Here is a 576,716-nt window from a genome sequence, read left to right as displayed (position 1 = left end):
AGCGCGTGCGTCGTGTACCGGCATGCCTCGGGAACAACTGTGCTCAGTTTCAGCTCTGTAGCTAACCTGTACGATTCTCTTCTGTGCTTTCAAAATGTTTGAGACTATCATCTCGCCCGCCGCGTGTGAAGTTCGCTCAGTAATATAGTTTTTGTCAGCAAGGAACCTGTCTGCTGCAGAAATTCATCGACGGATTTGCGAAGTGTACGGTGATACTGTTATGAGTGAAAGCAAAGTGCGCAAGTGGGTACGAGAAGTCAAAGATGGCCGTGACAACGTCCATGATGAGGACCGCTCCCGTCGCCCTTCTTTCGTTACAGACGATTTGGTGGCTTCAGTTGAAGCGAGGATTCGTGAGAACAGGCGCTTCGCAATAACAGGCCTCTCAAACGAATTTCCTGAAGTGTCGACAACAGTGCTTTTTGTTTCTGAACACCTAAAGTTTAGGAAACTATGCTCCCATTGGGTCCCGAAACTCCTAACAGGGGACCACAAAAACCAAAGATCTGAGCGTGCGATGAAGTTCTTGAATCGTTATCATGAAGAAGGTGACAGCTACTTGAGTCAGATCGTAACTGAAGACGAAACATGGGTTTCGCATATCAGGCCCAAATCGAAGCAACAGAGCATGGAATGGAGACACACACACTCGCCTGTAAAAGTGAAGGCCAAACAGACTCTGTCCCAGCGCAAAAACATGTTTTGAGATTGGCATGGTGTTTTGTTGGTCGACTTCATGGAACGAGGAACCACTATCAATGCAGAAGCATACTGCCAAACTCTGAGAAAGCTACGCGGAGCGATTCAAAACAAAAGATGCGGCATGCTCACAAAGGGAATTGTCCTTCTCCATGACAATGCAAGACCTCACACTGCAGGTCAGACCCGCGATTTATTGGACAGTTTTCGCTGGGACGTTTTAGACCACCCACCCTACAGTCCTGAGCTTGGGCCTAGCGATTACCATCTGTTCCCCCACCTCAAACAACATCTCAGTGGCAACCGTTACAACGATGGCGATGACGTGAAAACGGCAGTGAACTTTTGGTTATCGAAGTAGGGGGCAAGATACGTGTTTCAACAAACTTGGCAACTATGTCGAAAAATAGAGTGAAGTTTGTACTTTCTGAAAATAAAATTACTTTTTTGAAATAACCTTTCGTTGTGTACTTATGTTCAAACAGACCTTGCTTAAAAAACACGCCCGTACGTCAAACATCGGCCTTAATTTGAGGAAGAAATTTGTGATAATGTAAGTTTGGAGCACAGCATTCTATGGCAGTGAAACATGGACTGTGGGAAAACTGGAATAGCAGAGACTAGAAGCATTTGAGGTATGGTGCTACAGAAGAATGTTGAAAAGTAGGTAAGGTAAGGAATGAGGAGTTTCTCCACTGAATCGTTGTGGGGAGGAGTATAGAGAAAACGCTGGCAAGAATCGTTTGCGGTCCGCGTGTGAGCCAAGGCATGGCTTGTCACTCGGCTTTGTTCAGTCCATTCGTGCATGCGTGCGTGAGTTCCTAAGGGACCAAACTGCTGAGGTCAACGGTCCCGAGACTTACACACTACTTAAACTAACTTACGCTAAGAACAACACGCACACCCATGCCCGAGGGAGGACCCGAACCTCCGGCGGGAGGGGCAGCGCAATCCGTGACATGGCGCCTCTAACCGCGCGGCGACTCGGCGCGGCGGTCCTTCTCGGAAGTACCCGGAACATCGCGACGTTCCAGTAAGCATTGTGGCTCTGAGCACTATGGGACTTAACATATATGGTCATCAGTCCCCTAGAACTTAGAACTACTTAAACCTAACTAACCTAAGGACAGCACACAACACCCAGTCATCATGAGGCAGAGAAAATCCCTGACCCCGCCGGGAATCGAACCCGGGAACCCGGGCGTGGGAAGCGAGAACGCTACCGCACGACCACGAGCTGCGGACAGTAAGCATTGTGGTATGGCATTTTGTGGTCGCCACAATTCCGTGAGTTCACCAGAATCGTGGTGTCAGCGCTGTTTATCCTTCGCTATTTCTTCGTGTTATGTAGGACATTCACAGATACAGTGGCTGTTCGCACAAAAAGAGGCAGTCTAGCGACTGAACCGTAAATTTACTTTCAAAATCTTTTCTTCAAGAATTTACTTTATTTACTAGCGGTTCATCAAGAACGTTAACTCATTTAATCACACTATTTGTGCGTGGAAGTAGTTGCCAGTGGGTAACTGATGAAAACAAAATGGCTCTGAGCACTATGGGACTCAACTGCTTCGGTCATAAGTCCCCTAGAACTTAGAACTACTTAAACCTAACTAACCTAAGGACAGCACACAACACCCAGCCATCACGAGGCAGAGAAAATCCCTGACCCCGCCGGGAATCGAACCCGGGAACCCGGGCGTGGGAAGCGAGAACGCTACCGCACGACCACGAGATGCGGGCTGATGAAAACAAATTTCTTTCAACAAATGGAAATTTCATTCCTAAAAACCTTTTCTTTAAAAAAAAAAAAAAAAACAGATTTAAAAATTATATTCAGAAAGCACCCTCTAAATATCAAGTTACAATTTATTCAGAGGCAAAAATAACAATTTTCTGACAGTATGAGCTTTCAGGCTGAGAACCTTGCCGCTCCCTTTTAACACGGCCGTAGTCACGACCGCTCACAACAACCTCTGAAAGATTACACTGGTGCAAATCTGCAACACACCACATTACTTTAAACTAAAAATTTTAACAACTCACACAAACACATAAACTATACACCCCATAGGAGGGATGGAAATGGTACAAAACACATTAAAAAATACTTGCCACCGAAAGTGCAACTTGTTTTTAAAAGAAAACTCTTGCGGTGGAAGGTTGGCAACTTCAATGATAGGCAAGATAAAAACATATTTCAGGAATTCGGCCTTTACACCTTAAGCAATAAATTCGTTAACACCGAATCCGACAAACATGACAGAGGCAGCTATTAACGTACAGCAGACCGACAGACAGACACTAACTGCACAACAAATCCGAACGAGAGACAGACGAGCAAGCTGGGGGCGAGAGACTGGCCAAGAAAACAAGTAGACTTTAACAAGTAAATGAAACATCTAATAAACTGCAATATCTGGCGAAGACCTGGCGCAGCACCCCCAAATCGCTCTCCCTAACCGTCCGCTGCCAGCCGCTTCAACGGACGAAGGAAGGCGCGCCGATCTCCCATCTCACGGCGTCGCAGCTCGCGCCGGCCAGACCGATGTCGTGGGTTGACTCCTGCTGCTCTCGTGTCGACCGCGAAGTCACTACCCCTCGCTATACGCCGCGCCCCGCTGGACTGACGTGGCGACCTCGCATGCGCCGACACTCAAGACGGACAAGTCATCTTGTGTCTCAGTGCGCGACCGACCAACCGATAGATCCAACCGCCAATGACCATTGCCTGAACAAACTCGAGCAGACTGGCGGCCTAACACATACTAGCACTCCGGACGACAGACAGACACTGACTGCCCCACACTGACCCGGCTGACCAACTGACCAGACTCGCCCCTGGTGAGTTCATAGCGCCTCTTAAATGCACGTGAACAGGCTACCTTTCCCCTTTCCCACCAGAGGGAGACACCAAAGCTGCGATTGCCACAGCGGCGCCATCGCCAGAAACGGAGGGCGACTGCTTCACACTACGCGCTGCGGCGCGCTCTTCAAAACAGCCATTTTTACCACGGCTCAGCGACCTTGCGACACAATCCTTTAAAATGAAAGGGAATGTCAAAACAGAGGGATGAGAATTCTCAGTTTGCATAAGCGACTGTCACTACTTATTTGCAACGAAACGCGTTATAGTACAATGCAAAAAGAACGTAAACTTTTAAATCACAATGAAAGAGAAAAAAATTGTAACGCTCTACATAAGCGATTGACTATTCTATACATGAAGAATCACTCTGTGCTAAATTTGAAGGTATGGAGCACTTGAACGAACTGTTGGTACGAATAGTAAAACTTCTGAAGTCGCTCTCATTATTCCATTTTCGGTTGCAATAGTTATTACTGGAAATAAACGAAGAATATGGAGATTTCATATATTACTGAAAAGTACGTTGTTTAAATCAAGAGGCATGCCCGGGACGATTTTTCCATTTAGTCTCACTATCGTGGAAATTATGAAGGAAAAAAGACTGCAGGAACGAAAATTAGAACATCTAGAATTGACTGCAGATTCGCATTTAAAGTGAACTTGACCGCACACTGCCCACAGTAAGAAGCTGCAAGGTAACTTTCTTCTGATTTGATGGGGATGGATTTAAAATGAAAACTGCGTTGTTAAAGTGGCACATTCTGACAAAAAGAGTACAGTTCCCTAAGCACCCTGGCGTTAAAGAAAGTGCAAGGTTTGAAGAATTGGTTGTGATCTTGCAAGTATTACAACGAGACTCTTATGAGGGTTTTGAGGATACTATCAATCTTAAATCTGTTTCTCAGTTGCTTTAGAGACGTTTGTCGTTTCAGTTGAAAGAGTCCCTGTGCATGTGCAGATGCAACTGATTGACCTGCAAGGTAATTCTAATTTTAATTACAAACCTTTTTACGTTAAAACTGCCAAGGACATGTATATTGGTTCTCTCAGGTAGACAATGAGATTGCAAAAGTGTTACAATGTTTCGATCGACATATTTGTGTCAAAGACCTTTTTCGATTATGACATTAAATATGTCACGACTATGTGGCAAAAAAAAAACAACTTGAGTGCGAAACTCTGTGAATTTTTGTGCGTCTGTCCGTATGCTGACAGTGTGTACCAGATAAAAATTACAGTGCTCTTTTTTTTTTTTTTTTTTCATCAGTCTACTGACTGGTTTGCGGCCCGCCATGAATTCCTTTCCTGTGCTAACAACCTCTTCATCTCAGAGTAGCACTTGCAACCTACGTCCTCAATTATTTGCTTGACGTATTCCAATCTCTATCTTCCTCTACAGTTTTTGCCCTCTACAGCTCCCTCTAGTACCATGGAAGACATTCCCTCATGTCTTAGCAGATGTCCTATCATCCTGTCCCTTCTCCTTATCAGTGTTTTCCACATATTCCTTTCCTCTCCGATTCTGCGTAGAACCTCCTCATTCCTTACCTTATCAATCCACCTAATTTTCAACATTCGTCTATAGCACCACATCTCAAATGCTTCGATTCTCTTCTGTTTCGGTTTTCCCACAGTCCATGTTTCACTGCCATACAATGCTGTACTCCAGACGTACATCCTCAGAAATTTCTTCCTCAAATTAAGTCTGGTATTTGATATTCGTAGGCTTCTCTTGGCCAGAAATGCCTTTTTTGCCATAGCGAGTCTGCTTTTGATGTCCTCCTTGCTCCGTCCGTCATTGGTTACTTTACTGCCTAGGTAGCAGAATTCCTTAACTTCATTGACTTCGTGACCATCAATCCCGATGTTAAGTTTCTCGCTGTTCTCATTTCTACTACTTCTCATTACCTTCGTCTTTCTCCGATTTACTCTCAAACCATACTGTGTACTCATTAGACTGTTCATTCCGTTCAGCAGATCATTTAATTCTTCTTCACTTTCACTCAGGATAGCAATTCATCAGTGAATCGTATCATTGATATTCTTTCACCTTGTATTTTAATTCCACTCCTGAACCTTTCTTTTATTTCCATCATTGCTTCCTCCATGTACAGATTGAAGAGTAGGGGCGAAAGGCTACAGCCTTGTCTTACACCCATCTTAATACGAGCACTTCGTTCTTGATCGTCCACTCTTATTATTCCCTCTTGGTTGTTGTACATATTGTATATGACCCGTCTCTCCCTATAGCTTACCCCTACATTTTTCAGAATCTCGAACAGCTTGCACCATTTTATATTGTCGAACGCTTTTTCCAGGTCGACAAATCCTATGAAAGTGTCTTGATTTTTCTTTAGCCTTGCTTCCATTATTAGCCGTAACGTCAGAACTGCCTCTCTCGTCCCTTTACTTTTCCTAAAGCCAAACTGATCGTCACCTAGCGCATTCTCAATTTTCTTTTCCATTCTTCTGTATATGTAAGCAACTTTCATGCATGAGCTGTTAAGCTGATTGTGCGATAATTCTCGCACTTGTCAGCTCTTGTCGTCTTTGGAATTGTGTGGATGATGCTTTTCCGAAAGTCAGATGGTATATCGCCAGACTCATATATTCCACACACCAACGTGAATAGTCGTTTTGTTGCCACTTCCCCCAATGATTTTAGAAATTCTGATGGAATGTTATCTATCCCTTCTGCCTTATTTGACCGTAAATCCTCCAAAGCTCTTTTAAATTCCGATTCTAATACTGTATCCCCTATCTCTTTTAAATCGACTCCTGTTTCTTCTTCTATCACATCAGACAAATCTTTACCCTCATAGATGCTTTCAATGTATTCTTTCCACCTATCTGCTCTCTCCTCTGCATTTAACAGTGGTATTCCCGTTGCACTCTTAATGTTACCACCGATGCTTTTAATGTCACCAAAGGTTGTTTTGACTTTCCTGTATGTTGAGTCTGTCCTTCCGACAATCATATCTTTTTCGATGTCTTCACATTTTCCTGCAGCCATTTCGTCTTAGCTTCCCAGCACTTCCTATTTATTTCATTCCTCAGCGACTTGTATTTCTGTATTCCTGATTTTCCCGGAACATGTTTGTACTTCCTCCTTTCATCAATCAACTGAAGTATTTCTTCTGTTACCCATGGTTTCTTCGCAGCTACCTTCTTTGTACCTATGTTTTCTTTCCCAACTTCTGTGATGGCCCTTTTTAGAGATGTCCATTCCTCTTCAACTGTACTGACTACTGCGTTATTCCTTATTGCTGTATCTATAGCGTTAGAGAACTTCAAACGTATCTCGTCATTCCTTAGTACTTCCGTATCCCACTTCTTTGCGTATTGATTCTTCCTGACTGATGTCTTGAACTTCAGCCTACTCTTCATCACTACTTTATTGTGATCTGAGTCTATATCCGCTCCTGGGTACGCCTTTCAATCCAGTATCTGATTTCGGAATCTCTGTCTGACCATGATGTAATCTAATTGAAATCTTCCCGTATCTCCCGGCCTTTTCCAAGTATACCTCCTCCTCTTGTGATTCTTGAACAGGGTATTCGCTATTACTAGCTGGAACTTGTTACATAACTCAATTAGTCTTTCTCCTCTTTCATTCCTTGTCCCAAGCCCATATTCTCCTGTAACCTTTTCTTCTACTCCTTCCCCTACAACTGCATTCCAGTCGCCCATGACTATTAGATTTTCGTCCCCCTTTACATACTGCTTTACCCTTTCAATATCCTCATACACTTTCTCTATCTGTTCATCTTCAGCTTGCGACGTCGGCATGTATACGTGAACTATCGTTGTCGATGTTGGTCTGCTGTCGATTCTGATTAGAACGACCCGGTCACTGAACTGTTCACAGTAACACACCCTCTGCCCTACCGTTCTATTCATAACGAATCCTACACCTGTTATATCATTTTCTACAGCTGTTGATATTACCCGATACTCATCTGACCAGAAATCCTTGTCTTCCTTCCACTTCACTTCACTGACCCCTACTATATCTAGGTTGAGCCTTTGCATTTCCCTTTTCAGATTTTCTAGTTTCCCTACCGCGTTCAAGCTTCTGACATTCCACGCCCCGACTCGTAGAACGTTATCCTTTCGTAGATTATTCAATCTTTTTCTCATGGTAACCTCTCCCTTGGCAGTCCCCTCCCGGGGATCCGAATGGGGGACTATTCCGGAATCTTTTGCCAATGGAGAGATCATCATGACACTTATTACAGGCCACGTGTCTTTAATGCAGTGGTTTCCATTGCCTTCTGCATCCTCATGTCGTTGATCATTGCTGATTCTTCCGCCTTTAGGGGCAATTTCCCACCCCTAGGACAAGAGAGTGCCCTGAACCTCTCTATCCGCTCCTCCGCCCTCTTTGACAAGGCCGTTGGCAGAATGAGGGTGACTTCTTATGCCGGATTATCAAAATTTGGGCAGTGGCGGGGATTGAACCCGGGACCGAAGACGTTTCGATTATGAATCAAAGACGCTACCCCCAGACCACGAGTACCCAGTGCTCTAGGGCGCCAAAAATAATTAATTAATACTGAAAACTTGTTTGGTTTGTATTCCATGTTGCTGATAAATGCGAAATATAAGACCAAACAGTATATGGTACGACTGTGCTGTTACTTCCTATCTTCCCCCTCCCCGAGTGGCGGTGGAGGAGACGTGAAGCGCGGACTTTGGCACTTGGGTCCGGGCATGGCCCCTGAGCCGAAATCTTGGCCATCACTGTACAACATGGAGCTGCAGCGGGTAAAAATTGTAGAGGAAGACAGAAATTGAAATACATATAGCAAATAATTCAAGACGTGGGGTGCAACAGCTACATAGAGGTGAAGAGGTTGGGACGAGAGAGGAGACTGTGGAAGGGGGTGGGGGGCCAAGGGGGAGGGGGGGGCCAGGGGGGAGCAATCAAAATAAAACAGTTGGAAGACTCATAAATTTTTTAAAAAATCCTAAATTTAAAGTATCTCTTTAACACTGTAGTGGCCGGCCGCGGTGGACGAGCGGTTCTAGGACATTGAGTTCGGAACCGCGCGACTGCTACGGTCGCAGGTTCGAATCCTGCCTCGGGCATGGATGTGTGTGATGTCCTTAGGTTAGTTAGATTTAAGTAGTTCTAAGTTCTGGGTGACTGATGACCTCAGATGTTAAGTCCCATGCTCAGAGGCATTTGAACCATTTTGAAACGCTGTAGTGGTTTGCTGGGCACAGTCCAGTTGGTTAAGTTATCCCGTTGCCCTTCTCCGACCTGAGGAGAGTCTTATTCAGCCATTTATAAGGAGACCTAATGTACACATACGACTTACTGTGTGAATAAAATGTACTGTTGCACTAACACACTCTTTCCTCTCATACGGTTGGAATGCAAGTCTCAAGTCTCACATGTCAGAATAAACGAAAACGAACAATAATAATACCGAATCCATAGTTAACAGTGCTGCCGAATTGATTGGTGACACTCAGTGACAATTAACCTATGTAGGTAGGGGAGATGGTAGGAAAGAGTAACATGTAAAGCGGTGTCTGGAATGATTGGAACAAATCTGAAGCAATGTGGTAACTAATTTATTTCTTGGGAATTTTAAAGGAGAATATCCCAGTTCTGCAGTTTTAAAAACAGCAGTGCTCTGGAGATACGTCGATACACGTTCATAGTTTAGTTCCACTTCGAGCGTTAATTGGTGGTGTTCCAAGAGCATTTTAACTCCATTCGCGAAAATACCATGGCAGAGTAGGCGAATGAGTGTCTACCGTTGTTGCTAGATGTATTCCTTCAAAGTAAGCTTGATGGGTTTTTAGGGCACTGCGTGCAAAGTAAGATGGCCTGTCCGTACTATCTGCAATGAATCTCTTCCCCTCACTAATGCAATATATACACTCCTGGAAATTCGAAATAAGAACACCGTGAATTCATTATCCCAGGAAGGGGAAACTTTATTGACACATTCCTGGGGTCAGATACATCACATGATCACACTGACAGAACCACAGGCACATAGACACAGGCAACAGAGCATGCACAATGTCGGCACTAGTACAGTGTATATCCACCTTTCGCAGCAATGCAGGCTGCTATTCTCCCGTGGAGACGATCGTAGAGATGCTGGATGTAGTCCTGTGGAACGGCTTGCCATGCCATTTCCACCTGGCGCCTCAGTTGGACCAGCGTTCGTGCTGGACGTGCAGACCGCGTGAGACGACGCTTCATCCAGTCCCAAACATGCTCAATGGGGGACAGATCCGGAGATCTTGCTGGCCAGGGTAGTTGACTTACACCTTCTAGAGCACGTTGGGTGGCACGGGATACATGCGGACGTGCATTGTCCTGTTGGAACAGCAAGTTCCCTTGCCGGTCTAGGAATGGTAGAACGATGGGTTCGATGACGGTTTGGATGTACCGTGCACTATTCAGTGTCCCCTCGACGATCACCAGTGGTGTACGGCCAGTGTAGGAGATCGCTGCCCACACCATGATGCCGGGTGTTGGCCCTGTGTGCCTCGGTCGTATGCAGTCCTGATTGTGGCGCTCACCTGCACGGCGCCAAACACGCATACGACCATCATTGGCACCAAGGCAGAAGCGACTCTCATCGCTGAAGACGACACGTCTCCATTCGTCCCTCCATTCACGCCTGTCGCGACACCACTGGAGGCGGGCTGCACGATGTTGGGGCGTGAGCGGAAGACGGCCTAACGGTGTGCGGGACCGTAGCCCAGCTTCATGGAGACGGTTGCGAATGGTCCTCGCCGATACCCCAGGAGCAACAGTGTCCCTAATTTGCTGGGAAGTGGCGGTGCGGTCCCCTACGGCACTGCGTAGGATCCTACGGTCTTGGCGTGCATCCGTGCGTCGCTGCGGTCCGGTCCCAGGTCGACGGGCACGTGCACCTTCCGCCGACCACTGGCGACAACATCGATGTACTGTGGAGACCTCACGCCCCACGTGTTGAGCAATTCGGCGGTACGTCCACCCGGCCTCCCGCATGCCCACTATACGCCCTCGCTCAAAGTCCGTCAACTGCACATACGGTTCACGTCCACGCTGTCGCGGCATGCTACCAGTGTTAAAGACTGCGATGGAGCTCCGTATGCCACGGCAAACTGGCTGACACTGACGGCGGCGGTGCACAAATGCTGCGCAGCTAGCGCCATTCGACGGCCAACACCGCGGTTCCTGGTGTGTCCGCTGTGCCGTGCGTGTGATCATTGCTTGTACAGCCCTCTCGCAGTGTCCGGAGCAAGTATGGTGGGTCTGACACACCGGTGTCAATGTGTTCTTTTTTCCATTTCCAGGAGTGTACATCACTGATTTTGCGTATCAGGGATCCGACAGCTTGTTGGTAGGTTAGTGGCATTAAACTTCTACCCATAGGTCATGCAATGCGTTTAAATAATGGGCCGTTGATTTGCGTATGCGTTGAGAGCGTTCAACAGCGATCCATATGGATTCCACAAAATTTACATCAGGCGAATTTGGTCGCCGAGACATCAACGTGAGGTCACTACAATGTCCCTCAAACCACCGTGGCTCGGTCTGGCTCCGAAACACGGATGAAGATGACGTCGCCGTCGCGGAAGACGTGAAGCATAAAGGGATGCAGATGGTTCGCAGCTGTCGGCGTGTCCTGGATTACTACCACAGGTCCCATGCAAGCGCAGGAGGATATCTCCCATAACATAATACTACTCCCACCAGCCTGCGTCCGTGGCTCGCTACACGTTTCGAGCCGCCGTTCATCTCGACGACGGCGTTTGTGGCGTTGTGGAGATAACCTTCGACCTAGTGTAGCAAAAATGTGATTCACACGAATAGCAGAACACGTTTTCATTGATCGACTGTCGAATCTCTGTGGTCCCATGGTCACTGAAATCGTAATGGCCACTGAAATCGTAAGCTCCACGTACAACAATGTACAGTGAACAATGTGCTCTGAAGCACTTGAGCGTGCACCAGCACTGTGCTCTTTCGGTAGAGATGGCAAAGATCACCATGTATCGTATTTTTCAGAGCAGACAAGCCTCCGAACCCCACGTTCTGTAAAGAATCGTTAACTTCCAACCACTTAGCGCCGAGTGACAGTTTCACTGTCCTACCTCTTTTTGTAAATGATCACGACAGTAGCACGTGAGCAATTTTCAAGTAACTCGTTCACAAGCTCTGCGTAATGATAAGCTATCTTTTATCAAAGTCGTTTATTCAGGGCATTGCCCCATTTGCAGCCGGTATCTTCGCTAAGATTATTCCCCGTCCGTGTCTGCTGCGCTTACGCACTTTTGTTACCAAGCCATCAGGCAGCATCCAACGTCACAGTCGCATTGGGCAGTGGTTATAATGTTTTGGCTTATCAGTGTAGTTTTATTGTTATGTGAAGAGCAAGTAATTCATTGGAAGACTGCCATGCTTAAGAACATCTGACACATTTCATTTGTTCGTAATTCTAATTCCTTCTCGATTATGTAATGATGTATAGTGATGAAAATATATTGAATCTATGTAATGTAAGAAATGCATCACGTCACGAATGTATAGAATAAACGAAAATTCTTTATTGTCGAGAGATCTAATGATTACAGTTGCTACGAAACGGAAGACGTCTCATGGCCTTTGCCAAGTTATTTTTTTTTCGAAAACTAAGGTTTAGTTAACTAAATCTTTTCACTGGACTTTTGATGTCCCCTGATGGGAATGCCGAAGCTCGTGGAAGTCGGTGATTTGCGTGGCGTGGTCTTTATCATCTTGCTAGCTATAGTTGAATTCTTTTATCTTGGCGGCTCGCGCATGCCCGCCCAGACGCGGGAGATTGCTGTGTTGCCAGTTGCAAACGACGCACGCGCCAAGAGAAGCAGCGCCATAGTATAGTATAGGTCGCAAATTTACGTTTAGGAGGGAGCGCGCAGTTTACGAAGTAAAGCCACCACGACCGCATTAACCCTTTTGCTGCTACAGAGACGAGCTCCCCGCATTCCGCGCTGTGCGCGATTTTGCCATCACTGCACTGCTCGCCTGTGTTGATACGTGGTGTTCCGACTGCTTTGACACATTTATCTATCATTCGATTTCACAAAAACTATTTGGCCGATTTCACAAAAACTATTTGGCCCAAAAATTTGATTTTTACACACCTTCTTGATACCTTCCCCCCATAAATGACTTAATTTTGTTTCGATATTCAATGCAGTTATTGTGCAGCATTAAATGTAGTAAACCATTGCACGAAATTTTGAAGAGTTTGCAGAGGTAAAAGTCCATAGCGTATACTTTCCGTATGGTCGATTTTAGCTGCCACAATGTTGAGAATGAAATGTGAACAATATAACTAAATTTCATATAAAATTTACTGTATAACAATATCTCATTTAATTTAAGTACCAGATAGGTGTCGTATGTAATATTGATAAATACTCCGTCTTCCCCGACTGTAATAAAACTTTTATTTACATCGGAGTCATTTCGCTTTTTTTCTAAAAAGTTCTGATAAAAATTGGCGAAGTACACAAAACTGAATTGTGGACGTAATAAAACATAGAAATTATAATATATTGTCAGTGAGGCGCAATACGCAAAAAATTTGTGTTTGTCACAACAGACAGCAAATACTTGCCAAAACATGGATCAGTTGACGAAAACATTGAATATGATGATGTTGCCAAAGTAGCGAAGCAAAGAATTGCGTCAGACAATGAATTAGCGCGGCAACGTACAAGCCGAAATTCTGCTCTAAATAATACTTTTAATACTGTCACAAAGAATATATTTCAATATCAATAGTAAAACAGCGACTGCGGAAGAGAAGATATACAGACAAAACAGATAAAATGTGTTGTGTACATAGTTCTGCGTAGTCAGCGCGTGCACAACTTTCCCTCTAGAGCGCGCCCCGCTAAGCTTGAAACGTCCCCTTAAAAAAATTATTGAATTACTGTGCTGATAAATCTCTTACATTATTTGATTTTCAAACAGCTGAGCAAAACTGAACGTACTCAGACATTTCGCTCTTTACCTAATCTGATCAACACTACACTGACACACAATATTTTTTAGCACAACGCAATCTGACTTTCAATAATCCCTACAAAAGAATGGCCCTGACTAACATTAACCTATGAAAGGTCTCTGTTGGATTCCTTTCATGTTAATTTCTTAAATCTGTTGTCATTTACGGCATAAATTCCTCGTCTAAATTTACTGTGGCATTTCTGACTATCTGGGAGGAGACTGAGTAGTAGAACGTGTTACTTTTACACATAAACAAGAACGATCTGTCACACTACTACACTTTAAAACACAGTTTATATGTAATTCATGTCACACAGTCTCATACGGAACCTACATCCGCTTTCTTTTATATACTGTATATGATAAGATACTGTCATCCCCCTTCCCTTTTGTGTGAGAGGATGAATGAGCAAATGTATTTCTAGTTGCATGCTTGAGGGTAGCAGACAAGCCTGTCTGCTAGAGAACAGTAGGACCAACGTCGGAAAAGGTAGCTACGCTTTCTAAAAGCAGAGAGGTTTCTATTCTTAATATGGTCCTGTACGTCCCTTGTCATGTTGGTATAGGAAGCTGCCCCTCTGGCCACTTGCGTTTGTATTTGTCAGCCACCCTCAGGAAGGGACCACGTCAGTCTGTCCGTGGCGAGTGTCTGAAGTGGTAAGATCTCCGGCTAAGCGCGTGTCTGCTAAGTCCGTAGGACAATGGATTTCTTAAGTTCAGCCTAACTGAAAATTTAATCACCTTTATTTCAGGTTCAGCTCTAAAATATCTAATGTTATCTTAAATTGCAACGCAGTGTAATTCGAGTGTGAAGTTCAGAATATATTCCGGTAGTTGCTTTGTCACTACTTTATGAGTAAAGTGGAACCACGTGTTGATCAGTAACTCTAACTAGCATCATCAATCTTCACTGCGAATGTGCGTGAGATTATAACGTCTCGTCTTGAGAATATTTTTCAATATAGCACTTTTCTTTATGTTCAACCCACGTGGGGTGTACTTTGTGAGACCAGTACCAAGTGCTTATACAATTGTTTGACCCATCAGGTTAATAGCAAGACGATAGTAACCAGTTCGAGGTTTTTCTTTAGTAAATTGCGTTTCGATGTAATTTATTTCAATTATCAAAATTATTGTGGAGTTACACTCTTTGTGTAAACCAAGTTGAGCACGTGAAGCATGTGGTGTAAGCATCAAAGTAGCCCTCAGCTATTCTTTTCGGAAAGATTTCACAGAGAGTTAGTATGAATTTAGTATACCAGTGTGTGGTAATTTCATGATGGACAGGACTGTGCTACGAACGTAACTTCTTTGGGTGAAAATTGAATCGGTTGGTTGTGTTTAATTTCCTCTAGCATATGTTTCAACGTTCTTTGTGTGTTATTTTATGAATGCAGTGTTGTATGCAGTCTCCCAATCTTGGCTCCATATTTGATGTGTTCCGTAAGATTACAAACTCACATTTTCACAGTCCTTAATAAGGCACCAGCTTAGTTATGACTCACATTTAATATGCTGAAATTTCAATGATCAATGTTAAAATAAATTTCCAAATATAAACTGATTTATATATTTTTATTTAAATTCTCTTTATATATATATATATATATATATATATATATATATATATATATATATATATATATATATTAACCCACTTGTATGGTCGTGAATAGCAGCACCGCTTTCAGAACAAATTAAAGCAACAACATTACACCTATACCTTTCACAAATCACTTACCTCACAAAAATCTTCGTTACTCAAGCTACTGCAATACAGCGAGCGCCACTACTGCCAGCTAAATAAAAGACTCAAACTACTGAAGGAACTAACTACTGATAGGCATAGTTAGCAAATAAAAGATTCTGATAGAGAACAAACAATGTATTTACCTTAATAGTGTTCAAAAGTCATTATATATATATATATATATATATATATATATATATACATTTCAGTTCATAATATCCAGTCTTACCAATTTACTGTCTCTGTCCAGATCACTAGCTCTCAAAAATCCGCCATGTCTCTCCCCACATCCATCACTGCTGGCGGCTCACCTCCAACTGCACAACGCTACGCGCTGTTAACATCCAGCTGCCCAACACTACAATGGCAGACAACAATGCAAACTAGCCACAGACTGCACACAGCAGAGCCAGTGATCTTCATACAGAGCGCTACGTGGCCTTACCAATAAGAAAACCTAAACAACCTACTTACATAGCCCCCATGCTCCCCACAAAACATTTTACAAATTGTTTTGGGCACTGGCCAATACATATTTGTTAAAAATTTTTCACAATTACAATAACAAAGAAATCAAATGCACTCACTTATTGATATAATGTTGGCCAAAAGCTAAAATTTTCTCACAGTCCATAAAGAAAGTCCTGATCGTTCATCACAGTAAAATTGCAGTGTTTTTTTTTTCCTCAAAGTCTGAGCAGTAAAAGAGAATGCACACAGAAGTAGTGGATTTCCATGCAGTCTTGAAGAAGTAGTGTTGTCCTTCCAACGGAAAGACAGTGCTGACTCTTGACATGCAGACAGCTAATGGGCCACAACAGAGCAAACCCACAGAAGAGTCAGTCGAAGTTGAAGAATATTGGTAGGTAGGTCATCACAGAGCAGACCCACTGTAGTCCTGGTAGATAGTATGGTATTGGTGGACCACCAGAGGTGCAGACCCACTGCAGTCCTTGTAGAAATAATGATATTGGTGGGCCATCAAAGATGCAGACCCACTGTAGTCCCTGTAGAGACGGCCAGCAGCCATCTGTTGCGACTGTGCAGGTGCACAATCACCATCAACGAGTCTTGCGGAGAATATAGCATATCCATAAACCACTCACAAACCACTCACAAAGTTTTTGGAATTGTCCTTAGAACCAGCAATGCTGTTAATCAGTCCCTTGCTGAATTATTAACACACGTCGAAACACTAACAGTCCTTTTTTTTCACATATTGTGCATGTACTATGACCAACAGAAATATGTGCAGTGAAATGAATGCTTACAAATTACTTAATTTGATGAACTGGTGTCAATTACAATTTTATAACATGAGAATACAATAACAAAGGTACAAAATACATCATTAAAGAACATAACAAAACAGATAACATTTGCAGTAATAGGGGCTTTACAAAATAATAGAAATAAACATATACACCAGTGTTACAGGAATTATGACATAAGTAAATACATAAAAGATCAGAATAACTTTTGAAACATCAACTTCACACATGAGCATTAAAATAAAACAGAATAAATAATGTCTAAACATCTTTACAAAGTAAATAACATATTATCAGAAAAATTCTACAATCTAACTCTCATCAGATAAACACATAAAGACAGGAAGAACACAAATACCCAAGGGTACACAAACACATAGTGGGATAACACAAGAGTAAAGGGCAGGGTTTGTTTTCAGTGTAACATTTGGTACTGCAGTCCAACCCAAAACTTCATTCCATAGATCTTTCGTCTTATTTCAACATTTGTTTCCACCAAAAAAATCCTATCCAAGCATGCTTTCTGTATTTATATGTTCACATATTTCTTACCTCATTATTTATTTTCCATTAGCTTACCGCATCACTTATTTCCAAGAAAATCCTACCTAAACTTGTTGCCTCTAAACCCTACTTTTTTGTTCATATCCTCTTTCAAAATACTTTTTTGGCCAAACCATTTTCTTATAGCTTCTCAATGCATTTCCTCCAATTCATCATACTGGCAGGGTCGCCATATGAAACGTCCCCTTAAAATTATTGAATTACTGTGCTGATAAATCTCTTACATTATTTGATTTTCAAACAGCTGAGCAAAACTGAACGTACTCAAATATTTTGCCCTTTACCTATTCTGATCAACACTACACTGACACACAATTTTTTTTAGCTCAACGCAATCTGACTTTCAATAATCCCTACAAAAGAATGGCCCTGACTAACATTAACCTATACCTTTGACAAATCACTTACCTCACAAAAATCTTCGTCACCCAAGCTACTGCAATACAGTGACCGCCACTACTGCCAGCTAAATAAAAGACTCAAACTACTGAAGGCACTAACTACTGATAGGCATAGTTAGCAAATGAAAGATTTTGATAGAGAACAAACAATGTATTTACCTTAATAGTGTTCAAAAGTCATTATATATATATATATATATATATATACATATATATATATATATATATATATATATATATATATATATATATATCAGTTCATGATATCCAGTCTTACAAATTTACTGTCTCTGTCCAGATCATCAGCTCTCAAAAATCCGCCATCTCTCTCCCCACATCCATCACTGCTGGCGGCTCACCTCCAACTGCACAACGCTACGCGCTGTTAACATCCAGCTGCCCAACACTACAATGGCAGACAAAATGCAAACTAGCCACAGACAGCACACAGCACAGCCAGTGATTTTCATACATAGCGCTACGTGGCGTTACCAATAAGAAAACCTAAACAGCATACTCACAAGCTCAACAGCGCAGGCGCAGCAGTCGTCCGTCTCCGCACTACGAGAGGGCGCTACCATAGAGACGGACCAAATTCTGCTTCCGCCAATCCGCGTATTAATATGTAACGCAGCCAATGAGATTGCTGCTTACATGGAACCTTTTCTCCTCGTGGATGACACTCGCGCAGTGATACATGAGCACGCAAGGTATTGTAACAAGTGTATAGACCTCCGATTAGTCAGTCTGCATTTGTCTGCACCAGTCTGCATTAGTCTGTACCAGTCTGTACGAGTTCTACATTTGTCTGTACCAGTCTATAGTCAAGTTTCAGTCTGCGCCTAATAAGATTACCATATTCCTGTACGTAGCCATGAAGATAAATGTATAGACACTTTTGTCAAGTATCAGATATATATGTGAGAACAAGATTAACGTACCAATACCAAAGGAACTTCAGACTGTCAATTGTAAACAGCATCCAGAATCAAGTTATGTAATATCTATGCCTTTTTATTATTTTAATTAATGTGTGTGAAAATTAATCAAGTTCTGTTTAAAGTTGGTCACCGTCAATCTGCTACTCTAAGCGTGCAAGTGGCATTTCTATCATCTGACCTAAAGGCAGAAGATAAACACGCCATGATAAGACCACGAGACATATTGTTGACACTCGCCTACTTCGTTAGAGCGACAAGCCAAATAATCTGATGGTGTGTGCACTAAAGGTCTTACAGTACCCACACCACAACATGAATATTGTATGTGTGCCTTTTCATTGTTTTTAATTGCTGTAAAAAGAAACATTGGAGGAGAAAATTAGAAAAACTGAAAACTTATTATGATTATAATGAAGAGACAAAGACCTGGAAATTTGAAGAAATTACATTCAAACGAATAAACTTCATGAAATAAGACACTTCTATATTGTTTTTAAATACACAAAATATTAAGCACCTATCGAGGTTTGAACTCAAAGCCTTTCCCCTCGCAGTCAAGCGTCTCAACCATTACGCTAATGCAGTCTCTCAAATCAATTCCTGGAGGACTGTAAAAGGTTACGCAAAATACCGACAAACACTGTTGGCATGATTATGAATTATTCACGTTTCGTCGAAGTACAATGGGAAATAAACTATTACCACTCTTCTTTATAGCGAAAAAGTGGTTCGTGAGAATGATACAAACACCTTTCCTTGCTATCGCCTGAATTAGGAGGCTTATTGCTTGTTTGGTTTAATTAATTAATGGAATATAAAGCAATTGGTATAAAGAATGATTTTTCCAAACTTTCCATAAAACAAAGTCTGCTACCAAGACATTGCTTTTGTTCAATTACTTTATTTATGACTGAACGTTTCCAAAACTGAAGCTACTCGTCCGTAGTTTGCACTGCAGTCAAGCTCTGGCAACGTCGTTCTCTGTTCATTGGCTTATTGTGTTTTGTGACGTCAGATGCGCAGAACGAACCTAAACTAGGCCGCCGTCGTAAATGACGCGAACTTAAGTGTCTACTGTTGTAGCGCCCGAAAGCAGGCAGCCCGCCAGACGCCATAGCGTTGCTGTTGCCTATACCGTCACTGCAGGCGCCGAGTTTGTACGCAAGTCTGTTTCAGTAACAACATAGAGGGAGGGAGGTGGGGACAAAAGATATCTAAACACCAAAAACACCACGCATTATTATGCCTGATACGGTGTAGTATTCCAGTGGACATGAAAAAAAGCTTCCAGTCGCCTCGGGATGCGTAAATACAGATCCTGTATGGTTTCCAAGAGAATCTTACACAGATCTTCGTGTAATATAGTGGCAAGTTTACATAACGATGTCGGAAGTGAATAGCGATTACGCACACTTCTCTGCAATCTAGACCATAAACTTGAGGTATGGTGACCGTGCTGGCTATGGGCGATGCGACATTTCATCGTGATGCTAACAAAACCACTCCTGCACGATGTCAGCTGAACGAACAGCGCTCCTGCCGTCTTGGAACACAGCGTCAGCATTGGGAAGCAGATATTGTAGCATGAGATCAGGCAAATGGGCCACAAAGTCCTTGGCAGTAATTCAAAGTGACCTGCGTGCCCTTGGAGTATCACGATAAGGCTGTCCAAATCATCACCGAATCCCTGTCATGTTTCACTCTCGGGGCGTAAACTCGGTTAGAAGTTGAAGACAATGTGAAACAAGACTCATCCAGCCAAACAAATTCGTTCCGTTGCTCCGCAGTCCAGGTTTTATTGCTTCGGCACCAAGTTCTCTTGTTAAGGGTATTTTCATCACTGATGAGTGGTTTTGGAATTCCAGTTCGTAGTGGAATTACCTGCTTATGGCGCTCTCTTCACGTTGTTTTGGTTCTGACTGGATTCGCACAAGAGTCGTTCAGTTCTGCAGTGACTTTTTGTTGCTGTCGTCCTCTAATTTTTCGTCACGGTCCTCGGCAGTGACAGTCCATCACGCTCACTCAACACGCACTTTCGTCCGCGTTGTGACTTAGTGAATAACAATTTTCCGCTTCCCCTGTATGCGGTACAAATCGTCGATATGGTGCCTCTTGAAACACCAAACACTAAGGCTGCCTTGGTTACGGAACTACTCATCATACGAGCACCAACAATTTTGCCACGTTCGATTTCACTCCGCTTCGACATAAAGCACCCTCAACTACACAGAACACTGTTCTGAACATGACTGACACGTTCTATGTATTGAGAACATCGCACAGTTGGCGTTCGTAGTAAAATACAACAGCGCAATCTGAAGACTTGGCTACCATCCGCATTTATGTCCAAACATGCATTTCTCGCGGTGTTCCCCTATTTTTGTGCATCCCTGGTACCTTCAAAAGTTTCCACTGGCTCCGGAAGCGTGTGGTTCATAACAGCTTGCCGGGAAGAAAGGCAAGTCTTCCGGTCCAGATGGTATACCAATCAGGTTCGTTTCAGAGTATGGAGACACAATAGCGCCTTTCTTGGCAATCATATACAACCGCTCATTTGACGAAAGGTCTGTTCCTAAAAACTAGAAAGTAGCACAGGCCACACCAATATTCACGAAAGGAAACAGGAGTAACCCATTGAAATACAGACCCATATCACTGACCTCAATTTGCAGTGGGATTTTGGAGCATATACTGTACACGAACATTATGAATCACCTTGAAGAAAATGACTTATTTATACATAACCAACACGGCTTCAGAAAATATCGTTCTTGTGCAACACAGCTAACTCTTTATTCCCATAAACTAATGAGTGCTGTCGACAAGGGATCTCAGATCGATTCCATATTCCTAGATTTCCAAAAGGCTTTTGATACCGTTCCTCACAAGCGACTATTAATCAAATTGCGTGCATATTGAGTATCGTCTCAGTTGTGTGACTAGATTCTTGATTTCCTCTCAGAGAGGTCACAGTTCGTAGCGATTGACGGTAAATCATCGAGTAGAACAGAAGTGATATATGGCGTTCCGCAAGGTAGTGTCATAGGCCCTCTGCTGTTCCTGATTTACATAAATGATCTAGGTGATAATCTGAGCAGCCCCCTTAGATTGTTTGCAGAGGATGCTGTAATTTAACGTCTAGTAAAATCATCAGATGATCAATTCCAATTACGAAATGATCTAGAGAGAATTTCTGTATGGTGCGAAAAGTGGCAATTGGCACTAAACAAAGAAAAGTGCGAGGTCATCCACATTGGTACTAAAAGAAATCCGATAAATTTTGGGAATACGATAAATCGCACAAATCTAAGGGCGGTCAATTCGACTAAATACCTAGGAATTACAATTACGAGCAACTTAAATTGGCAATACCACATGATAATATTGTGGGGCAGGCGAAACAAAGACTGTCCTTTTTTGGCAGAACACATAGAAGATGCGACAAACCCACTAAAGAAACAGTCTACGTTACACATCTCCGTCCTCTGCTGGAACACTGCTGCTCGGTGTGGGATGCTCACCAGGTAGGATTGACGGAGGACATCGAAAAAGTGCAAAGAAGGGCAGCCCGTTTCGTCTTATCGCGCAATAGAGGTGAGAGTGTCACTGATATGATACACGAGTTGGGGTGGCAGTCACTGAAACAAAGGCGTTTTTTTTTTTTCGGCGCGATCTATTTACGAAATTTCAATCACCAACTTTCTCTTCCGAATGCGAAAATATTTTGTTGACACCCACCTACGCAGAGAGAAATGATCATCATAATAAAATAAGATAAATCAGAGCTCGAACGGAAAGATTTAGGTGTTCGTTTTTCCCACGCGCCATTCGAGAGTAGAATGGTAGAGAAGTAGTATGAAAATGGTTCGATTAACCCTCTGCCAGGCACTTGAGTGTGAATTGCAGAGTAACCATGTAGATGTAGATCGAATTGCTGAAAGACAGTACTTCATTACAGGTATTTTTTAAATTTTACTTTTATTTTAATTTTATAGATAACCACATCATCTGCAAAAGTCTGTGGCTACCAGTTATATTGTGTGCAAGGGCAGAAATAAGTAACACGTAAAGCAAGGGAGTCACCACTTCTCCCTGAGGCACACCTGAAATTACTCCTACATCTGTCGACGACGCTTTATCCAAAATAAAATACTGCGTCCCGCCTAGTGCCTACCATGGAATCGTCTATCCTGTCGTACCTGCACCAGTGATAGTCAACCAGGTCCCTACTTCCCACTTCTGGGCATTCCAGCTTTGATTATGGGTGATAGACGGTAAGGTTTTAAAAATATTTTCAATAGGTTTTTATACAATTTTGACATAAATTATTTGCCAAGTAATTATTATTATTAAATTCAATAACTTCTTCTAATACTGATTTATAAATTTTATGAAGCAACGTTACTTCACCACTTTATAAATCACCATGACTGGGAACCGCTGAGAGGTTAAAAAATTTTACTACTAACAGTTATCCAAATGTGGGCAATAGCTAAAAAGAAGGTTGACTACCTCTGCCCTGTACGATCGTATAAGCGTAAGTGTGGTACTGAGTCAAAGCCATTTAGGAAGTAATGAGATATTGTATCTACCAGGCTGTTTTGATCCTTGGCTTTCACGGTATCACGTAAAAAAAGTTGCTCGTTAAGTATCACATAATCGATGTTTTTAGAATCCATGGTGTGCAGCATGGAAAGTGGTATTCTTATCTCGATACCTCATTACGTCTGAACTCAGAATATGTTATAAGATTCTACAACAAATGGATGCCAAGGGTATTGGACAGTAGTTTTCTGGATCAGTTCTGCTACTCCACTCGCAGACGGATGTGACGTTTGCTTTCTTCCAACTACAGCTAGCACAGTGACTTGTTGACAACTTGGGTCAGGGCTTCGTGGGGTCTGCGGCACACTCGAACCCTACATCAACTCTTACCAACTGAAACTAAGGCGCAACTGAATAGGCCACTGCTTTCCAGTCGTCTAGGATCGAGCCGATACGGTCATGAGCCCAGGAGAGGCACTGGAGACGATGACATGCTAACAGCAAAGGCACTCACTTCGGTAGTCTGCTGCAACAGCCCACAAAACGCCAGATTTCAACGCACTTTCCTAATGGATACGTTCGTCATACGTCACCACATTTATTTCTACGGTTATTTGACGCAGTCTTGCTTGTCTTTGTCGCTGACAATTCTACGCAGACGCCGCAACTCTCGGTCGTTTATAGAGATGGGCAAAACTGTTCTTTTCAGAGATTGGATCAGAACTGTTCACTCCCTGAAATGAATTAGCTCTTTTTCATGACTCACCACTCATTTACAACAGAAAATAAATGGAAGGCACATTGCCCTTTAAACTTGGTTTATTCCAGTACTATACCTGTATTTTGATCTTATTTGATCCTACTTTGAAGTAACACAGATAATGAGTAAGAATTTTGTATTGTTTATTGAAATTTCCACGATATGACAAAGTTTTTGATTATTGATTTATTTTGCACAATATTGGTTTTTTGGGTGATCGGAAAATGTTGTAACTTGAGATTTACATTAACAATATATTTGGCTATAATGTATTAAAATTTCATTAACCTCATACAAATACATCGCAAGCCATATATTTTTAAAGTGAACATTTCCTTTCGAAGACGCCTAAAATCGCAAAATCCGTACCAGAATAAGAAAAAAAAATATAAATTTGACTGTAAAACGAAAGTGCTGCACATAGCCTTACGCAGAATAAAACAAGGAAAATATTGGTGTATCACATTTTGCAATACGTTTATCGGTTCGCTCGTAATTAAAGCGTAAATTCGAGTGTCCATAATAAAAATCCTATAGTAAGAGGAGTCATCAGGAACCTAATCTAATCAGTTTAAACAAATAAAAATAAAATAAAAACAATTGATGTATACATAACATAATAATGTAATATACATAGCGGTATTACTACGAAGAACAATATCCAGTGGGGACGAACTCCGATGCAGAGGCGCTGAGTCGAGCAGGTCGAGCCGCGAGCTGTATTACTGCGTGAGCTGAGACCGCAGAGACCAGAGTGACACCCGAGTCGCTCTGCTCGACGCTCTGGCTAGAGTCGAGACGGTGGGGTGAGCGTTGAGCGGGCGAGTTCCGAGGGTGGGGGGGAGCGGTGAACTCACCCGCTCCGAGACAAATCGTCCGTTCCCTTGTGAGCAGGTTTTTGCAAGTAGTTCCTATGTTATCCACTAGGTGGCTCTCTGTCCTGTTGCTCGCATCAACTGCCCAGAGGGCAGGACGTGCGACTGAAACGATCGCCGACAGAGTGCGATGCGAAGTTAAGCTGCGCCAGACACTGCACAGTGCACACGGCAGACGACGGACAGAGATGGCACGGCATATGTGAAACACAAAATCCAATGGGGCACTGCACAATGCAGGCAGCCAAGGTAGAAGCAGGGCAGAGGCCGGCGCTGGCTGTGTTGTGTGGCGTGCACTGTGCTCTGACCAGCAGAGGCGCTGCTGATATGCTCCGTCTCTCTCTCTCTCTCTCTCTCTCTCTCTCTCTCTCTGCCGTGGGAAACGTTTGGAGCTACCGTTCTTTTTTTCTGAATCACTGATTGTTCACTCCTTTGAAAGATTGAACTCTATGAATTAGTTCAAGAGCGGATCCCCCATCTCATCTCTAGTCGTTTAGCGAAGGCCGTCGGCCACCGCGTTCTCCGTGGTGAGACCTAATGACTGAAGTTTGTTATTCTCGACAGTCTTGACATTGTTTATCGCGGAACATTGAATTCCCTAGCCATTTCTGAACTGGAATATCCCACGCATCTAGCTCCAACTATCGTTCCGCGTTCAAAGTCTTAGGCCGGCCAGTGTGGCCGTGCGGTTCTAGGCGCTTCAGTCTGGAACCGCGTGACCGCTATGGTCGCAGGTTCGAATCCTGCCTCGGGAATGGATGTGTGTGATGTCCTTAGGTTAGTTAGGTTTAAGTAGTTCTAAGTTCTAAGGGACTGATGACCTCAGATGTTAAGTCCCATGGAGCTCAGAGCCATCAAACTCTTAATTCCCGCCGTGTGACCATATTCATGTCTGAAACCTTTCCACTTGGATCACCTGAGTACAAATGACAATTCCGCCAATGCATTGCCCTTTTATACCTTGTGTGCGCGATACTACCGCCATCTGTATATGTGCATATCGCTTGACGTTTGTCACCTCAGTGTTGAATCTGATGCGGATTCTATAGCAGACAATGATACGGATTCCATTAGGCCCTGTAGCTTTAGCTATTTCAGTTGTCTCTTGACACAGCCGAGACTAATATCTATATTATTCATTTTTTTAGTTCTGCGATAGTTAAATCGGGGAAATATTCCTGGATTTCACTTTATAAAGGCTCATATGAAAACAAATATCACCATCACTGCTTTTGCTTTGCGTCCCTCAATTTCATTTCTTGTCTCGTCTATGAGTATCTGATCACTAACTTTAGTACCGTCAACAAGATTTACAAATGACCAGAATTTATTCCGATTTTGTGAGAGATCATTCGATAATAGTTTGCTACTATAGCCGTCGAAGGCTTCAGGCATTGTCCTCTTCACAGCGGAACGCGTTTCATTCAGCATTACTCTATCTGTAGCCCTATGCTTTGTTTTACACCTGCTACGTCGTAATCTCTCTTTCTTTAAAAGTTGCTTTACAGTGGCCGTATACCATGGATGGCCCTTCCCTTTATGAACTTTTCTACCATGTACATACCTATCAAGTTCATGTTCAATTACTCTTTTAAATTTGGGCCACTGTTTTATACACGCTCTTCTCCGGAGCTAAATATTTCAAATTCCTCATTTAGACATGCTACTACTACCTCTTTATCAAGTTTTCTGAGCATATAAATCCTTCTGCTTATTTTAATTGGCCTTTGTACTTTGGTAATCATTGTTGCTACATCTGTCTCATCATCAGTGATATAAGTTTGAATGCAGACATCCTGAAAGAGGTCAGCTCTATCTGTTGCCATTACATTCAATTCATTTCCATCATGAGTTCTGAACCACCTGATTTAGGTAGTTTTCAGAAAAGGCATTTAGTAATGTTTCGCATGACGTCTCGTCAAACCTACTACATAAGTAAACTATTTTTTTCCTGGGAAGAAGAATAAATGATCATTCCAAAAATGTATTGTAAGTGGCATGTAACATCCTGTGAGATGGAATGATCGCAGTAGTTCCTCTGCAATATTGCGATAGTTCCTGTACAATATTGCGATAGTTTTGTCCTACGGTTGCCAAAAAGGTCTCGTAGACACTTGTGAAAGCCTTCCATAGCATTCTTTCGCTGCTTTTAGAATCTGCATAATGGATGCTTTATCATAAAAAAGGACCATGTTAACTCCCCTGGAGAAATACTCAGGAAAAAACCTTGGCTGTACTGATAAACTCACATTCGCATTGCGCAAACGCACATTCCATGCTCTTAATCGAAAAGCTAAAAGCTCATCTTGTTGGTTCGAGAAATTTAAGTTACCTGCAAGTTCGTTAAAAAAAAATCTATTGGAGATCAAAAGTGTTGCTCATTTGATTTACAGTGGCCTCCATATGGGATGTTGGCAGGCATATATCCTTCGATTGTTCGTTGTGTGTGTGTGTCTGTTCATCGCTATACTCTTCATTCACTTTTACAATCTCAGCAGGAACTAAAATCAGTAGTCCTTCACTATGACCTACTGACCTTATAGCTGACGTTAAAACTGGATCTTGCACTTTTTATTGTTTTCGAAATGATTGTACTTTTATCAGACAAAAATGAAGATATGATGTGTGGTCCACGGGTTCCCGCCAAATTATGGGAATGCTGCTTTTACCCAGCTTCTCAATACATGACGGGCAGTTCGTTTGAGGTTTGGAAGGGGGCGTCGGGGGGGGGGGGGGGGGGTGAGAGAGACGGCGTGCTTGGCTCTTGGCACGGACGCAAACCTTAACCTGAAAATAAAGTTCGTAGCACTTCTTTGCAAGAGGATGAAGTTACCATTTTTGCGATTTCAGGGTAAACTTTCAACAGCTGTAACTGACAAATTTACGCTACTTGGCCATTTCGTCATCTGAACTAACACAAAACAGGAACCAAAACCAGTGACTTCTACTGTTAGAGCTCTCAATGTTAAAATGTAAGTCCAACAAATGTTCAAATGTGTATGAATTCCTAAGGGACCATACTACTGTGCTCCTCGGTCCCTAAACTTGCACACTACTTAAACTAACTTGTGCTAAGAACAATACACACACCCATGCCCGAGGGAGGACTCGAACGTCCGGCGGGAAGGGCCACGCAATCCGTGACATGGCGCCTCAAACCGCATGGCCACTCCTCGCGGCTAAGTGCAACAGACACAACGTGATTCGCGTGTCCAGGCATATCAGCCATAGGTAGTATTACAAAGCACCATTCGCGGTCTTCGTAACAAAGTTGTCGGTGTCCAGTGTTATATCGCCAAAACATTCGTGCCCCCCCCCTCCCCCCGCCCTCATTGTGTCACAGCAGTCCTCGAAATTTAGCGCGGACTTCAATGTGAGATGCTTATAACAGTTTCCACAACGAAACTTTCTTCTCGAAACCTGGGAGAGAATTCAAAGAGATTCTGGTCGTATGTGAAGTACGATAGCGGCAAGACATAATCAATGCCTTATCTGCGCGATAGCAAAAAAAAGTACTATCTAAGACAGTGCTGCCAAAGCAAAGGTACTAAACACAGCCTTCCGAAATTCCTTCACCACAAAAGACGAAGTAAACATTCCAGAACTCGAACCAAGAACAGCTGCCAACATGAATAACATTGAAGTAGATAGATGTCCTTGGAGTAGTGAAGCAACTTATATCACTCAATAAAAGCAAGTCTTCCGGTCCAGTTAGGTTGCTTTCAGAGTTTGCTGATACAATAGCTTCACACTTAACAATCATATACAACTGTTCGCTCGACGAAAGATCCGTATCCAAAGACTGGAAAGTTGCACAGGTCACACCAAACTGAAGAAAGATAGTAGGAGTAATCCACTAAATTACAGACCCATGTCATTAACATCAATATGCATCAGGATTCTGGAACATATATTGTGTTCGAACATTATGAATTATCTCGAAGAAAACGGTCTATTGACACACAGTCAACACGAATTTTGAAAACATCGTTGTTGTGAAACACAACTAGCTCTTTACTCACACGAAGTGTTAAGTTCCATTGACAAGGGATTTCAAATTGATTCCGTATTTCTGGATTTCCGGAAGGCTTTTGACTCTGTACCACACAAGCGGCTTGTAGTGAAATTGCGTGCTTACGGAATTTCGTCTCAATTATGTGACTGGATTCGTGATTTCCTGTCAGAGAGGTCACAGTTCGTAGTAACTGACGGAAAGTCATCGAGTAAAACAGAAGTGATTTCTGGTGTTCCCCAAGGTAGTGTTATAGGTCCTTTGCTGTTCCATATATATATAAACGATTTTGAAGACAATCTGAGCAACCGTTTTAGGTTGTGCGCAGATGACGCTTTCGTTTATCGACTAGTAAAAGGCAGTAAATTCAACTAAATACCTAGGAATTACAATTACGAACAACTTAAATTGGAAGGAAAACATAGAAAATGTTGTGGGGAAGGTGAATCAAAGACTACGTTTTTTTGGCAGGACATTTAGGAAATGTGACAGATCTACTAAAGAGACTGCCTACACTACACTTGTCCGTCCTCTTTTAGAATACTGCTGCGCGTTGTGGGTTCCATAACAGATAGGACTGACGGAATACATCAAGAAAATTCAAAGAAGGGCAACACGTTTTGTATTATCGCGAAATAAGGGAGAGGGAGTCACTGAAATGATACAGAATTTGGGTTTAATATTATTAAAACAAAGGCGTTTTCTTGGGGTGGAATCTTCTCACGAAATTTGAACTGTCAACTTTCTCATACGAATGCAAAAATATTTTTTAACGCCGACCTACATAGGGAGAAACGATCACCATAATAAAATAAAGGAAATCAGAGCTGGCACCGAAATATATAGATGTTCCTTTTTTCTGCTCGCTGAGTTATTGTAAAGGTGGTTCGATGAACCCTCTGCCATGCACTTAAATGTGATTTGCAGAGTGTCCACCTATATGTAAAGGCAGATGTAGATAAAACGCATTTCAAAATTATACAACAAAAACTAAGAGGTACTGAGAGAGTACGGGAAGGATCCAACTCAGGATAATGGGCTTTGTTAGGAAAAATGACGTAGCGACGCTTCAGAGTTTCCAGAATAGATCTGCATGGGAACGATGTGTGCATTTAATAATTGCAAAGCACGTACGGACGTTGTGGCACAGAAATGTAGAAATAAATGTTAGGTTAATGGGAATAGTTTCAAACCGCATTGTCATCGCTTCTCGACTGTCTGATAACGTGTAAACACAGGGATCTCTGCCGAATGCACCGGATCAAACTTCTATGTACATTATTCACCATTAAAATTACAACACCAGTGGGATTAGCATATAACTAAGTTTTAGTTCTTGTGCATATACAGTACAGTAGTAATAAAGAAGGGATAAGAAGGGTTTGGTTGATAGGACATATTCTGAGGCATCAAGGGATCACCAATTTAGTATTGGAGGGCAACGTGGAGAGTAAAAATCGTAGAGGGAGACCAAGAGATGAATACACTAAGCAGATTCAGAAGGATGTAGGTTGGAGTGGGTACTGGGAGATGAAGAAGCTTGCACAGGATAGAGTAGCATGGAGAGCTGCATCAAATCAGTCTGTGGACTGAAGACCACAACAACAACAACAACAGTAATAAACACGATCAGATTTGTAAGTGATTTGGGGATAAGCCGTTTGCGAAATTAAGGTCTGCCGCCGCTATCGGCAACAACGGCTCTAATTCGCAGGTAATCGAGGCGAATAGAGCCTGAATTATACAGGCAGACTACATCATATACGCTGCTTCAACTCTATGACAAATGTAACGAATAGTAGTTGCTGGTGAGTGGTGACTTGCCAGTTTCTCAGTGACCCATGACAAGATATTTTCAGCGGGTGAGAGATATGAAACTGTGTTGGCCAACATAATCCGTATTGAGGTAAGTCAGTAGAGCACAGAAAAAGTACGATCTTGCATTATCTTGTTGAAAGATAACTGACATAGACCTCACAACCACGTATTTCAAATGGAACGATGAGTTCTATGAACAGACGGATGGTGTCGCTATGGGGAGCCCATAAGTCCAGTTGTCGAAAACATCTTTATGGAAAAATTCGAGGATTAGGCATTGGAAACTGCGAACAAGAAACCAATTATTTGGTTCCGGAACGTGGATGATGCTTTGTTTTTTGCAGGGAGCAATTGGGTCGTTCTCACAAACATCTCAATGGGATCAGTACGAAGATTCAGTTTACCATGGAGGAGGAGGCAGGCGGGAAATTAAATTTTCTTGATATTGCTAGTTTTCCAGGAAGATAGTAGCTTGGGCCACACGGTTTACCGGAACGCACGCACACAGACCGTTACCTGTACCATGATTCCAACCAGCACTCACAGCAAAATCGAGGCATCATAAATTCGTTGGCGGGCAGAGCAAAGAAAATTGTGAACCAGAGCTGCTTGACGCAGAATTAAAAGGCCTCACCAATGCATTGTTCAACAATGGTTATTGGTTCACTGACGTGAAAGGAGCGTTAAGACCACCGCGTAGAAGTCATAGCGATGCACAAGCGCCTGTGGAATCGAACGTTTTCCTGCCATTCATTAAAGATGATACTGACAGCATAGGAAAAATCTTGGAAAAGCGGAACATTGCTATAATCTACAAATCAACCCGGAAAATACAAGATCATCTAAAATCGGCCAAGGATGCTGGCCAACCGCTGGAAAAAGCAGGACCTTCTAGGATTCCAAATAGTTGTCGGAAGGTGTACATGGTTACTACAAATGAATGGACAAAAAACGACTAGAAGAGCACAAGGGCAATTGCAGAAGAGTGGAGACTAACAATCAGCTGTTGCGGAACATGCTTTGCATCCAGGAGATCACCACATTCATTTTCATAGGACTCAAACAAGTTTTTGGAGCCACAAGCGGATACCGTGGAAGATTATACAGAGAGGCCACAGAAATAGTAAAACTCCCCAAGAATTTCGGTAGGAAGGCGGAGGACGTGAAATTGGATGACATCTGGATTCCAGTGCTGAAGATGATGTGTACCAGTCTTCCACCATGGGGTAATAGCAACAGCGGACGACGGCTGTTGACACCGGCGAAATGCGCTTGCGTAGTCAAAACATGTGACATCACACCACTGCGCGGAAGCACGCGGAAGCGGAATTTTTCTGTAGTCGGTACCGACCCAGGGTGCGAATCGGACATTCAATGAAGCTACGATGATGGGACGAAACATTGGGTTCTAAGGTGAAATCCATTCGCCCATGACATTATATCCCGGAACACTTTATTACTTGTGGTATTTCCGGTCATCTTACAATACAGAGACCTCGATAACGGAGAACAGCTTCCGGCTTTAAGAGGACAGGAATTTACCTGATGCTGTCCAAATTACCGCGCTGCGAGCCAGAGGTAATCGTGTTGTTCCGGGAGGGAGCACATAGCTTGTTAAATTAAATTAGCATCGAACAATGTAGAAGGGACAGGCTACGAGATGGTGTGTGAAATAATACAGAAAAAGCGTAAGCTAGTTACTGGAGGCCAGTGGACTGAGAGTTGGAATATTCGTCGACATGATATTGAACAGGTGGAGACAAAACTCCGCCACGTTGATAGTATGGAGCTGGCATTTCAAATGGCCAAGCGTAGTGGGCCCACCTCAAGATAAGGGAGACGACAGTCATTCTTTCTTTTTTTAATGGCCGCTGTGGGTGGACGCTTCTACTTTATTTTTATTTATTTATTTGTCCTGATATGATTAGAGCTTTGATAGCCCTCTCTTACAACGGACGGGGGTTTCACACATACAAACTTTTTTTCATCATAGTTCCCTAAGAAATTACCATTTTAATATGACAAACAGTATTAAAATGGTTTAAGTGTCAACTGTGACAATGTGATTAAATAGTACCGACTATGAGTAATAAAGTTAATACTAGTAGTACTTCTACTACTCCTGCTGTTTCCACAAATAGTGATAATAATAATAATAACAATAACTTCAATAATAGTAACAATAGTAACAAAAATGATAGTGGTACATATAAAAAGAATTATAGGTGGACGAAACATGTTTCCTGATGTAGCGAGATATGGAGAAAGGAAAAGTAAAGAGACTGCACCAGATAAGAATACTGGCAAATCAGGAAGCTGTCGGAAAGAACGACGTACAGGTGTAACGTACGTTTATGCGTAGAGGGACAATGCTAAACGTCATTGTTGCTTTAAAATATATGTCATTAACTGCCTTCTGAAGCAGGATATGTTATTAAGTTCTCTAATATGTTATTCCAGAGTCGGTTTCCTGCTGCTGAGAAGGACTTCAAGAATGTGGCTGGAAAAATGGAATGGGACAGAAAAGATTTTGTTCTGATAGGAACGGGTGTTTCTGCTACGTCCTTCAGACAAAAGCATTAAAGTCTAGGAGACACGTGATTGACGGAGTATGTTGCTAAGACAAGAGAGAAGACAGAAGGCTCGGAAATCTCTGTGCTTTTCTGCACGCAACCAGAACAGTTGTGCCTATGGTGGAGAAATATGATCAAAGAGTTTAACATGACAGATATAACGGGCACAGGGATTATTAACCAGTTCCAGGCGCTGCGAGCTTTCCTGAAAAAGACCTATCTGCAACCGACAATCTGAAATACACTCCTGGAAATTGAAATAAGAACACCGTGAATTCATTGACCCAGGAAGGGGAAACTTTATTGACACATTCCTGGGGTCAGATACGTCACATGATCACACTGACAGAACCACAGGCACATAGACACAGGCAACAGAGCATGCACAATGTCGGCACTAGTACAGTGTATATCCACCTTTCGCAGCAATGCAGGCTGCTGTTCTCCCATGGAGACGATCGTAGAGATGCTGGATGTAGTCCTGTGGAACGGCTTGCCATGCCATTTCCACCTGGCGCCTCAGTTGGACCAGCGTTCGTGCTGGACGTGCAGACCGCGTGAGACGACGCTTCATCCAGTCCCAAACATGCTCAATGGGGGACAGATCCGGAGATCTTGCTGGCCAGGGTAGTTGACTTACACCTTCTAGAGCACGTTGGGTGGCACGGGATACATGCGGACGTGCATTGTCCTCTTGGAACAGCAAGTTCCCTTGCCGGTCTAGGAATGGTAGAACGATGGGTTCGATGACGGTTTGGATGTACTGTGCACTATTCAGTGTCCCCTCGACGATCACCAGTGGTGTACGGCCAGTGTAGGAGATCGCTCCCCACACCATGATGCCGGGTGTTGGCCCTGTGTGCCTCGGTCGTATGCAGTCCTGATTGTGGCGCTCTCCTGCACGGCGCCAAACACGCATACGACCATCATTGGCACCAAGGCAGAAGCGACTCTCATCGCTGAAGACGACACGTCTCCATTCGTCCCTCCATTCACGCCTGTCGCGACACCACTGGAGGCGGGGGCGGGCTGCACGATGTTGGGGCGTGAGCGGAAGACGGCCTAACGGTGTGCGGGACCGTAGCCCAGCTTCATGGAGACGGTTGCGAATGGTCCTCGCCGATACCCCAGGAGCAACAGTGTCCCTAATTTGCTGGGAAGTGGCGGTGCGGTCCCCTACGGCACTGCGTAGGATCCTACGGTCTTGGCGTGCATCCGTGCGTCGCTGCGGTCCGGTCCCAGGTCGACGGGCACGTGCACCTTCCGCCGACCACTGGCGACAACATCGATGTACTGTGGAGACCTCACGCCCCACGTGTTGAGCAATTCGGCGGTACGTCCACCCGGCCTCCCGCATGCCCACTATACGCCCTCGCTCAAAGTCCGTCAACTGCACATACGGTTCACGTCCACGCTGTCGCGGCATGCTACCAGTGTTAAAGACTGCGATGGAGCTCCGTATGCCACGGCAAACTGGCTGACACTGACGGCGGCGGTGCACAAATGCTGCGCAGCTAGCGCCATTCGACGGCCAACGCCGCGGTTCCTGGTGTGTCCGCTGTGCCGTGCGTGTGATCATTGCTTGTACAGCCCTCTCGCAGTGTCCGGAGCAAGTATGGTGGGTCTGACACACCGGTGTCAATGTGTTCTTTTTTCCATTTCCAGGAGTGTATAAGTGTTTGTTGACCAGGTCAAGAGGGAATAGCTTTCTGTATTTCTGTAGGGCGTGGAGAGATGCTGATGCCTTTTTGCACACTTTGCTGATGGAGCGAGGTCGATATTTCTCCCATTCAGGGTTAAAGATGGTATGGATTCCCAACATTTCATGTTAATGAGCTTAGAATGACCAACTAGTACCTCCTGGTTTTTGGATGAGTTGAGCTTTCACCCTACATTCTATGCTCATTCTATGCTCATTTTGATAGAGCATACTGATCGGTATTGAGGTTCTCGATAGCTGTCTTCAGGTTTATTGGTTTTGGTCCTAGATACAACTGGAGGTCATAAGCATCCGTCTGGTGTTTGCAGTAGGATAAAACTGATAACAAATCGACATACAATGAAAAGACTGTAGGACCTAATAACCCGAAACTGAGGGGCACCTGATCCTCCATTGTGACTTTAGTATGCCGGACTTGACGCATTGCTCGCGAGACGTCGAGTACGACCGAAACCACTGCACAGCACTTGGCAAGAAATTTAGGCTGGTAAATTTGGCAAGTAAAATATCGAAGTCCACAGTGTCATGCCTTTGCCGGAAAAGCACTTGACAGTTGCCTATTGTGCATCCATGGCAACCTTCACGTCATCAGTTGTTGTGCCGCGATTTTCACGGAAACCTGACTGGTATTCGTCTAGTAGGTTGTTTGCACTTGGTTAGTTTGTTAGCTGGCCTTGGACAGCATATTCTAAAGCCTTGGACAGTGCAGGAAGAATGCAGACAGATCGGTAATCAGGCGGTGTGGTGACAACGTCCTTTTTAGGCAGTGGCTTAACTAATCCCTGTTCCGGGCCTCCGGGAAAAGATGTGTAGTTAAGGAGTGGTTGAAGGTATTTGTTTTAGCAGGCTGTATTGAGTCAATAATAAGCTTCATCATTTGGACTGTGATACCGTGACCAGTAGATACGGATCTGATTCGCACGAAGGCTTCTTTAACGGTATTACAGGTAACACGCTTTAGCAACTTATCGTTTGTCTCTTACAGGCAGTCTTCTACCCACCACTGCATAACGTTGTACCTCAGCGGTGAGGATATATCACGTAAAGGGATACACACTGAGCAGCAGCCAAAATGTGGATATCAGCGAAAATGAAGGGTAACGACTAAGGGAAGCGTAAGCGGCACGCATATCGCAGTTTTACGAATACCGCGTCTCAAAATTCAGTCTGACAGCCACGTCGATGATAAACGCAGCCGCACTGCCGGTGTTGCAGGCGACTAGGAGAGGGAGAAATGTCGCAGGTGAAGGTCGTGCCTCCACCCACCCCCTTCCCCCGCCGCACTGTGGTGCCGGAACTCTCTGCGTCCTGCTGCAGCGCACTGCGTTGCGGGGGCGGACCACCCGGTCCGGGACAAAGGGAGCGTCGCCGCCGGCACACCCACGCCCACGCACGCTCGCGTCCCGTTGCCCGGGCAACGCGACCGGCTGGGGCCGGCGGGCATGCGCGGCCCGGCGCCCTCAATGGCCACGCCGACGCTATCAATGGCCGAGTGCGTGGGCGGCTGCCGGGCTGCGGGCGGCGCTCACCTCCGACCTTCAGAGGACGCCGCCCCCAGACGCCGCCGCCTCTGCCCTACTCTTCTGCCTTTGCGCTGTCGCCACGCTCTGTGGTCCTCGCCGGTGAAATCATACAAGCGCTTTATAATTAGTCTCTCAGAGATAAGAAACGGTTCCGTTGCTAGCAACACACAACCTGCTCACCAGATCCGCCAACAAGCCGAACTTCTTCTTCTTCTTCACTTCGCAGAGAAGTTTTGCAACCTGCTAGGTCTTCACTTAAGCAATATGTTCCTCATTTGTCCTACATCTCCCCTTCTCATTGCTTTATAAATGGCTAGCTGTGTACACGGCGTTGCCTTGGTACGTATTTATTCCAATCTATTAATCCATCTCCTCCTTCCCCTCTCTCTGCCTCATCCTCCACCCCCACTCTCTCTCTCTCTCTCTCTCTCTCTCTCTCTGTCGATCTACTCCTTCCCTCTCTGTCCATCCTCTTCCCTCCCACTGTCCATCTCCCTCTCTCTTCTTCAATCTCCGACTCTCCATATCTTCCCCCTCTCTTTATCCATTTCATCCTTACCTCTCTCCCTCTTCATCTCCTCCCCTTTCCTTTCTGTGTCCACTTCCTCCTCTACCTTCTCTCTGACCATCTCCTTTCCTTTCTCTGTCCATCTCCTCTTCTCCCCTCCTTCTGCCCATTGCCCCTCCTCTACATCTGTCCATCTCCTCTTATTTGTGCCTCCCCACTTCTTCCCCCTCACTGTCTAGCTCCTCGTCCTCCCTTCTCTCTCCATGTTTTAATACTCAACTCAGTAGGAGACTGTCGTTCTTACCCATATAGTATCTCTTTCCAGCTTGTAACTAATATGTGCACCAAATTTGCTTGAAATCATTCCAGGAGTTTATGAGGAGCTTCTTACTAGTGGCCTTGCTCGCACAAATATTCCAGAGATATTTAACATATTTCAAGCGTATTTGTATACATATTTCACTTGCATGTCCAGCGAATTTCGCTGTGCAGTTTCTTTTTTTTTTTTTTTTTTTTCACTCAGCTCAATGTTTATGACGTCGTATCTCCTGTGTTGTACAATGATATAATAATAGTGAATGGGTACGTTGAGCGCACTTGGCATGTTTTTAATGCATAACCTTTTTTACGAATTAATTATATTACGCGAATTGAATAAACTATTATATTATATTATATTATAAATATTTTCGTAGAAAATCATTATAAATATTATATTATAACATATAATATAATTAATTTCATTAATTAGTTCAGTGTAATATAATTAATCTAATTTATCTGTAAAAATGATTGTGCATTAAAAACATGCCTAGTGCAACTTAATACTTATAATTTTGCAGGTACATAAAGTTGTATACGTGCCTACCGTCTGTGAAATGTGAATAGATTTTGCAGTAAAGAAGTAATAAACTAAAACGTTATACATGATGCTGCAGTTTCCCAAGGATCTCAGTATTTATGATTCACATCTGCTGAACTATGTGTCGTACGATGATATACTTTTCTAGGTAGATTCAGCGGCATATGTGGACATTGTCTGCGAAACGTGTCGCGAATAGAGTTGGTATCAAAAAAGTAATAAATTAAAACGTCATCGATGATGCTGCAGTTTTTTCTCACAACTCAGTGTTTGCCATCGTATCTCCTGATTCAAATGCCTCTGAGCATTATGCGACTTAACATCCGAGGTCATCAGTCCCCTAGAATTTAGAACTACTTAAACGTAACTAACCTAAGGACATCACACACATCCATGCCCGAGGCAGGATTCGAACCTGCGACCGTAGCGGTCGCGCGGTTCCAGACTGAAGCGCCTAGAACCGCTAGGCCACACCGGCCAGCATATCTCCTGAACTATGTCTTGTACAGTGATATATTTTTTAGATACATTCAGCGTCAAATTTGGATATTGTCTGCGGAAGGTGTTGCGGATACGATTAGTAACAATGAAGTAATACATTTAAGCGTCTTGCATCATGCAGTAGTTTTTCACACATTCAGTGTTTATGACGTCATACCTCCTGAACTAAATATCGTTCAATCAAATTTTTCTGATACATTCAGTGGTATTTGAGTATACTGTCTGCAGAATATGTCTCCAATACCGTTAGGAGTACAGAAGTAATACATTAAGAAAGTAATAACTTAAAACGTGATGCTTCATGTGGCAGTTCTATTCTATGAACAGAGAAAGTGTAATAAACGATAAACTTTTCGTAAAGGATTGAAATTATGTTTAAAGTTTGCTGCAAGTCTCTAAGTGCTTCCATTCTCAAATATTTGACTTAACTATGGGTATTTTCGCGTTGTGGGCTACACTGCTTTATCTCTCCCACTCCAATCCCTTTGACAGGTATGCGGTTCTTAACCCCACAGTGATTCTTTACAGGTGGTAAATGATATGTGTACCAAGTTTGATTAAAATCGGTTCAGTGGTTTAGGAGGAGATACGGAAGACACATAGATACACATATATAAATACTTTTTTTGGTTTACCTGTGTAACTAGTGGTTTAGGAGGAGATACGGAAGACACATAGATACACATATATAAATACTTTTTTTGGTTTACCTGTGTAACTAGTGGTTTAGGAGGAGATACGGAAGACACATAGATACACATATATAAATACTTTTTTTGGTTTACCTGTGTAACTAACGTGTCTACTCTCGTCCTATTGATACATTGTTTCCATTTTATGCATCCTTGCTCTCTTAGTTTCGATTATACAATGTCATCATCATCATAATTTATTGCACATAAACAGGCCATTTAAGCCCATGTCAGAAGACAAAAATATAGAAATACATAAACATAAAATGTAAAGAAATGATCAACACATCCAGTCCACAAATCATGACTAAATAGAAAAATTGATTACATACATTTGCCTATTTACTTCCGTCCCAGGCAACCTCAGTGCTGGCTATTGGATCTTCTCCTGTAGTTCCATCTCTTCGCGGATGACCTATCGGACTTCTCCCTGTTGGCTGATGTACCAATACTTTGTTAGGGAGAGTACCTCGTGCTCGAAAAACATGTCCTGCCCACTGTTGTCTTCTTGCAATCACTCTCCCAATATCAGCTCTTTTAAACCACCGATACAGATACACTCCTGGAAATTGAAATAAGAACACCGTGAATTCATTGTCCCAGGAAGAGGAAACTTTATTGACACATTCCTGGGGTCAGATACATCACATGATCACACTGACAGAACCACAGGCACATAGACACAGGCAACAGAGCATGCACAATGTCGGCACTAGTACAGTGTATATCCACCTTTCGCACCAATGCAGGCTGCTATTCTCCCATGGAGACGATCGTAGAGATGCTGGATGTAGTCCTGTGGAACGGCTTGCCATGCCATTTCCACCTGGCGCCTCAGTTGGACCAGCGTTCGTGCTGGACGTGCAGACCGCGTGAGACGACGCTTCATCCAGTCCCAAACATGCTCAATGGGGGACAGATCCGGAGATCTTGCTGGCCACGGTAGTTGACTTACACCTTCTAGAGCACGTTGGGTGGCACGGGATACATGCGGACGTGCATTGTCCTCTTGGAACAGCAAGTTCCCTTGCCGGTCTAGGAATGGTAGAACGATGGGTTCGATGACGGTTTGGATGTACCGTGCACTATTCAGTGTCCCCTCGACGATCACCAGTGGTGTACGGCCAGTGTAGGAGATCGCTCCCCACACCATGATGCCGGGTGTTGGCCCTGTGTGCCTCGGTCGTATGCAGTCCTGATTGTGGCGCTCACCTGCACGGCGCCAAACACGCATACGACCATCATTGGCACCAAGGCCGAAGCGACTCTCATCACTGAAGACGACACGTCTCCATTCGTCCCTCCATTCACGCCTGTCGCGACACCACTGGAGGCGGGCTGCACGATGTTGGGGCGTGAGCGGAAGACGGCCTAACGGTGTGCGGGACCGTAGCCCAGCTTCATGGAGACGGTTGCGAATGGTCCTCGCCGATACCCCAGGAGCAACAGTGCCCCTAATTTGCTGGGAAGTGGCGGTGCGGTCCCCTACGGCACTGCGTAGGATCCTACGGTCTTGGCGTGCATCTGTGCGTCGCTGCGGTCCGGTCCCAGGTCGACGGGCACGTGCACCTTCCGCCGACCACTGGCGACAACATCGATGTACTGTGGAGACCTCACGCCCCACGTGTTGAGCAATTCGGCGGTACGTCCACCCGGCCTCCCGCATGCCCACTATACGCCCTCGCTCAAAGTCCGTCAACTGCACATACGGTTCACGTCCACGCTGTCGCGGCATGCTACCAGTGTTAAAGACTGCGATGGAGCTCCGTATGCCACGGCAAACTGGCTGACACTGACGGCGGCGGTGCACAAATGCTGCGCAGCTAGCGCCATTCGACGGCCAACACCGCGGTTCCTGGTGTGTCCGCTGTGCCGTGCGTGTGATCATTGCTTGTACAGCTCTCTCGCAGTGTCCGGAGCAAGTATGGTGGGTCTGACACACCGGTGTCAATGTGTTCTTTTTTCCATTTCCAGGAGTGTATTTGTTATGCCGGCTTTCCCATCTTCTAGATTCTGTATTGAATACCGGACCATAAATTTTGTTTAAAATCTTCTTCTCAAATGCACGGATGGGCTCTCCTTTGTCTGTGTACTTGCCCATGTCTCACAACCATACAGTACAACCGCTCACACTAGGTACGTGTACAGCAGCTGTATCCTGTTTTCCTGGGATACAATGTGTGACGGGTGTAGGTTGTTTAAACTGTAGTACACTGGGTTTGCAGTGCGTTGGAAAGAGACAAGGATTTCTGGTGAGATGATTATAGAGTAATATCAACAGCTGCAGGAAATGGTATTACGGGAGTAGGATTCGTTATGAATAGGAAGGTAGGACAGAAAATGAGTTACTGCGAACACTACAGTGGTAGGATTGTTCTCATCAGAATCGACAGCAAACGAATAACGACAACAGTACTTCAGACATACATGGCATCGGAATTTCTAAAATCATTGTGGAATGTGACAACAAAACGACTATTCACGTTGGTTTTTAGAGTGTGTGTGACTGGCGACATACCACCAGACTTTCGGAAAAATATCATCCACACATTTCCGAAGACTGCCAAGAGCCGACAAGTGCGAGAATTCTCGCACAGTCAGCTTAACATTTCATGCTTCCGAGTTGCTGACAAGAATTATACACAAAACAATGGAAAATTAAATTGAGGAACTGTTAGATGACGATCAGTCTCATTTTGGGAAAGGTAAAGGCAAAGGTAGGCAGTTCTGAGATTGCGGCTGATAATGGAAGCAAAACTGAATAAAATTAAGTGTTTCATAGAATTTGTCGACCTGGAGGAAAAATCTGGCTGTTTAAAATGGTGCAAAATATTCGAAATTCTGAGAAAAATAGGGGTAAGCAATAGGGAAACGCGGGTAACGCAATATTTATTAGAACCAAGAGCGAACAATAAGAATGGAAGATCAAAAACGAAGTGCTAGGATTAACAAGGGTGTAAGATAGAAATGTAGTCCATTGCCCCTACGTCCAACCTGTACTTGGAAGAAGCAATGCCAGAAATAAAAAAAGTGGTACAAAAGTGAGATTAAAATTCAAAGTGGAAGGATATGAATGATGATTTGCTGATGACATTGTTATCCACAGTGAAAGTGAAAAAGGATTACATGATCTGCTGTATGGAATGAACAACCCAATGCGTACAGAATATGGAATAAGAATACATCGAAGAAGTCGCAGAAATGAGAATAGCGAGAAACTAAACATCAGAATAGATGATCACGAAGCAAATGAAGTTACGGAATTCTTCTACCTAGGCAGCAAAGTAACCCACGATGGACGGAGCAAGGAGGACATAAATACCGGACTAGCACCGGCAAAAAGGCGTTCCTGACGAAGAGAAGCCTGTTAGTATCAGATGTAGTTTTCAATTTGACGAACAAATTTCTGAGTATGTATGTTTTGTGCACAGCATTGTATGGTAGTGAGAGATGGACTGTAGGAAAACCGGAACAACAGAGAATCGAATCATTTGCAATGTGGTACTACAGAAGAATGTTGAAAATTAGGTGGACTGATAAGGAATGAGGAGGTTCTCTGCAGAATCGACGAGGAAAGGAATATAGGGAAAACACTGACAAGAAAAAGGGACAGGATGATAGAACAACTGTTAAGACATGAGGGGATAACTTCCTTGGTACTAGAGGTAACTGTAGAGGAAGACAGAGATTGGAAACCAGCAAGTAATTGAGGACGTAGTTTGGAGTTGTTGTTCTGAGATGAAAAGGTTGGCACAGGAGGGGAATTCGTGGAGGGCTTCATCCAACCAGAGAGAAGACGGAAAAAAGGGAAGAAAATACCACCCAGTTTACTATGTCGAAATTTCTCCTCTATCTCACTTTTATTTGGCAATATCTACTCCAGGTAATTGAACGTTCCGACTCTTTCAAAATCGTGTATGTTGACGGCGTCCATATCATTTTGTCGACGAGATACTACAATATACTATGCTTTCTCATCGTTGATCAGTAAATCTAGCTTGTTTGTTTCTAGCATAAATCCAGATGTATCTACTGTTACCTCATTCAGAGATTCGGCAACAATCACCACATTATCTACAAATGCAAGGATCGTCTCATTTCCATCTCCATCATCATTGAACCGTTAGTGTTCGGAAAGTGGATTGGTAGAGATGGTATCACCTTTTCCAGCGCAATGTTGAAAAGAACTAGCGACAGAGGCTCTCTCTGTCTCAAACCATTAGTAACTATGAAATGTGCCGATAATTGATTTGCCAAGTGTACTTGACAACTTGATCCATGGTGACAAGTTTCAATCAGGCCAACGTCATTCATTGGTATTCTGAACTAATGCATTATCTTCCAGAGGGCTGGTCGGCTAAATCTGTCTCATCTTCCAGAGGGCTGGTCGACTAAATCTGTCTTATGCCTGCCGAAAGTCAATGCATATGAGGTGTAGGTCTTTTCTGAAATCATAAAAATTATTTGTCTCAACACGAAGATATGGTCGCTGGTTGAGGGTAAATCCACAGCGGTATGTGCCCACAATTCCTCCGAGCAATAGTTTTAATCGCCTTATAAGAATGGTGCAAACTTTATATCCTTTCTCCAGCAGCGAGATCCGTCGATAATTATACACTTTGAGGACATGACCCATTTAAAAATCTATCGTACAATATACAGTGTGAAAAACACTTAAACCGATAAACTCTGGGAAGTTGCACAGGACATCAAAACAAATATCTTTCTCTGTCATATTTTCCTATGAGGAGTTTATAATTTGGTAGTTACAAGTTTCTCTGGATGAAAATTAATTTTCATGGAAAAACAAAGACACTTTTTCTAAAGTGTTTTCCTGTGAGGCAACATCTTACAAGGACGTCAAATCTTCTCACAGTAGACAAAATGTAACATAAACATTATTTCTTTCTTTATTGCCAAGAGGAATAACATTAACTCATAAAAGGTGCTTCAGTTTCAGAAGAGATTCAAAAATGCCTCCATTGACTTGTGTATGTAGGCTACACCAGCAGCCATGTTCTGTCTAACATGTTCGGTCAAAGACTGTGGGAGTGTCCTTAATTTCTCCTGGTGCTGCTACTATCTGGACGGCCAGATCATCGTCTAATTCAACAAGGTTTTTATAAACAAGGTCACGCGTCTATCCCCACACAAAGAAGTCGAGAGTGTCAACCAGGGTATCGAGTAGATCGTGGTACAGGACTACCTGTACCATTCCACTTTTCTGGAAACTGTCCGATGAGAATCAACACACAGGGCGACTGAAACATGCCGGGGCCCCGTCATACTGGTACCACATATACTGTCTTGTAGCAGCAACAAAGCAGTAATAAAACCTACCATTTAATGGTCTAGGTAGGATATATGGCCCACTTAAAACAATCACCAACAACACCTGCCCATGCATTCGCGTAAAACCGCACTTGTTGAGCATAAGTGACTATGGCACCTGGGCTGAACACTTTCCGAACACACGAACTGTGGGTGTTGAAACCACCATCACACCCGAACGTTGCTTCATCTGTAAACAGCAGAGAGGGTTTGACACTGTTCCAGGTACCACTGCGGAAACTGTGCTCTGAAGGACGTTTTTACATTCGTCTAATTCGTCTCCACGTTACGCGCAGTTGTTCGAGCGCTGATGGAAGGCTCTTGCTCCAAATGCTGTAGGACGGCTTCCTCAAACTGCAGAGTTCATGCTGTGCGACTTTGTCCCCGTCCAGGTTATCAGCTAAATGACCCTGCCTCACGCAGATGTTGATACACAGCAGTAAACGTAGACTGATGTGGGGTACAGTGGTTGGGATATTGTTGTTGATAAACCCGCTATGCTGCTCGTCCGTTTTGGTTCGCTATGCAGTAAACACCAACCATATGAATATACTCATTCCAGTTGTATCGCTCGATTACTCAGCAAGTGCTACACTGGGTCAAGACATACAACTAAATGTGAATGTGAAACAGCTATTACAACTGAAGAGTTGTTATTACGCCTTCTACTGGGTTAAAAAATACTCACAGGTAGTAATGACATGACGGAAAAATACACTCCTGGAAATTGAAATAAGAACACCGTGAATTCATTGTCCCAGGAAGGGGAAACTTTATTGACACATTCCTGGGGTCAGATACATCACATGATCACACTGACAGAACCACAGGCACATAGACACAGGCAACAGAGCATGCACAATGTCGGCACTAGTACAGTGTATATCCACCTTTCGCAGCAATGCAGGCTGCTATTCTCCCATGGAGACGATCGTAGAGATGCTGGATGTAGTCCTGTGGAACGGCTTGCCATGCCATTTCCACCTGGCGCCTCAGTTGGACCAGCGTTCGTGCTGGACGTGCAGACCGCGTGAGACGACGCTTCATCCAGTCCCAAACATGCTCAATGGGGGACAGATCCGGAGATCTTGCTGGCCAGGGTAGTTGACTTACACCTTCTAGAGCACGTTGGGTGGCACGGGATACATGCGGACGTGCATTGTCCTGTTGGAACAGCAAGTTCCCTTGCCGGTCTAGGAATGGTAGAACGATGGGTTCGATGACGGTTTGGATGTACCGTGCACTATTCAGTGTCCCCTCGACGATCACCAGTGGTGTACGGCCAGTGTAGGAGATCGCTCCCCACACCATGATGCCGGGTGTTGGCCCTGTGTGCCTCGGTCGTATGCAGTCCTGATTGTGGCGCTCACCTGCACGGCGCCAAACACGCATACGACCATCATTGGCACCAAGGCAGAAGCGACTCTCATCGCTGAAGACGACACGTCTCCATTCGTCCCTCCATTCACGCCTGTCGCGACACCACTGGAGGCGGGCTGCACGATGTTGGGGCGTGAGCGGAAGACGGCCTAACGGTGTGCGGGACCGTAGCCCAGCTTCATGGAGACGGTTGCGAATGGTCCTCGCCGATACCCCAGGAGCAACAGTGTCCCTAATTTGCTGGGAAGTGGCGGTGCGGTCCCCTACGGCACTGCGTAGGATCCTACGGTCTTGGCGTGCATCCGTGCGTCGCTGCGGTCCGGTCCCAGGTCGACGGGCACGTGCACCTTCCGCCGACCACTGGCGACAACATCGATGTACTGTGGAGACCTCACGCCCCACGTGTTGAGCAATTCGGCGGTACGCCCACCCGGCCTCCCGCATGCCCACTATACGCACTCGCTCAAAGTCCGTCAACTGCACATACGGTTCACGTCCACGCTGTCGCGGCATGCTACCAGTGTTAAAGACTGCGATGGAGCTCCGTATGCCACGGCAAACTGGCTGACACTGACGGCGGCGGTGCACAAATGCTGCGCAGCTAGCGCCATTCGACGGCCAACGCCGCGGTTCCTGGTGTGTCCGCTGTGCCGTGCGTGTGATCATTGCTTGTACAGCCCTCTCGCAGTGTCCGGAGCAAGTATGGTGGGTCTGACACACCGGTGTCAATGTGTTCTTTTTTCCATTTCCAGGAGTGTATTTGGTGTCCCATGCCACCTCCCAGAGTTTATCAGTTAAAATAATTTTCACTCAGTGTATCAGGTTCTGCTCTTATATTATTGTTTTTCACTTAGGGACAGCAGTGCGGATAACGGGTGCTTCACAGTGTTCGCGTGAAATGGCGCAGCGTCTGGAAACACGTTCCAGAGTTCAAGTAAGCGGAACAGAGAGATACGTTCTTCTTGGCAAAACGTCTAAACTGCACATTGATTCACCGTCAAATTCCGTTGTTATATGGACCAAATGCAACTCGCATCCAGCCGTAATAAAATAGTGCCAAATATGTGACCAACGCAACACAGAAACGGGTACTGTGGATCGGGAAGTCTAGATCTCCACTTTTTCTGGAAGCTCAAAGAAATTTTGAGGGGGGGAAGAGGTTTCCAAACGACGTGAACGGCCCCACAGTGGTCCTCGTATGGCTCTGTAAATAAGGGGTGAAGTTCTGTCTCCTAGGAATTGAGCAATTGCTACAGTACTTCAATCGTTGTTGACAGAGACTTCGTGACTATGTCGAAAAACAGTGTTATGTATCTGTCTCACTTTGAAGTGTAGTTCAACATTCAATATCAGTTACATTCTTTCTTTCTATCTTTCTTTCTTTTGCTGGTGCTTTGTCCCGCAGTTTCGCAGGGTCGGCACGCTTAGGAACGGATTCGGCAAGGTTAGTTATAACGGGTGGCCGGATACCCTTGCTGCCGCCACTCCGTACCCACCAGGACAGTATTAGTGTACCCCAGCTGTCTGCATCTAGTGTAATCCATGGAACAGTGCAAACGTGTTCAGATGTCTGCGAGTCGTGTAACTGAGGCGGAACGTGGGGACCAGCCCGGTATTCACCTAGTGGGATGTGGAAAACCGCCTAAAAACCACATCCAGGCTGGCCGACACACCGGCCGACATTGGTAATCCGCCAGGCGGATTCGATCTGGGGCCGGCGCGCCTACCCGAGTCCAGGAAGCAGCCCATTAGCGCTCTTTTTTTCTTTAAAAAAAGTCATTTTTTTCTTGTTTAATTCTTTGTTGATCTCATTTTGTTGTTCTATTTTGTTCGTTGTATATGATCGGGGCGGACGTCTCATGGCACCTGTTGAAGTTGTTCGTTGAACTGTTCACTCTGTTTTGTTTATTACAGAGGGTAGCTAGACCCTCTGACGCTGAGCTATCGTGCCGGCTAAAATTCATTTGCTTCCTGTCAGGATCGACCTCATGACCAGCGCTCTGCCACTGAGCTAAGGAGGCGCCTCCTGCGCTCTCGGCTAACCTGACTGGTTATTCAATATAAGTTACATGGCTCGCCATAATAATGAGGAACAGTCACTTGTGTGCAAAACATAAGGACGATAGTAACTTCGCATAATGTGTCACTGCCAAGAAACACAGCTCGATGAAACTTCGATACACAGAGAGAACTACTACAGTATAGTAGAGACGGCAGCTCAAAGGAATGCGCAGTGAGACAAACAGAAATGACGCATTCAAAGATAGTAATTACTTGAAAGTCACCGTGATTTATGATGGTCCCCTGGACATTATAAAAGGAGTGGCACTTCTTCATAGTGTGTGCGATCGCCGCAGACGGTAGTGCAGTCTCTGCTACGTGAACACAAGGATGGTAAGGAGTTCTTGTAATAGGGCGTTCCAGTGCTCCACGGGCTAGGGTGACAACTGCTGTATGATCGTCGGAGCATGTGGACTTGCTGCAGTACGTTTCTCGAAAGCTTCCCAGATGTGATCAGTTGATTTAAGGGGAGGTCTGCTATCTTTGGCCCGAAAAAAGCTTGTTCTTTGAGAATTTTTTCCTCGGGATATGTTACATATATCCATGTCAAATTTTGTCAAAATTTTTATTGATATTTCCTCTACAAACTGGCATTTGTTCGACCGGAAATGTCGAAGAGCAAAGGCGGAAGTGCCGTCGGAACGAAACAAAATTTCGATGTAGACCTCCACGCGTGGTATGTCACAGGTCAGCCGGCTCGTCTGAAATCAAAATTGAGTTCTTTAGGAGTTGTACCTCGCTTAAGTTATTTGGACCATAGGAAACAAAATGGCGGCCATTTGAAAAAAAGGGTTTTTTCATCGATTTTTCGACTTTGTCGGCCAAGTGAAAATATTTATAGTTGATGAATCGGAATAAAAGTGGTACAGCTCCTAGACAATTTAGTTAGTTTCGTCGGAAACAAAGAATCATGCCAATCGATTCAGTAGATTTCAAGTTACCACACCGCGCGATAAAAATAAATAAATAAATAATAAAAAAAAAGTCATTTCGAGAAAAACGCGTTTGAAGTTTAGACTACATATAAATGCAATACTCGTGCAATCTGCTATTCCGCGTCCGTAAACTAGTCCTTCCGCTTCCTTATAGAGGGCGTTCTGCTCGATCTGGGCCATCCTGAACTGCTCCAGAGCCGCTCGTACGGCCGGTGACAAGCGGTTTTCGGCCGCTGAATAAGGTGGTCGTCCGAATGGTTGGCGAACTGCGTCGAATAGAGTCCCAGGGTGACGTCCATCGTTGTCATGGTCTTCAGAATTGCTGAATACCCTTGGCTGAAGCTGCTCACTGCCAGGAAAGTCGCAGTCTCCACAGTCTTCGCACCAGAATGCAAATTCTTGGGAGCTAACTTCCAAACACACGCTTTCAAACTTTCATTTGAATTTTGTGTGTTTCCTCCCAAGCACCGGTACAATAACTCGTCCTCCGAAAGGGCCTCATAGTCGGATGAATCACTTTTTGAACTTCTCTGGAGAGCGGCTAGTCGTGTTGATATTCGTCCAGAAGTCCGGTAGGCTCTGCAATGCGCCACTTGCACCAGCTAGTTTCCCCAGCCGGACAATTTTGGTGTTGTGGGTGGTCATCCATCGAACACTTGTGGAAATACGTTGCCCAAATTGCCTTCTTCATCTCTTCAAACGAATTGGAATGCCGTCGGTTTGCCACGCCGTAGTACTTCGTAAGCTCCTTGATCACATTATCAGTTTTAGTCATGGGCAGGCACACAGAATAATTTTTCGCGGCTACAGAGTCGAAATTCCCGAAAAAACTGGTGCGTGAAAAAGGGTAATTTCAGGCAGGTGCATTTTTTTGTTCAACCGCGAATAACAAACATTTCCGTTCCGTTTTCGGGAAAACAGTTCCAGGGGTAGATTCTAAACACATTTATGGATCCAAAAATTCAATTTTTAAAAAATCGATTTTTTGAACCAGAAGATAGTAAACCTCCCCTTAAGTCAAGGAAACGGGCAGGCCGGTTCATTCGTCGAATATCCTCTCCTCCATCTGCGCAGTTCGATGCGGTCGCGCATTGTTATTCATAAAAATGAACGTATAGCCGAATGAACGCTTGAAAAGACGCACATGGCGAGGGAATACAATGTCACAGTAACGTTGACTGGTGAATGTACCGCGATCGAAAGTTTGGAGGTCAGAGACGCCCAAACAACATTACGCCTCCCCACAGCATAACACCTGGACCACCGAAACGGTCATGTTCGACAGTGTTCCTTTCTGCATTACGTGATACGTCCAGCATTCATTCAGTTACCTTCTGCAATATACTGTAGTATTTCTTTCTAGAGAGATTTGGAGGACTTAAGATCAAATAAGGCAGAAGCGATAGATAACGTTCCACCAGAATTTCTAAAATCGTAGGGGAAAGCGGCAAAAAAACGACCATTCACATTGGTGTGTCGAATGTATGAGTCTGCCGACATACCATCTGACTTTTGGGAAAATGTCTTCCACACAGTTCCTAAGACCGCAAGAGCTGACAAGTGCGAGAATTATCGCACAATCAGCTTAAAACAGTTCATGCACGCAAGTTGCTGACAAGAATAATGTACAGAAGAATGGAAAAGAAAATTGAAGATGTGTTAGACGACGATCAGTTTGACTTTGGGAAAGGTAAAGACACCAGAGAGGCAATTCTGACGTTGCGGTTGATAATGGATGCAAGACTAAAGAATAATCAAGACACGTTCATAGGATTTGGCGATCTGGCAAAAGCGCTCGACAAAGTCAAATGGTGCAATATGTTCGAAATTCTGGGAAAAATAGTGGTAAGCCATAGCGAGAGACGGTTAATATACAATATGTACAAGAGCCGAGAGGGAATAATAAGAGTGGACGACCAAGAACGAAGTCTCCGTTTGGAGAGAGTATAAGAAAGGTTCAAATGGCTCTGAGAACTATGGGACTTAATATCTGCTGTCATCAGTCCCCTAGAACTTAGAACTACTTAAACCTAACTAACCTAAGGACATCACACACATCCATGCCCGAACCAGGATTCGAACCTGCGACAGTAGCGGTCGCGCGGTTCCAGACTGAAGCGCCTAGAACCGCTCGGCCACTCCGGCCGGCAGTATAAGAAGGGGACGTAGTGTTTCTGCCCTACTGTTCAATCTGTACATCGAAGAAGCAGTGATGGAAATTAAAGAAAGGTTCAGGAATGGAATTAAAATTTAGGGTGAAAGGATATCAGTGGTACAATTCACTTATGACATTGCTAACCTGCGTGAAAGTGAAGAAGAATTACATGATCTGCTGAACAGAATGAACAGTCTAATTAGTGCAGAATATGGATTAGAGAAAACTGAAGAAAGACGAAAGTAATGAGAAGTAGCAGAAATGAGATCAGCGAGAAACTGAACATGAAGACTGAGGGTCACGAAATACACTCATGCTCATAAATTAAGGGTAATTGCAGAATGTGGTGCCACACAACATGGCGCTACACAAAAGTGGCGCTAACAGCATAGGCACATAGGGAACACACACGACACAGATCTGTAAGTCCACGATACTAGTGATAAGTTGTGAAAACCGTCCCGAAACACATGTGCTACAAAACACCACTTTTTCCTGCACATGTACCCCGACATCAATATGGGATATGATCACCATGCACACGTACACAGGCCGGCCAACGGGTTGGCATACTCTGGATCAGGTGGTCGAGCAGCTACTGGGGTATAGCCTCCCATTCTTGCACCAATGCCTGTCTGAGCTCCTGAAGTGCCGTAGGGGTTTGAAGACGTGCAGCAATACGCCGAAAAGAGCATCCCAGACATGCTCGATGGGGTTTAGGTCTGTAGAACAGGCAGGCCACTCCATTCGCCTGATATCTTCTGTTTCAAGGTACTCCTCCACGATGGCAGCTCGGTGGGGCCGTGCGTTATCATGCAGCAGGAAGAAGGTAGGACCCACTGCACCACTGAAAAGGCGAACATATTGGTGCAAAATGACGTCCTGATTCACTTGACCTGTTACAGTTCCTCTGTCAAAGACATGCAGGGGCGTACGTGCAACAATCATAATCTCAGCCCATGCCATCAATCCACGACCTCCATAACAGGTCCCTTTCAAGGACATTAAGGGGTTAGTATCTGGTTCCTGGTTCACGCCAGATGAAAACCCGGCGAGACTCACTGTTCAGACTATACCTGGACTCGTCCGTGAACATGTAACGTCCCTTTAGAAAAATTATGTATTACTATGCTCTAATGACAAGTTGCAAGGAAAACAATGAGAGAATTGATGAAGCCATGGTTGTGGATGAATGCCGTTGCCGGAATTCTTAAATGTTTTGGATTTATGTGTAGTAATAAACAGCTTATAGTCAAAATCATCATGACGGCGAGTCGCATATCGGTCATTGTTACGTCGTGTCGGCGGTTCCATCTCAAAATTCGGTGCACCTTGCCAATTTCTTTCATAATTTCCGAAATGCGCTGTGTTATTATTTTGTGGCTTTTCCGTATTTCTAACTCCCTCTTCCCGTATTGGAGCGCGAGTGTCCTCTGAAATATGTAATTCTTGTATTACTTGTGCCAACTGATCTTGTACTTCCCGGATTTCTCTTTTGTGTTGCGTATTAATTTGATTCTGATTTTGTTTGAATTTACTAATTGGTTAGTACTCTTCTGTGTCAGTAATCACTACCGGTCTTGTGTCATTCAGACTATACCTTCGTAGATAAATTATTTAGCTGATCCGAAAGTTCGACTACTTTCTCTGATAATGAACATTTCCTCCGTGTGTCTTTCTGAACCAAGTTTCAGAGTATCTACTATGTCCTTTAAGTTTTCCTGAGATTTTGCAAGTCGCGTAACCGAATCGGTAGATGCAACTGAGTCAATTTTAGCCCGCAAGGTGTCGTGATTTTCATGAACAATAGTTTGTTTATTCTTTTATGGCTGCTTCGTGATTCTGTAATGCATTTTCATGCCGCGAAAAAATAGGTTGAAAATGCTCACAAATTTGTGTTTTTACGTCATTACAGACTTTTGACATTTCGATTCGATTTTATGTAACTCAGTAGTTACATCTTACGTGTTTGTTGAAGAGTTTCTTTAATTTGTTTCTGATTTTCTTCCATTTGTTGCTGTGGCTGTTTTTTATTTTGTTCCATTGCATCTAACTTTTGAAGCTGTTGCTGTGTTTGTCTCTGATTTTGTTTCATTTATTGCATTAATTGCAATAATAATGTATTAGTGTCTGGAACATGTTCTTTTGTGCCTATCGGAGGTGCATTTGCACCGGCAGCATTCGTATTTTGAAAAGCAGAAAATGTGTCTTGAGTTAACTGAGAAAGGTGAGGACGTAAAACCTGAATCTACGATATTTCCAAGATAGTGTCCTGTCATTTCGGGTTCCTCGGGCGAGATGTTGCCGACTGATCGATCGATAATACTACCCTGTTCCCTAGCTGTTTACACGATTATTTAGAGCCTGGTCCATTTCCCTATGCACAATTACCAAATTACTATGTTGAACATCAGTTAATTCATTACACGGTGGCGCTAACACACTATTCTCGTCTTCACTGTCATTTCTCAGTTTACTTTGGAGCCTAGTATTACCTTTTTCACACGCCATAATTGTCACAATATTCCACACGATAACACAGAAAAGCACAATTTGAAGAGCAAAATAAGAAAACACATCAAATCTACATGCATGTCACAACTGTTTTACAGTACAACAACGAAAAACTACAACTAAAAAGGAGATTCTCTCTACAATTACGCGCTAGCAATAAACAATCACTAATTACACAAACTACAAGAAAAAATCAGAAGATTCCTGTGAGGTACCCTCGGCTAAGGATCGACATATGAAACGTCCCCTTAGAAAAATTATGAATTACTGTGCTGGTAAACTTCTACGTTATTTGATACAAAGACAGCTGAGTAAAACTGAACGTATTCAGACAGTTCTCTCTTTACTTATTCTGATCATCACTAAACTGACAAACAATACTTTTAGCGCAACGCAATCTGACTTTCAATAATACCCACAAAAGAATGGCCCTGACTAACAACAACCTTTACCTTTCATGAATCACTTACCTCACAAAATTCTTCGTTACTCGAACTACTGCAATACAGCTAGCGACAATAGTGCCAGCTAAATAAAAGATTCTAACTACTGAAGGCATTAACTTACTGATAGGCATAGTTAGCAAATGAAAGATTTTGATAGAGAACAAACAATGTATTTACTTTAACAGCGTTCAAATGTTAATGACAACCAGTCTTACAAATTTCCTTTTTCTGACAAACACACTTCCAGATCGTCAGCTCTCAAAACTCTGCCATCTCTCTCCCCACATCCACCACTGCTGGCGGCTCACCTCCAACTGCACAACGCTGCGCGCTGTTTACATCCAACTGCCCAAAACTACAATAGCGAATATTCGAACAATGCCAACCAGCCACAGACTGCACACAGCACAGTTAGTGATTTTCATACAGAGCGCTACGTGGTGTTACCAACATAAAAACCTAAACGGCCCACTTACATATTCGACTGACTCTGCTGTGGATTTGCTATGTTGTGGCCCATTACCTGTCAGCATGTCAAGAGTTAGCACTGTCTTCCCGTTGGAAGGACAACACTACTTCTTCAAGACTGCATGGAAATCCACTACTTCCGTGTGCATTTTCTTTTACTGATCAGACTTTGTGCAATGTAATTACTACTGTGATGAATGATGAGGACTGACTTTATGGACAGTGGACGATTTTTGCTTTTGACCAACAGTGTATCAATAAGTGTTGTAAGTAGGCTGTTTATGTTTTCTTTATGTAAGTAGGCTGTTTATGTTTTCTTATTGGCAACGTTACGTAGCGCTCTATATGAAAATCACTGGCTGTGCTGTGTGCAGTCTGTGGCTAGTTTGCATTGTTGTCTGCCATTGTAGTGTTAGGCAGCGGCAGCTGGATGTGAACAGCGCGTAGCGTTGCGCAGTTGGAGGTGAGCCGCCAGCAGTGGTGGATGTGGGGAGAGAGATGGTGGAGTTTTGTAATTTGTCATGAACTTCTATATATATATTATGACTATTAAGGTAAATACATTGTTTGTTCTCTATTAATATCTTTCATTTGCTAACCATCCCTATCAGTAGTTAGTGCCTTCAGTAGTTTGAATCTTTTATTTAGCTGGCAGTAGTGGCGCTCGCTGTATTGCAGTAGTTCGAGTAATGAAGATTTTTGTGAGGTAAGTCATTTGTGAAAGGTATAGTTTAATGTTACTCAGGGCCATTCTTTTGCAGGGATCTTTGATAGATTGCGTTGCGCTAAAAATATTGTGTGTCAGTTTAAGCATAGTCTTGTATAAATTGTTCTAAGGGGACGTTTCATATGTCGACCCTTAGCCGAGGATACCTCACTGGAATCTTCTGATTTTTTCTTGTAGTTTGTATAATTAGTGTAGATTTTGTTTATTGCTAACGCGTAGTTGTAGGGAGAATCTCCTTTGTAGTTGCAGCCTTTCATTGTTGTACAGTAAAACAGTTGTGGCATGCATGTAGATTTGCACCAAGTATTTCGCAGCTGCAATTAACTAGTTATTATTTTCAGTACTATGTTAATGTGCTCTCTTATTTCTGCTCTTCAAATTGTGTTTTTCTGTGTTATCGTGTGAAATATTGTCACAATAATGACGTGTGAAAAACGTAACACTAGGCTCCAAAGTAAACTGAGAAATAATAGTGACGACGAGCGTAGCTTATCAGCACCACTGTGTAGTGAATTAACAGACATTCCAAGTAGTAATTTGGTAATTGTGCATAGGGAGATGGAGCGGGCGTCAAATAATGGTGTAGACAGTCAAACAGGTAGTAAACAGGGAAGCATTATCGATCGATCGATCGGCAACAGCTCGCCTCAGGAATCCGAAATGATAGGACACAATTTTGCAAATACTGTAGATTCAGGTTTTGCGTCCTCGCCGTTTTCTCAAATGAGTCAAGACACATTTTCTGCTTGTCAAAATGTGAATGTTGCCGGTGAAAATGCACTGCCAAAAAGCATAGAGAAACAGATTCCAGACACTAATACATTATTATTGCAATTAATGCAACAAATGGAACAAAATCAGAGACAAATGGGACAGAATCTTCTAAAGTTAGACACAATGGAACAAAATCAGAGACAAACACAGCAAAAGCTTCAAAAGTTAGACACAATGGAACAACACCAGAGACAAACACAGCAACAGTTACACACAATGAAACAAAATCAGAGACAAACACAGCAAAAGCTTCAAAAGTTAGACTCATTGGAACAAACTCTCGAACAAACACGTGAAGATTTAACTGCTGAGTTACATAACATTGAATCGAAATGTCAGAAAGTGTGTAATGACGTAAAAACAAAAACTTGTGAGCATTTTCTACCTATTTTTTCGCGGCATGAAAATGCATTACAGAATCAAGAAGCAGCCATAAAAGGACTGCAAACCATTGTTCATGAAAATCATGAGACCTTGTGGGCTAAAATTGACTCAGTTGCATCTACCGATTCGGTTACGCAACTTGCAAAAACTCAGGAAAACTTAAAGGACACAGTAGATTCGATTTCAACACAAATGGACACTCTGAAACTTGGTTCAGAAAAACACACTGAGGAAATGTGTTCACTATCGGAGAAAGTAGCCGAACTTGCGGATCAGGTCACTAACTTATCTACAAAGGTAGATGATGATCTGAATGACACAAGACCCGTAGCCTTCACTGACACAGAAGAGTATGAACAAATAAGGAAATTCAAACAAAATCAGAATCAAATTAATACGCAACACCAAAGAGAAATCCGGGAAGTACAAGATCAGTTGACACAAGTAATACAAGAATTACATATTTCAGAGGACACTCGCGCTCCAACACGGGAAGAGGAACTTAGAAATACGGAAAAGCCACAAAATAATAACACAGCGCATTTCGGAAATTATGAAAGAAATTGGCAAGGTACACCGAATTTTGAGATGGAACCGCCGGAACGACGTAACAATGACCGACATGCGACTCGCCGACATGATGATTTTGATTATAAGCTGTTCATTACTACACGTAAATTCAAAACATTTAAGAACTCTGCCAACGACATTCATCCACAAGCGTGGCTCCATCAATTCTCTCATTGTTTTCCTCCCAACTGGTCATTGGAGCACAGATTAGAATTTATGTGTGGCTACTTGGAGAATGAACCAGCTGTAAGAATGCGATCGGTCATTCACGATTGTCACAGTGAAGGAGAATTTTATGATGCCTTCCTCTCAGCGTATTGGTCTCAAGCTACACAAGACCGAGTAAAACATAGCATCATTATGATGAAACGTTTCGAACAATCTGAATTTTCCAGTCTTATGAAATATTTTGAAGACATGTTGCATAAGAATCAGTATCTTTCAAACCCATACAGCCCCTCAGAACTCATCCGCATTTGCTTAATCAAACTGTCTGAACATTTACGACATATTATTTTAGCAGGACGTTGCAAAGACGACATTGAAGCTATTCAGGGACTGTTACAAGAACTAGAAATTGACACTGACAGTCGCGGGATGCGAAAACAGGAAAACAATTACTACAGGTCACATCCGTCACAATTCCGTGACGACAGAAACAATAACTGGACACGACAAGCCTATTCTTACAACGTAAATCGTGACCAAACAGACACCACACGTATGACAACCGTTGGCAGACTAGTAATAATTACAGGGAAAGATCACCTCTCCGCGGTAATGACTATCACAGAGACAATCAGAGAAACAGACAATATGGGAACCAAAATAATTATTATCAAGGGAGACAGAATAACTTTAGACGCAACGGTCCAGCGCGCAGTTATGACTCAGGGAGAAATTCTCCACCACATGACCGACAAGAAAGAAACTATGGAATCTACCGACATGACGAGAGACGATATGATCGTAACGACAGACCTGAATTGTATCAGAACTGGTGGGGTTTAAACAGGGCTGGGCCCTCTGGGCAACGTGAATTTGTAGAAGTTAGGTCTCCAAATCCCAATAACGACGCACGCCAACAAAGAGACAATAGGCAATGACTCACACCGCTGGCAGCCACAAAACGTACTTATGAAACTAACAATGCAACTGCCGTAGCTAGTAATTACGTAAAAATGGAAGATATTAGGGACATCTTACTCCAGGAACACGACGTAACATGTAACAACATTGCATATCCTGTGATTCACATTACAGTAAATGACGTAAAATTTACGGCAGTACTTGACTCTGGCAGTCCCATTTCAGTTATTAGCGAAACAGCTTTTAGCAAGTGCAACAAATCGAACGATTGCCCCACACTTCCGTTACGTAAGATTAAATTACAAGGTGCAATCTTTGGAAAAAGTGTAGATGTACGCCAACAAACCAACTTAGAATTCTTTTGTCAAAGCCACAGCTTCTCTATGAACTTTCTTATTGTTCCATTATTGTCGACGGAAATTATACTGGAAGTAGACTTTTTGAATGAATACAAAGCAATCTTAAGCTTTCACGATGCTGAAATAAGTTTAGAGAAAGAAGGTAAGTCAATAGCTTTGAAATTTGAAGACTGGCTCTCAAACCATGATGAGGAAATTAATCGGCTTTACCTTCTGTTAGACAACAGTTCGGAATTTTCTACGGAACTAGACATTAACAATCGCTCTGCAAGTACTGACAGGGATGATATCGACGGCATGTTTGAAATTAATGAGTTAATTCAGAATAAAATTCAAACAATTGAGAATTGTAATGACACTGATAGGCAGGACCTTCTTGAGATTTTACAAGCACATTCCACAGTTTTTACTCACAAAACAGAAACAATCAAGGGATTTCAATACCAATTTCGAGTTCGTGAGCATACTAAATTTTGTGTTAGACCATACGTAATTCCAGCACATTATAGGGACCATGTTAGAACAGAAATACAATCTATGCTTAATGAGGGCATTATTGAGCCTGCAGTAAGCTCATACAACAACCCATTACATGTTGTTGAGAAGAAGAATGGATCGATCAGGCTTGTTTTAGATTCGAGACAAATCAATACTATCATCATTCCTGAAACAGACAGGTCGCAGACGATGGAAGAACTTCTTCAAAATTTTAATGGTGTAAAAGTGTTGTCTTCCATTGATCTCAGATCCAACTTTTATCAGATCGAACTTCATCCAGAATGTAGAAAATACACAGCTTTCCTTTGTTTCGGCGTTTGTTATCAGTTTCGGAAACTTCGTTTTGGTTTGAACATTTCTTCGGCAGCATTCATTCGTGGGCTAAATTCCATATTACCTGAGTTCTTAAAACGTCACATCACCTTATATGTGGACGATATTCTGATAGCAGAAGCCTCATGGGAACAACACAATCGCATCCTCAACAGCGTGTTACGTATTTTTGCAGAATCTGGAATTACAGTTAAATTGGAAAAGTCTGAATTCGGTAGGTCAAAGGTGAAGTTTTTGGGACATATTATTTCTTCTGAAGGCATTCAGCCGGATCCTGAGAAGTTAGAAGCAATCAGAGCCATTCCAGTTCCATCCACAAAAAAACAAGTCCGCAGTTTTCTAGGTCTCGTAAATTTTTACCGTCGTTTTCTGAATATGCAAATTCTTGTTACACCAAAACTTGGTTCTCTCACTGGAAAAAATACTATTTGGAACTGGGACGAACAAGCACAGTTGGAATTCAATTCTTTGAAAGAAGCGTTACTTCACGCGCCAATACTAGCTCATCCAGATTTGTCACAAGATTTCTGCCTTAGCACGGATTCTTCTAAAGTCGGTCTTGGTGCCCATTTATTTCAAGAAGCCACAGAAAATGACACTACCATTCACAAAACCATTGCTTTTGGTAGCCGAGTGCTAACAAAATCTGGAAAAAATTATTCCGTTACTGAATTAGAAGCTTTAGCTATCGTTTGGGCATTTAACAAATTCCGTTTCTTTCTTTCTGGAAAGCACGTAAAAGTATACAGTGATCATCGTGCATTACAATTTCTTATGTCCTCAAAATTAAATCATGATAGGTTAAAACGTTGGGCATTGTTTCTGCAAGAATTCCGCTTCACAATAGTCTACATTCCCGGCAAGGAGAACATTGTTGCGGACGCGCTGTCACACGCACCGGCTGGGCTTGAGAAAAGTAACACAGAAGGCAACCTCGAGAAAAATTTCAGTATTCTTTACATTCAGAAAGTCGCCTTTGAAAACTTCATCACCACATCTTTAAAGGACATTGCTCATGAACAAGATAAAGATCCGATTTGGAAAGACATCAAAAGTAAATGGCATGAAAAGACACACACTCAGATTCGGCATTATTAACTGGTTAGAAACAACATACTCTTCAAACGCTGCACTGTTGATGACAAGCTATGGGTACTTTGCATTCCAGACGATTTTGTTAATAAGCTCATTTGGTACATTCATTTTAGCTACGCACATTTTGGTCCACGAAAATGTTATCATATTCTTCGAACGACTTGTTATTTTAACAATATGGAAAAGAGAATTCGAAGAGTCTTGTCTATTTGTAAACTTTGTCAAAAGGCGGAACCATCTACTGTCTCACATCGTGCTCCGCTGTTTCCTATCATTCCTTCTAAATTAAAAGAATTTGCTGCTGTTGATCTCTTGGGACCCCTTGTCAGAACATCGAATGGATTTTCGTACGTTCTAGTCGCTGTTGAACTTACTTCAAAATTTGTTTCTTTCACTCCGTTACGTAAAGCCACTGGACGGACTGTATCCAACGCCTTTGTTAAAAATTTCTTACGTGAAGTTGGACACGTTAGTAAAGTCATTTCAGATAACGGACCGCAATTCAGATCTGCTGTTTGGTCAGGCATGCTTCGGAATCATAAAATCAAACCTGTTTTTATTTCATTGTATTCACCACATTGTAACCCGTCTGAAAGGATTATGAAAGAAATCAATAAGCTTTGCAGACTTTATTGTCACAGAAAGCATCAGAATTGGGACAGATATTTACACTTATTTCAAAATGTGCTGAATGAAATGCCTCATGATTCCACTGCTTTACCACCTACTCTTGTACTAAAGAATGAAGAACCACCGAACAGAATCAGAGAGCTTGTACCTTTCCCGAATACACGTAAACTTCGACACAAAGACATAATTGATTTGGCTCTTAAAAATATAAAATCTGCAGCAGACGAAAGGAGAAAACTACACGGTAAAGCAAATGCAAAGAAATTATATATTGGTCAGAAAGTTCTCATTAAAGCTCATTCATTGTCACATAAGAAGAAACACTTGAGTCACAAATTCTTTCTAGTTTACAATGGACCTTACAGAATCCGACGTATACCACATGATAATTGCGTTGAAGTTGAAACTCTGCTTACTAGGAAGAGTGAAGGTTTACACCACATTTCACATGTAAAACCGTTTATTGAAAGATAATCTGCTTTTTAACTTTGTCTTTGCCATAAAATTTTTCACTTCACGTTACTAGTACTCTTTGTCACACTTACAAACTGTTAACATGCAACTATGTTTTAAAGCTAACTAACTATCCAGTCAAGAACATAGGTAACTTAGACAAGTAATTGCGAATGCATTGTTATTGCGAACAGACGACACAGTGTTGTTATTTATACATTCCTCCTTGTTAGTTGCACGATTACGTAACGAATATACGGCTTACATACTTAGAACATATACCAGCACTGCTAATGAGATTTTGATGCAACATTTTGGTTTGCTTGAGAGTGGATTCTGGATTTGAGGTGCTTTCTGTGAAATGCCAGATGACACAGTGGTTAGTTTATGTGACAGCTACACGATTTTATCACGACGCTGCTAATGCGTGACAATTTACAATGTTGCTTTTGCGGTGTATCTGTTTTATATCTGCACAGTTTTTTCTGAATTCTTCTATAAAGTGAGACATGTTTTAGTGGTGACTTTTGTGGTATGGCTACAAGGAGACAGCCTTTTCCGTAGCACAACAATACCTTACAGCACAGTACTTTCATCATCACAACAATAAGCGTAATAACTAGGATATCCATACGCAAAGCATTTCACTTTTGTTTATCATGAGGTAAGTACATTGACTTCTGCAGAACTTAGCTTTCGGAGGACAATAACTACGACACTTCCACAGAGATTATCTTACAGCAAGACGCACATTTAGCGCTACAGGACACGTATTTGAGTGATTAATTTTGTACTTAAAACATTTATTTTTAAAGATTTTTGAATTACAAAGAAAGTTTTCCGTGATACATTTCATTCCATTGCTGTAATCTGTAACAACTGAGGGTATAATTACAATAATCCTCAGGGGGGTACACGCTTACTTTGTGTACCATATGTTTGGCGAACAAAAGGAGAAAACTACACGGTAAAGCAAATGCAAAGAAATTATATATTGGTCAGAAAGTTCTCATTAAAGCTCATTCATTGTCACATAAGAAGAAACACTTGAGTCACAAATTCTTTCTAGTTTACAATGGACCTTACAGAATCCGAGCCCTAGCTAATATGGTATTTGCTTATACAACTTTACACATCGGTACCATATTTCTCTAACACATAAATTACACAGCTATCTGTTCATTTAACTGAGAGATAAATTTTTTTACTACGTCAGTGACAGATGTTTACGCAATTACACAGTTGGGTAACATCACACTTATGAAATTGTATTTTGTCTGTACTGTGTGAACTCTTCATAATTTTTCGGACCCATTGTGATATTACGAGAGCTTTGAATGATATATTTGGTATTGGATCATGATTTTTAAAGTACGTTTGAGGCAGATGACACTTTTGACATGAGCAGAGAATTTTTTTAGGTTTTGAAATTATTGGAGGAAGCTACGACGATTTTGAGATTTGACTGAGGTGTTATGATGTTATTATTACGATGACGATGTGTATTATGCTGCTGAGGTATGTTTATGATTAATAGGCTGATGCTATATGACTTATTTGATTATGCTACTTATCTGTTATGATGCAATATTGAAGAAGTGTCGACGAATAAGGTAAGGAGTAATGAATAGTGGTTAGGGACGCTGACTTGTGAAAAAGGATGTTGGAAACCAAGAATCGTACTTTAAGAGTTATGAAATGTGTGTAAATGCGTGAATGTATCACAATGCCGGCGAAAATTTTTTGGACAATGTTATATTCATAGGATTTTGTTTCTACACATTTGCAACGCAAATTCTTGACCTGTGAAATATTTTTATATGAGACTGTCACTGTAGCGGAAACTGCTGTCGTAAATATTTCCGTAAGAAAGTTAAGTGACCACCTGCACATAATCCGTCATGGGCACCCAGGTGTGTCAGACGCCTGGAGAACAAGCCATTAGTGTGAGTGCCTCGTCAGAAGCACAGGTAGTAAAAAAGAAAGGGGAGGCCATTGTCCTCGCTATTGACATTTCCTTGTTGAAAGCATACTGTGGAGCTCGTAATTTATGATATTTACTGAATTGCCTAATGAAACAATGAGAAACATTTCACGGCTATTGTCTTGCTAGTTGAGAAAAATGCCATATGGCTTGCTTTATGTATTTATTTACACATTTTGTTTAATATCAAGTTTCTAGCTGCACTGCAGCATTGGTTAAAATAAAATTTAATATATGTACTAATATAGTTATTTTATGCCTACAGATCCAGTCAATAAGAAATTTATGATCTACTTCCAAGAAAACGAGGGCACATAAATCGACATTTCCCTTCACAGGAATTGCATAAATAATTTCTTTACGATTTGGTAACTTATCTGCTAGTGTAAGTTCTCGTGATGCATCACTCTAGTGTTAAGATGTGACATAGGTATTAGACATGGCCATTTTACTGTAATATTTTTTTCTGCTTGACTATCTCATGTTTAGGTATAAGTTACTGCTGTTTGCCAGGCATAGTGCTACTAAATTTCACTTTGTATTACTCTGTTAAGCTAGTTTTACTACTGATTTATTTTTATTGTTGCTGCACATTGGCTCATATTAGGTGTAATTTTGCATTTTATCTGTTAATTTAGATTCACTGCTGCTTGCTTTGCAAATTGGCATTGTTTTGTCATTGCTGTTTGTGTTAATTTGTTATGTACTGCTGCATTGCCTCGTCCCTTAGTTTAGCATCTGAGCTCAGTAGATTTAAGTTAGCTTAAGAGGGGTAGACTATATAAGAAACTAACTATGATGAATTGGAAGAAATGCATTGAGAAGCTATAAGAAAATGGCGTGGACAAAAAAAAAATTTGAAAGAGGATATGAACAAAAAAAAGTAGGGTTTAGGGACAACGGGTTTAGGTAGGATTTTCTTGGAAATAAATGATGAGATAAGAAATATATGAAATAAATACAGAAAGCATGCTTGGATAGGATTTTTTGGTGGAAACAAAGGATGAAATAAGAGGAAAGATGTATGGAATGAAGTTTTGGGGTGGACTGCAGTACCAAATGTTACACTGAAAACGAACCCTGTCCTTTCCTTTTGTGTTATCCCACTATGTGTTTGTGTACCCTTGTGTATTTGTTTTCTTCCTGTCTCTGTGTAGTTTCATAGAATTTTTTCTTCTTCTAATACTAAGCTATATTCACTATGATGAGGAATACTGTTATCCTCAAATATAATTGGCATTAATAATATGTTATTTACCTTGTAAAGATGCTTAGACATTATTTATTCTGTTTTGTTTTAATGCTCATGTGTAAAGTTGATGTTTCAAAAATTATTCTGATCGTTTATGTATTTACTTACGTCATAATTCCTGTAACACTGATGTATATGTTTATTTCTGTTCTGTTGTAAAGCCTGTACTACAAATGTTATCTGTATTGTTATGTTCTTTAATGATGTATTTTGTACCTTTGTTATTGTATTTTTATGTTATAAAATTGTAATTGACACCAGTTCATGTAATTAAGTAACTTGTACGTTACATTTCACTGCACACGTTTCTGTTGGTCATAGTATATGGACAATATGTGAGAAGTAGGGACTGTTAGTGTTTGCACATGTGTTGATAATTCAGCAAGGGACTGGATAACAGCATTGCTGGTTCTAAGGACAATTCCAAAAACTTTGTGAGTGCACAAGTGGTGGTTATGGACTTGCTATATTAACTGCAAGACTCTTCAATGGTGATTGTGCACCCGCACAGTCACAACAGATGGCTGCTGACCATCTCTACAAGGACTACAGTGGGTCTGCATCTCTGGTGGCCCACCATTATTTCTACAAGGACTACAGTGCGTCTGCACCTCTGGTGGCCCACCAATACCACAATCTCTACCAGGACTACAGTGGGTCTACTCTGTGATGACCTACCTACCAATCTTCTTCAAAACGTCGAATGACTCTTCTGTGGGTTTGCTCTGTTGTGGCCCATTACCTGTCAGCATGTCAAGAGTCAGCACTGTCTTTCCGTTGGAAGGACAACACTACTTCTTCAAGACTGCATGGAAATCCACTACTTCCGTGTGCTGCTCAGACTTTGAAAAAAAAAAAAAACCACTGAAATTTTACTGTGATGAACAATCTGGACTGTCTTTATGGACTGTGAGAAAATTTTAGCTTTTGACCAACATTGTATCAATAAGTGTGTGCATTTGATATCTTTGTTATTGTAATTATGAAAAAATTTTTCAAATCATTATTGGCCACTGCCCAAAAATATTTTTTAAAATTTTTTGTGGGGAGCATGGGGGCTATGTAAGTAGGCTGTTTATGTTTTCTTTATGTAAGTAGGCTGTTTATGTTTTCTTATTGGCAATGTTACGTAGCGCTCTATATGAAAATCACTGGCTGTGCTGTGTGCAGTCTGTGGCTAGTTTGCATTGTTGTCTGCCATTGTAGTGTTAGGCAGCGGCAGCTGGATGTGAACAGCGCATAGCGTTGCGCAGTTGGAGGTGAGCCGCCAGCAGTGGTGAATGTGGGGAGCGAGATGGCGGAGTTTTGTAATTTGTCATGAACTTCTATATATATACTATGACTATTAAGGTAAATACATTGTTTGTTCTCTATTAATATCTTTCATTTGCTAACTATCCCTATCAGTAGTTAGTGCCTTCAGTAGTTTGAATCTTTTATTTAGCTGGCAGTAGTGGCGCTCGCTGTATTGCAGTAGTTCGAGTAATGAAGATTTTTGTGAGGTAAGTCATTTGTGAAAGGTATAGTTTAATGTTACTCAGTGCCATTCTTTTGCAGGGATCTTTGATAGTCAGATTGCGTTGCGCTAAAAATATTGTGTGTCAGTTTAAGCATAGTCTTGTATAAATTGTTCTAAGGGGACGTTTCAGTGTGTGCATTTGATATCTTTGTTATTATAATTATGAAAAATTTTTCAAATCAGTATTGGGCACTGCCCAAAACAATTTGTAAATTTTTTTTTTTTTGGGGAGCATGGGGGCTATGTAAATTAGCGTAAGACCCCTACCCATAAAATTTCTTCATGGTCCCAAAAGAAACTACCTAGCATATTCAGTGGATAAAGCACTTCGTTTTTCTTATTCTTTATTTTACTATTATTGAGTATACGTCCTTCCATACTTATTTTATCATTAAGAGATGGAGTCAAATACAACAAAACTGATTATGAAATAAAAGGATGCTCTATTCTAGACATAAAATTATTTTCCTTCTTTATGGTTATAAAAGCAAATAGCTTTGGCACATAATTATCAATTGATTTTTTATTGGATTTTTCATCATAAATTGAGTAATCTGTATCATCAGCTCCAATAATACTGAATCTCATGTACAATTGAACATGATTGGGATGAAGCCATCCATCTCCTATATTTATGTTAATTTCTGTTCGTTTGTTAGGGATATTTAGATTACTTTTTGACTTCTCATGCACATGGAATAAATCGAACTGATCGAACTGATAGCTCTCTATTTTGTTAATTACTAATTAAAGCACTCCGTCATCAGGCCACAAATGGCCCATCGGGACCATCCGACCGCCGTGTCATCCTCAGCTGAGGATGAGGATAGGAGGGGCGTGTGGTCAGCACACCGCTCTCCCGGTCGTTACGATGGTTTTCTTTGACCGGAGCCGCTACTATTCCGTCGAGTAGCTCCTCAATTGGCATCACGAGGCTGACTGCACCTCGAAAAATGGCAACAGCACATGGCGGCCCGGATGGTCATCCATCCAAATGCCGGCCACGTCCGACAGCGCTTAACTTCAGTGATCAGACGGGAACCGTTGTATCCACTGTGGCAAGGCCGTTGCCCAAATTACTTATTAAAGACAAAAATTTATTAAGGAATTTCCAAAACAACCGTCACACAAGCTCCACTGGAGTTAATAAAATTAGTTTATTTCTAATTCCCATATAGTATTTAATATTGGAATATCTAATGGATAATGTGGTTCGTGAATTACCGTTTCACTAAATTCGGTATTAAGCTTGAATTAAGCAATAATATTAATGATCAGTACATTTCACAAACATCCGATCAGCTAGATTAAAATTTATGTCGATTAATTCAAATGGAATAAATTTAGGAACGTTATCAGGAACAGCTTTTTCATTAGCTTCAATAGTTTAACCACCAGAGCCAAACATACTTCCAATATCATCTTTTATATCCACATGTAATTTAACATCACTCTCAATAACAATTCCATTTAAAATTTCATCTGCTTTAGTATGTATATTAGGCTTCTTTGAATGAATAAATGGGAATACGTGGGGGGAGGGCGACTTCTTTTCGGGGGACACTACTGAGAAAATTTAGAAAACCGGCATTTGAAGCAGACTTCAGGATGATCGTACTGCCACCAACAGAATTTGACGTAAGGGCCATGAAGATCCGAGACATTAGTGCTCATATGTATGTGTGAGTGGAAGAGGAAAGGAAATGACGTAGTGGCAGAGGCTACACTCCGCCAAGCACCGTACTTTGGATTACCGAGTGGGTGTGTAGACGTAGAATGTTATTTCTTTCACATGTCTTATGTGGTATGAGATTAATGCTTCTACAGGGTGTTTCAAAAATGACCGGTATATTTGAAACGGCAATAAAAACTAAACGAGCAGCGATAGAAATACACCGTTTGTTGCAATATGCTTGGGACAACAGTACATTTTCAGGCGGACAAACTTTCGAAATTACAGTAGTTACAATTTTCAACAACAGATGGCGCTGCAAGTGATGTGAAAGATATAGAAGACAACGCAGTCTGTGGGTGCGCCATTCTGTACGTCGTCTTTCTGCTGTAAGCGTGCTGTTCACAACGTGCAAGTGTGCTGTAGACAACATGGTTTATTCCTTAGAACAGAGGATTTTTCTGGTGTTGGTATTCCACCGCCTAGAACACAGTGTTGTTGCAACAAGACGAAGTTTTCAACGGAGGTTTAATGTAACCAAAGGACCGAAAAGCGATACAATAAAGGATCTGTTTGAAAAATTTCAACGGACTGGGAACGTGACGGATGAACGTGCTGGAAAGGTAGGGCGACCGCGTACGGCAACCACAGAGGGCAACACGCAGCTAGTGCAGCAGGTGATCCAACAGCAGCCTCGGGTTTCCGTTCGCCGTGTTGCAGCTGCGGTCCAAATGACGCCAACGTCCACGTATCGTCTCATGCGCCAGAGTTTACACCTCTATCCATACAAAATTCAAACGCAGCAACCCCTCAGCGCCACTACCATTGCTGCACGAGAGACATTCGCTAACGATATAGTGCACAGGATTGATGACGGCGATATGCATGTGGGCAGCATTTGGTTTACTGACGAAGCTTATTTTTACCTGGACGGCTTCGTCAATAAACAGAACTGGCGCATATGGGGAACCGAAAAGCCCCACGTTGCAGTCCCATCGTCCCTGCATCCTCAAAAAGTACTGGTCTGGGCCGCCATTTCTTCCAAAGGAATCATTGGCCCATTTTTCAGGTCAGAAACGATTACTGCATCACGCTATCTGGACATTCTTCGTGAATTTGTGGCGGTACAAACTGCCTTAGACGACACTGCGAACACCTCGTGGTTTATGCAAGATGGTGCCCGGCCACATCGCACGGCCGACGTCTTTAATTTCCTGAATGAATATTTCGATGATCGTGTGATTGCTTTGGGCTATCCGAAACATACAGGAGGCGGCGTGGATTGGCCTCCCTATTCGCCAGACATGAACCCCTGTGGCTTCTTTCTGTGGGGACACTTGAAAGACCAGGTGTACCGCCAGAATCCAGAAACAATTGAACAGCTGAAGCAGTACATCTCATCTGCATGTGAAGCCATTCCGCCAGACACGTTGTCAAAGGTTTCGGGTAATTTCATTCAGAGACTACGCCATATTATTGCTACGCATGGTGGATATGTGGAAAATATCGTACTATAGAGTTTCCCAGACCGCAGCGCCATCTGTTGGTGAAAATTGTAACTACTGTAATTTCGAAATTTTGTCTGCCTGAAAATGTACTGTTGTCCCAAGCATATTGCAACAAACGCTCGTTTAGTTTTTATTGCCGTTTCAAATATACCGATCATTTTTGAAACACCCTGTAGATTTTTGCCTTGGCACATGATAGCTGTATCTTGATGGCTGAAGATGACTGAAGATTGTAGTATACTTCACTGGGTTTCAGCAGGAAGATTTCAGCACAGGATGTCTTGTTTGGCAACCTACAGGGTTAAAAGAGAAACTGATAGAATTAGGGAGTAATGTGGAATGTAGTTCTTCTTGGAAATGCAAAATGTTATGATATAAACCTTGTACATAGAAAAGACTCCGTGCAACGTATTCTTCCTACTATATTGTATGCACTGAGAAAATAAAAGTTTGTTATTTGCTATCCCTCTTGGTGTTGCAAGTTTTTCGGCCAACAGTGTAGTTCTCTCTCTTTTTTTCCCTCCTTGATATGGTGCGCCGTTGTCAGACAGTACCAGTCAAGGAAGGGACTAAATCGGGGATCTGAAAAGATATTTTCCCGATGTCATTCCCACCCGTTGCACGTGCCGCTAACTGGAGGGAAACTTGGCTGCCGAGCGCCGCCGACACGGGCGACCCCGGCGTAATTCCCGTCCGTAATCTTTGCATGCGGCTGCGCCTTCCGTTACGTCTGCACCCACTGGCAGCGAGCGGATCCTGCCCGGCGCACGCGCCGCGGGAGAATTTGGGATGTTGCGTCGCAGGGCAGACCGCCGAAAGTCGGCATAAAGAATTCACGGCAGGCGCCGCGATTTTTATTGCAGGAGCCATAGCCAGGGTTCGTTCACCCCGCGCCCCCTGAAACGGCCCCGCAATACGAGCGACTGTTCACTCCTCTCCATAACTCTCCACTCCACCCCGACCCGCTGCCTGCAGAAACTTCGAAAACTTTCTCGCGGTTACGTGCAAGATACCTCATTCCGGCTGATGTACTGCACCTCAGATGCTGCCGACAGGAGGGGTAAGCCGCGGGGGAAGAGAACTGAAGACCCCGTCGAACAAACACCTGCGTGTCGCTGCCAAGCAACTAGGAGACGCGTTTCACAGCGCTGATTTAGTTTAGTTCCGCCCGACATTTCGCTGTAAGGCGCTGCAGTCATGGACTGGGCGGCTGGTCCCAGCGGAGGTTCGAGTCCTCCCTCGGGCATGGATGTGTGTGTTTGTTCTTAGGATAATTTAGGTTAAGTAGTGTGTAAGCTTAGGGACTGATGACCTTCGCAGTTAAGTCCCATAACATTTAACACACATTTTTGACATTCCGCTCATAATTTCAGCCTGTACAACTCCATGCCGTTCGCTGTATGTGCCACATACAGGATGTCCAATAAACGACTCTCTGATTTTAAAGTTAACATGGAAAGAAAAGCCGATATAAAACGGTTATCTTTATTGTGAAGGATGTAATGATTTTATATAGAAATTGCGAAGCAGTTACAAAATCTGCTAATAGATGGCGCTAAAGTCGCGCTACATAGTGCTTATAAAACATACTCCGAAGCCCAGAGCAATCGGTTCCACCGTTGAAACGTGAAAGTATGTTAACGTACCGAAGGAAAAGGCCGAAATGATGTAATCCATTCAACAATGTGTGTTTCCGATACTGGAATATCACAGCCAAGAACACAGTATTGCAGCAACAATGCACAGCGTTCAAACACGGTTTGAAGTTCCGAAATGACCCGACGCGGAAAACCATTATCAAACTCTTAGCTGAATTCGAACAGACATACAGCGTAACTTATGATCTAGTCGGGAATGTTAGCCCCAGGAAAACTGCCGTTACCCCTGAGTATGTCGCCAAAGTTTTTGCACTTATTCAGCAACCTCTGAGGAAATCCGTAAAAAATAGTAGGTGAGACTCGTATGAAACGTTCCAACATACATATGTACCAAGGTCGTTTCTACTACACTGTCGAAGTTTCACTAGAACGCCCTGACACATCCTCCCGCCCGCATGCAAGATGCCAAGGCTTCTTCGAGTACACTGCACGAGTTTCTTTGGGAAGTTCTCATACATGCCTCATGCAGTCCTGATGCCTCCCCAAACGATTTCCATATTTTTGGAGCCCAGAAGAAAGGCATTAGTGGCTGTAGAATGGCTTCGGACGAGGAGATTTAGGCTGTTTACAATCATATTCCCATAGGCAAATGCAAACATTTTGCCATGAAGGCACTGGCGGTATTCTCTCACAGTTGGATGAATCTATTAGCAGTTATGGCGATTACGTTTGAAATAATAAACAGTGCGCTTACTTTTTTCTACCTGTCTTAATTTCATTGGTCCGACCATTATACTCGTACAATATTGAGACACAGAATAAGTGCTCATGTTTCCATTCAAAACCCAAAGTCTACAAGTCATTTCCGTGTCCGCTGCGCGCTTGCCAACTAGAGTCTGACAACGACTGATAATGAAGGATATAATGTTGGCTGTATCTAGTTTACACATCGAGCACACATCCACCCGAATGGAAATGTCGATAAAGAAAACTGGCGGTTTTACGGTTCTTAAATTCCCCATTTGTGTGGAGCGAAAACATTGAACTCTCCCAGACTTAACTGTCTGAGCTGCGGTATCTAGCAGAGGCATTATTGGCCCTTTCTTCATATAAGAATCGATAACTACTGAACGTCATTTTGCAATTTTGGAACAAATTGTCACCACACAAGAAGCGTTGGAGGATCGACAAGGCACCTAGTGGTTCATACAACATGTGGTGAGACCACGCACCACTAACAGGTATTTGAGTTTCTTGATAAATACTTCGGGAATAGAGCCACTGCTTTAAATTATCTCATTTACTGGCGTAGTCGCAGATTGACCTCCACATCCACCCGACTTGACTAATTGTGACTACTTTTCGTGGGGCATATTGAAAGGCACTATCCATCAAAAGCATCCCACCACACTGGTCGACCCCGAATCGTCGATTTGTAAGCCATCTGAATACATTTTCGTTGAGACACTTCATGTTACAACAGTTTTATTTTTCATTTGTGCTATACTTATACTGCGAGCGGTGAACATGTTGAAAAGATTGTGGTTTGATTCTAAAGAATGTTCATAAAGGACGATTTTGTTTATTTATGCTGATCCGTGCTGTGCAGCGTGCAGCACCAGTTATTGGCTGCTTATTTCGGAACTTCTGAATAAAATTCTTACAGCTTTAGCAGTAAACAAATCGTTTGCTGAATTCTGCTTTCTCTCCATGTGATTTAATTTTAAAATCAAGGTGTCCTTTGTTGGACTTCCTGTATATTACATGTAGTGAAATCCATACATGCGTAAGCAGAGACCTGTCTGTTCTATATTCCATCACGGTCGGTAACATGTAAACCAATGCAATTATGTTCAATCAGTTTTTGAAGTTTAACAGACCTAAAGACAACAAACAGAAGCACATGTCGTCGAACAAACAATACAGTGAATCAGGCAATTACGACCAGCGGATTCACAAGAGTCATCAGTGAGGCATTGTTTCGCAGAATGCTGAACATTTGCAGCCAAATGCGACTCCATTGACTTAACTACGCCGAGAAAAAGGTACAAAATTATGAGATAACTCACTGGCAACCATCAAGTTAAGATTGTCCGCTTTTACGAGCTCTTTAACAGAGCAACCGATCAGTGTCACCTTCATTGTGAAACATCGATGATCAAGCAACCACCGTCGACTGGAAAACCTCGGATTCTTGGATACAAAGTGTTACGTTTTAAATTTAGAACAATTTTCTTTTTTTTTGCAACACAATATAGACAGGGATACCACAAATGATTCATTCGTATTCAGAGCTATATATTTTCCGAATTATTATATGTAGAAATATTGTTGATGCATGTATAGAACGTAAACTCACTATTGCATTTGCACTCTACAAATGTACAGTGAGTGCCACTCCGGCTACACGATCAAGCGGTAATCAAGTTCGTTCAACATCTTACGTAGCAAAATCCTGACTGTGGGCATCACAGCATCATTGATGCGTTCGCTTTAGTGATGGGGAGCTCGTGAATGAGTCGTTCAAATGAACGCTTCACTCCAGTGAAGTGTGAACTAACCACTCAATTTCAATGAACTGGTACTTCAAACTCTTCACAGATAGCACACTCCACACTTTTCTCCAATTCACTCACTCTCTTCCCCTCTCCCTCTCCCACTACATCGGCGCTACGTCACTCATCCTCCCTTCATTTCAGTCCTCCCTCTACTGCCTGTCGAAGAATCACGCGGTGTTTGTGGGGAACGATAGGTTTACGATGGGTTGGGGAGGTGAGGGACGAAGGGAAAGCAGCGTCAGTTGCTTCCTGCAATGCTGACACTATTACCCGTGACTATTTGTGCAGTTAAACTTCGCGTCTACGGATAACCCACGGTTGGCAGCGCTTGCAGACAAACGAATATGAAACATACAAACGAAGCACACCCAGCCAACATGAAAATAAAAGGTTTGTTAATAACACCGAAAGAGGGATTTTACCTGAAATCGTACCAATGGCTACAGGTGACAGTTTACGTTTTGAATCTGGAGGGTTATTATTCTCAACAAAAATAAAATATACAGGAAAACTTATGAATACTTCTTAACGTAGGTATATAGACTTTGCGACAATGGTAAACATACTCATTCTATTTTGGATTAAATTTTAAAAGGAACATAAAATTGGACTGCATTTCGTTGGTAGCCCTAGTTTTCAGTCCATGAATACATCAAATAATGTTTCATTTGGCAAATAAAGACTTTTTTGGGCGCTTCATGAGAAAATGTCGAGCAAGATTAAATGTAATACCTTCTTTATATGTGACAGGCTTCTCTGTTTATCTTTCCTTTGTCCCCTTCGACCATGCTCTATTTAACTAAGACGCTGTAAGAGCGTAAAACGTTGCGTGCACGTTACTGCATAGTTCGGCCATCTGTTGGTAAAATTATGAAGTATTACGAGCTTTATTGTACGAGCGAGGCGAGGCGAGCGTAGTCGCAGCTGAGCGGCGAACTGGGGAACTTCGCCAAGCTTCCGCACTTCATGAATGAACTAATTCATTGGAATGCTTCACGGCAAAGAGTGAAATGAATGAAGTAGTTCACGGGAATGAACGAGTTCGACCCATCTCTAGTTCGCTTGGTTGTTCCTCTGTTCTTGACGGTAGGGGTACGTAAACGCGGTCCTCTACGTACCCCCTAAAGGAAAACGCACACGGCGTTAGGTCAGGCGACAAGAAGGGGCGGTGACGAGGGAAGGGGGGAGGGGCAAGGGAACAGAGTCCTATCATCTTCACCAATGCACTCAGTCCATCAATACGGGAGTTAGCGACGAAGTCGATGCTTCATTGAGGAGCACCACGTCTTGTTGCAGATGAAATTCTGGGAACCAGTGGCGAGTTGTGTAACAACCACAGCTGCTACATATCAACGCAAAAGGTACCTGCCAGTGTTTTCTCAACGTAGAAGACTGCCGTACAGCTCCGTCTGTGACATTGCTCAGAAAACATTACGCTTAGATGAATCTCGTTGATGTGCCACATTTTCATTAGCATTTTGAGTGCCCCGTACTTTTGCATTGTAGCGGTTAACCTTTCAAGATAAACGGAAGATTGCTTCATCAGCTTGGAGACGAAATGTTCATCCTCAATTACTTCTTGCATTGTAATGCAAAATTGAAGAAGCTGGCTATAATCAACCGGTTTTAGCTGTTGCACGAGCTGCAGACCGTACGGTTTGAAATGCAAACGCAGTCACAAAAGTGTCCACGTGATTTGCTGCGGTATTCAAAGTTTGCGGTCTGCGCGAAGCGTTTATTTATTTATTTATTTATTTTTTGACTTCGTACGAAACATTTCCCTAACCGTCTCCACAGTTGCGTCTGGCACACTTAGTCGACCCGTACTTCTCAGTTTACACGGGCGACCAGTGTCCCTCAATTGTCGACAGCAATGCACAGTGCCCTGTTTTCATGGCAGTACTTTTCCACAATTCATGCTGAATGCACTCGGCACTCTTGAAACAGGGATACCTCTCGCATATTCCAACACACAAAATATATTTTCTTGCTTGCAAAATTTGTTGCGACTAAATCTCCTTTAAACTAAATCTCCTTTCTGTGGTGTCACCGCCAGACACCACACTTGCTAGGTGCTAGCTTTTAAATCGGCCGCGGTCCGTTAGTATACGTCGGACCCGCGTGTCGCCACTGTCAGTGATTGCAGACCGAGCGCCGCCACACGGCAGGTCTAGAGACACGTCCTAGCACTCGCCCCAGTTGTACAGCCGACTTAGCCAGAGATGGATCACTGACAACTACGCTCTCATTTGCCGAGACGATAGTTAGCATAGCCTTCAGCTACGTCATTTGCTACGACCTAGCAAGGCGCCATAGCATTTGATATTGAGATTATAACATGTACCGTCAAGAGCGATGTACACCAATTGTGGATTAAAGTTAAGTATTGTATCAACTACGTACTTTATTTGCTACTATTAATTCCCTTAACTGTTCCAGACCTCACGCCAGTCAGTGTGTAATTAAACGCGTGCATTTCGGTCTCCTCTAGCAACACAGTGTTGGCTCTTCTGCCAACACTTCACTTTCAACCTCACTTAAAACCGTGATCAAATGTTCGTCATCGTAGCTGACAGCTGTGGACCACCTGCATCCCTTGCTGGCCGGAGTGGCCGAGCGGTTCTAGGCGCTACCGTCTGGAACTGCGCGACCGCTATGATCGCAGGTTCGAATCCTGCCTCGGGCATGGATGTGTGTGATGTTCTTAGGTTAGGTAGGTTTAAGTAGTTCTAAGTTCTAGGGGACTGATGACCTCAGAAGTTGTCCCATTGTGCTCAGAGCCATTTGAGCCATTTTGAGCCGACATCCCTTCATGCTTGATGCGACGGAGACTCTATTTTTCAGCAGGATAACTGTCCTTATCACAAGACCAGACTCATACTGTAGTGGTTTGAGGAGCTTGATAGTGAACTCATGTTGATGTGCTGGCTAGCAAATCCGCCAGATCTGAACCCGACGCAGCACATAAGGGACAATACCGAGTCCAGCTCCTCTCTCACATAACCACCGATCTGTAATTTTGGGGAACTGTCAGACGTGTGCCTGGTTCTACATAGACCTACCTCCGGAAACCTGTTGGGGACCTTTCGCATCCATGTCAGCATAGCAGCTGTATTGAATTTCAAAACTGAATAATCACGCTCTAATCCACTGTACCAATGTAGAATCTATTTACATCATTCGGTTAATACGTAAATTCCTTATTCCACTCATACTGTGGTTCTTCAACACTTTCTCCAGTGCATCGCAGAATACTGACATGGTAGCTAATCCAGCTGGCTTATAATGGAGGAAGAAGTTACTGTGTTCTTTTTGTTGTAGGTGTAGGTCTTGTGTAGGTCGCGAAAATTCTTTTTATTATTATTTATGTATCGTATTCGATATATGCCGTTCACTTGAGCAATTCCCGTCTGGGAACTCCCGACCACTGACACCATACGATCATTTCCATTGCCACTTGAGCAATGTGGTGACCGAATATGTTTACTATGTAATGCGCCGCACGGCAGGAGCCAGTTTGGCGCCTGATGTTGAGTAAAATGTTTAACTTTGACTAGATACTACATATCGATAAGGTATGTAATTCAACTTACTCGTAACCGCTGTTACTCTGAACATTATTATTTTATAAAAGTCTATTCCATCCATTCTAATGCCAGTGCTTTATGCCACAGATTTGATGATGCTGTAAAAACGAAAAGCTTTGTAAGGCGTAGTAAAAAAAAAAATTAGGGACCAAGACAAGGGTGAATTATTCGTATTCTCACAACATCTAACTGCAACTTATCCATTTCTCTTTCTTAAATTCTCTGACCTACTTACCCGATGAAGGGATCTAACGTTCCACGCTCCGACCCGCAGAATGCCAGTTTGTTCTCCTGAGTAGTCCAGGCTCAGAGACCCGAATAGGGGTCCACTTTGCCTCTCTCTGTAGCTGCATGTCCTAGGGAAAAATAACAGCCATAGTCCCTCGTCGCTTTCAGCTGGCAGAATCAAAATAGCAAGGTCGTGGTGGCTTTTGTTACAAGGCCAGATCAGGCAATCATCCAGACTGCTGCCGTCGCAATCACTGAAAAGGCTGCTGCCCCTCTTTAGGAACCACAGTTTTGTCACGCCTCTCCACAGATACTCCTTCGATGTTGTTGCAACAACTATAAAGCCATTTGTATCATTGAGGCATGAAAGTCACCCTACCTCAACAAGGTCCACGATGGTTCAATGCAAAGTCTAGGCCTTGGTTTTTGGAAAAAGGTAATGCATCAGGTGATAAATTTCATAAAAACATTCATAAAACATAAATCTTCTGTATCATGTACAATGAAAAAGTGGTCTTTGGCGAATGCCGAAGGGGTGTTATCTGTCTGTTCTGCCTCATCTGATCGCAAGTCTACCTTCAGTATTGGATCCGCTGCACCTTGCAAATCGATTTCCGTTTCTTATTCTGTTTCATCACTCATTGTTCCCACGTGTAGAGGCCTTCGACGTACTTCCTACTGAATTCATTTGTAAGTGACTTATATTGCTGTACTTTCTCCTTTCGGCGATCAACTGAAGTATTTCTTCTGAACTAGTACTTATGCTCCCCGAAATTTCTTGACTTGATCTCCCTTGTACCTATTATCTGTCTGTTCATTCTTCGGTGGTTGTCTGTTCGCTTTCATTATCATAGCATCTACAGTCTCACATAACTTCAAACTCTTCATCATCATTCCTCGATACTTCAGTATCCCACTTCCTTAGACTCTGACTCTTCCTGAAAATCCTCTTAAACTTCAAACTACTCTTCATTATTATTAACTTGTGATCTGAGTTCATACATGCTCCTGAGTACGCTTTACAATCCAATATCTGATTTTGGAATCTCTGTCCGACCATAATGTAATCCGGGTGGAATCTTCCGACGGCCCCTGGCTTTTTTCCACCTCGTGTAATTCTTCAACATTATATTAGTATAGGATCAAAGAGACACCTGGTCCACTTTAATTAATGGATTTTTAGTTGGCTTAATTGGATGTCACCCTCTCATCCACCGGCACTTTTCATGCAATTGTCCGGACTCCACTGGGTACATGTCTGTAACGGTGTGTGCCAAACCCAATAAATTATAATCACACACAGCTAGCCACCCTCCACTCCCCTTACCCCCCCCCCATCCCCCACCCATTGTGCTATGGCGTTATGGTGCTGTAGTCACTCTCCTACCTATCACTTGAGTTCTGTTCACAGTAGTGGACGAACCATAAAGCGTTAGCTGAGATCAGCCACCACCCCCTGACAGAAGAAGAAGAAGAAGAAGAGAGTGCTGTCACATTCGAATGTACTAATATTATTAACGATTTCTTCTGTCACTGTGTGTACAAGTACTTACGTTTTTCTTCTTTTCAACAGTGCAGCAGTCTCCTGATGTGGCACTAGCTGCCGGTTCGAGCAAGACAGATCAGGACACACAGTCATTTATGGAGCCACAGTTAACTGGTCCCATTGTACTGTCCCGTTATGTGTAACACATAATTTGACCGCCTGCAGATTGAAGCACGCAAATATAGGCCTACAAGCAGACAGTGAGTGTCATGTAGTAATGAAATTTAGAATGTCAAACACGGTGTTAAAGTTCAGTTTAGTAAGATGCAGTGGGATGAGCTATGTCATGCTTTTGCCGTACATCAGTGCCAAGTGACTACTGAACAGTACCCGTCTCATTCTCCCCCAGGCATCTACTGTTTTGGTTACAAGCTGTCAATCATGAAGATGTATGGGGATGCAGAACTCATGGCAGGGCCTGGATACTCCTCCATTTATCTCTGTCTTTTAAGTGCATGAACTAATGTGACCTAGGGAGTGCATTATGGGCTGTGTACAACAGACTGAGTGGATGGCAGCTATATGCTAAAGCTGTCTTCGATGATGTCATGTATTACCTGTCTGAGCACAGTGTACACATCTTTCTGCAGTGCCAAAGTCAGAAACTATTAGCTTCGATACATGCTAAATTTACAGATCGAATACCAAATTTTTTGTCGCTCCTATATGTCTGCATGCATACAAGGAAAATACTCTACAGCTGTTGATGAAGTAAAAAAGGATTAGTAAAAGATGGTTTACTACACCTGATGTATGATTACTGATGTACAGTAAAATAATATCCCATTGCAAAATTTCCCTTATTTCACAATGCCCTCAGTCAAATATCAGTTTTAAAGTTTACAAAGATGTAGAGTTGTTGTAGCTGTGAGTAAGGTAACGAAAGGAAACAGTGTCGGCACCAAACTGATTAAACTGCATTATCTCCGCATTTTTAAAGAAAAAGCACATATATGAAAACATTATTTTATTTATTCCTTTTACAGCCTTCGCAACACATTGTAGTTGGGGGACGTCCATCTGTTTGACATCGTGCATTCACTGAGAAACACTTGAGGTAACCATAGAAAGCTGTGTGATATACCGCATAACAATGGTCTCAGAGATTTCAAAAAACAAAAAGTAGTCAACTGCGTTGAAATTTCGATGCCTATTTAAAAGTTTCATACAAATGTCAAGAAGCACGCAACACACATTTGAGATTGATGCTGCTCGAACAGGGAATAAGCATCGACACCATCTTATTTTTTTACGTCGAATCCACAGTCCTCCACCTGCAGCATCCAGACATATTCATATACGTAAAAACGAATGTCACTACATTTTCAACTACCTAGTTTCAACTATTTTTCAAGGTATTCTAAGTACTCACTCCTCCAATTCAAAAGACACATGTCTAGGTCAGATATAATATCTGTCAGATATAATAACTGTTCTTATTTGGTATCCTGGCAAAGATTCTAAACACTCTCAGATACACGTATAAAATTTTTTATTAATTTTGCATTTACATTTACACAAAGAAAATAACCTTTTATTTATTTTTTCTTGGTTTAGTTTTAATGACATCCAGTTTATTTTTTAAATTATTACTAAAATCCACATCTGAATCATCTACTTCTTGCTCCAGCCAGTAATTTGACAAACATAAAGAAGCAATAAACTCCGCTACACCGGTCGCAACCCCGGGGCCTCTTCTTACAAACGATCAAGTAGGAGGAACGGGAGGAGTAACACCTCGTAAAAAAAACTGGGATTCAGCTGACCCTGTAAGGGCCTAGGGTACAGGTGGAAACCGGTCAACGGTTTCCAAGGCGGATGAAGATGGTTGCTACAATCCTAACAGCAAGGAAGGTGGAAGAACCAAAAGGGGAAGGTTGGTTTCCGTAGCCTGGGAAGGCAACTAATCTAAGGGAATAAACCCTGAAATCAAACCTACCAGAGCTTAAAACCTCGGTAGTAACATGATTAGGTCGTAACAACCCTAATCCACCCAACAACATTTTCAACGAAAGCATGGAGAACAAACTTACGGACATAATTACCCCAGGTGGTACTCAATCCACCGTGGCCTCGGACGACTGTAATGGCCATTGGATTCTGTGGAGACCCCATCAACATGCTACAAGGATGAGTCGGAGCATGCTGAAACCTCTAGAAACAAGATGCGGCATAAACAATGCAACTACTTCACCACGCTGGGCGTCAACTCCTCGCTCAAGATGGGCAATTTGAAGCATCTGACAAAAACTCTGACACAACACAATATTTTTATCATAGCGGTACAAGAAACCAGGTATACAGATGAACATGCCTTTGTATCTCAGGATTATCGAATCTTCGAGGGCAAAGTGGGACGTAGGAAGATGAAGAACGTCCCTCACCTGTGAACTTGATTCATTGTCAGTAACAAAATACTTGAGTCAGTTATCGACTTCCAGTCACCTAACAGTCCAGTGTCTCTGTTAACATTTCGATGCTCCAACAAGGTCTACACCATTGTGAATGTACATGCACCTATTAACCAGGACAACAAGAAAAACCCTGAAGGCACAGACCAGTTTTGGGAAGAACTCGAGGACACTATCGGCAAGATCCCAGAGCGGAATACAGTCACATTATTGGGTGATTTTAACGCCCAGTTAGGGAAAGAGCGGGAGTATAAATATATAGTGGGGGAATACTCAGCTCACATGCACACTAACAGAAATGGAGAAAGACTTGTGGGGCTCTGTAACGCATTTAACCTAGTAACGAAATCAACGGCTTTTCAGCATCTACCAAGAAAACAGAAGATATGTGCTTCACCCAATAAACTCCTAGAAGAGTTTCAAATAGATCATGTCCCCATTTCAAGAAAGTCCTGTAGAGAAGTCCTGAATGTGAGAGTGTTAATAGCAGTGAACGTGGACTCGGACGACTACCCCTCAAAAATAGTTACGATTTCTACTTAGAAATACAAGAAAGTCTCAAACTGCCAATCTTACCAAGTCTGACTTGGAAAAACTGAAAACCTGCAATATGCTTACAGAGAGAATGCAAACACTAGATCATGAATGCAACAACTGAGACCATGTAAGGGACAAATTAGTGAAAGCCGCAACAGAAGTCGTCCCAATAAAGAAACAGAAGAAACATGAGTAGTGGACAAGTACCTGCGACCAAGCTATCGTAAAGAGACAAGCAGCTTGGCTAAGATGGAGCTCACAGAAGTTCGAAAGAAATAAGGAGTAATTCATAGAACAGCGCCGGCTAACTGCCAAAACCATCAGGCAGGTTAAACGTCAGTACACTTAGGGCCAATTGACTCAATTAGATGAAGATTTCAAAAAGAATAACACTATAAACTTTTACCAAACTTTCAAGAGAAACCTTTGAAGCTATGCCCCACCCAGCTTACAATTCAGAGGAGCAGATGGAAACATAGCCTATAACGACAGGGACAAGTGTCGCATATTGGACAAATATTTTGAAAATCTCCTCAACTGTGAGTCCCCTAAAACCTTTATCTATCAAGACAGTCCCAGACAGCCAAACTCTCACTCTCCAACAGCTGGAGAATAACAAAGTACCAGGAGAAGACGCTATAGTTGTGGAGCTATAGAAGCACGCTGGAGACAAAGCAATCAGCAAGTTGGCCGAGATCCTACGGAACATTTGGCACACTGAGAAGTTACCAGATGACTGGACATTTGCTCTGATCCACTCCTTACACAAGAAGGGTGATTTTACTGACAACAACAATTATAGAGGGATCTCATTGATACCATTCACCTATAAGATATTATCTAAGGCATTACTGAACAGAGCCGAACCTCAATTGGACCCAAAACTTGGAGATTATCAGGGTGGTTTTAGAAAAGGACGTTCTTGTTCTGAACAGATCCTTAGCTTGAAGTCAGTATTAAGTCCAATTAAACCAACGAATAAACAGTACGTAGTTACTTTCGTTGACGTCAGGAAAGTATACGATTCAATCGACAAACATGCTCTTATGAGAATTTTGCAGGAAATGGGCCTGGACCAGAAAACTTACAGCCTTATCCAAAAGACCTTGAGTAACACTAGATCACGAGTAAAGTTCAGGGGAACACGTTCAAAAAGCTTTGAGATAAAGACAGGCGTTAGATAGGGAGATGGACTTTCACCTCTTCTCTTCAACTGTGCACTGGACAAGGTGATCAGAGATTTGCGAAAAGAAATGGAATTACAAAATATGCCAAGCGATATTTACCTGGGATACAAACGGAAGGGACTAGTAGTAGACTGTTTTGCTTTCGCAGGTGATCTGGCACTTATAGCACTCTCAGTGGCAGTAGCAGTAAAGCAGCTCAATATGCTCCAACTCCAGGCTGCCAAGGTAGGACTTCAATTGTCACTAGAAAAGACAAAATACCTCACCAGCATCAGTGATACTCCCAGTGAAGTACAGCGGGAACAAGGTCAAATTGAGAAAGATGACAGATTCAAGTATCTAGAAGAATGGTTGAAACCTAATCTATCAGAAGGAACAGCACTAACAACTCGGATTAATAAGTTACAATTAGCATATCAATTAACCAAGAACATCTATAATAAGAAATGCCAATTCCAAACTAAAACACTACCAAACAGTTATCCGCCCTGAAGCCCTATTTGCCTCAGAATGCTTGAATCTGGACAGGAAAGGCTTCACAGATAAACTAGAGATTCAGGAGAGGAAGATCCTTAGAAAAATTCTGGGACCGGTCAAAACAGATGGTGAGTACAGAAGACAGTCAAACCAGGATCTATACAATCATACCGAGAAAATCACAGATGTAGCCAGGAAGAGGCGTCTCGCTTTCTACGGACATATCACAAGGATGGACCAAACAAGACTTCTCAGCTACTGGAAGAACAGGAAGACCGTGACACCATGGCTGACAGAAGAAAGACATCCAGAAACTGAACGTAACCGAAAGTGACATTAGAAACGGTGCACTTCTCAGAAGGATACTAAAAGAAAAGAGGTTTCGGGACAAAAGAGAGAAAGGAGAAACGTAGCCAGAGAGTGCAAACTTCAAGTCCCTCTCCAGGCTGAAAAGTTGAATATCGTGGTCCTCAGCTGGCCCATTCGAAAGAAGAAGAAGAAAAAGGAGAAGAAGAAAGAAGCAATATCACATATCTAATGTTCTTTCTGTAAAATATGTTCTTTAGCTTCAACAATTAGCTCTGGACCTTCCTGCAGTTCTTCGAGATACAAGCACTTGGGGATTTTAATTTTGTCTCTTACTTCCTCCGCGAAACTATCGTTAAAGCATTGCACACCTTCTTGTATGTACACTGACGGCACTACTCCTATTTACTCTTGAAGGATTTTTGTATATATCTTAAAGTTAACAGCTTTCCCAACCTAGTGTCCATTACATGTAATTACTCATTAGTTTTAAATATTGCAAGTAGCTGTTCCGTTGTTAGGTGTACAACCTCCAGTTTGCCATATGTAGATAGAATATTTTTAAGTCAATCCAAATGGGAATGGAGATTTATAAAAATATTTTCGTGTCTCCTTTAATGTAGTAAACGTCATCGATTTAACTGATTTCTGCCAGTACTCTAACATATGACCAATTTCCATTGCTGTTTACTGTAATTACAGATATTTTATATTCCCTTGCCCTAGCCAGATTTTTCATACTCTATGTTTAAGACAATTAGTAAACCTTGATCGCACATCTGCAATAGCTTCTTTTACAATTAGAGTTTATATTCTCCCTTTATGCCAGTTGTCTCATCGAATACTTCTATTTACGTTGCTTGACTTCGATGACCTTCATTTCCCGTTTTCTTTTTCGTGCACACAACATATTAACTGTACTTGTGGGGGTAATTTCCTTAATGGCGAATGGTTTAAATCTGTTTGACACATTGGTTGTCTTTCTTGAGACGTTTAGAATAGCATTGTTTCGAGGATCCAGGTCTAATTCAGCAAAATTTATATATGACGGTATTGTGGAGATCAACGTCCTATATTGAGAAAAGTATGTTTCTCCAGCTTTAATATAACACTTATATCGTCTCCGTTGGACTCAATGTTAAGAATTTCCAGGTAGTTTAGAGGTAGATAATTAAAACTGTATGCAGATGTAATATAGCTTATTAGCTTTTGTCGGTCTTGAGTGACTGGAAGACTTACTTGTACCCCACTCAATTTTTGGTATTCTTATTATCCCAGTAGGCAAATTGCAAAACGTTAAACATCACGCAGCAGCTGTTCAATAACTTTTTTGTTAATTGACACCACATGGAAATGATTGGTATCATGTACAGTGGAGCACATCATAAATACTGTTTATTAGTGTTTAATACACTTAAACAGCCTTGCACATTGTCAAACATACTATCCATTCTGTAGCTGTACATCGTAGCCTCCATCCTGGTAATAACATTTTCTTTAGCCAAAGAAAATCGCATGTTTGGATTCTTCATAAAATCTATAAGATGTTTGCCAACAACTTGTTCACTCCTGGACTTGTTATTTGGAAAATAAATTCGTTATATATCTTTACTCTGCAATTGGAGCTCGTCTACGTTAAAGAGGCAATCTCATCTGTTTTATCGTTGTCTACAATGACAGTGATGTTTCCCTGGCAGTCTCCTTCGATGCAAAAGTCGTGATTTGACGTTAAGTAGTTGGAGCACCGCCATTTTGTTAAAAATTCCAGCAAAGTCTTGCCTCATGTCCAAATCCAAAAGGTAATAGTAGTCTACAAGAAGCTGCTGCAATATTCCAGGCAGCTTTTCCATGCGGATATCCATTTTAACGACGGCTAATTCCACTTTGTTTGGAACAGACACAGGATTTTTGTATTTCTTCGGTTTCCGGTCTTGCCTTATCTTTTACGCAATATTTCTCTCGAACATTTCATCTACATTTATACTCCGCAAGCACCCAACGGTGTGTGGCGGAGGGCACTTTACGTGCCACTCTCATTACCTCCCTTTCCTGTTCCAGTCGCGTATGGTTCGCGGAAAGAACGACTGCCGGAAAGCCTCCGTGCGCCCTCGAATCTCTCTAGTTTTACATTCGTGATCTCCTCGGCAGATATAAGTAGGCGGAAGCAATATATTCGATACCTCATCTAGAAACGCACCCTCTCGAAACCTGGACAGCAAGTTACACATCGATGCAGAGCGCCTGTCTTGCAGAGTCTGCCACTTGAGTTTGCTAAACATTCCGTAACGCTATCACACTTACCAAATAACCCTGTGACGAAACGCGAAGCTATTCTTTGGATCTTCTCTATCTCCTCCGTAAACCCGATCTGGTAGGGATCCCACACTGATGAGCAATACTCAAGTATAGGTCTGACGAGTGTTTTGTAAGCCACCTCCTTTGTTGATGGACTACATTTTCTAAGGACTCTCCCAATGAATCTCAACCTGGTACCCGCCTTACCAACAATTAATTTTATATGATCATTCCACTTCAAATCGTTCCGCACGCATACTCCCAGATATTTTACAGAAGTAACTGCTACCAGTGTTTGTTCCGCTATCATATAATCATACAATAAAGGATCCTTCTTTCTATGTATTCGCAATACATTACATTTGTCTATGTTAAGGGTCAGTTGCCACTCCCTGCACCAAGTGCCTATCCGCTGCAGATCTTCCTGCATTTTGCTGCAATTTTCTAATGCTGCAACTTCTCTGTATAATACAGCGTCATCCGCGAAAAGCCACATGGAACTTCCGATACCATCTATTAGTTCATTTATATATATTGTGAAAAGCAATGGTCCCATAACACTCCCCTGTGGCACGCCAGAGGTTACTTTAACGTCTGTAGACGTCTCTCCATTGAGAACAACACGCTGTGTTCTGTTTGCTAAAAACTCTTCAATCCAGCGACACAGCTGGTCTGATATGCCGTAGGCTCTTACTTTGTTTATCAGGCGACAGTGCGGAACTGTATCGAACGCCTTCCGGAAGTCAAGGAAAATGGCATCTACCTGGGAGCCTGTATCTAATATTTTCTGGGTCTCATGAACAAATAAAGCGAGTTGGGTCTCACACGATCGCTGTTTCCGGAATCCATGTTGATTCTTACAGAGTAGATTCTGGGTTTCCAGAAATGACACGATACGCGAGCAAATAACATGTTCTAAAATTCTACAACAGATCGATGTCAGAGATATAGGCCTATAGTTTTGCACATCTGCTCGACGACCCTTCTTGAAAACTGGAACTACCTGTGCTCTTTTCCAAACATTTGGAACCTTCCGTTCCTCTAGAGACTTGCGGTACACGGCTGTTAGAAGGGGGGCAAGTTCTTTCACGTACTCTGTGTAGAATCGAATTGGTATCCCGTCAGGTCCAGTAGACTTTCCTCTGTTGAGTAATTTCAATTGCTTTTCTATTCCTTGGACACTTACTTCGATGTCAGCCATTTTTTCGTTCGTGCGTGGATTTAGAGAAGAAATTGCAGTGTGGTCTTCCTCTGTGAAACAGCTTTGGAAAAAAGTGTGTAGTATTTCAGCTTTACGCGTGTCATCCTCTGTTTCAGTGCCATTATCATCCCAGAGTGTCTGGCTGAAGCCAGAGATAAATTCTGCTGAAATTTTTACATCCACTTACTAATTTAACGTAAGACCAGAACTTCCTAGGATTTTCTGTCAAGTCGGTACCTAGTATTTTACTTTCGAATTCACTGAACGCTTCACGCATAGCCCTCCTTACGCTAACTTTGACATCGTTTAGCTTCTGTTTGTCTGAGAGGTTTTGGCTGCGTTTAAACTTGGAGTGAAGCTCTCTTTGCTTTCGCAGTAGTTTCCTAACTTTGTTGTTGTACCACGGTGGGTTTTTCCCGTCCCTCACAGTTTTACTCGGCACATACCTGTCTAAAACGCATTTTACGATTGCCTTGAACTTTTTCCATAAACACTCAACATTGTCAGTGTAGGAACAGAAATTTTCGTTTTGATCTGTTAGGTAGTCTGAAATCTGCCTCCTATTACTCTTGCTAAACAGATAAATTTTCCTCCCTTTTTTTTATATTCCTGTTTACTTCCTTATTTATGGATGCAGCAACGGCCTTATGATCACTGATTCCCTGTTCTGCACTTACAGAGTCGAAAAGTTCGGGTCTGTTTGTTATCAGTACGTCCAAGATGTTATCTCCACGAGTCGGTTCTCTGTTTAATTGCTCGAGGTAATTTTCGAATAGTGCACTCAGTATAATGTCACTCGATGCTCTGTCCCTACCACCCCTCCTAAACATCTGAGTGTCCCAGTGTATATCTGGTAAATTGAAATCTATAACATGCTGAGGACATTTATGTGAAATGTATTCCAGATTTTCTCTCAGTTGTTCTGCCACTAATGCTGCTGAGTCGAGAGGTCGGTAAAAGGAGCCAATTATTAACGTAGCTCGGTTGTTGAGTATAATCTCCACCCATAATAATTCACAGGAACTATCCACTTATAGACCGCATCCCGTGGCCGTGCGGTAGCGTTCTCGCTTCCCACGCCCGGGTTCCCGGGTTCGATTCCCGGCGGGGTCAGGGATTTTCTCTGCATCGTGATGGCGGGGTGTTGTGTGCTGTCCTTAGGTTAGTTAAGTTTAAGTAGTTCTAAGTTCTAGGGGACTGATGACCATAGATGTTAAGTCCCATAGTGCTCAGAGCCATTTGAACCATTTTTGAACTATCCACTTACATTTCAATACAGGATTAACTACTGCTAACAGCGACAAACACGCCACCACCGGTTGCGTGTAATCTATCCTTTCTAAACACCGTCTGTGCCTTTGTAAAAATTTCGGCAGAATGTATCTCTGGCTTCAGCCAGCTTTCTGTACCTGCCAAGCAGAACACAGCATGTCGTTCTGAATCGAGAGAGTTCTTTAGACGTAAAAGAAACTTCGGTCGTGCCCCAGTGGAGAGCTATCGGACCATTACTTTTCACAATACATATAAATGACCCAGTATATAACGTCGGAATTCCCATAAGGCTTTTAGCGGATGATGCTGTTGTGTACAGAGAAATCGCGACGCTAGAAAACTGCACCGAAATGCAGAAACGTTTTAAGAGGATCGACACTAGGTGCAGCGAGTGGCAATAGGCTCTCAACGTGTGGTCTCCGGCACACGACCTCAAGTTGCCTCCCCTGAATGGAGTTTGGCACGTGCGAGTACGTTTTCAAAAGCACATAACATCATAGGTCATTGTTTGCAGATATCGTGCTGTACCCGTATGATGGGCAACCGAGACTTGCGCTCGTATTAAGCTACAGGCCATGTCCGTTCACAGTGCATACAATGTCGAGTGGCGCAGCTGCCGGCCAGCGAAGCTGTGGCAACCCCGACCGTGTCGGCGCTGCCTTTAATCTCTGTAACAGCACCCTATGTCTCTCGTCCCCGAAGTTAACCGGGAAGAGACTGCTCGTGACAGTTAATTAATAATGGACATTAGCAACTCGATAATGACAGTACAGCCCAGGTGCCAATAAGGATCCAGAGGCTCCACTTGCCAAAAGATAGGACCCGTGCGCAAGAAACAAATGTAACAACAGAAAAAGCTGAAACCGGAGCAAGACACACTCAAAAGAAAGCATAAAAAGATAGGACTGGCTCACAAGGACTCTGAATAATTAGTAGCACTGACTTTCCGAGAAAAAGAAAAGTAAACCAGCAACAAACAACACGAGGAACGATCCAGATGAATTGGAAGAAACAAGTTAAGATGAAGAAATGGTTTAAATTGAAGGAACGGAGTAGAACACTGGTCAACAAGAAGGTAAAAATGGAAAAGGGTGAAGAAAACTTTGCTAGGATAGAAATGTGGAAAAGGATATATTTCAGACAGCACTTTTATGAGGAATATCAAAAGGGATAACGAATAAGACAATATGAATGGAACACAAGCATACAAAAACTATGCAAGATATCCCACACGTAGGTAATGTTGATATACTGCTGTTACGAGAAGTAACAGGTATTAGATTAGAGAAGATATGTGACACAACGTCATAACCAACCCTGGTAATGGTACAGAGCTGGGAACCGCCACTCTCACAAAAGAACGAATTCATGTCACAGAAATACAAAAACTGCCAAATAGTAGAGGAACTACAGCAGCTGTTACTAACGCCCACTTCTTCAACGTTTACGCACTCTGGCAATAATGACAGGCACGCTAGAGCTGAATTTTTTAAAAGTGAGGTCGTTCCTCTTTGGAGTAATCATCAAGATCACATAATCATAGCTGGCGACTTTAATTCTATCCTGAGCTCAGAAAACTAGCCACCGAATTTCAATAAATCTACAGAACAGGAGGGTGTTATCCACCAAGTGCAGTTGGCCGACACGTGGTAACATACCCACAGTGCAGCGCCCAGCTTTACATACTGTACCTGTCACTCAACAGGTAAGCTAGACAGGATTTACGCATCAACCGTTTTAAACAAGTCCTCCAGTTTGAAATGAGGCCCACTAGCTTCTTTGATTATGCTCGTACGTTGCTTCAGTTAATTTGAAGAACCAAGAACCTTACCAAGTTGGGGACATCTGGAAACTGAATACCACACATCTATAGGATGAGGAAAGTTAGGTGGCATGTTCTAACATATGGAAAGAATGTGTAAGCAGACTCTCGCTACACAGTTCTACTGTAGTTTTGTGGCTATAGTGTGCAAAGTCCAAGATAAGAAAAATGAGGCTTGAATGCTTGTGGCGAAATAAAAAGTCGACCGAGTTTTATTTTCATGGGCTTAGAGATTTCTATACTTTGGGGGCGCGAGTAACAGAGAATTACACAAGGATTCAGAAATTCGAATGGAAAATTTTAGGTCTGAAACAACAGAAGGCTTTAAAAGTATCATTTCGTGCGTAAAAATAAGAGAGGTAAGAGGAAAATATTGACAAAAATTAAACTAACTAGTGGAACAACTCTTACAAAACAGAAAGAAAGCAGGAAATGGTTCACATATACTTCTCCAGCCAACATACCGAAGACAGCGCTCGGCAAGAGTTCACAAGGAACGTACAAGGCAGACTGAGCACAGGACAAACAGAAGATCTCACAGCGGAGATAGAGGAGAACGAACTGAAAGATGCAATAACATGAAGTCCTAAAAATAAATCGCCAGGACCTGATGGCATCTCTGTAGAATCCTACCAAGTGTTCCTGCCACAAAACAAAAGCAAGTTACTATGCATGTACAACAAAGTCATGAACGGAAATGGTGACGTTCCTAAAGAATTCCCAGAAGGGATAATAGGTCTAAAAATTCAGTAAGCAAAGGAAATAAAAACCTTCGACCAATCACGCTACTCAAGAGTGATTACATGTTTCTGCCCTCCCCCCCCCCCCCCCTCCCACGAGCGTTTGAGATAAGACGTCAAAAATTTAAAAAAAAAATTGATTTTTAAAAACATATGTTGATTTTGTACCGCACATCTTTCTGAAGAGTTTGATGTATAAAACACATATGTTCGAGGAAACGTATGTATCTTATTCGGTCTTAAGTGTGCCAAAGTGCAATGCCACGCCTCTTCACACAGCATTCTTCTATTGCACGTCACTGTATTTCACTCTGTAGAATTCAAACGTCTATATTTTGTAATGGAAGCCAGTAAACCCATATTGAGAACAGTAGCAATTAAAATATCCTGTGGAGCCTCTCCTGCTCCCAGTAGGCCGGTCTGATGTCCTATCCCCCTCAAAAAAATGCTCACAATTGATACTGGGTGAAATTTTCTGACCGGGAGGATAAGAACTCTTCTGAAAATTTGCATTATTTATTGCCTATTAGGTAATAACTTTCTCTTTTGTGGGACATAAAATTAAGTGTGGGAAACATAAAACCAGTAAAGCCAAGAGACAAGCAAGACAGTACACAGTTCTTCAATCCTTAGATCCCAGAATTTTTTTCTCTCTGATCTTGCTGCAGCTTTACACTGCGTGCTTTCTGGGGAAGAATCTATTACCTCATGAAAGTTCGCCAAACGTTTTGCCACTTGAATAATCAAAATGTCGTTGTCTAATACTGAAAAAAGCTGTTAATACGAATAGTGCACAATTATGGTGAGGTTTCTCGATTCGATTACGTCTATTTTGTCACTGCGTGCTTAATAAATGAAATAGGCCTTTATAATATTGCAGCATTTGTAACATACGCCTAATAAGCGAGACTGTTTTTGTGGTGTCACCGCCAGACACCACACTTGCTAGGTGGTAGCTTTAAATCGGCCGCGGTCCATTAGTACATGTCGGACCCGCGTGTCGCCACTGTCAGTGATCGCAGACCGAGCGCCACCACACGGCAGGTCTTGAGAGACGGACTAGCACTCGCCCCAGTTGTACGACGACTTTGCTAGCGACTACACTGACGAAGCCTTTCTCTCATTTGCCGAGAGGCAGTTAGAATAGCCTTCAGCGAAGTCCATGGCTACGACCTAGCAAGGCGCCATTAACCATTTCTGGAGAGAGTCTAACTTGTATCATCAAGAATGCTGTATACAAATGATGGATTAAATTTAAGTATTCCAGCAGCTACGTACTTTTCTTTGTAGCATTCATTACGTATCCTGTTTCAGACCTAAGCAAGCCTGCGTGAATTATAGCGTGCATTTCGGCCTCCTCTAACTACAAGGTGTTGGCACATCTGCCAACACATCAGTTTTGACACAAGTGATCATTCTTATGTTCCTTCTTTACATAAATACACGACAGAACATATGTGACGCCCCGAAACGTACCCACAGAGGATATTGTAGCAAATATTGATGTAGTTATCCTTCGGCTTCCACAGCAGTCCGCTGATGTAATTAGGATGGAAACAGCTAGGAGTTTGCCCACATGTAAGCCACCTAACAGTAATTTGTCGCAAGCACAAAGGAACGTGCTGAGGGATATAAATGCAGATAGAAACATTATTGTTCTTAATGCAGATAAGGGCAATGCCACCGTCATGTAGAACAGTGTGGACTATTGCAAAAAGTTCAATGATATTTTGGTTCCCACCAATTACAAAAATATTCAGAAGGATCCGACTGTGAAGATTTTTAAAATGACCAGTCGACTGGTGAAAGCGTTTTCATTCTCCTCCGACAATAAGAAGCTGCTTTGTAAAACAGAAGCGTACCCACCTAGACTTCATGGATTACCCAAAGTGCATAAACCTGAGGTTTCGTTGAGACCATTGTCAGCGCTATAGGCGGACACACCCGTGAGTTAGCTAGATACCTTGTCTCATTGCTGCAACCTTATGTTGGTAGGACGGACAGTCATATTAAAAATTCAGCTAATTTCATTGACAAATAAAAGGAAATCAGCGTGGACCCGGATGATATCCCCGTCAGTTTTGATATTGTGTCGTTATTTACCATGACTCCGGCAAACGAAGCTATATTATGCATAGCGGATATTTTTCCTACCGATATTGTGGCATTATTCCGACACTGCCTCACTACAACTTACTTCCAATACAATAGTGACTTCCATGCTATGGCTAACTTGTTTATGGAGACTTTTGAACAACGGGCGTTGTAGACTGTCAGTAAGACTAGCCAGATAGTATCCCTATATCGATGACACTTTCTTAGTGTGGACACACGGAGCAGAGGAGTTGGACGCCTCCCTGACTCATCTAAACAGCGTTAATCCGAAAATCCAATTTACTATGGAGACAGAGCGGAATGGGCAATTGAATTTCCTGGATGTGTCTGTGATTAAACGACGGGTCGGAACGTTGGGCCATAAGGTAGGTGTATAGAAAGGCCACACATACTGATCGTTATCTGCATAAAGATTCAAACCATCATCCTGTACAAAAAAGGGATGTAATAAAAACTTTGATAGATAGGGCGCACAAAATTTGTGAACCTGTTTATTTAAAAGATGAGATTGAACATCTACGGTCAGCTTTCGTGAAGAATGGCTATTATAGCAAGGATATAGTTCGAGCACTTCGCTCTAGGCAGAGAATCAGGAGCAACGACGAACAACAGGCGCCCAACGGCAAGGTTTTTCTTCCGTTTCTTAGTAAGGTCACAAATCGCATTGGGAATGTGTTAAGCAAGGATGGGGTGGAAACTATTTTCAGACCAACCAGGAAAATAAAAGACTATTTAAGATCTGAAAAAGATGCACGACACCCTTTGGCTACGCCGGGGGTATATAAAATTCGTTGTAATTGTGGACATGTGTGTATCGGTACCACAAAGAGATGCTTGAACACCGGTCTTGTTCAGCATTAGAGAAATTTCCGCCTGGGTCACACGGATAAATCGGCCGTAGCAGAACATGTTTACCAGGAAGGTAATCATGAAATAAAATTCAGCGAGACGAGTGTCATATCTAAAACCTCGCATTGTTATGCGCGCATGTATAGAGAGACTATTGAGATTGATAAACACCGTAATAATTTTAACAGGAAAGACGAAGGTGTTAAACTGGATAAAATTTGGATGTCAGCGTTGCATCGGAAGCGTGACGATCGATTACTTTCAATCGAGAATGTTGGCATTACCAGAGATAGTCTCATAGCTGACGCCACGTGATGGACAGTGGTGCCCTCTGTACTGCCTATGTAATCAGCGCTTCCTCGAGTTCTCTTTGGAGTTCGCCGCTTTACCTCGGAGGATGTCTACCGCAGTCAGAGACGAAACGTCAGGGGAGAGTTGTGCACATCAGCCCGTATTTTTTGTGAAGACGACACAATATAATTCACGAAGTACTAATATCACATACCTATTAGGCCTACTACAAGCAAAAGTTTTATTTTAGGAAATAGTTTCACATTTCATTCATACGCTACAGTTCATCAATCATGAGATCGAAAATTAATAGTACGAAATTTTTATATAAATTTGGAATCGTCATACTCTTCCATGTAATTTGTCGGATGTCCCCATTTCTTCGCCTTACTCGTTCTAACAAACGATCCTGTCATCACTAATTCTCTAAACCTGCCTGCCATTGTGAAAACTTTTTCTACGGTTAACTTCGCTAACGCTGCCAGAATCACAGGTTCAGTTATCCCGCGTTTATTCTCCCGTTAGGCGTTACTACGTGTTCCTGCAACGCGGTGTTTTCCAAGTTATCTCGAGAACAGAATTTAAAGCTGCTGCTAACCGGGGATTGTACAACTGATAGTCTAACGATCTGATAAAAATTTTCCGTCAAAATGTCAGTTTCTTGGATACGCCGAGAAGATAATACGTAATGTTTCTTATCTGTTATTCCTGTTAGTCGTTTATTTCCGCTCGGGTAGTCTGAATCCATGGGTTTCGCTAATAATTATAACAACGATGATCATTCGCACACCCAATCAACCACATAAAACAACAGCGATTGGCATCCTCCCGTTCGGGTTTATTCGGCTTAGCTTGTATAGCCCCGTCCGCTTTTGTTTGTGGTAGTCTTTTATTTCTAGATGCGACGGGGATTCCCCTGGCAGAGACATCATCTACACTATGCACGCATTCAAAAATCAACTTATGATTCGTTCAGATATCAGAGTATGTTCAAAAATATTCAAAAAGCAAAAGGGATGTGCTTCAAAATAATATGAACAATTGATAGACAAACGTGCGCTGGATGCTAGGCGCTTTGTGAAACAATGTTTTTTTCATCAAGAATATGAATTTGGTGCCCCCCTGAAATTGTCTCGCGGGGAAGACACCCCGGTTTGTCCCCCCCCCCTCCCCTCCTAGATCAGGCTTCTACTCCAAGATAGAAATATCCTTCAGAATATATACGAATAGAGGGGATATAAATTCGATTGCAGAAGTTGTCGAGCAAAATGTGCAATAGTGTCATTAGACTTCGCGAAGGCGTTTGATAGAGAACACCATCAGTACCTTCTCAGTACCGTGGAAGAAATGGGATTCCTGTAGATAACTCAACCAATATTGAGGAACAACAAAGCATGGCTAGTGAAAAATGTGCAGCTAAAGTAAAGAGATAGCTGTAGACACATCCATAAGAAAAGAATATCCCATGTCAGTGGACCTGTTCGCAGTTGCTACACAGCTTCTGCTCTCCACGTTCACGCAATGACTATAAAGAGTGCAGATAAATGTCAAGAGCAACGGTCGCAGGCTCGAATCCTGCCTCGGGCACGGATGTGTGTGATGTCCTTAGGTTAGTTTAAGTAGTTCTAAGTTCTAGGGGACTGATGACCTCAGAAGTTAAGTCGCATAGTGCTCAAAGCCATTTGAACCATTTTTTAAATGGCAAGAAAATAGTGTGCAACGCATATGCAGATGACGTTGGCTTCCTGGTGACGCATGGAAACGAAATGGCACAAGCTCTGCAGATTGTCGACAGATAAGAACTTGCATCTGGTGCTCAGTTAAATGAAAGGAAATTCGCCACCATGAACGCAGGCGGACAAATATGGACGTGACATCAGGAGCGGTGGTCTAGCGGTTCTGGCGCTGCAGTCCGGAACCGCGGGACTGCTACGGTCGCAGGTTCGAATCCTGCCTCGGGCATGGGTGTGTGTGATGTCCTTAGGTTAGTTAGGTTTAAGTAGTTCTAAGTTCTAGGGGACTTATGACCTAAGATGTTGAGTCCCATAGTGCTCAGAGCCATTTGATTTTTGACATCAGGAACAACTGACGTAAAAGTGCGAACCGAAATGTATGGAAATTGAATTTAGGAGCAACATCTGATACACCATAGCTGTCAACTATAAAAATCTGCTTACTGGCATACGAGCAGCTGTAGAAGCAACCAATCTGAGGCGTCTCGATGAGTTTCAGAAATCCGTCCTTGTTAGTGTATGCACGGAGTGTTAAGAGGATAAGAGCAGATATGTTTATTGGTGACTGAGGACAGTGTATTGAACAACATTATATCAGTATTTACTTCATTTGCAGACTAAAAATTATACCTATAAGGAGTAGTTTGTATTTAGGTTGGTTAGTACCTCCAAGTGCATGTTGCAAGAGCAAGCCATTAATGCTTATATTCCTCTGGGCAGCAGGTCAGGTGTTGAAGTGTGGACGCATGGGCGCAAAACCTTTGGTCTACGTTGACAGGCATAGTCCACATACACTACTGATACAGTTACCGAGCGAGGTGGTGCAGTGGTTAGCACACTGGACTCACATTCGGTAGGACGACAGTTCAAACCCGCATTCGACCATCCTGATTTAAGTTTTCCGTGATTTCCCTGAATCGCATTAGGCAAATGCCTGGATGGTTCCTTTGAAAGGGCACGGACGACTTCCTTCCCCATCCTTCCCTAATCCAATGGGACCGATGACCTTGCTGTTTGGTTCCCCTCCCCCTCCCTCCCAGCCGCTACCCCCTCCCTCCCAGCCCCTCCCCCCAAATCAACCAACCAACTGGTACAGATATTACTGGGCGGAAAACATCAGGTAGTAAATTATGTGATGTGATTGCGGGAAGACTGCAATTACTAACACACTGAAGTGGGTACATATAATGGCATGAATGATCACACTATCTGCGCTTAAACATCTCACACGCTGTACGCTGTATAACCTCTAAACTTATCTATGTTGCACAAGCCTTGCCTATATCCTTCGGAATAGTCAAAAGAATCATTCGGCGATACGGCACTTTGCGAGCCAAGATAACATTTTGAAAACGTAGTTTGACACACTGTCACTCCCTATACGAAAAGGAGGGTTGAAATTGACTGATATAAACTGTAAGTTGCGAGCTTTATACGTGAAAATATAAAGCTGTGGAAACAGTTGCGAAGCAGCTTAACGGCCCACGTGCTGAACAAATGGCCCTGTCAGCCTATAACCACCAATAGATGTAGAACATATCTCTAATGCTCCTTTTCATTGCAGAAACTCTTTAGTTGAATAAAGTTGCATATCCTCGTGAATACCAGAAGATGACGATTGTGAAGAACGTCTACAAGGCACTGATGGAAAACCCATGAAAGAAATATCGTCGAATAAAAATATCGCGACCGTGGCTGGCCGCCAGTTTGGTAAAACATCCACGACAGGAACTTACCCTCCAACGTAACAGAAACTTGGTATTAAGCAGTTATCAGGAAAAAACCGACTACTCTCAAAAGTCATGCTGTGCATTTAGGAAATTCACCTATGTACACATCATGCTACCTTACTAATACTGAAGAGCAAAGATTTGTTTGTGTCTGGAGGCGTAAACGGCATTTGGCGTCTGGTCAAACAGAAGTTAGCGATTATCAACAGAAATTCGCCCAATGTCCCCATACCCACAGATTTTCTGAATCCGTACGCACTACCCTATCCAATAACGAAACGAAATGCTGTCAACTTGTTAAAGGGTCACACAATGTATTATTCTTAAAGGAAGAAAATAAATAATACAGGATTACTGAGTGTGTCTCACGATTCAGCGTCATAATTAACTTACACGAAAAACTAAAAAAGGCTACAAAAAATTATGCTTGTTTCTTGCATAGAATCATAATGTGACACGTTTCAGAACTTGTGATAGAAGGAGATTAACAAGGATTTTACAGATTTTAGATAGAAACGAACTCCTCGTGAAGAACTATGATGCAGTATTTTTTCCGCTGTTATTCTCTTACTCGTTTTTTTGTAAGAAGAAGAGGCAACAGTTGCAACGTGTATATGCTAGACTTCCAGTTTTTCTTTTTTTAAAACAGCCGATAGAAGGACGTTAACGAAATTTCAAATTGTACATTTAAGTAAGGTTTTGCTTACTTTTTACTAGTAGATGAATGACTTCTAGTTTAGTTCGTTTTAGAATCGTTAAATTTTCAACTACTAAGGAGAAGGTAAATTTTCTTTGATTATCACGAAAAGGACTGAAAAACATTTCTTCTCTTACAAGACGAAATCGTTACTTTTTTAACAAAACAATATATGACGAAGTAGGGGAAAATAAATAAAAGTAGCAAATGTCGCGCAATGTAAACAAAAAGGCACGAGTTGGAGCCGGTCTGCTAATGGTATTAGTCTGATGGAATCTCAAAGAGAATTCTCTGCACTTTCTGACACTTCTTTAAAAGCAGAAACCTCTATAAATAATTCCGTAAAGCAATTCGTGCATGCCTCAACGTCAGAACAATTTACGCTGGAGTGTTGCCTTGCCCTCCAGCGCTCACCAGCTACCGGCTACTGGCCAGACGTCACCGACCACGTGACGTCACGCGCCGTTCGATCAGGCGAACAAGGCACGGCGCACCTTCAGTGGTTTTCCGCCGTGGCATTGATAAGCATAACATTGTTCACCATTATAGCTTGATTTTCCGCGAGAAAAATCATCGATAAACACAGTGAACACCGGGCAGTAACACAACACGCATAGGTTCTAAGAAGTGTATTTATCAATTGTCATTTCTTTATTTGAAGTTCTAGTGTTTGTCGTGCAGTTTTGTATTGGATTTTGCTTACCTGAAACCTGTGAACGCTGTTTAAGCGTTATAACATAGTCGCAAGTGGAAATAGGTCTAACATTTGCGACATATTGTTCGCTTTGAGTTCAATAGAGAGGGGAAGCTAGTGAAGTAATCCTAAAAATTTTGTACGGTGTGTGAGGTGAATACTTTTGGAAAACTCACATCATAAACGGATTTTCTTGTTTCAAGAAAGATCGTTCTGATGTAACTTGTTTTCCACATACGGGAGGTCTCGATAATTTACATATGTGAGGACCTGCAACCATTTGACCTTTGTTTGACATTTGCATTCAGTAGGCAAGGTTCACAACTTGAGCGTAAGAGTCCTGAATGTTCTAATTCAATGGTACAAGAACTAAAGAGGTGACTATTACGGCATCACTGCTTGAACGTCATCAGTTCGTTAGTTGGGAATTCCTGAGTAATATTGTTCCTGGTGATGACTTATGATGCCTTTATGTTAACTTCTTAAGAAGAAATTAATGGTTCAGCCCTAGCGAAAGCGATGCACTAGAGCAAAGGGCAATTGAACATAATATTTAGTATTTGATGGCTCAAAAAGGGTGTTGTGTACTAAGAACACCGCCCCAGAGGTGTGTTCATCGCAACTAATACTTGTTGCCAACAACTGAGACGTTTCCCGTTTTTAGTGTAGGAAAAAGACCGATAAAACTACATCAAGTGTTGCTATTATAGGATAGCGCACTCTGCTGAGTTCATAAACAAAACTATCCAGGAGTTTGTTAGGAAAGTCATCTATCAGGCTCTTTTCTTCTGCTCATATTCCCTGAAATGTTATCTTTCCTGCTCCTTATCTAACAACCGTTACGAGAAATCCTTTCTGGACTCAAATACACTTCAGACCTGGCTTGATGACATCTTTAACTCAGAACGAGTAGATCTCTGCAGGTATGGGATTGGTAAACTACCTGAACGTTGTCGGACTGTTTTAGATAATGTGAAAGGAAATATTGTTGATGATTAATTTCTCACTTGTGTTAAACATTGTGTTCAACAAACTACTGCGAAAACACTATTAAAATAGGGACTGTATTTATACAGATTTATTAAAACTTACCACAATAACTTTCTGACGAAAGTATAGCTTAATTAAATATAAAGCATCTGTAACTGGAGCACATCAGCATGAATTAGTAAGGTACTACTCACTTTGGGCTTTGAAATGGTCTGTGTTTACCTGCTGTCCTGTGTCGTACGCAAGTAATATAGAAATGTGGCATTTCATAAATAAAACTGTGTTTTCACAAAAATCAAAAATTACTTCAGCAGAAGCAGAAAGAGGCATTATCAAGTGTTCAATATCGTATCACCCTTACACTAGAGGTAAAGAGATGACTTTCGATGGAGAAATATTAAGATTAGCCTGCCTTATTGATTTTCTATCTGCCTACTCATTCATACCTCTGTGTAGAGCAGGCAAAACTCTGTCCCCCAGCAGGACTGAAACCCTGAACCAAAGCAGCCATCGCTTTACAGGTGACTCCTTTACCTCAGAGCTAGCGAAAAGCTGTGGCATTCATCTCTCCCTTATTGCCCCTAGGACCAATAAATCGCAACGTACAAAACGAGATCGGTTGCAGTTTTCATATGGAATGACCTTCCTGAACTCAAAATCGTGAACTTATAACCTTATGTCACATCTTATGTTGAAATCATTCAGATTATTCAATGGAAATGACGATAAAATAACAAATGATTTTTTCAGGATAATTCTGTGATATCCTAGAAGTAACTCGACGATCACACAGTTGCCAAACATACTCTGTGCTGCCGCCAAGTTCAGTTGTACTACCAGCAGGAGGACGTGTATGCAAGCCAATGTGTTCTTAAAGAAGTGAGCACGGCTTCGATCTTAAAGACGCGGCTGCCGTGGACCGGAATACCGGAAGTGTATGACGAAGGATTTTATTCCCATTTCTGTAATTAGCTTTAGGATCTAGTGTGTAGTTACTAACAACACTCAAATGCACTGAATGCATATAAAACATTAATAACTGTCACAATTATTTTTGTTTTTAGAGTTCCGCACCTCAGTTGGTAAAAAAAAGAACACTTCTAGGGTCACTTATTCGTCCGTCTGTTCGTCTGTCTGTCCATCCGACTGTTAAAAACATTTTTTCTCAGGAACGGCTAGATATACCAAGACGAAGTTTGTGTAATATACTACGGTCCACAATACGGGCTTTCGGAGCCGAAGGCACGACACAAAGCTTTAAGCCTCGCCTACGCCCGTCAACACTGATTGGACTGTTGATGGCTGGAAACGAGTCCCGTTTCAAATTGTATCGAGCTGATGGACGTGTCCGGATATGGAGACAGTCTCATGGACCCTGTATGTCGGTAGGGGACTGTTCAAGCTGGTGGCGGCTCTGTAATGGTATGGGGCATGTGCAGTTGGAGTTATATGAGATCTCTGACATGTCTAGATACTATTCTCACAGGCGATACGTGCGTAAGCATCCTGTCTGATCACCTGCATCTATGCATGTCTATTGTGCATTCCGACCGACTTGAGCAATTCCAGCAGGACAATGCGACACCCCACATGTCCAGAATGGCTTCAGGAACACTCTTATGAGTTTAAAACACTTCCGCTGGCCACCAAACTCACCAGACATGAACATTATTGAGCATAACTGGGATGCCTTGCAACGTGCTGTTCAGAAAAGCTCTCCGCCCCATTGTACTTCCACGTATTTGTGGACAGCTCTGCAGGATTCATGGAGTCAGTTCTCTCCAGCAATACTTCAGACATTAGTTGAGTCCATGCCACGTCGTGTTGCGGCACTTCTGCGTGCCAGCGGGGGCCCTTCACGATATTAGGCAGGCGTACCAGTTTCTTTGGCTCATCAGTATATTTGTTATGCAATTACCTGCAGAAGTAATGCAATTACCAGAAAATGAACTCTATAGTCATTTTTGTAACATAAGCAGCCCACAAATTGAGGACTATACTCGTTATGTTATATTATTTAAAGTAACACAAGAGATGTCGTTTTCAAATTGATTCTAAAGTTTATTTTACAAAACAGCGCTCCTTTATTTAACTGCAATATAAGAAATGTATAATGCGAGGTACCAGTGAAGTTTCAACTTGGTCGCCAAAAAATCACAGGGATCTGAAAATTTATTTCCTAATATGTCTTGGCGTACTGAATTTAGTGGCTAAATTCAATCTGCTAAACAAAATTTTTCCATCACTTTTTAATTTTAGATTGTTGTAAAAATCAGTACTTATCCAAATCCATTCGGTGAGTTGGTGGTTATCATGGAATGTATTCACAAAAATGTATTGAGCCAAAAAATTTTTAAAATTGAAAGAGGAGTAATATTTTTTTTCCTATGGGGCATTGATTTTTCTTCAAATAAATTAAAGTGTAGTTACATTTTTAAAACTATATACACACGAAAAGTGTAAATCAGCTTTAAAAATTCTATATTTACAATATGTGACAAGAATTTAGCGTAAAATAGAATCACTACGACATTATTCAATGACTGATTGAGTATGAAGGACAAACAGCTGTAAGACGAGTTCATACGTTTGAAAATTGTATTCATTATTTTCGATTCACACATTACGTCACACATTCCCGTCTCCTCTGCGTCCGCACGGTCGGGCCGTGGGCCGCGCACATAGTTGGCCACGTTTAAGTACCTGCGCTAGCAGAATAGAAATGCGGAAAAACATATGTCAGAAAACAATTTATTGGACTCACCAAAACAAAACAGTAATACGATCTTCAAAAGGTCAACAGACTCGATCCCAACTGCGGATCGACACAAATATAAAACAACAAATATTAATAGAAAAGACCCGACTCTTCACGGGGAGCGATCACAATAAACAGTTCTACAATGTCAAGATGTTCGTCGAATATACGAAGTCCATCTGCAAGAGATCGGCCAGCTAGAGGAGGCGTGTTTCAGTGGCTGCCGGGGTGGCAGTTCTGTATACTTCCAAGCGATATGTCGAACTGCCTATTCGCCTGCAGTGCGCCGCCCTATAAAGCCCGTTTGGCGGATATATGTGCCGGAACTATTTGCTATCACGTGCCTGGCGTATCAAAATAGTTTCTGGGCTAGCTGCGACCTCTCGCGAAGCTGTTCTGCAGGCTCCGCGAACTTGAAGCGATCCCTGGCATCCATTTGTGGAGATCTGGTGTTGTGTTGTGGCCACCGGTAAATATTTGTGTTGACAACACAGACGACGTACGTTTTCCTGGTGAATATGCGCCTTGTGATGCAAGCATCCCGTATTGGTTGGACGTGAAGTGGGATGCCAATGCAGTAGGCGCTACGATGTATGAAGTGGGCGGCCACAGCACACGTAAAATAAACGTCGGTCTTTTCTGGCCTCAAGGCGTCATGCTGTTGGCAATCGCCATGCTTCCGTGTCACGTTCGAGTTGGTAAACTTGCAGAGATGTTGACTGTGAGAGTGTATGTATGTGTTGTGGTATGAATAAAGTTACATAAACTAACTGAACTGTGTTCGAATGTTGACCACCTACTCGATCTAAAAACCTCACACCCTGCTGTCAACCATTCTGGACCAGAAAGCTTTCTAAATATTTGCTTTCCAGTTCGCAACTGAGTCCGCCGCGAACATAGTCTGGAAATTGAAAAAAAAAAATGAAAAGTACACCTACAGTAATTCATTCACGTTGTTTTGGATGTACATATACATACACATTTACATCTATACATTCAGTTTATGCACATATACAGACGTAGTCATATAAAATTAATGCTTCTATTAAATTTCTCCACTCTACATATCTGTCTAGTGATGGAAAACTAGCTATACTTCAACTTCTTTGAATAAACCAAAATGGCTACAACAAAAAATCCTACTTCTCCTCCAGTTTTAAATGTTTTTGTTTCAAGTTTTTTATGAATATGTTCCATTATGACCAACAACTTCACGTATGTTTCTGAAAAAATAATAATTTTGAAGAAAAATGAAATGAAGTAATGAAAAAAAATTTTGTGTAGCAAATGAAACAAATTTTCAGTCTCCTGTCGTTTTTTTAGACCTGGTTGAAATTTCACAATATTACTTAGAAATCAAGGTACATAAAGACTCATTTCCCATGTACAAAAGCGATACTAAAACAAGCGAGATAATGTGTGAAGAAAGCTCTTTTTAGTAGTAGTGTTTATAAAAGTTTCTCATTTCGTGAATAACTGCAGCTGCGATCTGATAGTATGCACTTGACTAAACTGCAATGTAAATCCGTTTTGCAGCTGCACCACAGGACTAATTTATTTTTATTTACTAAATTGTAAATATGTAACGAAAGCTTTTTCTGCAGTTTCTCAGAAATTAACACACAACATACAATTTTCTGAAGAGGGAATGCACAGCTACTGAGTTTTTTTTTTTTTTTTCACTCCTTCAACAGTGAAGATCTTTGCACATGTCTGCGTGCGGCACACACTGTCACCTGCCACAGCACTTTGCGAAATTCTCTCGTCTTACAGATACTTAATGTTTCATAAAAACGGACATTCATCGTAAGGCTATCGTCGTACGTTGGAATTGGTTTGTATTATTACAGTGCATATTTTATAGCGTTCTTTCAGTAGTTTATTGAACACAACGGTAAACATGAGAGAGAAATTAGTCATCAACAATATACAGGGTGATTCCGTGATGACGTTACGAACTTCCAGGGATGATGGAGACCGGTAAATGTATCGGCTTGATATTTTTAAAATGATTTCGTGATGCCTCCAACTCAAATTCACTTTATTTCATGTACGATTGTACAATTTCGACCTAAGGCCACTTTCAAGTGAGTAAAACGGAAGCATTATACATCAGATGTATCAGTATCACTTATGATACTTGCAAATCGCCTATAGCCGAAAGTGTACATGAGGTGCACAGAATGTCAGCTGAAGGCATCCCTAAATCATTTAAAAGATTCATTGCAGCTTCAGATCGTATGGTAATGAAATTATAGTATTAATCTGAGGTAAGGGACGCTCGTCTGGAAACAACCTAGTCTTCTGAGAGTGGACATCTTGTACTGCAAGCTCTTTGCTTTCCATATATTGGAAGGAGGTAGTATGGACCAAAACAAGAAAAAAATGTCCAATAAACATGGTCTCTAAAGTGCGTACCTTAAGAGCTATGAACACTTGTTCATCTTTGCTGCTGTAAAACACATCGCTTCCACTGAGCAAGTGCTCATAACTCCTAAGGTATGCACTTTAGAGCCCATTTTTTCTTGTTTTTTTTTTCATACTGCCACCTCCCACAATATGGAAAGTGCGGTATCGGCCGTTATCTAGTCGGCCGCACTTTCAAATATGCGAGCCGCCAGTTAGGCTGCCACGTTTCTCACAGCCACCACCGCGGCACGAAGGTGCTGCCACGAACGGTTACGCAGATGCCAATGAGATGCGAGCATCCCCTCTCCGTAGCTCCAGCAGCGGGTGTACAAAAGTTCGAACGTTCACGTACTGACCCCCACTTTGTGTGTTTGCCAGTTGAATAACACTTACGGACTTTCATAGTCACCAGGGCTCGTGATCTATTGAGTAGTTATTGCAGTAAAGACTGAGTTGAAAATCTTTTACATCTGTATATAGTTCTACATCCAAATCTACCGTTAGCAACTCACGCTGCAACCACGGCAACAAAGTTATGTATTATTTTTAATATTTGATATTACATGAGGAATAAATTAATATCTGAATTTTCTGTTCATGAACAGCGTCTGTTCCTCGCTGCTACATCCATTAAAGACCCATACAGCGTGCAAAGGAAAACACCTCGGAAAGCAAGGAGTTTGCAGTAGAACAGCTCTACAGTCCGAGGTATCAGAACGATTTTCGATTATAACTTTCGATTCGGTCCCTCACCAAATGTTGATACATGTAGGCTTCTCCATCAGTCTTGGTGGTTTATAATAACGTCACGGAACCACCTTGTATTATCTCACACTACCTGAAACAGTCTTACGGTACTTTCACAAGCTGCAACACGGTCGCGAATGGAACAGTGATCCAAAAATGTAGAATAAATTTCTTTTATTTCGCATCTGTGACCACAAAGTTGTAGGTCCTCAGACTACCGGTTTGGATCAGCGATGACCGTCTTCTGGTCTGTTTCATAAAAAACATGTCCTGCTGTTTGTGAAATCAGCGGAGTGTAGTATAGTGTACTAGCAACAGTAGATGCAATTTGTCAGTCGTTTTTCTTACGGTGCGACCGAAATATGTCTCAGTTGTTGGCAAAAATGAAGTAGTTCGTAATGCACAGCATCCTTTTTGAGCTATCAGATGCTAAATATTATGTTCTCACTGTCCTTCGCTCGAGCACATGTGTTTTGCTAGGGCTCAAACATTCATATCTTCTTAAGAATCTAACATAAAGGCATCATAAATCGTCACCAGCAACATCACTGCAGAGGAATGCTCAACAGGCAAACTGATGACGTTCAAGCAAGATACCCTTCATATTGTTGCTTTAAAGTAGAACATGCAATACTCTTTCACACGGTACAAATTTCTCCTTTCCTTCTCTATTAAACTCGAAGGATACAATATGTCGCAAATATCAGACCTTTCCCCACTTGCAACTCTACGTTATAATGTTTAAACAACGTTCATTAGTTTCAAGTGTGCAAAGTGCAATACATATCAGCAAGACAAACACTAGAACTTCAAATAAGAAAATCACAATTGATAAATACACTTACAGCAACCCATGCGTGTTCTGTTACTGCACCGTATTCACTAGGTTTGCCGCGCGGGGTAGCCGTGCGGTGTAGGGCGTCTTGTCACGGTCCGTGCGGCTCCTCCCGTCGCAGGTTCGAGTCCTCCCTCGGGCATGGGTGTGTGTGTTGTCCTTAGCATAAGTTAGTTTAAGTTAGATTAAGTAGTGCGTAAGCCTAGGGATCGATGACCTCAGCAGTTCGGTCCCATAGTCCTTACCACAAATTTAAATTTTTTTCACTTGATTTATCGACGACTACAATATTAAGCAGCCTGTGGCATGTGGTCAGTAGCTACTAGTTGGTGGTCAGTGCTGGAAATTGTTCTGTCCTTGACGCAGCCATGAGCTTTTTTGAAGAATTGTTCCTGGAAGTTTTTCATGCTGTTGGTGCGTTATAAAATTAAGTGTATCATATTTGAGGTTCCATCAGACTGACACCATTAGCAGACAGCTGAAATGTGATTGAAAATGTAAAGGAAGAAGTGAGCTCAAACTGGCGTTTTGTAAAGCAGTATAACAGCTCCAACAGGTGATAACACTTCCTCCAACACCTCCGCTTCTCACAATGTTGCCACATCATGCAGATAACAGGACACAAGGATTCTGAGGGCAGCCAGTTTTATTGGCGTCCTTAGTGAACGACTAGAGCTAATTCTCTGCGGCGGCAGGCCAGAGGCCAGGTTTTATGTATAGGACTGTACCTATCTGCACGTGCACTACAAACCCTTATGAAATACACAGCACAGGACACCTGGAATAGTGTCACGTGTTAAGCCATTATCCCATTCAAATCGTGATTGGAGCGCGCGAGGAATAGCAGCTAATTTGGCTCCGTGCATGTGGTAACTGCTGTCTTCACTGCCCTTACTGGATTTGCACGTATGAGACTGATGTTTAGATCCTTCATTTAATACTAGTTCCTTTTAAGCACACTTTTGCGAAATGATTGGGTTTACCTTCCAACGCTCCCTAAGTCAGGTTTTTCAGTATTTCCGAGACGCACCCATATGAGTCGAAATTCGTATGACAACTGTTTTCTGTACATGTTCAGAATCACCTGTTAGTCCATCACACTTGAGTAATGTTGTAAGAAGCGACGCACAAGTGATGTCAAAGCAGTCTCCTTTGAAGACTGAGGCATTTTCCCAATATGTTATGAATCATCATTGTTGTAGACACAGACTGCTTTTCGTGAAGTGCTCAGTTCTACATTTCTGAACATTTAAAAGAAGTTGCTAATCTTTAGACAAATTTGAATTTTTATCAAAGTCTGACTGGATATTTATGTATTATAACACTTTAGTGCAGATACCTACACCATCTGCAAAATGTTTGACGTTACTGCTAATATTATTAACTAGGCCATTAATATACAATATCAACAAAAAGTGTTCCAACACGCTACCCTGGGGAACGCCTGAATTTACTTCTATATTTGTCGATGACTCTCCGTCCAAGATAAATGCTGCGTCCTCCCTACAAAATAAGCCTCATTCCAGTACCTGCTGGCAGAAGTAAAGCTATGAGGAGGGGGCGTGAGTCGTGGTTGGGTAGCTCAGTTGGCAGAGCACTTGCCCGCGAAAGGCAAAGGTCCAGAGTTCGAGGCTCGGTCCGGCACACAGTTTTAATCTGCCAGGATGTTTCATATCAGCGCACACTCCGCTGCAGAGTGAAAATCTCATTCAAGTCTTACATGCATTAAATTATAAAATAGCGCCCGCTGGTATTTTCTGTGAACAATCTAACACATCTGACTGTGTGAATCACAGTATTCTCATAGATAAACTGAAGTTTTATGCGATTGATTTTATAACCAACCAATGAACAATGTCATATCAAACCAAAATAATGCAGAAAGTTGTACTTAGTAATTCAACCAAAGTAGTCCAATTACATTATTTTGACTGGGGAGAAGTCTTCAAAGGGGTTCCCCAGGGCTCAATTGTAGGTCCACTACTGTTCCTCATATATACGGGAAGAATTAGTATTTTTTTGCGGATGACAGTGGTATTGTAATCAGTCCAAGCATTGAAGCAGAAGTAGAAGAAATGGTAAACATTGTTCTTAAAAGAAACATTGACTGGTTTTTTTGCGAAAGGTTTCACGTTCGATTTTAAAACGACGCAACATACTCAGTTCTGCAAATCTAGATCTCTTGAAGTACCACACCCGTGGTAAGTGTACCACATGGTGAGCAAATAATAAATGCGGTGGCAACTTTAAAATTCTTAGGTGTTCATTCTAAGGAGAATTTAAATTGGAAAAAGTACATTTTTGGAACGCCCAAGGCTACTTAGTTCAGCCACTTTTGCTCTTAGACTCATTGGAAACCTTGAGGAGAAACAAATAAGTTTATGTAATTTTCATATTTTCAGTCAATAATATAGTATGTGGAGCAACTCAACTTTAAGAACCAAAGTCCTCATTGTTCAGAAATGTAATGTAAGAGTAATATGTGGTGCTCACCCACAGTCATCTCGTGGACATCTGTTCAAGGAGCTGGGCATTCAAACTACTGCTTCACAGTATACTTATTCCCTTATGAGGATTGATGTAAACAATCCACTGTAGTTCGAAAGGAATACTACCAGTTACAGTACCAGAAGGAAAAATGACATTCATTACTTTGCATTAAGTTTGTCTTTATCACAAAGGGGGGATGCACATTGCTGCAACTAATTTTTTTTTTAAAAATCACCCAATGATATAAAATATCTGACAGACAGCAAAGTAAAAGCTGAAAACAAATTGAAGAAGTTTCTCACTGGTAACTCTGTTCTGTGGGAGAATTAACATTATTGTAACGTATAAAAGGTGGAGGGTAGGAATTGCTAACTCACATATGTACATTGAAAAACATAAATACGTAGCATGCAACCATATTAACAAATTAATTTGCGATGTGAATGCAAAATGACTCGTTCCAAAAATTACGATCTACCGTTCATCGGATCCATGCAACACGAAACTAACTAACTAACTAATCTTTAGGTGCTAACGGTCTGCAACAAGACACGGTCGCGAAACTCTTCCAGTCGAGATTCACTGGTCTTTGCGGTAAGACCGCATCGTTTCTGTTACGGTCTCGCAGTTATCAGTCGCAAACACAAGGTTCAGAAGCCTTCAGATATTTATGTATCTGGGTCTAGCAGTGTCCCCATTGGCGAACTATAAAGAATCTACGCGGGAAATGTGCACCGCAGTTCCGACAGACATATCCGATCATTTCAGTTTATCGAGGCGGAGACTGCCACACATTGGTCAGTCAGGACATCGTGAAGGGAAAATTACCAGTAGCAAAGTAACAATGACAGGAGAAAATGGATTTTCCGGAATAAAAAAAACTGCAGTTGCTATTAAAGTGACACAATTGTTTCTTTCCAAAAACCCTCTCATTTTTTAACAAACTTTTCCGTTTCTAAAGACTAAACCATTAATTATTCACCTCATTTTTGTCCCTTCTGCCTACAGCTTCTCTGCTGGATTCTTGTCATTTCATAGATCGTTACCATCTCAGCCGGTTCTACCCCACTTCGAATGTTGATTATTCTTCTAGGAACGAAATCTGCCATCTTGTGCTTTTCCATTTATTTTGACTTGCTACTTTTTGCAAACATATCTTTTTCTTGTACGACTGGAAAAGCTTCATCCTATCACTTATGTACTGGTGTCTCTTACTAGTCCCTGGTTTGTTTTTTCATATGTATTGTCACGCTTCTAACGGAAATTTGTGTAACTCTTTTTAAGGTCAAAGTTGTCTTTTTAGATATAGTTTATAAACTTTACTAACTCACAGCATGCTGCAGTAGCTTGTGTCAGCAACTTCTGTTCATCAGTAGAACGAAAAACCAGTTCAAGTTGCAAATTTTTACTTTTTATTCATTCTGTGACTAGTTTCGACCCGAAACCCACTTTTGATTCATGATAACAAAATCGAAAATGTCACCTCTGCACGCACTGTAAATGTTTATTGCACTTTTTTTGACATCTTGGGAAATGCCATTTTCGACTCTGTTATGATGATTTGAAAATGGGTCTCGGCCCGAAACTAGTCATCGAGTGAATAAAAAGCAAAAATATGCAACTTGGACTGATTTTTCGTTCTACTGTTTCTAAACGTTTATTTATCTTTCGTTTTGCTATGCCAAGTATGTCTTCTTAGGATTGTATCTTCCAAAAATATTATATACTCGTATCACATATAACTAAATTTGTTGCATTCGCTTGTAGAAACATACGGAATCGGTTTCTCTTTGTTTGAACTGGAGCATACATAAAGATGACCGCAATACTCGTTTGTCTTATTTTGTACAAGGGCAGTCAAATGAAAACGAGACAGGTGGAAAAAATAAGTAAACTGTTTATTATTCCAAAAGTAATCGCCACAACGTTTAATACCTTTAACCCATTCTGAGACAAGACAGTCAGTGCCTTCATGAAAAAATGTTTGCTGTTGCCAGTGGAATCCTAAATACACCCAGGCGAGCACCTCTTCGTACGAGACAAATAGACGGCCGTGAATGTCTTTCTTCAGGGCTCCAAAAACATATTTTTGGAGTAGATGGGTAGAGAGCGCCGCTGTGTGGAGGATGTGTAAGGGTTTCCCAGAGACACTTCTGCAGCGTAATCGAAACAATTTGGCAACATGTGGGCAGGCATCCTGCAACAGAACGATGCCGTCCGTCATCCCGCTGCTCATTCTGTTCCTGGAACACGGTGTCACAATTGTGGACACAGCCGTACGTCGACCCTTTGCAAACGCCAAGGAATACTATTCCATAACTTGGAGACATTGATAAATATTAGTCAACCACTTTCAAATAAAGATTTATTGGAACCCTTGACCTAGATTTCGACAATTTCAAATCTGTCTTCTTGGGAAGTTGTAACGGGCCCTAAGAAATACATCTGTGGTTTTGAACGGGACAAAGTAACAACTGTATCCAAGCCAGATTCTGAGTAAAAAAGCAAGAAAAAATTTTCAACTTTGGGTAGTAACGAACAGAAGCGTAAAAAAAGGAAAATGTCAAGTCCATTTCTGTACAAATTGTAGGTACTATATCTTCCAGGATTATTTGTCTGTTGAATAAAAGGAACGGCTGTAAGGTTACTATTTCTACCAACAACAGTTTCAAGAAAAATTTTATACACGCGCTAAAAACTGAAGAGGATCCTTTTACGAGCTACGGCGTCTACAAAATGTTATGTAATAGTTATACTGGAAGGGCTATTGAAGTTAGGTATAAAGAGCACCTGCTGGGAAAGAAAGATTGCGATACATATAATTCTTCTTTTGCGGAGCATTTGCTAATTTCTGGCCATTCCCCAAGAAAACTGGAAGAAACACTAATGCCGCGCAAAGGGGGAAAAGGCTGGAAATTAGATTTATTAAAAGAACTTGAAGTACTCAAGCATTTAGCTAAAAGAGTCTGTAAAATCTCGAATGACCAGCTGCAGCAGATACGTAAGTACTTCATCGACGTCTTCAGTGCGCTGCTCACGATAACGTGGTGTGTGTTTACCCGTCTCCGTTGCCTTCGACGAACGCATCATATTCATCAAAATACTTTACAGTAACGTAATAAAATTTTCATATGTATGACAATTTTTACATGCACGTAGCGTTACTTGTAGCCATTTCGATGCATTCTTGCGGTATTTTGAGCCTAATCTGAATTTGGAACTTGGTTGTTCCGCTTCATCCGCCGTTCGTAAACTTCTCTAATCCCAATCAAAAGTTGCTCCATTTCAGCAATTAGCATTTGACATAAATTATAGTTTGTTGTACCCCCTTCTTTACAATACGTATTACTTTTAATAGCATTGGTTACTAGGTGCACGGCCAAGTGTCGTTGCTGTGATGCTGCGTTATAAGCTACTGTTTGTGAAGCTTCTAATCACTGTAATCGTAAGTCATGGCTTATGATTATATGTGTTCTAAAGGTGGATGTCTCAAATGACAAGAGCCGTTTGGCTGACCTAATTCATCTGACATTTGTTAACTTCTCTAATTCTGGGCAGAAGTTGCTCCATTTTTGCAATTAGCTTTCAAAAAAATTGAGTTCCTTCCTTATAGTATTTATTACTTATAATAGCACTTATTATGTACGCGATAAAATATGATTGCAATGTTGCTCTGTTATAACCTCTGTTTGTAAACTTTTCTAATGCTAAACAATAGTTTCCTAAATTTAGCAATTAGTTTATAAGGAATTTTATTTCATGATACCCCTTTCCCCCTTTTCTTTACAGAAATTATTGCTTTCAATAGCACTATTTACTACATACACAGTGAAATGTCGTTGCAATGTTGCTCCGTCATTAACTACTTCTTTAATGTTAAACGGAAGTTTCTCCATTTTAGCGACTACGTTTCATAAGTTTAACGTGTTCACCCCCACTCCCCCTCTTTACAGTATTTACTGCATTTAACAGAAATTTTACTACATGGTTGGCGAAATGTCGTTGCTGTCTTACGCTGTTTTACATTTGATTTTTACACACACTTTTATATTTGAGCTGTGCTCACTCCCAACTATGCGTTTTCGTGAACTTGGCTGTCTATCTGTGTTTGGTTTCCCACCCTTGTTGCGGTTACACCGTGGTTCTTCGTTCTACGTGTGGCCGCAGCAATGTGTATCGATATTTGCACCGTGTACCATCTTTGGTTTTGTGCATATAGTTTCCACTAGGGGGTCTGAGGGCAGTTGGTCGATTGCTGTGGACCAGGGAAGGTATCTCCGCGCGGTGCAGTCGGTTGGGTCCGCTGGCGGTCCCTGCACAGTGTCGGATTGTGTGTGGAGCTGTTCAATCGCTACGAGCTTCGTGGTTCACCGACCCAGCACGTCATAGTTGGCAGTGGTTTCAAGTACCCAAGCCACGCGGTTCGTTGTTGGGGAGGTTTTACTGTGAGCAACACCGAGTGTTTGTACTGATGAAATTTAGCCGCCATGCGGTGCAATTAGCTATATTGGTTCACTACAATTCAAGTGCACCAGAGGAATTTTCTTCCTTGTGGCCGTTAGTGTTCCGCTTACCTGCCCTGGCCACTAACGTAATTTCAGGCAGTGTCCTTTCCCCACCTGTTGTCACTGTCCTACATGGTGTGTAGTTTTGACAGCTTAATACATATACCGGTACATATTTGAGTGTGGGTAATCATGCCCGTAACACTTTGTGTTTGAATTCTCATGTACCGATTGGTGGCAAGCAAGTCGTTTGTCGGTCGGAACGTGGCTGTCCCTTGGTTGGGTTCCGTCGGATCAAGTAGCCCAACTAGGCTCACCACCTGTCTAGCCTAAGTGAACGAGGGCAGACCGACCCCCTGGAGGCTTCTGAGTGCTGTTGTCTTTACTGTCTTTCTCACCGGTGTTTAATTGTCTGTTTATAATCTATCATAGCCAATGATAAAAATATTCTTGGTTTTATTGTTTTTGTGTAAGTAAGTGGATATTTGCTGAAAGATTATTGCCGTTGTGTTGCCTTTTCTTAAGTCTGGTTTCAGCTACTTAAGACTTAAGGCTTATGGTTATATTTTTTTTTTAAATTTTGGAAAATTAATTGTGGGCCTTCAGCCTTAGAACCTTATTCTTAAAATTAACTTTCAAGCTTAAACATTGTTACCTTCTGCCTTTGAAAGGTTATGGTAATTTATTTTAAAATCTAGAAAATTTTATTGTGGGCCGTCAGCCGTTTGTACTGCATCTTGTTTATGTTTGTCTATCCACCATTGCTTTGAGGCTTTCGGCCTAGCTGTGACATATATTTTAATTATTTTATTTGTAATTGTAGCTGCGTGTTTTCAGTCACTTGAAAATTTACCTTGTTGATTTTTAAGATTTATTGTTTGGAGGCCTTCAGTTGCGAAGGATTTGGAGTTGTAGCTGTAGTTGTAAAAGTTCGGCTATGTGCCACTTTGGTTGTAAATGTGTTATTAAACTACAATAAATTACAATTTTAAGGTGAAACTGACCCCAGCCTTATTTGGCCCTTCCCACAATCCTAATCACCTGTTCTGCCCAGTGGGTTTAGTGGGCGTCTCAATATTTGTTTGATTTTATATCATTTCGGATTAACATGGCATTATACAAGACACGATTTTTTTTCTTTATTGTAATTACATAATCTGCTTAGTGCAGTCGAGGCGCATTTATTACTCACACACATTTAGCACCCTCTGCTGCTTGCTTTCCTTAGCGCTGGAGCCTGTCTTCTGTTATTTGTCATATGAATACTGCTGCAATCTAGATGCTATCACTGCGTTCTGTTGTATACAAGTCAACTATTATGTCGACAGGAGCGTCAACTATTATGTCGACACTTGGCGTTTGATGTGCACGCACGTGATACTATACCGCTCTGCAGTCGTAAGTCATGGCTTGTGATTATTTCTGTTCTTATATGACAAGACCCGTCTGTTTTATTCATTGTACTTAATCAGCATGAGGTGGAACAAGTGAGTACCCTTATCATAGAATCATTTGGCTACAGCTGTAACCTTGTTCTCATTAAAACATTTTTGTAACCACTAATGTAATTTTTAGGGTCTATTACACCCTCTGAAGAAGACAATTTTAAAATTAGCGAAACCTTTTTCAAACGGTGTCTGTTAAGATGTCAGGCAAACATGTGGTTTCTGAAGGGGGGCAGCAGCCTTTTCAGTAGTTCCAGGACAACACTCTGGATGATTAATTTATCTGGCCTTGTAACATAACTAAAAACTGTCTTACTGTGCTGTTACAGTGAACAGTTGAAATCAAAGGGAAATTAAGTCGTAATTTTTCCCAAGGTTCTACTGTACGGTTAAATTAGCACCCTCTTGGATCGGAGGGTGGATTTTGGATCCCTTAATCGGGCAGGTAAATCAGAAAATTTAAAAAGGATATGTTACAGTTAGATACAGTGGGAATTAGTGAAGGTCGGTGGCAGGAAGAATAGGACTTCTTGTCAGGGTTATACATACAAAATCAAATAGGGGTAATGCAGGAGCAGGTTTAATAATGAATAAGAAAATATGAACAGCTTAGTGAACATATTGTTGTAGCCAAGATAGACAAGAAGAAAATGAATAAGAAAATATGAACAGCTTAGTGAACACATTGTTGTAGCCAAGATAGACAAGAAGCCCACACCCACCACAGCAGTACAAGTTTATATGCCAACTAGATCAGCAGATGATGAAGAGATTGAAGAAATGTATGACGAGATAAAACAAATGATTCGGATAGTTAAGGGGGACGAAAATTTAACAGTGGTAGGGGACTGGAATACGATAGTAGGAAAAGGAAGAGAAGGAAAAATAATAGGTGAATATGGATTGGATGAAAGGAATGAAAGAGAAAGCTTCCTGGTAGAATCTTCCACAGAGCATAATTTAATCATCGCTCAAATTTAGTTTAAGAATCATGGAAGAAGATTGTGCACATGTAACGGTAAGACAGAGGTTTCTGAAACAGATTTTGAATTGTAGGACATTTCCAGAATCAGAAGTAGACTCTGACCACAATTTATTGGTTGTGAACTATGGATTAAAACTGAAGAAATTCCAAATATGCAGGAAGTTAGGGAGACGGGACCTGGATAAGATAAAAGAACCAGAGATTGATGAGGGTTTCAGAGGGAGCATTTGGCAACGGTTGAATAGAACAGGGGAAAGAACACAGTAGAAGACGAATGGGTAGGTATAAGAGTTAAAATAGTTAAGGCAGCAGAGGCTCAAATAGATTAATAGATTAAAAGACAAAGCCTAGCAGAAATCTTCTGATAACACAGAATGTATTCAAGTTACTTGATGAAAGGATAAAATGTGGTAAGTAAAGCAGGCGAAAGGCAATACAAACGTCAAAAAATGAAACAGGAAGTGCAAAATGGACAGAGGACAAATCTAAAGGTTTAGGAACATATATCACAAGGGGAAAGATAGATTCCTCTTACAGGAAAATTAAGAAGACCTTTGGAGAAAGGAGAAGCAGTTGTATGAGTATCAAGAGCTTAAATGGAAAACCAGTCCTGAGCAAAAAAATGGAAAGCTGAAGGGTAGAAGGAGAATATAGAGGGCCTATACAAGGGCGATGTACTTGAGGGCAATGTTATAGAAGTGGAAGAGGACATAGAGGAAGATGAGGCGGGAGATACGACACTGCGAGAAGAATTTGATAGAGCACTGAAAGACCTACGTCGAAACAAGGCCCCGGCAGTAGTCGACATTCCGTCAGAAGTACTGATAGCCATGGGAGAGCCAGCCATGACAAAACTCTTCTATCTGGTGTGCAAGATGCATAAGACAGGCGTAATACCCTCAGACTTGAAGAAGAATATAATAACTCCAATTCCAAAGAAAGCAGGTGCTCATAGGTATGAATATTACCGTTTAATAATATTACTGTTTAATAACTCATGGTTGCAAAATACTAACACGAATTCTTTACAGGAGACTGGAGAAACTGGTAGAAGCCAACGTCGGAAAATATCAGTTTGGATTCTGGAGAAATGTAGGAACACCTGAGGTAATACTGGCACCACGACTTCTTTTAGAAGGTAGGTTAAGGAAAGGCAAACCTACGTTTATAGCATTTGTAGACTTACAGAAAACTTTTGGGCCTGTTGACTGGAATGCTCTCTTTGAAATTCTCAAGATAGCAGCGGTAAAATTGATGGAGATAAAAAAGAATACTCTAATACAGGGGTGTATTCATTTTAAATTCTGCCTATAAATTCTATGCGTCTATCAATGAAAGGAAACTTCAGCCAGTAACAGACAGTTTTACAAGAGGTGCTGTGCAGATGCAACATTTGTTTTAAAATAACCGGTAGAAAAGATAAGAATGTCAACGAGCTACTATATATGCACTGCCTAGACTGTGAGAAGACCTGAGATAATGGAGGAAGAATGGAATTATGGGAAATACTCACTGACTGCAATATACCCCTAAATCTGCTAAATGCCGCTAAACTGCTATATGATAACAGTAAAATTAACAAAAACGAGGAGTTTTTGACATAGAAAATTACAGCAGCCAGCCACCTTTTGCAATGCTATTTATTTATTTAAACAGCACCGTTACCGATTTCGAACCGACAGGTTCATCTTCAGACGGCTAGTTCACGTTTTACATTAGCTTTCGCCTTTTGTTTGCCCAACTGACGAAATTTCCTTGGGATGGCGGTGCCCTACAATCAAAACAAGATAATGTCTTTTAACTGTAAATGCTACAACGATTTTAAGTGATGTAAGCAAATTTAATAGGGAAGATGTTTTGGTTACTTACGATGAAGAATCCGCTCCATTATGTTCCAGTGCAGACTGCTTATGATCTTACAGCAGCGAAAACTGTATAATGCACTTTTTATATGTACATGTATGCACATAATGTAAAGCACCACTCACACACTAAGAAGTTTCATCACATGGAGGTATGTATACAAAGGTGGCGACATTGCAACCATAACAATGCCAAAGACTTCCTCTCTCAGAGATATTTCATTATGTATTTGTATGTGACAGTAGAAATTTACAAATTGCTAATGTTACATTACTTACTATTTACACTGAACGAGAACTGATTTAAATTAAGCTAAACAAATAAAGCAGCCAGTTGTAAAGTACTGCTGCAGTGTTATTACGTAAATATTATGGTATATGGCACTGTTTAAATAAATAAATAGCATTGCAAAAAGTGGCTGGTTGCTGTAATCTTCTAGCTAAGAATCAACCTATATTTTGTACACGGCCACGGGCTCGAAATGTCAGTTTTTGACAAAATAACAAGAAGAGGTTTTGATTGTGATCCAGATGCTAAAACAAGGGTATGATCTCTTACCAATCCTTTTGATATATAAGGTATACCAACAAAGTTATATAAGAATGAAATTCTAAAAGCTCAAAGAATATACACCTGGAAAGGAACAAATTTATTTTAACTTCTTTGGTTGCAGACGACCAAGTTCTCCTAGCAGGCACTGAAAGCGTTTTACAAGAAAACGTGTTTAAATGTAATATCGTTTCATGAAGTTATCAAATAGTTATATCTGAAAATAAAATAAATGTAATTCGCAATGGAAGAAAAACGCCTAAGAATAGCAAAAATAGTTATAAACAATAATATAACAGAATAAGTAAACATGTTTACATACGAGGGTAGTCCCATAAATACCCGACCCAACAAAGAAAACACAAAATTTTGGAATAAATGGTTCAAATGGCTCTGAGCACTATGCTCAGAGCCATGGCTCAGAGCCATGAGTCCCCTAGACTCAGAACTACTTAAGCCTAACTAACCTAAGGACATCACACACATCCATGCCCGAGGTAGGATTCGAACCTGCGACCGTAGCGGTCGCGCGGTTCCACACTGTATCGCCTAGAACCGCTTTGCCACCCCGGCCAGCTTTGGAAAAAAAGTGTATTTATTTTTCAACATAATCTCCTTTTCCCAGCGATCTTCAATAAGTTCGACACCCTTTTTATAATGAGAAGTGTCCTCAAAATAGCTATTAACTGCCGACATCAGGTCTGTTTTTGCTTGATTTCTTCGCCCAAACATTGCTCTAAGTTCGCATTATACTCGTCGCTGATAGTTTTTCCTTTATCAAGGTAGTCATCTAAAAAAACCGAAGCCAATAACTTGCCTGCAGATTAAACGGTCTTCGCCTTCTTTGGAGTCGGTTCTCCAATATGTGGCCACAGATCTGGTTGTTCTTTTATCTCGGGAATGTAGTGGTGGACCCATGTTTCATCCATGGTTATGAAACGGCGCAAAAACTCAGCTTTGTCGCTGCGAAACATCGCTAAACACTCAACTGAAACATCTTCACGACACTGTTTTTGCTCGAGTGTGAGCAAACGTGGCACAAACCTTGCACACAGTTTTCTTATATCCAAATTTTCAGATAACATGCGATGTGCCGCACTTTTTGAAAAGCCCACTATGTCTGTTAGCTGGCGTACTTTCAGTCGACGATCATCCAGTATCGCTTTTTGGATTTTGTTCACAATTCCTGGGGCTGTCACCACTGCGATGCTCGTCTTGGAATCTCGTGCGGCCTCGTTTAAACTCAGCTACCCAATATTTTACTGTTGTCAGCGAAGAAGCAGACTCTCCCAATGCAGAATCCAGCTCAGCTTTAATATCGGTTGCGCTGAGTCCTCTCAAAAAAAATATTGTATCACACAACGATGACCAATTTTCTTCAATTTCACAAGTTCACCCACAACGTTCACTGTTGATGGCTGCCGAACAAATACTAAACAATGTGACGTCTTCAAACTTGACACACATGCTCCATAGATCGTATTCTTTCTAATCCAGAGATATTTTCCGACAACGACTGCCATCTCTCGGTCAGGTCGGGTACTTATGGGACCATCCTCGTACCTCCTTACAGAGATATCAATATACAAAAATAATTCAGATGTGGTTCAAAATATACAGAAAAATGACACTCATCAGCTTACCTTCCACTAAGAAAGTAGTCGACCTTTTTCCAGATTTCATTTGGCTAATCCAGATTTCGGCTAGTGCCTAGCCATTATCAATGCTAAAAAATACAAGTACATGGTCAGGTGATACAATAAAAAGTTACAACTCATGGCATAACCTATATGGCTTATACATTAGATTATATACTATTATTTTGTAGTCTCGATGCACGTCAGTTCCCAGTTGTTCGGGCACCAGTCACAGTTCTTTGAATAGTACTGTATAAAGAACGTAGCCTGAGTGGAGAACACATCGATTGGTTGTACGGCGCCCTCTATATGAACTACGTAATACATAACATTTAAAGGAAAGTAAAAGCACTTCAAATATTCACAAGACACAAGGAGACACTAATAGAATCAATGTGATTTAAATGTTTTTATCTCTATATCATTTTTTCTCTTTATTCAAACGTCATGAAAGGTATGTTGTTCCTCTTATTTCCTGAACAGTACTCTCTGCATCTGTAACGGAATGCCAAGTCACACGAACCATCCATCTTGCTGACATTTGGCGCGATCTACGAACTATTTAGTAAATAAGAGGAGCAACGTACCTGTCATGATGTTTAAATAAAGAGAAAAATAATACAAAGATAAAAAAATTTAAATCAGATCAATTCGAATAGTTACATATAGCATGTACCTCCCTGTGTTAAAGAACTGTGACTGACGCCCGAACAACAGGGAACTGACATGCATTGAGACTAGAAAATAGTGGCATGTAATATTTTTATTGTACCGCTGACCATGTACTGCTTGTATTTTTTAGTGTTAATAATGGCTAGTCACTAGCCGAAATCTGGATTTCCAAATAAAAACCTGACTGCTGCGCTCTATAATTTATAAAAAGACACTATATATGGTTGTATAAGGAGATACACAGGCAGAACTACGAGGAGAGAGATAACATTAAGATTACACAACATGGTGGCTAAACCTGCCCTTATTTATGGTAGTGAAAAGTGGATTTTAAGAAAAGGAGAGGAACGAAGAGTTGAAGCAATTGATATGTGGTTTTTTAGATCACTTATTGGACTAACATTAAGACATAAGGCAGCAACTAAGCATGAAAATAACAATGACAAAAGTGATAAGCAACTACCAAACAAATTATATGACCAGTGAAGTGCTGGAGGCAGAGTGTTGTTAAATTCTTTTCGTTTAAGAACGGGTCATGGAGCTGCCATGTGTCTGAATAAATGTATGTCACCACTTTTTACTTACAGCAATGAGATATGGGCTTTTAATGAGAAAACAGTTTAGAAACTGGGAGTTGTTCAGAAGTGTAGAGGCATATGTTGCGAATTGCTAGTATAGACAGGAAGTCAAACAAATGTATGGGCAAACAGACGGGGGATGACGATCAAACTTAGACAGTAACGAAAATGAAACGAATATGGGCAGACATATAGTCACGCGAAAAGATGATGCGCCGTCCAATAAAATTCAGTGCTGCATTCAAAGTGATGAGAGCAGACCGTAAGTACCACCTAATGAAAGGCGGGTAGATGGGATTCAAGTTGAAACACGCATGCGTAGAACTAAAGACCTTAATTGTAGGAACAACTAGAAGGGATGTTTATCCAGCAGCAGATATCAAATAGCTACTGGTGATGATTAACGTGCATTTCGTGCTCGCAAAATGTTGAAAGCAGCAAATACAGCCCATCATTTTATAATAGCAGAAGATACTCTTTCTAATCAAAAGTTACAGGACGCCTATTAGTGGATATTAATATGAGGTGTGAGCACCCTTCGTCTTCGCGACGAGCTCTGCTGCGGACACTTTCAGTAGGCTGTCTGAATATCTGTCGGGAAATGGTAGTCCGTTGTTCCTCAAAAACCGAAACCAGAGAACGTATTGATCTTGGACGCTGGGGTCTATAGTGAAGTCGACTTTCTAATTCATCCCAAAGGTCTTCCATTGGATTCAGGTTGGGACGCTGGGCAGGCCAGTCCCTTTAAGAATGTTGTTGTCCACAAACCATTGCCTCACAGATGCTGCTTTGTGACAGAGCGCATTCTCATGCTGATACAAACAATTATCCTCTCCAAACCGTTCCTCTACTATACGGAATAGACAATGCCGTAAAATGTGCTCACACCCTTCTCCATTTCCTTTTTCTGTTAAGCAGAATAATGCGGCCACGCCCTAACCATGAAAAACACCCCCACACTGTAACAGAAATTCCTATGTGCTTCATTATTGCCAATATGTATGATGGCAGCTAATTTTCTCCAGCAGTTCGCCAAACCTAAACCCTTCCATCGGACTGCCACAGGCTGTAGCTTGATTCATCACACCAAATCACTCGTTTCCAGTCATCCACTGCCCATTGGCTCTTTGCACCACCTTAAGCGTTTATCACTGACTATAGTAATGTGTGGTTTATGGCGAGCTGTTCGGCCATTGTGCTACTTCTTTTTAATTGTCTACACACAGTCATTGTTCTACCTGCACTGCTGGTTGCACTTTGGAACTCACAAATGATTCTTTTCGCTAATTTTCATGTAATTTTTTACAGCCACCCTCTGCCATGCTCGACTGTCCCTCTACATCTGTATATGTTTGCTTGGTCTTGGTTTGGCTGCGCTTGTTCGTGTTTCCACTTCACAATCACATCACTGAGCGCTCCTGACTGACCCATCAACTCATACCACCGTTACAGCTCCTGACAACGGAGTACTTCCTGGCTCCTTTTATACTGGTGGATCCCCCTGTCGTGACATTAGTTGTCAATTCCACAATACATAGGGATGTTGGGATTCTTTTGATCAGATGCGGTAGGTAGGATGTTATTCAACAGTGAAGATACAGAAAAACATCTGACAGCAATTACCTTGAATGGGATAATCTGAAAGTATTGGGCCTGAACACATGTTCGTCGGTTAGGCTGTGCTGCGGTTAGCTCAAGGGACAAAACATTAGTTAACCACATAAAAGAGGATGCACATCGCTTTGAAGCGCTGTAGGTGGTATGGAACTGCTAAAAATGTAAATGTTGGGTAGATCGGTCGCCTGGTACAAGTCGTTTTGATTCTGCCACTCCATAGACTAGCGTGTAGGTGAGAAAGAAATGATGATGAGGACAAAACAACGTCCAATCCCTGACTGCAGAAAATCTCCCACCGGGCCGAGAACTGAAACCGGGGCAGTAGCGTGGCATTTTGCTGCACTCACCACTCAGCTGTGGAGACAGACGCACAACAGTTACCACGCGGTCATGTGACCCTCCAACGCTGACGTACCATGGCACTAAAATGGTGAGTACACAGCAGTCGGTTATATGGAATTAATGCACAAAAATGGTTCGGCTTGAAGGCGTGACACAATGGTAAGTGGAGCTATCCTGTTTGGACGTATCCATGACCGTACAATGAACGAAGTTGCCCGATTTGTTTGGTGCATGACTGTGGACTCTTCAGAACCTCTACAAATAATCGTGTACCTCGCGTAGTTTTATAACATGGCGTAACAACTATGGTCGCAAAAAAACCGTAACCGACACAAAAAAATGGTTCAAATGGCTCTGAGCACTATGGGACTTAACATCTGAGGTCATGAGTCCCCTAGAACTTAGAACTACTTAAACCTAACTAACCTAAGGACATCACACACATCCATGCCCGAGGCAGGATTCGAACCTGCGACCGTAGCGGTCGCGCGGTTCCAGACTGAAGCGCCTTTAACCGCGTGGCCACACTGGCCGGCGTAACCGACACAGAACAGAAACGAGTATCATGCACTGTCAATTACAACCGTTTTCGAACCCAACAAAAATTGGCACTCTCAGTAGGAACTCATCTATGTTAACCAGTTTCCGAGAGAACATAGCGATGATAACTGCGTGCAGTGGACATTTGGAGAAGAGTACTGCACACAAAGCTGCCCCTATTTAATAGGTCAAACAACGCAAGAACTCGACAGTAGCCGACTGGAGAGATTTAGTGTGGTCCGCCACGTGATCGTTTTGCCTCTTTTCAAAAGATACAAGATGTCGAGTGCACCGAGAGCCCAGTAGAACAGATAATTTGCAGTGCATGAAAGATTCATAGATGATTCTGTGATGTTTACTGTGCCATGACTTGAGCCTACACATTCAGGTCAACGTCGACATGGACCATAATATTTATTTCAACACTCTCTGTGACCATGTGTTTCCGTTTCCTCTACATATTCATGAGTAGTAGGACAAAGTACGCTCCATGGAAACTAAGTAATTGTTCAATTAATTACCCCCACTCCATGACGACAACATGAGTTTTCGCCATCCAGCAGATGGGTCCCTCCCCCCTGCCCTGGAAATGGTGGGAAATTGAAATTTATTGGCGGGAATATAAAATTTTGTGTGTTCAGCTACAAGGCCGCGCGGGATTAGCCGAGCGGTCTAAGACGCTGCAGTCATGGACTGTGCGGCTCATCCTGGCGGAGGTTCGAGTCCTCCCTCGGGCATGGGTGTGTGTGTTTGTCCTAAGGATAATTTAAGTTAAGTAGTGTGTAAGCTTAGAAGTCCCATAGGATTTCACACACATTGGAACATCACCTACAGGTTTGGAGAACAACTGACCTAGTTCACAACACCAGCAGCAGCAGACAGCTGTTAATGATTCCACACTCGCAAAAGTTGTCTGTCCTCTCCTTCCTAGAAGGACTGGGTGCTTACATGTCGCTGGGTAAATACCAGGATGTTGAACAATCCGCTCAGCCTTGCTGCCAACCAAAACATTCTAAGATGTGTTTTCGAAATATCCCGGAAAGACTGACGCAGTCAGAAATAAGAAAATTCCTGTCTACTGACCACCACATCCCAAACGTGTACTAGTCTGCAGACCACACTGGCGACAAGAATGGAATTAATAACAGCAGCTGCAGCAGCGGCGCGACGCTCTTCACCCGGCACTAGCGAGTCGGTTACCTCGTCTTGGCGCTTGCATGTATCTCATTACAGGACCAGACGGGATGCAGCGCCGACATCATGATTAACTTCGCCACTATCATGTGCACGATGATCTTCCAGTGTCTCTTGCCCCAGATTCACGGTTCCCGAGGACAGCGCGACCACAGCAGCCGCCAGAGGGTGTCATTACGACACAGCGGGATGACCCCATGGAGACGGAGCCTTCGCCTCCTCCGCCTCGTCTCGTCCTATCGATGGAGCTGGAGCCGACCACGCCGCAGCAGTCGACGCTTTCTACATCTGGAGGTGGAAGCGTACCCTTCTGGTCGTTTTCCAGAGGTCGTTTCCGACAGAGCAAAGGCCAGATGGCAGGGTACGACCGGAAGCTTGACGTCCCTTGCAGCCACAGTTTCCGGTCCAGTGCAGCGTCCATCCTCCGGCCTCCCCCGCCGCTGTCACACGCCCTACACGACGACGGACCGTCGCCTTGGGGTGGGGAGGAATGTTCCGGCGTAACATCAAGTGCCGGCACGTCGGCCTGAAAGATATAGCAGAGAAGGCTGTGAGACGAGGTCAGCCAATAGAAGGCTGACTAGGACGACACCACGACAGGAGCGGCACCTATACAAAGAGGATATAAGCGCCGCTCCAGGTAGCCTCGGCCGCACTAGAAGTCGCACTAGGAGACGGGCTGTGGCATAAACTCCTAAGCAGTGACTTATGAACCTGTGTGATCTGCTTGCACGGAAATTGTGTACATCGAAGGATTTTTATTATTTTCATGTCGCCAATTGTTTGCGACACCTGTTTGTGAAAAGCCAAGTTTAAGTATTGTCATTTCAGTTTACTGTAATAAACTGCATTAATAAGATTTACTTGTCTAGTTATCCGAGAAAACAGCTTCCTTGGCACCCTATATTAGAGGAGTGGGTAGGATTCCACAATTTGTTGCATTATACTTCACATTGTCCGCAGCTCGTGGTCTTGTCGTAGCGTTCTCGCTTCTCGCGCAAGGGGTCGCGGGTTCGATTCCCGGCGGGGTCAGGAATTTTTCCTGCCTCGAGATGACTGGGTTTTGTTGTGTCGTCTTCGTCATCATCATTCATCCCCATTACGGTCGGAGGAAGGCAATGACAAACCACGTCCGCTAAGACCTTGCCTAGTACTGCGGTGGGGGTCTCCTGCATCGTTCCCTACGCTCCTCAGTGTATGGGACCTCACCACCACCAAATCACATTATCACACTCCACCGGCACCAAGCTTTTCCACTCCCCAATGACGACGCTATACCTGACTCTAATTAATTAGAATACAGCACGTAATGGAGCTGTTTTTGGCATTATAGGAGTCTTAATACAAGTTGAAAGGTGGCTACACTGAGCCACAGCGCCAAAAATCGCGCCAGAGAGTATTGTTCCGCCGCCTCCACTGGCAGTGATTATTGAGACGCAGCGACAGGCAGTTCTTGCCGAGAAGTTGTGGTGGACACTGCTTGTAGCTGAAGTTGGAATGAGATGGGGTAGTAGTGAGTGTTTGTTCGATGTTTTATGCAGCTGTGTGATGGGAGAGATAGCAGATGTTATTCCAATGGAGATATTGTAATGGTCAGAGTGCTTTTCGTCAATATATATGAAGGTAATAAATATTATGTTGTCTATTTACTTGTGATTCCTGAATAATGTGTCATTACAGGTTCAGTCAACAAAGCATCTGGCTTGTGTTCTTGTATTAGAGTGTAATTCTGGGTTTCTTGCACAATTATAGTATTTCTAATTTTCTTTTATCACGTCAGTATAAATGATATTTAAAAATTCTTGTCTTGTTGAAGAAGAACCGTGCCAGATGTGCGTTGAGTCATACTACCACATACAGAACAGCTACACTTGTGCTTTGTTGGATTCGTAGATTTTATAGTTGCTGGGGACTTAATTAGTTAATTGTGTTAACAGAAATTTTCTTACATTCTTTGTTGTCATTCTATGCAGTCAGATAGCGTAACAATTAGTTGTCAGGGCCAGCCGTTTACGAGACTTGCGTAATCGGACATATAGCTACTAAAAATATTTGCATTCATATTTAATTTTAATTTAGCCCCCATGCACGTGGCGACCGCTGCTTCGGATCGTCCCTTGGAATCTTCTGATTGTAAAAATAGTAGACAGTAGTATTGTAGTAGTAATTTGTAGTTTAGTAATTGTAGTCTATTTTGCATGTGTAGATTGGTAATTGTCATTCTTCTATTGTTCGTTAATCGTGTTTGAAGGAAGCATTTCGTGTGATTGATATTGTTGGTGATAAAGTGTCATTGTGTGTAATTTTCATATAGTGACGAGTTTTGTATGTTTTGTAAATGATTACGCGATCGATGAAAAAGGCAAAAATGATGAATAGTGAGAATGACGAAATTGTTAACATGGCGAACTCGCCAACAGAGGAAAACAGTATGATGGATAATGAAGTGGAAAACAATGTAATAAGTCGGGAAAATAGTCCGGAACCATTTCAAAATTTTTCTCAATCAGAAAATTCACAGAACCCGAGATTAACGACAGAAGATTCTGGAATAGTATCGAATACAGATAGCTTTATGGCTATGCAGAAGGAAGTTAGTTTTGTGGGAAATGTTAGGGGCGAAAAGAATTTCGAACAACTTAACACGGAGCAGTTGATGAGTGCAATATTAAATTTGGGATCTGAATTAAAAACAGTGGCAACACGGTTAGACTCACAAATAGTAACAATTAAAACTGAGATGGGAACAATGGGATCACAGTTACGATCTGAATTAAAAACAGATAGGGAAAGAATGGAAACACGGTTAGACTCATTGGGATCACAGTTAGGATCTGAATTTAAAACAGAGATTGGCACTTTGGAAACACGGTTAGACTCACGAATAGGAACATGTTTCAAAAACATGAAAGATGAATTAAAGAAAGAAATTCGAGAAGAAGTACAACCGATTTTGAATGCTCACAATAATAGATTAGTTGCAGTAGAGATTAGACAAAGGGAACAGGATAGAGAACAGGAAGAAAGAGATCGCGTGATAGTACAGAAATTTTCAGAGTTAAATTTACAACGTGCAAAAGATAAGGAAGAAATATTTGAGAGAATCGAGGAATCCGTACCAAATGACAGAATAAATAACTTAACGCAACAGTGTGAACAGTTAACTACTAAATGTGACAATACCGAAACCCGAGTCGCGACACTTACGGAAGACGTAAATAAACAGAAAGAACAAATTGGTGATTTATCGGAAAGAGTTGAGGAGATTTCAGACAAATTGACAAATCTTAGTTTAAGTGGGGACAGAGATTCAGATGATACAGCACCATTGCCATTTGCAGAAACCGAAGAATACCAGAACATAAATAAACATGTTGAAAATCAGGGAAAATTTAATGAACGCGTTAAAAGGGAAGTTGAGGCTTTACGAAAGCAAGTCAAACAAATCGAAGGCGAAATTGTAGGAAAAGACAGTAGAAGAAATTTAGAATCACAGATAGCAGAGGGCTTTGAAGAAACTAATTTATTTCATTTACGAGAAGCAACAAGAGAGCGCCAGGCGCGCGAACTTTACAACAATCGACATTCGGACTGGAACAGACGCGGTAGGTCTTTGTCGCCACTGGGAGAAAACTTTAACTATAAACACTTTTCAACTGTTCGGAAATTTAAGATCTCTCGTAATTCTAACAATGACATACATCCATGTTCATGGTTAGATCAATTTACGTACGCAGTTCCGCCAAATTTGCCACTAAGTCACAAACTGAAATTTATGTGCAGCTATTAAAGTCCTCAGGGGATTCACTACACTAAGTGAATATGTGCCGTAGCGAGCATAGGGCCCCGAGCTGTAGTGGTGCTATTTCCCTTTTAGTTTTCTGTACCGCTGCCTACTCTTTTACTATTCTTTGCATCTATCGAAACAACTCTTCAACTATCAATCTGTCTAGTGAGTAAGTAAACAATAACCTGATATGACTATTTTAGCTAAAAGTGACTTCGGAAATTACCGTTTGGACTTACTGTATTTTCAGCAGCATTCATTCCTAGTTTAAACGAAATTTTACCTGTTTATCTTCGTGACAACATTACTTCATATGTTGACGATATTCTTATTGCTAAACGTTCTTGGAGTGAGCACAACAAAATTTTGGATTCATTATTACGTATTTTTGCACAAGTTGGCATTACAGTGAACTTAGAAAAATCTGAATTTGCTCGTTCTCAGGTGAAATTTCTCGGTCACATTATTTCTACAGAAGGTATTCTTCCTGATCCAGAGAAACTAGATGCTATTTAGTTCGCAATGACATTCTTTTCAAACGAAAATCGGTCGACAACTCTGTTTGGTTAGTTTGTATTCCTGATGAGTGGGTTAATAAGCTGATTTGGTATACGCATTTCAGTTATGCACACTTTGGTCCCAGAAAATGCTTTCATAAATTACGAGAAAATTGCTACTTCAGTAATATGGAAAAACGTATTCGATTTGTTCTTGCCAAATGCAAATTATGTCAAAAGGCTAAGCCGCCGACAGTTTCTCACAGAGCACCGTTGTTTCCTATCATTCCAGCAAAATTAAAGGACATGGCTGCAGTTGGTTTGTTCGGTCCAGTGGTTCGATCTACTAATGGTTTTGCGTACATTTTCGTAGCAGTGGAACTGACATCAAAATATGTGTGTTTTACACCGTTACGCAAAGCAACAGCTCGTTCAGTATCTAATGCTTTCATCAAACATTTTCTTAAAGAAGTGGGTCATGTTGATAAGGTTATATCAGATAATGGATCACAGTTTCGTTCTAAAATTTGGCTTCGTACTCTACGGCGTCGTAAAATTAAACCAATTTTCATTTCACTTTTTCACCCTCAATTTTACGCTTCAGAGAGATGGATGAAGGAAATCAATAAATTGTGTCGTCTTTATTGTCATCAGAATCACAGAACTTGGGATCAGTATCTTCATATTTTTCAAAACATTCTGAATGAACTTCCTAACGACTCAACTTCTTTACCACCTATACTGATATTAAAAAACAAAGCACCGACAAATCGCATTTCTGAAATCGTTCCTTTTCCGCCTACACGGAAACTGCGGCATTCTGAAGTTGTCAACCTGGCTCTACAAAATATTGCATCTGCGGCTGCTAGAAGAGAGAAATCAGCTAAGCGTCCTGGTCGTTTAAAAATCTTGTCAGTTGGTCAGAAGGTGTTAATTAAGGCTCATCGTTTGTCTCACAAAGGAAAAGGCTTGTGTCGGAAATTTTTTCTGCTTTATAACGGTCCATATAGAATTCGCAAAATTATTCATGATAACACTGTCGAAGTAGAAACTCTTAAATCACGACGCTCTAAGGGAATACATCATATATCTAACGTTAAAATTTTTGTGGAATGATATACTTTTGAAAAATTTTTGTAGAATGACATACTTTTGAGAAACTAACAGTTGTATGTAAACACACGGAGAGTACAAGGATACTGCGCTGTGTTTTGGCGGCGGCATATACTCAAAGCAACAGTCAAGTCTGCGCGCCGCACAAGGCAGTCGTTGACCGCAAACAATCACTTCCTACGTCACGCGCCTGCAGCTGATCGAGCGCTCAGTGCGAATGCACTGACAGCCGTAAATAAATACACAGTCTAATTTCTCCGACTAAATTCAGTATAAAGCTATAGTGACTTGATGAATTCTGTTATTAACATTCAGTATTTTTCAGGATACGGTTCTCTAAAATATTTAAGAACTTCAGGTAAATTCTGTGCGTGTCCGACGTTAAGACGACTTGCTATCGAGAAAATTTCAGGAAAAATGTCATTTCGAAGAAGAAAGTAATAAACTAAAAAGGTAATTATTAATTGAGTTTATTTTTCAGGTAACATATTTCCACTTAGGTACGTACTTTAGACGTAATTTGCTGCTCGCGATTACGTGATTCATACTTTGTACTAGTTACATGTTCAATGAAATTACTTGTGAAGCAACGTGCTTGCGTACGTTAACTGATTTTGACAATGATTATTAATGAACTGGATTGTTACTTGTGTATATTATGCATCGCTTGGCTGCACTGCTTTTTCACTGATGTCATATTTTTAATTATGTGCCTGCTGTGCCTATTTATTTAAATTATAATTGTCACCTGATTAATTGTGCTGATGTGGTTAGGTATGTAAGTTATACTTTGTGATTTATCTGCTTGCGCCTTCATGTTTACTTATTAAGATACGATGCTAATGACCTGTTTAGTACGTAAGATATATGTTTACTGCTATGTGTATGGATTGCACATTTACACATTTCTGCTTGTTGTCATAACTATACTTTAATTTGGTATATAGCAATGCTGATGTACAGTGTACAAAATAGAGTTTAGGTTACACTATGGTACTAGTTACAGATTGTTCGCTTGGCAGAGCCTCGTTGTAAGAATTGTGCTGCATCCACTTGTTGACATTCTGTTCACTACTGGTATATTTACTCGCTATTGCTTGCCTTGCTTATGCTCAGTGCCTTATATTTTTAAGATAAGAAAATGAACTGCTTCTACTGAGAAATGTGACTTGTTGCTGTGTGTACCTCTTCAACATTGCTGGGTACCACAAATGGAACTGCTTCTACTGAAATGATGTTACTTCTTGCTGTCTGTACCTCTTCAACATTGCTGGGTGCCACTGATGGACTGCTTCTACTGAAATGATGTCACCTGTTGGAGTCTGCACCTGTTCCACAATGCTGGGTGCCACTGAGGGACTGCTTCTACTGAAATTATGTCACCTGTTGGAGTCTGCACCTATTCCACAATGCTGGGTGCCACTGATGGACTGCTTCTACTGAAATGATGTCACCTGTTGGAGTCTGCACCTACTCAACATTGCTGGGTGCTGGGTGCTACTGCTGGAACTGTCAACCACTTGTTGTGTAAACATTTTATGTGAATATTTGTATAAACTGATTTTTTGTGTATTACTGTTTGTGAAAAGTTATGAGACTCTTACCTGTACATATTCGTCATTGCTGACGCTATTGATTGAACTGTTTAACCACATAATACTTGTGTAAACTTTTATGTAAAGTCACATGTATGAAAGAATTTGTATTGCTTAGTGTATTTTGTATATTAGGCTATTGAAAGGTCAGTGCAAAGCCAAAATTTTATCTAGTTATATGATATTTACGTATTAATATTATCTTTTATTTTTGTCTGTATTTTTTTTGACGAATTTGGTGGTATTTTCACCACCAATGCTGGCAAAAATACCATCAAATTCTAGCCAGTGGAGGAAGGGCATATGAAAGGTGGCTACACTGAGCCACAGCGCCAAAAATCGCGCCAGAGAGTATTGTTCCGCCGCCTCCACTGGCAGTGATTATTGAGACGCAGCGACAGGCAGTTCTTGCAGAGAAGTTGTGGTGGACACTGCTTGTAGCTGAAGTTGGAATGAGATGGGGTAGTAGTGAGTGTTTGTTCGATGTTTTATGCAGCTATGTGATGGGAGAGATAGCAGATGTTATTCCAATGGAGATATTGTAATGGTCAGAGTGCTTTTCGTCAATATATATGAAGGTAATAAATATTATGTTGTCTATTTATTTGTGTGTCCTGAATAATGTGTCATTACAGGTTCAGTCAACAAAGCATCTGGCTTGTGTTCTTGTATTAGAGTGTAATTCTGGGTTTCTTGCACAATTATAGTATTTCTAATTTTCTTTTATCACGTCAGTATAAATGATATTTAAAAATTCTTGTCTTGTTGAAGAAGAACCGTGCCAGATGTGCGTTGAGTCATACTACCACATACAGAACAGCTACACTTGTGCTTTGTTGGATTCGTAGATTTTATAGTTGCTGGGGACTTAATTAGTTAATTGTGTTAACAGAAATTTTCTTACATTCTTTGTTGTCATTCTATGCAGTCAGATAGCGTAACAATTAGTTGTCAGGGCCATCCGTTTACAATTATAGTATTTCTAATTTTCTTTTATCACATCAGTATAAATGATATTTAAAAATTCTTGTCTTGTTGAAGAAGAACCGTGCCAGATGTGCGTTGAGTCATACTACCACATACAGAACAGCTACACTTGTGCTTTGTTGGATTCGTAGATTTTATAGTTGCTTGGGACTTAATTAGTTAATTGTGTTAACAGAAATTTTCTTACATTCTTTGTTGTCATTCTACGCAGTCAGATAGCGTAACAATTAGTTGTCAGGGCCAGCCGTTTACGAGACTTGCGTAATCGGACATATAGCTACTAAAAATATTTGCATTCATATTTAATTTTAATTTAGCCCCCATGCAAAGTCCACGTTAGAATTCTGATTGACCATGTTTTTAATGTTTTCTTTCTGTGGTTATTGTGATGTTTCCCACCTCCGAACAGTTAGTTTTAGGATGATTAAAGTTCAATCATTTTATTACACATTAATCGCAATGCAATACAATGTGTGAATTCCTAAGCTACCAAATTGCTGAGGTCATCGGACCGTAGGCTTACACACTACTTAAACATGCTAAGAACAATACACACACCCATGCCCGAGGGATGACTCGGACCTCCGGCGGGAGAGGCCACGCAATTCGTGACATAGTGCCTCTAACCGCGCGGCCACTCCGGGCGGCACAGACAGAAATTAATTCTTTGAAGGATAGATCATACTACCAAAGACAGATTCGAACTTTGTCTAACATCTTTTAATGCAAAACCTTCCATGCAAAGGGAAATATTGAACCTGTCGATGCCATCTTTCAACTTTGGCCAATGACGTCATCAAGTTAGAGATCATAAACTATTAATCAACATCCAGCGTGAATAAAACGCGCGCCATACCAAGATTTGTAAGTCTTCTCGTGACGTCACATTCATTAACTACGCTACCCCATATCCAATCCATCATCATTCAGTCTTACCTACCGAGCGAAGTGGCACAGTGACTAGCACACTGGACTCGCATTCGGACGGTTGACGGTTCAAATCCACGTCCAGCCATCTAGACTGAAGTTTTTCCTTGTTTTCCTACTTCTCTCCATGCAAATGCCAGGATGGTTCCTCTGAAAGGGCGCTGCTGATCTCCTGCCCCATTCTTTCTTAATCCGGGTCTGTACTCTGTCTCTAATAGCCGCGCTGTCGGTAGGGCGTTTAATTCTAATCTTCCTTCCTTCAACTTAACCTAGACCTTACTCTGCGCTGCAGACCAATGCGTCACCTCAACCCGTACTCCAAAACTTTATACAGGAGCGAAAATAAACATTGTCAGTGTTCTGTACTACAACTGTTTTTGCACTATGACACCACACCCCACAAGATCGTTACATCCCGGCTCAAAGCCGACGTCCGGTATTGCTGCACACCCTAGCGTAAAAGATAAGTGGAAATATAGTTTTAAATAAACAAGTACAATTTCCTTTTTCCACTGGGTTACGTTAAATTAAATGTATTCATGTATAACAGAATTATGTCTCAGCAAGAGTTTTTTTTCCATTGTAAGGCAACAACTTCGTCTGGTGTAAAATCTGTATTTAACGTGAGCTTCACTCCACGGTTATTCAAAAAGACGGACCCAATTTAATTAATTTATTTGCATTCCACGACATATAAATGCACATGAACAGTCTACAGACACGAGGAAAGAGGAAGGTCTGGAGTTTTGTTTTGTTAACCACTATATACGAAACAAAACAAAACTCCAGACCTTCCTCTTTCCTTTTGTCTGTAGACTGTTCATGTCCATTTCTTAACGACTAGTTGCGTAACCCCCCATGAGCCACGGACCTTGCTGTTTGTGGGGAGGCTTGCATGCCTCAAAGATACAGATAGCCGTACCGTAGGTGCAACCACAACGGAGGGGTATCTGTTGAGAGGCCAGACAAGCGTGTGGTTCCTGAAGAGGGGCAGCAGCCTTTTCAGTAGTTGTAGGGGTAACAGTCTGGATGATCGACTGATCTGGCGTTGTAACACTAATCAAAACGGCCTTGCTGTGCTGTTTCTGCGAACGGCTGAAAGCAAGGGGAAACTACAGCCATAATTTTTCCAGACGGCATGCAGCTTTACTGTATGGTTAAACGATGATAGCGTTTTCTTGGGTAAAATACTCTGGAGATAAAATAGTGCCCCATTCGAATCACCGGGTGGGAACTACTCAGGTGGACGTTGTTATCAGGAGAAAGGAACCTGGCGTTCTACGAGTCGGAGCGTGGAATGTCAGATCCCTTAATGGGGCAGGTAGGTTACAAAATTTAAAAAGGGAAATGTATAGGTTAAAGGTAGATATAGTGGGAATTAGTGAAGTTCGGTGGCAGTAGGAACAAGACTTCTGGTCAGGTGAATACAGAGTTATAAATGCAAAATCAAATAGGGGAAATGCAGGAGTAGGGCAACTAGCTACGCGGATGACGAACACATTCATGAAATGTATGATGAGATAAAAGAAATTATTCAGATAGTGAAGGGAGACGAAAATTTAATGGTCACGGGAGACTGGAATTCCATAGTAGGAAAAGGAAGAGAAGTAAACGTAGTAGGTGAATATCGAATGGGAATAAGAAATGAAAGAGGAAGCCGCCTGCTAGAATTTTCCACAGAGCATAACATAATCATAGCTAACAGTTAGTTCAAGAATCATGAAAGAAGGCTGTATACATGGAAGAGGCCTGGAGATACTGGAAGGTTTCAGATATATTATATAATGGTAAGACAGAGATTTAGGAACCAGGTTTTAAATTGTAAGACATTTCCAGGGGTAGATGTGGACCACAATCTAATGGTTATGAACTACTGAACTGAAGGAACTGCAATAAGGTGGAAATTTAAGGAGATGGGACCTGGATAAACTGACAGAACCAGATGTAATAGAGAGTTTCAGGGAGAGCATTAGGGAACGATTGACAAGAAGAGGTAGAAGAACAATGGGTAGCTTTAAGGTATAAAATAGTGAAGGCAGCAGAGGATCAAGAAGGTAAAAAGACGAGATATAGTAGAAATCCTTGGGTAACAGAAGACATACTGAATTTAATCGATGAAAGGAGAAAATATAAAAATGCAGTAAATGAAGAAGGCAAAAAGGAATACAAATATGAGGAGTAGAGCCATATCTCACTAGGGGTAAGATAGACATTGCCTACAGGAAAATTAAAGAGACCTTTGGAGAAAAGAGTACCATTTGTAACAATATCAAGAGTTCAGATGAAAACCCAGTTCTAAGCAAAGAAGAGAAAGAAAGGTGGAAGGAGTATATAGAGGGTCTATGCAAGGGCGATGCACCTGAGGACAATATTATGGAAATGGAAGAGGGTGTAGATGAAGATGAAATGAGAGATACGATACTACGTGAAGATGTATGAAACTGGCGAAATACCCTCACACTTCAAGAAGAATATAATAATTCCAATCCCAAAGAAAGCAGGTGTTGACAGATGTGAAAATTACCGAACTACCAGTCACGGCTGCAAAATACTAACAGGAATTGTTTACAGACGAATGGAAAAACTGGTAGAAGCCGACCTCGGGGAAGATCAGTTTGGATTCCGTAGAAATGTTGTAACACGTGAGGCAATAGTGACCTTACGATTCACCTTAGAAGATAGATTAAGGAAAGGCAAACCTACGTTTCTAGCATTTATAGGCTTAGAGAAAGCTTTTGACAATGTTGACTGGAATACTCTCTTTCAAATTCTAAAGGTGGCAGGGGTAAAATACAGGGAGGGAAAGGCTATTTACGATTTGTACAGAAACCAGATGGCAGTTATAAGAGCCGAAGGGCATGAAAGGGAAGCAGTGGTTGGGAAGGGAGTGTGATAGGGTTGTAGCCTCTCCCCGATCTTATTCAATCTGTATATTGAGCAAGCAGTAAAGGAAACAAAAGAAAAATGCGGAGTAGGAATTAAAATTCAGGGAGAAGAAATAAAAACTTTGAGGTTCGCCAATGACATTGTAATTCTGTCAGAGACAGCAAAGTACCTGGAAGAGCAGTTGAACGGAATGGACGGTTTCTTGAAAGAAGAATATAAGATGAATATCAACAAAAGCAAAACGAGGATAATGGAATGTAGTTGGAGAAAGTCGGGTGATGCTGAGGGAATCAGATTAGGAAATGACACACTTAAAGTTGTAAATGAGTTTTGTTATTTGGGGAGCAAAATAACTAATAATGGTCGAAGTAGAGAGGATATAAAATGTAGACTGGAGGAAACCGTTTCTAAAGAAGAGAAATTGATAAACATCGAGTATAGAAGTGTCAGGAAGTCGTTTTTGAAAGTAATTGTATGCAGTGTAGCCATGTATGGAAGTGAAACATAGATGATAAATAGTTTGGACAAGAAGAGAATAGAAGCTTTCGAAATGTGGTGCTACAGAAGAATGCTGAAGATTAGATCGGTGGATCACATGACTAATGAGGAGGTATTGAATAGAATTGGGGAGAAGAGTAATTTGTGACACAACTTGACTAGAGTGGATCGGTTGGTAGGACATGTTCCGAGGCATCAAGGGATCACCAATTTAGTATTGGAGGGCAGCGTGGAGGGTAAAAATCGTAGAGGGAGACTAAGCAGATTCAGAAAGATGTACGTTGCAGTAGGTACTGGGATATAAAGAAGCTTGCACACGATAGAGTAGCATGGAGAGCTGCGTCAAACCAGTCTCTGGACTGAAGACCACAACAAGAACAGTTGCGTAAACGGTCGTTAGGAAGGGGATAGTTGTGTAAACTGTCGCTACGGTAGTCAATTCAATAGGTAGTTGTGAGTAAGACGTCTAAGATGAAGCTGATTTTCTGCATCCTTGAGTTTGCAAGAAGTTAGTCGGCAGTTACGCTGCATCAGGAATTTCGTCTCCGATTCTGCATTGAATCATCAAGTAGAAAAAGCATAAGCCATTGATTTTAGCAATTTCAACAAACTGGACGTTTCTGAGAAGGAAAAATCCCGGACCGCGAGTGTGACGGAGGACGATACTATGGTTGCGTAAGATACCGGGAGAGGTTGGGCCTGAACAACCACAGCCAACCGCAGCAAACAGTTGCGCTGTAGCCACTATCTAATGCTTTGCGTTGTGGATTGCTTGTTTTCCTTTTTTCTAATTTTGAAATGAGAGAAGAGACTAATGCTGGAGCCTAAAGGGATTCCAATGAGGTTTTCCACACAAGAAAGCGATCCCTATGACCATGTCAGTTCTGCTTCCGTGGAAACACACATCGCGGAAGTACGACGGCAGCGTTTCGAGATAGAGGCGGGGCTTATTTCCTCGCACCGCTCCTCTACCCCATGTTCTCAATTGTTTACTGTTGTGGCCGACTGCCGTGATATACTATCTGCATAATATCAGACGAATACACGACAGTTTTTGTTGCAGTCTACGTAAATCACCCAGTAGAGCTAGTATGGAACTAGGAATACTTCAACCAACCGTATGGCGAGTTTTGAGACGGAATTTGCTCTACAATCCCTTCTGCTTACAAGTAGTGCAGGCTCTTCTTGACAACTACAAAGAACAGCGCACTGAATTTTGTGATGATATGCTATAAATGATGGAGGATGGCGTGTTTTTACTGAGCTTAATTTCTAGCGATGAAGCTACGTTACATCTTAGTGGAAAAGTGAATAAACACAAGTTCATATACGAGGTCTGCAAAATCCCCATAAAACTTTGCCGCATGAGATACACTCGGCAAAGGTAAACGTATTCTGTGCCTTATCATGGACAAAAGCTTATGTGCCATTCTATTTTGCGGCTCCTTTTATTGGTATGTAGACTGTATATTTACAATTTATAATTCATGAAACACAAATAGATTAAATTTGGTACATCTTTCTGGAAACCCCTGTATTTCAAATGTTTTAGGTTCTGTATCATTTATTACTCCTCTATCCGTCCGAACTAACTTCATCTGAGATTGCAACAGCCACTAGTCACCAGTTGTATTGCATTGTTGAGTATAAGGCACCGGGGGGGAGGAGGGGGGCGTAGCTTCAGCCACCTACTTGGAAAGGTTTGTCTTCCCCCGTGCACAATGGTTATTTCCTGCGCAGTGTATGAGAGTCTTGTCTTAAGTGTATCTGTTCAGTGTAGGTGGCCGATGTGTGTATAACGTAGCATTATATTTGTGTTGTGTAATGATGAGAGAAGTGAAAGATGAAACCCGGTGTCGGCACGTAGCCTTTTGTTCTCAAACAGCACCAAGGGAAATGTACCCACCCGAAGGATGGATCACCATCAACATGCCCTCACTCTATCAGACTCTGTGAGAGAGGTTTGGAATGTAAAGCAGGTCACTGGCGAGAAGTGTGGTGATTGGAAATTTTACGCCACCACTTCTTCTCCTCTAGATGGCCAAACACTGGCGGAGAAAGTGTTATTCACCAACGTAATGCAAACCGACCACCTAGGGGTCGAGCGCCCCCTCACACGCGTGCGAGAGATCTGATGTTAGATTATCAATCCGACAACGATTTAGCAATTAAAATTCTTTCTAGCATCTCTCTTCATCTTTGTGAATCCTTCCATGTTAATGGAGCATACGTTCCCACCACAGTCTCACGGAATGTGTTGTACCACGCATGCATTGTTTTTGTCAGTTTGAGTTTTATCTGATAATTGGTATGAAGTCATCGCTGCACAGTCACGACTGACTCACATATAACGAATTAAAGGACACAAAACTCACGCGTCGCCCCATTACACACCGTGTTCTGACACGACTGCCCTTTAGTGGTGCGTTCCGCAACTACACCACAGTGCATATTACGAATCGAAACTTGGAGAGATGCTCTCACCATTGATATGTGTCATTTTTCTGCATGTCTTGTAGTTTTCGAGCAGTAGTCTTCTAAAACCCCAGAGGTATTTATGGAGAGTACTGCACAGAAAGATGAAAAAGAAGTCCAGTTTTGCCATACTCCAGTATCTCATAGGCACTAACTACCTTAAATTTTGTCTCACCCCACCCCCATTATGGCTGACTGGCTAAGCACAAGAGAACGTTCACTCAAAAGAGGAATGGAACAACATGTCGGACCGTCCAAACTTACGGTCATATCATTGTCATGAACCCAACGTGTAAGATGTAAGATCTCCAATCCACAACAGAACTATGGGTGGCCTCGTATTGAATGAGAACAGGAGTGAGCATATCGGAGAAGATGACGGGTGTGTGTCACCTACAAGGTAACCCCCAATGTCGCTGATGGCAGGAGCCACCCATGTACGACTTTCTGGAGTGCAACACATGTGAAATGCACAGAGATGCGCCACACTTTCACAGTTGCCCAAGTGTTATATTGAATTTGCTAAAGAAAATTAACGCACATAGTATAGAATTAGAGAAACCTCCTTTTTATTCTTACTTTTGATTACGAATTTTACACTTTGTGCAGAGCGCACGCAGAACAACGTGGACGGTAGATGCGCAGTCGCTAGGGCACGCATGGGGAGAACAGTAATGGTGGAAGTCGGAGGCAGTCACTGTAGGGGAAATGCCGCGGGGAAGTGCTGTTCTAAACTGAAGCCTGTGCTCAAATTTTTTTTGTAAATATCAAATGGAGCCCCTCCGAGTCCACACTTGCATGATGACCTTCAAAAAGGTCTACTGCCACCTTTGCTTAGGTTAGTATCTAAAAGGAATTCCACTAAAAATGCAACAAAACCATCGATTTATTTTCGTCTGGCTTGCTAACCATTTGTAACTTTCAGACAAGTGTCATGAGTGGTAAATTTTGAATAAAACCTATATTTTTCTTGTTGCCATGCTAAAATTTACTTCTTTTCCCAAAACACAGTAGAGTTTACACAATGTTACCACACCGACATGTTGTACAGACACAATTACGATAGAATTCTGAAACAGTGATTTATTAAGTTTATTAAGTGACGAACTGAGGAAAAGTAAGGTCAATAGCTTACGAAAAAGCACATCCTCAGTAAAAAATAAATGTATAATGTCTTCAGTTATCTTGTTCCAAAACCCAAAGCATTTCTCGTTTCATCATAAATTACATTCTTTTATCAAAAAAGTCTCTAGTTAGTGGAGTAACAAGGTACACCATGAAGTTCGCCATAATAACCGTACCGCAAAATACTATCCCCTTTGTGTTCTATCATTTGCCAAAATCTCATTTTGATATCTCAAACCGTTTATCAAATACGAGGAATGTTGTGGATACTTCATTCTAGCTTTTTCACTGGCGCTGGCGATCGCAAGTCAGTGTGCTACATCAGATCAATTTTCTCGAGACTGGTAACATAGATATCTCCATCCAAGTCCAAAGAAATTTCAGTATGTTAACTGAATTTCATATGCAGCAGCATATTATGTAATATGCACCAAACGCAAAATTATACAGATCCCTATCTTTCTTTGCGAACTTCGAATTTCGCATAGTGTCTTACTTAAATGTACATATCACAATAGCTATGACCATTAACAAAATGTTGGGCGTATCATCATGTAACTAACAGATATTGTTGTAATTAAGACGAAATGAATTTTTTTTTACCGAATAGTTTCTGTAAAATCGTTTGAGAAAGTTTGCAGGGCGTGCGCCTCAGTTCCTCAGCACACCACGTCACTAACTGTGTGAAAGTGAGCAAACAATGTCGCTTCTGAACTAATGAATGAACTCGCCCAGCGTATTGTACGAAAAATGGTCACTCCACATTGGACACCATATCTTGTGCGGACTCTACCATACACTAGCTTTTGTGATACCAAACGAATAAATAAAACTTAATGAAAAGTTTATCAAAGCCCAAGAAAGAGGTTTCTTTATCTCGCTCATATCATACTCGTCACGCACACACACACTCACACACACACACACACGAAATTACTTGGCAAGGGCATATTCAGAACAACCATGGACACGTGCTGATAGAATCTACTCTGTTACTTTCGACATACATGGAAGCGGACCCAACAAACCTGTAGAAGTAGGCTGTGTGTAGTGATGAATCACTATGTACAATGTGGAAAAGGCTTTTTGTCCAGCTGCTCATGACAAAAATGTACAACTATTTTATACTACTTGGTATTGCAATATGTCGTTATTGACGACTTAATAAAAGAAACACCATTCTCAAAAGTTTAGATTGTGGGACATCCAATGCCCATGAACTTTCGAATGTGTCCTAAAATGTAATGCCTGGAAATTACCTTATATTAGCTAAAATTTTATTTATGCATGATCAGCAGTATAAATTTTTGATTGAAAAAGTCAGCACATTGTATACTAACATACATTGTTATTAGTAACAGCAATATTGAATTGTAAACATTAAAAAATAAGCTTATATTAACAATAGATGTTTGTTTATAATCAAAAGTATTTTAGACAATCACACTTGAGAAAAAGGACTTCATACATAAAATCTTGAATAAAAAACATTGAAACATAGGCATGGCACTCATTGCTTGTGTGCTTTTACATTCAGTATTCCTGAATGTCTGAATCTGGAAAAATTTCTTTTTCCTAATTTTTTCATAATAATATGATGAGGAATGAAGCAAAAGACAAAGATTTCAAAGATTATAAAATGATTGCTCCCTATACATTTTTGATATCTTTCGAACATTTCTGGTGGTTTTAGTACCAGTTAGCTCATTGTTGAATTTTGCTATCAACAATTTATATTATAAATAATGCACAAAAAAGTTTTAGCTAAAATATGATAGTTTTCAAGATTACATTTTGTGATGTGTTTACAAGTGCTTGGACACCACATGTCCCAGAATCCAAACATTTTGATAATAGGCTTTTTTCGTTGAGTCCTCAATAAAAACATATTAAAACACCAAGTAGTATAAAATACTTCCACGTTTTGTCATTGGCTCCCAGAGGTTATAATGTAACAGATTCAGACAAGGTAAGTGAAGTATGTGACACATATTTAGTTCACTCTGTGTACTGTGTATGAAAATACTGAATATTACAACACATAGTTTGATTAATATTAATTACTGTTCATTATATTATTTTTATCATAATAAATGTCACTATTATTTAATTATGTGAAAGATATGTTTGTTTGGTATATAAACAGTGTAATATTTTTGGTATTTCCATAATGAATCTATACAATGTAGAGTTATGTAACAAATTTAGTAACACAACTGCAAAACTAATTATATGTTTAATTAAAATTTGATCCTTCTAGATTGAGGACCTAAAAACAGTAACAACATAAATTTACTTACGCTGTTGTTGCAGTATCATCCTTTTTTAAATCCCTGAAGTCTCTGCTATCCATCAATCTGGGTCTTAGTTCTGTGTACCTCTCCTAGAGGTCAGGAGGCTACAACGTTGACAGCTGTGCTTGCCATTATTACTGCACAGAACAAAATAACGTCGCATCTGCAGTGTTAGTTGGAGAACATGTTAGTGGCAGGTGAGATGTCTACAGATTGTGAATCCTCCATAAGTGAAACTGATTCAGGAAAACTGAAGTAAAAAGAAAGACACACATGTTAAAATTTGTAAATCTTTATGTAAAAGAAGAAAACAGAGACGACCCCCAGTGCTTGGAGAAGAAATATCGCAAAACAGAAAAGGTTATGTTTCTCTTATGGAAATTAATTGAAAAAGAAGAGATTCCAGAAAGTGGACAAATGCTGCAGAAATAAGAAAGATTGTTTCTATATTTTATTAGCTTCCAGATGTAATATTAAATGCAAAACATGTTACTGGTAATTTTGTAAATATAATCTTTTCAAATGTTTTCAGGCTATTGACTGTGATGAGCAAAAGAAATGCTTCAAACTGTTTCGAGATACTGAGGGCAAATTATTGCAAAATAGAATATTTCTTTGGTAAATAAAGAAGAAAGATAAACTTTTCAGAAGAAAGAAAGAAGTAAAAAGTAGGACCATTTGTGGAGTGCAAAAAGACGACAAGCCTATTTGCAGACAATTTTTCCTTTCCATATTACGTATTTCAGAAATGAGATGCAGCCCTGTACAGAATTCTTTACAAACAGGTTAGACCTTTCATTATTATTATTATTATTATAAGATTTGATTCTGTACTCTCAGCACAGACATATACTCGATTTCATATGTTGCCAGCAATGAAAATATAACAAAACTTGATGGTGTAAAACAGGAATGTAAGAACTAATGAAGAGACAATTTTGACACTGGATTAATTTTTTTTAACTGGATAGCTGAAACACTTGTTTTTTCCAAATTGCGTTATAGAATAACATAAGGAAAACACTGTAATCGCGCCAAAAGAAGTAGTTGAAGATGTGTGGCAAGTTGTAGAAGATCAGTTTAAGCAGATTCGTCATAAAGAAGCTCATTACAGTAGGTAAAAAATCGAAAGAAAATATTTGGAAAATCCTGCATTACATAGCACTTTCAAGCAGTGTTTTTATGATTAAACAGGGAAACCACTTAACATGAGTTATAATAAATATCATAAATACTTCAGGGCACACAGCCAGTACTCTTTAAGGCAGCCAAGAACAGACTTTTTTGCTTACTATACTGAATGTGAAACATTCCTCAGAGTAAATCCAGAGAGTGAATGTAAAGTTCAATATCTTCTTGATAACAAAGGTTGAAAGTTACAACAACATTAAATCAAAAATTCTGGCAGAAACAAGTAATGATGACTGTAATTTATTTGTGTTAGAATTTGATTATACTCAATACCTCCGCCTCCCATGTCTAAATGTAACAGTTTAGTTTTACAAAGGGTTAGTGTGCCTTTCGGTGTGATAATGGTAGTAGCACTTTCTGTTGATTTTTAGAATCAGAATCAAAAAAAGTCAAAATTCAGTATGTCCTTTACTGGAATTTTATTATATTGAAATTTGAAGAAATGTGAGATACAAATAGAATAGTGTTATTTTCAGATTCATGCTGGTGCAGAACAAAAATAATGTAGTGTAAAAGTTCTGTGCTTGGCTGTCAAGACTCTTAAAGTAAATGTGGAACATATATTCGCTGTAAGAGGGCATTCTCACAGTATGTCTCATGGAAACTTAGATAAACATGCCAAGCTGTTAAAACAAGTAGAGACTATAGAACCAGTGGAAGAGTGTATGAACTTTATGAAAGAGAGCAGAAAACATCCACAACCTTTCAAACACGTATATCTGTGACTTTCATCAAAGATTGGGCATGAGCACTCAGTCCATTGTTTTTAACAATGACTGGTTCCAAGGGATACAAATTTTATGTTCAGAAATATGTGAAACTTTATTATAAGAATGGTGATATATCAGCTTCTGAGTCTTCTTTTCACATGCACAAACCATTTTCATTCTTCATTAATGTCTAGATTTCTTAAATGCACTGATCTCAAATTAAGTGACATAAGGAAACCAGGAGTTGTGGCATGTGCAGTCCTTACCTACATATTTGTAACCTGAACATGTTGAGTGGTATGAAAAAGTATGAGCTCTGTTCAGTGAGGTTGAAATTTCTGACTCTGACACTGAGGGTAAATTATAGCAGGTAATGGTAATGGAGAAATAAAGTTGGTGAAGCTTGATGAAAAATTAAAGAGTATTATTTGCATTTATAATCCTAACATTTAACCTAAATTATACCACATCCAAAATGACTGTGTACAGTATACCAGCAGTAGTAACAAGGAGTATGTACACATTCTTTGCAACAAGAGTGTGTGTTAGGTAACTTTAATGTACTGCATTACAGAGTACACTGAAAATTTTGTTAAAATTCCATATATCATTGTTAGAAAGAAATGTGAATGACATTTAACCTTGTTTTACTATATAGTGATGAGTTATTAAACCTGTAATTCTTACCCTGTTCTTTCTTCAAAAACTTTAAATCTATTTTCGCAGTTATTGTATTTAACTACTCAATTGTTAAATCATATGAATGTTACACAGTTGTTTACATTTTATTAAGTATGCTGAAACACGTATGTGTTCAGTGTATTCAGTACCAGCGATGGCGAGGCATGAGAGAATCTCTGACCACAGAGTTATTTATCGTTGCTAGTCTGCGCTTGACCACGCGAGTGTGCAGTTACGAGTTGGACGCAGTTGTAGCGAGTCGCGAGAGCATGTAGTTCAGTTGCGAGTTAGCAGTTCGCGAGTTGTACTCAGTCAGTACAGTTCTGTGTGAAGAGTCGGCGGGCGTCGACATGGGTCTCTGGTCACGATTCAGGACGAGGTATATTGTTAAATAAGGTAATGAAGCAGCATTGCGCTCAGCTAATAATGTATGGTAATTGTAATTAATTTGTTCAAGAAATGCCCCAATAATAATTCTGTTTTCAAAGCAAACGTTATTAAAAAGAAAAAAAATCATTGCAATTGAATGTTCATTTCTCAATTTTTGTGTCGAGTTTACATTGGGCCATTATTTTTCAATATTTTTGTAGCGAAGGTACAGTCGCTTGTATTTCAATTTAACGATGTTTTGTGGGAGCTCAACAACATTAGGGTCATTATTATTCAGTAATCTTGTGGGGAAATGACTTTTGGCACGTTTTCATTATCATAGACTTTTCTTTTTATTTTTTGCTGGGAAATCACACTTGGCTCTGTTCACATTAACATTTGTATTATCTTGTAAGAATTTGCTGGGAGGTTACGTTTAACACGATTCCTATTAACAATTAATTATTGTCCTTTCAAAATTTTTGTGGGGAGGTTACACTTGCTGACTCTGACAGGATCGTATTTCTTTGAGAATCTTTTGAGAAGTAGTCAGATATCTGCTCTCATTTACATAATATAATTAGCATTTGGCGCAACGCTTTTACTAATTTTGTGATTTTCTTCGACAGATCATCGGCAATTCGTTGCTCTCTGTTGTATTTTTGTTTCTTGCTTTTTGCATTGTGCTTATTTCATTTGTGAATAATTGTGACTATTGTAAAAATGCCGCGAAAGACTGTGAATAGTGCATCGCGAAGTATAATGAACGAAATAACCGACTTAAACAACTTCACCGATAGTACTTGTGACACGCAGAGTAATGATGACAATCCTGCGTTCACTGACAATCAGCACGTACCGACCACTAATAATGATTATTATCTTAATGATGAACAAGCGAACTCAATTGTCTCCTCTGTTAATTTGACGACAATTGATGACACGGGGCGTTCTGTTGCAATGAGCGCTGCCCAGCTTAACACACCCGGTTTGGAAAATTCAAGTAACGTACAGACATATTTGTCTAATGCAAATGAACAATGTAATCAGAGTGCGTCGGATTTATTTAATTCCGAGGTAGGGACTAACAGTGCACATCCGATTAGTAAACCTTTTCAATTGTCACAAAATATCCAGATGGATACACAAAACGTGACAATTTTAGATACACCATCACACAGCACAGAGAATAGAAATATTAATTTTTGCTCGGATCAAATTATGGCAGTGTTGCTACAATTTAGGGAAGAATTGAAACAACAGAGTGAAAAACAAGACAACCTTAGTAAAAAATTAGACAACCTTAATGAAAATTCCAAACAACAGAATGAAAGGTAAGACAATAATCACAGACAACTTAGTGAACAAAACAAACAGTTAAATGAAAAATTAGACAACAATTCCAGACAGCTTAGTGAACAAATTAGAGACGTTGCCGCGCAGTGTCATAATACCAAGGAACAATTACGCGAGGAAATTGAGGCTTGTGCTAGGAAAAGTAGCGAAGAAATTAGATCTGTTGCGCAAGAATTAAGAGATATGCAAACAACTGCAACAGAATCACTTAGAGAAGAAATTAATGCAGTCGGTAAACAATGCTCTGAAAAAGCAACACAATTACGCGACGAGTTTAAAGTAATGACAGCAGAACTTTCGCGCACAATGGATGCAAAGATAGACGCGAAATTCGAACAACAGAACAGTCAAATTGACGAGCGTTTTAATCACCACCTAGAAAACAGTAATACGCGTTTCCGTAAATTTATACAGGATCAGAATAAAGTAAAACGACAAGTAATGGAAACAATCACTGCACAGAGACAAGAAGATAAACGTAAAATGTTTGCGAAGGCAAAAACATACGTAGACATCAATATTGCTACAGTATCGGACAAAATTAATACCATCGAACAGTTGAACACCGAATTACGTGATGAAATTTCTGATCTTAAATCGAAAACAGACACATACACAACAGATTTTCAAACAGTGACCGACAGACTCGAACAATTAGAACTAACACAGGATTCCGATGTCGTCAAAGCTGACGTTAAAAAATTGAACGAAACCACACGTAAATTACAAAAACAGATTAATGCTTCCGACACTAAGAACGATGATCAGGTAAAAATACTGACTGAAAAATATGATGAATTGGCCAGTCGTATTGACGTTATTGAAAGTAATAATGACAGCAAATCAGACGATACCTCACCGGTTTCATTTAACCAAACACCTGAATTCCAAAATTTACAGCAGACAATCAATGAGATCGATTCGTCTAATAACACATTGCGTAGAAAATTGTCAAGTTTACAGTAAGAGGTAACTGAGATAAAAAATATTTCAGTTAATAACACATCACAGCAGACGCCACTTTGCGAACATTTTTCAGACTCACGCAGCGCTTATAACTTGGGTAATCTACAGAGAGTACGTGACTTAAAATCCGAAAAGCTACGCGACTTAAAATCCGAAAAGCTACGCGACTTAAAATCTGAAAAGCTACGTAACTTGAAATCCGAAATGACACAGACAAACAGATTCTCACACAAACCTGGACGTGTTCTCAAATTCAGAGATGATAACGTAGATTATCAGCAATTTTTATCTGTAAGAAAATCTAAGGAACTTAATAATGACAGAGCACAGGTACACGCTTTGAACTGGATACGACAATTTGCTTTTTTATTTTTAACAGCATTGCCTGTAATACAGAAACTACAATTAGCATGGATACAGCAATTTGTTTGTGAATTTTTACCGGCATTGCCTGTAAGGCAAAAGCTAAAATTTATTTGCAGCGCGTAATTGACCTCAGGGGATTCATTACGCTTTAATGAATATGTGCCGTAGCGTGCATAGGGCCCCGAGCCGTAGTAGTGCTGTTTCATCTTTAGTTTTCTGCACTGCTGCCTTCTCTTCTACTATCCTTTATATCTGTCTAAACAGCTCTTTAACTATTGCTCTACCTAGAATTAAGAAAAATGTATAAAGAAAACCGGATAAGACAAGTATATATCGAAAGTGACAATTTTTCATTGGAAGCTCAAGAAATGACAACCACCAGAACTTTAATAACAGATAAAATCGTAATCATCAGTATGTGTAAAATTTTCAGCAGTCGCAACCACATTTTATTAACAATAAATGTTTTTCACCACAACAGCATGAAAGTCAGCCGCTTAGCATACCTAACCAACAATGCAGTCTACAAGGCCAACCAAACTTTAATGTTTCGCCGCGTGCACGTATAGTCTCAGCTCCAACAAATAGTAACGAACGGCAGCAAGGAAATAACTTCGTACAGAAAACACACTACATCAATTACTATCGGAATGCACCGTATAGAAATGACTATCACGACAGACGTAAAATTAATGAGCACAATTATCAGCGTACGTATAATAACAGTCGGTCTTACCAGCAGCAAAATGATCAGCAACAACTTATTCTCATGAATGAACCCGACAGTAGGTACCATCCAGAGCGTAATACGTCTGGAAGAAATAATAGAACAGTTCAAATAGTAGAAATGCCACAACATCATCCAGAAAATAATAATACGTCAGATAGAATCTGACTAGATACAGTACAGGTCGCATCTTCCAGTAACACAAATACTACTTTAGACACGCAGAATGTTGTTCACGAAAATGTTATTACTTTTGACGACATCAGAGACACTCTTTTGCAGGAAAGACCAATTGTTCAGAAAACCATTTCACATCCTGTCATCGAAATTCAAATTAGTTCATCGAAATTTTCAGCAGTAATCGATTCCGGATCACCTACGTCAGTAATAAATGAAGAAACATTTAACGAGTGTAACAAAGAGAATAAGTATCCTGCATTACCATTAGGCAAAATGAAAGTGAAAGGAGCAGTATCGAGTAAAGGAGCAGACGTTAAATTACAGACACATCTATCATTTTGTATTGCCGGTCACACATTTCACTCAAATTTTTGGATTGTTCCTTTATTGGCAACAGACGTTATTTTAGGTACAAATTTTCTGGTACAACACGACGCAGTTATTAATTTTCAAAATTCCTATTTAATGTTGAAGGATGAAAATGTCACTCTTTATCTGCAGAAGAACAAACAATTAATCGGACAGAGGTCATTTCCGTATCACGTAGCATTGACTGTCATTCCACATAGTTCACAGATACGTACGTACACAACTATAATACTCCAGACGAAGCTGACTATGACGTAATATAGACAATTTCTGATAAAGTTAAACAAAGCAGTGCAAATACAGACGACGAACACACGCAACTACACAAAATTCTTTTACAGCAAGCTCCAGTTGTTGACAACGTTCCTGGTACTATGTCCGGTTTTATGTATGAATTCCAAGTCAAACAGCATGATACATTTAAAGCCAAGCATTATCCCATTCCGTATATTCATGAGAACAGGTTAAGAAAGAATTGCAGGATATGCTTGACCAAGGAATTATTGAACCAGCAGTTAGTCCGTACATAAACCCGCTACGTATTGTTAAGAAAACAGATGGCTCACTTCGCCTCGTGCTTGATTCGCGTCACATCAATGACATAATTATTAATGAAACAGATCGACCACAGACATTAGAAGAACTTCTACAGAAATTTCACGGTACTGCTATTTATTCCACATTAGATCTAAAATCGGGGTTTTGGCAAATTCAGCTTCATCCGAATTGCAGAAAATATACAGCTTTTCTCTGTTTTGGCGACTGTTATCAATTTTGTAAATTACCGTTCGGCTTAACAATTTCATCCGAATTGCAGAAAATATACAGCTTTTCTCTGTTTTGGCGACTGTTATCAATTTTGTAAATTAGCGTTCGGCTTAACAATTTCTTCTGCAGCTTTTATTCGCGGTTTGAACACAATACTTCCGACAGAACTTAGAGACAGAATCACGACGTACGTAGACGACATTCTTATCGCAGAAGCTAACTGGTCTGAACACAATGTGATTTTAGAACGACTGTTGCAAACTTTTCATGCGCAAGGACTCACAGTTAATCTCAGTAAATCGCACTTTGGCAAAACTTCTATAAAATTTCTTGGACACGTGATTTCAGCAGAAGGCATTGCGCCTGACCCGGAAAAACTTCAAGCTCTACGTGATATTACTGTTCCTACGACAAAAAAACAATTACGCAGCTTTTTGGGTTTAATTAACTTTTTTCGTAAATTTATTCATCACACTGCTTTAGACACACCTAGATTATGACAATTGACAGGTAAAAACACTATTTGGTCCTGGGATAAGCAAGCACTTTCTGAATTTGTGAACCTGAAACATGCTTTGTTGAATGCTCCACTTTTATCGCACCCAGACCTTACCAGAAATTTTTCCATTGCCACCGACAGTTCGAACACCGCTTTAGGCGTACATATTTTTCAGGAAATTGAAGAAGATGGCTCTACAATAATTAAAAACATCGCATTTGCAAGTCGCATTCTGTCACCTGCTGAACGAAATTATTCTGTTACAGAACTGGAAACATTATGTGTTGTTTGGGCTTTTACAAGATTTAGGCATTTTCTTTATGGGAGACACACTACAGTTTACACAGACCATAGAGCGATACAATTTTTACTTTCAGCTAAATTCACACACGACAGACTAAGTAGATGGAAGCTTTATTTACAGGAAATTAATTTTACAATTGTTCACATTCCCGGCACACAAAATGTTGTAGCAGACGCACTATCTCGTTCTCTTGGCAATAATCAGCAAGACGTCGCAACCAACTTCTGCAAAGCAAATTTCAGCGTTATGTATATTCAACAAGTTGCATTTGAAAATTTTATTTCGTCGTCATTACAGGACATAGCAAAGGAGCAAAATAAAGACAACGTGTGGAAAGAAATTAAACACCTTTGGCAAGATAAGAATAATGTTACCATTAGAAACCATTACACTGTACGCAATGACATTCTGTTTCGCCGCTCTCATCCAGACAGCAACAATTGGTTATTATGCATTCCTGACGAACTGGTTAACAAATTAATCTGGTATACTCATTTAAGTTACGCACATTACGTAGCAAGAAAATGTTTTCTTATACTGAGACAGAACTGTTATTTTACGAACATGGAGAAACGTATACGACGAGTTTTAGCGTCATGTAAAATTTGCCAGAAAGCTAAGTCAGACACCACTTCACATATTCCTCCATTATATCCCATTGTACCTGTTAAATTAAGACACATGGCCGCTGTAGACATTTTTGGTCCGATTCCCAGAACTAATAGAGGTTTTTGTTACATCTTTGTCGCTGTTGAACTCACTTCAAAATTTGTTACTTTCACTCCGTTACGCAAAGCTACTGCTAAAACCGTTTCGAAAGCATTTGTAAATCATTTCTTATTTCATGTAGGGCATGTGTTGAAAGTAATTTCTGACAATGGACCACAGTTTCGATCTGCTACATGGACACGTATGTTACGAGCTAGAAACATTACTCCGGTCTATGTATCCAGGTACCATGCTTCTTCGAACCCTTGTGAACGATTAATGAAAGAAATTGGTAAACTGTGTAGAATATACTGCCACAAAAGACATATTGATTGGGACACACACATATTCTCATTCCAAGATGTAATTAATTCCATTCCAAATGAATCCACTATGCTATCTCCGTCTATTATACTGAAAAATGTTGAACCAACTAACAAAATTAAAGAATTAGTAAAGTTTCCTACATCTCGTCGACTACGACACCATGGAATAATTGACATTGCGCTGAACAACATCAAACGTGCCGCAGAGCGCCGGAGAAGACAATAAAAACAGGTTTGTATACGCCGTGACTTTCACATTGGACAGAAGATATTAGTACGTACACACTATTTATCCAACAAAATAAAAGGTAGGTGCAGTAAATTTGAACTTCTATACGCAGGTCCACATCAGATTCGCAGCATTCCTCACCCCAATATTGTACACGTCGAAACTCTGAGAACCAGAAAAAGTAAAGGCAACCACCATGTCTCCAATATTAAACCCTTTATAGAATGAAGATACTTTATGATTTGACATGCTGTAATGCCATTTCCTAATTTTTTATTTATGACCACTTATGCAATTATATTCACATGAGCACTTACTGATGATTATCATATTTTTTCTTGGCAAGTGCCCGGCAAGGTAAGGTTAGCAGGTCGCTTTACTTGTCGTTACACATCAGACCGTGCACATTTTCCATTTTTTATGTATGTATGATTGTTTTCCCGTTTTGTTTCTATGTTTTATGAAATAGTTAAGATATAACACACACCAGTTGACTTTGACATTTTTGCCCTATGATATCTCAACATCGTGACTACTTTACTTTTTTTGCTGCTGCATTATGATATTCTGTGTCCATTTTGCTTTTGAACACTGTCTATGTTTTTGACATATTACGTTTTCTGTCATGTTATGCTGTATGCTCAGTTATGTTACTATAAACCAGTTTTTATCTAATGGGTATATGATTTAAATGCAAGACATTAATCTTTGTTCATCAATTTCAGAAAGAAATGATGCGTGAAATAAATAAATTAAAGAGAAATGGGAATTTCACCTACGGAATAGACGAAAGAAGATGCAAAAACCTTATGAGGAAGAGTAAATGGATCAGGATTAACAAGCATTTACAAGAATATACTATACACATCGTAGAATAGCAGTCTTAACTAATTTTTTCTTTCAGAATACGAGGCGATTGATGCAGGCTGTCAGACAGAACTGCACATCTTAGTGTTAGTGATGAAATATGATAGAAATAAGGAATAATTGTATAATGAATAATGAGGTGATTTTTTTGCAGATGATAATGAGTGGTGATGGATAGTGATGAAGAATATGCTAATATGGATAATGAAGTTTTCTTTACAGGTGATGATAATAATGGAGTTATGATAATGAAGTGATGGATAATGAAGTTTTTTCTTTACAGATGAGGATGATGTTGAAGTTTATGTATTTATGCTATGTAGTTATTTAAGTATTTGTTGCAGTTCGTTTTGACAGTAGGTATTTTGTTGCTTAGTAGGATGAATGAAGGTTTTGGAAGAGATAGCTATGGAACACATCTTTATACACATTTCACTACCTGTTAATTCGAAGTTCACTACTTTTCAGCATAAAATGCATTTCTTCTTTCAGCTTAATAATCCATTTTTTTTATATATTTTCGCAGGAGAAATTATTTATGAGATTAATGTGCTATAAGCAGTTGTTCATTAAATCTATATCATTTATGAATGTGATTACATATACTCTACTTGTTCCATAATCTTGCAACAGCGGACTCATGACGAATGACGTTATACATTTTCATTTACAGCAACAACCCAGAAGCAATTTTTTTTTTGCTTTCCCCTATAATTACCCAAAGCAATGCATTGCTAACAAAAAAATGTATTACCAGTCCCAAATAATGATACCAGTTTAAGACAGTTCTGAGTAATGCTGATCAGCTATGAATAATATGTCACTTGAATTATGAATACTACTGATTACAGTATTTAAATGACCAATGATTAATAATGCTTTGTAACTAGGAAATGAATGCTACTAATTATGCTTTGTAACTAGGAAATGAATGCTACTAATTATGCTTTGTAACAAGGAAATGAATGCTACTAATTATGCTTTGTAACTGGGAAATGAACGCTACTGATTACGGTTTTGAAATGACCAATGACAATGTTGTCTGTAAATCAATTAATGAACATTTTTCTGTAATATTACATACATGGTACAGAAATGTTCAATAACTGGGCTATGAATGCCGCAAACTACTATTGTAATTCTCATTGAATACTAATATGTGACTTAATGTCCTTCACCTTCTGTCCTGACTACCCTGAATTACTGCAATTTCCATTTGTCCTGTATATCCTCTTGATCATGGAGCACTATATTTGGTTTTGCACTAATTCTGCGTTGGTGTGCCTTGTAAAAGCGTGGTGTTGACACGACATGCTCTCCACCACCGTAAGTGATGGAGACGTTATTATGGTCCCACTGTTTGGTGAACCGAATGTACTGCCAAAATGCAACATGGAATATTACTACGACATTTCAGTGTCTTGGCTACGCTGATAAACACTTATGGGAAAAGAACTTCAGATTGTCTCACTTGGTGTTGTACTTCTGTGGAAAGATATGGACTTTCAGTGCAGCTGCGTGCAACCTAAAGTGCTACAACCATGATGCAATCCTTCCCTTTCCTATCCTAATTCTTGTAACATAATTAAAATCATTTTTTGCTAACATGATTTATATTCATGGCCTATACATTTCTTCGATTTGCTGATATATTCTGAATTTCAGTGCGTGTGCACTTTTGTCATTTTTCTAACATGATTTCTACTTATTGTATATACATTTTGTCATTTGCTGATATATTCTGAATTTCAGTGCATGTGCACTTTTGTTATTTTATAACATGAATACTACTCATTGTATGTACATTTTGATTTGCTGATATGTTCTAAACTACAGTACATGTGCACCTATGTCATTTGTCAATGAGATTTGTTGTGAAAACTTTGAAGAATTTTTCAGTGCATGTGCACTTATGTCATGTGTTAATATGTTTTCAACTGAACTTCAGTGCCTGTGCACTTTTCTCATTTTTTAATATGATTTGTACTCGTTGCCTATACATTTGAGATTTCCTGATATGTTCAATACTTCAGTGCGTATGCACTTATGTCATTTGTTACTCATTGTATATACATTTCGTCATTTGCTGATATATTCTGTACTACTGTGCATGTGCACCGTTGCCATTTGTGAATATGTTTTGTACTCATTGTATATATTTTGTCTGATATGTTTTGTACTTGGTGCATGTGCACCATATTTACTTCATGTTCTATATCTGTATATTCTCTAATTGTAAAGTTAATTAATTATGAAAAAATTTGTTGCTCATGGCAAGTCCAAATGACTCACGATCGCTGCCAAATTTTTGCCCCCCCCCCCCCCCCCCCTCAGTGGAGGGTTATGAAACACGTATGTGTTCAGTGTATTCAGTACCAGCGATGGCGAGGCATGAGAGAATCTCTGACCACAGAGTTATTTATCGTTGCTAGTCTGCACTTGACCGCGCGAGTGTGCAGTTACGAGTTGGACGCAGTTGTAGCGAGTCGCGAGAGCATGTAGTTCAGTTGCGAGTCAGCAGTTCGTGAGTTGTACTCAGTCAGTACAGTTGTGTGTGAGGAGTCGGCGTGCGTCAGCATGGGCTCTGGTCACGATTCAGGTCGAGGTATATTGTTAAATAAGGTAATGAAGCAGCATTGCGTTCAGCTAATAATGTATGGTAATTGTAATTAATTTGTTCAAGAAATGCCCCAATAATAATTCTGTTTTCAAAGCAATCGTTATTAAAAAGAAAAAAAATCATTACATTTGAATGTTCATTTCTCAATTTTTGTGTCGAGTCTACATTGGACCATTATTTTTCAATATTTTTGTAGCGAAGGTACAGTCGCTTGTATTTCAATTTAACGATGTTTTGTGGGAGCTCAACAACATTAGGGTCATTATTATTCAGTAATCTTGTGGGGAAATAACTTTTGGCACGTTTTCATTATCATAGACTTTTCTTTTTATTTTTTGCTGGGAAATCACACTTGGCTCTGTTCACATTAACATTTGTATTATCTTGTAAGAATTTGCTGGGAGGTTACGTTTAACACGATTCCTATTAACATTTAATTATTGTCCTTTCAAAATTTTTGTGGGGAGGTTACAATGCCAGCGTCATTTCAATAACATTTTAATTATTTAACGTAATTGTAGTTTAGTTAATGTTATATTGACAACAATACTTGCACTGATTTTTATTGTTAAGAAAAGAGAAATACTTTGGCGGTGACGCCCACCAAAGTAGTGCAAGCTGAGATCAGAGGAGTGAAAGACCAATAAGAACAACACAGTACGAGATCATGTTCATACGCAAATGTTAAAATGATCTTGGTTTTGTGAAAAGCTAGTGAAAAACATTGAAAGTATTAAATGGCTCACGAAATTTTATTCTTTACGTATATGCCCTTATTTTGGAGTACAAAAACTGTCCAACTTTATAACGCAGGACTGGGATTTGGCAGCAAACAGATAAAGGTTATTGTTATCATCAACAACTAGGCACACAAGATTAATTTATAAAATTACTGTTTGATTCTCCCTCCACAATGTTGTTCAAGTGTGATAGGCCTTGTAGTCTCGTAGAAGGAAACAGAATTGAAATGAATATTTTTAATCGCATGTTTGGGCGGGGAGTGTTGGAAGGGCGACAAATTTTTTCCCCAGTTCGAACGGAAACCAGTAGTTCATTTCGGAAGCAAAATGACCGTAGGTTTTTACGAAAATATGTTACTTGACAGCATAATTTCCATTCTCTGGTAACAGTCTGAATCCGGTCTTTGCTGTATCGGATTTTACAAATCTCCCTAGGACTTTAGCAATGGCGTGTGAACTATGTAAGGTGCATATTCTGGCCTTATCTGCTGACATACACGCACATGTCAATTCACCCCAACCCAGTAAGAACTGTGGTCGTCGTTGTTTAGGAAGAGTGGAGCAAAGTCCGTCTCCCCTGAATCAGATTTCTGTAGGATGCCTTCCCCTAGAGATTAACACTGTAACACTAGCAGAAAGAGGTAGTAGTTTTTGTATCAGCTAATATGACTAGTGATTTTGGAACGAACAGACTGCGTGTTTGTAAAAATTTAATCACATCGTTTATTATGGATGAGTCACCTAAGCTGATAACCTCAAAAATTTTCGAGAAGTGTTAATAGTTCCTTGCGTCGCTTGTCGGTAGAAAAACTTGATAGTTTTTAGTGATAATCAAACAAGTTGTTTACTGCTAACAGATTTTCGACTTAGGCAATCATCAGGTAACAACTGTCTATCATCCACAAGGACACAAATGTGCCAAAGACCAAGTCTTTGTAACTAAAGACAGTAATAACAGCACAGAATCATTGGTCACGTTGAAAGAGGTCTGTTATTTTCGTGCCTCCATCATAAGTTTTTCTTTTCCTGACTTACTAATGTGTTATTCAATATTTTCGATCCTTTCATTTCTGCTAGACACTTGGGTTGATTTTATTTTCCAGTGAATGGGATCAGCTGCCACGTTCTTTCCAATGCCTAGAGCCTTTCTAGTTACCTGCATGACATGAAAACATGATGACATAGCTTCAAGTTAGAGGCAGTCTCTTTCTGTTTTTCTCTGGGAGTCGTGGGGAGAGTTCGTTGGTTTTCTTTATGCCTGCCTAGCGGGAACAAGTCTCAACAGCAGAAGCAAGCCTGCTCGCCAATGTAAAAATCTAGACCTTTGCCTGGCCCCGTATAATCCCACGCAGAACTTTCTAGAACTTCTTGAACCTTTCTCTCTTCAGAAAGAACCTAGGGGCAACGGCCCCCTGCGTTTTCCCAGCCCCTCTGGTTGGCTTAGTGGCCTACGCTTTTTAACAGCCGACTGTGACTGGTCAGTTGCCACCCCTCAATAAGAAACTCACTCTTGACACAGCGTCCGGGGAAGGTTTGCGAAGTTCCGTTAGAGGCACACGGACACGAATAGCCAGTGAGTACACAAGTTCTGCTGGAACATGGAGTTACATAGTCTACTATGTCAGTTAGAGATTTTATAAGTTAGGTCACATTCAAACCTGGTAACCGTCAAGAGAAGGGAGTGTTCCACGTTACTCGTTTTTACTTTTGCGTGTGAAGTTTAATCACTTCATCTGTAACTTAAAATCATGAAATCAAACTATTGCCTTAGCTTGTATCTAATCGCGTTGTAGCGCTGTTAAAACGGTCATTAATTTTGCCCTAGTTGTCCCCTGCATATGCAGCTAGGTGGCCAAAGTGTTAATTCTGTTTGTTCTACACTACTCAGTGCTGAGTGAATCTTTTGCTTTTTCTTTCCATAGTGTCAGATGCCATGCAGTCATCGGCCATTCTAACTCTGATTGTAACGTTCTTAACGGGAGGGACCACAGGCCCTCAACTCTATCGACCAACAACAGTCATGAATAATCCATGGCTGCCTATAATTTATAGTAGTTTGGGAAGACGGGTCGTCCCCTCTTGCTAATTTCTGTCAGTCTAGATTACCTGTGTCAATGCATGCATGTACATCCATTCTAAAGTAAGTCATCATCCAGAACGTACGAAGAGTTTTTCACGGGGAGTTCTCAAGCTAAATTAATGATATCTATCCTTCCTTTGTGTATATGTAAGGGACTAAAGTAGCATAGGCGTGTGATTTTCTTGCATATGTTCAATCTGGTGTCCAGCTTTGTAGTAAATAACAAAATTTCTCAGCGGAGGCTAATTGTCATTTACGATTATTCCATCTGCCTTCTCCTTGAGAGATTATTGGTACGATATCAGAAATCCATATAAAAGAAATATACTTGTTCAGTGGATGTAAACAGCTTTGTCAATGCATGTTCGTACTGAATCAAGCAGTGTAAATGACACTAAGTTCATGCACAGAAATAATCTCACATAACCAGCAAACAAGCTAAATGTATGATAAGTAATCTGAACTAAACAAGAGTAATGATTTTTAGTAATTTTCAGTGCTCTTTACTAGTTGCAGATCGTTTATCGAATTTAACTCTACTGCTGTGTGGGAGTTGGATTCTGCATTGTCTGCAGCTCGTGACACATCCCCTGTTCACGACAGGATCCATTACAGTGTGCTAAGGCACCTCACAAGGCGTAACAAATAAATCTTCCTCGCACTTTTTAATGCCATTTGGGCGTCAGGTCACTTTCCTGACTCGTGGCGTGAGGCAGTTTTAATTCCTTTTTTAAAACCTGGGAAAGCCCGCACGAGCCCGAGTAGCTACCGTAGTGTTGCCCTCGCTAGTTGCATGGGAAAGACCTTGGATCGGAGGGCCGGCCGGTGTGGCCTTGCGGTTCTAGCGCTTCAGTTTGGAACCGCGTGACCGCTACGGTCACAGGTTCGAATCCTGCCTCGGGCATGGATGTGTGTGATGTCCTTAGGTTAGTTAGGTTTAATTAGTTCTAAGTTCTAGGCGACTGATGACCTCAGCAGTTAAGTCGCATAGTGCTCAGAGCCTTGGATCGGATGGTCAACCGCCGCCTTGTCTGGATGTTAGAATCCCGGCAACTCCTTAGTCGCTTTCAGTGTGGGTTCAGGAGGTTTCGTTCCACCTTCAATAACCTTGCCCTCCTGGAGGCGGCTATACAACAAGCTTTCCTACCCCGTCATCACCTTCTAAGTGTATTTTTTGACATCGAGAAGGCCTACGGTACCACTTCGAGGCGTCCTGGAGAAGCTTCACGGATGGGGTTTTCGTGGTTGTCTTCCTCTTTTTATTCAGTCTTTCCTCTCGCCACGATATTTTAGATACCGAATTGGTGATGTCCTGTCTGACCGCTTTGAGCAGGAGAACGGTGTCCCTCAGGGTAGCGGTTGCCTCCATAGTGAAGGGTCCTGCCCAGTGTTCCTTGTTTGTGGATGATTTCTCTTTGTTTTGCTCTTCTTCAAACCTTGCAACGACAACGCGTCAGTTGCAACTTACACTTAGACGTTCGGATGACTTGGCACAGAAGAGTGGTTTTAAGTATTCCACCGAGAAGTCCGTGTGTGTTCCTTTTCACCGTTCTCGTTCGATTTTAACCTTTCCTGAGTTGAGGATGAGGGAGACTGTCCTTACTTTTAAAGACACGGTGAGATTTCTGGGACTAATTTTTGACTCGAAGCTTACGTGGTTACCTCATCTTAAAGACCTGAAACGACCGTCACTTAAGGCTTTAAGTATTTTAAAATGTCTTAGCCACAGTACATGGGGAGCTGACAGGACTTGTCCGCTCCAGTTTTACAGGGCGTTTGTGCGGTCTCGGCTCGATTATGGGTGCAAGGTGTATGGGTCTGCGAGGCCTTCTTACTTAAAGATGTTGGACGTTGTGCACCATGAAGGGCTTCGGTTGGCCCTGGGGCATTCAAAACTAGCACCATACCAAACCTCTGTGCAGAGGCTGGTGAACCGCCACTTCATATGCGGCAGCAGCTACTTACGATGCGCCAGGCGTATAAAACTTTGTCCACACCATACACACCTGCATACCATACCGTTGCTCAGCCTCCTCTGGTACGGCTATTTCATAAACGGCAACGAGCGACGCGGCCCTATGGGATTCGCGCACAGGATTGCCTCTCAGTGATGGATATGGCTGGTCTTCATGTTTTACGTCGCGGTTGGAGCAGATTTCCACCTTGGCTCCTCCGGATACCCAGCCTTATTTTAAATTTGACTAATTTTAAGAAAGATCGTACACCAGATTTTACATTCCAATCTCTGTTTTTTAACATTTTAGATGTGCATCACTGTTTTACCGTCGTTTACACTGATGGCTCCAAACAGAAGAATTTCCTTGGCTGCTCTGTACTGTTCCCTGATCATGTTACCCGGATTCGCCCCCCTGATGGGTATACCGTTTTCGCAGCGGAGCTCCACGTGATCCTGAAGGCACTGGAGTGGGTGAACCATGTTCGAGGCAATCGATTTTCCTCTGCTCCGATTCTCTTAGTGCTTTACAATCATTGCAGAATCTGTACCCAACTGAGGAGATAGTCCAGCTGATATATGACCAACTGTACTTGCTCCAGCGGTGGGGTAAGGAGGTGTCCATCTGCTGGGTGCTTGGTCATGTAGGTATATGGGGCAATGAACAGGCCGATCGGGCTGCCAAGGAGGCCTGCAGAGAAAAGGCTGTGGTCCAGTGCCCTATTCCCTTGTAGTCTGTCATTTCTGCACTCAACAAGAAGTGCATGGAGTTGTAGGAGGAAGAATGTCTGGCGGTGACGGCCAATAAACTGCGGTTGGAGAAGTCAACAACTCGGCCGTGGCGTACCTCCTGCCGGGTGCTCAGACGGGAAGAAGTGACCCTCACGCGTCTTCGGACTGGGCACTATACTCTCACACACAGCTTTCTATTACGGCGGGAGGATCCCCCGTTTTGTGATGCTTTTAGTGTGCACATCTCTGTCCGCCACATTTTAACAGACTGCATATTATACCGTGATGCAAGGGCGGAAGCGTAAGTTGATGGGGATCTGCCCTGTGTTTTAGCTAATGATGAGACGTGTGTGTCTAGGGTTTTAAAGTTTTGTGATGTGTCTGGGCTCTGACCTAAACTTTTAGGCTGGAGGTTTTAGTGTATTACAAAGTGGCTGGCTCCTCCCTTTTTTCCTTGCGGTCAGCCAGCCACTTCCATCTGCTATATTGTTGTAGCTCCCTCTACCACTTTCTTCCTGTGTTGTCCATGTCTTACTGCTGGCGGCTTGCTTCGTCCCACGTTTCGGTGTGGGTAGGCACATATTTTTCCAAGCTTGTTACCTGTGTTGTACGTTCTATTTTATCTTACTGTTCTGAGTCTTTTCTTGACACCCTTCTCAACCTGTTACTGAAAGAGCGCTGAAGACCTTGCCGCCGTGCGCCCATACAACCCTCTCCATCCATCCAGGCATCCATATTCAAGATGGCAACGCTTTTCTTTAAGCAAAATGACAGTTTTGTCACACAATGCCACATACACACAACAATAATGTATTTTTCCTGTAAAAATATTTCACGAAAGTTGTTACGAAATCACCAGGCTTCATACATCAGCAGAAAAGAATTTATATCACGTAAAATGTTTGCATTCATATAAGTTCACAGTCTAACTGAGATTTATTACCTCATAGTGGGTTCTCGGCCACCAATACACAATTATTATCGCAATTACGACCAACAACTTTTATGTCAGTATAGAAAATCAATTAAAAACTGCAGCTGCAATATTTCACTAAGATGGCGGCTAACACAAGACAATCACTTATCGATTCTGCCTCAGGCTCTGTTTTACAGCTAAAAAATAATAAATAATAAATGCTTTTGTACCTTCACTATATGCATTAACATTTGAAAATATTTCTCAATGTTAATCGCTTATTATTTAGAATTTACCAATAAATCGCGCTGTAGATCAATAGCGCTATTGAATGCGCTCTTTTGTGGCTGATCAGAAAACTTAACATTTAAATAGGCAGAGAATTACAATAAAGTAAAACTTGAAACAAAGAAGATTCATTTCAATGACATATAAACACTATTTTTCAAACATTAAATTAGCAATACAATACAGTTTCTTACAGACCTCTGCTACGAGACATCCTATCAGTACATCAGTTCGAACAAGAACAAGAAGAATTGTTCTAGAAGAATCATAGATAACAAAAGATTGAGATTTTCATTACCTTTTTCTATAGGTATTGCCTGAGATATAATTTTTTACAAACTATTAAATTATGTCATTAACAATAATTATTTATTATTTTCTTAACGATGAAGTCCTTTTTATTAATGTTAGGAGAATACGAATAACGTTCATTCACATTCCACACACATTGCTGTCATGAATATTGTTGTTGTTGTGGTCTTCAGTCCTGAGACTGGTTTGACGCAGCTCTCCATGCTACTCTATCCTGTGCAAGCTTCTTCATCTCCCAGTACCTACTGCAGCCTACATCCTTCTGAATCTGCTTAGTGTATTCATCTCTTGGTCTCCCTCTACGATTTTTACCCTCCACGCTGCCCTCCAATATTAAATTGGTGATCCCTTGATGCCTCATAACATGTCCTACCAGCGGATCCCTTCTTCTAGTCAAGTTGTGCCACAAACTCCTCCCCAATCCTATTCAATACCTCCTTATTAGTTATGTGATCTACCCATCTAATCTTCAGCATTCTTCTGTAGCACCACATTTCGAAAGCTTCTATTCTCTTCTTGTCTAAACTATTTATCGTCCACGTTTCACTTCCATACATGGCTACACTCCATACAAATACTTTCAGAAACGACTTCTTGACACTTAAATCAATACTCGATGTTAACAAATTCCCCTTCTTCAGAAACGCTTTTCTTGCCATTGCCATTCTACATTTTAATCCTCTCTACTTCGACCATCATCAGTTATTTTGCTCCCCAAATAGCAAAACTCCTTTACTACTTTAAGTGTCTCATTTCCTAATCTAATTCCCTCAGCATCACCAGACTTAATTCGACTACATTCCATTATCCTCTTTTGTTGATGTTGATCTTATATCCTCATTTCAAGACACTGTCCATTCCGTTTAACTGCTCTTCCAAGTCCTTTGCTGTCTCTGACAGAATTACAATGTTATTGACAAACCTCAAAGTTTTATTTCTTCTCCATGGATTTTAATACCTTCTCAGAATTTTTCTTTTGTTTCCTTTACTGCTTGCTCAATATACAGATTGAATAACATTGGGGAGAGGCTACAACCCTGTCTCACTCCCTTCCCAACCACAGCTTCCCTTTCATGCCCCTCGACTCTTATAACTGCCATCTGGTTTCTGTACAAATTGTAAATAGCCTTTCTCTCCCTGTATTTTACCCCTCCTACCTTTAGAATTTGAAAGAGAGTATTCCAGTCAATATTGTCAAAAGCTTTCTCTAAGTCTACAAATGCTAGGAACGTAGGTTTGCCTTTCCTTAATCTTTCTTCTAAGGTGAATCGTAAGGTCAGTATTGCCTCACGTGTTCCAATATTTCTACGGAATCCAAACTGATCTTCCCCGAGGTCCGCTTCTACCAGTTTTTCCATTCCTCAGTAAAGAATTCGTGTTAGTATTTTGCAGCTGTGACTTATTAAACTGATAGTTCGGTAATTTTCACATCTGTCAACACCTGCTTTCTTTGGGACTGGAATTATTATATTCTTCTTGAAGTCTGAGGGTATTTCGCCTGTCTCATACATCCTGCTCACCAGATGGTAGTTTTGTCAGGACTGGCTCTCCCAAGGCCGTCAGTAGTTCTATTGGAATGTTGTCTACTCCCGGGGCCTTGTTTTGACTTAGGTCTTTCAGTGCTCTGACAAACTCTTCACGCAGTATCGTATCTCCCATTTCATCTTCGTCTACATCCTCTTCCATTTCCATAATGTTGTCCTCAAGTACATCGCCCTTGTATAGACCATCTATATAGTCCTCCCACCTTTCTGCTTTCCCTTCTTTGCTTAGAACTGTGTTTCCATCTGAGCTCTTGATATTCATACAAGCGGTTCTCTTTTCTCCAAAGGGCTCTTTAATTTTCCTGTAGGCAGTGATATACTGTACATCCTTACATTTGTCCTCTAGCCATCCTTGCGTAGCCATTTTGCACTTCCTGTCGATCTCATTTTTGAGACGTTTGTATTCCTTTTTGCCTGCTTCATTTATTGCATTTTTATATTTTCTCCTTTCATCAATTAAATACAATATTTCTTCTGTTACTCAAGGATTTCTACTAGCCCTCGTCTTTTTACCTACTTGATCCTCTGCTACCTTCACTACTTCGTCCCTCAAAGCTACCCATTCTTTTTCTACTGTATTTCTTTCCCCCATTCCTGTCAATTTTTCCCTTATACTCTCCCTGAAACTCTGTACACGTGGATATCACAAGAGGTGATGTGGCGCCGCTCCACGTACTGCAATTTTGTTTCCAGTTCGAAGTGATAAACCCATGTTTCATCACGTGTGACAATGTTCGACAAAAAATTGTCACGATCAGCCTTGTAATACGCATGCAATTCCACGCAGGTGATCCATCGTTGCTCTTTATGGTCCACTGCTAGGCGGCGAGCAACACAATTGGCACACACTTTTGATTAATCCATCTGGGGGATGAGCGTGTCTCCACTACCAACAGAGATGTCCAGTTGAGCAGAGAGATGTTTCATCGAGATCTCTTGATCATTTCGAGAGTTGCCGCACATTCCGCCAGCCGCGCGGGGTAGCCGCACGATCTGAGACGCCTTGTCACGGTCCGTGCGGCTTCCCCCGTCGGAGATTCGAGCCGTCCATCGGAAATGGGTGTGTGTATTGTCCTTAGCGTAAGTTTAAATTGGGTTAAGTAGTGTGTAAGCTTAGGGACCGTTGACATCAGCAGTTTGGTCCCATAAGACCTTACCACAAATTTCCATTTTACTTTCCACTATCGCAGAAGTCACAACGACTCTCCGTGTTTTTGTCTCCATAGTCGTTCTGCAAGCCCCTATGAGTATGTACAACGTTATGATTTTCCGCCAAAGACCCTCAGTGACAGCTCTCTGCTTGGAAAGCACCTCCGCTACAGACGCTATATCGAAGGCCACGTATAGCGCTGTCACATATCAGAACTTCGTGAAATTATGTGGCTGAATGGGGTTCATTCCACAATATCCCACAACAAATTCTGCATTTTTTCAAGCGAAACTGACTGAGAACAAAATGTGTTGCATTATTTATTGAACACCCTCATATTTCTCATACACTGGTGAACCAACAATTCTGGATTGATTTCGGTTTGCTCTAACAGATCAGCTGCCACATTTTTCCGTGTTTCTCGCTCTTGTGGTGTGAGATTTTTGGGGACCATTTTTGCAGAAATCTTTCTCAAACCAAGATCTTCAGTTATTATTAAACGAACTGTTTCTCGATTGATATTCAGTTCTTCTGCAAACATTTTCACAGATAATCTTCGATCAAATCGTACGAGTTCACGCACCCTGGCCAAATTGACATCCGTCAGTGAGGTTGATGGTCTTCCACTGCTGTCTTCATCTTCAACATTCGTTCTGCCTGCACTAAACATTTTAGGCCAACAAAAAACTTGAGCTCTTGACATAACCTACTCTCCAAATACCGCCTGAAGCTTACCGTAAGTTGTCGTCGCGTTTTCACCCAATTTAACGCAAAAAGAAATGGCATACCGTTGCGCTTCCATTTCCGTGATGAGAGACGCAAACACATGTTAACTTATTACAGCACAACTCACGACTGAGCAGTTGCATCGACGTGCTGCTTGGACTAGAAGCAGCTTATACACCAAGGTCAAAGATATTGTGCCTACGCAAGCCTACAGGGTTGCCACATCAGAAAATCAGTCTCATTACTTTATTGTCGCGCCTCATACTACTCTTAACAGCTATAGCTATTAGTCTGGAAATGAAGTAAATGCTGATGTAATGTTATTCATTACACTTTCTTTAGTCACCAATGAATCTTTCTGCACCTATACCCCTAACGTCTGTATAAAAGTGGAACAGCGACGAAATAGGAGTCATTATAGCGACGACATGGACCATAAATTAAGAAATCCATTGCCATAAGCAACTTCAACAAAAGGTGGACTTCTATGACTCGTCGCCTAGGAAAGAACACGTCACAAACACCAAAGCCAGGCAATTGTTGGCGTTCTACCGTTGTGAACACCTCTGGAATGTGGTAGAAGGACGGCGAAACCACGAATAGGTGTCATGGTGCTGGACGTCTATGCCTCGTCTTAGAACCTGGAAGTCAGAGGCATGCCAACAGTGTTAAGTAAGATAATGGCGATCGGTGACAGATCTGATGAAAGAGTGGCATATTGACAGAGCCACAAGTGTTTCTGAGGTCACCGTTTAGCCCACGCTCCACAGTGTACAACATAACGTGTTTCCATTTTGACCCAATGACATCGTCAGCTTTGACTGCAGTGGGCACCGGATCATCGAGATTAGATCAGTGGAAATGTGTCACCTGGTCAGCTGACTGAAATTTCTTGTTGCACCAGGTCGGTTGTCGTCGTCGGGTATGTCGTCATCTAGGCGAACAGCTGCCTGAAACGTACACTGTACCATGGACGCAGGCTAGCTATGTCAATATTATGCTACTGGCTGCATTCACTTGGGCTTCCATGGCACTGTGCTAGTAATACAAGGCACCACGAAAGCTGTGGGCTGTGTGAATTTTACTGTGGACCACCAGCACCCTTCATTCTTGTGGTCTTTCTTGATGGCGATGGCATGTTCCAGCAGGATAATTGTTTGTGTCACAAGACGTGAATCGTGTCACAGTGGTTTGATGAACATGACAGTGAACTTACGATGAATTCGTTCACTTGACCTGTGCCCGGTGGAACACTTCTGGCTAGCTATCGGTGGGAGGTGCTGGGGCTTGCAGTGTGTTTAACACTAAATTCGGTTGGAATTTGCATGCGGAAAAGATGCCCTAAGCCCCCCCCCTTTTCTAACTCCAACTTTTTCTGTTGCACATGGATTAAAAAGAAAAGCGAACTGACTGTAATCGGCCCTGCAAGTGGGGTAGAGAAGAGTTTGGCACCTGCAATAATTTTAATTCGATAAAAATTAATTTTACAATGGCAAGTTTAATTGATGTCATGACAGATGAAAGGGTTGCTCTACCTAACTATAGAATAAAAGTTCTGTTCAAAATAACAATTGAATTTATTATAACTAAATTCAAAATGGAAGAATACATGAAATATTTACAATACAACAATTTGATATACAGTCAACTGCTGTGAAGGTGAAGTTGTCCATAAACTATCTTGTGACATTTATGAACAAGTGGTACTTGGAGCCAATTACTTGCAACTCAAATCTTAAGAAAATTCACCCAGCAAACCCAACATTAATTGCGCTACAACAGTAGTGAGAACTCAGACAGTGACAACCCAAGACAAAACCAAGGCACACTCTGCTGAGCTCTGATTACCACGAAGCAAAATTCCCTAATCTGCCGGCGCTGCAAACATACATTACCAGGCTGTCTTCTTTACTGCAGGGACACGATCTGGCGTACCGGAGGCGATGGCTGGTTGCTTCGACGTCCCGTCGTGGTGATGATAATGTCACGAGTATAGCTTGATACAAATTATCCTGGCCTCCCCTCTGAGGGAGACGAAAACAGCTCGCCGCACAATCACTGACGGTACAGTGATTGCTTTTAAACCGCGAAGTCACACAGTAACTTTAGCCAAAACTGCTCAAGACGGACAACATAGGCCGTTTGTATGCAGAACGCTCCATTGCCAACTGTACTCGGAAAGTTACATTGAAGTCGAAACTTCAGCAACTTCGTCAAACAGGTCATATTAAACGAAAGTATGTTAGACAGCCAACAGAAGGCAGGCTGTCCAGAGCAGCGAGTGCTCAATGTTGTAACCTACTCAGACCGAAAGGCGAGACTAGACTACCCCTAGAGCACCCATACAAGCCAACACAGAACATTACTACACCTACCACAGTGGCCGTGGTTAAACGTGCCAATCAGCAACTTGATAACCGGTGGTAAATTCCACTCTACCGCCGAAGCACTACTATTCCACCAATGGAGATACTTGGTGCTAGTTTCTGCACCGATTTTGCTACGTCACGGAGCTATTCCCTGAGCAAGCTCAAAATTGCTCTGAGCACTATGGAACTTAACATCTGAGGTCATCAGTCCCCTAAACTTAGGACTAACTTAAACCTAATTAACCTAAGAACATCACACACATCCATGCCCGAGGCAGCATTCGAACCTGCGACCGTAGCAGCAGAGCGGTTCCGGACTGAAGCGCCTAGAACCGCTCGGCCCCTGAGCAAGTCAATCATAGTTATTCTTTTACAGAAAGCGTTGAAATTTGCCCACTAAGACTGCCTGGGAACTCAAGTCGTTCCCACGCCTCGCTCGTAGCCCGCCAGAAGATGTGTTTACCAAGTTTCCGCGAACTAACGGAATATATCACCCCAGGCGCTCCTTCAGACCTTCCGTGGGTGTGTCGGTCTGCTCTTATGACAATGTCGGCGTCTGGGCAGTCTCCACTCTAGTCCCTCACACCAGCAGACATACGGCCGGAGTGGCCGAACGGTTCTTGGCGCTACAGTCAGGAACCGCGCGACCGCTAAGGTCGCAGGTTCGAATCCTGCCTCGGGAAGGGATGTGTGTGATGTCCTTAGATTAGTTAGGTTTAAGTAGTTCTGAGTTCTAGGGGACACTCCCGTCTTTCCGGACCACACAGGCGATGAGAGACGCAGCGTGGGAAGAGATAGCAACTCTTCATCGCGTGCAATTAGAGAAGAAACATTCATGTCTTCCGAGTTCTCAATAGTGGTCTTGTAATGACCATTATTGGCTAACTTCCCGAAGTCGAATTACTAAGAGTAAGATGTAACTATGAGAGGGGGCAGGTCACTGTGTCCATCGAAAAGGCATGCCACCTCTCATCAGATGCCAGCTCCACTCACACAAACTATTTACGGTACTGCGCGTCCTGTGCATAGACTTGTGGTGCCACTTACGTCCGGGAATCCACGAAGGAGTTGTCCAACCCATTCCACGCAGAATCGCTGGTGTATTGCGTTCCAAAGGTGGACCATCACACTATTAAGCAGGTGGACATAATGTTATAATAGTAACTTTTTAAGATAATGTAATTCTGTTTTCATCTGTAAGAACTTTGAAAAATGACGTATAGTCTTTTGCAATTTAGATATTAACTAACTGACAAAACTGCCATTGCCTCGGTATTCATTTTACAAATTTTCTGTTAGAACCGAAAACAAAAAGTGAGATACGTGTGTAATATAAGATCGAAAACAATTTCATTTCCTTGCATTCGTGAAAACACCTTCGAAAGAAATACGCATAATGTACAGATGTGTCAGTACAGTATCCAAGTTAAGAAACACAGTATGCAAAATACAAACTCACTGTAATGAAAACGTCTCTCTGGCAACGACTCTCTATAGCTCTGAAGACGCCTATTGTTTTCGCCTACAGCCATTTGCACTTCGCAGTTGAAAGCTGTCATAAGCGCTGCCCTGTATCAGGTACTTCCTTAAGTTTACTCGAGAGTAGGAGTGCCTTACAAGGAACCCCTGGAGTACCAGGTCGCAAAAGGCCAATGTCGTTTATGGCATTCGACGCCACACACATTGTCTACCATGAAACCACAGTATGGGCTGCTACACGCCTGGAAATGGAAAAAAGAACACATTGACACCGGTGTGTCAGACCCACCATACTTGCTCCGGACACTGCGAGAGGGCTGTACAAGCAATGATCACACGCACGGCACAGCGGACACACCAGGAACCGCGGTGTTGGCCGTCGAATGGCGCTAGCTGCGCAGCATTTGTGCAGTGTCAGCCAGTTTGTCGTGGCATACGGAGCTCCATCGCAGTCTTTAACACTGGTAGCATGCCGCGACAGCGTGGACGTGAACCGTATGTGCAGTTGACGGACTTTGAGCGAGGGCGTATAGTGGGCATGCGGGAGGCCGGGTGGACGTACCGCCGAATTGCTCAACACGTGGGGCGTGAGGTCTCCACAGTACATCGATGTTGTCGCCAGTGGTCGGCGGAAGGTGCACGTGCCCGTCGACCTGGGACCGGACCGCAGCGACGCACGGATGCACGCCAAGACCGTAGGATCCTACGCAGTGCCGTAGGGGACCGCACCGCCACTTCCCAGCAAATTAGGGACACTGTTGCTCCTGGGGTATCGGCGAGGACCATTCGCAACCGTCTCCATGAAGCTGGGCTACGGTCCCGCACACCGTTAGGCCGTCTTCCGCTCACGCCCCAACATCGTGCAGCCCGCCTCCAGTGGTGTCGCGACAGGCGTGAATGGAGGGACGAATGGAGACGTGTCGTCTTCAGCGATGAGAGTCGCTTCTGCCTTGGTGCCAATGATGGTCGTATGCGTGTTTGGCGCCGTGCAGGTGAGCGCCACAATCAGGACTGCATACGACCGAGGCACACAGGGCCAACACCCGGCATCATGGTGTGGGGAGCGATCTCCTACACTGGCCGTACACCACTGGTGATCGTCGAGGGGACACTGAATAGTGCACGGTACATCCAAACCGTCATCGAACCCATCGTTCTACCATTCCTAGACCGGCAAGGGAACTTGCTGTTCCAACAGGACAATGCACGTCCGCATGTATCCCGTGCCACCCAACGTGCTCTAGAAGGTGTAAGTCAACTACCCTGGCCAGCAAGATCTCCGGATCTGTCCCCCATTGAGCATGTTTGGGACTGGATGAAGCGTCGTCTCACGCGGTCTGCACGTCCAGCACGAACGCTGGTCCAACTGAGGCGCCAGGTGGAAATGGCATGGCAAGCCGTTCCACAGGACTACATCCAGCATCTCTACGATCGTCTCCATGGGAGAATAGCAGCCTGCATTGCTGCGAAAGGTGGATATGCACTGTACTAGTGCCGACATTGTGCATGCTCTGTTGCCTGTGTCTATGTGCCTGTGGTTCTGTCAGTGTGGTCATGTGATGTATCTGACCCCAGGAATGTGTCAATAAAGTTTCCCCTTCCTGGGACAATGAATTCACGGTGTTCTTATTTCAATTTCTAGGAGTGTAATAGCAACAGGAGGTGGGGCTGGAGGTATCCAATGGTGAGCACAGAATGAGACTACGGAGCGTAGTTAAACAGCTTAGCCGACAAGTAGCTCACGACAGTGTTACAGTGATAGTGGTGTCGATACAAAGCAGAATAACAGCAAAGATAAACAAAGCAAACATTGTATTATATCTAAAATAACAGTTGCCGAATGTGACATTCCCTAAGAAAGGAATCAAGCAATTTCGTAGAGTGAGAAAGAAGTGGCAGATAAAATATTAGAGTTTCTGCAAGATGAGTCAGTGGATTGTGTGGTGTCGTATACGTTAGACTGTCCGGACAATGTACATGAGGAGTACAATGATGACGATACGTGCTTAACAAGTGAAAGTCATACTGAAATGGATGTCGAGCCATCATCATCCTTATCGGACAGGAAACCACAAATCCCGTCTCTAGTGAAAAGTAGTGAAGGTCAATCGTTGTCCAAGGAATGGGTTCTAAACATAATTACATACGTGGAAGATCATCCGCAGCATAGTTTAAAAAAACTATGAACAGATTTCGCATAAGTCCGCAGCAGTATGACTGTTCAGTGCATAAAAAAATCTGCGGATATTCAAGGGACAAGGCGAATTTGTTGCAAAAAGTGGTGTTAGCGCGTTTGAAGAACGCTCGATACAATTTAGAGGCAGATAACAGTGATTTCGAGGGAAGCAGTTGGTGGTTGCATATCTTCAAATTGTGCTTCAGAATTGGAAGACGTAAGATAACTAAATTTCCAACAAAGCGTCAACTTCATGATGCACAGAAAACTGCGGTATCGGCCCAAACGTTTGTAGATGAGATAAACAAACGTATTCCATCTTTCAGTAAGGAATTTGTTTTCAACTTCGATCAATCGATTGAAGAGGAAATGCATATGAAAGGAAGCCTGGAAATTAGGGGTACCAAGAGAGTTGTACCAAGATCAACTAACATCAATATCTTAACGCATTCGAGCAGGATTATGCTGACTGTTAAACTGGATGGTGAATTGACTGGAAAGTTATTCATTGTGCTGCGAGAAGTTGACGGTGCTATACCCCCTACGATTCTGTCTCGTGTGCGCGATCTCGTAAGGAAGATAGGGAATAGTTACGTCACAGCAAGCAAGAGTGGGAAAATGGGGGTAAGAGAACTACAACTATGGTAAAAGCACTGCTTTTGGCCAATAGTTGGTATAAATAACTTGTTTTTTTCTTGATTCCTGGCCTGCGTATAAAAACCGTTCTTCTTTAGAGCAAAGTACTGGTGTTCCTCCTGAAAAGTGTGTGACATTGCAATTTATACGACTTGGAATTACTAGACAAATTCAGCCTTGGGTATTTGTTTTTTCCATGCCTATAAAACATATTATCGCACTATCAGCAGCTACGCCTTAAAGGATTTCCAGTTTCTCGAATAAGCTCCACGACAGACTGTTTCGCATTCGGTTGCAATATGATTCTATAGGGATTCCTTAAGAGTGGGTACCTAGCTGAAGGACCTGCAAGGTTTCTAACTCCTAAGGAGTTCGCCTTTGATCTTGATACTGAGGCTCGCCATTTTTCGTTCACTGTTCATGGTTCAAGTTAAGGGTTTGTTTTGAACATTTCCTGAATGTCAGCAAAGTCCATTTTGTGAAGTGTAATACATACATCCCATAGAAGTTTGATCTCTCCACTTGCCAGAGACTCATTTTCTCTTGCCCTCCTGATGCACATGGCGAGTCATTAACAGCTAATATTTTTCCAGTCACAAATGTTAACTCAACAATCTCAAATGGTTTTACTAAGATCGAATTTGCGACCTCGTACCCAAGGGGTTTCTTTGTTAGCAGTAAAGAATACATGTATTAAAACTTCATCCATAAGGTGGCTTTGTTTCACGCATCTCAGTATTTATGAAGTCATATCTCTTAAAACATATGTCGTACAACGATATACTTGCGTAGGTACATTCAGTGGCATACGCGGATACCGTCTACAAAATGTTTTCTGATAGAGTTAGCAGCAAAGAGGTAATAAATGTAAACGTAATGCGTGATGCGCCAGTTTTTCAAGCATCTCAGTGTTAGTGATATCGTATCTCCTGATCAGTGTATCAAACAATGATATAATTTTGTCGATGCATTCCGCGGCATATGTAGATACCGTCTGCAAACTTTGGCGCGAATAAAGTTGGTAGTACAGAAGCAATAAATTTAAAAGTCATGCATGATGGGACAGTTTTTCTCGCATCTCATTGTTTACGACACCATATCTTCTGAACTTTGGTAGGTAGGTTGTTCTTACCCCCAGAGCAATTATTGCCTATGTGTAGTCACTTTGGTAGGAATCTCAAAATGGTTAAAATGGCTCTGAGCACTATGGGACTTAACACCTGCGGTCATCAGTCCCCTAGAACTTAGAACTACTTAAACCTAACTAACCTAAGGACATCACACACATCCATGCCCGATGCAGGATTCGAACCTGCGACCGTAACGGTAGCGCGGTTCCAGACTGAAGCTCTTAGAACCGCTCGGCCATAGCGGCAAAGCGGTAGAAATCTGTCCAGTGGTTTAGAATGAGATATGGAACATACGCACTTACCAATTTTATTATGCGTATGGATCACAGATATTCCTTCAAAGGGAACAATACTATTTTTTGCTGCTACGGTCGAGTGGTGCTCGGTCGCTTTAATAAAAGAAACAAGTTAAAGAAAACAATAGAAGGACATTTGTCAGATTTCAAGCCAGAGGCAGTGGATTCATTATTCTTTTGACCTTAGGATTATTGCGTATCGGTAGTAATAATTTGTTAATGCGAGTCCGCATTTACCTGTAGGTCTTCTTGTAACTGACTTGGTAAGTTACTTCGAAGGTCAGAGGAAGAAGAGGGCATACCTCGCCCGAAAGCACTACGCCTAGTAATACAATGCGGTGCTCAGATTGTCACCGACGTTCGTTCGCGGATTTCGGCAACAGAAATTGTAGTCGACGGGTCGTGAAAACAAGGAAGTACAAGACCGATCACTTGAACCAAAGCTGTATCAAAATGATAATAGCGATATCACAACAACATAAGTGTAAAGAGAAAGTATTCAGGACAGCGATTATTGTGTCGCTGATCTTCCGCACAGATCAATCTTCGAAGTCATTTTACTTTATTTCATTTTTACTATCATAGATCTGAAAGATGAAAGAGGCGAATTCTGCTCTTGGAAATTTTAATGTTGCAACACCGTAAGGTCTTGAAGTGCTCATCCCGTACCAACTTTAATGTACCTCCTGCGTCCTATTCTGCGTGTGTTTATCTTGCAGGCACCTTCGTCAGACATACAAATGTGCTGTTGTCTTACGTTCTTGTAAATTTAATCAATACTTTTTCCAATCTCCATATTCACTGTGCGCTTTTGCAATTTTAATCCGAAATCGCCTTATGTCCTCATTCTGTGCAGGCCCATCACAGCCGTGAGCGTCAGCGTGTGGGAACGTATCGTATTCCAGACACAGCTTTGAGGCCAAGGATTTATGTGCGGCAGAACTTCCTCCCTCACTTTGATTGTTTCTTCCAAAGGCCCGCCTGCATCGGAACTTGAGGCTCGGCTTCCCACGCACTTCGACTTTCCCAAGCTGTGAAAAACAACACTCTTTCTGTGACATTGGCATTGGTGTAGAAGGCGCACCCTGACCATTTTCGCCGCAGTTTATCTTTCTTCGTATCTGCCCACTGAAGTTGCAGGATGACAGTAAAGGTGGTACAGTAGATCTCATAATTTGTACAAGTTTTACCTTTCCAGATTGGAGAGCCCCATCTTACCAACGAAGAAGAGAAAGCACACTTATCGTTGAAAACATTATCCACATTCCATCGACTGTTTATGTTTAGAGAACTACCAGTCACCCCATTCTACCGGTTCCTTAAAAAATCGAACTCTCATGTGTGAAAAAGCTAGTTTGAAACGTCCCCTTAGAACATTTATACATGACTGTGCTTAAACTGACACACAATATTTTTTTAGCGCAACGCAATCTGACATTCAGAAATCATTTTTTATATTTGCTGCTGCTGTTTGCCAGGCATAGTGCTACTGAATTTTAAATTGTGTTACTCTTCTAAGCTAGTTTTACTACTGGTTTATTTTTCTTGTTTGCTGCACAGTGCCTTATATTAGTTGTAGTACTGCAATTGCTTTGCCTATTTAAAATTTTTGTCCTTGATGTTTGTGTTAATTGTTTTATGCTGCTGCATTGCCTCGTCCCTTAGTTTAGCATCTGAGCTCAGTCCTGTATAAAATTTTTCTAAGGGGACGTTTCATATTACATTAACCTATATGTTTCACAAATCACTTACCTCACCAAAAATCTTCGTTACTCGAACTACTGCAATACAGCGAGCGCCACTACTGCCAGCTAAATAAAAGATTCAAACTACGGAAGTCACTAACTACTGATAGGGATAGTTAGCAAATGAAAGATTTTAATAGAGAACAAACACTGTATTTACCTTAATAATCATAATATATATATATATATATAGCAGTTCAATTTCAAAACTCCGCCATCTCTCTCCCCACATCCACCACTGCTGGCGGCTCACCTCCAACTGGGCAACGCTACGCGCTGTTCACATCCAGCTGCCGCTGCCCAACACTACAATGGCAGACAACAATGCAAACTAGCCACAGACTGCACACAGCACAGCCAGTGATTTTCATATAGAGCGCTACGTAACGTTGCCAATAAGAAAACATAAACAGCCTACTTACATAAAGAAAACATAAACAGCCTACTTACAAGTTTTTCACTCATCTCAAAGTCTGAGACGTCATACCTCTTGACCTATTTGCCATACTATTACGTAAGTATGCAAATACATTCAGTGGTAAATGTGGATACTGCTTGCAAAGAGAGGTTGCGAATAGAGTTAAGTACTAAATAAGTAATACATGAAAACGTCATAACAGATGCTGCAGTTTTACTGCATAAACAGAGTAAAAGTAGTAAGTGATTAACTATTTTCCTTTCATTATTTTATGGGGATCTCAGTGAGAAGTGTTTCAAAAACGTATGAAATTATGTATAAAGTTTGCTAGAATTCGCTGTCGATCCTGCTAAGAACAACCCCGTCACTGAACTGTTCACAGTAACACCAGAGCTGCCCTACCTTCCTATTCATAACGAATCCTAATCACTTTATACCATTTTCTGCTGTGTTGATATTACGCTATACTGATTTGACTTGAAATTCTTTTCTTCTTTCCATTTCATTTCACTGACCCTTGCTATAGCGAGACTGAGCCTTCGCATTTCCCTTTTCAGAATTTCTAGCTTCCTTACCACGTTCAAGCTTCTGACATTCCACGCCCCGGCTCGTACAACTTCATCCTTTCGTTGGTTATTCAGTCCTTTTCTCATGGTCACCTATCCCTAGGCAGTCCTCTCCCGAAGATCCGAAAGGGGGACTATTCCGGAACCTTTTGCCAATGTAGAGATCATCACGAAACTTTTTCAATTGCAGGCCACATGTTCTGTGGATACATGTTATGTGTCTTTAATGCAGTGGTTTCCATTGCCATCTGCATCCTTGTGCTGTTGATCATTTTTTATTCTTCCACCTTCAGGAGCAGTTTTCCACCCCAAGGACAAGAGAGTGCCCTGAACATCTGTCTGCTTTTCTGCCCTCTTTGACAAGGCCGTTGGCAGAATGAGGGTGACTTCTTACGCCGGAATCTCCAGCCGTCAATGCCGATTATTAATCAAAATTTTTGTTCTGGCGCGTTTCGAACCCAAGTAATCTGTGGTGTCACCGCCAGACACCACACTTGCAAGGTGGTAGCCTTTTAATCGGCCGCGGTCCGATAGTATACGTCGGACCCGCGTGTCGCCACTATCAGTGATTGCAGACCGAGCGCCACCACACGACAGGTCTAGAGAGACTTCCTAGCACTCGCCCCAGTTGTACAGCCGACTTTGCTAGCGATGGTTCACTGACTAAATACGCTCTCATTTGCCGAGACGATAGTTTAGCATAGCCTTCAGCTACGTTATTTGCTACGACCTTATTGCGCCATGTTCAGTTACTATTGATATTGTGAATAATGTACCGTCAAGAGCGACGTTCACCATTAATGGATTGAAGTTAAGTATTCCACCAGCTACGTCCGTTTTTCTAAATTCTAATTTCCTTGTCCTGTTCCAGACCTCACGCCAGCCTGCGTGAGCTAAAACGCGTGCATTTCGGCCTCCTCTAGTAACACGGTGTTGGCACTTCTGCCAACCACAACATAATCAAAGACACTACCCTGAGACCAAGGGGGACTGGAATACAGGAGCAGGGGAAGGACTAAAAGGAAAGGTCACGGGAGATTATGGGCTTGCAACAAGGAGTGAGAGAGGAGAAATACTAACTGAATTCTGTAATAAATATCAACCAGTAATAGAGAATGTTCAAGAACCACAAGAAGAAGAGGTATACTTGGAAACGGGAAGATTTCAGTTAGATGACATCATGGTCGGACAGAGATTCCGAAATCGGATACTGGAATGTAAGGCGTACCCAGGAATAGACATAGAGTCAGATCAAAATATAGTAGTGATGAAGAGTAGGCTGAAGTTTCAGAGATTAGTCAGGAAAAGTCAACACGTAAGGACGTGGGATCTGGAAGTACTAAGGAATGACGAGATTCGCTTAAAATTCTCTAACGCTATAAATACAGCAATGAGGAATGGCTCATAGGCAGCACAGTTGAAGAGTAATGGACATCTCTAAAAAGTACAATCACAGAAGTTAGGAAGAAAAAGAGAGGTACAAAAATGTAACTGCGAAGAAACCATGGGTAACAGAAGAAATACTTCAGTCGATCGATGAAAGAAGCGTGTACAAAACTGATCAGGGAAATTCAGGAATACGGAAATACAAATCTCTGAGGAATGAAATATATAGATAGTGCAGGGAAGCTAAGACGAAATGGCTGCATGAAAATTGTGAAGAAATCGAAAAAGAAATTACTGTCGGAAGGACTACTCAGCATATAGGAAAGTCAAAACAACCTGAAGTGAAATTAAAAGCAAAGCTGGTAACATTAAAAGTGCAACGCGAATTCCACTGTTAAATTGAGAGGAGAGAGCGAATAGGTGGAAAGAGTACAATGAAGGCCTATATGAGGGGGAAGGTTTGTCTGATGTGATAGAAGAAGAAAGAGGAGTCGACTGAGAAGAGATAGGAGATCCAATATTAGAATCAGAAGTTAAGAGACCTTTGGAGGATTTAAGATCAAATAAGGCAGAAGGGATAGATAACATTCTACGACAATTTCTAAAATCATCGTGGGAAGTAGCAACAAAACGACTATTCATGTTGGTATGTAGACTGCATGAGTCTGGCGACATACCATTTGACTTTGGGAAAAATATCATCCACACAATTCCGAAGACTGCAAGAGCTGACAAGTGTGAGAATTATCGACAATCAGCTTAACAGCTCATGCGCGCAAGTTGCTGAAAATAATAATATACAGAAGAATGGAAGAAAATGAGTATTTGTTAAATGACGATCAGTTCGGCTTTAGGAAAGGTAAAGGCACCAGAGGGGCAATTCTGAAGTTGCGGTTGATAATGGAAGCAAGACTAAAGAAAAATCAAGACACTTTCATAGGATTTGTCGACCTGGAAAAAGCATTCGACAATGTAAAATGGTGCAAGATGTTCGAAATTCTGCGAAAAATAGGGGTAAGCTATAGGAAGAGACCGGTAATATACAATATGTACAAGAGTCAAGAGGGAATAATAAGTGTGGACGACCAAGAACGAAGTGCTCGGAGTAAAAATGGTGTAAGATAGGGACGTAGTATTTCGCCTCTACTGTTCAATCTGTACATCGAAGAAGCCATGATGGAAATAAAAGAAAGGTTGAGGAGTGAAATTAAAAATCAAAGTGAAAGAGTATCAATGATACGATTCGCTTATGACATTGCTATTCTGAGGGAAAGTGAAGAAGAATGTAGTGATCTGCTGAATGGATTGAACAGTCTAATCAGTACAGAATATGAACGGAGAGTAAATCGAAGAAAGACGAAAGTAATGAGAAGCAGCAGCAACAAGAATACCGAGAAACTTAACATCACGAAGTAGATCGAGTTAAGGAATTCTGCTACCTATGCAGCAAAATAACCAGTGACGGAAGGAGCAAGAAGGGCATCAAAAGCAGACTAACACTGGCAATAAGGACATTCCTGGCCAAGAGAACTCTACTAGTATCAGACATAGGCATTAATTTGAGGAAGAAATTTCTGAGAAAGTACGTTTCGAGCGCAGAATTGTATGTCAGTGAAACATAGACTGTTGGAAAAGGGGAAAAAAGAGAATCGAAGCATTTGAGGTGTGGTGCTACAGAGAATGTTGAAAATTAGGTGGACTGATAAGGTAAGGAATGAGGAGGTCCTGCACAGAATCTGAGAGAAAAGGAATATGTGGTAAACACTGACTAGGAGAAGGGGCATGATGATAGGACATCTGTTAAGACGTAAGGAATTGCTTCCATGGTACTAGAGGGGGCTATAGAGGGCAAAAACTGTAGAGGAAGACAGATATTGGAATATAACCAGCAAATAATTGAGGACGTAGGTTTCAAATGCTACTCTGAGGTGAAGAGGTTGGCGCAGGAGAGGAATTTGTAGCGGGCCGCATCACACCAGTCAGAAGACGGATGACTCAATGGTGGTCACTGAGAGGTAGATTTTTAACACTCTTCAAACTGAAGTCATAGGCTAGTTTGTTACCTATAACCATCCAAATTCCGGCTCTCTCTGTTTATTAATTACAGAGAAATTTACAAAATAGCTAAAGCAAAAGGCCCAGTAAAATGGGGTAAATCCCCGCAGAGCGGGTCTTTGCCTCATTTGAAGTAAACAGGGATAAAAAAGGATTTCATAATAAAAACACTTGAAATAACCCTTTGTAATATTTTTGTATTATGGGCAAGCTACCCAACACAATATTGATCTGTAACATCCCGTAAATTTGAACATACCTGTTAAAAATACAAAAATCTTCTCCATGAAAGGAGGATTACTACGATAATCTGAAAGAGTTCAGTTACTGAGACTAAGCTATGTAGCTATCTAGTAAATAGTGTACATTGTTAGGTCCTCTCGTTCTTCCTTGAAGTCCAAGGCTCTTGTTCTTCTTGTTCTTCTTCTTCTTCTTCTTCTTCGGATACTTCTTCGCCAAATAGCAAGTCCATATCTAAACTACTGTCATGAAGTGAGAAGTGTGAATATGACTCTGAAGAATAATCAGCTGGCTGTTTGACACGTTTTCTTCCTCTTTTTGGCACTGGTGTAATGAAATCTCACTTACGTCGTTTTGTTTGTATAACACGCTCTTTTCTTTCTTTGACACGTCTTTCCTTCTAAGTAGCAAGTTTTTCCCATGCATTCTTCTTCCATTCGCTCTTTATTGGATGTCGGCGTCAGAAGCACAGATTTCAATCCTTTGCCAGAAAGTTTCCCCTAAATTTTTATTTTATACGGCAGAATTATATCTTAACGTGAGATAATTCCATACAGTATGTGTTTGATGTCATCTTTTTGCGGAGATTATTATTGAAGAATTGTCGTCACACTGTCGGAGCTGCGGGATGTACCCCAAAACACTTGCTGGGATTTGCCCCATTCCGGCATTTACTGACAAATGCAAGCATTTCTGGTTTTTAGGAGCCGACTGGAATAATTACGTGAAAGTGGAGCTTAAATACAATAGTGTCAACGAGTGACTGGTTGATTCTGCCTTTCAAACCTTCCATTATACAATGTTCAAGTAAAACATCAGAGAAGTTACGCGCATGCAGTAAAAAACAGACTTACCTCACTTTCCCATTTCTGGCCGGCCTGCTCGGACTAACTTTCATGGAACAATAAATTACAATAAGACAAACCTGCCATCTCGTGGTCAACGCCTAAATGAATGCCAGTCAGTTCAATAGCCGTGCTTGCTTTTAGCCCAAGCAGCGCTTTATCCATACCTACCCTACACATTTTTTCTCATCTTAATATTTGACTTAAACTTTTAATTTTTACTAACAATGAAATTCCTCCAGCTGTACTTAAAATTTTATATTTACTTCGCTAGTCGTTTCGGCGTTGCGTCGACGCCATCTTCAGGCCCGTACACTTTAATGAAATCAGTTGTGTGTGGCTCAGTCTAGAAGTCCGCGGTGAGACCAACACGTGCTCCACATGGATGGCGGGCAGTAACTAGTGTCCCACCTTCATCCAGTTTAAATATGGATGTACGAAGATTAAACTTTCAATGTAAATCGTACCCCTTAATGAGCAAAATATGACAGCATTTTAAATTTTCAAATTCGGCCGATAATTATACAAAATACTGAAAATGAAATCTTTGTTGCCTATGGAAGCCCGCTAGATAGGCAACCTGCAATGGTACTGGGTGACTGATCATTTTAACCATTTAGTAATGAGGCCGCTTAAGGGCAAAGCATTTCCGGTTCTCTGCATCACGTGTGGGATTTTTCTGACGAATCACAGCTTCATTTCTGTTGCTCTTTCCATGCCTACAAAACCATGACGACACTTCTTTTTGTGTAGTTGAATGGTCCAGTCACATTAATGTGCCCACCTGTCAAAAGCCTGAATAACCTTCTTTTGCAGGAAGAGAGTGAGTGAGGTTATGGAAGGTGCCGACAGTGATGTGAAGTCATGCCGACTCCACTGCCGTGGCCAGTTGCGCTACGTTTTTCGGTTGAGGATCCATGGCACGAACAGCCAGCTCGAGGTTCAAATGGCTCTGAGCACTACGGGATCTAACGTCTTACGGAATATCGGACCAGGTTTGTGATTGGATTCAGGATTTCCTAGAAGAAAGAACACAACATGTCATTCTTAACGGTTCAAAATCTGCAGATGTAGAGGTAATTTCGGGAGCACCGCAAGGAAGCGTGATAGGACCTTTATTGTTTACAATATACATAAATGACTTAGTTGACAACATCGGTAGCTCCGTGAGGCTATTTGCAGATGACACGGTTGTCTACAAGAAAGTAGCAACATCAGAAGACTCGTACGTACTCCAGGAAGACCTGCAGAGGATTAATGCATGGTGCGACAGCTGGCAGCTTTCCCTAAACGTAGATAAATGTAATATAATGCGCATACATAGGGGCAGAAATCCATTCCAGTACGATTATGCCATAGGTGGTAAATCATTGGAAGCGGTAACGACCGTAAAATACTTAGGAGTTACTATCCGGAGCGATCTGAAGTGGAATGATCACATAAAACAAATAGTGGGAAAAGCAGGCGCCAGGTTGAGATTCATAGGAAGAATTCTAAGAAAATGTGACTCATCGACGAAAGAAGTAGCTTACAAAACGCTTGTTCGTCCGATTCTTGAGTGTTGCTCATCAGTATGGGACCCTTACCAGGTTGGATTAATAGAAGAGATAGACATGATCCAGCGAAAAGCAGCGCGATTCGTCATGGGGACATTTAGTCAGCGCGAGAGCGTTACGGAGATGCTGAACAAGCTCCAGTGGCGGACACTTCAAGAAAGGCGTTACGCAATACGGAGAGGTTTATTATCGAAATTACGAGAGAGCACATTCCGGGAAGAGATGGGCAACATATTACTACCGCCCACATATATCTCGCGTAATGATCACAACGAAAAGATCCGAGAAATTAGAGCAAATACGGAGACTTACAAGCAGTCGTTCTTCCCACGCACAATTCGTGAATGGAACAGGGAAGGGGGGATCAGATAGTGGTACAATAAGTACCCTCCGCCACACACCGTAAGGTGGCTCGCGGAGTATAGATGTAGATGTAGATGTAGATGTCTGAGATCATCAGTCCCCTAGAACTAAGAACTAACGACATCACACACGTCCATGCCCGAGGCAGGATTCGAACATGCTTCCGTAGCAGTCGCGCGGTTCCGGACCGAAGCGCGTAGAACCACTCGGCCACCGCCGCCGGCTCCCGGTCGAGGGGGTCCCACATTTTCTCGATTGGGTTTTAATCCAGGAATTTTGGTAGCCAGTGGAGTACAGTAAATTGATGGTGGTGCTCTTCGAACCACGCGCGTACACTGCGAGCTGTATGATACGCTTTCTCCTGCTGGTAGATGCCGTTGTACCGAGGAAAAAACAATCTGCATGTCGGGGTAGACATGGTCGCAAAGGTAGGTGAATACTTATGTTGATCCATTGTGCCTTCCACAATGACGAGTTCACCCAGGGAATACCGCGAAAACATTTCCGAGACCATAGCACTCCCTCCTGCGACCTGGACCCTTCCAACGATTGTTGCAGCGCCATACACGCCAATGGCCATCTATCCGGTGGAGCGTAAAACGTGGCTCATCTGAAAAGGCAACCTGTCGCCACTCAACGGACGTCCAACTTCTGTACTGGCGCGCAAATTTCCATCTTCATCTCCGATCAACAGCTTTCAGCATGAGCGCGTGAACCAGGCACCTGTTGCGGAGGCCCGTACACAGCAACGTTCGTGAAACAGTCGTTAAGGAGACACTGTTGGTAGCCCCTCAGTTCATCCGGGCGGTCACTTGCTTAACAGTTGCAAGTCTATTCGGCCGTTCACATTTCTGCTGCCTTCGTCGACTCCTGTCATCTACGGCCCGTGGTGCAGAACTGCTGCCTTGACGCCAATTTTGAATGGCGACATATTGCCACGCACAGTACACTTTGAACACGAGTCACGCAGTTTACAGACAGCCGTTTCGGAAATGCTTCTACCCTTGGCTCGAAAGCCAATGATCATGTCCTTTTGGACATCAGATAAATCGCTCCGTTTCTGTATTACGACAAGTACTGCACTGTTTTCCGCGTCCCCCTGACACGTTTCACGTACCCTCCACTACTAGTGCAGCCAGGGCCGGCCTTAGCCATCCAGGTGCCCCGGGCGAGTCGTCCAGTTGGCGCCCTTTATTGTATAAATAGCGAACCTGGCAGTGCTTTGCAACACGGTATTTGACTGTTTTCTAGAAATCGTCTTAAGTGGTTAATGGCGTCATCTTATGATCATAACATGGTTTTTTCCATCGTAAATTTGAGTATTTTATTTTTTTAAATGGAAATGAAATCCAAATAATCTGAAAGCCCGCTAAGACGCTCCATGTGAGTCTTGTGTAGCCTGTGACGTCAGTCCAGCATGCTGCTGTCGCTGCCGTAACAGTGAGTATAGCAGTGATACATTGTTTGGGCATTCACGTTTTGGGAAATTTTCTAAAAATATTGCGTAGTACTGCACTGTACATCTACAACAACTCCAGAAAATTGTTTTTGCGTGTTCCAAACAAAGAAAAGATGCGTAAAATGTGGTTGAAACAGGCTCGTATATCCCAAATATTTCTTTTCTTTTCTGAAGCACCCCTGTACTAAAGCGAACAAAACAAAACAAAAATTATTCAAATTGGTCAAGCCATTTCTTTGTTTTGGTGAGACTAACACACAACAATTGATTTTTATATATAGGAGGTAATATGTATAACGAAAAAACACTAATTTTGAATTGGGTACCATATTTTTATTGAATTTAATATAACTGTAAGCCATAAACCTATATTTTCTGTCAGTCATCTGAACACAAAACATGTTACGCCTAATGAAAAACAATTAAACGACTAAAATTTTACTTTTCTCGCTTTTCTGTCGCCCCTTGGGCCCCGGCGCCCTGGGCGACCGCCCGAGTCGCCCCACCCTAAAGCCGGCGCTGAGTGCAGCCACCGAGTCTGTAAGTGGTCATTGACGTTGACTGTAGTATACAAAGAAGTTGCAGCATTAGAAAATTGCAGCAAACTGCAGGAAGATCTGCAGCGGATAGACACTTGGTGCAGGGAGTGACAACTGACCCTTAACATAGACAAATGTAATGTATTGCGAATACATGGAAAGAAGGATCCTTTATTGTATGATTATATGATATCGGAACAAACACTGGTAGCAGTTACTTCCGTAAAATATCTGGGAGTATGCGTACGGAACGATTTGAAGTGGAATGATCATATAAAATTAATTGATGGTAAGGCGGGTGCCAGGTTGAGATACATTGGGAGAGTCCTTAGAAAATTTAGTCCATCAACAAAGGAGGTGGCTTACAAAACACTCCTTAGACCTATACTTGAGTATTGCTCATCAGTGTGCGATCCGTACCAGGCCGGGTTGACAGAGGAGATAGAGAAGATCCAAAGAAGAGCGGCGCGTTTCGTTGCAGGGTTATTTGGTAAGCGTGATAGAGTTATCGAGATGTTTAGCAAACTCAAGTGGCAGACTCTGCAAGAGAGGCACTCTGCATCGCGGTGTAGCTTGCTGTCCAGGTTTCGAGAGGGTGCGTTTCTGGATGAGGGATCGAATATTTTGCTTCCCCCTACTTATACCTCCAGAGGAGATCAGGAATGTAAAACTAGTGAGATTCGAGCGCGCACGGAGGCTTTCCGGCAGTCGTTCTTCCCGCAAACCGTATGCGACTGGAACAGGAAAGGGAGGTAATGAGAGTGGCACGTAAAGTGCCCTCCGCCACACACCGTTGGGTGCCTTGCGGAGTATAAATGTAGATGTAGACATCGAACATAGGGGGTGGACACAGTAATGTGATTGGACCGTGTATTAGCCTTTCGATCGGACTTATACCGTCTTCCCGTCTTCCGTTTCACTAACTGGTCACTTCTATTGGTAAGGGTTTATGGCCATTACAATTTTTTTCATTTCCACAAATTTTCTGTCTCTTCCTCCCACGTATCCCCTTGTCCATCTTTCTTTCTAACTCTGTCTTTGTCTTTTCAGCCTCAGTAAGTAGTGTAAAAATTTACCTGATTCTCTATTCTCAGCAATCTAGCAATCACAATTTTTGTAGTATCCTGCCCACTCGCCTAATATAGGGTGCCCAGGAAGCTGTCTTCTCGGATCTCTAGACAACAACTCAAGTAAATCGTATTAATGGAGTTTATTACGGCAAGTTAAATCGACAATACTTTGCGTGCAACGAAAAAGTTCAAGGAAGGGGAGCACGTTTTGTATCATCGCGAAATATGGGAGAGAGTGTCACTGACATGATACAGGATTTGGGCTGGACATCATTAAAAGAAAGATGTTTTCAGTTGCGACGGAATCTTCTCACGAAATTGCAATCACCAACTTTCTCCTCCGAATGCGAAAATATTTTGTTGAGACCGACCTACCGACCTCACCACGATAAAATAAGGGAAATCAGAGCTCGTAAGGAAAGATATAGGTGTTCTTTCTTTCCGCGCGCTGTACGAGATTGGAATAACAGAGAACTGTGAAGGTGGTTCGATGAACCCTCTGCCAGGCACTTAAATGTGCTTTGCAGAGTATCGATGTAGATGTAGATATACAAAGGTGTGCCGCAACCAAATGGCGACAATCAAATAAACAATGTCCTTCGGTGTATACAATTTCAGTGCCAGCAAAACAAAACAGTTCATAAGTCACAGCTCTAGCGTTTGTATAACGGCTTCTATTCCACTCCGGCAACGGTTAGACAGCGCGGCGCTTATACACTCCTGGAAATGGAAAAAAGAACACATTGACACCGGTGTGTCAGACCCACCATACTTGCTCCGGACACTGCGAGAGGGCTGTACAAGCAATGATCACACGCACGGCACAGCGGACACACCAGGAACCGCGGTGTTGGCCGTCGAATGGCGCTAGCTGCGCAGCATTTGTGCACCGCCGCCGTCAGTGTCAGCCAGTTTGCCGTGGCATACGGAGCTCCATCGCAGTCTTTAACACTGGTAGCATGCCGCGACAGCGTGGACGTGAACCGTATGTGCAGTTGACGGACTTTGAGCGAGGGCGTATAGTGGGCATGCGGGAGGCCGGGTGGACGTACCGCCGAATTGCTCAACACGTGGGGCGTGAGGTCTCCACAGTACATCGATGTTGTCGCCAGTGGTCGGCGGAAGGTGCACATGCCCGTCGACCTGGGACCAGACCGCAGCGACGCACGGATGCACGCCAAGACCGTAGGATCCTACGCAGTGCCGTAGGGGACCGCACCGCCACTTCCCAGCAAATTAGGGACACTGTTGCTCCTGGGGTATCGACGAGGACTATTCGCAACCGTCTCCATGAAGCTGGGCTATGGTCCCGCACACCGTTAGGCCGTCTTCCGCTCACGCCCCAACATCGTGCAGCCCGCCTCCAGTTGTGTCGCGACAGGCGTGAATGGAGGGACGAATGGAGACGTGTCGTCTTCAGCGATGAGAGTCGCTTCTGCCTTGGTGCCAATGATGGTCGTATGCGTGTTTGGCGCCGTGCAGGTGAGCGCCACAATCAGGACTGCATACGACCGAGGCACACAGGGCCAACACCCGGCATCATGGTGTGGGGAGCGATCTCCTACACTGGCGGTACACCACTGGTGATCGTCGAGGGGACACTGAATAGTGCAGGGTACATCCAAACCGTCATCGAACCCATCGTTCTACCATTCCTAGACTGGCAAGGGAACTTGCTGTTCCAACAGGACAATGCACGTCCGCATGTATCCCGTGCCACCCAACGTGCTCTAGAAGGTGTAAGGCAACTACCCTGGCCATCAAGATCTCCGGATCTGTCCCCCATTGAGCATGTTTGGGACTGGATGAAGCGTCGTCTCACGCGGTCTGCACGTCCAGCACGAACGCTGGTCCAACTGAGGCGCCAGGTGGAAATGGCATGGCAAGCCGTTCCACAGGACTACATCCACCATCTCTACGATCGTCTCCATGGGAGAATAGCAGCCTGCATTGCTGCGAAAGGTGGATATACACTGTACTAATGCCGACATTGTGCATGCTCTGTTGCCTGTGTCTATGTGCCTGTGGTTCTGTCAGTGTGATCATGTGATGTATCTGACCCCAGGAATGTGTCAATAAAGTTTCCCCTTCCTGGGACAATGAATTCACGGTGTTCTTATTTCAATTTCCAGGAGTGTATTCTCTTCGTGTAGATGCCGCTCCAGTCGTCGTGTCGTCCTAGTCAGTGTACTCCTCTTTGCTCTTCCGTTCTTCATGGCTGTGCTGGCGCTTGTCGTTACGCCGAACAATTTTAGTTACAATGAAATGATAATTAAATCAAGACCCTAAGCTGTCAACAGGCGTTGATATACATCAACGGGGACAGTTGAAAATGTGTGCCCCGACCGGGACTCGAACCCGGGAGCTCCTGCTTACATGGCAGACGCTCTATCCATCCGAGTCACCGAGGACACAGAGGACAGTGCGACGGCAGGGATTTATCCCTTGCACGCTCCCTGTGAAACCCACATTCCCAACTTAATGTCCACACATTACACTCGTAGCGCTCCTGCCCGTTATACTCATTACTCGCGGCAGACAATCTTACCGAGTCCCGTAAGAGTTCGGGCAATGTGTGTGCATCCAGCACAGAAGAAGAAGGTCAATGGCTGGTTAGCTTTAACTAGATGAAGATGAAAGCTGTTCTTTCGGACATGTCTGGAAGAACAGATACCATCTTCATATAACTTTAGTTACATTTTCGATGATGTTCTAACATATCAAAAGCACATATTTCTATAACTCCACTTTAATAGGCTACAAACTTGAAAGGCTTTCACTTTTTCTATCAAATAAGAAGCTATCATTCCCTGAAATGGTTGAATTTATGTAGCTACGTGAACCAGTACTGAGCTACACGTATTTCACATTTAGCAATGAAATTTGCGTGCAACATGAAGGTCTCACAATGGGTTCAAGCATAGCAGGTCTATATAAAGCACCTGGAGCGAAAACTCCTTGTAGTGAAATCATTGTCTGCGGATAATGTTATTTACTGTAAACGTTAAGTTGCTGATTCGAGTACATTGCTCTTGTTAGGTCATATTGGGTTTGTTGTTATGTGGGAAATGAGTTCAAAACAAGACGGAAGAGCGTTATTATTAGATTGCATCGGAATGAATAAATCATTGCTGGCATTGTGGGATGTTGTAGTGGATGAGCACAAAAACAGAAGTTTTAAGAATGAGGAACTGTATGATTCGTTTCTCAGAAAATAGGAATAGCCAGGAAGCAATATGTTTTTTTAAAAATTAGTTACTGCAAAGTTATAAATAAAAGTATATATAGATATTTACCTCTGTGTATACATTACTTGTTCTAATTTAATCCTGTAGTGTATGTGTTATTGCATTAGACATTTCCATAAGTGTGTTTCAAATACTTTAAGGTGAAATTGCACTTGTAAATATAAGCCTTCGGAATAATTGCCAGTAGTAAGATGTCGTAGAATAATAGACAAGTGCGGACTTGTGGAACGCGTCTCTCATTTTATTAGTTTGTTTTTTGTTGAAGAGGACATGGGCGTCCGCAGAAATTTACCCGGGGTGGAGGGGACGAACGGGATTGGAGGGCATGCAAGTGCACGGGGAGGCAAATGTGTGGGGAGAACCATTTCCAGTAATGTATCAAATCTTGGTCTATAAACATACAAGAATATATCATAATCTTTTATTTTCGTTCAACCTCAGTTCTTTCAACAAGTTTCTGTGAATTATCTATGATGCACCTTGTGCCAAGTTTTCAACCCTCTTTTTCTGCTTGCACGAAGGTAGAGCAATTACCGCAGCAGCAGCGTCTTTATCATCCAACGTTCCAAACCACACTATTATTGACGGTATAATTGATAATATTATTCAGCAGCGTAGAGGGAACGTCAGTAATAGTGCACAATATTTTTGTGCAATGTTATTGACCGCCTGGGGGTCACTTTACGCGTAGCTGTCGCCAGGCGCTCACGTGTCAGCATTACCAATCGATACAGCATCGGTCATCTTCGGCAGATTCCGCCAACGTCCGCGAAGTCTATTCGCCCCTCTCTCTCGCGCACCGCAGCCCTGTGTGGGCCACGCGGATGAGCCACGAGCTGGGCTCTACTCGGCATCGACTGACCAGTTCACCTCGACGTCGGTGTTTCGACTAGCTGTCACAGTCTGTGCGTCAATGGAAAAATAGGAAGAAAGAACAATGGCTGACAGAGAAATGCGGAGAAATTGAAAAATAAATAGCTGTTTGGAGAACCAATACTGGATTCATTTATTTTCAATGTAAACTAAGCGATTAATAAAAAAATCAGTTAGCATTAGAAATGCTGGCAGGAAAACTCCGTTAGGTGCAGACGAAAATGCGGCTCGAAGTAATAAATTGAAAGCGCATTACAAGAGAAAGAACTGTCCAGTAACTTTTTGGATGAAGATAGCTGCCACGTAAGAAAGGGAAGATTAAGACCTTATGTTGGATTTGAAATAGATAACCATGAATAAGAGTTCAAAGAAGAAAATATGTATCGATATACACCTGAAACACCGATGTCATTGGGGGGACTAGAAAGTCTATGGTTATTCAAAAGGGTGTTCAGCATTTATAAATGGAAAGTATGCTATCATAGTTAAAAAAAATATTTTTCTCAGATTCCGGAGAAATTATTACAAACTTCCTATAAGAATTATTGTAAATCCAACTTATCTTGCACTTTGTTTAGCAGTATGACCTTCAAAACAATAGAAATAACAATTGAAAGGGTGCTGGACTATCAGCAGTTCGGTTTCATAAATTTAGACAACATTGTCCATAGTAGAACAGCGACCTGGTGCTATAATTTGGTTAAAATAACACTTGCTGAAAGTCTTTAAATCTCCTAACAGCTCATACGGTAAAATGTTCCATCGGAGAATAGCTGTAAGGTGCAATAACTTTGTTAAAATTTCAATTTATTTTATTTTATTTTAACCACAGTTCGTTTTCAGTAATTTCTGTTAAACTGTTAATCAGACAAGACTACTAGTTAACAGTTTATTTGGATAGACATCGTAAAATGGTTAATTAAGCGAGGGGTTGGAGGAGGATGGTGACAGAAAAGAAAAACTTTCGTTTAGGAATTTACTCCATGAAATTAAGGTTCCAAGGAAATCACTCGCGAGCTACAGAAAAGGAGCTTCGGAATTGTTAATCTGAGTACAGATTAGCATATCTGCAATGCGCAACACAATTCAAGGGTCACTTTTTCGAAACCCACTAATAGTTCTCCAGTTGTTATGCAGAAGTTAGAAATTTGTCTCAAAGCTGCCTACAAGCTTCTTCTATAACGGCGAAAAAGCGTGGCGTCCTGTAACTTGACGTCATCGTAAGGCCCAGCGATGCTTGGGACTGAAAGGTTCGGCATGGCACTCGGTGACATGCGAAATCTGATGAGTACCGACAGATATGCCTGTCGCATGCGAAAAAAAGACCAGAGCTCAGAGTTCAGGCGAGTTAATGCTGTCACAGTGGCACCAAATTTCACCACAATTCTGCCTAACGCCACCATTGATGTATCATGATGGGAATATCATCACACCCGCTCTGACCCACATCTAACCCTCTTCTCCCGACGCCTCTGTGATGGAAGTCAAAATCGCGAAGTCCATCGTTGAAATCGCGCGGTTTTCTTATGGGTGAAAACATTTCAGATACACCACCGCTCAGAATCAACACGAAAACCTCTCAGGGGTTGTCATAAAGAGGTCAATTAGACCATCCATTCCCTTGGGGCGTTGATGCCATTACATTTCGCAGTCGAAAACGACAGTTCACAGTACCATGAGCTTGACATTGTTGACAACCTTTATCACTGCTGCTACCTCCGGACAGTTCAATCTTCTCTAAGGACATCACGGGCCTGCAACCCCACTGAAAGGGGTAAGATAGATACTGCCTACAGGAAAATTAAAGACCTTTGGAAAAAGGAGAACCACTTGCATGAATATCAAGAGCTCAGATGGAAACCCAGTTCTAAGCAAAGAAGGTAAAGCAGAAAGGTGGAAGGAGTATATAGAGGGTCTATACAAGGGCGATGTTCTTGAGGACAATATTATGGAAATGGAAGAGGAGGTAGATGAAGATGAAATGGGAGATATGATACTGCGTGAAGCGCCTGACAGAGCACTGAAAGACCTGAGTCGAAACAAGACCCCCAGAGTAGACAACATTCCATTAGAACTACTGACAGCCTTGGGAGAGCCAGTCCTGACAAAACTCTACCATCTGGTGAGCGAGATGTATGAGGCGAAATACCCTCAGACTTCAAGAAGAATATAGTAATTCCAATCCTAAAGAAACCAGGTGTTGACAGATGTGAAAATCACCGAACTATCAGATTAATAAGTCACAGATGCAAAATACTAACGCCAATTCTTTATAGACTAATGGAAAAACTGGTAGAAGCCGACCTCGGGGAAGATCAGTTTGGAGTCCGCTGAAATGTTGGAACATGTGAGGCAATACTGACGCTACGACTTATCTTAGAAGAAAGATTAAGGAAAGGCAAACATACGTTTCTAGCATTTGTAGACTTAGAGAAAGCTTTTGACAATGTTGACTAGGATACTCTCTTTCAAATTCTAAAGATGGCAGGGGTAAAATACAGGGAGCGAAAGGCTATTTACAATTTGTACAGAAACCAGATGGCAGTTATAAGAGTCGGGGGGGCATGAAAGGGAAGCAGTGGTTAGGAAGGGAGTGAGACAGGGTTGTAGCCTATCCCCGATGTTATTCAATCTGTATATTGAGCAAGCAGTGAAGGAAACAAAAGAAAAATTTGGAGTAGGTATTAAAATCCAGGGCGAAGAAATAAAAACTTTGAGGTTCGCCGATGACATTGTAATTCTATCAGAGACAGCAAAGGACTTGGAAGATCAGTTGAACGGAATGGACAGTGTCTTGAAAGGATATAAGATAAGCATCAGCAAAAGCAAAACGAGGATAATGGAATGTAGTCGAACTAAGTCGGGAGATGCTCAGGGTATTAGATTAGGAACTGAGACACTTAAAGTAGTAAATGAGTTTTCCTATTTGGAGAGCAAAATAACTGATGATGGTCGAAGTCGGGAGGATTTATAATGTAGACAGGCAATGGTAAGGAAAGCGTTTCTGAAGAAGAGAAATTTGTTAACATCGAGTATAGATTTAAGTGTCAGGAAGTCGTTTCTGAAACTATTTGTATGGAGTGTAGCCATGTATGGAAGTGAAACATGGACGATAAATAGTTTAGACAAGAAGAGACTAGAAGCTTTCGAAATGTGGTGCTACAGAAGAATGCTGAAGATTAGATGGGTAGATCACATAACTAATCAGGAGGTATTGAATAGAATTGGGGAGAAGAGGAGCTTGTAGCACAACTTGACTAGAAGAAGGGATCGGTTGGTAGGACATATTCTGAGGCATCGGGGGATCACCAATTTAGTATTGGAGGGCAGCGTGGAGGGTAAAGATTGTAGAGGGAGATCAAGAGATGAATGCACTAAGCAGATTCAGAAGGATGTAGGTTGCAGTAGTTACTGGGAGATGAAGAAGCTTGCACAGGATAGAGTAGCATGGAGAGCTGCATCAAACCAGTCTCAGGACTGAAGACCACAACAACAACAACATGCCGCCCCCTGAGGCGTTTGGATTCTGAGCAGCGGTGTGTCTGAATTGTTTCCTCGGTCACACACTTTTTGATTTTAGCGCTAGACGTCGCGGTTCTGATCACCATGCAGAGGCGTCAAAAGAAGGGCTGAAATGTAAGCGCATCTACAGTGGCACTGGACAAAATTTTAGTGAAATTTTTTGTGCCAATGTGACATCATTAACCTACGTTGCACCTCACGTGAACTTCTGAGATCTGGCCTTCCTTTCGTATCTGTCGACACGTTACTGTCTGAAGAGTCGCTGAGCCCAATGCTGACTTCGCAGGGAGCCACGCTTTTGCACCATTACAGAGGAAGGCTGTATGTACCTTTGAGTCAAATTTCAAACTTCTGCACAGCAATGGGAGACAATTACGGGGTTTAGAAAAAGTGATCCTTTATTCGTGTTTTGCTTTATGCTTTCTGTTTTTCCTCATCTGTCTACAAGTACACAGAATACTTATTTCAGAATATGCATTTCAATTATTAAGGAAGTACATATAGTAAAAAATTATCTTTTTTCATATTTATAAGTGGCTGTCAAATGAAAACCGAACACACGTCACGGCGGGACCATAGAGTGGTTCTATTTGAAACTAATCACCACACGTTTTAATACTTATATTCCACATGGGGACGAAACGATCAATCCCTGTTTCGCAAAACGCGATCGGCCTCTGACGGATTCACAACCACACCCACTATTTCTCTTCCTCGTGCGATTGAAACAGATGTCCACATGTGACTTTCTTCATCAAGTCGCCAAAGATCTGAAAATTACACGGTGAAAGATGGGTGCTGTATGGAGGATGTTGCAGTGTTTCCCAACCGATCAGCTCTAGCTCAATACCTCAATTTTTGACTAACTCCACCGATTTTAGTTATTTACCTAATTTTTTCGTTCACCAACCGATTTCTGAGTTCTTTATTTCACATAAAAGGTGAATGTAAGAAAAAAAGGTGCACATCAAATTCACCCATTTCTACTTCACTCTATAAAAGGTGAACATAAGAAAATAAATAAAATGAAATTGTAAATGAAGGTAAATTATTCGAATTCACATTGTGAACTCTATATCATGAAATCCACTATTTTTATTTTCAAGTTTCTTCATTCCTTTGTATTTTAGTTTCATTTGTCCTTTTCCAATTATTTCAAAATCCCAACCATCAACTAATTTGGAATATCTATTTGGTAAAATAACTTTAAAATTATCATTAAGTTCGATACAAATATTTTCTCCATATCTAGTATTTAAATATTCACAGCCAGTAACATCATATAAAACATTTGTCTCTACCTCACATATTTTTTAATCTCTTTTGAGACACTTACATTGTTGAGCTTCTTGATTAGAGTCTCCATTTATAAAGAAAAAATTTTATTGTATTTATATACAAAAAATTTTATTAGATTTTTATGACTTGTAATGCCATTATGGTAACGTATCTACTCGATTTTCCAGGACATGTCTTTTGCTGTCATGTGGACTCAGTGCCTTCTTCTTTATTTCAACTGTGAAGATTTCATGTTTTTCACTTTGAATCAAATTAATCCATCTGTACTGTTCTCTATCGCTGAACAGGCAGTATTTATAATCTTCCAAGCTGATTCTATTTTTTATCATACAATCCTTAACTCCTCTTGATTTTTTCTCCAACTCATCGCCAACCTTGTAGGTGTACATCTTCGCCCTTGGGCACAGAACTCTTCCATTATTTTTCCATTACGTTAATCTGTCATTTTTCCAACAACTTTCTTGTTTACTTGTGGAATACCATAAATATTATCTGCAGGATAATCACTTGTATCAAATTTATCAATCACTGATTCCATGTCTTCGTAGAAATCTTCAGTTTTAATGTTGTAAATGTATCTTGATAACACAACTCAATATTTCCTCCATATTTTGGTTTCATAACTCTGTAGTGAAAATCATACATCAGTTCTTTAGACAGCTCAAGTATACTCATTCTGACATAGATGGGCTTATTAAATATAATTTTTGTCTTGTTCATATGAATGGCCAAAAGATTTTCATTAAATATGGTTTTTCCTTTAAAGTTTGGCTTATCTATAACTATATTAAACTTTTCTCCATCTGAAGCTAATTTTGTATCCACTCTGTTTCTTATATTTTCCATCGTTTTACCGAACACAGAATTTTTCATCAATTTGTAGAAATCTTTCTCAAAGTTATTTGAAGCCTTGGTCCTCATCTGTGCGTTCAGACCTATATATTTCATTAGCCAATTAGATTGTTTAAATTTTATAAGTCTATGTATTTTTGTGAGTTTCATTCCAAGAGACACATACTGTTTGAGGTTTCTATAATGAACTGTATAATTATGCCTGTCAAGTAGAGTAGTCATCAGTTTGCTTTCCTTCATCACTGGCACAATTTTCCCTTCAGGAGTTAATGAGAAATCTTTATGTAAATCGTATAATTCTTTTGGAAATTCTAGATCATCTTCGAATATGTATTCCTCTCAACAAGTGTTTGATATCTCACTTCTCAAAATTAGCTGGCTCACCCCATACAATGAGGTAAATATTGACTCAGAGCATAACCATACAGATTCCTTGTATCTAAATATGCCAAATAATTTGGTATCTTTTTATTGTCAATATATATCAAATACCTATTATTTGCTTTTACATATCTCTTGTAACATTGTGATATTTCTCCACTTATTCCTTTTTCAACCATTAGAATCATATCATATTCATGTAGAAAATTAAGTGGTTTTTAGTCATTTTCAACACTGCATCCTAAGATAGACCTGGTGCTGTAAAATACATAGATGGATCCAAATCATAAGCTTTAATACAAATTTTTCTTAAGTTTTCAAACACATCAGCCAATAACAAAACATCAGTTTTCAGATAGAGATCATGATATTCACCAAGATTTTATATAAAATTTAATTTTTCCCAAACTATTTTTGCATGTTTGTAATCTCCATCACTTATTTCACTGTCATTAGGTTTATTGTAAAATTCTTCTTCTGCTGGTAACTGTGTCTCTTCAAATTACTTCCAAGAATCTATGTAATCATATGGATATACACCTTTCCTGATCGCTAGCTTGAACAATTCTGCTGGGAAAAATTTCCTAATGTTTGTCATTTGATTCTTTTTCAGATTTGATGAAAGTTTGTCAAGTGATGAAGCCATAAATTTAAATGTGTCAATAAATCTCATTTTCAAGCTTTCTGTACTCTTCCCAAAACTGATGTATCCTTCTTAATTGTGTGGGATTAGGTCTATCTCCTTCTCATCATAGCCAATTTCTTAAGCAAAGAGGTGAGAATCATATCCAGATAAATTATGTAAATAAATAGGTAAAAAGCTAGGATGCTTTAGTTGCAAATTAAATTATTGTGCAATGGGGCAATGTCTTTTCCTGTTAGATGATCATGATGATGAACATTTTTATTTTTCTGTTAGTAATGACATCCACACAGCATACAAATGTTTGATCTTGCATGTTTTGATTGTTCTTCAGGAGTTAATGGTTTCATATCTTTAATTGCAGAATAAATTCTTCCAATCTTGTCAACCTCTATTTTCATGCATTCTATGAATTTTTATGGCAGTTCGGCCCTCTGTACACGACGGGATCTTTATAGTGTCCATTCACGTATTTGATGTAGTAGCAGAATCCACTTGGCTCATGTTTTTGATATTTCATCATATACGAGATCAGGATTTGGCTGACAGTTGTCCATCTTCAACAAAATACTTTCAAAATCAGGATAAATAACGAAAGTAACTTGCTGTGAGTGCTGGTAATTTTTAAAATGTATGTAAGAAACCTTCTGTGACATTTCTACTTTTAATGGCTTCCTATTCAAAAAATCTGATGTGTGATTATCTAATTTTTCTATACTAGCGAAATGGAGCAAACATAAATCACAAATAAATTTTGTGTTTTCGTCTTTAGTAATTTGACTGGAAACAAGCTGATATAAAAATTTTATGTAACAATTGTGTGAATTAACTTCTTCCTTGAAATAAAGGAGATTTACATGTTTCTCTGTCTTACTTTTCGTAATTTTTAATGGATACATTTGATATTCTTTATCAAATGAATAGATGTTGATAGGTACAGTAATTCTACTCTCTATTTTTAGAATATGATCAACCACTACAGGAAACTCAATATTTTCAAGTTTCTGGTGAAGATCAAGACCAACATTTCTATACTTCGATACTCTGTCTAATGTGTGTCTACAGGATACAATGCGGCTTTTATACCCCACAGAAAACATTTTTGATCATTTTTTACATTGAGGCAAGCTTTTTTGTTTTTTATAGCTGCAGGTAACTCAATGTAAGATGATGCCCTCAGTGGAATATATTTGTTAATTGCTAGCCATAAACCAATAATTCAATTTAATATCCATCCTGATCCTTGTGCTTGAAAATTAGATATTTTCATTAAAATATCTCACTTACCACGCTCCAATTTCTTACTAAAATCCTTCTCTGTAATAATGGTATAGTTTTGTGTTTGTTGTCCAAATTCCTGAACTATATCATCCGTATGTAATTTGTACTCACAAAATAAATTGAAATTTATTTTCAAACCATGATGTACTCTCAGGTCGTCTTTCACAACTTTCAGAATTTTCGTCTTCATTGCAGACAAGAAATGGTCAGGTTCAAGTGAATCTATACTGTTTTCAAAATCTATAGTTTGTAATCTATTTGCAAATGCTTTATCAACTACATAATCTCTAACTGTTTTCCTGTCTCTTCGTTTCTCGAATAAATCAGTGTAAAAGGGAAATAATATTTCTTTATTGGTTCTAATCTTCTGTATTGCAAACACATTGGTAGGAAATGGAGCTTTGCAAACACAGCGATAGAAAATGGAAATCTTCTTTTCAATAGTTTATCTTCTTTAGTTCTAGGAAACACATCGGCAGAAAATTGAAATCTATTTTTCAATGGCTTATCTTCTTTTGTATTGGCAAACAGAGTGGTAGAAAATGGCAAAATCCTTTTCAATGGTTTATTTTCTTTAGTTTGGAAAACATCATCATTTTCAATTTTATGATAGGGTAATTGTTTCCAAAGATTGTCCCTCACGTTAGGTGTATGATGTCTAAAAATAAATGCAATTAGGTCAGATTTACTTAGTTTATTATATCCTTGCAAATTATTTCTTTTGCAATAATCATGTAGTTGAGCAATGGTGAATCTCTCCATTTGTCCATGAAGTTGAGCAACTGTGTATCTTTCCATTTTGCTTCTTCTATTAAATGGAAAAAAAATTCATTAAATTTGCAAAAATAGTTTTTCACAAATCGATGCTAAGGATTGACAAATCGATGGAAAGGATTCTTATTTAATAGATATTAATCATTAAGTTCAAGATGCTTCAGTTGTCAACTGACTCTTCTTTAGCTTCTGCTGCTTTAGCTTTCTTATTCTTCATGTAATCTAAAGTACACTTCCTACATTTATTGTTATCGTTATGTTTATGTGGAGGATTTAACTTAAATCTTTAATTTCTTGACAAGCTTTACATTTCTTTGTAGATGCAGATACTTGATCAGTGACAGCTTCTTCATTATCCATCGATAATAATACACTCCTGGAAATTGAAATAAGAACACCGTGAATTCATTGTCCCAGGAAGGGGAAACTTTATTGACACATTCCTGGGGTCAGATACATCACATGATCACACTGACAGAACCACAGGCACATAGACACAGGCAACAGAGCATGCACAATGTCGGCACTAGTACAGTGTATATCCACCTTTCGCAGCAATGCAGGCTGCTATTCTCCCATGGAGACGATCGTAGAGATGCTGGATGTAGTCCTGTGGAACGGCTTGCCATGCCATTTCCACCTGGCGCCTCAGTTGGACCAGCGTTCGTGCTGGACGTGCAGACCGCGTGAGACGACGCTTCATCCAGTCCCAAACATGCTCAATGGGGGACAGATCCGGAGATCTTGCTGGCCAGGGTAGTTGACTTACACCTTCTAGAGCACTTGGGTGGCACGGGATACATGCGGACGTGCATTGTCCTGTTGGAACAGCAAGTTCCCTTGCCGGTCTAGGAATGGCAGAACGATGGGTTCGATGACGGTTTGGATGTACCGTGCACTATTCAGTGTCCCCTCGACGATCATCAGTGGTGTACGGCCAGTGTAGGAGATCGCTCCCCACACCATGATGCCGGGTGTTGGCCCTGTGTGCCTTGGTCGTATGCAGTCCTGATTGTGGCGCTCACCTGCACGGCGCCAAACACGCATACGACCATCATTGGCACCAAGGCAGAAGCGACTCTCATCGCTGAAGACGACACGTCTCCATTCGTCCCTCCATTCACGCCTGTCGCGACACCACTGGAGGCGGGCTGCACGATGTTGGGGCGTGAGCGGAAGACGGCCTAACGGTGTGCGGGATCGTAGCCCAGCTTCATGGAGAGGGTTGCGAATGGTCCTCGCCGATACCCCAGGAGCAACAGTGTCCCTAATTTGCTGGGAAGTGGCGGTGCGGTCCCCTACGGCACTGCGTAGGATCCTACGGTCTTGGCGTGCATCCGTGCGTCGCTGCGGTCCGGTCCCAGGTCGACGGGCACGTGCACCTTCCGCCGACCACTGGCGACAACTTCGATGTACTGTGGAGACCTCACGCCCCACGTGTTGAGCAATTCGGCGGTACGTCCACCCGGCCTCCCGCATGCCCACTATACGCCCTCGCTCAAAGTCCGTCAACTGCACATACGGTTCACGTCCACGCTGTCGCGGCATGCTACCAGTGTTAAAGACTGCGATGGAGCTCCGTATGCCACGGCAAACTGGCTGACACTGACGGCGGCGGTGCACAAATGCTGCGCAGCTAGCGCCATTCGACGGCCAACACCGCGGTTCCTGGTGTGTCCGCTGTGCCGTGTGTGTGATCATTGCTTGTACAGCCCTCTCGCAGTGTCCGGAGCAAGTATGGTGGGTCTGACACACCGGTGTCAATGTGTTCTTTTTTCCATTTCCAGGAGTGTATTTTCAAATGTTCTTCACTCGGAATCTGGCGTAAATGTTCTTTGTAATAATATTCAGCAACACTTTTTCGACATATGCAGGGAATACCACTTTTGTTGTAATTTTTACGTGATATTTGTTTATACATAGTCTACACAACGTTCTGTAACTACCTTTTGTGTAATTCTGTAAAGTAAAATTATCAATTGACTTCTCAGTATTACAGCATTTGCAAAATTTGGATTTCACAGAAGACTGCTGTTGAACCTGCTCCATTTATATAGAAAAACATTTATTAGATTTGTGAAAAAGTAAATCTTTCTAATTATTGCAATTTAATCTAATCATTATCTGACTCATAATCCATCTGAGTTTCAAAATAACTTCTACACAATGGGCAATTATTTCTTTTCTTTAACCATTCATCAATGAATTCTTAGTGAAAAATATGATTACCTTTGTTTTTACAAATTGACGATTTTCATCACTTAAACATATGGAACACTCAATATCGTCAGATTGACAATTAGTTTTGAGAATGAAATAATTTATCCTGAAATTCTCTCATAAAATCTTCAGTCAGTTCTCGACAAAATGATATAATAGCCCAATCTAATGTATCCCGAAATTCTCTCATAAAATCCTCGGTCAATACTTGTCCATAAGATATACATCCCCAGTCTACTTTATCTTGAAACTCTCTATGGAGTCCTTCAGACAATACTTGGTTAAATAATATACCTATCTTGAAATTCTCTGATAAAATCTTCAGTCAGTTTTTGATGGCATGACATAATACCCCATTCTAATTTGTCTTAACATTTTCTCATAAAATCTTCAGATAATTCATGATGCATTGACACATATTTCCGATCAATTTCAGTATTTTCTTTTGCTCCAACTTCCAGATCGCAGACTTCCAAATTGTTGAGGCTCCCATTTGTAGGAAATAATTTTTAATAGATTTGTGAAAAAGTAATTTTTCTAATTTTTGAAATTTAATCTATATCATCATCATCATCATCATCAGGTCCATAATCTACTTGAAAACATTCTGCTTCAACTATAGTCTCTGCTGTATAATCAAGGACATCCATCATATTAAAATGGTCAGCTCTGTCAGCTCTTGCTGGTGCTCTGTTTTTAATAACCATTCTACAAAATGGCCAAGTTTCTTGTTCCTTTAACCACTCATCCAGACAATCCCTATGAAAAATAGGATTGCAGCTTGTTTTGACAAATTGATGATTTTCATTATTTAAACATATAGAACAATCAATGTCTTCAGATTGCTCAATTAGTTTATAAGTTTCTTTAAATCCAGCTTCCACTTCGTTTAGGTTCGCCATTTATAAGAAATAATTTTTATTAGATTCATAAAAAATAAAAAAAGAACACTTTTCATCAATGAATCATTTAGGTATGAGTTCAAAATTACCAGCTGCAAAACAATTTAAAAGATATGTTGAATACAAACTACAAATTTCGCCTACTGTTAATTTTTTTGCAAAACTAATAAAAATTATTTTTAATAAATGGAGTCGATTGTAGATCTATTCAACAACATGCTTACATACAACAATAAGCAAATGTTTTTGATTATTGATGAAAAAATTATCCTTGGTTTTATGCAAATCTGTTGCTGATCTGTTAGGATATATTCCACCTAGGGATGCAATTAAAGACCATGTTAAAAAAAATACTATAAAAAATACAAGAATTTTGGTAGTGCCCTTTCACCGCTACCTAAATATATACAAAAATCAACAAAATTTATCAATGAACCTGGTCTCTATTCTCTAGTTATGAAATCGAAAATACCTTTTGCAGAACATTTTCAAGATTGGGTTTATGAAAATGTTTTACATTCAATTAGAAAACATGGAAAATATGACATTAGAAAAGAAGTAACAAAGTTTTATGAACATCAAATTTAACATAAAAATTATTGCATAGAACAACTAGAAAAATGAAGAAATAATCAAATTAGAGGAGGAACTAATAGAAAATTTAAGAGAAACAGTCAATATTGCTTAAGAAATAATAAATAAAAAGGAATGAACAAATAAATACTTTATTACCTCATGTTGTTCCTCAAACGGTTAATGAAAATTTAAGACCAACATTCGTTCTTTTAAAATTATTCGATGATGAAAGTGAATATGATTATTACGTGATTAGAACTCAGAAAAAAAAATCATGGAAACAGCTATATAGAATTGAAGATCGACATCCTAATTGTGAAGAACTGTTAAGACTGAATTACAGTCAAAATTCAACAATTTATACCAAAGAAAGAAAGAAAACTTATCCATTGTTTGCTATCAAAATTATTTCTATCTTTTGGGTGACTACCAACAAGAAGAGTTGATTACTCATATTAATTATATACATGAAAAATTCGACAAGATGTAAGTCAACCATTTACATCTAATAAAATTACTTTATGTTTATTTACCCAGCTGTTGTGTGACTTATCAAAACCCAACCACTTAACATAAACTTGATCACCTTCCTTTCTCAAACGTTTTTCAATGAGACATACATCTGGATATTTTATCATCTGCAGTTCTTGTTCATAAAAATTTCCTTTTACTTCTTCACCATTTAAGTCTGTCATATGGATTAGAATGAATCACATCCTGATTTCAAAAATTTCTGTTGACCAATTGGCAGTATATCCTTTTTCGAAAAGCCCTTTAAGTTTACTAATTCTCACTTTACCTCCTTTTTTAAATTAAGCCTTATCATTAGGCACAACGGTGCCTATCTTATAGTGTTTTCATCAACTTCTATTGGCTGCTACTAGCTGGCTGGAGACTATACCCAGGCGGCGTTGCAGGCGAGAACTCACCCTATGAAGGCCCTGGCCATGTTGACGACCCCATGTAGGGACTGCAGCCACAACAGTCTCAGTGACAAGGCCCTAGACAGCCCCGCACGTGGGTCTGTAGCCATTAATAGCCCTGGACGAGGTGATGGCGCCATAGATGGCTTTGCATGTGGGGACTGTAGCCACACTGTTTTGGTTCATGGTGATAGTGACGTCCCCATGCTTGAGGGAGTGTAGCCACAAAGGCCCCTCATGCACTGGTGGTGGTGCTGGGCACATCAACGACGTGTTAGGAGAAGGTGTTATTGTTGCTGGCTTAAGTTCACCTCTGAATGGTACCGTGAAGGATTCTGCAACAAAAAAACAACAACAAGTGTCTAGAATGTATAAAATGTCAGAAAAAACAATAATATGACAATAATGATTCGTGACACTAACCCATACAATGACCTGCATCATATAAAGCTGTTAAATCATTTTCGTCTTCTTGTAGGCCATGTCTTATCATCATCTGCCGATCATCATTATTACTATCGAGCATGACTAGAAACAAAGAAGCGTGTCATAAGCACTGCATGTAAGTATAACTTGAGCCTGCCCTCGGCTGCAAGAGACAATGGTCATGTGAGTGAGCTGCATTTGCATGAATGTGTGCATGTATGCTGTCTAATGTAGAAGAAGGTCTTTTGGCCAAAAGCTTTATTTGTTAGCATTTTTTTGTTACTTCTATCTGCAATGCAGCATCTCCATAATGTGCTGAGTAGAATTTTCATAATAGAGGCAGAAGCTTTGCTTGTTAGCAGTCATCTTGTTGTGCCTGTCTGCAAAGCAGCATCTCCACTATATGGGAGTAGCATGCCATCATTTTCATAATACTGTCACTATTCCATCCTGAGTTTTCCACTGTTTGATAATTAGGAATGAACAAGTATGTTGAAACACAAAATGTTCACTATGCATACTGCTGTCAATGTGGGCTCACTTGCTTTTCTATCTATCAGAGGAGGAGGAAGAACACATTGACTGCTGTCATTTATTACTGCAAGTGGTTCTCCAACTGTCTGATTAACACTAATCTCAAGTCCCACAGTGCAGGCCATTAACAGTGAGCTGGTAATGGTAGGGAAAGGGGGTGGGGCGGCGGAGAGGGTGAAGGCAGTTAGTGCTAGATCAGGCCGATACAGTTCACCCACCAAAGCACTAGAGGCGAGAACACAGCCAAAGTGTTCCTCCCCCCACCTCCCTCCTCACCACTAGTAAGAACAAAGAACTCCCATGTCCATGACAGGCTAATGCAGATGCATCAGGCAAGCCAGAAGAATAATGTTGTTGTTGTGGTCTTCAGTCCTGAGACTACTCTCGCTCACCAGATGGTAGAGTTTTGTCAGGACTGGCTCTTCCAAGGCCATCAGTAGTATGCTGATGTAATATGAAAGACAGTGTGCCCTATGTGATAAAGATTAACGTCTGCCAGAATGGATGCTGCTGTAAATTATAAACGTCCGTCAGAGCAGAGTATGCCATTATGTTTCTACAGGGTGGTCCATTGATCGTGACCTGCAGGCCAAATATCTCACAAAATAAGCTTCAAACGAAAAAACTACAAAGAACGAAACTTGTCTAGCTTGAAGGGGGAAACCAGATGGCGCTATGGTTGGCCCACTAGATGGTGCTGCCATAGGTCAAACGGGGGGAAACCAGATGGCGCTATGGTTGGCCCACTAGATGGTGCTGCCATAGGTCAAACGGATATCAACTGCGTTTTTTAAAATAGGAACCCCAATTTTTATTACATATTCGTGTAGTACATAAAGAAATATGAATGTTTTAGTTGGACCACTTTTTTTGCTTTGTGATAGATGGCGCTGTAATAGTCACAAACGTATAAGTAATAAAAAATGGGAGTTCCTATTTAAAAAAACGCACTTGATATGCGTTTGACCTATGGTAGCGCCATCTAGCGGGCCAACCATAGCGCCATCTGGTTTCCCCCTTCAAGCTAGACGAGTTTCATTCTTTGTAGTTTTTTCGTTTGATGCTTATTTCGTGAGATATTTGGCCCGGTCACTACCAATGGACCACCGTGTATACTGCCCACAGAATCGGACATTGATGTAGCATTCCAGCAGAGCAGACAGCGCAGTATTATTCTAACCAGCGGCAATATTGAAGCAAGCTGAGAAGGGTTCTCCAATACATATTTGGACAAGTGTGTATCTTGATGATAAGGCAGCCACATCACGCTAAACACCAACACAGGCTGCACGTCGCATTGCTGTCCAACTGTTCGACGGCTGATCACAGGAGGGGTTCAAATGTTGCTACTGCTGCTTCACGGAAATGGCCAGTTTTGTATGTCACGCCAAACGATCTGGAACGCACGCAACGTCTGGGGTGGCTGGCATAACTGGCACTTCACGTGTACAACGCGACGTCAGTCTAAACTGAGTGACTTCTTGAAGTCTGACCCCAGGGCACTGAGACCCATAACTGTGTCACAGAATCCTCGGTGCAAATCAAGCAGGGGCAGTGGCATGCAGCAGGTGGCAGCCAACGTTCTTTTCCTGGTGTTTTGTTCTTGGCTCCAAGCTCATCTTCAGTCTGACCTGTTACATTTTCGTCGAAAATTTTGCTGTTACATAGGCATTAATTTATTTATGACTTGAAACAATCTGCATTAATACTGAGGAGATTTCAGCATTAAAGGAAGCGGTGCTATTTTGCGTGAAACATACGTTCTGGCGTAACCATAAGCGCCGGAACGAAGACGAATATCGCAAGACCAGAGAAGGCGGTGAAACGATCGGCCAATGGTGCGCGGAATAGGACCGCACCACGACAGGAGCGCCCTCAAGCCAAAGTGAATATAAGCGCCGCTCCTGCCAGCTTCAGCCGCTCAGATCGGCTCAGTATCCGGACATTAGCGCTCAGTAGTGGACGGTTGTAGACCGGCACTCGCGTGATTGTAGCACTGTAAAAGTAATTGTTCACGTATGCAAGCGATACATGGCAGGCAAAGTACATTTTCCGAGCATGGGAATGTCTTGTCCATTATAAGCTGTCAGTTGCGTGCTAGACAGGCGTGAGGATCCTAACAGCTCATATGTGTGACGATTTAGCAATGTGACAGAGGCACCTGTGTCCAACTGAAATTTCCCACGTTTCCCACAAATAAGTAATGATCAAAAAGTTTCTTTGACGGACATATCACTGACGAAACTGCCCGCTTGCTAGTTGCAGACTTGGAATATACTGCATAAAGATTTTTATGAGTGGGCTGAATTCTTATTTTTGGTCCGTTGAAAACACACGGATTGCACATGTCCTTTCCTACCACAAGCTTAACACTGAACCTGTCGGGAGGTGCAGTCTTGCCTTTTGTGCCGTGAACAACACCTAGGCCAAGACTTAACTCTGTTCACCTGTGTAGCCGCCTGTGTAGTGAACTACTTATGCGGCGAGGTAGGTTGTTACTCGGCGTGCTTATCGCATGCTGCCGGTGCGGAATGGGGTGAATGCAACTAAGGGACTCAACCTGGCAAATAGCTGGCTGCACAAATATATGAGCCGACAAGGCACCGGAATCATATTGATCTAGCATTTGCACTACCTGCTGAAATGATGGATTGCACTGTTTCAAAAGCTGTTCTCTGATTTGACGTCAGGTAAATTGTACGCGATTGCATCATGCAACATAACATCTGAATAAAAAGCACCGGCAGCACATTTGAATTTGCATTTCCTTGTTATGCCCTGCAAATCTGTTACCCACTCACGATACGTTTGTTCTGGTCTTTTTCGGGGGGACGTTTCCGCCAGAGCGCAGGGTGGATGGCAGGGTACGACTGGAAGCTTGATGTCCCCTGCAGCCACAGCTTCGGGCTCAACGTTGCTACCACATTCCTGCATCCCCCGCCGTGGTCGCACTGCATACACGACAACGGTCCGTCGCTTTGGGGGTGGGGGTGGAGGGGGGGTGGGGGTTTAAGTAATGTTCTGGCGTAACCACAAGCGCCAGAACGAAGAAGAACAACGCAAGACCAGAGAAGGCCTTGAAACGATGTCGGCCAATGGAGCACAGAATAGGATTCCACCACGACAGGAGCGTCCTCAAGCCGAAGTGAATATAAGCGCCGCTCCTGCCAGCTTCGGCTGTTCAGATCAGCTCAGTACACGGACATTAGTGCTGACTAGTGAATGTTAGTGGACGGTTGTAGACCAGCACTCGCAGAACGAATTGTAGTGATCCATATCAAGTGCTTACTTGGACTTTGTCTATAGTGAAGTTCATATTACTGTCACCCCTCGCTTTCGCCATTTGCTGTAAATAAAAAGTTAAGTATTGTCAATCTGCTTTCTAGATATAAAACTACTAATGATATTTGCTTGAACTGTTGTCTAACATTCCTAGAACGCAGCATCCCTTAGGCACCCTATACGAGATGAGTAGGCAATACACATAATTGTATACTATTGATCCAAGAAACTCACAGAAGACCAAACGACCGTTGACCGAGGGTGAACGGAATGAAACTTGCCTTAGAGAGACCTAATGAGCGATGTGGAAGTGCAATTTTCACAAAATGGGACACTGATATACTGTCTGCAGACACCAACAGCGTAGTCGACACTGAAATCCTAACGGTAGAAGCTCGATCTTGCACTACTACATCTGTCTACAACTTACTAATTAAGGAAAAAAAATTGATGGAAACTTGCAATTTTGACTCTCAGCCAGCAAAGCTGGTCATGGGTGACTTCAGTTGTTATAATACTTCTTGGGGACATAAGGAGACAGACACAAATAGCGAAAACCTAGAAGACTGGGTCGAATGCATGGATTGAAAACTAATACATATCCCAATGTTGGCCTATTCCTTTTACAAGGGACGATGGGGGAGGCGTTTCAACTTGGATCATATTTTTGCCTCTGAACATACAGCATACAGCAGGACCATTCTTCAAAACACAACACCAAGCTCTTACATGTACTATAAAATCAGTCGTTAAACTAGAAAAAGTTCAACATCAAGAAAGCTTCATGGCATCAATTTCCTCAGAACTTGGATGAAGAAGTCATAAAAATCAGACCCAATCTAGAAAATTATGAAGATTTTATGGAGCTAGTTAAGAGCATCTCTCGTAAACACATTCCAAGAGGATGTACTTACCTGCACCTCATAAAGACTCAAAAGCGCTCCTTCAGAGGTATGAACGGTTCTTCGAAAATGAGCCATTCCGAGAAGAGACAATACAAACAGAATACTTATCCACGCCATTCCAACATCACGAATAGAAAAATGTTGTAATATTCTCGAAAGTTTGGACGAGAAATGTACTGGTTGACAAACCCAGAAATAATTGAGAATCCTTAACTGCGCTCATACTGTTTCACCTTCAGGAGTGAGCAGGATCACCACTGACCGAGTAGCACACCAATAGCTGCTGAATGGCAAAACCACAGAAGGAACAAAAGTAACGAAACTCGAACGATGTGAAGAGAAGATTGATCATTTGAGCATTCCGTACATAGATGAAAAAATGAGAACTGCTATACACCGGATGAAAAATAATAAAACTGTAGGTTTGTATGACATGGGATCAGAGCATATTGTTACAATCAACTGGACCCTCAACTTGATGAGCAGTTGTTCTAGAATGATAATCTGAAAGATCTGCCACAAGGCAAAAGTCGTGCCACAGCTTAAACCAGGCAAAGAAGCGAATTTCAGACCTGTATCACTTCAGTACCGTCTGTTTAAAGCTCTGTAGATAATGGTTTGGAATCGAATATGTGAGTCTGTCCACAAGAAAATCATTAAAGAGCACTCAGATTTTAGACCAAGAAAGTCATGTACTAGTTAGATTCTTAATTTAAATCAGCACGTCAGGGAAGGGTATGAAAGAAAGCAGATTACGGGAATTTCATTTGTTGATCGCACAACCGCTTACGATACCGTGAATCACAAGGAACTAACAGAGAAGCTGTACACAGAAACTAAGGACTAGCGACTGAAGCAGTTTACACAGTGTCTGCTGCAGAGCAGACGATTTTTTATCACTCTGAACGACAAAAAGACTCGACGGAGAATGAAGAATAAGGGCATTCCCCAGAGAAGTATGCTGGCCCCAATACTATATAACATATTCACCAATGATCTTGCATTCAACACTGGAACCTGGTTCTTCATCTGCACAGTTGACACAGCTGTCGATGCTCAGGGAGTGACAATTGAAGAAGTAGAATTCTAACTAACATCTTCTGTCGAAGAACTTGTTATCTACCATGACGACAGCCGCCTGATGCCCAACCCAGATAAAATTCAAGTGTGTACGCTCGACCTGCATAATAATGAGAAACGAAAAAGGTGAAAGTCACCTGGAAAAGACGCAGTCTAAATCACAGTATCCATTTGGAAATTTTGTGGTAACATCCTATGGGAGCAAACTGCTGAGGTCATCGGTCCATAAGCTTACACAATACTTAATCTAACTTGAACTAACTTACGCTATTGGCAACAGGCACACCCATGCCCAAGGAAGGGCTCGAGCCTCCGAAAGGGCGAGCCGCTACAACCGTGACAGGACGGCTACGCCAGACAAAAGATATTCGCAAGGCATAATCTTATCCGGAAACTGAGAAACACGACAAGGGAGCGTAGATATGCGCATGCATTGTATGTGTCCGCTGCAGAGTGTGCCATCCCGGTGTGGAGGAGCTATGCACATGCTAACCAAGTTGTGGCTCTTCACGAGACAGGCCGCATATTCACCGGGTGCCTAAAACCAACCCCAGTTAATAAAATCTCTTCACTCGTTGGAGCAGCATCTCCAAATGTAAGAAGACAAGTAGCAGCAGAGAATAAAAAGAATACTCAAGAAACAGATCTGAGGCGTCCATTGTTCAGAACTCACGCTTACCCATCCTGACTGAACTCCAGGAAAAGCCCTTTACTTACAACTGCACCAATTCCAACTTCAGCGGAAGCCTTTCGAAGACAGCAAAAGAGAAGCTACCATGACACTGTCATCTCCAATACGGGACCTGGAAGACCCTCAACAGGCTGAGAATACGGAGGAAAAGGTGCGAGACTAATTTGAAGAAGTGGAATATGATGAGTTTTGTGAATGTGGGAGAAGGTAAGAATCTGAACACTTTTTCGTTTGCTGTGAGCTGAGAAACGATGCGACATGGAAGATCTGCTTGCAGCAAATGACCATGCCATTCTGGCTGCTGAACAATGCACTCATAAAGTGTTAAATTCACTCTAATTAAAATTTTATTATAGTTTTAAATTATATTTGTGTTTTAGAGTTGTATGGGCTCGGGCAAGTAAATAAAAATTTACAGGTGTTTACACTTATTTTTGTAAGGCATAATCAATGGGGATATTCTCTCTGGAAGAATTCTGTTGTGTCTAAGCTTATCTCTTTAGGACATTCAGTAGTGGGTTTCTGGGAGTGGATTAGAGTAAAGGCGTATGATCTGGGGACAGTGCAGTGTAGGATAGAGGGTGATCAACATGATTCAGCAGTGCAGAAGTTCCTGCACAGACAGCAGTACGTTGGACTGTTAGTTTGGGGTCACTAGTAGTATTTTGTGTGCTTCCAGCTGCATAAATTTTTGCAAAGTGTCCCAAGCTACTGGGTAAGTATGAAGGGTATAATACCCAAACCTCCAGTCTCTGCTTCTCAATGATATTTGTATAAGAATTTTCAGCCAGATATCCTCATGTGTACTTGTGACTGTGGCCATATGATAGTATACTGATAAAAATTCTTCCCCTATAGTTCTTAGCAACCCCAATGATACACATAACCCCACCTGAATCTCATACAAAAGCCTTCCACGAACAAACTGAGAGGTAGTAGAATTGGTGATAAACGGCCTCAGAAGGTAACAGGGCTTCTTGCAGTTTAGTGGTTTCTATATGTGCATCAGTAATGCTATCACTGAGGATGTGAAGTAGCTTTACAATCGTTAACTGCATATCTACGTTATCTGAACGGTCGCTAAGCATGCCCATGTAAAGTATCACCAAGTCGTGATAAGTAGTATCTACTGATGCTTCAATGTGGGACGTTAGCATTAAAGCAGAGGTGTGTAGCTGTCTGTTATTGTTTGGTACATCCTTTTCCAGGTTGGCGAGTTGCACAGTGTCTAGGTCTATGGTTCCCTGGTTGCCTACTACAACCGACTGTGATTGTTGTAAAACCTTGTTTAACTTTTCTGGGTCCTCTGTGTGAGAAGCAGCAAAAATTGTTTTCATGATTCGACGATCAGCGTCTTGTCACCCATCTTACATTGGACTCGAGCGACTAACTCTGTAGTTTGGCGTACCTGCCTCTGCAATTAAAGATAACTGTAGCAACTGGTATACTCCCTTTGTATCGTTGAACCTTGTCTGATTTTCCATCACGAGTTGTAACTAGCTGAAAAAAATTGTAAAGTCAAAGGTGTGAGTGGTAGGCTGTGGAAACCAGTGGAAACACTATTGACAGTAGAGAATGACTTTATGTAACTAGAATACACAACTTGTTGTGGCTCAGAGAGTCAAACACTCCACATTCTCTTGTCCCAGGCCTATGATGATGTATGGGCAGCTAAGCAGGCACCATGCATTGCTGACAGCAGGCTCATTGGTTGGCCAGCAGCCTTTGAAGGACACAGTCAGTGGCATCAGTGGCGTGCTGCTTACCTCAGCAGCATGGAGCCATGGCAGCCCCTTGCTCCACACACACAAGTGTGGGAGCGCAAGGAGACAGCTGTGCACACAGGCCAACTCGCTGCCCTCTAGCAGGAGTTAGATGGCGGATGTGCTGTGGCACCAAGTTCCACTAGGCACTCAGCACTGACAGCAGCAGGCATAGACGGCAGGTCAGTGGGGATGGGCACCAACACCTGTGAAGGACTTAGTGCTGGTAGCAGACGCAGCCCAGTCTTGATCCCACGACTAATGCTGGTGATGCCCAGATGTCTCACTGTCTGGCATAGAGCTGATGTCATAGCAGTGTTGCTGGTCTACAGCAAGGAGAAGTGCCCTGCCTCAATATTGAGTTATTTGAATGCCTCTGATGCGCATTTGTTTCACTAAAACCCACTACCTACTCATGTCGGCCACAACAAGAGACTTGGCTTGGTGTGGCAATGTTGACCCACTTGCTACGCAGTTACTGCTGTGTGATGCAATTTACTATTGCACTTGGCTGTCTTCATTTCACAATACCTTGCGCGTCTGTTATTGTGACCTACATGTCACTATACTGGTGTCTACTGGCCCTCAGCTGCTAATGTAATGCTCTATGGCGTCTTTCTCTCATTACTTTTGCTGAAGACTTTTGCAAAGACTGGGTAGCAACACTACAATTCCCCTGTTCATGGAGAAGACAGAATCCCTCAGGTCTTACTTTGACACCGAAGAGCCAAAGAAACTGGTCGTGCAGGACCCCCGTGAGCATGCAGAAATGCCGCAGCATGACGTGGCATGGACTTGACTAATGTCTGAGCTGGAGGGAATTGACACCATGAATCCTGCAAGCCTGTCCATAAATCCGTAAGAGTACGAGGGGGTGGAGATCTCTTCTGAACAGCACATCGCAAGGCATTCCAAATATGCTCAATATTGTTCGTGTCTGGAAAGTTTGGTGGACAGCAGAAGTGTTTAAACTCAGAAGAGTGTTCCTGGAGCCACTCTGTGCCAATTCTGAATTGTAATTGCCCGAGTCCATAGGAATGTGCAATAGACATGAATGGACGCAGGTGATCAGAGAGGATGCTTACATAGGTGTCACCTGTCAGAGTCATATCTTGATGTATCAGGGGTCTTATGTCACTCCAACTGCACACCCCCCACACCATTACAGAGCCTCCACCAGCTTGAACAGTACCCTGTTGACATGCAAGGTCCATGGATTCATGAGGTTTGTCTCCATACACATACACGTCCATCCACTTGATAAAATTTGAAACGAGCCTCGTTCGACCAGGTAACATGTTTCCAGTGATCGACAGTCCAATGTCGGTATTGATGGGCCCAGGCGAGGCGTAAAGCTTTATGGCATGCAGTCATCAAGCATACATGAGTGGGCCTTCGGCTCTGAAAGCCCATATCGATGATGTTTCGTTGAATGGCTCACACACTGACATTTGTTGAGGGCCCAGCATTGAAATCTGCAGCAATTTGCGGAAGAGTTGCATTTCTGTCACGTTGAACGACTCTCTTCAGTCGTTGATCCCGTTCTTCCAGGATCTTTCGATGTTTTACTGGGTTCCTGGTATTCGTGGTATGCTTGTGAAATGGTTGTACAGGAAAATCCCCACTTCATCGCTACCTCGGAGATACTGTGTCTATTCGCTCGTGCACCGACTATAACACCACGTTCAAACATCAGATCTTGATAACCTGCCATTGTTGCAGCAGCAACCGATCTACCAACAGTGTCAGACACTTGTTGTCTTACATAGGCGTTGCTGACCGCAGCGCCGTATGCTGCCTGTATTTGAATATGCGTGCCTATACCAGTTTCTTTGGCACTTCAATGTATAATTACCTTTATCCCTACTCTGTGTAAGAAGTAAGTACTACTCTATTGGCGAATCTTAAACACTGCACAGTTTCTACACTAATACTTAAATTCCATAAACTTATTTCTCATTTCTTGCTCAAACTGCTTGATCTCACAACATCTGTCAATGGTCTCTTGCCTGCTCATTAACGCAAGTACTATGAAACTTATTTCACTGCTAGGCCTCTTGCCATACTTACGCAAAAACAACTTCTAACTCTCCATTCCACACTTACCAACTATAATGACTCTTTTTCTTTCTTAATAAATTATCCTTAATGTATCCACTTCATCAAACATAGTCCAGCTTCATTAAACTCTTATGCTTGGCAGTTCATCTGTCTATTATTATTATTATTATTATTATTATTATTATTATTATTATTATTTATTTACTGTATATCCATTTCATCATATACAATGATATGGGGTTTGTCATGTGTTGATACACACAAAAATGAATAAAAGCATCTAATGTAATAACAGTGTCTGTGAACAAATCTTAAATCACTTATGTAAACCAAATAGATTAAAGTTTATATGATTTAAATTCGCAACAATACAGTAGAGTAATTAAAAATATTGGTAAATCACACATATGCTGTATATACAGTAGTGGATAGAAACAAGAAACAATTTAATACCCTGTGCCGACAAATTAATTAATTTTATATGTACATAAAAGTGTGTAAATTACATTTTTGATACCATATTCATTTCATATCATACCATATTGTTGATACTGCCTTAAGCAGCACTTGATAACAACACTGTTAGTTATGAACAGCCAACTTCTGCAGTAACCTGATGCATCAACCAGTCAGTATACTCAGTGACACATGACTATATGTAACTTGAATTACGAGATAGTGACATTCTGAAAATTCATGCATTCACAAACACTGTAAAAACCTTCACTTATTAGCACTTTTTCAGCTCATTTTTAAAACTGCACAACTTTTGTCTGTCTGGTGGTTTCTTAGGTCTTTGTTTTGTAACATCTTCTGTAACTTTGTCCTCATGAAAGCAGTTCTTCTAATGCTTGCCAGGAAAAGATACTGCAAAAAAATCCTTACAAGAAAACAACACACAGCCCAACCATTCACAACACTTAGACTGGTAGTCCCACTTATTTCTTCCACTGTAGTGCTCGTTACAGAGTAAATTCTCCTCGAAATACTTGGTTTTATGGTATTGCTGCACACTCAAAACAACTTCCTGCAACCCTGTGAGTTAATACTTCATGCTTTTGTACAGAGTTTAATTCGTTTACCTCATGAACTAAATGCACCTTGTGACAGCTTGACACTGAAAGCTCTCTGTCACATGAGGTTAACTTTTGCCATGGTGTTCAGTCAAAACGTTTACTTTCAGGCTCACATTGCACCCTTACCTTGGTACATGGGGGTTGGTTAACATAACCCATTGTCCTAAATTATACTTCAGTAACACTGCTTTCTTATGATGAGTTTTTTCTTGCTGTTTCAGGGCTTTGGTGTCCATTTTCTTCACCTGGCGTCAAAAATAGTCTTCAGTCTTTCAGAGAAATTTTTCACTGATGAAATATCTTCTTCAAGCGTATGGTGGGAGGGAGGGGGGGGGGTCTCTCGAAGTCCAAAAGGCGAAGGCATCTTCTGTCCAAATAAAACTTCATATACATATAGCCCTGTACCCTCATGGACTTTTGAACTGTATGCATCCACAAGATATGGGAGTAAGGCATCCCAGTCGTTTTCATGAGATTGAACATACTAACTTAAATTTTTTGCAGTAATTGGAAGGAATCTCTCAGTATGTTTGCCAGTGGGTTTAATGCAGTGGTCCTAATTTTCTTAATATGCAACAACAAGCATAACTGCTTTATTAAACTTGTCATGAAATTCATTCCATGATTTGTTGTTACTGTTCCTGGTGTTCCCAACTTAAGTATCCAATGGTTAACGATCACATGCTTCACTGTTTCTACCTGCTGGTTAGGTATGGCTAACATAGACACGATAGTTGAAAAAATTATTGATTAGTGTCAGAGTACAACGATTTCCTGCTGGTGTTTGAGCAAGTGGTCCGAGTACATCCACGCCAATCATTTTAAACTATTTATTTGCCCCTGGTAACCTCTGAAACGTAGTGTTTTGATGACTGAATTCTGCCCTTTGAGCATAGCAGGCACATCTTTTTACATAATGATCGACATCCTGCTTGCTTGTCATCCACCAGCAATTTTGCACTACAATGCATTCCATTGCTCTGTGACCAGCCTCTCTGTGTATAATTAAAGCATGAGCCTGCCTCAACAGTTCATTTCATGATTTTTCTGGTACTACTTTCCATAACCCACAACTCTTGTTTCTGTACAGCACTTCGTTCTCAATGCTGAATTTTGGTTGCTTGGCAAACTGTTGACAATTTGGGTTACTGCTTTGTGGTTCCTTCCATTGCTCCATGTCCATGCTATCAAATTCCTTGGCAAGTGTTTTGTTTATTTTTTTATTTATTTAGACGTCAAGTTCCGTAGGACCAAATTAAGGAGCAAATCTCCAGGGTCATGGAACATGTCAGTACATGAAATTACAACATAAAAGTAATAACAGATAAAAATAAATGTTTATGAACCCAAAAAAGTCAGTCCATAAATTTAAGTAAACACAATCAACAATACAAAAAGAATCAGCTTAATTTTTCAAGGGACTCCTCGACAGAATAGAAGGAGTGGCCCATGAGGTAACTCTTCAGTTTCGTTTTGAAAGTGCTTGGGTTACTGGTTAGATTTTTGAATTCGAGTGGTAGCGTATTGAAAATGGATGCAGCAGTATACTGCACTCCTTTTTGCACAAGAGCTAAGGAAGTCCGATCCAAATGCAGGTTTGATTTCTGCTGAGTATTAACCGAGTGTAAGCTGCTTATTCTTGGGAATAAGATAATATTGTTAACAAGAAATGATAGTAAGGAATAAATATATTGAGAGGCCAATGTCAAAATACCCAGATTCGTGAACAGGGGTCGACATGAGGTTTGTGAACTTACACTACTTATTGCCTGAACCACTCGCTTCTGAGCCAAAAATATCCTTTTAAAATGGGAAGAGTTACCCCAAAATATAATACCATATGACATAAGCAAATGAAAATAAGAAAAGTACACTAATTTTCGTGACGAACGATCACTCACTTCTGATACAATTCGAATAGTAAAAAAGGCAGTATTAAGTCTTTGAACAAGATCCTGAATGTGGGCTTTCCATGACAGCTTACTATATGTCTGAACACCTAGAAATTTGAACTGTTCAGTTTCACTGATCACATGCCTGTTCTGTGAAATTAAAACGTCAGGTTTTGTTGAATTGTCTGTTAGAAACTGTAAAATCTGAGTCTCACTGTGATTTAGCGTTAGTTTATTTCCTACAAGCCATAAACTTAGATCATGTACTGTACTATTTGAAACCGAGCCACTGTTGCACACAACATCCTTTACTACCAAGCTAGTGTCATCAGCAAACAGAAATATTTTAGAGTTATCCATAATACTAGAGGACATATCATTGATATACATAAGGAACAGGAGTGACCCCAACATTGACAGTACCCCACTCAGACCCCACATCACAGCCGTTATCAACATAGTGAATAATGACCTTTTGCTGTCTGTTGCTAAAATAAGAGGTGAACCAATTGTGAGCTACTCCCCATATTCTGTAATGGTCCAACTTCTGGACCAATATTTTGTGGTCAACTTCGTTAAATCAAAGATATGTCAAGCATTCGAAACATTTTGTTTAGCCCATCCAGTACCTCACAGAGAAAAGAGAACATAGCATTTTCAGTTGTTAAACGACTTCTAAAGCCGAACTGAAAATTTGATAACAAATTGTGTGATGTAAAATCATCAATTATCCATACATAAACAGCCTTTTCAATAACTTTTGCAAACACTGATGGCATATAAATAGGTCTAAAATTATTATTCTGACTTAGACCTTCTGTGCTCACATGCAGTCTACCTAGTAAATGTATTAATTTGATGTCGAAATCACTCAGACATAACGCCTGTCTAGTCAACTTACTAGTTGTATCTTTGATTCCTGATAACCGGTTGAGTGCTGTGTGATTGATTAATACTTTCATGTATCATCCACACAAATAACATGAGAAATACGTTATTTCAAAAATTAGAACTAGCATTTCTTTCTCAGTGGTTGAACAACTTTTTATGCTTTACTACTCTGTCTGGCTGCATACACTATGAGATGTTCTTGTAAATCTATCTCCTGACTTAAATACAACTTAAGGCAAAATTGCTAGGATGACATGACAGTATAAATTGTTTATAGTAATATGGAAAAACAAGTACTGGAGTAGAGGTCAGTAAATCTTTTGGCTTTAGTAATTTTACTCTTGGTTCCAGGAACAGGGTGAGGAGTCTTGCAATTTCAGCGAATTCTGGAACGAATTTTCGATAAAAATTAATGAGACCTAAATATGACTGCAATTTCTTTAATGTATTAGACACTGGAACATTTCTGATAGCATCAACAAGTCAAGAATCTTTTTGGCTGATAATGTGGCTGAAGTAACAGACTTCTTGTAAAACAAAGTGGCACTTTTTCAGGTTTAGCCATGCTGCATGTAGACGATCAAAAACTTTGCATAAACGCGCTATATGTTCCTAGATATCCTTGGAGAACACAATTAAATTATCTAAATAGACCATGCATTGTACTGATATCAGTCCTCACTATACACCATCTAATAGTCGTTGGAAAGTAGATGGCACGTTTTTCAAACCAAAAGGCGTGTGATGATACTGATAATTATCAGAAGGTGTTAAAAATGCTATCTTTGGATGATCGTCAGGCACTGCTTCTAATTGATGTCACCCACTTCACAGGTCTGTAGTTGTGAAATAACGTCACTGGCCCAGATTTTCTAGGATTTCTGTTGTATTTGGCTTAGGATAGCCATCTGAAATTGTTCTCTGATTTACGTAGTGGTAGTTGCAACAGAAGTATATGATTTGTTGCCATCTGGGACGATGACAATAAGCGCAGACCAGAGACTGTTATTTGTTTATATGGCCACATATGGAAGGTGTTTGTTTATAAATTCTTCCATGACAGGCTTTAAGAACTATGGGGCCCTTTATAGTTCCTTATAGACAGGTGTTTTATTCTACTGTAAATATGATATTTAGTTATTGGCATGGCAAGCGATGGTTCAGGAGGATCAGATAACTCTACAATTCTTCTAACAATTTTCCTGTGTCCTCCTTGCCTATCACGCTATCTGTGTGACTTTTTCCCTCAGTGCGGTCGAACTGACAGACTGTCCCAGTATTCTTAATCTGATGTGAAATCCCTGCTCAATTCGTCCTCACCTAGTACTTATAAAGTAGCCATCAAAGTAATCAGAGTACCACATGATAACTGCACTTCTTCAGTGCTAAAGTTTTCGACAGGAACAACTTTGCTTCCAACGATCTCCCATACATAGGATAAAATATGCCATGCAAAACACTGTACTTTATCTAACTCTTCGTTCTCAGACAAAGACCCCACAACACACAAAGAATTCACCAGCAGATCAGCTCCTATATCAGTCCAGATCAGCTTTCCAGTACCTTTTGGTATGATATCTCACAAGTTGTCCTTAATGGACATAGTTTAGGTGCCTACCCTTGGTTTAGGGATGATCCTTATGACAGCTACGGCTTTTCAGCCATAAAACCAAAACGAAATTGTGCTTTATCCAATTCTATATATGCCAATCTAAGTCAACTTTGACATGACCCGCAACCAGAAAATCTAAACTGTGTGTTACTTTTAGCCACTACTAACTATGGGGAGAACTTTTTCATTAATCCAAAAGTTACCTTCCCCAACTTAGAACTTATTACCAATGAACTGAGTGAATCTGCATGATCCCCATCTATGCTGCTTAATGCCAAGTGCTGTGAATTTAATTCTACTTTACCAAGTATCCTCTTCCAGAATGAGATTTTCACTCTGCAGCGGAGTGTGCTCTGATATGAAACTTCCTGGCAGATTAAAACAGTGTGCCAGACCGAGACTCGAACTCGGGACCTTTGCCTTTCGCGGGCAGGTGCTCTACCAACTGAGCTACCCAAGCACGACTCACGCCCCGTCCTCACAGCTTTACTTCTGCCAGTACCTCATCTCCTACCTTCCAAACTTTACAGAAGCTCTCCTGCAAACCTTGCAGAACTAGCACTCCGCAAAGAAAGGATATTGTGGAGACATGGCTTAGCCACAGCCTAAGGGATGTTTCCAGAATGAAATTTCCACTCTGCAGCAGAGCATGCGCCGATATGAAACTTCCTGGCTGATTAAAACTGTGTGCCGGACCGAGACTCAGTTGGTAGAGCACTTGCCCGCAAAGGGCAAAGGTCCCGAGTTCGATTCTCGGTCCGCCACACATTTTTAATCCGCCAGGAAGTTTCATATCAGCGCACACTCCGCTGCAGAGTGAAAATCTCATTCTGGAAACATTCCCCAGGCTGTGGCTAAGCCATGTCTCCGCAATATCCTTTCTTTCAGGAGTGCTAGTTCTGCAAGGTTCGCAGAAGAGCTTCTGTTAAGTTTGGAAGGTAGGAGACGAGGTACTGGCAGAAGTAAAGCTGTGTGGACAGGGCGTGAGTCGTGTTTGGGTAGCTCAATTGGTAGAGCACTTGCCCACGAATGGCAAAGGTCCCGAGTTTGAGTCTCTGTCCGGCACACAGTTTTAATATGCCAGGAAGTTTCAAGTATCCTCTTACTTGCCACAGATGCCTGAGTTCCAGTACCTAATTATAATTTACATAACTTTCATGTAACCATTCAGAAGGAAGTATGCCACTGATTTCTCACAGAGGTGAATTGTGCTACTTCTTAGCGAGAGCGATGTACGGTGAACAGACTGCCTTCTACTCCGTTTAACAATGGGCTATGAAGTCCATAGTGTGACCACCTTCCATACCTTTGCGAATTTCTGTTCTTCTAGTTCTGTATAGCATGTCCAAACTACACACAAGACTGACACTGCCGTTCTCTGCAATTAACCTTCATGTGACCTGTACAGCCACATCTGAAACATTTTTCTTCTCCCATAGTATGATGACCACATCAATTTCAGCTAGTGCTATCATGAATTCTGCTGTTTCACTCACAGCCTTTGCGAATTCCATGCGAACTCTACATGACATTTCTGACTGTAAACCCATAAAAACACATCAAATGCTCTCTGCTAAACTTTCTGTAATATCACCTTACATTATCATCCACAGTGAGCTTACATGCACGGATATTAATTTTGCGCCGGCCGGAGTGGCCGAGCGGTTAAAGGCGCTACAGTCTGGAACCGCACGACCGCTACGGTCGCAGGTTCGAATCCTGCCTCGGGCATGGATGTGTGTGATGTCCTTAGGTTAGTTAGGTTTAAGTAGTTCTAAGTTCTAGGGGACTTATGACCACAGCAGTTGAGTCCCATAGTGCTCAGAGCCATTTGAACCATTTTATTAATTTTGCAAATGCAGTCCACAAAATCCTCTCTTGATTCCTCATGTTTCTGGAATATCCTATTAAGTTGCTCATGGTAATATTTCAGCGTATTTTTCTTCCTATACCAGTGTACCAACCCTTCCCTGAAGCCATCAAATGACTATGTTTCTCTTAATTTCTCATGGCACATTACACATACCCTAGCATCTTCCATTAACCTTAGTTTAGCTACATTCAGACACTGCTAAGTACTCGAAATTCCCAACCTAGTGTGTATGTCCAAATCATCAAAAAACACTAAGACATCTTCGACTGACTTCCTAGAAAATGGAGTGACCAATGAAGTGATGTTAGTATCATGGAAAGGTGTACTACAATGTGACCATTCCCTCCTTTCCTCCCTTAGTTCTCCTAATTCTGTTTGCAGCTGACTTACTTGATTTATCAGCTGCTGAACGGCTTCCTCAGCCAAAACATCTTACTGCATATTGCCTACATATTACTGACTCATGTATATAATATACTTAAAATATAATGAAAAGTAGAAAGGATAGGAAAGCAACCACACAGACTCAAAAGAAACTCTAAAGAAGGAACTTGCTTATGCTGATGCATAGGAAATTCCTTTACAGAACCATGGAACTGCTGCTGCCTTCTTATTGTCCGTCTTGAACAGTTCTTCTGATACCAATTATAACGATATGGCAGGAAGGTTACATGTGGGCGGCGGCTCTCTGCCAAACATGGATGCAGGTGCTGCAGGAGAAGATAGTCCACAGATACAGGAACTTACTTACTACTGCTTGCGTACAAACATTGGACTCTGATACTACTAGCATTGATGCTGAGTGAAGTGATTATGTCATTCAGCATCACACAATACGCCGACCTCCAGCACAGAGTGTAGGTAGTAACACTGAGTAGGAGCTACCACTGCTGCTTAAAGTTCATGTTTACCAGCCTGTGATGTCCCAGCCTGGTGAAGCTGCTCCCTAGTGAACATGTCAGACCACACCACAGCGAGTCATACAGCATACGGATGTCCTTCGTTGATATTCCAGTAGGGATGAGTATAGCTAGACCCTACCACATAGTCTCAGAAGGCGGTAGAGTGCCCACGCGCCCAGACGCTCAGGTAGCAGACAGAGGTCCAGAGCCAGGTAATGGTAAAAACGTCCACTTTATCGATGTGGACCTCAACAACACAGGTTGCACTTTAGATTGCTGCCCAACTGTTTGATGATGATGGCTGGTCCATAAGAGCTTTAAATGCTGCTGCTGCTTGCTAACTTTGCCGTATCGACTGGGTTTTTACGTCTCGTTGGACGATTTGGAGCATTTGCAATATCCGGGATGGCTGTAGCAATCTGCAGGCATTGACACCCAGAATGGTATCATGGAAGTCTTGCTGCACCCGAAGGGTGCAGATCAAGCAGCTGGTGTCGTTTTCTGGCATGCTGCTCTTGGCCGCAAGCTCTTTTTCAGACCATCCCATTACAAAGGCTAGAACGATATGTCATAGAGACAGCCTTGTTTTTAACTGGTGACAAAAAATACTATTGTGATTTCTGATGTTAAGACAGAAAAACCAGTTATCATAAGTAGTGCAGGACGAAGTTCCCTCAAAATACAACAAAAATCTGTCATATGCTTTTCTTGGCTTTTGAATGTATCTAAGATGCAGTTCTAGCCAAGGTGCAGCAAGTTTTCAATAGGAAACCTGGGGTTTCAGAGAAAGTAGGTAAGACGAGAAATGACCTGCTGTAAGATAGTATTCATGGAAGAGGTTTGCTGCTATTGTTTCAGGTAAAATTAGGAAACAAGCACCAAGCCATAAACTTCTTGAAGTCAAGTGCATGTCTTAGCCAAGTAGTACAGGAAAAAGGCTCCTTATGCAAAGCTTTTGGAAAGGAAACTCGTGATGTAATAATATGTGGGGCAGGAAACTTTACTGACAGCTAGCAAGGCCGCAGTGTTGAGAGAGATCTAGTAATAATGCGTTTGTCAACAAACCATGCAAATCTTGATAGTGTGCTGTTTTGAGATGTTATGATTGGCCCCAGTTAAAAAGCTCTGTGAGTTGAGTGAAAATTGAGTTCGATTACAGCTTCTGCCATGTATGGCGTCGAATATAGGTTTGGTTTCAATCGATGTTATTAAAACGTGTGGCTTTAAAAGATGTGCCTACACCTCAACAAGAATGAAAATGGAAAATTGGCTGTGTTGATAGCAGTATCGTTAATGTGGTGAGAGGGAGGGGTCATTGACACTCATAAGAGTATCGCTGTAATCACTGATGTGAGGGCAGAACCTTTTTAGGAGAAAATCAGATTTCAGGCTACTAGTACTAAAATAAGCAAATATAATGTACAATTTTAGCCTAAAATTTGTGATTTAAGATGCTGTAAAAGCAAACTTATTGAATCAAAACAGAAGAGGATTAACAAAATAAGAATGAACTTCTGATTTGTTTATATGAACCACATGTATCTGTAACATGTGTTTCTGAACAACATTAGACTTCTAGTACAGGAACGCTGAATATGGATAGATATAACCTAGCACCCAGTTAGTGTAGGTCTCATGTGGAGAAAGGAGGAGTTGCTGCTTACGCTAAGAAGAGTTGCAGACACAACAGCTTCGATTCCTCTACATTTTAGAGTGGTTAGCAGTTAGAAGCTTGTGCTGCAGGACTAGATTGTCATGGAAAGTTAATAATAATAGTCACAATATACAGGGCTCCATCTGGTAATTTTGAATTATTTATGTAACAGCTAAAAGAAATTTGTTGACTTCTAAGATGAATGAAGTAATATTATGATTCTTTCTCATTTAGGGCCATCAGCGAGCACATTGCAAAAGTAGAAGGCATTTATGGAAGCCTTTTTTGCAGGCCAAAAGGTTTACATTCTTACTCTGGCTACCTGTCTTCGCTTTTCTGTGCAGCTGCTATTCTGCTTTCCTTAATTGTGGAAGTCCTTAAAGTTGTTGATCATTGGTCTGTACTATGATTGGTTAGAGATGTCCACCTGATTCACTCCAGCGCTCTTGGGACCCTTCCTTGCTTCCTTGAATCATACATCAGAGATTCGCAATTAGTTGGGTTGCATCCATCCTGAACATGCATCCATTGAACTTCAGGCTATATTTCCTTATTGGCTCTATCTGTAAAACTCTTCTCTTCCTCGAAGTCTGTACTGTCCGTGTATTACTCTCATTATTATGCAAAGGATCTTGCGCTCAAACTTTTTGGTTTCTTTCAGCCCAGTCTTCCCTGTCATTCTGAGGCATTCATTTGCGTAACATTAAATGTATATTTTAATTTAAATGTTTAGAGAATATCAGTTCTAGAGCTAAATTTGAGTTCCTTGGCATTTATATGATCTACCTCTCCTTGTACAATTTGCAACAAGAGTTTATGGTAGCACTAATGTTGACAGTACATTTGTAGATGCATCAAGACTGCAAAGTCATAGCGTAATCCATAGTTAATGACCTCTCAAACCACGATGGCTGATGCTGAACATTGAAGTGTATGACAAAAATAAAAATAACTGGAAAACTACAGGGGTAATAAAGGAGAAAGTAGTTGAGGAATTCAAAAAGAATTTAAGAAAAACAGACTGGAAGAATGAACACAACACCAGTGATGCTAATGAAGAATACAACGTACATTGTAGCATAATCATAGGATACTTTGCAAGATGTTTTCCTAAAACATCAACTGATGAACGAAATGTGTCTAAAAATTGGGTTACAAATGGAATCAAATTATCATGCAGAACTACGAGAAAACTCTACTACTCATTAAGGAAGATGTATGATGTCAGGCTTAAACAACTTTAAACCATATTAAAAAAATCTAAGCAAAATCATCAGAGCATAAAAATTTAAGCACTTCCAAGAAAAAATAAACTCTTCTAGCAACAAGATGAGAACTATTTGGAACATAATAAGAATAAGACAGAAAGACAAAAAATCTGTAAAGGTAAATAATAAACAGATCAAAGATGGCTCTAAAATTAAAGAAACTATTCATAAAGATTTTCCTTCAGTAGCAGAAAACTTACCTAGCATACAGCCTAGGAAGGGAGACGGGGGGGGGGGGGGGGGGGGAAGAGTTGTATCTTCAATGTCGGTTTGGGGAATTTGGTGACTTGACAGTGATTTGCATTAAACTGTTCTGTTTTGTGCAACAGATAGGAGGCATGACTTCACATCGGTACTGAATGTGGGTGTGGTTTCTTTGCTTGTCGTCACATTGCCGAATGCTTGGGCATAGTTTTAGAAATGGAAGCTAGATACTGTTGAGCTTAACGCCTCCTTCCTTCCAATCAGAGTTATCAGCGACCTTAACCAAGTCCACCACCTCTCTATACAATCTGCCATAGTGATCACTTGTGGCTGACAAGTTTTGCTTTTTCTCAAACAAAGGCTTGTTGCAAAGTGTGTTTTGTTACAACTGGTTTATCCATTTCCACTTTTCTTTGTGCTCTTATGGATCCAACTGGATACTAACACAATCTATTGTTTGTACGCTCAATTGGCCAGTCCCACTATGAGGTGCTCAGAGTAAAGTGCAGAACATGTTCATAAATGGTACAAGGTGGGAGACAGAGATGCACCACTTCAAGATGGATATTTCTAGCCGATAAATTCCAAAACACGTGCCAAGACCTTCATAAGCAAGATACAAATAGTTCCATTTGTATCACAATCCAAGTCCGCAGTAAGATAGTCAATACAATACTACTGTGGTGAGCAGTGTAATGCTCCACATACAGTAGTGAACTGGCTTCACAGCAGCGGTGCTCACATATTTAATATGGCCAAGAAACCAAAGGGATTGCGCATTTAATTTGCACCTTCTGCATCTCTGTTCTGGCACAGCTCAGTGTCTGTTTTTAGCTCCACATCAATATGACTAATCTGTTCTACTGCTATAGCCATTCCTGTTGCTGTGATATCCTCATCAACACTTAGTGAAGATACTATATACTCTTCTATTCTTTTCTCTTCTGTTCTGTCCATGGTACCATCCTACAGCTGTCCACAACTACATGGTATTCTATCCACTTCTGCTTTCTCCAGAGCTTGACAAGCAACTTTGGCTAACTTTAGATAGCCACAAATCTTCTTTTTAGATTTATATATTAAGGTACTATTACATTTCTCTATGATCTTCACTATGCAGTCAGCGACATCTTCAATTAAGTGTAAGAAGACCGATTTAGGAGATAACTGAATGTTAAGGTGGCCTATTTGCAACAGAAGTCAAGTTCAACAGTGTCTGGCTTCCAGTTCTGAAGAAATGCACAAGTATTTCACATTGGAACAACAAGGATGGTGACATCGAAAACCGGCAACAGTCGATGTATATCTGTATTCAATATGCAACAAAGCACTTTAATCTCAGCCAATGATAAGCCACCATGTCCTCTGGACTGACCTCGAATCCTCAATACTCTCTGAATGTGTCTACTGTGTATTGGGACTAAAAATTGCGTTACCTAACAGATCCTAGAAAATCAATCAAAATAGATTTAAACTTTCTGGGCATTCTAAGTTACTTATGCAATAAATCGTTTCACAATGATAGTACCCCAGAAACACTTGAACATGCTGTTGTCAAGTCAGTCTACAAAAAAGGAGACAAAAAATAGTAAAGAATTACTACTCATCACATAGTTGCAAGTGCTTTCAAAAATTTTCAAGATGATCATGTACTTTAGACATTCTAAACATTTAGTGCAGGAAGATATATTCCATAGCAAACAAAATATGGATTTCAAAAAGAGCTGTCAGCTAAACAGCGTGTATTTGCCTTGACAGATAATACACTGTAAGCAGTAAACAAGGAATTACTACCATTTGGAGTATTTTGTGACTTGGCTAGGACTCTAGATTGTGTGAACGATGATATCTTAACTCAAAAGTTAAAATATTACAAAATAGTAGACACAACAGATTGATGGTTCTTATATTATTTGAATGCCAGAAAGCAATGTGTGACAGTTCCATGTTGATGACATAAGAACAGGCTCACAGAAGTTGAAGTATTTAGACATGATGAAGTCTAAGATTGCATTTTAGGTCCTCTGTTGTTTTATATATACAACAGAGGACCTAAAATCCAACTTTGGAGTTCACGATGTCTGATTGCTTCAACTTCCTAGAGCCTATTATAGTGTGATTGACTTGGAACTAGTGCACATTGCTTTCTGTCGTTCAAATAAGATAAAATCATCAACCTGTTATATCTAATAATCTGCCAAACAGTGCCAATGTGAGTTTCTGTGGCGGCAGAGAAGCCATATGTTCTACAACTGTGACTGTATGTGCTGCAGTGTTGTCCTCATACTTTCGTTGAGTACGTGATTGGCAGCCTGTATGTTGACATATAACAACCAGGTGACTGTACTTGCCTTAGACCCAGCAGTTTGCTGCATGATGTAGGCATCAGCTTGTGGTATGCTTGCAGCTACCAAGCCATACGTTGCAATGCAAAAGAGGAAGGGCGTTCCTGACCCACCTGAACATTATGAAAAAGATCATACGATTCTGAGGAGGGAGCAGAATCCTCAACATACTTAAGCTCTCACAAGGTGCTAGCAATCAGACATCAGGTGAGACTTATGGGCAGAAATAGAAGATAATTAATTGAATTCATCAGTTGCATGTGATGGTGACTGACCACTTAGGAAACCTGAATCCTGTTTGTAAAAACATGCTGAGCTTACAAACCAGCATCGAAAAATTTAGCAATTTGAAGTACTTCATCAAGACTAGGATCAATTTAGCTAAATCATTTGCAGTGACGTCCCTTTCAGGGATAAGGCACACAGTCAGCAGCACAAGCTTTGTATGACTGCTTGTACTGTTTGAGACACTCTTTAAACCGAAACCTAGCCACAACAAGGTGCGTCTCTAACAGACAATTCACTATGGTCTGAGTGTGGTTTCAATTTCTCCACCACTTCATACAAACAACTACTAGAAGACAAAAACAAAGCACTTTGCTGCTACCAGATTAGATTAGATTAGACTAGTACTTGTTCCTTAGATCATGAATACAACATTTCATAATGATGTGGAACGTGTCAGTGTTATAAGTGAAACAATGAAATTCAAAACGATGAATGTCGACTTCCCAGTTCTCCAAAGATTTGCCCAATGCAGCAAATGGTAATAGGGGCGTAGCAATGGTCAGCGACTGATGTATTTGTTGCTGCTGAGATGTGAGTTGAAGAAAAGCAGCCCACTCCCCTTTGTACCATCGCCACTAAATTGATTGCATCTGATATGAACATGTAATTCGTGGACAAAGCCAAAGTTTCCAGAATGAGATTTTCACTCTGCAGCGGAGTGTGGGCTGATATGAAACTTCCTGGTAGATTAAAACTGTGTGCCCGACCGAGACTCGAACTGGGGACCTTTGCCTTTCGCGGGCAAGTGCTCTACCATTTGAGCTACCGAAGCACGACTCACGCCCGGTACTCACAGCTTTACTTCTGCCAGTATCTCGTCTCCTACCTTCCAAACCTTACAGAAGTTCTCCTGCGAAACTTGCAGAACTAGCACTCCTGAAAGAAAGGATACTGCAGAGACACGGCTTAGCCACAGCCTGGGGGATGTTTCCAGCATGAGATTTTCACTCTGCAGCGGAGTGTGCGCTGATATGAAACTTCCTGGCAGATTAAAACTGTGTGCCCGACCGAGACTCGAACTCGGGACCTTTGCCTTTCGCGGGCAAGTGCTCTACCATCTGAGCTACCGAAGCACAACTCACGCCCGGTACTCACAGCTTTACTTCTGCGAGTCTCGGTTGGGCACACAGTTTTAATCTGCCATGAAGTTTCATATCAGCGCACACTCCGCTGCAGGGTGAAAATCTCATTCTGGAAACATCCCCCAGGCTGTGGCTAAGCCATGTCTCTGCAGTATCCTTTCTTTCAGGAGTGCTAGTTCTGCAAGTTTCGCAGGAGAACTTCTGTAAAGTTTGGAAGGTAAGAGACGAGATACTGGCAGAAGTAAAGCTGTGAGTACCGGGCGTGAGTCGTGCTTCGGTAGCTCAGATGGTAGAGCACTTGCCCGCAAAAGGCAAAGGTCCCGAGTTCGAGTCTCGTTCGGGCACACAGTTTTAATCTGTCAGGAAGTTTCATATCAGCGCACACTCCGCTGCAGGGTGAAAATCTCATTCTGGAAACATCCCCCAGGCTGTGGCTAAGCCATGTCTTCACAGTATCCTTTCTTTCAGGAGTGCTAGTTCTGCAAGTTTCGCAGGAGAACTTCTGTAAAGTTTGGAAGGTAGGAGACGAGATACTGGCAGAAGTAAAGCTGTGAGTACCGGGCGTGAGTCGTGCTTCGGTAGCTCAGATGGTAGAGCACTTGCCCGTGAAAGGCAAAGGTCCCTAGTTCGAGTCTCGTTCGGGCACACAGTTTTAATCTGCCAGGAAGTTTCAAAGCCAAAGTTGTCTTTTGAGGAGCACTGTATAAACACTAAGAGTCTAAACCAGAAAGAACATCGAAAATGGGTTGTGAAATTTAACTGAGCTGATGCAAAGTACTAAACAAGACAACTGCAGCTGCCTGCCTACTGGCAGGCTACTATTTTGGTTGTCTATGTTACTCAGTGCTGACCCCACTGATAATGCCTGACCAAGGGCAACTGCAGTGCCTCTGTTCTGCTATTGATAACGTCTGCTGATGGGGACATTAAAAGGGTTTTCTGGCTTTCTATGAAAAGTAATGAAAAGCATGAACATCATATTAGCATCACAAACAAGTTCTAAAAAGACTTCAAGAGATTAACATTACTATATAAAGGAGTCAGATACATGAGTACATTTGTATTCAACAACCTACCACAGCAAATTAAATGTTACTTATATAATTTGGAGCTTAAGACTGAATTACAAAAGATTCTATTGGTCAGTTACTTCAGTAAATTCTTCAATTTAATGCGCTAGGTTATTTTATAATATTGTAATTAGCACCACAATATAGTAAGGTAAAGCAATTTCACTGCATTGCATTTAAATCAAATTAAATGTATACCTTTGACTTCTTATCACATTCCAGAGCCCACTCTTCAGTCTCATAACTAATGTAATGTTCCAATAAGATCAATCTCATTTTATAAATAAGCTTCTCACACATACAGGCTTTTTCATGAATTTACAATGCTTAATTTTTTTCCGCATTCAATGTTTTGTAGTTGTATATTAAAGACTCTGCACCCTGTGTATGGTTGTAACTTTCTAGCTTACGATATTACTCAAATGGTTACTACAAACCTACTCGCTACTCTCACATTTCAACAAGTACTCATTATTTCCAGGAGAGTGAATAGCAATGCAGGCAATTTCTGAGAACGTTAAGCTAATTTCTTTATGAAATTAAGTGTGCCTTACTTGTATTTTTGACAGTCGCAATCGTCAAACAGTTATTTCTTACTATGTATACGATTTAAGGAGTTTATGGTACTCGAAAGTCTCTATCTTCCAAAAATATGAACATGGGATTCACTGACTGCAATAACATTTTGAATATGAGTAACATATTTTTTGTTGGAAGGTAAACCTCACTGCAAGCATGCTGTTCATGATATACCGGTACAGTCCCTTTAAAATAAAGCCACATAAATTTTTGGAAATTTGTGGTAAGGTCTTTTGGGACCAAACTGCTGAGGTCATCAGTCCCTAAGCCTACACACAACTTACTCTAACATAAACTAACTTACGCTATGGACAGCACACACAACCATGCCTGAGGGAGGACTCGAACCTCCATATAAATCTAGGAGTTCTGTGTAGCTCACAAAATACATAGGTACAGGTACAATACGATAGAGAGAGTCAGATCTCACCACGACAGCTATCACTCCTCTAATAATGTGACAGGATTAGATTGATCTGTATTTGGGATGTGTTTATCTACCAGGTCAGAGAGCCGTTTTGAAAACTGGAAACGGAGAAGGAACATAATGTTATAGGCCTATATTGTATTAATGAAATGATATTCAGACCAACTCATAGTCAATTACACGAATCGTATGAATGAAAAGGGTTTCCGTAGGGGATGCAGAGGGAAAACAGTTGTCTCTATAAAGCCTATAAATAAAAATGTATATCGAACAAGAAAATTCGGCCTGTCGAACAATGTTGAAATATGAGTATTCACACTCAACTTTTTTCAGGATGCTCTCTCTGTAATAAACAGATTAAGTATCAGACTGGAATGATCTGTAATGAGCTTTCGACGCGTATACATTTTTCAAGGCAAAAGCCACAGAAACAGAAAGGGCCCTTCTTTTCTATTCTATTGTAATTAGATAATTAACATTTTTAGAATTTGGAAATAATCCGTCGTTTTATGTTTCAGGCGCTTTCCATAGTAGCATTAACGTAAAAAATAATATTGTACCTCAATCCAAATTTTGTGTTAGTAATATATTTTGAATTGTCGCGTGTACATTTCTATTGTCAACTCTTTGGCGCGGGCAATTTTGTCTGTGTCTTAAAATCCGAGTGGCGCGATAGGTAGCGACACCATCGTCGTACGCGCAACATAGAATTTGGACATGGGCGATAGGAAGCCGATGCAGTTGTGTTAAGGTTAAAGTTGCACGGACGTTTGTGATTACAGTTCCCGATTTGTTTCTGTGATTGTTTTGTTTTTTTTGTAATATGGGTGCGTATTTGTCAGAACCAATCACTGAAAAGGTGTCAACTGATGAAACTGGCAAACGGGTGAAATGTGGCGCGAGTTCAATGCAAGGGTGGCGAGTTTCTCAGGAGGTATGAAAATTCAGTATAATCTATATTTGTTATTTCTAGTTTCTTTCGGTGTATAATTTTACCACCTGATCCACTTTCCGTAGAGATGTTTGTATTATTACACGGGGTGCAATTTTCTATATGAGACAAGTGAATATTCATGCTAGACATATACGCCTCCTTCAGTTTCAAAAGACACGATACCCTCGACGATCACATTATTGAAAGTATTTTTTCATCATTGGCGTCATTTTCTCTTATAGGGTAGTGATTTTTATAGTTAGTGTTACAGCTTTAATTGTAAAGATTATGCTTCTACGATGTATACAGTATTATGAATGTATACATAACAAGTTTATTGCGTTGACTTTTCAATGTTTTAATACTTGGTACCGATAGTATGCAACACATTTCAATTAATAGCTGCCCGTTAAGATTTAAACTTCAGCAGCAAGCACCCTTGTTGTTTGACAATATTTCTTTATATCTTTCCTTCACGATTCCATTGAAGACCGGCTTGTGTGCCAAAAGAGAGAGAGAGAGCGCTTGAGAGTTTCTGTAAAATTTGCGTATGTTAAAATGAAGATTTTGTATCAGATGGAGTTGTACTAAATTGCATTACGATATTAAACTCATTATAATCAGTGTTTCGTTATTTATTTGGCATGCTAGACTAGTGAAAGTTGATACAGACATTTTATTTTCATCAATGCAGATGTTTGTTACACGTAGGTACATAGCCTTTTTTTCCAGTGCAACACTTTAATCTGTCATGAACAGTACTAAGCAGTCTTTCCGAACTGAAATGGCGGGATTATCCAAAGATCTGCTGTGAGTACTGTAACAGACATGTACTCCTAAAGAAATCAAACAGAATTGCCCACAAAAAAGTCCCGAAATAAACTAACAAAGGAAGATAAACTGCATACACAGAACACTTCTCAAGGTGGAGCACATTATGTCTCCATATGCAATATATACTATTCCAGCCCTATCAGAATGGCTAAATTTCCCCAGTATGTTAATATTGTGGCATCAGTTCTCTCCAGTCGCAAAAGTAGACTGTCAATGGTGTATTGATGCCCTTTCCATAAAAGACTTGTTAATCACTAATCTCCTCCTCCAAAATCTCTAATGACAAATGGAAAAGTCAGGCACTACATTTAGGCCTATGCTCCGAACTGTTATAAACAATAACAAGTGCTTGTGTGTTCAAATAGTAATATTGTTTCTATATTTTAAATATTATTTTACAAAAGGGCATGTGAAGCGTTTTTTTATTCTTTAATATAAATGTTGATTCTTGCTCTTACTTATATAATTTGCATGGTAAACTTATTAAATGGCTATGTGTGGATGCTTAGCATACAAGTAAGGGCATAATAAATCGTTTGACTTCTTAGATTAAGTGCTGCATCCAGGAAAATGACTTAGTACAGTGTTAAGGAAGAAAATTTTTCCTTGCCTATACAAACATTTTCTTTTAATTCAAAATGTATTATTTATTTAATGTCACCATGAAGGTAAAATTTTAATTTAATTACGTATATTAAAATTATGACAGCAAAGTGAAATTATTGGTTAGTAAAATAGACTTTGTACACTTGTAATTTAAAACACTGTTCTAAGACAGTATACTTGAGTTTAATAAAAAAAAACATTAGAAAGTAGTTTATAAACCGCAAAATAATTCAAAATTATTGCTTAATTACTTGCTAAAGAGAGCATCAGTAATATTACTGGGAGTCTTAAAAAAGAAAGCACCAGAAAAAACTTTCATTTGTTGTTGTGGTCTTCAGACCAGAGACTGGTTTGATGCAGCTCTCCATGCTACGTTATCCTGTGCAAGGTTCATCATCTCCCAGTACCTACTGCAAGCTACATCCTTCTGAATCTGTATAGTGTTATTCATCTCTTTGTAGCCCTCCACGCTGCCCTCTGATACTAAATTGGTGATCCCTTGATGCCTCAGAATATGCCCTACCAACTGATCCCTTCTTCTAGTCAAGTTGTGCCACAGTTTGTTTGGTTATTGTTCATAAATGTCAACAGGGCCTGAAAATGTATAAGTCTGTCTGAGATCTACCATTAATAAGTGGTTCATGTAACACAAAATTTAACCAAAAGAAACATTACACACATCTTTCTAGACAGTTTAATACATGTTTTTAGTATTATCTGTTGACTACATCCCCATCAGTTTGTAAATGTCTATCAGCATGAAACTTCTGGATAATGCATGCATACCTGTATACAAAAGTTGTATCATTACACTTGACCAAGTAGAAGTGACCCATTAGACAAAACTGAATCATTTGTAAACTTGATCTGAATTAATTAGTCCTGCTGTTGAAAACATGTGCACTCTGAATAATTTTATAGATGCTCCACTACCCCACTTCCTGGGAGGGGGGGGGGCAGAGTTTTCCACAAGTGTTGCATGTAATGATATTTTCGAGGCCACTTACAGGCAAGCGGTTATTCTGTTGCCTTTTCAACATTGTCTTTATTGTTAAATTTCTTGACTCTGAGGTGTGAATTGCAATAATATTTTTGGCAAGATCTTTCGCAGCTGTTGCACTTTCCTGTGCATTATTTACTTTTTTTTCTGGAGTATCAATCGAAAACTTTTTCAGTTCTCTTCTGATGGCATCATGTGGACCCTTTCCATGAGCAGGCATCATGTGGACCCTTTCCATGAGCAGTTTTGAAGTAACTTTGGTCAGCTGTTACTGCAAAATCTTCTTTATGAGAAAGATCATGAACAGAGAACAGCCTTTTGATTTGACCTGCAGCTCCATCATTGAAATAATGAACATATGAAACTAGAAACTGTTCTCAAATGTGCTCAAATTGCCACACTGAAAGCACGGTCACTCTCCATACTGTGTTAAAAAAAATACTATCCAGTAGCTATTGTGCTTAAGCTTATGGCATTTGTAATACACAATTGCTGTAGAAAATAGAAATACTGGGTGAACCCAAGTATGCCTGCATGAGCTCAGATTGATGTTTTATTGAAAAGTTTTTGGAGCAACCCTCTAATATAACAGCTTTGTAGTTTCTGGAAAGATATAACATGCAATTCACAGTGCTGCCTACATGCATTGTAAACATGCTTGGATGGAGTCTGTACTAGTAAATAAAGCTGGACCTTTGCTTCTACCAATTTTTTTCTATACACTATTTATAAAAAGTTACTTTCATGGTAGATCTAATCCTTCAAAATGGCTTTTGAGATTTGAAATACCACTTTCTTCTTCTGAACTTTTTGGAATGTTTAACATATGCTTGTTCAAAGAGCTTAAAAATCTAACAGCATTTTAATGAAATGTGCACACACAAATGTCTTGATGTGAGTGTTACAGGCACAACATGCTTTGGGTGTACTTCATTAAATTTTCGAAGTTAACACTCCATGCTGTTTGCAGAAAAGATCATAAATTTATTTAATATTGTGTAACAAAAATATCTTCTCCCTGCACTCTTCTATCATATTTAATGGAAAAGAATTCATTTCTACTTGGACACTCCCAGCTTATATTGTCTCTTTCATGAAACTGTATGATCTTCATAATGAAGCCAGCGACTTCAAATCTTTTTTAAGTTTTTCAGGTGATAAGGCTCTAAGCCACTGATGATGTAATAATGCTCTTATTTGAGGTAGTTATAGATAGAAAATTATATTTAATTGTTCATAATTTTTATATTGAAATTATATCAACAGTTCATTACAGAAAGAAATTTACCATTTTGGGGGTAATTTTATGTCTCGAATAAACGTATAATATTTCTTCTTTTAATATGTGTATATTACTAATAGATTAACTTGGTGCTCAAATAATTATTCACATAAGCACCAATGTGTCTGATAAAAATGTCCTCCCACAGCAAAAAATATTTTTTTATTTGTGCAAAATCACACTATTTTTTGAAAAGGAAAAAAAATCTTACCATATGGGGCTACAAAGTTTTCTGAACAAATAAGAACAAAGCTTTATTACTATTAAAGATTATTGAATTTTGGTACCTGCCTTTGCAATATCACAGCCTGACCCTGCTGTGACGGATGTATTTAAGCGAGTCCAGCTTTCAATTTCCGGGAACTGCATTGTATTAAAGTTTTGCCGTGTGTAACTACCTGAATGCTCCATTATTCCTGTTAAAACATTGTATCCAGTGTGAAAGAGAAAAGTCAGTCCGCTGTAGCAGTACTGTGTAGTTCCATTTTCTGCATGAAACCTCAGTCAAACATCAAGTTTCATATTGTAACAAATTTCATTTGTAGGTAGGTTTGGGTGGAGTAAGATTTTAAACCTCCATTGCTAAGTGATTTTGTTTCAGGAACATAAATTTGATAGAGTAGAATGAGGATTACTACCTATCGTCTGAGAAAGGTAAATAAAAATTCATTGAAGAATTCTCTAAGATAATTAATAACCATAGCCACTAATGTTTATGCTGTTTATTGGGTGTGAAGTCTAACATGATTTCCATTGGTATAAGTAGTTTTTGGTAACTGGTAGCTGCTGCAGGCAAATTATTCATACACACGGTCAGCTGGAGACACATTTCATATGAGAAGAAAACTATTCATTGAAAAAATGTCATTTCTCTTTCAGTAATTTAGTAATGTAGCCCAGCCAATGCGTTGGAAGAAACAAGACCACTTAGTTTCTATCTGCAGTTACAAAAATCGTACACCATCTAGCAGTGTTTTGTTGTTTATCGTATAGATAATGTCCAGGTTTAAGGAATAAGCTTGTTTTGCAGAATATAGATTGTGTTAATAACTACACTCAGTTTCTTTAGCATAGAGAATTCCAGCAAAATGTGGTCCAGTTATAGTTTTTAAAAAGCAGATGGTTTTTTATTGTTGTGGTAGTAAGACATAATTTTCAATCGTTTTTTTTTTTTTTTTCCCAATTATGTTAAGTTTTCAATCCTCAGATTACTCTAGCAGTATAAGAATTCTTTTCACACTGCTAAAGTTGCTACATGTGGTATGTTTAAAGATGACTGAAACTATTTTCACCATAACTCTAGCCTTTTGAGAACAGTAGGGCGGCAACACCCTCATTTGGTATAATGTGAATGGGGAGGTGGGAGATTCCTCGGGTGTTTCCCGTTTTCCAAGTTGTTCAGATCCAAGATATCTAGTTGATAGTTGACTACAATAAAGTTATTTTTCCTGTATTGACCACCCATTAATCTTGTAATCATTTATGCTCAAGAAGGTCACATGAAGAGGTACCCACATTGAAATGCTTACTGATCTTGTCTGTAATATAATATCTTATCATGATGAAGAATGAAATCTGTTGCTCTTCCGATTTTTCTGCTTGGCCACTACTCATAAGTGCAACTTTAATTTACACTTCAGTATACTGACAGAGAACTTTCGAAGATTAAGTTATTTATATTATTTAAGAATATAGCCCATTTACAGAAAACATGCAGTGACCAATCGCCAGGTTAGTTTAATAGGTAGTTGCTGTGAGCTGCTTAGTTTATTTCTGAATGTCTGAGGATTTCCACTCCCCGTTATTGTGATGCGTGGCAGCTTGCTTGTATTTTTCTGCCAAGCAGAATCATGTCCAAAAGTGGAGAGCAAAATATTTGATTCAGACCCTCTTGTAATTAGTAGTCTCAATAGGCATTAATGACCAGTAGTGTTCCATAGTGAAATTAACAACAGTTCAGTTCATGAGAGAGGGAGATTATTTCAGGGGTTCACTTTGGGTGTGTAATGGTATCTCCTATGATCTTTTCTTTGAGAGGTCAGAGGAAATGAAGATAAACTTGTGTTTAAAGTTTAGATGTCCATTGATGATACATCATTTATGTAACATTAAAACTTTGAGAACAAAATTTATGGTTTGATTGTTTTTACTTTAAAGATGTGAATAATTATTTGAATGAAAATAACTTTGTAGGTGATCGTAGCTCTGTTTGTGATATTGCACTTGTCAAGGAAAACTTCATTGTGGCAATGCCGTTAGATTTTGAAAATTTGCAGAGTGGGCCATGTAGCCCATAAAAGTTGTGATGAAGTTGCTCTTTCCAGTATTACTGAGCTCTCTCAAGTGTTAAAACAAAGCAGTTGTGTAGTTGGGTCCATTTCCAACATTAAAACGGAATGCAATGTTATAATGATGTTTAAGTCAACCATGTGGAATACCTCTCACTTCTTGCAAACTAAATACTTACAAATTAGAGACACTTGCTGGTCAATGCCTACCATCAGTAGGTAAAAATTTTTAATACTGTCAATACACACAAACAGTAGTATAAATTCTTACTCTGTCCATTCTACCATCTCTGAACTGAATTTAGCATGGAGTTTATTGCTGATCCCATACTGTTACGCCTTTTGAGTCATCTTTACCACACAGCAGGTGGGTCCCTGTCAATGTAGGGTATAAGTGATCTGTCCCTTCTTACCAACCTTCCACAACCAATAACCAGTGCCCCTTTTTTCCTGATGAAAGAGCGCAAGACCTCTGAATGCTTGGAAAGCTTTTTCCCAAGTTGAGACCTATACGACAGTACTTTGGACGTTACACCTACTGAAGATAAATACTCGTCAGTCAGTCTTTCTGTTTGTAATGTAATAGCTGTTCAGATTGAATTTACGAAAGTAAATAACTCATCACTCTGATGTGTGTTGGCAAATGACGGATGTTGATACTGAGCATTAGGCCTAAGATTTTGGTATTTGTCTGAAAAAAGACAGTATATGGAGAATTGGGAGTCTTGTAGCCAATTTTAAACATTCAAAATGAAAATTAGTGATGTTGATACGCTCTAAGTAGATTATTCTTTAACTTTCTTTGCAGCAAATATTACAAAGATAAAAATAGATTTTAAAGTTAATGTGTTATTCTTTTGTACAGTTGGCATAATGTAGCTGCGCTGACAACAGAATATGTTAGAAACTAGTAGTAGCAAAACTAGTAAAAGTTAAAACACTAAATTTGCATTTTGTAAGGTAGACAGACAAGGTTTAAAATTAAACTGGCAAAATATCATTTTTTGAGTAGCAAGAGGTATAGTCCTAGGTTGCTGGTGAACCCAGAATACAGGTATTTGACTTTCAGAATTTTTTTATGCTATCCTGCATTTTTCATATATGGTGTTATTGCAGTACTGCAGCCCAAGGTTGTAATTGTGTTGGGTCACGTGAACTTAACCTTTCATCGTTTAAGTGAGTCTGAGCACTGCCGTTATTGCTGCATAAAATGTGTATCAGTTTTGCTCAGATCATTCTAACTTACCATTGAGGAGGTAGTGGTAACCACCTTGACAGTTTAAATTGGTCTTTTATGAGTGGTTACTTTCATAATTTGGTAACATGAAATAAAAGATCACAGATGAGAAATTATGAAGAACTGCAAATGGTGTTTTGTCTTATGGTGTCTTGCTGCTGGAATCATTGAAATAAGTTTACTTTAAAGTTGAAAGAATTATTGTGATAGGAGTATAGTCTAGTTACATTTTTAATGTGTAATTTTTGGTTGAGGTCACAAATTTATCAGCCAGAATGCCACAGAAAGTTGGCACTTAATTTTGAGGCATTAGGTCACTCACTCTCATTGAGCTAAGTTCCTCCATTCAGTTGGTTTCAACTGTGATTATCATGAAGAACATTGGTACCAATCTGATTCCTGTATTACATCCTACAGAATGTTGGAATTTGAAATATGTAGAACTTCCTTAAACAGTATCTCAATATAATTTTAATGATTAAAAATTCTTCGTGTGAACATGTGTGATAGTGACAGTTATGTCCCAAGCGACTGTTTCATGAATCATTATTGTTTACTTGCAAAGGCCATGTTTGGTATATGGAACAAACTAAAATACATACCTGTTCTGTTCAGTCAGCAGTTTCTCTCCTTCCCCCCACCCCCTCGTTTTTTTTTTTTTTTTTCCATCACTGTGTTGAGGAGTGAGGAGATTTCAACTTCCACATTTCTACATTGTTTCCAATAGTTTTGACTGATGGGTATTATGTTTGCCAAATTTAGAAATTAGTTATATGTTTATTATCTGTGTTGTAATTTTTGTTTCAGGATGCTCATAACTGTCTAATTAACTTTGACAAGAATGACACATCATTTTTTGCGGTGTATGATGGGCATGGGGGCCATGAAGTTGCACAGTATTGTGCCCAAAATTTGCCAGAGTTTTTGAAAACTTGTGAGGCATATAAAAAGGGTGATTACGTACAAGCTTTGAAAGATGCATTTCTGGGATTTGATGCCACATTGCGTGAACCCGAGGTTATTGCTATACTAAAGCAAATTGTCAAAGGAAAAGAAGAAAGTGGAGACAATTCCGCATCAGGTAGAGTATTACAAGAATACATTCATAAAAATTGTAAATTCTATGCTGAATATTCACAGCTTTATTTTCTTTGAGATTGCTTAATTTTTCTTATCTTGTAACTAACTGTTTTCTTGTCTTGAAACTACCTGAACCACAGTAGTTAAAAGGAAAGTTACATATAAATATTGCACACTCACAAATAATATGGCCTCATGTTTAATGCAACTAGCTTTAGTTTGCAGGTTTGCTAAAGGTTCTAATGACATCACACAGTGTTACAAACTAACTGCAAAAGCAGAAGGGTAAATGTTAATATGCCAAAATAGTGTGTTTTTCATATGACATCACAGCTAATGAATTTGAAAAATATCTGGTAACAAATCTGATTATTTTAAATTTTGGAGAAATATTTTTTCTACATATTTGTAATCAAAATTGTCTTTCTTTTGTATTGTTTCAGTAACAAAATAGAGTAACATCTGCCAAATGAGGTGACACATTAGGGATAAGGTACATTATCATTTATATTGAAGAGGGTGATATAACTTTGACATCTTTTACTGTACCATTAAGGGAATTGAGAACTTTCACCTCTTAGGATTTTGCACCATTGAAAACCATCAGTAGTCAATTTTACTGTGTTCACTTTTTATTTATTGTGGCCTTACTGGGAACTGTGACTGTGTGCAATATTTATTTGTATTTTCTGCTGACAGTCACTTTTATATAATAAAACTACTCACAACTGATAGCACTCAAACAGTTAAATATGTTAGTGCCATATCTTGATATGGTAACAGAATGACCTTCTCATTGCCAACCACCATGGTTTCCGAAAACATCGATCATGTGAAACCCAACTAGCATTTTTTTTACATGACATACTGAATTATCTTAACTGTGTCTTGTTAAATCCCCTTTTTCTTGCCACAGCTGGAAAGAGCGTACCTTAAGCTTTCAAAGCTATATTTCTGGATCTTGCAGTTTGAAGAGTAAGAGTATGTGTCAAAAGCGGGGAAAATGGATTATCGATAAATACAAAAAATTAATACAATTTCAAGTTGTAAATCAAAATATGTGAAACTTTGAGTGTGTCTTAATAGTTTGATTTGCCTGTGGTTTAGGAAATGGAACTATGCTAATAAGTATGTTTCTATTATTTTACAGTGTATAGAATATAAATATAATAAGACCTGATAAAATGCTCTTAGCTTTATAAAATCTGGAAGATGATAATGGAATGCTAAGTTCCTATAAAACATTTTGCTCCTGTAATACATAGTGGTGCATATATGCATTGTCACTCAGTTTCCATTGACATTATAAAGCATGAATAGTTTAAGGCTCTATCCTCACAATGATTCATTGCTGAATCGCACCACTTTCAAATGTTGATTTAATTATTGGCAATTTTCACAGTGGCAGTCTTCTGTGTGGTATTATGTTTGATGTTGACATAGTGCTGAGTGTTTGAATCATCAGTAATCGATAATCATTGTTGTAGCTGAAGGTAAGCAGTAAAAAGGTTTTGATAGCATAATTTTTATATTTTATATACAAACAAGACCAAATCTGTTAAAAGGAAATTACAAAAACTGAGATTTTAAGTGAATGATTTATATTAAATCATGTGTAACAGCATCTTACGTTATGCTTCAAACCAGGATATTCAGAGCTTTCAAAAATTGCTTGTTATAGGTTAGTAAAAAATGAACCAAGAGACCCTTGCACCCTGCTGCTTTGGTGGATCAGATGGAGCTGATTGTCATTAGTCGTCACCATTCTATTATGGCAAAAGTCAACTACAACCAGATAAGGGAATGTCACCAATGGACAAGGAGCTTCTACGATATTGGTCTGGGTGTGATTTTACTGAAGATGCTCAAATTTGTTCACACCATAATGCCTTGTTGATGACAAAATTTCAGTTCCTGCAAAAGACTTGCAGAAACCCATTTGGTAAAGAAAACACATAACCGACAAGGCTTTAACACCAGTAGCCATTGCAATGTCTGGTATGTTAAAGTTACTGACTAATTGAGTCTTTAAACCTGGTCAGAAAATTTGTAGCAAATGTAGGTATGAAGAGGCCCAAAAAGAATCGCACACCACCAGGATAAGAAAGAATCACCATCCACTGAAGACATGGATGATGTTGATGCTTGCTTTACTGCTAACACTTCATATTGTCGCCTGATGAGCCAATATTAAAGTTTTGACAGATTGGTGAAAGAGATTCAACACATAAAGTGCAAAGTTCTGAAAGCCTAAGGCAGCATTACTAATGTAACTGCTGCAGCTGCTGATGTGAGTGAAGTAGATATTGCTCCAATACAAACGAAAGAGTGCCAAAAGTGTAAAGATATGGACATAAAGATGGAAGGTGGGATTCTGGCAACATCTGCAGACTGAAAAGGGAAAAAGCTCAGTGATGAAGTAAAACAAAAGTCCTCACTTTTTGAAGACTGAGTTTTCTTGTTTATGCACAGGTAGAAAGAGGTGTGTTGCAGTAAGTATAAATGGAATAAAGATTTAGCAGAAACAACTGTTCCTTTGGTACCTGAAAGAAATATTCATTGTGTATTGTAAGCAGTATAGAAACAGAGACCTTCTCATAATTTTGTGAGCTGTCCAAAGTGGTGTACTACAGCTGCTGGATTACATTCAGTATGTGTGTGTCAGTTCATTGTTATATCAAAGTAATGTTGGCTTCAGCAATAGATCCAAGATGACAAGGATTTGATGGAAAAAAACTGTATGCTGTTTGGAATAAAAAATATTGTATGCTGCAGTGTTATGAGGAATGTCCAGGAAAAATACACCTAGAGGCTTTTCTTGAAGACGCATTTGAAAACTGACCCTGAAGAAACAATGGAATACAAGCAATGGATCCATACCGACACACACTGGAGACATGTCAAGAAAAATACACCTAGAGGGTTTTCTTGAAGACGCTTTTGAAAACTGACCCTGAAGAAACAATGGAATACAAGCAATGGATCCATACCGACACACACTGGAGACATGTCAGAGAACTGTTGAAGATTTGGTGGTGCCACTAATTTTGAAAATTACCTGTTCAAGGAGCCATTACTTTGTGTCACACCCTTAAGAAGCTAAAAGGAAATCTTGCAGAGAATGAACAAATTATATTTACGAATTTTGCTGAGAATTAATCATTTGTTATAGGTGTGGTGCAAGGATTTCATTGGGAGAATAGTCAGGCCACATTACATTCATTTGTTGCCTTTTTGGGGGCAACTTCATAAGTATTAGCATTTGTGTGATTGTGACTGTCTCCGTCACGATACCACTGCTGTCCATGACTTTCAAATAAAGTTAATTGCATGTTTAACGGCAGATATTGAAAACATTAAGAATGTTTATTACTTAGTCATGGTTCAGCTGCTCAGTATAAGAACTACAAAAATTTCGCCCATTTATATGTGCACAAAAGTGATTTTGGTATCGCTGCCAAATGGATTTTTTTTTAACAGCCCATGGCAAATCACCCTGTGATGGCATTGGGGAACAGCAAAAAAGACTAGCACCCCGTGCTAGTTTAGAGGCCTTAGATAAACCAGATATCAACTCCATATGACTTGTTCAAATTATATGATGATAGTAGTCCAGGCATAAAGGTTTTATTTACCGAAAGAAGAAATTGAAAAAATTCAGCCCGATCAAGAAACAGTTTTTTGCTGGAGCAAGAGAAAAATATCAATTTATGTCAATTAATTGGAATCAGCTCAAAGTAAGCAGAGTTTCCAATAATGCTAAAGCATTCACAGTTAATGACATCAAAACGGATGAACAAATTCCAACACTTTCAATTGCAAGTTTACAACGAAGAGAGGGTGCTGCATGCATGTAAGAAAAGTTTTGATGTTTTGGAACAAGATGATGTCAGCATCAGCTTCATGCATCCACACAGTTCTGCTCATTGTTTTGACTGGGCAACTGCTAAAGACACTTGCTGGATTCCTGAGCAACCTATTTTACAGCTTTAGATGCACCATAATCATCATCATCAGAAAGACAATACAGTTATCAGCACTCTGCCTTTGACGAAACTGTGTAGCTGTTTAACCAAATATGGAACTGACTTTTTAATAGTTCTGTTTTGCAGATTTGCTGTGTTGTGAAACTTCCTGGCAGATTAAAACCGTGTGCCGGACCAAGACTCGAACTCGGGACCTTTGCTGTGTTGTGCATTATACTTGTTTTTATGACCTGCGTTAAATTAATATTTGAGTGTGATTTTTGTGTACTTGAATTGAAAAGAAATTATTACCAGTAGTATTAGGAGACTTAATGAACCAAATATTTTCCTTTTAATCTTCACGAAGTGCTAATATAACTTACGTAAGATCTAGAAATCAAATAATGTAGCTTTGAAAGCTTAAGGCATGCTGTTTCCAGCTGTAGCAAGAAGAAAGGGGTTGAACAAGACACAGTTAAGATATTATCGTCATCACATGATATGAGCTATGACTGGCTTACAAAAGCATCGCAATCTCGATTTCAGTAAAGTGCTGTGATTGGTGGAACTCGAATATATACTTTCGTAATACGAAAATAGGCAGCGTACATGTTGCTGCACATAGAAGCTTGTCCCAATGCATATGTGCCTGGAAGTTTTACGCTGGTCTGTAAAACCTAAACCATTCAAAGATTGATAAGTTTTACAGTTCAGATGGAAAGTTTACTATCGCTTAAATTGGGAAAATGTGTATTTTCACCCAGGAGAAAGTATACTTTCAACCAGGAAATCAGGGGAAAAAGGTTTTTTTGACCCCCCCCCCCCCCATATATACATATATACACCCTGAAAACAGAACTGGTGCCACCTCAAGGTCAAGCAGACCTGCCAACTGCAGGGGAGCCAAACTTGGAGAGTTGATGAACCAAACACCACAAATGAGAATAGTGTGCGTCCCTTTGTACAGATTCTAAGACACATTAAAACTAGGGAGTTCTTTTTCAAACACACTGTAATTTTTGACAATGATTCCACTCTAATAACTGCAGTTAAATGTATATGGAAATAATAAAGGAGTTTTGAAAGTACACAAAGTAAGTAGAAAGAAGGAAACCCTTTTCATTAATATAGCTGCAGCAAATTTTATCATTTTCAAATAGTACCTTTGTACTTAAAACTGGAATTTTCACCCTTAGAAAATCTGATAAACTTTCTATTCAGTTTGCAGCTGTTTGGTCATAGTCTCCATCAATACTTCTTTCTATATAGTGGTGTTCTCTCTTCGCGCTGATGCCCTGAGAAGTTTCTTTTGAAATATCCTTCCATTAGTGAGTATTAATGTCATCAGGAGGCTGTGCTCTGGAGGAAAATAGAACAGAATGGGATGGGGGACTAGGAATATCAAAGGTTGAGGGGGGGGCACTGTATGAGAATGAATGGTATGTTGTAAGGAGAGTTTCCACCTGTGCAGTTGAGAAAAGCTGATGTTGGGAAGAAAACAGTCTTTGAAGCAGTTGTCAAAGTCAAGCAACAGCGTTGGACATCATGCTCAGCAACTGGTCGGAAGCTGTCTCTTGGTCACATTTTGTCAGTGGCGATTCATGTTGGCAGGCAGCTCGTTAGTGTCCATGTCCACACAGAATACCACACAGTGTTTCCATCCCAGTTTTCCCACTGTTTGAGAAAAACAGAGTATCAATTTGATATTGTTGTGCTTGTTTTGGCCCACTTTTGTCAATGTTGTAGCTGCAATCCACCAATCTCTTACGAAAGCTCTTTTCCTTAATTTGTTGTCATTGTCAGCTTATTGAAAGAGTTCCTAGCTAATATTATATCTGTCATGTTTACTCCTAAGTCATTAAACAAGGAAGAAACTCTTCTGCAATGTCATGAGTGAGTGGTCAGTTTTTCAGCTAAAATGTCATGGCACAAATCAATTAAGTCACTTATGTAAGTTTCATGACAGGTGAAGGTTGGTGTGCACCTGAGCCTTTCTTTTCTAAATGCTACTACCCCGTGAACTGGGAGAACAATTTGTAATTTACAGCTTGAAGCATCATCTTTGTAAGCTTGCTTCAAGAGTTCAAAAATTTTCCTCCACCATCAAACAAGATTTCTCACTCTACAGTTGCTCCTGTAAATCAGACATTGGGCAAATCACCTGGATTGCCTTTCGCTCAATAATATATGGAAAATTTAGGTAGATAGCCATTTGAAACAAGAGCATGTATGCCAAAAGATTGTGACTGATACAGTGTTGCCAGTGGTTTGTTGATAGGGCGTCCCAACAGCAGAGAGAGAACATGTGCACAAACATCTGTTTTAAATGTGAGAATTATGAGAAGCCATTTCTGTGTTCAATTTGGGTAATATAATTTACTGCTTTCTTATTGCAGAGGATGAAGAAAATGTGAAGAATCTGTTTGCTGAAGCTGAGATGCCTCTGGAGCAAGTAATGGCAAAATATCGCCGTGATATGATTTCTTCAAGTACAAAAAAATTGAAAGACGGTGATGATGAAATAGGTGATTATCCAGACTTGGATAAGGAAAACATACCTGAAGCCTCTGGATCAGGAACAGCTGGCATTAAGCTAACAGATTGTGAGTCAGATACAGATGCAAACAGTTCAGATTCTCAGGAGAAACCATCAGCTGATGGTGATAGTGCAGTTGTTTCTGATTGTGATGCAAATCACAAGCCCACATCATCAAATGGTAATGGAGATAGTGAAACAGAACCACATTCTAAAACTGATTCACCTGATGTCACGGCTTCAGTTAGCGACAAAAATAAGGAACCTCTTACAGGCAGTGACACTGAAACAGCAGAGGAATTGAAAGTGAAGGAAGAAATGAATGGAGAGCATAATGTAAATGATGGTGATCAGGGTGCTGCAAGTGGTGAACCACAAGGCAAAAGTTCTAATGTTACTGGCTCAGAAGCACCAGTAAAAAATGGTGAAGTCAGTGTAAGTGAAGATAAAGATGACACATCTACAAATGAAGATAAAGGCAAAAGGAAAGCAATGCCAAACTTCAACCAGTGCATACTTAGGAAATCTCTGAGACAACATGCTGCAGTTGCATTGTACCATTCTCTTCTGGGTGGTCAGGATCAAAGTGACAGTGACTCTGATGAAGCAGATGAATCATTCAAAGCATTTGACAGGTAAGTGGCAGTTTTTTCCATGTCTTACACTTTAACATGAAAATGAAGGAAATCACCTACTTTTTGTTTTGTTGAACTATTTTTAGAAGTGTTGTTTCGTAAACCAATTAGATTGTGGTCAGACATAGTGCGTCCGAAGAATGGAAAGAGAGCTTTCGAACGTCGTTTGGGCATTGAAACTAACCAAAATCTTTGTTGTACCACCGTGGCGACCCGGATGTCAATTTGTTTGGAAAATAAGGGATTCTTAGGGAAGTAAACATGACTGGAAATCTCGTTGAATTCAGAGATTATCTGAGGAAGTTGAATTCTTTGTTGATGGAAATTAATGCATTGGGTAATTTTTCTACAAACCCAGATTCTGTTTTGGAATTGTGGTTGTGGAATGTGTAAGGACAGGTGAAAAAATGCTTTGAAGTATTGTAATGTTTGTTGCTACCTCGTGCACACTCACCAATGACGGAAATCTCACTGTCCACGAGTTCTCATTTTATAGTCCATTTTCCATTGCGTGCTGAAGTGTCAGTGCTCATGAGAATTTTTCATACATATCTGAATTCATCAGTCACACAGCAGAAGTTTTTTGAAATGTGCATATGGAGCTAAATTTTTATGTGTTTTATGGGTGTAGCAGTGTAATGCTTAAAGTTAACAATATTGTATTTTACGGACTATAAGATGCACCTTAATTTTAATCAATATTCTAAAAGTTACATTTTTACCATTTTTGTTATTAGATTGCAAAGCCAGACTAAAAAATTTCTTAGTTTATAAAACCGATGTGACGGACTGACCTTTAAAATCCCTGAAAATGGTCATCTGATCATCCTCGTCGTCCTCTTGATATAGATGATGCTCTTCACTCTTGATACAGATTATGCTCTTCACTGCCATCGAGAGTGTTACTTATGCTTCACTTCTTGAGATTTAACAGTGCCTTCTGTTACCCTATGCCATAACTGTTTTAGCCACCAACACATTTGGTTGATTGTGGAGCATTTTAAAACTTCCTTTGGCATGAATTCATGTTGGGTTTCATACATTTGTTCTGTCAAGAAGTTGCTGTTGTGAAGTAAGTTCTCCCAGAATAACAGCAAGCTCTGCATTTCCATGTCCGAGTTTCTCTTTTGACAGACTTTTCAAATTACTACCAAACTGATCTTGCATAAGGAGAGAATTGTCCTTCAGAAAATCACCTTTCCTTCTGTCCCACACTCAGCTAATCCATAATTTCCTACCAGCTTCATCCAACCAAACCTTGTCATGTACGTGAAGAATGACACGTGGTGGTATTTCAGGAGGTTTTGGCATTGTTTTGCGCATAAAAAGATTGTTGGATTAAGTTTAGCACCGTCAGCACAACATGCAAGGACAACAGTGTAGTACATTTTTTCACGTCCGCTTGTTTTTATGGTTTTAGCCCTTTGTATGGCAACTGTTCAGTTACTTGCCACATCAAATATCAGGAGTATCGCCCAGATTCGCTATCTGGCTTAGTACCACACTGGTATTATTTTGAAGTTGAATAATAAAGCAATGGAAAGATAAAAATTTCCTTTTCATACTTGTAGCATTTTCTGAGATATTTTGGTTCACATGCTAAGTCCGTGACACTTCACAAACATTTAGCATCAACAAAGTCCGCCCTTAAAGTCTGCATGTATTTGAATCATTTTTGTATAAATTCACATGCATTTTGGCGATGTTCTTGAATCCATTTCATTAGTCATCTTTTAGTTTTAACCATTCTGCATTCAGTCTTGTTTTTGCACATTTAGTCTTCCTCACTTTTTTAGGTATTCTTTACTAGCCCGCCAAACAAATTTCTGTTTTTCTGTTGGTGGAGGGCTGAAATTCCGTTCAGCTGCTCTGTTTCCATGGTCTTCTGCTTATGCTGTTTCAGTTTATAGCCTTCATCATATGAATGCCTTTTATTTCTTTCCATTATGAAACTAGCTACTAACAAAAATATTACACTGTTACTGATAACAAAAATCAGTTTCAGTTAAAGTTCTCTGGCACCATAGACTGTAATGACATGCCATAGGTCAGACAGTGTTCTGGGTTCGTGATGGCAGGGCAAGGAGGAGGCACTGTTAACAAGTTTTTGAATCTCGCACCTCATGTTTGTTGCATTGGTGTATTGCCACTGTCAGTTGAATCCAGTGTTGCCATATAGAAAGAGGTTTCCTGCGACATCAAATATGACAACTGTTTTACGACTGGTGGAATTTTAAATCGAGCACTGAGAATTTTTATACGAATTTAGAGTGTAAAGGCAGACCTAAATTTTGGACGCAGTTTTTTGAAGAAAAAGTGCCTCTTATAGTCAGTAAAATACGGTAACTAAACTACAGAGAGCATTTGGTTTGAAACTTGGTAAATCATTACTATCAGTCTGTTGATATCAGATTTCTGTGAGAACTGTTAAAAACATATTCCTGTGAGGATTTTTTGTGCATTTGGGGTTACCATATGACACACTGTTGACAGACAACAGTAATGATGGAATTTCAGGGTTGACAAAAACTTGTAATTTGCAGAACTGTTGTTAAAAATGAGTGTGTGTTACTTTATTTTCAGGGTTTTGGTGTCTACTGATTTAGCCAAAGATCTTTCCACTGGGGGTGTCTTTGTGAATAAAGAGGGCATTTTATGAAATGCGAAAGAATTAGTCACTGTACGTAGTAAGGCCTACAAAACTGTTGGGCAACAGGGTGGGATGAAGAATGTTTCCGAAACAAAGTAGTTCTGTTGCATTAGGAATACATGTGTTCCTTACACGTAACAAACAGCCATTTGTGACACTGGATAATTGAAAAAGGTGATACTATTAAAAGTAAAAGAATTGGAAGCAAAAGCATGTAGCAGTAATGTCTAAAAAGCAGAAGTAATCAAAATTGGTCACAGGGAACTGTGTAATATATTAAGGATAAGTTTACAGTTTTCTTTAGTACTTTGAGGCAAAGATCAGTTACGATCTCCTCAGTTTAGATATGGCAGAAATTTCATTTATTATGAAGTTCGGCTGTCTTATAGTACGTGGGTTCCCCGTTTTAATCTGGTGGCTGTGTTAAATGATTAAGATTATTGTTGGTTCAGTGACCAGTACATAAGAGTTGGCCGTGCCTCGAAGTAAAAGTTCCTTTTCGCTATTACAGAGTAATGAATAGTTTCATGCAAATTCCCAGGTTTAACAAGCACTGAATGATAAAGTAGTGCAAATTTTATATGTATAGTCTGATTAAAATTACTTGACAGTTGCCACATAGGCTGCCGGTTACTCCTCGGTTACGAGTGACAGGCACCTCGTGTCACTTCACAAATCACATTGAAGTTTAACATGGAACCATGTTGGAAGTGGCTGCAAGAGGTAGGACGGAAATGTGATATGCTCTGTTGACAGCTGATTTTAAGTGACCAATGACTGAACTGTGGCAGATGGCTCATTTTGTAGCTCTGAATTTAAACTCTTGTCCTAACTTAACAAAAATCTTGTGCTGTGCAATGTATCTGGAAAAAACGCCAATCAGCAGTCTGAGGCAGAACTAAAATCATGGTTGTTCAAGGCAATTGAAGCTAATCTCTATAAACAAACAGAAAAATTTTAGTTACAATGCTAAAAGAAAACTGTAATTTCTCACTCTCATGTGTGATGAAATACGAAATGAAAAGGCCAGACCCAGTATTTGGGATTAAAACACATAAAGAAAGAAATCCATACAAGGAATTGGAAGTGAAATGACTAATTGTTGTGGCAATTTGGCAACAGCAAATAGCTCAGGTATGATGCTGAGCCCTCTGATTGGAGGAAACCAGCTCCAACATGTAAAGTGTCAACTATAAAATATTATTAATTGGACTATAGTAAGAGTTTCCTCAGTGTAACTCAAAGTTATAATAAAATATTTACTTGCAGTGTTTCTTCTACAGTACCTTAAGATTGAATGTTATTTTTTGAGCAGCAACAAAAATCATGAGTATTGCATGTATGTTTTTACAACCCGAACTCTACTTGGAATGGACACTAATAAGTGACATGGCAGTGTAACTTACTTCTTTTGTGGACATGAAAACTAGTAAAATAAAACTTCCTCTCATACTCAACAAAAAGTGCTTAAGAGAAATTTGAAATTTAAGTATGAAAATACCAGGCAAATAAAAAAACTCCCTGGCTAACTAAAACTGTGTGATGGACCAGGACTCAAATCTCGGATCTTTGCCATTTGCATGTAAGTGCTCTGACTGAGCTCTCAAAGCATGGCTCTCCGCCTGCCCTCACAGCTTCACTTCTGCCAATAACTCATTTCCTACATTCCAAACTTTACTATATCGGTACGGCACACAGTTTTAATCTGCCAGAAAGTTCCAAATCGGTGCATATTCTTTGCAGAGTGAAAATTCATTTTGGAATCAGGAAATCTTGTTATTTGATAGTCAGTGTCCTGAGGGCAGATGTGGATTAAGTTTATGTATGCTGTATTAAGAAGTGTGGAAAATAGTCCTTAATGTGTGTTTGATTTGGAACTTTCCATTGTTAAGATACTGGTATAGCCTCCCTTTAATAGAAATTTTTGATTTCATCGTTTATGCTTAATTGTGGTACTGAACAATATGCCAAATGTGTTGCTCAGCATATTATTTCAGAATTTGTAAATTTCCTGCAGATACCTGGTTTATAGTCTTCCTCATGGTGTGTTTAGTTTGCCAAATTATCTACCTACCTTTTTACAGAAGTTGGTTGGTTTGTAGAGAATCACATCATTTAGAAAACATTGTTTTCTATGTACATTTATCATCATTTAGAGTTCTACAGCTATAAAACACATGTGACCCCATTATCATATAATATACAGTATTGCAAAAAATTTCTCAGTGATTTCTTTAATGTGAAAGAATTCCTTGCATGTGAAAGAAAATGGCTAGTAGAATCATGATGTGTACTCTACATGAAACTTTGTGTGGCCTCATAATTGGTTCAGTAAGACATTTCACACGTTGGAGAAAAGCATGGGCATACAAGCTTCAATCATACCTCGTGAAGTGCTATGGCAGTCTGAACAACTTTTGCCTCATCAGTGAGTCTTTGATTTCAAATATGATTATTAAGAATATGCAGTATTTTCCTTTGAATTATGGAAGAGGCATTTTTTCTCTTGAGATATGCAGTAAAAACAGAAGTTATGAAAAATATATAAAATAATGTGACTTTAAAATATAAATAAAATACAATGCAACCCATCACAAAATAAGTGAAGGGCTAAGTTGTGATTATATTTCTATTTTAAACTCACTCACAGAAACATTATGCCAAACGTGCATGTGTAAACATGAAACTGTAATTCAGTTTCCACTGTCAGGCAACAAAGGTTCGGGATGAGGTGGTGTAGAAAAGCAAGTAAAAGCACTAGAAAAAGAGCAGATAATGGAGAAATCAGTACAGTAACCTCCAATAAATACCTTAGGTCTCTCCCCAAACAGGACTTTCAAAAGTCATGAAACTGTGATCTTTCTTAGTTTGACTTAAGGTACCAGTGAACCTGGCTCCCATGTAGTGTTGTCTGCACTAAAATAAAATGATTCCACAATTTTGTGTGTGTGTGTCTTGTTTAATTGTTTTTTGTCTTAATATTGACACCCCAAGTCAACCAGATGTTATTTTCAGGCTGCTGGGAGATATGACAAACCCGTTGTGCCTTCTGTGAGTCTTCAAGTGTATTTTTCTCTGGTGTTTAGACAGATGTTTGCAGTTTAATTTTAGCAATGTGTAGATGTTTGTAGCCCAAATAAAATTTTGGGAGACAGAATTGCTGCCTGGTACTTGTTAGAATGCTTGCGCGCACTCATGCTCTCCCTCCCTCCCTTCCCCCTTTTTACCATTGCTGCAACAGCATTTGTTAATGAGTGTAGTCTTCTTAGCATTGTCATAGCCAATTACTACTGATTACTATCTCCTATGTCTATTTTCACCAATCTTTTTTAGCACTTCATTTCTAACTTGTTCTGTAAAATTTTCCTATTCTAACCTTTTTATTCCTTATCCATGGATCTGCTTCCTACACTAACCATTCTCTGCAAAAAAAAATCTGGAGTCACATTTTCGCAATTTCAGTTTGTTTCCTACATAACTATTTTTCATTTTGGATGCTTGCTTGCGAACTGTAATTATGGTTTTTAATTGTTGACTACATATCATGTTATCACTGATTGGTGGACCATGGTATTTGAGCTGTTTTACTGGTTTGATTTTTCTCTTGTCTTGTTGTTTTCCTTTCTTTTGAATCGTGGACCATACACTTAGCTTCATTCTTGTTAGCTTCTATTCCACTCTCTTGAATGTGGATCTCCAGTTATTGTGTTCATTAAACATAACAAATACGTAGCCTAAACCTTTGGGTCTTGGAACATGAAATTTGGAGGGGATGCTTACGTATAACAAAGACAACCATGAAAGAAAAGATTCTTTTTATATTCACCCTCTAAATTTTTGTGGAACAGTCACGTGGAGTGCTGCTAATTGTTCTCTGTAAAGAGAGCCTTTTCTGATAAGTGAAAGTTGGCTGTCTAACAGCCACTTCGGAGTGTTTATCCACATTGCCAACCTTAGCTATGTAACGATATTGTGCACCATAGCGATAAGTAGTCATTGTGAAAATAGTGTTTTGAGTAGTGGTGGTGGTAGTGGTAGTAGTAGTAGTAGTAGTAGTAGTAGTAGCAGTAGCAGTAGCAGTAGCAGTAGTTATTGTGGTGGTGGTGGTAGTAGTAGTAGTTGTTGTTGTTGTTGTTCAGAGAAATCAGCAACGAGCTAAAAGCTTGCATCAAATGTTGTCTCATTTCATTTTTAAGCTATAGGGTGTCTGTGCTAGGAGGAGGAGGCAGGGCAGCAGGTGGTGGGTAGTGTGTGATTAGTTCTACATCAGCATGGATACACTAAAAATCAGATTTAAATGCCTGGCAGAGGGTTGATCGAACCCCTTTCACAATTCTCCATTATTCCAATCTCGTATAGCGTGGAGAAAAAAGAACACCTATATCTTTCTGTGTGAGCTCTGATTGCCCTTATTTTATTATGGAGATCATTTCTCACCATGTAGGTTGGCGTCAACAAAATATTTTCACAATCGCAGCAAAAAGTTCATGAGAAGTTTCCGCCGCAACAAGAAATACCTTCATTTTAATGCTGTCCACCCCAAGTCCTGTATCGTGTCAGTGACACTCTCTCCTCTATTTCACGATAATACAAAACGTGCAGCTCTTCTTTGAACTTTCTCGATGTATTCTGTCAGTCCTTTCTGGTAAGGATCCCACAGTGCACAGCACTAGTCTGAGGACGGACGAGCGTAGTGTAGGCAATTTCTATAGTAGATCTGTTGTATTTTCTAAGTGTCCTGGCAGTAAAATAGTCTTTGGTTAGCCTTCCCCACATTTTCTATATGTTCCTTCCAATTTAAGATGTTAGTAATTGTAATTCCTAGGTATTTTGTTGAATTTACAGCCTTTATATTTGACTGATACATCACGTAACTGAAGTTAAACTGATTCCTCTTAGCACTCATGTGGATGAACTCACACTGTTCATTATTTAGGGTCAGTTGCCAATTTTCAAACCATACAGATCTTTCCTTAATTGTTTTGCAAATTTTTTTTATCTTCTGATGATTTTACTAGTCTATAAACAAGTGTCGGCTACAAACAACCTAAGATGGTTGCTCTCATATTGTCTCCCAAATCGTTTACATAGATAAGGAACAGCAAAGAGCCTGTAACACTACCTTGGGCAATTCCAGAAATCACTTCTGTTCTGCTCGATGACTTTCCATTAGTTACTACGAACTGTGACCTCTCTGACAGAAAATCATGAATCTACTCACATAACTGAGACACAACTAAGCACGCAATTTCACTACAAGCTGCTTGTGTGGTACAGTGTCAAAAGCCTTCTGGAAATCCAGAAATATGGAATCAAGTTGAAATCCCTTGTCAGTAGCGCCCAACACTGTGTAAGTTCAGAGCTAGTTGTGTTTCACAAGAAAGATGTTTTCTAAACCCATGTTGACTGTGTGTCAGTAGACCATTTTCTTCAAGGTAATTGATAATATTCAAACACAATATACGTTCCAAAATACTGCTGCATATCAAAGTTAATGTTACGGACTTGTAATGTAGTGTATTACTGCTACTAGCTTTCTTGAATATTAGCGCGATCTGTGCAACTTGCTAGTCTTTGGGTACAGATTTTTTATCGAGTGAACAGTTGTACATGATTGTTAAGTATGGAGATATTGCATTTTTATCTTCTTTGGTGAAGGAATTTTGGAACACTGTGTTTAGTAGCTCTGCTTCGGCAGCACTGTCTTCAAAAGTATCTCCATTGCTAACGTGCAGCGAAGGCATCGATTGTGCCGTGCCTCTAGCATACTTCACTTATGGCCAGAATCTCTTTGGATTTTCTGCCAGGTTTGAAGGCGGTTTTGTTGTGGAAACTATTATAAGCATTTTGCATTGAAGTCCACACTAAATTTTGAGCTTCTGTAAAAGATCGCCAATCTTGGAGATTTTGTGTCAGTTTAAATGTGGCATGTTGCTTTTGTTGTTTTTGCAACAGTGTTGTGATTCGTTTTGTGCATCGAGGATGATCAGCTACATCGTTTAATTTATTTGGCATATATCTTTCAATTGCTGCCAACACTATTTCTTTGAATTCAAGCCACATCTGCTCTACAATTAAATTGTTAATTCAGAAGGAGTGGAGATTGTCTCTTAGGAAGGCATCTAGTAAATTTTTATATGCTTTTTTGGATAGCTGTATTCTTCCTTCGTTTTTGGAGGATTTGGGGGTTACAATATTCAGTCTCACTACAACAACACTGTGTTCACTAATCCCTGTATCGATTTTGATGCTTGGTATTACCTCAGGATTATTTGTTGCTGAGAGGTCAAGTGTGCTCTCACAGTTATTTACTGTTCGCATGGACTCACGAACTAATTGCTTGAAATAATTTTCAGAGAATGTGTTTAGCATAGTTTCTGATGATGTTTTATGTGTACCTCTAGAATTAACCATGTATTTTCACCAACATATCGAGGGTGGATTGAAGTCGCCACCAACTACAATTGTACGAGTTGGGTATGTGTTTGGAATCAGTCAAATTTTCTTTGAACCTTTCAGCAATTGTACCATCTGAATTGGGAGGCCAGTAAAAGGATCCAATTATTATTTTATTCCAGTTGCCAAAAATGACCTCTGCTCGTACTAACTCACAGTAACTATCTGCTTCAGTTTTGCGACAAGGTAAACTACTACTGACAGCAGCAGACAAGCCACCACCAACTGTGTTTAGCATATCCTTTCGGAACACTGCTAGCTTTCAGTGCCTATAACAATTTAAGCAACAGTAATTTCTTTCAGCACTTGGAGCTCTGCTACTTTCCCAACACACCTACGACAATTTACAACTGTTATACTGATGGTTCCTGTATCTGCATCCTTCCCTGTATTCGACCTGCACTCTTTGTGACTGAAGCCTGTTTTGTGTTGTCCTTGAGACCCTCTAACCTAAAGAACTGCCCAGTCTATGCCACACAGCCCCTCCTACCTGTATAGCCACCTCCTGCATATAGTGGACTCCTGACCTATTCAGCGGAACCCGAAACCCAACCACCCTATGGCACAAGTCAAGGAATCTGCAGCCTACATGGTCGCAGAACCATATGAGCCTCTGATAATTAGATTAATACATAGAGATTAAAAAACCGAACTTCTGAAGCATTCAGGAGAGACTAAATAATTCACCCTTAATTAGGAACTTGTCATTCTTTGCAAAATCTGTTTACTTTCCAGCACAAATGAAAATGCAAGAACTTTGGTTATTAGATATTAAACTAACACACAGAAACTCAAGAAACTAAACTATCAAAGCACACAGATGAAACTATACAATTCGTTCCTGGCTAGGAACTCGTAAAAGTTACAAAATCAGTTACTTCCCTGTTGCTGCATCTGTCTCAGCCAGTCGCTGCTGCCTGACTAGCTGGCTGACTAACACCCACATGTCTATAGCTCCAATAAAATAACTTCGATAACAGTGGTGGTGCCAGAATTAACAGTTTGCAACCACCCACTCCTGAGAAGGATCTGCATGTGCCTACTGATTAGGCTACACTCAAAGTGGCACTCAAGAATGAGCTGTGATTGGTTGACCCATACCAATTGAATTTCTGAAATGTCAATCACAAAGCTATCTTGATCAAAGAATAATTGGAGGTCCTCTGTGTGAATGGGCTATACAGGCTTCATCATAACCCTGTACGTACGTACGTGTACACACACACACACACACACACACACACACACACACACACACAGCTCTCAGTGGTACTGCATAGCACATTTAGAAGCACAGTGATTTGGCCCCAGCAAATCCTAAATTATATATTAGTGCATTCACTTTAGCCACTGGTCAGATCACAAATGGGTGTCTTGATTTAGTCAGTATCCGGAATAGAAGAAATTGTTGTTAATTAAAAGCTGTTTTATTCAATTAATGGCACAGATAAATGACTTAATGAAAATGAAAAGTCTTAAATTATTATAATTTATGGCTTGAAAGTAAAGTGCAGTTTGCTTTTCTTATCGGCAAAACATACTGGCTCTAGCTAGTTGATGTAGTTGTCATATTTTTGTACAACAATTGAAATAACCTTCAACAAGGAGGTATCAACAGTCAGTTGTTACATTCGAAGCTGCAACAGACATGTGTATAGTCAGTAAAATATTCATTTCTCATTATTAGCGGCTATGTTCTGTAGAAATTTGCATCTCATTTTTTATTGTTATGGTTTTAATTATTGACTGTAAAGATTTAAAAGGTTGTTAATGCTACATGCCCGAAGAGACTTAATATGTTGACATTGACTGTTAAAGTTGTGATTGGGGAGCTTTTTGACTTTCACTTTTGCAAAAACTTCAATAGCTTTTATTTTCCCCCTGGAATGGTCTTTCATGTTTTCTTCTTTTGCTTCTGTTTAATTTTCCAACAAATGATTGCTTTTGTCGAGAATCGTTAGCATATTCTCATCGGTTTATAGAGTGCTTATATGATTTAAGGTTTTTCACAAGATTGTTCCCTCCCCCCCTCTGATTCGATAATTACAAAATTAATAGAAATTGACCTCCCATGTCCACTCAGTAGTCAGACACATACTTGAGTGCTACAGACCAAATCGACAAAGTACTTATAATAGAAGTAGAGCCAAAAATAACGAGATTCACACATTAGCAGAAGACTCAGCATGTTTGAAATACATTGACAGGTTTTGTTTTCCAGTCTGTACGATGTAGACCACAGACTATATAAAGCCGTAGTCAGGCATGATCATTAGCAAACCAAATTTATGATCGCCAGAGGGGATATTCATAGGGATCATCGATCCCTTCTCGTGTTGTGAGGGTATAATCAAACTCATTGATGTACCAGCCTTTCCACTCATTTCAAAATCAGAAAGGAACAAAAAAAAGAGTAATGCACAATGCAAAGCATTTGGTAACAGCTGCTGTGCAGTTTCTTGCTTAGGTTGGCAGTGTAGTAAACAAGGTAGTTCAGGTCTGACTTCTACCTGTATATGCCTCAACCACAATTCAAAGCACCTGCTGCCTAAAACTGCCACATTAAAGTATCCTCATTCACTATGTTCACAGTGGGTTTCTAAAACAGGACTTACTAAACTCAATTTCCCAGTTCCACTTTTGGTTGGTCACATGAACATACTTGGGTTGTCAGGTTGTCTTGTTAACTTTTTCATTAATGCGGGCGAATGACTTTCGTGTAGTGAGGGAGAAGTAGAAATACCAGAGTGTGAAGTTTTCTACCTCTGGTACTGAAGTGGAGAGAATCAGCCATTGTGCTAGCTAAATCGGAAACTGGAATAATTGATTTTCAGATGCAATATTTGTGACTAGTCTAGCAAAACAGTTTGAGCCCTTAACATGTTAATATAACACCGAAAACAGCTTCCAAAAGCTGTGTCACATGTAAGCATAGTGATTATACCAAGTTTTGCTGCCAAACAATTGTACGTGTTCCTTTGTTCTAAGATGTTAGGTCCCATGGCATTATGCAGTTTTATAGACCATGTCAAACATTGAGCACACCAATACGATACTGCATTTGTGCACTTTTCTGTTTTTGGAAATACGCTCTTATGTTTCTTATCTTTCCAAATTGCACTTCGCCAGATGATACACAATACCAGTAATCAAAAATTCATTAAATTTTGGATTTTTGTTTGCAAAAAACAAAGCTATTTCAAGCTCTGTCGCATAAAATAGTTCACCTGATACATTTCACAATAAAATAGCATTTATTTAGCAATATCATGTTTTCACATTTTGAGGCAGAATTCTCAGGTTTTCCAGATTCATACTCATTATGTCCTTCCGAGGAATGAAATTGATCTCTGCACAATGTCATTCTGTATTTAGTTTACACAGGCTAAATTATGTCCATGTCTAAAAGTTGCAGGTGACCAACTTATACAGTTGGCAAGAAAAGACAAGTCATAAACTTTCCAGGGAATGTTGTTACCTTAGGGTGTGCAGAGCATCTGTCAGTAATATAAAGCTTTCTTCCCACCGTAACCGTCTCGCTATCTAAGCTCCTAAGAATCTTTGTACATATTGTATATCAGTTGTCATCCAGGCTTTGCTAATTGCCATTACAAAATTGTCCTTGTTTTTTAATCACATAGGGGAACAAAATTTTCTGATTATTAATTGCGCTAAATTTTCTCTGCTGTCACCCTTTCTCCCCCTGAACAGAATAGGTTTATATTATTGAAAAAAAGAAAGAAATCCCATTTCATCAGCACTTGAAAATGCTTCTGAGCTCCTGTCTGTTCTGAGCTACAGCAAAATATTTGTCTTCAAATGTTGAATACTTTCCATGTCTACTGCCTCACTTCATCCACTTAAAATAATTTTGGTAATAGAGGTTGTGGCACTTTCTATTTATTTTTATATTATTTGTAAGAGGATAGTTTCTAAGTCCTTAAGTGGTCTACACACCTGTAGATTAGCTGTGCTGCTTGTTGCTTGGGATGTAATGTCTGAGTGATCAGCTGTATCATTACCCGACCTAACGCATTTTTCTGGCAGGCCATCTGCCTGCATGAGACACTAGGCTTTTGCGACAACAAACTGCTCAGTTCCCTCTTAATTGTCATCTGCCACATGAACTTCAACCTGTTACCATCAGTAGCTCCATGGAAAAAAGACATTTTTGTGTTTTATTGATAAGTTCCCAAAATTTACTGAAATGAGTATACAGAATTAGTTTAGTGTTCTAAATGGGTGAAGGGAAAAAAGTAGCTATGTGTGATATTTTTAATATAAAAACTGTGGCTTTTTGGACCTTGACACAACTCGTGTTGTAGTGAAGCAAATAAACAACCTTTGTCGTGCTTTTTGGAATTATTTAAAAAAGCAATACAAAAAACTTAATTGCTCCTTTTTATGGCCCCTGTTGTCACTTTATCATCACAAACACTGCACAGAATGCTAGAGGACTGAGGGGAAAACAATGTATAGTGAGCTTGAGTTTAGATAATCATAAAGATTTCTACTTGCACAGTTATACAGAAGTCATGTAAACCCCTTTAAAGGATGAATGTTTACCCATTTTTAAGAAAGAAGAACCACAAGTGTGATCATTCATGAATGCCTGCTTATTTTTCAGTATATTCTGTGCAGAGAAGACTCCACCAAACAATGTCAAAGAGTTAACATTGTGGTTTTCTTACACATTAAAAATCATTGTGAGCTGTTGCTGAATCTTAGCTTTCTTCTTTTGGTGGCTATAACTAAAGAAAATTTTCAGTGAAAAATTCAACAGTTCAATAAACAACACAGTGCCATCAGTTCGTGCACTAGGACCTAATGGCAATTTTTTCTGTGACATCAGATTTCGTAACTTGCATGAGAAAATTGGCAATTCTTGAAAATTATTGACCAAATACTATGACCTATCTATTGACAGAGTAAATTCAACTACAGATGTTTCTCCTAGTAGCAGTTTCACACAGCTCATTTCAAAGTTTAGAAATTTCTTCATTACTGGGTATCTATTTACAAACTGTTTGATATTTATTTGTTAAAAGTGGACATTTTCTTAATGTGGAGGCCTTTAAAATCAAACTTCAGTAACATTCTTCTTATGCAGTTTCACTGGAGCCAACAGAAAGATTTGTTAAGTGTGAATTCATTAAAAGTTGGCTCATTATTACACGGTTTTACTGTTACAACAACATAATAGGTGGTGTTACAGCATTATTACTAGGAATTTCAACAGGCACAGCCTTACATAGCAAAAGTGTGCATCTAGAGATGATCTGTGTCACACTCAGTGTCCGTAAACTTGTTCATGTTTTCAGTCCAAGGATAAGTTTGCAGATTTCTATACAAATGTATTCTGTGCAAGTCGCCTCTTGCCTCCATAACATCTGCAGCCTACATAGATTTGAACGTGCTTACTAGCTCATTCTACAGTTTTTACTCCTTAAATATCCGACAGTTGCCAAATTGTTTCTTGGCGCCTCAGGATGTATCCTGTCAACAGATCCCTTGTTATGCCATAAATTTCTTTTCTTCCAGATTCAGTTCAGTACCTCTTGATTAGTTTTCAGATCTACCCATCCAATCTTCAGAATTCTTCTGTGGCACCACATTTGAAAATCTTCTATTCTCTTCATTTCTGTTCTGTTCACCATCCACATTTTCCTCGTGCCTAAAGCCACTCTCAACACAAATACTTTCAGAAAAGATTTCTTAACACTGAATTTATATTTGAGGTTAATGTATTTAGCTTTAAAAGAAAGCTTTTCTTTCTGTTGCCACTGTGCATTGTTGTTTGTTTTTATTTTGATCATTGTCAATTATTTTGCTGCCCAAATAGTTAAACTCATCTACTAATTTGTTTCATTTTCCCATTCTAATTTCTCCATTGTGGTTTAATTTCACATCAGTGCATTGCTTGTGTTTTATGTTCATTGATTTTTTTTCTTTGTATCATCTGTTTGCAGAACACTATCCATTTCATTCGACTGATCCTCAAAGTGCTTTGCCATTTCTAACAGAAATACAGTATCATAGGCAAATCTCAGTTTTTACTTCTCATGCAACAATACTTCCCATAAGAAAACTCTTCTTGGTTTCCTTAACTGCTTGCTCAATGTACATATTGAATAAAATGGTGGATATGTTAAAGTTCCTTCTCCCTTCACATTTACTGCTTCCCTTTAATGTTACTCTTATACTAATAATTGCAGTCTGGTTTCTGTCAAGTTGTAGTTAACACATTACTTTCCATTTATTATTCCTGATAACTTCAAACTTTCAAAGAGTGCATTTCAGTCAACACAATTGAAAGTGTTTTCTAAATATGGGTTTCTCTTCTTGCAATTTGTTCTCAGATAAATAAAGTCGATTGCATTGTGTCCAGTATGCCCACTTTTCTCCAGAACCCTAATTGATCTTCCCCCAAGTTGGCTTTTACCAACTGTGCTGTTACGCTGTAGATTATTAGTGTTAGTATTTCGTATCCATGACTTACTAAACTGATAGTTCAGTAATATCATCACCTTCAGTGCCTATGCCCTTTAGTATTGGGATTATTATATTCTTAGCTCTAAGCTTATTTTACATACAAGGTGGAATAGTTCTGTTTAGGTTGTTTTTCCCAAAAATTTGTTTCGAAATAGATGTTTCCATGATCTGTCAAATTCTTCTTGCGTTATTGCATCGCCATCTCATCTTCACCCACTTTCTTGTTCTTGCCCTTGTCCTTTTCTCTAATATTGTCTTGAGATTTGTTTCCCTTTTATATATATTTCTTCCACCTTCTCATCTTTCCTTAGTACTGGCTTGTTGTCTGAGCTCTTGGTGCTTGTACAGCTGCATCTCTTTCCACCAACTGCTGCTTCAATTTTCTTCCTTACTTGTGTTGCATGTTTTTAGAGCTTTGCAGTTGTCCTTTAGCCATTACTACCAGTTCGCACCTTCTGTCAATCATATTTTTATATTTTCACCTGATACCAATTAAATTTCTGCCTCCTCAGGTATTAATCCAAGGCTTTCTAGTGGGCCTTGCTGTTCTATGTAGTTGTCAAACTGCTGCCTTTACTGTTTCCTGTCTCTAAACTGCTGATCCAACTTTTATTGTATTTCTGCCACCTATTTCAGTAATTATTGGCTAACGCTCCCTTTAATACAATCAACAGTCTCAGGTTCTTTCAATTTAACCAAACCCCATCTCCAATTTTTCTGCAGTATCTTCAGCTCTAACCTGTGTTTCAGTACAAACAAATTAAAGAAGAAGGCATCTTGCTTTCAGCTGTTAGTGTTTTTATTTATGACTGCCATTCAACATCATGCTATTTCAAACATCTACACAACATAACATAATATAATGAAATAACAAGAGTGTAAAGTGGAAGTAACTGTACATAAACCAGTTTTGTAGCTTGTTGACATTCATATACTTTAAAGATTTTGACATACAGGTTTAAGTTATGCAGAGATACCAACTAATATGCACATCAAAGAAAAACCAACCAGGAATTAATTTCATGTTCTGCAGTGTGATGTATATATCGAGACTGTTTGACAGTAACTGTGCACTTAGAAGGTCCATTAATGTGCCTTTCTCTACCCTATGTAGTACCTTTTAAAAATTTCTCAATGCTGCTGGTGTTGTGATTGTAGTTTCGTAGGTGTGCAGTGAATGAAGATATACAGTTCTTGCTTAAATATTTGTCCCCTCCGAATCTGTTGGAGCAACATGTACTTGTTTACCTCACATACAAAGCTGGCCGCGATGGTCTCGCGGTTCTAGGCACGCAGTCCAGAACCACGCGACTTCTACGGTCGCAGGTTCGAATCCTGCTTTGGGCATGGATGTGTGTGATGCCCTTAGGTTAGTTAGGTTTAAGTAGTTCTAGGGGACTGATGACCACAGCTGTTAAGTCCCATAGTGCTCAGAGCCAGAGCCTCACATACAAACTTTCAAATTCACGATATAAGATTTTATAAATCCCTGATCGTGTAAGTGGTTTTGTTTTGTGGGTGAAGTGTCTGTTGTCCCTACTTTGTTGTTTGTGCAGCATCAGATTTGTACATTAGCTTTACAAAAACTGTTGGTTATTTTGTCTGACACGGCACCATAATAAGGTAACAGTAATATAATTACAATGTAAGGAAAAGATAAGACCGCTACTTAACATAAAGATTACATGTTAATTTGCAGACAGGAACAACTAAAAGATAGATACCCATTAACTTTCAGCCATACCCTTTGTCAGAAAAGGAAACACACACACACACACACACACACACACACACACACACACACGCAGACCTCACGCACAGATGACTGCCATCTCTGACAGCTCAGATCAGAAGAGCTTCTGGAGATGGCAGTCATCTGTGCATGAGGTGTGCTTGCGCGTGTGTTACCTTTTTTGATGAAGGCTGTGAGCGAAAGCAGATGTGTAAGTGTCTTTCACTTGTGCCAGTCCACAAAGTAACGTGTCACCTTTATGGTAAGTAGCAAGCTATCTTTTCCTTACATAGTTGATATTGAAACCAGGAGGAGTTTCCATTCTTTAAAGTAATGTATTTCATTTTTTCTCATTGTGTCAGATGGTCAATTTTCACACTTTCTCCTTAACTCGGGACACAGTGATTTCCAGAAACAAAGCAATTAGCTGCTCCAAATAAGTTTTGCACCAGTTACTACAGTTCAGAAGTTGGCAGCCATGCATTACAGAGATAGATCACATGAAGGAGAGGCCTGTGAAATTATGGTTTGATGGGAAATCTTTAAGCTTTACCAAAAACTGTGTGGAATAACATGCTGCAAATAATTGTCAAAACAGATATTGCATATTGCAAAAACTTTTAATACTGAACATTGTGATCCAATAAGAAGTTGTAGATATACATTGGTTTGTTTGTAATGTAATTCTAGCTGGAACAGTTCGTGCTTCTACCATGAGGGGGCGGTATATCGAGTCTGTGGTCACTGTGTCATCCGTAAACATTGCATTACTTGCACTGCATGTCATTGAGAATTGTGTTGCTTCAGGGTGGTTCAGCCAACAATAATGTATGATCAAAGGCTCTGTGTAGTTGGTTTAATATAGCAGGGAATGAGACAGGTGGACATTGCAGTGAATGTGTCTGAGTCGAAGTGAAGTCTCTAGAATCTGGAACGAGTTTCTAGCAACAGGATCAGTTGAGGATAATCAAAGTGGTGGCCGTGAAAGGAGAACGTGTGTGCAGAACAGATATCTGCGTATAACAGTAAGTGGAAACCCTTAACACAGTGCTACACATCTGTGACAGTGGCAGTCCCAAACATCTAAAAGTGTGGGTGTCATTACAAGCTGTACAAAATAGGTTCCATGAGCAGGTATAACATGCTAGATGACCTTTCAAGGCGGCTCCTCCAAGTCTGGTTTGGAGGGGGCTCTTCGTGGGCTAAGCAGCAGTGGGACAAAACACACTCATTTGATGAGACACCTATCAGTCTCCATCCTGGCAATACTTATATTCATGTGTAGAGGCAAGGAGAACAACATTTACACCCTGACAGCATTGTACACCACCAACCCTTACCAACAGAGTTTTTCTTTGAGTGGAATCATGTAGAGACACCCTTTGTCTCAATACGTAGGAGGATGTTTGGTGTGAAGTATCGGCGCAACGTCATTGCACGCATTGTGGCTCTATTTGGTGAACATATTGAAGCAGGATTCATGCTGATGCACACCTCCACTGTCGTAATCTTGTGAACACCTTCCTAGTGGAGTGTAGAATCAGTCAGAAGGAATGGTCTCCTTATTCTCCAGACCTCATCTACACTGAGAATGCATGGGCCATGCTAAAACGAGCTGTTTGCAATTATCCTGCCCCACCAGAAACCGTACCATACAGGCTGCTATGGAGAAGGGGGACAATACCCCACAGGATTACCTTGACAATTTGGCAAGGAGCATACCTAAGTGCATTCAAAAGTGTCTCCAGTTAAAAGGAGGAGCAGTTGGTTCATAAACTGTAGCGTTTCCAGTGGAACCTTTCGTAAGGTTTTGTTTTTGTCTTTCTGTTTGTGTTTATCAAGTGGAAATGTGTTTATCTTCTGTTATGACTGTACCTGACAACAAAATCATTTGTGAATTAAATTCCTTGACTTAGTTGTATTAGGTATAAATCTACTATCCAGGAGTGACACATGAAAGTGGGACTTGAACCTGGATTTCCTGCTTGCCGTGAGTGGTCGCCTTAACCCCTTCGCCTATATGCGCATGCTCCCCAGGCCGGCTCAAACCTCCACATATCATACATTCTTGTATCATAGCCCACTGAATTCATCACCTAATCTAGGTCTACTGGGGAACGTGTTTGGATAGAATCCTGGTCTGGCACTAATTTTCATGTTGCTGTTGGGTAGTAGATCGATACGTAATATAGCTGATGACATGGAATTCCCTGTCAGCAAATTAATCTTGAAGTATTTTCTAAAACTGTGGATCATCTAACAGCATCTGTTCTTTCAGACGTGGGTGTAAGTAGACCAAAATCAGTTTTGTACCTGTTATGCCCATTATTGTTAAAGCATTTGTTTTGACAACTGTGTTTTGAGATTCATGTTTCTCTCTTGAGAGTCAGAAATTTAAGCAGTCCGATTTTTATAATATACTGCTGTTTCTCAGGGAGGCAGAGCTGATAAATGCAGAAACTAAATTTTGTACCTTCCATCTCATATTAAGTTTCTCATTTTAATTTTCATTGGGCAAGTGGTAGTAATCGGTCATGCCTCATTCTAAAATTTATCACAACCAAGCAGCAATTCTGGCTCAGTGTTATCAGATGGTACAATGTAGCCGTGCAAGGACAGAGGGTCATGGATACATTGAATCTAGTTAAAGAAATAGATCAGTTATTCTTGAACTTACCATCTCTGTTATTACACAGAGAGGTTTTGCCTGAATTAGCACACACAAATTCATCTCTGTATGTTTTCAGGGAAAACAGATCCTCATCCTACTAGTTTCACAGTATTTGTATCCTCTTTGCTAGAAAGGATAAACTACTTCCTCTGCATCAAATTAAACTTAGCTTTTAAGCACAATATTCCACACTCTTAAAGCTGGTAATGTAAGTTGGATGGAGTGAAATAATGTATGCAATACTGTCACATTCACAAAGAATAACTGCATATTTTGAGAGCACCCATTTCATCCTCACAGAAGAGGTGATTTTGAAAGATACATGCTTATTGTATTCAGTTATGAAAAGCAGATTTCTAAAATCTCTTTTTACCTTCACGCGCTTGGATTGTGTGTAAAGTCCAGAACGATCATTAGACAGACACACTGTCATAAAATATCAGCATTTTATCATTGAAAACATAGTAAATGAGAATATGTACTCTGTTTATAGCCTAGGATATTTTTTAAAATTGTTGATAAATAAATCAATCAAGCCTGATTGTTTTATTAAATTTAGAGTAAAATGGCATGTACTCTTATACAGAGGATCATTTCTTACAGGAGATGTCATTTCTTCATTGGTAATTAGATAAATGTCACTCTCAGATTCCTATGTGTTGGTCCTGAAGGTACTGGAGACTTTTCAGAATGACTCCAATCTTCTTGTGGAAGGTGAGTTTGGATAAAAAAAAACAGCTCTCAGATTTCTTGTTTGTGAACATCAGAGAAGGGTAACAGTTTATATGATCTTTTGAGTTTCTGTCTTACGGATGCAGAAAACCATATGGTATGGCCATTGCCTCTCAACCACTTATCAGATTACCATAACAGTTCTATTACGTATGGTTTTCAGTTTTTACTGTAGTAGCACCCAATTAATCAGAGTAGTTTTTGTGCACCTTCATGGTGGTTGAAGTTTGTACTTTTATGATGATCAGTATCTGAGGGGGAAAGGAGGGGTGGGCAGCAAGCTCTAGAGCCCTGTGGAGTTCAGAAGGCAAAGGTAGTGAGGAGATTCAAAGTAGTAAGCAAGAGTATATCATGTGGCATCATTCTGTTTTTCATACATTTTGTAAATGTTTAGTTGAGATTTTCACATCAATGAACCTATGTTGCAGCTGTATTGCTCACCAAGTACTGATTGTGGATCATGTGAAAATATTACGTGAAGAAACCAGAGCTATATTATTTTGTATGTGTAATTTAGTCAGATTCAGACTGTTCGTATTCATATATTGTTTGCCCCATCGTTCAGAATTGTGAGGAGGGTAGCAGCTCAAGTCGTGGTGTAAGGCAGTGAAGGGAGCACGATTATTAAGGTTGGTGTATGTGCATTGATTTTGCCCTATCGACGAAAGAAGCAGAGCCATAAGAAAGGAATGGGTGTTGTAGATGAACACGTAATACTTAATATGTACAGTGTTCTGAAGATGAATACCAGATTGCAGAAAAATTGAAAATTTACCTCCATTTGTGAAGAATCCAGGAATTTTAGTGGTAGTTGTTGGTCAAAGTTAAAAATATTATTTAATGGGTGTGGTATTGAGCATCTTAAAATAATCAGTGGGAGGAAATTACTTACGAAGATAAGTGATATTGTGCTGCTTAGAAGCAGCAGAGATTTGAGGCAGTGGGACATCTTGCATTGTTACTGTGACACAACAAATATTAAATCAGAACCACATAAGATCTATGTGACAGAAAATGTGTGACGGGCTTGGTTGTTGAAAAATACAGAACCTAATTTGACTTATAGTCACTGATGTATACAAATCAGCTGTTGCCATACATTAAAAACTCCCTAGTATTTTGATGGTAAACACCAGCAGCCATCTGCTCAGTGTAAATAAAAGAAGCACCTACTGTGTACATTATCACTTAGTGCTCACATACATGAAAACGGTAATTAAGAAATACAGGGTGTCCATAAGAAAAGTTTGTTTAAAGACACTATAGAAAGAGAACCAACAAATTCTGAGAATGACATCAAATTTGAACAGTATATTATTGACACAGGGGAAATATCATGGACCAAAAACATATAACTGATATTTTACCGATAGATGGCACTGTAAGCATCTTAAATGTAAACGGGGTCGGCTATGCCTTGCTGAGGAAAGAAATTGTCAGATAAAAGTGACACAAAGTAAAAGTTTTTACAAATGTTAGTCTTCATAATTGTAGATGAAATAAAAGTTTTTGAAGTTGGATCAGTGTTAACGCATGTTGTTAAGAGTTGGAAAGAACTTGCAACGTATTTTCGTTGCTCTGCTGCAGTTGATTCTTCTTGTAAATTTCTTATATGATGACAGACCAGAGAATGCCACTATTCACTGATAATGCGAAAAGTCAAAGCAAATTTCAAATGTACACAAATTTATTTACAACACACAGTTCAGCTCAGTCTCACACTGTAATGGCTCTCCCACATGCTTTCTTGCAGGTCTTATATACTTTTGCTAACAATTTGAATATTGTTACATATAGTAATTTTGTTAATTAAATCACAAAAGTTTTTCAAAATTACAGAAAATGTTATCATTTGGAGATGACAGTTGGAATACATGAAATACATTACAATGTCAAATACATATGTTGTTTACATGGGGAAAAACTGAAATAATTAAAATAAACAAAGCTGATTACATTTTTGTTAATAGCACTGAAACTACACTATCTCAAGTATTTCCATCAGTTTCCTACTTAAAGTAAGAGTGTGTTTTTTAGTGTAGACAGAATTTCAATATGTAATCCAGTAGCTTATATAAACAGTTTGTTTGCATTGTCAATTAGTTTTGTGTTCTGAATTACAGTAATTATGCTGTACTAGCTAGGGTAGTGAGCTTTACTGACTTGATATGAGATTGTGTAGTAGGTTTAATAGAAGAATTAACTTCAAAGTATAACAGGTAAAAAAAAAATTATTGAAAACAATTCTGTTTACAGTACTTGTTTATAAATAGGATTTTTCATTTAGTTGTCTGGGTATACATGTACAAATTTTTGCGAATTTCCTACTCGAGAGCAAGCCACGCATAGTTGACCATGAGAGAAGCAAGACTATTTGAGGTTGATGCCACAATATTTTCAAGTTTGTCTTTGCGCTTTGTTAATTGTGAAACTGTAGCCTAAGTTAGTTGGAAATTGTTCTTCGGTTTCTCTGCATCTCACAGTACTCATATTTGTTTGTTGGGAACTTAGACATGCTTCGCACTCTTGAGTCTGTTTCATTTTCTCACTGTTATTTTTGTTTTTGCCATTTTGCTTCCGAACTGTCAAAATATAAATCAAATCAACTTTTTGTTAAAAAATACACTAAGTACACTTTACACATTTTGCACTTTATTTTCGATTTATATTCAGTCACTGTATCGCTTTGATTACTCACACTTCACCATTTTTTGTTCACTCACTGCACTACTTTTTCTGTTCCTCCCTTTGTTCTGATAAGAAACTGACATTCAAATCCACTACAGATCTTGCTTTATATACCCCTACCAATCCGTAGCCCCACCAGTGGCAAAGTCCAGATCATACCGAAACGGCTTCGAACAATTCTCAATGTTCCAGACCATTCCCCAACATTTGAAAGTGTTCTGGAATGTTCCACAATGATCTCAGATGTTTCCGAAAATTCTGTAATCTTCCTGAATGTTTTAGACTAATCTAGAACATTCCGCATCATTGTGGAACATTCCGTAACATTGTGGAATGTTGTGGAATGTTCTTGAATACTTCTGAATGTGTGCAGCTGGTGACCCCCAGTTGTGCTCATTGTGTGTGTTTCCGCAACTCCACTTAGGTGAAGCGTCGATTCATCACTGAAGACAACACAATCCAAAAGATCTTTATCGGCATGTAGCAACATTTTGTTTGCAAAGTTCGCACGTAAGCTATTGTCTGTAGTCTTCAGACTTGTAAAAACTGAAAATGATGAAGAACGTAGTTTAAGCACCCCGTTACATTTCCACACACTCACTGGAATTGCTAATTCACAACTAGCCTTCCGAAGAGGTTTCTGGGGTCCCCGTGTGAACGACTCTCACTCGTTCAACGCTTTCTTTAGTTACTCTTGGTTATTCCATACTCTTCCCTCTGTACAAAGATATACAAACAAAAGTAAGTTGAATGCAAGGCGATAAAACCCATATATTTATTTTGAAACATTGAAACACCCTGTGTGTGTGATATTTCTGGCACTACAAAATACAATATATTTTGTACTTCATTTGCTATCCAATTCTTTGTAAATGAAAAGTCCTAACTGCAATTTGACAAATGAGCAACCCATGTCCCTACCAATAGATGTACGTAATATTAGCCAAACCTTGACATGAAGTTGTTGGAAATAACATTACAGAGCTCAAGAGACTAAATTACGTATATGGGTCCTACCTAATGAGTTAACAATGAAGGAATCCAAATTAGCATCAAAATCTTATGAAAAATGAACTGTTATGATTCAGCTATAAATGATAAATGAATCATGATGTGGCGGCTATGGTTTGAGTTGGGCATTACACCATTTGTATTGTTCCGTTTGCACGACTGCACAAGTTCAACAGTCGACAGTTGTGGCATTGTTAGTTAGGTAAGCCCATCCACCATGGCAATATCATACCACATCAGATGAGAAAAATTGGTTTTTAATTATCGTGAGGCCAAAAACAGTATAAAAAGCAAACTGACATCAGTTTCTAATTGTCATGAAACTGGCACGAGACATGTTCAATGTGCTGTCCACTGTTATCTGCCAAAAATTGAAATAGAGAGTAGGCGTATTTCATAACAGAAAGTGTCTCAGGGCTAGCATGCAGAATGTGTTGCACAATATATGTCTTCAATTCATGTATGTTTGTAATTGGAGATCTGAACACATCTTTCAGACAACCCCACAGCCAGAAGTCACACGGATTTAAGTTCAGGTGATCTAGATAGCCAGGCTGTAGGGAAATGACAGATGATAATTCTTGCATTTCCTAAATGCCACTGCAGCAGCCACTTCACTGGCTGTGCAGTGTGCAGAGCAGTGCCGTCTTGCATAAAAATAACATAACCATACATGCAAACTGTTGAGTGGTTGGAATGACATTGTTGTGCAGAAGACCATTATAGCTTTCACCAGTGACTGTAGAGGAAACGGGACCCATAGGAATCATCTCCTCAATAAAATGTGGCCCTGCGATAGACGATGGTGTCAATTTGCACCACACAGTCACCTCTGCAGAATGAAATGGTACTGATTGATGTTCATGTAAATTTTCTGTTCCTCGTATTCTGCAATTCTACATATTGACATGTCCTTGAGAAGGAAATGGGCTTTGTCTGATCACAGAATGTCCTATAAGCATTCATTGTCCACTTCCGTGCAAGCAAGAAATTCAAGAGCCAATGTTTGGCAGCTGCCAGGTAAGCAGGAAGGAACTCCTGAGCATGGCTGATTTTGCACACCACAGCTCGAACTCTCCTGCAGTGCTGCGGCCACATGTTCGACAGACATTGGATCAACTGCTTTCCTTCCACTGCCACTTTGCACTTCAAAAGAAACTGTGTTTTTGAATTTCGTAATCTTTTCTCCAGACCCTTAGTAGACATCGAATCAGTGACTCTTTTTATACCCTTGAGTGTCTGGAACTTCGGCAGGGCTGCTGAGGCACATTCACCGTTCTGATAAGAGCTTTACTAGCAGCGCACAAACCCTTCTGGAGACAGTCATGTTATGGATCACAGGCACAAACTGAGGAACAGTTTTGTGCCACACGTCTGTTGGTGTGCACCCTCTATTAGTAATGCTCAATATGTCCATCATTCCTAAGCAGTAGCTGTAGTCGAGGAATAATGTGAACAGCACTGTAAACGCTATTAGTCAGTATAAATTTGAAAACTTAATAAAACACGGAATAACGTAGATGAAATGAAATGAAATGTCGTGTGGCTATGGCCTCCCGTCTGGTGGACCTTTCGCCTGGTGCAGGTCTTTCGATTTGACGCCACTTCGGCGACCTACGCGTCGATGGGGATGAAATGATGATGGTTAGGACAACACAACACCCAGTCCCTGAGCGGAGAAAATCTCTGACCCAGCCGGGAATAATCTCTGACCCAGCCGGGAATCGAACCCAGGTCCTTTGGATTGGCAGTATGTCACGCTGACCACTCAGCTACCGGGGGCAGCCAATAATGTAAATGGAGAGGTAAAAATTGACACACATGCTTGGAATGACATGGGGTTTTATTAGAACAAAAAAAACAAAGTTCACAAAATGTCCGACAGATGGCACTGGACAGCAAAACAGCTACCTGATGGGTGAGAGGTACACCGATATGTTACAGAATCGCATCATCCCCAGCCTGGCTCATAAACAGCTGCTGAAACATAAGATGTTTATGCAGGATGACGCTCCACCCCATAGTGCTAGACGCGTGAAAGATCTCTTGCGCGCGTCATTTGGTGATGATCGTGTGCTCAGCCGCCACTTTAGTCATGCTTGGCCTCCCAGGACCCCAGACCTCAGTCCGTACGATTATTGGCTTTGGGGTTACCTGAAGTCGCAAGTGTATCGTGTTCGACCGACATTTCTAGGGATGCTGAAAGACAACATCTGATGCCAATGCCTCACCATAACTCCGGACATGGTTTACAGTGCTGTTCACATTATTCCTCGACTACAGCTATTGCTTAGGAATGATGGACATATTGAGCATTTCCTGTAAAGAACATCATCTTTGCTTAGTCTTACTTTGTTATGCTAATTATTGCATTCTGATCAGATGAAGCGCCATCTGTCAGACATTTTTTGATCGTTTGTATTTTTTGGTTCTAACAAAACCCCATGTCATTCCAAGCATGTGTGTAAATTTGTACCTCTCTGTCTACATTAGTCCGTGATTTATTCAGTTTTCAAATTTATACTAACTTTTTGATCACCCGGTATTATTATTATTATTATTATTATTATTACATTTCTCCCTGCATCAGTAACTGGAACTTTAATTATGGACACACTGTAGATAGGAACAAGTTATGAATTGCCACCATACATTTACTGTTACCTTTATCTGCTGTGAAGCCTTCAAGCTGATATAGGTGCAAGTGAAATTGTTTGTTCCACAGAAAAATAGTACAGCCAGTATTTTTGGCATCAAACTGTTTTTTGTCTTGTTTGTCTGTCAGGACCATGGTTGCATTGCAAAACAGTATGATCAGTCTTCAGAATAGTAACTGTGCAATTGTAGGTTTTATCTGTGTAGAGAGAAATTGTGATCTCCATTATCTGTCATGTGAAAGCGCATTATAATAGTGACCGGTAATTTCCAGAAAATCAATCACTTCTGATCTTGTTCTCATTTAGTAAATTAAGTAAAATACTATATACACCTGACTGGCTACTAAGGTTTGATTAAATATGTGAATCGCCAAATAGCATTTTTTCTAAATAAGTAACTTTGTCATATCCTTGAGCAGCAGAGTTCTTTTTTTACTTCTGCCCAGGCATTTTCATTGTTTTTTGCACAATCATTTATGGGTCTTTCATCACTTAGTATCACATTTGTCGTTTATGTGACCATGTTGATCATTACAGGTATACCTGCTAGACTTTGTAATTTTTGTTCCACCAAGTGGCTATGGACTTTTTGTCTGATTGATGTTGTCTTTGGGTTCTGTGAATAAATATTATTTTATATGATATTCTTTTAGGTTCTATCTGTGAGGAATCTGCCATGGTGCCACAAAACCAGTGTCTGAAAGTGCAGTAGTACATTGTTGGCAGCAAGTTGCCTTTGAATTTGTGTCTAGATGTTCGATGTATGACACATGGCAGTGTGTAGAAATCAGGTTTTCTATGTACTGAATTGTGGAACCTTGACACAGTAGTACACGAATGAGTACTACTTCCAGTCCACTGCAGTGGGCAACATCTTGTTGGTGTCACTGTCAGCTATTGTGGGTTGTTACAGTGGTTCAGCAGATCATAGTTCCTCAAAATACCTGCCCAGTTCAATGTCTGACATCTAAAAGCAGTCCTACCACACAGAAGCATGACACACAGAAACCACAGTCTCCTCACATGTACTCACAAGGTATAGAGATTAGGATTTTGTGAACACCACAGTTAAATGTGTTCTGAAAATTTAAAAAAAAATTAGCAGGCATGATTAAATGTAGAATGCATTGATGGCAAGGTATGAGAACATAAAAAAAATCACATGATTATGCATCACAATTGCCAGTACACCTTTACTGCTGCTAGTGATTGAAGTATTACCACAAGGAGGATGTGTGGTGGTTTTTTTTTTTTTTTTTTTTTTTTTTTTTTTTTTTTTTTTTTTTTTTTGGGGGGGGGGGGTGAAATTGTACCTCAGTGTCATATAGTCTCTCTGTAGTGAATGATGTAGGAACATACTTGCATAGCCATCTGTTAACTTATTGTACTTCTGGTTACAAATGTGGATCTAATAGATTCCTAGAAAGACCAATAAAGTTTTTATGTACTTTGCTTCACATGTAGACCTATACTCCCAACCAAAATAATTTTAAAATTTAATTTTTGTGGCTGACTTCAGCTGTGGGTCATTTTCAAGCACATATCTTAAGCTTCCAGCTTCATTCCCCAATCTAATAAATCATTGGTACAAGAGGAACGATATAACTCATATTTCTGTGAATGTGGCACAGCAGAGTAAAAATGGGAATTTCCTCACCACGACATTAAGTTTCACACAGTGTGCAATGTGGCTGAGAAACAGAACAAAAGAATTACAAGCTTATAATTTAAAAGGAAAAAAAACTCTTGAAATTTTACTTTTGGGTGTCATTTCCTTTCAGCAGTTTAAACTTTCCTGCCAGGAGTCTGTAGCTTTATAAAGCGTAATGCACATAATTTTAAAAAGAGAAGGTAAGTACAGTATTAAAACTGTCAAAATCTGCATCTGTACTCCGCAAACTACAGTGAAATGCGTGGCAGACATGGCATCGTACTAGTTCTTACGTTTCTTCCCATTCCATTCATGTATGTTCATTTAAATGCTTCTGTCCATGCTGTAATTAATCTAATCTTGTCCTCACAATCCCTGTTAGCAATATGTAGGGGTTGTGTATAGAGAATTCATAAGTCACTGATTTATAGCTGGTTGTTGAAACTTCGTAACTAGGCTAGAAGAGAAAGTTGTGTGTGTCTTCCTGTGTTTGCCCAGTTCCATTTCTTCAGCATCTCTGTGACACTCTTTTGTGTATCAGTCACCCATGTGTTGGTTTGTGCAGCCCTTATTTGTATACATTCAATATCCCATGCTATTTTTATTTGGTATAGATCCCACACTCTTGACTAATATTCTAGAATGAGTTACATGAGTGATTTGTAAAGTGTCTCCTTTGTAGACTGATTGTGTGTCTCTAGTGTACTGCCAATACACCGATGTTTGCCACTTGTGCTTTACCCATGACTGAGACTACGTAATCATTCCACTTAATTTCCCTACAAAATGTTGCACCCTGGTATAGGATGCTATATTTTTCATTTTGTGAAGCACACAATTTTACATTTCTGGACATTTAAAGCCAGTTGCCAGTCTTTGCAGTCCGTTGAAAACTTATGAAGATATGTCTGAATATTTTTGCAGCTTCTTTCAAACAGTATTTCATTACAGATAACTGAATCATCTCTGGAAAGTCTGAGCTTAGTATTAATACTGTCTGCAAAGCTGTTAACATAAAACATGGGCAGCAAAGGTCCCCAACACACTTGCCTGGGGCACACCCAAAGTTACCTCAAGAAGTGTTAAAGTTTCATTTTGGAATAAGAATAAAACAAGGGGCTTTTCTTAGCATAATTTTTACATGAAAGCCTGTACTTTAATATGCTTTTCTACATAATTCACACCAGTATTAAGACACTTCTCTTATTGTATAACCAGATTTTATTCCATCTTCATAGAAATCTGCCACCTGATTATGTTAAAATTGTGTATAACACACTTTTGGCTCTTGAGGAAACTCATAAGATACAGTAACATCAAAATCGTAAAGTGCTGTTCTCACTTACTTTTTCATAAACTTTCTGCACCGATTTGTCAGTAATTACTGAAGATCACCCACATCGTTTCTCATCATGCACATTTTTGCAGCCGTCTTTAAATGCTTTCACCCATTTCCGTACCATCCCATCACTCGTAATTTCTTCTCCATACACTTCACTTATCTAACAATGAATTTCAGCCACTTTCACACTTTCAGCTTTAAGAAAACAAATCACAGTTTGTGTTTCGCAGTCATAGGGTTATCATTTGGAGTAGGCATCTCAAATTCTCACAAACTACACTGAATATTGTTGGGAATAATGTAGAAAAGTAGATCTCCTGCGCAAATGATTGTTGAGGCTGCTTATAGTCAGCATCTCCATCAATGATAGCATTGTCTTCTTAACTTTCTGCTACTCCCCTAGACTGATACAGTTCATTCAAAAACTGCTTTCATGTGACAATAAAATTGGTCAGTAGTCTTGTTTTATTTTCATTTCAAAACTGTTCTTATTTAGAAAAACACCGCTCTTATGTCTATTGACTCCCCATCCAAGACAACTTGCTGCGTCCTCTACTAAAAAGTCCTCAATCCAGTCACAGATTTCACTTGATGCCCCCGCACTCTTGATAATGGGCATTTTCAGAAATTAAGACATACTGAACCTACCGACTACTTTGATCAATGGATTTCAGGTCATTCTGTGAGAAAAGTGCGAGTTGGATTTCACGTAATCTATGTTCTTGAAATTCGTGATGTTGGCATGGTGGAGGTCGTTACGATTGAGATATTTTATTATGTTTGAGCTCAGAACATGTTGGATATTGGACAACAGTTTTGTGGGTCACTTCTACTACTATTCTTGCAGATGGGTGTGCCCTGTGCTTTCCAGAAACTAGTTAGCGTATTTTATTGCTAGAGGAATTTGCGGTAGGTTTTAGTTAAAAGGACTAACTAGGCTCAGTATGGAATCTGTTACGGATTCCATCGGGCCCTTTGTTCAGTTCTATTTCAGCTGTTTGTAAATGTCACTAATACTAACATCTATTCCACTCATCTTTCTATGGTACAAGAATTAGTTGGGGCAGTACTCCTAGCATGGTTTTCCTTTGTAAAGCAATATTTGAAAGTGGAGTTCATCATTTCTGGTTTTTGCTTTGCTACCCTCAGTGTCTATTCCTGTATCCTAGATTGCCTGGGCACTAACTTTTGTGTCACTAACAGCCTTTACATATGGTCAGAATATCATTGAGTTTTGTGAAAGATCATTTGACAACATTCTGCTACGGTAGTCTTTGAAGGCTTCAACAGTGCTCTTGACAGTCAAATGTGTTTCATTCAGGATCTCTCCATCTACACTGAAGTGACAAGTCATGGGACAGTGATATGCACATGTAAGATGGTGGTGGTATCATGTACATAATACATGTCAAGTAGCTTCATGGTTGTAGCCCTCCGATCGTGCAGGGATTACACTGTTGGTGCCTGAAACCTCTCCAAGTATGACAAGGAGTATGTGCCCCTCGTGACTGGGGCACAGGGACTGGGTTACTGGCTAGGTAGCAATTGCTGTGGCTGGGTGGTGCCCATGGGGAGAGGCCCAGTTTGGAGTGGGTGGCATCATTTCCAGATGACTCGCATATCAAGTGGATATAGCTTTCTCCTACTATGGTCATAAGGCCCCAGAAGTCTCTTCGGAAGGAAATAACTCATTCAACACAGAGAGATATGACCCCAAAATGTTTCCTTCCACACCTATGCTTTTGGAGGAATGTAGGCCTAAGCAGCAAGCAGAGAAATACTCCCCCAGTACGTGATTTCTACAAGGACATAAGGGGATTCCATTTTTTATTCCCACAAAGATTTTATGTCTTGTCAAGACTATAGAGGGTAAGCTTTGAGAAGTTGCAGCCACCTCCAAAATGATGAGTGGGTCCATTTTGAATAAAACAGCGTCCCCTGCCCAGTCACAGGCATTGCTTGCTTAACAAGCTGGGTAACATTCCAGTGACTACCACTCCCCATAATAGGCCAAACATTGTTCAAGGCATCATTTTCCAATGTGACCTCTTGCAGTCTAAAGATGAGCTACACACCATCTTAGAGCGATGGGGAGTACACTTTGTTCATTGTGTCCAGGGCGGGTCCAAAAGATGATAGGGTTGCTACTGGGGCCTTTATCTTGGCCTTTGAGGGCGACTTGTTGCCTGGATATGTGACGTGACATGAAACTGTAAGTCAGCCCCCACCCCCAAGTTGTGCTTCAAATGTATGAAGTTCGGGCACATGTTTTTGTATTGCAATGCTAGCCCAGTCTGTAGATATTTTGGATGACTGTTTCACACAGAAGTTCCTTGTGATCCTCCCCCTGCCCACGTCAGCTGTGGAGAGGTCCATTCTCCCTGTTCACCAGACTGCAATGTCTTTCAGAGTGGAAAAAAATTACAGGTATATAAAACTCTGGGCAGTCTTGACGTACCAAGAGGCCAAGAAAAAAGATGAGCATATCCATCCAATGCACATGACAATGTCATATGCTACAAGAATGATGATATTGCCCTGTCTGCAGACAGTACTCTCCTTCATTATGCATCTTACAGCGAGCCTTCAGGGCTGCTCAACCATGCTTGCCCCCCCCCCCCTTTCCCCTCCCCAACTGTTGGGGGTTCTCATCCTTCTGCTTCTCCCACATCCACTTTGGGATCAATGGCTCCCCACTCACAGGGACATCAATCCCTGCCATCCAGCCAGAGATCTAGCACTCTCATCTGCCTTCTCATACCAAGAAGGGGTCCCTCAGGACACTCCCCTCCATGGTTTCTGCCAGTCTGCAACCAGATACTAGCCAGAGACTGAAGGAGCCCCAGGCTGCTGGTAGTAGGGCTTCATAATTTTCTTCAGTCCCTGAAACTAATTCAGGGAAGGCCTTTAGTCATCCAAACCCACTAAAAGAAGAAAGACAAAAAGAAGTCTTCGAAGATAAAGGAAATTCCATTGACCCTCATGCCACGAGATCCCACATGTTCTGCTATTGTGGCCGCAGTAGCAATCACGGTGGCCCCAGAGGGTCCAGGTCATGCTACACAACGTTTCTCAGATCCTGTGTGTGTTGATAATATCACTCTCAGCCAGTGGCAGCATGCGACCCCCGTGACATAACCTGCCTCCTTGGTCCCTTAATGCCCTCACAGTATAGACACAGTATGATTCTCCAGTGGAATTGTAGCGGTTTTCTTCTATCACATGGCTGAGCTGCAACATATCATAAACTCCTCCCCTGCTCCTCGGCTATAGACTTGATATGTGCCGTGTGACAAATGGTGCTCACATTGAACATTTATAAGGGAACATTTATAATGTTCTTGGTAAAACTGTTTGAGTTGCTGTTTCATTTGACATCATTTATAACTGTAAGTTTATTATAATAAATTCTATAAAGCATTAAAACCCTGATATTCATTTATAAACACCCTGTATGTTGTCGAAGTCACAATTTGGTTTCCTTAAGGGTTCTGATATAGAGAAGGCTATTTACACACAGAGTGAGAATGTATGTAATTAATTAGATCACAAATTAGACACTACTGGCGTTTTCTGTGACCTATCAAAAGCCTTTGACGGTGTGAAACACAGCATTCTGTCAAGGAAATTTGAGTATTGTGGCATCACGGGCAGTACTGCAAAATAGTTTCTTACCTAACTAACAAAAACAAAAAGGATGTCATCATGAATACCTGTGGAGTAAGCAATCTGTCTTCATCTGATTGGGAATTAATTACATGTAGTATTCCTCAAGGTTCCAACTTGGGTCTGTTGCTTTTTCTTATGTACATTAATGACCTCCCATCTGTTACATTGCCAGATGCTAAGTTTATTTTGTTAGCTGGCGATATAAACATTGCAATAAATAGCAAGTTGTGTACAAGACAGCTAATTAAATTGTCACTGACATATTAATAAATGGCTTAAAGCTAATTCACTGTCATTAAATTTTCGAAAAGATCCACTGTATGTCATTCAGGATTTGGAAGAGAATTCCTGTCCCACATGTGTGGAACATATGAAGACATGCAGATAGAAGAGGTCTACCGTGTTAAATTTCTGGGCTTACAACTCGATAATTCAGTTTGGAAGGGCGTATCACAGAATTGCTGAAGCACTTAAACAAGTTTGTATTTGCAGTGTGGCTGCTGTCAGATGTGGAAGTATGAATATATGTATAAAACCCTTGAGGGTTTGCTTACTTTCATTTTGTTGTGTCATATGGGATCATATTCTAAGGTAACTCGTCAAATTGAGCAAAAGTTTACAGACTTTTCAAAGCCTGTAATAACTCCTTGTGATGTGAATTCAGTAAACAGAAGCCTGTAATGACTCCTTGTGATGTGAATTCAGTAAACATAAGCCTGTAATGACTCTTTTTGTGTTGTGAATTCAGTAAATGTGTGTGTGTTTCCAACCAATAGCTCAATATGTAGTATCAGTATTGGGAATAAGAACAATGTACATAGAGGCCTAAAATCACTTACCTTGGTCCAAAAAGGGGTCCAGTATTCAGGTACACAGATTTTCAATAAATTGTGAGCAACCACTAAAACCCGGTTTCAGATCAAGTACAGTTTAAACAGAGTTTGAAAGACTTTTTGGTAGGTGACTTCTCCTACTCTATAGATGACTATCTTAACAGAGAACAACTTAAGTAAAAATGTCTGTTAGATTTCAGTTTTGGCAACACCTGGTCACAACAGGCAAGATTATATATTTTGTGTGTGATAATTACATTGAAAGTGCGTAACTATGTTTCATTCTGTAAATATTAGCAGTTCCAGTTCAGTGTATTCACATGCCTTGACACTCTCCAGGGAAGTGAGTATTATATTCAGATGTTCTATGTTTTTATGTAATACTTTGACATGTTCCACACCCATGAGAATCATCTGTTTCGTGTCTGTGGAACAAAAACTGAATCTAATCTAATCTGATCCAAGAGAATTGGATCCCTCAGGGCTTTCTATTAAATGTCTCTCTTTTTCTAATGGGCATCAATGGTCTGGCAGCAGCAGCTGTGTGGTCTTCAGTATCGCACTCCCTGTATGCCGACGATTTTTGCTTTTAGTACTGCTTGTATAGCTTGGGTGTTGCTGAACGCAGACTGTAGGGCACCATTTAAAAGGTGCAGTCATGGGCCCACACCCACAGCTTTCAGTTTTCAGCTGCAAGATGTGCTTCATGCTTCTGTCAATATCGTAATGTTCATCTGCAACCAGAACAGTACTCAATTGGGGGGAGGCTGGGAGACTTATTGCTTTTTGAGACTGGTCTTGTGTGCCTGGCTGACATAGCTTCTCCATGTTTGCCAGACATGCAAAGGTGCTGGCTACACCTGAATACACTTTTCTGCTGAAGTAACACTAGCTGTGGTGCAAATTGCACTACCCTTCTGCAGCTTTGTGAAGCCCTGATCCTGTCCTGTCTTGATTGTGAGAGTCTGTCATATGGTTCGACATTGCCTTCAGCATTGCGGTCACCGGACCTGATTCATCACTGTGAGGTCCGACTTGAAACAGAAGCCTTTTGAACTAGCTCTGAGAACAGCCTACTTGAGGAGGCTGGGGTTTCCACTATGATCAGGCACAAACAACAGCATACTCAGTTATGCTATACGTATTTGTAGCTCTTCAACTTTTTGTAGTCCTGTCTTCCTCAGTTGCATGTAATATTACGGTATATTGATAATTTTTACTTACGGACCATCTGACAGCAACTGAATAAAACACAGTTTTAGTGCCATACGCGTTTCGCCTTTATTTTCTGCAAGGCATCATCAGTGGCCTAGAATATGTACATATGTTAGCTATTTAATTTACGTTTTTGTCACTGTGCCTATAGGTTATAAACAGTTCTGGTGGTTGGTATTTCCTATTAAGTAGTAATGTTTTGAATTGTACTTACAGGTTGCGTGGACAATTTCTTACATATTACACTCCTGTTGCATTTTGTGTGTTGTTCTTCTTCTTCTTATGAACGCTACTTTGCGGTTTTTTTCCACATTCGACAGCACTGTGAACTGAACGCTTGTTTTAATGCAATGTTTTGGTTTATGTTGCCGACTGTCAAATGTTTTTGCCAAAGCTCGAATGTTATTGCCAACCCTATGAGTGTAACTATTGAAGTATCTGTGGTCTGTTCTTGTGTCTCTCTGTGTGTGTGTGTGTGTGTGTGTGTGTGTGTGTGTGTGTGTGTGTGTGTCCAGATGGTGTGGGGAAGAGTCTTTTGGTTTTATGTTATCATTTCCGTTACTAAGTGTAGTAGGGAGCCTGTGCTGATGTGAGTTTGTTCATTTATCACATGTTTGTTTTCTGCTATGGCTTTCTGGATGTGGAAGTTTTCTTGCATTTGTATAAGATGTTTGTCATGGTTGCTTATTCTCATTATTTTCATTTCTTGTTCCATGTTTGTAGGATGATGGTTATAGTGTTTTAAATGCTCTGCAAATGTGGAATGGTTTGTTTCATACTTCCAACATCTGATATGTTGTTTGTATCTTGTTTCAAAATTCCTGCATGTCATGCCTATGTGTACTGCATCGCAACTTTGACATTCAAGTTTATATATTCCTGATTGTCGGAATTTGTCCCTCGTGGATGCTGGCTGGCTTAGGTGTGATTGAAGGGTTTGCCCAGGCTTATATGCTATTTTGAAACCCTGTCTCTTTAGGATGTTTGCAATTCTGTGTGTTAGTTTATGTGTGTAGGTCATGGTGTACAATCTGGTTCTTTTCTGTGTGGTATTGTCATTGAGCGTGTCTGTCGAGCGTGTCTGTCGAGCGTGTCTGTCGAGCGTGTCTGTCGAGCGTGTGAGTTCATTTGTATTCTGGGAATGTTGTTTGTTTTGTATTTGTGTTTTTATTTTTTGATTGAGCCTGTGTACCACATGTGTGTCATACCCATTGTTCCTAGCTATTTGTATGATTGTACTCATTTCTTGTTCATAGTTTCTCTTGCTGAGTGGGATTCTGTTTAATCTATGTAACATGTGCCTTAGTGCTGAAAGTTTTTGGCTGTGGGGGTGGTTGGATGTGGAATGTATTAATGTGTCTTTGGCTGTTGGTTTTCTAAAGATGTTAAATGTATGTTTGCCATTTTCTTTTTTAATTGTAATGTCAAGAAAATTTGATTTTCTTTTTCTTTTTCAAGTGTGAATTTTATGTTCTGATGAGCTTTGTTTATTTCTGAATGGAGTTCATCTATTTTTTCACTTGGCTCATCTACCAGACAAATAATGTCATCCACATATCTGTACCAATATATGATTTTGAAACTTTCATTTGTGGTTATCTTTTTAAATATCTGATTTTCTAGGTGACTGATGAAAATTTTTGCTAGTGTTCCTGATATTGGGGATCCCATAGGCAGTCCATCAGTTTGTAGATAATATTCTTTCTCAAACTGAAAGTAGTTTTGTTCAGTTGTCAATCTGAGCATATCTGTTATTTCCTTTATTGTGTCTGTGGTGAGGTTGCTGTGGGATGAGAGATTTTGTTCTATGATTTCTATTGTTTCTGTGATAGGGATGGAGGTATAGATATTTTCTATATCGAATGAAATCAGTGATGCTGTGTGTGGTACCTGTTATGTTCTGTGTGTCTTCTATTAGGTTTCCTGTGTTTATCACTGTTGTGGTGTTTTCTAATTTATAGTGTTTTGTAACTAACTTTTGGAGGTGTTTGGCTATGCGGTATGTTGGGGCTTTCTTGAAGTTAACAGCTCTCGTTGGCATTCCGTCTTTATGTACTTTCGGTTGACTGCGGAGTGTTGGTGCATGTGGGTTTTTCTGTGTTAAGTAGTATTTCTGTTTGTCTGTGAGTGTGTGTTCAATGTTTTTCAGTGTTCGTTTCACATTTGCCTGGAATCGTGTAGTTGGATCTGACTTCAGTTTTTGTATGGCATTGGTGTTTATGTATTCCTTGGTTTTTGTGATGTATTGCTCTTTATCCACGAGTACTATTACATTTCACTTGTCTGCTCTTGTTATTAAAATGTTATCGTTTGTTAACTTTTGTTTTAACCTTTTCATAGTGGCTGCTTCTATTTGGTTGTTCTTATTGTGTGTCTGCTGTGTTTGTTTTATTATGCCTTTTATTTCTCCTTTTACTAGTTCTCTTGTCAGTCCTATGTTCATTTCACAATTATTTTGTTGTTCTTCATAGTTGAAACTGAACACATCCACACACGTGGTACACAGGCTCAATCAAAAAATAAAAACACAAATACAAAGCAAACACAACATTCCCAGAATACAAATGAACTCACATGCTCAGCAGACGCGCTCAGCAGACGCGCTCAATGACAATACCACACAGAAAAGAACCAGATTGTACACCATGACCTACACACATAAACTAACACACAGAATTGCAAACATCTTAAAGAGACAGGGTTTCAAAATAGCATATAAGCCTGGGCAAACCCTTCAATCACACCTAAGCCAGCCAGCTTCCACGAGGGACAAATTCCGACAATCAGGAATATATAAACTTGAATGTCAAAGTTGCGATGCAGTACACATAGGCATGACATGCAGGAATTTTGAAACAAGATACAAACAACATATCAGATGTTGGAAGTATGAAACAAACCATTCCACATTTGCAGAGCATTTAAAACACTATAACCATCATCCTACAAACATGGAACAAGAAATGAAAATAATGAGAATAAGCAACCATGACAAACATCTTATACAAATGCAAGAAAACTTCCACATCCAGAAAGCCATAGCAGAAAACAAACATGTGATAATGAACAAACTCACATCAGCACAGGCTCCCTACTACACTTAGTAACGGAAATGATAACATAAAACCAAAAGACTCTTCCCCCACACCATCTGGACACACACACACACACACACACACACACACACACACACACATACACGAACAGACCACAAATACTTCAATAGTTACACTCATAGGGTTGGCAATAACATTCGATCTTTGGCAAAAACATTTGACAGTCGGCAACAGAAACCAAAATATTGCATTAAAACAAGCGTTCAGTTCACAGTGCTGTCGAATGTGGAAAAAAACCGCAAAGTAGCGTTCATAAGAAGAAGAACAACACACAAAATGCAACAGGAGTGTAATATGTAAGAAATTGTCCACGCAACCTGTAAGTACAATTCAAAACATTACTACTTAATAGGAAATACCAACCACCAGAACTGTTTATAACCTATAGGCACAGTGACAAAAACGTAAATTAAATAGCTAACATATGTACATATTCCAGGCCACTGATGATGCCTTGCAGAAAATAAAGGCGAAATGCGTATGGCACTAAAATTGTGTTTTATTCAGTTGCTGTCAGACGGTCCGCAAGTAAAAATTATCAATATACCGTAATATTTGTAGCTCCCCTGAGCATCCAAACTACAATGTCCTTTTCCCTAGTAGGGAGGTCCATCTCCCACAACAGAGGCTCAGAAGTGACGTCACAAATGCAGTTACACTACAGTGTGTCTGCTCTGAACTCGAAACTCCCTCCAGTATTGGCTCTTGTCAGGGAGCAATCTTGTATGCCCCATAGTGTGTACCCAGACCTCATATAAGTCTTGATTTATCCTTTGCTCCGAACAATTCTGTTCACACCATGGTGTTTAACCACCTGTTCTGGCTGCCTCAATGCATTTTTGGATTTGGAAGGGGTTTTGTGTACACACATGCAAGGTGCTGTGAACTATGCTCCCTGTCGAATGGATGCCGAGTCTTCACTGCTGAATTGATGGCTCATCAATTGAGCCCATAGCTGTGCTTGTACTTGCACCAGCGAGATACTTCTAATCTGCAGGGACTCCCTGAGCAGCCTTTAGGCTCTAGACCAGTGCTACCTACCTCACCCCATTAGTCATGACTATACAGGATCTTCTTTCTGACCTCCATCATAATGGACAGCCAGCTGTCTTTGTTTGGACCCTTGAACATGTCGGGGATTCAGGGAGTGAACATCCCGACCACTTTGGCCATTTCTGGAAAAGAGGGTCCCTGAGGGCAATGAGACCAAGACCACATGGCAGTCATACCTTCACACTTCTCACAGGGAATCCACTGTCCTTTGTCGGCTATGCCTGGACAACATGTGGTTGACCCTTGGTCCCATTCTCTGATTCGAGGACCCAACTTACTGCCTATGTGGTGTGTGCCTGGTGGTAGCCAACATCCTAAAATATTGCCCAAATTTGTCTGCTTTGCAGTGATCTCTCAACCTTCCTGGCATGCTACATCTGGTGCTAGCAGACAACACCAAAGTGACTTGCCTGGTTTTATGTTTCACCCGTGAAGGTGGTTTTTACTTGTCTGTGAGATGGGCCGCCTTGGTTTCACTGACCACCTTAGGAGTTGGAGGAGCACACCTCGCCTACTCTGGCCCAAGGGCACACATGCAAGGTGCTGTGAACTATGCTCCCTGTCGAATGGATGCCGAGTCTTCACTGCTGAATTGATGGCTCATCAAATGAGCCCATAGCTGTGCTTGTACTTGCACCAGCGAGATACTTCTAATCTGCAGGGACTCCCTGAGCAGCCTTTAGGCTGGTCTGGCCCTACCCTTCCCACCTTTGTTTCTCCTTATTCATTTATGTTTGCTGTTTTTAGTGTTTAGTCTCTCATAAAATTTTATCAACTCGGTGCTGCTAATTTTCTGGGCTTAATAGATGGTTAAGCAGTGCTGGTGCGATGCAGATGGTGTGGCTCCCACTACGTACCATGCTCCGGGGACCTCTCAACTACATCCTGGGCATAGTAGCTTGCCAACCTTACTTCCTCTCCCTCCCCTCCTACTTCCCCTTGATTTTCTGTTATCTTATTGTATCTTGCTTACAATTTTGGTTCCCTGGATTTGTCTTTTGTATCCTTCTGAGGATTATTCCTGGTTCGATACATAGAGGGTGAAGGGACAGATAGTCTTGCAGTGTGGTCCCTTTAACTCCAACTACCATTCCCTTCATCATGGACTGTGCTCCTGGGCACATATCAATCCAGTGCATGCTCAGCTATTCTTTTAAACTTTAGCCATAGTTCCTCTACATGCCCCTGTCCTGTGCTGAAAGATTGAAGGTCCTCATTAAAATAAGACAGTGTTACTTTTTTACCTATCTTAGTGAACCCATCCGTTACCAATCCTATGGCACTAGTCTAGTAGGAAGTCACAGCTTAGCTTATCAAAAAATCTTTGCAGTCTCTGGTTTAACCCTACCACTCCACTCAGAACCAGGGGCCACTATCTATTCTATATTGTAAGCTTTGTTGAAACACCATGCAGTGATCAAAGTATGACCTGAGACCACTGACAGACAGAAATGATTTGTCCCAACATGTGCTACAATCTTCAGTTTTGTTACACCTTTTTCTCTCAGTGGCTGCCAGAATAGTCTCTTGAACATGTAGATTGAAATAGCAAAGTAATTTAGTGTTTCTTATAATATTGTATAGAGAAACTAGAAGCAGACAGGCTTATTTTTGTTGCTTTATAGGTAATTTATAAAATGTTTGGATGTTCAGTACCGTAGATTGCAAACTAGTGTTTCTTTCTGATTGAAACTGGAAAGATGGCATTTCACCTGGAAACTACATTAGAAACAGTAAAAATGTAAATGTCGTGTGACTAGGGCCTCCCGTCAGGTAGACCGTTCGCCTGGTGCAAGTCTTTTGATTTGACGCCACTTTGGCGACTGGCACGTCAAAGGGGGCAAAATTATGATGATTAGGACAACGCATCACCCAGTCCCTGAGCGGAGAAAATCTCCGACCCAGCCGGGAATTGAACCTGGGCCCTTGGGATTGACATTCTGTCATGCTGACCACTCAGCTACTGGGGACAGACATTAGAAACAGAACAAAGTAACAAGTACAATGGAAGTGAAAGAACAGCTAATATCAAGGAAGAAGTCAGAGCTGTGTCCCCTTTCACCATAATTCTAGGATTAACATCCTTAAGTGAGAGAAAACAATCAAAATATGAGATATACAAGAAAAGTAAGGAAAGTGAAAAGACTGTGTTGTTCTCCTTGTGTAGACCAGTGTGTTCATCCCTTCTAGATGTTCAGTCTGAGTTTGTTCCTTACAGCCATCATGTGATTTTTGAGAGTGCCATCAGTGAGTTATCAAGAGCACGAGTTTTTCATTGGCACAAATCATTTCTGGGAAGGCTGTGAAACGTGTCGCATATTAACTTCCCTCAAGGAGATCTTCAACTTAAAATGTTGAACGTGTGTACGCTCTTGTGAGATCACATTAGCATTTAGATGCCATGTAGGATTGGGTGGGTGGTGGGCAGTGTCCAGTTTTTAGCCAAAGTGTTGGGAAAGTTCATTTTTTTGTTCCGGAGGGGAGGCAGAAAGTGTTTGGCCCTCCCCTTTGTCAGCAATGACAGGAGCCGAGGCATGTGCCATGCAGTCTTTCTCAAATGATTTTACAGAAACTATTCAGTAAAGACTTTCATTTTTGCATTACTTATAGCTTTATATGTCATCTTTGTGCTGATGTGCCCATCATTTCGTTAACACTCATGTTATTGTGATACTTGCATGCAAGTAAGATACTCTGTCAAATTTGAAAAAGTTTACAATGAAAAACAGGGGCCGCTGTTCGGTGCATATTATATAATATGTTGCTGTGTACAAAATTTTGCTGACATATTGAAGTTCTCTTTAGACTTTGGTGGAGGTCTTTGTCACCAACATCGAGAAAATTGATCTGATGTAGCAGACCATTTGTGATCATGCCGTGCAGTTGCATCTGCATAATGTGTTAATGTAGTGGCACTGAGTAAAGTCTGCTGTGTTTTAGCAAAAGAAGCAAATTTTAATATGACAACAAGAGAAATCTATGTCTTACTCAAAATTCACCACTCGTGACACTTCTCTGAAAGTTATAAATGGTTAAAAGACCAGATGAAAATAAATTGCAACTTTTGTTGCATTTTTACTGGAATTTCTTGTAGATAATAACCAAAGCAGAGGTGACAGTAAATCCTTTTGAATGGCCACCATGCAAGTATGGGTGTAGCAGGGCTCCATTTAATATTTACAAAAAAAAAAAGTAAGCATAGGCTTCAGTTTAGAACATCACTTCGCCTCCAGCACTCAGCATTTCCTCTATTGCACCTACCCACAACCCCAACCACTTCCGCTCTCCCCACACATGCCCTACCAACTACGCATCTACAGGACATGGTATTCAGTGCACACTCTAATGATGAAGATGATAGGTAACCTGTTAAACACTTTCACCATACATCAAATTTTCACTGGAGATTTCCACAAGCCAAAGGCTTGTACCAAAATGGTACCAGCAAACTTCACAATTGAGCAGAAGGCAATTGAAGCTACATGTGTTGATCTTTTGAGAGGGTAGCCAATAATGCTGAATGGTTCAGTTGTGTGATCACAGATGAAGAATCTTGAATTTCTTAATACGATCTTACAACAGATGGTAAAGTGAGCATTGAGACATCTCCTTGATCGAAAAAAGCTCGAATGAGGAAATGAAAAATCAAAACAGTGTTGGTTTGCTTTTTTTACAATAGGGATATTGTTCATAAAGAATTTGTTCCTCCAGGACAAACTGTTAACCAAGTCTTTATAAAGATGTCTTGGAAATGCTCAGGAATAGGGTGAATTGAGTGGGGCCCGAAATTGCAGACAAGTGGAAGCTGCATCATTATAACGCCCCATGTCACACGGCCATTTCCATCAGAGAATTTTTGACCTCAAAAGGCATTTATTTGTGGTTTCACAGCTCTCCTGTGTGCCTGATCTAAGTCCTTATGACTTTTCTCTTTACCTGAAATTGAAAAATGTCTTAAAAGGATGACATTTTGGGACTCTGGAGAACATTCAAAAGAATGTGACTGATATGCTAAAGGCTCTACCGGTTGAAGCCTTTCAGCGCTGCTACGAAGACTGGGAACGATGACTCCATTGGTGTATAGCTGTTGAAGGGAACTATATTGAAGGGGACAATGTTATAAGAAAAATTTTAAAAAAGTGTCATTACTTTTCTCACACACCTTGTAAATAGAGAAACAGTTCATTGCAGTCAGTTTTAGTGGCAGATTAGAGAGAAAAAAGGCAGAATACAGATGACACTGACAGTCCCACTCATTGTAAATTACAATATTATTACGAATAGAAGAGACGGTTACTCACTGTAAAGATGACACTTCGAGTTGCAGGCAGCCACAGTGAAAAGATTGTTACACATAGGGCTTTTGGTCAAATCCTTCTTCAGAAAAGAAAATGCACAAACCTTCACATAAGCAAGGACACCTCATTTACACATGACTGCTATCTCCAGCTGATCAGGGCAGATTGCAATTGTGTTGAATTGAAAGCAGCAATCGGAAGTGGGGGCTGGGATAGCAGGAAAGGGGTGGGAGGGGGGGGGGGTTTGTGCTGCTTGACGGGGACAGTGTGAGCTACGTGGTAGCAGGACAAAGCTACCAGGTACAGTGTAGGGAGGCTATGGGGGAGGAAGATGGAGAAGATTGAAAAGATTTCAATGGCTGCATCATAACTGGAGCCATTTTGGTCCTCCCCTTCATCACTAGCTTTTCTGAACTACACAAATGCGAGTCATCCTTAACACATTCTCCACTCCCTGAATCATTCCGGCCTCAACCTGAGGTAACCTACTGTTTCCATACCCTGTGCCATATCACCTCCTCCTGATTCACATCCCCTGTTCTTCCCTCCTCCTCCTCCTCCTCCTCCTCCTCCTCCTATAAAATACACTCCTGGAAATTGAAATAAGAACACCGTGAATCCATTGTCCCAGGAAGGGGAAACTTTGACACATTCCTGGGGTCAGATACATCACATGATCACACTGACAGAACCACAGGCACATAGACACAGGCAACAGAGCATGCACAATGTCGGCACTAGTACAGTGTATATCCACCTTTCGCAGCAATGCAGGCTGCTATTCTCCCATGGAGACGATCGTAGAGATGCTGGATGTAGTCCTGTGGAATGGCTTGCCATGCCATTTCCACCTGGCGCCTCAGTTGGACCAGCGTTCGTGCTGGACGTGCAGACCGCGTGAGACGACGCTTCATCCAGTCCCAAACATGCTCAATGGGATCTTGCTGGCCAGGATAGTTGACTTACACCTTCTAGAGCACGTTGGGTGGCACGGGATACATGCGGACGTGCATTGTCCTGTTGGAACAGCAAGTTCCCTTGCCGGTCTAGGAATGGTAGAACGATGGGTTCGATGACGGTTTGGATGTACCGTGCACTATTGAGTGTCCCCTCGACGATCACCAGTGGTGTACGGCCAGTGTAGGAGATCGCTCCCCACACCATGATGCCGGGTGTTGGCCCTGTGTGCCTCGGTCGTATGCAGTCCTGATTGTGGCGCTCACCTGCACGGCGCCAAACACGCAGACGACCATCATTGGCACCAAGGCAGAAGCGACTCTCATCGCTGAAGACGACACGTCTCCATTCGTCCCTCCATTCACGCCTGTCGCGACACCACTGGAGGCGGGCTGCACGATGTTGGGGCGTGAGCGGAAGACGGCCTAACGGTGTGCGGGACCGTAGCCCAGCTTCATGGAGACGGTTGCGAATGGTCCTCGCCGATACCCCAGGAGCAACAGTGTCCCTAATTTGCTGGGAAGTGGCGGTGCGGTCCCCTACGGCACTGCGTAGGATCCTACGGTCTTGGCGTGCATCCGTGCGTTGCTGCGGTCCGGTCCCAGGTCGACGGGCACGTGCACCTTCCGCCGACCACTGGCGACAACATCGATGTACTGTAGAGACCTCACGCCCCACGTGTTGAGCAATTCGGCGGTACGTCCACCCGGCCTCCCGCATGCCCACTATACGCCCTCGCTCAAAGTCCGTCAACTGCACATACGGTTCACGTCCACGCTGTCGCGGCATGCTACCAGTGTTAAAGACTGCGATGGAGCTCCGTATGCCACGGCAAACTGGCTGACACTGACGGCGGCGGTGCACAAATGCTGCGCAGCTAGCGCCATTCGACGGCCAACACCGCGGTTCCTGGTGTGTCCGCTGTGCCGTGCGTGTGATCATTGCTTGTACAGCCCTCTCGCAGTGTCCGGAGCAAGTATGGTGGGTCTGACACACCGGTGTCAATGTGTTCTTTTTTCCATTTCCAGGAGTGTATAAATCGACGTAACCCAGGGAAAATATACTGTGAAGTGCCTCTATTATCATCAGAAGGTTTTGTGAACCCCATGTTGTGATACAGAAGCATTTGGAAGGTTTTTGTGCATATAAAATCTGGTCCAAGGTGTTAAATTCTATAGTGTTGGCATAATTTAAATTTCACTTAACTATCAAAATTTTACGGGTTCTTAAAGTTATTTTCAATGTGAGTGACATGCTCTGCTGTAGCAGGGAGAATACAGGAACCAGTGGGAAAATGTTCATCTTTATTAAGACTGAAAATTTGGGTACTATTTGTCTCATTCTATCTTCTTCATCACTTCCAAAAATTTTCCCCAACATTTTGGTATGTGAACATGGTTATAGCGGAGAGAACAGCAATGGGATGGACAGTTGTGGTATAGAAAGAGTGAAGGAGACAATGGCAGTGTGCGTGTGCACACTTTCTACTAGAAAAAGAGCCAGAGTTGGAAAGCTAGAGTACACTATTTTGTTACTTGTGTCTGTACCTCATATCAGTCAGCTTTAGGCAAGTAGTTGCCTTTCCCTTGTTTTACGTATTGTTTCATTCATTTTAACTGGAAACAAATACAATGTGTGTTTATTACCATTAAAAGGAAATGAAAGAGAGGAGGACAGGGTTACACTATTGTTGACCAAAATCGTGCAACTTGAATTGCACTTGGCTTTGCAAGATGACAATCCATTAGATGCTTCGTGGTGTATGGTTCTCTGCAGTCATGGTGGTGGTGTCTGCAGGGAGCTGCCATTTCTGGAGGTTACTTCTGGATCTTCCATCTCCAGAGTAAATGTGATTGAGTGACCTCCACATGATAAAATTCTGTACATGCCCGGAGGGAGGGTTTCTGAAGAGAGATCGGGTAGAGTTATTCTCAAGTTCAGAAATCAGCAGTTTTTTTCTTGCTGTAGCTGCTGCTGTTTACAATACTGAAATGTTTTTAGGGAATGTTCTTCAAGAACCTCAACCTTGGGCTGCTGGAACATTCCCATGTAATGGATGGGTTTCGCGATGAACCTGGTTTGTTCTGAAAAGGAAAGGTTCAGACTAGCAACAGTAAGTTACATCAACTGTTTTGACATTATTGCCATTCTCAAATTACCTGTGAATACAACATTGGTGACATTATCAGCACATAACGTTGTTGTCCATGTGAATAATTATACATTGATACTTGCAACTAGTTAGATTTGATGTCCCTATTGCACCTACAGTAAACTGTCGTCGTCTAAGTCGTAATTATTACACGACATGTAGTAATTATAAATGTAGGGAATACATTTTGACACTTACTTGATAGTTTCATAACTATAAAGTATGATTTGTTATTTGACAGATTGTTTACTAATATGCTGCTTGTTTGGAAAGTATAATTAGCTAAACAATGATAATGTTATATTCTACTCATTGGATTTTGCTATGAATTATATGTTTAGTTGGGGTATGTTTTGTTGTTTATATGTTCTAGCCCTTTTTTGTGTTCCAGTATGTCAATAAAGCTTTCCACATGATCCTTGTTAAGTCTGTTTGTTCTTTTAGTAATTGGTGTCGGCAGTGTCTCGTTTGTACACGTTTCAATTCAAGTATGATTAAAGTGAATCCTTTTGGTATTCTATGTAGTATTTGTAATGCAGTTTAAATTTTGTCAGTTGCGTGGTGTTTGTTTTTTAGATATAAAAAGAATCTAGATTGGTAAGTCACTGTTTCTGGTATGTTCTTAGTCTGAAACTAAAATTTTAGTCGATATAGAAATTATTGCAATTTGTCAAAGTGGTTCTGTATATCTGATTATGCTATAAATTGCAGAGGACCATCAAAGTTGGTGTCTCATTTTTCTTTATTACTTCATGACTAGTTTTGAGGCTAAGCTCATTATCAAGTTATCCTCAAAAACAGAAACCAATACCAAGTACTTTGTTTCGTAAACTCTCATTACTACTGCTGTGGAGGCAGAGTTGCCACTGTTGTTACGGTAGGCAGAGTTTGTGAGTTGTGAAATGGTTTCTGGTGCAGTACACTGATAAGACAGTTTCTTCCTGCCACTACTACACAGCTACAACCCAGGGTCAGGTAACAGGATAGGAGAACGAAGGGTCTACAACACTCCTACAAATTAGTAACAGTCACACAAAGGAGTTCAAAAGGTTTGCTTATCTTCGTGACTTGTTGACTAATGAAGTCTAAAACTCTGCTTTGTAATGTAACATAAAAATTGCCCCCAGTGGCTAAGAGCAAAAAATCGTAGGTAAACTTAACAGTACATAACAAATGCAATTTACAACTACTGTCTGTTTACTTCTAAGGATTCACTAAACGATGTTCTCTGTGTTAAGTCAACCCTGGGTGATGATCTAAAACCAAGTGGGCTAGAGCTGCTCTTCTGTCTTCAGAGTAGGCTTCTGTCCGTTGTCGTTCAGTCATTGGCGGATTGTACTCAAATGGCAATTGGCCAAGGCACAGTCGATATCTTCATCCTCAGTGCCACACATGCCACACGCGTAAGTGGCAAGAGTCTCTATGGCACTGGGACCAGCTTGCATTTTTGAGTCTGTGGTGCTTTTGGCCTGGTTGTGTCGTGTTCGGATGACACAGCACTTTGTACATTACGAAACAGTGCCATTGTAAAGATAACTGATGACAAATAGTCATACCACTAACTTATGCAATAACATCAATTAAAACACCACTTGCCTATTCATTCCAGTTAAATAGATCTTGTAAATTAGTGCAGGGCTGAACTACATTCACCTGAGACAACACAATGTGGAAGGTATTGGGAAGACAAGGATAAGGATAGGAGCTGTGCCGTCTAGCAGCAACTTTATTTTACATATTTTCATTTTTCCTCTCTTTTTTTTCAGTTTCTTACTAAGTGATTAGCTGCACTTGTAACAAGAATTACAAAATACATATTTAAAATACAACAGAAATCTTTATGAAAAGATACTCAAGTTACAATTTGTAAGGAAAAGAAAAATATGCCTATACGTTGCTGTTCAACGCCATACTCAGTTTGCTGACGCAACAAATTTTGAATGCCTCGATGACACTAGTAATATGAAAAAAAGTTTTGAAAATGCCAACAAAAAGATCCATAGACAAATTTTTACAACTTTGTACAATATGGTAATATAAGAAACTGCCGCAGTACTGAAACCACATATTCATTTAGAAAATGATCATATAAAATCAGACATAAAACAGTGGTAAAACCATATTAAGTATAAACCATTATATACAGCCAGAAATAAGAGAACTAAGTGCAGTACAGCAAGATAAAATAGTTAAACATGAATAAAATCACACAGGTCAACATGAATAAAATCAGTCAAGTATAAAACAATTCCATCATATTAGACATAAGTTAAAGGTAATAAATAAATATTATAGGTACATCTGCATTTGAGCTTGTGGCAGCAAGGCCCCATACTCACCACAAAGAGCATATATTCACACCCAATGTAAATTATCAAATGTAAACATAGTTTTTTTTGAAATTGTGGAATTCCATTCTTTTAACTCTCAAATGAGTGTAAAGTTGATACCAGTTATAAAACATTAAGGTATTAATGCAACAGCATATTTCTGAATTAATTTTAAAATTGTGCTTCACCCTTAAGATAGCTTCATGGGTATAAAATTGACATGTCAAATGTTATAAAACTAAGTTGCTGTAGGATAATGATGATACTGACCACTCTCACATTAATTACTTGAATTCAGAGAAAACTGAATTTTCTCCTGTGTCAAGCCTATTATAGGCAGGTAAATTAAGCCTGCCATCCAAATTAAAAGAATACAGGAATGGATATGTACTGATGAAAATTAGTACTGTAGAGTGCAATGCTAATCTAATTTGTCGTAATATACCAGGAGCCGGATTGTGCGGACACTGAGGTGTGGGAGGTGGAGGGGGAAGAGATCCACCTTTAAAGCTGATGTTAATGTACTGATAGTTATGTGAATAAGCGAAAGTAATTGGCACAATGGCTCACAGAAGTGCAGAGTGCAACATGAATAAATATAAGCACACAGTCTGCTAACAAGCAACATTACCAAGCATCGGCCTATTAAGTGAATATAAATTTATGTTGTGCTTTGGGCTTCTCTATGCCAGTATTTTTGTTACTGTCCCCTGTTTGGGTAGCTACAAATACGTTCCTAACTTTCATTTTATGTTCAGGTCCTTGCTTCTATTTCAGATCCATTTACTGGATAATTTTTAGAAGGTCTCTAATTTCATGAGTTCTTAGATAGATGTTTTTCTGCATTATGAAAAATTGTGTTTTGTAATCTCTCTCTCATTCCTTGTACTGGTGTACTGGCATATTAAGTTTGTGGTGTTAAGAGACAGATTTGCCATTAAGTGGAATTTGTATGTTTTATGGTTTTTTCGAAGCTACTTATTTGTGTATTTGTTGATAATTTGTGTAGTTTTTTGCTTACCAAGTATGTTGAACAATTTATCCAGTTCACTATGGAGTAGATGGGAATTACAGGCTTATGTATTTTTGGTTTAGCACTTAATGCTGGTTTCATTGTAGTCTGTGTTCTCTTTTCATTGTCATTTAGTATTGCATTAAAATTTTTAATACTTTTCCTTATTCGTGCTACATATTTATTTGTTGGGCTATTTGGCAGTTCAGTGATGTTGTTGGTTTCAAAAACAGTCATGACTTTATTTATGCAGTCATTATGTTTAAATATAACAGTGCTGTTCCCTTCATCATATTTTGCTGCTGTTGCATTGCATGTCAGTAATTTCTGATTTAAGCTTTAGAGAGTAGTGTTTTCTGACTTTGGTCATTTATTATGTTTTTACTCATTACGTAATCCCCTCTCTGTGATGCTTACTACAATAACTGTTAATTTGAGTTATTTTTAGTTGGTAGGTTTTCCATATCAGTTAAAACTTGTACTGTAGCTATTAGAAATAAGTAGATTTGATTCGTTGTCTGTGAAATCAGTATTTGTGATACTTTCATCCATGTATAAAATTGGAAAGAGGACTAATAATCCTGCATAGATTTCTGTTTAGTGTTGAGTATGCATTATCCTATTAAATTTATCATTATGTGTATAATTAATTTGTAATATACTATAAATTTGGTAATATAATCAAACACCAATGGGTTACACTGTTACTTAAAGAGTAGGTGTGCTGTAGGCAAGTCAACGAAGACCAGAAAAGGGTCAATAGGAGAAAAAATTCATTGCAGGTATTGTGCAGTGGTAGGGGTGAGTGTCATGAACAACATATTAAAAATCCCCACCTGTGAGGTGTGAACATTCGGGTAGGCCAGGGTGTCCATTCGTCCCATTTTTCCCAGGACAGTCCCGTTTTTAACAAAATGTCCCGAAAGTTTTTTTTGGGAGGCTCAAATGCCCCGTTTTATTATAATTCCGCTTGGCTAGAGTATTTTACGCTACTGGTTGTTTGACTTGCTGTTAACTGCGCAATTATTTACACTAGGAAGTGTGAGATGATGTTCAGCATACCCCAAACATGTACCGAACTGTCAAAAATCGCAAGTAATTTTAAACGCACTATAGGTTACAAATAACAACGAAGATTCTTCTCTTCTAAATTGATCCACTGAATCCGTCCTTTCGGTCCAGAGATAATCTACACCACTGATACTTGCTCTCTGGCTTTTGTCACCACACTGTTAATGTTTTGCACTGTGCAATCACTGTTTCATTATGCCAACACGAAAGTGTAATTTTAACAGCAATATAAAAAGAGTGTTTCCTTTTATCACTGGTAGTGGAGAAACTGTAGAATGTACGTAGTGCAGATCAAAATTTGCTATTGGTCTTGGTGGAAAGTCTGACATTGTGAATCAAGGAACCTCACATGAGTGATCAAACGAAAAGAGCAAATACATGCGTGAGTGACTACTATGTAAACTTAAAATCAGTAACAGAAATGGATAGGCAGTTGGCAGCACAAGAATCTAAGTTTGCATACCACAGTGCAATGCATAACCATAGCTTTAAGTCAATGGACTGTACTAAAGCAGTTGTCAAAAAAACTTTTCAATCCTAAATTCACATGTAGACGCAGAAAAAGTAATGCAATCATTTCAAATGTTATTGCACCTTATGCAGCTCAGCAGGTTTTAAATGAACTGAAAAGTGCTGGATTCATTTCTGTAATGATTGATACATCGAATTAACTGGATTTGAACTTGGTTACTCCCCTTATCAGGTATTTTCACCCTGAAAATGGCATCACGGTGGAAGTGTTCGAATTGGTTAATTTAGCTGTAGAAACTTCAGATTTACTTCAGAATTATGTGCTGGCGGTTTTAAAGAAATATGATCTTGAGGGAAAGGTGATTGCAGTTTCTGCAGACAACACTAACACCAATTTTGGTGGTAATCAGAGGAAAGGAAAAAAAAAATTGTTCTATAAACTGCAACGGAACACAGTGAATAATATAGTAGGTGTTGGCTGTCCAGCACATGTGGTGCACAATTCCTTACAAACTGGCTCCGATTGCCTATCCATTGACTTCCAATTAATTGTAAACAAAATCTACCAGCATTTCCACATATATACAGTAAGGGTTGAATCTGTGAAGTCATTCTGTAAGTTTACTGAAACTGAATACAAAACTGTACTTGGGCACAGCAAGACAAGGTGGCTATCTCTGCTACCAGCATTGGAAAGAATTGTAGAGATATTTCCTGCATTGAAATCATATTTCATTTCCCTTGATAAGTGTCCTGTTATCCTTAAACAATTCTTTGATAACCCTGTATCTATTGTTCTTCTGCGTTTTTTTGTTAGCCAGCTAAATCCTTTCTCCACAACAATTAAATATATTGAGGAACAAGAAATCACAGTAGTGGAAGTTTATCAAGAAATAAACAAATTATTGGGCAAATTGCAATGTAGAAAATCTGAAAGATTTCTCACATCCTTTGTACATGAAACTCTAAGAAAGCTGGAAGAAGAGGGTGAAATTACTGTAGAACAATTTCATATTTATGCTGACATCTTCTATGACTCTTGCATTGAGTATATTAAAGAATGGTGTTTACCATTTCTCACACCTTTTAAATCATTTGATTGGGTTAATACTGAAAAGGAGCAGCTACAGTGGAAAGATATTCAGGACTGTTGTGTTTTTGTTAAAAGTATTGTACCAAATTTTCCTGTTGATGAAGACAAACTATTCAATGAATTTTCATGTGCACAGAACTTCATAAAAAGTGAAGGAGACAAAGAAAGTGTTTGTGCAACGTGGTGTAAAATATTTGCTTATTTCAGAAGTAAAAACATTAACATGAAAAAGTTGATTCATTTGGTGGAGTTTTGTCTGGCAATTCCTGGGTCAAATGCTGCCGTGGAACGTGTGTTTTCGTTAGTGAACTCTTTGTGGTCAGATGAAGGAAGGAAAAAAAAAAGAATGAAAGTTGAAACAGTGAGCGCCTTGCTCATTGTCAAAACACGCTTTAATGGTGTATCATGTACTGACTTTTATGATACAATTTCAAACGATAATGCACTTCATAATAAAATACATAAAAGTTAAAAGTACGGTGATAGTGTGTTAGAATAATTGTAAAAAGTGATTTGGGATCATCTGAGTGCACATTGTAAAGGTAAACTTGCATGTGTATTAAATTTAGTCAATACAATATTTATGTCCCGTTTCTCTCTCTCTCTCTCTCTCTCTCTCTCTCTCTCTCTCTCTCTCTCTCTCTCTCTCTCTCTCTCTTTTTCTTCATTGTCCCAGGTTTTTCTCTAATTTATTTTAAATGTCCCCTTTTTCAATGAAAATGAAGTGGGCATCCTAGGGTAGGGGAGCATTTAAAGGCCACTTTTTCCGTTTTTCGTGGATAACATGAAAACCGCAGCTTCACACGAAAATGTTTCACAGCACAAAATTAAACTACTTTGTGGTTCCTACAAAAAGTCCTTATTCATTTTTCCTAGCAGAACTTAGTTTCTGCATTTCAGGGAATGGAGAAATAGCAAATAATTAAGTTGTGTTTTAATGGTACAAAATTAAGGTTTATTGTTAAATTATAAAGTAGCTGTAGCTGTACCATATCAACATACAGTAGTGCCATATTGAGGGGTAAATTGTGTTCTGGTGATGTGACTTGAGGTAATGGAAGAGAGTAGGGGTGGAGGATAGAAGTGTGAAGGAAGGCAGGTCACCAGAATGAGATTACTTACTTGCCTCATTTGAAGGTTTGCAAAACCAAAGAGCGAGCAGCTGAGTTCTCTCTCTCTCTCTCTCTCTCTCTCTCTCTCTCTCTCTCTCTACCACCACTATGTTGCAGGAAACAACTACACACTTCCATAATCATACCAGTCCTGCAGCACACCTTTTAAATCAATGGTGATGCAATGCACAGAAACATGTGGAGTGTTTACTTTTTAAAAAATGCATTGCATGCAGACACTTGTAGGAAGAGTTTATTTTCCACAAAATGCGTTAACACTAAATGGAATATAGATATTAGTTACTAATAATACAACATGTATGAAGAGAAACTGCACAAATCTCAACATCATCCTGCACTGTTAGTAAGGAAATTGTTAGTTATCCTGTAGAACTGTTGTGGCTTTCTTCTGGGAAAGGTCTGTTGCCTCACCACCAGAACTGCTCACTCTTCAGTTCCATACAGTAGCACGTGTGTGACTGGTGGACAGTTACTCGATCTGATGATACAATTGATATCTGAAATGCACTTATTCAAGATAAGACATTATTTTGTAACAACTAATTTAGATTTTCTGTTATTTCTAAGTTCAGTTTGTTTGCATTAAACATCAGTTTTTTACACTTAAAATACTATTGTCAATAATTTTTGTGTGTGTTTTTCTTTTTTTTTTTCCATACCCTGCAGCACGGAAACTCGTTTTTATAGAGGGAAAATGAATAGGGTGTTTTTTGTGTGCTATTGGCTTCCATTCCATCAGCTGCATTTTCAAATAATGCGCCACCAGTTATGCCGATGTGTTTCCTACAGCTGTCATTGTGGCACGAGGGCACTGCCACTTACAATTATGCCACTGCCAGTGAGACACAAGCATCCCCTCTCCGGAGCTCCAGTAGTGGGTGTAATTAAGTTTGAACATTCATGCACTGATCCCATTTTTGTGTGTTTGCCAGTTGAATAACTTTTACAAACTTTCATAGTGGCCGGGGCTCAGCATCTTCTGAATAGACATTAAATTAAAGAGTGACAGACTTATAAATCTTTTGTATCTATATGTATGTTTACATTCAAATCTGTTAGCATGTGACACTTCAAATGCAGCAACGAAGTTATGTATTATTTTTACTATTTGATATTAGATGTAGAATAAATTAATTTCGGAATTCTCTGTTCATGCATGACATGTGTTCCTCACTCCAATAGCCACGAAAGAACCGCACAGCATGTAAGGAAGCCACAACATTTTGTAGGAAATTTAATGTAGTTTAATTTTGTACTGGAGAACATTTTCGCTAGAAGTCGCGATTTTCCAGTTATTCAAGAAAACGTGTGCACCACACCCTTTCATCCCAGCACTCACACGCCACAGGTGGAGATTTTCAGTATGTTGTTCATGACATACTCCCCTACCACTGTACAAAAATTTATGACGACAAGAGTTTTTCCCCCTAATTTTGCTTTGTTGACTTGACTACTGTGTACAGGTCTTTGTTCAAGAGTACTTTACGTTGTAGTTTGTCCTTTATTTCTTGATTTATCGATAGTGTTGCTCAAGCGTTCTTAGTTGTCCCTTCAGTTTGGATTTTGCTGTTACTTGAACATAGATGTATGACTGAATAAATTTGTGTTGCAGATTTCATTTGTAGGATTATATGCCTTCAATTAGTTTTACTAATTTAATTTTTGAGCATAAATATTGCAAACATTCCCTCTTATTTCATATCACACCATCACCAATATTTTTCATTAGATTGGGCCTGCAGCATAGTACATGCAATGACATTTTGTAAGGGAAATTTCCAGACTAACTGCAGTAGGTTTAATATTCTTTCTGATGGCTGTTTTGGCTTTAGTACCATTCTCAAGTAACCTGCAGATAAAACATTGGCGATATTATCTGCACCTGTGATAGATACCCATTTGCATAATTATACATTGGTACTTCATATAGTTCGATTCGATGTTCATATTGATATGTAGTACACTGCCACTGTCTAATACGTAAGAACCCACAGAATAATAGACTTCGTAAAACTTACATCAGCTCAGAATTATTTAGAGTTCAAAGACAAAATATACACACAAGCAGGTGGAGTAGCTATGGGAAACATTGTAACTGACACATCTGCTACTTTGACATACTGGAAGAGAAATGTTTTAACTCAAAATTACCAGTAATTAATAAAATAATTTACTGTTATAGAAATGCTAATTGATAGAAATCGTGCAGACATCTGAGAAATCCACCAAACACTTAAAAACTTCCATTCCAGAATAAAATTTACCATGGAAATAGAAAAAGACAATTCACTAAACTACCTTGACCTCAAAATTGGCAAAAGCAACCACCATCACATATCTGACAGTTATAGAAAACATGCATACTTCTCTCATCCAAAATCATGAAAGCATGCATACTTCCACTCCGTGATCAATAGGCTAATTATTTTACCATTAGAAAAACCAACAATACAAAAAGAACTTAAAATACTCAGTTAAATATCCCACAGAAATGATTTTGACTCGGACATAGTAAAAAAAATATTTAAAAAAATAAAAAGTACAGTACATCATGACATATGTCTGACTAAAGAAACCTCAGTTAAATAAAGAAAAATTTATATACCTACAGTTTATGTAAAACAAATATCAAAGAAGATAAATCTACTATTCAAAACCACACACACATAACTAGCCTTCTGTACTAACAAGTCTTGTAACAAAACTGCATTCAGAATCTCAGAATATGCCAATCTGGAGATATACAAAATCAGTTGACAGATTCAAAGAACGCACCAGAAACAGTGACAGTTATCAGTGTAGATTCTCTTTACATTTAAAAAGTAATCACCACATGGCTAACAAAATTGAAGCTGCATTACATACACTACACAGAATACTGAAATAAATCGCTATGAACATACTTCAAGAATTGGATATATGTAAACGTATGAATTATTAAAACACCACACAGACTTTCAACAAAGATTATGTGGAAAACTTTGACATACTGGAACATGAAAAGGACTAGTACATATGGGCAACAAAACATATTTTTACTAAAGATATAATTCACAGCAAAATCCAATTAGTGAAATATTACATTATCTTTGTTTAGCTAATTATACTTTCTAAACATATAGCACCATAATAAATGATGTCATTTAAAATCGTACTATAGGAAACGAAACATCAAATAAGTGTCAAAATATATACCGTATGTTTATATTTACTACATGTTATGTATGAATTGGATAATGACAGTTTACTATAGCTGCAGTATGTCTGTCAAATCAAACTAGAAGTACATACCAACTTAAAATTATCCACATGGACAACCACCACAGATGCAGATAATCTCACCCATGTTGTATCTACAGGCAACATGAGAATGGCAATGACACTAGAGCAGTTCTTGTAAAGAAAATTAACTTACTGCAGCTAGTCTGGACCTTTAGTTTTTAAAATACCATAATAATTTGTACCATGTTACGGGTCTTATTGAATGGGGAGGGGAAAAAAAGAGTTTATTCTATCTGCATTGGCAGCTGCTTGTGGACAAATATCTGGAACTAGGTCTGAGAGCTTGGCAAGAATTTTATGACTGACGTAGGTTTCGAATGACATATAATAAGCTTGCACCTTTTGTTCAGACTCAAAATATGTTAATAGCATATGGATTTGTTATTAATGTGTTTAAGTGATTGAACATAGATTCAGAGTACATCCTCAGAGATAGGTGTGTGCGTGTGCGAACGCACGCATTGTTGAGAATGAACAGCAAGGATGTTGTCAGCTGTGCTTTTAATCTTCGCCATCTTCTCCTTTCTCCATTTACCAGCTCTGCAAGATTGCAAATAATACAGTTTGTGCTGTCATTTTTTTTTGCTGTTAGTGAAATGCAAAGTTTGCTTTTGTGCACGTTTTTTAACAAACTCTGAGAAAATATGGACATAACACATTTAGAAACACTTCACAGATATTGACGTGGATAGTTTTTCATTTTATTTTATTATTTTTTAAGTTCTTTCATCATCTATTTGTTCCCTCCATAATCTTTCGTAAAATTGTTACATTATTGTAGGTAAATACTAGTGTAACAATCAGATGTACAGTAAGTTTCTGTTTTATTTTGGTTTCAGAATTCAGCCTTTTGCAAGGCTGATTAACTTTGTTTTCCCAGTAAAACAATAACTTACCTCGTTGATTTCATTTTAAACGAATATTAGTTATTATATTAGAGCTTTCATTTTATGTTCATTGTTTTATTAATTTCTAGGTCTATATTTGGTTTGTTTGGAAGATTCTTCTATATTTGCAAACTGAAGATTTTTAGCATTATAAAGTTTCTGATTCCAATAGGGATCTTTAATTTCCATTTAAGGTAATATGAACAATATTATCATTCTTATTATTAACAATAGCTTACTACTCACACTCTAATAACATAGAAATTGTATTTTTCAGTGTTTTGTGGAATTGTAAGTGTCGAAAAGCAACTTATGCCACTATATGTTTCTAGCAGTGAGGATGAGGAAGGAGAAAGTGAAAAGGGAGAAGAGGCAGAAGAAGACTTAGAAGATGAAGAAGATGAGGAGGAAGAGGAACAGGAACAGGAAGAAGGAGACGATGAGGACGATGATGATGACAGTCTGGATGCAGACGACGAGGAAGAAGACTTTGGCACAAAAGTGACAGAAGAAGTAAGGAATTTTTAATTAAGCTCTCATCACATTAACGGCATAGTGTGAATGAGGAATATTAGGCATGCAATAAGAATAAAAGATTGAGTATGTGCATCTAGATGGACATGAAAAATACGTCGGTATTTGAATGACCTACATACACTGAAGCTAATTTTAAGTCACAATTAAAGCCACATCATATTTCATATGAAAGATGGCAGAATGGAATTAGATGTATCATAGTTAATTGAAAGTGTGAAATTGAAATTCGTGCATGAGAAAATATTTCTGCAGCCGTTATTTTATGTCTTCAGATATTATTAGTAGTATTTGAAGGATTAGCACAACCGAGAGAACCACTGAAAATAGCTGGAACTTTAAAGCTGTGCATTGCCTCTACGATGGAAATCTAAAAAGGGATTAATTTTGTCCCAAATAAACATAATTTACAAAGGTGCTTTAATAGTATAATGTGTCTTTGACGATCAGCTGCATTTTTGTACATTACTTGACGGCTGTTAATAGTCATCTTCCAAAAATGATATTTTATCAGTTTAGACTTGTTTTTGGAGAGGGTACGCTGTGAGCAAAACAAAATAAAAATTGATTTGTTTGAGGTGGGCCCTCTCCAGAAATAGATCATTTTGTAAGTAAAGAGAGACAGAAGAGCTTCAACCTCAAGATCATTACTATATCAGTCTGTTGCTGGATTTCTCGTATGGTGATTTTGGTAAAACTGCTTTGAACCAAGCAAAGTGGAGACAGTTGAACAGAAACAGTAGAATTGTACTTGTCTCATTGGCACTTTGATTATGGTTTGACTTTGATTACAGTTTGACTTTGATTACAGTTTGACTTTGATTACAGTTTGACTTTGATTACAGTTTGACTTTGATTACAGTTTGACTTTGATTACAGTTTGACTTTGATTACAGTTTGACTTTGATTACAGTTTGACTTTGATTACAGTTTGACTTTGATTACAGTTTGACTTTGATTACAGTTTGACTTTGATTACAGTTTGACTTTGATTACAGTTTGACTTTGATTACAGTTTGACTTTGATTACAGTTTGACTTTGATTACAGTTTGACTTTGATTACAGTTTGACTTTGATTACAGTTTGACTTTGATTACAGTTTGACTTTGATTACAGTTTGACTTTGATTACAGTTTGACTTTGATTACAGTTTGACTTTGATTACAGTTTGCCTTTCATTACACCTCTGCCACTCAAAAATGAGCAATTTGCATCAGATAGATCCGCCATGCCCACTATTTTTCATCTTAAACTCTGTTTCCTGCATGTTTTTTTATTTATTCCATGCTTCCCTAGATTCTTATGCATTTCTTCACACACAGAATCATGTTGTGTTGTTCTCCCCCCTCCCCCCCCCCCCTCATCCTCCCTCTCTTGACAAGTAATTACCTTATTTGTAATCCTTTCTGGGTTTGAAATGTAAACACGTTTGTTGGTAATGAGGATCACCCTGTGGCTAAACATGCCTTGGTGCACGGCCAGCACATCTTGGCACAATGTTACACCGTCCGGGTTATCTGTATACTTCCCATTAACACCAACCTGTCAGAACTCCGGAGATGGGAACTTGCCTTCAGTATATCCTCTCTTCTCGTTATCCGCCAGGCCTCAATCTCCGCTAATTTCAAGTTGCTGCCGTTCATACCTCACCTGTCTTTCAACATCATCTTTGCCTCTGTACTTCCGCCTCAACTGACATCTCTGCCCAAACTCTTTGCCTTTACAAATGTCTGCTTGTGTCTGTGTATGTGCGGATGGATGTGTGTGCGTGTGCGTGTGTACGCGAGTGTATACCTGTCCTTTTTCCCCCTAAGGTAAGTCTTTCTGCTCCCGGGATTGGAATGACTCCTTACCCTCTCCCTTAAAACCCACATCCTTTCGTCTTTCCTTCTCCTTCCCTCTTTCCTGATGAAGCAACTGTTGGTTGTGAAAGCTTGAATTTTGTGTGTTTGTTTGTGTGTGTATCAACCTGCCAGCGGTTTCGTTTGGTAAGTCACATCATCTTTGTTTTTAGATATGTGCATAATGTAGGTTTTTTATGTTGATAAATCCCCTTCCTCCTTCCTTTCTGCTTAATGTGAATCTTTCTGTTGCTGAATGTATGTGATGTATTCTATATTTGTGGCATTGTGATCGTGTAAGTGTATTGAGTGCTTCTAGGTCTGTGTTACTCCATTTCAATACTCCAAATGAGTAGGTCAACATTGGTATAGCATAAGTATTTATAGCTTTTGTCTTGTTTCTTGCTGTCAATTCTGTTTTCAGTATTTTTGTTAGTCTTTGTCTATATTGTCTATATTTTTCTTTTAGTTCTTCTTTAATATTTGTATTATGTCTTCCTATTTTTTGTCTGTATCCCAGATATTTATAGGCATCTCTTTTTTCCGTCACTTCTATGCAGTCGCTGTGGTTATCCAATATGTAATCTTCTTGTTTAGTGTGTTTTCCCTTGACTATGCTATTTTTTTTTAATTTCTGTTCCAAAAGCCATATTTATATCATTGCTGAATACTTCTATTATCTTCAGTAATTGGTTGAGTTGTTGATTTGTTGCTGCCAGTAGTTTTAGATCATCCATGTATAGCAAATGTGTGATTTTGTGTTGGTATGTTCCAGTAATATTGTATCCATAATTTGTGTTATTTAGCATGTTGGATAGTGGGTTCAGAGCAAGGCAGAACCAGAAAGGACTTAGTCTCCTTGGTATATTCCACGCATAATCTGTATTAGCTGTGATGTGATATTATTTGAATTTGTTTGTATATTAAGTGTGGTTTTTCAATTTTTCATTACTATGTTTAGGAACTGTATCAATTTCGGATCTACTTTGTATATTTCCAATATTTGTAGTAACCATGAGTGGGGTACACTATCAAAAGCTTTTTGGTAATCAATGTATGCGTAGTGCAGCAACCTTTGTTTAGTTTTAGCATGATATGTCACCTGTGCGTCTATTATCAGTTGCTCTTTACATCCTCTTGCTCCTTTGCAGCAGCCCTTTTGTTCTTCATTTATAATTTTGTTCTGTGTTGTATGTGTCATTAATTTCTGTGTAATGACTGAAGTTAATATTTTGTATATTGTTGGTAGGCAAGTTATGGGGCGATATTTAGCTGGGTTTGCTGTGTCTGCTTGATCTTTAGGTTTCAGATAGGTTATTCCATGTGTAAGTGTATCAGGGAATGTGTATGGGTCTGCAATGTAACTGTTAAATAATTTGGTTAGATGTGAATGTGTTGAGGTGAACTACTTTAGCCAGAAATTTGCTATTTTATCATTTCCAGGGGCTTTCCAATTGTGCGTAGAATTAATTGCTCAGGTGACTTCATGTTGCAAAATTATCACTTCAGGCATTTGTGGTATCATCTTGTACGAGTCTGTTTCTGCTTGTATCCACCGTGCATGCCTGTTATGTTGTACCGGGTTTGACCATATGTTGCTCCAGAAGTGTTCCATGTCTGTTATGTTTGGTGGATTGTCTATTTTAATGTGTGCGTTATTTATTGTTTGGTAAAATCTCTTTTGGTTTGTGTTGAATGTTTGGTTTTGTTTCCTTCTAGTTTCACTTTTTTTGTATCTTCTAAGTCGTTTGGCCAATGCTTGTAATTTCTGCTTCTTTTCATCTAATTGCTCTATTGCTTCTTGTTGTGAAATTTTACCTAACCTTTTTCGTTTTTTGTCTGATATTTCATTTCTTATAAATTGTGTTAGCTGTCCGATGTCTTTTCTCAGTTTTTCTATTCTGATCTGTAGCCTGTGTTGCCATGCTGGTTTTGTGGGTTTCTTCTGTGTGTTGGTTGGTTGTGATCTCTGCCTAGTGTGTATATTTAGTGTAGTGAGTGCTCCTACATAAACCAGTAGTTGTAACTCTTCCATAGTTGTATTTTCATTTATTTTGTTGTGTATGATTGTGTTGATAGTTGTTATTGTTGTTTTGACTTGTGGGTTATTTGGTGGTCTATGCAAGAATGGTCTAATGTCTGTATTTGTGTCTTTGTATTCTATATATGTCAGCTGGAATTTTTTCTTCTATATCTAACATGTGTGTCACTTCGTGTTCTATTTGTGCTTGTTCTCATTTTCCTCTGATTGTTTAATTGATGCGTGTTGTTCTTTGTTTGCTCTGGGATGTTTGAGTCCATTACTGTATTTTCTTCTTCTTCTGATTGCACATTATTTTGTTCTAGTATTTGTTGTACTTGTTGTTTGATGTTTTCTAATTCTGACTGGGGTATCCTGTTATTTTTGATTATTACACGGATCTGATCAGCTAGTCGTTCTGTTAAAAATTTTAATTCTGGGTATCTGGTAATAAATGTTGTGTATACTTGTGATCTGTATCCAGTTGTGTTGGTTTCTAGGTTTGTTGCTTGGTAATAACAGAACATGAGGTGTCGATTAACTTCATCTGACCATCTCATCCTCTGTCTTTGTTTTCCTTCTAGGGTAGTTGCAGGAAGCATATCCTGCAAAACACCTCTATTTGGATTTAAATCATTTTCCAGTTGGCTAGCAGTGTCACCATTGTGGGCGGGCATAGGGTTCAAGCGTCGTCCCCGACCATGACGGCGCTTGTCCGAGGCTTCTTTAGTTCTGTCCTGAACCAAGTAATCACACTAAAAGGGGGGTTAGCCCTATTAGTGGTTTGTTCTTTTCGTCACCTTTTACGACTGGCAGAACATATTGGGCCATAGCAATAACAGTTTTTCAAAACCACAACATGAATATCACATTACATATTCCAGAAAAACCCCACACTTTTGAAGTATGCGAATCTTCTATGCAGTCTTTGATATTGATAAAACTCTAAATTTTACTTTCTTCTCAGACTCTTGGTGGGGAATTGTATTATGTCCTCTTAACACACATGTTGATATAACATGTAGAAGATTGTTGGCAACTATAAATTAATATTGTTTCTCATTAGAGAGCTAAATTTTACTTCGAAAGGAGTTAAGTGCTTAGTATCAACTTATTTAATACTTCAAAGTTACAAAATTGCATACAACAGAAATGAGTTCAAGTGTAGATTATATTACGAAATTAAGAATCTCCTCAGCTACACCATTTGTACCATAAATAAAATCTGCAGCACAGCTGTGAGTAACACACATACAGCCGTATTGATTTTTCAGTATGTGAATGTAATGGCTGTGAAAATGTTACCACACATTAATTAGTTGCATGTTTCACAATGTAGAGAGATTTTAAAACTTGTATGCCTTTAGTGTACAAAGTTATCTAGGATTAATGACTTGTGTGTGTGTCTTCTTTTTAATTACAGCCGGGATCGGATAGTGGATGTACTGCAGTTGTGGCTCTACTGAAAGGGCAAGAACTCTATGTAGCTAATGCAGGAGACTCTCGATGTGTAGTTTGTCGTAATGGGCAAGCTGTTGAAATGAGTTTAGACCACAAGCCAGAAGATGAATGTGAATTGGAAAGAATAGAGAAAGCAGGAGGAAAAGTTACTACTGATGGAAGAGTTAATGGTGGCTTGAATCTATCACGGGCTATAGGTAATATTTTGAATTTTTTTCGTGTGTGCTAGAAATATCTACATATTATTTTCTTTTCAAGAATTTGAATATGTTTGTGTTTAAAAAGAACATGTTATATATGCTGCTGATATCTAAGGATTGAATATAATTCTCAGGAAGCTACAGAATTGGAATTTTATGAAAGCACAGTAAACTTGTACAAATGAATGAAACATTGTGAGAATGTAAATAGGCCAAGCACAGTGCTGAATAGAAACTTGGGCAAAGTCTTAACACAATTGATACTTGGGTCTTCACTTGTGTTATACGTTACATATCTTGTGGAAGTGACACAATTCTTCTCAGTATTTGCAAAGTATTATTTGCAGTAAAAAACTCTTTAACTGAGTAATTTTTAAAAAGTAAAATCATTTGGATAATTTGTACATTACTTACTGTACAGCCCTGTACAGTCAGATAATGTAAATGTGTCACAATATACATAACATAGAGTATTATTAATGTTCCTGTATTAAGTCTTGTTACAATCATGTACCCTAGTAAAAGGTAGCTATTAGAAGTCAGGTAATTCATATGACGAAAGAGAAATACGTGAGAAGAAACTGTACTCTCCAAGGTTTATGCAGTGTCCTGGATCAAGCTAGGCTCAATAAGACAGGACTACAGAGACGTTAAGTTCTGGTTCTTCTTTATCCATAAATAGCCCAGGTTAGTCTCTCTCTCTCTCTCTCTCTCTCTCTCTCTCTCTCTCTCTCTCTCTCTCTCTCTCGTGTGTGTGTGTGTGTGTGTGTGTGTGTGTGTGTGCGCGCGCGCGATTTTATTTATAAACAGGAAAACATTAGCGAAGTTAAGTGTTTCGTTTATTCTACAAATATCTTGTTACTGCCTCATATGAAACTCTTAACTTCGCTAATGTTGTCCTATTTATAGATAATACACTAGCAACATGCCCTGGCTGCACATATCCAGATGACTTACCTGGTGTAGTGGGAATAAATCTCTTCATCTCTATGCATATTAAAAGTGCAAATTCATGATGAGTACCCTATTCACTCATTTTCTTTTTGCACTGGCAGTACTGTCTGCTGTGTACTTTTGCATGTGTATTAATTAAAGCTGAAGAACTCATAAGTTTTGCTTTGAAACTTATTATGCCTAGAGTCCTGAGAATCCAGTACTAGATCTGTCTTTAAAGAAAATGTGTATTGAGTTGCAGTTATTTGCTCAAAGACAAATTACGATATCAATCGATTTGGAATTGTCAGATAAAAATAGTGAGTGATCATTTTGTTAAAAACATTGAGGTGCAACTATACATCACTTCTGCCAAAATAAAGTTGTCCATTGCAGCAAAAAAAAAAAAAGGGGGGGGGGGGGAATCGTCTCATTAGCGAAACAATGGCAAGAGACCGCAATTTGTTGTTACTTACACTGCTGCTTTCTTTGATAATGATCAACAAGAATCAAATAATAGACTGCATATGATAGAACATGTTCTGAACGAAAGTTAGGCTAAAATTTTTCTCCGTTTGAAAATCTTTGCGCTCGCTTCTTTATTACATCAAATTCTGCACAGAAATTAGTCATTTTAGATTTAAAAATCTAGTCACTTGCCGTGCTTCATTTCTGACTGTATCACTATTAGGCATAACAGTAATACGAATATAAACATGACATGATACGTATATTCTTCCGCGTTTGCTGTTGTCTCACTCTAGTTTCGTAGTTTATTAGGCAGACAGGATTTAAATGAGATAGCAGCAAACACGAAAGAATACATGGCAAAATGTTTATATTCGTATAATTCTTATGGTGAAGAGAATACTGTATATGATTCAAATTTCATCAGGTTCCTATTAGCAACCATCTCTTCTCACAGATAGGAAAAAATTCAGAACGTAGAGTTGGCCATATTGACAAACATCCCAAACAGTCTTGCCTGTCAGATTTTCGTAGTACACTGAAATTGTGCTACATTCGAGGATGAACAATACGGAATTTGTATTTACTTCGTTGGATAATGTATGAAAATGCAGTGGTCGAAACTCGCGGCGGAGAAAAAAAAAGCTCTTCTTCCACTTTTTTTTTAAATTTATTTACTGACGCTGAGATTTTGGCGCCAGTATTTATCCTTGTGCCTACAAAGCATGCCTGCGTAGTGCTACATATATTCGGCGGCAGAAGTTAGTTGCGGCGGCATGTACCGACATTTTTCATAACTCCTGCTTGCTTTGCACTCGATTCTAAGCAGCAGGCGGTTTTTTGGATTACGAAAACGGGAAAAAAAGTGCGGCTTACATTCGAGTAAATACAGTAGATACCACCTCGCACAGTACTTTGCCAGTGTGTTTCAATTAACAGTAGCCATTCTTCTTGAATCCCGTGTAATTTTCATTATTTAAAAACAAAATCTAAATGGTTCATGCTAGCATCACTACTATACACAACATGTCAAAAGTATCTGGACACCTCTGTGTAACGTGGAAGTCGAGAGGTGGACGCACCAGTATAAAAGCAGGCAAGGGAGTTGTGTGTTGTTAGAGAAGTAGCTGCAGAATTGAGTCAGTCAGAAGAGCTCCATAACTTTGGACATGGACTAATCATTGGATAACACCTGAGTAACAAATCCATCAGGGACATTTCACCCCTTCTAAAGGTGGCAGAGTGAACTGTTGTTGATGTGACTGTGAAGTGGAAACACGAAGGAACAACCGTAAATACGACTGATGTTGTGATGGTTGAACATTGCGAAGGGCCGGCTGCGGTGGCCGAGCAGTTCTAGGCGCTCAGTCCGGAACCGCACGACTGCTACGGTCGCAGGTTCGAATCCTGCCTCGGGCATGGGTGTGTGTGATGTCATTAGGTTTAACTAGTTCTAAGTTCTAGGGGACTAATGACCTCAGAAGTTGAGTCCCATAGTGCTCGGAGCCATTTGAACCATTGTGAAGGGTGGTTTGAAAAAAAAAAATAGCACAGAATCAGTGGAAGGAATAACTCGAGTTCCAAATTTCTACCAGTGATTCAGCTAGCAATAACTGTGTACAGGGAGTTAAAAAGAATGGGGTACAGTGGCCAAGCAGCTCTTCATAAGCCAAACATTTTTACAGCCAGTGCCGAGTGACGCATGAAGTGGTGTAAAATGTGATGGCAATGGACAGTGGATGACTGGAAACGAAGGATCTGCAGTGATGAATTGCACTAGACCCACTGGCGGTCCAATGGAAGGGTTTGGGTATGGTGAAGAAATGGAGAATGCTAGCTGGCATCATATGTAGTGCCAACAGTAAAGTAAGGAGGTAGTGATGTTACAGTAGCAGGGAGTTTTGCGTAGTTATGATTGGTCCCTTTATTGCTCTTGAGAACATGTTAAATGTAAAATTATATGAAAACATTTTAAAGCATTTCGTGCTGTGTACAGCAAAGAAACAGTTCAGAGGTGGTGATTGATTCTATCAGCACAGCTGCAGCTTTCACAAAGCAGCACCTGTGAGGCAGTGGTTTGTGGATAACAACACCCATGAAATGAAATGGGCAGGCATGCCTAGAGTCCCAAGCTGAACCCAATGCAACCCTATTGGGATTAGTTATAATGTCAACTTCAAGCTTCGGGAAGAATGGGTTTCCATTCGTCAAGACAGGGTCACTTTATTGAAAGTGTCCCCAGCAGAGCTGAAGCCATATTAATATCAAGTGATAGGTATCGGGATAGTTTTGAAATGAGGTTTAAAGCTACTTGTGTACACAAGAAAACATAAAATTGGAATATTGATGAAACCTTCTACGGTACAGCATCATTCAGACATCATGCAAAGCTCTCAAGAAACTGGAATGGGGAAAAATATAAATAAAAGATGTGATAATGATTTTTAGTAAATGATTCAATTACACACAGCCTATATATATAGGTTGGTCAGAAGCAACACAGTTTTTTATTAACAATTATTTTTCAGCACAACCTACTCTGCAACACTCTCACAAGATTTTTCAGGCTGTTTCTAAGAACCCTGTATATGTAAATTGAAGTCACTTGTTTGTATCATCTGTATATGCAGGCTAGTCTCAGGAACTGTTGTAGGGAATTTAATATGATTTTGACTAATAAATATACTGAATCATGAGGAATGTTTTTGTATAAGTTATAAGTACTTAAGTTTTCTTAATTATGGTGAATTCAAATTAAGTTTTGAAAATGCCATTGCCCCCTAGTGAACTGCCTCAAGTACACAGCGGGACCAGATTTGCATGTGGTGTGGTGGTCTAGCAGTAGAGCATGTGCCTGGAAATGAAAAGGTTATGGGAGCAAACCACAGCTGGCTTACTTATTTTCACTCTACCTCTTAACCTAGCAATCACCTCTCAGTATGGAGATACACATTTTGAGATATGACTGCAATTTCAGACCAGCAATTGCTGCTTCTCTCTGATTAGCAATCGCAATTCGCACACTTAATTCACTGCAAATTATTTGAACAACGGGCAGTTAGTTACTCAGCTTTGAAGAATTGTAATAAATATGACCAATACCATAAAGATATCATCAGGCTCTGATGTGAGCCTTACAATTTGAAATAATCAACCTTTTTAACCAATAGTTTCCTGGAATTATTTGAGAACAAACCACATAGTTAAAAAACTTGCGAATCTAAAATGTGCCTTTTATATGCTACAAGGAAAATGTTTTTCAAAAAAACTACTTCAGACACTTTGCCTTGTCTACATACGGCTTGTTCTTTCAGCAGCACAGCAGATGGCTCAACCTACAGTTGAATCAATTAAAGTGACATCCATTTTCCTGGAACTGAGCCTAAATGTGGACCTTATTCCTTATGTGGCATGGCAAAGTAGTCTGCCATGGAGTCCACAACAAAGAATTGCAGCAACAATGAGTCTCAACAATGCGTCACAGTATGGAGAGCTGTAATATGAACTAAGCATGTGCATCATGCAGTTTTTTCTTTTATTTGACTTCAGCCATCCTTGCATACAGGGTTATTACAAAAGCGATTTCACAGCTCTACAATAACTTTATTATTTGAGATATTTTTCACAATGCTTTGCACACACATACAAAAACTCAAAGTTTTTTTAGGCATTCACAAATGTTCGATATGCGCCCCTTTAGTGATTCGGCAGACATCAAGCCGATAATAAAGTTCCTCCCACTCTCGGCGCAGCATGTCCCCATCAATGAGTTCGAAAGCATCGTTGATGCGAGCTCGCAGTTCTGGCACATTTCTTGGTAGAGGAGGTTTAACCACTGAATCTTTCACATAACCCCACAGAAAGAAATCGCATGGGGTTAAGTCGGGAGAGCGTGGAGGCCATGACATGAATTGCTGATCATGATCTCCACCACGACCGATCCATCGGTTTTCCAATCTCCTGTTTAAGAAATGCCGAACATCATGATGGAAGTGCGATGGAGCACCATCCTGTTGAAAGATGAAGTCGGCGCTGTCGGTCTCCAGTTGTGGCATGAGCCAATTTTCCGCGGGCTATGCGTGAAACTTGCCCGCACGCGTTCAACCGTTTCTTCGCTCACTGCAGGCCGACCTGTTGATTTCCCCTTACAGACGCATCCAGAAGCTTTAAACTGCGCATACCATCGCCGAATGGAGTTAGCGGTTGGTTGATCTTTCTTCAACTTCGTCCTGAAGTGTCGTTATGACTGACTGATGTGAGTGCATTTCAAGCACGACATATGCTTTCTCGGCTCCTGTCGCCATTTTGTCTCACTGCACTCTCGAGCGCTCTGACGGCAGAAACCTGAAGTGCAGCTTCAGCCGAACAAAACTTTATGAGTTTTTCTACGTATCTGTAGTGTGTCGTGACCATATGTCAATGAATGGAGCTAAAGTGAATTTATGAAATCGCTTCAATCATTTGTAATAGCCCTGTATGTATTAAATCACACACACACACACACACACACACACACACACACACACACACACACAAAATTTGCTTACATACAGTATTTACATTGTTAGTAAACATTACTTACATCACAATGTGGTCCCATCATCACCATGAGATGTCACTCCAAACACCAATTCGACGTGGAACACACGACATTAATGCCTCCAGTCAACTTACCTGCTGTGTGTTGCTTGCATTGCTTATGTTATATGAGAGTGATGAGGTTACTTTATGTGATGGCCTCTAAAAATTTATTCATAACTTTACACAGTGGCCCACAAACAAAATACTGAACGCTGCCTGTGTGAAGCCAGGCTGGGTTGCCACTGTTTTCCAGTTTTTTTTCGTAAGAGAACCTTCAAGGTGTATGTGGGTGGGAGAAGGGGGAGGGGGGGGGGGGGAGTTGGGAGACAAGTGACAAGTGTGAAATTAATAAGAAAGAGTTATAATTTGTTGCTCTTACAAGAGAAGCTCCCCATTGCAATCCCTTCAGCTTTAATGGTAAGATGGTCCAGTGGATAACCTGTCAAAAACTGAATACAGATCAAGCATGAAAACAGTAAGAAGGTGTACGGAACTGTGAAAAAAGAAAGTAAAATAGAAACAGTGAATAATCCAAGGTTAACAATTAAAATATTAAGCATCGTGGTTCAGTGGTCATGTTGTTGGACTGTAAATCAGACAGCCATGTTCAAACCTCCCTCGTGCCATTTATTTATTTGTTTTTCACAACATTGTGAACTGTTCATCCGGCCACTGACATGGTTGTTTCCTTTCTGTAGTCTTGCCAGTTGTCATACTGTACATTGGTTATAGAATGCGTGTGTTGTAGTAAGAATATGTTACCATCGCAAGTAAACATGGTGAATAGTGAGAGCAGGCGAGATACCACATAGACATATCACTGAAATGAAAACAACAAACTGGTGTGAGCTGTTACAACAAAGGTATTAAAGAGTCAAAACTTCCAAACACGTGTTTTGACAGAGCACAGAGAAACTGTGTGACTGTGAAACTGTTGTTCATTTGTTGTGGCTTATGTGACAAATTATAATATTTTCATCATTTCCTTGCGAGTGCTCACATTCATACAGACACCTAAATTGGGCAAGGAGGCATAGCTCACTCACTCACCAGGCATACAAATTAGGTACGTTGGTAGGAGGTGCCTATCATACGATACACATACTGTCACTAATGCCACACACCAGACATGTTTTTGGGTGGAGGACTCAGTTGACTTGTCACCTTGAGATCAAACATTTGCAATTCCCATTTGAAAGCCACTTCCTTTAGGCTGCTAATAAAGTAGTTTGCAGAATCAACTGTCATTATACGTTCCTTCCTTACACCTCGCTGTTGCAGGAGGACATGACACGATGGCACAGACACAAATTTGAATACATCAAACAGAGGGGGAGGAGGGGGGGGGGGGGGAAATTGGCACGAGAGAGGTTTGAACACGGCATGCCTGTGTGGCAATCCAACACCATGACCACACAACCACGACACCGTTCCTCTTAGAGGTTGCTGTATATTGCATTTCTTGTCCGTGGACAATTCATTGTTTCTATTTTCTTTTTTTTCCACAGTTCAGTACACCTTCTTCCTGTTTTCATGCTTTATCTGTGTTCAGTTGTTGACGGGCTGTCCACTGGGCTTCTTACAACTAAATCTGACGGGGGTGCAATGCGGAGTGTTCCTTGTTAGTAGCTATCTGTAAACACAATGTGACAGAAGTGTTTCATGATCTTTTTCTGTGACTGTGTGCACTGAATCTGCATTTTTAACACCTACACCTTTCTTGCATTAGACAACATACATGTCTGAATTTACTGAACTTTCTGAGCAAGGATTGCAGTAGGTTTGCTTTTTAGGTTTTAAACTCTTACACCCTTCATTGGCTTCAGTTCATGTTTCTTCTCATTACATCTAATAAGTCCTCCTCTGTTGTTGTGCCATAATTTTCCACATATCAGATGCGCAGACTGTGTGATGCATTCTTAGTGAGATGTGCTCAGATGGCATATTTAGAAGTGCATTGCCTGCAAAATACAGAGATCCAAGGTTGAGTTCCATTCCAGTTAAAAGTTATTAATATTCAGCATCTTTGTAGGGAATAACTGACACAGGTGCAAATAAGATGTAGCCAGTAACATGGAGTACCATGCAGCAAAGTCTGCTCTGCTGTATTTAACAGACCTGGATGTTTCACAATTTGGGCATTTCTTCAATATTGAAGGCACAAAACAATGTAGTAGGAAATTCTTAACAGTCCATCCCATACCACAGATCACAATAACCAGTTTGACACATGGACCTTCTTTTTTGCCAGTTAAGACTAAGAATTACAGACTCTTTTTCTTTAATTTGTATTCACACTATTTGCAAATCCACAGCTGTGAAGGAATCACAACATTTTTTTTGCAGTTTCAGGATGCTGTAAGTATTGCATATTATTTTTTGAAATACAAATACTTTGCCATTAATAAATTTTGAACTTCAACAGGTGATCATGCATACAAACAAGCAGAGAAGCTTCCACCTGAGGAACAGATGATAACTGCACTACCAGATGTGAGAACACTCATGATAGACCCCAAAGAAGATGAATTTATGGTTTTGGCATGTGACGGCATATGGAACTTTATGTCAAGCCAAGATGTTGTGGATTTTGTACGTCCTCGTATACTAGAAAATCCAGAAAAACTATCACATATATGTGAAGAGGTAACATGATGACTAAAGTTGCTTTCATTTCAACTTCTCTTTAGTCTTAAATGATGCAGAGAGTTTGCAGTTTGTACAAACTTTTTATTTCCTCATGAACCTCACTGTGGAAATAGAAACAAAGGTTAAGCAAAATTAAGTGGTTTCTAAGTATCCAATAATCATAATTTATGTATGCATTAATACTCTTTTGGAGTGGTAGTGAAAATGCTGATTGAGTGTGGAAGTTTTGATATGGCTCATCAGATAACTTAATCTTGACTGAAATACTCAATCATCTGCAGGTATTGTATTGGGGCTTGGGAATGGAGTAAAAGGGGTGCACAGGTGAGCAAACTTCTAAGAGGACACGATGGCAAATTTTGGTCAAGTTCCCAATTTCTCATAAAGGAAGTCATTGTCCATCCTGTCATCAAATACTAGCATAACTTTGAGGGAAGTACAACCAAAGGTTGACATTTTCCTTCCTGGTGCCTTTTATTGAGGCAACACCAGGTCAGGACTTGTATGTTATGTCTCCAATTTTGCAGGAACCAGCCATACCCGTATACACTGGTAAGCTCAAACAACACACAGGTATTGCGGAGGTGCTTTGAGATCTCAAATGTGAATCCCTTGAGGGAAGGAGATGTAGTTTTCAAGCAGCGCTAGTGCGCAAAGATTCTACTACTGCCGATGGACATGGCAGGTAAGGACCATGAAGAACGAGAAAATCGGCTTATATGGAGGCTTATAGACATTAATTTTTTTCCCCTAACTCAATTTTTGGGTGGAACAGGGAAGTAAATGACTAGTAGTGGTACAGGATATCCTCCGTCACGCACTGTAGCTTGCAGAGTATATATATGTAGGTGTAGATGTAGGCAATTAATAAGGTGGGGTCAAAACATTTTATAGCTGAATCTCTGTGTGTAGGATAGTTATATGGTCAAATGTGACTTCATTTTTCAAAGTGTTAATGCATAGTCCTCAGACAGAGCAAGTAGACCGTCCAGTGTTTATCGAGGTGGATATGGAAAGCTATCTAAAAACCACATCCAGGCTTGTCAGTACCCCAGCCCCTGTTGTTAATCAATGAGGAATAGTTGCTCTGAAGAAAAGGCTGAAGTTCAAGACATTGCAATTAATTGGTATTTGTCACCTTTCCATTCTCTTTATCTTCCTCTTTCTTACAGAGCTCAGCCACTAATCAGAAGTTCAATATAAACACATCTGAACTTTCTTTCTACCAATCCAGCATTAGCCACTCAAGATTCTTCATCTAGAAAGTAACAATATGGTTGTATTTAATTATGTTTTTACTATTGTACAACTGATATAATCCATGCGCAGATTTACAATTCGTAAGTTGAGTGTATACGTGGACTTTCCCTCGAAACTGTGAAACTTATCAACCAGTTCTCTCTCTCTCTCTCTCTCTCTCTCTCTCTCTCTCTCTCTCTCTCTCTCTCTCTTTTAAAGGGAAAAAACACCTTTGACATGCAGCAACATGTATGCTGCATATTTTCATATTACAAAAGTATAAATTCAAATTGCTCCAAAAGCAGCACGTTAGGGCATATGATGTAGTCAGGCACATCACCGTTAAGTAACGTGAACACACAAAAAGAAAAAGTTAATGGTTTAAATTAATATACATGGTGTAGCAACAAGAAAAGCTAAGCTTTCTCATATATTGGTCTCTTAAGAATAATAAGCTACAAGGAAAGCTAAGCTTTCACTAGTAGACATGGTCTTTTTTAGCGTGTGACATGCAAAGACACGACACAAATGTCAGCAAAATTTTAATAATGACATTAATGTCCAGTTTTCTGGACTCAAAGTGGCTGGTTCTCAAAGTGTTAAGTTTTAAATGAGTCACGCGCTCTGCGATTTAAGAAATTCATTGCACAATTCTTCTTGCGTAAAAAGAAATTTACTTTGAAAGTAACACTTTTCAAACCATATCTTTGTGCTACCTCCTAGAAATAGGTTCATTTCAGCAGTTGCCAGAAAATAAGCATCATGTAGTGTGTGCAGCTGTGATGACTTAGGAAGCCTGTATGTTCGTATGTATAAAGCATTAAGAAACCTTACGTTGTATCATAAAAGAAACAGGACATCAGAATTTCGTAAACCATACTAAAACGCATAATTCGGCTTAAAGTGCACATTCGTATGTCAAGATTCACAATGAAGTTGGCCCCAACATGTTAAAACCACTGTATTATCTCATGTTTGGTTCTTTACTACGGGATAAAGCCATATGTGCTAGAAGATGAAAATGTGTACTTGAAATTCCGCAAACAGTTGAAACTAGCAAACAGTGTGGGATGAAACACTTTGTTTCAAATAAACTGATTGACTTTAATAAATCTTTTCACTGAAGCAAATTTCTTTAGCAAACCGACAAAACTAACTTCACTGTTCTGTAAGGCGATTAATGCTTTGACTGCCAAAAACATGGAAATAAGAAAACAAAATAATAACATATTTTAGCTTTCCGTAACTATGTAAATGTATTCTAATTCACTTGATAGCTCCTGGCCATTTGGGTTCATTTGACACTAGTTGTAAACAAAGTGGAAACAGCAAAATGACTTGACATAAACACAGGTCACATGAAAACTACCCCCTTCCCTCTGTAACTAGAACCGTTTTGTTTATGCATGAATCTGGCAGTTCGGGCGCGTCAGAAAAATTTCTGGTAGAACATGTCTGTTGCTACTGCCAATATAGTTAACAGCCACACCTTAAAATAAAGTAGCCAGAAGCAGGAGAAGCTATAGCGTATATGCGACAAAACTGTGCACGAGCCCACTGGCAACTGCTCAGAAGAACCTAATGTAAACAGTTTTGATGTCATGCTCCTCAGAAGCAGTTTGTTGTTACGAAGTATTCCATACTCTTCGTCCTTAAGCCTGCGAAACATTTTGCTGTTGGCAGACACTTGTCTGTGCACGGTGTTTTGTTGTTGTAAATGGCGCATTTCCTTTCCAACTTAAGTTTTGTTTAGGTTTGGTTTATTTTTCTCTTGATTGTGTTTCATTGCTGCAGTAGCGGGATACAGTAATATTCTTTGTTAGTGTCAATTCTTACTAGTCAAAATTACAAAAATTTAACTGAAAACTAAAACAATGAAAAATTCCTGGAATTCTCAAAAATTACTGTGGTTTTCCTGATTTTTCTCCTGGATGAAAAAAATGGCTGTTTTTTTTTAGTGTAATTTTAAGGAGGGGGGGTTGATACAAATAAAGTAATGGAAAGTCCAGGTAGAACAGAGATACACATATTTATTGCAGTAGAGTCTTTTGTAATGTGTCAATAGCAATCTTTTAGTATAAAAATTACCTGAATTGATAGTATATGAAACTGTTGTGAATTTATATTTTACAGATGTGAATTTAACACTTAGTTCAGATTGGTAAATCCCTTGAACTTTTCAGATGTCTACTTCCAATATTAATTGTGAGAAGCAGTAAACTTTGCCACACCATGTCATCAAATAATTACTGGTTTGTAATGTGCTTTTTTTACCTTTCAGCTGTTTGATCACTGTTTGGCACCAAGTACAGTTGGTGATGGAACTGGATGTGACAACATGACTGCTGTTATTGTCCAGTTTTTATCAGCAGATGCTTCCAGCAATGAAAAATCAGGAAAACGCTGTTTATCACCAAGACCTGAGGAAGAATCCGTAAAGCGTCCAAAAACTGAAGAAGTGTCAACCGTGTGAATTGTACGTTAAGTCTTACAGTTGTTTATCTTGCGAAATCTCAGGTACACAGCTGAGTCTTCAGATTCACAGTGCTAAAGACAAGTGATGGTCACTTCTTTTCTGAAGGAATTGAGAGACATGTTCATTTTTATTTGAAGAGGAGTAATCATATTAAGGATTCTTTGTTTGATTAGTGATGTACTTGAAATATACATACTTGACAGCAAGTTTCTGTCCAAGTTATGTGAAGATTTCAGTTCTCTGCCTCAAGTTGCACATATATTGTGAAATTGACATCAGTATGTACAATATTTATGTTCAAATATCAGACTTGGGATAGTTGTAGAAGGTACACCCCAAGACAGTATATGTCCAGTTTTATTGGATAACATAGTTAGAAATGGTTCATTTTATCTTATTTGTCATTTTAATATATTTTTCAATAAGACTTTTTACTTTGAGAAAATTTCATCATTTTTACTGTAATTGTACTCTCCAGTATTTTTGGAAAAACAGTACTTCTTTGCACACTAGTACAGTATTTGAACAATGAGAGGGACCTGTTACACATTCATAATGTAGTGACTTTTCTGTGAAATAATGTTAAGTGATAATTGATACTGAAAATGCACCACAGTGATGTCACATTGTATTCACAACTTTCATTTGTTTCTTAGTTAACAAGAACAACACAAGTATTTCAAAATCAGTGATTCAGTACCAGATTTTCAATTATGTCTTCTTGCTCTTGTTCAGTTTTCTGTAATGACTGATGCTGTATTCGAAGCCGTTCCAGTTCTGTGGATTTCTCGATTATTAGCGCCTGTAACATTTAAGTACCTTTTGCTGCATTAATTGTGTACATGCACATAAGTGTTAAACATTATATTTTTATATATCAAAAATAAAAAGGAATGGTGCCACTAATTTTGCTAGCTATTAATATTAAGTAATGCAGTCCCATGATTGGGTTGCAGATAACACCAGTGATGGTAGTTGCTTATGCACTAAAAAATATTTGTAGTATTAACAAGTAGTAGAACTGCCCCTTTATTCCTTTCAACTACTGTCTAATCAAAAAGAAAAATTAAAATCTTCTGGCTAGCCTTTGTCATGTCTTTCAGACGCAAAATTTAAGAGAACATGCATGTACTGGACACAGTTTATTAACCCCAGTATAGTTTGAGTATTATAAAAAGGGTAGTTGCTACTCACCAGATAGTGGAGATGAGGAGTCGCAGACACACGCAACAAAAAGACTGTTGGAAAGTTAGCTTTCAGCTAACAAGACCTTTGTCAGAAACACACAAACGCAACTCACATACATGACGACAGTCTCTGGTTTCACCTTTCCTACAGTCTTTTATGTTTTGCCTGTCTGTGACTCAGCATCTCCGCTATCTGGTGAGTAGCAACTATCCTTTCCAGAATATTGTTAGATTCCATCCTGAATTTCCATTGTTTCGTTTCCAGTTTCTTTTTTACTGTGTGCAACAAAGTGTCTGTTGAGAGAAGCTGTGCCAGTGCTAAGACAAGCATCCCAACAGTTGATATCACATTCGAAATGACACAATAGTGTATCAAACACAAATTTTCACGTAAAAGTAGCCTGTTAGAGTAAGAACAGCAATTTTTTAATATGCGCACCATAGCCATATAATACACATGGTTTCTTTTCATAATATGTGAAGTGCCTTTGGACAATTTCCAAAGTTGGCATAATGTTTGTGACAGATGCCAGTAATCAGTGAAATTTCAGAGTGCACCCTCCCCTGAACAGTTGTACAACTACTTTTACATGAACACACCGCCATTTGACAATATTGTTCTCAATTACGACTTAGGTTTCGGCCTTTTATGCCATTTTCAAGACATCAACTCAATCACTCGAAAATTGCGTAAAAGACCAAAACCTAGGTTATAATTAAATAAACAATACAGTCAAAAGAAAATGGTAAAACTTGTGAATATAATACTATAACCATTTTTTTCTTTCTTGAATTTTTGTACTGGCTTAATATCGGAATCTGCTACTAGTTTCATTCAATGAGATGACCACTACACCATTACCCTCTCTGTCAGTGCTCTAACTAGTTGCTGTTGATGCAAAACAAACAATTAGTACTTTAAAATAATACTGAGCACAAAAATATTCGAAGTTTGTATAAAAATAAAAAGCAGCATCATAATCAGCTGAAAATAAAATATAACTGAACAAATTGAGAGGCAAGGAATTAGTCTTAGCTTTGCTTTTGGACTATTGATATCTATTTTTAATTTTCTTCTTGGTCTGTCTCAATAAACCCCGAGGTGAATGACAGTGTCTGCTAATTTTCGGTAAGATACTGCCAGACTGTCCAGCAGTGACGCTTTTTGTTGACAGCCGTTGATCAGTTTGAGCTCATGCCACTAAGACGACCACAACAAGTTTCGTATAAATTCCCAGTGCACAGAGTACTCTTGCAGGTGTTAGCTGGTTTGTCAGTTTTCTGGCCAGTCACCATAGAGTATTAGTAAATAGTACTATCAGGTGGGATAGGTCCCTTGAGAATGTCCGTATGTGAAATTTCTATACACAACCAAATGCATCTGAAAGTTACGTAGTAACTGACCAACTCAAGAGGCCCATGTCTAAAAATGTGCACTTTATTTGTTAGTACTGGGAGCTACAGTTGACTGTCATAATATAAAGTTAGAAAGTATTCTCAAAAGGGGGGGGGGGGGGCGCATTTAATTACTGATGCAGACAAGCTTGACATCCATTAGAAGCAGGATAGATGGTGCCTGCATATAGGCTTGATCTGTAAGTAGTGAAACAGTAACAGGTACACACAGGGAAGCCAGTATGGAATTACTATAAACTGAGCCACTTTTCGAGAGAGGGCAGGAAAAAGGAAGCCCGACAAAAGATTAAGGTAAAAAAAAAAAAAAAAAAAAAAAAATTCATAGCAAGGAACTGTGATTTTTATACTTCTGAATACTCAAATTTCTATTACACATTTGTTGAAAGTTTTTTCCCTTTTTTTGATGTAATAGTGGGTGAGGGATGAATTGTGATTTCACAAACTTTGAATCTCTGTCTTGGACTAGTTAATGTTCCGTAAATTGCTTTACAAACATAAAACAGGAAATTACAAAGTACCTGCAATTTAAAGAAAAATTTGTTCCTAGTTTTGACACTATAAATCTGCATTCTTGATCAATAGAGGCATTAGAACACTAAGAAAGTAAATCCCAATGGATCAGATGTATAGGTAACTAATTTCCACACAAATGAAGGGTAGACAGGAGAAGGTAAATAATAAATTTATTAGTTTTTGTAATTCAAAATCTGACAGTTTTTTTTCTGATATTGCCACATGCTTGTAGCTACCAGCACTTATCTTCAAACTGGGTTATCACAAAATTTTCCTCTCAGGGTTCTGCATTCTGTTTTAATTAGTTTCAAATACTGCATAATTGCACATGGAAACTGCTACATTGTTCACCATCCTTTCAACCTTTTTATAGTGCAGTTTGATTGAAGACACTGCATTCTACTACTTTGCCTTGAGAATGTAGGTGTGCTTTTACCTCCATTACAGTGGAGACTGTACATAGTGATTTGCTGTGATAGAGTATTCAGAAAGACATGAAAGTCATGGCATGGTTGGAAATATTATTCATACAAATTAAAATAACACCAAAATGAGATGAGCATTAAGTAAAATAAACTGTCCAAAAAGTTTTTTCATAATCCTCGATTCGCATATCTCTTTGAGTACTCTTTTAACCACAGTAATTCGCTACATACAGCCACGTGTAATAGAGGTAAAAGTAAACCTGGCTTGGCTGTTTAGTGATATGTCAGATGTGACGAGAGGCACACACACAGTGATGCCATTTAAACTTTTAACTGCTGTTGTGGGACACAGGATACTGAAGACATGCCTCCTAACAGCTGCCCTCAATCAGGCAAGCCAGCTACCAATAAATTCTAGCTCAAAGGTGTGCCAAGGAGAATGCAACAGAATTGCACACTGCCTTTTGGGAGGCAACTGAAACGGCCATATTGACTCGGGCAGCACGCAACCATCTCCACATAATCAGTTTGGCACCTATGTGTAAACTAGAAATCCACCCCAGCATTGGGGGGGGGGGGGAGAGATAGCACAAAGGCAGGCAAAAATTGGCAATTGACACTGTGAACAAAACATGTACCATGTAAGTGGTTGGGTAGTGACCCCACAGTTCTTAAAAAGAACTTGTAATCCTCATAGTGTAACGGATTTCGAAATTAACTTGAAGTTCGGACCTAATTGTTGAATGCTCTCGGAAACATGGCACCACTCGGAACACGGCCCCACTATGGATGCTGTCCTTGGGCACAAGCAACTGACCTGATTGCTGTTGAAAGCTGCTGTAAGTGTGTGTGAGGGGAAACTATCGTGTCACATACCTGCGGATACCAAAGGTACTTCATGTACAATTCCTTTCCTGTGGATGCTGTCTTCTCTCAAGGAAATAAAGGGCTGGCATGTAGTCACTGGTAGGCATAGGGGGCAGGGACCAGGGAGGAATCAAGCTACCCCTCTACCAACATATTTTAGGTGCTGTCTCACACTGAAATTAAGCCCGTGATACACGCTTCACATTTGTTGGGAAACAAGCACAAAAGTGTAAAACTCTGTTCATAATCAGCAGCCCAAATGTATGGTAAGTAATGCTACCCCTTCATAAAATGGCAGCAAAGCATAAGATGGATCACATTGTGCATGTGTGCAGCAGCTCTGATATGTTGAAGAGGCAGCCATTGATGGAGCATGGTCCTATCAGCTACAGATTGTAGCATAAGTTGGAACATATCATGTGTCTCATCTGAGCTCAGATGTTATTTCAGTTATTCCATCAACTTGAGTAGAAGTTTGAGAAAACCAGCCTTGCTGTTAGAAGTCCACAATCTACAACATAGTCCCCGAAACTGATTGTGGTCAGCTGGCTCTGTCGAGGAGAAATACTAATCACAAATGACTGTTAAAATCAACTGTTGAACCAACTGATTCTAAAGTTTGAAATGCTCCTAAAATGCAGGTTGGAGCTCACCTCATACTGGGGTACATAACACAGATAACCTGAAACTGAGAGATATTGAGAGTAAATCTTGGTACACATTGTAATGACAGTCTAATGGTGCTGGAGATATTCATCATATCAGACAAAAAACGTAAATCCACAGAAATAAAAACGAATCTGCATGCAAGATCATTTGGGCATGACTCAGCATTATTGTCATATGAGGACATTCAATAATTAGAAACTAATTGATGTAGAAATGAAACAGTTTCTAGTAGTTGTTTTGTACTTTCATGGTTTAGGTTGGCATCAATGGGAAGAGCTGACACACACAAAGTGTTTCGTTTATAACCTAAACATTGCATTTAACAATAGTTGAGCAACATTCAGTGATTGGTTTTTTGCTTTCTGAATGTGAAAAACCTGCTAAAATCTTTCCTTTACAGTATGGTCAAAATTGTATGAACTGCGAAAATTTTTATAAGTGGGTAGAATCGTTCAAAAACTGGTAGACTTGTTATTTAGTTGAACATAAAGCAAAAACAGTTGCAGTAAATGTTGGCACAGTTCTTAATGTTATCAGTAACAAGCTCAAGTACAGCAAAACAAATGCAAGGTAGGTCTGAAACAGTTAACATAAAGGAAACATGACTGAAATTGTGTACAGACTTTAAAACACTATGATAGGTAAGGTAATCATTTTCATATCACCACTTTGAACCAGAACCCAAAAGACAAAGCATATAATGAAAGATCACCTGTTCGAAATAGACTCAGAACACAAGCATCAGCAGAAAGACATGTTGACCATCCTTTGTGGTTATTTAGACAATCAGCATACAATACACAGTGCCTACTAGTTAGACAAGCTGATGAAGTAAGTAAAGCCAGCAGTGAGAGAGAAACGTTGCAAATCTCAAAGAAAAGGTGTGATATTGCTACCTAATAACGCATATTCCCCAATCGTCCACCTTATCCAAGAAAGCATTGAGGAAAAAAAATAATGGGGGTTGGAGATATTATGTGATCCTCCAGGATTTGGCTCCCTCAGATTTTCATTTGTTTGGTCCACTTGAGGAGGCATTATGTGCAAAACAGTACAGCTACAGTCAAAAAATTTGTGGGGAAGTTGATCAAACAATAAGACAGACTTATTTGCATCATGTATAAGAAAAAAAACTAGTGCATCATTAGAACACGTGTGTTAATGGTGATTAGTGGAATAGTAGTAAAGGTCTCATTTTTAAAAATACACCTTTTTCTGTGTCAGTTTGTCTCCTTACTTTTTGATTACCCCTCATACATTTGGGTCCTTTGTTCAACCACCAGGCTCATTCCCTAGATGTAACTGAAAGTTAAGGAAAAAACTCAAGCCTGCTTACCTCCTAATACACCCATTCACAAATCACAGTCATCACTGAGAGGGTAATCATCCCACAATTGACTGGCATAACAATCATTCTGTGATTTGTGGGTTAAATGGGACATCCTGTGAAACAATATAAAGTGCTTCAAATGAAAACTGCTTACAGGTATAATAAATAGTTCAGAAGCCCACTTGTGATGGGAATGTTAGATCTAATGGCAACAAATAGACCATTTGTCTTTGAGGATGTACACCTTGCACCTAGGTTTCTGTGACAATGAGGCAGTTGATACTATAATCATTAGCAAAGTACAAAGGGCATTTAAAACAAGTAGAAATATTACTGTAACATTACCCACTTCACTGAGCATGTAGTGTCATATCTTGAGAAAGAACTGGAACCTTTAGCTCTAAATAATAGGCTGAAGTTTAGCAACATAGATGTGGTTCATGATGGGATGGACCCTCCATGGCAAATAGTCTTGTAAAGATAGCTTATAAAGAAACAGTGACTACTCCACAATGTGTGTAAAACAAAGCAAAGCATAGGGCTGTAGATATAGAGGGGCTAAATGAAATTTGTTTGGTGGTCAAAAGGACAGTAGGTGAAGCATTCCACAACTACCCTGCAATCCCTACTCTGCAATCCATCATACAGCGGATGGTAGGACTAGTCATTCCCTTTCCTGATCCAATGCAAATGGAGTGAGGGTGGAAAAAATCAACACTCTATATGCCTCCATACAAATTGATTTCTCTTATCTTGTCTCTGCGGCCTTAAGTGAAATGTGCAATGCTGCCAATGCAATTGTTCTGTGATCAGCTACAAATATCAAGTTTTCTAAATTTTCTCAATAGCATTTTTGGAAAGAAACACCCAAGCAGTACGCAGTAATGGGTCGCACTGGTGTTCTATACACTGTCTCCTTTGTAGAAGAGCTACATCTACACTTTCTTAAAATTCTCTCAATAAACTGAAGTAGACCATTCACCTTCCATACTATTGACCATAGATGCTGTGGTGTCACCGCCAGACACCACACTTGCTAGGTGGTAGCTTAAATCGGCCGCGGTCCATTAGTACATGTCGGACCCGCGTGTCGCCGCCATCAGTACTTGCAGACCTAGCGCCACCACATGGCAGGTCTAGAAAGACGGACTAGCACTCGCCCCAGTTGTACGGACGACATTGCTAGCGACTAGACGTACGCAGCCTTCCTCTCATTTGCCGAGAGACAATTAGAATAGCCTTCAGCTAAGTTAATGGCTACGACTTAGCAAGGCGCCATTTGTAACATTGCATGTATCTTAATGAGTCTCACTTGTATCATGAAGATTGCTGTATTCATCAGAGAATTAAAGTTAAGTATATATTATAAGCTACGTACTTTTCTTGCTACCATTCAATAGTTATCCTGTTCCAGAATTCACGCCCGTCTGCATTACATCGCGTGCCTTTCGGCTACCTCCGAGTGGCGTGGCTCTTGCTACGCCACAACAGATGCTCACACCATTTCTTACTGCTTTGTAACAGTATGCCTAGATATGTAATCACTGTGACTACGTCAAGCAGCACACTGCTAATCCCGTGTTCAAACATTACAGGATTGTTTGTTGTATTCATCTACATTAAGCTAGACTTGTGTTCAGTTTATGCTGCTTCCTCCTACAGTGACTAAATGAAGACACTTTTCTGTACACTAGTGTCATCAGCAAACGGTCACAGATTGCTACTCACACTATCCATTAGATTGTTTGTGTGTATATAGAAAAAGAGCAGTCTTATCACACATCTACTTCTATATACATACTCCGCAATCCACCAAACGGTGTGTGGCGGAGGGTACCTCATACCGCAACTAGCATCTTCTCTCCCTGTTCCACTCCCAAACAAAACGAGGGAAAAATGACTACCTATATGCCTCTGTACGAGCCCTAATCTCTCTTATCTTATCTTTGTGGTCTTTCCGTGAAATATAAGTTGGCGACAGTAAAATTGTACTGCAGTCAGCCTCAAATGCTTGTCCTCTAAATTTCCTCAGTAGTGATTCACAAAAAGAACACCTCCTTTCCTGTAGAGACTCCCACCGAGTTCCTGAAGCATTTCCGTAACACTTATGTGATGATCAAACCTACCAGTAACAAATATAGCAACCCGCCTCTGAATTGCTTCTATGTCCTTCCTCAATCCGACCTGATGGGGTTCCCAAACGCTCGAGCAGTACTCAAGAACAGGTCGTATTAGTGTTTTATAAGCGGTCTCCTTTACAGATTAACCACATCTTCCCAAAATTCTACCAATGAACCGAAGACGACTATCCGCCTTCCCCACAACTGCCATTACATGCTTGTCCCACTTCATATCACTCTGCAATGTTACGCCCAAATATTTAATCGATGTGGCTGTGTCAAGCACTACATTACTAATGGAGTATTCAAACATTATGGGATTCTTTTTCCTTTTCATCTGCATTAATTTACATTTATCTATATTTAGAGTTAGCTGCCATTCTTTACACCAATCACCAATCACAAATCCTGTCAAAGTCATCTTGTATCCTCCTACAGTCACTCAACGACGACACCTTCCCGTACACCACGGCATCATCACCAAACAGCCGCACATTGCTATCCACCCTATCCAAAAGATCATTTATGTAGATAGAAAACAGCAGCAGACCTACCGCACTTTCCTGGGGCACTCCAGACGATACCCTCACCTCCGATGAACACTCACCATCAAGGACAACGTACTGGGTTCTGTTACTTAAGAGGTTCAAATGGCTCTGTGCACTATGGGACTTAACATCTGAGGTCATCAGTCTCCTAGAACTTAGAACTACTTAAACCTAACTAACCTAAGGACATCACACACATCCATGCCCGAGGCAGGATTCGAACCTGCGACCGTAGCGGTCGTGCGGTTCCAGACTGAAGCGCCTAGAACTGCTCAGCCACACCAGCTGGCACTTACGAAGTCTTTGAGCCACTCACATATTTGGGAACCAATCCCATATGCTCGTACCTTAGTTAGGAGTCTGCAGTGGGGCACTGAGTCAAACGCTTTCTGGAAGTCTAGGAATATGGCATCCGTCTGATACCCTTCATCCACGGTTCGCAAGATATCATGTGAAAAAAGGGCGAGATGCGTTTCGAAGAAGTGATGCTTTCTAAAGCCGTGCAGATGCATGGACATCAACTTCTCTGTCTCAATGAAATTCATTATATTTGAACTGAGAATAAGTTTGAGAATCCTGCAACAAACCGATGTTAAGGATATTGGTCTCTAATTTTGAGGATCCGTCCTTCTACCCTTCTTACATACGGGCGTCACCTGCGCTTTTTCCAGTAGCTTGGGACTTTACGTTGGGCAAGAGATTCGCGATAAATGCAAGCTAAGTAAGGAGCCCAATGCAGCAGAGTACTCTCTTTGAAACCAAATTGGAATCCCATCAGGACCTGGCGATTTAATTATTTTCAACCCATTCAGCTGCTTCAAAACCCCAGGGATGTCTATCACAATGTCTTCCATACGGGAAACTGTACAAGACTCAAACAGCGGTATGTTTGTACGATCCTCCTGCATGAAAGATTTCTCAAATGCTAAATTTAAAATTTCAGCTTTCGTTTTGCTGTCTTCCGTTGCCAGGCCAGAATGATCAGTGAGTGCCTGGATGGAAGCCTTCGACCTGCTTACCGATTTTACGTAAGACCAGAATTTCCTTGGGTTTCCAGCTAGATCTTTTGCTAAGGTATGATGGTGATAGTGGTTGTACGCTTTGCGCATCGCTCTTTTTACAGCAGCATGAATCTCTACTAACTTTTGCCTGTCCTCATTCTCCCGATCTTTCTTGTACCACGAGTGCAACTGTCTTTGCTTCCTGAGCATTCTCCGAATTGCGCTGTTAAACCATGGTGGGTCTTTTCCGTCCGTAACCCGCTTTTTGGCACATACTTGTCCAATGCTTGATTTACAATGTGTTTAAAATTTGCCCATAATGCTTCCACGTCCATTGTACCGGAAGTAAATGAAGTCAATTCATTTACTAAGTGGGATGCTAACAACTGCTAATCTGCTCTTTCTAGTAAGAATACTCTCCTAGCCGTCTTGACCGACTTTTTAACTTTCTTAACTATAGTCATAATGACAACATCATGATCACTAATCCCTGTCTCAACACCAACACCGTCGATGAGGTCTGGTCTGTTCGTGGCTTACCAGATCCAAAATATTTCCATTACGCGTTGGCTGTCGATTTAGCTGCTCAAGACAGTTTTCGGATAATGTGTCAAAAGTAATTCACACGACAGCTTGTCTGTACCACCTGTAATGAATCCATAGACATCCCAGTTTATACTAGGTAGGTTGAAGTATACAGCACGATCCGGGTACTTCAGCGATACAGAGTGTAAACTCCCTTTGAATGATTCTAGAACTCTCACGGTGGAATCTGGTGGCCAGTAATAACACCCAACAATCAACTTTATTTCTCCTAGTCCTGTTAAACGTGTCCAGATAACTTCACAATCACACTCTTACTTCGACCTCAGTAGACACAATATTTTTGTAAACTGCAATGAAGACACCACCTCCTACGGTGTCTAATCTGTCTTTCCGATATACGTTCCAACCCTCACTAAATATTTCAGAACTTCCTATCTCAGGGCTCAGCCAGGTCTCAGTCCCAAGAATAATTTGCGCGCCACGCACTTCCTTGAGGGCAGTAAATTCAGGAACTATATTCCAAACACTCCAAAAATTTACTGCTAATACCTTGATAGCTGCAGTGTCTTTACACTGAGCACTTCCTGATTTCCCTGCCTGCACGTCGACTGGTGAGTGTTCATCAGGACACCTCGCACTACTGCCTAGCCTAAACAACCCCCATGTGCACGCCACAAGTACTCTGCTACCTGAGTAGCCGCTTCCTTTGTGTAGTGCATCCCTGGCCTATCTAGGGGCATCCTACAATTCCCCACCCAATAGCGCAAGCCTAGAAATCTGCAGCCAAGACCGTCACAGAGTCAACGAAGCCTCTGGTTGAGACCCTCCACTTGGCTCCAAACCAAAGGACCCCGATCCACTCTGGGAACGATGCTGCAAATAGAGAGCTCTGTTTGCACCCCACATGCGAGGCCAGCGGTCTTCACCAAATCCGCCAGCCGCCTTACGAACTGAGGAACGCCTCAGAACCCAAGCAACAGGCATCATTGGTGCCAACGTGAGCAAATACTTGCAGACGACTCCACCCCGTACGCTCGATAGCCGCAGGCAAGGCCGCCTCCACATCTTGGATGAGGCCCCCCGGCAGACAAACCGAGTGCACTTTGGACTTCTTTCCTGCCCTGCACGCTATTTCCCTGAGGGGCTCCATCACCCGCCTAACATTGGAACTCCCAATAACCAGCAAGCCTTTGCCCCTGTGTGCCTGCTCGGGCCCTGCTGAAGGAGCGGCCACCTACCCACAGACAGGATGAACAGGCGAGGCCAGATGGCGGGCCTCCACATTGGCCCTCCGCCTCGAGCGGCGCGAACACGTTGCAGCCCGTCACTCACCCTGAGGTGAGGGCGGCTCCAACGCACCGGGTACACTAGAAGGTGCCTCGGCAGTGGAGTCAGCGGATGTAGCAAGCGACACCTGGGGTGTCTCAAGCGACGCACCAAACCCTCTGCCGTCGCTGCACCTCGAGGCAGCAGCCTGAAGGTGGCTGACTGTGGCCAACAGCACGCTCAGCTGCTCCCAAACTGCGGCCAGTTCCTCCTGCACCCGCACACAGCAAGCACACACCCTATCCAGCCTGCTGCTAATATCTGGACGGATAGAGTTGCGACAAATAAAACAGCAATATGTGACTGCACTGCTGCGTCACCAGCGCCAGATTGAGCTGTGATATATGAACAATTACTTGCGAAGTAAGCAATCAAATGACCACAACTACGCCACTATACAGATATTACAATGCGATCCTACACCTGTCTCAGTACAAATGACAACCGCCTACGTGATGTTACACTCTACCATTATTAAAATTTGATACTACCCCTCACTAATTCAAAAATATGCAAAGATCCGAAAAATTTCACCACGCAAGCACACAAAGTAATTTGAATTAAACCTGCAGAACTAATATGAAAAACTGAATATACGACTAGTTTCTGCTATTGCTGCTCGCACACGTCACTCTGCAAGCACAGATGAAACTGCACTGGCCTCTGTCTACTGCTAACTGATTCTACGAAATAAACAGAAAGCACTGGCTGTCCAAAACAAACAACTGACTAACGACTCCACGAACTTATACTCTACAGCTATCCATAACCAATATTACGCCTCTAAAATACGAGAACACACAAGGATTTTATGTAATTAAATATGCAAGCGCAGAAACACTCGGAAAGAAATTAAGACTCAAACTACAAAACAAATATGAAAGCTAAATATGCGACTCGCTGCTGCACTGATACTTCAGCAGCAGCTGCTCAAGGCGCACTTGCCAGGGCACTCCTGGCTAACCCCTTCTCTCTAATGAACACTCACTGTCCTGGACAGTGTATGGGTTCTGTTATGTAAGAAGTCTTCTGACCACTTGCTTATCTAGGCGCATGTTCATACATTAACAGTCTGCAGTGCAAAACTGTGTCAAACGCTTTCAGCAAAATCTGGGAATAAGGAATCTATCTGTTGCCTTTCATCCATTGTTCACAGGATGAAAAAAGGGCAAGTTGAGGTATGCGTGAGCAATATTTTCTAAATCTATGCTGATTTGTGGACAGAAGCATTACTGTCTCAATGAAACATATTATATTCAAACCTAGAACATATCCCCCCCGCACCCCATGAACCATGGACTTTGCCGTTGGTGGGGTAGCTTGCATGCTGCAGCAATACAGATAACTGTACTATAGGTGCAACCACAATGGAGCGGTATCTGTTGAGAGGCCAGACAAACATTTGGTTCCTGAAGAGGCAGCCTTTTCAGTAGTTGCAGGGAAAACAGTCTGGATGATTGACTGATTTGGCCCTGTGACATCAACCAAAACGGCCTTGCTGTGCTGGTACTGCGAACGGCTGAAAGCTAGGTGAAACTACAACTGTAATTTTATCTGAGGGCATGCAGCTCTATTGTATGGTTCAATGAGGATGACATCCTCTTGGGTACAATATTATGAAGGTAAAATAGTTCCCCATTCGGATCTCCAGGCAGGAACTACTCAGGACGACGTCATTATTAGGAGAAACAAAACTGGTGTTCTACAGATCGGAGCATGGAATGTCAGCCCCCTTAATCAGGTAAGTAAGTTAGAAAATTTGAAAGGGAAATGGAGAGGTTAAAGTTGGATATAGTGGGAATTAGTGAAGTTCAGTGGCAGGAGGAACAGGACTTCTGGTTAGGTTAATATCAGCTTATAAATACAAAATCAAATTGGGGTAATGCAGGAGTAGGTTTAATAATGAATAAAAAAATAGGAGCACAGATAAGCTACTATGAACAGCATAGTGAACACATTATTGTAGCCAAGATAGACACGAAGCCCATATCCACCTCAGTAGTGTAAGTTTCTATGCTAACTAGCACTGCAGATGAAGAGGAAATGTATGACAAAATACAAGAAATTATTCAGATAATTAAGGGGACTGGAATTTGACAGTAGGACAAGGAAAAGTAGCTGCTGAATATGGACTGGGAGACAGGAATGAAAGAGGAAGCCGCCTGGTAGAATTTTGTGCAGAGCATAATTTAATCGTAGCTAACACTTGGTTTAAGACATGAAAAAAAGCTGTATACGAGGAAGAGACCTGGAGACACCAGAAGGTTTCAGATTGATTATACAATGGTAAGACATTTCCAGGTGCAGATTTGGACTCTGACCACAATTTATTGGTTATGAACTGCAGATTAAAACTGAAGAAACTGCAAAAAGTCAAGAGTTTAAGGAGATGGTATTTGGGTAAATTGAAATAACCAGAGGTTCTAGAGTGTTTCAGAGGGAGCATTAGGGAACATCTGACAAGAGCACGGGAAAGGAATACTGTAGAGGAAGAATGGGTAACTTTGAGAGATGAAATAGTGAAGGCAGCATAGGGTCAAATAGGTAAAAAGACAAGGGCTGGTAGAAATCCACAGGTAAGACAAGAGATATGAAATTTAATCAATGAAAGGAGAAAATACAGAAATACAATAAATGAAACAGGTGAAAGGGAATACAAACATCTGAAAAATGAGCAAGATCTGGGACACAGCATTATTGCCAGATGACGTAATGGTTACTGCACCTGTCTGGTAGTCAGGAGATCCCGGGTTCAAATCATGGTCTGGTACACATTTTCGCTCAGCGCCACTGGTTCTGCTTAATGTCCCGCTGCAGCCGATAGGTGTGATCCCCCTTCAGTTTATATATTTTAAGTTCTGCCCATAATACCTCTGCACCCATCATTTTGAAACTAATTGATGTCCATTTCTTCTGTAAGTAAGATGCTAACATTTGCTTATCTGCTCTTCCCAGAATAAAAGTTCTCCTACCATATTGGTGGGTTTATTAACTTCAGTAACTATATCATGATCACTAATTCCTGTCCCTATACTGACACTGTCAACAAGGTTTGTTGCTACAAGGTGTAAAATATTCCCATAGCACATGGGCCGCCAAACTAGCCGATCAGTTTTTGGAAGATGTGCTCAAAACTACTTCACATGACTGATTGTTCATACCATCTGCAATTAATTTATATACATCCCAGTCACCTTCAATTAACAGGTTTATTATTGAAACAGCAGCCAGCCACAAGTGTGGTATTTAAAACTTTTATTTGAATCAAATCATGACCATTTTCAAATTTTTTTTTACATTTTCTATTTTTGTGCTTGCAGGGGCCTCATTTTGTATCTGTTATTTGTTTGCTGAACTAGATAGACAAATTCTTTGTTAACTGTACGGTAAAGTTTCGATAGACTTTTCTCCTTACGACATCTATTGAAGCATTTATGAAAAAGTTTTAAAGTAATTAAAATGTGAAATATAAGGAAAACGTACTAACTGCATGCTTATGTGTGATGAAATCACCCCGTGGTTTTGTTGTGAATTTTGAAATTAACACATGCACTATGCGAGTGCTGTCCACTTCCTTGAAAAACACATTACACCACTTTGCTGTCTGTTTAATGGCAGAACACATGATAAACATTTACACAACCAGTCTAGCTTCACATGAGTAACATAAACAGTCTCATAGATCTTACAGTCAAATGAAAATTAAGTAAAGTTGTTTACAACACTTTCTAATATGACAAATGATTAGGGTTACACATAAGAACGTTGATGATGATGAGGATGGTGATGATGACACAACACCACCCAGTCATCTCGAGGCAGGGAAAATCCCTGACCCTGCCAGAAATCGAAACTGGGACCCCGTGCACAAGAAGTGAGAACGCTACTGGAAGACCACGAAAATATCAATGCGTACAGTACATAAGCACAATAAGATATGTTTTATATTATAGTGATAAAATTTAAGTGTGAACACTACATATGAGGCTATCAGCGCTATAGTGGCCTAAACCGCAGCACACTAGTTTGTTGGAATGGCCACTGGAAGATATTGACATTTGCGGAATTGATGTGTAATGCAGTGATTTCTGCATGTACCAATGATTGCAGTATACATAACGTGGTATGGTGTCCAATAATCTGCTATATGAAGAGTTAACTGTAATAGTGTTTTTAGTGTAGGTTAGACCAAAAATTGAAGCTTCTAAGTCAATGAAATCAAAAGATATGGCCCTTTATGTCACAAATTTTGATGCTTGCAAACTCATTCATTAAAACATATAGGGTACTTCCAATTGACCCAGAATCATGAAATTTGGGAGAAGCAAGGTTTCACAGTACAACTAAAGGAAAAACAACCAGAAAACTGTCAATTTGTATTTATAACAAACAAAAAAATATTTCTTTTATTCATTTGTCATTCAACTTAAAATTAAAACACTGAAACACAGGAAGCAATTTTGCATGCCTTTTTCATTCAATTGAAGATTGACAAGGTAATTAGATGAATACACTAAACAGATTCAGAAGTATGTAGGCTGCAGTAGGTACTGGGAGATGAAGAAGCTTGCACAGGATAGAGTAGCATGGAGAGCTGTATCAAACCAGTCTCTGGACTGCAGACCACAACAACAAGGTAATTAGAGGGAAATAGCACTGCAGATTCCTTGGGCAGTGTTTTTTATTTAAAGTATATCAAATGACAGTGAAAGGACATAATGCACTCTTTCTACGTTAATTTCCTTTCATTTAACATGCTGCTGGTATGACTTGTTTCCTGGCCAATTTTTTTTTCCATGGAAGAACACAGCACACTGGGTAGTAAAGTCCTTTGATGTAAGGACAGCCTCAGTTGTCTTTTGTGGAAGGGGCAAGCCAGGTTGCTGGCAATTGTATATTTCCAATCTGGGCCCTGCACAACAGCTGAACTGTGGCTGTGACACCATGCTATCAGCAGGAGAGTGCCACTCTCTCGTATTATACTGAGGGCTTTCTGTTGATAAACATCACTCACTTTCCATAAGAAACACAGCTTGTAGAAAATAATGGCCTAGCCTTGTGAGCTGCTTTCCAGATTCAGATGACCTCTGATATGAGACTAGTGCAGGGTCCCAAAATGTGCTATTGGTAAATTAGTCAGGACATTGTGGAGGCAGAGCTGTGGCAACCACTTTTCAGAAGTGGGAAGGCATTTTGTCATGTGACTGGCATAGTATTGTGACGTATTGTCTTGGCAGGATTTTGTGTGTTGGGAGGATCCACACCATTGGGCTGCATTTATGCAGTTTCGCTATTGACGGGTGTGCACTTTTTGACAGGAAATTATAGCAGGCTCTAAGAAGCAGTGAAATTTCGTGGAGTCGGTGATTACATAGGAGAGCAGATTGGAAGAGACATAGAACTAATTATCTTGGTTACAGACAAATAGCTGTAGAGAATGGATATGACACAAACACTATAGATAAACTGAACTACAAAATTAAAAAAGACACACGGACAAGAAACACCCTCAACAACAAACAAGTGGTTCACTCTGACCTACAACAACAAAGCAGCCCACAGAATAGGCAACATATTCAAAAAACAAGGGCTAAAAATAGCCTACAGGACAGGCAACTCAACACAGAGGAAACTAAGGACAACCAACATATGCACAGACAAACACAACACATCTGGCATTTACCAACTAACGTGTCAGGACCGCAAATTAATTTATAAAGGACAGAAAAGCAGAAACTTTGATACACAGAACACAGAAGAGCATTGAAAAGTAACAGCTATCATTCCACATTTGCTGAACACCTTATGGACAAGGAACATAGCCCAACAGACATCAACACCAATTAGAAAATTCTCAAATGCAGCAACAGCCCCCTAAAAAACTAATAACTGAAGAAAATTATCAAATACAAAAGGCCATAGTTGAAGGAAAGCAAGTAATAAATGAATACACAGCTCTCTGCAATAGAACTCTGTTGTCTGCCCTCAAAGAATTTTATTAAATAATACCAACCTATAGAACTCCCCCCCCCCTCACTCCCCCCCCCCCCCCAAATGCACACACACACACACACACACACACACACACACACACACAGAGACACATACATACGTACACAAAATATATACAATTATAATAATAATGATAAATCCTCAAACCTTCTCTCTCTCTCTCTCTCTCTCTCTCTCTCTCTCTCTCTCCCCCTCACACACACCTCTGAGAAATTCAAACACACCGTCAACTGTTCCACTGTCCGCCACCTTGTTATTACGGCTGGTAAACAGTGACAGGGACAACTCAATACACACAACTTGACAATGAAGAAGATGATGAAAAAAGAAAACAGTAAGTGAAACTTAATGTAAATACACGCACGCATGCACGCACACACACACACACACACACACACACACACAAAACTTTCACATGAATGATTAATCTCAGGCATAGCCATAACAGTTTTAGAAAAGGTAATTTTTGGGTGTAAATGTTTTGCCTACATTAAGTTGTATATAGTTGCAGGTGACAAACTGTAAAGAAAAACTGTAAAGACACACAGACACTGTAAAAACTTAATACAGCAGCAAAACCACACCATGTGGTAAGAAGGTATGAGTACACAATTTTATGTGCCCTTCAAAAACCCTGTAATTGCGATTTAGAAACTAATATTTAGATGTATTTAAACAGTAAAGAACATTCCTTATGTTTAACAGCCATAATAAAAAAAAACCCGCTGATGATGCTGCAACTGCGGTGAAACATGTCTGGGACAAAAAACAAAATTGTGTTTTGCTAAAGGCGGACCCCACCTAAAAACACGTTATAGACATAGAACCTGTAATAAGAACACTTGGTTCAAGAATCATGAAAGAAGGTTGTATACGTGGAAGAACCCTGGAGATACTATAAGGTTTCAGATAGATTATATAATGGTAAGACAGAGATTTAGGAACCAGATTTTAAATTGTAAGACATTTCCAGGGTCAGACGTGGACTCTGACCACAATCTATTGGTTATGAACTGTAGATTAAAACTGAAGAAACTGCAAAAAAGGTGGGAATTTACGGACATGGGACCTGGATAAACTGAAAGAAACAGAGGTTGTACAGAGCTTCAGGGAGAGCATAAGGGAACAATTGACAGGAATGGGGGAAAGAAATACAGTAGAAAAAGAATGGGTAGCTTTGAGGAATGAAATAGGAGGAATTGCAAAGGCAATCACGGTCATATCGTTGTCCTGATTGCCTCCCTTCTGCTGCAAAGCAAAGCATTCCCATCCGCGCACTCTCAGTCTATTGTTGATGTAACTCTCTACCACATTCCCATTTACCCTTCTCTTACGCAGTGTCGGCTGCAGCATGTTTGATGTTATAGATGTCACATTTAGGGCAGGAATCACATACAGGGGCATGAAAAGACAGATTCAAATCTTGTATTAAATATCTGACCAAACATGTAGTACAAGACTAGATCATCATGCTCAGCTTTATATAAATGGTATAACTTCTCCATGCTCAGGTCTGGTGACAAATACTTCCGATCCACTGTTTGATTCATTCGTGAATAATGGGATATGCTGGAAATGGTTTTATGAAGTTCTCTACTGTAACCGTCTTTGCTATTGGTGTTTTGTTTTTAGCAGGGCATGCACCTTGCTTATCGATGGGTAGGGTCTGGTGCTGCACTTTGTGCGAAAGAACCCTTGTAATGCTACTGTCCGATATCTGCAAAATGTTCTTAAAGAAAGTTTTACACACCTTCACGTCCGCTCCCTCTTCATTCCGGAAATGGTATAGGCATGCTGTTACTTGTCGCGACTCTGTAGTACCAGAGGAATACGCACATGCCATAGGGATTACTTTCACCATAGCAAAAATGTATGCCGACTGCAAGTCAAAACTACCTAATGCATAGAACAAGTCAAATAGATGTTGCTGGTGTTCAGGTGAAAAATGTCAACCACATTCCTTGTGACACGTGCATGTTCCAACCGTGGGACATTTATCTGGCACTACATTTCCCTTCACATTAATGTATTCTTCCCCTTTTGATCACTTTTCTTCTCGAATGTTCCATGCCCAAAGGTGTGCATTCTGGACCCATTTTCTTCCTCGTTGGGGTGCAATTACAGCACCAATACTACAATCCCTCTCTGATACGTCCATGGTTGACGTAGTGGGTGTGGTATCCTGTGATGTACCGGGTAGATTGGGCTCTGCTAACATGACATGTAACTCACACACTGTACCACTTGCATGCTGGCTGAATCAGCCAGATGCACATTCCACACCTGAGGTATTGGTAGTAGTGTCTGATCCAAATAGATCTGAAATGGAAATGTTCCTTATCTGCACTGGCGTCCATATCAAATCATATGAGTCCAACAAGGGAACATAACACCATCCTTACCTCTCAATGCAGCTTCAACATTGTCACCAGGGCTACTGCACATGTCGTTCTGTAGCACACAGACACTAATGACCGTTCAGCGGTGTGTCAACCACAATACTGTAGTAGGAACTTTTGACACCAAATGTAACAGCAACACCAAATATAGCGGGAAGAGGTAGAAGCCACTGTATTAAGACTTGTCCCAGCATTCAAGTGATTTGTTGTTTCAAACTACAGTGCCACATTTCCCTCGGTCTGCGTCACCACGTCCCGCAATGCTGAGGACGCCACCTCAGCGACCCATCAAACGCTCTGCTAAAGTGTTGATCTTGTACAGCCTTGGTGATATGACGACATCAGGGCTGCGGCAGCAGCTGACCCAGCAGCCTGCACTGCCACCATGCTGGTGTGGCTTGGGTCGCGGTGAAAACAAGTGCCCACGATCCAGCAGCAGTATCTGCAGCCCTTGCCATGGATGTCTCCAGTGTGTGTTGAGAGCCAAGGTGACAGCCCGCGGTAGCAAGCCAAGGAGTGGCCCACCGCTGGCTGACTATGGACCCCATGTCAGCCTCAGAGGGTCAAACCAGCGACCTGTCGTGGACTGGAACGCTAGCACCCCATCTGCTGCCGTGTGTAGCCAGTGGTGTGACACACCCTGCCGTCCAGGAGAGCTGCCACACTTCAAAGCTTTGTTAGTCAACCGGCACCTACTTGTATGCACTTGCGCCCCTCTGTTCTGCTAAACGTGCCGCTCCGCATCACATACTCATAACACTTAGGTTGGCTGGTGGGCCCCTTCTGCCTGTGACTTGCGCCATGCAAACCGCTGAGTGTACTTTTCCCAGCAGTTCTATGCCTCTGCAGCCCCTATTTTACTTCACAAGTGCTGGTGAGTGTAACTCACTGTAAACAGGTCCATGCCTGGCTGTAACCTGTGCGCTCAGAAATATTGCACCAAAACTGACTTTTCCTATCCCAAATGGTAGTGCCACTACATTATTCCCCCATTTGGAAAGACCTTGTTCCGGGTTGACCTTTAACTAACTCTTAACATGTTTGGGTTGGCACCTATGACATATTTCCTTAGTTTTAGAAAACTTAAATGTGGTCTAGTGCCCCTTAAAACACATGACATGAAACAAAACGTAAAAATTCCTTACTGGATGACCACTGCTCGATCAACCTCTTACCCACTCGTCTCATGCCCTCGGCATCCAATCCACCAGGACTTGGACTACCATTGGTTCCTTCTTGGAATTGGCTCTCCGCCTGATCAGAATGAAAACAACACACAACAAAGTTAAGACTGCGAAGACACTTGGCACAGAAGTGCTCAAAATAATCGTTATTTGCTGTTGCCTTTCCCTGTACTGAGCGACATGTTGCACAAGCTGTTCGGCTGATATGCGCCCCTCTTGCTCTAAAATGAACTGGTTTACGGATCTCAACAGACCTGGCTCCAGAGTTTGATTTAACAAGGTCAGATTCTGCCTTGGCAAAAATTGTGAAGTGGCTTCTGGCAAGTATAGCGTGACTCCTGAAATTGATACTGGCATGTGGAAGGTTGGTCGTATTACGTTACACACATTTCCATTGGTAAATCTCGCTCCCCTCAGGCTCTACACGTTTCGCTTCTGCAAATACTTCCTGCTCAAAACAACTTGCTACTACTACCAAATTCTCGTAGGTGGAGAAGATCCAATGCATCCCGACCCATTGCAAGTTCAATTTTGGCTCTATGATGTCCCTTGGACTGTCTACACCTTCCCCCCTAGCTAAAAATAACTGCATTGTGCATGTGTCTGGATTGGTGCCTATCATCCTGGCTGGACATGCCATTGCCTTCCCTCTTGGAAAAGACTGCTGTCCACTGCAGGCTATACTTGAAAATACAATGCCTCATTAATCTACACAAACCCAATGATACATAACAAGAAAACAAAAACAAAAAAAACTACAAAAACTCTACTACTTTCTCTGTGCTTAGCATCTCTTTTCACTCTCTCTTTCTTCCTCTTTCCGTCCTGTTATATGGAATCACTTCCGGGCAACCCTTAAATGGCTGTAGCCGCCCAATGTGTACTATCGTTGTTCTAGTTGGCAGCTGAAGGCTAACATTAATGGAGGATGTGGTTTCAACATGGTATGGCCCTTGATACCTCATAAGGAACTTCTTCATTTTCCCTTTTTGCATAAAGGGGCTGGACAGCATTACCCACTGCCCCACTCTATACTGTGGTAAACTTCCTTTCCGCTTCACTGCATTTTCCTGCCTTTCCAAACCCTGTGTATTCGCCTTTTGTACCCATTTCCAAACATATCGAATTGGCCTTGTGATTTGACATACAAATTCACCGGTCCTTCCTTTCTGAAGCTTCACTAAATCAAATGGTGATGGCATTTTTTGCCCGTACACTACCTCATATGGAGACAAATCAGTATCGGTATGGACTTCTGCATTGTATGCGCGTACAATATGCTTCAAATACTCGTCCAACTGACGGTGATGAGACTCCACATAAAAACTCAGCATTTTCTCAATTGTTTTGTGTACCCATTCTGTCCTTCCATTGGCCTGTAGATGCAACGCACTCATCCTCAACTTCTTTACATTCAACAATTTTCACAGTTCCTTCAATAAATCCAACGTGAAGTTGGTCCCTTGGTCAGTAATTATTATCTCCAGAACACCAAACTTCAAAATCCAGTTGTTTATTAATGCTTGCGCAACCATTGATGCCTGTTGATTTGGCATAGCCGCCATCTCCACATACCTCCAATAATGGTCTATTATTGTCAGAACAAATCTATTCCCTGATGGTGTTCGCCTGAAAGGTCCTAAGACATCAATCCCCTACGTAGAGAATGGACATGTCTTTTCCGGCAGTTGTTTGTTAACGCTTGCGCAACCATTGCTGCCTGTTGATTTGGCATAGCCACCATCTCCACATACCTCCAATAATAGTCTATTATTGTCAGATCAAATCTGTTCCCTGATGGTGTTCGCCTGAAACTGAAAGGTCCTAAGACATCAGTCCCCTACATAGAGAATGGACATGTGTTTTCCGGCAGTTGTTGTAGCTGCATCTGTTTCCGACTCAAATCTGCTATCTACACACTTGGTATACAATTCTAGACATACTGATAAACATCTAATTTCCTACCTCTCCACCAATACCTCTCCGCCACTCTCTATTCATCACTCTACATCCTCCATGACCAGATAACATGTGATCAAGTGCATCCTTTAAAACCTCATCCCTCAGCTTTGCTGGCACTACTACCCTTGGTCCTAACTTTGTTTCCCTGCACAGAAGACGGTTGTACATACTAATTTGTGGCTGTGTGTGATACAATTAACAATCGTCATCCATGTCCTGTAATTCTTGCCATATTGCTAGGTCATAACTTATGACTTCTACTTTTGCCACCTACATATTTAGTGCATCTGCATTACCGTGTTTCTTCCCAGGCTTGTGCACCACCTCATAGCTGAATTCACTAAGCCTCACAGCCCACCTAGTGACTCTAGTGGACGGATCCTTCAACCCCAACAACCACTTCAATGCAGCATGATCTGTCAGTACCTGAAATCTTCTCCCATATAAATAACATTTAAAATATATCATTTAATAGATTACGTTAAGCATCTCCCTCTCAGTTGTTGAATAATTCCTCTCTGCTGCATTCAACTGCCTAGACGCATAGGCTACAGGATGACCTTTCCCATTAATTTCCTGACTAAGAACACACCCTAATGCTTGATTCGATGTGTTGAAGGCTAATATAAACTCCTTTTCAACATCTGGAAACACAAAAACCAGACTTGATGTTAACTCTTCTTTCAGTTTGTCAAACGCTTTCTGTCCACTCAAATTACACACCCTTCTGTAACAATTGCGTCAACAGTTGTGCTAAATCTGCAAAACCCTTCACGAACGTTCTTTAGAAATTGTAAATTCCGATGAATGTCTGCACTTCCTTAGTGTTTTCGACTCCCGAAAATCCGTTACAGCCTGTACGAACCTCGGATCTGTTCGCACTCCATCCTTATTGATAATATGACCCAAATATTTTACTTCTAATGCAGAATGACACTTCTCCAGGCTCAACGTCAAACAAGCTGCTATTAACCTCATAAAGACTTCCCTTAACTACTGTCTATGTTGCTCCATACTACTTGAAAACACTATAATGTGACCCAAATAGACAAGACACTGCTGCAGTTTCAAACCCCTCAAGACACTGTCTAGCAGCCTCTGCAACATTTCCGGAGCATTATTCAAACCGAATGGCATTCTGATGTACTGGTAATTACCTCCAGGAGCAGAGAATGCAGTTTTTGGCTGATCCTCTGGAGCCACCTCTAACTGAGCTGATAACAACTTGTCAAATCCATTGTAGAAAAGTACTGGCACTGTTCTAAGTGATCCAAAGTCTCCGATATGTTTGGAATGGGGTATGTGTCCATTACTGTCTTATTATTGAGATATAGATAGTAACAACACAACCTGTATTTCTTAGTTCCATCCATAGATTTTTTAGGTGCAACAGTAATGCATGCTCCCCAGCAACTATTACTATGCTCTATAATACCATCTGCAAGTTGTTGATCAATGAAATCCTCCACAATTGGCTGCAAATATCTCAGTATTCTGTATGCTTTATGGTAAACAGTTGCTTCATTCCCTCTTGGTATCCTATGTCGCACTAATGGAGTTACTGGCAATGGCCCGTGCGGAAAAAACAAATCCTTACATTCCCACAACAATTCTTCTATATGCTCTCTTTCTCCTCCTTTCAAATGCTTAATTTGCCACACAATGTGATTCTATCAGCAGTTAGTGGTTGATTGCTTCACCTACCTCTCGAACACCAGTCTTTGTCATCTGACACATCCAAATTTGCTACTAAAACTTATTTTCTCACATTTGCGTCTACAGTACTAAAATTACCCACATTCACGGGATCTACTCGCCTGTCGTTCCCCTCCTATACGCATCAATACTACATTTCACAAAACAACGCAATGGACCCAAAACTTCATCATCCTCCAATGGTTCAATAACACATGCTTTACCCAAAGGTAGATTCGACTCAACACTTACCTAAGCTTATTTCTGGTGCCATCAGACACATACTCATGTGAATTAAACCTTAATGTTAATGTACTCACTTCAACTGGTTTGTTCATTATGTTGAATGCCCCTGATAACAGCTCTGCATCAACAAGTTTCCCCGAGCTGAAATAACATTCCACTAAGTTCCACAGTTCATTGTACAAGGTCAATTAGGGCATGAAGTTGATGCAAGAAATCTATTTCTAGGACCAAGTCGTAGCCCTTGCTTACCCATGGTACTACCTCCATGCATGCATCAAATTGGACTTTCCCTATGCAAAAGTCAACTATCACTGACCCCAAAGGTGTGACATCCCCCACACCACACAACCTATAACACCCCATTAAACTCTTAGTAGCTACTGGCACTTGCACCCCTGTGGTCAACTAAATCTTAAACTTTTTAGTTCCTATGGGTCCTACCACTAAACATTCTGCCTCTGTAAACCTATTTGTAGCATTGAAATTAAAAGAGAGCGCCCTTAGGTTGGTCTTGGGCCCCCTCTGCCGTTTAACAATTGTCCACCTCTAGTAACTCCACTTCTCATCCTCCATGCTGCTGATTTCCACCCCTTCCTCTATTCTTCAGTGACTGGGTACATTGCCTCTGCACATGTCCCGTACAACCACATTTATAACATTTTATACCTGCTGTAAACACTGTTTGTCTATCATGTACCCTCATTGCCACGTCTATTTCCTCACATTGGATTGCCAGCTGAATGGCCGAATACAAATCTTTCACAGTCCCTTCATGCACTTTCCGTGATATATGCACTGGTAACCCCCTCAAAAATACATCAAGTGCACTTTGCTCGGCCTCCTGCAACAGAACACCATTCACTTCATCACTCTGACTCAACTCGTAAGTATACTCATTACTTTCACTTATTCTGTATGCAAATTTCTCTACTGTCTCCCGCTGTCTCTTCGTTACTGTACTCAACCTCTCCATAAAATACCAAGCGCTATTCGGTTTCTTGCATCCTTGTAAAAGCCCCTCCTTCAACAGCTTAAACTGTCCTGCCTTCAGGCCTCAGAACACCTAACATATGTCTTCGCTTCACCCGTAAATCTAATCTTGGCTACATGTAACAACCGTTCATCAGACCAACCATTCATCACAGCTGAAGTTTCTAAGTCCTCCACAAATGAACGCACATCCTCAGATGCCTTGCCAGAAAATGGAATAATCAAACTCACGGCAGTTTGATCAATCTCCTGCTGTGGCACCCTAGGCTAAAATGACTGATCTGATGTAGTTTCCTGCTCACTTCTAGATGTTAATTTGCTTCTCAAATGCGTATTGTCCTCTGTCAACTGTGCTACCTTTTGCAACAAAATCCGTACCGCTTCTTGTTCCGACACACCTCGCCTTCCTGACTCTGCCATTGTGTTGTTTTCGTTCCCTGTTAATCCCGAAACAAAACAATTAAGTACAAAAATAACCCGTCTCCCTACACCTCAGCATCATCATACTCCATAACATCATACTCCATAACATCATACTCAAACCAATATAAAAGTAATTAAATGCCACCAAAAAAAAAAAAAAATCTTACTGCCCCAAATACAATAACACTTACTCTGACAACAAAAAATACTATGCCCATCCTAAACATCTAAAATGGTCTGCCATGAGCCATACTCAAAAACACCAAAAAGAAAGAAAACGTCCAACACTCAAAAGAAAACTGGTCAAAAGTCACCACATCTTCTGACTGTAATGCAGGCTGTGGGCTCAATCATCATACTGTACAGACGACATCCGTTATTCTGACGGCAAATGTAGTAGCAGCTTCTGACACCGAATGTAACAGCAACACCAAATGTAATGGGAAGAGGTAGAAGGCACCATGTTATGACTCATCCACGTGAATTATTGTTTCCAACTACAGTGCCGCGTTCCCTTCGGTCTGCGTCACTAGGTCCCGCAATGCTGAGGACGCCACCTCAGCGACCCATCAAGCACTCTGCTAATGTGTCACCCTTGTACAGCTGCAGTGATGTGATGACGTCAGGGCTGCACCAGCAGCCAACTCAGCAGCCTTCATCCTGCACTGCCTCAGCACTGCCCGCTGACAGCTGCAAGGTGGCTCGCACCATGCATCCCTGCCGGCACGGCTTGCATCGCGGCGACAAGCGCCTGCGATCCGGCAGTTGCATCTGTGGCCCTCACCCTAGATGTCTCTGGTGCGTGATTGGAGCCAAGACAACTGCCTGTGGTAGTGAGCTGTGGAGTGGCCCGCTGCTGGCTGGCTATGGATCCGACGTCGGCCTCAGAGAGTCGAACCAGCAACCCACCATGGACTGGAATGCTGGTGCCCCATCTGCTGTCGTGTGTAGCCAGTGGTGTGACATGGCCCACCATCCAGGAGAGCTGCCACACTTCAATGCTTTGTTAGTGAACCAGCACCTATTTATATGCATCTGTGCACCTCTGTTTTGCTAAACATGCTGCTCCGTGTCACGTACTCATAACTGTTAGGTTGGCTGGTGGGCCCATTCTGCCTGTGACTTGCACCATGCAAACCGCTGTGTGTACTTTTCCCGGTGGTTCTATGCCCCTGTAGCCTCTATTTTACTTCGCAACTGCTTGTGAGCATAACTCATTTAAAAGTGAGTGTAACTCACTTTAAAGTTTTGCTTATTAAAATTTATAGTTTAGATCTTAAAGGTATGGCCGGCTCACAGTTAGTTTCTTGCTCTGAGTAACTTCATGCATGGAGGGGGTTTAACATAAATTGGTGAGTCCATCCTCAGGGTATGATTTCCTTTTGTATCTCTTGATGCACAATCAGAATGTTTAATGTCATTCTCTCTCTTTTTTTTCTTTTATATTATTGGTGTGACAGAAAAAAGAGATAAAAACATCTTACCACAATTGTACCTAGAACTTGTTGGCACAAATTAATAACTCATGTAACTTATACTTATTATCTCTATGTTCACGTTAGTGGTTTGTGGATTGTGGTCCACGTATGAATGTATAATCTGTGTCGCAAGACAATGTTATGGAATTTCTGGAATAGTCTTATAGGTACATATGCTGTGTAAATACAATTTATTGTGTGTGAAAGTTAGAATACTGTCATCAGATTTTGTTTTTGTTTTTTGAGGCTTCATAGTAGTGTTCCTAGAATATTATGTCACAATAACCAATGTTTTGCATCAGACTGGTTCAAGAGGCTGGGCTACCAGAATCAGTTAAAAGAGAACTCACGCGAACCAGAAAAATTTCTGTTCTACAAAATGCATGCAATGCAATTTGACCCAGCATAGCACGCTGTGTAATCTAGTAAGTAGGGAGGTTTGTGCAATGTGCTAACAGTATGGGCACATTCACAAGAATGTAAGAGCTGCACATGGCTATGTTTGAGGAGGAAGAAATAAGAGGAGCAGGGAGAGTGGCATAGACTTAGTGATAGACAATGACTGTGGATCAGTTGACAAGAAGAATTTAGAGAGAAGAAGAGACAGAAGACACGTGCTGCAAAGAGGAGAAGAGTGTTTTTGACATACACCATGAGACAATTCAAATTATCAATGGCTGCAAAGGCCAGAAAATGTATGACGGGATAGATTACCAGGAAAAGGTGGTTATGAAGGGATGTAGAAACAGGAACCCTACTGGAGAGAGGGAGGGTATTCTGCACAAGGAAGAAAATAGGGATGATTGGGGAATTAGTTCTGGTGCAAGAGAATATAAGGGAATACATAACAATTTGTGTGCCATGGACCTTGCTGATCAAAGGGCACATGAGAAGCCAGTCTGTCGAAGAGGAGATGAAGAGAAGGCACAGCAGGATACAAAATGGGAAAAAATTCACAACTGGTAGGAAGAGGACACAGGAAGTTGAACCAGGAAGCGATAGATGTTACTCTGGTATGATCGCGTTCAGTTTCACCACACAAAACCAGTTAAATGTCAGATGATGAGTTCATTTTTGGCATAGTCCATATCAGTTCAGGCAGGCTAGGAAAAAATCTTACCTTCAGAGTCTCAGATGTTATTGAATTTAGCATATGTTAAAATGAAGGACTAAGTAAGGAACATGTAATTTTTTTTTTTGTTTTCTTCAAAAAAATTTCTCCTCTGAGATATAGCCCTCCAAAGATGACACTGCACATACCATTTTGAAGATGTGAATTTTGGAAACAAATTTAAAATGGTATATCTCTGGAACAGTTCTAGATATTTTGTTGGGTTTTTTTATTTGAAAGATGATTCCTTTACGATTACAAAGAAATCCTCCATTTGGACTTATCTGTCAAAGTTCTTTTACTGTAGTGTTCTAAACTTTTTTATAATTTATGGAAAAAAAATTTTTTTTCAAAAATGCCAATCCATAATTTTTTAGTGCACCATATAGTTCTACATTCCCTGAAAAGGAGAGCTTCCACTTTTAGGTTGGACAGGTATTATAAACAACTGAAATTTTTGCCATACATAAAACCTGTTTTATTACCACATAATCATATAACAGGCTCATAAAAATCAAAACCCAGCTTTATTTAACATAATTTTAGTTTTGAAAGATGAGTAAGAGGCTCATTTTTCAAGCATGTGCTGAGTTATGTCCTGTGTCATGTGTCATCACTTATAACTGCAACACTTGTTGTCTTATCTTGAAAATATGTCACTCCTGTAAAAATTAAAACCTGGTCATTATTCCAATGATACTGTTGTACTTCTTGTGGAGAATTACAGACCAGTTCTCCACAAATTCACAGTGAAGCACTAAACATAGTTCTTCAACCTGTACACACCCTTTCACTTCTTCAATGTGTCATTGTTGTTGCAATTTCTTCAGATGTTGGTGTGTTACTGCTTTCACTGACCATTTACCAAGTTCATCAATGAAACTGTAAAAGGCAACAGTTTTCTTAATTAGTTTATTTTCCTCCCATGTCACATATGTAATTTCTGCAGAGTAACCTGCTACATCTTCGAGGTAAGTGCCTGTAAAGAAAGTCCTCCCTTTCCAGGGCAATCACCACATTCTTGAAACAAACAAGTGTCTCGCTTTATGTCACAGACTACTAATGAGTTCACATGCCCAACCAAGGTGTCATATGTAATGTGCTCCAGTAAGTTCTCCAAATTTACCACAAAAAAATAAAAATTCACACAGTACCCACACAAAAAGACATCTCTAGGTGAGTGTGGAAGTACCCACTAAGGTCGTAGTGCATAAAATTTTGATCTTTCAATATGTGAAGTTGTATAGTTGCTCTTATAAATTGCAAAAGTTTCTCTAATACTGCGAGTCATGTACCTCTTCACATTCACAACTTTTTGACCTTCAACTGTTAAAGTTCTAGCGTCTTTTTTGTTGGCACTCTGGTGAGAACAGCCCCATTTATCTTCCAGACAGAATGACTGCACTATTTGAGCTTGAGCTGCTTCTACAGGGTGACCATAATAGGGATCTGGTCTTCCAAAGACTCCTTTCACAGACTTCACATTTCTTGATTTGCCTACCATGTACTTTGGTACTGATGGAGTGTGGTTCAAAATTGTTTTCTTTGAAAATGTCTCTGGAATAATAGTTAAAACTTGCACCTTTTCACTGTAGAATTCACTATATTCAACAGCTGAATTGATATTGTGAAAAATTCCTGGCAAAAGGTGCAAGAGTGTTTTGGTTCATTTTCTTCTGAATATGGAATTTCTACTTTGAAGAGAGTGGTCAGTTTTCCTGTAGTGTATTCATCCATAGCTTTCGTAATTTCTCTCCACTTTCTTGATGCATAGAGCTTATGACTTGATTTCACTGACCACGGTTTCTTAAGAGGACTAACACCTACCTCTATAGTTGACTGATTCAGGGTATTTAATTCTTCTTATATTGATGCAAAATCTGCATCATCTGCACTGTGGGAGGCTTCACCTTGTTCAGATACTATCATTGCTGTCATTCTGTCAATACATTTAAAACACAAAAAGTTGTGACTTGAAACATCTTCACTTTGAAACAGAGTCTTCAAATGACAGCACTTATTCCCAACCTGAACAAAGTCTGTTTTTTTTTTGTTTTTTTGTTTGTCTTATATATGACTCTTTTATGGATATGCAAATAGTCAGCAAACTTCACTCTCCTGTGGCCCCAGTCAGAAGACATTTCAAACAGTCCTTTTCACAAAACACATTGCAACTGTGTCAATGCAAATTCCTTGTGAAAACACAGAACTCACTGGATGGTCTCAGATTTCTTAGAAGCCTCTTCAGTAAACGAATTAGCGCTGAACAACACAGAAACCTGCAGTGAACAACCATGACGAAGAAACTACAACAAACTATAAGAAATGTTTGCAACAATGAAAGTGAAAAGAAATAACTGCAACAAAGAAAGTGATAAGAAACAACTGCAACAAAGACAATAGAAATAAACATTGTGTTGTGACAGTGCCACGACATTTAACGGCAATAGAGGCGATGTAACAAATAAATTAGTAAGAAATAACTTCAGTGAAAACATACATTACTCTTGAAAGGAAAAAATAAATGATGTTTTAAAATAAAACCTGTCCAACTTAAAAGTAGAAGCTCTCCTTTACAGAGAATACAGTACTACATGATACTAATCAACAGAAGGAAAATCTAACTTTTCTGGATTGGCATTAAAAAAAACTGTAAATTATAAAAAAAAGAAGAGGCAACAGTAAAAGACCTTTGACAGATATGTCCAAATGGAGGATACCATTGTAATCATACATTAATTATCTTTCAAAGAGAAAAAAACTCTAACAAAATACCTAGAACTGTTACAGAGATACAGCATTTTAAAAAAAATTTCCGAAATTCACATCTTCAGAATGGTGTTCGCAGTGTCATCTTTGTAGGTCTGTAACTCAGGGCAGGAATTTTTTTAGAGAAAACAAAAAATACATGTTCTTTCTTACTACTGAATTTTAACATATGCCATTATCATCATCATCATCATCATCATCATCATCATCATCATTTAAGACTGATTATGCCTTTCAGCGTTCAGTCTGAAGCATAGCCCCCCTTATACAGTTCCTCTATGATCCCCTATTCAGTGCTAACATTGGTGCCTCTTCTGATGTTAAACCTATTAGTTCAAAATCATTCTTAACCGAATCCAGGTACCTTCTCCTCGGTCTGCCCCGACTCCTCCTACCCTCTACTGCTGAATCCATGAGTCTCTTGGGTAACCTTGCTTCTCCCATGTGTTTTTTTTTTGTTTTTTTTTTTTTTTTGTTTTTTTTTTTTAGGGCGCAAAACTGCTATGGTCATTAGCGCCCGGTCTGTGACTTAGGAAGCAGTAAAAAACCGAAAACGGAAACCAGCAGCAATGGGAAGGAAAGTCATAAAATTGGAGAAACTAAAAGCAGAAGGAAGGCTTAAAAATTCACTACAGAAGGGGGTTGGTTGTCCCAAAAAAACTTCAAATGACTGATGTCATTTCACTGGCACGAATGAACTCTAGAACGCGATCGGCTGATCGCGTGTCATCTGCTAAAATTGACGATATATCAGGCGACAGCTGTAGACGGGCGCGTAACGGAGTAAAATAGGGGCACTCAATTAAAAGGTGTCTTACCGTCCGCAACTGAGAGCAGTGGGGACAGAGTGGGGGAGGATCGCCGCTTAAAAGATGTCGATGGCTAAAAAGACAGTGCCCTATCCAGAGTCTAGTTAAAATTACCTCCTCCCGACGACGCGTTCGGGAGGAAGAGGTCCAAGCACAAGGAAGAGTTTTCACGTCCCGCAATTTATTTTGGGGAAGTGTCGACCAGTGCGCGTGCCATAAATGAACAACACGATGGCATAAAACATTCCATAGATCAGCGACGGGAATTGATGGAATAGCTGGCCGAAGAAGAGAGACTGCAGCCTTGGCTGCAATATCGGCCGCCTCATTTCCGCAGATACCAACGTGTCCCGGGAGCCAGAGGAACGCCACCGAGATGCCCCCCAGGTGGAGCAAGCGCAGACAGTCCTGAATCCGGTGGACCAGAGGGTGCACAGGGTAAAGAGCTTGGAGACTGAGGAGAGAGCTGAGAGAATCGGAGCAGATAACGTACTGTATCCGCTGATGGCGGCGGATGTAGTGGACAGCCTGGAGAACAGCGTAAAGCTCCACAGTATACACCGAACACTGGTCGGGAAGCCAAAAGTGAATTAGGGTGTCGCCAACAACATAGCCACTCCCTACACCTAACGATGTTTTCGAGCCATCGGTGTAAATAAATGTGGCTTCCGTCATTTGGGCACATAGAGCAGCAAATGCCCGACGATATACAAGTGAAGGGGTACCATCCTTGGGAAATCGACAAAGGTCACGGAGCAGGCAGATCCGGGGATGGAGCCAAGGCGGTGCTGTACCCCAAGTTGTCAAGAAGGTTTTAGGAAAGCGGAAGGAAAGAGAATGGAGCAGTTGACGGAAGCTGACTCCCGGTGGTAGTAGGGAGGAGGGGCGGCCTGCATACCCTACATCAAAGGAGGCGTCGAAAAATATGTCATGGGCTGGATTAGCAGGCATGGAAGACAGATGGCTGGCATAACGGCTCAGAAGAACTGCTCGCCGATTGGACAGTGGAGGTTCAGCAGTCTCAGCATAAAGGCTTTCCACAGGGCTGGTGTAAAAAGCTCCAGACACTAAACGTAATCCATGGTGGTGGATAGAGTCGAGACGCCGAAGAATAGACGGCCGAGCAGAGGAGTAGACTATGCTTCCATAGTCCAATTTCAAGCGCACTAAGGCGCGATAGAGGCGGAGAAGGACCACTCGGTCCGCTCCCCAGGAGGTACCATTCAGGACACGGAGGGTGTTGAGGGATCGCAGACAGCGAGCCGAAAGATACGAAATGTGGGAGGACCAGCATAGTTTTCCGTCAAACATAAGACCCAAGAATTTAGCGACGTCTGAAAACAGAAGGTTGACAGGTCCTAGATGTAAGGAGGGTGGAATAAACTCCTTACGTCGCCAAAAATTAACACAAACGGTCTTACTGGGAGAAAAACGGAAGCTGGTTTCGATGCTCCAAGAGTGGAGGCGATCGAGACATCCTTGAAGACATCGTTCAAGAAGGCTGGTCCGTTGAGAGCTGTAGTAGATCGCAAAATCGTCCACAAAGAGGGAGCCCGAGACATCAGGAAGGAGACAATCCATAATTGGATTGATGGCAATGGCAAACAGTACAACACTCAGCACGAAGCCCTGGGGTACCCCGTTTTCTTGGGAGAAAGTACGGGAGAGAGTAGTGTTCACCCGCACCCTAAATGTGCGCTCTGCCATAAATTTGTGAAGAAAAAGGGGTAGCCGACCTCGAAAGCCCCAAGAGAACAGTGTGCGGAGGATGCCCGTCCTCCAACAGGTATCGTATGCTCTCTCCAGATCAAAAAATATTGCTACTGTTTGGCGTTTCCGGAGAAAATTGTTCATGATATAAGTGGAGAGAGCAACAAGATGGTCAACGGCAGAACGATGCTTTCGGAATCCGCATTGGGCAGGTGTTAAAAGACTGCAGGACTCCAGCCACCACGCTAGACGGTAATTCACCATACGCTCCAAAACCTTACAGACACTACTCGTGAGAGAAATGGGGCGATAGCTAGAGGGGACATGTTTGCCCTTTCCAGGTTTCGGAACGGGAACAACGATAGCTTCCCGCCATCGTCTGGGAAAAGTACTGTCGGTCCAAATTCGATTATAAAGGCGAAGGAGGTAATGCAGACTATGGGTTGATAAATGCAACAACATTTGGACGTGGATACCATCCGGTCCTGGGGCGGAGGAGCGAGAAGAAGAGAGTGCATGTTGGAGTTCCCACATGGAGAAAACAGTATTATAGCTTTCGCGATTTTGAGAGGAGAAAGCAAGAGGTCGCACTTCCGCTGCACGTTTCTTCGGGAGAAACGCTGGCGGGTAATTGGAAGAGCTCGAAATCTCAGCAAAGTGCTGACCCAACGAGTTAGAAACTGCGACGGAGTCCACTATGGTATCATGCGCGACAGTGAGCCCAGAGACCGGGGAGAAACTAGGCGCGCCTGAGAACCGTCGAAGCCGACTCCAAACTTCCGAGGAGGGAGTGAAGGTGTTAAATGAGCTAATAAAGAATTTCCAGCTTGCCTTCTTGCTATCGCGGATGACGCGACGGCATCGCGCACGGAACTGCTTATAGCAGATACAGTTGGCCAAGGTAGGATGGTGGCAGAAAACGCGGAGAGCACGTCGCCGCTCACGTATTGCATCACGGCATGCCTCGTTCCACCAAGGAACTGGGGGGCGCCGGGGCAATTCGGAGGTGCGTGGTATTGAATGTTCCGCAGCCGTAAGAATAACGTCGGTAATATGTGTGACCTCATCGTCGACGCTGGGAAAGGGACGGTCATCGAATGTCGCTAGAGACAAAAAAAGTGACCAGTCGGCCTGGGCAAACTTCCAGCGTCGCAGGTGCATGTATGGCAGTTGAGGCTGCAGTCTAAGGACACATGGAAAGTGGTCACTCGAGTGTGTATCATCAAGGGCGAACCATTCAAAGCGCCGAGCTAGCGGAACAGTACCGACCGCAAGGTCCAAATGAGATAAATTTGTCGTGGAGGCAGATAAAAATGTAGGGATCCCAGTGTTGAGGCAAACTTGATCCGCTTGGTGGAAGCCATCTAGCAATAGTGAGCCACGTGGACAAGGATGTGGAGATCCCCGAAGCGGGTGGTGGGCATTGAAGTCCCCAACCAGCAAATAGGGGGGCGGAAGCTGACCAAGAAGATGAAGGAGATCAGCTCGTGCCATTGGTGTGGACGATGGAATGTATACAGAACAAAGAGAGAACGTGTATCCGGAAAGGGAAAGATGGACGGCGACAGCTTGGAAGGAAGTGTTTAAGGGGATTGGGTGATAATGGAGAGTATCATGGAGGAGAATCATGAGTCCTCCATGGGCTGGAGTGCCTTCAACAGAGGGGAGATCATATCGGACAGACTGAAAATGAGGGAGAACAAAGCGGTCATGGGGACGCAGCTTTGTTTCCTGAAGACAGAAGATGACCGGCGAGTAGGATCGTAAAAGGATCGACAATTCATCCCTATTGGCTCGAATGCCGTGGATATTCCAGTGGATAATGGACATGGGGTGAACAGAAAATGGAGGAATGTGACCTAAGTTGCAGTCAACTCAAAGACTGCTCGGAGCTAGCGACCGACAGCATGGAATGGCATTCAGCCGAAGGCAGAAGATCCTGATCCATAGGTTGGTCAGGAGCAGCTCCTGCCACCAGCGATCGGCCGGTTGACCGGCCACCAGCAGTGCGCCTCGGCGACACAGAAGACGGCCGAGGGCAATTTCCGCCAGGTGGTGCTGTAGATGGGACACGCCTTGGCGGAGAAGGAGAGGAACTGGGTTTCTTTGTAGCCTTCTTAGAAGTATGATGTTTAGATGAAGGAGAAACCGATGGTTGGGAAGTTGTGGTACGTAAAAACTCTTCACGAGTATGCTCTTTTTTGGAAGGCTTGGTGTCTGACTTTTGGGCTCGAGATTTAGCAGAACCCGATGAAGGGTGAGCCATAGAGTGGGCAGGCGGAAGTGGTGTGGTTGAACGGGCGATCTTTGCGCTGGCCGATCTGACGACCGTGGCACTAAAGGTGAGGTCGCAAGTCTGCGTGGCCGCCTCCTTTGCTGGCCGAGGAGAAGCAAGGACAGTGCTGTATTTTCCTGTCTGAGGCACGGTGGGCTGGCGACTGGCGAATAATTTGCGAGCAGCAAAGGTCGACACCTTTTCCTTCACTCTTATTTCCTGGATGAGCTTTTCGTCCTTAAAAATGGGGCAATATCGAGAGGAAGCAGTGTGGTCACCCATACAGTTGATGCAGCGAGGGGATGGAGGTGGACAAGCACCCTCATGGGCATCCTTGCCACACGTAACACATTTGGCCGGATTGGAACAGGACTGGCTGGTGTGATTGAACCGCTGACACCGATAGCAACGCGTAGGGTTTGGGACATAAGGGCGAACGGAAATTATCTCATAGCCTGCTTTGATTTTCGATGGGAGTTGAACTTTGTCAAATGTCAAGAAGACAGTGCGGGTTGGAATGATGTTCGTGTCAACCCTTTTCATAACTCTATGAACAGCCGTTACGCCCTGGTCAGACAGGTAGTGCTGAATTTCTTCGTCAGACAATCCATTGAGGGAGCGTGTATAAACGACTCCACGCGAGGAATTTAAGGTACGGTGCAGTTCCACCAGGACAGGGAAGGTGTGGAGCAGAGAAGTACGCAGCAATTTTTGTGCCTGGAGGGCACTGACTGTTTCTAACAACAGGGTGCCATTCCGTAATCTGGAACAAGACTTTACAGGACCTGCAATTGCGTCGACACCTTTCTGAATAATGAAAGGGTTGACCGTGGAGAACTCGTGACCTTCGTCAGACCGAGAAACAACAAGGAACTGTGGCAACGATGGAAGAACTGTCTGTGGCTGAGACTCAGTGAACTTACATTTGTGAGCAGACATAGTGGAAGGTGAGGAAACCATTGCGGAAGAATCCCCCATGATTACCAGCGTCTCCGATGGCGCGCTCCTCCCTTGTGGGGGCCCTCACTGAGGGCACTCCCGCCTTGGACGGAGGGACCAATCGGCACTTTCGGAAGGTATCAGCTCAGGTAATCACCCCTCCCTGGGCCTGGCCGTTACCAGGGGGTACGTACGTGTCCTACCTGTCTACCCAGGGCGGGGAATTACGCGTTACCCCGTCACTGGCTACGCATGGAAGTGCGTGGGTCGGCCTTCAGACACGCACAGGGAGGAAAAAAGAGAAAGGGAAAGGAAAGAAGAGGGGTCTCAAATGCCACAGCGGAGAAAAGTGCAGAGAGAAGCGGGAAGGAAAAGAGAAGGACAGAGGAAGGACGAAGACTTGCAAGTATAGAAAGCAAGGAATTTGTAACAGTTTAGAGCGTCCGTCTCCGGACGTAGGCACAAACCATACTCCCAGAGGGGGAGAAAGGGAAGGAAAGAGCCAGAGGTGAGGGGGGGGCGAAGATGGGGGAGGGGGAAGGATGAGGAAAGGGAAGGTATGCAGCCCGGAAAGGAAGGAGGGCCACATTAGCTCGGGGTCCCGTGCTCGCTATGCACGTGTCCACAAAAGAGTTGTGAACCCCCTGGGGGGTCTCCCATGTGTGTAACATGACCCTACCATCTAAGCCTGTTCGCCCTGCTTATAGAGTTCATCTATAGAGTTCATTCCAAGTTTTTCTTTGATTTCCTCATTGTGGACACCCTCCTGCCATTGTTCCCATCTACTAGTACCTGCAATCATCCTAGCTACTTTCATATCCGTAACCTCAACCTTGTTGATAAGGTAACCTGAATCCACCCAGCTTTCACTCCCATACAACAAAGTTGGTCGAAAGATTGAACGGTGCACAGATAACTTAGTCTTGGTACTGACTTCCTTCTTGCAGAAGAGAGTAGATCGTAGCTGAGCGCTCACTGCATTAGCTGTACTGACTTCCTTCTTGCAGAAGAGAGTAGATCGTAGCTGAGCGCTCACTGCATTAGCTTTGCTACACCTTGCTTCCAGTTCTTTCACTATGTTGCCATCCTGTGAGAATATGCATCCTAAGTACTTGAAACTGTCCACCTGTTCTAACTTTGTTCCTCCTATTTGGCACTCAATCCGTTTATATTTCTTTCCCACTGACATTACTTTCGTATTGGAGATGCTAATCTTCATACCATAGTCCTTACATTTCTGATCTAGCTCTGAAATATTACTTTGCAAACTTTCAATCGAATCTGCCATGACAACTAAGTCATCCGCATATGCAAGACTGCTTATTTTGTGTTCACATATCTTAATCTCACCCAGCCAGTCTATTGTTTTCAACATATGATCCATAAATAATATGAACAACAGTGGAGACAGGTTGCAGCCTTGTCTTACCCCTGAAACTACTCTGAACCATGAACTCAATTTACCGTCAACTCTTAACTGCTGCCTGACTATCCATGTAAAGACCTTTAATTGCTTGCAAAAGTTTGCCTCCTATTCCATAATCTTGTAGAACAGACAATAGACTTCCTCCTAGGAACCCGGTCATATGCCTTTTCTAGATCTATGAAGCATAGTTGCAATTCCCTGTTCCACTCATAACACTTCTCCATTATTTGCCGTAAGCTAAAGATCTGGTCCTGACAACCTCTAAGAGGCCTAAACCCACACTGATTTTCATCCAATTGGTCCTCAACTAATACTCGCACTTTCCTTTCAACAATACCTGAGAAGATTTTACCCACAACACTGATTAAAGAGATACCTCTGTAGTTGTTACAATCTTTTCTGTTTCCATGTTTAAAGATTGGTGTGATTACTGCTTTTGTCCAGTCTGATGGAACCTGTCCCGACTCCCAGGCCATTTCAATTATCCTGTGTAGCCATTTAAGACCTGACATTCCACTGTATTTTATGAGTTCCAACTTAATTTCATCCACCCCAGCCGCTTTATTGCACTGCAATCTATTGACCATTTTTTCCACTTCCTCAAATGTGATCCTATTTCCAACATCATTCCTATCCCATTCTACCTCGAAATCTGAAACATTACTGATCACATTTTCACCTACATTGAGCAACTCTTCAAAATATTCCCTCCATCTGCCCAAGGCATCCACAGGATTCACCAGCAGTTTTCCTGACCTGTCCAAAATACTTGTCATTTCCTTCTTACCTCCCTTTCGAAGACTGCTAATTACACTCCAGAATGGTTTTCCAGCAGCTTGACCCATAGTCTCCAACTTGTTTCCAAAGTCTTCCCACGATTTCTTCTTGGATGCTGCAGTTATCTGTTTGGCTTTGTTTCTTTCTTCAACATAACTTTCTCTGTCTACCTGGGTTCTGGTATGTAGCCATTTTTGATACGCCTTCTTTCTCCTTTTACAGGCTGCCTTGACTGTATCATTCCACCAAGCTGTTTGCTTCATCCTACTTTTACACACTACTGTTCCAAGACATTCTTTAGCCACTTCTAGTACTGTGTCCCTGTACCTTGTCCATTCCTTTTCCAATGACTGTAATTGACTACATTCAACTAACTGGTACCTTTCTGAGATCGCTGTTATGTACTTGTGCCTGATTTCCTTATTCTGAAGTTTCTCCACTCTTATCCTCCTACATATGGACCTGACCTCCTGCACTTTCGGCCTCACAATCCCAATTTCACTGCAGATTAAATAATGATCAGTGTCATCAAAGAATCCCCTGAATACACGTGTGTCCCTCACAGCCTTCCTGAATTCCTGATCTGTTGTTATATAGTCAATGACAGATCTGGTTCCCCTGCCTTCCCAAGTATACCAGTGAATGTTCTTATGTTTAAAAAAGGAGTTTGTGATTACTAAGCCCATACTGGCACGGAAATCCAAGAGTTGTTTCCCATTCTTGTTGGCCTCCATATCCTCTCCAAATTTACCCATAACCTTTTCATACCCTTCAGTTCGATTTCCAGTCCTGGCGTTAAAATCACCCTTGAGCAGAACACTGTCCTTGTCCTTTACTCTAACAACTACATCACTGAGTGCCTCATAAAAACTATCCATCTTATCTTGATCTGTCCCTTCACAATGCGAATATACTGACACAATCCTAATTTTCCTGCTAGACACTGTCAAATTTATCCACATCAGTCATTCGTTTACATACCTTATTGCAACTATGCTGGGTTCCATTTCTTTCCTGATGTAAAGTCCTACACTCCATTGTGCTATTCCTGCTTTGACTCCTGACAGGTAGACCTTGTATTCTCCCACTTCCTCTTCTTTCTCACCCCTTACCCGAATGTCACTAACAGCTAAAACATCCAGCCCCGTCTTACTTGCAGCCTCTGCCAGCTCTACCTTCTTCCCAGAGTAGCCCCCATTGATATTAATAGCTCCCCATCTCATTACCATTTGTTTGCCAAGTCGTATCTTAGGAGTCCCTGGTTTGTCAGTTAGAGGTGGGACTTTGTCACCTCCAAAAGTCTGAGGCATTTTGCTCTGATTGTTGCCAGCATCATATTTAAAGTACCAGGAAAGCAGGCTGCTAGCCTTACTTGCCCCGAGTCCCATTGGGTTTTACCCCTAACGGCTGAGGGACTAATCGGTGGATTTGGTAGTCTTTGCCGTATGAGCACAAAGGTGACCACGACTCAGAATATGTCCGAGATGCCCAGCCTTATTCCAAAGAAACTGGTATCCTGACTGTCGGGACCACTTACTTGGCCGCTCATACGTTGCCCGTGGTTCATGAACTAGGACATGACTACAGGAACCCACACCATGAACCATGAACATATGCCAAATTCAATAAAATCCAAGACTATGGAGGTAGCCCCTCTGCCTGAAGTGATACGGATTATGGCTATTGTAATGCTTTTGAAGCGAATGAGGAAAGAAAGTAAGGGCCTGGGAGAAAAGATACAAGCAATGAGTAAAGAAAATAAAGATATGAGAGAGAAAATAAGGGAAAAAATGACAAGGGAGTGAAAATAAGGAGATGGGGGAGAGACTACAACATGAAATTTGTAAAATAAATGGAGATATGAAGAAAACTGCCACACTCACAGAGGAAACAAAGAAATTGCTCAGGTGAAAGACTGAGCCCAAGAAGCGGAAAGAACAGCATTTGAGGCAAACGAGGAGTGTAAGAGGATAGAAGATACGAGTTGGGAGCAATATTACAGCTAGAGAATATGATCGGCATTTCAAAGACGCGAAAAAAAGGGTGGGGGAGACTAGTGTGCAAGTTGGAGAAGCCTGTGGACCAATTTGAGAAAACTAGAAGAGGCCTTGCACCAAATACATGACAAGAACTGGGAAGCAATAGCAGAGGTGATCTGGAAGCCACAGACCTGACTAAACAGCACAGATGCTGAGACCAAGATAACGTGTACAGTTGAGCTATGGTCATAGAGAAATGGAGGATAGAGCAATTCAAGTAGACAGCAAATAAGCAGCAGGTATCATTCAATCAGAAATGGAGAAAACTTGGCACACCAAGTTGAGAAAGCAAAATCAGTCACCAATGCAGCAGGAGGTATTAACCTAGTAAATTTTGACAAGCCAGTTTCATACGGAAGCTGTTAGGTCAATGCAGAAATTACGAGGAGAGAAAAGGGAACATTGGATCACAAGAACTATGCACTGCTGTATATGCCTAAGGAATTCAAAGACAATAGCACTTTGAACCATCCTGTATTTTGGGTACATCAATTTGATAACCGTTTTCCACTGAAATGTAGTCAGGATCTCATTATCTCGATTATGTAAAATGCTCCTAGATGCAGTGGCATTACACAGACTGCTACCAGTAATCTGGTAGTGCTCATTGTTTGTGGCTTTTCAGGAGAAGTTTCTCAAGATTTAGTAGAGATTCATGCATCTGTGAAAGATCTATGCATGAAGCTTGCAACTACCATCTTCATATCTTAGCAGATCTGGCAGAGAACCCTAGAAAATTCTGGTCCTATGTAAAATCACTAAGTGGGTCTAAGGCATTCAGTCCCTTGTTGATCAGTCTGGTGTGGCAGTTGAGGATAGAAAACGAAAGCCAAAGTTTTAAATTTTGTCTTCAAGAAATTGTTCACACAGGAGAGTCATACAAACATACTGTCATTTGACCATTGGAAAGATTTCTGTATGGATGATATAGTAATAAGCATCTCTGGTGTAGAGAAACAACTGAAAGATTTGAAAGCAAAATTACAGACCAATATCCCTAACTTCAATTTGCTGCAGAGTCCTTGAACATATTCTCAGTTTGAATATAATAACTTCTCTTGAGACTACAAAGCTTATGTCCACAAATCAGCATGGTTTTAGAAAGCATCACTCCTGCAAAACTCAGCTTGCACTTTTGTCACATGGTATACTGCAAACTATGGATGAAGGGCAACAGGCAGATTCCACATTTCTAGATTTCTAGAAAGCATTTGACATGGTGCCCCACTGCAAGCTGTTAACGAAGGTACGAGCATATGGAACAAGTTTGCACATATGAGAGTGGCTCGAAGACTTCTTAAGTAATAGAACCCGGTACGTTGTCCTCAATAGTGAGTGTTCATCAGAGACAAGGGTATCATCAGGAGTGTCCCAAGGGAATGTGACAGGATCTCTGTTGTTCTCTATATATATAAATGATTTGGTAGATGGAGTCGGTAGCAATCTTCAGTTGTTTGCTGATGATGCTGTAGTGTACAGTAAGGTGTTAAAGCTGAGTGACTGTAGGAATATACAAGATGACTTTAACAAAATTCTAGTTGGTGAGATGAATGGCAATTAGCTGTAAATGTAAGTTAATGTGGATGAGTAAGAAAAACAAACCTGTAATGCTCAGATATAGCATTAGCAGTGTACTGCTTGACACAGTCACATTGTTTAAATATCTGGGTGTAATGTTGCAAAGCGATATGAAATGGAATGAGTATGTGAGGACTGTGATAGGGAGGGCAAACTGTCGACTCCACTTTATTGGGAGAATTTTAGGAAAGTTTGGTTCATCTGTAAAGGAGATTGCATATAGGACACTGGTGCAATACATTCTTGAATATTGCTTGAATGTTTGGGATCCATACCAGGTTGGAAGGACAACATTAAAGCAATTCAGAAGCAGGCTGCTAGATTCATTACTGGTAGGTTCAAACAACATGAAAGTGTTACAGAGATGCTTGTGGGAACTCAAATAGGAATCACTGGAGCACAGGTGGCATTCTTCTCGAGAAACACTATTGAGACAATTCAGAGAACTGGCATTTGGAGCTGACTGCCAAGTAATTCTACTGCCGTCAACATACATTCCGTGTAAGGAGCATGAAGATAAGATACAACAAATTAGAAGAATATAAACAGGCATTTTACGCTCATTCTATTTTCAAATGGAACAGGAAAGACTAGTACGGTACAGGATAGAGCTGTTGATAAAATATCAATATATCGGCATTTTTAAAAAAAAATATCGCTAGATATTGGTGACATTTTTTTCACTGATATATCAATATCAAAATGGCAATATTGAGAGCTGATTTTTTTATTTTATATTTTTTCACGATTTTTGATAAATATTTGAGGTTGTTCTCTTGAAACTGTAGAAGAACATAGTTTTTACTTTCACTGTGCCAAAGAGTCTTACTACTTTTTGAGCTTTCATCACACCGAGTCTTTCTCTTTGACTATGTGACGCAAGTATAGATGTCACAAAGAAGTAGTCCGATTTCACTGGGGGAGGGGGGCAGTGTGAATGGAACAGCACGATATCCGATGTGAAGAAACAGCACACTAGTTGCATTAGAAATCAATTTGAATGCGACTAGTGTGCTATTTCTTCACATTAGAATTCTTCAAAAAGAGTTACTGTAATTGATGAACAAAAATCTAAATGACAAGATTGGTCTTTGTGGTGGGTGAAGAGTGTGAGGGTAAGTGCTGACATAATTGGCACTCGGTTCTACCAACAGAAACTGCAACATTTAAATTCACCATGAAATTCTGACACTACAGCTGCTAGGTCCCCGGCATGTGCAGAAATGAAAAAACAGGGAAGTCAATATGAAGTGTTCCACACGAATTCGATAGGTGATGAAACAGAATGATGGACCCATCGGACACCTAATATTATGCCACTTACCTGCAGTTACCATTTTTAGCAAAATGATTATTGCCAAACACAACTGTGCATGTTTTCCTTTCAATTCTTGCGCGACGGGTGATAAGCAGGCTGTTAGCTTGTTGATGTACAGGATATCAAATACAGCTGTAAAACTGGCAGTATATTTACAACATGGAGCCGACATATTTTTTACTGATATGTCAATATGTCGATAACTTTTTTTCAATAATGGTATTTATTTACATATTGATACATTGGATTTCCGATATGTTTGAAAATATCAACAGTCCTAGACGATTTACTGGCCTGGCACAAAACAAAATATTTTTAAAGAGAAATGCTAAGTGTGCAGTCACTGAGAGAGACAGGATTCGCGAACCCAGTCTGCTTACTCAACAAACAGGAAAGAAAGAATTTATATGTTGATAAACCCTTCTCTGCCACAGAAATACTGTGGTTGTGCAAAGACAAGCTACCTCATAAATTTCTTTTGGACCTTAATTGAACTCAAGAAAGTAAATATCGATGAATTTAGGAGAGGGTTGGAAGTAGACAGAGTGCATGGTGAGAGAAGAAACAAAGCAATGGTGTTTCCATATCCAATTATATGGACCATGTACATGGCAAAATAACACATAAAATTATGCTAAATATAACCATAGTGGCTGACAGTTTAGGAACCAAATTATCAAAGGTAACAGATATAGAAATTGTGAATATCGCAGACCTCAAATGTGGATGACAAGTGCAGCCTGGGGCACACAATAATCACGTAATCAGTGGTAGGAAGGAAGGAGTAGATTTCTGTGTTTCTAGATTAGTCTTCATAAATAATTATGTAGGGTAAGTGGTACAGTTTACTAAGAGTTCTTATCGCATACTGTTCTGTTTAGAATTAAGTGAGATAAGCAGATTATTCACAGCCATGGGTATTTATATGTGATCATTTGCTTATGATTATGTTGTGCAGGGGTAGTTTGCATAACTTGTTACATGTGTTTCATTCTTCTACTCCCAGGAATCTCTTCTTCTATCATCTTATTGCCTATAGTGTAAATGTACTTGGTTAGTGTGGTGATAAGGAGGGAGCACAGAGCTGTGTTGGTTGACATGTGAGAATATCAAGATTGCAGTGTATGGCGACATAAGATTAAGAGATACGTTGCATATCAAGTATTTGCATCACATCAGATGACTCCTGCAAGGGATAAGATATGGATACTGATTCTCAATTGATGTCCTTACCAGTGACAGGAGTAAACGTATACATGTGTTTGTTGTTGTTGTTGTTATTTGACATCAGAGAACTGTTGAATGAGTTATCTGTTCTGTGTGAACATGTTTTGTGTTTTTTATAGTGGTATTAGTGGTATGTGTTTGGGGTAGCAAACACTGTTGTTTGACAAGTGAAGAATGACATGGATGAGCAATGACTACATGAATATATGCTTCGCTGCAGAACACTCAGCTGTTCATCAATCTGCAACAATCAGATAGCCGGCAACAGAATAATAATGAGATATGGTATACACTGTTTACTAAGCTTGTTTAATTTGTTTAATAGTGTACAGGTGAGGTGAAGTATGATGTGTGAGGGAAGGTCAAAGGGAATGGCAAACAATATTGAGATTGCTGAAGGTATTGTAATAATGAAGGAAAAGTAAGGGAGATCAAAATTATTAGACTGCGGGTATGTAATTAATGTGAATCTTGATTTATGCACAGTAAATTTAATGAGATGTAAAATTAAATATGCAGATAACTGTGGTAGTATCTAGTCTTGTGTTGTGAGATTTTGTCCACAGGAGTATGGAGCAACATATGAAGACTATAGAGGAGAATGCTGGCATGAAATGTAATCAATAAAGAAATATGTAAGGATGGTGTTACCCAATGGCAGGGACAGCAGTTTGTATCCAAGATCTTGGCAATTTCATTAATCATGATGCCTTATAGTTAATTGCATGAACCACAGGATTACTTGGTTTAGTATACACGAAAATTAGCCATACATATTATACACATAGACGATAAATAGTTTGGACAAGAAGAGAATAGAAGCTTTCGAAATGTGGTGCTACAGAAGAATGCTGAAGTTTAGATGGGTAGATCACATAACTAATGAGAAGGTATTGAATAGAATTGGGGAGAAGAAGAGTTTGTGGCACAACTTGACTAGAAGAAGGGATCGGTTGGTAGGACATGTTCTGAGGCATCAAGGGATCACCAATTAGTATTGGAGGACAGCGTGGAGGGTAAAAATCGTAGAGGGAGACCAAGAGATGAACACACTAAGCAGATTCAGAAGGATGTAGGTTGCAGCAGGTACTGGGAGATGACGAAACTTGCACAGGATAGAGTAGCATGGAGAGCTGCATCAAACCAGTCGCAGGATTGAAGACCACAACAACAACAACAACATTATTCATAAGGCATGACATGATGAAAATGGGAACATACTAATGTGCTAAATAATCTGGTGCTAGCTTATTCTCTCCCTGCCCCCAGGATAACACCTTAAGACAAAAGACATGCGTTGTTTTGCCATCAGCAGCACTGCTCCCCAATCACAACAAAAAAGGTGACAGAGGAGAATAAATATACAGAACAATGATTAAACTGTATGGCACACCAACCATAATTCAATGTCATAAGATTTTTCTGTGTTTTTATTTATAATTGGGGTCACTTAGTCATATTATTGTGGTCATTATACAGGGTGTATACGCAGAGAAAGAAAAAAAATTTCCAGATTTCCCGGTTAAAAATACCCTTTCTGCTGGGATGAAAATACACTTTTGTGTGTTAAGTAACAGTATACTTTTCCCCAGAACTGTAAAACTAATCACTCAATTGAATCATTATGGTTTTAAATATTGGTGTAGAGTTTCCTGGCACTTTACAAAATGAAACTTAGGGAGGGGAAAAAAAAAGTTTTCGAAAGATCTGTGATGAGCAGCAACATGTAGGCTGTATATTTTCGTATGATGAAAGTATAAATTCGAATTCCACGAAACACCGCATGTTTGAACCATTGAATTGAGATTGTGATGTGCAGCTAGTCATAGCTCATGTCACGTGATCCTGTCAGCCGATTACAGCGGATATTCAGAGCACAGGACAAGTGATGTAGTCAGCCAATAGCAACATCATTGTTCAGTAGCGTGACCACACAAATAGGAAAAGTTAATGGTTTAAATTAATATACATGGTGTTCTTACAAGAAAAGCAAAGCTCTCACATGTAATATTGGTCTCCAAGAATAATAAGCTGCAAGAGACTTAAGTTTTTACATATAAAGTTGATCTTTTTTGTGCGTGTTACACTTTAAGATACGTCACGCAAATGTGCCAGTAAAGTTTTTGATAACAACATAAACGTCTGATCATATGGGCTTGAAATTCTTCTGATATTTGTCCACAAGGAGTTGATTTTTAAATGAGAGTCAAATGCTCTGTGATTTAAGAAATTCATCGTACATTCTCACACATAGTTCATCGTGCATAAAAGGAAATTTACTGTGAAAGTACTGCTTTTCAAACCACCATTCGAAATATTTTCCCACGACTCTTACAAATATGTTCGTTTCAGCAGTTGCCACAGAACACTAGATAACAGTAGCCACCGCACTTGCGCAGCTACAATGATGCAGGAAGCCCGTTTGTTTGAACGTGAAAAACATTAAAATATCTTATATCATAAAATAAACAAGGCATCGGAGGATACTCCAAGAACTAGAAGATGAAAAGGTGCACTTGAAATGCGGCGAACAGTTGATACTAGCCAATGGTGTGGAATTAAACACTTTGTTTCAAATAAATGGACTGTCTCAGCGCAAAAGATTAATAAAAGCCAAATTTCTTTAGCAAACCGACAGAAATAACTTCATTGTTCTGTTAGGCGATTAATGCTTGACTGTCAGAAAGGTGGAAATAAAATAAAAACTGAAACTAATAACTTATTTCAGTTTTCCGTAACTGTGTTAATTTTCACACCTGTCAACATCTGCTTTCTTTGGGATTGGAGTTATTATATTCTTCTTGAAATCTGTGGGTATTTCACCTGTCTCATACATCTTGCTCGCCAGATGGTAGAGTTTTGTCAGGGCTGGCGCTCCGAAGGCTATCAGTAGTTCTAATGGAATGTTGTCTACTCCCAGGGCATTGTTTTGATCTAGGTCTTTCAGTGCTCTGTCAAATTCTTCATGCAGTATCATATCTCCCATTTCATCTTCATCTACATCCTTTTCTGTTTCCATAATATTGGCCTCAAGTACATCGACCTTGTATAGAACCTCTACATACTCTTTCCACCTTTCTGCTTTCCCTTCTTTACTTAGAACTTGTTTCACATCTGAGCTCATGATATTCGTACAAGTGGTTCACTTTTCTCCAAAGGTCTCCATAATTTTTCTGTAGACAGTATCTATCTTACCCCTAGTGCTATATGCCTCTACATCCTTACATTTGTCCTCTAGCCATCCCTGCATAGCCATTTTGCACTTCCTCTCCATCTCATTTTTGAGACATTTGTATTCCTTTTTGCCTGCTTCATTTACTGCATTTTTGTCTTTACTGGTTTTATGTATCCTATGTTTAATTTTGTATCACACATAACAACAAGTCATTAGCTAATAGGCAATAAAGAATGCAGCTTTTCTGAAGAGTTCTTCGTTCTCTTGGTTACAAGTAATCCCATCCACTATTAATGGCAAGATGTCAAAACGGCTGACTGGGAGCACGAGAGGCACAACAGAACATTTTAATTTCTACCGTCCTGAATATAGTTCTATGGCATCCATTACGAAATATACGCATTTGAATTCAACAGAGGGGAAATACCGTGATGTGCAATGGATGAATGCTGTGTGGTGCATGGCACTGCACTTTGGCACACTCTAAATGACATGTTTTATACGTCATGGAAGACATATGTTTTATGAATCAGACTCTTCATAAAGATGTGCGTTACAAAATGAACATTTTTTGAAAAGCCGATTTAATTTTTGGCGTCGTACCTCAAATGCTGGATGGAGGGCGGTGGCTGGGGAGTCACTATCTACACTCAAACTCATAAATTAAGGATAATTGCAGAATGTGGTGCCACACAACACGGCACTACACAGAAGTGGAGCTAATAGCATAGGCACATAGGGAACACACATGACGCAGATCTGTAAGTTCACAGTATTGGTGATAAGTTGAGAAAACCATCCCGAAACACATGTGCTACAAAATGCCAATGTTTCCTGTGCATGTACCCCGACAGCAATATGGGATACGATCACTATGCACATGAACACAGGCCGCACAACGAGTTGGCATACTCTGGATCTGGTGGTCGAGCAGCTGCTGCAGTATAGCCTCCCATTCTTGCACCAGTGCCTGTCAGAGCTCCTGAAGTGTGTTAGGGGTTTGAAGGCGTGCAGCGATACATCGACCGAGAGCATCCCAGATGTGCTCAATGGGGTTTATGTCTGGAGAACAGGCAGGCTACTCCATTCACCTGACATCTTCTGTTTCAAGGTACTCTTCCATGATGGCAGCTCGGTGGGGCCGTGCGTTATCATCCATCAGGAGGAAGGTGGGATCCACTGCAACCCTGAAAAGGTGGACATACTGCTGCAAAATGATGTCCCGATACACCTGACCCGTTACAGTTCTTCTATCAAAGAATGCAGAGGTGTACGTGCACCAATCATAATTCCAACCCACACCATCAAACCACGACCTACATACAGGTACCTTTCAAGGACATTAAGGGGTTGGTATCTGCTTCTTGGTTCACGCCAGATGAAAACCCAGCAAGAATCACTGTTCAGACTATAGCTGGACTCGTCCGTGAACATAACCTGGGACCACTGTTCCAATGACCATGTACTGTGATCTTGACACAAGGCTTTACAAGCTCTCCTGTGACCAGGGATCAGTGGAATGCACCTTGCAGGTCTCTGGGCAAATAAGCCACGTCTGTTCAGTCGTCTGTTGACTATGTATCTGGAGACAACTGTTCCAGTGGCTGCGGTAATTTCCCGAGCAAGGCTACCTGCAGTACTCCGTGGCCGTCTGTGGGCACTGATGGTTAGATGTCGGTCTTCTTGTGGTGTTGTACACTGTGGACGTCCATTACTGTAGCACCTGGACACATTTTCTGTCTGCTAGAATCGTTGCCATAATCTTGAGATCACACTTGGTGGCACATGGAGAGCTCATGCTATGACCTGCTGTGTTTGACCAGCCTCCAGTCGTCCTGGTATTCTACCACTTATAACATCATCAATATGTGTTCTTTGAATCATTTTCAACACACAGTCACCATTAGCACGTGTGAAAACGTCTGCACACTTATTCACTGCACTGTGCTCTGACATGCACCAACACACGTCTGCTTATGTGGACTGCTGCTAGCGCCACCAACAACCGCAGGTCAAATGCACCGCATGGTCATACCCCGAGGTGATTTAAACCCACAAACCGCCCACCAGAGAGTTGTTTCACCATGTATCAGCATTGTTCTTCATTTATGAGCATGAGTATAGAATTGCCCCGGTTTGAAAATCTCGTCAGGGTCTATATGGGGACAAGGGACAAAGAAAAAAGAAAAAAAAAAAAAAAATCCCGGATTTTCCGGTTAAAAATACACTTTCTCCTGGGTGAAAATACACATTTTCTCTGTGTAAGTAACAGTAAACTTTCCCTCGGTACTGTAAAACTTATCAGTCTTTGAATGGTTTAGGTTTTACAGACTAGTGTAGAACTTCCAGTACTGGGAGGGGGGGAGGGGGGGGGGGGGGAACCCACACACGTGTATTTTGGGACAAGCTCATACTTGCAGCAACATGTACGCTGCCTATTTTTGTATTAAGAAAGTATATATTCGAGTTCCACCAATCGCTGCACTTTAGTGAAATCGAGACTGTGATGATTTTGTACGCCAGCCATAGCTCATATCATGTGATCTCTCCAGCAGATGACAGCAGATCTTCAGAGGATACATGATGTAGTCCGCCAATAGCAACATCACTGTTATGCAGCGTTAACATACAAATAGGAAAAATTAGTAGTTGAAATTAATGTACATAGTGTAGGTACAACAAAAGCTAAGCTTTTGCATTTAGTATTTGTCTTCTTTGCATGTGTTACACTTTAAGATACATCACGCAAATGTGCCAGTAAAATAGCCTGATAGCCTTGGGAGAGCCAGCCCTGACAAAACTCTACCATCTGGCGAGCAAGATGTATGAGACAGGCGAAATACCCTCCGACTTCAAGAAGAATATAATAATTCCAATCCCAAAGAGAGCAGGTGCTGACAGATGTGAAAATTACCGAACTATCAGTTCAAGAAGCCACGGCTGCAAAACACGAACACGAATTCTCTAGAGACGAATGGAAAAACTAGTAGAAGCCGACCTCGGGGAAGATCAGTTTGGGTTCCGTAGAAATGTTGGAACATGTGAGGCAATACTGACACTACGAGTTATCTTAGAGAATAGATTAAGGAAAGGCAAGCCTACATTTCTAGCATTTGTAGACTTAGAGAAAGCTTTTGACAATGTTGATTCGAATAATCTCTTTCATATTCTGAAGGTGGAAGGGGTAAAATACAGGGAGTGATAGGCTATTTACGATTTGTACAGAAACCAGATGGCAGTTATAAGAGTTGAGGGGCATGAAAGGGAAGCAGTGGTCAGGAAGGGAGTGAGACAGGGTTGTAGCCTATCCCCGATGTTATTCAATCTGTATATTGAGCAAGCAGTAAAGGCAACAAAAGAAAAATTCGGAGTAGGAATTAAAATCTATGGAGAAGAAATAAAAACTTTGAGGTTTGCCGATGACATTGTAATTCTGTCAGAGACGGCAAAGGACCTGGAAGAGCAGCTGAACGGAATGGACAGTGTCTTGAAAGGAGGATATAAGATGAGCATCAACAAAAGCAAAACAAGGATAATGGAATGTAGTCGAATTAAATCGGGTGATGCTGCAGGAATTAGATTAGCAAATGAGATGCTTGAAGTAGTAAATGAGTTTTGCTATTTGGGGAGCAAAATAACTCACAATGGTCGAAGTAGAGAGGATATAAAATGGCAATGGCAATGGCAATGGCAATGGCAATGGTAATGGCAAGGAAAGCGTTTCTGAAGAAGAGAAATTTGTTAACATCGAGTATAGATTTAAGAGTCAGGCAGTATTCCTAAACGTATTTGTATGGAGTGTGGCCATGTATGGATGGGAAACATGCACAATAAATAGTTTAGGGAAGAAGAGAAAAGAAGCTTTTGAAATGTGGTGCTACAGAAGAATGCTGAAGATTCGATGGGTAGATCACGTAACTAATGAGGAGGTACTGAATAGAACTGGGAGGAAGAAGAATTTGTGGTGCAACTTGACTAGAAGAAGGGATCGGTTGGTAGGACATGTTCTGAGGCATCAAGGGATCACCAATTTAGTATTGGAGGGCAATGTGGAGGGTAAAAATCATAGAGGGAGACCAAGAGATTAATACACTAAGCAGATTCAGAAGGATGACGGGTGCAGTAGTTACTTGGAGATGAAGAAGCTTGCACGGGATAGAGAGGTATGCAGAGCTGCATCGAACCAGTCTCAGGACTGAAGACCACAACAACAACAAGCAAAAAGCTTTATGTTTGGATATAGTATCACATTTCATTCATACTGGAGTGGTACCACCGTTTAAGACAGGGAAGAGGTTAAGCACAATGTCAAAGACTCAGGGGGAGGTGATAGAGAAATCTGCGGACAGGATAAGAGAAATTAATGAGTATACTTACGAGTTGGGTCAGAGCAATTAAGCAATTAGTGTTCTGTTGCAGGAGGCTGAGCAAAGGGCACCTGATGTATTTTTGAGGGGGTTACAGATGCATATGTCACGTAAAGTGCATGAAGGGGCTCCGAAAGATTTGTATTTGGCCATTCAGCTGGCAATTCAATGTGTGGAAATAGACATGGCAACAGGGGCATGGGAGAGGCAAACAGTTTTTATAGCGGGTGTGAAAAGTTTTAATTGTGGTCGTACAGGACATGTGCAGAGGCAATGTACGCAGTCACCGAGGCATAAAGGAAGGGGTGGAAATCGGCAGTGGGGAGGATGGAGAAGTGGAGATAGGAGAGGTGGACAAGCATTAAATGGCAGAGGGGGCCCAAGACCTGCCTAAGGGAGCTCCCGTTTAATTTCAATGCTACAAATACTTATGCTGAGGTGGAATGTTTAGTGGTAGGATCCATAAGAACTAAAAATTGTAAGATTTTCTTGGACACAGGGGAGCAAGTGTCAGTGGCTACTAGGAATACAATGGGATGAAGGAAGCTAGATCAACCACATTATAGGTTGCGTGGAGTGGGGGATAAGGAGGTCACACCTTTGGGGTCGGTGACAGTTGACTTTCGAATAGAGAATGTCCAATTTAATGTATGCATGGAGGAAGTACCATGGGTAAGCAAGGGCTACGACAAGATACTAGGAGTAGATCATGCCAAAATTGACCTTGGATAATGAACTGTGGAACTTGGTGGAATGTTATTTCAGCTAGGGAAACTGTTGTCAATGCAGGGCTGTCGCGAGGGGTGTTCAACGTAATGAATGAACCAATTGAACCGTGTATATTAGAATTAAGGCTCAATTCGCAGGAGTGTTCATCTAGTGGCACTGGGAAGTCGATTTGGGTAAGTGTGGAGTCACATCTACCTGTGGGTACAGTATGTGTTATTGAACCATTGGAGGATAATGAAGTTTTGGGTCCATTGGGTTGTTTTGTGAAACATAGTGTTGTACGCCTACAGGAGGGAAATGACGAGCGAGTAGTTCATGTGAACGAGAATAATTTTAGCGCTGTAGACGCGAATTTGAGGAAAGGAGTTTTAGCAGCAAATTTGGATGTGCCAGATGATGAAGATTGGTGTTAGACAGGTAGGCAATGTATTCAACCACTAACTGCCGATAGAACTGCATTGCATGACAAAATTAAGCATTTGAAAGGAGGGGGAATGTAAGGATTTGTTTTTTCCTCAAGGGCCATTGCCAGCAACTCCATTAGTTCAACAAAGGATACCAACAGGGAATGAAGCACCTGTTTACTGTAAACCATACAGAATACCAAGGTACACTCCTGGAAATGGAAAAAAGAACACATTGACACCGGTGTGTCCGGTGCTCCGGACACTGCGAGAGGGCTGTACAAGCAATGATCACACGCACGGCACAGCGGACACACCAGGAACCGCGGTGTTGGCCGTCGAATGGCGCTAGCTGCACAGCATTTGTGCACCGCCGCCGTCAGTGTCAGCCAGTTTGCCGTGGCATACGGAGCTCCATCTCAGTCTTTAACACTGGTAGCATGCCGCGACAGCGTGGACGTGAACCGTATGTGCAGTTGACGGACTTTGAGCGAGGGCGTATAGTGGGCATGCGGGAGGCCGGGTGGACGTACCGCCGAATTGCTCAACACGTGGGGCGTGAGGTCTCCACAGTACATCGATGTTGTCGCCAGTGGTCGGCGGAAAGTGCACGTGCCCGTCGACCTGGGACCGGACCGCAGCGACGCACGGATGCACGCCAAGACCGTAGGATCTTACGCAGTGCCGTAGGGGACTGCACTGCCACTTCCCAGCAAATTAGGGACACTGTTGCTCCTGGGGTATCGGCGAGGACCATTCGCAACCGTCTCCATGAAGCTGGGCTACGGTCCCGCACACCGTTAGGCCGTCTTCCGCTCACACCCCAACATCGTGCAGCCCGCCTCCAGTGGTGTCGCGACAGGCGTGAATGGAGGGACGAATGGAGACGTGTCGTCTTCAGCGATGAGAGTCGCTTTTGCCTTGGTGCCAATGATGGTCGTATGCGTGTGTGGCGCTGTGCAGGTGAGCGCTACAATCAGGACTGCATACGACCGAGGCACACAGGGCCAACACCCGGCATCATGGTGTGGGGAGCGATCTCCTACACTGGCCGTACACCACTGGTGATCGTCGAGGGGACACTGAATAGTGCACGGTACATCCAAACCGTCATCGAACCCATCGTTCTACCATTCCTAGACCGGCAAGGGAACTTGCTGTTTCAACAGGACAATGCACGTCCGCATGTATCCCGTGCCGCCCAACGTGCTCTAGAAGGTGTAAGTCAACTACCCTGGCCAGCAGGATCTCCGGATCTGTCCCCCATTGAGCATGTTTGGGACTGGATGAAGCGTCGTCTCACGCGGTCTGCACGTCCAGCACGAACGCTGGTCCAACTGAGGCGCCAGGTGGAAATGGCATGGCAAGCCATTCCACAGGACTACATCCAGCATCTCTACGATCGTCTCCATGGGAGAATAGCAGCCTGCACTGCTGCGAAAGGTGGATATACACTGTACTAGTGTCGACATTGTGCATGCTCTGTTGCCTGTGTCTATGTGCCTGTGGTTCTGTCAGTGTGATCATGTGATGTATCTGACCCCTGGAATGTGTCAATAAAGTTTCCCCTTCCTGGGACAATGAATTCACGGTGTTCTTATTTCAATTTCCAGGAGTGTATTTGTGGAGGATTTCATTGATCAGCAGCTTGCAGCCGGTATTATAGAGCATAGTAATAGTTGTTGGGAAGTGGGCTTTGTCGTTGCTCCTAAGAAATCTATGGATGGAACTAAGAAATAAAGGTTGTGTTGTTACTATCGATATCTCAATTATAAGACAGTAATGGACACGTACCACATTCCATACATATTGGAGACTTTGGATCACTTAGGACAGTGCCAGTACTTTTCTATGATGGATTTGACAAGTTATTATCAGCAGTTAGAGGTGGCTCCAGAGGATCGGCCAAAAACTGCATTCTCTGCTCCTGGAGGTCATTACCAGTACATCAGAATTGCATTTGGTTAGAATAATGCTCCAGAAATGTTGCAGAGGTTGCTAGACAGTGTCTTGAGGGGTTTGAAACTGCAGCAGTGTCTTGTCTATTTGGATGACATTATAGTGTTTTCAAGTAGTATGGAGCAACATAGACAGTAAGAGATTTTCACTCTGCAGCAGAGTGTGCGCTGATATGGAACTTCCTGGCAAATTAAAACTGTGTGCCGGACCGAGACTCGAACTTGGGACCTTTGCCTTTCGCGGGCAAGCGCTCTACCAACTGAGCTACCCAAGCACAACTCACGCCCCATCCTCACAGCTTTACCTCTGCCAGTACCTCGTCTCCTACCTTCCAAACTTTACAAAAGCTCTCCTGTCTCCACAGTATCCTTTTTATCAGGAGTGCTAGTTCTGCAAGGTTCACAGGAGATCTTCTGTAAAGTTTGGAAGGTAGGAGACGAGGTACTGGCAGAAGTAAAGCTGTGAGGACGGGGCGTGAGTCGTGCTTGGGTAGCTCAGTTGGTAGAGCGCTTGCCCGTGAAAGACAAAGTTCCCGAGTTCGAGTCTCGGTCCGGCACACAGTTTTAATCTGCCAGGAAGTTTCAACATAGACAGTGGTTAAGCGAAGTCTTTATGAGGTTAATATCAGCTTGTTTGATGTAGAGCCTGGAGAAGTGTCATTTTGTATTAGAAGAAATAAAATATGTGGGTCATATTATCAGTAAGGATGGAGTGCGAACAGATCCAAGGTTCATACAGGTTGTAATGGATTTTCGGGAGCCAAAAACACTAGGCAAGTGCAGTCATTCATCCGAATTTACAATTTCTATAGAACGTTCGTGAAGGGTTTTGCAGATTTAGCACAACCGTTGACGCGATTGTTACAGAAGGGTGTGTAATTTGAGTGGACAGAAAGAGTGTCAGAAAGCGTTTGACAAACTGAAAGTTTGGTCTGGTTCTTCTGTTTCCAGATGTTGAAAAGGAGTTTATACTAGCATTCAACGCATCGAATCAAGCATTAGGATGTGTTCTTGGTCAGGAAATTGATGGGAAAGAACATCCTGTAGCCTATGCGTCTAGGCAATTGAATGCTATGCGTCTAGGTAATTGAATGCAGCAGAGAGGAATTATTCAACAACTGAGAGGGAGATGCTTAGCATAATCTATTGAATGATATATTTGAAATGTTATTTATATAGGAGAAGATTTCAGGTACTGACAGATCATGCTGCATTGAAGTGGTTGTTGGGGTTGAAGGATCCATCCATTAGACTCACTAGGTGGGCTGTGAGGCTTAGTGAATTCAACTATGAGGTGGTGCACAAGCCCGGGAAGAAGCACAGTAATGCAGATGCACTAAGTAGGAAGGTGGCAAAAGTAGAAGTCATAGGTTATGACCTAGCAGTATGGCAGGAATTACAGGATGCGGAGAACAATTGTAAATTGTATCGGACACAGCCACAATTTAATATGTACGGCGGTATTCTGTGCAGGGAAACGGAGTTAGGGCCAAGGGTAGTAGTGTCAGCGAAGTTGAGGGAAGAGGTTTTAAAGGAAGCACATGATCACATGTTATCTGGTCATGGAGGGTGTAGAGCGACGAATAGGAGAGTGGTGGAGAGGTATTGGTGGAGAGGTAGGATAGTAGATGTTGATCAATATGTCATGAATTGTATACCATGTGCACAGAGAGCAGATTTGAGCCGGAAACAGATACAGATACAATGATTGCCAGAAGTGACATGTCCATTCTCTATGCTGGAGATCAATGTCTTAGGACCTTTCAGGCAAACACCATCAGGGAACAGATTTATTCTGACAATAATAGACCATTTTTGGAGGTACGTGGAGATGGTGGCTATGCCAAATCAACAGGCAGCAATGGTTGCGAAAGCATTAGTAAACAACTGGATTTTAAAGTTTGGTGTACTGGAGACAATAGTTACTGACCAAGGGACCAACTTCATGTCAGATTTAATGAAGGAACTGTGAAAATTGTTGAATGTAAAGAAGTTGAAGACGAGTGCGTTGCATCTACAGGCCGATGGAAGGACAGAACGGGTACACAGAACAATCGGGAAAACGCTGAGTTTTTATGAGGATTCTCATCACCATTAGTGAGACGAGTATTTGAAACATATTGTATGTGCCTACAATGAAAAAGTCCATACAAATATCGGTTTGTCTCAATATGAGGTAGTGTACAGGTGAAAAATGCCATCACTGTTTGATTTGGTGAGGCTACAGAAAGGAAGGACCAGTGTATCTGTATGTCAGTTCGCAAGGACAATTCGGGATGTTTGAAAATGGGTACAAAAGGAGACTAGAAAGGCTTTGGAAAGACAGGAAGATGCAGTAAAGCGGAAAGGAAGTTTACCACAATATAGTGTGGGGCAATGGGTAATGCTGTCCAGCCCCTTTATGTAAAAAGGAAAAACGAAGAAGTTCCTTATGAGGTATCAAGGGCCATACCATGTTGTTGAAACCACATCCCCTGTTAATGTTAAGCTTCAGCTGCCAATTAGAACAACGATAGTATATATTGGGTGGTTATGGCCATTTAAGGGTTGCCTGATGTGATTCCATGCATGTCACAGGAAGGAAAGAGGAAGAAAGAGAGAGTGAAAAGAGGTGTTAAACACAGAGAAAATCAGGAAGATAAAGTACAGCATAAAGTACCATATGCTTTGTGATCCAGAAAGTAGTAGAGTATTTGTAGTTTTTTTGTTTTCGTGTCATGTATCATTGGGTTTGCATAGAGTAATTAGGCATTGTATTTTCATCTGTTGTATGTATTTTCGAATATAGCCTGCTGCGGACAGCAGTCCTTTTGAAAAGGGAGGAAGAGTGTTGTTGATCCCTGTCCTCAGGTCACTGAAAAGGGGAGCATTGGTGGTGATTCATCTCTTCAACATCGGGGTGGACGCCTTACGGGTGCAGTACCTGGAGGGGGGTGTGCTGTACTCAAGGCAGGAAGATGTGGTGGTGTCGAGTCGCTGGTGGGCATTAAGGTTGGTGTGGAACGTATGGGAAATGTGGAATGAAGTAAGGAGGCTTGAGGGAGTGTTCAAAGAGCTTAGGCAATGTGCAGAGGGCGAGGGAATGCTGAAGGAAGTTGCAAGGGAGTATAAGAAATTGCATGAGGCTTATAAGACACTATGGAAGCAGGTAGAATGGATGGAGAAAGCAGTGCCACGGGTAAGGAGGAAACGAAGATGGCTGAACGCAGGGGGAAAAATTTTGAAAGACAGTTTTTGGAACTGCAGACGAAAGCGATATAAAAGAACTTAACAACACGGTGGAAGTGGTGAGGCAACTCACAGAGGAGAGTAGGACAATGGAAGCTTGGCATGTAACTCAGATAGGGAGATTAGAAGGGGAAGTCCTGAATAACACACGGTTCCTCCGTGCATTAGCAGGGCAGGTAGTGGAATACTCTAAGGCATCAGAAGACGTAATAAATTGTAACCTGGGAACCCTACAGGGGCATCTGGAAGTGCTAGATAGCAGGATGGTGTTAACCAGACTTTTGCAAGGCATAGCTGACAGTGTGTGGGATGTGCAGGGAATAATAACGAATCTGCAAGAAGCATAACATCAGGTATTGCAAGGCCACATACGTACTGAAGTGTTACCGCCGGACGAATATTTACACTGGTTGCACTAGGATCACAAGGAACTACCAACACAGTTATATTTAATAATGGAGCGAGCAAAATTTGCCTTTTTCTACCACGTCGCAACAGTAGGGGTAACAACCAACCGCGCATGAGTGTATATTTTGGTCCAGTTCCCAGTTATGGGGAAGAATGCGAGGTTTCAGTGTTACACGGTCCACCCATATCCAGTGAAGTGGGAAGCATTTAGCAAATTTGTGGAAGTGAAAACTGAAAAGGTATTGCTGATCTCAGCAACTAGAAACCGGTACGCCGAGATGGCAAGGGAGGAATTACGAAGCTGCCATATACGGAAGGTCCAGCCAGTTGCTAAGTACCAATCCGGACACATGCATGGTGCAGTTATTTTTAGCCAGGGGGAATTGTACAGACTGTTCAATGGACATCATGAAGTCAAAATTGAGCTTGGAACGGGTCGGGATGCATTGGATCTTCTCCACCTACAAGAATTTGGTAGTAGTAGCAAATTGTTTTGAGCAGGAGTATTTGCAGAAGCGAAACATATAGATCTCAAGGGGAGCAGAATTTTAATCAATGGAACTAAGTGTAACATAATAAGACCAACATTCCACCTGCCAGTGTCAATTTCAGGAGTCACGCAACTGAATGTTATGCAGTCACAGCTGTACTGGCCAGAAGCCACTTTAGAGTTTTTGCCAAGGCAGAACCTGCATTGTTAAATCAAACTCTGGAGCCAGGTCTGTGGAGATCTGTAAACCAGTTCATTTTAGAGCAACAGGGGCATATATCAGCTGAACAGCTTGCGCAACATGTTGCTCAGTATAGAGAAAGGCAACAGGAAATAATGATCATTTTGAGCACCTCTGTACCAAGTGTCATCACAGCCTTAACTTTGTTGTGTGTTGTTTTCTTTCTGATCAGGCGGAGAGCTAATTCCAAGAGGGAACCAAGGGTAGTCCAAGTCCCAGTGGATTGGATACCGAGGGTGTGAGATGAATAGGTCAGGGGTTCATCGAGCAGTGGCCTTCCAGTAAAGAATTTTTACGTTTTGTTTCATGTCATGGTTTTAAGGGGCACAAGACCACATTTAAGTTTTCTAATAGTAAGGATATATGCCATAGGTGCCGACCCAAACAAGTTAAGAGCTAGTTAGGGGATGAACCGGGGACCGGGTCTTTCCGAAGAGGGGAATAATCTAGTGGCACCACCGTTTGGGATAGGGAAAGTTATTTTTGTGCAATATTCTGAGCACAAGTTACAGCCAGGTGCGGGCCAGATTGCAGTGAGTTACGCATACCAACAGTTGCGAAGTAGAGTAGAGGCCACAGGGCCGTCAAATTGCTGAAAGTAGTGGTTTTGCATGTTGCAAATCACAGGCAGAAGGGGCCCACTGGCCAACCTAGAGTGTTATGAGTACATGAGACGAAGTGGGCCATATGGAAAAACAGAGGCGCACAGCCACGTATAAATAGGTGCGGGTTTCTAATGAGATTCATTCAAGTGTGGCAGCTCTCCTGGATGGTGGGGCATGTCACACAACCAGCTACAAGCAGCAGCAGATGGGGCGCCAGCGTTCCAGTCCACGGCGGGTCGTTGGTTCAACACTCTGAGGTCAATGCGGGTTCCGTAGCTAGCCAGTGGTGGCCATTCCATGGCTCCCTACCGCAGGCAGTCGTCCTGGCTTCCAACACACGCCAGAGGCATCGTGAGGTGAGGGCCACAGATTCGGACTCTGGTTCATGGGCACTTGTTGTCGCTGCGACCTTAGCCATGCCGGCGAGAAGCACACAGCTGGCTGCCTCGGGCTCACACCGAGCGGCACTGAGTCGGCAGGAACGCAGACCACTGAGTCAACTGCCAGCATCCTGATGACGCAACTCTGCTGGCGTACAAGGCCGACACACAGTGCATGCACGGGTTGCTGAGGCAGCCATTCCGCACCAATCTGTTTCACAGACAGCGAAGTGGTGTCCTCAGCATTGCGGGACACAGTGATGCAGACTGAGGGGAACACAGCACTGTAGTTAGAAACAATTAATCACTTAGAAAGCTCAGAGACGTCTTAATATGGTGCCTTCTACATCTTCCCACTACAATACGCTCCACCTTCTCAAGAACGAGATCAAAAAGTATTAGTACGAAATTTTTATATAAATTTGGAATCATCATATTCTTCTACAATTTGTGTGATGTCTCCATTTCTTCTCCTTCCTCCTTCTAACATACAATCTTGTCATCACTAATTCTGTAACTATTCCTGCCAGTGTCAAAACTTATTCTCTCGTGAACTTCACTAACCCTGCCACAATCACCAGTTTAGTTATACAGCATTTATTCTCCAGTCAGGCATTATTACGTGTTCATACAATGCATTTTCTGCACAACTTCCAGAATAGAACTTAAGCGCCTGCTAGCTGGGGACTGTAAAACTGGCTCTTACTAGTGTAGCAGTCTGGCTAAAAACTTTGTCTAAATTTCATTTTCTTGGATGCACCAAGAATATTACACATAATCTTTCTTACCTGTTATTCCTGTTAGTTGTTTATTTCCACTCTGGTAGTTTGAATTTATGGCTTTGGCTAGTAATTATAACAACAATGATCATTCGCAGACCCAGTCAACCACATAAACAGCGATTGGCATTCACCCATTTGGCTTTATTTCGCTCAGCTCATATAGCCCCGTCACCTTTTGTCTGCAGGAAAGTTTATTTCTAGATGCGACAGGGATTCCCCTGGCGGAGGCATCACGTGAACTGTGCAAGCATTCAAAAATCAACTTATGATTCATTCAGAAATCAACTTAGTTTTTGAACATTTTAGAACACATTCTAACAGGGATGCATTTCAAAATTGTATGAATAAAGAATAGACCAACGTGCACTGGATGATAGGTGTTTTGTGAAACAAGGTTTTTTTCCCCCTCAAGAATATGAATTTCGCCCCCCCCCCCTCCCCCCTGGAAGCTTGGGCGCACCAGTAGAAAGAAGCAGAAGGTACTACACATACATGACTCAACTGCGCATGCACATGAGCCCACTCACAACTGCTCAAACGAATCTAATGTTGAACAGTTGTGATGTCATGCTATTTGGAAGCAATTTGTTGTTCTGAAGCATTGCATAGCCTTCCTAAAGCCTTTGACACATTTTGCTGTTGTCAGATGCTTGTATGAGCATTGTGTTTTGTTTTCAACTTTCTTCTCTCGTTCTTGTTTAATTGCTGCAGTATTATTCTGAAATACCGGGATACAGTAATATCTTTTGTTAGAATATTGGTTTTATGAGTCAAAATTATAAAAATCTAACTAGTATAAAACAATGAAAAATTCCCAGAATTCAAAAAAATTCCTGGGTTTTTCCTGGTTTTCTCCAAGATGAAAAAAATCCCAGGTTTTTCCCGGATCATACACACCCTGTTATATTTTTGCGCACTCCATTTTGTACAGATTGATGGAGATATTCACGAGAATGTAGTTTGGGCAGTAGAAATTTACGTACTGAGTCTGGTCCTACAGACTGTGCGGAACCACACATACAAGGAGTGGGGACATGACGTCAATCTGCAGCGTGCAGCAGTAACAGTGGTGCTGAGTGGCAGGGGCACACCCGCATGAAAGACAGCGCATGTCTCATTGCAATGTCATGGGACTGAGCAACAAGGACCATCTCAGTTCATGGTGGCTGTGGTCAAGGTCAGCCAGGGTGCAGCCATCTGGAAAATTTCACTGTGGTGCACTCTGCGAGGACCCAGGAGGTGAGGGGAGGCGACTACAGGTGACTGGCACGTGGTGGACAAGGAACAGCTGTCTGTTGCAATGCAGTGGCCCATGTCAACAAGGCATCTGCAAGCCTAAACGAGTCATCGGGTCTGGTAAGATTAGTATTAGGGCCACAACAAATGAACTTCATACTTTACAGGATTCTTAACAGTACATCCACAACACCAGAGCCTGAATTGACCTTCTGTTCTTGCTGGAGAACAGTACCTACTAGTCATTCTATCCACAACACAGAACTGTGCTACACAACGATTCAGAGCCATTATTTCTGTTCTCAGCGAGAGAACTTGCTGACTACCTACTGTCACACTTGGTAAAACTCAGCACACCCTTTTCACTGAGTCTTCTGGATACTGTGGACTGACTATCCAAGCTATTCCACAACATATTTCCATTTCTGTTCAGCTCTAGTGAGCAGTTTAGCAACACACTGTCAGGGTACAGTCGAGCTGACCACTATGACCAGCATGTCATATTGGCATGAATTTTGAGACATCTGACTGCTTGTTCCTGGAAACACATCTGCGGCCAAGGAACTGTCATGATGGGAGAATGCTAACACATTATCGTCAAGCATGCCTATGTCATACCCAGAGTAACTGTCACCCCATTTATAGACTGTAACAAGGAAAACAAGGAGGTGGCCCACCTGCTGTACACTGTATTGGCTGCATCCATTAGATGGAGAAACTCATGCTGGAAGCAACAACCAGATAGCCGCATCAAACTCATCTGCTTGCCTACCCTCTGTGCACTGTGCCTCAATGAACTCCTACTACACTCCTTTGACAGAAGTGAATCCCAGTGACTGTGTGACTTTCCAAAAGAGAATAAATGTGAAAGATAAGGCTCATTTCCATTTTGTGCATTATGTACATATTTATACTGATGTCAATGTTGTTGAGTGTTTACTGTCATATTTGTGTTTTGTTCTGCTGTTTCATATCACACATATTGTCAGTGCATTATAGATTTGACAAGTTACACATGCTTACTACAAAGAATTCTGCAATCACACAGAAGGTTTGTTTCTCTGTTCCTTTATCATTGTCACACTAATGAAAAACTCACACAATGTTTTCACAGATACGGTAATTAGTAAGCTCAAACACCTTATCATCTTATATTTAGCATTTCGTTCAATATTCAATTAACTTCTTAAGTGATTTGAAAACATGGCTATATGCAAATTCAGTTGCAATATTTTAAGAATTCATGTTTTTTATCATGTCCACTAGTTTTGTGTCAATCACACCTTACAGTGGCGATATTTACAATACATAATCAATATTCTGATGTTCTACTTGATAGTCTGAAAACACTTTTAAATACTATAAACATTGAGTGGAACTTCAGTCACAATTATATTGAACATGTAAAAGATGAGTGGGAAAGGAGCCATATTAAATGTCAGGCCAAGTAAGAGATTCAAAGTGTACACGGGTCGTTTGATAAGTCTGGTAAAAAAGCAAGAAAAAATGTTTGTTTCCTAAACAACTCATCTTAAATCTTGACATATTCTCCTTTGAGGGATATGCACCTGGTCCACTGATCTCCAGCTTTTTCATCCCATCGGAAAAATAGGTTCTGTCAAACTCTGCAAAATACTCATTGACTGCAGCTATCACTTCCTCATTTGATGAAAATTCCATCCCAGAAATAGAAAATTTCTTGCCAGAAAACCAAAGTCTGAAGTTAGGGAACAGGAAGCAGTCACTAGGGGATATATCTGGCAAATAGGGTAAATAAGGAACCAATTCAAAACCCTATTAATGCACTTTCACAATTGTTATTCTGATATGTGGGATGGTGCATTATTCTGGTGAAAGAGCACTTTTTTGCTTGCCAGCCTTGGTCTCTTCAGCCAACACAAGTTTCAGATGATCCAGAAATGAAGCATCATAGGGTCTAGTTATAGTGCTGTCTTTTTCCAAGTAATCTATGAGGATTATTATTTGGGGATTCCAAGAAAACAGTGGCCATCACCTTATTAGCTGAGACAATGGTCTTTGCTTCCTTCGGTGCACTTTTACCTCCCTTTCTCCATTGTTTCAAATGTCATTTGGGTCTGGTGGGTAATGATGGATCCTTGTTTCATCAACCATAACAAATCAGTGCAAAAAGTATTGCAGAATGTGACTAAACAGTGCTAGACATTGTGTTGAAATACTGTACCGGATGTGCTTTTGGTCAACCATGAGCAATTGCGGCACCCATCTCACACGCAGCTTCTAACAGCCAATTCTCCATGCAAGATATTATGCACTCACTCTTTTCAGATTCCTACAGTCTCAGCAATCTCACAAATTTTTATTTGGCTGTCTTGCATTACCATATGATGGATCTTGTCAATGGTTTCTTCGTGGTTATCTCAATTAGACAGTTGGAGCATTCTTCATCTTCGATGCTTCTCTGACCATGTTTAAATTCATTAATCCAAAAGTAAATGGTCTTCAGTGATACTGTATAGTCCGTGTGAACTTCAGTCAACTGTCTTGTTTTGTGTGGCAGTCCAAGCTTCAAATGAAATTGTTCAATAACAACACAAAACTCGATTTTCTTCATTTTAAATTACAGCTGACCAATTCAGACAGCTGCCAACAACAAACAGTACATTGTTGAAATTCTTTAAATGATCCTTGGAATAATCAAGTTTACCAACCATGAAGGTTCAACAAAAATCTTGCCATTCTTTCACAAAAATTTACCAGGGTTATCAAACCACCCTCATTTAACAGAAAAATTTGTTCTTCATATTGTTCAGCTGGTACTCTAGTCCTTATTTGCTATATTATATTCCATAATTACTAAGGACGTGACTTCAGCACAGAGTCCAGCAGTAAAGTAAGCTTAGTATGGTTCCTTGGGGACGTCTGAGATTGCATACATTTGTCACTGAATTATCATTAACACATGGTGATTAACAGAGTTGCTTGGCGCTATATTGATGGTCAATAATAAGGTTTGTCATTTATGCAAAGCAGATATTTATGCAATTTCAGATGGTTAGTGAGTAGCAAAATTTTGCTCGGCGGTGCCCCCCACTATGTAACTTAAGAGGGTCACCTACTGTACAAAATTTTCATAGATAGGGGGATGTTACGAAACACAGCAAGCAATTTTGCATGTTTTTTTTTTTCATTCAATTTGAGGGTGATTAGATAATTAGATGGAGATGGCATGGATTACTTGGGAGATGTTTTTATTTAAAGTAAATGAAATGACAGTGATTGAACATACTGGGTCCTTTCTATGTTAATTTCCTTTTATTTAACATGGTGTTGGAATGGCTTGTTTTCTTTAAATCTTTCATGTACACGGGGAAGGAATAGTACATTAGATCTGAGACAGGTTGGGCAGATAATGCTATAAAAAAAGTGGTCCTCCACCATCAGCACAACCTGGAGCTTCGGCTGTTTGTCTTCGCAGAAGCCGAAATGGATGGATGGCCAGAGGTTGCTTTCTAACCCTGTCCAGCTGCTGAACTGTGGTTGGGACACCGTGCTAGCAGTAAGATGGTGCTGTTCCCTCATGTTTCACTGAGAGATTTTTGTAGATAACCATCGCTTGCTTTCCAACAGAAACATTGCTGGCAAAAAATATAGGTCTAGCCAGATACAGGTCCAGATACAGTGGACCTCTGATGTGAGGTTAGTGCTGGGTGGGAAAAGTGAATTCGTAAATTAGTCGATGACATCACAGAGATGGAGCTGTGGTGGCCCTTCTTTAGAAGTGGGAGGGCATTTGTCATGAGATTGGCATTGTATCATGACATGTTGTCTAGGTGAGATTTTGAGTGCTGCAAGGATCCACGCTATTGGGCCATTGTGTCAGCAGTTTTCACTATTGGCAGGCATGCAGTGTTTGACAGGAAAATATAGCAGGGCTTCAGAATCAGTAAAAATTAGCAAGAGTTGGTGGTTACGCATGTAGTACAGCAGATTGAAAGATAAGTAGAGCTGTTCACATCTGGTGCATATTAGCTGCATATGTTGGAGATGGATATCAGAGCTCATTCTAGGAGGCAAACGAGGTCCAAATCTGCAGCAGCAGCAACACGTTCTCAGCTTATCTATGGCAGAGCCGTTCATATGACAATGGCATTCACCGCGGGTGTCCATGAATTATTACGGTGAGCATTATGTAGCAGCACTGGCACAATATTGCATTTCTTGGTCTGGTGCCTGTCTCATGTCCAAGACTGGTGTATTGATTGTTTGAGCTTCTTGATTAACCAGCCGGTTTACAGCCACTGTTTCCACTGGAGTTAACAAACTGTGAAATTCATGTTCAGATTAATCCTTTAGCAGGGCATATTTCTATCATTCAGACAACTAAGTCTGGGACTCAATAAGAATCCACTAACTAGAATTTATATGTATAGAGTTTGTAAACCATTCCACAGTCTTTCACAATCTGTTTGGTATAAATATGTTTATTCAATAAAGTAATATGTTACTGAAAGATTGTTTCTGTTAGACATTTTCCATTCATATTAAAATACTCTTTGTGTAAATCACTACTTTAGGGACTATACCTACGGCCTTAAAAATCACGTTATCCATTAATGTTGTGCATATTAAAATGTATAGATTGTATCTTAAAGACATGGTCAACTCACAATTAGTTTTTTGGGTCTGGATACTTTACCACTTTGCTACTGTATTCTGCACTCAATATCCAGTTTGTGAACATGCTAGGAATACTTTGTTTTCAATAACTACTAGATAATTGCTCTAAACTCGCTATGCCAAAGAGTCTCTTAATTAATATTTATTAAAAACTGTTATGACTACATAAGCAAAATGTATTCTGCAGCTTACAAATTTGTTTTCAGCAAATCAGCTAGTTAGTTTTGTTAAACATCTTATTTGGAATTCATACATATGGTAGAATACTTTTTGTTCTTTCTTTTGGCTGTAATAAACTAAAATATAATATGTATTGTTATTTTCTAGAAACTTGTAAGTTACTTTGGAATTCTTAATGAATTTATGTCTGCATCTACACAAAATTGTAAAGCATGATTTTCTTTTTCTATATATGTGAATCAATTTTGTTACACACTTCTAATTGTCATTTCTTAAAATTTGTAAATTCTGATTGTTAATGATTGCTGTAAATCATATAAATATCAGTGACATCTGTGTCATTGGTTATCACCGTGTGTGAACTAGTAAAGGGATTTATTAGGGGTGAATGAAGACTGAAAGCCTGTATCAACAGTTAAAATCAGCCAACACCAGTATGCGACGTAGGAGGCTCAAGTTCTATGGGCACCTACAACGAATGAACAACACTAGGCTTACCAATAAGATCTTCTCATTGGTTAAAAGCTACAAGACTGGAAGCCTGTGGCTTAATGAAGTACTAAAGGACTTGGGTTCGGCTGGGATTTCTGATCTTGAAGTAGAAGATTGCTCCAAATTTTGGAGAGTCTTGGACCCCACCACCTAGAGTCTTGGACCCCACCACCAACAGTCCCTACATGTCAGAAGCCCCTTTCACAGGAGAGGAAGGAAAAATTATCAGCAGGGCTCAAGATACTGGGAATGGGAGAGAGCATCGAAGAAGAACTAGTCATAAGCATGTCATTAAATCAATGATAATAATAATCATAATAATAAATGTCAGTGGTTTGAGTACAGCAATCAGGTAGTTCGTTACCAACTATCAGTAGAACAGCATGTAGGACTTTGTTTACATATTTTTCACCACTGATCATCCTGTGTGTAAATAATGCAATTTTGTGGAAAATCTATACCTGGAATTTATACTATACATTACATGATTAGTTTTGCATGCACAGCAAAAGAGCTCACGAGGATTTACAGTGAAGCTACATCTCAAGAATGAAGATCTACAAATTATGTAAAGTTCATGAATAATATTTTTGGTAATATTCTGTCTATAAAGTAATGAACAGTTCTGCGTTTTTCAGTTCAATTAATCTGTTGGGATGGTTGCATCTCAGCTGATGGAGGCCTTTTTTTTTCCAGTTCGCATTGTTACTGTGGCCATGAAACTTGGTATAACTTTTGGCATAAACTTTCAACTTTTATAAGTTTGTGTTTATTTTACCAGCAATTCATATCATACACACCCCACACCAGGCTGAGTTCTTCACTATCAGCAGTTCCATTTTATATGGAACCCTCAGAGTGCGAATCCCAGTTGTACCTGGCCTATTCTCAATTTTTATTAAGTTTTGGCTTTTCTTTGAAACCCAAGTGTTTTTGGAGTTTATTCTTGAGCTGCTTATGTTAATGATATCTTCAGTGATATCTGTCCTCCTTGCCACCTTTTTCCTACCTCAGTGAACCATGCTTCCTTGTTTTCTTACTGAGAAAATGATGGATAAATCAAATGCTCAATCCTGCAGGATTTAAATGGGCAATGTAGCCATTGAAAACAATCCTCCTCCTACGAATGGTGTCTGTAATCTTTTCTACACATGTGCAGAATTCATGTTTGTATCGTCTCCTGAATTTGCCATTTTCTTCAATCTGGTCTAGGTTTTTCATTAACACCTGTCTTTCTCTTATTTCTAATTTCTAGGTCAGACCTATTCTACTCATAACAAGAAATCCCGCAGCAAATAGAGCTTCAAATGATTTTACTGTGCAGTAATGTTCTTGGAGTATTTTATTTTCTTAATATAGTAGGAGTATTTTATTTTCTTAATATAGTACACAAGTTTTGCTTTTCTAATGACAAACTGGAAGATCTGATAACACAATATGTTGTAGTTTATAAGTAGCTACACTTTTTGTGACTGCTGACAACTTCCTGAAATGTGTGTATCCAAGTAATGGGCACCTTTCAGACCAAAAATAATTGACTTTAAATTTCTGTGTTGATTATGCTTGCATTGACTGACTGTTCTCTCAGTTCTTGCTAGAATATTTTATACATTATGAATGAAACACACCCTTGTGTACTATTCTACAATATTGTAAAATATTACCCCAGAGGCATGTTTTGTCATTCATAATATTATTTTTATTTACAGTCTCTTTTTTCCCCCTCTTGGCAATGTTTATCATGTTCTACTTCATCTGCCACCATTGGATAAGCAGCTGCCAGCAGCAAGTCGTATATTCCTAGCTCACTTATTTGTTACATAGTTTAATTCTTAATTTCTTTGCGTGTTTTTGGTACTTGCATTGTTTAATTCATAAATTTCGGGCGTATTATAGTATTTGAGAGTTGTAGCATCGCATTTTAGTACCTGTATAGTGTAAAATCGCGTAGTCCCCTTCTGCCGCCGAGCAGTGTGTCAGCAGTGCACAAGTAGCAGCATTACCGCATTTACTAGGCAATCTTGTATTTTAATAACCGTTTAAATTTTGTGTCGAATTGTTTGTGCTCTCTGTAGATTAGTTCAGATGTTCTTTGCACAACAGCTTTTAGCATGGATAGGGACTGCAACTGCTGTGTTCGTATGCAGGCTGAGTTGGCATCCCTTCGCTCCCAGCTTCAGACAGTGTTGACTTCAATCACATAGCTTGAGGCTGTTGCCAATGGGCATCACTGTGGGGGTCCGGATGGGTGTTTGTCGGGGACGGTCAGCTCGTCCCACGCATCCTCCGATTGGACTACGACTGTGGCTACCCGGGATACTGCCCACATTGAGGCTGATCCCTCACCTGTGGTAGAGTGGGAGGTCGTCTCAAGGTGTGGCAGGGGGTGAAAGACATTCCAGAGGGCTGAACGGAAAGCCTCTCCAGTTTGTTTGACGAACCGGTTTCAGGCACTGTCTGCAGCTGATAGTGATCTTCAGCCGGTCATGGCTGCTTGTCCTGTTCCAGAGGTTGCCCCTCAGTCTGCAAGATCCGGGCGGTCACAGAGGGTGGGCTTACTGGTAGTTGGGAGCTCCAATGTCAGGCGCGTAATGGGGCCCCTTAGGGATATGGCAGCAAGAGAGAGGAAGAAAACCAATGTGCACTCTGTGTGCATACCGGAGGGAGTCATTCCAGATATGGAAAGGGTCCTTCCGGATGCCATGAAGGGTACAGGGTGCACCCATCTGCAGGTGGTCGCTCATGTCGGCACCAATGATGTGTGTCGCTATGGATTGGAGGAAATCCTCTCTGGCTTTTGGTGGCTATCTGATTTGGTGAAGACTGCCAGTCTCGCTAGCGGGATGAAAGCAGAGCTCACCATTGCAGCATCGTCGACAGGACTGACTGCGGACCTTTGGTACAGAGTCGAGTGGAGGGTCTGAATCAGAGGCTGAGACAGTTCTGCGACCGTATGGGCTGCAGATTCCTCAACTTGTGCCATTGGGTGGTGGGGTTTCGGGTTCCGCTGGATAGGTCAGGTGCCCACTACACGCAGCAAGCGGCTACAGGGTAGCAGGGGTTGTGTGGCGTGAACTGGGTGGGTTTTTTAGGTTAGATGACCTCAGGCAAGTACAGAAAGCGCAACAGCCTCAAAGGGTGCGGGGCAAAGTCAGGACATGCGGGGACCAAGCAGCAATCGGTATTGTAACTGTAAACTGTCGAAGCTGCATTGGTAAAGTACCGGGACTTCAAGCGCTGATAGAAAGCACCGAAGCTGAAATTGTTATAGGTACAGAAAGCTGGCTGAAGCCAGAGATAAATTCTGCCAAAATTTTTACAAAGGCACATACGGTGTTTAGAAAGGATAGATTGAATGCAACCAATGGTGGCGGGTTTGTCGCTGTTAGTAGTAGTTTATCCTGTAGTGAAGTAGAAGTGGATAGTTTCTGTGAATTATAATGGGTGGAGGTTACACTCAACAACCGAGCTAGGTTAATAATTGGCTCCTTTTACCGACCTCCCGACTCAGCAGCATTAGTGGCAGAACAACTGAGAGAAAATTTGGAATACATTTCACATAAATTTTCTCAGCATGTTGTAGTCTCAGGTGGAGATTTCAATTTACCAGATATAGACTGGGACACTCATATGTTTAGGACGGGTGGTAGGGACAGAGCATCAAGTGACATTATACTGAGTGCACTATCCGAAAATTACCTCGAGCAATTAAACAGAGAACCGACTCGTGGAGATAACATCTTGGACGTACTGATAACAAACAGACCCGAACATTTTGACTCTGTAAGTGCAGAACAGGGAATCAGTGATCATAAGGCCGTTGCAGCATCCCTGAATATGGAAGTTAATAGGAATATAAAAAAAGGGAGGAAGGTTTATCTGTTTAGCAAGAGTAATAGAAGGCAGATTTCAAACTACCTAACAGATCAAAATGAAAATTTCTGTTCTGACACTGACAATGTTGAGTGTTTATGGAAAAAGTTCAAGGCAATCGTAAAATGCGTTTTAGACAGGTACGTGCCGAGTAAAACTGTGAGGGACGGTACAAACCCACCGTGGTTCAACAACAAAGTTAGGAAACTACTGCAAAAGCAAAGAGAGCTTCACTCCAAGTTTAAACGCAGCCAAAACCTCTCAGACAAACAGAAGCTAAACAATGTCAAAGTTAGCATAAGGAAGGCTATGTGTGAAGCATTCAGTGAATTTGAAAGTAAAATTCTATGTACCAACTTGACAGAAAATCCTAGGAAGTTCTGGTCTTACGTTAAATCAGTAAGTGGCTCGAAACAGCATATCCAGACAGATGATGATGGCATTGAAACAGAGGATGACACGCGTAAAGCTGAAATACTACACACTTTTTTCCATAGCTGTTTCACAGAGGAAGACCGCACTGCAGTTCCATCTCTAAATCCTCGCACAAACGAAAAAATGGCTGACATCGAAATAAGTGTCCAAGAAATAGAAAAGCAACTTGAATCACTCAACAGAGGAAAGTCCACTGGACCTGATGGGATACCAATTCGATTCTACACAGAGTGCGCGAAAGATATTGCCCCCGTTCTAACAGCCGTGTACCGCAAGTCTCTAGAGGAACGGAAGGTTCCAAATGATTGGAAAAGAGCACAGGTAGTCCTAGTCTTTAAGAAGGGTCATTGAGCAGATGCGCAAAACTATAGACCTATATCTCTGACGTTGATCTGTTGTAGAATTTTAGAACATGTTTTTTGCTCGAGTATCATGTTGTTTTTGGAAACCCAGAATCTACTCTGTAGGAATCAACATGGATTCCGGAAACAGCGATCCTGTGAGACCCAACTCGCTTTATTTGTTCATGAGACCCAGAAAATATTAGATACAGGCTCCCAGGTAGATGCTATTTTCCTTGACTTCCGGAAGGCGTTCGATACAGTTCCGCACTGTCGCCTGATAAACAAAGTAAAAGCCTATGGAATATCAGACCAGCTGTGTGGCTGGATTGAAGAGTTTTTAGCAAACAGAACACAGCATGTTGTTATCAATGGAGAGACGTCTACAGACGTTAAAGTAACCTCTGGCGTGCCACAGGAGTGTGTTATGGGACCATTGCTTTTCACAATATATATAAATGACCTAGTAGATAGTGTCGGAAATTCCATGCGGCTTTTCGCAGATGATGCTGTAGTATACAGAGAAGTTGCAGCATTAGAAAACTGTAGCAAAATGCAGGAAGATCTCCAGCGGATAGGCACTTGGTGCAAGGAGTGGCAACTGACCCTTAACATAGACAAATGTAATGTATTGCGAATACATAGAAAGAAGGAGCCTTTATTGTATGATTATATGATAGCGGAACAAACACTGGTAGCAGTTACTTCTGTAAAATATCTGGGAGTATGCGTGCGGAACGATTTGAAGTGGAATGATCATATAAAATTAATTGTTGGTAAGGCGGGTACCAGGTTGAGATTCATTGGCAGAGTCCTTAGAAAATGTAGTCCATCAACAAAGGAGGTGGCTTACAAAACACTCGTTTGACCTATACTTGAGTATTGCTCATCAGTGTAGGATCCGTACCAGATCGGGTTGACAGAGGAGATAGAGAAGATCCAAAGAAGAGCGGTGCGTTTCATCACAGGGTTATTTGGTAACCATGATAGCATTACTGAGATGTTTAGCAAACTCAAGTGGAAGACTCTGCAAGAGAGGCGCTCTGCATCGCGGTGTAGCTTGCTGTCCAGGTTTCGAGAGGGTGCGTTTCTGGATGAGGTATCGAATATATTGCTTCCCCCTACTTATACCTCCCGAGGAGATCACGAATGTAAAATTAGAGACATTCGAGTGCGCACGGAGGCTTTCAGACAGTCGTTCTTCCCGCGGACCATAAGCGACTGGATCAGAAAAGGGAGGTAATGACAGTGGCACGTAAAGTGCCCTCCGCCACACACCGTTGGGCGGCTTGCGGAGTATAAATGTAGATGTAGATGTAGATGTAGATGTAGATCTGAATCCAGTCAGTAGTTTCAGCATTAGTTAATGTTTGGTAACTTTTGTTGTTCTCTTTGTACTGCTCCATGTCAAATTTAAGGACTCTATTGTTTGGAAATTCTTGCTACTGTTATGGACCAATTGAGCCAGGCAATATAAGGGGGCAGTCAAATGAAAATGAAATGGATACAATAAAATAAGTAAACTGTTTATAATTTAAAAAACATTTGCCTCACTATGGGGCAAGATGGTCAATGCTCTCATGGAAAAATGTTTGTAGCTACCTATGGAACCATGGTTGTAACAAGGCGTGTACCTCTTTGTCTGAAACAAATAGATGGCCTCAAATTTCTATCTTCAGGGCTCCAAAAATCTGAAAATTCCATGGAGAGAGATCAGGACCGTATGAAGGACGTGTAAGGGCTTTCCAGCAAAATTTGTGCAATGTACTCGAAATGACCTTGGCAACTTGTGGCAATTTGTAATTTATTTCTAAATCAAACTGTCTTTAATGAAACATATGTAAGGCCCTAATAAATGGTTTATCTGACCATGATGGTCAGATGAAAGCAACAAAGCAATCCCATCAATAAGGTTGAACAAAGAAAGGAGAAATACAGTATCTAAACTTTCACAGAATTGTTAATTATAATACAGTTACACTATTCAGAGAGAATTTACAGAATGAAAAATAGGCAGAAGTTAACCAGAACACACAGCAGATAGAAAATTTAATTATTTTCTTGCGATATTCTTACAAGACTATGAATCCAGTTATATTTTGCAAATGTCAGTGATATTTACAATGAAAGCTGTGGACAAGAGTGGCTAACATCTGGGATCAAAATGATATTTTACACTAGGAAGAGAGAGCTTTATTTAATGCAAAGGGCTAACTCTAATCATCAGTTAAAAATGAAAGGAGTATTGGATAATTCTTTAGTGTGTTGTCAGAACTGCAAAAACCATGCACTTTGCACAAAAAATTTGAAATTTTGGAACAAAGTAAGGACAATTTGGATCATTATTAGGCATGAAATGAATAAATTTGGTAAAGAAAATGCCACTCAACTGCCAGATGACAGCAGCAGTGAGACACATGATATGAAATTCAAATAACTGTATACTATATTCAATAAATTCTTTTTAAGAGGAGCTGAAATCATGAGGCACAAAAAATGGTCCATCAAAAGCACAGGTAATATGTACTCCACTGCCAGACACCAGTTTTGCCATCTCATCTGTTATAAATATCACAAGAGTCATTAGGTCACTAAAAAGAGTAACTCCTCTGGTTATGGTGGTATCTCAGATGAAGTACAGAAATCTTGTGCTGACTTGGTACTGACACCTTTGAGTTAACTCTGTAATCATTTGATGAGTCTACATCTACATGCATATTCCACAAGCAACCATACGGTGCAAGGCGGAGGGTACCCTGTACCACTACTTGTCATTCCCCTTCCTGTTCCACTCACAGATGGAGCATGGGAAAAATGACTGTCTATATTCCTGCAGCTGATTGTAATTCCTCTTACCTTATCTTCGGAGTCCTTATGTGAAAGGTATGATGGCGGCAGCAGAATCGTTCTGCAGTGAGCCGCAAATGTCAGTTCTACAATTATGGTGTTTTATGAAACAAACATTTTATTACCTCCAGCGATACTCATTTAAGTTCATGAAGCATCTCCGTAATACTGAAGTGTTGATAAGGCCTACCAGTAACAAATCTAGAATCACACTTCTTAATTGCTTCGATGTCTTCCTTTAATCAAGGATGTGTTGCACTGGTGCTCTATATACAGTCTCTTTTATAGATGAGCAACGCTTTTCTAAAATTCCCCCAATAAACTGGAATTGACCATTTGGTATCCCCACGATCGCCTGCAAGTGATCTTTCCATTTCATATCGCTTTGCAGCATTACACCTAGATATTCAATCAACGTGTGTGTGTCGAGCAGCACACCACTAAATACGGCATTCAAGCATTACAGTATTCTTTTTCCTATTCATCTGTATTAACTTACATTTTTCTACATATAAAGCAAGCTGCCGTTCATCGTGCAAAACAGAAATTCTGCCAAGTCATCCTGCATTCTCCTAGTCACTACACAACATCACATTCCAATACACAGCATTATTATCAACAAATAGTCACAGATTGCAGCTCACCATATCTGTCACATCATTTATGTATGTACAGAACAAGAGCATTCTTACCATACTCCTGAAATTACCCTTGTCTCTGATAAACACTCACTGTCCAGGACAACATACTGAGTTCCATTACTTAAGCTGAAGATCTATTTCGTGTGCTCAGACATTCGTTAACAGTCTGCAGTGAAGGAGTCTGCAAAACACTTTTCAGAATCTAGGAATATAGAAGCTGCTTGTTATCCTTCATCCATGGCTGACAGGGTATTATTGTGTGTGAGAAAAATGCAAACTGAGTTTTGCAAAAGCGATGCTTTCTAAATCTACACTGATTTGCAGACAGAAGCTTTTCTGTCTCAATGACATTTTCTATGATTTTTTTTCATAGCTGTAGTTAAATGCCTGCAGTGAATTCTTTCACCAGATACAAAATCAGTTGCCAGCTGCAAAAAAATGTTCATTGGGTCCACTTTAACAATGTCAACAGTTTGAACTGTCATCTTCACAAGTGAACAGGCTCAAAACATTGGTAAGTCAATGTCAAAATAACAACGAGATGATAGTGTCCTACTAAGAATTGGCAAAAAATACCTACATAAAATAATGATGTTAAAAACAAATGTACAAAGACAGAATGGTAGAAGTATAACAGGTTATGGCAAATGTAAAATAGTTAAGCTTGAGAACTACAATGTACCTTTGTTACAAAATCAGTAAATGGAGTTACATTACAAAACAATACATGATAGATGTCATCAGTAACAAGCAATAAATTGTCAAATCACAAATCATATGTAATATATGCAACAAGTCAGCCAACATACTGGGGACTTGAAGAAAATTTATCTTGCCTGAATACAAGGTGGGAGTGCTAGTGTTCACAGAATATTCATAAAAGTATGCCTCAGACTGGATGTTAAAATCCATATAAAATGTTTAACATAAGTATTTTAATTGACAATTACACTGTGGATCGAGTTCTAAGCAAACGGACAAATAAAAAAATAATATCATTACATGTAAAGGGAACTAAACAAAGGGATGTCAAATATTCAGATTTAATTATCAGTTGAGGATGGTGCCAAGGAGCAATGGAGAGGCAGCGATACTTTGAACTGTTCAGTATCTGGGAGACAAGGCTGGCTGCTGGACATGAGTTAGCAGGTAACACAAGTGAGCTAGCTCCACTGTAGTTTTTATGGCAGCGAGTAGAGATGGCTGAACCAAAAGAGTGTTAGAGGCCCCACAGCATGTTTTCAAGTTGACTCTGTGTGTATAACTATGCCCATAGCTCATCCAGATGCTATGTAAAGCCTAGTATATGAAAGTGTACCTTGTGCCTATGACAAGAAAAAACAGTTGAAAAGTAAAAGATCTGCCACTGGTAGATACTGGATGGAGATGATAAAGTGAATTACTTAAAATCTTTGGGCAAGCCACCTCCTACTGCAAATCAAATACAACAAGAGATGGATATGAAGTAGGTCACTAAATAATTTGACAGAGAAAAAAAAAAAAACTGATCTTTCACAAATCCTTAGAGTTTATGTGGGAATATTTATAAATTTCAACCTATTCTAAAAGATTCATTTGGCACCCTCTTCAACTACATGCAAAATTTCTGTGTCAAGCAAGGAGGACGTGAGAAGTGTGAATTTTTCAATTTTAAGACATTCCACAAAAGTTATGTATGAAAAGCAACTTAGTGACATTATTAGTGATAAATGCCACACTGAGGCAGTATTTTCTAAACAACTTAGCAGTCTAATATGAAATGTCCCCTAGGAAAGTAATTTTAAAATATTTATTCTCTATGTGACTATTTTTATTAAATAGAGAAGAATTAAGTTTTTGTACAAGGCTATAATGATACCTGGTGTTGACAGCAATATACTTACGATTCTTAAGTTCTGTGGCAATAGCAGAGTGTGTACATGGTACCTCTAATATGCAGTCAATTGTAGCATGAAAAGATGCCACGTTGTGCCTAAATGGGTGACAGAATGAAGCATGAAGAACGTTATCTGTCATAGTAGGTTTCCTATACAGGTCAAAGCTAATTTTTTCATCTAAGAGACGCAATTTAAAGTTGAGGAAACTAAATTTATGACACTGATTTTCTATTTCATATGTAAATTTGATTTTTGGGTGACAGCAGTTCAGACAGTCAATAAAAGAGATGAAATCATTCACCTCACCTTTGAAAATAATGTTGATATCAACAACATACTATCTCTAGAATGAAATGTTAGCCAGAACAGGGTAAGATTTAAATAATACTACGTTCAAAAGGAATAATGTAAACATCACATAAAAACCCAGTGATGCAGTTCCCCATAGCAAGGCCTTAATCATGATGAAACATGTGACCACTGAAACTGAAATAATGATACTTAAAGATAATTCTCAAAAGGGTTATCATTTCCTTACTTTCATCAGAATTCAGTTTTTTGTTCTTTCTGAGATTCTCTCTAATAATGAGGATTGTTTAATCTATCAGAATGTTAGTGTGGTGATTTGCGATATCAAGTTATGCAAGCAGATGGCCAGAGGGGAAGGTAGCAACTTTTAAAAAGTTAACTAGTCCTTTTCTATTTTTCACCGTAAAAGATGTATCATACATTTCTTGAGAAGAAATTGGACAAGAAATACCCAGGGTTATCAATTTAATTAACAATCAGATGAATGTACCAGTTATTCTTATGCATATTAACTTGAGAAGGCAAAGCTGACGTCTCAGCATTCATGCTTAACAAGCAAAAAGGGAATCATGTGACTCAAAGGCTTCTTTAAGCTATTTATTGACATTAGTAGAGTGCTTACTACTGATAGTATGAATGTTATTTCCAGAAAATATTTCAAACATTTTGTTAACACAGTTGCCCATACGTAAGATGACAGAGGAGTAGCCTTTATCTACCTTGATGATGAGTGCATTTTCTTCCCTAGGCTTACTAATGTGCCCAACTGTAGCAAGACAGAAAAAAAAATCTACATTGCATGCTTTTGGAGCCTGTCAGAAAATCTGAAGGGGAAGGAAGAGGGATGAAGGAAGAGGACTTGTGAGGTGTAGTAAATCAGGAGAGGTCGAAAAGCCACCCCAAAACCCACGTAAGGGGATACTTACCAGATGGGATGAGAAGGAAAGACTTATTCTGATTTGATATAAATGGACTTATTGCTGGCAACTGCACCAGACATGATTTGAAAACCTGAGAGCTTAAAGGTGAAAGGTGGGTTATACACAATACAAAGATTACTGACTAAACATTGAAAAGAGTATGCACAAAAATCTGTTGAAAGAACAGGTACGCATGGATGTTCTCATATCTGCATGTTGCCTCATTGCGCAAGCACTGTGCTATGAATTACCTTCTTTGCTTGGGAGCTTGTGTTGCATTTAATGTGATGAAAAGGTGACAGAAAAAGAAAATACAAAAGCAACTGTAGATAAATAAGTATATAAATAACAGAGGTACGAGAAATACAAAGTGATGACAACGTTTTGTCTGCAAATTTCAGAAGGAAGTTATGACTAGATTTTAGATTTTCTGCCTGGGATACTGCAGCGATAAGGCTGGCAATAAAATTTTGTTAGCTAGTAGCTGGTGACTTACATACTCGCTTGAATTATTTATGCTTCATTTCAAAACAAAGCATTTGAATTCTATACAATTTGTAACTTGTAATATGGAATAATTGTAATTTATTATTTGGTTATTTTATAGCTCTTTTCACTGTAGGAAACACATCTGCTTGTAATTATTAGCATATTATGTTCCTATATAATATTACAATGTGTATCTATTAGCATATATAAGTATTGTCCTCATGTATAGTTGTGACTCATTCCATATCCATGTACTTCCCTTACTTACTGGATCACCAGCACATGAATAAATAAACAAATAAAAATAAAAGTGATAATTCCTAAAACTGAGAAATACTTAGGGGAATTTCTTAGTCGTCATGTGAAGGTTAATGTACTTCCATGCATCATTTGTATTTTATCATGAAGTACGATACATAGATCATCATCAACGAACTCAGCAAATTTGGGAATTTCATAGATGCCAGAATCCACTAGAATGGAGGCTGTGTTTTCCAGCTTCGTATTTTTTGCATCGTCAGTGTGCTTCATTTCTATATTTAGTAGTTTGTTGAGGCACTACATGTACCCCATCACTTCGTTTTTTCAGATTTCAGGTTCCTCAAGTTGTTGTGTTTTTAAGTCGCCACAGCGTGAATATTTGTTCACAGTTTTCACATGCACTTTTCATAAATTTTTGGGTTGTTGTTCTCAGTTTTCCTATGGTAACTTATTGTTTACAGGAATGTGACTGGAGACTATATACTACAAGCTCAGGGCAACACATTTCGAATTTTTATTAAAATAATCTTCAGAAGCACATGACTTTTTTCTTTGTTTGTAACCATCTATAAACTTAAGCATTCTTCCTTTGGAATCAACAAACATTATTGCACATAAATATGATTACAGCATAACCTCTACACACTATACAATCAAACACATATGGACCCCAGCTTCCTGTCATTTGCTAAAAAGTGCAAAGATTCCCATCAAAGACGGGTATCAATGTCCTATATGCATGGCCTCCATTTCCAGGAAATTACACACACACAAATGCACATGAGTACTTCTGCTATTGGAAATTTATGTGCATGCACAAAGTTGAACACAAAGAAGGCATCGTGTGGATTCACCTTAAGAATGGAAAGCTAAGTGCAGAGTATGTGGTAGAGTTGGAGGAGAGGAAAATAGAAAGGTCAGAAAATAAAAGATACAGGAAACTACGAGGAATTGAAAAAAGGAACAGTTACTGAGAAGAAATGCTGAGACCGGAGAAAATAATGTAAACTAAGGCCACGTGGGTGACGCAAACCAATGACAGGTTGTAATGCCAGTTCCCAACTGCAGAGATCAGAGAAACTGGCCTCTGGGGGATGAATCCAGATGGCAAGTTTCGTGAAACAAGCACCAAGGTCATGACTCTCATGTTATAGGGCATGCTCTGCAACAGGATATTGTGTGTTGCCAGTATGCACCTTCCGCCTGTGCTCATTCATCCTGACTGATAACTTGGTGGCAGTCATGTCAATGGGAGAAGGCCAACAGTGACTACATAACAGCCGGTACACAACATGTGTCATTTCACAGGTGGGTCTCCCTTTGATGATAAATACTTTGCCACTTACTGGGCTGGTATAGATGGTATAAAAGGGTGCTTTGGGCAAATCTTAGACTGAGGACACTAACAGGGGTAGGAGCCATTGGGTAGGGTAATGAGTTCATGAATTCTGAAGGAGCATATGGTCTGACAAGGGTACTGCGGTGATTGAGAGGGCAACAAAAAGCTATTCTAGGTGTGATGGGCAAAATGTCAGATTGAATGGATGTCATTTCAGATAGTGAGTGACAAGACATGTAATCCAAAGCTGTTTTTTTTTTTTTTTTTTTTTTTTTTTTTTTTTTTTTTTTTTTTTTTTTTTTGAGGGATTACCAGTGCCAGAATTGGATGTAATGGCCCAGGAAATCTGCTTTGGGACTAGGCTGGTGGGGTAATTACATCCAGTGAAGGCTGAGGTGAGAATGGTGGTATACTGCTATAATGAGCCAACATTGGAACAAATACGTTTGCCTCTAATGTCAAAGCTGAGCAGGAGCGAACACTTGACATGGAAAGGACAGCAACTTCCAAAAATGTATTGATGTGTGTTGGTAGGTTTAATGTGAACAGAAATGTGTAACTGAACCTTGGTGAGGATGATGCCAACAACAAAGAAGTGGCATGGTATTCAGGAGATGTATTTACAGATCCAAGAATTCTAGCAGATCGGCATCACCATGATCCCATATTGCAAAGACATCATCAACATATCCATCTAGTAAAATCATCAGACAGTCAATTCCAATTACAAAATGATCTAGAGAGAATTTCTGTATGGTGCAAAAAGTGGCAATAGGCACTAAACAAAGAAAAATGCGAGGTCATCCACACAGGTACTAAAAGAAATCCGATAAATTTTTGATATATGATAAATCGCACAAATCTAAGAGCTGTCAATTCGACTACATACCTAGAAATTACAATTATGAGCAACTTAAATTGGAAAGACTACAAAGATAATATTGTGGGGAAGGCGAAACAATGACTGCGCTCTATTGGCAGAACACTTAGAAGATGTGACAAACCCACTAAAGAGGCAGCCTACATTACACTTGTCCATTCTCTGCTGGAATATTGCTGCACCGTGTGGCATCCTTACCAGGTAGGATTGACAGAGGACATCAAAAAAGTGCAAAGAAGGGCAGCGCGTTTCATGTTATCGCACAACAGAGGTGAGAATGTCACTGATATGATACGTGAGTTGGGGTGGCAGTCACTGAAACAAAGGCGGTTTTCTTTGCGGCGAGATCTGTTTATAAGATTTCAATCACCAACTTTCTCTTCCGAATGCGAAAATATTTTGTTGACACCCAGCTACGTAGGGAGAAATGATCATCATAATACAATAACAGATATCAGAGCTCGAACAGAAAGATTTAGGTGTCCCTTTTTCCCACGCACCATTCAAGAGTGGAATGATAGAGAAGTAGTATGAAAATGGTTCGATGAACCCTCTGCCAGGCACTTAAAGTGTGAATTGCAGAGTAACCAGACACAAATTTCTCAGAACCCTGCATTCTCCTGCCACCTTTTGATGAATAGATTTCTTATCTATTCAATTAAATTACATATTTTCAAAAACTGATTATTTTCACTGATATGTTAATTGTAGCAAGAGAATTATTTGTTCTTTTATAAAAAATGTTGTTAATTTTGGTAGTGATAAGTTCATTAACTTCGCACCCTATCTTAGTTTGTTCACGCCTGCCAAGTTTCACAGAATCCATGGCAAGTTTCACATCAGCAAGTTTAACAGCTGTAGACTGATCTAGGGGGCTACAATGTTATGCTTAAGACTCTTGTTTAAAATGTTAAGTTTATTTTCATCAAATAGTTATTAATTTTAATAATGAGCCTCCCATGAAAAGAAAACTGCAGGGTGCTACTTGGTTTCTGTTTATGACATTGGGTTTTTTAAGCATATGTAAGAGTTGAAAGTTTTTTTATGGTGCTGCTTAATGATCAAATCCCTGTCCACAAATAGTCACTCATGAAACAGATTAACAGCAATGTCAAAGTGTGTGGCATGCAATAATTTACTTTGTTAGAAATGGAAAAGATAAGCTTTAGAGATGAGAAAGTCTTTCCTGAAATAAGCATACTTTATCTTTCATAGTTGAAAGTTGGTGACCCATCACACAGTCTTCTTAACAGTTAGTCTGCAGTCTTCTGAGCTACAGAGAAGCTGGCTCCTTGTTTGGTGTGTTTCTCCTTTATCTGGTCTATCCATCATTTTGCTGGTATTCCCTGCAATCTTTTCTTTTTGACTCTGCCTTGGATGATCATCTTCTCCAAGCTGTCCTCATTTTGTCAAACTATGTGACTGAAGAACTGCAGAATTCGCTGGCAACAAATACTGGGCAGTATCATCTCCACCCTGAGTTCTTGAAGGATTCATTTGTTGGTCTGATTGACCACCCGTGATATACTCAACAATCTCTTGTATGACTACATCCCAAAAGCATCAATTCTTTTGCAGTCTCCTTCAGTTACTGTCCACGTTTCAGCACCCAAAAGGAGAGTCATTACCACAGTCACTTGTTTGCAAAGCATGATATTTGTTTTTATCAGAAAAGTAACAATTTTAGCAGAGTTTGTTGTTCTTTTTGGAGTTGGGAAACTATCTTTATACATCTTTTGCAAAAACAATATTCACTTTCAGCTCACTGATTTTTACAGGTTCACAATAATTAGCGCTCACAGCACTCTCACAAAAGTATGCGACAGTGGGATTGCTACCATCCACTGGACCTATAAAACAATATGAAATGTTTAACATAAGCATTTAAATTGATAAAAAAACCATAGATCAAACCTTATGCAAATGCAAATATAAAAAATAATATCATTTTATGTAAAGGGAGATAAACAAACGCAGGTCAGTATGGAAATTTGGCATAGTTGACAAAGGGTGCAAAACAAATCTTTTAGAAGAGGTTGAAATTTTTAACAACCCTACCTTAACTCTAAGGGTCTGCTGAATGATCAGATCACACAGAAGAATAGATTATTTTTTGATTGTATAGCTTTTCTGTTAAATGACATAGAGTAAGCAACTTCATAGCCAACTCTTGTATTTGATTATACATTAGGAGCTGGCTTGTCCCCTTTTTTTTCAGTAATTCACTTTATCACCTCAGTCCAATATGTCAACAGTGCCTTTTAATAGATCTCTTAATTTTTAATTGTGTTCCCGTGTCATAGACAAGTGATACTACTTAGTTAGATAACTGCCTCACTCTAGCATAACAAAATGCCTACCAAACTTTACTCACTTTCATGTACTAAGCTTTACTTGGCATCTGGACGAACTGCAGGCATCGTTCCACACACATAGTCAACACACACTGGGGCCTCTCACATGCCTTCAGTTTGACAGTCTCCACTTACTTGTGTTTCCTGCTAACATCCAGCAGCTGGCCTTGTCTCCAAAATACTGAACAGTTCAACGTTATCACAGTTTCTCCACCACCTTCTTCATGCCACCGTCAACTGATGATAAAATTTAAACATTTTACCTGCCTTTGTTCAGCCCCCATTGCATGTAATGGTATTTTTATATTTGTCTATTTGATTAACACTTGATCCATGGTTAACTGTCAGTTTAAATGCTTATTTTAACATTTTATGTGGTTTTATAAGGTTCAACAGATACTAACTCTCTCACTTTGTACGCGGGCCTGATCAGTGCTCTTCAAGTCAACAGTATGTTGATTGACTTTCAATACATATACTATGTACGATTTGCCACATGACAGTTTACTGCTGCTACTCATCACATATATCATGAGTTCTTTCATGAAGTAAATCTATTTACTGATTCTGTAACAAAGGTATGCTGTGTTTCTGAAGCTTAACTATTTTACACTTGTTGTAACAAACCTATTACATTTCTGCTGTTCTATCTTTGTATGGTTTTACATACTTTTTTATACATATGTTTTTTGCCAATTCTCTGAGGACACTATTGTCTCTTATTCTGATGTTGGCTTACCAATGTTTTGAACCTATTTCATTTTTGAAGATGACAATTCAAACTGAAGTATGCAGTAGTAACACCAACATACAAAACTGGAGCTAAGGAAGTTCTAGTTAATTTTTTTCCTTGGTAAAGTAATTTACAATAGAATACTGAGCAATTGTGCTGAATATAACTTTCCCCAATAATTACCCTGCTTGCATTTTTGCTAATTTTACCAAGGCCCCTGATTGAGAACATCATAAAATTCTGCTAGGGAAACTAAAATAGTAAGGCATTAAATGTACATCCATGATATGGATGAGGCCATTTTTTAACAACAGAAAACTGAGGGTCACATTAGCAAATTATATAACAGAAACATTATGTGCTTGAGGTTCAATGCTTGGTCACTTCCTGTTCTTTATCTACATAAATAATCTACCAGAGACAATGCAGGACCTTTCAAGGACAGTAACTTTTGCTGCTGATAAGCACAAGGTGATCATAATTAAAGTTCCAGTTTCAAAACGCTGTAAAAAATGAGTCATTGCTCGGAATGAAGTCAAATTTGAATGGAAAGTTATTGAAGAAGGGGGAAACATTATGGAACCAAAGAAAACAAATTTAAAAAATTTTACCACTAGATGGTGCTGTAAGCAGCAGAATATGAAAAATAAAAGATAGAGGGTATAAGGCTGTTCCTCAGTTTGCATCTGATCCTCAGTGTGACTTTTTCAATGCAGAACTGCATGCTGCTTGTAAAGCTTTTTTACAAGAATGACAACTGGTGCCAGTAGCTCTGCAGAAGTTCAGACATACAAGGACATGAAAAAAGGCATTGGTCTGATGTCTGTGAAGGGTCTGCAGAAAATGATTATGAAATTCAAAGTGCAAACACGCAGAACATGAGGAACTGCCTGAACTTTGCACACGACTGTGTTACGGTGCATAAAATTTTACGAAACATTGTGCATTGCTATGCACAAAAAATTATCCATGTTCAGGAGTTGCTTCATGCTAACCTGCCAGTAAGACAAATATTTGCTCTGGAATTTGTTGCCCACATGGACATAATCCTACAACACATCCATGGAATGATGTTGGCGTGCAAAAGACTTTTATAGTGTTTACTAGTGACGGTACAGATAATGACCGCAGAATATTCTGTGGACAGACAAAGCCCATTTTAATCTCCAAGGATATGTCAATACACAAAACTGCAGAATACATTCTGCAAAAGTAACTATATGGTGCAGCTTCATGGGTTCATTTATCATAGGGCCATATTTTGTCAATAAGATAGGTCCTGCTGGTCCTGTTATCTGTACCGTCACTAGTAAACACTATAAAAGTCTTTTGCATGCCAACATCATTCCATCCCTTTATCAGTATGGATGTGTTGTAGGATTATTTTTATGCAAGATGGCACTCTTCCACACATTGGACAGCCTATGAATGAGGTGCTGCAGTAATTTCTCAACCGTCATTTCCCTACAGCCTGTCTGTCCAGATCATCTTATCTTAACCTGTGTGGCTTCTGGTTGTGGGGTTATCTGAAAGATACTGTGTTCATTGCTCCGATTACAAATGTAACTGAACTGAAGACACACATTGTGCAATACAGTCTGAACATGACCCCTGAGGCACTCCAGTCTGTTATGGCAAATGCTGATTCTCGGTTTCCACCTTTGGCAGAAAACAGTGGACAGCATACTGAACATCTATTGCACTAGTCTCACAACAGTGAAAAACTGATTTCGTTGCTGCTTTTTATGTAGTTTTTGGCCTCAGGATACTAAAAAAACAATTTTTTCTCATCTGATGTGCTACGACTTTGCCATGATGGATTGGCTTACATAAATGACAGTGCCAAAACTGTTGAATGCGAAACTTGTATGGTCACGTGCATTGTACGGTACAGTTGAATCAAACAATGTAAATTCAAATATTATGAAAAGAATAGTTGCTACTCACCATATAGTGGAGATACTGAGGCATGGATAGGCATAAAAAAAAGACTGTCCCAAAATTAGTTTTCGGCCAAAAGGCCTTTGTCAAAAATAGACAAAAGACACACACACACACACACACACACATATATATATATATATATATATATATATATATATATATATTTAAAAAGAAAGATGATGAGACTTACCCAACAAAAGCGCTGGCAGGTCGATAGACACACAAATAAACACAAACATACACACAAAACTCAAGCTTTCGCAACAGTTTGTTGCGAAAGCTTGAGTTTTGTGTGTATGTTTGTGTTTATTTGTGTGTCTATCGACCTGCCAGCGCTTTTGTTGGGTAAGTCTCATCATCTTTCTTTTTAAATATATTTTTCCCACGTGGAATGTTTCCCTCTATTATATTCATATATATATATATATATATATATATATATATATATATATATATATATATATGATCACAGTCTCTGGCAGCTGAATCCACACTACAAGCGGCAGCAGCAGACAACACGTGATGGGAGAGGTAACTGGGTGTGGGTAGGAGGAGGCCGGAGCAGGGAAGGGAGGGATGGCAGCAGGATAAGGGTGGGGGACAGTGAAGTGCTGCTGGGAAGCACGCAGGGACAAGGTGGAGAGAGGGTAGAACAGAGCTGAGATGGAGTGAAGGGGGGTGGGGGGTGGGGTGGGGGGGGACGAGTAGTGGAAAATGAGAGAAGTAAAACGACTGGGTGCATTGGTAGAATAGAGGACTGTGTAGTGGCAGAATGGGAACAGGGAAGCAGTTAGATAGGTGAGGACAATGACTATCAAAGATTGAGCCCAGGAGACTTACAGGAACATAGGATATATTGCAGGGAGAGTTCCCACCTGTGCAGTTCAGAAAAACTGGTGGTGGTGGGAAGGATTCAGATGGTACAGGCTGTGAACCAGTCATTGAAATTAGGAATGCCGTGTTGGATGGCGTACTCAGCAACAGGATAGCCCAGCCATTTCTTGGCCACATTTTGTCAGTGGCGATTCATGCGGACAGACTGCTTGTTGGTTGCCACGCCCACATAGAATGCAGCACAATGGTTGCAGCTTAGCTTGTAGATCACATGACTGACTTCTTCACAGGTAATCCTGCCTTTGATGGGATAATGGGTTAGGTGATGGTTGTGACTGGACTGGTGTAGGTGGTGGTGGGAGGATGTATGGGACAGGTCTTGCATCTAGGTCTATAACAGGGATATAAGCCATGAGCAAGGGGTTGGGAGCAGGGGTTGTATAGGGTTATGGTTTGGTATGGTATGGTTGGTTTAATGTGAAACTCAGACAATAGCTGTCACACTGTGATTCATCTATCATCGGTAGCCAAACCCATTTATGTTACATAGCTTAAAGTGCCATCCAGTGGGAAACTTTTCATTGAATTTTTCTGGTTCCACAAAATTTCCCCCTTCCCTGATAATATTCTGTTCAAATTTGACATCATTCTGATCAGTGGTTCTTTTTTCACAGTATGCTGAAACTGGAACTTTAATTATAATCACCCTGTATATTGATAAAATGCCACAATACATCCATACTAGACACAACAAGGAGAATAATGGAACAGGCTTACAACCAATGGCTTAACCCTCAACCTAACATAACGCAATCCCAAACAAATAAGACTAACACACAAGTATCAGAAGTAGAGATCAGTTCATACACTGGATAAGGATCCATGTGTGAAGTTCCTGGGCTTCCAGATGGGTTAGATAGTAAACTGAGATGGGATCATCTTGTGGTATGTCAATCAAAATGCTCACATCTGTACTGCAGTCAGAAATCCCACTCTCTGTTTCTGCGGTACCGACAGCATCTTTATCGACTGCACCTGTCGCGCTGCTGACAGACAAGCAAGACATGGCACTTTTAAACCTTCCATCTGCACCCCACTGAGCGATCATCCCTCTTCCATCACCCACTGTGCCCTGTCTGGTGGTGCCACACATGCAGACCACCAGAAGACAATTACATGACCTCACTGCCCGCAACACTGATTGGCCGGTGCACTCAGAGCTTCCCCTGAGATTCAGTGCATTGACAGACTTACCAACGTTAGTACAAAATACTGCAGTAAGGGAAGTCATTGTCATAGCACGACAGTACTGAACATTACTAATATTCAGTGACTCATGTAAGTGTATCAGCAATCAAAACTATTTGTTACAATCAAGAACTTTACTCTCTTTGTAAATAACTCAGTGTCACAAGAAAACCTACACCATTCAATATTATGTAAAACTCAGTTATTAATTGTGCACAGTGTAAATAAACTTATTGATGTGTTACCTTCTGTCTGATTGTGTTTATTGGTCATCTCTAGTACAGAGCCAACAATTTGACCTATAGACAGAACTGCTAGCACACTTAGTGTCCTTCCACTCAAATCTGTCCTCTCGCTTTATCTTCTGGGGCATTGCAGCTAAGGTGAAAGAAGTATTTATTCTACTAAGTATGCAATAAGAACATCATGTTAAGTCAATTAACTGAACATCTTGCACAGGCCTCTCCAGGGACCTAGGGATTCTTACATGCCAAGCCATTTACTCCTTAATGGCATCTTTGGTTGGGTAACAAGAGTAAATTTAAGGTGAATGCAGCAATTAACAACCACAACCACAATAAATAATAGAAGTCACAGATCATGCAATATTAGTTGGGGGCAACTTTAACCTACCGATTATAGAATGGGATGTCTATGGATTCACTGCAGGGGGTACAGACAGGCAATCTTGTGAAGTACTTTTGAACATGTTTTCTGAAAACTGTCTTGAGATACTAGTTCAACAGCTCACATGGAATGGAAATATTTTAGACCTTGTAGCTACAAATAGGCCTGACTTAATCAACTTCTTCAGTATAGAGACAGGGATTAGTAACCATGATGTCATCATAGTGACTTTGTTACTAAAGTTAATAAATAAATAAAGGAGGCTAGGAGAGTATTTCTGCTAGAAAGAGCAGATACACAGTTGTCAGCTTCCTACTTATGCAATCAGTTAACATCATTTTAGTTCCAGTATGATGGATGTAAGGAATTATGGGCAAAGTTTAAATGGATTGTAAATCATAATCTGAAGAAGTATACGCAAAGTAAGTGGATTAAGAATGGAAAAGAACCACTGTAGTTTAACATGAAAATCGAAAAATGCTGAGGAAGCAATGGGTGTTGCACTCTCGGTTCAAAAGAGGACACATACAAACGATGTCTGACGAAAGTTAATAGAAATTTCTGCAGCAGTAAAAAGATCAATACATGAAGCTTACAACAACTACCACTGTCATACCTTAGCAACAGATCTTGTCACAAATTTGAGAAAATTCTGATCATAGCTAAATTCATTAAGAAGGTCTAAGGCTTCTATCAAGTCACTCACTGACCAGTCTGGTGTGACAGTAGAAGACAGCAAAAGTAAAGACAAAGTTTTAAATTTTAAAAAATGGTTCAAATGGCTCTGAGCACTATGGGACTTAACTGCTGAGGTCATCAGCCCCTAGAACTTAGAACTACTTAAACGTAACTAACTTAAGGACATCACACACATCCATGCCCGAGGCAGGATTTGAACCTGCGACTGTAGCGGCCACGTGGTTCCAGACTGTAGCACCTAGAACTGCTCGGCTACTCCGGCCGGCTTAAATTTTACACTTAAGAAATCGTTCACACAGGAGAATCTTACAAACATACTGTTGTTTGAGGACAGCCCATATCGACAACATAATAAGCATCCCTGGTGTAGAGATACAACTGACAGAGTTGAAAGCAGATAAGTACTAGGTTCTGATGGAATCCCAGTTCATTTTTACAAAGAGTACTCTATGGCACTGATCCCTTACTTAACTTGCTTTATCATGGATCTCTAACCCACCACAAAGTCCCAAATGACTAGAATAAAAGTGCAGGTGACTCCTGTACATAAGAAGTGTAAATTACAAACCAATATCTTTAAAATCAGTTTGCTGCAGAATCCTTGAACATATTCTCAGTTCCAATATAATAAATTACCTTAAGGAAAAACTCCTGTTGACAAATCAGCATAGTTTTAGAAAGAATCGCTCATGCGAAACTCCCATTGTTGTTTTCTCTCAAGATCCTGTGAACCAAGGATAAAGGGCATCAGGTGGATTCCATATTCCTAGATTTCTGTAAAGCATTTGACACGGTGCCACACTACTGACTGTTCATGAAGGTACAAGCATACAGAATAGGTTCCCAGGTATGTGAATGGCTTGAAGACTTCTTAACTAACGGAACCCAGTATGTTGTCCTATACAACGAATTTTTCATCAGAGACAAGGGTATCAACAGGAGCGCTCCAGGGAAGTATGATAGGACCACTGTTATTTTCTACATATGAAAATGATCTGGTAGACATGGTAAGCAGAAGTCTGTAGCTGTTTGTTGTGGTGTATGGGAAGGTCGAGTTTCTGTACAAGGTTACAAGATGACTCAGACAAAATTTTTCTAGTTGGTGAGATGAATGGCAGCTAACTCTAAATGTAGAAAAATGTAAGTTAATGTAAATCAGTAGAAAAACAAACTTATGATGTTTGAATACAGCATTAGTAGTGTGCTGCTTGACACAATCATATCTTTGAAATATCCAGGCATAACAATGCACAGCAGTATGAAATGGAATGACCATGTAAGGATTACAGTAGGGAAGACGAGTTGTTGACTTTGGTTTATTGGGAGAATTTTAGGAAAGTGTGGTTCATCTGTAAAGGAGACAATATATAGGAGATGAGTACAACTTATTGTTGGCTACTGTTCAACTGTTTGGGGTCCGTACCAGGTCCGGTTAAAGGAAGGATACTGGAGAAATTCGGAGACGGTCAGCTAGATTCGTTTCCGGTAGTCTCAAGCAACATGCAAGTATTACAGAGATGCTTCGGAAACTCAAATGGGAATCACTGGAGTGAAGGCAATGTTCTTTTTGAGGAGCACTATTGAGAAAATTAAGAGAACTAGCATTTGAGGCTGACTGCAGAATGATTCTACCACTACCACCGTACATTTTATGTAAGGACCATAAAGATGACATTAGAGAGATTAGGGCTCATATGGAGGTATATAAGGCTTGTTTTTCCTTGCTTTATTTGCGAGTGGAACAGGAAAGAAAATGACTAATAGACATACAGGGTATCTTCTGCCATGCACCATACGGTGACTTGTGAAGTGTATAATGTATGTAGATGTAGAGGCAGAAGTAGAAACAATGTACATATGGTCCAGGCCTCGCCAAGGCTGCGCTCCTGCCTATCACTTCGAGTGCAGTGATGAATGGGCTGAAAGGAGAGGAGGGAATGGAACGGGAGGCTGCAGCAAGACACTGCTACAGCAAGACAGGTGCAAAGCAGTTAAGCAGCAATACCATTTTTAGACAGACATTCTGCATTAGGAATAATATGCTGTCTATGCATTTGTAAAAAAAACTGAAGAAGCCCCATCATTCATCGCAGAATGGGAATTACTTCACTTTTTTTGTATCACTTGAAGGCCATGCAAAGCGCTTAATATGCCATTTCACTATTATGAGTTGGAAAAAACACTCATTAGAATCTCATTACACCACCAGCCACAAATCCCATATAATACATTTGTTTCTGATGAACAAGAGGGAATGCTGGCTGAACTGAAGGCAGTCCTTAGGGAAAAAACTGAGTTCAAGATAAATAAAGAAGAGAGAAAATCTTGTAAATTGCACGTTATGAAGGTTTAAAGAAACAAGTGCATAAATACATAACCAAATAAATGCAGTAAAAGAAGAACACTACCAACACAAATGAAAGATAATCACTGTTTTGTGTACAACTCGCAGACATAATTGATGAAAACTATACATTTTGTTTCTGCAGGAGGAATTTAGAATGCTGTTAAAAATAGTAGCCCACGAGCAATATCCTCAACTGCACAGACAAACTGCTACTGTTATTTCAATGTTTGACACAACATATGTGTGCGATTCTTTTTTTTTTTTTTCTTTTTTCCCCCTATTACAAAATTAAGTTGCCTCAACGTTTGGCTGCAACAGATTTCAATCTGCGTAATTCCAATTGTTTGGCTGTATTATGAATCATAGTTTCAGGTGGTCTACATACTGCAAAGTGGAAATATCTCTTTACAAACATTGCAATTTAAAATTAAATGCCTCTATGTAAAGGATTTTACTTCATGAAAAAAATGTTTATTTTATTTTTTTAAATTATGGTTTAAGGACGCAAAACAGCTATGGTCAAAAGCACCCATTCTGTGGCTTAGTGAAGGATAAAAACTAGAATTTAAATCAGCGGCATTGGGCGCAAAACCCAACAAGGAGGGAAACTAAAAATGGAAGGAAATCTGAGAAAAGTGCTACTGAAGGGGATTGTTTTCCCCAAAAAGAGCTTCAAATGACCGATGGCATCTCACTAACACTTATAAACTCATGGACACTATCAGCCGAGTGCAGGTCATCTACTAAAAGGGAAGATATATCAGGCGACAGCGGTAAACAGGTGTGTAACGGATTAAAATAGGGCCACTGAAGTAAAAGGTGTCTCACCGTCTATGATTGAGAGCAGTAGGAACAAAGGAGCGCCACTTAAAAGATGTTGATGGCTAAAAAGACAGTGCCCAATCTGGAGTCTAGTTAAAATTACCCCCTCCCGACAACAAGGCCAGGAGGAAGAGGTCCAAGCACAGAGAATAAGTTTTATGTCCCGTAATTTACTATCCTTGAGTGCAGACCAATGAGTGTGCCATAAAAGAGCAACACGACGACATAAAACGCTCTGTAGATCGGTGAAGGGAACAATGCAAACAGTGGGTTGAGGAAGAGAAACAGCAGGCTTTGCCGCTATATTGGCTGCCTCGTTTCAGTGTATACCAACACACCCTGTTATCCAGAGGATCGTCGCAAAGATGCCCCCCACCCCCCGTCCCCCATGGAACATGTGGAGGCAGTCCTGAATCCGGTGGACAACAGGGTGGACGGGATAAAGAGCAGGAAGGTTGAGAAGAGAGCTGAGCAAATCCGAGCATATAATATACCGTATCCGCTGATGGTGACAGATGTACTGGACAGCATGGAGAACACCATAAAGCTTTGCAGTAGAAACTGAACACTGGTCAGGAAGCTGAAATCTAAAAGTGGTGTCGTCAACAATGTAAGAATTCCCGACATCAAAGGTGGTCTTGGAGCCGTCAGTGTAAATAAATGTGGCATCCTCCATCTGTCCTCATAGAGCAGCAAACGCCCAATGATAACCTATAGGGGGTACTATCCTCAGGTCGCGGACAAAGGTCATGGAGAAGGCAGGTCTGGAGGTGAAGCCATGGCAGACAGATTACTAGTGTAACGACTCAGAAGGAGAGCTCACTGGGTGGACAGCGGAGGTTCAGCAGTCTCAGTGTAAAGGCTCTCCACAGGGCTAGTGTAAAAAGCTCCAAATGCTAAATGCAATCCACAGTGGTGGACAGAATCTAGACATCAAAGAATAGACGGTCATGCAGAGGAGTAAACCATGCTTCCATAGTCCAATTTCAAGTCCACTAAGGTGCGATAGAGGCAGAGGAGGACCACTCAGTTCGCTCCTCAGGGGGTACCACTCAGAACATGGAGGCTGTTGAGGGATTGCAGACAGCTAGCCAAAAGATATGAAAAATGGGAAGACCAGCACAGTTTTCTGTCAAACATAAGTCCCAAGAATTTGGTGATGTCCAGGAATGGAAGGTCCAAAGGGCCTAGATGTAGGGAAGGTGGATAAAACTCTGTACGACACCAAAAATTTGCACAGACAGTCTTAGTCGGAGAAAATCGACAACCATATTTGATGCTCCATGAGTGGAGGTGATCAAGACATCCTTGAAGACGTCGTTCAAGAAGGCTGATCTGTTGAAAGCTGTAGTAGATTGCAAAGTCATTGACAAAGACGGAGCCTGAGACATCAGGAAGGAGACAGTCCATAATTGGATTTAAAGCGATGGTAAACAGTACAACACTTAGCTTGGAGTCCTGGGGCACCCCATTTTCTTGGGAGAAAGTGTGGAATATAGTAGTGTTCAGCCACACCTTAAATGTGCGCTCTGTCATAAATTCACAGGTGAAACAGGGTAGCTGACCTCGAATGCCCCAAGAGAACAGTGTTCTGAGGATGCCTGTCCTCCAACAGGTTTCACAAGCCCTCTCCAGATCAAAAAGTATAGCTACCGTCTCTTGTTTCCTGAGAAAATTGTTCATGATATAAGTGGAGAGAGCAACAAAATGGTCAACTGCGAAACAATGCTTTCAGAAACCACATTGGGCAGTTGTTAGAAGGTTTCAGGACTCCAGCCATCAGCCTAAACGGCAACGGCAATTTACCATCTGCTCCAAAATCTTACAAACACTACTCATGAGAGAGATTGGGCGATAGCTGGAAGGCAGATATCTGTCCTTTCCAGGTTTTGGAACAGGAATGATGATAGCTTCCCGCCATGTTCTGGGAAACGTATTGTCGACCCAAAGTCAATTATAAAGGCGAAGGAGGTAGCACAGGCTAGGGTATGATAGATGCAGCAGCATTTGGGTGTGGATACCATCCGGTCCCAGAGCAGAAGAGCGAGAGGAGGAGAGTGCATGTCTGAGTTCCCACATAGAAAAAAGGGCATTATAACTTTCACGATTTTGAGAGGGAAAAGCAAGAAGTCGCTCCTCTGCTACCCGTTTCTTCGGGACAAAGGCTGGTGGGTAATTAGAAGAGCTCAAAATCTCAGCAAAGTGTCGACCCATTGAGTTAGAGATGGCGACTGGGTCCACTAAGGTATCTTGTGCGGCAGTCAGATCAGAGGTTGGGGAAAAACTGGATGTGCCGGATATCTGTCGGAGTCGACTCCAAACAACTGATGAAGGAGTGAAGGTATTAAAGGAGCTGGTAAAGAAATCCCAGCATGCCTTCTTGCTACTGTATATGATGCAATGGCAGCATCCCACACGTAACTGCTCATAGAGGATACAGTTGGCCAATGATGGCAGAAAATGCGAAGAGCACGTCTCTGCTCATTTATTGCATCAGGGCATGCCTCGTTCCACCAAGGAACTGGGGGGTGCCGGGGCAATGGGGAGGTATGAGGTATTGAATGTTCCGCAGCTGTAAGAATAACTTCTGTAACATGAGTGACCTGATCGTCGATGCTAGGAGATTGATGGTCATCAAATGTTGCTAGAGAGGAGAAAAGTGTCCAATTGGCTTGAGAAAACTTTCAGTGTCTTGGGCGCATAGATGGCAGTTGTGGCTGTAATCAAAGGACACACAGAAAATGGTCACTCCAGGGTGTGTATCGGCAAGAGCAAACCATTCAAAGCGCTGAGGTAGCTGAATAGTACCGCCTGAAAGATACAAATGAGAGTATGTTGACATGGAGGCAGTCAAAAATGTGGGTTCCCCAGTGTCGAGGCAAACAAGATCTATTTGCTGGAAGAGGTCAATCAATAGGGACTCACTCGGACAAGGATGCGGAGATCACCAAAGCGGGTGGTGGGCATTGCAGTAAATAGGGGGGTGGAAGCTGACCAAGGAGATGAAGACGACCAGCTCTTGCTATTAGTGTGGATGATGGAATGTATATGGTACAAAGAGAGAAGGTAAATGCAGAAAGGGAAAGACATACAGTAACAGCTTAGAAGGAACTGTGTAAGTGGATTGGATGATAATGGATAGTATCACGGAGAAGAATCAAGTCCCCCGTGTGCCGAAATGCCAGCAACAGAGGGGAGATCAAACCAGACTGATTGTAAATGAGGGAAGACAAAGCAATCGTGGCAACATATCTTTTTTTCCTGAAGACAGAAGACGATTGGGGAGTAGGATTGTAAGAGGATCGACAGTTCATCCTGACTGGAGTAAATTCTGCTGATATTCCCATGGATAATTGACATAGGGTGGACAAAAAAGGAAAAATCTCACCACGGTTCCCATCAACTCAGCAACCACTGAGAGCTGGTGGCCGACGGCACGGAATGGCATTCAGCCAGAGGCTGACCCATAGGCTGTTCAGAGGCAGCTCCTGCTGCCAGTGATCGGCTGGTGGACGGCTGCCAGCGGTGTGTCTCGATGACATGGAAGGTGGCCGAGACTGGCTACCACTGGATGGCACTGTAGAAAAGACACGTGGTGGTGGAGAAGGAGAGGAACTGTTTTTGTTATGAGCCTTCTTGAAGCAGGACATTGAGATGAAGGAGGAGTTGAGAGTTGTGAGGTCTGGGTACATAAAAAATCTTCATGAGTAGACTCTTTTTTGGAAGTCCGAGAATCCAATTTTGGAGCCTGTGATTTAGCAGGAGCCAATGAAATTTTGAGCCTTACAGTGAGCAGGTGATAGTGGGGAGATCAAATGAGTGATCTCTGGGCTGGCTGATCTGATGACCGTGGCGCTAAAGGTAAGATCGCAAGTTCACATGGTTAACTCCTTAATAGGTTGAAGAGACGGGAGGAGAGTGCTATATTTACCAGCTGGGAGCACAGTGGGCTTTCTACTGGAGAATAATTTACGAGCAGCACAGGTAGATTCCTTTTCCTTCACTTAGACTTATAAATAGGGCAATCTCTAAAAAAAGCAGCATGGTCGCCCATACAGTTGATGCAACAAGGGGATGGGTCTGGACAATCACCCTCATGGGCACACCTGCCACAGGTAATGCATTTGGCCGTATTTGAACATGACTGGCTGGTATGATTAAACTTATGACACCAATAGCAATGCGAAGGGTTGGGGATGTAAGGGCAAACTGAAATTATATCCTGCTTTAATGGTGGATGTAAGCTGAACTTCATCAAACATCAAGAAGAGAGTGCGGGTCTGTTACTCCCTGATCAGACAGGTCATTTTGAATGTCCTCATTTGATAATCTGTTGAGTGATCTTGTATAAACCACCCCACATGATGAGTTTAAAGTATGGTGCGCTTCCACTTGAACAGGGAAGGTGTTCAGTAGTGTAGTTCGAAGCAATTTTTGTGCCTGAAAAAGGGGGGGGGGGGGGTGTAAAAAATGTGTGGTTCTTCTCATTGTATAAATACTATCTAGAGCACTTACATAATTAGACAATAAAGTTACTGCTTTGGCAGAAGAATAATAAGTTGAAAAAAAAAACCACTGGTGATAAAATACTGCTTATAAAAGTATGCTGCAACATTCGCCTCTTAGACATGGTACCACTGTAATGCGAGCATATTTTTCTATATTTCCTGCTTGGGCAGCACATAGCAGTCTGACACAAACACCTGCTCAGAACAGCACAGTGGTGCTGGAGGACTGGACAGACTAAGCTGCATGAGCACTTGCTAGGAACGCAAATCTTGGCAGCTAGATATAAAGTATGCATCCTCCTCTAAGGTTCAAAATGGAGTTTTATATTCAGGCGCAAAGGTCCAAATCTGGTGCAAATTTCCATAGTGCACACATTGTTGAAACACTTTACTCCCTCCACAGGATACCGTTACTGTGCAACCCCAACTGCTTACACCATATCTCCCAAACTAAAATTCTTGGCCTCCAACACCTGGAAGAGCACACCAGACACCACTTCAAGAAGTTCTCAAATTTAATGACATTGAACACCTATAATATCCTACTACTGAAGCCCTCATAGCACTTAGACCATGCCTTGCTGACCTTTTCAATCTGCCACATTCCCAGGAACTCCCTTCCAACATCCCACAAAACCCAGAACTTAAACAGACCCAGAAAACTGTTGCCAACCTGTCCATCGAAAGCCTCGATCTTCTCACCTTCAGCTTTACATATGAATCCAACCATGCTGGACTTGTAGGTAAAGACCTATAGTGGAAACACTTTTCTGCTACCACCCCAGCAAACAAAAGCCAACTTAATCCCAACAGTGAACATAGCTTTGCCAGTACAGTCCACTATCCATGTCGCTCCACCTCTCCCACCTAACCACTCCTTGGCTGCCTTCCAGGAACTCTTTATGTTCAACTTAGCATCATCCTCCTTCTCCAGGTCCCCTGCTAAGAACACACACCAATCAGTGGAACAAACCTTAAGACAGACCCTGATTTAATCGTCCTCCATACGAATGCTCCATCACCATCACGATGAACCAGTGACAGAAGGCATCCGCCAACTGTCTGACTCTTTCACCTACAAGCCTTATCATAGCTCAGAAGTCCAGCGTAAGCTCCAATCCTTACTTGAGTCCTTAGGCCCATCCCAGAATCTCTCACCTAAATTCTCTCCCTCCTCAACCGCTCCCCACCCACCACCACCACCACCACCACCACCACCACACACACTCTCCATCTACATACTTCCCAAACTTCAAAAAGCCAACAATCCTGGATGTCTCATTGTAGTTTGTAGCCTAACCTCTCATATTAATGACACAAATGACTTCCTTCACTTTTTTTTTTTTTTTTTTTTTTTTTTTGTGGTTTTAGGGCGCACAACTTCAATGGTCATTAGCGCCCTGACTACTCTAAAAATGCACCGCAAGGCACAAGTTGACAACAACAACTAAAAGGGAAAACACAATAAAAGACAGACGGACAGGCAGAGGATTAAAAAACATCATCAAATGTCCTTAGCGAGGTTTGTCAAATTGATAAAACAAAGAACACGAGCAGCTGCTCGTGGGTCATCCGCTAAAATGGCATCAAAAGTATTAGGCAGGTTAAGATCGAGGCGCAGTGTGGTAAGATCTGGACAGGACATTAAAATGTGCCTAACCGTCAGCAAGTGCCCACATGGGCAGAACGGCGCCAGCGCAGCCGTCAGCAGATGGCGATGGCTGAACCGGCAGTGTCCAATTCTTAACCTTGCTAAAACGACCTCCTCCCGCCAAGAAGGGCGTGAGGAGGACGTCCAAGCCACGGGAAGAGGTTTTAAGGCCCGAAGCTTGTTGTCGGTAAGTGCAGCCCAATCGGCATGCCACAGCGACACGACGCGCCGACAAATGACCCTGCTAAAATCGGACGAAGGGACACAACAAGAAGCTGTCCGAGGCTGGAGGACCGCAGCCTTGGCCGCGGCATCTGCAGCTTCGTTCCCAGGGATACCGACATGGCCAGGAACCCACATAAAGCTAACCAGCGTACCGACGTCCACCAGACTTCCTTCACTGACCCTCAACCGTTGCTGCTGCTATACTATCTACATCTCTACTTTCACTTCATCTACCCTTACAAAGCGGGTTGACAACCAGTATTGATATAACCAGCAATAAATAAACTAATATGTGTATTTTCATCTCTGATTTAAGCAACAGGCTTTGGCATTTCATTATGTCATCATCAGGCACTCTATGGTAACATAGGGGCTGAGCTTATATTGCCAGACAAAATATCATGCAAAAGTGAACCAGTATCTGCACCAGCACATGTAACACAGCTGTAGACTCGAACACCTGAGTCATGCTCAGATTGTTTACAAGTGTGTAGCCATGTTACATACATTGGTGTGGATACTGATTTGCTTTTGCATGATATATTGTCTGGCAATACAAACTCAGGCATAATGTTATCATAGAGGGCCTGATGGTGGATACAGAAACCAGTTACCTCTTAAATAAATCAGACATGAAAATACAACTGTTGGTTTATTTATGGTTGGTTATAGATCTCTACTCATTACTGTTGATGCCATCTCCCTACACATCAACATCCTCCATGTCCATGGCCTTGCCACTATTGAACACTACCTCTCCCAACACCCTTCAGATGGCAAACCCACGACCTCATTCCTTATCATTAAGCCAATTTGAATTTGCATGGGCAACAGCCTGATTGACTAACTTCAATGCTAGTTAACACAGAAATGGTACAACATACTGATTTTTTCTTAACAATTGGATGGTTTTATGCATCAACCGACCAAGCACCATTTTGTACATTTTTAGAGCTTTGCACCCAGTCGTGTGCGGAGGAGTAAACTATTCATAAGAAAGTTGACATCAATATGGTTGAATTTTCAACAGGAAGTTAATTTGAACCAAGTGCCAAATATTCCACCTCAATTATTATATTTTGTATCAGTTGACTAATCACATAATCTTAGCTTTATTTTGAACAGTTAGCTATGCGGCAAATGAGTGTCATTTTGTCACATGGTGCATTAATGCTTTGTCTGCACACTTTCTTTGGCTCTCTCTCCTGTGGGTTGTGTGTTTGTGATTGTGAGACAAACCTCTAATAACATATTTTATAGTTTTCACTGTTCTTAAGCACTGTCTGGAAAATGGAAATGTATAAACCATGAACAGAATGTATAACAGAATTGTGAAGAAGAAGAAGAAGAAGAAGAAGAAACTCGAAACTCATGTTACTTTCTTTAATATAACATTGGCAATTTGTAGTGTAATACTGCATATTACTTGTAGGTTGTTCTAGTTATGTTCCATGAAAGTGACCTTCTGCGTTACTACGTTTAATAAAGCATCTGGTTTTCCATACACAGGAACTTGAAGCTGCAGCAGGCCCCCCAGTCAGCTACCTTTGCAACACTAGGTACAGTACTTGATCACTCATATAAATTAGCTCTTGATCTCCCTGAGTCCAGTAAGGTCTAATTTAAGGCCCGTAACTACCGTATAGTCATATCATGAAAGAAGTAATGTTTCCAATTTGGGTGCTGTGAGCCCAACTGAAATTTCTGTGGACTGTGAAGAAATACTAGATCATGAAATGTCAAATTCCGAAGACATGGGAGTCTCCCCAAATGAGAGACCAAGGAAGGGGCAGACAAGAAAATACCCATCACAAAACAGACAAATAAGGATGACAAAATACATTAGAAATTAGACATACATAACCTAAAGTGGCAAAGTAAAGAAAAGAAAGTTTTCAGAGGATATCTCTGCCCCTGTAAATGTTTTACTAAGTAAGGAAAGGATACTTTAAAAGAAAAGTTTGGAAAATTCTGCAATACTGACTTACATGATGCTCAAACAGCACTTATTTGCACTATGGTATCAGAAAATGAAGCAAAAAGGAAGAACGTTAAGAATTCACAGATAACGACGAAACCAAGGATGTACAAAATATGTGGGATACCTATATGTAACACTTTCTTTCTCCAGACTTTTAGAATATCCAGTGGAAAGATACATCTGGCTCTAAAGAAAATTAAATCACCACAAAGCATTAGGGACCTACGATGAGTGGGTGGCAGAAAAAACACGCTTCCTGAAGAAGTAATAAATCACATTAGAAAATTATCTAAATACAAATCTCACTACAGAAGAAACAAAACAAGTAGAGAATTCCTCACCCCAGAAATTACACTCAATGCCATGTACAGTTTGTACAAAGAAGAATAGTCAGACCCTGTATAACTGGCATCTTAAAAGAAAATATACTTGTTAAAATTTAATTTATGAAGAAAGAAGCTAAAAAAATAAACATGTAATGTTTGTGACACATCTGACAGTCTCATAAAAAATTGTGATGATTCAGTGGCAGCAAACGATAAGAGCAACAAAAAATACTCACCTTAATATAGCGAAGGCTGCTCATGATCTGAAATCTTCGGATATTTTCAGAGTAAAAGAAGATGAGAATAAACAATTCTTTGTTTTGACCTCGAAAAAACACTTCCGCTTCCACAAATTCCTACGAACATTCTGCTCTACAAGTGACAGCTGTGGCTATATAACCTAGTTACTCATAATGCTAATAATGACAAAGGATACTACTATATCTGGTTAGAGAGTGAGGCACAATGTGGAGCACAGGAAGCAGCATCCTGTTTATTAAAACAGTCAATGGAACACGTATTGACAGCCAAAGAAGTAATTTTGTGGTCTGATTCATGAGGTGGACAGAATACGAACATCACGATGGTTCTAATGCTAAAATCAGTTTTAGATCAGCATCCTGCATTGCAGAAAATAAGGTAGAGGTTTCTTATACCTTCACATTGCTTTCTTCCAAATGACTGATTTTGAAGGCATAGAATACACTCTCACACTGCAAAAGAGTCTTTATACACCAGGCAATTACATGAATGTCACGAAAATGTGTTGCAAAAGAAATCCTGTTACTGTCCATAGAATGAAAGTTCAATATTTCAAGGGTATGTCAAATATAGAAAACAGCATAGTAATTCATGAAACCAACTCCCAGAATGAGAAAAGAAACTTGTTGTACGTGAGAGACATGGAATTGTTGTACAGACAAACCATTCAATATACTGTTCAAAACTGAATTTAATGGTGAACCATTTTAAGTTGACATTGGGAAGAAATCAGCTGATCGATCTTCTCAAATGCAGAACACAATTAATTTTCATGCCCTCTTAACACCTCTATAGCTAAATAGGAAGACAATTTTTGAAGTCAAGCTAAAAGATATTCAATCTCTAATGGATGTTATTCCAAATTATGCACAAGATTTTTACCGCAAACTCTTCACCCACCCTGAATTCGAGGGTGACATTGATGGCTTCAACTGCTCATGCAGTTTCTAGAACCTTTGTAAGATGTAAGAGCTTTTATTATAATTTATAATAAAAATGAAGTAGCTTAACTTTATTTAAATTAAATGTATGCAATAGTTTTGGAATGTTGCAAAAGCTATCAAGTATTGATGTATTCAAATCAGTTGTGTAAATGTTAAGAATCAATGTTAGTAACAGTAAAATATATTTACATCTTCAAACTCATTAAAATATATTATTTATTGTCATAATTTTTTTATTTCTAGATATGTTTTTTAATTACATCAGAAAGAATACATTACTTTCTGGATATATAAGGAGGGTTTTTCTTCAAGTTATATATGCAGGTATTATTTCAATAAATAGGCAAATATCATGCATAAACCAAGAATAGTAATGCTATTTTCCTCATGTATCAGTTAAATATCATTAAATATAGCCTGAGCTAATAGAATCATATTGTATTTTGTGAAATCAATGACAGTACATTCTTCTCTAGTCTGCATCACTTGACTAAGCGGTATGCTTGAACTTGCAAGTCAGATAATGCAAAATGCAGGAAAGAACATCATATATAAAAGTATCACGTGACCAAGCACCATTTCTATATAAAATCAGAGTATGTTATATTTTACATGATTTTAAGATATGAGCATGTAAATTTAATTCAGTTTTATTATTTTACTTCTTAAAAAACTAGATTTGGTACAGATGTTGAATTCATATTACACTTTCACATATTGATTAATATCTCAAAATCAAGTTTTGACACTTGGTCAACTGATGTGGAAACTGTCCAATTATTTCTCAGCACAACCAACCCACCAATACCCTTACAAGCTTTTGAGACTGTTTCTGACCACCCCATACATACAAAGAAATCTGGAGCCTGACCACTGGCATCCATCTGACACATTCCAATACCAACCTGTCACCTGAGTCACCTAACAGAAATCTTCCCGGCCACCCCAACTCCTTGTCTGGGGCAGGTTCACTGATGACATCTTCATGATCTAGATCGAGGGCAAGACATCCTATCCTCATTCCTCCTCAGCTCAAAACCTTCTCTCCTACTTGCTTAATTTGGTCCTCCTTGGCCCAATGTGTTACCTTCCTGGACATTGACTTCCATGTCTCTGTTCATACTTCTGTGCATACCAATCTCACTAACCATTAACAGTACCTGCATTCTGATAGCTGCATCTCTTTCACACCAAAGAATAACTCCTACAAAGTCTGGCCTCCCTTGGCCACTTACAATAATGAAAATTACCTTGCCCAGTATGCCGAATGTCTCCTTAAGGTCGTCACTGACAGTCGTCTCCAATCTCAGCCCATAGACAGATTTCCCACATCATACCCTCACGCAACCCTAATCCTCCCACTGCCAAGAACCAGCTGCAAAGTGTACCCATCATCACCCTATATTATCCTGGATTGAAACAACTGAATTATATTCTTTGAGAATGATTATTTATCATTGCGCCTGGAAATGAGGAACGTTCTACCCACCCTTTTCGAAAAAGTATTCCACCAATCATCCAGTCTATTCAATCCCTATGCCACAGCACTCCCAACCCCTGCCACATGGGTCATATCTGTGATAGAGAGATCCAGATGCAAGATCTGTATGATACACACACCCAGTATACTCTACTTCTCTGTCACAGGCTCATTCTATGCTCTTAGAGGTAGGGTCACTTTTGGAAGCAGCCATGTCATATACCAGCTCTGTTGGAATTTCTGCACAGCATTTTATGTGGCCATGACTACCAGCAATCTGTTTGCCATTGGCAAACTGTGGCTAAAAGGAAAGTAGATCACCCAGTGGTAAAACACATTATTGAGCACAACACACTTGATAACAATAGTTCCTTCACAAACAATGCCATCTGTATCAAACCCCATCCCCAAACACCCCCTTCTCTAAACAACATAAATGGGAGCTGTCCTTCCAACACATCCTTCATTCCTATAATCTACCTGGCCTCAGTTTCTGCCCCCAGTGCTCCTGCAATATTGCAATAACACCTAGAACAACTCATGACAGATATTCCACAATCTGTAAATTACCCAAATGGTATTACTGTCACAATTCAACAAATGCTAAACATCTCAGACACATTCACACCATGACCTTAAATCTAACCTTTCTAAATGTTATAAGGGATAGATACCTGCTCACCATACAGAGGAGGCACTAAGTTACAGACAGGCACAATGGGAAGGAGTGCTGAAATATTTAAGTTTTCGGACAATGTCTTCCTCCTGCAGTAAAACACACACACACATTGTCATTGTCTTGGGGTGCTAGAGACTGTGACAGTGGCCATGTGTGTGTGTGTGTGTGTGTGTGTGTGTGTGTGTGTGTGTGTGTGTGTAAGACCTGTTCCAAAACCTTTATATTTTGGCACTTTTCCATTGTGCCAGTCTGGGATTCAATGCATTCTCTATATGGTGAGTAGCAATGTATCATTTCCATATTATTTTGTAGAGAGGTTCTGGTAGAACATAAATGCTATGGAGTAAAGGAGGTGCTCACTGAAACCAGAAGTGTTGAGTAGAGAACAGGTAAACACAAAAAAAGGAAAGAAAGAAAACTTGCTAGCTTTCAGAGTAATAATTTTTCGAACTGCTCTCTCCTCTAGGCCTGTACATGATGCCAGTTGGATAGACAGTGCCTGTGCTGCATCTCGGTAGATGAGCAAGGCTGAGGTGTGGGTTGTGTCGTATGAGGTTGTTGGAGGGAGAGAGAGGAAGGGAGGTTGGGGATGGAAGGCTAACAGCTCAGAGGGAGTCAGTTCGTTCTCTGGCTAGGAATGTGGGAGGGAGGGGCAGTAAGTGCATGCATGGGCTAGGCATGTAATTCATGGTTGTTGGAGCCGGTGGGAAGTGGCGACGTGGTGAGGATATTGGGGCACTCAAATGGGAATCCCTGAAGGGAAAGCAACATTCTGTTTGAGAAACACTATTGAGAGATTTTACAGGACTGGCATCTGAAGCTGACTGCAGAACACTCCTAATGCCACCAACACAAATTTCACATAAGGACCACGAAGATAAGGTATGAGTAATTAGGGCTCATAGAGAGCCATATAGACAGTCTTTTTTCCCGACTCTTTTTCCATGTGGAATAGGAAAGGAAATGATTAGTAGTGGTAAAGGGTACTCGCAGCTGTGAATCCTACAGTGACTTGTGCAATCAGTAAATAGATGTAGATGTTTACCAGAGACTGAGGCCAAGATGATTATAAGAGCAAGGGATGTGTTGCAACCGTGTAGTTCAGGGAAACATGGTAGAGAGAATAAAACAGAAGGCCTGGATTGTGAAGCAACCACTTAAATTAAGCATGTTATGCTCAGCTGGATGCTGTGCATTTGGTGGTCAACTTTTTTCTTGGCAACAGTTTGGCATTGGCCATTCTTCCTGTGGACAGCTGTTTGGTAATCATACCAACATTAAAGGCTCAGCAGCATTTCCAGCAGAGGTCGTAAATGACATGGCTGCTTTCACAGGTGGCTCGGCCTCTGATGGGGTAGGATAAGCCTATGACAGGACTTGTGTAGGAATTGCTGGGAGGGTGGATTGGGCAGGTGTCACACCCTGGTATTCCACAGGGATATGATCCCCGTGGAAAGGGTTGGGAGAGGCATAGGGATGGACTAGGATGTTGTGTAGGTTGGGTGGATGGCAGAACACCATTTTAGGAGGGGTGGGAAGGATCTAGAGTAGGATATCCCTTGTTTCATATCATAATGAGAGGTAATCAAAGCGCTTAGGAAGGATAAGGTTCAGCTGTTCCAGTTCAGAATGGTACCCTTAAGAATTTGCAAGTGTTCCAAGGCAAAATCAATTATTGCCTCAAGTAGCCTTAAAAAAAGGGGGGGGGGGGGGCTAAACTGCACCTGCACAGGTCATGAAGGCCCAAAGGTACTGACTGGCCTCTGTGGTAATCCTCAGCCCACAGACGTTACTGGATGGGGATATGGAGAGACATATGGTCAGCACACCAATCTCCCCGTTGTGTGTCAGTTTACGAGACCAGAGCAACTACTTCTCAATCAAGAGCTCCTCAGTTTGCTTCAGAAGAGCTGAGTGCATCCCACTGGCCAACAGTGCTCGGCAGACAAGACGGTCACTCACTCAAGTGTTAGCCCAGCCCAACAGTGCTTAACTTCAGTGACCTGACTGGAACCAGTGCTACCAGTGCAGCAAGACTGTTGGCCCCTCAAGTATCCTACGTCACTCATTTTTTGAAGCTTTATGGGTATGGCACAAATGTTGAGTTATCCCAGGCGAATTTTCAATTAAAAGCAAGCTCAAATCAGCATACACCGTTGAGCAGCATACCAATCAAGATAGCACCTGGTCCTAACTTCTTTTAGATGCTTCTGCCCACAGAAATTGGCACAGATTCATCACAAATTTTCAAATGGTTCCAGGAGGCCTTCAGTTTTTGCATAACAAATGTTGTCATCAACACAAGAACAATATTCTTAAATATGAAAAGAGATCCTATTGATTATTTTTGGTGTACAGAAAGTTGCAATCTTTTTATATGGCAACAAATTGCACCTAATTACTGACCACTCATCTACTTTTCTTCTTTGGTGCAAAAGCCATACTGCCCAATTCTACTGAGGACCAGTTCCAGCACTGGACTTCACAATTTTCAAATTTTCAATTTTGAATTTATTACTGTCAACCTCAACAAAATTCAAATGGTGGTGATTTTCTAAACCACTCCAATTTTTTTCTTCTTTTTTTCCCACTACTAGCATATCTGCCTGTCCTGCGTTTAAACAACTGTCCTCTTGAGATCATCAAGTGCACAAGGATAGTTCTTATGATGATTTACTGCATGTTTTAACTGGTTCTAAGCTAGTTTAATCTGGTTTGTGCAAGCAGGTACAATAGGCCCACCTACCTACTGGCTTGATTCCTGCTTCCTGGAGGGAGGTGTTCACAAGGTGGCTACAGTGTGCTCGTGCATCTTCCTCTTAACAGATGTTCCCTTGGCTGTAGTGCAGGGCTGGGCAACTGTTTCAAGGATACTGTCTCAGTACTGCACAACTCACAAATTACCCTTGCAGTGATAAGTGGTGTTAAAAACGTGGCTGTATGCAGATTTTGTGTGGTGAAAAGAATATTAAGCAACAGGCTTCCAACCAAAAACCGAGCAAGGTGGCGCAGTGGTTAGCACACTGGACTCGCATTCGGGAGGTTGACGGTTCAATCCTGCGTCCGGCCCTTTTGATTTAGGTTTTCCGTGATTTCCCTAAATCGCTCCAGGCAATTGCCGGTATGGTTCCTTTGAAAGGGCACGGCCGACTTCCTTCCCCGTCCTTCCCTAATCCTATGAGACCGATGACCTCGCTGTTTGGTCTCTTCCCCCAAACAACCCAACCCAACTCCAACCAAAAGAGGACAAACTATGGAGTCATAGGGGTGATGAACTACTACTTTTGAGCACTTTAGAATGTCTATGAACTGGATATAGAGCTCAATACCCAAGAAAGATTTGCTCTCAAATAGACCATTACATTATCCAAACCTTGAACGAATTCCCCATCATGTCATAGGACATAGCAAAAGCTACAAGGCAAAATCCTATTCTCAGCAAAGTATTATGCTATAATAAGAATGGTGGCTAGCTGCTCTACTGACAACAGAACATCCATCATCATCAATATTATACAATTACAAGCTTTCAAAAGTGTACATGTATGCATGTCCAACCTTCCTGCAATAACGTAACTTGAACTTTCTTCACCAACTGTACCAGGGAATTATAATGATGAAAAATCTTGCTAGGAAATATGCTTCTTGCCCAAAAACAGATGAGGACATTACACACCTTTAGCAGGATTATCAGGCATGTAAAATACATCAATCAATCCCTTGTCAAAATTTCCCCCATGGCCAGAGCATAATCAAATGTCAGTATGCCTGCATACTAATTTTTGTTGTAACAGTTCCCAGCCAGATGTCCAGTTATTAGTAAATTATTAATGCTTTTTGAGCGAACTATCCTTGAACAAACAAAATTATTTTAGAAATACCAAAATCACAATAGCCAAATTGGTTTAAAATCTTCCTCTTTTGATTATAATTTTTGTGTCTTATCCACATCAATGTCATCTCAAGAGTCTACATAACAGACTTTTACTTAACAATGAAGAAATGTTCACTGCTTTTCTTGTCTTAAAAAAAAAAAAATAAATAAATAAATAAAAAAAAAAAATTGACAAATAAAGCTCCGAGTTTCAAACTTTCTCATTTGTAACTCACAATTCCTTCCATAAAACGCAGAATTTTACATTTCTTCAATTAAACTTTATTTCTGTAGACTCCGCTGTTAGCACTTATTATAAAATCTTCACCAACAATGGTAGACAATGGAAAACTTAGTTGCTGTATGCAAATGCAATAAATAATTATTGAAACAGTGGCATAAAATTATTTGTTTTTTCTTGTAATCATAATGTTTCACCAAGTAGCAACTGTGAAGTCTACAGAAACAAACTCTCAGTGATACAACTGAAAATAATAAATAAAATGTTTCATATTTAAAAATGTCATGTGGAATAATCACTCATCATAGGCTCCCATCTGGATATATTAAGTTTTGCTTCGACCATCAACTACTGAATATTATTAAAAATAATTATTGTAAGATGTGAAATATTCTTGAAAGAATCATTATTAATGTTACCTGTAATTGTTGCTGCTCAGACTCCCTCTGTTTTGCTACAGACTTAAGCATATTTCTTATTCCAATTGCTTTCATTTTCTCCCTTTCCACTTCTTTTGCCAAATTTTCCATCACTGATATAAAACCATCAACTAGTTTTTGAAATTCTGTTATTTCTGAAATTGGAAATAGTTTCAAAAATATTCTTTAGGAGTTTAAGTTCAACCACTAAGGTATTGGTTCTGGTGTGTGTGCATTATTAACACCAATGTGCTGTTTGTGAATACAATACAAAGTGCTTTTTATAGTCACATACATGCATTATGGCATTCTAGCTGAATAGATAGAAGTAACCCAACTTTTCAGTGCACCCCCTACTACATATGTGTTTTATATATGACCCTTATCTGCAGCACTGGATAATATGCATTTAGATAATGCTGTAAATCACAGTCGACTTTCATCGAAGTATAGATTTTTCTGAAATAAAAGCAGTGTTCTACGTACCTTGGTGGATAAGTTATGCATTCTGTATGGTACAACATATTATTCTATGGCAAATAGTTAACAGGAATAATAAGAGTAATAGGAATTCAAAACATTTAATTGTAGTAGTTTCGACTGTATAAGCAACATTCCCCGTACAGTAAGCATATAAGCACTAACCAATGTTTCAGCACATTTGGATTCTATGGTGCTATAAAATAAGTCATTTCTGTAATGCTCACGCTACAGATTCTCCGGTACAAGATTTTTAGTGGTGATAAAGGCAATATACGATGTTTGAAACTTAGTGTAAACTCACAGTATCCCAGTAATGAATATACTCAGCAGCCTTCACATATATATGCACACACAGGTAATTGTAAAGGAAAACAACTAAGAAACAATATCATAATAATAATGTCAGGCAGTAAGTCAAAATCTGTATGGGAGAGTTTAAAAAGTGAAACAGGGAAGATACATGAAGAACGGGAAATTACTCTTATAAATGCTGACAATATCAATACCGTCTAAAAATACCTAACAAAATGATTACTTTATACATGCTTAACAAAACATTTATGAAACTAAATTTAGCTTATCAGGGTAAACTTAGGTATCACACATCTGCATAGAGCATGAGGTTAGTTCCAACGAGTGACTATGAAGTAGTAATGGACCAGTATCACTTATAATCCATACTGCTTCACAAATTGCAAAACCCTTGACTCACATTGTTAATTTACCATTTACCCCACAGATTAAAAATCTCAAAAGTGATACCCCTATTCGAGAGTGGTATGAGGCATAAAACTGAAAATTATTTACCTATTCACTGTTCTTGGCATTCTCTACAGTTACTAGAGACTAATGAAACAATGAATTGCCAAATACTATACTTAAATAATCATGATCTACTGAATAATAATAAATATGGCTTTCAAACAGGTAGAAACAGCAATAATGGATTGCACAGATGAAACAGTCAGAAACTTCAATAACAATGGTAGTGTTACAGGAATTAATTTAGATCTTTCTTAAGCTTTCAATACTATTAGTCATGAAATTCTTTTAGATAAGTTGGACGCAATGGCGATTTCAATCATATTTGGAAAACAGATCACAGGTTGTGGAACTCATATCAGCTCACTGTAACCATAAAATCAGACTAGTATCTGATGCAAAGTAAGTCAAAATAAGTGTACTGAAGGGTAGTGTGTGAGGTCACCTTCTGTTCCTTATTTATTTAAATGACGTACACACCTTAGAAACTGCAGCCAAGGTCATGTTGTTTGCAGATGATACTAGTTTACTAGTGAGCAATGTTAAGAAATCTGTCCACAACAACTGATAAAGCCCTCAAGTCCTTGGATTCAGGGTTCAATGCCAACAGGCTGACCCTTAATGTGAAAAAAAAGAAAGAAAATCATTGTATTCAATTTGGAAAGATGAATCAAAAGTAAGATTTCCAGCTGGTACTGCGCAGAAATGAGTTAGGAGTATGGGACATGAAACTTTTGATCAAGACAAATTAGAAAGACCACATAACTAAACTCTCCCAGAGACTCAGTTCTGCATGTTGCATTCTGAGTATTACTTCTAAAGTTTGCTGTTTAGATGGTGCTAGATGTGCTTATTTTGATTACTTTCAGTCCCTTGTAGCTCACGGATAGTGTTTTGAGGTAAAATTTATAGCTGATCAAATGAAATTTTTGTTACAGAACAGGGCTACCCAAATCTTGTCATATAGCTCTGCTAGGGCCCACTGCAAGCTCCTATTTAAAATGTTGTGTTTGCTTACTGTACCCTCTCTGTACATATACAAATATGTGTTGATGACAAGAGCTGACTTTGTGACCTGTAAGCCAATCGCACCTACCACAGTTACATCACTCACAACTGTCGATCCACCTTATAAAACAAGTAAGAACAACTCACACTCAAAGATATGTGACCCCACTTTGGCGTCATTCTTTATAACAAGCTGCCAACTTACATAAAGAGACTGGTGAACGAAACACCTTTTAAAGCAGAGTTAAAATCATTTCTGTTGATAAGTGTGAATATATTAGCTTACTGGAATATTAGGCCCTACTTACTGCTCAGTTTTTTTGATTGTCAACAGATGTACCATCTACGCTTAATTCGTCTTTGCAAAAGAATGTTTCTGCTAATGATCATCTTGGGGCTGAATGTAATGTTTCTGCTGTGGATTTTTTTGCTTCAGATGTAGTGTCACACACACGCTCAGAGAAGGGATATGGTGCTAGACTAGCTGTGATGCCTATAGAATCAGTAGGTTTTTGTGTTTCTGTGTGTTACACTTTTCTGCAGTGTTATATAAAAACGTTTGTGTGTTTTTCTTTTTTCAGAAGTGTTTTATATCAAAGGTTCAATTATAGTTATAGCACCGATTTATTTCTTGTGCATATCGTATTTTCCAACAGTACAAAACATGTTCATTCATTTTCTGTAGTTTTTTTATATCAAAACTTCATGTTGCAATTACATCATTGATTTATTTGTTGGGCATGTCACAATTCCAATATACAGTGTGTGCTTCAGATTATCCTTCCAGTCATGTACTGAGTAAGGTTGCTATGTCAGTCTTAATGCACTGGACTCACAAAAAATTCGCAATGAGTGGGTTTTATTCCCCGTCCGGCCATCCTCACTTAGGTTTTCCCAAGTTGCTAAGGTGAATGCTGGGATGGATCCTTTGAATAGGTCATGGCGAACATCCTGTCTTATCCTCACTGGGGGGGCAATTCTATAAGTTTGTCAGGGGGGGGGGGGGGAGGGTTGGGGGAATGGAATACGGCTCAACAAAAGGAGAGTTGGGGTGCTCTACCGACAAATTGGTAAAATTTGTTGCTGCTTAAAGTAGTTTTTGGTAACTGTTTTGGAGTTCAGGGTATAAAATTTGTATTAATAAATAATAAAACGCCTATTTTAAGTTAAATGATATTTATTGGTTTAGGTAGTAAGCTATCTGCCCCTCTTATTCTTCTGTTAAAATGTGTTTGGAATACACTGCAGTCTATACTGCTACATAATTATAAAAAAAATGATTGAATCTGTTGCATTAATTTATTCGCTGATTTCTTAAGTCATTTTATCTGGTGTAATATGATACTTTTATGGACGGGCTATAGCCCCCATGCCCCACCGCGCCCCGTTGCCACCCCCCTGTCCTCACTTAATCCTATAATATAAACAACGGGTTTCAGACACTGCTGTACTGAATAGTCTTAAGGATGAATAAATAAACAACACTGGGAGTTAACCAAAATACCAAATTACGTGTCGAACTCTGTACCTACTAAATTCCAAGCAAATCAAAAACTTTTGGCACAAACTATGAACCTTATAAATGAAAACAAGGCCCACTGTATGCCATACATTAATGTTCTTTATTTTCTATTTAAAATTTTTACTTACTGAAGTAAAGAACATTGATGTACATGTTTTCATTTGTAAAACTTTTTGGGGCTGTGGACACACACTGAACCAAAATTTACTATCTTTATACCACCTTCAATCGACCAAATGCATACCGCATGTTAAATGTTCTCACGCTATACAAAATGAATGAAATATAGTTACTTTCCACAAAAGTTTTGCATTCTTCATTCAGCTCATTTGTCTGTTCGGCTACTTCCGGTTCGAGAATTCGTATTTTGGTCAAGTCATCGAAATAAATTCCTAGCTTTGCGAGCATTTCTGTCATATTCAATACCGCAAACACAACCACCCTTTATGTATAGATTGTATACACTCTACAGTTGACATAAACTAAGGTGCGCAGCTTTTCACATATAAAACGAGCTATTCCAAAGATGCGTACTTTGCAGTATCTGAGTATCTGACGTCGCAGATTCTGGACGAACAGTCGCATTACACGCTCGAGAGCAATTCACCGTATCGATGGTTGTAACTCATATTGCAAAACTTGTCATTTCGATTTCATTATCGTTGTGGGTACAGTTTGCCGCTACGTGAAAGATTAGGGTTATGAGTGTATAGAATGGTTAGTGTAGTGCGAAACTGATAAGAAGAGGAACTAGTGAGACGCATCTATATTTCCAAAGTTCCATTACCTACAGATGCTAATTAATGCCGTCATTTGCATTCGCTAACTTGATTGGAATGACATTCACGCCTTCAGATTGGTTTCATATCTGACTAGTAAGGGATACTTTAAAACTCCATTAAGTATTAGGCTTATCAAAAATGTCTGGTGATCATAAAACCGTAATCAAAGGCAACCCATCCCAGTATGTTAAGCTTAACATTGGAGGGTCCCTTCATTATACAACCATTGGAACTTTAACCAAACACGATACTATGCTGAGAGCTATGTTTAGTGGCCGTATGGAAGTGTTGACAGATTCTGAGGGTAAGAAATTTTAAAGCATTTGCACCATACGTGTCAGTTTAACCTAAAAACCTGATTGGTGAACTACTTGTCATTATCAGAGAATTGTGAGTGCTGCTTATTGCCCACAGAAGTACATTAACACTAACGCAAACTTGTTATACTCCAAAATAATAGCCTAATTGAGCATCATGCCCATTGTCTGATGCTAGTTTTAGTTCTTAACATGTCACTATTTTGTAATTGAGGGGTATGCATATATGTCAAACTAGCTACCTTTAGGGCAATAATTCACTAAAGGTTGTTTCTCCTCAGAGTGTCTCTTATACAAAGTGCCTGAAGCTGATTTCTGTCACACTTCCTAGTCTTCCTCCTTTGTGTTGTTTCTGATTCTGAAATTGTCTCATTTCACCTTACTTCATCGGCTACATCTGTGCTCTCAACACAGTTTGTGTTGCTTTAGAATCAGTAACAGTTCATCATACAAGACTTGTTGCCAATATGTAGCAGTTTACTTTCCAGTTTGTCTTATAGTGGTCACTTCCCAGTCTGTGCCCTGGTGGCTCTGCAGACTGCAAATTATTGACTAGTTTTGCCGGCGTAACACTAAGAGTATGAGATTTTTAATGCTTAGCAGTTTAGCCAAGTTAACAATGGTCCATAGTAATTTTTTTACAGTATTGAACTGAAATATTTTGTCAGTGTCCATTCACATTAAAGAGAATGTGGCCCATAAGTGTTGCGTGGCAGACAGAAACATGAATCAGTACATACTTTACTACCTTTACAGCAATCACTGGTTTCATAACATAGGCTTAAGTGCACTTAGTACCATACACACAACCTTATAGGTACCCAAACATATCCTGTCGAACAGGGTTTGGGCAGCTCGTTTGTGTGTGTGTGTGTGTGTGTGTGTGTGTGTGTGTGTGTGTGTGTGTGTGTGTGTGTGAGAGAGAGAGAGAGAGAGAGAGAGAGAGAGAGAGAGAGAGAGAGAGAGGGGGGGGGGGGTGGGGGGGAGAGAGAGGGGGAGGGGGGAGAGAGAGAGAGAGAGAGAGAGAGAGAGAGAGAGAGGGGGAGGGAGGGAGAGGGAACACCTACTTAAATTGTAAAAAATATGAGAGCTAGTCATTTCTCTCCCCTGCTTCATGTGTGTATGTGCCACACAGCAGTCAATTACAGTTGAGTGGTTTGCTTGCATCCAAGAACTTTTGTTATGCAATTTATTATTTGTATGTACTGTGTTTGAATGAATTTAATATAAGAGTTGTTTAATGAAATATTTGACACTGAATCAGTAAGTCATAAAACTAATGCATCATTTTCACTTAATGTTAATATTTTCCTGTAAAATGCCAATCAGAAAAATTTGCATTCAGTATTACACTGTTTCATTATTTGTGAATATTAATGCACAGTGCACTACTCAGATTTTGTTTCACACCTTGTCCCATAAGGGCCACAGCCTAGCTCGCCGGAATGGAGAGCTGAGTCCAGTCTACTACATCAGGATTGCGGGCTAGTAGATCAGGAGTAGGCTCCCCATTCCATTTCTGATAGAAGAATATGTAAATAGTATGCATGAAAATATTGGCCGAAGCCTTTTTTTCTGAAGTTACTTTGCAGCTTTAGATTTAATGACAAAAGGTGTTTTAAATATGACACAGATGTAAACATTGGGCTATGCTACAGGATAATCTGTCATCAAAAACTTTATTTGGTATTCACATTCATTAACTTTGCGAACTTGCAACCAGATTAACATTCCAACCTAATCTAGACCTCGGGTTGTACTGTAGATCAATCTGTCATCACAACATAGTATTTTGCTTTCACATCCAATGGCTCCACCAACTAGCAACAGTAATATGAATATACGCACCAAAATATGATGGGTTAACGGAAACATCAGATTCCACCCGTCTTCTTTGATGAATGACGTCACCAATATGGCAGAAACAACCATTCAGGGCAACTCCCATATCACGACTATGACGTCATTACGTAAACATGACAAAAAACACAAAAATAGATTGGAAAAACCATCACACATATTCCTCCAAAAATATAATGAAACTAACGGGACAAGTAGGGGAAAGTGTGGCAAAATCAAGTAAAAACAATATCAATTGGAATCGAACACTTCCCTTGACCTATATAGGTCAAAAGAAACTACCGATAACAAATCCTAAAACCCAAAACTACAACCACGTCCACAATCATCACTACCTCAAAAAACACAAGAAAACAACAAAATTGGAATCAAACACTTTCCTTGACCTACATAGGTCAACAGCAACTACCAATACCGCACTATAAATCTCAAAACTTTCACCACCACACTTAATCCTACCAAAAAAGAAAAAAACCTAGAAAATTAAAATTGGAATTGAACACTTCCCTTGACCTGTTATCCTTAAGACATCTCCACATATAGCTGCCCAGGTCCGAGACGCCAAAACTTTAGTAAGCCTCATTTCTTCACGACACACTGGACACTTCACGACACACTGGACACTTCACGACACACTGGACACTTCACGACACACTGGACACTTCACGACACACTGGACACTTCACGACACACTGGACACTTCACGACACACTGGACACTTCACGACACACTGGACACTTCACGACACACTGGACACTTCACGACACACTGGACACTTCACGACACACTGGACACTTCACGACACACTGGACACTTCATGACTTTAGCCAACAGGCCGAATAGATGAAGAAATTTTATTAGAGACAACGCACTGTCCCCCATCATCACCGACATCCGAAAACTGTTGACCTCGTCAGTCATATCCATACCTACCAAAGTCATAAACAATTCAATTTACCAAAATTCACACACGCCAAATAGAAAAAAAGAACTACAATAATGTCGATGTAACAAAACCAAAATCGTTAAATCACTGAAAAATATTCCACTGAAAGCACAGTCACCACCGATACAACACACATGCAATGCTACCATGCAAATGAACCCCATACGCCACATAACATGCTACCCATAAACACACCACCAGAGAGAACCATCAACCACAATACATCATCTACAAACACGCCACTCTCACAAACTAAACTCCGCGCCATCGTGACGTCACACACCACAACAGCCCAATGTCACGGGTCAAAGCCAACTGGTGGAATCGGATGCTTCTGTTGATCTAGGCATTAACATCGTCAGTGGTCAAAGCCAAAGACTTGTATCTAATATTTGTCTTGACCCAAAAGTTCTTTGCAGATATTATAATTGGCTGGAGATAAAAAGCTGGAGCTACAGGGAAGTGTGTAATCTTAATATCTATTGAAAATGAAAAAGCTCTGGTGCAGAGTCAATTTGAATAATAGTAGAGGACGATAAATGTAGGGCTTTGCAGGTGGAAGCTGACCATCACACAGCAGAGACGACCTGCTGACCCCACATTACTGTAGTGTGCAACTTGGTGGGCTGGGGAAGCAACTAGATATTTTATATAAACTTTAAAACTGTAAATGTATGTTTTGTAGTGACTGCTCCATTGGCTGTGAATAACAGGAACCTCATGTAGGTTTTTGACAGATACAGGTTTCATATCATTAGACACAGTGGAAAGGAATAGATGTAAAGATGGCAGTTCATGACTGAATAAACGTGAAATTTTTCATAGAATGAATCTTTCACTGTGTGTTAAAGACTGTGCTGTTGTAGAAATATTGTATTTGTTACTGCTGTGATGATGTTGTTACCACTTGGGATGGCACTGTCTGCTTAGTACTACCCTGAAACAACCACTATCACTGCATGATGCCACACACACCGAGCGAGGTGGCGCAGTGGTTAGCACACTGGACTCGCATTCGGGAGGACGACGGTTCAATCCCGTCTCTGGCCATCCTGATTTAGGTTTTCCGTGATTTCCCTAAATCGCTTCAGGCAAATGCCGGGATGGTTCCTTTGAAAGGGCACGGCCGATTTCCTTCCCCATCCTTCCCTCACCCGAGCTTGCGCTCCATCTCTAATGACCTCGTTGTCGACGGGACGTTAAACACTAATCTCCTCCTCTATGATGCCACAGTCACATCATTTTTGATATGGCACATTGAACCATCACCATTGTGGTTTTGCTGTCGCAGACTTTTTAACATTGTTGATCTCATTTCAAGACCCAATTTAAGGAATTCATTTGATGTAAGAACTCATTTTTAGTTTCAAATCCAGTATGATATTTTGTAGAATATTGTTTTGGAGGAGCATCATTAAGTTGATTGATTTGAAACACAATAGCTCAAGCTTAAAAGTTCTTCAGAGTGATTGTAAGGTGCAAATATATTTTCAAGTTTCATGCAATACATTCAGAGACTACCTTTGATAGTAAAGATGAATTTTTACTTCCAAAATCATTAGGGAAAGGTTACTTAATATGAAAGGTAGGTCTATTATTGAAGCGAAGACATAAGTTTTTGTGGTGGGCTTAGTGTATACATAAGTGTTAAAGTAAGCATCAGATATGTGAACGGCAATACCAAATAAGAAAAAAGAATTTGTTAAGAGAAAGGTGTTGCAAACTTTACAGAAGAGAGTTGAGTTTCTCACAAAAATTAGGAAGTTCTGGTTCACCAGGAATTTGCAGATAAAACATGTCACCCATGTATAAAACTGAACCAGATCAGAGGCTTTCAATCCGAGGTCTCAAACAATCTCTAGGTAATTCACAGATAAGCTTATATAAAACAGAGCAGTTCTGTTCCTCAAGACTCTACCACTAATATGTTTATAAGCTTTTCCTTGAATGGTGAATTAATTGTCTTTCAGTATAAAATTAATGACAGTGACTTATAATAGGAACACATGTTTTGAAGTACACAAGCCATGTATGTATGAAATATTGTTATAGAAAACAATTTCATAAAAAAAATCAAGAAGAATATTAGCTGGGATGAGAAGTGTAGATTTCAGGTGACTAATATGGTACACTGGTTAAGACCTTGGACTCGTACATGGGAGATTCAAGGTTCAAATTAGTTATGATCTACCCATCTAATCTTCAGCATTCTTCTGCAGCACCACATTTCAAAAGCTTCTATTCTCTTCTTATCCAACCTATTTATCATCCACGTTTCACTTCCATACATGGCTACACTCCATACAAATACTTTCAGAAACGACTTCCTGACACTTAAATCTATACTTGATGTAGATTCTAGTGCTACACAGCCATCTATTCCACCAACACACTATCTTTTGACTTCTCTCCTTTTCAGCTACCTCCCTCTCCCCGTCCTTTGTCTAACCTCCCAACTATCTATCTGCCCCGCCCTCTCTCCACCTTGACCCTGCTTGCCTCCATAAGCAGAACTTTACTGCCACCCACTCCTACCCTGCTATCCCTCCCCCATCCTGCCTCCCCTTCTTCCTTACCCCACCTGGTTGCCTCTCCCATCATGCACTGTTCCTTGCAGTCTGGCATCAGCTGCCAGAGACTCTCTCTCTCTCTCTCTCTCTCTCTCTCTCTCTCTCTCTCTGCGTGTACTTTTGTACAATATTGGTTTTAGGTGATATTGAATACCACAGGTGTGATAAACTGAGAGTTTATTTCCAGATGGAATTTGGAGTAGTGTAAATAAAGTGGCAGGCAAAAGGGCTTTCGGACTGAACTGCTTGGAACATGTAACTAAGAGTTTAGAAACTATACTGAGTCTTCCTCCGTTAAGTGAAATACATTCTCTTTATATGCAGGTCTACACACATTTTCCTGGCTGGCCTTGCTTTTGGAATGCCTCCCTATAAGACACAGTTTTATATAACTTCTAAACTGATCATCAGTGTCTCACATGGTAGCTTCTTTTCTGCTTCACTAAAATTATTAGTACTACAGCAGTATATTTTTATTTGGTATAAAATTGTTGTATCACAAAAAACACTACTCTGGCACTGCCTCATTTTCTTGCACGGAATAACATGTCCGTAGTTGGATTCAAAGATGATGATATTGTTGTTGTTGTGGTCTTCAGTCCAGAGACTGGTATGATGCAGCTCTCCATGCTACTCTATCCTGTGCAAGCTTCTTCATCTCCCAGTACCTACTGCAATCTACATCCTTCTGAATCTGTTTAGTGTATTCATCTCTTGGTCTCCCTCTACGATTTTTGCCCTCCAATACTAAATTGGTGATCCCTTGATGCCTCAGAAACATGTCCTACCAACCAGACCCTTCTGCTAGTCAAGTTGTGCAACAAACTTCTCTTCTCCCCAATCCTATTCAATACCTCCTCATTAGTTATATGATCTACCCATCTAATCTTCAGCATTCTTCTGTAGCACCACATTTCAAAAGCTTCTATTCTCTTCTTATCCAAACTATTTATCATCCACGTTTCATTTTCATACATGGCTACACTCCATACAAATACTTTCAGAAACGATTTCCTGACACTTAAATCTATACTTGATGTTAACAAATTTCTCTTCTTCAGAAACACTTTCCTTGCCATTGCCAGTCTACATTTTATATCCTCTCTACTTCGACCATCATCAGTTATTTTGCTCCCCAAATAGCAAAACTCATTTAGTACTTTAAGTGTCTCATTTCCTAATCTAATTCCCTCAGCATCACCCAACTTAATTCGACTACATTCCATTATCCTCGTTTTGTTTTTGTTGATGTTCATCTTATATCCTCCTTTCAAGACACTATCCATTCCGTTCAACTGCTCTTCCAAGTCCTATGCTGTCTCTGACAGAATTACAATGTCATTGGCAAACCTCAAAGTTTTTATTTCTTCTCCATGGATTTTAACACCTACTCCTAATTTTTCCTTTGTTTCCTTCACTGCTTGCTCAATATACAGATTGAATAACATCGGGGATAGGCTACAACCCTGTCTTACTCCATTTCCAACCACTGCTTCCCTTTCATGCCCCTCCACTCTTATAACTGCCATCTGGTTTCTGTACAAATTGTAAATAGCCTTTCGCTCGCTGTATTTTACCCCTGCCACCTTTAGAATTTGAAAGAGAGTATTCCAGTCAACATTGTCAAAAGCTTTCTCTAAGTCCACAAATGCTAAAAACGTGGGTTTGCCTTTCCTTAATCTTCCATCTAAGATAAGTCGTAAGGTCAGTATTGCCTCACGTGTTCCAACATTTCTATGGAATCCAAACTGATCTTCCCCAAGGTCGGCTTCTACTAGTTTTTCCATTCGTCTGTAAATAATTCGCGTTAGTATTTTGCAGCTGTGGCTTATTAAACTGATAGTTCGGTAATTTTCCCATCTGTCAACACCTGCTTTCTTTGGGATTGGAATTATTATATTCTTCTTGAAGTCTGAGGGTATTTCACCTGTCTCGTACATCTTGCTCACCAGATGGTAGAGTTTTGTCATGACTGGCTCTCCCAAGGCCGTCAGTAGTTCTAATGGAATGTTGTCTACTCCCGGGGACTTGTTTCGACTCAGATCTTTCATTGCTCTGTCAAACTCTTCACGCAGTATCGTATCTCCCATTTCATCTTCATCTACATCCTCTTCCATTTCCGTAATATCGTCCTCAAGTACGTCGCCCTTGTATAGACCCTCTATATACTCCTTCCACCTATCTGCTTTCCCCTCTTTGCTTAGAACTGGGTTTTCATCTGAGCTCTTGATATTCATACAAGTGGCTCTGTTTTCTCCAAAGGTATCTTTTATTTTCCTGTAGGCTGTATCTATCTTACCCTAGTGAGATAAGCATCTACATCCTTACATTTGTCCTCTAGCCATGCCTGCTTATCCATTTTGCACTTCCTGTCGATCTCATTTTTGAGACGTTTGTATTGCTTTTTACCTGCTTCACTTGCTGCATTTTTGTATTTTCCCCTTTCATCAATTAAATTCAATATTTCTACTGCTACCCAAGGATTTCTACTAGCCCTCGTCCTTTTGTCTACTTGATCCTCTGCTGCCTTCACTACTTCATCCCTCAGAGCTACCCATTCGTCTTCTACTGTATTTCTTTCCCCTATTCCTGTCAATTGTTCCCTTATGCTCTCCCTGAAGCTCTGTACAACTCTGGTTTAGTCAGTTTATCCAGGTCCCATCTCCTTAAATTCCCACCTTTTTGCAATTTCTTCAGTTTTAATCTACAGTTCATAACCAATAGATTGTGGTCAGAGTCCACATCTGCCCCTGGAAATGTCCTACAATTTAAAACCTGGTTCCTAAATCTCTGTCTTATTATATAATCTATCTGATACCTTTTAGTATCTCCAGGATTCTTCCATACATACAACCTTCTTTTATGATTCTTGAACCAAGTGTTAGCCGTGATTAAGTTATGCTCTGTGCAAAATTCTACCAGGCGGCTTCCTCTTTCATTTCTTAGCCCCAATCCATATTCGCCTACTACGTTTCCTTCTCTCCCTTTTCCTACTGTCGAATTCCAGTCACCCATGACTATTAAATTTTCGTCTCCCTTCACTTCCTGAATAATTTCTTTTATCTCATCATACATTTCTTCAATTTCTTCGTCATCTGCAGAGCTAGTTGTCATATAAACTTGTACTAGTGTAGTAGGCATGGGCTTCGTGTCTATCTTGGCCACTATAATACGTTCACTATGCTGTTTGTAGTAGCTTACCCGCACTCCTATTTTTTTATTCATTATTAAACCTACTCCTGCATTACCCCTATTTGATTTTGTATTTATAACCCTGTATTCACCTGACCAGAAGTCTTGTTCCTCCTGCCACCGAACTTCACTAATTCCCACTATATCTAACTTTAACCTATCCATTTCCCTTTTTAAATTTTCTAACCTACCTGCCCGATTAAGGGATCTGACATTCCACGCTCCGATCCGTAGAATGCCAGTTTTCTTTCTCCTGGTAACGACATCCTCTTGAGTAGTCCCCGCCCGGAGATCCGAATGGGGGACTATTTTACCTCCGGAATATTTTACCCAAGAGGACGCCATCATCATTTAACCATACAGTAAAGCTGCATGCCCTCGGGAAGAATTGCGGCTGTTGTTTCCCCTTGCTTTCAGCCGTTCGCAGGCCGTTTTGGTTAGTGTTACAAGGCCAGATCAGACAATCATCCAGACTGTTGCCCCTGCAACTACTGAAAAGGCTGCTGCCCCTCTTCAGGAACCACACGTTTGTCTGGCCTCTCAACAGATACCCCTCCGTCGTGGTTGCACCTACGGTATGGCTATCTGTATCGTTGAGGCACGCAAGGCTCCCCACCAACGGCAAGGTCCATGGTTCATGTAACTGATATATTCCCTTTAAAAAATGTAGTTACTTAAATATTTCTGCAGATAAAGTTTTGAGTGCTTTCTTTACAACAGAATAATTTTCCATTGTGTACTGCCATTTTGGAAAGTTAATTAAAATATCACAGACTGTTTGTGAAATACTGTGACTATCTTTAGTGGGATACACTGTGATTAAGTAGAACCTTCGCATTCCTTGTACAGGATATCAGATTACAGAAAATTATTACCATTATCTGCAGACTTAACCAAAAATGTTGACATTTATAAAATCAAACATTTGTGTGACAACCAGAGAGGTTCTGAAGACTTAAGGTATGCAGAAAGGTGGCCCAATATCCCTGCATAATGTTCCATGCGTTCCATGTTATAAGGACTAGCTACATGTCAATTGATGACATTGATGTGCTACAACGCATACTGTTATTGCACAATCAATTCCCATAAGAATTAAATGAATGTGCAATACCTGTCTTGCCATTAAACAATGCAGTGCAGTTGCCTGCATGTGTTCTTTGGATGTAATGTAGACTCCACATTTGTACAGGAAGACTGTTTATGCAGTGCACTCATTTGGAAGCTGACAAGGTAGTGATGTGCATCAAATCCACATTCTGTCCACAAAGAGAGACCCATATGCTGTAGGACTAACAGGGGATATTGGACGTATACAGAGAAGAGCAGCATGAATGATCACAGGTTTGTTTAATTTGTGGGAGAGTGTCACAGAGATACTGAAGAAACTGAACTGGGAGACTCTTGAAGATAGACTTAAAGTATCCCAAGAAAGCTTACTAATGAAGATTCTCAAGAACCGACTTTAAATGATTTTTCTAGGGATATACTACAACCTCCTACATATCACTCACACAGGGATCTTGAGGATAAGAGTGGAATAATTACTGCATGCCAGAGATATTCAAACAGTTTTTCTTCCTGCACTCCATATGTTAATGGAACAGGAAGAAACTCTAATAACAGGTAAAATCGGACATGCTCTCTGCCACGTACCTCACGGTGGTTTTTCGAATATGGATGTAGAGGTAGAGACTAGGGTTAATATCCAGAAACAGAACTAGACTACAGAACAGCCAAAGTCACAGCTGAAAGAGTAACATCAGTTCTACGCCTCCTGTACCCTACATTTACTATCAATACAATACTTTTCCCTCATCCAACAATAGTAAACATACTGTCTTACTAGGGTTAATTCTAATGCAGGTACCATCTAGAAACTATAAAGAAACAAGTTACCTAACACATGTCTCACACATGTCACTTATTTAGTAACACCATGCTTGATCTGCATGGTTTATACTAGCACAGCTTGCTTATTTTCAACATTGGGACTAAGGCTACTCTTTTTTACAATATTGTTCGATTGAAAATGGTGACAGATGCATACTGAAGTAAATATGCTATTTGCCCACAGACTTCAGATTAATGCCAACTAAGTGTCAGGACAAGAACTTGACAGTAGGGGCAGTATGTAGTAAAGGTGGGGGAATAACCTCTTTACTTGCCCCCTGCAACCACCACTTTTATGAACTACTAGAAAGTGTGACTATTCTTTCACCTTCCTATAGTATTGTCATAGTCAACTGAATTTGATGATGCAGTCTTAAATCACAAGTTGTGTGAAATTTGAAAAATCCTCTGTATTAAAAATGTGAGTGACTTGCCTGATGATAGTTCCAGAAATAGGTGACTTAGAGAAATGTTGTTTTACATCTGTTGCTGTGCTCTGCTCTTCTTATTGGTATCTTCTAAACTGTCTTACATATTTGTGCTGTTGATATTCATGGCCCTTTGGACGTGCAAAATATCTAGCCAAAAAATATTTTATCTTGTCTTCAGTGGATACTACTTTGTTCCTGCTAATTGTGATGGCATAACAGACATTGCAGATCTAGTATGCTGTTATAAATTACAATGAGGTGTGCTAATAACAGTCAACTGCTGCTGGAACCTAGATCATATTTTAAGTGTATTATAATATTGCTGAAGAAAAATAAGCTTTTCTCTATGAATCCACACAGGTTCAGAGAAAATCACTCATTCAAAATGCAGCTTACTTTATTCACTCATTGTATCTTGCAAATAGTATGTGCAGATGAACAGATCCTATCATCCTAGCTTTTCAGTATGAATGAACATTGTACAGCATTATTAATTACTTCACAACATGTGATTATATGAAATATTTTCCCAGATATGCAGTCAGAAGTGAAGAATATTTTACTAATAGAACTCATTGTCATACTGGATAGCAGTTGTTCTATAGAATTGAAAGTAACATTGTGTGTGCCCCAGGCTAGCGTAATAGGACCATGTATGTTGTCAGTATACATAAATAATTTATCAAATTGGGCCAGCAACTGACAATGCTGTTGTCCAAAAGCCGGCCGCGGTGGCCGTGCGGTTCTGGCGCTGCAGTCCGGAACCGCGAGGCTGCTACGGTCGCAGGTTCGAATCCTGCCTCGGGCATGGGTGTGTTTGCTGTCCTTAGGTTAGTTAGGTTTAAGTAGTTCTAAGTTCTAGGGGACTTATGACCTAAGATGTTGAGTCCCATAGTGCTCAGAGCCATTGGAACCATTTGTTGTCCAAAGGAAAATATAACTTTTGGATGATCATCTCAGGCAATGCATAATTATTTAAAATTTTCCCTTGGTCTAATATGTGACACTTCTCATTAAAAGTAAATAAACACAGGATAATTCCCATAACAAAGAAAGAGATCATGAGAGCATCCAATAAAAAGATCTCTATATCTAGAGAATGTCACATCCTTTAAATATCTGAGGATAATAGTAAAAAGCGATTTGGCAGGTACTATTGTATAACAAATTATTTGTGAAATCACATAAAAAGAAGGGTAAAAAGGGGGCAGTTTCAGACAGATAACACATTGGGGTGCCACAGGAAACAGACTTGGAGACTATGTTTGCAGTGTAGTTGGAAGGTATAACTACAATTATTGATGTACTTTTACTTATGAGCAGATCTGTTTTGATCTAGAGAGCAATACATTCCACAGACAGTGCTGCACTTGGGAACTATACCAGTTATAAAAGTGTACATTCTGTTAAGCTAGTGTCAGTTTTGATATGTCTGAAGTCCCCCTCCCCCCCCCCCCCCCCCCCCCACTCTCTCTCTCTCTCTCTCTCTCTCTCTCTCTCTCTCTCTCTCTGGGCCTACATTGAAGGATTGATGTGATACTGGAATTTGGAGAAATACAGTGGAATATTCACTGTGTAAGTTTCCCTTAGCCAAGAGAAATGAAGGTATTGTAACTATTTATTGACACACATCCATGAGGAATGTATTGATGATCATATACAAAACCAAGGATAATAGTTTATCAATGAAGGTAGAGTTCATATTCCCTGCAATTACACCTAGTTTGTATACATCTCAAGGAAAGTGTAAAAAGAAAGGACAGTGTTATTACTTTAGTAAAAACATTGAAATATTTAGCCGTTGATGCAGTACTATGAGGGCACATCAAATATGAACAAAACATTTGTTTTTAAATTTTTTATTTTGTTGTTACAGCATGAGCAAGTGTACATAATTTCTAAACATAATCAACTAATTTAGAGCCACGCGAGATTAGCCGAGCGGTCTAGGGCACTGCAGTCATGGACTGTGCGGCTGGTCCCAGCGGAGGTTCGAGTCCCCCCTCGGGCATGGGTGTGTATGTTTGGCCTTAGGATAATTTAGGTTAAGTAGTGTGTAAGCTTAGGGACTGATGACCTTAGCAGTTAAGTCCCAAAAGATTTCACACAAATTTGAATTTGAACTAATTTAAAAATTCATTTATCCCAAAATGTCGACATCTTCTTGATGCCATCATTGTTAAAAGACTGTAGATGTATCACTAATCAATTGCCCATGAAGTCTTCCAGACCTGTGTCATCATCAAGTTCCTTCTTGAGTGATCCTAGGAAATCAAAAGATGAAAAGTATCGGCTGTAAGAAGGGTTATTGTTTCTTCCAAGTCTTGTTTCTTCTAAGTTCTGATGAGTGAGAGCTGCAGTACAGGTGCAGGTGTCATGAATGATAATGACTTTTTGTATTATTTGGTCACATTGTTTGCTGTGATAAGTAAGCCTAACCTTACTCAGAAAGTTACACCAGTATGGTGTGGTAATTGTATAAAAAATGAATATACAAAGAGCTATGCTAGTAAAAAAAAAAAAAAAAAAAAGGCAGTTGCAAGCACCTTGTCTGCCAGCACTGGGGCTTCCTCATACTTTCTTTGCCACACACAGCTGGTTTGTTTTGCTCCAGATGCATAGTAGTATACCAGAGTTTCATCACAAGTTACTGCATGGCTCAAGTATGCATCATCTTCAACCACAATCATTGCTAAGAGTCTTTCAGTAAACTGCACAAGTTTTGGTTTCTGTTCTTTAGTCGGAAGTTGTAAACCCAAATAGGGGCACACTTAAATGGCTTAGTTACTTTGTGATGATGGCTTACAGCAATTGTAACTTAATATGACATGAAAAACAGTTTTGGGTACTGTCAAACCTCAGTTGGCTTCATTGGGATTACAGATGTTCAACAGTATGTGTCATCATCAGTGTTCTGGCAAAGGGCAGGTTTTCACATGGTAGTTTCTCCAGGCTGTCCAGTCTTCTGCCATCCTCTTCAGGTCTGCATAATTTCATCTTCCGTTTATGTCATCTGTCATCGTGTATCTCCTTCTTCCTCTGTCTTCTCCCACAAACCAATCCTTCCAAAGCATCTGCTAGCAAGCACTCCCTTCAATAAATGTCCGAACCAGTTCTTTTTCCTTTCTCTTACAACCTTCAGCAGACATCTTCTCTCACCAACACTTTCCAATACTCTTTCATTACTCACTCTTTCCATCCTGCTTATTCTCTCCATTCTCCTCCACATCCACATCTCAAATGCTTCTAACCTTTTTTCGTCCTCTTGTCTCAGTGCCCTTGTTTATGCACATATTGTGTGACACACCAGCAAAACATTTGCCAAGCCTTTTCCATAGACCTTTATCTAATTTGCCACCTAAGAGTCTCCTCTTTCTGTTGAATGTCTCCTTCGCTATGGCAATTCGAGTTTTCACCTCCTGGTGACATCTCAAGTCTTCAATTATTGTGCTTCCAAGATATTTAAATGCACTTACTTGGCTAGTGGTAGATTGTGCTATTTTAATATTCGACAGTCTGCATCTTGTACTGATGACCGTACTCTTTGTTTTTGCTGTGTTTATTTGCATCCCATATTCCACACAAGTGTCATTCAGATCTTTCAGCATGTTAATCACTGTCTGCTCACTTTCTGCCACTAAAACCATGTCATACATTCTGTTCTCTTTCGACCAATACATATTTCTCTTTTTCCATATAAGCCTTTTGCAATAATCTCTTAAAAGTATGTGTTAAGCAACATTGGGGAAAGGCAACAACCTTGTCTAACACCTCGTCCAATTCTGCTTCCTTCTGACATTTCATTTCCAATCCTTATCCTTACTTTCTGGTGTAAATATAGATTCTGTATCAGTTGTCTCTCTTTCCAATCTGCTCCTTTCCTCTTCAAAATATCCATCAGCTTGTTCCACTAAACTCTGTCAAAAGCCTTTTCTAAATCTATAAAAACAGCAATGATTTCTTTATCTTTTTCCATATATCTTTTCCCTATAGTTCTTAACAGGCAAATAGTGTCTCTTGTTGTTTTAAATCCGAACTGCTCCTCTGCAATCCATCTATCCAGCTTGCCATATAGCCATCTATTCAACACTCTCAGCAAGATTTTAGCTGCATGAGAAATTAGACTGATGGTCCTATGCTCTTCACATTTTTTAGTGTTTCTCTTTTTCTCTATTGGTATCATAACTGTTGCAAGGAAGTCCTCAGGCCATTCCCCTTTGTCGTATATCTCATTACAGAGGTAGACTATTTCTTTCCTTTTCTTGCCTTGTTTCCCAGACTCTTTAACAGTTCTGCTTGCAAATCATCAGTTCCACATGCCTTCCTATTCATCATCTCCTTCAGTGCCTTTTCTACTTCTACTTCCAAGATGGTGAATCCCTTTCCAAGATGGTGAATCCCTTTCCAAGATGGTGAATCCCTTTCCATCTTCCGGCACATATTGCTCCTCTTCAACCTTAATTTCACTTTGTATTCCATCCCCCTTGTACAGACATTCAGTGTATTCTTGCCATCTGTTTAAAACCTCCTGTGGTTCTTCTGCTAGAGTACCATCTGCTCTTTCTATTCACATGTTATTCCTCTTTCTTTTATGTTCAAAAACTATCTCACTAGCCAATCTATACATCATTTCATACTTTCCCTCTTTCTCCATTTTCTCTATTTCGTCGCATTTCTGTTTCATCCATTTTTCACTTGCTTCTTCAGTTTCTCTTCTTAATTCATTATTCAGTTTTCTGTACCTTTTTTTGCCTTCTTCAGTTTCTACATTTTTCCACTTTCTCTGGTCTTCCATCTTTTTCAACATGTTTTCTCTTATCCATTCTTTCCTGGTACTTTGGGATACTCTAATTCCTAGTACTTCTTTGGCAGAGTCCATGAGCCCTTCCCTTATTTTTATCCATTTGTCATTAACACTTTCATCAACACTACCTCTTTCCGATTTTTCCATAAATCTGTTTTCCAAATCTGTTGCCTTTCCTACCTCTTTGAGTCTGTATATGTTTAGTCTTTCTTTTGCTTTACCTCTCCAGACTTTTTTCAACTTCACTTGTATTTCTCCCATTACTAGGTTGTGGTCTGAATTTATATCTGCTCCTGGATAAGCTTTGACATTCTTCACAGTTCCTAAACCTTTTTTGTATCAGGATGTAGTCCAACTGATATCTTTCCCTATTCAAATTTGATATCCATGTGCAACGTCTCCTTTTGTGGTGTTCAAATAATGTATTACTCACTGCTAAAGAATTTTCTTTACAGAAACTAATTAGTCATTCACCTCTCTCATTTCTTATTCCTAATCCAAATTTTCCTACTGTATCTTCATCTCTTCCTTCACCCCCCACTGCATTCCAGTCCCCCATGATGATAATGCAGGCATTTCTATTTTCTTTCTCGATGAGTTCTTGTATTTTCTCATAATATTCTTCCACTTTCTCATCTCTACGCTGTCTGGTTGGCATATATACCTGTATTAACACCAAATCTTTTGAACTGCCCCTCAGTCATATCATCATCAGTCTTCCATCAATATATTGTACCTTCATTACCTTATTTTTCAGCTTTTGCACTATCGATATTCCTACTCCATTTTCACCACTCTTGATTTCCCCTGAGTAAAAGAGCTTATAATCTCCCCTTTTTATCTCCCCATCTCATTTCACACAAACTGAGGACATCTAATCTGTTCCTTTTCATCCCGTTTTGCATTCTCTAGCTTTCCTGCTTGCAGTAGTGTCCTCACATCCCATGTTCCAATCCGTATCTTTCCTTCCTTCACTGTCCCTTTCTTCCTTTCAAATATGTCTACTCTCATCAAATATGTCTACTCTCAATGTGTTCCCCTCCCAGAAATCCGAATGAGGGAAGCTTTAATTCCAAGTCTTTCACATGGAGAGAAATCCGAATGAGGGGAAGCTTTAATTCCGGATCTTTCACATGGAGAGACATACCATGTACTGCTTGGGAATGTAATGTGGTAGTTTCCTGTTACTTTCCACATAGGCGGTAGTATGCCCAGCCTAAAATCAGCTGCTCACTATGAGTCAGACGCTGTCTGTAGCCGCCCCTCTGGGGTACAGTCGCTTGTACTCTTTTTGTACCCAAAGAGAAAAGGAGCCTCTTCCGCCAGCTTCCGAAAGACGCTTTCTCTGCACTGTGTGTGTAGTGTCATTTAATTAATATGATATAAAAATCCCATGTCACTTCTTTAATTATTGCTGCTCCAATCCTGCCGTACTGAGTTATATGGCACACGAGTTGCACTCAGAAGGACAACAGTTCAAATCCACGTCCAACCATCCAGATTTAAGTTTCTTGTGACTTCTCTAAATATTTTGACACACATGCAAGGACAGTTCTTTTGAAAGGGGGTGGCCAATTTCCTTCCTCCTCTTTGTACTCCGTCTGTAATGATCTTCTTTCCAGCCTGTCTAGCACAGTTTCTGTATACAATGAGATTTTCACTCTGCAGCGGAGTGTGTGCTGATATGAAACTTCCTGGCAGATTAAAACTGTATGCCAGACCAAGACTTGAACTCCAGACCTTTGCCTTTCACGGGCAAGCGTCTTCACAGCTTTACTTCTGCCAGTACCTCGTCTCCTACCTTCCAAACTTTACAGAAGCTCTCCTGTGAACCTTGCAGAACTAGCACTCCTGAAAGAAAGGATATTGTGGAGACATGGCTTAGCCACAGCCTAAGGGATGTTTACAGAATGAAATTTCCAGTCTGCAGCGGAGTGTGCACTGATATGAAACTTCCTGGCAGATTAAAGCTGTGTGCCGGACCGAGACTCAATTGGTAGAGCACTTGCCCGCAAAAGGCAAAGGTCCTGAGTTCGAGTCTCGGTCTGGCACACAGTTTTAATCTGCCAGGAAGTTTCACAGTTTCTGTATACTTGCTCTGTCCACAGCTCATCATCTCTTTCCCTTCCTTTCTATTGAATAGTCTTTGTACATTTGTGTGACAAATATGGCTACATTACTTATTTTCCTGTCTGTTTAAAACATTGCCATTTGTTGATAAAATGTGTATTTCATATTGCAATACTCAGTTTCTTTCCATCATTGTGCATTCTATGATTTTAATATTGAAATATTTACTCCAGGTTGGATATTGATAGACCGCTGCGGAAAGCATTTTGGAACAATATTGAACTTCCTGCGCGACGGAACTGTTCCACTTCCGGAGAGCAGTAAGCAGATGGCAGAGCTGCTGGCTGAGGCCAAGTATTATTGCATTGCCGAGCTGGCGGAATCCTGCGAGCAAGCTCTAATGAAGAAGGAGCGAGACACTGAACCCATTTGCAGGGTTCCTCTTATAACATCACAAAAAGAGGAACAGCTGCTCATTAATTCAACATCAAAGGTCTGTATTTTCTGCAAATGGAGTGTGCACTTAACTAAGGTTGTGGAAGTAATTCATTTCGGGAACAATTTGGAAACGGTAGTTACCACTTACAAGTGATCCGTTGTTAATTTTCCCACCAGCATTACACAGGAAAGCAGTACAGTTCTTTAGTGAATGGCCTCTCTGATGCACAACTACCCACAGTAAAAAAAAAACCACCTGATTACATGTTGTGATATTGTAATTAATGTTTAGACAATAAAGGTTCTAAGCAGCATTACAGGAGACTGACTATGGTGTTGTGTATGACGGATATCAATTCTAAATTGTATGTATTTATAGATGGGGCTTTATCTATTTTTAACAGTTGCTTTCTGAAGAAAACAAGTAGTAAGTAACAAGTCATAAAAACAGCCATTTATTACAAAAGGTATCAAAATGTGCAAGGAAAAGGAAAGTGTTTCAAATAGTTAGAGCAAAGAGAGAAGTAAGGCTAATTACATATTACAAGAAATACTTAACTGTCTTAAGGAAAGTGATAAAAAATCTCTCTAAATGTTGGAAATGAATAATTCATATAATGAAATTAAATGTGTATCTGCAATAGGTGAAAGAAAAACCAGTAAATCGGTTGAGAAATATGAGGGCTTCATTATTAAAGAAAACTGAAAAATAATAAATGATAGCATTCAGGTGTCCATCATATTTAGTAATCACTTCCTGGAAGTAGCTCAGAAGATTGGCAGGGCTAGTTCATGGGACAGAGCAATACAATTCAAGTTATGCAAAACTTGAATAAAAAATTGACAACTGGTATTTTCTGCATATACAGGGTGCCCCAGCTCCCAAATGTGCAAATTTTTTATTATTTAAAATTTACAGATATGCTACTTTTTCATCCATCACCTTTCTGCAGATACAACGATAGTCGACCGTTTCACTTCGGAATAGGCCAAATTGACACCAGCAAAACTGTCTTGCCAGGTCTTGCGGGTAACTGTCTAACTAAAAGGATGCAGAGTGTAGCATTAAGAAACCCGTGGAGTGTACACAATCAAATAGCATCCTCAGAATGGGGAGTGGTCACTACAATATACCACACGTATCAGTGTTGGGTGTGCTCTTGTTCCTGTTATATGATAATGATCATCTGCCACATCCAAGAAACAAAAAATAGTTCTCTTTCCTGACAATGGGAGTATTATAATCAAGCCTAATGGAGTAACTTCAACACATGAATATGTAAATATTATTTTCCGGAAAATTAATAACTGGTCTCGGCAAGTGGATTGTCACTGAATTTATTAAAACACAACGCACACAGTTAACAAGGCTTCTGTAAACTGTATCATGTTATATTTTAAATCACTGTCTCCAACATTGCAGCTTCTGGGTCTACTGGCTATGGGACCAGTAGACCGAGGAGGAGGCCACTGTAACTGTGGCCAAAACATTTGTGATAGTTACTTACAATATGACACTGTACAATAGCCGGAAATCTTTTATGTTAATACACTTGGGACACAGAAGCTTATGCAATTATAATAATATTTGCAGTTCAGTACTACTCAGGGCCTGATCACACCATTAGAAATAATGCATGAGGATAAATCGGGAAACGAAACAGAATATTCTAAATTCTTAAGTGCTTATATTGGTAAGAACATGAACTGGAAGTCAAATGTTACATATCTTCTTAAATGTTTAAACTCTGCAGCTTTTGTGTTACAGATAATATAACATTTTGGAGATGAAAGTTGACGCCCTGCGCCTCCCCCCCCCCCCCCTCCCCTCCCTCCCTTTTCCCTTGACTCTTGGTGTCATATTCTAGCATGATCTGTCACTTAGGGAAAAAATTATTTATTACACAGGAGCATGCTATAATAATAATGTGTGGTGTACACTCTGGAACCTCTTGTAGGCAGTTCTTTAGTTGGGCGTACTGAAATCAGCCTCAGATGCATTTATTTCTCTCGGAAGTTTGTTGTGAAGAATCAGTCACAGTTTAAACACAACTGTAATAAATACTAGGAGGTGAAGAAATTTACAATATTAATCACTCAGCCTTAAAGTGACACAGAAGGGAATGAGGAACTCAGTCAACAATCTTTGATGACGTAGCCTGCGATACAAATCAGCCGCACCTGCAGTTGCCCCTAGTGACAATTCATTAAGTTTACAAGTATGAAAAAGGACCCATAATGGCAGAACCCAGATTTTAATGACCAAAAATACTTTGAAAATTGTCATTAAAATGACCTGAAAATATCAGTAAAATGACATCAAAAAGAAAATTCCTACCAGATTAAATGTGTGTGGCAGACCAAGACTCAAATCTGGGACCTTTGCCTCTCACAAGCAAGTTCTCTACCAACTGATCTACCTGAGCATGATTCACAATTGGTTCTTACAGCTTTACTTCTACCAGTACCTCGTCTCCTGCATTCCAAACTTTATGAAAGTGCTCCTGCCTTACTTGTGGGACTAGCACTCCTGGAAGAACAGATATTGCAGAGCCACAGCGTGGAAGACTGTTCCCAGAATGAAATTTCCGGGCCTCTAGGGCACCTTCAGTAGATTTTATGTTATTTTTAGCTCCCTCATGAGGATGTCCAACATACACTATGGTGCAACAGGACCCAGAGTGGTGCTTGACATAGTATGGTTACTTTTCAAGGATGGAGGAGAACACTTCATCAGAATTACACACAACTTGATATAAGAGAAGCCACCATCAAGCATCAAGGATTCTCTTTGACAGTGTCGCCATGCGATACCCTTGGGCGGTCGATCTCAGTGTCACTGGTGCACACTGCAACCATTTTTCTGCCCTGGGTTCTGCAGATCAACAGAGGGAGAGAGCCGACGCCTCTGTAGATCTCATAGAGCAGGATCCTGTAGCAGTGAATCTTTGAAGGCTGGCACTCGGCAGCCGCCGAGGTGACACCCCTTCATTTTTTCCCTCTTCCCCTTTCCTCGTTATGGCTCTCCTTCAATGGTACGTTCATGGCCTTCGATCAAACAAGGAGGATTTACCGCTGCTCTTACAATCCCAGCGTCTGCTAGTTCTCTGTGTCCAGGAAGCAAAATGTCATCTTCATGACTGCTTTGAGCTCTCACATTTCTTTCCAGCCCATTTTGACCTACCCCCAGAGGACGACATTTCATCTTGTGGAGGAATCGTGCTGCTCATACAGGATGACGTTTATAGTCAACCCATCTCCTTGACTGCCCGCCTTCAAGCTGTTGCAATTTGCCTTTTCCTTCCTCACTTGAACTTCTCCCTTTGTACCATTTGCACCCCTTCCATCATTTGATGTCACCAGGGCAGAGTTCCTCCAGCTTATGGGGTAGCTACCTCACCCTTTTTGCTGCTCAGTGACATTAATGTGCACCATCCCCTTTAGGGTTCTCCACGAACATGTCTGAGAGGTGCCCTCTTGGCCGACCTTCTCAAACGGCTTAATCTCTTCTGCCTAAACACAGTCTCCACGCACACCTATTTCCATTTGGACCTATATTTCTGCACTGCCCAGCTTGCCCGTTGTCTCAAGTGATCTGTTCTCTCTAACACATACTTGAGCAACCATTTCTCGTGTGCTATCAGTTTGCTGACTCCTACCCCACCTACGTGCACACCCAAATGGCTGTGTACTGAAGTTGACTGGAGGCTTTACTCCTCCCTGGTGACCTTTGGTGAATTACATTTCCCCAGTTGCGATAACCAGGTATGATACGTTACAAATGTTACCCTTCCCACACAAAACATTCCATTCTTCGCACTTCCTCTTTATCAAGCCGTGTCCCGGACCATTGGGGGACTGAGCTGTGCTGCGTCGCAGTTGACACAGAGACGTGCTCTCTGTGTTTTTAACTGTCATCCTACGATGGCAAACTGCATTCATTATAAATAGTTGCATGCACAGTGTAATGAGGAGGTATTGAATAGGACTGGGGAGAAGAGGAGTTTGTGGCACAACTTGACAAGAAGAAGGGTCTGGTTGGTAGAACATGTTCTGAGGCATCAAGGGATCACAAATTTAACATTGGAGGGCAGTGTGGAGGGTAAAAATCGTAGAGGGCGACCAAGAGATGAATACACTAAACAGATTCAGAAGGATGTAGGTTGCAGTAAGTACTGGGAGGTGATGAAGCTTGCACAAGATAGAGTAACATGGAGAGCTGCATCAAACCAGTCTCAGGACTGAAGACCACAACAACAGAAACATGCACAGTGTTGTTGTGTTCTTCGGGATAGCAAAAAGTCTAGCTGAATTTTGCTCTTTTAAGAGTTCCACCCCCTCTTCCGTTGTGTGGGCCAACCTCTGATGGCCCTCTGGGACCAAGATCCATTTCCCAATTTCCAGCCTGACAGTAGCAGACAATGTCATCACGGACCGTATTGCTATCTCCAACATCTTGGGCTGTTATGTTATGGAGCTTTCAAGATCCTTCCACTGTCACCTTGCCTTCCTCCATCAGAAATGACAGGAGTAGTTTTGGGCGATATCCTTCTCTTCTCAGAATTGTGAGTGCTGCACTGCCGCCTTTAGTATGAGGGACCTAGATCATGTTCTCACTTCATCGTGATCCTTACCCGTTCAGATGTTGCAGCACTTTTCTCTTGTAGGAATGGCACTTTCTGCTTCATACATATTACCACATCTGGACAGAGGGCACGTTTCTCAGACAGTGGCGTGATGCCACTTTCATGCTCATACCTAAGCTCAGTAAGAACAAACACCTTCCTTCTAGCTACTGCCACATTTCTCTCACTAGCGGTGTCTGCGAGGTGATGGAATGCATGATTCACACCTGGCTGGTATGGTGGCTTGAGTCTCGCAATTTACTAACAGTGGCAGTGTGTGGATTTCGAGCACACCATTGTGCAGTTGACCATCTTGTCACTTTATCAACCCACATCACAAATGGTTTTCTGTGGAAATCCCAGACTGTGGCCGCGTTTACTGATTTGGAGAAAAATCAAGACACCTGCTGGAGGACTGGTATCCTCTGTACACTATACACATGGGGCTTCTGTGGCCGCCTGCATTATTTCGTTCAGGAATTTTTAAAAGACCAAGCTTTCAAGGTACATATGGGTTCTGCCTTGTTGGGCACCTTTATCCAGAAAAATTGTGTGCATCAGTGTTCCGTCCTGAGCATAGTCCTCTTTGCTATCGCCATTAACCATCGCCGTTCACCTCCAGCTCCCTTATCATTGATGATTTTGCCATCTATTGCAGTTCTTCATGGACTACTTGTCTCATTGAGTGATGTTTTCACCAGTGTCTCAATCACCTTCACCCACGGAACATGAACAATGGCTTTAGCTTCTCCACTGACAAAACTGTTTCTATGAATTTCTGGCAGTGAAATTAGTTTTTTCCACTGGCTGTACATCTTTGGCCTGTTGCTCTTCCGTTTGTTGAAACTACTAAATTCCTGGGGCTCTTGAACTTCCTTGGTGCTCCCACGTGTCTTACCTGGCAGCCCTCTGTATGCGGTCCCTCAATGTCCTACGTGTCCTCACTGGTGCTTCCTGGGGAACAGATCTTGCCATCCTCCTCCATTTGTACCAGTTCCTTGCCAGTTCAAAACTAGACTGTGGGTGTTTTGTTTATGCATCCCCAAGCCCTCTTACACTGTCTTAATACTATCCACCATTGTGGCATTCGTTTGGCCACTGGCACCTTTTACTCTAGCCTGGTTTAGAGTCTGTATGCAGATTGATCACAAATATGGGGCACGTCCCTCTTTTCTATTACCTCTTGGAGTTCACTTTCGGCACTTCCTCCGGCAGCTTTACTTCACCCTAACAGCCACTTTCCCGGTGGATGTGAAACCTTCACCACCTTGGCTTTGTGCAGAAGTCCGTGTTCACCTTGTCCTTCATAGGCACTACTCCAGCCTCACTCTATCACCTACAGTTTCAAGACCCTCACGCGGAACTTCACAATAGTACATTTGTGTACACTGATGGCTCTCTGACTGACCACGGTGTTGGGTGTGCCTGTGTCATTGGCACTGAAGTTTTTCAACATCAGCTTCTGGAACACTGCCCAGTATATAAAGCAGAGCTTTTCGCCCCTGTATCAGCCCACACATTACATCTGGTGACACAGGCTTTTCAGTTGCATCATCTGCTCCAACTCTCTTGGTGCCCTTCAATGTCTCTGTGTGCTGTACGGGTCCAAGAAGGCTGTCACTTGCTCTGTCTTGATGAAGCCACTGTGATGCTTATGTGGGTTCCTAGTCGTGTCCGTCTGACAGGAAACAAGGCTGCCGATGCTGCTGCCAAGATTGCAGTCCTCGAACCTGAGCCTACTCGTTCATACATTCCTTCTGATGATCTCTGTGTTGCCGTCTGTCAGCAGTTGGTGTCCATTTGGCACCACGACTGGTCCTCCCCTCACAAGAAGCAGCTCCAGGTTATTAAGCCTCTCCCAGTTGCTTGGATACCTCCTCTCACCGTTAGATCATTTTAGGTAGGTTGCACCTCGGGCACTGTCGTTTCAGTCATGGCTGCTCACCCACCCCTTTTTACTCACTGCTCTCAATCTTTGATGGTCTGCCATTTCCTGACAGAATGGCCTTTTTTAACCCCTTACATTCTCATTTGTGTTAGCACTCTGAGATATCGGCCGTTTTAGTGAATGGCGCGTGGGCTGTCGACCGCGTTTTACTTTTTATCTGTCGTAGCAATATAGTGAAGGCCATTTAATCTTTAGTTCAGGACCTTCATTTCTCCATGATGTATTTTATAGACCTTTCTCCCCATCCTTGGTTTTAGCTGTCTTCTCTTCCATCGTTTGGGATTAACACATAGTTGTTGTTAACTTTTCTCTTTGTCTTTGTGTCCTATATGTCTGACATGGGTGTTTGTGACCCTCATTGGTTTTGTGCCCTAAAACAAAACAAAACATCAAGGATGAAGTCTGTGTTCCTTGTGATTTTAGCTTTGACTGGATTTTCCAGTTGAAAGAGGTCTGATTCTATTGTCAGGCACATTATTCCATGGTTATCAAAAATATTTAATGGATAAGGGACTAATTCAAAGGCAAAACTGTTTTGATGCCTTGATGTCAAAAGGGATTAAACAGAAAATTGTACCAGAGCTGACAGAGATTGGTTCACCATTCATCTTGACTGTACACTTAACAGCTCGCCTTCTTAAAGTTTTTCCCTTGAATATATTCCATACTTTTCCCCTGTTGTTAGGTGCTCTTTACAGGCTTACAATAAGCACAGGTAATTAATGCAGAACACTAGAAATTACCTATTTGAATCATTAAATTAATAAATAGAGCTAACTACTGAAGTAGGTAGGTACCTAAATAAATCACCCCTAAATCTGCATATTTTGACTTCATAAAAGAGTCTTAGCAGGAATTTAGTGTCACGAATACTTTCATGTTTTTATTTGTATCTTTGCAGAGTAGTGAGTAAATTTTAAAATTTAGGAGCTCTTTTTAAGCACAGGTTGACGATTCTTCTGGGTAAACCTGGAATTCGCAGGGAATTACAGTTTACCTGGAAAAATCGGGGAATTTCAGGAAATTTCTGGGAATTCTGCATTCTTAACCTACCATTATAATTGAGTGCCACTGAGTTTTATAAATCAGAAATTTTAAAGTATTTAATATCTCAAAGTGTACTAATTATATGAAGATTCGAGAATGAAATTTTCACTCTGCAGCAGTATGTGTGCTGATATGAAGCTTCCTGACAGATCAAAATTGTGTGCCGGAAAGAGACTTGAACTCAGTAAGTGGAGTTCAGGTCTTGGTCTGGCACACAGTTTTAATCTGCCTGGAAGTTTTATATGAATATTATTTCATATAAGTTATCAATGTTTTAAAAACTGTGATTGAAATACTGCTTATGACTGCTACATAGCCCAGCTGAGAGGAAATAAGTCATTATTGTGGTATGCTGCCCCCACCTTCCTCTCACCAATAATTTATCAGAAACTTCTTGACACTATCTTCCTCCTAACACCCAGAATTCACACGGATTTTTTTTTTCTGGAGTTAGAGTAGCCACTCTGAAGCATAATTTGATGGTCTACAACTTTCATGAGTGACAATTTTTTATTTGGAGTAGCCATTTTGGACTTAGACATTGGAATAAGAGCATAACTCATTTTACACCAAATTGGTAAAAATTGCCTGTATTTGATGATTGATTGTGCTAAACAACTGGACTAATTTTAACTCTTGATTGAGTCATTCAGCATGAAGTTTTATGACCTTTCATTTTGTTGTTTTGAAAATGTCCTGTGGGATGTATTGTTTCCAAATTACTACTGGAAAACAAAGAATCCAAAAATTTCATGGTTTTTTGCTGTTCAGAATTTTAGCACTATCCCGAAACCATCACAAAATCATTTGACTCTTATTTGGGATGCCTAATGGATGATAAATAGTTTGGACAAGAAGAGAATAGCTTTCGAAATGTGGTGCTACAGAAGAATGCTGAAGATTAGATGGGTAGATCATGTAACTAATGAGGAGGTATTGAATACAATAGGGGAGAAGAGGAGTTTGTGGCACAACTTGACAAGAAGGGATCGGTTGGTAGGGCATGTTCTGAGGCATCAAGGGATCACAAATTTAGCATTGGAGGGCAGCATGGAGGGTAAAAATCGTAGAGGAAGACCAAGAGATGAATACACTAAGCAGATTCAGAAGGATGTAGGTTGCAGTAAGTACTGGGAGATGAAGAAGCTTGCACAGGATAGAGTAGCATGGAGAGCTGCATCAAACCAGTCTCAAGACTGAAAACCACAACAACAACAACAACAACAATGCGGATTAAAATTATTTCCAGCTTGTGTCTGTTTATTGTCCAGTACAGATTTTTTTCGGGCTAATTTTCCTGGGCTACATATGCTCAATGGAACTTTAAGTTGGGGGAACGGGCAGGCCAGCCCATTTACCACATATCCTCTCATTCCAAGAACTCCTCCACCTAAGCTGTTTAATGCGATCACACATTGTCAAGCTTAAAAATGAGGTCAGGGCAAATGTGCCACTGAAAAGATGCTCATAGGGGAAGAGTAGTGTAACAATGTTGACCTTTGAATGTACTGTGTTCAAAGATTTGGATGTTAGTACACACATGCAACATCATACCTACCCACACACATGACCTCGACAACCAAAACAATCATTTTGAACCATGCTGGGAAATTGTTTCAGTGACTGTGTGTTATGGTGTGACCCATAATGTTCCATCTTGACCTTCAAATCTTTGAACCTGATACACGCACACCAGTCAACGTTATTGTGATACTGTACTCCTTCCGCCATGTGCAAATTTCCAGGGATGCATTCAGCCATGACTTAATTTTTATGGATGACAATAAATAACGTTGCAACATGTCCACATGCACCAATGACCATCGAGCTGTTGTCAGCCATGCTGGTGGAGGAGTGGACCACTCTACCGCAAGAATTCCTTATCAACCTCATGGCCGGCATGGGAGCACCTCGCAGAGCATGGCCACTGCCATCCGTGGTAATCACACGCTCTATTACAAACCATGTCCCATTTTTTGTAATGTCGAGGGTGACATCAGTGCAATTATTGTTTATGAATAAAGGTGCCATTTCTACTCATCTCATTACATATTTCTTTCTGTTATGTTCTGTACTATATCATAGTAGTTCTCTCTGTGTGTATAGTTGAAGTTTCATTGGGCTGTGTTACCTGGCAGTGACACATCATGCAAAAGTTACTTTTGTCATAAGTTTTGCACTTGAGTGTATTGTCAACTGTTCGAATATACCCTTGAGCAACATTATTGCATGTATTCTAAAGACATGTGTCTTGTGCATTCTTGCTGACATTAAAAGAATGATTTGTTGCATCTTAAAGGAAATTAGACAAAGATGTCTAAGGTTTGTATTTTATTACTTACAAACAATGCATAGGTCATAATGGAAGAAAGATTACATGTCAACAAACTCCAAGCATTACTAATAAATGGTAATAAATGAAATGAAGCTGTCATTTGACTGAACGATGAAACTACTGCATGTGCATGTGGTCCCATTAATGGTTTGCATGATGAGAATACTGTCTCGGAAATGTTTCCTTCCTTGGGAATGAAAGTTACCCTCCCAGTTTCCATGTTACTAGGTTCGCATATCTAAATAAACCTCGAATGGCTATTGCCGCTTGGCATTTATTTCAATATTGCTGGCCAAGACAGGGTTTTAACTATCTGACAGTGATCAAATACTCTCCAGGGGTCTCTAACTCTTTGGTCAGTTCGTGCTTGGCCATCACGAGGCCCCAGCCTTTGCAGCACCTTTCCCTTTCTGTATTGCATGTCTGCTCTCCTTCTATTCTTTTTTCCCCTTCCTTGGGGAACCTGTCTTGGGTATTTTTGGGAATAAATGTTGCAGTTTCGATAGCCCAGTGTCAGAACAGTCCCTCATTTACTTTTATTTCTTTCTTTGTTCTCCGTCTCCTCCCCTTCCTCTGCTTCAGCGTTTGAAGTTTCCCTTTGTTTATTCTTCCTCCCTGTGCTCTCCTGAAGGCCAAGCCATGCTTTTGACATGTAACAGGTGACTGGGTAATGCGTAATTACCAGCCCTCGGTTGACAGGTAGTGGTTCATACATCCCCTACTACCAGAGGCTAGGCCCAGGGGGGGGTGATTGCCTGAGCTCTGAGGGAGCCCCCCCCCCCCCCCCTTCCTCCTCCAGTTGTAATGAGCATGCAGTCACAGACACTGGCAATCATGAGGGATTTTTTCACATTGAGCCAGTCACCATCTCAGTCTACTTCCACTAAATGTAAGCGGAATGAGGCTAAAGATTCAAAGACTCTCCCAGCTGCACCTCAGTTCCTCGTGGTATGTGTATCAAAAGGGGTCAGTTCTTTAAGTTTTCACTCTGTTTATTATTCAGAAAGGTGTTGATGCAGTTGTAGGCTCTGTGAAGTCCTGCTCTCACTTACATAATGGGACTGTGCTGCTGGAGACCAATAGTGATTTTCAAGCCCAACAACTGCTTACAGCTTCACTCCTCCATGACTTTCGCGTTCACATTGAGGCACATTGAACGCTGAATTCTTTGCGTGGAGTTATTTACACATGACTGTGTGATGGTCTGACTGAGGGAGAAATCCAAACTTACCTACCTGATCAGGGCATCACTGGTCCATCAGGTAATGAAAAAAGTTGATGGAACCTTAGTGCGCACACACACACACACACACACACACTCTTTTTCTCATGTTTGGTTGAGTAGCACTTACATTGAAGATCAAAGCAGGCTATGAAGTAGTCATGGTCTGGCAATGAGACCGCTGCTAGCAGTGTCAGCATTACAAACACACTTGCATGTCCTTTTGCATGTCCTGTCAAAACATGGCCATAGGTGTTACTTCTGGTAGCGATGCTCACGACAGTTAATGCCTGCCTCCCCCTCTTCTCCTTCCCCCCCTCCCCCACTGTATCAATTGTAATGGCAGCCATGCTGCCTGTTCCCGTGAATGTCCCATGGATCTCAGTGAGAGGGCCATCCAGGAGATCCAAGTGAAGAAAAAAGTACTTTATCCTGTCATTCGCAACTTGTTGGCTAGTCAAAAGCCCTGCATTTAACCATCCAGAACTTAAAGTAGGATGAAAGGAATAATCCCGTGAAGACTTATTACGTCCCTCCAGCCTATAACCATTTCTCACCAGGGCAGCCTTCCTCTAGCTTATAGGTAAACTCCTTCACCCCTTTTTGCTGTTCGGCGACTTCAATGTGCACCATCTCCTGTGGGGCCCGTAAGAGCCTATCCGAGAGGTCCTCTCTTGGCTGACCTTCTCAATCAGCTCAACCTCATATGCCTTAACACCGAATTACCCACATTCTTTTCAGACTCCATGCACAACTATCCGCATTTGGAGCCCTCTTTTTGCACTATCCAGCTTGCCCATCACCTCGAGTGATCCATTCTCTCTAATACATACTCCACTGACCATTTCCCATGTGCTATCCATTTGCTGACTCCTACCTCACTTATGTGGAAACCCAATTGGCAGCTTTCTAAGGCTGAATGGGAGCTTTACTCCTCCCTGGCAACCTTTGATGAACAGCATTTCCCAAGATGTGATGACCAGGTAGAATACCTTATAAAAGTTATCCTTACCGCCGCAAAGTTTCGTTCCTTTTACTTCACCTTTACCGCACCATGCCTTTATCCCTTGATGGACTGAGGCATGGCGTGATGCAATTCACACGTGGAGACATGCTCTCCATATTTTTAACCATATGCTGTGATGTTATAGTTATAAATAGGGACAGGAAAAAATCGGTGTTATTTTATGGCCAAAATCGGTGTTATTTTTTGCATTTTTCGGTGTTATTTATCGGTGTTATTTTCTGGCAAGCATTTTCTATTATCAATTATCTATTTTTGTCATATTTAACCATTTTTCAATGCTATGTTGAAAATAGAACTATCCCTAAGATAGGATGGGCCTAACATGAGACAAGTGTAGAGAAAAATTATTTTAACAAAAAATTTTGACACAATTAATTATTAAAAAACAAATACTAAAGGTAAAAATGAAAATAACAGTAGGCAATTTTTCTCACTGACTTAAATATTTGTTACGTAGTTGAAATTTCTTACGGAATAGCAATAATGAAACTTTGAATAAAATCTCTTAATGTAAAGAAAAATCTTTGCCCCTGCAGCGTTATCGTTAATAAATAAAATGTCTTGGCTACATCCCCAAGAGATTTTCTGTATGGTTATCATCAAAATATTTATAAACATTTACGAAAGGTATTTCACTTGGGTTAAAAATAAGACACAATTCAATTTTCGTAATTTTTTTAATGTTCACTCACATGTTGCATGGAAACAAAGTTTGTAATATGTTTCAGTACAAGTTTTGTGTTTTAAATTCTATTTCCCATCAGTAACACAGTCTTTTAATACAAAAATACTTCCTTTAACATAGCAAATGTATACAACTGGTAGTAAGGCTCATTTATGTACTGCATTTTCAGCTGATTTTACCAAGAACTGGACAAATTGGGTAAAAACAGAAATCCATCCTCGAACAAAAGAAGCATAGTTCATCCTTACACCAGAGAAGTAAAAAGTAGTAAACACTTGAAAAAGTGAGAATATGCATTTTTTTTTTAAAAAAAAAGGGAAGAATAAGGAAACAAGCTAAGAAAGATAGGCCTACAGTAGCACTAAGTCATCACTCTAGACAGTTTTTTGAATAACACCATTATCATTATTTCAATGTTGTCTTCAGAGAGATTGTGCCACCTTTCTGTCAGTACTTTGTTATAGTTTGAAAACAGCCTCTCGCTGTCAACATTGGAACACTAGAACCGAACAGCTTTCAATGCTGCAGCTGCAAATTGCTGATTGTCAACTGCAGTTGCCGGCAGACATTTCACTATGTCAACTTGTTCCGACTGCATTGACATTTGGTTTTGAACAAAATTGTGGAGAGATTGATACCACTTCAGAATATCTGCAGTACTAAGAACAGTCATCCCAGGTACGGATTGCAAGATCCTGGCCATTTCGGAATTAATAGGCTTGAGAATTATTGTCCTTGGATCAAAACAAGAATCCAAGGCTTTGAAAACTGATCTACTTGGATCTGTGGCCATGAGAGTTGAAAATCTCGTTTGGAGGTTCAGTCCAGTCTGCTTCAATCCCTCCTTACTTTCTGCCTGAAGCACTTCCCTCTTTATCGTTTTTAAAATCTCACTGGTTTCATTGACAAACATTCCTTTTGCCACAATACTGAAGCATACTTCAAGATGCTTCAACTTTGAATGAAGTTCATGTGAAATTGGATGCTTTGAAGTCTCTAAAAAGACAGCCATGCTCGTAAAGTCTGTGGCATGTCCTTTAACAAACATGGCCTCTGAAAGAATCCTAGTTACATCATTATCTGACAGTGAAATAATATACTCAATGCCTGCATTCGACAGCTCTTGCATATCATCACTGCGGAAGAATTCAGTCGTTACCTCAAAATATTCTGCTATGTAGATGGCTGTGGAGAGCCAAGAGTTCCATCGTGTTAAAACTGGAAGAGGAAAAACCTTTGGATTTCTATTTTTCTCTTTAAGAAACTGCAAATATAAATGTTGCCTCTTTCTGGTGTTTAAAAAAGCTCTCTAAAAATGACTGATTGTAGTATTTAACTTAGTAAGTTCCTTGGAATAAATGTTAGCAATTAGATTAATTTTATGAGCCCAGCATTGAACCTGGATTAAATTATAACCTATTATTGTTTTCAAGGAGTCGACACATGTGTTCATATACCTAGCACTGTCACTCACTACTGCCTTAACATTATCATACTGTATATTATATCTTTGAAGAGCTCCCAAATTAGCATGAGTACATTGTATCGAGTTCGCTGCATCGAGAACTTTCACACTTGCCACAAAAAGTTTCTGCTCATTCCAAGCTTCAATAGTTCTCAACAAAACAGCAAAAACACAACGGCCTCTTCTGTCAGTGGTCTCGTCTGCTAATATAACATCATCTTTCCCTGCTAATTGTTTAATTACCTCACTTTTCCTTTGCTGTTGTATTGAAGGCACAATAGTCTGTCTCATTGTTTTAACACATGGGATGTTACCAGCTCCTAAAAAGAACAGTCTGTTAGTTATTTGATCCTTTAAAATAATAAGAGCAAAATGGGAAGGGGGGGGGGGGGGCGGCAACTGGGCTAATTGGAACAGCAGGTTATTAGAACAGTCGATCAGGCAAGTTAAAGATACCAAGATGATGATGTGGATTTGTAACAATCAGCTCTTATGCCTAAATTAATACCATTATTTAAGATTCACTAATTAGTTTTTGGTTATTTCAGGGTATGTAGTGCTGAGGTTGGGTACATTCCTAACAGCCCTACAATACATTCATTCATTATAAGTGTGAAGGAGTGGGACACACTGTTCCAGTACCTCAGATGTGGTGATTAGAATTTACAGTTGCAGACTTAACATTATTATTTTTTTAACTATTAATGATTTGCCCGTAACATAAGATACAAAGATGAGAAAATTGGGAAAGTCTAAGCATTAATAAAAAATTTAACTGAAATATCTAGGTTGCCTTGTTCTGTAGTCTTGCAAGTATTTAATAAGTAAATATTAATTTCTGTTCTAGTTGCCCAGGTCCTCCCTATATTTTTATCAAAGATGAGAGCTACAGACTTCAGTTGTGAACTGATCGAGAGTACATGTAAAGTGAAGATTTACCAAAATAATTTTGAGGCAGGCTGTAGCCACAATATATATATAGAAGTAACACCACTGCTCACCTTCAATGAACTCATTCATCCACTGCCGAAAGACTTCGTTCTCCAGTTAGTGGAGTGGAATGTTGGCCTTCAAAAATGTTTCCACAGTCCTTTGAGCCAGATATTCACAACCGCTCTTCTTCTTTTTTGCAATTTCAAAGCTGCTGCTAATTGTAGACTGCCGTTTTATTGGCAAATTGGGCTGCTTCAACTTGTTGCCTTTATGTTTTTCGGTCTGCACATGTTTCATTATAGAATCTTTACGCTCTCATGAAACTCTGATATTGCAGAACTTACACAACACTGTTAACTTATCGGGAGCATATAAACCATCAATTTCAAATTCTCGCACCCTTTCATCAGCGGTTACTGTAGGCTTCAGCATTTTCACAGAATACATGTGTTCGTCGCCGAGACTAGAATAAGAAGTATCCAAATGCGGGTAAATTGTTGATTTCTTAGGATGGATAAGATGTGTGACAGCTGTGTACGGACGCAGGAGGAGCTGGCCAATGTTCGCGTACAGCTGAACGTGTTGATGGCCGCGGTCAGCCGTCTTCAGGCTGCTGCCTTGGAGTGTAGCGGCAGTGGGGAGTCTGGTGAGGCACATGGTACACCCCAGGTGTTACATGCTTCACCCACAGTCCCTTCTGGCGAGACATCTTCGCGGGTACCGGGCATGGTTGGGCCACCTTCTCCCCAAGGGGAGTGGCGGGTTCAACAGTGTTCACGTCGCACAGGGTGGAGGGTCAATGTGGAGGCTGGCTGTGTGGCATCGCCCGCTCTGCCTGTGAGTGGACATGTGGCCGCTCCTTCAGCAAGGTCCGAGCAGGCACACTGGGGGAGGGGTTTATTAGTGATTGAGAGCTCCAACGTTAGGCGGGTGATGGAGCCCCTTAGGGTAATAGTGGAAAGGTCAAGGAAGGAGGCCAGTGTTCACTCTGTCTGCTTGCCGGGGGGGTCTCATCAGAGATGTGGAGGAGGCCCTGCCGGCGGCGATAGAGAGCACTGGGTGCACCCAATTGCAAAAAGTTGCTCATGTCGCCACCAATAATGACTCCTGCCGTCTGGGTTCAGAGGTCATCCTCAGTTCATACAGGTGGTTGGCGGAGTTGGTGAAGGTGGAAAGCCTCATTCGCGGGGTGGAATCTGAGCTAACTATTTGTAGTACCGGTCCCAGAACCGCTCGCAGTCCTCTGGTTTGGAGCTGAGTGGAAGGCTTAAACCAGAGGCTCAGATGATTCTCCGGAGATCTGGGGTGCAAATTTCTCGATCTCCACTATCGGGTGGAGAAATGTAGGGTCCCCCTAAAGAGGTCAGGCGTGCACTACACGCAGTAAGTGGCTACAAGGGTAGCGGAGTACGTGTGGAGTGCACATGTGGGTTTTTTAGGTTAGAGAATTCGCTCCCTAGGCTCGACAAGAGACTTCCCAAAGACGCGACAAGGTAGTAGTAGGCAAAACGCAACAGGGAATAACAATATTAATGTGGTAATAGTAAACTGCAGGAGTGTCTATAGAAAGATCTCAGAACTGTTCTCATTAATAAACGGTCACAATGCCCACATAGTGCTAGGGACAGAAAGTTGGCTGAAACAGATGTGAACAGTAATGAAATCCTAAACTCAGATTGGAATATATACCGCAGAGACAGGCTGGACAGTGAAGGGGGAGGCATGTTTATAGCGATAAAAAGTGCAATAGTATCGAAGGAAATTGACGGAGATCCGAAATTTGAAATAATTTGGGTGAAGGTCATTGTTAAAGCAGGCTCAAACATGGTTATTGGATGTCTCTATAGGCCCCCTGGTTCAGCAGCTGTTGTGTTAGAGCACCTGAAGGAAAATTTGGAAAATATTTCGAGTAGATTTCCCGACCATGTTATAGTTCTGGGTGGAGATTTTAATTTGCAAGATATAGACTGGGAGACTCAAACGTTTATAACGGGTGGCAGGGACAAAGAATCCAGTGAAATTTTTTTAAGTGCTTTATCTGAAAACTACCTTGAGCAGTTGAACAGAGAACCGACTCGTGGCGATAACATATTAGACCTTCTGGTAACTAAACAGACCCGAACTCTTTGAAACAGTTAACACAGAACAGGGAATCAGCAATCATAAAGCGGTCACTGCATCAACGATTTCAGCCATAAATAGAAATATTAAAAAAGGTAGGAAGATTTTTCTGTTTATCAAAAGTGACAAAAAGCAGATTACAGAGTACCTGATGGCTCAACACAAAAGTTTTGTCTCAAGTACAGATAGTGTTGAGGATCAGTGGACAAAGTTCAAAACCATCGTACAATATGCATTAGATGAGTATGTGCCAAGCAAGATCGTAAGAGATGGAAAAGAGCCACCGTGGTACAACAACCGAGTTAGAAAACTGCTGTGGAAGCAAAGGGAACTTCACAGCAAACATAAACATAGCCAAAGCCTTGCAGACAAACAAAAATTATGCGAAGCGAAATCTTGTGTGAGGAGGGCTATGCGAGAGGCGTTCAGTGAATCCGAAAGTAAAGTTCTACGTACTGACTTGGCAGAAAATCTTAAGAAATTTTGGTCTTATGTCAAAGCGGTAGGTGGATCAAAACAAAATGTCCAGACACTCTGGGATCAAAATGGTACTGAAACAGAGGATGGCAGACTAAAGGCCAAAATACTAAATGTCTTTTTCCAAAGCTGTTTCACAGAGGAAGACTGCACTGTAGTTCCTTCTCTAGATTGTCACACAGATGACAAAATGGTAATATCGAAATAGATGACAGAGGGATAGAAAAACAAAATTGCTCAAAAGAGGAAAGGCTGCTGGACCTGATGGGATACCAGTTCGATTTTACCCAGAGTACATGAAGGAACTTGTCCCCCTTCTTGCAGTGATGTACCGTAGGTCTCTAGAAAAGCATAGCATTCAAAAGATTGGAAAAGGGCACAGGTCATCCCCGTTTTCAAGAAGGGACATTGAACAGATGTGCAGGACTATAGACCTATATCTCTAACGTCGATCAGTTGTAGAATTTTGGAACATGTATTATGTTAGAGTATAATGACTTTTCTGGAGGCTAGAAATCTACTCTGTAGGAATCAGGATGGGTGTCAAAACAGATGATCGTGTGAAACCCGGCTTGCGCCATTCGTCCATGAGACTCAGAGGCCCATAGACATGGGTTCCCACGTAGATGCCGTGTTTCTTGACTTCTGCAAGGCATTTGATACAGTTCCCTACAGTCACTTAATGAACAAAGTAAGAGCATATGGACTATCAGACCAGTTGTTTGATTGGATTGAAGAGTTCCTAGATAACATAACGCAGCATGTCATTCTCAATGGAGAGAAGTCTTCCGAAGTAAGAGTGATTTCAGGTGTGCTGCAGGGGAGTGTTGCATGACCGTTGCTATTAACAATATACATAAATGACCTTGTGGTTGTTGTGATTTGGCAAGACAGCCAAGTCACTATGCGAGGGTGCCGAAAAGCACGCGTTAAGCTCACGCAGACTGGCGTGAGGTCTGGAACAGTAAAGTAGTTGAGTCTAGTAAGAAAAGAACATAGTTGCTGGAATACTTAACTTTAATCCACAATTGGTGAACATCTCTCGTTACTGTACAGGCTTCACAATAATAATTATCAAATGGTATGGCGCCTTGCTAGGTCGTAGCAAATGACGTAGCTGAAGGCTATGCTAACTATCGTCTCGGCAAATGAGAGCGTATTTGTCAATGTAGCTTCGCTAGCAAAGTTGGCTGTACAACTGGGGCGAGTGCTAGAACGTCTCTCTAGACCTGCTGTGTGGCGGCGCTCGGTCTGCCATCACTGACAGTGGCGACACGCGGGTCCGTCGTATACAAGCGGACCGCGGCCGATTTAAAGGCTACCACCTAGCAAGTGTGGTGTCTGGCGGTGACACCACAGTGGTTAACATCGGAAGTTCACTGAGGCTTTTTGCGGATGATGCTGCAGCATATCGAGAGGTTGTAACAATGGAAAATTGTACTGAAATGCAGGAGAATCTGCAACGAATTGACGCATGGTGCAGGGAATGGCAATTGAATCTCAATGTAGCAAGTGTAATGTGCAGCGAATACATAGAAAGAAAGATCCTTTATCATTTAGCTACAATATAGCAGGTCAGCTACTGGAAGCAGTTAATTCCATAAATTGTCTGGGAGTAGGCATTATGAGTGGTTTAAAATGAAATGACCATATAAAGTAGATCATCAGTAAAGCAGATGCCAGACTGAGATTCATTGGAAGAATCCTAAGGAAATGTAATCCGAAAACAAAGGACGTAGGTTACAGCACACTTGTTCGCCCACTGCTTGAATATTTCTCACCAGTGTGGGATCCGTTCCAGATGGGATTGATAGAAGAGAGAGAGAGAAGATCCAACGGAGAGCAGTGCGCTTCATTACAGGATCATTTAGTAATCACGAAAGCGTTACGTAGATGATAGATAAACTCCAGTGGAAGACTCTGCAGGAGAGACACTCAGTAGCTCGGTACAGGCTTTTGTTGAAGTTTCGAGAACATACCTTCACTGAGGAGTCGAGCAGTATATTACTCCCTCCTACATATATCTCGCAAAGAGACCATGAGGATAAAATCAGAGAGATTAGATCCCACACAGACGCATACCAACAACCTTTCTTTCCACGAACAATACGAGACTGGAATAGAAGGGAGAACCGATAGAGGTACTCAAAGTACCCTCCGCCACACACCGTCAGGTGGCTTACGGAGTATGGATGTAGATGTAGAGTAGAACTGCAATAGCTTCGAAACGATTGAAAAACTCCTTAAACGAACCTTATTTCAATGAAATTAAAAAACAATCCTATCAATATTAATTTAAAGAGTGCTAAGTTAATACATGTAGAAAAATATGCACTCTGCTTTGAAAACTGCAATACTATTGGTATTGTGCACAATATTGTTTATTTGCAAGGGTTGGCAGCGAGCATATGCAAAACAGTTGTCCTGCCAATGAATGGTCTCTGTAAACTTGACTGATGACTTAAACACAAGCATGTAGAATATTAAAATGGTTTGTGTTCTGTCACAGAGTTTGGATGGTTTGAAAATGGGTTCTGATACGTGAAACTGGTTGTTGTTGTTGTTGTTGTTGTTGTGGTCTTCAGTCCTGAGACTGGTTTGATGCAGCTCTCCATGCTATTCTATCCTGTGCAAGCTTCTTCATCTCCCAGTACCTACTGTAACCTACATCCTTCTGAATCTGCTTAGTGTATTCATCTCTTGGTCTCCCCCTACGATTTTTACCCTCCACGCTGCCCTCCAATACTAAATGGGTGATCCCTTGATGCCTCAGAATATGTCCTACCAACCGATCCCTTCTTCTGGTAAAGTTGTGCCACAAACTCCTCTTCTCCCCAATCCTATTCAGTACCTCCTCATTAGTTATGTGATCTACCCATCTAATCTTCAGCATTCTTCTGTAGCACCACATTTCGAAAGCTTCTATTCTCTTCTTGTCTAAACTATTTACCGTCCATGTTTCACTTCCATACATAGCTACACTCCATACAAATACTTTCAGAAATGACTTCCTGACACTTAAATCTATACTCGATGTTAACAAATTTCTCTTCTTCAGAAACGCTTTCCTTGCCATTGCCAGTCTACATTTTATATCCTCTCTACTTCGACCATCATCAGTTATTTTGCTCCCCAAATAGCAAAACTCCTTTACTACTTTAAGTGTCTCATATCCTAATCTAATTCCCTCAGCATCACCCGACTTAATTCGACTACATTCCATTATCCTCGTTTTGCTTTTGTTGATGTTCATCTTATATCCTCCCTTCAAGACACCATCCATTCCGTTCAACTGCTCTTCCAAGTCCTTTGCTGTCTCCGACAGAATTACAATGTCATCGGCGAACCTCAAAGTTTTTATTTCTTCTCCATGGATTTTAATACCTACTCTGAATTTATCTTTTGTTTCCTTTACTGCTTGCTCAATATACAGGTTGAATAACATCGGGGAGAGGCTACAACCCTGTCTTACTCCCTTCCCAACCACTGCTTCCCTTTCATGTCCCTCGACTCTTATAACTGCCATCTGGTTTCTATACAAATTGTAAATAGCCTTTCGCTCCCTGTATTTTACCCCTGCTACCTTTAGAATTTGAAAAAGTGGTCATTAATTTAACAAAAGTATCCGAATTTTGCAGCTTTGGCTGGTTTTTTTTTTTTAGAATACCTGCCATACCAACCATTCGGAAGTCATCACATATTCGGAAACAAACATCCAAATATTTATTTCATTCTTAGATCTCTAATCAGATGGAAACGTTAACACCATTCATTGCAGAACATACTTGTATTACACTTTCGGATTTTTTTCTTTACTTTTACTGTAAAAAGTGGTAGAGTTGTAAGCCAAATGATTCATGACGGTGTTGGCAGTGTTAGCGCCCACCTCCTTCCAAATACTTGCATTACATTCATAACAAAAGACCAGACCATGTTGACAATGCTACGATGGAAAAAAAAAAAAAATTATACGTAGTAGCATGCAGTGGGACACAAACCTACATCCATTCATATCGTAAACCATAAAAATATCCGTTACATTATGGCTTACTCAATAGGCTACTGTCTAAATGATCACATTTCTTCAAGCTTTATATCGTTGCTGCATTATTAACCGCATTTAATGTGCAGGATGATGTTTTTGTGATAGATTTTACCGCCACCATTGCTTTGAAATGGCATACTGCGACACGCACGCGCGCGCGCGCACACACACACACACACACACACACACACACACACACACACACACTACAAAAGAAATAAATAATCTAAAATCACACAGTGGTCATTCGTACGCACTCGCAGAAGTTGATAGTTGAAAGGCCCCTAGTGATGTCACAACTGCTAAAAGTAGTGCGATAGTTGAATGTGGAACATTTCAACATTAAATATGTCACTGACATCATTAGATTTACGACACTTCTTACGAAGACACAAAGAAATTTTGTTGAAAAACGCCGATTTTACTTCCTTAAAAACCACTTAATTCCCGTTACTTCCTTAAAAACTGTTGAATTCGTGTTATTTCCTTAAAAACCACCAAATTCGCGTTATTTGTCGCGTTATTGTCTAAACAAATTTTTCCGGTCTCTAGTTATAAACAGTTGTGTGCGCTGTGTCATCGCATTCTTCAGGATAACAAAAAAGCTAGTTGGATTTGAGACCAAGGTCCATTATCCAATTTCCAGCCTGAGCATAGCAGATGATGTCTTTGTGTATCTCTTTACTAACTCCAACACCTTGGGCCGATATTTTGCAGAGATTTCTAGCTTCAACTACTAACACCCTGGTTTCCTCCATCAGAAATAAGTGGAGGAGACTCTGACAAGACCCTTCTCTTTCCAGAATCATCAGTGCCACAACACCACTTTTACTGTGAGGGAACTAGTTCATGCTTTCACTTCATCTCGATCCTCCGCCCCAGGGCTGGACAGTGTTCACATTCAGATGTTGCAGCAACTTTCTTTTGTGGGAAAGCATTTTGTCCTTCATACATAAAATTGCACCTGGTAGGATGGGACATTTCCCAGTTGCTGGCATGAAGACACTGTCATGTCCATACCTAAGTCCAGTAAGGACAAACACCTTCCTTCTAGCTACTCTCCCATTTCTTTCACCAGCGATGTTATGTGGATTTCAAGCACACTGTTGTGCAGGTGACCATGTTGTCAGTTTGTCCACACACGTCGTTAATGGCTTTCTGTAGAAATTCCAGACTGTGGCCATGTTTTTTGATTTGGAGAAAGCCTACGATACCTGCTAGAGGACTGGTATCTTCCGTGCATTGTAGACATGGGCCTTCTGAAGTTGCCTGCCCTGTCTCCTTCAGCAATTTTTAAAAGACCAAGTTTTCAGCAAACACGTAGGTTCTACCTTGTTGGACACGTTCATCGAGAAAAACTGGTTGCCTCAGGGCTCTGCCCTAAGCATTGTCCTCTTTACTATCGCCATTAATCCTATTATGGCCTGTCTGCCGCTGGGCATTTCCGACTCCCTTTTCATTGGTGATTTTGCCATCTCTTGCAGTTCTCCATGGACTTGTCTCGTTGTGCGGAATCTTCAGTAATATCTCGATTCTCTTTACTCGTGGAGCATCAACAATGGCCTTCGCTTTTCCACTGACAAAACCGTCTGTATGAATTTCTGGCTGTTTAGTGGGTTTCTTCCACAGTTTTTACACCGTGGGTCTGTCGATCTTCCATTTGCTGAAATTACTAAATTCCTGGGGCTCATGCTAGATAGGAAACTTTCTTGGTCCTCCCACTTATCTTACCCCAGTGGGCTCGCCACTCTTTGGTGGGTTCATGCTTGCCTGCCATGGGGCCCCAGCCTTTGCAACATTTTTTCTCTTCTGTGCTGCATGTCTATCCTCTTGCTATTCCTTTTCCTCCTCCCTTGGGGAACATGTCTGGGGTGTTATTGGGAATGTTCTGCATTGTCTGTTACTGACGTAAGGACAGTCTCACCTTTGCCTTTCGCTCTCTTTTCCTTTCTTTGTTTCCCTTCTCCTCTCATTCCTCCGCTTCATAGTTTGAAGTTCCTGTTTTTCTTCTTCTTCCTTGTGCACTCCTGAAGGCTGGTCCATGTGTCTGATGCATAACACATGACTGGGTAACACATAATCCCCACCCCGGGTCAAGAGGTAGGGTTCGCACATACCCCATGGTACAGGCCAGGCCCAGGGAGGGGTGACTGCCTGAGCTGCAGACTTCCCAAATTGCTGATTGGTCCCTCTGTCAAGTCTTTGGAAGGTTTGCGCAGTCGCCGAGGTGGGTGCACCCCCTTATGAAGGGAGTCCCCAGTTGGAAGGAGCACACCATCGAAGATGCTGGCAATAATGAGAGATTTTCTCGCAATGAGTCAATTGTCTTCCCAATCAATGTTTATGAAATGTAAACGTAATGAGGCTAATAATCCAAAGACCTTTCCCGCTTCACCACATACTGAAGATGGTCAGTCCATTGCCACAGTAAATCCATTTATTATTCAGAAAGGTGTTGATGCAATTGCTGGCTCTGTGAAATCTTGCTGTTATTTATGGAATGGCACTTTGCTTTTGGAGACTACTTCTGATTCTCAAGCACAACTACTGCTTGCTGCCTCATTCCTCCATGGCTACCCTGTTTGTGTCAAGGCCCATAGAACTTTGAATTCTTCCCGTGATGTAATTTACACCAGGCTGCTCGACGGTCTAACAGAGGCCAAAATCCAATCTTACATCTCTGATCAGGGTGTCATTGCCATCTTTTTGTCACCTTTGATAGAGTGGTGCTGCCCTCCAACATCAAAGCAGGCTATGAAATTATCAGAGTCTGCCCATACATTCTGAACCTGATACGCTACTACCAGTGTCATCATTTCAACCACGCTAGAACGACTTGTCGACACCTGCCAAATGCTTAACCTGTGGTAGGGATGCACACGAGGGCAATTGTCCGCCTCCTCCTCCCCGCTGTATCAACTGCAGTGGTGGCCATGCTGCCTCCTCTCAGGATTGTCCCATGTATCTTGATGAACAGGCTGTCCAAGAGATTCGAGTGAAGAAAACTGTGCCTTACCCAGTTGCTCGCAAATTACTGGCTAGTCGCAAACCCTGTGTTCTCTCATCTGGCACCCATAGTTCTGTTCTTGTTATCCCTCGCTCCATGAAGGCCATGGCCACGCAGACATGCGAACTCAAATTCAGCTCGGAGGTTGTTAAATCACTTAGTGTTAAGGTAGCATCAAAATTCAATCATCCAGCTGTGCAACAAACCATCACACTCTATTAGTCTCAAGGGGCGAAGCCACCAGCTACACAACCAGTAGGCCGGAAGGAGTACTCCTATGTAGATTTCCTCCATCCCTCCAGCCATATAACACCCTAGTCTTCATCGAACCAGAAAGGCTCGAATAAGTTCACCAAAGGCAAACGGTCTTCTCCTTTGCCAATTCGAAGATCCTCTTCGATAGTGTCGCCATGTGGTACCGTAGCCTGGTTGGCCTCGGCATCGTCGGTGTGCACCACCATCTGTTTTTGTGTTGGACTCCATGGACCGACCGCACAAGCAAGCCAATTCTTCTGTGGACCCATGGAGCAGGCACTTCCTGCTTCTGAGCCCTGTAAGTAGTGACTCTACACTAGCTGTCACTCGGCAGCCACTGAGTTGACACCCCTCCCTCTCTTCATCATGACTGTCCTCCAATGGAACATTCGCAGACTTCAGTCCCACAAAAAGGATTTATGGGTGCTTTTAGCATTGCAGCACTCCCATGTACTCTGCCTTCAGGAAACGAAATTGCACCCTCACAACCGCTTGGAGCTTTCACATTACTTGCCGATTCGTTTTGACCTTCCCCCTGAGGTTGGTGTTAATAGTAAACTCATCTCCCTGACTACCCATCTTAAAGCTGTTACAGTTCGCCTTTCCCTTCCCCACCTGACTTTTCTCCCTCTGTTCCATTTATGTCCCTCTGTCATTCGATATCACCAGGGCAGACTTCCTTCAGCTTATTGGGCAGCTATGTCCCCCATTTCTGCTACTCGGTGACTTCAATGCACATCATCCCCTTTGGGGTTCTCCCAGGACCTGTCAGAGAGGTGCCCTCTTGGCTGACCTTCTTAACATCTTCTACCTTAACACTGGAGCACCCACTTTCTTTTCTGAGTCCTCACTCACCTATTCCCACTTGGACCTATTCTTTTGCACTACCCAGATTGCCCATTGTCTTGAGTGGTCCATTCTTTTTGACACCTACTCGAGCGACCATTTCCTGTGTGCTGTCTATTTGTTGACTCCTACCCCATCCGTGTGCATGCCCAAATGGCAGCTTACTAAGGCTGACTGGCAGCTTTAATCCTTCCTGGTGACCTTCGAAGAACAAGATTTCCCCAGTTGTGATGACCAGGTGGAATATCTCACAAACATTATCCTTACTGCTGCAGAGCATTCCATTCCTCGCATTTCCTCTTTACCACGTCGTGTCCCAGTCCCTTTGTGGACTGAGGTGTGCCACGACGCAATTCACGCATGGAGACATGCTCTCCGTGTTTTTAACCATCATCCTATGATGGCCAACTGCATTCCATTCTACAATGGCAAACTGCATTCATTATAAACAGAAACAGATGCGTGCAACGTGTCATCGCATTCTTTGGTATAGCAAAAGAGCTAGCTGGCTTTCATTCACTAGTTATTTTATTATTTCCACCCCTTCTGCTATTGTGTGGGCCAACCTCCGATAGCTGTCTGGGACCTAGATCCATTCCCCAATTTCTGGCCTGACAGTAGCAGACGATGTTATCATGCACCCTATTGCTATCTCCAACACCTTGGAACACCATTTTGCGGGAGTTTAAAGCCTTCCTCCAATGGAAATGAGCAGAGGAGGCTCAGGCAATATCCTTCTCTTCTCTGAATCATGAGTGCTACAATGCCGCCTTTACTGTGAGGGAGCCAGATCATGCTCTCAGTTCATCACTATCCTCCGCCCAAGGGCCAGGTGCCATCCACATTCAGATGTTGTAGCACCTTTCTCTTGCAGGCAAGCAATTTATGCTTAACACATACAACTGCATCTGAGCAGAGGGCATATTTCCAGGGCGCTGGCATGAAGCCACCGCCATACCCATACCTAAGCCGGGTAAGGACAAAAATCCTCCTCCTAGCACCGCCACATCTCTCTTACCAGCTGCATTTGCAAGATGATGGAATGTATGATTCATGCTCGGCTGGTATGGTGGCTCAAGTACCACAGTTTACTGATGAATGCACAGTGTGGATTTTGAGCACGGCGTTCTGCAGTTGACCATCTCGTTACTTTGTCCACCCATGTCATGCCTGTGTTTTTTGATTTGAAGAAAGCCTATGACACCTGCTGGAGAACTGGTATCCTCCATACTCTTTACACGTGGGGCTTCCGTGGCCACCTGCCCTGTTTCCTTCAGGCATTTTTAAAATATCGAGTTTTCAAGGTAAATTTGGGTTGTGCCTTGTCGGACATCTTTATCCAGGACAATGGTGTGCGTCAAGGTTCCATCCTGAGTGACGTCCTCTTTACTATTGCCATTAACCCTATAATGGCCTGTCTCCTGCGGGGCATCTCCAGCTCCCTTTGTTTTTTGATGATTTTGCCATCTATTGCAGTTCTCCGGGGACCTGTCTCACTGAGCAGTGCCTCCAGCACTGTCTTGATCATCTTTACTCCTGGAGCATTGCCAATGGCTTTTGCTTTTCCAATGACAAGGCTGTCTGTATGAATTTCTGGCGATGCGAGTGGATTCTCCCAGCATGTTTACATCTTGGGCCGGTTGCCCTTCTGTTCGTTGAAACTACAAAATTCCTGGGGCTCATGCTCAATAGGAAACTCTTTGTCTCCCCATGTGTCTTACCTGGCAGCCCACTGTACGCAGTTCCTCAATGTGTCCTACGTGTCCTGAATGGTACTTCCTGAAGTGCCGATCATACCACCCTCCTCTATTTGTACCGGTCCCTTGTCCATTTGAAACTCGACTATGGGTGCTTTGTTTATGCATCTGCATGCTCATCCCTCTTACGCATTCTCAACACTATGCTCCATTGTGGCGTCAGTTTGGCCACGGTCACCTTTTACACTAGCCTGGTTGAAAGTATGTCTGCTGAAGCTGCTGAACTATCACTGTCCTACCGCCATGACATTCTCCTCAGCAGGTATGCATACCATTTATCTGCCATGCCTGGCCACCCATCCTATGCCTTCATCTTTGATGATTCCTTTAATCGTCAGTTTGGGTTGCGTCCCTCTTCTCTGTTACGTCCTGGAGTCCGCTTTCGGCACTTGCTACAGTGCCTTAACTTCACATTACCTGCAACTTTCCTGGTAGATGTGAACCCTTCACAAGCTTGACTTTGTGAAGCGGCCCATGTTAACATAGACTTTCATTCGTTTCCTAAGAACACTACTCCAGCCTCGGTCTATCGCCTTCAGTTTCATGACCTTCACATAGAACTTCGCGATGGTACCTTAGTATACACCGATGGCTTTTGGACTGACCGTGGAATCAGGTGATCCTCTGTGATTGGCATCCATGTCTTTTGATATCAGCTTCTGGCACACTGCTCAATATTTACATCCGAGCTCTTCGCCTTGTATTAGGCCACAGAGAACATCCGGTGACACAGCCTTTTCAATTGGGTCTTCTGCTCAGACTCACTCGGCACCCTTCAAAGTCTGTGTGCACTGTACATTGCACATCCCTTGGTGCAGCGGGTCCAGGAAAACTGTCACTTGCTCACTTTTGGTGGAGCCAGTGTGATGTTTCTGTGGGTTCCTGGTCATGTCAGCTGCCAGGAAACGAGGCTGCTGACACTTCTGCCAAGGCTATAGTCCTCGTACCTCAGCCTGTGAGTACCTATTCCCTCCAATGATTCTCTGTGTTGCTGTCTGTCAGGAGGTGGTGTCCCTTTGGTATCACCAATGGTCTTCCCTTCACGGAAATAAGCTCTGGCATATTAAGCCTCTACCATTGGCTTGGACGACCTCCTCTCGGCCCTCCCATTGCTAGGATGTCATTTTAACTAGGCTGCGTACTGGGCATTTCCTTTTTAGCCATTGTCATTTGCTAAGTGGCACTACCCCACCGCTTTGTGCACGTTGCAACCAAGTTTTAACTGTCCCCCACTTCCTGATGGAATACCCATTTTTTAGCTGTTTACGTTTCCAGTTGGATTTGCCCTCTGATTTATCGGTCATTTTAGCAAATGACATGCGTGCTCTTGACTAAGTTTTACTTATATGGCAAAAGCCATTTAATTTTTATTTTTGGACCTCCTTTCTGTGTATGGTGTCTTTTTTTTAGGCCTTTTCCCATGTGCCTGTTTTTAGCTGTCTTCTATTATGTCAATTGGGACTGACATATAGTCATTTTGTAACTCCTCTCCGTCTTTGTGTTCCATAGTTTTGACTCTGGTGCGTATGACCCCAGTTGTTTTTTGTGCCCTAAAGCAAATCAACACTAAAACCCAATCACTTGTCTTACGTGGCTGCCTACTGTACCAGGACCCTCAATGTCCTACCTGTTCTCAGCAGGACTTCCTGGGGAACAGATCATGTTTCGTTTATGCATCTGCATGCTCGTCAATCTTATGCTGTCCAAATATAATCTGTTTGGGTAATGGCACATTTTACATTAGCCTGGTTGAGAGTCTCTATGCAGAAATTGCCAAACTAGTGCTGTCATACCGACGTGAGTTCTCCTCAGCAGATACACATGCCATTTATCTGCCATGCCTGGCCACCAATCCCTATGTCTCTCCTTTTCAAAGACTCCTTCAACTGCCAGTATGGGGCGCGCCCTTTTCTCTGTTACCTCCACTTTTGGCTACTGCTCTGGCAGCTGTACTTCACACTACCTTCCATGTTCCTGATGGGTGTGACCCATTCACCATCTTGGCTTTGTGCAGTGGCCCGTGTTCATCTTGGACTTCATCCACTTCCCAAGGAAACTACTCTGGATTTGATCTATCGCTTTAAGTTTCTCAATCTTCACAAGCAACTTAGCGTAGGCACCTTTGTGTACACTGATGACTCTAAGACTGACCATGGTGTTGGGTGTGCCTTCATCATTGGCACTGACCATTTTCAGTATCAGCCTCCAGAACACTGCTCAATATTTATGGCAAACCCCCTTGTCCTATGGCAGGCTATCCTGTACATACAGTGGCACAGGCTTTTTAATTGTGTCAGATGCTCCGATTTTCTCAGTGCCCTTCATAGCCTCCGTGTGCTGTACTTAGTCCATTCTTTAGTGTGACAGGTCCAAAAAAGCTTCCACTTGCTCGCTGTTGGAGGAGCCACCGTGATGTCCATGTGGGTTCGGTGGTCACGTCGGTCTGACGGGAAATGAGGCTGCTGACACTGCATCCAAGGTTGCAGTCTTCCTAACTTGGCCTGCTAACTCTTCCATTCCTTTGGATGATCTCAATGTTGCTGTCTGTCGATGGGTGGTGCACTTTGACATCACCACGGTCTTCTGCTCCGGGGAATTAAAGCTCTTTCAGCAGCTAGGCTGACCTCCTCTCAGCCCTCTTGCCATGAGGGGATCATTTTAACTAGGTTGAGGATTGGGCACTGTCTTTTTTGCTGTCTCCACTTGTTAAATGGTGATGATCCCCCACCACTTCATGCTCATTATTGTCAGTCTTTGATGATTCACCATTTCCTGACCAAATGCCCTTTTTTAACTGCTAACGTTGTAGTGTATGTTTGCCATCTGAGTTACTGGATGTTTTAGAGAATGACACATGGGCTGTTTATCCACCATAGCACTATGGCAAAGGACATGTAATCTTTGGTTTGGGACCTCTGCTGTCTCTACGGTGCGTTTCATGGATCTTTCTCAAAGATGAGATCCCCGTTTTTAGCTCTTTTCTTCAGTCGATTAGACTTAATGTGTAGTTGTTTTCAATTATGTTTTCTCATTAGTGTTCCAATGTTTTGACATGGGCTTTTATGACCTCAGTTGTTTTTACACCCAAAAACGTGTGGATCAAATATGGCACGGTAGTAATTGATTAGTGACTGATGATTATTGAGATAATGATGACTTGCATGTGATAAGCTGAAATGATAATGACTTGGTATGAATGTTCTCAGTTCCTTAGCAGCAACAATGACCTCCTGTGTTCCCAGGCCTTGTTTCTGTTATACATCCCAAGGCTCTGGAAGTGCCGTCTTCGAGGTGTGTGACAGGAAACACAAACATTGGTTGCCAGTGTCCTGTGTAGCTGGAAGAAGGGTGGGAAGCCCACTTCATGATGCAACATTGACTCTAATGAAGGACAGGGAATGGAATGCTCACTACAATGCTGTGTTCTGTAGCACTTGTAGCTTCTGTATTTTGTCTGAAACACCGTAGACTCACTTGCAACCCAATAACTCCAGAATGACGTGATATCACTTGATACACTCATTCAAAGTTATAGCAAAACATAATTATACAGCACCGTTATTGGGTGTGTTCCATGAAGCTTTCACTGCAATGAAAGTAAATTTGACCAACTTTACAGGGTTGAATATAATGCCTTGCATTTTCTCAAACTATTAATTTAAGTCCAGTTGTGTTCTCTGCATATGCGGTGAATATTATGCAAAATAAACATAAAAATTGTTTTTATGTGCGCAAACAATTTGTAATGGCAGTAAAACAATTTATTGATGGGATAAGGCTTATGATCGAACCGAAAGAAAATTAAGTAAATGACCGGAAAAAGCAAAACATGGAATTTTTAAAACAGTTTTTACTATATACCAGGTGCCCCTCCTAAGAGTCATCAGGTGTGTTTTCTCTGGTGATTCAGCAGATATTTGCAATTTAGTTGTTGCAATATATAGCAAGAGTCAGCCCAAACAAATATTGCACATAATGTGTTTCACCTGACGCCAAGTGTTGATAGAAAACATCAGTTTGTTTCTCTTTACACAAACAAAAAAAGGCCATTTAATAGAGTGGTCTGAAATTAGTCAACTGTGATATTTGTTTTATTGATAAAGTAAAACATAAAGAATGACAAGCCCTCAGGCAGTGGCAGAGCAGTGCTGCTGCATGGCAGTAGCAGTTAATGCAGGCCAGGGCAGTGCCATCACTGCTAGAGTATTGATTATTCTTTGTGTCTTAATGTCAATTTTACTACATATTTGTAAAACAAAGATCACACTGGATTAATTGTGGACACACCTATTGAATGAACACGCAAAATTCTACTTTGAAAACAGCTCTGTTTGTAACAAGAGACACACACTTTTCCATTGACACTAGTGGCTGCATGAAGGAGTTGAGAAGTATTTATGTGGGCTGACTCCAGCTACATGTTGAAGAAAAAAAAATGCAAGTATATGCTGAAGCACCAGAGGAAACATGACCCTATATAAACATGAGCAGAAAACAATTCCTCAAAACCTCTAGATCCTATGTAAATATTTTGCCCCTACTGAAAACCAGTGGTCACCCCTAAATTTAATGTGTAATAAAATTAATTTGTAACACAAACTGAAATCATATCTGTTTCACAACTGCTCCTACTGCATAGAAGAATTTCTGAATGTTTAGTTGTGTGGTGGGTGAATGGTAGTGAGGAAGGGTGGGCGGGTGGGTTGGTGGGTGGATGTGTTTGTTTAAGAAAGGGTGGGGGACTACAGTGGACTGCATGTGACATTACACTCACTCTCTCTTAAAAAATCGTATAAATGTCTCAACATGTCACCATATTTTCCACTGAGAAGATGGATTATAATTGTTACTGACTGAGTGTGAAGTCAGTCAGCTATAATCCATGCAACATGCAAATAAATAATTATCTGGAACTCAGAAATTTGTCTCGGAGAATAATTATAGTCTCTCTTAAACAATCATTAAACTCATCAGTTGCTTATGATAAAATCATAAGTCATTTATATTGTAATATGACTCCTGCCCGAAATATTACATTCACTCACTCCTTCATTCATTAACTTCCCAGAGACTACCTTTGTTGAGGCAACCATTTGAATGCAACTTGCTATTCTTCGGTCGACCCACAATTTTTGCCTGTTGTTCTGGTCTTGATGTCTGCAAAGCAATTTTTTTTCTCTGTCATCCCAGTGTTTTCTTACCAAATATCTTGCCGTCTGATACAGTTCTGAGAAAACAGCTGTTGGCAAAGATATATCCTACAAATTTCACCCTTCTTACTTTTGTTTTTATCATCAGGCTTCTGTTCTCCTGCAGTTCCGTCTTTCGTTGATGGAATGTTAAATGTTATTCTTTATTCATTGTACATCCCTCAGAAGCTTCTACTTTCCATCCAGCTTTTTCTAGTCATTTTTTGTCATATCCACATTTGTGATTTCATTTGTGTCATCTGTTGTTTCCCCTCTGTCTTGTTATGTCCATAGAGTAGTTTACTGTTGCACACATGTGATTGTTCGCTAGATATCTGTATTTCTACATAAACAGGTTTATTTGACATAGCAATGCATAGTGCAGTTCTGGTATCACTGTAGGTGGCATGCACAGTTTGTTTTTCAATGGCTGAGTGAAATTAGGGAGGATCCAAACTCAAGACTGTCATCTATGGAATATGTCATTACCGATTATGAAATGGCAGAAATAACCCCTCCATGAAGCTGTTGACACAGCTCCAAATGCAGAGTCTTATCTTCCTGCCGCAGTTGTTCTCCTAATTTTGGACATCATCTTGACATGAAGACTTTCATATAACGTGAGAAATGAGCACTAATCCAGTCCCAAAAGTATAGTAGGTGTTCTCATAGTTCGATTTAATCATTCACTTGGCATTCAACATGACTGCTTCAGTAGTAGCTGTTTCTTCACATCCCTTAGCTTACTTTTCTTTCATGTTTGAATTAATTGAACTATTGACGTGCTAGGAAACTGGGTGAGAGAGTTGATACCCAGATGTAATGACTCTAACTAGCGATTCACAGTGCAGCACAGTTATTTATTAAATGAAATTGTCATGACTACATGTTAGCATCTGAATATTGTATTGAATGTGCTTCTAGTTCTTCCTCATTGTTGTAACTATAAACTGAGTGACCTCCACAACCTTATTATAAACAGTTACATTCTGTTTATGCTGAGATGCTCATGATTCCAAGACCTATTTTCCAAAAAGGTTATGCTTCTTGTAAACTGCAACTAGTTCTTGCCAGTGTGAATTAAAGTGCTTATAAGTGCACTTTCACAATTTTTGAAAGAACTTTTACTACTATGCATTTGAATGCCAAATAAAAGGTTAGTTTTGTTGTGTAAATGATTGTGCTGAGGATTTTTCTGTAGATGAAATGAAGGGGGTCATGACAAGAGAAAATGTGTGATAGAAAATTGAGTGTGTAAATTATCTTATTATTGGAAATTAAAGAAATAACAGCAGGAAGGCATCCAGGTTCATAATTAGATCTATTTGTACTGTGTTCTCCCCTTGGCTATACTGAATTATAGAATTCATAGCACGGTGCTGTTCAAATTATTCAATTTGGAGAATGCCGTAGAAATGACATTCAACCTTGAAAGTAACACATGTAGAACCCTTCTGCTGTAGTTCAGATTTGTAACCTAGAGAGAAACTGACCATGATGATTAAATAATGCTGAGGAATGCCATTTGGTGAGAGTTGGACGGACACACACACACACACACACACACACACACACACACACACACACACACACGTGTGCAAGATTACCAAACATATATTATTCTGTATTATTGTGCACAAGTTTTTAGCATTTCATTTTATTATCGTAGCAAGTTCAGTTCAACCAGTGATTTTCGAATACTTAAATAGTTTGCCACCTTGTGAAAGTTGTTTTACTGCAGTTATTGGTTATGTGAAATAGGTATAATGCTCTTGAGGTAATGGAGATCTGATTGGGGAATGGTAAGGTGCCAGTTAACAAAATTGTGTACACTTGAGCAGTAGTATATTATCAAGAAATAATTTAACACTTTACAGTTAGCAAAACACACAATTTAACGGTGGGAGCACTGATGACTAGTAAATAAGGCAGGTAAACCCAAGGCTTACCACATCAGTAAATAGTCCTTAAAATGCATGGGTGTAAGATGATAATTTAGAAAGCAAAGATCACTGCTTGTTGGGGTATGCAAAAATAAAATCGCCTTCCTTTTTTATCATAGTAATTTAAAGTACTAAGCAGTTGCAGCAAGAATTATTAATGGCTATGTGCTGTGGCTCATTAATAGACAATTACAGGTCAAGAACTTAAACTGACCAAACAAATAACTACACTTAGCAACTGCACAAATGGCTGAAGGGCCAATAATTAATGATTAACACTACAAAGCCCTTTAGGGTAATGAAATATTACATACAAATTTCATTAAGGAATAAGATGACTCACCCCTAAAGATCACTTACAGCAACAATGACCAATCATATTAAGTGAATAGAACTTTGCGGGAAAAAAAATCTGAAAGACAGATACATGATAACAGAACCAGTGATTGGTGACCATGCGAATGAGTTTTACAATGAGCAAAGGTGCTTTATCATCCAAGCACACCTCAGCTGGCATACAGGATATCAGGCTTGTAAACACAGTGAGCCTTGAGGTGCAATAGCCACCCAATGTACTGCTCACTCAGCTTAGATAAAATCAGCCCTCCAAATCTCCATACTGCTGCCAACAAGTTCTCTCATTTCTGCTTGCTACACATGTCCTTTTATTCCCACCCACTGCTGCTCGTGCTCTCTAGTGGACTGGTGTCCACCAGTTTCGCATGTGCGCGCGCGCGCACACACACACACACACACACACACACACACACACACACACACACACAGATTGGCTGATCCTTCTGCATCTTGAGTATCTTGTGAGTGTGTCGCTACTCTTCTTCCACACACACATTACACCTTTTGAGGCTACAAACGGAGAAGACTTACGTGACAAACTTCTGTATGGTATCATAACAATTGGCACATACTTGAATAAATATGAACTTTGATTAAGAATTGTATTGGGAAGTAATGTTGCTCATTTCCTAAATAAATTTATCTTATTGTTTATATTCTGGCTCGCAGATAGTCGCAACGAAAAGATTGTCAGAAAGTAAGCTTTTGGCCAACGGCCTTCATTGGAAATAGAAAATGTACATATGCACACACAAATGCAAACACAACTCGCACGTGTGTGTGTGTGTGTGTGTGTGTGTGTGTGTGAGAGAGAGAGAGAGAGAGAGAGAGAGAGAGAGAGAGAGAGAGAGAGAGTGTGCACACGTTCTATTTCCAATGAAGACCTTGTTGGCCGAAAGCTTATTTTCTGACAGTCTTTCTGTTGTGCCTTTTGAAATATTGTCACATTCCATCCTGGATTTGCCATTGTTTGTGTATATTCTGTGTGTACCATAATTACAGCTTAAAAAAGTTCTTTGTTTTTATTTCACTTAAACATTTAGGTTTTTTTCAATTTGTTCTTTCTTTATTTCAGCCTGTTGTGAAGTTGTTGATTAATAGACACAACAACAAGTACTCTTATACAAGGTAAGGCTGCACGAGTTATTTGATTTCATTAGAAATAAGATTAAAAAATAAGTCTTTATTAATTTCTCCCTTGTAATTTAGCTAGTACAGCAATCTTTTTACTAATTCTTTTACATGCACAGTATTTTTTCTGGTGCCATATATTCAGACACATGGCTAAATTTGGTACAGGAAAGTCACATGAACAGCACAATTCAGCACACTGTTATCCACTGGTTTACACCCCGTTTTTGTGATTATGGAACAGATGTTACTTAATTCCTTAAATCACTCCAGTGCTTTGAGTTAAATGGCACAGTGATGAAGACAGTGTATAAACATCCCATTTCAAGTCTCCTGTGATTTTCCTAAATGATTTCTGGCATGGGCAGAATGACTCCTCCACTGAAGTGCTCTGTTTCTAATAGCCACCTATTGACATATAGTTGGTGCTTTGGAGATGAGTGACGTGTCTGTTACAGCATGCAGATTATATTTGGAAAAGATGACAGACATATCTCAGCTTTGTAAATTTATTGTAACATTTTTCTTATGTCTGTTGCTGGTATAAAAGTGCTCTGTGATGTTTGTACTGCCATCAAAAAACAAAGATGGCACCACATGTCACCCCCAGGGGGCTCATTGCTCTTTTGCAAGTTCTTGCTTGGCAACCACATGGCCCCAGCCTTTGCAGCATCTTTTCCCTTCCGTGCTGCATGTCCACCCTCTTGCTTTTATTTTTCCCTTCCCTTGTGGAACATGAATGGGGTGTTTTTGGGAATGTTCTACATTTTCTGTAGCTGACATAAGACCAGTCTCACCACTGTTTTTCATTTCTTTTTTCCTCTCTTCATTTATCTTCTCTTACCCTTCCTCCGCTTTGGTGCTTGCGGCTCCTCTTTTTCTTCTTCTTCCCAGTGCTCTCCTTAAGGCTGACCCATGCATCTGATGTGTAACTGGTGACTGGGTAACATGTAATTCCCAGCCCAGGTTGACAGGTAGGGTTCGCATGTACCCCCTGGTACAGGTCAGGCCCAGGGAGGAGTGATTGCCTGAGCTGCTAGCTTCCCAAATTGCCAATTGGTCCCTCCGTTAGGTGTTTGGGAGGTGTTTCCTGAGGTGTGAACACCAAACTGGAGTGGGGTGGGGGGGGGGGGGGGGGCAGTTGGAAGGAGCATGCCATCGGAGAAGCTGGCAGTCATGGTGGATTTTCCCGCAATGAGCCAATCATCATTATTGCAGTCGACGTCTACCAAATGTAAACAGCTTGAAGCTCCCATTTAGAAGACCTTCCCAGCTGCGTCATGGTTCCTCATGGTTACACATACCAAAGATGGTCAGTCCTTTGCAACGGTAAATCCATTTCTAATTCAGAAAGGTGTTAATGTACTTGATAGCCCTGTAAAATCCTGTTCTCATTTACACAATAGCTGTTTGCTTTTGGACTCTCAAGCACGACTACTGCTTGCTGCTTTGTTCTTCCATGGCTGTTCTGTTCATGTTGAGGCCCATACAACTCTTAATTCTTTCTGTGGCGTTATTTACACTAGGCTGGTGCTTTACCTAGTCGCCTGCAAGTTATTGGCTAGTCACAAACCCTGCGTTCTACCATCTGGCACTTACAGTGCTGTTCTTGCTACATCTCGCTCGATGGAGGACATGGCCATGCAGACATGTGACCTCAGATTCAGCAGTGAGGTTGTGAAATTGCCCAGCACATGGTAGCATCGCCGTCTCCTCATCCAGCTGTGCAACAAGCCACTAAACATTTGCCTCCCAGTGCGAAGTCACCTGCTTCACAACCAGCAGGCCAGAAAGGACAGAAGGCATACTCCTAAGAAGACTTCCTGCACGCCTCCAGCCAATGAACATCTGAGTCTTCCTCTGCAAACCGGAAAGGCTCCAAAAAGTCAAACAAAGGCAAACGGTCTCCTCCTTTACTGCCTCAAGAGATCCTCTTCAATGGTGCGATAACCCCTCCCGGCTGACCTCTGTGTCACCGGCGGGCACCACAACCGTTTTTCTGCCGTGGACTCCAGAGATTGACAGAGGAAGAGTTCCGATGGCCCTGTAGATCTCATGAAGCAGGATCCTCCAGCTTTTGCACCCCATAGCAGTGAGTCTTTAGAGGCTGGCACTCAGCAGCCTCCAATGTGACACCCCTTCATTTTTCCCCTCCTCCCCTTTCCTCATACTGGCTCTCCTTCATGGAATGTTCATGCCTTCGATCAAACAAAGAGGACTTATGACTGCTCTTAGAATCGAACTGTCTGCTTGTTCTCTGGGTCCAGGAAACAAAATTGCACGCCCACGACTGCTTCGAGCACTCGCTTTTCATCCCAGTCCATTTTGAACACCCCCCCCCCCCCCCCCCCTCCCCAGGACAGCATTCCATCTCGTAGGGGAGTCATGCTTCTCATACAGGATGACGTTCATAATCAACCCATCTTCCTGGCTTCAAGCTGTTGCAGTTCACCATTCACATTTTCCTTTCTCACTTGAACTTTTCCCTTCATGCCTTTTCTGTCCCTCCATCATTTGATGTCACAAGGGCAGACTTCATCCAGCTTATTGGACAGATACTTCACCAATTTCTGCTGCTCGATGACTTTAATGCGCACCATCTCCTTTGGGGTTCTCCCAGAACCTGTCAGAGAGGTGCCCTCTTGCCTGACCTTCTCAATCAACTTAACCACTTCTGCCTTAACACAGGAGCACCCACATTCCTTTCTGACTCCTTGCACATGTATTCCCATTTGAACCTGTTCTTCTGCATTGCCCAGCTTGCGCATCATTGTCTGTCCTCTCTGACACACACTCAAACGACAATTTCCCGTGTACTATCTGCTTGCTGACTCCTATTCCACCTATGTGCACACCCAAACAGCAGCTTACTGAGACCAACTGGAGGCTTTACTCATCTGTGGCGAATTTCGATGAACAACATTTTGCCAAATGTGATGACCAGGTGGAATATCTTATAAACGTTGTCCTTATTGCTGCAGAATATTCCATCCCTGGCACTTCCTCTTTATCATGCCGTGTCCCAGTCCCTCGGTGGACTGAGGGATGCCACGATGCAGTTCGCATGCAGAGACATGCTCTCTGCGTTTTTAACCATCATACTATGATAGCAACCTGCATTCATTATAAGCAGTTGCGTGCACAGTGTTGTCGCGTTTTTCCAGATAGCAAAAAAAGCTAGCTGGATTTCATTCACTTGTTCTTTTAACAATTCCACTCCCTCTTCTGTCATATGGGCCAACCTTTTGAGGCTCTCAGGGACCGAGATCCATGCCCCAGTTTCTGGCCTGACAGTAGCAAACAATGTCATAGTGAACCCTGTGCTATCCCCAACACCTTGGGCTGCCATGTTGCGGAGTTTTCAAGCTCCTCCCACTCTCACCTTGCCTTCCTCCATCAGAAATGAGTGGAGGGAGCTTGGGCGATATCCTTCTCTTCTCAGAATTGTGAATGCTACAAATTTACCTAGATCATGTTCTTACTTCATCCTGACCCTCCGCCCCAGGGCCAGATGATGTACACATTCAGATGTTGCAGCACTTTTCTCTTGTGGTCAAGCACTTTGAACATACAACTGCATCTGGACAGAGAGCACATTTCCCAGACAGTGGCGTGATGCCACTTTTATACCCATACCTAAGCTCAGTAAGAACAAACACCTTCCTTCTAGCTACTGCTCCATTTCTCTCACCAGCAGTGTTTGCAATGTGATGGAACGTATGATTCACGCCAAGCTGTTATGATGGCTCAAGTCTTGCAATTTACTAACCACTGCACAGTGTGGATTTCAAGCGCACCGTTGTGCGTTTGACCATCTCGTCACTATCCAGCCACGTCACAAATGGTTTTCTGCGAAAACCCCAGACTGTGGCTGTGTTTTTCAATTTGGAGAAAACTACAATACCTGCTGGAGGGCTGGTATCATCTGTGCTCTGTATATGTGGAGCTTCTGTGGCTGCCTGCATGGTTTCCTTCAGGAATTTTTAAAAGACGGAGTTTTCAAGGTACGTGTGCATTCTGCCTTGTTGGACACCTTTATCCAGGAAAACTGTGTGCATCAGGGTTCCGTCCTAGTGTCATCCTCTTTGCTATCACCATTAACCCTATTGTGGCCCGCCTCCTGTGGGGCATCTCCGGCTCCCTTTTCATTGACAGTTTTGCCATCTAGTGCAGTTCCCCATGGACTTGTCTCATAGAGCAGCATCTTCAGCGATGTCTCAATCACCGTCACTCATGGAGAATCAACAATAGCTTCCGTTTTTCCACTGACAAAAACATTTGTATGAATTTCTGGCAGCCCAATTGGTTTCTTCCACCACCTTTGTATCTTGGGCCTGTTGTTCTTCTGTTCGTTAAAACTACGAAATTCCTGGAGACTCATGTTTGATAGGAAACTTCCTTGGTCTTTCCATGTGTCTTATGCTGCCTTAATACTATCCAGCATCGTGGCATCCATTTGAGCACCGGTGCCTATTACACTAGCTCAGTAGAGTCTGTATGCAGAAGCTGCCAAACTATCGCTGTCCTACCTCTGTGAGTTTCTCCTCAGCAGATATGCATGCTGTTTGTCTGCCATGTGTGGCCACCCATCCTACGACTCCTTTGATCGCCAGTATGCGGTGTGTCCCTCTTCTGTTACCTCCTGGAGTTCAGTGTGTGAACCCTTCACCACCTTGACTTCGTACGGTGGCCTGTGTTCATCATGGCCTTCATTCACTTTCTGAGGACACTACTCCAGCCTCGCTCTATTGCCTTCATTTGTAACTGCTTTGTTTGTCTTCGTGTTCTACAGTTCTGACAAGGGCGTGTATGACTCTAGTTGTTTTTGATGCTAAAGCAAAACAAAACCACATGTCACACACATTGGCTGGAAAGAAATACAGACAACATTATTTATGAGACAACGTTGTGTTGCTTCGCAGCATTTACGTTCCCCTTGTTACCACACCCTACACCTCACAGGGTCACATATGGTGCAAATGGCATTGATTGATGTCTGCTACAAGCTTTGTGTTCATTTTCAAGATGACCCTACAGTACAGTACTTAAAAATAGATGTAATTGCCCAAAAGCCTGGAGGTGGGAGGGGAGGGGGTGTAAAACAAACTTTCATTTGACAGCAGACAAGAGCATTAGATGTTTGTGAAATGGGAAGACATTAGAAATGTCTTGCTTTTGACAACAAAACACAATATGACTGCATCCAATATCAGTGTCTGAACAAAATTAGGAATGGTAACGATGAAGAAACTTGCCTGTATGTTGGATAAAAAAAAGGACTGATGTAGACCACAGTGACCAGCTGATGGACTAATAACCTTTTGAGAGGAAGCCGATACAGTGCCAAAAGCAAGCTTTTTTCACGTTTTCATTACAATTATAGCAAATTTGTGTGTTTTATGTAAAAAGTCAAGGCCTACTGCAAACATCTTGTTAAATTTATTACTGAATTGACAGTGACTACGATAAGCAGAGGTCTGGTTGAATCAACTTGTACTCAAAATACGAGGGGCATTTGAAAAGTCCGTGCAAAAATAAAAGCTACTTACGTGTTTGGGGTAACCTTTTTTATTTTTCGACATAGTCTCCTTTTAAACTTATACACTTCGTCCAACGCTGTTCTAATTTGTTGATCCCTTCCGAATAATAGGAATTGTCCAAGTCTGCAAAACAGCTATTAGTTGCTGCAATCACCTCCTCGTTTGAATAACATCTTTGTCCCGCCAGCCATTTCTTTAAATTGGGGAACAAATAGTAGTCCGAGGGAGCCAAGTCTGGAGAATAGGGGGGATGTGAAAAGAGTTGGATTCCTATTTCCATTAATTGTGTGACCACAACTGCTGAGGTGTGTGCTGGTGCATTGTCATGATGGAAAAGGACATTTTGCGGTGCAATCGCCGGTGCTTTTCTTGCAGCGCGTTTTCAAACGGTCCAATAACGATGAATAATATGCGTTTGTAATAGTTTTACACTTTTCCAGATAGTTGATGAGGATTATCCCTTGCAAATCCCAAAAGACAGTCACCATAACCTTTCCGGCCAAAGGACTGGTCTTCACCTTTTTTGTTGCAGATTCTGCCATGGTAACCCATTGTTTAGATTGCTGTTTGGTCTCAAGAATATAGTAATGTATCCCTGTTTCATCCACAGTAACAAAACAATGCTTAAAGTCCTGCGGATTTTTCCTGCACAGCTGCAAACCATCCTTGGAACACTTCACACAATTCCATTTTTGGTCAAGCGTTACCAATTACGAAACCCATCTTGCAGATAGCTTTCTCATGTCCAAATGTTTATGCATACCTGTTCATTCGAGATGCCCACAGCACTAGCAATCACATGCACCATAACTCTTCTGTCATCCATCACCATATCAGGGATTTTATCAATGATTTCTGGAGTTGTAACCTCCACAGGGCATCCAGAACATTCAGCATAACTTGTGCCCATATGGCCACTCCGAAAATTTTGAAACCACTTACAAACTGTTCTAATCGAAGGTGCAGAATCACCGTAATGTTTATCAAGCTTCTCTTTAGTCTCCTGAGCCGTTTTGCCTTTCATAAAGGAATGTTTAATCACCACACAAAATTATTCTTCATCCATTTTTTGACAATCACTCAACTTCCTTGATTCACACGAATGCCAAACACAAAGTAATAGACCAATATGGCTGAAACTTGGTGTGCGTTCTTTCCAAAGATGCTACTAACTAAACATGACCTCGATATGTGCCGGTGGTGCCATCTCTCGGACTTTGCACGGACTTTTCAAACACCCCTCGTAGATCACATGTAGACAGACTTAGAGGAAAACATTTTTCTAAACTGCTTCCTGCTACAGAAATGTCAAAATAGCTTGGGAGAAAATGTAAGGCTTGTGCTGAACACAGGAAGGGAAGATCTAGGAAAGTGCAGGAAAAGATATCACGTATTATTATTATTGTGAAAAATGTGAAATAGGTATTTAGGTTTCCAAAATCCTTTGAAGTTTTCCGTACTAAGGCAAATGTAATTAATTTTCAACAAAAAAACTACATTTTCATCAGTTTTATTTTTAGTACCAACAGCTTCCACTTCTGTCTCCATTTAGGAAGTGAAGGATGAAGAAAGATTTTTGTGAGAACAGCACATTTTCACTTCAGTATAAAAAATGCTGTCACTGATGTATGTCTGTTTCTTCACAGTATTTCATACAAAGAAGAACCCTCTTTCAAATGCTAAGTCCTCTGCAGTAGAGTTTATCACACAAAATTCAGAAAAACTATGAAAAAGTACAGTATCAGCCAGTTGAACTATGCCCTAGCTGTCCAGTCCTCAGAGTATTACTCTTTTAACTTTTCTTCCACCAGATGGTTTCTTAAACATAACTATGTATTATTCCATCGTAGGTTATGTGTAATGAATGATATAATTATCAGTAATTCATCAAATAAATATTCTCTTTGAAATATTCATAAAATCGAGCAAAAAATGAATTTGTCTGAATTTTTGTCCCCCCTTCGGATATTAATATGTAGAACACAAATAATAAGAAAAAAGAACTTATGCCAAAACCATTTCAGTTCCAAAAGCTATGGTTTCCATGCAGATGAATTCAGAATCATTTACAGTCCCAGTGTCCACAGTTGTCACACATACTTATGCTTTGGATTGCTGCACATTTGGATATTTGGGTGAATACATAGGCTGAATGTCTGCCTGCCTTCTAGCAAATTTATGCAAATGTAGATCACACTGCTTATAATGCTATCTAAATTATAAACAATGCAGTGATTACATGCACCGTCACTGAACAGTTTTGCTCTTCTACTTCTAAATACAGAGTATTGTATCCTATTTGATTTATTGTAATTATATTACTCTGTGTTTCATCTAGTTTCAATTAGTCTGAGTTTCAGCCTAAGAAATTTCTTTTCTTGTCCTCCTTTTTCCCCTCAGTTGAGTGTCAAACCATGCTGTTGTTGTTGTGATCTTTAGTTCAAAAATGGTTTAATGCAGCTCTCCATGATAGTTACCCTGTAAGTACCTCTTCACCACTGCGTAACTGCTGCAACTGCCCCATCTATCCAAAAACTTTAGAGGCAGGATTAATAAAAAATAAAGAAAAGTTTAGATGGTCGTTTTACTGCTGCAGGTGATTCTACTTACAAGGAGATCAACTAACAACTAGTGTTTTTTTTTCTTTTTTTTTTTTTATGCTACACGACATTCAGAACTTAGATACCTATCTTGAAAAATTGTTTGATGGAACTGGAAAAAATCTTGAGTAAATTGAATTTGAAGATTTCCTATGAACATTAATTCACTAAAGTAAAGGTGATTTTTACAAGGTGACGCATGGCTCACTTGAGAACATCAGAGAATGGTAATGAGGTAATGTTATGATGGTTTTCTTTCCCCATTCAGTTTGAATACCTGCATCATTTAAATATGAAATTCATCAATGTGAAAATTGCGCATCTTCTAGTTTCTATTTCATATAACACGCATAGTTAATGTAAACTATTAATTATTGGTATTTTTTAAAATATTGTAAATTAAGATTGTTTAAATTAATTAATGATCTTTTATAAAATACTGATAATTAAGAATTTATATTTGCAATGAAAACTGGAATTTTACATGCAATATGTCATTAGGAACAAGAGGACATGCATTTTTCATAAAAAGTTATGATCAGATACACATTAATTAGTATATATTTGAGGAATTTTATATATATAAATGATGGAAGTATTAGTTTTGAATGGAAAAAAATACCACAATGAGATTCAAACTAGCTTTCATTATTTGGTTGCCATCCTCCACTGGTGCCGACTAAGCCACCCTCTCATGAAAAATTGCATAAATTTTAGTGAATTAAGGTTTCCTGGAAAACTTAAGTTGGTTTTGAGAGTTACATCAAAGTACCTTCAGTGATTGATGTTTGAGATCTGAACTTCATATACCATAAATATTAAAAAAAAAAAAAAATTACAAAAGTCTGATTGCCAGATGATCTCCTTCTTAGTCTCTCCTGTTTGTGTACAATGCTCAGAACTTTCATATATCCATGTGAAACTGTCAGAAAAGAGACAGTTGCCATGTGTGTTGTGCTTGTATGAATGTGTGTGTGTGTGTGTGTGTGTGTGTGTGTGTGTGTGTGTGTGTGTGTGTGTTTTCTACCCTAGTGCAAGGCCTACTTTTCATAACATTGTCATAGAAAGTCCTTATCTGAGATGTTCAACTTGTGCATCACATTGACTTGAATGTTGATTGTATCTATCATCAGGGTGTTTACCCTTCATGTGAATTTCTGCGTTAGTCACTTTGTGGTAGATTTGTATTGATAACAGAAGTTTTGTCATTCATGATGATTTTTTCCAGAAAATAATTGCCCATATTTTGCATTTCAGTCAAGTTGTGGCAGACATTCACGTTCTTAACACTGCCTGCTCACAACGGACTGGTAAAGTATGCATCTGTTGTTTACAGTTGTCAGTTCCAGCTGCCACTGTAGTTACCATGCTGATGTCATTATGCCAGTAATAAAATCAGTCTCAGAACTTTCTGGACAGAGACAGTCTATATCCATTTGAATCTGGTTACTGTATTCGAGCCTTGACCTCCCCTCTATGATCTGTAACACCTGCTCCTCCTGCACATGCACTCACTCACTCACTCACTCGCTCGCTCTCTTTCTTCGTCCTTTACCAAACTGCCATTTCCTTGGTGCCTTCTTTTAATCAGGTTGTGTCATGTGTTTCAGTTCTCCTCATTAGTTATCCAGTTTACCCATCTACTTGTCAGCATTCTTCTGTAGCACCAGATTTGCAAAGCTATTATTCCCTTCTTGTCTGAACTGTTTATTGTTCATTTTGCACATCTGTAAAAGGCTGCTTTCCAGACATATACATTCAGAAAAGACTTGACTTTACATTTGATTAACAGTTTTCTAGTTTCAGGTGTACTTTCTTGGGGTAGCTATTACCAGTGTGTGTTTTATATCCTCTCTATTTCGACCATCATCAGTTAATTTGCCACCAAATAACAAAACTCATCTAATGGTTTTAACTATATTCCATTACGCTTGTTTTATTTTTGTTGCTGTTCATCTTATAACCTGTCTTCAAGGTGCTTTCCATTCCATTTAGCTACTCTCCAAAGTCTTTTGACATCTGATAAAATTAGTGTCATGAACAAACTTCGAAGTTTTTATTTATTCTGCCTGAACATCAGTTACCTTCACATATTTCTTCTTGGTTTTCTTCATAGCTTGCCTCACTTCTGTGCCCTGCCACTGTTATAACTGGAGTCTGTAGTCTGTATAAACTGTATATAAGCTTTCGCTCCCTGTATTTCATCTCTGCTACCTTCAGAGTTTCAAATGGTGTAATCACTTCAGCACTGTCAGAAGCTTTCTACTACTACAAACTCCAGGAATGTGCCTTTCTGTAACGTATCTTCTAAGGTAAATCTTACGGTTAGCATTGCCTCATAAGTTCCTATCTTTCCCCAGCCAATGCCCAAACTTATCTTCTCTGAGGACCGCCTGTACCAATTTTTCCATTCTTATGTAAACAGTTTGTGTCAGTATTTTGCAAGCATAACTTGGTAAACTAATAGTTTGGTAATATCCATACCTGTCAGCACTTGCCTTTTTTGGAATTGGAATAGTTACAATGAAGTCTGAGGGTATTTTCCATGTCTTATATCTTGCTCACCAGGTAGAAAACTTGTCAGGGCAGCATCCTGGAAAACAAGGAAAACTAAGAGGTTTGTTTTTTTGAAAACTTTGGAAAGTCAGGGAATTTTTGCATTTTGTCTAAAACCCCTGGAAAAAGCTTGGTGTCTCATTTGATTTCAGAGGCATTTACTTGCCTTCTGCTTGGCTTGATGCAGAACTGCACTTCACTATTCACCCTGAGCTTCGTGCTGTGCAACTGACCTACACTGGGTTTTTGGCATCCCCCAACCCCTCCCCTCAATCAGTCCAGTGGAGCAGTTAGTAAGCCAGTGCCGGACTGCCTAAACCCAGATGAGCTTAGTGGAGTTTTATTGTTGTTGGCATGGAATGGCTTGCACCACCACCTTCTGGGTTTAATGGTGCAAAAGAGAAAGAGAAGGCCACGGCGTGCTGGGTGTGATATCACCTAGAGAAGGTCAAGCTTGACAAGGGAATGTGCGGACAGAATCAAGGTGCATGGCCTGCAACCTTTCTCAAACAATTTGACAAAAGCTATTCAGTAAAACAATTTGATTTATATGTTGATTGAAGCTTTGTCAGCTTCATGTTGAAACGCCAATCATTTTGTTAATGGTCATAGTTACTGTCATATTTCCTATATAAATATTTCATATATAAATAACAAGTTTCAAAATGTTGCAACAAAAAATAGGGGCTGCTGTGACTTTGTGTTTGGTACATGTTACACCATATGTTGCTGTGAATGAAATTTACTCATTGAATTTTTCTTTAGACTTGGGAGGTGGTCTCTGTCTCCGATCTCGAGAAAATGGATTTTAAGCAGCATGTTCATTTCTGATCGCATGAACACAGGAACGAAATATTCATAACATCCCTCATATCTTGTACTTGTTTGAGAAATTTTATGACATTTTCGCCAATGATAGCATACAAAGAGCAGACTGTTTTGGCATATGGTGAACATACAGAATTTTTCTTTCAGGGATACAGCAGAAGCTAGAGTTTTTATTGTATTTTTTTTTTTTTTTCAAATCAGTACTGTAATTTTTTAAGAGTTGTGTACAGCTAGTGTAAAGAGAATTTCCTAGTATGAAAAAATATGGAATTTCTTTCTTTTTGTTACTGTTAGCCAACACAGTGAAACTTATACAGGGTGTTCAAAAAGTCTCTCCGCAGTTCCGTACGATTGTTAGCCGTGCATGCCGTATGCAGCAGGGAATATACCGAAATGAAACTTGGTGAAATACAAGTTATTAATTTATTGAATATTCATTTTTACTTACTATCCAAACGCAACCTATAACATTTCTTCTGTAACAGATGCAGTGAAAGTGGATATTGCAGTTTTCAATTCATCAATGGTTTTTGGACGGTTTTTATAGACAGTTGCTTTTGCTGCACCCCAGAAGAAAAAAGTCAGGTCATGTTAGGTCAGGCGATCATGGAGGCCAAAGTCCCTGTGAAATTATGCGATCACCAAAAACATTAGCAAGCAGTGACATTGAAACGTGAGCTGTATGCGCGGTTGCACCATCTTGTTGAAAATAACCATTCAGTATTTCACTTAACACAAGATCTCCTGTGAATGGGTACAGAATATCACTGCAGTATCGTTGTGCATTTATTGTTTCGTTGAAAAATATGGGACCCACAACTCGATGTCTAGAAATTACAATCCAAAGTCCTATTTTCACAGAATGAATTTGTTCCTCATGAATACACAATGGATTTGCAGTACTCCACATATGAGAATTTTGTGAGTTCATGTACCCAGATAAATGAAACCACGTCTCATCAGTGAAAAACGTTTCATTAAGAATATCCCTTCCATTTTGTTGAATGAAATTTTTGAACCATTGACAATAATGCAGTCTCTTGCCATGATTAGTATTTTTCAGTTCTTGCATGACTGTCACTTTGTATGGGAAAAGTTCTGATTTATACCATACAGCTGTGTGGGCCATTTTGACACCAACATCGATTTCCTGGGCAAGTTTTCTTACTGATTTGTTAGGACTCATAGACATTTTATTGGAAATATCGAGTAGTTTATCCTCAGACAAAACACTAGGACGACCCCTTCTCGGTGCATCTGTCACTGAACCCGTACTTCGAAATTTGTTAATCAAATCTCGCACAGTATTGCGATGTGGGAGTGTTGTCTCCAGGAAAACTGAATTAAATGTTTGACGAACTAAAACTGTGTATTTACCACCAGCTTTGAACACTTGTTAGACTAAAAACACACGTTCTTCAATGGTTAGTATTTTAACAGTGACAAAAACGAAACAAAGGAACTAATTTTAAACGTTCACATCAACACGTAACGACACACACTCCAATGATACTACTGATGCTGGCTGAGATAAACGAAACAGTGGAATGTTGGGAGAGTCCACTTGAAGGGAAGTAACCCAGGCAAGCGAACAGTCATACGGCAAGTGCGGCTAACAATCATACGGCACTGTGAAGAGACTTTTTGAACACCCCATATAAGTGTTTTATTTCTACACTTCAGTTATCTTTGACATGTGAACAATTACAGCAAATAGTGCAGCAGCTTTCCACACTTATTCATGTACGGAATAAGAATCTTGTTACTACAAATGTCTCATAATTCACCAGTGAAAGATGCTTTGATGAATAGTTGGGAAGGTTCTGCAAGTTGTCAGTTTTCTCACAGCTCCAGATTTATGAAAGAGTTTTACTGGGTCAGTTCTAGTCTGCATCAAAAATGCAGAATTGTTTTATTAGAAATAACGTATTTGATGTCTGTCTGTCGCAAATAAGGTTATGGAAACAAGGTAGTCATTAATGAACTGCTTGAGACAGTTCATTAAGGTTATAAATATAGATAATTTATCTGTAACACATCGAAGGTAATTAAGGTGAAGACGTTCACCTCATCACTCTGGATAGGTATAAGAACAAAAAGTTTGTATACTATTTTCTATAAATAATTTTCATATTTCTCAGGTGAAGAACAGGAAGAAAATCCTTTGGTAAGTTTGTCGGGATATTCACTATTAAAAATATGATGAGTTACATGATTCCACCAAAACTGTAACAGAACTGGTGATTTATTTTGGTCTGAATTGCTAACCTTTTCTTATTTGAAGAAGAATCATCATCAAATATGAGTTTTGTTGACAGGTTTAATTTTGCTTATTTTGCCAAAACACATTATAATTTAATCAAAGTCCCCTTGCAGTAGGTGTTGCGACAGAATCCTGAAACAGAATGTCTCATTAAACAAGCAGTGAGTTACCAAAGAAGTCAATAGCACACGGAAGATCTCATTGTGTCTGTTTACAGTGACACGAGAGAAAAAAATGTTGTGGTTTTCCTATTAGCAAATTCTCTTTTCACTAGCTGTCCATGACTCAAAAAAAATTACAGCACTGGCCTGAAAAAAATAAAATAGAAACTTTAGTGTCTGCTGTAATGCTGAAAATAAACTACTGTTTGTTCACCATATGGCGAAACATTCACCTCTTTGCATGCTGCCATTGACCAGAATCGTTTTGAGATCTCAAATGGTTTACAAGATATGAGGGATGTTATGAATATTGCATTCCTGCACTTGTGCAATTGGAAATGAATGTGCTACTTCAAATCCATTTGCTTGAGATTGGAGACAGACAGGCCTCCTTCCAAACCTAAAGAAAAGGTCAATATCTAAATTTCATTCACAGCAACATATGCGAAATATGCACCAAACGCAAAATCATAGCAACCACTATTTGTCATTGAAACATTTTTGAGCTTGTGATTTATATAGGGAAATATCACAATAACTATGAACATTAATGATATGAATATGATAGAGGGAAACATTCCACGTGGGAAAAATATATTTAAAAAGAAAGATGATGAGACTTACCAAACAAAAGCGCTGGCAGGTCGATAGACACACAAACAAACACAAACATACACACAAAACTCTAGCTTTCGCAACCAACGGTTGCCTCGTCAGGAAAGAGGGAAGGAGAAGGAAAGACAAAAGGATATGGGTTTTAAGGGAGAGGGTAAGGAGTCATTCCAATCCTGGGAGCGGAAAGACTTACCTTAGGGGGAAAAAAGGACAGGTATACACTTGCGCACACACACACATATCCATCCACACATACACAGACACAAGCAGACATTTGTAAAGGCAAAGAGTTTGGGCAGAGATGTCAGTCGGGACGGAAGTACAGAGGCAAAGATGATGTTGAAAGACAGGTGAGGTATGAGCGGCGGCAGATTGAAATTAGAAATTAGCGGAGATTGAGGCCTGGCGGATAGCGAGAAGAGAGGATATGCTGAAGGGCAAGTTCCCATCTCCGGAGTTCTGACAGGTTGGTGTTAGTGGGAAGTATCCAGATAACCCGGACGGTGTAACACTGTGCCAAGATGTGCTGGCCGTGCACCAAGGCATGTTTAGCCACAGGGTGATCCTCATTACCAACAAACACTGTCTGCCTGTGTCCATTCATGCGAATGGACAGTTTGTTGCTGGTCATTCCCACATAGAACGCTTCACAGTGTAGGCAGGTCAGTTGGTAAATCACGTGGGTGCTTTCACACGTGGCTCTGCCTTTGATCGTGTACACCTTCCGGGTTACAGGACTGGAATAGGTGGTGGTGGGAGGGTGCATGGGACAGGTTTTACACCGGGGGCGGTTACAGGGGTAGGAGCCAGAGGGTAGGGAAGGTGGTTTGGGGATTTCATAGGGATGAACTAAGAGGTTACGAAGGTTAGGTGGACGGCGGAAAGACACTCTTGGTGGAGTGGGGAGGATTTCATGAAGGATGGATCTCATTTCAGGGCAGGATTTGAGGAAGTCGTATCCCTGCTGGAGAGCCACATTCAGAATCTGATCCAGTCCCGGAAAGTATCCTGTCACAAGTGGGGCACTTTTGGGGTTCTTCTGTGGAAGGTTCCGGGTTTGAGGAGATGAGGAAGTGGCTCTGGTTATTTGCTTCTGTACCAGGTCGGGAGGGTAGTTACGGGATGCAAAAGCTGTTTTCAGGTTGTTGGTGTAATGGGTCAAGGATTCCGGACTGGAGCAGATTCGTTTGCCACGAAGACCTAGGCTGTAGGGAAGGGACCGTTTGATGTGGAATGGGTGGCAGCTGTCATAATGGAGGTACTGTTGCTTGTTGGTGGGTTTGATGTGGACGGACGTGTGAAGCTGGCCATTGGACAGGTGGAGGTCAACGTCAAGGAAAGTGGCATGGGATTTAGAGTAGGACCAGGTGAATTTGATGGAACCAAAGGAGTTGAGGTTGGAGAGGAAATTCTGGAGTTCTTCTTCACTGAGAGTCCAGATCATGAAAATGTCATCAATAAATCTGTACCAAACTTTGGGTTGGCAGGCCTGGGTAACCAAGAAGGCTTCCTCTAAGCGACCCATGAATAGGTTGGCGTACGAGGGGGCCATCCTGGTACCCATGGCTGTTCCCTTTAATTGTTGGTATGTCTGGCCTTCAAAAGTGAAAATGTTGTGGGTCAGGATGAAGCTGGCTAAGGTAATGAGGAAAGAGGTTTTAGGTAGGGCGGCAGGTGATCGGCGTGAAAGGAAGTGCTCCATCGCAGCGAGGCCCTGGACATGCGGAATATTTGTGTATAAGGAAGTGGCATCAATGGTTACAAGGATGGTTTCCGGGGGTAACAGACTGGGTAGGGATTCCAGGCGTTCGAGAAAGTGGTTGGTGTCTTTGATGAAGGATGGGAGACTGCATGTAATGGGTTGAAGGTGTTGATCTACGTAGGCAGAGATGCGTTCTGTGGGGGTTTGGTAACCAGCTACAATGGGACGGCCGGGATGATTGGGTTTGTGAATTTTGGGAAGAAGGTAGAAGGTAGGGGTGCGGGGTGTTGGTGGGGTCAGGAGGTTGATGGAGTCAGGTGAAAGGTTTTGTAGGGGGCCTAAGGTTCTGAGGATTCCTTGAAGCTCCGCCTGGACATCAGGAATGGGATTACCATGGCAAACTTTGTAAGTAGTGTTGTCTGAAAGCTGACGCAGTCCCTCAGCCACATACTCCCAACGATCAAGTACCACAGTCGTGGAACCCTTGTCCGCCGGAAGAATGACGATGGATTGGTCAGCCTTCAGATCACGGATAGCCTGGGCTTCAGCAGTGGTGATGTTGGGAGTAGGATTAAGGTTTTTTAAGAAGGATTGAGAGGCAAGGCTGGAAGTCAGAAATTCCTGGAAGGTTAGGAGAGGGTGATTTTGAGGAAGAGGAGGTGGGTCCCGCTGTGACGGAGGACGGAACTGTTCCAGGCAGGGTTCAATTTGGATAGTATCTTGGGGAGTTGGATCATTAGGAGTAGGATTAGGATCATTTTTCTTCGTGGCAAAGTGATATTTCCAGCAGAGAGTACGGGTGTAGGACAGTAAATCTTTGACAAGGGCTGTTTGGTTAAATCTGGGAGTGGGGCTGAAGGTGAGGCCTTTGGATAGGACAGAGGTTTCGGATTGGGAGAGAGGTTTGGAGGAGAGGTTAACTACTGAATTGGGGTGTTGTGGTTCCAGATTGTGTTGATTGGAATTTTGAGGTTTTGGAGGCAGTCTCCCATCCTTCATCAAAGACACCAACCACTTACTCGAACGCCTGGAATCCCTACCCAGTCTGTTACCCCCGGAAACCATCCTTGTAACCATTGATGCCACTTCCTTATACACAAATATTCCGCATGTCCAGGGCCTCGCTGCGATGGAGCACTTCCTTTCATGCCGATCACCTGCCACCCTACCTAAAACCTCTTTCCTCATTACCTTAGCCAGCTTCATCCTGACCCACAACTTCTTCACTTTCGAAGGCCAGACATACCAACAATTAAAGGGAACAGCCATGGGTACCAGGATGGCCCCCTCGTACGCCAACCTATTCATGGGTCGCTTAGAGGAAGCCTTCTTGGTTACCCAGGCCTGCCAACCCAAAGTTTGGTACAGATTTATTGATGACATTTTCATGATCTGGACTCTCAGTGAAGAAGAACTCCAGAATTTCCTCTCCAACCTCAACTCCTTTGGTTCCATCAAATTCACCTGGTCCTACTCTAAATCCCATGCCACTTTCCTTGACGTTGACCTCCACCTGTCCAATGGCCAGCTTCACACGTCCGTCCACATCAAACCCACCAACAAGCAACAGTACCTCCATTATGACAGCTGCCACCCATTCCACATCAAACGGTCCCTTCCCTACAGCCTAGGTCTTCGTGGCAAACGAATCTGCTCCAGTCCGGAATCCTTGACCCATTACACCAACAACCTGAAAACAGCTTTTGCATCCCGTAACTACCCTCCCGACCTGGTACAGAAGCAAATAACCAGAGCCACTTCCTCATCTCCTCAAACCCGGAACCTTCCACAGAAGAACCCCAAAAGTGCCCCACTTGTGACAGGATACTTTCCGGGACTGGATCAGATTCTGAATGTGGCTCTCCAGCAGGGATACGACTTCCTCAAATCCTGCCCTGAAATGAGATCCATCCTTCATGAAATCCTCCCCACTCCACCAAGAGTGTCTTTCCGCCGTCCACCTAACCTTCGTAACCTCTTAGTTCATCCCTATGAAATCCCCAAACCACCTTCCCTACCCTCTGGCTCCTACCCCTGTAACCGCCCCCGGTGTAAAACCTGTCCCATGCACCCTCCCACCACCACCTATTCCAGTCCTGTAACCCGGAAGGTGTACACGATCAAAGGCAGAGCCACGTGTGAAAGCACCCACGTGATTTACCAACTGACCTGCCTACACTGTGAAGCGTTCTATGTGGGAATGACCAGCAACAAACTGTCCATTCGCATGAATGGACACAGGCAGACAGTGTTTGTTGGTAATGAGGATCACCCTGTGTCTAAACATGCCTTGGTGCACGGCCAGCACATCTTGGCACAGTGTTACACCGTCCGGGTTATCTGGATACTTCCCACTAACACCAACCTGTCAGAACTCCGGAGATGGGAACTTGCCCTTCAGCATATCCTCTCTTCTCGCTATCCGCCAGGCCTCAATCTCCGCTAATTTCTAATTTCAATCTGCCGCCGCTCATACCTCACCTGTCTTTCAACATCATCTTTGCCTCTGTACTTCCGTCCCGACTGACATCTCTGCCCAAACTCTTTGCCTTTACAAATGTCTGCTTGTGTCTGTGTATGTGTGGATGGATATGTGTGTGTGTGTGTGCAAGTGTATACCTGTCCTTTTTTCCCCCCTAAGGTAAGTCTTTCCGCTCCCGGGATTGGAATGACTCCTTACCCTCTCCCTTAAAACCCATATCCTTTTGTCTTTCCTTCTCCTTCCCTCTTTCCTGACGAGGCAACCGTTGGTTGCGAAAGCTAGAGTTTTGTGTGTATGTTTGTGTTTGTTTGTGTGTCTATCGACCTGCCAGCGCTTTTGTTTGGTAAGTCTCATCATCTTTCTTTTTAAATATATAACTATGAACATTAGTAATATGATGGTCATTTTACCATGAAGCTGACATATGAAGTTACAAGAAAAGTAAAAATAGTTTTTTTTATCGAATAGATTCTGTAAAATTGTTTGAGAAAGATTTCAGGGCATGTGACTCGATTCTGTCAGCATAGCGCCTCACCGATCTGGCCCACTCTGGGTGACGTCAGTGTCACACAGAATGCAGCGCAACCTTCTCTTTAGGTGGTGGTGCTTGCACACACATCACTGCAGCCTGGCTGTGCTATCCTCGTTTGTTGTCGTGATTTTGTGTGTTTGTGAAACAATGTGACCAGCAAGGATCTGTGATAAGTAATTGGTGTGGTTTACATTGACATCTTTTCAAATGTACTGCCTGTCTTGCTTTGCTAACATGGAGTTATCACAGAGAGAATCCATTTATTTTGAACCAGGGATACTAGAGCATGATAGGTTTGAATACAGTACATTTTTTGTATATATATCTAAAAATTACAGTTTTACATGCCTATAGCTATTAGTCTCATTGCAATGTGTATGAATAAGATCTTCACGATCTTTAATGGTAGGCATTAAATAGTGTAATTAGAACACTAGCAAGCAACCGTTGGGCTTTGGTTTGTGGCTGTTGGCTTAGTTAACATAGAGCCTGCAGAGGAATACAAGTGGCCAGAGTGAGAGTGGTGGCTTTGGGAGTAGATGCCTGGTGCACAGGGGCAAGGTGACTCTTTGTGTCATCTCTGTCTTTACAGGCTAACATTTCCGATGCTGCTGTGGGTCTTAGTCAATATAAATTACTTTCAAACAAGAGAAAATCCAGGATGGAATGTAACAATATAATGAAAAGGATAGTTGCTACACATCATATAGCATATAGCATATGCTGAGTTGCAGATAGGCACAACAAAAATACTGTCACAAAATAAGCTTTTGGCCAACAACGCCTTTGTCAGAAATAGACAACAGATGTACACATACACTCACGCAAATGCGACTCACACACACATAACCACAGTCTCTAGCGGCTGTGGCCAGACTACGAACTGCAACAGCAATAGCAGTGCATGATAGGAGAGGTAATTGGGTGGGGTAAGGAGGAGGCTGGGGCAGGGAGGGGGAGGGATGCAGAGTAGAGATGGGGGGCAATGAATTGCCATTGGGAAGTGTGCAGGGAGGAGGTGGAGAGAGGGTAGGGCAGCTAGGTGCAGTTGGGAGATTAGACAGTGGGTGGGGCAGAGAGTGGGTGGCTAGTGGAAAAAAGAGGGAAATAAAAAGACTGGGTGTGTTGGTCAAATAGAGGGCTGTGTAGTGCTGGAATGAGAACAGGGAAGAGGCTAGATGGTTGAGGACAGTGACTAATGAAGTTGAGGCCAGGAGGGTTACGGGAACATAGGATATATTGCAGGTGGAATTCCCACCTGCAAAAGTCGGAAAAGCTGGTTTTGGATGGAAGGATCCATGTGGCACAGGCTGTGAAGCAGTCATTGAAATGTAGAATGTCATGTTGGGAGGTGTGTTCAGCAACAGGGTGGTCCAGTTGTTTTTTGGCCAGTTTGTCAGTGGCCATTCGTGTGGAGAGACAGCTTGTTGGTTGTCGTGCCCACATAGAATGCAGCACAGCTCTCGCAGCTTAGCTTGTAGATCACACGACTGGTTTCACGTATAGCCTTGCCTTTGATGGCATAGGTAATGTTTGTGACCATACTGGAGTAGGTGGATGGTGAGAGGATGTGTGGGACAGGTCTTGAATCTTGGTCTGCTACGTACCTCCAATTACATGCGCACAAGGAAGATTTTATTCTCTCACTTTGGACCCACATCCCCACTAGACTGAGACATGTCTGAAAAATTCAGTGTCTGGTTCATACTCTATGAAATGACTTCTTGCTCAGCAGTATAGGTAGACAGGCCTTGTGCAATCATACAAGGGAAAGAACTAGGCTACTAGTTAGGTTACAGTGTCTGTATCCATGCCAGTCACTGCAAATGGCCATGGCTCCAATGCTACTGGATCAGACATAGCCCTTGCAGGGCCACCAGCCATCTCAGGACGCACTCAACTGATCATCAACTCTGACAGTGGAAAGGGTGATCCTGTTGGTGTCCTCACTAGTTTCAATGAAGAAAAGTAGTATTTCTAATTAGCTTCCATGTACTTTTAGTCTGCTGCAGTGCAGGCAGGGAACATGTCCCAGCAACAAGATGTAATGCTGAGGCAGTCTCATCAAACATAAATAAGTTGGATCTCAGAAAGTGGACATCAGGTAAGAACCAAAAAAGCTCTTGGTGAATGTGACATATTGGGGAAAGGTATCTAGACATTTTTATCCAAAGCTCTGGATAAATTGCTCCTGGCTTATTTCTTTATGAAGCACAACCCACATTTAGTCCCAGAAGTGGAAATTAATGCCAACCCTGAAAAGAGACAGTTAGGCATAGCATTGACACATCTAACTATCTTAATTTATTTGGTTGTCATAAGGGTTCACAGTATAGGAAATTCTCGGAGAATGTGATGGGATCGCGTTTGCATCAATCAGTTCTGGATGATGATCATTGGAGTCAAGAGTGGGCATGAAAATGTGAAGTGATTCATTGAGGTTTCTCAAAGCAGATAATGTACAGCTTCCAAAATGCACTTGATAGTTATAGTGACACAGTAGCAGAGAAAAGGTCAGCTGAGAAGTTCTCAAAAGAAATTGAAAGAAAGATGAAAGTGAGTGAAAACAGCCAAGAGGACTACAAAGTATCAAAACAAAACTTGTGGAAAGTGCAGAGAGACACATTTCTCAGATTGAAGTAGTAGTACTATCACTAAAAACTACCTGTTTGTCACTACACTTAATGTCCATGTATGCGTTCTTATCATATTAGTCTGTTACAGTGTCTTCCGTAACCCTTTCATTCAAATGGTATCTGGACATTATTTTAAATCTCTTTGTAGAAGGTGTAATTGTTTGCTCTTCACTTTTATGTCAGTGAGCCCCCTGTGGTGTCACCGCCAGACACCACACTTGCTAGGTGGTAGCCTTTAAATCGGCCGCGGTCCGCTAGTATACGTCGGACCCGCGTGTCGCCACTGTCAGTGATTGCAGACCGAGCACCGCCACACGGCAGGTCTAGTGAGACGTACTAGCACTCGCCCCAGTTGTACAGACGACTTTGCTAGCGAAGCTACACTGACAAATACGCTCTCATTTGCCGAGACGATAGTTAGCATAGTCTTCAGCTACATCATTTGCTATGACCTAGCAAGGCACCATTACCAGTTTATATTGAGATTATAAATCATGTATCAACAAGAGCGATGTTCTCCAATTATGGATTAAAGTTAAGTATTCAAGAAGCTACGTACTTTATTTGCTAGACTCAAATCCTTTAACTGTTCCAGACCTCACGCCAGCCTGCGTGAGCTTAAACGCGTGCCTTTCGGCTTCCTCCAAACTCCGTGAATTGGCTCCTGCCAATTCACAACACCCCCAACAGCTGATTTTTTCTTGTTTTAATGTTTTTTAATAATGTTTAAAAATAATGTTTTACTTCCTTAGCAACCTGCTAACATTCTACACTGTACAGTCACATTAATGTGACCACCTGTCAGAGGCTTGAATACACTTCCCAAGAATAGACGCGTACTTGTTGATCCATTCTGCCTTCCAGAATGATGAAATCACCCAACGAATGCCATGAAAATATTCCTCAGGCCATAAAATTCGCTTCTCCGGCCTATCCAATGGAGCATAAACTTGATTCATCTGGAAAGGCTACCTGTTGACATTTAGTGGACATCCAGTTGCTGTATTAGCCTGCAAAATTCCAGCCTTCGTTGCCAGTGAACAACAGTCAGCATAGGTACAAGCTCAAGGCGCCTGCTGTGGAGGCCCATAAGCAGCAATGTTCATTGAATTGTTGGTGACGATACACTGTTGGTGGCCCCTTGGTTCATATGGGTGGTCAGTTGCATGTCTATTTGCCTTTACAGATCTTTGCAGCCATCGTTCACACTCGCCCCCCCCCCCCACCCCCCCCCCCCCCCACTTAATTTCTGGTCAGTGGTGCACCACAGTTCCCTCAGTGCCAGTTTTTTATATAACCATTTTGCCAGAGGCCTGGTGTACTTTAACCACAGTGGCACATGAACAGTTAACAAACTTAGCTGTATCAGAAATGCTTCCAACCTTGGCCTGAAAGCCAATTATCGTGCCCTTTGGATGCCAAATAAATCGTTCCATACCTGCATTACAATGACAGCACTGTTTTTTGTGTCCATATTATGCTTTGTATACTTGCCCCTACTAGTGCTCCCACCTGCAGTCTGTGAGTGATTATTTCACATTAACATCAAACGTAGGTGATCCATGAAATTTTCCGGTGCTTTTTTTACATAGTCGTATCCTGGTAATTATATGTCTTGGTTAAAAGAAACCATGTTCCTTTTAAAGGTTTTTTTCTTCTTTTAAGTCAGAGTATAGCCCCCATTATGTTCCTATACATTGACAAAATTAGTAGATTTTGTCATAAAATTGATCAAAATTGTTTAGGGTCTAAGCACAGTGTGACTCAGTAAAACTGAAAAATTGTGTGTGTGTGTGTGTGTGTGTGTGTGTGTGTGAGAGAGAGAGAGAGAGAGAGAGAGAGAGAGAGAATGAAAGTAATTATTGATAATATGATGTAAATATAAATATAAAAACACAGTAAATGAAGCAGGCAAAAAGGAATACAAACGTCTCAAAAATGAGATCAACAGGAAGTGCAAAATGGCTAAGCAGGGATGGCTAGAGGACAAATGTAAGGATGTAGAGGCTTATCTCACTAGGGGTAAGATAGATACTGCCTACAGGAAAATTAAAGAGACCTTTGGAGAAAAGAGAACCACTTGCATGAATATCAAGAGCTCAGATGGAAACCCAGTTCTAAGCAAAGAAGGGAAAGCAGAAAGGTGGAAGGAATATATAGAGGGTCTATACAAGGGTGATGTACTTGAGTACAATATTATGGAAATGGAAGAGGATGTAGATGAAGATGAAATGGGAGATATGATCACTGCGTGAAGAGTTCGACAGAGCACTGAAAGATCTAAGTCGAAACAAGGCCCCAGGAGTAGACAACATTACACTAGAACTACTGACAGCCTTGGGAGAGCCGGTCCTGACAAAACTCTACCATCTGGTGAGCAAGATGTATGAAACCGGCGAAATACCCTCAGGCTTCAAGAAGAGTATAATAATTCCAATCCCAAAGAAAGCAGGTGTTGACAGATGTGAAAATTACCGAACTATCAGTTTAATAAGCCACAGCTGCAAAATACTAACGCGAATTCTTTACAGACGAATGGAAAAACTGGTAGAAGCTGACCTCAGGGAAGATCAGTTTGGATTCCGTAGAAATGTTGGAACACGTGATGCAATACTGACCCTACGGATTATCATAGAAAATAGATTAAGGAAAGGCAAACCTACATTTTTAGCATTTGTAGACTTAGAAAAAGCTTTTAACAATGTTGACTGGAATAATCTCTTTCAAATTCAGAAGGTGGCAGGGGTAAAATACAGGAGGCGAAAGGCTGTTTACAATTTGTACAGAAACCAGATGGCAGTTATAAAGAGTCGAGGGGCACGAAAGGGAAGCAGTGGTTTGGAAGGGTGTGAGACAGGGTTGTAGCCTATCCCCGATGTTATGCAATCTGTATATTGAGCAAGCAGGAAAGGAAACAAAAGAAAAGTTCGGAGTAGGTATTAAAATCCATGGAGAAGAAATAAAAACTTTGAGGTTCGCTGATGATGACATTGTAATTCTGACAGAGACAGCAAAGGACTTGGAAGAGTAGTTGAATGGAATGGATAGTGTCTTGAAAGGAGGATATAAGATGAACATCAACAAAAGCAAAACGAGGATAATAGAATGTAGTCGAATTAAGTCGGGTGATGCTGAGGGAATTAGATTAGGAAATGAGACACTTAAAGTAGTAAAGGAGTTTTGCTATTTGGGGAGCAAAGTAACTGATGATGGTCGAAGTAGAGAGGATATAAAATGTAGACTGGCAATGGGAAGGAAAGCGTTTCTGAAGAAGAGAGATTTGTTAACGTTGAGTATAGATTTAAGTATCAGGAAGTCATTTCTGAAAGTATTTGTATGGAGTGTAGCCATGTATGGAAGTGAAACATGGACGATAAATAGTTTGGACAAGAAGAGAATAGAAGCTTTCGAAATGTGGTGCTACAGAAGAATGCTGAAGATTAGATGGGTAGATCACATAACTAATGAGGAAGTATTGAATAGGATTGGGGAGAAGAGAAGTTTTTTGGCACAACTTGACCAGAGGAAGGGATCGGTTGGTAGGACATGTTCTGAGACACAAGGGATCACCAATGTAGTATTGGAGGGCAGTGTGGAGGGTAAAAATCGTAGAGGGAGACCAAGAGATGAATACACTAAGCAGATTCAGAAGGATGTAGGTTGCAGTAGGTACTGGGAGATGAAGAAGCTTGCACAGGATAGAGTAGCATGGAGAGCCGCATCAAACCAGTCTCAGGACTGAAGACCACAACAACAGCAACATGATGTAAATGGATAGATAAAAAAAAAAATCGACTCACCAAGTGGCGGCAGGGAAAAACACACACACACACACACACACACACACACACACACACACATATTTTCTCCTTTCATCAGTTAATGAAATCTTTCATGTGCTATCCAAGCATTTATACTGAATCTTGTTTTTTGTAGCTACTGGATTCTCTGCTGCCCTTTGAATGGGCAAATGAGAGGTTATACAGGGTAGGACCTTTACTGTACAAAATAGAAAAGTGAGCAATGTGGCTAGTAGGTAGGTTTTCCCTGTCCAGTACTTAATAGCAAACCACCTTTTTCCTTTTGCTACCTGATAAGTCACCCAGCCCTATTGACAAGATTTTGTGAAGGCTTTTGTAACTTCGCAGAAACACTCTGCTGATGGAAAGGCACCACGTCTTATGCAGGAATGGGGTGGTTTTAACGGAATATGCTTTATATGGGTTCTTATGGAATTTTAAGGGGGACTGCAGTCAAGAAGAACTTATCACGGTGTGGGTGTGTTGGGGTGTGTGGGGGTGGGTGGGTGTGTGTGTGTGGGGGGTGGGGGGGGTGGGGGTGTGTGTGTGGGGGTGGGGGTGTGTGGGGTTCTTCACGTCATAGAAATAAATTCCAGTATTACTAAAAGTTGTTGAAACTGAATATTGCATTGGGCTATGGTGGAAATTTTGTTAATTTTTCCGCCAATATCTTTGTGGAATTATCCTTTTTATTAGTGTACCTTTGTCATAGATCAGTAATGCAGTGAACAGTCAGATGTCAGGCAGGGATTTTAAGAAACATCACTCATGTGAAATACACTAGTCACCTACTGGAGATGTATTTTGACAAATTGTTATCAGTTTCATATATGCCAGAAAGAGTTGATTACATGTATCATGGAGCAATGTTGTAAGTCCTGACCGTAAGGTAGGATCGGAAGGAAAAAGTCTGTGTCAACTGCTGAATATACACAGCCAGTGAAAGCGCAGTGGACAGATGATGTGTGTCGAAGGAATATTGTCACATTGTCAGGTCAGTATATCACGACCTCCAAAATTTTAACACATTTTGAAGAATACGGCAAATATTCCGACAGTCATGATTGTTAATTCAATTAAAGCTGTGCTGTTAGGTCTGAACCTAACCACAACATCGTAATTCGTGACATATACAGAAGAAACAAATGTATGTAACAATAAAGATTGTTAATTTAATTTTTGTGAGTAAAACTGTGGTAATCCATCCTGACCTAGCCCTTGCAGGTCAGTCTGTTACCACAGCCAGATATTTTAGCTTTCACATTTGTTAGCTTCGCCACCTCACAACCACACTGTTACATTCCAACCTTATGTAAATCTCGGGATAGGCTTATATAGATCAGTTTATCACCACAATCAGCCTTTTAACCCTCACATTTCTTGGCATCGCCAATTTACAGCTAAACTTCACAGTCCAGTCAGATATTTAGGACAAGAAAGATTAGAAATTTAATTGCTGCTTATTATACTTGCAGAAATTTAAGCTGTGCTGTTAGGTTCCAGCCTGATCACCACCTCATAATTCATGATATATTCAGAAAAGAAAGTAAAGTACTTTTGACAATAGCAAAGAGGATGATGATTTCCATTTTGGCACTAGAAATTCATTGCCTCTTTTCTTGCCTGTCATTGGTTATGCGAAACTGGCCCATTGCCAACCTTTGAACAGCAGAGAAACAGCACTGTGATTGTTGCTGGTTTTGATCTAGACTTTATCCCCAGAAAGAAGTTTGCACTTTACAAATTAACCAAGAGGTTCAATATCAATTACTTGAAGTATTTCTTGAAGTGTGCAATTAGCTCAAAGAAGTCTTTTTGGCAGAACTTAATATACAGTCTTTAATGGCGTAAGTGCAGCCTAATATAAAATTCGTCAGCTTTTGATAGTGTATCTGTACAATTACCTAATGTGTAAACACCAGTTAAGAGCTTAAATGTCATAATTGGACTCCATAAAGAGTATTGTTTTTCCATTGTGGAAGGTGATGATTAAGTAAACGTACGAAGTAGATTTGATTACACCCAAATTAAGTCTGATGTATTTGTTGACCAGAGTTAGTTAATTAATAAGTGCCTATTGGATATTGTACATGTGTGTTCCCATCTTAAACTATGAACCAATCAAGTGTTTGTACTGACATTAATAATATAGTACAAAAAGATCCAGTGTAAAGTTTTGCTTCTGTTTTGCTGTGAAATATTTATCTGGCTTCTCATACAAGTTAACAACTCTATTATTTTCAACATTTTAGTAGTCTTGTAGCAAATTGCTTTTTTGTGCTGGTTATGAATGAATGTGATAAGTTTGAAGATGAAAGAGCAGAATGTAAACAGCCAGTAAACAGTGTCATGCAAAGGTGAAGGCAGTTCAGTATAATAATGTAATAGTAAGAAGAAAAATTTACTAAATGTAAAATTATGATCACCAGAATAGTTTATCTATTTTACTCTAGCTCACCTACAGTTTTTGGATGGACGTAAATGTGCACTTCTGTCTGGAACAGGTACTGTTTATTTTGAACGCTGTTTTGATGAGGGTGTGAATAGGTTCAAGTCAAAAATAATTCTGTTCTGAGTTCCATTCTCTTCATAGTACTTGATTTTTGTGCCATTTAACCCTGCCTTCTTCTGCTTTCTCTCCATTTGTATACACATAACTTGCCATCAGTGTATATTGGCTTCTTTTGTTTCATGCATTTTGTGTGTTTTTTTGTATGTTTCTATTCAAATGCACATTATCTTCTTTTCAGGTTACTTTCTTACTGTCCCTACTTTGAGCAGGCGTGATAAATATCGAAAACAAATGTCATCATGATAAACAATTTTCAGAGTTCAAAGATTAATGCCTGGGAATGAAATAGTGTAATTGTATTGTTTCAGCACATCTGATGACAATCTGCTTAAAAATATAGAACTATTCGACAAACTGTCCCTGAGGTTCAGTGGAAGGGTATTGTTCATCAAGGATGTTATTGGTTCAAGTGAGATATGCTGTTGGAGTTTCTATGGCCACGGAAAGAAAGTTGCAGAAGTTTGCTGCACATCAATTGTGTATGCAACAGACAAGAAACACACAAAGGTAATATTTTGTCTTTTATCTGTCAAGCCATAAATTAATCTCAGGCCTCATTTTGTGAGTTTTCCATTTCTTTATAAGAGCTTATTGTTCCTCATTTCACCCCCAGAATACATTGATGAGCCCGAACATTGTGATCAAAATCCACAGTGAATTTGAATGCCACCTAGTAGGGCTCAGGGCATGTGGTGTGGTAAAGAAATTATATAAGCAGAGCAGAAAAGAATGGGAATCATTTTAGCGACTATAAAGGCCACAGATTGGGAAATCCACTGACATAGTGACATTGATAAAGGGTACCACTCACTGGAAAGCAGAAGTATTGAGTTGTTAAGTGCCCAAAAAAGATTGCCCACTTTTGGAGTAACCCCTGTTTGACTAGAGCGAACGCGCTCGTGCGCGCGCGCACACACACACACACACACACACACACACACACACACACACGCGCGCGCCTCTGCATGGTGTCAGATGGACTAACAGTAACAGCTCGAAACTATTCACGTGCTACTGTCATGAGCATCTGTGGAAAGTGTTTGAAGAATGGTGAAACCACGAGTTGGTGAAAAGGTATTGAGCATCTACGCTTCATCGCAGGTCATGGAGGTCAGAGGCAATCTTTGTCAGATCTGGTGGCAAATTATAATGCTGGCGCATCCACAAGTGTTTTGGGGTACACTGTTCAACAAAGATGGTGAAACATTGGGCTCTGCAGCAGACAAGTCCTGTGTGATCCCATGTTGACCCAACAACATATTTCAGTGGCATGGAGTCATTGAGTTTGGACCTTGGATTAGTGGCTACATGTCACCTGGTCAGATGAATCATGTTCCTTGTTACACCAGGTCCACGGTGATGTCTGAATACACAATCATTCAGGTGAACAGCTGTTTGAAACTTGCGCTGGACCACAGACATAGGCCGTGGGGCAGTAATATGCTATGGAGGTAATTCACCTCTGCTTTCATGGACCTGTGGTAGTAATTGAGGCACCATGATAGCTGTGGACTACATGAGCATTACTGTGGACCATCTAGCTATCTTCATGCCTGATGTCTTCTCCAGTGGCGAAGGCATTGACGGGCAGAATAACTGCCAATGTCACAGGTCAAGAATTGAGCTGGAGTGATTCGAGAAGCTTGATAATCGTTTAGTGTTGTTGGCCACCAAATCTGAAGCCAATAAAACACATCAGGGATGCTACTTGACACCAACTCCACACCCATAACCCAAAATTTATTCATATTGTATGACCTGTCTGTAGACATCTGGTGCCACATCCGTCTGTAACCGAGTGAAGCGCTTGCCAAATCGATGGCATGCAGAATTGCTGCTGTATTTTGGCTCAAAGGGTGATCAACACGCTATTAAGCAAGTGGTCATGGTGTTTTGGCTCATCGATATGAATACAATATCACAAGTATATTCATCCATAGAGCTAACATAATTTCCTTAACAGCTTGATTCTTCATTAATTCATGAATACTAATAAACAATTTTCAATAATGATAGAAGCTAAAGAGGTGACTTAAAATTTGTGCCACAGCCAGGACTTGAACCCGGATCTCGTGCTTACTAGGCAGATGTGCTACTGTAGTTAATCAAATCTAAGTCGCAGTTCTTTTCCAGTTTTTGTAATCCACAAAACCGCCTGCGGCTTCAAATCGAGTGCAAAGTAAGCGGAAGTTCTGAAAAATGTTGGTAGGTGCCGCCACAACTAACTTCTACCGTCGAATATATGTAGCGCTACATAGGTGTGTTTTGCAGGCACAAAGATAAATACTGGCGCCAAAATCTCTGCGTCAGTAAATAAATTTAAAAAAAAGGTAGAAGACGAGCCTTTTTTCTCTGCTTGGAGTTTTGACCACTGCATTTTCATACATTATCCAATGAAGTAAATAGATATGTAACTGTAGGCTTTCCCGGCATAAACTATTGATGAAGGTTTCTCGGGTCTCCAGCCGGGTGGTAGCGTTGATATCTCGCGACGTTTCGGGAAGTGTCATACTACCCATCTTCTGGCGAAGTGTCGAGATTCGCGGAGAGCGGGCTATTTATATGCGCAGTCTCCCCCCTCCACTAGACCTCAGGTGGCTGCAGTGGACCAGCGGGGAGCGCGCGGTGGTGGGGATGGCGGTCGCCCCCTGCGGCCGTGTTCGGTTCTCGGTGTAAGCATTCTGTTTGCGTCCGCGGCAGAGGACATTGGCGGGCGTGCTCCCGACGGATTGCCGCTATCGCCGGGTTCCATGCTGCGCTGAGTTGGTATCCCTCGTGTCTGTTGACCAGATTCTTGTGAATCCTTATGTCTATGGATTCTTTGATCATGCTTTCCCAAAAGCCAGATGCTCGGCACAGTACCTTAGTGTTTTCGAAGCTGAAGGTGTGTTCTTCATTGATGCTGTGTTCCGCTATGGCTGATTTTTTTGTGTGGCCTAGTTGCACACATCTGATATGTTCTTTGCAGCGTTTAGATATGCAGCGCTGTGTTTGCCCAATGTATTGCTTTCCGCATTCGCGTGGTATACTGTATACTCCTGGTGTGTTAAGGTTCAGCGCGTCTTTGGCAGAACCTAGGAGCTCCCTCATCTTCGGTGGTGGTCGGAGAATGGTTTTTATCTTGTATTTTCCCAGAAGTCGTGCAATTTTGGCCAAGAGCGGACCCACGTATGGAAGGAAAGAGTGTCGTTTATCTTCTTCTTCTCCTTCATTATTTTCTTCTGGGGTTCTCACTGCTTCTTTCTTTCTTTTAAGCGCCCTGTTAATCTGCGTCCTACTGTAGCCATTTTGTTGGAAGACTTCTCTTAGGTGTTGCAGCTTGGATGGTAGGCTGTCTTTGTCGCAGACGGCGCGCGCCCTATGTACCAGTGTGGTCAGTACTGTTTGTCTTTGTGCTGGATGGTGGCAGCTTGTTGCATGAAGGTATATATACGTATGTGTCTTCTTCCTATGTACTGCATAGCCTAGTGATCCATCTGCCTTCCTCTTAATTAAAATATCAAGGAAGGGGAGGCATCCATTTTGTTCCATTTCCATTGTAAATTTTATGTTCGGATGGATGCTGTTAAGGTGTTCAAGAAAGTCATCTAGTGCCTGTTTGTCATGACCCCACACGACAGAAGTGTCGTCGACATAGCGGAAGAAGTGCTTCGGTTTCTGTCTGGCAGTTTGAAGTGCCACCTCCTCGAAATGTTCCATATAGTGGTTTGCAATCGCAGAAGCCAATGGGGAGGCCATCGCCACACCGTCAATCTGCTCAAAGAATTCCCTGTTGCACTGAAAGTACGTGGTTGTTAGTGCGTATTCGAAGAGGCTGACTGTTTGTGGTTCAAAGTGCTGGGTTAAAAGTGCCAAGGAGTCTTGAAGAGGCACTTTCATGAAAAGCGACATGACGTTGAAGCTCACGAGTAGGTCCTCCCTTTGCAGTCGCATGTCCCTGAGTATTTTTACGAATTCGGCTGAGTTTCTCACATGGTGGCTGCAGTGTCCCACCGGTCCCTTAGAGATGACCCTGATATAATGATCCTACCAGCGGACAAAGGGAACGCTACAGTGCTGTTAAGTACTGCCGAGTACCGACAGAAAATAAACCTTCTGCTACAAGACGAGGCCTACAAGAGGCTGAAGAAGAATCCAACCCCGACAATGAGTAGAAAGACGATAGCTCTGCTGAAGAAATCGGACTTACCAGAGCAAATGAAGAAGCGACTGTACCCCAGATCCCCAGCGATACCACGCTTCTATGGACTCCCCAAGATCCATAAGGAAGGGGTACCTCTGAGACCGATTGTGGACTCCATCAACTCTCACAGTTACGAACTTGCTAAATACCTAGCGACACTGCTCAAACCCCTCGTGGGACATTGCAGCCACCATGTGAGAAACTCAGCTGAATGCGTAAAAATACTCAGGGACATGCGACTGCAAAGGGAGGACCTACTCGTGAGCTTCGACGTGACGTCGCTTTTCACGAAAGTGCCTCTTCGAGACTCCTTGGCACTTTTAACCCAGCACTTTGAACCACAAACAGTCAGCCTCTTCGAACACACACTAACAACCACGTACTTTCAGTGCAACAGGGAATTCGTCGAGCAGATTGACGGTGTGGCGATGGGCTCCCCATTGGCTCCTGCGATTGCAAACCTATATATGGAACATTTCGAGGAGGTGGCACTTCAAACTGCCAGACAGAAACCGAAGCACTTCTTCCGCTATGTCGACGACACTTCTGTCGTGTGGGGTCATGACAAACAGGCACCAGATGAGTTTCTTGAACACCTCAACAGCATCCATCCGAACATAAAATTTACAATGGAAATGGAACAAAATGGATGCCTCCCCTTCCTTGATATTTTAATTAAGAGGAAGGCAGATGGATCACTAGGCTATGCAGTACATAGGAAGAAGACACATACGGATCTATACCTTCATGCAACAAGCTGCCACCATCCAGCACAAAGACAAACAGTACTGACCACCCTGGTACATAGGGTGCGCGCCGTCTGCGACAAAGACAGCCTACCATCCGAGCTGCAACATCTAAGAGAAGTTTCCAACAAAATGGCTACAGTAGAATGCAGATTAACAGGGCGCTTAAAAGAAAGAAAGAAGCAGTGAGAACCCCAGAAGAAAATAATGAAGGAGAAGAAGAAAATAAACGACTCGCTTTCCTTCCGTACGTGGGTCTGCTCTCAACAAAAATTGCACGACTTCTGGGAAAATACAAGATCAAACCATTCTCCGACCACCACCGAAGACGAGGGAACTCCTAGGTTCTGCCAAAGACGCGCTGAACCTTAACACACCAGGAGTATACAGTATACCACGCGAATGCGGAAAGCAATACATTGGACAAACACAGCGCTGCATATCTAAACGCTGCAAAGAACATATCAGATGTGTGCAACTAGGCCACACAGAAAAATCAGCCATAGCGGAACACAGCATCAATGAAAAACACACCTTCAACTTCAAAAACACTAAGGTACTGTGCCGAGCATCTGGCTTTTGGGAAAGTGTGATCAAAGAATCCATAGAAATAAGGATTCACGAGAATCTGGTCAACAGAGACGTGGGATACCAACTCAGCGCAGCATGGAACCCGGCGATAGCGGCAATCCGTCGGGAGCACGCCCGCCAATGTCCTCTGCCGCGGACGCAAACAGAATGCTTACACCGAGAACCGAACACGGCCGCCGGGGGTGACCGCCATCCCCACCACCGCGCGCACGCCGCTGGTCCACCGCAGCCACCCGAGGTCTAGTGGAGGGGGGTGGCCGCGCATATAAATAGCCCGCTCTCCGCGAATCTCGACACTTCGCCAGAAGATGGGTAGTATGACACTTCCCGAAACGTCGCGAGATATCAACGCTACCACCCGGCTGGAGACCCGAGAAACCTTCATCGAAGTAAATAGAAATTCTGTATTGTTTGTCTTTGAATGTAGCAGCCTTTCAAATATTCGTAGCAACAATAATAAATTTCTTTACACAAAAATACTAACAATGCACAAGGCTTTAGGATTGTTGCACGAGTTGATATACTGTGGCTCATTAAGATTTCACGTAGCGGCACCTGTTGCATTGTGGAAGTTTGTGAAGTGCTTGTTGGCGTTACTGAACCGTTTTTGAAGCGCTTTCATTATAGTGCCAAATTCAAAAGGGGAGGTTATTTCTTTTTCGGAACAAAGTTCTAATTGTGCTGCAGGTCTGCAATACAGGATTGATGAGAGCAACGTCAGGCGATGGCGACTGCAGAGAGAGAAATTATTTGAATGTTCAAGTAGCAGGAAAGCATTTAGTGGGCCAAAGTGTGGCCGATATCATGCACTAGACGTGATTTTAAATGAATCTGTTAAGCAGCAGCGTCAGAAATTCCTGCCTGTGAATGCTGAAATTCTAAAAATTAATGCACATGAAAGTGCTAGAGAGAAAAAAATTTAAGGCTAGTCGCAGCTGGATTGCTCTGTTTATGAAGTGCTGGGGTTTTTGACTTCGGAGGCGAACTTCAGTTGTACAGAAGCTGCTGAAAAATTATGAAGAAAAACTTGTGGAATTTCAGCGCTTCATAATCAGACGGCGCACAGAAAAGCAATACCTTCTTGGTCAGATAGCAAATGCTGACCAAACTCCCTTATATTTTGACATGCCGTCAAATTGTGCAATTGACACCAAAGGAAAGAAAGACATAAGTGTTCTTACATCAGGGGGTGAAAAACAGCAGATGTCTGTCATGCTGGCTTGCACAGCATATGGACGTGAATTACACCCATTCATAGTTTTCAAGTGAAAGACTTTACCGAAATCTGAAGTGTTTCCAAAAACTGTAATTGTATGAGCAAACGAAACTGGGTGGTTTTCAGAGGACATGATGCTGGAATAGATTGGGTGTGTGTGGAATTGTCGTCCTGGCGCAATGCTTGGTTTACACAGTCTGCTGGTATCAGATGCGTACACAGGCCATACAACACCTGCAGTAAAACGAAAATTAGGAGAAAGCAAAACGGACATGGCAGTAATTCCAGGTGAGATGACGTCAATTCTGCAACCACTTGATGTCTGTCTGAATAAACCATTTAAGGACAAGCTCAAATGTATATATACACAGACTGGCTTTCGAAAAGCGACAGACAACTGACACCAACAGGACATGTAAAACGCCCAAGTTTGTCGCAAATGTGCCAATGCATTTATGATGCATGGAAGTGTGTTCCAAATCAGACTGTGCAACAAGCATTTAAAAAAAATGTTTGATATCCAATGCACTAGATGGTACAGAGAACAATGCTCTGTATGAAGCAGTGAGCAACAAAGAATCGAGTGATAGTGATTCAAAATCATGACTGATATTTTAAACATTTCACATAAGATGTATCATAAACCTAATAAAATTTTGTTTTAAATTTCAGCGTTTAATTTCTAAGTTATTTTCATTCTTTTTTTGTAAGGGTTGCTACTCTGCATTGCATAGGATAGAAAAGCGTGGAGAGCTGCATAAAACCAGCCTACGGACTGAAGAAGATGACGATGACAACAACAACACACTCTGAATTTGAAGTCATCACTAAAAATCTACTATGAAAATCTGACTGGCAAGACTGTTTGGGATATATGTTAATATGACCAACTCTACGTTCTGAATTTTTTCGTACCTGTGAGAAAAGGTGGTTGCTAATAGGACCTTTTGTGAATTGTGACTCACATGCAGTATTCTCTTCACCATAAGAATAATACGAATGTAAACATAATGCCATGCATCCTTTAATGTTTGTTGTTATCACATTTAAATCCTGTCTGCCTAATAAACTACGAAACTAGAGTGAGACAACAGCAAACGCAGAAGAATATACATATCGTGTCATGTTTATATTTGTATTATTCTTATGCTGAATAGTGATACAGTCAGAAATGAAGCATGGCAACTGACTAGATTTTTTAAATCTAAGATGACTCTAATTTCTGTGCAGAATGTAATAGATGACTCTAATTTCTGTGCAGAATGTAATGTACTAAAGAGGTGTCTGCAAACATTTTCAAACGGAGAAAATTTTTCGCTAAACTCTCGTTCAGAATATCTTCTATCATACATAGTCTATTATTTGTTCTTGTTATCAAAGAAAGCAGCAGTGTAAGTAACAACAAATAGCAGTCTCTTGCCATTATTTCGCTAATGAGACAATTCCTCTCTTTTTTTATTGTAAGTGGCAGTAGCGCGCACAAAAGCAAGCCATGCCGCGAGCGGCGACAGGTCGTAAACACTCATTATCAGAATGCGACAAACAATGCATGACACAGCACAATAATGCATTTTGAGCTTAGAGTGACGCAAACACCTATAACAAAGAGAACAGCATTTGCCGGATCAAAGCAAAATAAGCAATTGATTCAACCCAGACATAGCATATGAAAAAGGAATGGTGCCCGTGCAAATACAGATGGAGCGCCTGACACATAGCAATGGCTACCTGGTAAAGCTTAACTGCTAAGCTTACGACTCAAACCCAACTACTGTAGCTGTATCTTCATCCATTCGACCTAAATTGTGTCTCATGCTACAATGGACTAACTTCGTTTCGATTTGGAGGTGCGGTCTAAAACTTTTCTCTCCCCTTGAATTTCGAGTCACAAATTTCAGGTGCGACGTAAATTCAGGAAATTTTTTTCCTTGATTTCGAGTCTCTCTTTCAGGTGTGGCTTAGGTCTGAGTGTGGCTTAGCTTCGAATAAATGTGGTAACCATCACAACACTATCGCAGTATGGTTGGACAGACTACCCTAGTCTAATGACCTCCCTAACAAACTTCAATTCTCACCTTCAGTGAAGTTTGTGTTGGGGAGGGCATTGGACTATGGTAGTTCGTGCAGCTTGTTGGCCATACTACTACAGTAATGTGATGGTTAGCACGTCTGCCTAGTAAGCAGGAGGTCCAGGCTCATGTCCTGGCTGTGACACAAATTTTGATTCATCTTTTCAGCTTCTATTATTATTATTATTTAAGATAAAGTTGAGACTCATATGTCTCAAGGAAATTGTAATTCCATCAGATAAATTAATAAATAACATCAAGCCATACTTAATTATACACGGCTGTTGTGCCATAGGTGCTGGTCCTCATGATGTATTTATGACACCTGATTTTGTACCTTCACAAAATATAGATGATCCTCATTAAATTTTTGTTGAAATTTAGAAACTAATTAATTTCAGGCAATGCTATTACTACAAAGTAAATTGTGAGAACGTGTTCCATATGTCACTGTTAACAATGGGAAAGAGCCCAGAAACTGAGACAAAACTCTTTACTCTGCATTTAGTTAAAGTGTTCATGAAACTTAGGAGCTTTCATAGTAAAAACATGCTCAGTTCCAAGCCTACTAAGATTTTTACACATACTTGATAAATTGTTGTGGCTCTATAAGAGACTAAAAACAAATTCAATAAGGGCATTGTGCTTCTTATTCATATTGAGTAAATGCTAGAACAAAAGTTGTGTGTCAATATATCTGATACACCACATTCCACAAACATTTTCCATTACTTCATTGATTCCTTCTAGTTTTTGGCCATTGACCAAGTGAGTGAAGACAGCCAGTTGAGGACCACATCGCCAAAGGCTGGCTATGAGGGGGTTGAGTGTAGGCAGGGAAATACTGTAGCTACCGGCTGGAGTGAACTCATGGTGTGGCACTCTGATATTGTCATTGTGACTAGAGTGGTGCCAGAGGATACACGCAGGGTGTCAATGTGAAGAAGTGGCCAGCAGGCAGGATGCTTATGGTTGGAGGCAGAGTCTGATTGTGGCCCAGGGACAGTGTGGAGAGAGGTACTGGTATGAGGGCATAACAGTGACAGCTGTGAGTTTCAGAACTGTGGGACAAACAGCATCAGCTGTTGCTACTCTGCCAAATATTGGGGCCAAACAATTTCCGCTGCCCCCATGGATGGTGCCACTTGCTTCTGTATAAATGCTGTTGCTGCACCTCACACTGGTAAGCAATACACAAAATAATCTGATCTTAGGAAATATCTTCCAGTGCCATGGAAATTATGGTATTGTATGGCTCAGGGGATGTCACAGAATATTCTGCATGGACAGAACTGAGTTTGACGTAATTGTGCAGTAAGAAACCAAACTAAATTACTTCATGAGGGTGTGATGAAGAGTTTGGTTGTCCAATGCAAAAAAAAATCCCTTTGAATTGTGGTGTGGGCTGAAAGTTGGTAAATACATCCAAAGTGAAATGGCTGTAGTGGTTTCACCAAGGTTGCACATCAGACCCTGACAGAAATTGTATCTGCACCATATGGTACGTAATGGTTTTATTAAATAGCTTCTTGCTGTGGAATAATCAAGGATAACATAACATTGTGGACTCCAGTTTCTTCTACATTCCTAGTAAATTATTGAATGAGTAAATATCTCATTTTCTTATTCACTGTATGTATTATGACTGCCTCTGTAGTCTAGGACAGGGCTTAACAACTGGCCGGTTTTGAGCGCGAGTACTCGCGTCTGCTCAGGCACGTGCTCGTGAGCAGGTGCAAGGTCGTGGAGTAGGGAGGGAGGGGAAATGCGTGCACACATATGAATAGGACCGCAGCGTGCCTATTGAATTCGCGCCGACTGTGTAACGTTAAAAGTACTACGATCAGCTCTAACAGTCACTTCGTTGGTTAAGAATCATGTCACGTCGCCGTTGTGTAACCCCAACCATGCTTTCGCAGTTCAACCCCCATTGGGAGGAATTGTATCTGTTTACAGAAAAAGATGGTGTTGCAAAATGTTTAGTATGTCGCAAAACGCTGAAGTCTTTTAGGAAATTTAATTTGCAGCGACATTATATGTCGTACCACGCGAAAGACTACGGAAGTGGAAAATGTGATGGACCAGATCGTGCACAAGAAGTTATTAAACTTAAAAGGAAGCTATCCGAAGAAGATCTGGATGACGAAGAAAAATCAACTGAGGCAGCTCTGAGTGACCTACAAAATTGCTTTGTTTTTAGCAAAAGCCCTGCGCCCCTTCACTGATGGCAATTTAATAAAATATGTTTGGTAGTTGCAGCGGAACATTTGTGTCCATCTCGAGTTGAACAGTTCGGATTGTGCCATTATCTGACATGACCATTATGCGTCGCATACAGAACATGGCAGACGACGTCCAGAGCCAGCTTGCAAATGTCTATAAAGATTTTATGGCGTATTCTCTAGCTCTGGACGAAAGTGTTGATATCACAGGAACAGCGCAGCTTTCCATATTTATTAGAGGTGTTAATAGAGATCTTCATGTGAGGAAGGAGCTCCTCGATGTAGTAGCCATGAAGAACACTACAACCAGAGGTGATATTTTAAGTAGTGTTGAAGAAAGTGTTGAAAATATGGGATTGTCATGGAATTCTTTAGTTTCAGTGTCTACAGACGGTGCACCAGCGATGACAGGGAAAAAATTAGGGTTTGTTGCGCTGTTGAAGGAGAAAATGGAAAAACTGTGTGATCCACCAGGAAAACTTATGTGCAAAGAGTATCACTCTTAAAAATGTGATGAATGTTGTTGTTCGTACAATCAATTATATAAGGAAGCATGGGCTACAACACAGACAATTTAAAAGCTTTCTTGAGGATGTAAAAAGCCAGTATGGTAGCCTGCCTTATTACAGCGAGGTCCGCTGGCTTAGTCGTGGCAAATTATTAAATCGAATTTTTGCCTATTAGATGAGATAAATATGTTCATGAAAATAAATAACATGTGTGTTCCTAAATTGAAAGAGCCTTCATGGAAATGTGATCTCGCGTTCTTAGCAGATTTAACTAGCCATCTGAATGCTTTGAACATTTCACTACAAGGTAAAGATCTGCTAATTACTCATTTCATAGATCGAATACGAGCTTTTAAAATGAAATTGACACTTTGGGTGAGTCAGCTGGAAACAGGAAATCTAGCTCATTTTCCTAAATTATCATCCATGCAAGATGTTCACAAAGACTGTGAATGTTGTTCACATAGTTTAGTTGCCCTTAAGGAAGAATTTGATCAACGCTTTCAAGATCTGACAGCACTAGACAGTGATTCTGATCTGTTCTCCTCTCCATATTCAGCGAATATTGAAGAGATTCGTCCTGAGCTGCAACTAGAAATTATTGACCTGCAGTGTGTCAGATAATACAGAGAAAAATTTCAGAACAAGAAAAACATTTTGGAATTTTACAGACACTTCCCTCTGGATAGATTTCCTCATTTGCACAAACTGGCGGCTACAATAATATCAATGTTCAGTTCCATGTATGTTTGTGAATAACTGTTCTCTGCAATGAATTGTAACAAGACGCGCCTGAGAAAAGCGTTGTCTGATCGAAATTTAAACTGCACGCTGTGCCTACGATGCACAAGAACAATTACTCCGAACATGGACGCAATTGTAAAGGGCAAAAAGTACAAGATAACAGAGAATCCCACACTTCAGTGACACCTTTTATTGTGTAACAGTTCACAAATTAATACGAATGTAGAGGCATACACTAAGCTAATAAAATTATGTGGCACGTGTACATTCTCCTTTATTTGTTTCATTTGTCACAGTAATAATTCGTAAGTGATATACCTGCAGGTGGCCGCGGATTTACATTGACTGGCGGCAGCTGTTGTGTGCCCCACGTGACTCTCCCCACTCTCCGCTATGGTGCGGTAGTGGGGGTAGCGTGCTCGCGCTGCTCCGTGCTCGCGCCTTGCTGCTCACAGCTTGCTCCGCGAGCACGTATGTTGTGAAGCCCTGGTCTAGGATGTGGTGTTGTCAGCTGAGATCCAAAGGACCTTCTTCCCAGTCGGGTCAGACCATACCAAGTAGTCAAAGAAAAAACTAATTGGTTGCTTGACCATTGCAGAAAAATTTTATATTTCCTGGGTGAATTCCCCAATGTTTAGTAGTCAGAAAAACACTTTTTTAAAAAATTGTTGTTTATTATTTTGAAATGGCAGCCATATTTGTTACAGGCCGCATGCATTTTTTCATATTTGCAAGTGTCTACATTTTTTTACAATTATTCAGTAGTGGATTGTTCAAAGCCTTTCAGATAAAATGCATTTAGTTCAACACACTCTGGGCTACAAATTAACATCATTATCACTTAGCTGAATCTATTCTTTAATATATTTTTAATAGTTCAAAGTCATCAGCCACAAATTAAAAAAAAACTCAATTTTTGAACAGTAGTTTTCCAAAGAAAGATTAATTTCTCAGCTTTAATATTTCTTCTGCTATTACACTGTATAATATAGTTACTTTATAGAGTATCAGTGGTGAGCAGCTTACACTAAAAAAAACACACTATTTACAAAAATGGATTTTTTAAGTTTTTCCATTTTGTAACCTGCAATATCTTTGTTGGGGGACGAGATAAAAATTTGAATTTCACGGTTAATACAACTTTGATACTCAATTGGAAGTTATGGAAAAAAAATTACAAACATGACTCAAAAATAAATTTCTTAACATCTGCGATACCTAAGCTTATGGAATAAAATACATGAGTTGCTGTTGTTGTGGTCTTCAGTCCTGAGACTGGTTTGATGCAGCTCTCCATGCTACTCTATCCTGTGCAAGGTTCATCTCCCAGTACCTACTGCAATCTACATCCTTCTGAATCTGTTTAGTGTATTCGTCTCTTGGTCTCCCTCTATGATTGTTACCGTCCACACTGCCCTCCAATACTAAATTGGTGATCTCTTGATGCCTCAGAATATGCCCCACCAATCGATCCCTTCTCCTAGTCAAGTTGTGCCACAAATTTCTCTTCTCTCCAATTCTATTCAATACTTCCTCATTAGTTATGTGATCTACCCATCTAATCTTCAGCATTCTTCTGTAGCACCACATTTCGAAAGCTTCTATTCTCTTCTTGTCTAAACTGTTTATCGTCCACGTTTCACTTCCATACATGGCTACACTCCATACACATTCTTTCAGAAACGACTTCCTGATACTTAAATCTATACTCAACGTTAACAAATTTCTCTTCTTCAGAAACGCTTTCGTTGCCATTTACAGTTTACATTTTATATCCTCTCTACTTCAACCATCATCAGTTATTTTGCTCCCCAAATAGCAAAACTCATTTACTACTTTAAGCCTCTCATTTCCTAATCTGATTCCCGCGGCATCACCTGATTCAATTCGACTACATTCCATTATCCTCATTTTGCTTCTGTAGATGTCTTATATCATCTTTTCAAGACACTGCCCATTCTGTTCAGCTGCTCTTCCAGGCCCTTTGCTGTCTCTGACAGAATTACAATGTCATCGGCGAACCTCAAAGTTTTTATTTCTTCTCCATGGGTTTTAATTCCTACTCTGAATTTTTCTTTTGTTTCCTTTACTGCTTGCTCAATATACCGATTGAATAACATCGGGGAGAGGCTACTCCCCTCTCTCATTCCCTTTCCAACCACTGCTTCCCTTTCATGTCCCTCGACTCTTATAACTGCCATCTGGTTTCTGTACAAATTGTAAATAGCCTTTCGCTCCCTGTATTTTACCCCTGCCACCTTCTGAATTTGAAAGAGAGTATTCCAGTCAACATTGTTAAAAGCTTTTTCTAAGTCTACAAATGCTAAAAATGTAAGTTTGCCTTTCCTTAATCTATTTTCTATGATAATCCGTAGGGTCAGTATTGCCTCACGTGTTCCAACATTTCTACGGAATCCAAACTGATCTTCCCTGAGGTCAGCTTCTACCAGTTTTTCCATTCGTCTGTAAAGAATTCGCGTTAGTATTTTGCAGCTGTGGCTTATTAAACTGATAGTTCGGTAATTTTCACATCTGTCAACACCTGCTTTCTTTGGGATTGGAATTATTATATTCTTCTTGAAGTCTGAGGGTATTTTGACTGCCTCATACATCTTGCTCACTAGATAGTAGAGTTTTGTTAGGCCTGGCTCTCCCACAGCTGTCAGTAATCCTAATGGAATGTTGTCTACACCCGGTGCCTTGTTTCAACTTAGGTCTTTCAGTGCTCTGTCGAACTCTTCACGCAGTATCATATCTCCTATTTCATCTTCGTCTACATTCTCTTCCATTTCTATAGTATTGTCCTCAAGAACATTGCCCTTGTATAGACCCTCTATATACTCCTTCCATCTTTCTGCTTTCCCTTCTTTACTCAGAACTGGGTTTCCACCTGAGCTCTTGATATTCATGCAAGTGTTTCTCTTTTCTCCAAAGGTCTCTTTAATTTTCCTGTAGGCAGTATCAACCTTACCGCTAGTGATATGCGCCTCTACATCCTTACATTTGTCCTCCAGCCGTCCCTGCTTAGCCATTTTGCACTTCCCGTCGATCTCATTTTTGAGACGTTTGTATTCCTTTTTGCCTGCTTCATTTACTGCATTTTTATATTTTCTTCTTTCATCAATTAAATTCAATATCTCTTCTGTTACCCAAGGATTGCTACTAGCCCTCATCTTTTTACCTACATGATCCTCCGCTACCTTCATTATTTCATCTCTCAAAGCTACCCATTCTTCTTCTACTACTGTATTTCTTTCCCCCATTCTTGTCAATTGTTCCCTAATGCTCTCCCTGAAGCTCTCTACAACCTCTGGTTCTCTCAGTTTATCCAGGTCCCATCTCCTCAAATTCCCACCTTTTTGCAGTTTCTTCAGTTTTAATCTACAGTTCATAACCAATAGATTGTGGTCAGAGTCCACATCTGCCCCTGGAAATGTCCTACAGTTTAAAACCTGGTTCCTGAATCTCTGTCTTACCATTATATAATCTATCTGAGACCTTCCAGTATCTCCAGGCTTACAGTTTGTGCAGTGTAAATTCTGATTCTTCACACTGCATCTGATTTGCAAACAAATGATAAAGATGCTTCTTGCAGTCTTACAATTATGCATTGTAATTAATCACTTACATCATATTAAACAAATATATCATCATCATCATCATTTAAGACTGATTATGCCTTTCAGCGTTCAGTCTGGAGCATAGCCCCCCCTTATACAGTTCCTCCATGATCCCCTATTCAGTGCTAACATTGGTGCCTCTCCTGATGTTAAACCTATTACTTCAAAATCATTCCTAACCGAATCCAGGTACCTTCTCCTCGGTCTGCCCCGACCCCTCCTACCCTCTACTGCTGAATCCATGAGTCTCTTGGGTAACCTTGCTTCTCCCATGCGTGTAACATGACCCCACCATCTAAGCCTGTTCGCCCTGACTGCTACATCTATAGAGTTCATTCCCAGTTTTTCTTTGATTTCCTCATTGTGGACTCCCTCCTGCCATTGTTCCCATCTACTAGTACCTGCAATCATCCTAGCTGCTTTCATATCCGTAACCTCAACCTTGTTGATAAGGTAACCTGAATCCACCCAGCTTTCACTCCCATACAACAAAGTTGGTCGAAAGATTGAACGGTGCACAGATAACTTAGTCTTGGTACTGACTTCCTTCTTGCAGAAGAGAGTAGATCGTAGCTGAGCGCTCACTGCATTAGCTTTGCTACACCTTGCTTCCAGTTCTTTCACTATGTTGCCATCCTGTGAGAATATGCATCCTAAGTACTTGAAACTGTCCACCTGTTCTAACTTTGTTCCTCCTATTTGGCACTCAATCCGTTTATATTTCTTTCCCACTGACATTACTTTCGTATTGGAGATGCTAATCTTCATACCATAGTCCTTACATTTCTGATCTAGCTCTGAAATATTACTTTGCAAACTTTCAATCGAATCTGCCATGACAACTAAGTCATCCGCATATGCAAGACTGCTTATTTTGTGTTCACATATCTTAATCTCACCCAGCCAGTCTATTGTTTTCAACATATGATCCATAAATAATATGAACAACAGTGGAGACAGGTTGCAGCCTTGTCTTACCCCTGAAACTACTCTGAACCATGAACTCAATTTACCGTCAACTCTTAACTGCTGCCTGACTATCCATGTAAAGACCTTTAATTGCTTGCAAAAGTTTGCCTCCTATTCCATAATCTTGTAGAACAGACAATAACTTCCTCCTAGGAACCCGGTCATATGCCTTTTCTAGATCTATAAAGCATAGTTGCAATTCCCTGTTCCACTCATAACACTTCTCCATTATTTGCCGTAAGCTAAAGATCTGGTCCTGACAACCTCTAAGAGGCCTAAACCCACACTGATTTTCATCCAATTGGTCCTCAACTAATACTCGCACTTTCCTTTCAACAATACCTGAGAAGATTTTACCCACAACACTGATTAAAGAGATACCTCTGTAGTTGTTACAATCTTTTCTGTTTCCATGTTTAAAGATTGGTGTGATTACTGCTTTTGTCCAGTCTGATGGAACCTGTCCCGACTCCCAGGCCATTTCAATTATCCTGTGTAGCCATTTAAGACCTGACATTCCACTGTATTTTATGAGTTCCAACTTAATTTCATCCACCCCAGCCGCTTTATTGCACTGCAATCTATTGACCATTTTTTCCACTTCCTCAAATGTGATCCTATTTCCAACATCATTCCTATCCCATTCTACCTCGAAATCTGAAACATTACTGATCACATTTTCACCTACATTGAGCAACTCTTCAAAATATTCCCTCCATCTGCCCAAGGCATCCGCAGGATTCACCAGCAGTTTTCCTGACCTGTCCAAAATACTTGTCATTTCCTTCTTACCTCCCTTTCGAAGACTGCTAATTACACTCCAGAATGGTTTTCCAGCAGCTTGACCCATAGTCTCCAACTTGTTTCCAAAGTCTTCCCACGATTTCTTCTTGGATGCTGCAGTTATCTGTTTGGCTTTGTTTCTTTCTTCAACTTAACTTTCTCTGTCTACCTGGGTTCTGGTATGTAGCCATTTTTGATACGCCTTCTTTCTCCTTTTACAGGCTGCCTTGACTGTATCATTCCACCAAGCTGTTTGCTTCATCCTACTTTTACACACTACTGTTCCAAGACATTCTTTAGCCACTTCTAGTACTGTGTCCCTGTACCTTGTCCATTCCTTTTCCAATGACTGTAATTGACTACATTCAACTAACTGGTACCTTTCTGAGATCGCTGTTATGTACTTGTGCCTGATTTCCTTATCCTGAAGTTTCTCCACTCTTATCCTCCTACATATGGACCTGACCTCCTGCACTTTCGGCCTCACAATCCCAATTTCACTGCAGATTAAATAATGATCAGTGTCATCAAAGAATCCCCTGAATACACGTGTGTCCCTCACAGCCTTCCTGAATTCCTGATCTGTTGTTATATAGTCAATGACAGATCTGGTTCCCCTGCCTTCCCAAGTATACCGGTGAATGTTCTTATGTTTAAAAAAGGAGTTTGTGATTACTAAGCCCATACTGGCACGGAAATGCAAGAGTTGTTTCCCATTCCTGTTGGCCTCCATATCCTCTCCAAATTTACCCATAACCTTTTCATACCCTTCTGTTCGATTTCCAGTCCTGGTGTTAAAATCACCCTTGAGCAGAACACTGTCCTTGTCCTTTACTCTAACAACTACATCACTGAGTGCCTCATAAAAACTATCCATCTTATCTTGATCTGTCCCTTCATGATGCGAATATACTGACACAATCCTAATTTTCCTGCTAGACACTGTCAAATTTATCCACATCAGTCATTCGTTTACATACCTTATTGCAACTATGCTGGGTTCCATTTCTTTCCTGATGTAAAGCCCTACACTCCATTGTGCTATTCCTGCTTTGACTCCTGACAGGTAGACCTTGTATTCTCCCACTTCCTCTTCTTTCTCACCCCTTACCCGAATGTCACTAACAGCTAAAACATCCAGCTCCATCTTACTTGCAGCCTCTGCCAGCTCTACCTTCTTCCCAGAGTAGCCCCCATTGATATTAATAGCTCCCCATCTCATTACCATTTGTTTGCCAAGTCGTATCTTAGGAGTCCCTGGTTTGTCAGTTAGAGGTGGGACTCCGTCACCTCCAAAGGTCCGAGGCATTTTGCTCTGATTGTTGCCAGCATCATATTTAAAGTACCAGGGAAGCAGGTTGCTAGCCTTACTTGCCCCGAGTCCCATTGGGTTTTACCCCTAACGGCTGCGGGACTAACCGGTGGATTTGGTAGTCTTTGCCGTATGAGCACAAAGGTGACCACGACTCAGAATATGTCCGAGATGCCCAGCCTTATTCCAAAGTAACTGGTATCCCGACTGTCGGGACCACTTACTTGACCACTCATACGTTGCCCGTGATTCATGAACTAGGACATGACTACAGGAACCCACACCATGAACCACATATATTGTGTCAAGAATGAATTTTCACACTGAAGCGGAGTGTGGGCTAATATAAAACTTCCTGGCAGGTTACAACTGTGCGCCGGACTGAGACTTGAATTTGGGACCTTTGCCTTTTGCAATCAGATACTCTTCTGACTCAGCTACCCAAGCATGATCTGTCGTCACAGCTTTACTTCTACCAGTACCTCATGGAGGTACTGGAGGAGATGAGATACTAGCAGATGTAGAGCTGTGAGGCCAAGCCATGAGTCATGCTTGGGTAGCTCAGTCACAAGAGTACTTGCCCACAAAAGGCAAAGGTCCTGAGTTTGACTCTTGGTCTGGCACACAGTTTTAATCTGCCAGGATGTTTCAAATAAATTGTATTTACACTGGACATTTTGTACCTTGAGTTTCTTATCATGCACTGGAACAATTTCACTGGACACTGGAAAAACTGAATCATACTCCAAAATTATAAAATGCATCTTATGTAAGTCTTTTCATCAACCATGCCACCCACAGATAGCTGTGTCACATGACTGATGCCTGTTGTGACAAACATACAGAATCTCTCAAGCACTGATTGTCAGTGACAGATGTGATTCTTCATCCAATAGCAGGGAGACCTCTCTTTCCAGGTCATCCAGTTTGAGAGCCAATTTATTTCGGGCCACGTCACCTCAGACAAAACTGAATATAGTTATGGGGGAGCTGCACTTAATGAGCAAGTGGCTATGGAAGTAAGACGACATAGCTTTGCTACCTAACACTGAAAAATACACCACTATCAAATATGAGCTTCTTTGAGTCAGAAGTTAAGCAACTTTTATTGATCTACACTAAAATCTTCGCAGTTATGCACTGTCTCAACTACTTAGTCATCTTCACATGCTGTTGAATGGCGAAATTAACAGTGAAATTGTGCAGAAAATTGGCTGTCATGCTTGTCTGCAGATTCAGTAATCACATATGTTGGTGACCTTGACACTCTTGTTCAAACTGCTGACTGAGTAGTCAAGCTATATCCACCAGCGGGTGTTGCCAAAATCTCTGTTAGTACAGAGACTTCCCCGGAAGCACTACAAGCACAAGTTTGAAATATCTAACCAAGTCACGGCACTACAAATACTGAGTTCCACACGTGCATCTCAGTGGCAATGCTCTTCCAGCCGAAATAGTTCAACCACCGGGAAGAATATCTGCTGGTATCCTGTGCCACATACTGAATACTTTGTTATGCACATTCATAGTAAGACTGTTTTCTTCACAGTCAACCTCTTCTGTCTTTGTAGCATATACCAGTGTGCACTGGAAGACACACCTAAGACCACTTCTGCACCTCATTCGGACTTTATGAATGTGTTCAAATCTCATTTGGATTGTGCAGTACCACCCAGACTTTCCTGCACTTTATAAATGAAGTAACTAGAGAATTAAGAGTTCTGTTACGTCTACATTGTTGATTGGGTTGTGATGTCATCCAGTGGGGTAGAGTGTCTAGCACTCCTACAGCGACTGTTCACTAGACTACAAGGACATACTTTAGTGTTTTGGGGTAATGGAAGAAAAATTCTTAGGGTATGCTTCACGAGGAATCCTGCCACCTCAATACAGAGTGGAAGATATTTCACAGTTTACCAGTCCATTACAATATGGGAATTATGCTGTTTCTTGGGCTTGACACACTTTTATTGATGTTTTGTTTTTGCAGTTGTGCATTGTTGGCAGCACTCTCAATGAGGTGTTAAAAGCTTTGCCTAAATCTGGAGACACAATACAGTGGACTGATGGTAAGAAAGCATTCTTGGCTACTTGTGCAGAGGCTGCATTGTTAGCTCATCCTCTTCCTGGTGCACATCTTGCAATGCGGTGGACACATCATCAACTGCAACTATAACTGCATTACAACAATGTGTGCAACATAACTGGCAACCTTTAACTTTCTTCAGCAAAAAATTATCACCTTCACAAACAAATTGGCCAACTGATAGCCACGAGCTTTTTGCAGCATATGCCTCAATCAAAAAGCATAGGCACATGCTTGAAAGTAGACATTTTACACTTCTCACAAACCATTAGCCACTTGTTGGTTTCTGCCAGAAGCCAGAAAAGGCATCATTGCACCAACTGTGGCATTTTGGCTTCATTTCACAATTCACTGTGAATATTGAAAATATTGGTGGCGAGTGGAATGGACCATTAAAGGCACTAACACTGACGCCATCTCAAAGGAACTGGACTTCGTAGCATTTGCCAACACCCAGAAAGGAAACAGCAAACTTAACATATGTCTTCAGACTAAGTCAGGCTTACAGCTTCGACATATTCAGATACTGAGCTCAAACATAGCACTAGACTGTGAAATATCAGCGCAATAAATGTGACCGTTCATTATGGCTGTTTTTCACAAACAAGCCACCTTCTTCACCCAGTACCACATCCTTCAGCAATATTTTGACTGTCTATCATCACACTGTCAAATTGTGGATATACTACCAAAGATCCTCGCCACTCATCCTAAAGAACTATTCTGTCCTCCAACCAACCTTCACAACCTCCTAGTTCATCCCTATGCCAGTCCCAATGCCTGTGCAAGACTTGACCAGTCCACCCTCCCAGCACTTCCTATTTCAGTCCTGTCACAGGATTTTCCCACAGCATCAGAGGCTGGGCCATCTGTGAAAGCAGCCATGTCATATATCAGATCCGCTGTCTTCATTGTTCAGCCTTTTTTTTATGTTGGTATGACTACAAACCAAGTGTCACCTCGGGGCTCAGACCTCTTTCGTGAGTAGGTGCTTGGCTACCACAAGGCCCCAGCCTTTGCAGCACTACTTCCTTTTCTGTGTTGCAAGCCTATACTTCCAGTATCCCTTTCTCCTCTGCCTTTCCATCAAATGGTCTTTCTGGTGTAGATCCTACTTGGACCTGGTACATGATTTAGAACCCTGGATTTCCTTTTCACTTCTGGCACTCTCTACACCCTCTCATTAATAAATACATGGTCCAGATCTGGACCTGCCACCACATTTCCAAATTATTCAGAAGTATTAATCATGGAACAAATGTTGCCCAATGTAATTTCTGTTCCACCTTTGTGCCTTTCCACTTAACACCCTTCCTTTCCAACAAGATAGTATGCCCAAAACCAAGTACAGTAGCCACTCCATTGTGGTGGGGCCATCAAGTACCTGTATGGTGGTAGTCTCCTGATCACACAGGAATCACACTGTTGGTTCCTGAGCTGATACCTCCTAGTGTGTGCCAAGGAGTATGTGCCCATCATGAATGGGGTACAGGGACTCCGAGCAGTGGATTACAGGCCAGGTAGCTGTTGCTGAACTTGAGGCATCCATGGGAGAGCCCCCATTTGGAGTGGGTAGCACTATGGCAGATGACTTGCATATGAAATGGATGAAGCTTTCTCCCTGGCAATCACATGGGCCCAGCAGTCTCTTTCAAAGGAAATAACTCATTCAACACAGAGAGATACGAACCCAAAATGTTTCCTGCCCTGGCTACATCATTCTCCACACAGCCTTTATTCTTTGTAGAGACTGTAGAGGACAAGTTTGGGGAACTTGCAGCCATCTCCAAAATAAAGAGTGGGCCAGTTTTGATTAAAACAGCATCCCCTGCCAAGTCGTGGGCATTGCTTGCTTGTCAGAAGCTGGATAACATTCCAGTGATTGCCACTCTGGATAATCGTGTAATGCAGCTTGATGATGAGCTACACACCAGTTTGGAGCGACGGGGTGTACACTTTGTTGTGTCCATAGGGGGCAAAGGATAATAAGGTTGGTACTGGGACCTACACCTTGGCCTTTAAGGGCAATTCATTGTCTGAAAAGGTCAAGGTGACTGTATTATGCTGTTACGTGAAACTGTGTCCCTCCCTCCTTCCTCTTGTACGTGGTGATTCAAGTGTTTGAAATTTGGGCGCACACTCACTCTTGTTGCGATGCCAAAACAGTCCGTAGGGATTGCGGATGACAGTTATATGTCAACATACCTTGTGATCTCCCCCCCCCCCCCCCCCCTCCTCCTCCATCTGCGTCAAGTGTGAAGAGCACCGTTCTCCCTACTCACCAGATTGCACTGTCTTTCAGAGAGACAAAAAGAAAAAAATACAAGAATATGTGACTCTGGACAAAGTGACTTACCAAGAGGCCAAGAAAAAGTACGACCGTCTTCATCCTGTGCGCTTGACAATGTCATACTCTACAACTATGACATCATCACCCTCTCTGTCAATGGTACTTTTCTCCATCATGCATCCTACAGTGAGCCCTCAGGGCTGCTCAACCGTGCCTGCCCCACTGATGGTTGGGAGCTCTCCTACTGCTGCTTCTCCCACACTCACTTTGAGAGCATTGGCTTCCCACCCACTGAGGATGCTGATCTCCATTCCTCAGGCGGAGGTGAATCATCCTCGTCTTGCTTCTCAAGGCAGGAAGGGATCTATAGGGGCACTCCTACAAGGTATCTGCTGGTCTGCAGCTGGATACCAGCCAGTGGTTGAAGGAGCCACAGGCTACTGGTTGTAGGACTTAACAATGTTCTTCAGTCCCTGAAGTTTTTCAGAGGTGTCCTCCCAATTATGCAAACCCCCTAACCAAAAGACAGAAAGCAATCCTCCAAGATTAAGGAACTTACAGTAGCCCCCTCACCACTGTATCCCACATGTTCTGCTTCTGTTGTGGCGGCGGCGGCGGCGGCGGCAGCAGCAGCAGTGGTGGTGATCTCAGTGACTCTCGAGGCTCCAGATCACAGCACACAACCTGAGTGGCAGCAGGTGACCCTGGGCATAAGTTGCCTCGATGGTCCCTTCATGCCCTTACAGTATATCAACAGCATGATTCTCCAGTGGAATTGTAGCAGTTTTTTTCACCATGTGGCTGAGCTATGGCATCTCGTATGCTCCTCACCTGCTTTCTTCCTTGCCTTCAAGAAACTTTGTTTCCGGTAACGCTGACCCCTGCCTTTCATGGCAACCAGGGATATTTTAAGAATCATGCCAATTACAATAGGGTGTCAGCTGAAGTACTCACATTTGTTCTGAACTCTATACATAGTGAATGTGTGCCTCTTCACACAACTTTCAAGGCTGTGGCTGTTCGGGTAAGGATATTTCAGGATTTTACTGTCTGTTATGTTTATCTCCCTACTGATGTTGTAGTGCCTCAGAACATATTGTCTGCATTGGTTTCTCTGCTTCCCCCACGTGCCTAAATTTGGCCAACTTCAATGCCCATAACCATTTGTGGGATGGAACCACGTTCACAGGCCATGGTAAAGATGTTGAAAACTACTGACAGATCTCAACCCTTGTCTCTTGAATACTGGTGCCTCCACACACTTCATTGTGGCATGTGGTACTTTATCAGCCATTGATCTTTTTATTTGCAGCCCTGTTTTCTTCCCCCCTTTTATCTACTGTGTGGTAGCGACTACTTCCAATCTTCCTGTCCCACCTAGATTGGCTCTTCACAATGCCAACTGGGATGCTTTAACCTCCACTATCATTCTCAGCTCCCCACTAAATGAGGCATTGATGAGGCTGCCCAGCCGATTTAGTGGTCCCCTATTCTTCAGGACAGCCTAACACTCCCCCCCTCCCCCCGTCGGGAGGGGTAGTTCCCTGGTGGACCTCAGAAATCACCGAAGCAATTAGAGATCGTAGGCAGGCTATCCATCAGTTGAACATCTCATTGGTTTTAAATGGCTTGATGCACAGGTCTGCCACTCAATAAAACGACAGAAGCAAGAGTGCTGGGAATGGTATGTATCAACCATTGGACCACTCTGTGGATTAGAAGTCCTCTGCAGGTGTCCTTGGTATTTCCTTGAACAGTGCTGTTTTTACTGATGCAGATGCCATAGCTGAACATTTTGCTCTGCATTATACTCGAGCCTTTGTGTCTAGGAACTATATTCCTGATTTCTGTGTCCTTAAACAGTGGATTGAGTGATTGCACTTACCTTGCGCTACACGCCACCTGGAGCCCTAAAATGCTCCATTGAGCGAGTGAGATTTCTTCAGTGCCCAACCCTTTTGCCCTTATATGGCTCCATGACCAGAGCACATCCACAACCAAAGGCTCAAACACCTATCAGTGGATTGTCATCATCATCTCCTTACCATCATTAATAGCATCTGGAGCGATGCTGAGCTCACATCTGAATGGTGGAGAGCACCACTGTTCCAGTACTGAAATTGGGTAAGCATCGCTCAGAGGTGGACAGCTATCACCCAGTTAGTCTCACCATTGTCCTGTGTAAGTTGCTCAAACACATGGTGAGCTGGTGGCTGTGTTGGCTCCTTGAGTGTCGGGCCTTCTGGATCTGTCCCAGGACAGTTTACACCAAGGCTGTTCCTCTACTGATAATTTTGATTTCCCAGAGTCTGCTGCCCGTCCAGCTTTTGACCAACATACGCACCTTATTGCTGTCTTCTTCAACCTACAGAAGGCTTGTGACATCACATGGCGACACCACATCCTGAATACCTTAAATGAGTGGGGTCTCTGGGGGCTCACTTCCAGTTTTTGTCCAGATCATCTTGTTCCACCGTATTTTCCATGTTGAAGTTGATGCTTCCCACAGTACACCTCATATCCAAGATCTTCTTGTTGCACCATATTTTCCATGTTCAAGTTGATGCTTCCCACAGTACCACCCCCCCCCCCCCCCCCCCATATCCAAGAGAATGAGGCCCACAGGGCTCCATATTGTGTGTCCTTCTCTTTATTGTGGCCTTCAATGGTCTAGTAGCAGCTGTAGGGTCTTCAGTATCACCCTACTTGTATGCTGTCGATTTTTGCTTTTACAATTGCTCTTGTAGTGTGGGTGTTGTGAATGCCAATTGCTGGGAGTTATTCGAAAAGTGCAGTCATGGGCCCTCACTATAGCTTTCAGTTTTCTGCTGCGAGGACTCATATCGTGCACTTCGGTCACCATCATATTGTTCATCCACAACCAGAACTTTACCTCAACGACCAGTTACTCAATGTGGTGTAGACTTACCACATTTTGGGACTGGTCTTCGATGCCCATCTGACATGGATTCCCCATCTTCGCCAACTTAATCAAAGGTGCTAGCTAAACTTTAATACATTTCACTGCCTCAATTACCCCAGCTGGGGTGCAGAACACATTAACCTCCATCTAGATTATGGGAGTCTGGCATATATTTTTCGCACCACCCCTTGGCATTGCGGTCACTGGACTTGATATACCACGTTGGAGTCCAACTTGCAACAGGAGCCTTTCGAACCAGCCCTACAAACAGCCTACTCATGGAGGCTTGTGTCCCTCCACTACAGATCAGCAACTACTACTCAGTTATGTGATACATCTCTGTAGCTCCCCTAAACATTCAAACTACCATGTCCTTTCCTAATAGGAAAACAGAGACCCAGAACTGGGGTCAGATTGCGGTTCAATTAAAAATGTCTCTGCTCTGAACTCCAACTGTACGCTGACCAGTGCTGTTCCGCCACCTGTTCCTAGCTGTCCTAGAAGTATTTCCAGGTTTGGAAGTGGTATAAACTGATGTCTAAATGGTCGATGGACGAATGCGTTTTACACACACACATGTAAGGTGCAGTGAACTATGCTCCTTGCCAAATGGATGCAGTGTCTTCACAGCTGACTTGATGGCCATCATACGAGCCTTAGCATGCTCATTCTTGCACCAGCAAGATGCTTCTAATCTGCAGCGACTCCTGAGCAGCTTTCAGGCTTTAGACCAATGCTACCCTTGTCACCCATTAGTCATGACTATCAAGAATCTTCCTTCAGACCTTCATCAAGCTGGGTGGTCAGTCTTTGTGTGGACACCTGGACATAATTGGATCTCTGGGAATGAACATGCTGACTGCTTGGCAAATTTGGCTACCAGTATGCTGATTTTGGAGATGGGGTCCCAGAACTGGACCTATGATCAACTGTTGATTGTTTGAAACTCTTAATGGTTCACCCTGGACTCTCCAAGCAAACTGAGGGCAATTAAGGAGACCATGACCACGTGGCAGTCTTCCATTCATGCTTCTTGCAGGGAATCCACTGCACTTTGTCGGCTACACATTGGCACTACTTGGCTGACCCACAGCCACATTCTCCAATGTGAAGACCCTCCTTACTGCCATCTACATCTATATTCCACTAGCCACCAAGCTGCGTGTGGCGGAGGGCATTATTCACGCCAAGGTCATTTCTGTTCCATTCTGACCAGAGCGGCCTAAAGTAGTGGTCATGTACGTATGAATGCTTGTGTGAGGTTTTCTTTTCTGATGAAGGTTTTGTCCAAAAGCTTATTTGTAACAGTCTTTTCTTCATGCCTGTCTGCAACTCATCGTGTCATGTTTACAGTGAGTGACAATTATCCTGTCATAGTATTGTAGATGTAAAAGTAATGTAATGTGTGCGTGCGCGCACGTGCTTGCACGTCTACGTGGATAATTGTGAACTACAATCCCAAAGGTTCAGGATTAAATCCTCGGCTGGACCTAGCACTTATCACTTCTCACATCTGTTGCGATGATTTGCATATGTAAAAATTCAAAGTAGGCACTTTGGTTTACTGTCCATGGAAACTGCAGATCCCACTGTAACAAGTGGAGCTGACAGAAGGCAAGGTACTATAGAACCACATTTAGTAAAGCATTTACATTCTAATGCCTTTGTAACACAGGAGAACATTGAAATCAGTACTTTTGATTTATCTACCTGAATTGTGGTTTTTTACTTGCCTGACTGATTGGCAATGGCCTTGCTGCAGTGGATACACCGGTTCCCGTGAGATCACTGAAGTTAAGCACTGTTGCGTGTGGTCTGCACTTGGAAGGGTGACCATCCAGGCCGCATGCACTGTTTCGGGGTCCAAATTGATAAATGAACAGCTGGCTGCCAGCAGAAATACCAATTGAGGGTCCAAAGGATAATCAGGTTGCCACTAGTGCCTTCACCTTAGCCTTTTAGGGTGATATGTTGCCCGAGAAGGTCAAAGTGATGGTCTACCGGTGTGATGTAAAGCCCTATGTCCCTCTCTCAATGTGGTGCTTTAAGTGCTGGAAGTTTGGTCATATGTCTTCCCGCTGTACTTCCAGTGTCACATGCTGAGACTCTGGACGCGAATCACATCCCAATACTCCATGTGCCCTGCCTTCCATCTGTGTCAACTGCGGAGGGCACCATTCACCATGCTCACCTGACTGCAGGATCCTACAGAAAGAAAGGAAAATAATGGAGTACAAGACCCTGGACAGACTGACCTACACTGAGGCTAAAAGAAAATTTGAACACCTGAATCGTCTTACGCTGCCGTTACAACAGTTTTGGCACCATTAGCTCCGCCAACCCAGGTCGCGTCTAAGAGCCGGAAGACTACACCTGCCCCCTTGATGGTGGGGGGCATTTCCCTCCCTGTTGCTACTTTGGGAGCAACACACCCCCAACCATCGGGGACATCCGTTCCCACTTCTAAGCCGAGAAGCGTAAGTTTTCTTCGGCTTGTCTCACTAGGAAGCGGTCCCTTGAGTCACTCCCTTCCCAGGTTTCTTATAGTAGGAAAGATGACACCCGCCAGGGGCTGAAGAGCCCAAAAGCAGCTGCTCATAGGGTTTCACACTCATCCTCAGTCCCGGAGACTGAGCCAGAGAAGTCCTCCCAGCCAAGGAAACTAAAGGAGCAGTGTGAGAAATCCAAAAAGAAAACCCCTAACATCAAGGAAATTGCGGTGGCACCCACACCACCGCTACCTACAAGCTCTGTGGCTGAGGATCAGGTGGAGATTTTGGCATCCACTGAGGACCTAGACCTTGCCAGACCCTCAGACACAATGAATATAGACTGCTCAGACAATAAATCGGTGGCAGCAGGTGACTCTGAGGCGTAAATTGCCTCACTGAATGTTCCATGCCTTCCCAGTCTCACAATGTCATCTTCCAGTGGAATTACGGCGGTTTTTTCCACCGTCCACGGCAACTGTCAAGCTTTACACCTGCTATCTGCATTGCCCTCCAGGAAACCTGGTTCCCAGCAGTGCGATCTCCTGCCCTCCGTGGCTATAAGGGATATTACAGGAACCGTAGTGACTATAATCGCGTGTCAGGTGGAGTTTGTGTTTATGTCCTAAACTTGGTCTGTAGTGAAACTGTGCCCCTTCAAACCCTTCTTGAAACTGTGGCTGTCAGAATCAGGACGACGCAGGAAATAACTGTCTGCAATATATATATCTTCCTCCAGATGGTGCAGTACCCCTGAATGTTTTAGCTTCACTGATTGACCAACGCCTTAACCTTTCTTCTTCTTCTTCTCTGAGATTTTAATGCCCATAACCCCTTGTGGGATGGTACCATGCGTACTGGCTGAGGTAGAGATGTCAAAACTTTACTGTCACAATTCGACCTCAGCCTCTTAAATACTGGGGCAGTCACACGTTTCAGTGTGGCTCGTGGTAGTTACTCGGTCATTGATTTATCAATTTTTAGCCCAGAACTTCTCCCATCTATCCACTGGAGAGCACATGATGACCTGTGTGGTAGTGAACACTTCCCCATCTTCCTGTCACTGCCCCGGCATCAGGCCCTTGGATGCCAGCTCAGATGGGATTTAAACAAGGCGGACTGGGAAACTTTCATCTCTGCTGTCACTGTTGAATCTCCCCCACATGGTAACATTTATGTGATGGTTGAGCGGGTGATTACAACAATTGTTTCTGCGGCAGAAAACACGATCCCTCACTCTGTGGGGTGCCCGAGGCGTATGGCAGTCCCTTGGTGGTCGCCGGAAGTTGCTGAAGCAATTAAGGAGCGTCGGCGAGATCTACAGCGGCATAAGCGGCACTCTTCCCTGGAACACCTCATAGCCTTCAAACGGCTCCGTGCCCATGTTCGCCAACTTATCAAATGACGGAAGCAAGAGTGTTGGGAGAGATAAGTCTCTACCATTGGGTGCTATATGTCACCTTCCCAAGTCTGGGCAAAGATCAAATGTCTCTTCGTGTACCAGACCCCAACAGGTGTTCCCGGTGTTACCATAAATAGCATGTTATCTACCGACACAAACACGATTGCCGAGCACTTTGCTCGAGCCTCTGTGTTGGATAATTACCCCCAGCCTTTCGCACACTCACAGTGGCTGGAAGGGAATGTCCTCTCATTCACTACATGCTGCAGTGAATCCTATAACACCCCATTTACAGAGTGGGAGCTCCTCAGTGCCCCTGCACATTGCCCCGACACAGCCAGATGATTAAACATCTCTCATCTGACTACAAGCGACATCTTCTCGTCATCTTCAACCAGATCTGGTGTGATGGCGTCTTTGCATCGCAATGGTGGGAGAGTGCCATCATTCCGGTGCTCAAACCTGGTAAAAACCCACTTCATGTGGATAGCTATCGGCCCATCAGCCTCACCAACGTTCTTTGTAAGCTGCTGGAATGTATGGTATGTCGGCGGTTGGGTTCGGTCCTGGAGTCACGTGGTTTGCTCGCTCTATGTCAGGGCGGCTTCCACCAGGGGCGCTCTACCACTGATAATCTTGTGTCCATCAAGTGTGCCATCCGAATAGCCTTTTCCAGACTGCAACATCAGATTGCCGCCTTTTTTGACATACTTAAAGCATAAGACACGACTTGGCGACATCATATCCTTGCCACATTGTATGAGTGGGGTCTCCGGGGACCACTCCCAATTTATATCCAAAACTTCCTGTCGCTCCATACTTTCCGTGTCCAAGTTGGTGACACCCATAGTTCCATCCATATCCAGGAGAATGGAGTCCCACAGGGCTCTGTATTGAGGGTCTCTATTTTTAGTGGCCATTAACGGTCTAGCAGCAGCTGTTGGGTCCTCCGTCTCACCTTCTCTGTATGCAGATGACTTCTGCATTTCGTACTGCTGCTCCAGTACTTTTGTTGCTGAGCAGTGTCCCCAGGGAGCGATCCACAAGGCACAGTCATGGGCTCTAGCCCACGGCTTCGTCATTAGCCGCAGAGTCGTGTGTGATGCACTTCTGTCGACATGGTACCGTTCATCCGGAACCCACGCTTTACCTTGATGACGATCCACTCACTGTAGTGGAGACACATCAATTCCTAGGACTGGTTTTCGATGCTTGATTGACTTGGCTCCCTCATCTTCGTCAGCTTAAGCAGAAGTGCTGGCAGCACCTCAATGCCCTCCTTTGCCTGAGCAACACCAATTGGGGTGCAAATCGCTCCACGCTGCTACAGCTCTACAGATTCCTTGTCCAATCCTGAATTGACTATGGGAGTGTGGTTTATTGTTTGGCAGCTCGTTCAGCATTGCATTTACTCAACCCTATGCGCCGCTGTGGGGTTCGATTAGCGACACGAACTTTTAGGACGAATCCGGTGACCAGCGTACTGGTGGAGGCTGGTGTCCCTCCACTGCAGATCATACATGCACAACTGCTCACCAGCACCAGTTATCAGCACACATTCATAGTTCCCCTGAGCATCCGAATTACCATCTTCTTTTCCCGCCCACGCCTGACCATCACCCACATCAGCGGCTCAGATCGGGGCTAACGATTGCGGTTCACTTGTGGTCCCTTCTCTCCGAACTGGAGTCCTTCCCTTTACCACCTCTACTTGTGGTCCGTTCACGTACGCCTCCATGGTGTATGCCTTGGCCACAGCTTTGTCTGGACCTTTTGCATGGCCCTAAGGACTCTGTTAACCCTGCTGCTCTCTGCTGTCATTTCCTCTCGATTCTTGACATGTTCCTGGGCTCTGAAGTGGTTTACACGGACGCTCAATGGCTGATGGTCACGTAGGCTTTGCATATGTTCATGGAGGACATATTTAGCAGCACTCCTTGCCAGTTGGGTGCACTGTTTTGACTGCAGAGCTGGCGGCCATATCTCGTGCTCTTGAGTACGTCTGCTCATGCCCTGGCGAGTCAATTCTCCTGTGTACTGACTCATTGAGCAGCCTACAAGCTGTCAACCAGTGCTACCCTTTCCACTCTCTGCTAGCGTCCATCTATGCCCTGGAACAGTCCCGCCATTCCGTGGTGTTTGTGTGAACCCCCAGGACACGTCGGAGTCTGCGGCAACAGGCTGGCCAAACAGGTGACGTGGAAACTGCTTCTGGAGATAGGCATCTCCAAAGCTGACCTGCATTCTGTCTCACCGCAGGGTTTTATGGCTTTAGGAGACGGAATGGTATAACAGCATGCACAACAAACTGTATGTCATTAAGGAGACTATGAATGTGTCGCAGTCTTCCATGCAGGCCTCTCGCAGGGAATCAGTTGTCCTCTGCTGGCTCCACATGTGGCTAACGCATGGTTACATACTCCGTCGCAAGGACTCAACTCAGTGTCACTGTGGCTCCCACATGACAGTCATCCACCTCTTGCTGGACTGCCCACTTTTAGCTGCTCTGCAGCACACGTTTAACTTTCCCAGCACCCTGCCTTTGGTGTTGGGTGACAATGCCTCCACAGCAGCTTTAGTTTTATCTGTGAGTGTGGGTTTTATACTTCTTTGTAGGTTTTAGCACATGTCCTTTGTCCCTCTGTGTCCTCCACCCTAGTGCTTTTAGGGTGGAGGTTCTAATGTGTTGCAGAGTGGCTGGCTTTCCCTTTTTATTCTCGTGGTTGGCCAGCCACTGTAATCTGCTTTCATGTTTTACTCTCTGCTGTTTCTAGCGCCTCTGTGTTGTTTTCTTGTCCTGTTTTGTTCCTTTTAGTGTTCGTTGCCTTCCCTTCGTTCTTGTGGCTTTTCCTTTCTTTCCGTTTTGTGTTATATGTTTTGTTGGTTTTATTCTCACACTTCTGGCATTGTTTTATTAGCAACAGGGGACCGATGACATCGTAGTTTGGTCCCTTATCCCGCTTTTCAGTCAGTGTGCATGTAACATGGCATAAAATGTATCCTTATGATTGTACTTGACTGTACTGGACACAGCTTGGCTTCTGCTCCACATGAAATGAAATCCAATGACTCTCAAGCCAACTTAGAAGAATACATGGTGTAATGTTCACATAAGATGTATGCTTACGATGAAAACAGTATAGACTATATTTCTCAACATACATACTTAAACTATCCATATAGTATTACTGTATCTTCTCTATATTATACCGAGTAACAACATTGCATGATAGTACACTCACTGTGAAATCTAAGAGTGATTTCTTGTCTCTCTCTCTTGATTTCTATCTTTGGTTAATATGTGCTTTATCGTATGCAACATTTAAATTAATGGATGTTTCTGTCTTGTGCATTACAGGTTGAATTCCCAGAAGCACGAATATATGAGGAAACTTTGAACATTTTATTGTATGAGAACCGTACAGGACCTGATCAAGAGCTAATGCAGGCTACATCTACAAGAGGAGCAGTTGCAGGAATGTCCTCCTACACAAGTGATGAAGAAGAAGAAAGGTCGGGTCTAGCAAGACTTCGCTCAAATAAGCAGAATATCATCTAGCGGTAGCTACCAGCTTGTCACCACAAGAAGGGTCGCAGGCTGCCTTAACCCATGAAACTGTCATACACGAGCTTGAGAAAATGCTTGATTATGCAGATAATGCAATGTGTCTAATATTTCAGTAACTTATTACTAATTTCATTGTTGCTGAAATAGCTGAAATGTCATTACAGGTATTATGTATGTGTCTGGTGTCTAAAAATTATCGTATGGACGATGAGCTGACTATCGAAGTTTACAAATCAAGATACTATTTAAACTGTAATCCTTTATTCACATCCTTAGGTATATTTAAGAGACTGTAATTAGTTGCTCATATCTATACTACCCTGTGACTGTGTGGAACATTACCTGTGAATGGTCTTCCAATTATAGTATGTCTTTGTACCCCTGACTGAAAAGTATTCTCCTGTACCCCGTTTTAAGGGTCCTTGACCATATTGATTTGCTCATGGAACCAGAATTGAATGCATTTATTCTGTTGTTGATGATGTGCACATAGGAAGATGTTTGTAATTTTAATATACATTACTTATAACCAAATTGTTGTGAAGCAGTCAGCTGTTTGAAATTGCTTTGTGTTTGTATTCTGTGTCAGTTTTGTGCCTAAACTTTGTTACTCATGGCTGCATTAAAACAGTTATTATTAAGTGTTCTCAGTTGTATGTTTTCATGTGTGTGTGTGTGTGTGTGTGTGTGTGTGGGGGGGGGGGGGGGGGGGGGGGAGAGAGAGAGAGAGAGAGAGAGAGAGAGAGAGAGAGAGAGAGAGAGAGAGAGAGAGAGAGAGAGAGAATATATATATGATGACTTCCTTCATGTACAATATGGAAATATCATGACGTTTAATCACATTGGTACAAAATGTTATACCAGGTGAGTGGAAGAGAAGAGAGTCTTCGAGCAGAGCCACAGTATTTTTCTTTTACCTGTAACTATTTTCTTCTCTAAAAGTTTGCTAAGTTTTTACATCCAAACTATTTCAAAACTGCCACCTCTCAATAAGAATAACCACCTATAATATAAATATATCATCATTCCCATAAGCATGCAGTATTTTGCAAAGGACTAATGTACAATAGTGCTGAGATTGAAATGAATTTTAGTGACAAATCAAAAGCAAGTTGCAGATACTTCTTTCTGGGCACTGCTTTTCAATTAATTTTGCAAAGTGTTGTGTATTAAGCATAGAATGTCATTCTCCCCCTGCATCTTTTGCATTATGCTTTATGACATACTCTTTCTTGACAAAACGGGAGTGTAAAAATGTGACCATTGCCAGGGGGCTATTAACATTTGTTGTTAGTCAATATTTTCTGATGGTACATGACCTGGTACTGATTGTGAAAAGCTGGAGTGTAATCATGAACCCACCATTAATTTCTGTAGGACTCCATCTTTTCACAAAAATACGTGTAAAGTGATAATGGTTTTCTCACAAATTGAAGATCATATGCAATGCTGAAGTAGGGAATGCACAGGGTTAATTTTCAGTTTATCAGCCCACACGATATGCAGATTTGGTTAGCAGGTGTAGAGATGTGGTAGAATCAATGATCAGTGAAAATTTAATTAAATAGGATGACAATGCTCAGTTTGGCTGAATGTTCCTGGCTACTGTCTTAAAATCACATTGCTTTTGTCACACTAAACAATGTCACAAAGTATGCACTGCTGTGCTGTTAGGTTTTGGGCTGAAACTTCTGCAAATGGAAAGCTGGTATTAGCCTTCTGCAGTCCAAAATTCACTATTGCATACACAATTTGGTCAGACTATGGAAGTAGTGGATTAGGTTCACTCGTAAAGTTTCATCCACAACTACCACTTGTTACTAGAAGGGTAAGTATTGGTACATTCATGTACTGAATTTGGGTGGTGGTGAGAGCATTCTCTGTAATTGTACATTGAAGTTTGCTTTAAATACTGAGTTATTTGAGTAGTATGCAATGACTTTTAGATACATAGCACTTGCAGCCTTGTCTTTAATTCTGCTGAACTATTCTTGAAGTTTCTTGTAGGAACCTGCCAAAGATAGGAATTGAATTAGGGAGTGTCACACAAAATGTGTGCATCAAACAACAGTATCAGAAAGTATTGTTGGTGGTAAAAGATTACTGTAAGCTGCTGGACTTCGGTAAACCAGCAGCAGCTACAGTAATATAATACATACTGTGCAGTGAAATTGAGCAATAAACTTTTAAAAAAGTCACAAGTGTCTAGTAAGTATTCTGGTGTGTGTGTGTGTGTGTGTGTGTGTGTGTGTGTGTGAGGGGGGGGGAGATGATGATACAGAACCCTTAGTCATTTTCTATCTGTTAGCTTAATAGAACCATAAACGTGATATTTTCAGGTTGTCTAGTCCATGCATAACTTAACACACTGACTGCCACATGCTTAGTGACATATATTCCACCCTCAGGCACACAGCTCTGCAGGTCAGCAGCAGCCACATGGCACTCAGTGTCTCAAGTGTAGTTTACACAAAAATAGCAACAATTTGATTCCTTTCAAACTTTATCAATCTCACAATGTTATTTTCTGTATCATTACAATTCTTTAACATTTGCTGTGATTATTGATGATCTTGTTTTATTAGAGCCAGATGAGCAAATGAAGATAGAATTTCTGGTTTATGAAACTCTTAGGTAGTTATATGTGGAGGCATGTCTTAAGTTTACAGGTTTACACATGTCGGAAAAGCTGTCAGATACTTGAATGTGTCGTAGCAAAGGACTCTCCCTCTTGAAGGTGAGCAGAATACTACCAGTAATTACAAAATCTAAATCTTTTGAAGAAAGGTCATAAAGTATGTGCAAAATCATTAATGAAATGCTTCAAAATGTTATGCTTTTCTTATAACTGAGAAAAAAATGGAATCTGAGAAACTCACTGTTTCCAGTATAAAACTCTTAGCACAAATAATGAATGACTTGAATTCAGAGACTCACATTCATAGATTTTGCGAAAACAATGTGTGGAGAGAAAAATATACAAGGACCTGAAAGCATTGAAAGTCATCCAGAGTATCAGTACTCAGTAATGGAGAAATCTAGGATGGAGGATAATGCATGCGAGAGGGTACATAACTCAGCAAACAGGAGAGACACCATGCAGTGGTAAAATATAACAAATGTGACATTTACTTTGGTAATGCATTCCTGCTCATCATTTCATGTAGTTACTTATCCTCATACACAAGCACTATGAAAATTCATGTCAGTTGAGAGCTGTCACTTGAAATACATACAAAACAGTGAGGCAGAGGATCAGTACATCTCCAATGGAATTTAATATCTATAATGATGGTTTACTAAACACATAAAGACATTCATTAACACAGACATCACACCAATGTGACATGTTGACTGGCCAGACCAGGTGTGAGGCTCTGCAGTGGCCTTGGAGCAGTTAAAATGTTAATCATGTTTGGTAGATATGAGGATTGTACAGAAAGTAAGGAACGATTGGTCGTGAAATGGAAACCACAGTCAAAATTCGATGTTTTGCACATGTGTGTTGGCAGTCTCTCTAGTACACCCGTTGATCGCATTATGTCATTCTTTTTAGTTATGAGCACACACAGAGCACACAAAGATAGCTAGAATAATAGTGTCTCCTGCCAAGTATGAGGGCCTGGTGAGAAATTTCGCCTGAAGCTATGCAGACAACATAACTGTCGTGCACTTTCAAGACAATTCTCAGCCACATTCTGCAGGGGAAATGATGCTCCTGCATAGTTTTCAATTGGAAATATTTGATTACCCAAAATACAGCCTGTAATTGTCTCCTGAGTTTCATCTCTGCTCACATTAACCTCTGGCTATGAAGTCAACATTTTCGCACAGACAAGGAGCTGTAGGCCAGCGTAGAGAATTGGCGGGAAGCACCGACGGTTGCCTTCTATGATGAGGATATTGGAAAGTTGGTACAATGCTACAACAAACATCTAAGTTGGATCGGTGACTATGGAGATAAGTAGCTGGAAGTTTTAGCTAACTGTTGCAAATAAAACAGTTTTGATTTTCACTGTAGTTTCCATTTCGCAACGTATCGTTCCTTACTTTCCGAATAGCCCTTGTAAGTTCAAGATCATCATCATTCAAGGTTGTGGAACAAGTGAAGATACACATTAACCAAAGACAAGGAACTCTTAGACATTTAATCCTTATACTCTATTAACAGGAAATTATCATACTACTTAGTGCTTATAGATTTAGGAACCAGGTTTTAAATTTTAAGACATTTCCAGGGGCAGATGTGGACTTGACCACAATCTATTGGTTATGACCTGTAGATTAAAACTGAAGAAACTGCAAAAAGGTGGGAATTTAAGGAGATGGGACCTGGATAAACTGAAAGAACCAGAGGTTGTACAGAGTTTCAGGGAGAGCATAAGGGAACAATGACAGGAATGGGGGAAAGAAAGACAGTAGAAGAAGAATGGGTAGCTTTGAGGGATGAAGTAGTGAAGGCAGCAGAGGATCAAGTAGGTAAAAAGACGAAGGCTATTAGAAATCCTTGGGTAACAGAAGAAATATTGAATTTAATTGATGAAAGGAGAAAATATAAAAATGCAGTAAATGAAGCAGGCAAAAAGCAATACAAACGTCTCAAAAATGAGATCGACAGGAAGTGCAAAATGGCTAAGCAGGGATGGCTAGAGGACAAATGTAAGGATGTAGAGGCTTATCTCACTAGGGGTAAGATAGATACTGCCTACAGGAAAATTAAAGAGACCTTTGGAGATAAGAGAAACACTTGTATGAACATCAAGAGCTCAGATGGAAACCCAGTTCTAAGCAAAGAAGGGAAAGCAGAAAGGTGGAAGGAGTATATAGAGGGTCTATACAAGGGCGATGTACTTGAGGACAGTATTATGGAAATGGAAGAGGATGTAGATGAAGATGAAATGGGAGATACGATACTACGTGAAGAGTTTGACAGAGCACTGAAAGACCTGAGTCGAAACAAGGCCCCCGGAGTAGACAACATTCCATTGGAACTACTGACGGCCTTGGGAGAGCCAGTCCTGACAAAACTCTACCATCTGGTGAGCAAGATGTATGAAACAGGCAAAATACCCTCAGACTTCAAGAAGAATATAATAATTCCAATCCCAAAGAAAGCAGGTGTTGACAGATGTGAAAATTACCGAACAATCAGTTTAATAAGCCACAGCTGCAAAATACTAACACGAATTCTTTACAGACGAATGGAAAAACTAGTAGAAGCCGACCTCGGGGAAGATCAGTTTGGATTCCGTAGAAATACTGTAACACGTGAGGCAATACTGACCTTACGACTTTGTACAGAAACCAGATGGCAGTTATGAGTCGAGGGGCATGAAAGGGAAGCAGTGGTTTGGAAGGGAGTGAGACAGGGTTGTAGCCTATCCCCGATGTTATTTAATCTGTATATTGAGCGAGCAGTAAAGGAAACAAAAGAAAAATTCGGAGTAGGTATTAAAATCCATGGAGAAGAAATAAAAACTTTGAGGTTTGCCGATGACATTGTAATTCTGTCAGAGACAGCAAAGGACTTGGAAGAGCAGTTGAACGGAATGGATGGTGTCTTGAAGGGAGGATATAAGATGAACATCAACAAAAGCAAAACGAGGATAATGGAATGTAGTCGAATTAAGTCGGGTGATGTTGAGGGTATTAGATTAGGAAATGGTACACTTAAAGTAGTAAAGGAGTTTAGCTATTTGGGGAGCAAAATAACTGATGATGGTCGAAGTAGAGAGGATATAAAATGTAGACTGGCAATGGCAAGGAAAGCGTTTCTGAAGAAGAGAAATTTGTTAACATCGAGTATAGATTTAAGTGTCAGGAAGTGATTTCTGGAAGTATTTGTATGGAGTGTAGCCATGTATGGAAGTGAAACATGGACGGTAAATAGTTTGGACAAGAAGAGAATAGAAGCTTTCGAAATGTGGTGCTACAGAAGAATGCTGAAGATTAGATGGGTGGATCACATAACTAATGAGGAAGTATTGAATAGGATTGGGGAGAAGAGAAGTTTGTGGCACAACTTGACCAGAAGAAGGGATCACCAATTTAGTATTGGAGGGCAGCGTGGAGGGTAAAAATCGTAGGGGGAGACCAAGAGATGAATACACTAAGCAGATTCAGAAGGATGTAGGTTGCAGTAGGTACTGGGAGATGAAGAAGCTGGCACAGGATAGAGTAGCATGGAGAGCTGCATCAAACCAGTCTCGGGACTGAAGACCACAACAACAACAACAACAACATATTTTTAAAGAATGAGGGTTAATTAGCAGTACATTTTTACTTATATAGCTTTACAATGAACACTTAATTGCCATGTAGCTGACAGAATTTCAGTCCATGCATCTAGATATTCAGATAATTTGTAGAAAGACACTAATGCAGTATTTTTTAATTGGTAGTGATTAACAGTTTCTTGCGTTGTTATGTGGGAGTTAGTTGGCTATCGTACAACTAGAGTGCAGTGTAAACTCCATTCTGAACCCTGAAGAAGGAAACAAAAGTTTACAAGAAAATTGTGTACATCAGAGTTTACTCAAAACTGATTTATTTTATCAGCAACAAAAACTATTGAGGAGGAAATGTACTGAGTACTGGTTACAAGAACTCCAAAACCCTTAAGGCTTCTGGAGGAATTGCAGTTACTTGCACAATATTGTTACTGTTTGATTCTGCTAAACAGTTTACTTTAGGAATACCATTTGAGAAGATAATTCCACAAGACAATGGTAAGTAAAAATATGTGAAAGAAAAACAGTTGTCTTTGGATCAACACTTGGGAGGGGTCTTTAATAGCATAACATGCTGAAAGGAGCTTGTTGATTAGTTTCTCCACACGTTGACTCCATTTTAACTTCTAATCCAGCTGGAACCCAAGAAAGTTTGCAGTGTTTCTTTCAGTATATGATCATTAATATCTACTTGTGGTGTGAAAAGGTCATACGTGCCTGCTGAAAGTGCGTAATATGGGTCTTTGTGAGAATAAGACACAAACTTAACTTTGATGACAGCTGAACAGACCTACAAGTAGTACGGCTGTGTGCTGAATTTGGACCCAATGCTGCACACTACATGTTGTTCTGGCCACACTGAAGAATGGTGACTAAGCTAGACCACTGGAGCCAATGGTGGGCAGCAGGCAAGTTGTGATTTTCTAGAGACCATGGCAGTATAACAAACTGACTTGATGCATGCATTACAGAATTCTAGAATGTGGTGCAAAAGGCAGCAAAATGAAAGACTAGGCAATTCCAATTTAAAAGTTATTAATTTATTCCACATGTTTATAAATAAATGCATACTTTTATTACATAATATGCCTGCACTAACTTAACAGCCATTAATTTCATACCAAAACTATTCATAATAATAATCTGGGAGAAAGGTTTCATTTTCTGGGATGAAAGTGCAGAATTCTATATGAATTTTTAATGAGAAATTCAGGTCTGAAATCAGATTAAGTTCATTATAAAAAGCTATTAGATGCAGGGAAACAAATTTATAAATAATAGTTTCTAATAAAGCAAGATTTAGGGATTACTGGACCATCTAGACCTGTACAGTGTCATACTGGGCCAACTGAAATATGCAATTCCAACTCAATTTTGGCACAGTTTCTTACAATTTTTGTTGTAATGTATGGTATACAGGGAAGTGTTTCTGAAAACAAACTTTCCAAATTTGTCAATATAGTAACACATTTCTAGTGAGATACAGTGTGAGAACATAACATTACAAAAAAATTGGTCATCCTATAGATTTCACTTTACAAAATCTCACATTCAAGAAGTGGTATCTTTAAAAGTTGTAATTAGTTTTAATTTCATTTATACTATTTATAACAAATGCCACATGTATTCATCAAAATTTAATATGAGATATGGAAAATGGTAATTTATTATTAATTAATCATTTATTCATCACACAAATAGTTTTCAAAATATGTAATTATCTTCAACAGAAACACTTTTTCTTGATGTTAAATTTTAATTCTGCAACTTGTAAACAAACCTTGCGATTTACATTTTGAAATTTCTAAATTTATTTCAAGATTTTATAAAATACTTTTTGTTACTGTTTTGAATCTCACATTTTTGTTACTATGAAAAGATAGTTTTGCTTATAAAAACCAGGAGTCATTTATTTTGATAAAGTAAGTTCTAGAAAATTCTATGTAAATAGAATAGAATGCACACCAAATCAGTCTGGAGACAGTAGTTGGCTGAGTTACTGCACATAATGAGTCATTATGAGCAAATGTGTGTGGGTGAGCTTTATTGGTGTAGCAAGAAGAAGTATTGAGAAATAGTGTCCTTACTGATGAGCAAGAATCTGAGGACCAATTCATTCAAAATTAGACACCATTTAGTGATTCACAATGAAAACAAGATGAGTATTTACATTTTTTCTACAAGTTCTATAATCAAATTTTGAATATGTCTTTCTCATGCAGTTTCAATATATTAAAATAACACAAAAGAACTTTAGCTAAAAGTGCACAATATATATTAATTTCTGTATATATTACAGCCTTTTTTTGTATTTGGATGTTGGTACTGTAATCTCAATTTTGTACCACTGTAAGCACGGATTTAGTGAAATCTAACCTTACAGTCACACCTGCATACATATTCCTCAAGCCGCTGTGCAGGGCACGGTTGAGGGTACCCTGTACCACTACTAGTTATTTCCTTTTTGTTCCACTTGAAAACAAAGTGAGGGAAACATGCCTGTGTACATGCCTCTGTATGAGCCCTAATTTCTCTTACCTTCATGGTCCTTTCATGAAATGTACGTTGGCTGCAGTAGAATGGTTCTGAAATTGGCTTCATATTTTCTCAAAAGTGTTCCTCAGAAAAAAATTTTGTATTGTTCAAACCTGCCAGCAACAAATGTAGCACACTGTCTCTAAATTGTTTTGATATTTCCTTTAATCTGACCTGGCATGGATCCCAAACATTTGAACAATACTCAAGAATGGATCACTTTAGTGTCCTATATGTGATCTCCTTCACAGGTGAACCAAACTTTCCTAAAATTATCATTTTCAGGAAGTGAATTTAATTTTTTTGAAAGATGAGAACTAACATGTAAGTTGGTAAGGAGGAAGGGAGTAAATATGTATCAGTTAAAGATTATACTGACATATGTTTGATTTACCTGGAAAATGCCTCTTTGGCACCACTGTCAATATACTCCCAACAATTTTGATTACATTTGTGAGGAATTCCCATTTGAAAGAAAGAGAGCTTCACTTCACAAACAAGGCTTATAGACATTATTTTGAAATAGTCACTGGGAATCAGGATGAAGAGTGGGCACCACATTTATGTTGCACAACTTCTTGTAAATTAATTAAATGGTGGAAATGAGAAGAGAACATTGTGTCATCTGATGTAGCTATGGTATGGAGAGAACAAAAAGACAATCTCAGATTGTTATTTTTTTGTGGTGAATATTCACGGATTTGCAAAAAAGGAACAATTATTTATACTTCCACATGAAGACCAGTACCACACACTGAAAGTATTCCAGTTCCTTCAATGCAAACAGATTATCTTTGTAGTTACAGTGAACTGCATCCCAACTAAGAAATGATAATCACATTAATGTGACTACTGCCAATGTTCAACATCTGTGTGCAATAACCAACTGCAGATGGTAGGTGGCAGCACTAGCAACTGAGGATATATAAAGTGTCAATAAGGACACAGAAAACATTGCAGTCGTCATTGTAAAGCAGAAATGGATTGATTTGTCTGATGTGCAAAGGGCATGATCATTGGCTTTTGAGCTAAGGACAGAAGCATTTACAAAATGGCGAAGTTTGTAAACTGTTCACATGCTGCTATGGCTGAGGTATACCATACATGGCAAAATGGCACTGTCCAAAACTAGCAAAGACAACTGTGGTGCTCCGCAGGCCATAGATGAGGTGAACGATGGCTGCAGAGATGTGAAAGGGTGATCAGGTGCAACTGAGCACCCAGATGAACCAAGGAGCCATCAACAGTGTCTCCTCAATGGCCATTCAGTAAATGTTACTGCATGTGGGCCTCTGCAGCAGGCACCTGGTTCATGCACCCATGAAGACTTATTTATTGGCAAAAGACTGGAATTTGCTTGCCAATGCTGCAACCCGACATCCTCTTAAGTGACAACAAGTGACCTTTGACAGATGGTCATTGATGTGTACAGTGTAAAACACCTAAATGCTGACAGACTGCAACAATCGTCAGAAGGGTCCAGGCCAGCAGGCATTCCCCGAGTGATGATATTACAGGAGGCACAATGGATCAACACAAGTATGCATCTATCCGAGAGAATCATGTCCACCCCTACGTGCAGTTTGTTTTCCCTCAGCATTATGGTATCTACCAGCAGGACATAGCTTGCAGTGTATATGCATGGTCTAAGAGTATCAGGACGAGTTTATTGTACTCCCCTGGACACCAAACTCCCCCAGATTTGAAGCCAATTGGGAATCTGTGGGACCACCTCAATCTGGCTGTTCTTACAACCATGAAACAGCTCCGCTGGTCACAGCACTGCAGTCAGTTGTTGGTACCTTCCAAAACCTCCCTGCCTCACTCCGCATGTCTCACAGCTGACCACACTGCAAAAGGTGTTTGTTTGAGCTTTTGATGGTCACATTTAGTGGGACTGGACAGTGTATGATCCTCTGTACCAGACCACATGTAGTGGTTCTATGCCACATTTATTAACATGGGCAGACATAGGATTAAGTAAACAAAAGGCAGACCTACTTTGTTCTACGTTACAAGAACATTATCTTCCCCACCAATGTAGCAACATCAGCAAATTTGGACAAAGAACGTATTTTTATTTTGTACTTTGCAAGTGAGGGGATCCTGATGTTTTGCAATGATGTTGCAGGTTTAATGAAAGCACTTTAATGAGGGGTGACACTACAGGTGCAATGAGAATAAGTCTCAAGGGTGTTTTGCTCCACACTGGAAATAGAATGACCTCTGTCCCACTTGCACATGCCAGTCTGGCTAAAAAAAAATTGTGAAATTTTATAAAATGTTCCTAAATAGTGTGAGCACAAGAAAATAGGCTTGTGCTACGCAAAATTGCTTGTTTTCCCTGCAGGTGGGATAGTTGAAATAGAAAATCCAACTACATAAAAAGAAATGGCCCAAACTAAACTGGAAATGTTCAATGTCAAAGTCTAGTAGCTAGCAAAGTTATCTTCCTTCCACCTCTGCACATTAAACTCAGTTTAATTAAACAATTTGTAAAGGCAATGGATCAAAGTAGCAGAGGGTTTGCTTATCTTCCTGAAAAATTTCCTGATCTTTCAGGAACAAAAATAAAAGAAGATATTTGAGGGCCCTCAGGTCAAATCACAAGGAAGTAGTTAAATGATCAGTGCTTATCAAGATCAGTCATCTTTGAAAGTGCACTTCCTGGACCCTCACACTGACTACTTCCCAAGAGTTGCAGTAATTTATCAGACCAGCATGGAGAAAGATCCCATAAAAACATTTCTACAATGGAAAAACAGTACACAGTGAAGTGGAAGCCGACAGTGTTGTCCAACTATTGCTGGAGTATCATTCAAGACTAGACAGACACTACATACAATAGGGAAAAAAAAGGTCAGGCATGTAATTTTTTGTTGCCCCATTTGTATTATTTCCTATTTCTGTATTCCTTTAAAATATGTGCTGAAAAGTGAATTCTTTTGTGAATACAGCCTCAGACATCACCTTCCTATGATTCCCTAATAACAGAGTTAGGTTACTTAACTGTAACGCCTCTTGTTTCTTTAGCTCTAAAAAATAAGTTTACGTAATATAAGTGATAAAAATTGGCAGTCCAGTTAAACTTTTCGTGGTTGATTTTCATTGACCCTTGAAATTGCTATAAGAATCAAAAGTTATCTCTCCAGAAATAAAAAAGTTAACTTTTAATTTTTGGTAGAACAGTGTATTTAACGTACAACTGGAGTTATTCAAAATTTCCTATTCAGCAAGCTTCCATAGTATTTTGCATTGTTCAAGAGATACACAAAAGTAAATGGATAAATGATATTCACTAGATTACAGTTCCTTGTCAAGACAATGAAATTCACCGTAATCTTTTCATTTATTTAATATGATATAATCATTTTGTAGTGTGTTAAGAGAGTGTAAATAATATTGATAGTTTACCATCAGAAATACTGTTCATGTTTACTGCAGACGAGTTCACACACACACACACACACACACACACACAATGTGCATCATTGAAGAAATCGACGACTGAGCCCTTCCCGCAACATTTGAGCATCGCTGACTATTGTGGGCAACAGTGTTCTGCTCATGTTGGCAACCAACTCTGCTAGTGCCTTCAGATTTTAAGTCCAAAATCTATGCACTTTTTACACTTCCAAAGTACATAGAATACCAAATCAACTGGGAATACATCCCTTGGGTCCATCTCCTTGGTTGGAAACTGCAATGAACTGGAAAAATACACAGTACGTATCTTTGGGACCTGGATAAACTGACTAAACCAGAGGTTGTACAGAGTTTCAGGAAGAGCATAAGGGAACAACTGACAGGAATGGGGGACAGAAATACAGTAGAAAAAGAATGGGTAGCGTTGAGGGATGAAGTAGTGAAGGCAGCAGAGGATCAAGTAGGTAAAAAGATGAGGGCTAGTAGAAGTCCATGGGTAACAGAAGAAATATTGAATTTAATTGATGAAAGGAGAACATATAAAAATGCAGTAAATGAAGCAGGCAAAAAGGAATACAAACGTCTCAAAAATGAGATAGACAGGAACTGCAAAATGGCTAAGCAGGGATGGCTAGAGGACAAATGTAAGGATGTAGAGGCTTATCTCACTAGGGGTAAGATAGATACTGCCTACAGGAAAATTAAAGAGGCCTTTGGAGAAAAGAGAACCACTTGTATGAATGTCAAGAGCTCAGATGGAAACCCAGCTCTAAGCAAAGAAGGGAAAGCAGAAAGGTGGAAGGAGTATATAGTGGGTCTATACAAGGGCGATGTCCTTGAGGACAATATTATGGGAATGGAAGAGGATGAAGATGAAATAGGAGATATGATACTGCGTGAAGAGTTTGACAGAGCACTGAAAGATCTAAGCCGAAACAAGGCCCCAGGAGTAGACAACATTCCATTAGAACTACTGACAGCCTTGGGAGAGCCAGTCCTGACAAAACTCTACCATCTGGTGAGCAAGATGTATGAGACAGGCAAAATTCCCTCAGACTTCAAGAAGAATGTAATAATTACAATCCCAAAGAAAGCAGGTGTTGACAGATGTGAAAATTACTAAACAATCATTTTAATAAGCCACAGCTGCAAAATACTAACTGGTAGAAGCTGACCTCAGGGAAGATCAGTTTGGATTCCGTAGAAATATTGGAACACGTGAGGCAATACTGACCCTACGACTTATCTTAGAAGCTAGATTAAGGAAAGGCAAACCTACGTTTCTAGCATTTGTAGACTTAGAGAAAGCTTTTGACAATGTTGACTGGAATACTCTCTTTCAAATTCTGAAGGTGGCAGGGGTAAAATACAGGGAGCGAAAGGCTATTTACAATTTGTACAGAAACCAGATGGCAGTTATAAAGAGTCGAGGGGCACGAAAGGGAAGCAGTGGTTTGGAAGGGTGTGAGACAGGGTTGTAGCCTATCCCCGATGTTATGCAATCTGTATATTGAGCAAGCAGTGATGGAAGCAAAAGAAAAATTCGGAGTAGGTATTAAAATCCATGGAGAAGAAATAAAAACTTTGAGGTTCGCTGATGATGACATTGTAATTCTGACAGAGACAGCAAAGGACTTGGAAGAGTAGTTGAATGGAATGGATAGTGTCTTGAAAGGAGGATATAAGATGAACATCAACAAAATCAAAATGGGGATAATGGAATGTAGTCGAATTAAGTTGGGTGATGCTGAGGGAATTAGATTAGGAAATGAGACACTTAAAGTAGTAAATGAGTTTTGCTATTTGGGGAGCAAAATAACTGATGATGGTCAAAGTGGAGAGGATATAAAATGTAGACTGGCAATGGCAAGGAAAGCATTGCTGAAGAAGAGAAATTTGTTAACATCGAGTATAGATTTAAGTGTCAGGAAGTCATTTCTGAAAGTATTTGTATGGAGTGTAGCCGTGTATGGAAATGAAATGTGGATGATAAATAGTTTGGATAAGAAGAGAATAGAAGCTTTTGAAATGTGGTGCTACAGAAGAATGCTGAAGATTAGATGGGTAGATCACATAACTTATGAGGAGGTATTGAATAGGATTGGGGAGAAGAGAAGTTTGTGGCACAACTTGACCAGAAGAAGGGATCGGTTGGTAGGACATGTTCTGAGGCATCAAGGGATCACCAATTTAGTATTGTAGGGTAAAAATCATAGAGGGAGACCAAGAGATGAATACACTAAACAGATTCAGAAGGATGTAGATTGCAGTAGGTACTGGGAGATGAAGAAGCTTGCACAGGATAGAGTAGCATGGAGAGCTGCATCATACCAGTCTCCGGACTGAAGACCACAACAACAACAACAACAACAACAACAACATCATCATCTTTGAATCCAACTACAGACATGTTATTCTGTGCAAGAAAATGAGGCAGTGCCAGAGTAGTGTTTTTTGTGATAGAACAATTTTATACCAAATAAAAATATACAGCTGTAGTACTAATAATTTTAGTGAAGCTGAAAAGAAGCTACCATGTGAGACACTGATGATCAGTTTAGAAGTCATAGAAAACTGTGTCTTATAGGGAGGCATTCCAAAAGCAAGGCCAGCCAGGAAAATGTGTGTAGACCTGCATATAAAGAGAATGTATTTCACTTAACGGAGGAAGACTCAGTATAGTTTCTAAACTCTTAGTTACATGTTTCAAGCAGTTCAGTCCGAAAGCCCTTTTGCCTGCCACTTTATTTACACTACTCCAAATTCCATCTGGAAATAAACTCTCAGTTTATCACACCTGTGGTATTCAGTATCACCTAAAACCAATATTGTACAAAAGTACATGGAGAGAGAGAGAGAGAGAGAGAGAGAGAGAGAGAGAGAGAGAGAGAGAGAGAGAGAGAGAGAGAGTCAGTCGCTGGCAGCTGATGCCAGACTGCAAGGAACAGTGCATGATGGGAGAGGCAACCAGGTGGGGTAAGGAAGAAGGGGAGGCAGGATGGGGGAGGGATAGCAGGGTAGGAGTGGGTGGCAGTGAAGTTCTGCTTATGGAGGCAAGCAGGGTCAAGGTGGAGAGAGGGTGGGGCAGATAGATAGTTGGGAGGTTAGACAAAGGACGGGCAGAGGGAGGTAGCAGAAAAGGAGAGAAGTCAAAAGATAGTGTGTTGGTGGAATAGATGGCTGTGTAGCACTAGAATGGGAACAGGGAAGGGACTAGACGGATAAGGACAACTAAGTTTGGGGCCAGGAGGGTTATGGGAATAGGATATACTGCAGAGAAAGTTCCCACTTGTGCAGTTCAGAAAAGCTGGTGTTGGTGGGAGCAATCCAGACAGCACAGGCTGTAAAGCAGTCATTAAAATGAAGAATCTTTTGTTGGGCAGCATGCTTAGCAACAGGGTGGTCCAGTTGCCTCTCAGCCACAGTTTGTCAGTGATCATTCATGCAGACAGACTGCAGCTCAATGATTGCAGCTTAACTTTTAGATCACATGACTAGTTTCACATGTAGCCCTGCCTTTGATGGGATAGGTGATATTTGTGTCTGGATTGGAGTAGATGGGAGTGGGAGGACATATGGGGAAAGTTCTTAGATCTAGGTCTATTACTTTGGTATGAGCCATGAGACAAGGGGGTGGGAGCAGGGGCTGTGTAGGATTATATGAGGATACTGTGCAGGTTCAGTAGGTGGGGGTGGGAAGGATAGTGGGTAGGACATTTCTCATTTCAGGGCACAATGAGAGGTAGCTGAAACACTGGCACATAATGTAATTCAGTTGTTCCATTCCTGGATGGTTCTGAGTCACAAGGGGAATGCTCCTCTGTGGCTGGATGGTGGGACTGTGTGAGGTAGTGCGTGACTGGAAAGGTAAGGCAGCAGAGATCTGTTTTTGTACAAGGTTGGGAGGGTAATTACAGTCTGTGGAGGCCTCAGTGAGGCCCTCAGTATATTTCAAGAGGATCTGCTGGTCACAACACATGTGAGAGCCACAGGTGGCTAGGCAGTATGGAAGCGACTTCTTGATATGGAACGGGTGGCAGCTGCCTAAGTATAGGTATTCCTGGTAGTTGGTAGATTGGATGTAACCACCTTTGAGGTGGAGATCAACAATGAGAAAGATGGCTTGACGGATTGAGTAGGACCAGGTGAAGCGAAGGGGGGGTAAGGTGTAAGTTCTGGAGATATGTGGATAGGATGTCCTCATCCTCAGTCCAAATCACAGTGACATCAGTGAATCTGAACCAGGTGAGGGGGTTTGGGATTCTGGGTGTTTAGGAAGGATTCCTCAAGATGGTCCATGAATAGATTGGCATATGACTGTGCTACGAGGGTGCCCATAACAGCTGTTTGTAGGTAATACGAGGGCGGTTCAGAAAGTAACCTCCGATCGGTCACAGTGCGGGTTGTGGGGGGAGTAGCAACGCCATCTGTGCGTTCACGCACTCAACAGGTCAGTCGGCATCAAGCCGTGGTCGAGTGAACATTGTACCTGCGCTAGTTTAGTTTTTGTGGCAGTTTGAAATGTGTGCTTTAATAGAAAACCCCGCCAAATGTGAAGTGCGTGCTGTCATAAGGTTTTTTACAGCCAAAGGATATTCTGCAGCAGCTATTCATCATAAGCTTTGTGCCGTGTATGGACCAAGAGTTATGAGTGAAGGAGTTGTCCATGAATGGGTACGTTTATTTAAAAGTCGACGAGAAAACGTTCATGATGAAGAGAGGAGTGGTAGACCATCATTGGTGACTGACGAACTCATTCAGACAGTTGATGCAAAAGTTCGTGAAAATCGACGTTTCTCAATGTCGGAGTTGTCTACTGGTTTTCCACAGATTTCTAAGACTCTCTTGTACGAGAT

At 40.9% G+C, this 576,716-nt stretch overlaps 3 protein-coding genes across 8 annotated transcripts; 2 read left to right on the top strand and 1 right to left on the bottom strand.

Moving 5' to 3' along the window:
- The first annotated feature begins 233,329 nt into the window (after positions 1-233,329).
- LOC126167061 (probable protein phosphatase CG10417) lies at positions 233,330-328,331 on the top strand. Of its 5 annotated transcripts, none has more exons than XM_049920449.1 (8): positions 233,330-233,589; positions 241,644-241,917; positions 248,278-249,052; positions 307,796-307,900; positions 308,042-308,219; positions 313,526-313,760; positions 322,171-322,391; positions 325,915-328,331. In XM_049920449.1, the coding sequence occupies exons 1-8, from the start codon at positions 233,479-233,481 to the stop codon at positions 326,104-326,106; spliced, it is 2,091 nt and encodes a 696-aa protein (XP_049776406.1). In that variant the 5' UTR covers positions 233,330-233,478; the 3' UTR covers positions 326,107-328,331. The 5 variants fall into 5 exon arrangements, with proteins under 5 accessions (XP_049776406.1, XP_049776405.1, XP_049776407.1 ...); XM_049920448.1 differs by having other exon boundaries at positions 308,039-308,219; XM_049920450.1 differs by lacking the exon at positions 307,796-307,900 and adding an exon at positions 254,718-254,753.
- On the bottom strand, positions 326,449-442,467 carry LOC126167133 (intraflagellar transport protein 20 homolog). Of its 2 annotated transcripts, none has more exons than XM_049920454.1 (3): positions 442,236-442,467; positions 438,168-438,322; positions 326,449-326,911 (listed from the first exon to the last, which is right to left on the bottom strand). In XM_049920454.1, exons 1-3 carry the CDS (start codon positions 442,357-442,359, stop codon positions 326,795-326,797), a joined length of 396 nt encoding a protein of 131 aa, XP_049776411.1. In that variant the 5' UTR covers positions 442,360-442,467; the 3' UTR covers positions 326,449-326,794. The 2 variants fall into 2 exon arrangements, with proteins under 2 accessions (XP_049776411.1, XP_049776412.1); XM_049920455.1 differs by lacking the exon at positions 442,236-442,467 and adding an exon at positions 442,071-442,229.
- Positions 442,468-442,518: 51 nt separating this feature from the next.
- Positions 442,519-560,315, top strand: LOC126167117 (BTB/POZ domain-containing adapter for CUL3-mediated RhoA degradation protein 3). Its single transcript, XM_049920453.1, has 5 exons — positions 442,519-443,028; positions 461,041-461,300; positions 497,605-497,657; positions 526,256-526,454; positions 559,460-560,315. The coding sequence occupies exons 1-5, from the start codon at positions 442,863-442,865 to the stop codon at positions 559,658-559,660; spliced, it is 879 nt and encodes a 292-aa protein (XP_049776410.1). The 5' UTR covers positions 442,519-442,862; the 3' UTR covers positions 559,661-560,315.
- Positions 560,316-576,716: the final 16,401 nt, after the last annotated feature.

The sequence above is a fragment of the Schistocerca cancellata genome, chromosome 1, assembly GCF_023864275.1.
Source record: "Schistocerca cancellata isolate TAMUIC-IGC-003103 chromosome 1, iqSchCanc2.1, whole genome shotgun sequence".
NCBI lineage: Eukaryota > Metazoa > Arthropoda > Insecta > Orthoptera > Acrididae > Schistocerca > Schistocerca cancellata.
Note: the sequence above shows the minus strand (reverse complement) of the source record. Positions and strands in the feature narration are given on the sequence as shown.

What these genes read in the sequence shown, in the direction of transcription:
- LOC126167061 (XM_049920448.1), top strand. Translation starts at nt 233,479, where the DNA reads ATGGGTGCGTATTTGTCAGAACCAATCACTGAAAAGGTGTCAACTGAT. An exon ending in TGGAGACAATTCCGCATCAG is followed by an intron (nt 241,918 to 248,277) that starts GTAGAGTATTAC and finishes TTCTTATTGCAG; the next exon opens with AGGATGAAGAAAATGTGAAG. An exon ending in GAATCTATCACGGGCTATAG is followed by an intron (nt 313,761 to 322,170) that starts GTAATATTTTGA and finishes GAACTTCAACAG; the next exon opens with GTGATCATGCATACAAACAA.
- LOC126167133 (XM_049920454.1), bottom strand. Translation starts at nt 442,359, where the DNA reads ATGACAGAAATGCTCGCAAAGCTAGGAATTTATTTCGATGACTTGACC. An exon ending in ATGCAAAACTTTTGTGGAAA is followed by an intron (nt 438,323 to 442,235) that starts GTAACTATATTT and finishes TTCCAATTTCAG; the next exon opens with AAATAACAGAATTTCAAAAA. An exon ending in CTGAGCAGCAACAATTACAG is followed by an intron (nt 326,912 to 438,167) that starts GTAACATTAATA and finishes TAAATGTTACAG; the next exon opens with GCGCTAATAATCGAGAAATC.
- LOC126167117 (XM_049920453.1), top strand. Translation starts at nt 442,863, where the DNA reads ATGTCTGGTGATCATAAAACCGTAATCAAAGGCAACCCATCCCAGTAT. An exon ending in AGTGTTGACAGATTCTGAGG is followed by an intron (nt 443,029 to 461,040) that starts GTAAGAAATTTT and finishes TATTTACTCCAG; the next exon opens with GTTGGATATTGATAGACCGC. An exon ending in AACAAGTACTCTTATACAAG is followed by an intron (nt 497,658 to 526,255) that starts GTAAGGCTGCAC and finishes GTATTGTTTCAG; the next exon opens with CACATCTGATGACAATCTGC.